At 43.4% G+C, this 507,874-nt stretch overlaps 2 protein-coding genes across 3 annotated transcripts; one reads left to right on the top strand and one right to left on the bottom strand.

The window, feature by feature from the left end:
• Positions 1-144,098: 144,098 nt before the first annotated feature.
• On the bottom strand, positions 144,099-416,667 carry REPS2 (RALBP1 associated Eps domain containing 2). Of its 2 annotated transcripts, none has more exons than XM_063456831.1 (19): positions 416,366-416,667; positions 384,267-384,390; positions 383,047-383,192; positions 350,001-350,106; positions 320,913-321,013; positions 300,365-300,503; positions 284,951-285,014; positions 273,856-273,998; positions 269,770-269,846; positions 265,659-265,736; positions 259,235-259,304; positions 244,113-244,181; positions 222,941-222,986; positions 222,273-222,409; positions 221,677-221,741; positions 195,962-196,045; positions 170,926-171,074; positions 148,389-148,494; positions 144,099-144,350 (listed from the first exon to the last, which is right to left on the bottom strand). In XM_063456831.1, the coding sequence occupies exons 1-19, from the start codon at positions 416,564-416,566 to the stop codon at positions 144,282-144,284; spliced, it is 1,974 nt and encodes a 657-aa protein (XP_063312901.1). In that variant the 5' UTR covers positions 416,567-416,667; the 3' UTR covers positions 144,099-144,281. The 2 variants fall into 2 exon arrangements, with proteins under 2 accessions (XP_063312901.1, XP_063312909.1); XM_063456839.1 differs by having other exon boundaries at positions 259,235-259,301.
• Positions 416,668-449,441: 32,774 nt separating this feature from the next.
• LOC134593398 (uroplakin-3b-like) lies at positions 449,442-507,569 on the top strand. Its single transcript, XM_063444581.1, has 7 exons — positions 449,442-449,630; positions 457,632-457,775; positions 467,180-467,396; positions 486,818-486,894; positions 497,526-497,655; positions 506,381-506,859; positions 506,910-507,569. The coding sequence occupies exons 1-6, from the start codon at positions 449,573-449,575 to the stop codon at positions 506,535-506,537; spliced, it is 783 nt and encodes a 260-aa protein (XP_063300651.1). The 5' UTR covers positions 449,442-449,572; the 3' UTR covers positions 506,538-506,859; positions 506,910-507,569.
• Positions 507,570-507,874: the final 305 nt, after the last annotated feature.

Raw genomic sequence — 507,874 nt, 5'->3', positions numbered from 1 at the left:
ACAGCCATCTAAGGAGTGGCCAGTGAAGTTATCACTAGGCTGTAATGTAAACACTCAATTTTCTCTGAAAAGACAGTGTTTGCAGCAAAAAGCCTGAAGGTAATGATTCTACTCACCAGAACAAATTCAATAAGCTGTAGTTGTTCTGGTGACTATAGCGTCCCTTTAAACTAATTTCAATTGCTTCAATTCCAGATTATATAATTCGGCAAAATTCAGAAGAGACTTTGGCATTTATAGGGATATTTATTGCCCTATTGTGGGTGCCAGATTGAGGGGCTCACTACTAATTTGAGTAAGCTGCTTTTATTTTTTTATTTATTTTTTTTAAATAAAGTGTATTGATACTGCGCTATTGGATCCTGGTGTCTCTTATCTCCACCAGTAAAACATCTAAAGCCAAGACACTGTGCTGCTGGAAATTTTACAAGCTATGGGTATACCCCTCTCAAGTAAAGCCAAAACACCCAGAGCCAGGGTTGAGAAGGCTCTGCTAAATGCAAGTGGCACCCCCAGATATACACCCTTTCACTATATGTAATTATTTTAAGATTGTATGGTCTGCACTATTATGGGTTTATATAATTGTTCACAGATTTTATTTTGAGAAGCTGATTTCTTAAGTATAATTCCAAGCGAACCACTTTTTTTTTCTGATTCATATATCCATTTGAAAATTAAGAATGTACACACAACCTTAAACTGATAACAGATTAATTGTTTTTCTTTACTCTATCTTAATGATATATGCTTTTGTCTAAAAATAAAATATTTGATAAGGTGAATAATCAGGGGTTAGTTTTCATATACTGAAGGCATGAAAATAACCTGAAGTGATTGTCTTGTCTCAGTCTCACTATGACATCTTCTCTAATTAAGTATGTCAAACGAGAACTGTGGATCTCTCTGTTAGGAGTTCAGATTACATTTGTATAAAAACAAAAGCACAATCCAGGATCCAAGGAAGCACGTCAAAAGGATCCCTCCTGCTCTATGGTTCTGGATATTGCTAAACATGGCATCCATTGAACATTCAGTCTACACATTGTACCTCAAGGGGATTTTACCAGTACCCTGGAAATCAGCAAGACTAAGACCTGTATACATTATAAAGAAAGTGGATGCTCTATCTTTGTGTGGTCAGGCTGGAGTAAATTGAGTAATTTGTTGTTCTAATCAGGAGATTTGGTCTAGTTGACAAGGTGCATGGAAGACTCTCAAATTACCATGTTACAAGATTTCCTGCCATTCACCGCGAGCGACCTTGGGCAACATGTTTTAATTCTTCAGATATCAGATTACTCTGCAATAATTGGGAAATGTTAACCTCACATGACCTGAATTTAATAGCCTTTGTGCACAATTAAAATACATCAGATGGCTTTGTTTGGGATTGAACATGGTTCTACAGTGAAGGAAAAAAAGTATTTGATCCCCTGCTGATTTTGAACGTTTGCCCACTGACAAAGAAATGATCAGTCTATAATTTTAATGGTATGGGTATTTTGACAGTGAGAGACAGAATAACAAAAAAAATAAAAAAAATCCAGAAAAACGCATGTCAAAAAAGTTATAAATTGATTTGCATGTCAATGAGTGAAATAAGTATTTGATCCCCTATCCATAAGCAAGATTTCTGGCTCCCAGGTGTCTTTTATATAGGTAACAAGCTGAGATTAGGATCACTCTGTTAGGAACCTGTATAAAAAACACCTGTCCACAGAAGCAATCAATCAATCTGATTCCAAACTCTCCACCATGGCCAAGACCAAAGGGCTGTCCAAGGATGTCAGGAACAAGATTGTAGACCTAAACATGGCTGGAATGGGCTACAAGACCATCAGCAAGCAGCTTGGTGAGAAGGTCACAACAGTTGGCGCCATTATTCGCAAATGGAAGAAACACAAAATAACTGTCAGTCTCCCTCGGTCTGGTGCTCCATGAAAGATCTCACCCAGAGGAGTTTCAATGATCATGAGAACGGTGAGAAATCGGCCCAGAACTACACAGGAGGATCTTTTTAATGATCTCAAGGCAGCTGGGACCACATTCACCAAGAAAACAATTGGTAACACACTGCGCCGTGAAGGACTAAAATCCTGCAGCACCCGTAAGGTCCCCCTGCTCAAGAAAGCACATGTACAGGCCCGTCTGAAGTTTGCCAATGAACATCTCAATGATTCAGAAGAGAACCGGGTGAAAGTGTTGTGGTCAGATGAGACCAAAATCGAGCTCTTTGGCATCAACTCAACTCGCCGTGTAAGGAGGTGAATGAATGCTGCCTATGACCCCAAGACACCATCCCCACCGTCAAACATGGAGGTGGAAACCTTGTGCTTTGAGGGTGTTTTTCTGCTAAGGGAACAGGACAACTGCACCGCATCAAAGGGACGATGGAAGGGGCCATGTACCGTCAAATCTCGGATGAGAAACTCCTTCCCTCAGCCAGGGCATTGAAAATGGGTTGTGGATTGGTATTCCAGCATGACAATGACCAAAAGCACACAGCCAAGGCAACAAAGGAGTGGCTCAAGAAGAAGCACATTAAGGTCATGGAGTGGACTAGCCAGTCTCCAGACCTTAATCCCATAGAAAATCTGTGGAGGTAGCTGAAGATTCGAGTTGCCAAACATCAGCCTCGAAACCTTAATGACTTGGAGAGGAACTGCAAAGAGGAGTGGGACAAAATCCCTAATGAGATGTGTGCAAACCTGGCGGCAAACTGCAAGAAAAGTCTGACATGTGTGAATGCCAACATGGGTTTTGCCACCAAGTACTAAGTCGAAGGGGTCAAATACTTATTTCACTCATTGACGTGCAAATCAATTTATAACTTTTTTTAAAATGAGTTTTTCTGGATTTTTTTTTCTGTTATTCTGTCTCTCACTGTTAAAATACACTTAACATTAAAATTATAGACTGAGTTTTGGCAAGGCATTGGAAAAGTAAAAAAAGATATTAGAGTGGGATGAAATAAAAAAAAAAATCAAACAATATATCAGTGTAAAATGAAAATCGGAATAATTAAAAATAATTCATATGGATTAAGGAAAATTGATAAATGGACAAAAATTGTGGAAAAGCTCCTAGCTGGCTAAGCAACTATGTATAATAAAAGAAGAAGTTCAGAGTAAGGTAGTTATTGATTACAGTTAAATTTAATGTTTAATGTCTCACAAGTATGAATGTGGCCCAAAGGAAAATATGATTTATTGTGTTTTTGTATAAATATAAGATAAAAGGAATATAGATACATAATGGGACAATAAGTAATAAGGTAAAAATTGATCCCTGGGGCGTGTGAATATGTGTTTGAATGGTTTTATTGTATGTATTTTTATTCTGCAATCCATGTAAATGTATATGTATTTCTATGTATGGAATTATGTAAAATCTATGATATATTGAATACATGAATTGTAATTTAAAAAGGAATGTATATAAAGAAATAAGAAAATTATATGAAAAATAAAATATACATAAAAATAAATAAATTATAGACTGATCATTTCTTTGTCAGTGGACAAACGTTCGAAATCATCAGGGGATCAAATATTTGTTCCCCTCACTGTACATACATACACACATACTGCTTAATGCATACATCCATACACACATACTGCCTCATACCTACAACAATACCCACATACTGCCTTATACATGCATCCATACACACATACTGCCTAATATCTACATCCATAAACACACACTGCCTAATGCATGCATCCATACACACACTGCCTAATACATCCATATATACACACATACTGCCTTATACATGCATCCATACACACATACTGCCTAATATCTACATCCATACACACATACTGCCCAATACATACATTATACATTGAATACATAATTTATCTCTGTGATAAATGATGTATTCAATGCATTTGGGGAATTTAATTTATAATAAGACTAGCACAGACGAGCACACACACTGACAGATGAGCACACACACTGACAGACACACACACTCACTGACAGACACACAGTCACTGACAGACATACACTCATTCACTGACACGCACACACATACACATACACACACAGACAGACATATACTCACTCACTGGCACACATACTCACTGACAGACACACAGACACTCACTGACAGACAGACAGATACACACACACACAGACACACGCACACTGACACTCACTGGATGACAAACAGACATAAACTCACTCACTGACCCACATACCCACTCACTGACACACACACACACACACAGACAGACACTCACTGACATACATACACTCACTGACATACATACACTCACTGACACACACACACTGTCAAACACTCACACACTCACTGACACACACACACAATAATTCTTTTTTAGGCCCATCCATCCTCCCTACCTCCCTGGGGTCCAGTGTGGGGCAGCTCCTCACTCCTCCCGCCCACTGTTTAGTATGCTGGGGCCGGAATTACGTCATATTCTGGCTTCCAGCATCACAGAGCAGCCTCCATCGCCGCCTGCCTTCTCCCCGGCATTTATTGGCAGAGCAGGCACCTGCCATCCGGGTAAGCAGGTGTCTGCTCTGCCATACCTAAAAAGGACAGCTTCGGGGGCGCCCTAAGGTGGCCAGATGGCCACCACCTGGGCCCCATGTGACAGGGGGGACAATTGATAAAATTGATACAGCAAATATAAGTGTCCAATGTACCAAGAATGTCAAGTTTCCTCATGCTTAAAGAAACACACAAATGTTACAAACTGGTTAACAGCACATTATTATCATCACTACTGCACTATTGGCACCAGTGCCAATTAAATATAACAAACTTTGTAATTTAAAGCCAGTACTTTACAAAGTCCAGTGTTGATTAAATTTAACGTAAATTAAAATAGAATCCCATAGAATAGTTACATTTATAATATGCGCCAAAAAAACGAGGTTTACTCCACCATGATTTTCTACATTCCATAATAATAATTTATTCATGTTAAATTGCATCTCTATCTAGACATGTTTTTGCAAGAATAATGGATTTAAATTAGTTAAAACTTACCTGTATTCCAGTACTGGGCCCAGTTCCCTCCAATTATTTCCCCATCTTCTTCATTGTCAATGCAGCATCATACTCTATTGGGTTGGGGTCCAATCAAATGTTTCTCATAGAGTACAATAGAGTATCTTTGACGCAACTGTCAATAAGCCAATCTGAGCCAATAGGGGAAGGAGGGAGTGTGGGACACCAAAGGGATGGGCCAGAGGATGGTCAAGGGATGGGTAAGTAGTATGGAAGAGATACATGTAATTTAATGTAGGGAGGCAGAATGAGGGTTGGCGGAATTGGAGTGAGACAGGGCTCGCATTACAGAGGGAGGAAGGTGAACTGATGGATATTGTTATAAGAAGCTTATTACATCTGTCGCCAGCACCCAGTGCAAACTGACAATAGGTGTTACTTTTGTGAAGATTTAGCATTATGCATCTCTGAAGTCAGGCTCATATGATTATAATGTATAATTATGTATATTATAATCATATAATTAGTCTGAGTAAATTCGCCAGCATGTCAGATGGTACTGAGTGTCTATTCCTATCTATGGTAAAACACTGGCTTGTCCTAATGCCTTTCATAACAGGACATTTTCAATGTCAAAGACGTGGACTACTACACGAGCTTTTCTCGAGATGAGATAGCATGCATTAGGTGGCCTTCACATCGTTTCTGTGATGCCTCACTACCGAGGCAACAGGAAATAGCCTGCTCTTGCTGATCCCTCTGAGACAGCACTTGAAGCATTCACAGTGCAAGGCATGACAGCCATCATAAAGTGCATGCGTTGTAACGTATCCAGCAAATCTTAGGTCCTGGTTAGGTAGTTGTTGGTCTGCAGGGTCTGATCACATTAAAGAGACATTATAGGCACCCAGACCATTGCAACTCATGGAAGTGGTTAAGGTGACCCTGTCCCCTTAACTCTGCAACTGAAAACAGAGAAACTGCAATATTGTCGTGGTTTGTCCTCACATCTGCAGACTGCCAGTCATGGCCACCCCATTGGGAGATCTGGATGGACTTGAACATCTGTCAGTCTCGTTTGCAGTTTAGCCTGCATCTCTAGGTTGCTAGACTCCTGCAGACTCCTGCTAGACCTGCAGCTATTGGCCTCATCTGTAGCTCGTGTTTTAAAGCTCTGCTGTTTCTGGAAACAATCTATCTACTCCTAATTCTCTGGTTTTGTACATCTGTATATGGACTAACGTTTATGCATACAAGTGTCATGATATGTGTAAGGGAACCCTCACACACAGAAAATAAATACAAGAAAGTTAAAGCCGAGATCAAGGGATAGGAGAAATCAGGCAAATGGTAGGCAAGTCAAGTCAAAAATCAGGAACATAGAGAGTAGAATAAACTACAAACATGCCATGGTCAGTAACGAGATAACACGGAGTAATATGTGCACTATTGGGCTGAACAAGAACCACAAAAGGCAATAAGGACTAGAATAAACAGGAAATAAATAGTGCATAACATTCATTGGTTGCCATCATTTTAGAGTGCCAATAAGAACCAAATTTGGTAAATTGCTGAATTCGATTTTCAGTTCCGCAGAATGGCAACTAGGTGTTGCGCCAATTAAACATTGGCGCAAACAAGAATAAAGAGGCATGCATGAGCAGCTTGCAGCATCTCTCTCCCTATCTGAGTGGTGAACAGGGTCCTCGGACCAAGTATCTATTACAACTAGCTGCCAGAATTTGTATTTTCCCTCATCTGCACTGCATTTCCAGATCAGCCCTCCTGCACAGCCCCCATGCACAGATTCACTCTCCAGGTGATTTATGTAACTAGTCACCGTGGGTTGTGATATTTTGGTGAGCATTATCTCTGCACTCTGAACTCCAACCCCAGGTAAGCCCTGACAAATCTTTACATTGCAGGACCAAGACAATTTAAGGACAATTTAAGGGTTAAGAATCTGTTGGCGGTTTATAAATAATAATAATCAATGCTTTTCTATGGGGATTTTGATAATGCTGGATGCACTGGGACACTGTACCCAGACCACTTTAAGTTTAAATTAGTATCCAATTAAGTTTTTTGTTGTTGTTTTTTTTAAATCATTGTTATTATTCATTACTTTCTTCTTCGTTACCTGTCTTGTTATTTTGAAAATCTCAAAAAGAATTTAAGAAAAAAAGATGATCATGTGAGAAACACTATAAAAAGAAAACAATTGTCAGTAATATCTGATAAATAACTGTATGAGACATTGTCGTTGACCTCTCTACTCACACAGAAAGTCCAGAGAACTCCAATGCATACAGCAGTCGAATTCTTTAAATAGAACTTGTATAGACAGCTTTTGGCTTTCAGTGCAGAATTGGCTGGTAAACAGGTGCATCCACTGCTGATTGAGTTATTGCAGATCTATTAAACAAGCAATATTACATGTAAACGTCTACTTTCGATTTACTACTCGTATCACAGAAGAAAGTCTGGGCTGTTTGGACTAGTCATACAAAGGGATTTTCTCTTATTATAGCAAAACGGCTTTCTGTATTTTAGAATAAACTGCCCTATTGTGGGAAAGAATCTCAAATATCACTGCTTCAATTCTCTCTTCACAGATAAAGGGATTAAGAATGGTGTACTTTTTACCTTTCCCATAAGTATCAGGTGTCAGATTTGTCCAGCAGGTATTAAATGCAGTTACATAATAAATTCATAACATTTTCATAACAGACAGAGTCTATCCTTGTCTGGTAGACTATACAGTATGTTCATATGGTATGCGTGTATGTACATTGGTCTTTTCCATGTTTTGTATAACACAGGAACCATTGGAGTGATACAGAAGTTTAATCGTGCAGCTTTAGTCATTTGTTTATTAATATCTTCTTAGGAGGATCTCCACGTCCTTGCTAAGGGCGAGTTAAATGGCTGGGTTCCCACATTGGCATTGCAAGTTCGTCCATGGGATTTGGAGATACTTTCCCAATTGGCCTCTGGTCATTTTTTTTACTCCTTTGAAGTGCTTTATCCAAGCTCTCCAAACATATAGGCCGGGCTGCCCAACAGGTAGATCTCCAGATGTGGCAGAACTACAACTCCCATGATGCTTTGCGTGCCTTTAGAATGACAAAGCATCGTGGAAGATGTAGTACTACCACATCTGGGGATCTACTTATTGGGCAGCCCTGATATAGGGCATTCATCTTTAACAATGTCCGAACTTCCAAGTGTATTATCGACAGCTCTGAAAGCTGCACACAGACCATATGCTCCTTGTCCTTGAGAAAAATTTAACTGGGCACCTTTTCTGTTTTATTAGAAAGTGGGTCTTCCTACTTAGCTTGTCTTTCTTGGGGCAGCAGAGGGTCAATGCCTTAGGTGTTAGGAAATATTTATATTTGACAAAAAACAGTGGGACTGCACCCAAAGTATCTTTTTACCATAACTACTATAATGATCGGGATTCAATATTTGGTCAAGATTCTTTTCCCAATAACCTACAGTTTGTAAACGTTTCAAACAAACCAGACTAGTAATCATTCAGCTTTAAGAATATCTTTCTATAGTATGACCAATCAATTTATTTTTCCTCTGTTCCTGTTCTTTGTTTGCAACCAAGCATGTAGACATCCATGAAATTACTAATGGGGACTTCACAGTGTAATCACACTGCACAAGTCTGTCATGGTTTTTAATTAGAGATTTGAAGCATAACAGGCCTGGGCTGGCATTGCGGTGTCAGGATGTGCTGACAGATGGCCCTTGATTGGTGTTGTGTTAACATTTGGTTTGTAACTCTGATACGTTATTATACAAAAAGTGGGACAGTCAAGGATTTAATTTAAATTTCAAAACTAACATGGTGAACGTGTTCATCTAACAACTTGTACTGTTTGTTTGGCGCAAAGCTTTTCTTTACATTGAACAACAGTTAATTCTATTAGTTTTTTTTATCTTCCTTGTAGCAAGGGATATGTAAAAGCAACATTGTTACATTTTATAAAATTAAAATGACAGATAAATTAAATGAACTGTATATAAATAAGAACTAAAAAGAGAGATTACCTGTCCAATTGAAGTTGTCCATCAACAGGTCAACATAGGGGATATTAGCTGTCAGCAGCCTGTCTTACTAGTACCCAAGTTCAAATATTAGAACAAATTCTAGGGAATGGTACAAATTAATCAAATAAGATGTGTGCCTGTTTGTCACAAATCCTGACTGTGCAATAAGTGGATTAGACATTAATTTTAACAGTAAATGAATGCAATTTACTATATCACTCTGGGCATAGGCTGTGATACTTCAGCCCATATACAATGCTGCTAAATGGACACTGTAGTCACTGTAACAGGTTCCTTTCTTTAAAGTGGTTATAGTGTCAGGAGCCCCCAGCTGCCTTCTTTCCACTCAGTGCAAAACTGTTTTTAATGTTTTAATGCTAAACGACAGTCCCTAGCAATTTATCCCCTCTATGCTCCAAAAGGTAAACGAGGAAGCATTAGCTTGAGCAGAAATGGGCAGCAGTGAATGTCTAAGTGTTAGCAGACCGATTTCAGTCTGTCACGGCACCCATTGCTGTTGAAAATTGGTATGGTTAGAAGAAAGTGTTTACTGATCAGCCACAACATTAAAGCCACCTGTCCAATATTATGTAGGTCCCCCTTGTGCTCCCACAAGACCTCTGAGCGTGTCCTGTGGTGTCTGGCATGAGGACTTTAAGAGCAGATCCTTTAAGTGCTGCAAGTTGCAAGTTGTGGTTTCCATGGATTGAATTTATTTCAGCACATCCCACAGATTCTCAATCTGATTTAAATCTGGGGAATTTGAGGCCAAGTCAACACCTTGAATTCTTTGTCATGTTCCTCAAACCATACCTGAACAATTTTTGCAGTTTGGCACGGTGCATTATCCTGCTGAAAAAGGCTGTGAAGGGATGTACTTGGTCTACAACAGTCTCCAGGTAGCTGGTACATGTCAAAGTAACATCCACATGAATGCCAGGAACCAAGGCTGCTGAGCAGAACACTACCCAGAGCATAACACTGCATCTGCTGGTCTGTCTTCTTCCCACAATACATCCTGCTGTCTTCTTTTCACCAGGTAAATGGCACACATGCAACTGGGCATCCACCTGATGGAAAAAAAGCTGTGTTCTGACACCTTTCTATCATGGTCAGCATTACCTTTTTCAGCAATTTGAACTGTGACCGGACCAGATGGGTTAGCCTTTGCTCCACACATGCTTCAATGAGCCTTTAGTGTCCATGACCCTGACGCCGGTTCACATGTTTGCCTTAAGTTGCACCACTTTTGCTAGGTACTAACCACTGCATACCGGAAACACCCTAGAAGACGTACCGTTTTGTTTGAAATATGTTTATTGGTTTCATAACATATTCCAATGCAAACAAGTTATTGTTAAAGCGGGTTAGTGCCTGCGCAGAGGCCTGGTTATCACTGCATGAATGGATATACTAGTTGTTGCCTGCGCAGAGGCTCGTCAATCATGCCAATTGTTTTACAACATTTAATATAATATCATATTCGAGTGTGCTTTTTATCATCTTTCTTGCCATGACATTGTTCCCCCGTTAGGTTGAAAGTATCTGATTGTGAGTGATCAGTGTAGCTGTTGCGTTTAACCAGTGTCGGCCTAATGCATTGCACAGACTCAACCCGTTGTGGTTTGATTAGTGGCTATTTACTAACACATAGTTGTTATGCTTGTACTAACAGAGTAGGCGAGCGTATGCTGCTTTTAACCAAACACGAGCTGAGTGTGAGCGTGTCTGTATATATCCTACTGTGCCGCAGTTGGTCATTATGTATGCAAAATCTGTGGTCCCTAGGGGCATTATAGCATAAACCATGTATTCCTGTAGCGTGCTAAGCTAGCATAGTAGAGCAAAAAACTATATGCACGTTATGTAAACTCAAATAACCTCTTAAACGCGTGCTACTGTAATCTTGTACGGCAGAAGTGTTACATTGGTTAGGCATCATCTGGCAATGACATATCCTATAATGTACTGTAACATGGCATGTACCTGTGTTTTTATGCCGGAGGAACAACATACAGTGCATTTATATTCTTAGGTTGCTGTTGCCTGTTGTATAGCATTTTAAACTAACATAATAATGAAGAACCAGCATCAGGTGATCAAAAATGGGTAGAAACTTAGTATACATAAACAGATTAAAATAGAAAAGAATTGTGAACTATCTGTCGTCCTGCATGACTCCTAGTTTTATGATATCTTACAGACGGGTTGCAGAACTATACAATGGTAACGTGAACAAATTACTCGTGCTTTTCGATCTCCCATATCTGTCGAGCGTATTTCCAATGCTCAGCGCGGCCCTTGCATGTATGCATCGTCTGCTGGTGGCTAAGCTGCCTAACAAAGATCTATATAGATTAGAAGAGAATATATGCAATATATGAACATTTATGAGTGTGGAGATTTGAGTATTATTCCCTACATTCAAGAAGGACCTGCATATTTATATTGATCTCTTGCATATTTATGTTAACCCCTTAGGAAGTAAATGCAAACTTAGAATTAAAAAAATATGAGCTATACATCAACAAGGTGGCCCTGTCAATCCTCTGAGCCGTCTGGGCGGAGTCTCTCATGACACTGCTACCACACTGTCCGTGGGGCGCCAGGCCTCCTTCCCTCACCCCCATGCTGATCTCCGCTCACTGGTCGGGCCCTCCACAGTTCCGTGGGCACTCAGGAGCACAAACTGTCCGTTGGACCCCACCACAAAAGTCCTCCGGTCGTCTGCTCCCTGCACCTCCCCAGCTCCATGTGGGCCTCCTGAGGTGTGTGTTCCTACATCTCACCCGGTGCCGGCCGCATACTTGTCCACTGGTCCGTCAGGGGGGCGGCACAGTCCTGCCCCACGGGGTTCGCAGCTCCAGGGACTGGGCTTTCCGGGGACCCCTCAGACCCAGAGGCCCGGGAACCCACCTCTCCAGCGGTCGAGGTCACAGCACGGTGAATCCGTCCGGCGCCCGGCCCTGCCAGGGCCCATGCGGGCTGCTCATGGCAGTCCCCTTTGGTGCTTTTTTTTCAGGATTGGGGCGTCCCCCCATAGGAGTTCTCCTTCCTCTCCCTGTCTGTGTCAGTGTATATTAGCTCACTGTTAATCAGTATCGCTCTTTACAGCTGGCTGGCCGTCTCCTTCTTCGCAATTGCCAGTTTAGGTGGTCGGCAAGGCGCCACCGCGGGAGTTTCCGCTGCGGCATCCGTCGCCACCATGTGGCCGGGATATCCCCCGCAGGCTGGGGGGGGGGGGGGGGGGAGTGGGACCAGGCCCCGGGCCGAAGCTGGTCCCCATGGGTGCCGGTTTCTCTCGTGGGGTGCCCATCTCTCTCCCCGGTGTCTCATCCGGATGTGTCTCCGAGTCTGTATGTTCTCAACGCCCGCATGTACGTAGGCTTATGGAAGCTAGTAGGCCGAGGGCATCTGTTTCGGCTCATCTGGGTTGCTGCATCCGTCTTCTAGGTATCTTATTAAAGCGGAGGATGTTCTCCATTGATTGGCGACGGAGTATTCGACCCTAAAACGGTCTGTAATAGCTTTTTATGTCGTTTTAATATTCTCGATGCTGGAGCCAAGGCAAGTGGCTTCCAGCTGGCCCGGCAACCTGGCCCCGCCCCCGACCGGCATACCTTTTTGGAAATGCAGGTATTAAAATGTTATAGTTATTTATTTCATGTAATATAAATCATGAGAATCTACGTACCACACAGAGTCTGATCTGCAACTGCAACACTTTCAGTATACAACATATACATCTGGGTATTTATATATAATCGTCTCAAATAATGACAACAAACTGGTTACTTTCTTATCACTTTTCAAAAATAGAAAATGCATAACAGAGTACTCAATGTAGACACTTTATCTTGCAAAAATATACATTTTGAATTGAAACAAAACCTTATAACCAAGAACATTTTTTTCATGATAAAATAATTGGTGACAAATAATAACAGGTGACATTTTTTTTTAGATTGATGCTTCAAGGAATATATAGTTAAATAGCGACGGGACACATGGAGTCTCCATAGTGGATCAGGATGTTTTCAGGAGCCAGGATACAGGATGTTTTCAGGCAGAACACTGACTTCAGAGGATACATGATTTCTATGTCAGAACACTGACTTCAATGTAAAGGCCATGAGAAGGGTTGGGTGTGGCCTTTTATAGCAGACTTGGAAATTCATATGAGGCAGGTGAGAGAAACTGAGGATTGACTAGTGGTTAGGGAGGCCACTAGAGGCGAGAAATAGGTATTGTAGCATAAAATAAAACAATACCTTGGTTGTCAGGATAGAATCCTGACACCGTGTCTGTCAGTGTGTGTATGCGTGTCTGTCACTGAGAGTGTGTGTCTGTCAGTGAGTGTGTATGTGTGTTTGTCAGTGTGTATCTGTCAGTGAGTATATGTGTGTCCCATTGTGTGTGTGTGTGAGACACTGAGTGAGTGTGCTTCTGTCAGTGAGTATGCATGCGTGTCTTGTCTGTAAGTGTGTATGTGTATGTCAGTTAGTGTATATGTGTGTCTGTCGGTGAATGTGAGTGTGTATGTCTGTGAATGTGTATGTTTCAGTGAAAGTGTGTGTTGGTTCAACAGTGTGTGTGACAATGACTGTGTATCTGTAAGTGAGTGTATGTCAGTGCATGCATCAGTGAGGGCGTGTGTCTGTCAGGAAGAGAAATTTGGAAGGGGGTGCTTGTCTTTTGTCATGCCTAGGGCAGCACAAAACCAGAAAACACTACTGCAATAGCCTCACAATGTTTTTCTATAGAAATTCATTAGATTGGAGAACAAGATTGATATCAAAATTATAGGAATAGGTTACAACACAAATAAAGAAAAACAAACTTCAGGCTTTAGCTTATGGCTAATTCAAGTCTCTGTTTCTGAAGGCGAGTTGCCGATGGGGATGAAGGGTACAGCTTGAGGGGGGCTGAGTTGTGTGTGCTCGGTCGTCGAGCTGGGTCTATTGTGGGGACAGGTAGGCCCAGTACTGCAAGGAGGGTGGGGATTCTGCAGATGTTGAGATCGTGTGAACAGTCCCACCTTGTGTGACCAAGAGGAATCTTGGTGACATCCACCTGTATGCAATGCCTGCTGTTCTCAGTTGGCTTGTGACAGGGTTTAGGGACTGTCGCCACTGTAAGGTGGACCATTTGAGGTCTTGGTACAAGGTTAAACTAGATCCTTCAAATGCGTATGGAGTCTGGGGTCAACCTACTCTCCTGAACCACCATTTTAGGTTGCGGTGGCTGCTGAAAATAGGCCTTTATGTCCCTTGTCACTGGAGGTAAGTCCGGCTGCAACTTGGAAAGGGATGGAGCGTTGGATGTGACCCTAGCCTCTGGCACTCTGGTAGGTTCAAACCCGCTGAGTAGTTCAGCCAAAGCAAGGTCCTGGTTCTGATGGTTGGCCCATCTCTGCTCTTCTGCCCTTTCCCCTTAGGAGTTTGGAAAACGGCCTATGTCACTCCAGCGGGGTTCTCAGAGGAAAGTTTTGTCTGGTTCTGTATAGATGAGGGTATTCGCCTCCACAAATCAAGCTTTTTAAGAGATTTCCAATGGAGCTGTGTGAAATGGCAACTGCTCCGTCTCAGGATCAGACTCCGCCTTCGGGGGGACATATTTGGGAGCCCTAAATAATTGATGGTGGAACTATTGTCTCCCTTCCCCCTCCCATTAGTGGCAAGTAATGGCCCTAAATAAGAATGCTGGTGTATGGATCTATTTTCGTCCTATCGCCAATTAGTGGAGGTTGGTAAGGACATTAGCTCCACATCATTATTATTTAGGGCCCCACTGTTCCCACTCATTATATGTTTTTAAGAAAGCGACAGGGAGCTGCTTCTGTTTTTACTGCAAGCTGGTAACTTCCTCTTTGTAATAAACCAGAACGAATTGTATGGTTAAAATTTCATCCAAAATTGGATCTTTGTTTTATGCGTTGTAATTTCTATTTGTTCATTTGTCTTTTGGATGAATGGACGGGTAGCCAAAATTCAGAGATAGGTGGACACAGTGTGATCTGTGGAAGCCGCCAGCAGTGGTAGAAGGTTGCAGGAGAGCAACAGTCTCCAATAGAGAGCACAAAGACAATCTGAGATGATAGTCAGGACACTAACAAGGATGCAGCTGGTACTTATGTTACATTGGGCCCATACGAGCTGAGGCTGCAGAGCAGCTATATAACACACTGCAAAGCAAGCCAGGGGCAACTCAATAATCAGACCAATGAGGGCACTAGAGTAACCTGAAACAATTGAATAACCTATCATGGCATCACTTGGGAAAACATATAGGTCTCTGAGTAAACCATTTCTTAACTTTCACATATCCAGATGACATTACTAGTAAAAATGTTAGATGAACACATATAGACACATTGTTTGTATTTACCCTTTCCTGGACCAATTTGAGGTCAGACTAGAAGGGTTTCTGAGCTATAAAGAATGCTTGTGCAGGATTTGGCTCCAGTGTCCTATGATATAATAACCAGATTTCATTCAGCTAACCAGCTGCTGAAAGGCAATCCCTGAATGTTTAATATTGTACATTTGCTTATATTTGATATTGTTGTGTAAGCAACAATATTAAATACAACAGTCTCGCTTTCGGAATCCTGTCTCGCTTCTTGTCGCCTCTTGTCCCGCATCTATTATCACAGTGCGAGCGAGCACACTAGATACACTCGCACAGGGCAGTAGGACCATGCAGGAAGCACTTCAGCATCACTTCCTGAATGGCTCTAAAGGCAAGGGGGCAACCAGTCTGTCAATGGTCGCACCTGTCCCTTTCCCAAGAGGCACTGCCCATTATGGGCGTCACCAGTGACACAGGTTACATCATTGTCAATGCGCCCACTCTATCCCAATTCCATATATCTTTTGTTGGGAGGTATGACAGTAGCAGAATGTAGAAGTCAAGGCAGGACTCACATAAAAAGATCCCAAAGGCAAAATGGCTGCAGAGCAAGAGAGAGAAAGTAAGGAAAGACATGAAGATACTTTCTCTCCAGCACCATAGAGACATTAGAGGATAGACAAATGTTACCAGCAGTAAGTCCTTCCCCACATTCAGATTAGGCACTAGCAATTATTACTAAAAATTATAACCATTGCAAGGAGCATCCTTTTGAGATTCTTTAAATATTAGTATTTGCATTCCACTGCATTTTCTTACTATTTTAAGGAGTCATGTCTTATAGTGAATATCTGTTTCCCTGCATTGTATGTTTTTTGTGTTGTTTTGAGTGTATAACAAAAATATGAATATTGCGTTGTTAATCCTACAGGGTTATTCACTACACAAATGTAAGGAAAAAAACAAAAAACTGGAAAATTGGAAAAAGAAATGGAAACATTTTCTAAGTCAGCTATGTTTTCATTTAACCTACTCTGTACTCAAACTGTAGTTTCACATTTAAATTTAAATTTAGTGAATAATCCTGACAGTACTGACTAAAGCATTGTGGGCATCACTGCCTCTTTGAAACAAACAATAATGCTGTTTTTGTTTAGGAAATGTTGGCAGAGAGCATTAATTACTTGGCCTGCGAACAAATAAGCATCCATGTAAAGTTGATGTTTGGAGGTGACTTGGCAGAGGGGACAAAACCCGCAAGAGGGCAAGACACCTTTGTGTCACAGTACACTGGTGTGCCTCGAGTACATTGACTCCAAGGCTATAATAGGTTTGAATGCAGTCCTTAAAATGAGTTTGTTTTAGGGGTTGTTTTGTGTTCAGCATTATCATTGGGATTTCCACCTGGCTAATAAGTCAATTTGGCACGGAATATCCATCTTGCACTAGAAAGGCTTCAAGTAAATGTGATAGTTCTAAGTTTGCTGATTAAAGTATAGATATTGATTAAGTCATCTGCAGTGTCATGTAAACTCTAAAAACCATATGCAATATACAATATATATAGTGAGTTCTAATGAGCATGCCTTTGGTGCCAACTGCAGTTATGTTTCTAAACATTTTCAAGCAATTAACTTGAAGTTTTTATCTCCATTACATTTTTTTCATGCTTTGGGTTTTTGATAGTTTTTGGTCCCAGAATAGCATCTTCTGTTAGGTGAAGAGCGAGGAGAGCCCACTTGACAGATTTCTTCTTATTTCTTTTCAATGGAGAGGCCCAATTGACTCTCAGTGTCATGTAACTTGCTCATGATGTGTAACTGATACTTCTTTAACTTTCAGTATCACAGTGGAAAGCAGCATGTTGAGCTGCTTTTGGTTCCCACACTGAAGAAGTAAATTTTACTGGTTTAGCTTGCCTAGTAAAACCTTCCACCTAGTTGTACTACTGTGGCAGACCGCCTCGTACCCTGCCAAAAACACTTAATAGCTATCGCTGGGACACCATAAGCACTTTAAGCCCCTTAGCCGCTGCAGCTTGGCTGGGGTCTTGCCGTCTCTTCCCACCCTAGATTAGTGTCCTGGATCCAGCTCCAATTGGCAAAGCTCTCCTCCACAGAGTATATCTGTATAACAATAATTATAGCCAGTATAGCATCCCCCTCCCCCCCCCCCCCACACACATTAGCCAAGACTTAATGCTGGTTAGTGATCTGTTTAATGCAGGCAAAGTCACAGAATTTATACATACAGTAAACTCCTCCCCTGTGCCTGAGAAATAATTGAGTCAGGAACTGTACAAACTCAATTATCTCCAGGTACAGGAAAACATGCAATTTCACAACGCCCCAAAAATACCCCCAAAATCAATGGAGACCCATCAAGAGTCACATCCCTGGATAGCCCTGATCTGAGTGACCATTATATCCAAAAATCACTCAGATCGGTTTAGTGGTTCAGATTTTGCATGGAAGTTAAATTTTGACCGACCACACACATGGCTTCTGCCCTAAATAGTTCCAAAAGAAAAGTGGTTGCAGGCGGTCAATTTCAGGAGTTTTAAAACCAAACAAAATACTGAACCGATCCTATGGCTGTTATGTAGAGATTGTTCACCTAATCCATGCAAACGATTTCACCGAACAGTGCTCTTCTAAGATGTAAAGAAATGAACACAGGCGATGATGGAAAATCAGCGGTGTTCGCGAGGTAGAGTGCTCGATTTTAGTTCCATGCACTCGACGACCAAACACCGCTGCCTGCGTTCATGCGAACAAGATGGCCACCAACTCAATTCCCACGTGTTCGAGCATATTAAAGGCAGCCACCCAGCCGAACACTTAGAGGTGTGAATCGGTTATTAAGGTGTCAACAGTGATCAACAAGGTTAACTACCACAGAGGTGGTCCGCAATTTGGGGGTTTGTTCGGGCAGGAGGCTAGCCAGTAGGCTCCATCAGGAGCTTGTGGCAGAGGCGTCTTTGCCACACATCTCCCCCCAAGGGAAGACTAACCAGGTACCAGACCTCCTGCCGGTCTGTACCTGAGTAAGTCGAGAAGCCCGCCCAAAACCAACTAGCAAACCTGGTAGCCTCCTGTGCCATGCTCTGCCCTGATATGTCCACTTTGTTGTGGGTGTCCCCTCTATGATCCCTGGTGTCTTCTGATAACAGGCACTGCTGCTGGGGAGTAAGACCGATTGTCCCCCCCTCCCAGAGATGCCTACTGATCCAGGAAATTGAGACTGGTTGTCTCCCCTTCCCATGATGCTGGCTGCCGCTGGGGAGGGAGATCGGTTGTCTGCACTCCCAGTGATGCACTCTGCCACTGGGGAGTGAGACCGGTTTTCTCCACTCCCTGTAACTCCAGCTGTGGTTTGGGAGAGGGACCGGTTGTCTCCTCTCCCTGCAGGGTACACTGCTGCAGAACCGAGCTGAACAGGCGTTGATAATCCTGCTCCAGCTCCCATTCCATAGTTACCTGATGGATCAGGTCTGGCCCCAGGTCGTCAGCTCCAGGAAGATCCATCAGGGCTTTCCTGGTACTGTGGATGTCCCAGAGTTGAAACTCTGCTGGACTTCCAAACTCAATGTCCTCCTCAAAGGCCTCCAACAACAGGCCAGGGCCATTATAGTCCTCACCCTTTTTGCACACTATCCTCAGCCATCCACTGGTCACGCTGGGCTGCGTTCCACTCTAATGCCCGGTAAGCCCGGTGCTATCCCTCTTGTCAGTATTCCATACAGTATTCCGGTGTCCCCTTGATGCTTCCCCATGGGCTAGGAAGCCATCCCACCGCTAACACCAGATGTGGCGGACAGCCTAGTACCCCAACTGGGTACCTCCACGCTTCCTTGCTATTCCTGGGAAACCATAAGCACTTTCAGCCCCTTAGCCACTGAAGCTTTGCTGGAGTCTCGCTGTCTCTTCCCACCCTGGATCAGAGTCCTGGATCCAGCTCCCAGTGGTCATAGCTCTCCTCCAGAGAGTATAGCTGTATAACAATAAGTATAGCCAGTATAGCATTCCCCCACACACATTAACAAAGTCACATCATTTTTACATACAGTAAACTCCTCCCTCAAGAGTCACATCCCCGGATCCCATGATCTGAGTGACCATCACATCAAAAATCACTCAGATCAGTTCAGTGGTTCGGATTTTCATTGGAAGTCTACTTTTGACTGACCGCACACATTCTGCCCAAAATAGTTCCATAAGAAAAGTGGTCGCGGTCGGTCAATTTCGGGAGTCTAAAACCGAATAAAATACTGAACCAATCCTCTGGATGTTATGCAGAGATTGTTCACCTAATCCATGTGAACAATTTCACTGAACAGTGCTCTTCTAAGATGTAAAGAAACAAACAGTTCAGCGGTATCTGTGAGGTAGAGTGCCCGATTTTAGTTCTATGCACTCGTCTTTTACATGGGCCATAGTCCTTGGGCAGGAGGCTAGCCAGCAGGCTCCTCCAGGAGCTCGTGGCAGACACATCTTTGTCACAACTATGTGTAGAATTTACACTATTAAAGGGCTTTAGGTCCATGAATCAGCAATGATTATTACATTTTAAATGGCATTGCAGTTTCTATGGATTCTAAAGCTTGTGCTCCAAATGGTAGCCTTAACTAACTACAGTGCCTCGCAAAAGTATTCACCCCCCTTGACTTTTTACCTATTTTGTTACATTACAGCCTTAAGTTCAATGCTTTATTGATCTGAATTTTATGTGATGGATCAGAACACAATAGCCTAAGTTGGTGATGAGAAAAATATATACATAAAACATAAAACTATTTTTTTAGAAATAGAAAACAGAAAATTGGCATGTGCGTATGTATTCACCCCATTTGTTATTAAGCCCATAAAAAGCTCTGGTGCAAGCAATTACCTTCAGAAGTCACATAATTAGTGAAATGATGTCCACCTGTGTGCAAGCTAAGTGTCACATGATCTGTCATTACATATGCACACCTTTTTTGAAAGACCCCAGACTTAACCCCTTAAGGACAGAGCTTCAGAAGCTTGTCTTTCACTTAATGACAACGGCATTTTTTGCATTTTTTGCTATTTGCGTTCAACTGCAATTTGCATTTTACTAATTTATTGCACCGACACATATTATATACCGTTTTTTAAAGGACAGAAAGGGCTTTAATTTGATGTAACACATGTATATATAAATGCTTATTTATTATAAAAAAAATACAGAAATATGCAAAAAAATGAATTTTTGTGTTTTTTTTTACAGTTTTTGCAATAATAATGTGTACATAATTAGTGCAGGTTAAGGAAAGTAATTAAAAATAAATTCATTTAGTTGTTCTGAATTACAGAATATATAATGTGTCTGGGATTTTCAGTTTTTTTTGGTAGTTACAGGCAGGGCCGGATTAAGAGCCCAGTGGGCCTGGTGCTGATAATTATGATGGGCCTAATTACAAAATCTTATTGACCAAAAACACTAAAACAGTCCTACCTCCTAAGCGTCATGTATCTGATGGAGAAGATGCTGTAGGGAAACTCATAGGATGCAACTATGAGAAAACACATACCCTTTGCTAATCTCATGCTTTCATCTTTCAAGTAAACCCATACCCCCAAACAGCAGTGTCCAGTAAAGCAGGAAGTCTATGGATGCGGTAAAATGGTGGGCTACTGACACAAATCACCTAACCAGAACGGCTGAAAGGGCGAACATACACAAAAAGGGGGAATGTCTGTGTCCCTATGTCTCCCAGTCCCTTAGTGTTTGTGTCCTCATGTCTCCCAGTGTCCCTATGTCACTAGGGGACATTGAGAGACATTGGGACACTGGGAGACATGGGGACACAGATACTAGGGAACACTGGGAGACCTGGGAAATCTGAGACTCTTGGGGACACTGGGTGACAGACACGAGGGGACACGGGGAGACATGGGGCACTGAGCCACTGTGATATATAGGGGACACTGGAGACTTGATAAAAACCTGGGTACAGGTCAAAATGTTGCGGTGTCCAATAAACCTGCTTAAAGCTATCACAGTGAGTGCCTGAGATTTTTTTCTTTTATACTAGGGGACACAGACACTACGGGCACAGAGACACTATGGGCACAGAGACACTACGGGCACAGAGACACTACGGGCACATAGAGACATGGGGCACTGAGACACTGACATAGGGGACACTGATACATAGGGGACATTGGAGACTTGATAAAGACCTGGGTACAGGTCGAAACGTTGCGGTGTCCAATAAACCTGCCTAAATCTATCACAGTGAGTGCCTGAGATTTTTTCTTTTATACTAGGGGACACTGAGACACTAGGAGACATGGGGACACAGAGACATTGGGAGACTAGGGGACTTTGGGAGTCTAGGGAACACTGAGACACTAGGGACACTGGCACACTACAGACACTGAGAGACACCAGGGACACATGGGGATACTGAGATACTAGGGACACTGGCTGGGAGACATGGGGACACTGCCATGTCTCCTATGTCTCAAAGTCGCCCAGTGTCCCCATGTCTCCCTGTGTCTCCATGCCTTTCAGTGTCCCCATGTCGCCCAGTGTCCCCTAGTGTTTGTATCCCCATGTCTCCCAGTGTCCCTTAGAGTCTGTGTCCTCATGTCTCCCAGTGTCCTGATGTCACTAGGACACTAGGGGACACTTAGAGACATGGGGACACTGGGAGACATGGGGCCACTGAGCCACTAGGGACAGTGGCTGGGAGACATGGGGACACAGACTAGGGGCCACTGGGAGACATGGGGCCACTGTGTCCCTAGTGTCTCAGGGTCATGGGCGTCTGAATGGGGGGGTAAAGAATACAGTGCAATACCAGTGCTGGCCAGTAGGTGGCGCTGTGAATTGAGAAAGGCAGAAAGCTACAGCTAATCCCTGCCTCTCTCTCATGACTGAAACCGCAGGGGAGCAGCACAAAGGCAGCCTACAGAGCAGGTAAGTGAGGGATGGGGGGGTGGGGGAGACCGCATAGAGGAAGGTAAAGTAGAAGGAGCAGAAAGGTTCTGCAAGGGGCAGGAGGGGTCAGCAAGGAATAGAAAGGGGCAGCAAGAAGCAATAAGGGGTCGAAAGGTTTTCATGGAGCAGGAGGGTAAAGTAGAAGGAGCAGCAAGGAGCAGGAGGGGTCAGCAAGGAGCAGGAGGGGTCAGCAAGGAGTAGAAAGGGTCTGCAAGAGGCAGGAGGGGTCAGCAAGGAATAGGAAGGGGATGCAGGAAGGGGTAGGGACAGTCTGCAAGGAGCAGGAGGGGTCACCAAGGAGTAGGAAGAGGCAGCAAGGAGTAGGAAGAGGCAGCAAGGAGTAGGAAGAGGCAGCATGGAGCAGGAAGGGGCAGCAAGGAGTAGGAAGGGGCAGCAAGGAGTAGGAAGAGGCAGCAAGGAGTAGGAAGAGGGAACAGGAAACAATATCAGTGTTAATGTGTTCACTTTTATTTACTGAGTGTCAGGAAACACAGAGGGCCGCTGGGCAGGGGTGCCGCTGATTGGCTAAAACATTGTTGGCTAAAACATTTTTATGAATCGGGAACTAGCGATTGGCTTAGAGTGTCAGCTGACCACTCTAGCCAATCAGCGGCACCCATGCCCAACGTCAATCTGCACTTCCTGACACTCTGTTTCAGAAGTCGAATACCACTGAGCGACCTGGAGATCTGGAGCTGAAGGAAGCCTTTGTGGGTAAACCATTTGAGAGCAGTTTCACCCCTTCAAAGAAAGAGCACGCAGGGGCCTCTTTGCATCACAGCATTTTCATTTAGATAAAGTTGTTATGGTGACCAGAATGTTCCTGTAATTTGATGAAAGGAACACTATAGTGTCAGGAATACAAACATATATTCCTGACACCATAGTTGTGAAAACGCTATTCATCCTTGCTTTATGTGAAAATGACTATGCTCCTTCCCTTTCATGACACTGTCAAAAAGGGGCCAAGCATGGATGTCATTACAATTATGCCCCCCCCCCCCCCACGGAAAAATTCCTGCGGACGTCCATGCTCAGGGTCCCCATGTTCCCCAGTGTCCCAATGTATCAGCGTCCCCATGTCTCGGAGCTGCTGTCTGGACACTCTGTGCAGAGCTGCTCCCCCGCGGATCAGTGAGTAGAGAGAGGCAGGGAGGGAGATGCCGTAACTTCTTATCACTGCCTCTCTCCACACAAACAACGACCCCTACTGGCCGGCGCTGGTATTGCAGAATAATCTATGTTTATACTGAGACAGACATTTGTGTTGCCGGTATTACTGCAATACCGGCACCAGCTAGGCAGCCTCAAATACCTGAGAAATACTTCTGAGAAATACCTGGAAACCCTAAGAAATACATGAGAAATATCTGGCAACCCTAAGAGTAGTGTGTAAAAAAAAAAAAAAATGTAAAAAAAAAATTTTTTTTTTTTTTTTTTTTTTAAACCAATGGGCCTATTCCATGGGCCTGGGCCTGGAGCTGCAGCTCCATCAGCCCCTATGTTAATCCGGCCCTGGTTACAGGTCACAAAGCACAAGGAGTAAAATAAACTTTTTATGTGGAGCGATTTTAGAATTTGGTATGTTTGTCTTGTAAGCCTAATAGCCATAAAAGAAAACAAAATTGCCACACAAAAGTATATATTTATATAAAGTAGACACCACAGGCTATTTACCTAAGGTTGTTTTGACACTTTCTACGTAGCCATTTTACCGCCAACCTCTGCTAAATATTGGAGTAAAATTGTGTTTTTTGGGGGTTTTCGCACACAAACTTATAACAAAGAACTTCTCATGTGTATTTTGTAAATTTGGTGTGTGCTATTCCTGTACAAAGTTTTATTATGTGTTCAGTTACTTCTGCTGAGTACAACGGTACCCCCATTGTATGTCTTTGGCACTATTTCGTGAAGCTACAGTGCCATATAGGAGACCTGTCCTTTTCAGTATTCACAGTAGAATTTTGAGAGACGGATTTAATGAGCCTATGCTTCCATTTGGGGTATTATAGTAGTTTGACTGTTCAAAAAAACCCCACAAAGGCCTACCATTTGTAAAAGTAGACACTCCAGGGTATCTCGTAAGGTGCATATTGTGCCTTAACATGCCCCCATTTTTTTACCATTACATGCCAAAGTATGTGGTAAAAAATAATTTTGTGCATATTTTACATACGGATTGCATTTTTGCTGGGCATTTTGTATATTTCATGTGTGCCACTAAGTTCAAACCCCCCAAATTATGCTCAGCTAAGTCTTCTGAGTAAAAGGACACCCCCATTGTATGTCTATGGCACTATTTCGTGAAGCTACAGTGCCATACAGGAGACCTGTCCTTTTCAGTATTCACAGTAGAATTTTGAGAGACGGATTTAATGAGCCTATGCTTCCATTTGGGGTATTATAACAGTTTTACTGTTCAAAACACCCCACAAAGGCCTACCATTTGTAAAAGAAGACACTCCAGGGTATCTCATAAGGTGCATATTGTGCCTTAACATGCCCCCATTTTTTTACCATTACATGCCAAAGTATGTGGTAAAAAATAATTTTGTGCATTTTTTACATCCGGATTGCATTTTTGCTGGGCATTTTGTATATTTCATGTGTGCCACTAAGTTCAAACCCCCCAAATTATGCTCAGCTAAGTCTTCTGAGTAAAAGGACACCCCCATTGTATGTCTATGGCACTATTTTGTGAAGCTACAGTGCCATATAGGAGACCAAGCCATATCAGTTTTGACCGAACTTTGAATTTTGACGCCGGGCCTATGTGCAATTTCCAAGCATCTTTGCAGGTTTTAAATTCAAACTACCCCACAAAGGCCTACCATTCCTTAAAGTAGACACCCCAGGGTATTTCAAAAGGCATATTTTGAACCTTAGCGTGGGATCATTTTTCCGCTAGCTTGTACCAGGTGTAGTGGTAATAAGCGTTTTTTCTGCCTTTTTGACACACAAAGTGAGTTTGCACAGTATATTTTGCAAACCTTATGTGTACTACCACTGTATAATACTTCATATGTTGCTCAGCTATGTCTGCTGAGTACAAAAATACCCCCGTATGTACCTTTGCCAGGTATATGTGGACATCGGAGGGGCACATTTGGGACAGAGCCATTCCATTTTTTTTTCAAATTTTGAATTTTTACGCTGTGCCCATGTCCCATTTTAGAGTATTTTACCAGGCTATATAATCCAAATACCCCATAAAGCCATACCATTTCTTAAAGAAGACATCCCAGGGTATTTCAAAAGGCATATTTTGAACCTTAGCGTGGGATCATTTTTCCGCTAGCTTGTACCAGGTGTAGTGGTAATAAGCGTTTTTTCTGCCTTTTTGACACACAAAGTGAGTTTGCACAGTATATTTTGCAAACCTTATGTGTACTACCACTGTATAATACTTCATATGTTGCTCAGCTATGTCTGCTGAGTACAAAAATACCCCCGTATGTACCTTTGCCAGGTATATGTGGACATCGGAGGGGCACATTTGGGACAGAGCCATTCCATTTTTTTTCAAATTTAGAATTTTTACGCTGTGCCCATGTCCCATTTTAGAGTATTTTACCAGGCTATATAATCCAAATACCCCATAAAGCCATACCATTTCTTAAAGAAGACATCCCAGGGTATTTCAAAAGGCATATTTTGAACCTTAGCGTGGGATCATTTTTCCGCTAGCTTGTACCAGGTGTAGTGGTAATGAGCGTTATTAAATGTATTTTTTTACTTTTTAAAACTTTTTTTACTTTTTAAAACTATTTTTTAAACTTTTGTTTTGATTATTCATTTTTTTAAAGTTTCCTAAACTTTCGTAAAACTTTTTTTTACAGATTTAACATTTTTCTAAGCTTTTTTTTTACGTTAACCCCTAACTAGCAGTAAGCAGCACTAACAGTAAATTCCCCATTTTCCCATAACTCCCACCCACCCCAGCTAGCAAAATATTTAATTATACAATATTTAAATTAGTTAATTAAATAAATTTAACCCCTGAGGGTTAAAAAATAAATAAAAGTTAATCGTCAGGGGTTAAAAAAAAAAATTAGAACAGTATAATACTGTGATCTGTATTTTGATCACTGTAGGCAGTGATCGACTGGCAGGGAAGGGGTTAATTTTTATTTGGACTGGGTAAAGGGTTTATTTTTTTAAATTTTTTACTTAAATGTTATTAAAACTTTTTTTTTAACTTAATTTTTTAACTTTTTAAAGCGTATTTTTAAACTTTTTTTAACGTTAACCCCTAGTTAGCGTAATACTAAATCCCCCAATTCCCCACTAACTTCCACCCTCCCCAGCTAGCTAAATTTATAATTTTAAAATATTTAAATTAATTAATTAAATAAATTGAACCCCTGAGGGTTAAAAAAAAAAAGAATTAACCCTCAGGGGTTAAAAAAAAAATCAGATCTTAGTAAAATGTAATCCCTGCCAATTGATCACTGTAGTCAGTGATCAATTGGCAGGGAAGGGGTTAATTTTTTATTAAAATGGGTAAAGGGGGGGGTAAAGGGGGGGGGGATTTTAATTTGACTATATTTTCTTTCCACCAGGGGGCAGGATCACTGAAGATCCGGCTCCCTGCACTTCACACAGAACCAGGAAGTGCAGGGAGGCGGAGGTGAGTATAGAGAGCACATGTGCCCGCTCTGGCATGCTGTCAGAGCGGGCACATGTACTCTGACAGCCCGATCCGGTGCTCCCGGTCTGCCTCTAATGCAGAGGCAGACCGGAGCACCATTAACCCCGCGATCGCCGCGATTGCGGCGATCTGGGGTTAATTTTAACGGGTGACGGACGAGGTCCGTCACTCGTCGTTAACGCATTCCCCTGAGTGACGGACCTCGTCCGTCACTCGTCGTTAAGGGGTTAAAGATTGCTGTTCACAAGCGCAAACCATCCAACTTGAAGGAGCTGGAGCAGTTTTGCAAGGAGGAATGGGCAAAAATCCCAGTGGTAAGATGTGGCAAACACATAGAGACTTATCTAAAGCGACTTGGAGCTGTGATTGCCGCACAAAGGGGTTCTACAAAGTATTAACTTTAGGGAGGTGAATAGTTATGCACATTGACCTTTTCTGTTATTTTGTCCTATTTGTTGTTTGCTTCACAATAAAAAAAAACAAAAACATCTTCAAAGTTGTGGGCATGTTCTGAAAATTAAATTATGTAAATCCTCAAACAATCCATGTTAATTCCAGGTTGTGAGGCAACAAAACACAAAAAATGCCAAAGGGGGTGAATACTTTTGCAAGGCACTGTAGCATTGCAGCAATGTCATACCAGTAATTGGATTGGATAGCAATTTAGGCTAAATTTTGCTGCAACACTAAAATCAAGCCTATCAGGATTCAGTAAATTGACCTCATTTATGCCAAATGTTTTTTACTACTAATTCACAGGTCAATGGGATTACATGACCCTGGTCTGTAGTGGTTATGGTGCTTGGAGTGATCCTTTAATAATTATGGTCCTGTTATTTTCAGATCTATATACTTCTGTTGGGGAGGGCTGGGGTAATGAGTTATCAAACCAACGGCTCCATACAATACAAATTGTGCACCCATTTAAATTTAGTCATCCGTGTGATCCTGTTACTATCTCAGATTATTATCTCAGACAGTTGCACAAATGTCTACTGTTAACGTCTCCTAAGGCTCTGCATGTCAGTTGAAAATGTTTGTCTCCTTTTTAATCTGTATTTTACCAAATTTTGATGCAAGGTGAAAACAGGGGCAGGAAATTATTGCAGGAAAGCAAAATGGGGACAATATTGTACTGGATGCTAACCACAGAAGCTTGCTCTCAGCTGTGTTAACAAGGGAGATTGTGGGGTATATTTATACATAGCCTGGCAGTTGTGTATACAAAGTGCTGGTGTGAAAGGGTTGTAAGCAAAAAGTTAAATGTTGGTTGGGAAAAAAAAACTTAAAAAAAATAATTTACTGGGAAAATGGAGCCAGCACAGTTTTTATTTCTGACAGCACCTGGAAATCTATCCCAATCTCGCCGAAATCGCCAGTACGAATAATCAGTCGTTTTAAACACCCCCCATTTGATTCAGGGGTTCCAGCTAGATAGATGCCCTTTTTTTTTTTTTTTTTTTTTAAATTTGAAATTGCCCAAGTGGAGATGTAAGTCCGGGGCCTACATCATGCAGACGGCCATGTGGACTGGGTGTCTGAAATCTAGTACCCCAGCCAAGAGTAGAGACATTAGGGCCATGCTCTAAGGATAGGTGTGGCCCAAGAGGGCCTAACCACCAATGCTCCCTATAACTCACCCGAATACTACGAGCAGCGTGATTGGCCTGACTCTTTCATCATACAACCTGCTTCCACGGAGCAACCAAGCATTACCTGAAGGTCCTATTGCACTAATTCCATAAACTGGTCACAGCATAACTAGTGGTACTCAAGTCTGATATGCAAAACACTACTGACAGAGTGCGTGCTACAGAGGAGGATATTGTGAATATAAATATCGGCCTCTCTAATGTACAAAGCTCTGTACAACAACTGTGTTCTTGAATACTGCCATTACTGCCATTCTGCCATTAAGTGATTTAAACTTTGTGGTAAATGTTTTTTGGCCCTTAGAGGCCTCTCTGTACCTAACAACTGGACAGAGCGTCATGTGATCCAGTATCCAAGATGGCGGAGGGGCTGCTTTACTCAATTATGGAGGAATTAAGAGAGGTGTTGGGAATTATGATCTGTCCTGTCTATTTGGGTCATGTATGTAATGGTGAGTGCACTCTGTTTTTGTAAGGACATGCATTGATAAAGGGGATAACCCGAAACGTTTGTATCTTATGTCCTTGAAAATAAATCTTTTCTAGCACTTGGTGTGCACATTTGCAATTGTTTGCGCTGCCCTCATTTTTTCTATTTTTGTGGATTACTTTACCCTGCTTGGAGCTGTAGATGGAGGTGTCAGCGGCACAATAGGAAAAGTTTGTATTTTGATTTTCTCTCGGTACTGCAGTAACCCTTACTTCAGCTATATAATGGTTATAACTGTGTTTTCATTTCTGCTCCTTTGAGGTATGTTTGTGGTCTATCTCCTGAAGTGTCCATGCGGCTTGGGCTATGTGGGAAAAACCATTCGTGCTTTTAAAGACCTCCATTCGTAATACAAATGCAGACACTACAGTCGCACGTCACTTTTGGGAGATGAGACACAATGTATCACAGCTCCGTTACCATATTCTTGAGAGGGTTGAACTACCCTCTAGGGGTGGTGATAGAGAAAGGAGATTATTGCAGACAGTGGCGGCTCTAGACTTTGTGAGGCCTTAGGCGAAACTCAAACATGAGGCCCCCACTAACACCTAAAGTTAAAAATAGGGGTTGCATTGTGTGTATAAGGTGCTGTCGTTGTATTTAAGGACGAGCTTGCAGCGCTGGATACAGAGAGCTAGTCTCTGTATTCATCCTTCAGAGGCTTGCAGTGTAGCGGCTCCCTGTGCCGCCGCATTATGATCTCTCTGACTGTAGTTATGGCATAATATGCAAACTAACTTAATTTGCAATAAACCATTATGCCAATCGTTTATACATGACTGAGGGGTATGGTTACATAGCCTTGCAGTCGTGTATACATAAGTGCCGGTGTATGTATATATGAGTGTATCTGGCATTGTCTACCTATGTGTGACAGGGTTTGGGGTGAGTGTTGCACAGTTGGAGTACAGGATTGTAAGGGTTTATGTAATAGGGTGAAGGGGGTGAGTGGGACAGACTAATAGAGGATGAGTGACCGGGTCGGGGGGGTGAGTGTGACAGTGCAAAAGAAGGTGAGTCTGACAGGGTTGATGGGGGGGTTAATGCAATAGGGTAGGTGTGGCAAAGCAAGGAGTATTGTATGGTTGCAGTGGGTGAGAGTGACAGGATTAGGAGGGGTTATGTAAGTTTGGCTGGGTGTAGGGGGCGGCAGTGTGTGGGGTCTGAAAGTGTTTGGGAATGGTGATAGTGTATGTGAAGGGGGTGTCAGTGTGTGTGGTAATAATAGGGTACGGGTGGGGAATGACAAGGTGTGCGGTGGAAGGCTGTGACAGTGCGTGTGTGTGGGAAGGCTGTGATTGGGTGGGTGTGGGGTGACAGGGTAGAGGAGCTGTGAGAGGGTAGGAGACTTTGACAGGACAAGAGGTAGTGGGGGGGCTGGAGCAGGGGGTGGTGGGGCAGGTGGTGGTAGGGGGGCTTGACAGGGTAGTGGGGTGGTAGGAGGACAGTAGGAGGGCAGAGGGTGGCTGGGGCAGAGGGTGGTAGGGTTCCCCTGGGGCAGGGGGGTTATGACAAAGCACGGGGTGGTAGGATGGCAGTGACAGGGTACGGGGTGGTAGGGTGGCTGTGACAGGGGGTTGCAGGAGGGCAGTGACAGGGTACGGGGTGGTAGGGAGCAGAAGGTGGTAGGGTGGCTGTGACAGGGCAGGGGATGGTAGGGGGCATAGGATGGTAGGAGGGCAGAGGGTGGTAGGAGTACAGTGACAGGGTGGCTGGGGCAGAGGGTGGTAGGAGGACAGTGACAGGGTAGTGGGGTGGTAGGAGGGCAGTGACAGGGTACAGGTAGTAGGGAGCAGAGGTTGGTAGGGTGGCTGTGACAGGGCAGGGGATGGTAGGGGGCATAGGATGGTAGGAGGGCAGAGGGTGGTAGGGTGGCTGGGGCAGGGGGTGGTAAGAGGGCAGAGGGTGGCTGGGCCAGGGGGTGGTAGGAGGAAAGAGGGTGGCTGGGGCGGTAGGGGGGCTATGACAGGGCAAGGGGTGGTAGGAGGACAGTGACAGGGTAGTAGGAGGGCAGAGGGTGGCTGGGGCAGTGGTGGTAGGGTGGCTGGGGCAGTGGTGGTGGGGTGGCTGGGGCAGAGGGTGGCTGGGGCAGAGGGTGGTGGAGTGGCTGGGGAAGTGGTGGTAAGAGGGCAGAGGGTGGCTGGGGCGGTAGGTGGGACTATGACAGGGCAGGGGGTGGTAGGAGGACAGTGACAGGGTAGTAGGAGGGCAAAGGGTGGTGGCTGGGGCAGTGGTGGTAGGGTGGCTGGGGCAGAGGGTGGATGGGGCAGTGGTGGTGGAGTGGCTGGGGCAGTAGTGGTGGGGTGGCTGGGGCAGAGGGTGGCTGGGGCAGTGGTGGTGGGGTGGCTGGGGTAGTGGGTGGTTGGGGCAGTGGTGGTGGGGTGGCTGGGGCAGAGGGTGGTAGGGTGGCTGGGGCAGTGGTGGTGGGGTGGCTGGGGCAGAGGGTGGCTGGGGCAGAGGGTGGTGGAGTGGCTGGGGAAGTGGTGGTAAGAGGGCAGAGGGTGGCTGGGGCGGTAGGTGGGACTATGACAGGGCAGGGGGTGGTAGGAGGACAGTGACAGGGTAGTAGGAGGGCAAAGGGTGGTGGCTGGGGCAGTGGTGGTAGGGTGGCTGGGGCAGAGGGTGGATGGGGCAGTGGTGGTGGAGTGGCTGGGGCAGTAGTGGTGGGGTGGCTGGGGCAGAGGGTGGCTGGGGCAGTGGTGGTGGGGTGGCTGGGGTAGTGGGTGGTTGGGGCAGTGGTGGTGGGGTGGCTGGGGCAGAGGGTGGTAGGAGGGCAGGATGGGGAGCGGAGGCATAAATACCTTAGGATCCATGGTGGTCCAGTGGGCGGCCAGGCTGTTTCCCTGGTGGTCCGGTGGGCTCCCTTTACGGTCTGCAGCTCCGCCAGGTGCAGAGCTGCAGACCACGTGGTAAGTTTAGTCTCGCGATTTCAGCCAGTCAGAGCGTTGCCGTGGTAACCCGCGGCATCGCTCTGATTGGCTGAGATCGCAAGACCCACTCAGTCTGCAGCTCTGCGCTCGGCGTAGCTGCAGACAGGCTGGCTCTCCCGGGCAGGCAAAGGAGGGGCCTCGCACCCGGCGGCATTAAGGGCAAGCCGCCGGGCACCCTCCTATGTCGGGTCCTCGGTCTCTGACTGAGGACCCGACCTGTCACACTGCCCTAAGGCGATTTAGGTGGCCGCGAGGCCTCCATCAGCGCGAGGCCTTAGGCGGCCGCCTAAATCGCCTTATTAGAGAGCCGCCTCTGATTGCAGAGGGAAGTTCGCTGCAACTGGAATTTGCAGTTGTTTGCTCTGTCCTCATTTTTTCTACTTTACCCTGCTTGGAGCTGCAGAGGGAGGTGTCAGTAGCACAATAGGAAAAGGTTTTATTTTGATTTTCTCTGGGTACTGCAGCAACCCTTACCTCAGCTATGTACTGGTCATAACTTCAAAAGAGGAAACAGGAAATCTCTCTACAAATAACTGTCCTAGACAACCAATACAGATGCAACAACATCAAAATCCACGGCATCCTAGCTGCTGTCTCAACTGAGGAGCTACCGCAATACTTAAGGAGGTTGCTGGCGACTATACTACGCCCGGCTGTGACTAGGAAAATAATGATAGCTGGAGTATCGAATCTCCAGCCCTTCAAGGTCCTCATCTGAAATACAGTTGCAAGAAAAAGTATGTGAACCCTTTGGAATGATATGGATTTCTGCACAAATTGGTCATAAAATGTGATCTGATCATCATCTAAGTCACAAAAATAGACAATCACAGTCTGCTTAAACTAATAACACACAAAGAACGAAATGTTGCTCGGGCATGAAAACCCATTCCATGTAGCTCCCGCCGCACAGTTTTTGTGCTGATATTAATTCCAGTGAAAGCTTAGAACTTTTCAGCTATGGAATCAGCAGAGTGTTGGCAGCTTTTATGCACCATGCTCCTCAGCACTCGGTGGCCCAGTTCTGTGACATTATGTGCTCTTCCACTTGGTGGCTGATTTGTTGCTGTTCCTTAAAGCTTCCACTTTCCAATATTACCACGGACATTTGACCATGGAATATCTAGCTGGGATGAAATTTACTGAACTGACTTATTGCAAGGGTGGCATCCTATCACAGTATCACGCTTCAATTCACTGAGCTCTTCTGATTTAATTTAGTTTAGCCTGATTTAATTTAGCCTTACATCTCTAAATACAATGCCCAACGTTGGATCAAGTAGTGTAAACACACCGCCACTGGACTTTGGACATGGAAATGTGTTCTGTAGAGTACCAAATCACGCTTCTCTGATTGGCCCTCCGATGAACTAGTCTGGGTTTGGCGAATTCCAGGAGAATGTTACCTGTCTGCCTGCATTGTGCCAACTGTAAAGTTTGGTGGAGTAGGGATAATGGTATGGGGTTGATTTTTTAGGGGTTGGGCTAGGCCCCTTACGTCCAGTTAAGGAAAATCTTAATGCTTCAGCATACCAAGACATTTTGGACAATGCTATGCTTCCAACTTCCAAGGTCCATAAAGTCATGGTGTTACGAACGCTGGTAGTTATGGTACCTTGTTCGCCTATACCTCCCGAACGGCTGAGCCTTAGTGATTATAGCTGCAGTTCAGGTGTACTTATGAAAACACCATGTACATAGGGGGTACTGTTTTACACGTGAGACATCGCTGAATACAAATATGTGTATTTTATTCTAGTAAAAGCAAACAGTATTATGACATTCACAGTTAGAATGTCACGTAGAACTAAACATTTTTAAAAAAAATTCTTATTTTCTCCTATTTTTAAATATTTTATTCATATTAAATTATGTTTTATACCTAAATATTTGATGTTAAATGAATGATATATAATAAGTGTGGGTGCATTTAATATGAAAGAGGCGAATTACGCCTGAATAGACATATAGCGCAATTTCAAGTTTTTGTTTACGTTTTGTTTTGATCACAACGTGTACATTTGGCTCAGTCCTTAAGGGGTTAAATTTGCTTGCACTGTGCAGAACAAATACAGGGCCTTTTTCTCATGCTAGAGCTCTTCAGCAGAGCTCTGTGCATGGTCTGCTCTGGAAGAGTATAGAACCAACATGATTTGAGATGGGGCATGCTTGTCATCGGTGATGACAAAACACACCCTATCTGGCCCTGCCCCCTTCTCAGTGGGCTGCTGTAATAAAAAAAGGCTTGGGCCGAATTTTTTTCCCAGTCCGACTCTGCCAAAGGGATACTAAAGGCACCAAAATAATTTTAGCTTAATGAAGGCTCCGCAGTCTCACTGCTCTATTCACTGCCATTGTATAGTTAAATCACTTTGTTTAGGCATCCCTAGTCACGCCCCTGCATGTAACTTGCACAGCCTACTGTAACACTTCCTGTAAAAAGAGATTTAATGTGTAAACATTACTCACTGCACAGTCTGTTTAATTTAGAATGTTTTATATTCTGCACAGTTAATAGCCTGCTAGACTCTGTGAGTAATTAATGTTCAATTCACAGAGCTAAAAACGTCTAAAGTACATCTGATTGAAATTGAAACTATTTTTATTCAGGCTATATGAATCACAACCAGGGGAGGTCTGGCTGGAGCTTCATAAACACAAACAAAAGTTATTTAACTCCTAAATGTGGAGAGAATGTGCGGTGAGACTGCAGGGGCATGAAATGTACACCAAAACTGCTTCATTATGCTAAAGTTGTTTTGATGCCTACAAGGTCAATTTAAGAGAAGGAAAATGTGTTTAATTACAGTGGAACATACATATAGCAAAAGTAAGGAATCTCAGAAAAGCCTCAGCCATAAAGATGTTAAGTATATTAAAACTCAATAAAAAATTAAAACACATTAAGATCCAAGAAGGGTTTTTGTGTATATTTTTTTCATTTGAATATTCTTACATCTTGCTGTAATATCTGGAGAGCTAACTCCGTTGTAACAATGTACTAGTTAGAAAAGATATTGGCGGATTTCCTTAATGTCATAGAAAGCTACTATGACATCATAATATTGCTAAACATTCTGACTCAGTTCAAAAGATGATGTTGTGTTTTTTTGTTGAACTCCACTGGATGAAGAAAGAAGGCAAGAGATTGGCTAAGACAAGAGTGATGAGGCATGCAATAAAAGCAGGGAAAGAGAAAGCATGAAGATTGAGTGTGTGGAGCCTTAGACAAGGTATGTCAAGGTGTAGTGATAGTAAGGATAATAGTAAATATAACATCAAACTGAAACCCAAAGGTATTTCTTCCCAGTTCTCACCACAGTATCTAAAGTAAAGCTAATGTATCTACGCTATCCTATATGTTACTGTGGTGGAATCTCGGTAAAAATAAATTTAGTAGGCCGAGATTACCACGTGGCATGTGTACGTACATATGCTGACGTATCGATCAGTTGGTTGCACGAGGCAAGATACGATCAGCAGTGTACGGAGCATGTGCAAGAATACAGGATGTAGTATTCCCCTCCTCCATTGTGCTGGACAGGCCATGCGGTCAAGCAGGAAGTTAATTCTTATTTGTATTGATTGGTCAAGAGAATGTGCGGGTGGAGCTTAATATGGGAGGAGTTATATGCCTATATAAGGAGCCTGCACTATTGTCCGGGGCTCAGAACTTGCTGTATTTTGGTGACATTAGTCCCTCTGAGTCCCGATCGGTGAACCGAATAAAGAATCTCTTCCTTCCTGAAGAAACCTGTGTCCATCTCTCTGTGCTTGGCTTCTGTCAGTTTCTCCGGTATCATTTGGTGCATTGGCCGGGAAGCTCATCGTTCAACGGTAGCTGAGAGGCAGAGGCGTGAGACGGTCTATCTTTGCCCACGTTCTCTACGGCTGCACCCCTGAACTTCTGCGTGGATCTCCCTTCGTCTCGGCGCCACTGGTCTGTTGTCCAGGAGATCATCGGCCTCTACGTGAGAAGTGCTGGGGTGTCCCCGTCGATGAGTGTGAACTCAGGTTCAGGAACGAGGAGGTAAGACGACCGCTGTTTTAGACGGCGGACCCACTAGGGGTATACCGATTGTGCGGTAGGCCCATAAGGGGTTTAAATCTGTGTATGGAATCTGCCCCCTCTGTCGGAGGGAAGGAGCGAAGGCGCACCGCTCAATCGAACGCTCTTTAGTAAGACCGTTTGATTTGGTTTGGAGTCAGGCGGGGTTCTGGTGTAAATAGCCCTAGCCGGACACCGGTGTCTTGTCTAGACTAGCGTTCTAGGGTGTACAATTCGTTCGCTAGGTCGGAGGGACCGGGAGACTAAGCAGACTCTGATGTACATTATCGTTTGCTAGATCTCAACCTATCTTGGCTAAGTGGGAAGGCGTGTACATTTGGAACCCACTAGACTATTGATAGAGTAGAAAGACTAAAAGGGTTCTGTTGTAAAATCCGCCCTCTAGTTCGCTATAATGTGGTGCTTGGGCAGTGTGGCTAACCAAAACGGATGTAGATAGTTTTAGGTAGTCCATCAAGGTACTGGCCAATAGTTTAGTTGGGATTGTATATGTGTTAAAGATTGTTAGTAAAGTGTATATCTTGTTAGATAGCGCGAGCTCAGCCGTCTAGCGAGAGTGTTAATAGTGTGTTGCTGTATTATAGTGCACGGTACCATAACCCTGTATATTTACTGACACTGTATATAAGTACTAATCATTGTCGTTTATTGCATGTTTAACACCATAATCACTAATAATTGTATTGTGACCTTAAATTGTGCTTTGACCTATGCTAACCGTACTGTTTACTATTATTTGTAAAAACTATTATTTGTAAAAGACGATGTTACTGGGGTGTGTTATAGACGGGTAATTCATATATAGAGAATTATAGCGTGGGTGACTGTATAGTTTCGCCAAAGGGCATAATATTGATTATTTAGTGACTGGTGTAACAGCTGTGTGTGTACGGGAATTCCCTGAGTGTTTATTGTGTTATTGTGTACGTTTCACTTGGTAACTGTACCACGTGGTGCTGTTGCCGGAAGAAACGGGTGTGACTGTTGAATAGAACGTGTGCATAGTATTCGTTGTCAACGACGCTCCATTGATAAGTATGGGCGCGTCGGAGTCGACGATTTTGGATCCCTTAGGTTGTATGGTAAAGAATTTTAAAAAGGGATTTACAACATGTGATTTTGGGGTTAAAATGTCCCCTGTACGTTTGGTCACTTTGTGCACTAGGGAGTGGCCTACTTTGGTTGCGGCATGGCCGCCACGTGGCAGTTTGGATCCAACTCTGGTACAGCGTGTACACGTGGCTGTATCAGGTAGGCCTGAACTTTACGGACAGTTTCCATATATTGATTGTTGGAGACAGGCCGTAAACGACTCGCCAAGATGGATTCGGATATGCCACGAGGAGCAATGTTGCCTCATGGTGGCCAGGACTTGTTTGTCCACTAGGACTATGGTTAGGCCCATTTTGGACACGCCCCCTGAGTCCGAGATCCCTTTGCCGCCCCCTTACTTCCCTTTAGAAGGAAGTGATACGAGTACAGGAAGTTCTACACCCCTTCCCCCATTGCCCCCATCCGCTTCCGCTTCCTTCTCCAGTGCAGAATCTACCCCCCGTTGTACTAAACCTCCCCTTCCGGAACCAACCCCCGTTAGATCCGATTATCCTGATTTGGCGCCACTTCAAGTTTCCGGTCAGGCTTCTTCTAGCCCGGCCCGGAATATTCTATTCACCGACCTTCCCCAAAATCAAGCTTCTACATCCTCATGTCTTACTACCCCCCGACCGGAACCCATAACCGACGCCCCCTCCACGTAGCCCTATACTAACCCGACAACTGACCGGTACCCAACGACCCAAACATCATGCCTCTTCGTCTGAATCCTGGGTCAGCCTATCTCGATGCCGCAGGTCAAATGGTATATGCTGACCCAGTCTTCGTATATGTCCCGTTCATGACTACCGATCTCTTGAATTGGAAGACCCACAATTCCTCGTACACTGAGAAACCACAAGCTATGACCGATCTGTTCACCTCGATAGTTCAGACACATAATCCGACATGGGCTGATTGCCAGCAGTTATTAATGACATTGTTCAATAATGAGGAAAGGACTAGGATTAACCAAGCGGCCATTAAAGCGCTAGAGGATGAAGCCCGTGCTTTAAATCAAGCCAATCCAGCAGCATGGGCCGCAACACATTATCCTAACACCGATCCCGACTGGAATGTTAATGGCGCAGATATGGTTCAACTAAAAGCCTATAGAGACGCTATAATTGCTGGCATGAAAGCCGGAGGGAAGAAAGCCATTAATATGTCGAAGACAGTTGAGGTGATTCAGAAAAGTGATGAAGCGCCCAGTGTCTTTAATGACCGATTATTGGAGGCATACCGCTTGTATACCCCCTTTAATCCGGAAGACGCTGATAATTCCCGAATGGTAAACTCCGCCTTTGTCAGCCAAGCTTACGGAGATATTAAGCGCAAGCTACAAAAGTTAGAAGGGTTTGCAGGAATGTCCATCACCCAACTAATGGAGGTAGCGAATAAGGTGTACATGTATAGGGAGTCAGAAAGTAAGAAAGAGGAAGAGCGCAAGATGCGTAAAAAGGCTGATATGCTAGCGGTAGCGATTGCAGGTGTAGATAGACGGGGCCCAGATAGAGGCGATAGTAGGTGGAATAGGGAGCCCCTGAGTAGGAATCGGTGCGCGTATTGCAAGGAAGAAGGGCATTGGAGAAGCGAGTGTCCGCAAAGAGAGCAGTACGAGAGAGACCCACCCAGGGCAGGTTATGGAAACTTTAGAGGCAGAGCGAGAGGTAGAGGAGGCCCTGGAGGGAGCAATGGTAATAGAGGGAGTAATGGTAACAGAGGAAGTGTAAGAGAAGACAGGTACTATCCAGCAGCGCAAAGGTCCCGCGATAGAGAAGGTAGGGACTTTGTAGGATTGGCTGACACGGTCATGGAGGACTATTGATACCGACCTGGCTCCATCCCCCTTGGTCGAGCGGAGCCTATGGTCGATGTATCAATAGGGGGAAAAAGGAGTGCATTCATGATCGACACTGGTGCTGAACATTCGGTGGTGACTAACCTAGTTGCTCCTCCATCTGGAAAAACTATTACCGTAATAGGAGCAACTGGAAGAAGTGCTGCAAAACCGGTTCTTAAAAGTCGACTCTGTACATTGGGAGGCCACGTAGTAAAACATCAATTCCTTTACATGCCTGAATGTCCAGTCCAATTGCTGGGAAGTGATATGCTATCCAAATTACAAGCGCAGATTACGTTCCTACCAAACGGAACAACATCCTTAAAGTTTAATGGACCTTCAGGTATTATGACATTATCCGTACCAAAGGAAGAAGAGTGGCGACTTTATACAGCGTTGACTAGCCAAAACCCTAGGAGTGATGAATCCTTATTCAACATACCAGGAGTTTGGGCAGAGAACAACCCACCAGGACTGGCCCGCAATATTCCACCTATTAAGATCGAACTAAAACTTGGGGTTTATCCAGTGAGCCTACGGCAATATCACATCTCGCAGAAGGCTAAGAAGAACATTCAATCTTATCTGGATAAGTTCATACGGTATGGTATCCTAAAATTCTGTACTTCCCCCTGGAACACCCCATTGCTGCCTGTTCAAAAGCCCGGTACAGATGAGTATCGACCTGTGCAGGACTTAAGAGCAGTCAATGATGCGGTTGTTAGTATACATCCAGTTGTGCCCAATCCGTATAACCTGCTTGCTTTAATTCCGGGCGGGGCTACTTATTTTACAGTCTTAGACCTCAAAGATGCCTTCTTTTGCCTCCGAATTGCCGCAGAAAGCCAATGTATCTTAGCTTTCCAATGGGAAAACGCTGTGACGGGCTCAAAATGCCAAATGACCTGGACAAGACTGCCCCAAGGGTTTAAAAATTCACCTACCCTATTTGGTTCAGCTCTAAGTCAAGATTTACTGGATTTCGAGTCCATCCCAGGAGAGTGTGTATTGTTACAATATGTAGATGACTTGTTGATAGCAGCAGTTACAAAGGAAATATGTCAGCAAGCAACGCACGATCTACTACACATTCTCTGGAAGGCAGAATACAAGGTGTCTAGAAAGAAGGCTCAGTTGTGTTTGCCAACTGTCAAATATCTGGGATTCCATATCTCTGAAGGTCAAAGAATTATGGGGCCAGAGAGAAAAGAAGCTGTGTGCCAAATACCGATACCCAGGAATAGAAGACAAGTGCGAGAATTCTTGGGGGCAGCAGGCTTCTGTAGGATATGGATTCCCAGCTACGCGATACTGGCAAAACCTCTGTATGCAGCTATCAAAGGTACAGAGCACGACCCCTTCTTATGGACTCAAGAACAGCAAACGGCATTTGAAGATGTGAAGAAGGCTTTGATGAGTGCCCCAGCATTAGGTCTACCTGATCATACACGACCATTCTACCTGTATGTACATGAGCAAAGAAGAATGGCTGTGGGAGTATTGACACAGTACTTGGGATCATGGCAAAGACCTGTTGCCTACATGTCTAAGCAACTGGATGCAGTGGCCAGCGGACTTCCACCTTGTCTAAGAGCCGTAGCTGCAGCCGCCCTGCTAGTAGCTGAAGCCGATAAACTCACTCTGGGTCAAGAACTTTATGTACGAGTTCCACATGCAGTACAGACGTTGTTGGATTACAAAGGAAATCATTGGTTTAGTAACAGCCGTATGACCAAGTATCAAGCAATGTTGTGTGAAAACCCAAGAGTGCATTTAGAGACTGTTAATACCTTAAATCCAGCTACCCTTTTGCCACAACCTACTGAAAGTCAACATGATTGTTTGGAAGTGATGGATGAAGTATTTTCAAGTAGACCAGATCTTCGTGATTTTCCCATCCAGAACCCTGATGTTCAATATTACACAGACGGCAGTAGTTATGTGAAGGGATCCGCTATGCAGGATATGCAGTAACAACGATAGACAAGGTGATAGAAGCTCGGCCACTGGCAAAAGGAACATCAGCACAAAAAGCAGAATTGATAGCACTGACACGAGCGTTACAATTGGCTGAAGGTTTAAGAGTGAACATCTACACGGACTCCAAGTATGCGTTTTTAACCACTCATGCCCACGGAGCTTTGTATAAAGAAAGAGGACTATTGAATTCAGAAGGCAAAGAAATCAAGTACGCAGCTGAAATCCTACAACTATTGGAAGCAGTGTGGGAGCCGAAAGAAGTCGGTATCATACATTGTTGAGCGCATCTGAGAGGAGATGGTGATGTAACCAAAGGAAATCGGATGGCAGATAATGCAGCTAAGCGTGCCGCTGAATCAGAAAGACAGGAATATGTGGAGCATATAGCTGCTCTTATACCAACTCCACTGTCTCAATGGACTCCAGTTTATACAGCTCAAGAAGAGGAGTGGTTAAAGACTGAACCTGGAAAGTATTTGGAGAACAAATGGTATCAGTTAGAAGATGGGAGAATAGTCATTCCAGCATCACTAGCGGTAGACATTGTCCAAAACTATCACAACGGGACACATTCTGGGAGAGAGAGTACAGAAGAATCTCTCAGAAAACATTTCTACATACCAAGATTGTCCAACTTAACTCAAGCCATTGTACGAAGATGTGTAATGTGTGCTAAAAATAATGCAAGGCAAGGACCAGTAAAGCCACCAGGAGTCCAGTTTATGGGGGGACTCCCCATGTCCGATCTACAAATTGACTATACAGTAATGCCTAAATCTGGTGGACATCGCTACCTACTGGTAGTTGTGTGCACCTATTCAGGCTGGGTAGAAGCATGTCCTACTCGTACAGAGAAAGTAGGAGAAGTTGTGAGATTCCTGCTACGAGAAATAATACCCCGATATAGACTACCCTGCTCTATAGGATCGGACAATGGTCCAGCTTTTGTTTATCAGTGCCTACAACAACTGACTCATATGCTTGGTATAAAGTGGAGGCTTCATACGGCATATAGACCCCAGAGTTCTGGTAAGGTAGAGAGAATGAATAGAACTATTAAGAACCAGTTGGCTAAAATGTGTCAGGAAACCCAACTTAAGTGGAACGTTCTCTTGCCCATAGCTCTATTGCGAATCCGTAGTACACCTACCAGAAGGTTGGGCCTCTCTCCTTTTGAAATCATGTATGGGCGACCACCTCCCGTACTTGGTAACTTAAGGGGGGATTTGAGTCAGTTGGGAGAAGGAATTACCCGGCAGCAGGTTGTAGAGTTGGGTAAGACTATGGAGGAGGTACAGAAATGGGTACAAGATAGATTACCTGTGAATATTTATCCCCCAGTTCATAATTACCACCCAGGAGACCAAGTGTGGATTAAAGAGTGGAATAATGTACCGTTAGGGCCCAAGTGGAGAGGTCCTTATATTGTTCTTTTGTCTACCCCTACAGCCCCTCTGAGTAGGAATCGGTGCGCGTATTGCAAGGAAGAAGAGCATTGGAGAAGCGAGTGTCCGCAAAGAGAGCAGTACGAGAGAGACCCACCCAGGGCAGGTTATGGAAACTTTAGAGGCAGAGCGAGAGGTAGAGGAGGCCCTGGAGGGAGCAATGGTAATAGAGGGAGTAATGGTAACAGAGGAAGTGTAAGAGAAGACAGGTACTATCCAGCAGTGCAAAGGTCCCACGATAGAGAAGGTAGGGACTTTGTAGGATTGGCTGACACGGTCATGGAGGACTATTGATACCGACCTGGCTCCATCCCCCTTGGTCGAGCGGAGCCTATGGTCGATGTATCAATAGGGGGAAAAAGGAGTGCATTCATGATCGACACTGGTGCTGAACATTCGGTGGTGACTAACCTAGTTGCTCCTCCATCTGGAAAAACTATTACCGTAATAGAAGCAACTGGAAGAAGTGCTGCAAAACCGGTTCTTAAAAGTCGACTCTGTACATTGGGAGGCCACGTAGTAAAACATCAATTCCTTTACATGCCTGAATGTCCAGTCCAATTGCTGGGACGTGATATGCTATCCAAATTACAAGCGCAGATTACGTTCCTACCAAACGGAACAACATCCTTAAAGTTTAATGGACCTTCAGGTATTATGACATTATCCGTACCAAAGGAAGAAGAGTGGCGACTTTATACAGCGTTGACTAGCCAAAACCCTAGGAGTGATGAATCCTTATTCAACATACCAGGAGTTTGGGCAGAGAACAACCCACCAGGACTGGCCCGCAATATTCCACCTATTAAGATCGAACTAAAACTTGGGGTTTATCCAGTGAGCCTACGGCAATATCACATCTCGCAGAAGGCTAAGAAGAACATTCAATCTTATCTGGATAAGTTCATACGGTATGGTATCCTAAAATTCTGTACTTCCCCCTGGAACACCCCATTGCTGCCTGTTCAAAAGCCCGGTACAGATGAGTATCGACCTGTGCAGGACTTAAGAGCAGTCAATGATGCGGTTGTTAGTATACATCCAGTTGTGCCCAATCCGTATAACCTGCTTGCTTTAATTCCGGGCGGGGCTACTTATTTTACAGTCTTAGACCTCAAAGATGCCTTCTTTTGCCTCCGAATTGCCGCAGAAAGCCAATGTATCTTAGCTTTCCAATGGGAAAACGCTGTGACGGGCTCAAAATGCCAAATGACCTGGACAAGACTGCCCCAAGGGTTTAAAAATTCACCTACCCTATTTGGTTCAGCTCTAAGTCAAGATTTACTGGATTTCGAGTCCATCCCAGGAGAGTGTGTATTGTTACAATATGTAGATGACTTGTTGATAGCAGCAGTTACAAAGGAAATATGTCAGCAAGCAACGCACGATCTACTACACATTCTCTGGAAGGCAGAATACAAGGTGTCTAGAAAGAAGGCTCAGTTGTGTTTGCCAACTGTCAAATATCTGGGATTCCATATCTCTGAAGGTCAAAGAATTATGGGGCCAGAGAGAAAAGAAGCTGTGTGCCAAATACCGATACCCAGGAATAGAAGACAAGTGCGAGAATTCTTGGGGGCAGCAGGCTTCTGTAGGATATGGATTCCCAGCTACGCGATACTGGCAAAACCTCTGTATGCAGCTATCAAAGGTACAGAGCACGACCCCTTCTTATGGACTCAAGAACAGCAAACGGCATTTGAAGATGTGAAGAAGGCTTTGATGAGTGCCCCAGCATTAGGTCTACCTGATCATACACGACCATTCTACCTGTATGTACATGAGCAAAGAAGAATGGCTGTGGGAGTATTGACACAGTACTTGGGATCATGGCAAAGACCTGTTGCCTACATGTCTAAGCAACTGGATGCAGTGGCCAGCGGATTTCCACCTTGTCTAAGAGCCGTAGCTGCAGCCGCCCTGCTAGTAGCTGAAGCCGATAAACTCACTCTGGGTCAAGAACTTTATGTACGAGTTCCACATGCAGTACAGACGTTGTTGGATTACAAAGGAAATCATTGGTTTAGTAACAGCCGTATGACCAAGTATCAAGCAATGTTGTGTGAAAACCCAAGAGTGCATTTAGAGACTGTTAATACCTTAAATCCAGCTACCCTTTTGCCACAACCTACTGAAAGTCAACATGATTGTTTGGAAGTGATGGATGAAGTATTTTCAAGTAGACCAGATCTTCGTGATTTTCCCATCCAGAACCCTGATGTTCAATATTACACAGACGGCAGTAGTTATGTGAAGGGATCCGCTATGCAGGATATGCAGTAACAACGATAGACAAGGTGATAGAAGCTCGGCCACTGGCAAAAGGAACATCAGCACAAAAAGCAGAATTGATAGCACTGACACGAGCGTTACAATTGGCTGAAGGTTTAAGAGTGAACATCTACACGGACTCCAAGTATGCGTTTTTAACCACTCATGCCCACGGAGCTTTGTATAAAGAAAGAGGACTATTGAATTCAGAAGGCAAAGAAATCAAGTACGCAGCTGAAATCCTACAACTATTGGAAGCAGTGTGGGAGCCGAAAGAAGTCGGTATCATACATTGTTGAGCGCATCTGAGAGGAGATGGTGATGTAACCAAAGGAAATCGGATGGCAGATAATGCAGCTAAGCGTGCCGCTGAATCAGAAAGACAGGAATATGTGGAGCATATAGCTGCTCTTATACCAACTCCACTGTCTCAATGGACTCCAGTTTATACAGCTCAAGAAGAGGAGTGGTTAAAGACTGAACCTGGAAAGTATTTGGAGAACAAATGGTATCAGTTAGAAGATGGGAGAATAGTCATTCCAGCATCACTAGCGGTAGACATTGTCCAAAACTATCACAACGGGACACATTCTGGGAGAGAGAGTACAGAAGAATCTCTCAGAAAACATTTCTACATACCAAGATTGTCCAACTTAACTCAAGCCATTGTACGAAGATGTGTAATGTGTGCTAAAAATAATGCAAGGCAAGGACCAGTAAAGCCACCAGGAGTCCAGTTTATGGGGGGACTCCCCATGTCCGATCTACAAATTGACTATACAGTAATGCCTAAATCTGGTGGACATCGCTACCTACTGGTAGTTGTGTGCACCTATTCAGGCTGGGTAGAAGCATGTCCTACTCGTACAGAGAAAGTAGGAGAAGTTGTGAGATTCCTGCTACGAGAAATAATACCCCGATATAGACTACCCTGCTCTATAGGATCGGACAATGGTCCAGCTTTTGTTTATCAGTGCCTACAACAACTGACTCATATGCTTGGTATAAAGTGGAGGCTTCATACGGCATATAGACCCCAGAGTTCTGGTAAGGTAGAGAGAATGAATAGAACTATTAAGAACCAGTTGGCTAAAATGTGTCAGGAAACCCAACTTAAGTGGAACGTTCTCTTGCCCATAGCTCTATTGCGAATCCGTAGTACACCTACCAGAAGGTTGGGCCTCTCTCCTTTTGAAATCATGTATGGGCGACCACCTCCCGTACTTGGTAACTTAAGGGGGGATTTGAGTCAGTTGGGAGAAGGAATTACCCGGCAGCAGGTTGTAGAGTTGGGTAAGACTATGGAGGAGGTACAGAAATGGGTACAAGATAGATTACCTGTGAATATTTATCCCCCAGTTCATAATTACCACCCAGGAGACCAAGTGTGGATTAAAGAGTGGAATAATGTACCGTTAGGGCCCAAGTGGAGAGGTCCTTATATTGTTCTTTTGTCTACCCCTACAGCGATAAAAGTGTCCGAAGTGACTCCGTGGATACATCACTCCAGGGTTAAACCAGCAGCAGTCGATTCTTGGCAAGCTACAGCAGATCCAGAGAATCCCTGCAAGATCCGGTTAAAGCGCACGACTCAGTCGGAGTGACGAGGAACCTTGTGGATTACAAATTTTATTGTTTCAGAGATTGGTAAGTGAGTGAGAAGGCCATAATAAAGCCTGTCCGCTCACCGACGTGTAGTGTATAAGTCAGGAAAAGTCTCGAAGGGACCCCTGTGAAGACGAGCAGAACTCCATTCCCTGCAGCCCTTACATCCTGGAAGCTGAGGTGCCATCGCACGGACGAAGACTGAGGATGACGACGAAAGATGTGTTTCTGATAACGTTTTTATATTCAGGAAGGTAGAGGTACCGACACTCCTAGCTGTGAGGTATGCATTAAGACTACAAGAACAGGTAACCATATTTCCCAGACCCTAATTTGGCATTCGCAATACGAGTGTAAAGGAGATGTATCAAGATGTAGATACTTAAATATAGAATATAGTGTGTGCCATTTAGGTGTAGGAGAACCCAAGTGCTTCAGTCCAGAGTATCAACCCCGTACAATTTGGTTGACTCTCAGGAATGGAGATCCTCAGGGGACCCTAATTAACAAAACTGTATTAGAATCCGTATATTCTTCAGGTGTTCTGCTATTTGATGCGTGTAAGGCGATATCAAGTGGTTGAAAGCCGTGGAATGTATGTGGGGATCTTAGATGGGAGAGAATGTATGGGTCTAACGATAAATATATTTGTCCCAGTAGTAAAAATAAGTATGTGAGTCCTAGATGCCCAAATAGAGATTATAACTTTTGCCCATATTGGTCTTGTGTGGGGTGGGCAACTTGGGGACAGACAGCAGACAAGGACATGATTGTGACTAAGTTGCCTACCAATCCATACTGTAAGTCTATGGAATGCAATCCAGTCCATATACTTATAAATAACCCCGACAAGTTCTTAGATAAATATGGTAATTTATTTGGGTTTTAAATATACGGGACGGGTTTAGACCCTGGGACAATATTATTTATAGGGATAGAGACTGATACGGTAACCTCCCAGACTCATCAGGTATACAATTCCTTCTATGAAGAAATGAGTATAGATAATAAGATCCCCCATAATGCTAAAAACCTGTTCATTGATTTAGCTGAGAGTATTGCCGGTAGTCTTAATGTTACCAACTGCTATGTGTGTGGAGGTACTAACATGGGAGACCAATGGCCTTGGGAAGCAAAGGAGGTAATGTCCGGTTCTGAGGCAGTTGAACAATTAATATCTTCACAAGACAATTATCAGATGAGTGTTAGAGGTAAATCTGAGTGGAGATTAAAGACCTCCATCATAGGTTATGTTTGCATAGCAAGGAAAGGAATGATGTATAATACTTCTGTAGGAGAATTAACTTGTCTAGGGCAAAAAGCTTATGATGATGATACAAAGAATACAACTTGGTGGTCGGCTTCAAATGTCTCAGAACCATCTAACCCGTTTGCTAGATATGCCAATTTAAAGGATGTGTGGTTTGACCTATCCATCACATCTACCTGGAGAGCCCCAGCAAATTTGTACTGGATCTGTGGTAAGAAAGCCTATTCGGAGTTGCCACAGGACTGGGAAGGGGCATGTGTGTTGGGTATGCTCAAACCATCCTTCTTCTTGTTACCTATCGAAACAGGTGAGACTTTAAGTGTTAAAGTGTATGATGTGAATCATAGGAAGAAAAGGGGACCCATAGAGATAGGCGCCTGGGAAGATGATGAATGGTCTCCCCAGCGTATTATAGATTACTATGGGCCAGCCACGTGGGCAGAGGATGGTACTTTTGGTTATAGAACCCCAATTTATATGCTCAACCGTATTATAAGATTACAGGCGGTGGTTGAGATTATTACTAATGAGACCTCACAAGCGCTCAATCTTCTAGCGAAGCATAATACCAGGATGAGGACAGCAGTATACCAAAATAGGTTAGCCTTGCATTACCTATTGGCAGTAGAGGGAGGTGTATGTGGGAAGTTTAACCTGAGCAATTGCTGTCTTCAAATAGATGACGAAGGGCAAGCAATAGCTGAGCTTACTAGCCATATGGTTAAACTAGCACATGTGCCTACTCAGGTATGGAAAGGGTACAATCCAAGTAGTTGGTTTGGTAGCTGGTATGAGCAGTTTGGAGGGCTTAAGGCATTGGTAGGTGGAGTCCTACTGATTTTAATGTTGTGTCTACTCCTGCCATGTCTTATACCCTTAGTAGTTAGGTCTGTGCAAAGCCTGATAGAAAATATAGCAGAAAGGAAGGCTGCAGCACAGATAATGGCAATTTATAAATATAAGGCTCTAGATCAGGGAGAACCAATGCAGGAAGATGAGTGTTGAAGATTCACATCATAGACAAGTCTGGTCTGGTTCATGGTAACTTGCGGTGTATGCAAACCAAGGTTAAGTGATGCCTCAAGTAATTGTGAAATATCAAGAGGCATCAAAGGGGGGAATGTGGTGGAATCTCGGTAAAAATACATTTAGTAGGCCGAGATTACCACGTGGCATCTGTACGTACCTATGCTGACGTATCGATCAGTTGGTTGCACGAGGCAAGATACGATCAGTAGTGTACGGAGCATGTGCAAGAATACAGGATGTAGTATTCCCCTCCTCCATTGTGCTGGACAGGCCATGCGGTCAAGCAGGAAGTTAATTCTTATTTGTATTGATTGGTCAAGAGAATGTGCGGGTGGAGCTTAATATGGGAGGAGTTATATGCCTATATAAGGAGCCTGCACTATTGTCCGGGGCTCAGAACTTGCTGTATTTTGGTGACATTAGTCCCTCTGAGTCCCGATCGGTGAACCGAATAAAGAATCTCTTCCTTCCTGAAGAAACCTGTGTCCATCTCTCTGTGCTTGGCTTCTGTCAGTTTCTCCGGTATCATTACCACGTATACATACGCTTGCTATTAATACACGTGCAGTATATGTGCTTTTGAAAATTACCTTTAATATACACAGTATTTGTGTTGACAAATCTATACTCTTCCTAAAGACTGAAATTTGCTGAACTGATAATTTGAGTTATCCACACATTATTGGAACACCCTCAACATTCTTTAGGACATAAAGGGATATGACTGGCCAAAAACATTTCCTCCAGTTACACCTAATGAATTTCTATCAGCATTACATCTTCCACATGTTGCCATGGAAACACTTGTGATCCAATCTGGAGCTGGACTCTCTTGTTACACACACTCTTGAGTAAGTTCACAGACAAGCAAGAGATATATTTGCTCTCTTAGCCACATGATCAGATATCATAGCTACAGATGTCTGTACTCTAGCTGTCTGCAGTGCACTCTCTCCACATAATGATATATCACTAGACAGAAAGTCTTTGTATTACGTATATAAAACCTTATCGGTGGAAATATTTTAATATTGACAGTGGTAGTGTACGCATTGGTTTTGCTGATTTCAATTATTTTTTTTATTTTTTTTAATTCTTTATTTTTATTGTGCATGAAATAACAGTCGTATGTGAACAATGCCACAACAGCAATTGCAAACAGTTTAAAAACACGTAGTCATTCACTGTTGTACAGCATTTAGAGTAAGCGCACAATTTTTAAATTAGTAATACAGGGTAGGTACAAGCTAGGTAACTACTACTGTCATAATAAGTTGCTTTGTCAATTAGTAGCTGTAGCTTAAGAGTTATATTTAAATTGAGTGACATCGCTTTAATATCTAAGCATTTTCTGACATTCCTGTGTAAAACTAAAACGTGTGTACAATCGCTTATATAAAATCAGTTGCTTAGCTAGGGCGCTTATACAAGTAAGGAGAAACAACCGGATAATGGCAGTGCTTCACAGGCATTAAGTGCGGCCTCATCACAAGATGGCTTCTATGTAGGCTATGACACTACTCGTTCTAGGTTACTGAGATGGCTAGCACACATTCCCCTCACACTCCCCATGTAAATATATACGCTATACAATGTCTATTATTCATTTTAGTTGCGGGTGAGATGAGAAAGTGGGATAAAATGCAGTGGGTAGGGTGCACTTAACCGTCCATGCATAATTTCGGGCATATTCTACTGAGTTTGCAGGTCCAACGCTTGTCGTGGAGTCCAAGAAAAGGCTTAACGTAAACGAGTGAGTTCATTTAAGCGTGTCATTAAGCATGTTTGACATGCATGTGTCGCAGGGTTATCCCAAAATAAGGCTGGTGCCACAGGTATTATGAAGTGCAGTCTCTTGAGTTCCTTGTCTGGGGTGTCAGCCCACTCTGGTACTTGGTGCCCCAGTGATGTAGTGGCATCTTCCTGTGCTGCTTCGTTGGCTTGTGACGGTGATTATGGTGGCTTAGGTCTGGGCTGGTAGGGAAGATTATTTCTGGCATGGTAACTAGGTGTTTCAGTCCCTCTGGCCTTTCTCCTCGGGGTAGGCAATTCTAGGGTCTGTGGGCCCCTGTGGGGTTGCTTTACAGGGTTTGTTCCCGCTCTGTGTTCGCCCCATTTCTCCCTGCTTGATGCCCTTGAACTGTACCTTTGCCTAGTGTAGTCCGCCTGCATGGCCCTGGGGTAGGCTGCCTTGGTGGTCTGATGGTGCCGAGTGAGCACACATGGCTGGTGTGCGGCGGCCATCTTAGGAACGTTGCCTGGTAAATATTTCACTCCAGGGCGGTTGTTTTAGGCCCATTTTGGTGTGACTTGGCGCCCTTGCAGACCGGGAGTGGCCGTCTCATCCCGGCTCAAGCTCCAGCTGGCTCCGGGTCCTTGTCGGTGTGCCGTCGGTGCCGGGTGAGGTCTTGAGCGATATCACTACGTTCCCCAGTGGCTGAGGGTCAGCAGAGCCACCGATGTAGTTTGGTTCCTGCGGTGCACCGCCGATTAGCCCCATTGTTCGGGCCCTGGAGCGGAAGCTCAGACTGAACACGCCTGATCCCGGCGGCGGTAAGGCCTCGCCCCCTGCTAATTTCAATTTTAACCCCATCAATAACCCCATGTACCTCCCCCAAAAATTATTCTAATAAATAAGTTATTTACATGTCAAATTCCATTTTGAATTTTGACCCACCCTGTATAATACACATACAGACCCTATAATGGGTACAGGGTGCCTTAGACATAAGAACCATTTGTGGACCTACATGAAGTGTCAGATATATGCTCCCAGTGATGCTGACACAGTCACAATATATGTGCTGTACAACAGGAATATAAGAAACAAACTATATACTTGTGCGTGCCTAATTTATACTTGTGTGTGTCTGATATTATGTGTGTTTCTGGAATATCTGTGTTTTTTTAACTATCTAGGAGTGTATAACAACATGTGCATCTGTATTTGTGTCTCAAAACTTTGGCAGTACATGAATAGGAATGTCAGTCGAAGGGGGTAAATTGTGTGGGCCAGTGACGTGTTCGCCTCACTGGTTCCACCCAAAGGGGGCGACCTGCCCAGAAACTCTATAATTAATTTTACCCTTGACAGGCCCTCACAGTGAGATGACACTGGTGTAGTTCAAATCTTTACGAGTTCCCACACTTATTTCGCATTAACATAGGAGGAAATGGAGCTTAAGTTCCATCTTTTTTTTTTTTGTACTACTTTCCACATGTTTTTGCTATATGCAGAGCAAATTTGGGTTAGGAGGGAACTTAGGAGGGATGTAGGGGAACAAAACCTATGTGGACTAGTTGACTATAAATTAGTTAAAGTAAAGCTGACTTTGCACACTGTGCAAATACTCTTTCTCCTTCAGTCTCTCTAACAGTGGGGCATGTCCCCTTAAATTCTACCGTCATTACATCCACATTTTTTATCTGTTCCAGACTGCATACCAGTAGCTTCAGCCTGCTAGTAAGAATGGACAAGTGAAGGCTGGGGGACATAAGGGAGCTGTCCTCAGAATTCATAACGCAAGCACATCATTAGATGCATTTGTGCCGTGCTCAGGGTGCTGGAGTTTGCAAGCCTGCGTGATTGGCAGGCAGCCTAGCATGTATTCATGTCAGACTGACCTTCCAATTCTTTGGGGAGACCTGCCCCCTCTCTGGGTAGGTCCATCCCTTTGGGTGGTGCCAGTAACGTTATACGTGTCACTGGCTCACCTCATTTTACCCCGCCCACCAACATCCTGCTTCACATTTAAAATATACTGGATGCATATGTTGGAGGGTATGTGTTTGGTTGACAGATGAAAGCAGGAGATTAGCATTATAAATGCTTCATCTGAGTTTCCCTCCAGCACCACCTTCACCAGATGATAATTGGGAGATATGGCTGTTCTAGTGTTTTATTTTCATTAAGATTTTAAACATAATTTTTAGCACCAGGCCCAATTGGCTATTAATTTGGCCATGGTGGCTAGTATATATCATTCAAAGAAAATCAGGTGGACACACACAAACCCACATACCTTTTATACAGTTGTCTACATTATGCAATACAGCACTACACATGGAGTATGGGATTAAATGGGACCATTGCATGTGTTTCTCCTGTTAATGGTTAGATAAAGAATGGGCACAAATAGAAAGGCACTTATAGAACCTTTTTGACTTACTTACTGCTGTATTCACCCCAATAAATTATAATGCAAAAACATTTACTGAGGTGAGAGAATGAGAAATTGAGAGAGAGTTTCTCTTTATATGCATCAACATTAACAATCACATACACACATTTTTAATTTGCCCTCCTCCCCCTGTAGAATCTTGACAGGGGCACATGGGCCAAAGTACCTGAGCCAATTTGAAAAAGGCAATTACTAACAGAATTAGTAAAATGTATAAAGGTTACATTTATAAACGGTTGATACATAATTGCAGAACTATAAATATATATAGTTCCTTAGGCACATGCTCAGTTCAGAACATTTTCACAGATGCAAATTTTAAATGTAACCATGGCAGCAATGGATTAAAACAAACAAATTTACCCATACAAATTCCTAGAACACATACAATGACATCATTCAGTGTAATTTAAAGGGACACTCAATTGCTCAAATATAAAAACTAAACTAAACTCATTGTTTAATATATATACCTGTGGAGAACCAGGTATCAGTCCCTGAGGTTGCCCAAACCTATGTTTAATTCTACCGAACAGACCTGCAGCCCCCTGTTCAGGAACCAAACAGAACTTTTGTGGTCCCCCTCTTTAGTGACTTAGAACACCTACCACCCCGACTGTTAACAACAATTAAAGGATTAATTTGAGTGCTTTCCATGGGTTGCCGCCATTTTGTCTCCTGAACGCAGGCAGTACTTGGTCTTCGAGTGCGTGGAACTCATTTCAGCTACATGTTCTTGCGAAGATGGTACTGCTGCCTGTATAATTTCCTGACCAACTAAACTAACCACGTTCGGGAGATAGAATCTACCGTCACTACCTAAGAGCCAGGGGGAGCGTTTGGCGGTGTTTGTACTACCCTGCATTCTCTGGAACTATTTGAGGCATCACCTCGTGGCTGGTCGGTCAAAACTTCTCTTGAATAGTGATCCTGTTCCACCAAACAGATCTGAGTGCTTTTCGGATATGTTGTGTGCTCAGACCCAGGCTATTCAGGGATATATAAAATTGTGGGGTTCCTGTAATGTTTTATTATGTTTTTCCCGTATTTTGTGATATTTTATGCTAGTCCTGTAAGCTGAGAGATAATTGAGTTATCATGTTTTTCCAGCTCAATTATCTCTTAGACCCAGAGACTCTTGGGAAAAAACCCTGTAAACTTGCTGTAGAGACCCCATACTATGGGGCTGTGCATAAAAAGCCGTGTGGGCTAATAAAAATCTGTCGATTCCCAGAACTGTCTGTCGTCCAGTTACTGGGGGAACAGGCTATGATCACTGACCAGTGTTTTCTTCCAGCTCCAGAGGATTGCAGCTTCAGTACAATACCTTTAACAAAGGTTGTGGAGAGAGGCACTGAGGCTAGTGGTGTTGTGCAGAGAGGCACTGAGGCTAGTGGTGTTGTGGAGAGAGGCATTGAGGCTAGTGGTGTTGTGCAGAGAGGCACTGAGGCTAGTGGTGTTGTGCAGAGAGGCTTGAAGACTATGGTGAGGCCTAATAGAAAGCAGTTGTTGTTGGGGGATTCCATCATAAGAGGTGTGGAGATGGACAATGGTGGTCTTGTGAGGTGTCTTCCCGGAGCTACTGCTCACAGAGACAGGAGACGTATCTGTAATATTGTTAAGCAAGCAAAGCAGGAAGGGGAATTGGATGTACTTGTCCATTTAGGGACAAATGACTTGGCTTGCAATGAGGTTTCAGAGGTTAAGGAAGTTTTTAGTGTTTTTGCCAATGATATACGGCAGGTTACTTCCACACTGTCATTCTCTGAAGTTCTGCCTGTGCATAACACTCAGAACGACAGGCGGATGCGTATTAGGGACTTTAACTTGTGGCTTGGTGAATGGTGTCGGGAGCAAGGATTTGGCTTTATTTCTCATGGTAGCTCTGTTTGGAATGGAAATAAACTGTACAAAAAAGATGGTTTGCATCTTTCTCAAAAGGGAACAAATGTTCTCAGTGAGCAGTTCAGAGGTTTTGCTAGGATGTATTTAAACTAGGAGGGGGGGGGGGGGCAAAAGGGTGATAAAACATCAATCCAATTGTCCCCCCAAACAAGGACAGAAGGTGCCTGTAGCAAGTGTGTTAAAAAATGATAAGCTTAGAGTCATGTCTACAAATGCTCGCAGTTTAGGGAATAAGATCCATGAACTTGTGGCAATAATGGCAACTGATAGTGTAGATTTAGTCGCTGTTACTGAGACATGGTATAATGAGAAAAATGACTGGGACATAGCAATACCAGGGTACTCTTTATATAGAAAAGACAGGGAAGGCAAGAAAGGGGGAGGGGTGGCCCTGTATGTGAAGGATAGCATAAAATCTAGCCTAATAAAGGTTAGTGAGACGAACATAGAGTCCATTTGGGTTACGTTAGAATTTGGTAATCACACAGTAATTCGTGTAGGTGTGAATTATAGGCCCCCAGGACAAATTGAAGAGTTAGATAATCTACTAGTTGAAGAAATAGCTAAAATGACAATGAAGGGGGAAGTTATCATCATGGGTGACTTTAATCTTCCTGATGTGAATTGGAAAACAAAAATAGCTACTTGTGCCAGGAACACACATATTCTAAACTCCCTACTGGGATTGTCTCTAAAACAAGTCGTTGAGGAGCCAACTCGTAAAGAGGCCATACTAGATTTAGTGTTAACAAATGGAGATTTGGTATCAGATATTACTGTAGGTGAAAGTTTAGGATCCAGTGATCATCAGTCAGTGTGGTTTAATATAAGAACAGTGACTGAGTCACACCACACAAACAAAAGTTTTAGACTTTTCAAAGTTTTAGACTTTTCAAAGTTTTAGACTTTTCAAAGTTTTAGACTTTTCAAAGTTTTAGACTTTTCTAAAATTAGAATATGTGTAAAGGAGTCATTATCAGACTGGAGCAACTTAAATGGAGTCCAAAAGAAATGGGATTATTTAAAAGCTGCACTACTGAAGGCAACAGAAAATTGCATTAGGCTTGTCAGTAAAAGCAAAAAATTCAATAAACCACTGTGGTACTCCGCAGATGTGGCCAAAATAGTAAAAAACAAAAAGTTAGCATTTAGTAATTATAAAAAAAAACCAGAGTGAGGAAGACAGAATGACCTATAAGATTAGGCAGAAAGAGGCTAAGCAAGTTATAAGAGCTTCCAAATCACACACAGACGAGAAAATAGCACATTTAGATACATAAATGAGAAAAGAAAAGTAAAACAAGGATTAGTTAGATTAAAAACAAAAGAAGGAAGGTATGTAGATGAGGATAAAGGTCTAGCTGACTGCCTCAATGAATATTTTTGTTCGGTATTTACAGCTGAAAATGAAGGAAAGGGACCTCCGTTAAGAAAAAGGATAAATGAGTCATTTATTACACGTGAGTTTACAGAGGAAGAGGTTCTATTTCAACTGTCAAAAGTAAAGACAAATAAGTCAATGGGACCTGATGGAATACACCCAAAGCTATTAAAATAGCTTAGTGGCGTACTAGCAAAACCATTAACAGATTTATTTACCCATCATTAACAGGAGTAGTCCCAGAAGATTGGAAGTTAGCGAATGTTGTGCCCATTCACAAGAAAGGTAATAGGGAGGAGTCGGGCAACTATAGGCCAGTAAGCTTTACTTCAGTAGTGGGGAAAGTGATGGAAACCATGTTAAAGGATAGGATTGTTGAACATCTAAAAACACATGGATTTCAAGATCAGAGACAACATGGGTTTACTTCAGGGAGATCATGCCAAACTAATCTTATTGATTTTTTTGATTGGGTAACTAAAATTATAGATCAGGGTGGTGCAGTAGACATTGCTTACCTAGATTTCAGTAAGGCTTTTGACACTGTTGCACATAGAAGGCTTATCAATAAACTCCAATATTGTTGAATGGGTAAGGCAGTGGCTGAGTGACGGGCAACAGAGGGTTGTAGTCAATGGAGTATATTCAAAGCTTGGGCTTGTCACCAGTGGGGTACCTCAGGGATCTGTACTTGGACCCATTCTCTTTAATATTTTTATTAGTGATATTGCAGAAGGTCTTGATGGTAAGGTGTGTCTTTTTGCGGATGCTACTAAGATATGTAACAGTGTTGATGTTCCAGGAGGGATAAGCCAAATGGCAAGTGATTTAAGTAAACTAGAAAAATGGTCAGAGTTGTGGCAACTGACATTTAATGTGGATAAGTGCAAGATAGTGCATCTTGGACGTAAAAACCCAAGGGCAGAGTACAGAATATTTGATAGAGTCCTAACCTCAACATCTGAGGAAAGGGATTTAGGGGTGATAATTTCTGATGACTTAAAGGTAGGCAGACAATGTAATAGAGCAGCAGGAAATGCTAGCAGAAGAAGGGAGTGTTATTGGATATACAAATTCGATACACTAGCACCATTTATCGAATCATGATGAGCCTCACTGTGTATATATGTATATAGATTTGTGTTGTCCAGTCTTTAACTAATGTCTCCATGCGCACAGATATTACTCTATGTATACATGAAGCGTAATTTACCGGGTGCCTACTTACTGACCACATAGCAAGTAACCAGATAGTGCCTATCCACTTATATTGCTGTCCTCTATGTTCTCCCTTTCACTGTAGCGTGTGGACCAAATGGTGGGTTTCTAATATATGTGCTGTAGCCCCCATCCCTAAATAGGATCTCTTCCTATTAATATATAAAGTAAGGGCTCTCCATCTATACTAAGTGCCCCCCCCCCCCAATAATCACAACCAGTGTCACTGTAATAATAAGAATAATTATTATGCTCCCTTCTTTACATATCTATGATGTGCAATGGTAGCAAAAAATATCTTTTCTCCTTTTGAGGTCCACAGGCTCTGTGTAATATTGATAATATGTGTTTTCAGCCATATGAATTTTCATCTGCTTAATTGTAATAACAACAATAATGACATGAGGGGTTTTTTTGATAAGCCCATTTACCGCTGTTTGGGGTACATATACAGGACAGCTTTCAATGTAATAGAGGTAGGCAACAACGTGAAGTATTAGCCGTCGGTATGCTTACATATGGGGGAGGAGTTTTTCTACTGTCAGTCAGTCACTGACACCCTCGCGAGGCTCCGCCCCTTTTACACCCACGTGGGCGGACGTAAACATAATTGACAGGCGCCACAGCGTTTGGAAATCGGGCGCGAAAGGGCAAGACACGCCCAGCGCCGTGATTGGCTACAAGCGATATTGGTCTGGGTATTTAAACCCTGTAAGGCACAAAGCCGGTTCACCTTTGAAAAAGGCGCTCTAACAGCGCCGAAACGGACGTTAGGTCGTTTTTTCGTTTTCATTCTTTTAAAATGTTTCACCAGCACGGTTGATGTGACCACTGAGGGAGGGCTGAGGGTGTTAGCGATGCCTAACCCACGTCAGAGTTATCTTGTTGTAGTGTAAAGTGTAGAAATCCTTTTTTCTTTCTCAGCAGCAGTATCTTGGCTAACTTTCTGGACAACCAAACGCACTAAGCTGAGGTTATTTGCACAAGAGCTTAGGCAGATATGAGGATAGAAATCTTTTTCCTTCCCTAACAGGTCCACTACAGTCCTCTATGGGAAAACAGGCAACGTTTGCAGCTATTTGATCCTGCTAGCCCTAAACCTATATTGGGCTGACACGTTATGTACTTTATACAGAAAGTTGCAACTTTGTGTCTCCCGGTTCACAGAAAGATACTGTGTTCCCTATAGGCTGCAACCTGACTTGAACTAACTAGAGAGTACAGAATCCACATAGCTCATAATTGGGCTAATATGAATCAGGTCGACTACAACCTTTATGATTATTAAGACAACTTTTGCAGTAATTTTACCCGGCTAGTCCTTAATCTACATTGGGCTGACGCTCTGGGTCTCACGTGTAATAAGTTGTAAGAAGGTGTCTCCCTGTTCACATAGAGATACCCTATTTTCTTAGAGGTGGTAGCCTGATTTGTATCTGTCTCTCTGGCGGGGAGTTTTCTACACGCTGATGTAAAGGGACCTTAGACAGCTACTGGTTGGTTGTGCTTTTCAGGATTGGCAGTCCTTTATGCACCACACTGTGTAAGCAGTCGCTGCGTCCCCTGCCAGCGCCAACTACACTACGGGTTGCCTACGGGCCACTCTCTATTTTCAGACCCACCCTAATATGTATAGTACGGTGATGGTATTCTAAGTTTTATTTGTGTATTTATTTATTTTCATTTGGGATCATATTTTGAATGATACCCGCGATTAAATAATTTTAGACGTTTATTTAAAGCAGCACAACAGCTGCAGAGCTCCTTCCTCCGGTGCTCCTGAGGCCTTTCCTGCCAGGGAATACGCCGATTCTCTCTGTTTTTTGTATTCATACAAGGGTTACCCCCTACGGAGTTCTACAGCCACACTCTAATTCCCCTTGTTGGGAACCAAGCACTTCGGTGCCTTCCGTTTTTTGTTTATCTTCTTTTAGAGGTTTTAGTACCTTTAGAGTGTGCGATCACATTTACTCTATTATCACAGCAAAGACTCATCATGACTGATTTTCTTTCCCAGTTGAAAGAGTCCAATCAGTGGTGCACGGATATTGACTCTGTGTTCTCAGACCAAGACGTAACCTATTTACCTGAACAAGACAACATCAATGCTAAGTTTAGAACCCTTTCAAACCTTTGCAAACAGCAAATTAGATTGGGATGGGAGGTGACCTCATTACAAAAATATCTAAGCAAGTCAATGATCCCAAGAGGTTTGAGGGTCCAGACCACCCCCAACATAGAGTTAGATGACCCAACCCTCCTGAAGGAATGGGAAGAGGCAGCAAACAACTGCTCTAATAAATTTATGGATATACTGTTAAGATTTGAAACTGACAGATTAAAGACAGTGAATGAGAAAGTAAACCTGGCAGTGGAGGGGACACAAGGGTGTAAAGATGACCCTTCCTTCACTGTGCAGGAACAGAGATTACAACAAAATCTGAAAAAATATCAAAATAATGTGAAAAGCCGAAAACATGGCAAGTTTATTAGGGACAATGATGATTATAAAAAAGGAAGGGTGTATAGACGCTTTAGGAAGACAACAAGGGCAGACTCTGATCAATATATGACATCAGACTATGAGACGTCCGACACCGATAATGAACAGGTGACCAATCCGACAGGTAATACAAATCCGCAGTCCCAAAAAGGCATCCTTAAGAAAGGGGTGGCTTTTTTAGGGCAAACCCCCCGAGAGGGGGAAATACAAACCCAGAGACAGACCCGGTACAGAGGAAGGGCACGCAAACGGTACTAGAAAATGACATGAGGGTAGTCAACCTAACCGAGATTATCTTGACTCCCACACAGGTTAAGGTATTGATGAGGGGACTGTCCTTTGTTCCAACCCCCCCATTCAATCACTTTGAATGGATCAAAGATATTAACTTGTTTGGGAGGAGGTTAGCCCTACATAAGTTTTTCAAACTCAAGGACGATAAGAAAGCAAAAGAACTGGGGTTTAATCCCAGGGAGTACCAATGCCTACAGGAATTGGTGTCTCTGTTAGAAGACAACGACAATACCCCAACAGCACCATATACTGATTTATGTCAGCGGAGTAAGTTCACTCCCAACCTTGGAGAGTTTAAGAACATCGATGCCTTCATTGAATCCACTACGACTATGATCAAAAAGATCAATACAGATATGTTGAGAGTACAACCAAGAAGCAATCTCTCTGGTAATGAATGGAAAGCTCTGTGTGAACCAAAGGATAATGACCAAATAATAATCAAACCTGCCGATAAGGGAGGCAACATTGTCCTCCTGACTAGGAAGCACTATATACAACTGGTCGAAACTATCCTGTTTGACGAGAAGACATATAAGCTACTACCCTCGGATCCATCTGTAAGATATCAGATGGACTATAAAACACTTTTGGATCAAGCCTTTGACAATGGTATACTGTCAAAGAATGAATACGGAGGCATCTACATTAAAAATCCGACGATTTCCACATTTTACTGCCTTCCAAAAATTCACAAGCAACAACCAACCCTGACAGCAAGACCTATTGTCTCAGGGACAAATAGTTTCACTAGCAGAGGCAGTATTTATGTGGATAAAATTCTTCGGCCTTTCGTAGAAACTTTGCCTTCGTATCTAAAAGACACTAAGGACACATTAAAATGCCTTACACTTGTCACAGTACCCAAGGGTGCAGCTTTATGTAGCCTAGATGTGGAAAGTCTATACTCCTCCATCCCACATGCGAGTGGTCTAGACCACATTGGTTATTTTCTCAAAAAGAGAGGCGTTGAACATAATACACATACCACTTTTGTACTAGACCTACTGAGATTCATTCTCACGCATAATTTTTTCATCTTTCAGAATAAATATTACCACCAGGTGCAGGTGACGGCGATGGGGACATCTTGTGCCCCATCATACGCCAACCTGCACCTGGGTTGGTGGGAATGTGAAAAGGTCTTTACGGAGCACAATGCGGCTTTCACTGACTGTATCTTTTTGTGGAAAAGATACATAGACGACATTCTCATTATTTGGACAGGCACTCAATCACATTTTGAGACCTTTGTAGAAACACTCAATAGAAATAATCTGAACCTCAAATTCACTATGGAGTTTGGAGACCAGTCATTAAATTTTCTAGACTGCACACTCAGGATAACTAAAGACTTGGAGATCGCAATTACCCTATACCGTAAGCCAACTTCCACCAACAATATGCTACGGTGGGAGAGTCACCACCCCACCCCACTCAAAAGAGGGATCCCGGTGGGTCAATATCTCCGGCTTAGGAGGAACTGCTCCACTATGGAGGACTTCAAGTTAAAAGCAATGGAACTGAAGCTCAGATTTAAACAAAGGGGCTATCCAAATCGCTGTTTAAAACTTGCCTATCAGAGAGCGCTTAAATGTACCCGTGAAGAGCTGCTCAAGGATGAGCCCAAACAGGACGCAAAGAAACTGATTAGATGTATAGCAAACTATGATGCCGGGTGGGACGAGGTAAAGAAGGTGTTGGGGCGTTTTTGGCCGTTATTAACACAAGATCCACATTTAAAGGACACAATCTCCAATAAAGTGTCCATCACAGCGAGGAGGGGAAAAAATATGAAAGAAATGCTCGTACCCAGCTACCTTTCCACATCCAACAAAACAAACAAGACCTGGATGACTGTACACGGCACGTACCAATGTGGGAAATGTGTTGCGTGTACTTTTATAGCTAAAGGGTCGAAAACTCTCACTAACCATAATAATTCTGTGGAAATTCCTATAAAACAGTTTTTTAACTGTAATACTCAAGGAATGATTTACCTACTCACCTGCAAATGTGGGATGAAATATGTGGGCAAAACCATACGCCCATTTAAGAGACGGATTATGGAACACGTCCACTCCATAACTTCTAACAGAGACACGCCAGTTGCCAGACACGTCAGATCCAACCATATGGACACCCCCAGATGTATCAGATTTGCGGGGATAGAGAAAATCCAACTGGGTAAAAGAGGTGGAGATTTAGACCAAACCCTTAAAAGAATGGAGTGTTATTGGATATACAAATTCGATACACTAGCCCCTAAGGGTCTAAACAAAGGTTTATCTTCACACCATTTATCGAATCATGATGAGCCTCACTGTGTATATATGTATATAGATTTGTGTTGTCCAGTCTTTAACTAATGTCTCCATGCGCACAGATATTACTCTATGTATACATGAAGCGTGATTTACCGGGTGCCTACTTACTGACCACATAGCAAGTAACCAGATAGTGCCTATCCACTTATATTGCTGTCCTCTATGTTCTCCCTTTCACTGTAGCGTGTGGACCAAATGGTGGGTTTCTAATATATGTGCTGTAGCCCCCATCCCTAAATAGGATCTCTTCCTATTAATATATAAAGTAAGGGCTCTCCATCTATACTAAGTGCCCCCCCCCCCAATAATCACAACCAGTGTCACTGTAATAATAAGAATAATTATTATGCTCCCTTCTTTACATATCTATGATGTGCAATGGTAGCAAAAAATAATATCTTTTCTCCTTTTGAGGTCCACAGGCTCTGTGTAATATTGATAATATGTGTTTTCAGCCATATGAATTTTCATCTGCTTAATTGTAATAACAACAATAATGACATGAGGGGTTTTTTTGATAAGCCCATTTACCGCTGTTTGGGGTACATATACAGGACAGCTTTCAATGTAATAGAGGTAGGCAACAACGTGAAGTATTAGCCGTCGGTATGCTTACATATGGGGGAGGAGTTTTTCTACTGTCAGTCAGTCACTGACACCCTCGCGAGGCTCCGCCCCTTTTACACCCACGTGGGCGGACGTAAACATAATTGACAGGCGCCACAGCGTTTGGAAATCGGGCGCGAAAGGGCAAGACACGCCCAGCGCCGTGATTGGCTACAAGCGATATTGGTCTGGGTATTTAAACCCTGTAAGGCACAAAGCCGGTTCACCTTTGAAAAAGGCGCTCTAACAGCGCCGAAACGGACGTTAGGTCGTTTTTTCGTTTTCATTCTTTTAAAATGTTTCACCAGCACGGTTGATGTGACCACTGAGGGAGGGCTGAGGGTGTTAGCGATGCCTAACCCACGTCAGAGTTATCTTGTTGTAGTGTAAAGTGTAGAAATCCTTTTTTCTTTCTCAGCAGCAGTATCTTGGCTAACTTTCTGGACAACCAAACGCACTAAGCTGAGGTTATTTGCACAAGAGCTTAGGCAGATATGAGGATAGAAATCTTTTTCCTTCCCTAACAGGTCCACTACAGTCCTCTATGGGAAAACAGGCAACGTTTGCAGCTATTTGATCCTGCTAGCCCTAAACCTATATTGGGCTGACACGTTATGTACTTTATACAGAAAGTTGCAACTTTGTGTCTCCCGGTTCACAGAAAGATACTGTGTTCCCTATAGGCTGCAACCTGACTTGAACTAACTAGAGAGCACAGAATCCACATAGCTCATAATTGGGCTAATATGAATCAGGTCGACTACAACCTTTATGATTATTAAGACAACTTTTGCAGTAATTTTACCCGGCTAGTCCTTAATCTACATTGGGCTGACGCTCTGGGTCTCACGTGTAATAAGTTGTAAGAAGGTGTCTCCCTGTTCACATAGAGATACCCTATTTTCTTAGAGGTGGTAGCCTGATTTGTATCTGTCTCTCTGGCGGGGAGTTTTCTACACGCTGATGTAAAGGGACCTTAGACAGCTACTGGTTGGTTGTGCTTTTCAGGATTGGCAGTCCTTTATGCACCACACTGTGTAAGCAGTCGCTGCGTCCCCTGCCAGCGCCAACTACACTACGGGTTGCCTACGGGCCACTCTCTATTTTCAGACCCACCCTAATATGTATAGTACGGTGATGGTATTCTTTCAGTTTTATTTGTGTATTTATTTATTTTCATTTGGGATCATATTTTGAATGATACCCGCGATTAAATAATTTTAGACGTTTATTTAAAGCAGCACAACAGCTGCAGAGCTCCTTCCTCCGGCGCTCCTGAGGCCTTTCCTGCCAGGGAATACGCCGATTCTCTCAGAATGCTTGGTTGTATAGGGAGAGGTATTAGCAGTAGAAAGAGGGAAGTGCTCATGCCATTGTACAGAACACTAGTGAGACCTCACTTGGAGTACTGTACACAGTACTGGAGACCATATCTTCAGAAGGATATTGATACCTTAGAGAGAGTTCAAAGAAGGGCTACTAAACTGGTTCATGGATTGCAGGATAAAACTTACCAGGAAAGGTTAAAGGATCTTAACATGTATAGCTTGGAGGAAAGACGAGACAGGGGGGATATGATAGAAACATTTAAATACATAAAGGGAATCAACACAGTAAAGGAGGAGACTATATTTAAAAGAAGAAAAACTACCACAACAAGAGGACATAGTCTTAAATTAGAGGGACAAAGGTTTAAAAATAATATCAGGAAGTATTACTTTACTGAGAGGGTAGTAGATGCATGGAATAGCCTTCCAGCTGAAGTGGTAAAGGTTAACACAGTAAAGGAGTTTAAGCATGCGTGGGATAGGCATAAGGCTATCCTAATTATAAGATAAGGCCAGGGACTAATTAAAGTATTTAGAAAACTGGACAGACTAGATGGGCCGAATGGTTCTTATCTGCCGTCACATTCTATGTTTCTATGTTTCTATGACATGCATGCAGTATTTAATTATGCATTTTTTATTGGGAGTATATTTAAAATAAACTTGAAAAAGGTGCAGATCTCTTGTCTCCTGCCTTTTTAAACACTCTGCTTTTAACCCCACCCAGACTTTCTGTGGCTGTCCAATGACAGGCTTCCCAATGCAGTCTTTGCAAGGCAGGTGCTCTGGGCAACTGCCTTCCTCTTGAGTTTAGCTAAGCAAATCAGGCATTAACAGGTGCCTTGAAATCTGCACTTTTTGTAAAATGGAAAAAAAAGCAGCGCTTTTCACATATAAAGTATTTCCGCAAACTAAAGCGCTTTTAATGAGACACATATCTGCCTATTTAGTCACCAAGGTGCTATGAGCCACGTGCTCATCGTTACCCATGGCCATTCCTGTAGTTACCTAAACTGTCAATGGACAGTGCCTGTTCTAAATAGAGTGCTTAGTAATATTTGATACACTTGAACAAGAGGTATGATTTTGTGCTCCCCAAAGGTACTATATTGCAAACTTGCACTGGATACTTACCTTAATTCACAAATTATTCTGTGACCCCAGTCAATCTGAGATCTGCTACCTGTGTCTCCCTTAAAGCAGGTCGGCCACCTTCTGGAGTCTTTGCATATTTTGCAAGGACCCTAGATGGTGACATCACCGCTTGGCCTGTGATGATCTGGAGGTGCAATGCTTACCTGATGTTATCCCCTGCAGACACTGCCTTACTCCAGCTCTTTGCACTTCATCTGCCTGGAACCCATGTCTCTACTGTGCTTGTGCATGTGCGAGAGTACAACACATGTCTATGGAGAATACCGCTAGACCATGAGAGCCTCCATAGATATTGTCTCGCGATGAATGAAATAATGCATTATTCCCACAGTCATTGCTAACGACCAAATCTTTTCTGTTTCTTTGATTGCTCTGTCCTAAATTTACACCCTGGGTTATGCTGCATTCTAATAAAATCACAGTTCATAAATCATGAATGCAGCTAATTCATTCTCAGAATAGATATTTCATTAAATCTGACCACTGTGCTCTCCATAAATGTATATATCATAACATTCAGAGGAATATTTAAATAAAGAAACTAAATTAACAACATGTATAATTTCCATAAGTACTTGGATAACCAACTAGAAGCTGGAAGATATAACACACTTTGCATTGTCGTAAGTAAGGGATGCTTTTCATAATCCCATATGCGTCAACTATTTTCTTTGATTTCAGTAATCTGATGCAAATGTCTTAGAATTTTTCTGCAGGTGTCTGGAGTCTAGACATATTTTTGCTGTGGAAAAGCGAAATACTTTAAATAGTTTAAATAACCCAATGATCATTGTAATAGTCCCAGTTTGACATGCAAATTAGTTTAGAATGGAATTGTGTTTCAAACTTCATACTATACTTTTGTAATTTTGTGGATACCCATAGAAATGGGCACGGTTTTAAACATAGCTTTTTTATTTTTTTATTCTTTATTTTTGCTTTGCATGAGTGTACAATGAAACTTGCAATGCCACAACAGCAAATACAAGAGCAACAATTGGCAGAGAAAAACAAGTTGCATAATGTCATATTCATTGAGTTTTGGTTTGTGAAGTGGCATTTCAATGATGGAGCACAATTTTATAATTTGAAATAAGAAACATGATATGCAATCATGTCTAAATATGAATTAATAACAAAACATCCAATTATTAAAGAAATACTAGACATGGTGAGTGCTTATTTGTCTATATAATGTGCTAGACTAACTTACATAGTTACATAGTTACATAGGTGAAAAGAGACAGGAGAACAATAGGAGGAGGGTGAATTGTCCTAATAGAGTGGGTTTCCCTCTCTTGCTAGGGAAACGTACAGGGAAGAATATAATGCCAAGTGGCAAAACGTTCCTGATAGTTATGGTGGGATGAGTGGCACAAACGGATGAAATGAGTAACTGTGTCTTAATTATAGACAGATATCAATCGAAAAGACTCACACTGAAAGGGGAAAGTATACTAAACAGTACGTTCTGGAAATCTAATTGTTATAGTAAATATGGCCGTAGCCATAAGTATATGAGGAGATGTTTTAACCAGACTGATGTCAGTAAGGGGATATCAGCACTGTAATGATAGAGATTGATATATAGTGTCGGTGCTAAGTCTGACTTATAGTATATTGACCCAGCTGTGCAGCTGTTTGACTAACAAGCTATATCCTAAGGTAACACTAAAAATAAAGAACTAAGTATCGTATGAGCGGTATATTGATTTTAGAAGAAACATGTCCTTCTTTATAGGCTAATGTCGGTAAGGAGTTACTATCACAGTGGGGTAGGTTAACGGTGTGTTTGTACCCGGTAGTTTAGTCTAACTCCAGGAAGTGACAATGGAGACGGTACAAGTGTGTGGTTATGAATAAATGTAAGAATACATCCTTACCAGTACTGCAGTTCACTAGCATACAATCACATAGGAATAGTGGGTAATCAGAGGGTGAATGTATAGCCAGATCTCGTAGAGCAGAGAGACTATATACTGGGAGTACTAGGATAGTGAGTAATATAACCTCAAGCCCTATCCACTTGTGCCTTCGAGGGCACCCCTTAAATAAAGCCTGATAATCTCCTGCTGACTAAAGGGAAATTATACACCTTCTCCCACAATTAATTCAAAAGGACTACCGTATAGATATATAGCGGAGAGTGCTTGTGCTGTCAGTACTGATAACTATAGTTGGCAGATAGGTGCTTTGCTGAAAGTGCTGCTAACAGAGAAGCAGCAACTAGTCTCAGAACTCGACAACTCAATGTGCCATTGTGTCACGTTTAAACATTTGTTATGAAGGAACACAACTGCAGATTTCGTATAGTTGAATATTTATTAACGAAAGTAAAAGGAAAATACTTTAATTCCAATTTACAGGTACTGTAGCTTTAAGTAGTAAACGATAACTGAAGTCCACAGTTACAGGCACTGTAGCTTTAAGGAGTAAACGGTAGTAAATTGCAGACACTGAATCAATAAAGAGTCTCTTAGTAGAGTTAACGGTTTAGGTGATAAGTAATTACAATAGCTGTTCCATACTTTAACTGAAGCAAGACAGATGCAGATAACTGATATGAAGTATGAGTTGAAGTTAGCTGTAACGGGGTTGGTTTTACCGAAGGACTTTGGAGACAGGTAATAACAGCTTTTAGATGCAACGCTTATCACATTGGTTTTACTTAGCTTCCGGCACATAGGACACTGGTTCCCGAGATCTCCTCAGAGGCGGATGAAGAGTGTTTAATCTTTAGTCGTGGATGAGGAGAGGTGAAGGGAACTTTGCAGAGTCTTTCAGTCCGGTCTGGTAGCAGAGGCTTTCACAACGAAGTTGTAGCCGGGTTGTGAGTAAGGAACGTAGTTCAATAATCCAGCCCTGATCAGCTGGTGCAGTCAGATTAAATAGGCAGACCGTGTCATAAAGGGGTGTGGCTAGGCTCCGTGGAACCAGGAAGTAAGAGGATACCATAGTTAAGGCATGACAGTACCCCCTCTTTAATGAGCAACCTCTGGGTGCTATTGACTTGGTTTAGAAGGGTAACGCTTGTGAAATTTGGAAATCAATTTGTCAGCATGAACGACAGAGGAGTTTTCCCATGTATCTTCATCAATTCCATATCCTTTCCATCTGATGAGGTATTGTAAGGAGCCACGATGGATCCTTGAATCCAGTATACTTTGAATTTCGTATTCTTCTTCACCCTGGACCAATATGGGATCAGGAGAAGTAGTGACATTTCTTTGGAAAGGGTCAGGATGATGAGGCTTCAACAAGGACAATTGATTGGATCTTTGGCATACAGAACAAGATTTGACATAAGATTCGATAGTTTGGTCTTGACGAGGCCACCAACAGTATCTTTTAGACAATTCAAGGGTCCTTTTCATACCTGGATGACCTGCCAGAGGAGAATCATGAATAAATTCAAGTACTTTAATTCTGAAAGAGGGAGGTACATAAATCCGGTCTTTAAAATAGTAGAGACCGTTTTTCTTGGATAATTTCATTGATTTAGGAAGTTCAAGAGCATCTTCACTGAGACCTTTAATGTCGTCAATAAGAGAAGATAAGATTCCAATGACTTTAGGCAAAGGAGGTTCTTGAGGAGTTTTGTGTTGAGAAAGGACAGCTCCAATTGCAAATTCCGAAGCATCCATTTCAAGGACATAAGGATATGAAGGATTTGGAAGTTGAAGGATAGGAGCTGTTGTAAACTTTCTCTTTAATTCACCAATGACTGTAGGAGGAGGAGACTCCAGTTCGGTGTCAGAACAACATGAGGTTTTAGCTGGTTCTTTCGTAGACTGAAGAATTGGAATTTGCTGTAAACATGTTTCTTTACAATAATGTGAGTTAAAGGTGAGAGAGAAAGGAAACCATGAGATTTGAGGGTTGTGGTTCCTTAACCAGTTGATCCCTAATATAATAGGAAAAAATGGTGATGAGATAACATCAAATATAAGACTTTCCGTATGAGTATGATTGATGGTTACTTTTAGAGGGACGGATTCATGAAGTATTGGTCCCGATGAGATGAGGGACCCGTCAATCACTTTAACAGGTACAGAAGTTCTTTTACGAACACAAGGAATTTTATTCTTTGTTACAAAGGCTGAGTCGATGAATACTCCATTTGCACCGGAATCGATAACAGCCTTGGTTATGATTCTTTTATTGTCCCACTGTAATACAAGAACGATAGGGGACATTTGAGTATTTGCTGTAGAGGGAAGTACACTTAGGATGGAAGAGGCATGAGACTGCCTTCTGCCTTTTATCCGTTTTAATGAAGGACAATCAGAGACTAAATGAACTTGAGAGGCACAATACATGCAGAGGTTTAACATACGTCTTCGATTTTTCTCTTCAGGAGTGAGGGGACTTCTTATTATCCCTATTTCCATAGGTTCGATTGGTTCAGATGGGTTGTCAGGAGGCTTTGGAGCCCCTATTTCCATAGGTTCACTTGGTATGGAATTCTTATCTGGAGCTTTTGAGGGAGTGAAAGGTTTGCGGTCTTTTGAATGTGAAAGGGCTTTTTCGGCCTTTCTTTCTCTTAATCTTCTGTCAATGCTGATTGATAGGCGAATTAGAGCGTTCAAATTAGTAGGGAGTTCTGTTCTAGATAATTCATCTTTTACAGCTTCCGATAAACCAATTCGAAACTGGTTGCGCAATGTGATGTTATTCCATTGCGTTTCTATAGCCCATCTTTTGAATTCAGCAATGTAATCTTCAACGGGTCTATTTCTCTGCTGTAGTGTTCTGATTGTTAAATCAGCTGTAGCTTGTTTGTTAGGATCTTCATAGAGAAGAGACATGGCTTCAAAAAATTCATCTAGTGAATTTAAAATGGGGTCATCGTTTTCCAGAAAGGAATGAGCCCATGACATAGGTTCACCTCTTAGAAAGGAAATAACCGAACAAACTTTAGTTCTTTCTGTAGGATAGGATCTAGGTTTCAAAGCAATTAAAAGTTTGCAAGAGTTGAGGAACTCCCTGTATTTTGAACGATCTCCATAGAACTTTTCAGGGTTACACACAGCAGGATCACTAGCCGAGTGCAGAGTAGTATGAGGAGTATGAGTTTGTAAATCTCTGATATAAGTGAGAAGTCTTTCGTTAGTAACTTGCAGGTCTTGAACACTTTGGGCTAGTGCATTAACTCTTTGATTCAGCGTAGTTATAGTAGAATCGAAATCTGCTGGATCCATTACAATGGCTGGATTATTCTGTCACGTTTAAACATTTGTTATGAAGGAACACAACTGCAGATTTCGTATAGTTGAATATTTATTAACGAAAGTAAAAGGAAAAGACTTTAATTCCAATTTACAGGTACTGTAGCTTTAAGTAGTAAACGATAACTGAAGTCCACAATTACAGGCACTGTAGCTTTAAGGAGTAAATGATAACTGAAATCCACAGTTACAGGCACTGTAGCTTTAAGGAGTAAACGGTAGTAAATTGCTGACACTGAATCAATAAAGAGTCTCTTAGTAGAGTTAACGGTTTAGGTGATAAGTAATTACAATAGCTGTTCCATACTTTAACTGAAGCAAGACAGATGCAGATAACTGATATGAAGTATGAGTTGAAGTTAGCTGTAACGGGATTGTTTTTACCGAAGGACTTTTGGAGACAGGTAATAACAGCTTTTAGATGCAACTCTTATCACATTGGTTTTACTTAGCTTCCGGCACATAGAACACTGGTTCCCGAGATCTCCTCAGAGGCGTATGAAGAGTGTTTAATCTTTAGTCGTGGATGAGGAGAGGTGAAGGGAACTTTGCAGAGTCTTTCAGTCCGGTCTGGTAGCAGAGGCTTTCACCATGAAGTTGTAGCCGGGTTGTGAGTAAGGAACGTAGTTCAATAATCCAGCCCTGATCAGCTGGTGCAGTCAGATTAAATAGGCAGACCGTGTCATAAAGGGGTGTGGCTAGGCTCCGTGGAACCAGGAAGTAAGAGGATACCATAGTTAAGGCATGACACATTGTGTCAGATAACACAAAACCGCTCATCTCTAATCGTGAGCTAGTAGTGCCGGAATTTACCTGCTCATGCTGCAGCAGGGATTAGTTAATTCACTGATGGTGCAGTGATGATGGATAATGCCAGGTAAGTGCCCCTGATATGCGTTTCGCCGCTCTGGCTCATCAGAGGGGAGCTGTGCTTCAGATCCAGCCCGGTTAAAGAAGGGGTAAAATGAATCTCATCGGTCCGTTTGAAATGTGGTGGACCAATAAGAATTATCAATTTTTGAAAGTGGGAAGTTCAGTAAGCTTAACCCTTCCAGTACTAGTCAATTATGTCCTAGTGCAAGCATGTCAAACTCAAAATCTGGATCGGGCCACATAAACAAAGTTTAAGTTTATGTGGGCCACAAAAAAAAAAAATACCGTAAATTTTCATAGAAACGTAGGTTTGTTTTAAACCCCCCCAAGCATCCTCTACTAAACTACAGCACCCCCTCTACTACTTCCCAGCCTCCCACCTTTACTAAACCACAGTACCCCCCTCTACCACCCTGTGCCAAATCTGATCCTCCAACTGACACACACACATATTCACTGACAGACACACACATACTCACTGACAGACACACACTCACTGACAGACCCACACTCACTCACTGACAGACACACACATATTTGCTGACAGACACACACTCACTGACAGACAGACACACACTCACTGACAGACAGACACACTCACTGACAGACAGACACACACACAGACACTGACAGACACACACATACTCACTGACAGACACACACCCACTGACAGAGACACACACAAACTGACAGTCACACACGCACACACACACACTCACAGACAGAAATACACACACATACTCACAGACAGACACATACAGACAGACACACAGAGACACACTGACAGACACACACACATACTCACTGACAGACACACACACATACTCACTGACAGACACACACACACACACACACTGACAGACACACACACACACATACTCACTGACAGACACACACACAGACACACTGACAGACACACACACAGACACACTGACAGACACACACACATACTCACAGACAGACACTCACACATACTCACTGGCAGACACACACAGACTGACAGAGACGCACACAAACTGACAGTCACACACGCACACACACACACTCACAGACAGAAATACACACACATACTCACAGACAGACACATACAGACAGACACACAGAGACACACTTACAGACACACACATACTCACTGACAGACACACACACATACTCACTGACAGACACACACACAGACACACTGACAGACACACACACATACTCACTGACAGACACACACACATACTCACTGACAGACACACACACAGACACACACACAGACACACTGACAGACACACACACATACTCACTGACAGACACACACACAGACACACTGACAGACACACACACACACATACTCACTGACAGACACACACACATACTCACAGACAGACACACACATACTCACTGGCAGACACACACAGACTGACAGACAGACACACACTAACAGACAGACACACACACACACACACACACTCAATGACAGACACACATATATTTGCTGACAGACACACACTCACTGACACACACATACTCACTGACAGAGACACACACATACTGACAGACACATACTGACAGACAGACACACATGCTCACACACACACACTCACAGACAGACATACACACACTCACAGACAGACACACACACATACTCACAGACAGACATATACATACAGACACACACACATACTCACAGACAGACAGACACATATACTCACTGACATACACATGTATACAGACACACTGACAGACAGACACACACATACTCACTGACAGACACATACATACAGACCCACACATACACACTGACAGACACACACACACATACTCACTGACAGACACACACACTCACTGACACGCACATACTCACTGAAAAAGACACACACACACAGAGACACACACATACTGACAGACACACACACACACACACTGACAGACAGACACACACTCACAGACAGACAAACACACATACTCACAGACACACACACACATACTCACTGACAGACACACACACACAAACTCACTGACAGACGCATACATACAGACACACTGACAGACACACACACATGCTCACTGACAGACACACACACTGACACAGACACACACATTCTTGCACACACATACTTTTCTTTATTGCTCCTTACCTTATGGAGCCGATGTGGGTCTCCCTGGGGTCCTTCCAGATCCTCACTGCTCCCTTGCGCGGTTTAGTGATGCCGGGTGCCGGAATATGACAGGGAGCAGTGAGGAGCAGGAACACTGAGCTCCCTCGCTGGCCGCCAGCGTACTGCTTCCTCCCCGGCCTGGCAAGTGTTAGCAGAGTAGGCACCTGCAATGTGGGGAAAGCAGGTGCCTACTCTGCTATAAAACCAGCATGTACTCGTGGCTCGGTGGGCCGCAAAGACGGTCCTTGTGGGCTGCACGGTCCGCTGCCCATATTTTTGCACTGGGCAGATGAAGTTAAAAGTATAAATGCAATATTATGTATAGAATGCAATCTAGCATTATCCATGGTTATTCTAGGAGGGCAATCATCAAACTTTATAAATGCTAAATAAATGAGCTGAAGAGACAGTATTGATAGTTTAAATGGTTCTCATGGTTAGTGATCAAATTGAAAGATAAGCTTAGATAAAAAGAAGAATGTAATTCTGTGATATACAAAGGTGCAAAGTGTCTTTATATATAATTTCTCAGTATACATGGGAAGGGTGACTAACTCAAATGATTTTTGTTAAGTACACAGTTAGTGTATGAAGGGAGTAAAATGTAACCTCGTTGAGATCTAAGGGTGTGTGTGTTTTAAATTCATGGATCCATTTGGACTCCCTTTTGAGTAGTCTCATATTAAAGTCACCCTTTCTTGCATTGGTGGATATTTTTTCAATTGCTTGAAACTTTAGGTTGGAAGGATCGCCTTGGTGACATGATTGGAAATTGGTGTGGTAATATTGCTATTGTAGTATGCGTCTGTGGAATTGTTGGTGTGTTTTGCCTATGTATTGTATATTGCAACTGCATGTGATGACATAGACAATTCTGGTGGTACTGCAATTGATAAAGTCGCAGACTGGATATTGATTATTGGTTCTGGTGCACAGTATGGATTTGGATGGGGTGATGAATTTACAGGCCTTGCGAGATACAGTTATAAAAAAACACAACCAAGAAAGAGTAAGAGAGGAAAAAACCTGAGGCAATGCAGAAACTTACTGCTAAACCAGGTAACCCTATAATGGCAGGTTCCACAAGAATTTCTGACAGCTGCCATTGAATGATGAGTGAAAACATTCCTCCCTGATCTGCACCAGAGCCTTTATATCATGAAGTGCAGCAGGTTCGCCATTGGCCATTTTAGACGGGCCGCGTGGGAGCCACTCACACGAGATTCAGCCAGGAACAGCTGGAAGATGAGTAAAGCCTTGCTTGGTGTGTTACCGTTAAAACCCCTGAAAGCCACACAGCTGCACCACAACAGCATTATTTGGACCTGGAACCAATGCAGCTGGTGCCCAACATCCGTGCCAGTTGCAAAGCCTTGATTAGTAGAGAATTAAAGCCCCTTAAAGCTCTTGATTATCAGAACTTTTCAGGAGCACATACCTGTCGCGTCTACTCAGCATGGCGGCTGGGCACTGTACCCCCAAACATAGCTTTTAAAAAAATGGTCAAAACTTTTTGGTCAAAACTGCAGTTCATGGTTGGTTTCTGCTCATGATGCCTGTCTGCGTTCATTCACATGTCAATCTGGGAACCCTAGGATAGTTATGGAAATGATTTCTCGAGTTTCTGTGCACTAGAACGATCCCTCAAAGTACAACTTGAGATATGTAGGAGATACATAATAGTAATGGTTCTGTTTGCACTGTGGGGAGTTTTTTTTAGTTTCGTCTCACCGCAATCTTTTTTTAATTTCTGGGCTGTCTAAATCACGTGTGAACTCTAGAAATATATAGTTGCTTAGGTAAATTGCGACGTCAGAGAGGACATTTTTACAGCCACACATTTACAATGTAACTATGACAGCAGTGGATTGGAATAAACAAATTATACCTTTGCAAATTCCATGGTAAACAAAAAAATACATTAGCCAGAGTTACATCTAATAATGTTCAATGCTGGGTTGTTACTGATCAGTACAGCTGCTGCCTCGATTGAGAGAGCAGCACCTATGGTATATATAAACAAGCAGACACATATTTTAACAATAGGCTGCTCCAGCGTCTGGGAGTGGATCAGGAATCTTATGTTAATTAGCATTCATTGATAAAAAACATAGACCTCGGGTTTAATATGCTTTCCAAATGATTTATCTACCAAAGTCACCTTCGAAGTATATTTCAATATTTGCAATTAACTCATTTAGACTGTGTTTCTAACGGAATCACTTGAGAAGCTTAGTAAATCAAAACTAGATTGTGACTGCAAAATAAACTCCATCTAGTCTGCCTATTTCTTGGTATCAACCCTTTGTAACATGCTGCTTGTTAAATGGTGTAACATTTTTTTGTTATGTACTTTCCACAAACATGCAGGTTGCCATTCTCATTTCCAATGCCTTAACCCCTTAAGGACCAAACTTCTGGAATAAAAGGGAATCATGACGTGTCAGACATGCCATGTGTCCTTAAGGGGTTAAAGAACCACTTCACACCCATAAATCACTTCATCTTGTTGGAGAACTTTATGGGTGAGGAGTTAAAAGGCACTTTATACAAGTGCAGATTACTTCGAAGGCAAAGAAAAGGTTTTTTTTTTTTTACAGTAAGAGCATTAAGGATATGGAATTCTCTGCCTGAAGAGGTGGTTTTATCTGAGTCCATACAGATGTTTAAACTGCAATGGGATAAATACTTGCAAAAACATAACATACAGGGATATAATTTCTAATTAGTGGGGTAATAGCTGCTTGATCCAAAGAGAGATCTGACTGCTATTTTGGGGTCAAGAAGGATTTTTTTACTAGTTCGTGGCAAAATTGGAAGCGCTTCAGACTGGGTTTTTTGCCTTCTTTTGGATCAACAGCAAAAGCATATGTGAGGAAGGCTGAACTTGATGGACGCAAGTCTCTTTTCAGCTATGTAACTATGTAACTATGTAACTTTGAGAATTTAGCACTTCTATCTACGTCAATCAAACAGCAAGGGAGGTTTCCACCCTGCTTCCTTTAGTATGCCTCCCCTTGACTACCTCTTCTGAGACCTCACATCAGACCAGCGTTCTTTCTGAATGCTGTTCAGTATGTGCACTGTGTTTGGGTTTAGGCACCAATTTGTTAAGAAACTCAGGAGTGTCAATTATAGAAGCGAATCACTAATCAAACATGCTTGTCCATTGTGTTAGTAATTTGTTTCGTGATTAGTCTATATAGCCTTTCACCAGATCAGCCCCAATTTGGACGGAATCACATGCCCTACAGTGTGCTAGCAGTGTGTATTAAAATTGAACTGAATGGGAGCTAAGGGGTTGAATATTTTTGCAAACTGCATATTTTGTTTTTTTTCTTCAAATATTTTTCAACATAAAACTTAAAATGTTTTAATAATTTTTGAGTTTCAGCGTTTTCAGGTAAGTTATTACACAAAACAAAAGTTTCATATATAGAATGTAAAATGTGAGAATTGGTCACAAACTATTGTATAGTTAAAGTAGTTCTGTCACCAACCCCTCCAAAATAAGTATTTCATAAAGATAAAATCTTTCTGAAATACTCACATTGAATGCATTGAAATTTCACCGATATTCCAACCTAGTTAAAAGATATACTGAGACAAAGTAAGGACTTTTCCAAAACTTGACAAGCTTGACAAAAAGCCTTGACAATCCCTTAGCCATACTAAATTTTATCAGGGGGTGAATACCATGACAGTTGTCATGGGCTCAGTGGTCCTGGGGGGCCCAAGCATCCGAGCTACACATTCCAAATGTGTACACATATATAGCAATATACAAATGTGTGGTGGAGCTGCTCCTGGTGCAGTCGATCTGGCTGCACTGGGGCCCACACGCTACGGGGGGCCCATGCGGATGGGCATATGTCTTTAGCACCCAGTCGTCCGCTGTGGCTTTCTAATAGCGTGACTGTGCCCATTTCATGATCATGGCAGTGCTGGGAGGAAGTGAGCATCGGTCACTACCTGCCAGTTAACACCAATACAGGAGGGAGGAAGCACAGGTAAGGCAGAAAGCCAGAGAGGAGAGGGAGAGACAAACCCTGATGCACACAAGCCCTGGCCAGCAGAGGCCACCCTCCTGCACCGAAAAGGTAAGAAACAGGAGGGTGGCTAAACAATTGCCATCATGTGTGTGTCAGTGTGTCTGTGTATGTATATGTGTGTATCTGAGTGTATGTGTGTGTATATATATATATGTGTGTGTGTTTGTCTGTGTGTATCTGTCTGTGTGTGTATCTGTGTGTCAGTGTGCACCTGAGTGTATGTGTGTATATCTATGTTTATGCGTATCTGTGTGTCTATTTGTTTCTGTGATTCAGTGTGTACCTGAATGTGTAGGTATATCTATATGTGTCTGTGTGTATCTATCAGTATGTGTATGTATGTGTCTGTTTGTATCTGTGTGTCAATGTGCACCTGAGTGAATGTGTGTGTCTCTATATCTGTGTATATCTGTCAGTGTGTATCTGTGTGTGTAACTGTGTTGATGTGTCTGTGTGTGTATTTGTGTTCCTTGTATTTGTATGTATGTAAGTGTGTGTGTATCTGTGTATGTGTATCAGAGTGTGTGTCTGTGTATACACTACACACAAAGGCATGCCTTCATGTAAACACCAACATTCACATACACATACTACATACAAAACATGCTTACATTGAAATATACTAACACTGCTCAGCGCTAAATACATCCCTGCAAGGATGGGCCAATTGTAGACAGATGGGGATCTACATTTTGGCCACCCTTGTGCTAGAGGGGCACCCCAAAAAAATGTCTTGCACCAGGGCCCTCTCTACATTTGTTCCACTACTGGCCCTGCGAGCCCTCGGCAGCCTGTGTAGTGAAAAGAGGGCACAGCTAACGTGATCATCAGCTTTCAGAAGCTTTCTTCAGCTCTTGCAAGCCTCCGGCCACTACACACATCATCCACTACACACACATACACTGCATCCACAACACACACACACACTTTGCATCCACTTCACACACACTGCGTCCAGTAGCAAACACACAGTGTGGGCTGACTCAGGGGTAAGCACTGTGGGAAAATTCAGGACCAGGCTCTGTGGTGGGCTCGGGGGTGAGCCTCTGGGGACCAGGTTCCCCAAAATTTCTGATGGCAGCTCTGGACCTCACTGTCGTGCTTTCGTTCATGCGTGAGAGGACAGCACTGATGTCAGCTCCTGGCAGCTAAAGCTATTTATATATATATATATATATATATATATATATATATATATATATATTTATCTCCATACTTGTCTCCATCTTCTCCCACACACAATATAGGCCTATACCTCCTACACATTCGCAGACTGCACCCCTCACACACGCTACACCCCTCATACACAATGCACCCCTCACACACACACTGCACCACTTCTGACATATTCAGAGACCACACCCTACACACACACTGCACCACACGCACACACCCTGCACCCCTCTTACATACACGCTGCACCCCTCACACACACACTGCACCCTCAAATACTGAAACACACACAGAGTGAACCACTCACATACATATTGCGCCACTTGCAGTGCACCCCTCATACACACTGCACTCCTTTACACACTACATTCCAGACACACACTCTGGATCCTCTACACATGCACTAGATCCCCTATCAGGGTCGCCATCAGGGGGTGACAACCATAACGGTTGTCACGGGCCCGGCGGCCCTGGGGGGCCCGACCGCCCGGGCCTCACGTGTAGCGGCGGAGTTGCCGCCGGTGCACTTGCACCAGTGCCCACACACTGATTGGACCCATCGAGTAGCCCATGCACTTAGGGCCACTCCGCGCGGGAGTGGCGCGCCCGGCAGTGAGGGAGAGCCAGCCGACTCCCAGTCCCATCAGCCCCAGCCACCCTCCTGCAAAGAAAAGGTAAGAAGCAGGAGGGTGGCTGGAAAAAGCTGTGTGTGTGTGTGTATGTATGTCTGTCTGTATGTATGCATGTATGTCTGTCTGTATATATGTATGTCTATGTCTGACTGTCTGTATGTATGTATGTATGTATGTCTGTATGTATGTCTATGTATGTAAGCATGAATGTATGCATGTATGTATGTCTGTATGTATGTATATGTATGTCAGTATGAATGTATGTCTGCATATCATTATGAACGTATGTCTGTATGTGTGTATGGATGTCTGTATGCATGTATGTCAGTATGTATGTGTGTATGTATGTCTGTCAGTATGTCTGTATATATGCATGTATGTCAGTCTGTCTGTCTGTCTGTCTGTCTGCCATTATGAATGTATGTGTATATGGATGTCAGTGTCTGTATGCCTGTATGTATGAATGTATGAATGTATGTATGTGTGTATGTATGTCGGTGTATGTATGTATGTCAGTGTGTATGTATGTATGTATGTGTCTTTATGTCCTCATGCATGTGTGTCTGTATGTATGTTAGTATGTGTCTGTCTGTCACTGTGTATACCTGTGTCTGTATATGTGTGTATGTCTCAGTATGTGTGTGTCAGTATGTATGCCTGTATGCGTGTATGTCTGTTTCAGTATGTGTGTCTGTTAGTATGTATCTGTGTCCTTTTGTATCAGTGTGTGTGTGTATTCCTGTGGGCGGTATTTGGAGGCGGACCCTGTGGGCGGTATTTGGAGGCGGGCCTCAGGGGGCCCAGACCCTGAGCTGAGTTAGGGGCCCCAAAATTTCTTGTGGCAGCCCTGTCCCCTATACACAGTCCGGATCCCCTACACATACTAGATTCCTGACAATCACACTCTGAAACCCCTATGCGCACACTTGCTACAACCCCTATACACACTATGCCCCTATAAGCACACACTTTCTAACTTTCTTCAGCCCCTAGCCATACGTATTACACAACTAACACAACCCAACTGAAACTGACTTATTTACACAAAATACCACACCACAATCAGCTTACTCTAAACACATGCGCAATCTCACAAGCAGCCTCCAAACACATGCACAATAAGCTTTTCCTGGCCTTTTTGTCCTCTGGTATCACACTTATGGAGATGCCAGAGACAAGGCACATGCAAACACAGTGCAAGTGTGTCATTACATTTGTTTGCACTGTGCAGAACAAATACACAAGCAAGAGCTTTTTCATATGTAAGAGCTCTTCAGCAGGGCTGTGCACATGTACTGCTTGTCATTGGCCAGCCCCTTTTTAATTGGCCGCAGTGATTAAAATATGCCTAGGCGGAGAAATATATGGCAACAATATAGGGATGATTCCCCTTCGCAACCGCACTATAGGATAGCCTCATAAAACCTACAAGGCACATGGCCCACTCCGACAGCTGTGACCATCCTAATGACAAACACAATGTATTGTAGGCATCTACAATTGAAAGTAGAAAACATCTAGTAATACGACAACTACGATATAGAATAGGGGACAATCTCAGGGACAATAGGGGACAATCTCAGGGACTTGGTGACATACTGTTACTGTTATTCTTACTGCACTTTACTTCACCAAGTCCCTGAGGAAGTCCAACCTAGAGGACGAAACGCGTAGGACGCTTTATGGCGACATGCTGTTTATTTGATACTTGAATGTAAGTTATTAAATTATATTTTTTATTACACTCTGGAAGTGCACTACATTTTTGTATATATTTTTCTCTTGGAGACATATACACCTATTGGTTGATGAATATGTGAGAAGTGACAACAGACTGGACACTGAAAGAAAAGATACCACTCAAGGCTCTTTTTATTCTACAAATCTGTGAGTGACCAATTGTGATTTCACATTAGTGCCAGTCCCTACACAGTTATACGCTATGTTTCTTTATTTTATTTGCATTTAGCAGATTGTCCCCTATTCTATATCGTATATATCTATTGAAGACAGGAGGAAGTCTTTGGGGATTCACCTAGATTCTTCACCCAAATACAGGGGAAGTCTTGGTTTGCTTTGTATAATAATACGACAAAGCAGGAAACTTGTGATATACATGTATCAGAGATAACCATGTAATGTACCTATAAACGGCACTGCAGCTAAGCAATACACTGTAGACTTCTAGAGGAAAATATTGACTCTCCTAAATTTCACTCCACTCCTCTCTTCTTTCCCCTTTCCCACTTTTCCCAATGTTATACTGTTAAACATGTCAGCAGATTGGCAAGCCGAAAGACTACTACATTCTAACAAGAAACAAACTGTGAAACTTGTCATTATTTGTAAAAATCCTGGTTATACCCTGATTGCAATTATCTGTTGATATAATAAAATACAAATCATAAAAAAAATAAAAAAAATATGCCTAGGCCAAATTTTATTCTGAGTCCGGCCCTGATTGCAATAAAAAAACTGATATTAGCATGCCCTTCCACTGGTCCAATTTAATCAGTTGTAACTATAGATGGCAGAATATAATTGCAAGACTGTTCTGTTCTAGGAATGGACTTCAGATGTGTTTTCTTCAAATAACCCTTTCATCCTTTAATGATGTTATTATTTGCCGGCATTGAGGAATGTGACCTGGTGCCACTCCGGTTAGTGTTATCACCCAAAGTAAACATCTGCATTATTTTCTAAATCATGGCAAAATTACAGTTCAGATTTAACCTCTCACGACACAAATCAGAAATCAAATTAATTGTGCATAATATTGTTATGATATGCAAAACCAACTTGAATAGATGCATTGAGAAAAAAGTTGTCATTGCAATACATTTTCTGAGTAAAAACTAATAAACAAATTAAAAGACCCACAAGTTCCATGCAGAGACTGAGTCCTTGTTTCATCTCCACCAAGTCTAAAGACATCAAGGATGCATTGACAGAGTAAGTAGAAAAGCCACACCCTTCCTGACAGTGATAAGAGGTACAGTGCACAGAATATCAAAGGCAGGTTTTTCTTAAGATGAAACCCCCCTCAATTCTAAGTCTGAACTCTAAACACTCCCTGAATTCTAAACACAAAAGTAAAGGAACACTCCCCGACACCATAACCACTACATACATTGTAGTGGTTGTGATACCAGCAGTGCCCTGGTGAGCGCAATGTAAATAGTCAAACTGTTTGTTATTGGCTTGATTTTTTTTGCATTTAGTATACAGGACACTACTTCCTGTCCTTCTAGGGCTGAGAACTAGAAGCTCCTACTAGTTCTTTTGAGTGCAGGGCCATGCGCACTGCCATCAGCTGATCACTCTCAGCAAGGAAGATAATCTCTGCACTGTGAGGGAGCATTCCAGGGATCACGCCTGGTGGATCTCAGGTAAAAAGTATTATAACCACTAGAGTGCGCAACTTCTGGCATCATAACAATTTGCTCCCTGGATCCAAGAACAAAATGCTTCCCCCAGCCCTAAGCATACACCAAACATCACCGCACATGCCTTAACTTTTCACATCTAACTAATTCACATCACCGCACATGCCTTAACTTTTCACATCTAACTAATTCACATCACTGCACATGCCTTAACTTTTCACATCTAACGAATTCACATATATAACACACATATATAACTAGGTACAAGTAAGTGGACCAATTAGCCTATCTCCATTACACAAGTAATTTGCCAGGATATCATCAATCCCCCGGCACTTAAAGTGTCAACCCATCCCCAAATTGTGTATCAGTGGATGTCCAGTACTTTACATATGTCCAAATAATGTGAAATTATGTCCTTGCAAAAAAATTATTTTTTCTGGACATGCGTTTTTTTGTAGTTATGTTGGACATGTGAAGTTCCTGCCTGTCAGTGTATAAATATGTATGGGGTATGGCAGGGCCGGATTAACATAGGGGCTGATGGAGCTGCAGCTCCAGGCCCAGGCCCATGGAATAGGCCCATTGGTTTAAAAAAAAAAAAAAAAAAAAAAATTTTTTTTTTACATTTTTTTTTTTTTTTACACACTACTCTTAGGGTTGCCAGATATTTCTCATGTATTTCTTAGGGTTTCCAGGTATTTCTCAGAAGTATTTCTCAGGTATTTGAGGCTGCCTAGCTGGTGCCGGTATTGCAGTAATACCGGCAACACAAATGTCTGTCTCAGTATAAACATAGATTATTCTGCAATACCAGCGCCGGCCAGTAGGGGTCGTTGTTTGTGTGGAGAGAGGCAGTGATAAGAAGTTACGGCATCTCCCTCCCTGCCTCTCTCTACTCACTGATCCGCGGGGGAGCAGCTCTGCACAGAGTGTCCAGACAGCAGCTCCGAGACATGGGGACGCTGATACATTGGGACACTGGGGAACATGGGGACCCTGAGCATGGACGTCCGCAGGAATTTTTCCGTGGGGGGGGGGGGGCATAATTGTAATGACATCCATGCTTGGCCCCTTTTTGACAGTGTCATGAAAGGGAAGGAGCATAGTCATTTTCACATAAAGCAAGGATGAATAGCGTTTTCACAACTATGGTGTCAGGAATATATGTTTGTATTCCTGACACTATAGTGTTCCTTTCATCAAATTACAGGAACATTCTGGTCACCATAACAACTTTATCTAAATGAAAATGCTGTGATGCAAAGAGGCCCCTGCGTGCTCTTTCTTTGAAGGGGTGAAACTGCTCTCAAATGGTTTACCCACAAAGGCTTCCTTCAGCTCCAGATCTCCAGGTCGCTCAGTGGTATTCGACTTCTGAAACAGAGTGTCAGGAAGTGCAGATTGACGTTGGGCATGGGTGCCGCTGATTGGCTAGAGTGGTCAGCTGACACTCTAAGCCAATCGCTAGTTCCCGATTCATAAAAATGTTTTAGCCAACAATGTTTTAGCCAATCAGCGGCACCCCTGCCCAGCGGCCCTCTGTGTTTCCTGACACTCAGTAAATAAAAGTGAACACATTAACACTGATATTGTTTCCTGTTCCCTCTTCCTACTCCTTGCTGCCTCTTCCTACTCCTTGCTGCCCCTTCCTACTCCTTGCTGCCCCTTCCTGCTCCATGCTGCCTCTTCCTACTCCTTGCTGCCTCTTCCTACTCCTTGCTGCCTCTTCCTACTCCTTGGTGACCCCTCCTGCTCCTTGCAGACTGTCCCTACCCCTTCCTGCATCCCCTTCCTATTCCTTGCTGACCCCTCCTGCCTCTTGCAGACCCTTTCTACTCCTTGCTGACCCCTCCTGCTCCTTGCTGACCCCTCCTGCTCCTTGCTGCTCCTTCTACTTTACCCTCCTGCTCCATGAAAACCTTTCGACCCCTTATTGCTTCTTGCTGCCCCTTTCTATTCCTTGCTGACCCCTCCTGCCCCTTGCAGAACCTTTCTGCTCCTTCTACTTTACCTTCCTCTATGCGGTCTCCCCCACCCCCCCATCCCTCACTTACCTGCTCTGTAGGCTGCCTTTGTGCTGCTCCCCTGCGGTTTCAGTCATGAGAGAGAGGCAGGGATTAGCTGTAGCTTTCTGCCTTTCTCAATTCACAGCGCCACCTACTGGCCAGCACTGGTATTGCACTGTATTCTTTACCCCCCCATTCAGACGCCCATGACCCTGAGACACTAGGGACACAGTGGCCCCATGTCTCCCAGTGGCCCCTAGTCTGTGTCCCCATGTCTCCCAGCCACTGTCCCTAGTGGCTCAGTGGCCCCATGTCTCCCAGTGTCCCCATGTCTCTAAGTGTCCCCTAGTGTCCTAGTGACATCAGGACACTGGGAGACATGAGGACACAGACTCTAAGGGACACTGGGAGACATGGGGATACAAACACTAGGGGACACTGGGCGACATGGGGACACTGAAAGGCATGGAGACACAGGGAGACATGGGGACACTGGGCGACTTTGAGACATAGGAGACATGGCAGTGTCCCCATGTCTCCCAGCCAGTGTCCCTAGTATCTCAGTATCCCCATGTGTCCCTGGTGTCTCTCAGTGTCTGTAGTGTGCCAGTGTCCCTAGTGTCTCAGTGTTCCCTAGACTCCCAAAGTCCCCTAGTCTCCCAATGTCTCTGTGTCCCCATGTCTCCTAGTGTCTCAGTGTCCCCTAGTATAAAAGAAAAAATCTCAGGCACTCACTGTGATAGATTTAGGCAGGTTTATTGGACACCGCAACGTTTCGACCTGTACCCAGGTCTTTATCAAGTCTCCAATGTCCCCTATGTATCAGTGTCCCCTATGTCAGTGTCTCAGTGCCCCATGTCTCTATGTGCCCGTAGTGTCTCTGTGCCCGTAGTGTCTCTGTGCCCATAGTGTCTCTGTGCCCGTAGTGTCTGTGTCCCCTAGTATAAAAGAAAAAAATCTCAGGCACTCACTGTGATAGCTTTAAGCAGGTTTATTGGACACCGCAACATTTTGACCTGTACCCAGGTTTTTATCAAGTCTCCAGTGTCCCCTATATATCACAGTGGCTCAGTGCCCCATGTCTCCCCGTGTCCCCTCGTGTCTGTCACCCAGTGTCCCCAAGAGTCTCAGATTTCCCAGGTCTCCCAGTGTTCCCTAGTATCTGTGTCCCCATGTCTCCCAGTGTCCCAATGTCTCTCAATGTCCCCTAGTGACATAGGGACACTGGGAGACATGAGGACACAAACACTAAGGGACTGGGAGACATAGGGACACAGACATTCCCCCTTTTTGTGTATGTTCGCCCTTTCAGCCGTTCTGGTTAGGTGATTTGTGTCAGTAGCCCACCATTTTACCACATCCATAGACTTCCTGCTTTACTGGACACTGCTGTTTGGGGGTATGGGTTTACTTGAAAGATGAAAGCATGAGATTAGCAAAGGGTATGTGTTTTCTCATAGTTGCATCCTATGAGTTTCCCTACAGCATCTTCTCCATCAGATACATGACGCTTAGGAGGTAGGACTGTTTTAGTGTTTTTGGTCAATAAGATTTTGTAATTAGGCCCATCATAATTATCAGCACCAGGCCCACTGGGCTCTTAATCCGGCCCTGGGGTATGGTGATGACTTTTCTAAGATTTCCTTAAGAAAAAATAACATGCAAATTAAAATATTTTAAAATTACACAAACTTAGCTTTATCAACTGTTGTCCATGCATCACCACACGGTGCCCATAAAAATGTTTATTGATAAAAATTAAAATACTTTCAAAAACACAAATAACTTAAAATTTAAAGGGACACTTGAGGCACCCAGACCACTTTAGCTCATTGAAGTGGTCTGGGGGCAGTGTCCCTATTGCACTTAGTGCTGCAATGTAAGACATTGCAGTTCTTGAGAAACCCCCTTCCTTCCTTTCCTGTCATTTTACCCTGTAGTTTTAAAACATTTAGTAAAAACTGCAGTTTTTACATTGCAAGTTTAAATACCACTCTAGTGACTGTCTTCCGAACAGCCCCTAAACGTGCTTACTCCTCCAGAGCCGAGTGACTCTTGTACCTGGACTCAAATACTTCTGATAACAGAATTTGATGGGTCGAGTTCAGCATTTGGCCACGCATGCCTAATTCCAATCCAATGCTTTCCTATGAGAAGCAACAAATTACAGGAGACCGCAGGTGATATCTGCTTGAATAGTGACATCACCAAAGGAGGATGCAGTGGAGGAGTCAATATGGGGTGCACAGTGACCACAAAGTTATAAGGGAACCTACAGTCCAGAAATAATGATTATTTTCTGGACCATAGGGTTCCTGTAAATGAAGTCCAAAGTCTGAAGGGGAATTTACAGCTCCTTCCTTATCTAATAATTCCTAGGGATTTTGAAAATTCTTATATTGCTACATATGATTTTTTGTAACCAGGACACTGATTATGCCTTAGTCATATCGCTAGATTTAGGGGTACTTTCCATTCTTTGGGGTAAGGTCCTGTCCTCTACCACAGGCAGATATCCCCTCTTGTGGAAAGAATCAGTTCCTCTGAGTGCACCTAGATCTGTCTTTACAATGATGAAACAGTGCTAGGAGAGGGAGAAGGAGAGCCATAAAAGAGTAGAAGCAAATAGACCAAGTATATGAAACATGATAGCTCAGATAGCTAAAATACAGTATTTTACTTTGTTTTTTCTTTGATATAAGGAGGTCTCATAATTGTTTAGTAGCAACATGCTATATATATTATATATTTATTCTTAAATGAGCCCTGTGTGTAGAAGATTTGTACGGGAAATTATCACCAGTTTTCTTCTGCAATTTTAATTTAGCTAGCTTAATACTGCTCTTTAAATTCATGTGACGTAGCACATAGCTTGGAATGTTTGTGAAACCAGAACGTTATATATGCTAAAAACATGTGACAGGCTAACAAATTGGGGAAACTCTTCTTTATCCTACTTGGACCCTGGGGAGTAAGATATACAATGCTTTATTGAAAAACATGTTCAGGTCAAACCACAGTCTAATGTAATTGGGACTTGGGAGATATTATCTCATACAGTATTTTATGGAATTAAACCAAGTCTGCAAACTTGTCCTTTGCTGGTATTTCTCTTACTTTTATCTCAAGTTGTAAATTTCTCAAGATGTCTACACATGCATGCACACATAAGTAATTAATTGATGGAGTAAAACAATGGGTGTAAATCCATGACAAACTGATTTTAATTATCTGAATACTATACAGTAATCAGTAATCACATTTCTAATGATGGGGTCTCAGTAGGTTGGGGGCAAATAGTTTTAAAGTGTAGAAGCAGCGTGACTAAACACACAAGACAACATGTTCATGAGCTATTGTTACTTCACTGGACTCAGGTTTAGATTTTATAGGACAGTCTAGGATTCAAGATCCTTGAATTAAAAAACTCTGTTAATTTTCAAGTAGATGAAACACTGTTTCTTGGAACATACAGTTTTATTCTTTGAATATTGTAAACAAGGACTCAGCTAAGTGGCATCAAGTTCAACACCTTAGTAGTGTTGTCTCTTGCCTTGTGTCCCCCCACAATCCCATCTGGTCTGGGTGGACCAAGCTCGGGATGTAGGAATGGAGCCACATAGCTAATATCTTCCCCAACAATTTCAAATCTATGTTCAACAACAAGATGGGCCTGTAGCTAGTGTAGAGGACTGGGCCTTGGAATGCCAGCAATATGGGGGTACAAATCATTTGGGGTGGCAGATAAGAGCCCTTTAGAATGGAACTCAAATACTTGAGAAGATTTGGGCCTAAGATATCATAGAAACTTTTGTAATCCTTTAGCATAAGACCATCATGTCCTGGGCTCTTTCCAGTTTTAGATGTTTCAGAGCAGTCAAGAGTTCTTCCATGGTAATAGGGACTTCAAATAATAAGGCCTCCTCTGTGGATATGGACCAGTTACATGTTGTGCCAGGTAGTTCACCATCACCACTTTAGGGGTGAGTTTAGCCTTGAGGCATCCATTAACGGTGATATTTTAGACGAAAGTGTAGTAGTCTCTTTAGCAATAAATGTGGGAGAAGATTGTGTGTAGCCACCTGATTGAATTGTTTTCTGCCTACAGTTCCTGCATTCTCTAGGTAACATTTTGGCACTCTTGCTACTAAACTCATAAAAGGATTTACTTGAGAAGATTTGGGCCTAAGATATCATAGAAACTTTTGTAATCCTTTAGCATAAGACCATCATGTCCTGGGCTCTTTCCAGTTTTAGATGTTTCAGAGCAGTCAAGAGTTCTTCCATGGTAATAGGGACTTCAAATAATAAGGCCTCCTCTGTGGATATGGACCAGTTACATGTTGTGCCAGGTAGTTCACCATCACCACTTTAGGGGTGAGTTTAGCCTTGAGGCATCCATTAACGGTGATATTTTAGACGAAAGTGTAGTAGTCTCTTTAGCAATAAATGTGGGAGAAGATTGTGTGTAGCCACCTGATTGAATTGTTTTCTGCCTACAGTTCCTGCATTCTCTAGGTAACATTTTGGCACTCTTGCTACTAAACTCATAAAAGGATTTACAAACCAAATTAGGAGTCAGTGTAACCCAGAGATATAAGTGAGAAATTATTTCCAAATGTAGGGAAGTCAATTGCAGAAAATTTGCATCAGCTAAGGTACTTTTTGTACACTGCTTAAAGAGCTGCTATTTGATTCGATAGAGAGAGGACCCTCAAAATATGTTGTTATGTGTGGGTAGAGTTAAGTTACATAAAGTGTCCACAATCACATATTTGTGAGCCTCACAAATTACTGGGCAAGGTAAGTTAGGTGGTACATTTTCCTGGAAAAATAAGTAAGGTGGCCTTTATGTCAGTAACTAGTAAGTTACAGACATTAATTCAGTCACCAATTAAAAGCCTTTGTCTGGAAAGAGGGGAAGCAACGATCATTATCACTGGTGTGTGGCCTGATCATGTCATCTATCCAATACTATCAGAACATAGAAGATAAATGGTGGTGGGATAAAAATAAATATTCTATGCGGGCGTAAGTGTTGTGTGGGAAAGAGAAAAGTTACATTCTTGGTCGTAGGGTTCATCATCCTCCAGCAGTCCATGAGTTGTTGTTTTTGTAGTAGGCAACGGACACTTCAAAGAAGGTGAAAAGGAGATGAGATATGTCCATCCTCAGATCTAGGGGAAGATTAAATTTGACACCAATAACCAAAGTCTCCTCCTGAAAGGACTCTAAGAAGCGCAGCATCAGAGGAGCATCAGAGGATCAGAGGACAAAAATACTTCTGGTTTCTATTAGGTAAATGCATATAGTGAAGGTGAAAAGGGAGTCATTAACATTTCTCATAACAAATAGATATCGGCCCTCTGAGACAGGAATGACGGGGGTCGAGACAGAGAACGGTATCACAACTCCACAGGAATGGTTGTGTAGGTTGTTGGAAAATATACCTGGAATAATCATCGGTCTGAGTAACTCTAGGAGAATAAAAGCAAGTTTCCTAGAAGAAGGCCACAGAGACATTCAAGGCCCACAGCTATCGGAGGACTCTACCTCTGTTTAATATAATAGAAAACGTCTCTCAGTGCAGCATAAGCCATAAGCCATAGGTGTGTATGGTCCATAGGGACCTGGGTGTCAGCAGGGCAGTTAGAGTGTGTCTGAGGTCCTCGCGACTTTCCATCTCCTCAGGGACTCTTATTTTGATATAATTTCTCCTCTGCTCATGTACTCAAGTTGTTATCTGTAAGGCGTTTGGAGTGCTGTGTTTGGGTGATTTTCACCCGAGTGATAGCATTAGTGGCTTCCACTTGTGAGGCCTGCAGGGACTACAGACGACCCTCGAGGGAGGAGAGAGATGCCGAAATTTGGCTAATTCAAACTGGAAGGTCTGCTTCATGTCCTCCATTAGGCTGTGGATGTACTCCCATTTAGGGATTGATTCAAAAAGGGTATATCAGTCCAGAGGGGCATTTTCCTCTATCCTAGGAGGCGAGGTAGTTGGACTGCAGCCTGACTCTGAGGAGCCTGGTGAGGTGTGCACTATTTTGTCAGGTTTGGCCTCCGACAGTAAAGCCACAGAGGTCCGCAGTTAGCTGCAGCTGGAAGAGGAATAGGGCTTGCTTTGTGTTCTGGGGGTGGTAGAGGATTCCATCTGACATCTAGACCGTCCCATGTTATGGTTCTGTGCTGCCAATTGTGCTTTTTCTGGGTGCCGGGCTTGGAGCAAGTAAATCAAGCGGCAATTACTGACCAATGCAAAGCCCTGCCCAACATTTAGATATATGTTTAAATCCATTGACTAGCAAGTTTTTTGTTAAAAAATAAATAAGTAACATAACATAAAGTTAGGGTAAGACAGAAATCTCATGTATAGATGGATAGATAGATAATTTTGTATTCATTAATACATTAAATACTAAGAGCACATCCCTTTGGTATAGTAGTGTATTGTAGAGAGGGGTTTCTAGCTACTAAGTTGCTCTTGTCTTTTTTTACAATGTGTATTATGCGGCAGTTCTACTTTTTAATGATATGCTTTTAGTTGCTTTATAGAGACGTAATACGATAGTGGTTGCATAAATGAAAGCAGATCAAATCTTAGAACTGAATTAACTTGACAGACATCAAAAAACAGTTTCATTACCGCAAAATGCAATAATCTAAACTTTGTGCTCTTTATTGAGAATGCACTACCTATGAGGTAAGCATTTTATATACATAAAAAAAGTCAAAAAGAAAACATATAGTGTATGCTGGTCCTTTTCCATCTGGCCATATGCCATCGTCTTTGTCGTTTATAATTCTATCATGGATTTAACCTGAGATGCAGTTACAGGCCTAAAGCATTTTTCAACCACAGCTTTGGACCCTCTTTACAATAAAATACTATAATGTAAACTGACATTTTATTTTGTTTGTGAACCATAAACCCGACTGAACACAGAATTGGATGATAAAGGAACAGGGGACTGGGAATCCCATGAAACTTTCATATGTTTGCAGTGGCACTAGGGATTTCAAAGCACAAGGTTATGATATGGAAAGGGGCTATGTGACAGACCCTGCTTGGTACTGTTACCCTAACCCTCCTTACACACTCTTCGTTGATTAGAAAACAGATGTTGGGCTACTAAGGCCTTGATTTAATAAGCTTTTCATATGATTCAATACTGTTAGATAAACGTTCCAAATTATTTATCTACAGAAGTAACTTTTAAAGTATATCTTAGCAATTCAATGAAGAGGATGGCACTTAGCCTGAAGCATAAATTGGAGTGGACACAGCAGAGACAACAAAAATCCCCAGGCAATTAGTAAAAAATTCGGATGGCATGGGCAAACAACCCATCTTTACCGTGGAAGTATATTGGGGATTTTTGTAGAGGAATCATTTTGAAAGTTTTTAATCATTTGGAAGGTTTATGGTTTTTTTTTTGACAATGTTTATTTTAAAATTTTATAGTAGCACACGACAAGGCAGGTATTTCAGATATACTGTCATAATAGGATATACAGTGTACTATAACCAGTGCCGGCCTTAGGGCTTTAGGCGCCCTGTGCGAAAAATCTTCACCGCGCCCCTTCCTGGTCATAAAAAGTTTTTAGAATAGTGCAAATTTGCAACTTTCCCAGGGAAAGCACTGGATTGGCTAAAGTTGGCAAAGAGGTGGGGCCAAACGCCGTTTTGGCCAATCTGTACCTCCTCATAGAGATGCATTGACTCAATGCATCTCTATTAGAAAATGTCAGCGTCTCCATGCAGAGCATGGAGACACTAAACGGCAATGCTGCCTACTGTGCAGCACTGCCCCAGGAAGCACCTCCAGTGGCCACTTGGAGGTGTCCCTAGGGGGCAATGTAAATGGCAGTGTTTGCATGAAAATGCCTGAAGTAAATGATTATACTAACCAGAACAACTACATTAAAGCTGTAGTTGTTCTGCTGACTATAGTGTCCCATTAAAGGAACTGGCCGTTTATTGTTTCTAACAATTTAGTAGATGTACCCCCAAAGGAAAATATGTACATGCAATTCTTTGTGCATGTTTTCTTTGTGGATGTGTGAAATCTGTTTGCAAAAGCTGCAGATCTAGATTGATTTACCCTGCTTTGGGACACTTACCAAAGCAGGGCAATGTAGGTGCTGGTGCTAGTTTGTAAGTTCTTGTTCAAAACACCTTAGACTTGCAATATGTAGTTCTTTTGTAAAAGCAGATATGTGCATTGAGCATCTGCCCATTAAAAAAAAAATAAAAAAAATTCACACACACTACATTAACCTGGACATTTACTGACAGTATACACATTGACTTGAGTCCTTCACATACAAGAATATTTCACAAACTACCCCATATTAGGCTTCTCCCTCTTCCATAAACTTCACCTCTCTCCCTCTACCAAACCTCTTTTTTTTCTCTCCCACACTCCTAGAAAGGTTTATCCTTCTAACCCCACTTGTCCATTTTTCTATCTTACTCCACCTCCTGTCCCTTTGGTCTTACCATGCTGTGCCTGCTGTCTGTCCCTGCCTTCACAGCAGACTTCTCCCTGCTTCCCACACTGCTTGTTCTGTGTGAGGAGGGGGCGGGGCTAAGGTGTCACACTGAGTACAGGGAGTGGAAGTGCTGCTCGGTCAGCATTGAATGAGTGAGTGTGGGTCCCTGCTGCCTGCCTGCTTACCATGCAGTAAGTACTGCTTAGTTAAATTCTGTGGGCTGGCTGGGGAGATCTGATCTCCCCAGCCAGCCCATGAAAGCTGCAGACATTGAATTGTGTCGGCTGCCAGGGCGCCCCTGTTGCCATGGCGCCCTGTGCGACCGCACAGCTCGCACACCCCTAAGGCCGGCCCTGACTATAACTATCTGGATACCTCGTGCAGTCAGGGTTGCAGTATCTTTTGGAGACGGTTTAGTGGGATGGATTACATTGTTCGGGTAAGTCTCTGTATCAAGGAGGTGTCAGGTCGAGAGGCTATAACTATATCACATGGCAATTCAATATGCTACGTTCCATTGCTAAGTTTCCAATTGAGCAAGTTGTTCGGGAAGGAGAAATTACAGCTTCCTTGCTTTTAAGCTATTAAATGAGGATATTTTCTCATTGTAGTGTCTGTCAGGTTTGGTCAGATATGCATTACTGTCCGGTGTTGTGGCTACTATTTAATTAAAAAGATAGGTGAAAGGGGTGTGCATGTAATAGTGGAGGGATGAGGGGGATGGGGAGGGGTGGGGTGGAAGAGTGAAAGAGAGAGAGAGAAGAGGGAAATCAAAATGGGGGTTGGAAGGAGGGTCTCCGCCACCTTGGCTCAGGCCCCGTGGGTTCTAAGTGCTGCTACAGTCTGCATGCTGTCCTACTCTTGTGGCGGTCTTGTTGGATCTTCCTGTGTCCCAAGTTGTGTCCCAAGTCGTCAGGTCGTAAGGCTGTGGCGGTGTGACCCTACATAGGTCTAATCTGTCCTATCCCATTGTTCGATCGGGTGGGTCCACCGTCATTGGCAAGGGGGAATCTTATATGCAGTAAATTTTGAAAACCGGGACATAGGTAACTCAAACAAGGGGGCCATGCCAAATATTATATATTATGTGAAACATAGTATTTAGAAGGAAAAATTTAACAAAACCAGAAAAGGCATTAAAACACTGAATCGCATGAATAGAACTGGAGGCAAATGTAATAGGTGCTATAAGCAAAGTAACTAATACAACGTGGTGAAATGGTTACTTTACCTAGAGTCTCTGGGCACTATCCTCGAGTTTTATGTCAAACCAGACACCGACTCCCTTGATAAACCCGAATGCACACTTCATTATAACTGCCAGTTTCATCCAACCTTGGTGTAGGGGAGATAGCACAGCTAAGGGGACAAGGGCACATGTATGAGTATGGGGATGGATGCATGTGATTGGTTGTGTATGAATGTGTGGGTGGGATTATGTGGTGTGTGAGTTTGTTGGGGGGTGGTCTTACCTCAGTGCCACTTGGGATTCAGGCCAGCAAACAGGCCTACACCCCCTGCTTCACGGCCTGCCTGGGCTTCTGGCATGGGAATGCTGGCCGGCGCCGAATTGGAGGGCATCCCGTGCCTGTGGAAATGTGGTCGCTTGGACTGGCAGACTGATGGAGCTGGTCCATGGGTCTGTCTCTGCAGCCACGTGGTCCCGCTGCAGTAAGTTGTGGAGTGAATGGGACGGGTGGGAGGGTTCCCATGGGGGTTTCCAGGATTTGTCCGTTCCCCTACAGGGTTTGTTACGTCTCTTAGGGGCATGGGGGTCTGCGGGGTTGTCTCCCTCTTCGCACTTTGCAGGGCTCAGCTTCCTGTTCAAGTTACAAGGATGGGAGGATGCTACCAAGGCATTTATGGTTTGCCAGGCCCTTAAGGGTTTAAGGCGGGGAGGGTCCTCCCTCAAGGCGTCCTGTCTCAGGCGCTCTCTTGGCTAGTTTGTGTGAATCATTACCTAAGGTTTGCCATTCCGTGTTTGAGGCCCGTCTATTTCATACCGTATAACGGCTGCTACAGACCTCTAGGCTTGGTATGGCGGCGCAGGTAGTTCAGAGAATTTTGAGACGATATGTTTCTTATGTTCGCCCTGCCGGTCTCCAGAGTTGATTTCTCTCCGCAGGTCCGGCTACCCCCAGAATATGGATCATGGGACACTCCTATGTCTATTGGGCCAGGAGCCGTGCGGCGGTCCGGCCTGGAGGCGAGCGGTTGGGTCTTACGCCTTCTGAAGCAGAGGTTCAGTGGTTTGGCACCAGAGGCATGAAGTGGGTGCGGCTCCTCCCCGATCTGGTTCTGCAATCCTGCCTCCTGGGGGTTCATCTATCTGGGTGGGGAATGACCTGGGTTCGGTGCCCATATGGGATTTAGTGTCGGCCGTTAAACTGTACATGGCACGCATTCTAGTTTTATTCCCAGATGTACGCCTGGTTTGGTCCGAGGTTATCACCCATAATTTCTAACAGCGCACTTGGAATCAGAGTGCCATAGAGTGCTTCCATCAGAAACTGAACAGGAGGGTTCCTACATTCGTTTTGGGTGTTCGCGGGATTCCGATTCGCCATAGGGTTTTTGAGCGGGATGCTGCCAACCTATTTCAGGGGGACAATGCATGTGCTGGGTGTGCCCCCAATTCCCATTTTTTTGCTGTGTAGATTTGGAATCCAGACCAGATTTCTATTGGTTGGACTGAGCACCCCACCCATCTACTATGGGTGCCCTTTGGAGGTGACCAATGGAAAGCTTAAAATGAGTCTCTAGAAGCAGTTTATACTTTAAGAAAATATTGCAAACTAGCATGTAAATCTCCTGTGTTAAAATGCGTGTAGGACCCACTGATATCGGGGCACTGTGGCGCAGTGATGGGCCTAACACAATATATCCATATGGTGGAAATGAATCCCCATACTTATTTGCTAAGATAGGTAATTTTATGTAGCCTTGTTAAATGTAAAGCTGTATTTTTGTTTGTATGTGTGCTGTTCCTTTAACTGTATTAAATAACAATTCAAAGAAGGAAACCTTTGTACATTAACACAATGAGTGTGTAATTTAGTAACTGCCCACTTGGAAGACACCTAACTCCAACACAAAACACTAAGGCTAAGTTTAAGACCTTCTGCAGATATTTGTCAAGCTGACTAGAATATAAGTCCTGAGTAAATGGCAGATCTTGTAGTGGTAGTAATATTTAGCACAATATATAACAAGGTAAAATATCTGCCCGCTAAAAAGTTATAGGCTAATAATGGAGAGGTAGATAGATTTCTCCGTTATGTAGGAGAAATAGTATCTCAGCCTATGCCCATTACATACATTATGTACAGTAAGATTTTCTCCAGAGTGATGAATAATTTGAGTCTTACAGATCAGCCCCCCCCCCCCCCCCAGACTCTTTCACAGTTCAGCACAATAGTCTCACAGGTCAGTTCGTTGAATGCGATCAGGACCTGAGCTCGTAATACTCTCTGCTGACTTTCATAGTGAGTGTCATTTTTTGGAGAGTATCAAACATTTGTGGAACTGGGCTTTCAGCAAGCATATGACTTTCTCAACACCTTTCTCCACTTCCGCCTTGTCTCATAGCAGGCCGTGGTTCTTTACAGCTTCTTGAAAGGCCAGTCTGAGCCTCACCTGTTGTGGTAGGTGTCTTTGCCCAATAGCAAATTATTTTCCAGAATTGCGACCATATTCTCTCAAAGATTTGGGCAAAATGTTTGTCATATGAGGCCCTTGTTGTGAGTGGTTCCTTAGCTGCAGGCTTTGCTTCAGTGGCCATCTTGGAGCACAAGCAACAGGGAGTCAGCTTTGTGGGCCTTGTTAGGTCTTATGGCTGTGAGTAGGTTGGTGTTGCAGTGGGGACCGGGATATCCCCCACCTGTCCAGAGTGGGGCAGAAAAAAGGCTTCAGCAAGTTGTGCTCTCGAGGTCAGTCCGCTTCCCCCGGTCGCTGGGCTCACTAGGCCGCAATGCCGCAGAGCAAAGCCAAAGAGCTCATCACAGTAAAACAATCAGGCATATAACGGTGCAGGCAAGAATTATGTTGGACTGCAGCTGAGACAGCATGATTTCTGCGTCACTTAAAGGTGATTTAGCCATAGTTTAAGCTAGGAGAGATAGAGCTATAAGAAACACGTCTGGCCATCTTGAGTCTCATGCCCCACCCCCCTTTACTTTTCTTTTACAATTTAAGATTGCAGTTGAATCCAGAAAGCAGCCAATGCAGCAACATAAATGTATATGCATTATTAATGTTGCCTTCATTTCCTTTTCTTTTGTGTCTGTTGAAATCTATATACTTGGGATGTTAGTGTAACAATTCAATTACTCCGTGTCTGATACTAATTGAATATCTGGTTATTTTCTCACATGTAAGTGTTTTTCTAACCTGATGCCTTATACTTACCCATGCTACTGCCATGTCACATTTCCCAATAACTGATGCTTTTATAACAGCATTATTATTTTTTCTTGCTCGTATTATAACAAAAATCAGGTTTTATCATTTTTACGATTTTACTGTGTTGCACTGCAAAAATGCTCAGTTGTCTATATACACTGAACAAAATTATAAACGCAACACTTGTTTTTGCCCCCATTTTTTATGAGCTCAACTCAAATATCTAAGACTTTTTCGATGTACACAAAAGGCCTATTTCCCAGTTCTGATCCAGTACCCACTCCTGCTCACGTGGTTCACATGACGCCACCTCAGCGCTATAGCGGGGATCCAGCATTGTGCCGTGGTTTCCTCAACCAAATTGATATTCATTTGGTGATGATTCCGCGTTCCTACCCCACTGACAGAACCAAAATTGCTTTTCTGATCAACCATTTGTACGGGAAAGCTCTAGCATGGGCCAACCCCATGTGGGAGAATACGTCCCCAATGTCCTTTGCAGACTTTCTAACAGCTTTTAAACGTACATTTGATCAGCCCGGCCGGGTTGCTTCTGCTGGCAAAGCTCTGCTTAGGATCCAACAGGGCAATAGATCAGTAGCAGATTATACCATTGAATTCCGCACTCTGGCAGCTGAAGTGGTTTGGAATAACGACTCTCTCGTAACAGCTTTTCAGGAGGGTTTGGCCGCTTACATATTAGACGAAATAGCATCCAGGGAATTGCCTGTTCTTCTGGATGATGTAATAGATTATATCATTCTAATTGATAACTGTATAAGAGAGAGGCGTAGTCAAAGAAGGATGAATACACAGGGGTTACCTGCTTTACCCAGTACTGCACTACTAGCATTACCTCCCGAACCACCTCCCGAACCCATGCAATTAGGTGCTGTAGGCTTATCTGAAGCTGAAAGAACGTACCGCAGAAGGGAGGGCTTGTGCCTTTATTGTGGAAAGAGGGGGCATCTACTAAGAAACTGTCCTAGTTTGCAGGGAAACTACAGCACCTAAGGCCTAGAGAGGGGTCGGCCTCGGGTGTTATGGTTTTTTCCCGTCATGTGTCCATCTCCAGACCATTCATTACGGTTACTCTTTTGGTCAATCAAAACACTGTAACAACTAAGGCCTTGATCGATTCAGGTGCTGCAGATAACTTTATCGATGAGAACTTTGCTAAAACCGCAGCCTTGAATCTGATCCAAAAGGCCACACCCTTGGCCGTTGAGGCCATAGATGGTAGACCACTTCTGGTGGTCCCATGAGACCCAAGAAATGGTTATGGCCGTGGGTGCCTTACACAAAGAAAGGATAACCTTCCAAATAATTGACTCCCCTACAGCTTCCATCATACTGGGCTTCCCCTGGTTAGTTAAGCATAACCCGGTACTTGATTGGAGTTGTTTAGATATACCCTCCTGGGGGGAATCCTGTCAACAAGACTGTATGGCCCGTTTACGTCCCGTTTGTTTACTTAATGTGCCTACAGCTAAACCTCTTTCTGTTTCTGTCCCTCCTGTGTATGCAGACCTCGCATTGGTCTTTGAAAAAAGGGAAGCTGATAAACTACCCCCACACCGGGATTATGATTGTGCCATAAAATTGTTACCTGGAACGATGCCTCCTAGGGGCAAGGTCTACCCGCTTTCTGAGAAAGAAAACCAGGTCATGGAGGAGTACATACAGGAATCCTTACGCAAAGGTTTTATCAGAAGGTCCTCCTCTCCGGCTGGTGCTGGTTTCTTTTTTGTTGCCAAGAAAGAGGGCGATTTAAGGCCTTGTATAGACTATAGGGGCTTGAATAATATAACAGTCAAAAATGCTTATCCTATCCCTCTCATTACTGAGTTGTTTGACCGTGTCAAAGGTTCTAGATATTTTACCAAACTAGACCTCCGGGGGGCTTATAACTTGGTTCGTATAAAAGAAAACGATGAATGGAAGACAGCGTTCAATACACGCAGCGGGCATTACGAGTATCTAGTTATGCCTTTTGGACTGTGTAATGCTCCTGCTGTCTTTCAGGACCTCATAAATGACGTCCTTAGAGATTTACTGCTTGTCTGTGCCGATGATATACTTGTATTTTCTCCTGATTTGGAGTCTCATCATGCCCATGTGAGGAAGGTACTTAAGAAATTGCTACAAAACGGTCTTTATTGTAAATTGGAGAAATGTTTATTTGACCAAAAATCAGTACAATTCCTAGGGTACATCATTTCTGAACAAGGGTTCAGCATGGATCCTTCAAAATTAGAAGCCATGTTGTCTTGGCCTCTTCCTCAAGGCCTTAAGGCAATACAGCGATTTATAGGCTTTGCCAATTATTATTGCAGGTTTATTAAAAACTTTTCATCAGTCATTTCTCCTATCACTAAACTGACTAAAAAGGGTTTGCACCCCAGGGTTTGGACTCCTGAAGCCATTAAAGCCTTTGAGACTCTCAAAAAGGCATTTGCCACTGCCCCTGTGCTACACCATCCTGATCCTTCCCTTCCCTTTGTAATGGAAGTAGACGCTTCAGAATCAGGTGTGGGAGCTGTATTATCACAAAGACTATCCTATAACGAACCCCTCCATCCCTGTTGTTACTTTTCTAAAAAACTATCTGATTCGGAAAAGAATTACGACGTCGGGAACAGGGAACTATTAGCTATTGTGATGGCTTTTAAAGAGTGGAGGTACTTATTAGAAGGAGCCAGACATGAAATCCTGATTATAAATGATCATAAGAATCTCTCCTATATAGCTGATGCTAAAAGGTTGTCCTCTCGTCAAGCCAGATGGTCCTTAAGTCCTTAAGTCCCCTACTGTTAAACCCCCGGGACTCCTAATGCCTCTATCCGTACCCAAGAAACCATGGACCCACTTATCCATGGACTTTATTGTGGATCTTCCTTCATCCGATGGAATGACAGTAATTTTGACTGTGACTGATAGGTTCTCTAAGATGGCACACTTTATTCCACTTACTAAACTACCTTCTGCGGTTCAGTTGGCTCGGGTATTTACGCTTGCATGGTATACCTCAGGATATCGTATCCGACAGGGGTCCTCAATTTGTCTCTCGGTTTTGGAGGGGCTTTTGTGCTGAGATGGGGATTTCCTTGTCATTTACTTCCTCCTATCATCCACAATCTAATGGAGCTGCCGAACGGGCGAACCAATCTGTGGAGTTATATTTACGCTGCTTCACGAATGCACACCAGGACAACTGGTCTCACCTCCTTCCCTGGGCTGAATTCGCCAGGAACACTGTGACTCACTCGTCCACTGGCTTCAGTCCTTTTTTGGTTGCTTATGGGTTCCAACCCTCTGTCCTTCCCGGCGTATTTTCCGACAAGGGAATACCCGCTTTCGACGAGCACCTCACCTCCTTACGGAAGATGTGGGATCAGGTCCATGCTACTCTTTCTCGTGTGGCTGTTACTCAGAAGAGATTTGCTGATCGTCATAGAGGTGCTGCTCCTTCTTATGTGCCGGGTGATAGGGTTTGGTTGTCCTCTAAGAATCTCCGCCTCAGGGTCCCCTCGATGAAATTTGCGCCCAGGTTCCTTGGCCCCTACAAGGTATTGCGTAGGGTCAATCCTGTGTCCTACTCCCTGGCCTTGCCTCCTTCCATGCGTATACCTAACACTTTTCACACCTCCCTTTTGAAGCCCCTGCTCTGTAATCGATTCTCTGGTCCTCTCAGGCGTCCGGATTCCCTCCGCGCTGTCTCTAGTGACGTGTACGAAGTGGCTGCCCTGCTTGATTCTCGTTTTTCTCGGGGTCGCTTGCAGTATCTGGTTGATTGGAAGGGTTACAGCCCTGAGGAGCGGTCCTGGGTTTCTGCCTTTGACTTGAACGCGCCCTCTTTGATCCGCTCCTTTCATGCGCGGTTTCCTTTGAAGCCTTCGGCTTCCCGCCCTCCGGGCGGTCCTCGGAGGGGGGGTTATGTCAGCGGGCGGCTAGGAGGGGAGGCTGCACGCAACTTGCAGCACTCACCCTCAGTCCATCGCCGCCTGCGGTCTCTCCTCCTCCTACCTGTCGGCGAGCGGCGTCTCCTCTCCGCCGCATGCCGCTCGCATCCTCCATGCCTCCCAGCGGCAGCATGTATAACGCTGCACGCTGGAAGGTCGGTAATTTATGCAAAAGCCGGGGTCACGTGAGTGACCCGGCGTTAAAGTAACAGTACCACAATCACAGTGGGAGGCTTAGATATCTCCCACGTGTGATTGTTAATTCTGATTGGAAGTTATCCAATCAGAATTAAACCTAGGGTATTTATACTTACCTTTCCTGTTCCTTCATGCCCTGTTGTGGTCTTTGCTTTATAGTATTGATACTGAACTTGCGCTTTCTGCTTGGGAGCAAGGATTTGGCTTTATTTCTCATGGTAGCTCTGTTTGGAATGGAAATAAACTGTACAAAAAAGATGGTTTCTCAAAAGGGATGAAATGTTCTCAGTGAGCAGTTCAGAGGTTTTGCTATGATGTATTTAAACTAGGAGGGGGGGGGGCAAAAGGGTGATAAAACATCAATCCAATTGTCCCCAAAACAAGGAAAGAAGGTGCCTGTAGCAAGTGTGTTAAAAAATGATTAGCTTAGAGTCATGTCTACAAATGCTCGCAGTTTAGGGAATAAGATCCATGAACTTGTGGCAATAATGGCAACGGATAGTGTAGATTTAGTCGCTGTTACTGAGACATGGTATAATGAGAAAAATTACTGGGACATAGCAATACCAGGGTACTCTTTATATAGAAAAGACAGGGAAGGCAGGAAAGGGGGAGGGGTGGCCCTGTATGTGAAGGATAGCATAAAATCTAGCCTAGTAAAAGTTAGTGAGGTGAACATAGAGTCCGTTTGGGTTACGTTAGAATTTGGTAATCACACAGTAATTCGTGTAGGTGTGATTTATAGGCCCCCAGGACAAATTGAAGAGTTAGATAATCTACTAGTTGAGGAAATAGCTAAAATGACAATGAAGGGGGAAGTTATCATCATGGGTGACTTTAATCTTCCTGATGTGAATTGGAAAACAAAAATAGCTGCTTGTGCCAGGAGCACACATATTCTAAACTCCCTACTGGGATTGTCTCTAAAACAAGTCGTTGAGGAGCCAACTCGTAAAGAGGCCATACTAGATTTAGTGTTAACAAATTTAGAGATTTGGTATCCGATATTACTGTAGGTGAAAGTTTAGGATCCAGTGATCATCAATCAGTGTGGTTTAATATAAGAACAGTGACTGAGTCACACCACACAAAACCAAAAGTTTTAGACTTTAGAAAAACAGACTTTTCTAAAATTAGAATATGTGTAAAGGAGTCATTATCAGACTGGAGCAATTTAAATAGCGTCCAAGAGAAATGGGATTATTTAAAAGTTGCACTACTGAAGGCAACAGAAAATTGCATTAGGCTTGTCAGTAAAAGCAGAAAATTCAAGAAACCACTGTGGTACTCCGCAGATGTGGCCAAAATAGTAAAAAAGAAAAAAGTTAGCATTTACTAATTATAAAAAAAACCAGAGTGAGGAAGACAGAATGATCTATAAGATTAGGCAGAAAGAGGCTAAGCAAGTTATAAGAGCTTCGAAATCACACACAGAAGAGAAAATAGCATAGTCAGTAAAAAAGGGGGGCAAAACCTTTTTTTCGATACATAAATGAGAACAGAAAAGTAAAACAAGGATTAGTTAGATGAAAAACAAAAGAAGGAAGGTATGTAGAAGAGGATAAAGGTCTAGCTGACTGCCTCAATGAATATTTTTGTTCGGTATTTACAGATGAAAATGAAGGAGAGGGACCTCAGTTAAGAAAAAGGATAAATTAGTTATTTATTACACGTGAGTTTACAGAGGAAGAGGTTCTATTTCAACTGTCAAAAGTAAAGACAAATAAGTCAATGGGACCTGATGGAATACACCCAAAGCTATTAAAAGAGCTTAGTGGTGTACTAGCAAAACCATTAAGATTTATTTAACCAATCATTGATAACAGGAGTAGTCCCAGAAGATTGGAAGTTGGCGAATGTTGTGCCCATTCACAAGAAAGGCAATAGGGAGGAGTCGGGCAACTATAGGCCAGTAAGCCTTACTTCAGTAGTGGGGAAAGTGATGGAAACCATGTTAAAGGAATAGATTGAACATCTAAAAACACATGGATTTCAAGATCAGAGACAACATGGGTTTACTTCAGGGAGATCATGCCAAACTAATCTTATTGATTTTTTTGATTGGATAACTAAAATTATAGATCAGGGTGGTGCAGTAGACATTGCTTACCTAGATTTCAGTAAGGCTTTTGACACTGTTGCACATAGAAGGCCTATCAATAAACTGCAATCTTTAAGTTTGGATTCCAATATTGTTGAATGGGTGAGGCAGTGGCAGGCAACAAAGGGTTGTAGTCAATGGAGTATATTCGAAGCTTGGGCTTGTCACCAGTGGGGTACCTCAGGGACCTGTACTTGGACCCATTCTCTTTAATATTTTTATTAGTGATATTGAAGAAGGTCTTGGTGGTAAGGTATGTATTTTTGCTGATGATACTAAGATATGTAACAGGGTTGATGTTCCAGGAGGGATAAGCCAAATGGCTAATGATTTAGGCAAACTAGAAAAATGGTCAGAGTTGTGGCAACTGACATTTAATGTGGATAAGTGCAAGATAATGCATCTTGGACGTAAAAACACAAGGGCAGAGTACAGAATATTTGATAGAGTCCTAACCTCAACATCTGAGGAAAGGGATTTAGGGGTGATTATTTCTGATGACTTAAAGGTAGGCAGACAATGTAATAGAGCAGCAGGAAATGCTAGCAGAATGCTTGGTTGTATGGGGAGAGGTATTAGCAGTAGAAAGAGGGAAGTGCTCATGCCATTGTACAGAGCACTGGTGAGACCTCACTTGGAGTATTGTACGCAGTACTGGAGACCGTATCTTCAGAAGGATATTGATACCTTAGAGAGAGTTCAGAGAAGGGCTACTAAACTGGTTCATGGATTGCAGGATAAAACTTACCAGGAAAGGTTAAAGGATCTTAACATGTGTAGCTTGGAGGAAAGATGAGACAGGGGGGATATGATAGAAACATTTAAATACATAAAGGGAATCAACACAGTAAAGGAGGAGACTATATTTAAAAGAAGAAAAACTACCACAACAAGAGGACATAGTCTTAAATTAGAGGGACAAAGGTTTAAAAATAATATCAGGAAGTATTACTTTACTGAGAGGGTAGTGGATGCATGGAATAGCCTTCCAGTTGAAGTGGTAGCAGTTAACACAGTAAAGGAGTTTAAGCATGCATGGGATAGGCATAAGGCTATCCTAACTATAAGATAAGGCCAGGGACTAATGAAAGTATTTAGAAAATTGGGCAGACTAGATGGGCCAAATGGTTCTTATCTGCCATCACATTCTATGTTTCTATGTTTCTATATTCCCTGCATACACTACCCTCTCTGTAAATGTCAGGGTACCTGAAGTCTCTACCTCTGGGAGAGGTAGAGACTTAGACGTCTATCCATCCGGACGGTCTGTTTCCCCTGTTCCTCGCGGTCCACCCGGTCACATAAACGCCGGCCAACGCCAACCCGGAACGACCTGTCACTCAATTGTGTGGAGACTAATCAGGACTCGTCGGAGGCGTGTCTACCCTTCTGAGCCAGGGTATTTAACAGTGCTTCTCTCATTTGATCATTGCCCTGTCGTGGTTCTAGCCTGCCTAGTCACACAGTGCTCTGGTATTTTCAGTTATCCCTTTGGTTCCGACCCGGCTTGTTTGACTTACTCTGTTTACCTCTGTTATCCTTGACCCGGCTTGTTCCTCGCTTACCTGTCCTCTCGTTCCCTCGACCTCGGCTTGTCTCTGACCATTCTCTATATTCTCCGTACGTTAGTCCGGCCATTCTAAGGTCCGGTATACGTATCCTGTACCTGTTTGTACTCTGCGTGTTGGATCCCTGTCCCGATCCTGACATTACGACAGGGCCAATGGATCCTGCAAGTACAAACAGTCAGCTTGGCCCCTCTGATCCTAGGTTCGAAGCCATGGAACACAGAATGGATCAAATGGCCCTAGCGCTACAGGCGTTATTATCTCGTGCCAATAATCCACCAGAGGAGACACGTACTACTTCTATCTCTCCTGTAAGTTCTGGCCTAGAGGTAGCCACTGTAGGTGCCTCCTCCCGCATTACCCCACCAGTACGTTATGGTGGTTCACCTGAGAAGTGTCGTGGTTTTTTAAACCAGATTAGTATCCACTTTGAGTTGCAACCTCGTTCCTATCCTACAGATAGGGCAAAGGTTGGATTTATTATCACCTTACTCATTGAGAAAGCTTTGAGATGGGCCAACCCACTATGGGAGAACGATAACCCGTTAGTATATAATTATAATGCCTTTGTAGCTGCCTTTAGAAGAAATTTTGACCCCCCTGGTAGAAAGGTCAATGCAGCCAGATTACTGTTGCGTCTGAGACAGGAGAACCGAACACTTGTGGATTATGCACTAGAGTTCAGGTCTCTGGCGTCAGAAGTTAAGTGGAATGAGCAGGCTTATATAGATGTATTTTTGAACGGGCTATCAGACGTAATCCTTGATGAGGTTGCTACTAGAGAACTCCCTGAAAATTTGGAGGATTTAATTTCGTTCATTTCTCGTATTGATGAGCGTTTAAGAGAGAGACAAAACACTCGAGAGAGGAACCTTAGACCTTCCTTTAAATTAGCTCCCGCATTTCAAAGCCCTGATTCCACTACCTCACTGTTTCCTGAACCTATGCAGATAGGCAATACTCGCCTCTCAGAAGAAGAGAGACAGTACAGGAGAAGAGAGGGATTATGCATGTATTGTGGAGTCAGAGGTCACTTACGCCTGAATTGTCCTAATCGCTCGGGAAACGCTCGCACCTAAGTTTCTCTAGAGGACAGGCCTTGGGTGTTTCTATTTTGTCCTCTACTCATAATTATAAAGATCACAGGCTTCTGCTACCAGTTTCTTTAACTTGGGAGAAGGGAGTACTAAAGACTATGGCTTTGATAGATTCCGGAGCTGCTGAGAATTTTATCGACCAAGCCTTTGCTACTAAACACACTATCCCATCCCAGTTAAGGGATACACCCTTGGCCGTTGAGGCCATAGATGGTAGACCTTTACTTGAGCCTGTTATCTTCCGTGAGACCATACCCGTTAACTTAACTGTTGGTATCTTACACGAGGAAAAGTTATCACTTATGCTCATTTCGTCCCCTTCTGTCCCCATAGTCCTGGGGTACCCTTGGTTAAAAAGACATAACCCTATTATCGATTGGGAGTTAGGGGAGATACTCTCATGGGGTCAGGGCTGCCAGGAGTGGTGTTTACGCAGGGTTTCTCCATTGGCTGTAATAAACACACCAGGTACTTCCACTCAGTCTACAGAGAGACAGATACCGTTTCTCTACCAGGACTTAAAAGCAGTATTCGACAAGAAGAATGCTGATACCTTTCCTCCACACAGGTCATTTGATTGTAAAATTAAGCTTCTACCTGGTACTATGCCTCCGAGGGGCAATGTATATCCTCTATCCACTCAAGAGAACTCAGTTCTAGAGGAATATATTCGTGAGAATCTAGAAAAAGGATTCATTAGGAGATCCTCTTCTCCCGCCGGGGCTGGTTTTTTTTTTGTTAAAAAGAAAGATGGTACTCTGAGACCTTGTATTGATTACCGAGGTTTGAATAAGATAACCATCAGAAATGCCTATCCGATTCCTTTGATTACCGAGCTGTTTGATCGTTTAAAGGGCTCTAAAATTTTCACCAAGTTAGATCTCAGAGGGGCGTATAACTTGGTGAGAATCCAGCATGGACACGAGTGGATGACAGCGTTAAATACCCGTTATGGTCACTATGAATACACGGTTATGCCATTTGGTCTTTGTAATGCCCCGGCAGTATTTCAGGATTTGATTAATGAAGTTCTTAGGGAGTTTCAACATGATTGTGTTATTGTATACCTGGATGACATAACTTATACACTCTAGGGACATTGAGACCCACCACAGACAAGTCAGAAAGGTATTGCACAAACTTCTGCAACATGGCTTATACTGTAAATTGGAGAAATGCAGTTTTGACCAGTCTCAGATAGACTTTCTTGGTTACGTGATTTCTGGGGAAGGCTTTAAGATGGATCCTGACAAACTCCAATCTATTTTAGATTGGCCATTGCCTAAGGGACTCAAGGCGATTCAGAGGTTTATTGGTTTCTCTAATTATTATAGGCGCTTTATTAAGGGTTACTCTTCTATTATTGCGCCTATTACCAATATGACCAAACAAGGGGCTGATACTAAGACCTGGTCTACTAAGGCCCTTGTTGCTTTCAAGACTCTCAAGGAACTTTTTGCTTCTGCCTCAATTTTAGTCCATCCTGATACGACTCTGCCGTTCCTACTCGAGGTCGATGCCTCTGAGACGGGAGTAGGTGCTGTTCTGTCACAAAGGTTAGGGGTGGACAAACCGTTACACCCTTGTGTTTTTTTCTCTAAGAAACTATCTGGCCCTGAAAGCAGATATGACATCGGTGACAGGGAACTGTTAGCGGTCATTATGGCTCTAAAGGAGTGGAGACATTTATTAGAAGGGACCTTACATCCTGTTACGATTCTAACGGACCACAAGAACTTGTCCTATATTGGGGAGGCTAAGCGCCTATCCGCCAGGCAAGCTCGTTGGTCCTTATTCCTGACTCACTTCAATTATGTGCTTACTTATAGACCTGGTTCTAAGAACTCTAAAGCCGATGCTTTATCTCGCCAATATGAACCGTCCACTATAGCTGAGCCAGTTCTTTCCTCGATAGTTCCTAAAGGTAATATCATCGCTAACACGAATCTCAGGATTCATTCTCCGTTGCTTGCTGAGATCATGAAGTTACAACATCTAGCTCCTAAACAGACTCCTGGGGATAGACACTTCGTTCCTCCTGCTCTCCAACTGGAAGTGTTACGGTGTTTCCACAACAGCAAGGTAGCTGGGCATCCTGGCATTCGCAAGACGTATGCTTTAATCTCCAAAGATTTCTGGTGGCCTGCTTTACGTAAGGATGTTAAGGATTTCATCGGTACGTGTGAGGTTTGTACTAAGACTAAGCAACCTCATACGCTCCCATGTGGATTTCTGCATCCCTTAGAGGTTCCAGAGAAGCCATGGTCCTGTTTAGCTATGGACTTCATTGTCGATTTACCTATCTCTAAAAAACAGACTGTTATCCTCACCGTGGTTGACAGATTCACCAAGATGGCTCACTTCGTTCCTCTGCCTAAACTCCCGTCTTCCCCCGAATTGGCAGAGATATTCGCAAGGGAGATTTTTCGTTTACATGGGATACCCTCCCAAATTGTGTCTGACAGAGGTTCCCAATTTGTTTCCCGTTTTTGGAGGTCCTTCTGCTCTCAACTGGGTATCAAATTGAATTTCTCTTCTGCCTATCATCCTCAGTCTAACGGAGCTGCTGAACGCACCAACCAAAAGATTGAACAATATTTACGTTGTTTTGTTTCTGAACACCAGGACGATTGGGTTGGTTTGATTCCTTGGGCAGAGTTTGCACACAACAATCTCGTTTGTGATTCTACTCATTCAAGCCCCTTCTTCATGAATTATGGCTTTCATCCATCTATTCTTCCCTCGGCTTCTCCTTCCCAAGGGTTACCATCGGTTGATGTTCATGTTGCCAATTTGAGGAAGTTGTGGGATCAGACTCGACAAATTCTTCTGCACAATTCTATGCTGGTTAAGAAACACGCTGATAAACGTAGAAGGGCGGCTCCGGTGTTTGTTCCAGGTGATAGAGTATGGTTGAGTACAAGAAACATTCGTTTAAAAGTGCCTTCCATGAAGTTCGCTCCTCGTTATATTGGACCTTACAGGGTGCTGACTCGAATTAACCCAGTTGCGTATCGTCTAGCTCTTCCATCTGCCTTACGCATCCCTAACTCATTTCATGTTTCATTGCTGAAACCACTAGTCTGTAACAGATTTTCCTCCACGGTCTCCTCCCCTCGTCCTGTTCAGGTGGAGGGTCAGGAGGAGTATGAGGTTAACGCTATCATCGATTCTCGAATCTCCCGGGGGAGAGTACAATATCTGGTCGATTGGAAGGGATATGGTCCTGAGGAGAGGAGTTGGGTGCCTCAAGAGGATGTTCATGCTCCTCGTCTCCGCAGGGCGTTTCACTTCCGCTTCCTATCTCGTCCCGGTTCATTCCGCCCGGTGGGCGTTTCTGAGAGGGGGGGTACTGTCAGGGTACCTGAAGTCTCTACCTCTGGGAGAGGTAGAGACTTAGACGTCTATCCATCCGGACGGTCTGTTTCCCCTGTTCCTCGCGGTCCACCCGGTCACATAAACGCCGGCCGCGAGGGAGTCACTTCCTTTTGTAGCATGACGTCTGGAAGTCGACGTCATGACGCCAACCCGGAATGACCTGTCACTCAATTGTGTGGAGACTAATCAGGACTCGTCGGAGGCGTGTCTACCCTTCTGAGCCAGGGTATTTAACAGTGCTTCTCTCATTTGCTCATTGCCCTGTCGTGGTTCTAGCCTGCCTAGTCACACAGTGCTCTGGTATTTTCAGTTATCCCTTTGGTTCCGACCCGGCTTGTTTGACTTACTCTGTTTACCTCTGTTATCCTTGACCCGGCTTGTTCCTCGCTTACCTGTCCTCTCGTTCCCTCGACCTCGGCTTGTCTCTGACCATTCTCTATATTCTCCGTACGTTAGTCCGGCCATTCTAAGGTCCGGTATACGTATCCTGTACCTGTTTGTACTCTGCGTGTTGGATCCCTGTCCCGATCCTGACAGTAAAGTAATACTTCCTGATATTAAATTAGAGGGACAAAGGTTTAAAAATAATATCAGGAAGTATTACTTTACTGAGAGGGTAGTGGATGCATGGAATAGCCTTCCAGCTGAAGTGGTAGAGGTTAACACAGTAAAGGAGTTTAAGCATGCATGGGATAGGCATAAGGCTATCCTAACTATAAGATAACGCCAGGGACTAATGAAAGTATTTAGAAAATTGTGCAGACTAGATGGGCCGAATGGTTCTTATCTGCCATCACATTCTATGTTTCTATATTCCCTGCATACACTACCCTCTCAGTAAAGTAATACTTCCTGATATTATTTTTAAACCTTTGTCCCTCTAATTTAAGACTATGTCCTCTTGTTGTGGTAGTTTTTCTTCTTCTAAATATAGTCTCCTCCTTTACTGTGTTGATTCCCTTTATGTATTTAAATGTTTCTATCATATCCCCCCTGTCTCGTCTTTCCTCCAAGCTATACATAAGTTCCTTTAACCTTTCCTGGTAAGTTTTATCTTACAATACATGAACCAGTTTAGTAGCCCTTCTCTGAAATCTTTCCAAAGTATCAAAGTGCCTATATGTAAGGTCTGTAGGAGGCATCATCCAACTTTGCTTTGGCCAGACCAGATATATTTGGGAAACAGCAAAGCCTGTGAATGAAACAGCTATTGTCAAGGTCCGTATCTCTTGCCATCTGCAGGTGATTCAGTATACATACCGTACTGTGCCATCTATTAAATCTTGATTAGACTGTGCCATAGATTTGCAGAGTCTTTGTGCCATAGATTTGGTTTGTCAACCAAATTTCCAGTTAGGATGTTCAATTTTACCAACAACCCTAAATTAAAGGCTTATCAAGAAGCATATTTTAGATAAAAATTCAGTTGATCTCTTTATATCTAATATTCACCTCACCTGATACACACACATTCTGCAATGAAAATTTATCAAGTGTGCATTAACTTCAATGCAAAACAATAAGAGGCACCTAGGGTGTTTGACATAGGTAACTGAATGTTTTGTCTGATGTGGACAAATTCAACTGACTGTCAAGATGAAAGTCCATTCCATTGTTATCATCTGCATTAGAACACATTCCAGATTCTATGTTGACTTCTTGGAGCAAAATTAATGACAATGATACTTTTTTTATTTATTTGTATTTTATTGGGTTTTGTACACAAAAGCATACATCCACGTCAGTGTATTTTGATTGTAGTGGCGTTGGACAAGACTCTGTGGGTTCTAAGACAACTTTTGCATTCATGTGAAGGGATATGTGTCTAGGGATAAGTGTCTAGGTCCCCCCATCGCTCCAAACCTAGGGATACTGATATTGTTGAGTGTCAGTGCTAATACAGGGTGTCAGGCGCCTTGACAGATAAACAAAAAAGGGGGGTTATAGCCGTGGTGTGGTGGCCCAGAATGTATGGAATGGGCCTATGTGAGTGGCTCATGTGTGAACTGCCTGTTATAATGGATAACATTTCAAAGTCTAAGGACTCAAAATCTGGTAGGTTTGAGCTGGGTCAGCAGTATGCCTTCTCGGGGTATCCATGTGCCCCTCTTGGGTATTTCCCCTCGCTTCTCCCTCTTCAGGTTTCTCTGTCCTCTTTTAACTTCGGAGAAGCTTCTCTGGGTCCTCTTCTGAGGTTAAGTGACACCATCAGGGCACCGTCGGCTTCCCAGTGGTATCGAACCGAGTGGTCCCTCAAACCGAGTGGTCCCTTCCTGGCTACTGGAGCCAGTTTTCGCTTCTCTACCAGTGCAGCAAATGGAATGTTACTGAAGAACCAGATGGAGGTACCTTCAAACTTCGCGCTTCCTAGCGCTCTGGAACGAGCCATAATGGCAGATCTTACTGCTAATGTCTCTGGCCACTATAATTGTGTCTCTGGGGGATGCAGCTGATGCAGCCTTTCTGACTCTGAATGCTGTGAGTAGTATGGAGGGGTCCGAGCCTCCCTTTAGGCCTATGGATGCCATCAGCCTTTGAGCACAAGGTAGCAGTGATTCACCCTTTACGTCCTCAGGTATTCCCCTTTAGGCGGATGTTACGGCGCCTGTGTCAGGATTCCAGTGCGGCCACTGTGCGGTGCAGTCTCTGGACCTGCAAAGCAAGTCCATCCATGTGGGACATAGTGGTTTGCAGTTGTGTGTCTCAAGCTGTTTCCCTCACCTCCATGTCTGTAAGCCTCTACTGGATAGCCCCCATCTCTTGCTGTGTCTCCAGGAGGTCAGCCATCCACACTTTGTGCATTTCCAGGAGCAGCTGCTTTATTTCCCCTTTCATTGAGGGAAATTAGTTGTCGTCCGAGTCTGCTTCCTGGTATATTTTGCCGTTAGAGGCTTCCTCCATGTGTCTTGCCATGGGTGTCATTTTGGAAGGCGCCGGCGGTGTAGGCCACTCGAATGAGAGCCTTATATCTTGCGATTTAGGAAGGTCAGGCACATGGATTATTGCAGTGCTTGCACCCCATTATGTCTCTGTGGGGGTGAGATTGCGGAGGCACTTCTGTGATGCTGACAACCTAGGTGAATTAGGTAAAATCACGGGGCCGAAGTGGAGCTCCGCGAGAACAGGTCTAGTCAGTCTCTTAGTCAGCCATGTCCCCCACATTAATACTTTTTTTTTTTTAATCTCAAAAGCTTTCATGTATAAAACAGATCAGTTCACAGTTATTGCGAGAGAAGGCTGACTTTTCAAGTATTTTAAATATGTGGAGAATACAATAATTCTCCAACCCCAAATCAGGTGTCAAGCACGCTTTTACCTAATTCATCAGTTAGTATGGATACTTACTGTAGTTTCACACTCTGTTAATTACATTTTTAACATCTATTTTACAGGTTGAGCTCTTTATCAAACACAACATACTTTTAGAGAGAGACTATGTAGGTAGATGAGGATAAAGGTCTAGCTGACTGCCTCAATGAATATTTTTGTTCGGTATTTACAGATGAAAATGAAGGAAAGGGACCTCAGTTAAGAAAAAGGATAAATGAGTCATTTATTACACGTGAGTTTACAGAGGAAGAGGTTCTATTTCAACTGTCAAAAGTAAAGACAAATAAGTCAATGGGACCTGATGGAATACACCCAAAGCTATTAAAAGAGCTTAGTGGTGTACTAGCAAAACCATTAACAGATTTATTTAACCAATCATTGATAACAGGAGTAGTCCCAGAAGATTGGAAGTTAGCGAATGTTGTGCCCATTCACAAGAAAGGTAATAGGGAGGAGTCGGGCAACTATAGGCCAGTAAGCCTAACTTCAGTAGTGGGGAAAGTGATGGAAACCATGTTAAAGGATAGGATTGTTGAACATCTAAAAACACATGGATTTCAAGATCAGAGACAACATGGGTTTACTTCAGGGAGATCATGCCAAACTAATCTTATTGATTTTTTTGATTGGGTAACTAAAATTATAGATCAGGGTGGTGCAGTAGACATTGCTTACCTCGATTTCAGTAAGGCTTTTGACACTGTTGCACATAGAAGGCTTATCAACAAACTACAATCTTTGAGTTTGGATTCCAATATTGTTGAATGGGTAAGGCAGTGGCTGAGTGACAGGCAACAGAGGGTTGTAGTCAATGGAGTATATTCGAAGCTTGGGCTTGTCACCAGTGGGGTACCTCAGGGATCTGTACTTGGACCCATTCTCTTTAATATTTTTATTAGTGATATTGCAGAAGGTCTTGATGGTAAGGTGTGTCTTTTTGCGGATGATACTAAGATATGTAACAGGGTTGATGTTCCAGGAGGGATAAGCCAAATGGAAAATGATTTAGGTAAACTAGGAAAATGGTCAGAGTTGTGGCAACTGACATTTAATGTGGATAAGTGGAAGATAATGCATCTTGCACGTAAAAACCCAAGGGCAGAGTACAGAATATTTGATAGAGTCCTAACCTCAACATCTGAGGAAAGGGATTTAGGGGTGATTATTTCTGATGACTTAAAGGTAGGCAGACAATGTAATAGAGCAGCAGGAAATGCTAGCAGAATGCTTGGTTGTATAGGGAGAGGTATTAGCAGTAGAAAGAGGGAAGTGCTCATGCCATTGTACAGAACACTGGTGAGACCTCACTTGGAGTACTGTACACAGTACTGGAGACCCTATCTTCAGAAGGATATTGATACCTTAGAGAGAGTTCAAAGAAGGGCTACTAAACTGGTTCATGGATTGCAGGATAAAACTTACCAGGAAAGGTTAAAGGATCTTAACATGTATAGCATGGAGGAAAGACGAGACAGGGGGGATATGATAGAAACATTTAAATACATAAAGGGAATCAACACAGTAAAGGAGGAGACTATATTTAAAAGAAGAAAAACTACCACAACAAGAGGACATAGTCTTAAATTAGAGGGGCAAAGGTTTAAAAATAATATCAGGAAGTATTACTTTACTGAGAGGGTAGTGGATGCATGGAATAGCCTTCCAGCTGAAGTGGTAGAGGTTAACACAGTAAAGGAGTTTAAGCATGCGTGGGATAGGCATAAGGCTATCCTAACTATAAGATAAGGCCAGCGACTAATGAAAGTATTTTGAAAACTGGGCAGACTAGATGGGCCGATTGGTTCTTATCTGCCGTCACATTCTATGTTTCTATGTTTCTAAAGTCTATCGGCAAAGTTGGTTCACTATCTGTTTTAGTAAGGCTCACTCATGCCTCTCGGAAACTTTAGACAACTACCACAAGGATCAAGAACTAAACAAAAAACCTGATGTAGCCATTTGGAAGAACAAAGATCCTATTTTTCTGGTAATGTGATGTAGTAAGAGATATCATATATTTTCAGTTTCACTGCCAATGAAAGATAAACAGATCTACCTTGCAGCAGGTGTTGTGTAAATGTAAGTACAATATAAACTGCTTAAGCTATTATGGTGAATAAAAGCATGTGAGCTTGTATACATTTGTGGTCATTAAATGAAGAGAGAACAGTGTGCAATGCGATCTTTAGGTCCTTTGTCCCTGACAGCAATGGTAAAAAAAAATAGAAACCAGAAGTAGAGGTTCTTTAGGAGCAGTCCTGCATTCCTGAAGTGTGATGGGTTCCCTGGTGTCCTCTTCCTGCTGCATGTATAAAGCTTACATTGTTCTTGAGTTAAATTATGTTCGTCTTCAACTTGCCGCCTGATTTCACCTGTAATTGTGTCACTTGAAAAGGTCCAATCCTTTGTTTAGCCTGGCAATTCAACTGCCCTATCTGGTTTTTAGGGTAACTGTAAGTATTTCACTGCCAGCTGCATCTACAACTGGCTCCAAACATTTTTCTGTATGGCACTTTTATTTTTTTGCAACTTAAATGTTACTGTTTTTTAAGTCACCCAGCATGAGGTAATAAAAAGAGATGTTCACGCATAGTCGTACGGCAATGTTAGAAAGTACATATTCAGAGTTATTGACAATAATGTATCTGTTACATTTAACTTTGTTTTGGTTGTATTACACAGGTACAAATCAACTAGATGCTCGTTTTTATATAATACATTTTGTCACTAACATTTTCAATTCAGTGTCTCTCTATATCCATATTTCGGATCGGTCGACTTTTCAGTGTAATAAGGTATTTTAAAGTAAATCATAAATGGAAACAAAAATATTTGGTATTGTGAAACTAAAAAATGTAAGTATAAACCGTAAACCTAGAATTTTTCACCTGTTTTCTGGTGTTGGTATGTTATGTCTTGCATCCCTGATCTGCTTCCTCATATCTCCTGCAAGCGCAAGAGTGGGTCCTTTATTTTTATTTACTCCTGGTTGTATCAGCTTGTGTATGTGTTCTATGTAGGTAGAGTTTGTAGTGAGAGCTAGAGTGGTGTATATATATTTTTTATTGTTTTATGGCTTGGATAAGTATTTGGATAAGTATTTCTTTCCATTATCTGCCTGCTTCAAGGGTTGCTTTCCCTTTTTGTATTTGATACGCCATTTGTTCATAGGCCAAGTTGGTTGTGATTTGTTGTGCGAATTCAAAGTTTATTGGGATGGAAGGTGATTTACATTTCCTAGCTAGCAATAAGGCAGCTGCTGTGAGAGTATGAAATATAAGTTTTAGTTTGGGATTTGTTATTCCCTCAGGAGGTATATATAGCAGGATATTTGTATCGACACCGCTATAAAGATGTGTGTATTATCTTTTATTTTCTTAGCTACAGTAAACCAGTATTGTTGTACCAATAAACATTATTCCCAGTTCTGCATTACATCTTCGACATGTATCTCTTGTGTTTGGGTATATGCCTGCTAGTCTATAGGTACTAAATACCAAACAATATAGGAGCTTGCATGTATTCTCCAAGTGGGATGCACATGAGCAGAGCCCTATACATGCCAAATATGTTTATCTCCATTGTTCCTGTGGAATTACTTGCCCTAAATCCTTTTCCCAAGCCTTCTGGAAGGTCCAGCCCTCCTTCTGACTCACCGTGATGTGAACACCACAAGGTAATGTTTTTTTATTTGGAAGTTGACATAGACACATTTTTTTAAAACAGTTAAGTCTTTCCCCTTGTCTTTACCCCTCTGTGTTTCCCCCCAAAAACAGAGTTTTAAGTTGGTTATATGAGAATGAAACTCTAGGGCTCAGTTGATAAGCTGTCTGTAGTGCTGGGAACTACATCATTTCGTGCCCTAAGTATAAGTGATGTAAATTGTGGATTCCACAGTTCTTCCAAGATTTATGATTGAAGATGTTTTTGTGGGTATGTATAGTGAGGAGTGGTGTCACTAGTGACCATGGTGTGTAACTACACAGTTTATGTCTTATAGAGTCCCATACTGAAAAGAGTAATTTAGTGCTGGGCAAAGTGGTCGGCGGTACACGTCTGTGCTCTTTGGGTAGCCAAAGCTGAGAAATTAGGTTAGGGTTATTTAGTTGGTTCAATTCGATTTTGCACCACTGGGGTAAGTATCCTGTGGAGTGTAGTATGGCACTTTTAAATCAACTACCTTTAGAAAAACATGCAACGGCAGCTATAGCCTCTTAACAGGGCCGCCACCAGAAATTTTGGGGCCCCTAACTCAGCTCAGGGTCTGGGCCCCCTGGGGCCCGCCTTCAATCCCGCCCACAGGGTCCGCCTCCAAATCCCGCCCACAGGAATACACACACAGACACAAAAACACACACTGATACAAAAGGACACACACACACACACACAAAGATGCATACTAACAGACACACATACTGAAACAGAAATACACGCATGTAGGCATACGTACTGACACACATATACAGACACACAGGCATACATAGTGACAGATAGACACATACTAACATACATACATATGCATGAGAACTTACACATACATACACACACCGACATTACATACATACACACAGACATACATTCATTCATACTGGCATACATACATATATACAATACAGACATACTGACATACACACAGACATACTGACATACACACAGACATGCTGACATACACACAGACATGCTGACATACACACAGACATGCTGACATACACACATACATGCTGACATACAGACAGACATACTGACATACACACAGACATAAACACAGACATACTGACATACACACAGACATACTGACATACACACAGACATACTGACATAAACACAGACATACTGACATACACACAGACATACTGACATACACACAGACATACTGACATACACACAGACATACTGACATACAGACATTCTGACATAGATACATACTAACATACACAAATACAGCAAATTTTTCTTACCTTTTTTTGCATGTGGAAAGCTGTGGCTGCTGGGAGTCGGCGTGGATCCAGCGGCGGTTGTCTTTCTACCCTCCCGCGCGGCGCTGAGGGGAGGGAAGGGGAGGGGAGGGAGCTAGGAGGAAGTGACGGGCACTTCCTCCCAGCAGTACTTTGCGGCTGAGATTTTTTTAAAGGGGCCCGGTCGCGCTATTGCACGCCCGCAGCGCTGACCGGGCCCCTGAAGATACAGGGCCCATCGGGTGGCCCTAAGTGAGTGGGCCACCCGATGGGCCCCATTAGCGTGCGCTACACGTGGGGCTCGGGTGGCCGGGCCCCCAAGGGCCGCCGGGCCCGTGACAACCGTTATGGTTGTCACCCCCTGATGGCGGCCCTGCCTCTTAATGTACAATAACTACTACAGCTCAGAGCAATTGTAGGGGCAGTATAAATGGCACTATTTATGTATTTACAGGACTGTTCTTGTGTGCTGCATACACACCTTGAGTAAGCTCTCTCTTCTCTCAGTCGAGTCATGGGCCATAATATGTGGGATAAGAATAGACCCCACAGACCATAGTGATTATAGAATTTTGGTTGGGGAGGGATCTTCCTGTGCTGCAAGCAGACCCATTAAGCAGTGCATTTATAGGCAAAGAATTGTAACCATCTTGATTTTACATTTTTATTTCCACAGTTTAATGTGTTTATCTATAAAAATAAAATGCATTATCTATAAAAAAAAAAGAGGTAATTTCCATCCATAATTATCTATAAACCATAACATACACTCAAGAAACACAGAATGAGACAATGCTTTTCTATCTCTTAAAGTGTACCTGTCATGGTCCAGGACACGTTATTTTAAATAAAAGGAATGAAAATGAATTCCTCCTTAAGACTTTCTCAAAATGTAAAGGTCTAAAAGGATTGTCCTGGAGGTCAGCTTCAATGTTTGTATACCTGATATCTAGGTTTGAATGAGAGCAAACTATTGGTAGCTCTATTCCAAGTGACAAATGGGAGTATATATTGGAGGCTTCAGGCAAGGTAGACTTTCAAGAACAATGTTACAAGTAGCTTTTAGGATGGTACTCAACCGCAATCCTAACCTTCTGCAAGACGTATGTTGTCATTTATGTGGTCACCAGAGTTTATTTTATCACAGTGGTGGTCCTGCACCAAAATAGCTTTATTCTAGGTTCTCAATTTGATACACTAGACTCCCAAGTATTTCATTAACTGGTTATCGTGGACAATTTCCTTTAAACAGCTGCTATTATATGGTGACAATAATATTTTATAAATCTTGCACCCACTGGGCATTTATTTTAGATTACAAATAGGCACAGTTCTTTGGCATTTCCTGCAAACTTAATAATAAGTTATTTTATTTGCATGTCTAAGGAAGAATAAGATAGAGACTCATATTTCATTTTTCTCTGTTTATCTCAGAACATACCCCTCAACATTTGAAATGGAAAAATACAAACACTTTAGTCTTACGGGTGTAACTTGTGTAAGGTCAGGGGCAGGGCAGGTCTGACAAATTTAAGGTGACTTTTTAATAACACTTCATGTAAATAACACTATTTACAAAGACAGATTTCTAAGCACATTCAGAGTAGCAGGTCTCCCAAGAGTCCCTATTTCGGCAGGAGAGTCAAAATGTCTGGGTCCTGTCTTGCTGTCACTTGGTGTCAATTGCGTCACTTGCTTGCCCCCTTGACCAACCAGTGTCCCAATTCCTGGACTGCTAAAGCTGGGAGGTATGTTGAGATTCAAAGGAAACATTACTGGGAGTATTGTTGCTGTGTAGCTCTACTATATACTCAGACACCCCAACAATATGGAGCTCCTACAAAAGAGGGACATTAGATACAAAAGAGGATCAGAGGGATTTGGTTCCAAAAATGGAGCTGCCCCTCCTAAATAGAGACACTTGAGAGGTTTGCTTATAATACCATAGCCTTGTCTTGTCATCCACAAAAAAAAAGGGGGGGGGGGGGGGAGATGTGTTCACCTATTTCAATATTTACATCAATCAAGACTCTCCAAACTATTGGGATGACTTGCCAAACCAGAAAAGACTGAGAATGGGCAAAATATCAGTAGCGTGATCTCTGCTTAGTGCCTGCTCTAGTCTCAAACATATTTAAGCTCACTGATGCCATAACAGAGGTAGTTTATACTTATTCAGACTAGGCTAAACACAAGTGCAGTCCAGATCCATAATTCAGGTAGTTCACCTTTACAAAAGAGATACAACAGACAGTTATTCCTGAATTCTTTGGGCCTTGTCAGTGAGTTATTCTCAAGACTGCCTAAAAAAAACCTATAGAGTTTTACATTATAAAAAAATGATAATAAATTATTATTATTTATGAGTAGCCACACAGTTAAAGGGACTCTATAGTCACCATATAAAAGCAAGAAAGACAGGTCCCCCAGCCTTCCTTCTTGCTTTTATATGAACTTTCATTAATTAAAAAAAAAAAATCGGTGTTTTTATATTAAAAACTTACCTCCGTTCCAGCGCCGAGCTCCCCGCTAGGCCGCGCCCCCTTTTTCGTCAAAATGACGAAATCGCGGGGCCCAATGGGACGGCTTCGCGCTGGACCAATCGCGTTCTTCATAGAGCGGCATTGAATGCCGCCCTATGAAGAACCTGAGCGCTTTACCGCGCATGTGCGCGGAATGCGCGTTCGCGAGCTGAGCTGTCTGACTGACAGCTCAGCTCGCTTTCTAAAATTATCAATAAGGGGGGGGACCTACTGCCCCCCCCCGGCCCCCACCCCTGAGCGGCGGGTGGGGGCCCTAAAATTATCAATAAGGGGGGGACCTACTGTCCCCCCCCGGCCCCCACCCCTGTGCGGCGGGTGGGGGCCCTAAAATTATCAATGAGGGGGGGGACCTACTGTCCCCCCCCCGGCCCCCACCCCTGTGCGGCGGGTGGGGGCCCTAAAATTATCAATGAGGGGGGGGACCTACTGTCCCCCCCCCGGCCCCCACCCCTGAGCGGCGGGTGGGGGCCCTACAATTATCAATAAGGGGGGGACCTACTGTCCCCCCCCGGCCCCCACCCCTGTGCGGCGGGTGGGGGCCCTAAAATTATCAATAAGGGGGGGACCTACTGTCCCCCCCCGGCCCCCACCCCTGTGCGGCGGGTGGGGGCCCTAAAATTATCAATAAGGGGGGGACCTATTGTCCCCCCCCGGCCCCCACCCCTGAGCGGTGGGTGGGGGCCCTAAAATGATCAATAAGGGGGGGACCTACTGTCCCCCCCGGCCCCCACCCCTGAGCGGTGGGTGGGGGCCCTAAATACAAAGGGGGGGGGACCCTAGTTAACCCTCCCCCCCCCCCAAAAAAAAAATATCTCCCTACCTACCCCCCTCACCCTAAAAATAATGAGGGGGGACCATTAACTAAAAACCTGTAAAAAAGAAAAAATGAGATAAACAACTTACCATTCGATGTTTTCTTTCTTCTAAAATCTTCTTTCTTCAGCCCCAAAAAAGGCCAAATAAAAATCCATAATAACCGACGCAATTAAAAAAAAAAAAAAAAAAAACGAGCGCAAAAAAAAATAATCCATCTTCACCCATGGAGGGCTCCGCGCAGACTGAGCTCCGCAGGGTGGGCAAGGCTTATAAAGCCTTGCCCCGCCCTGCAATTAGGCTAAGAACACTCTGATTGGTGGGTTTAAACCAATCAGAGTGCTCTTTGTCATTTTACAAGCGTGGGAAAGTTCTTTGGAATTTTCCCACGCTTGTAAAATGACACAGAGCACTGTGATTGGATGGATTTCAAGCCATCCAATCACAGTGCTCTGTGTCATTTTACAAGCGTGGGAAAGTTCTTTGGAATTTTCCCACGCTTGTAAAATGACACAGAGCACTGTGATTGGATGGATTTCAAGCCATCCAATCACAGTGCTCTTTGTCATTTTACAAGCGTGGGAAAGTTCTTTGGAATTTCCCCACGCTTGTAAAATGACACAGAGCACTGTGATTGGATGGATTTCAAGCCATCCAATCAGAGTGCTCTTTGTCATTTTACAAGCGTGGGAAAGTTCTTTGGAATTTCCCCACGCTTGTAAAATGACACAGAGCACTGTGATTGGATGGGTTTCAAGCCATCCAATCACAGTGCTCTGTGTCATTTTACAAGCGTGGGAAAATTCCAAAGAACTTTCCCACGCTTGTAAAATGACAAAGAGCACTCTGATTGGTTTAAACCCACCAATCAGAGTGTTCTTAGCCTAATTGCAGGGCGGGGCAAGGCTTTATAAGCCTTGCCCACCCTGCGGAGCTCAGTCTGCGCGGAGCCCTCCATGGGTGAAGATGGATTATTTTTTTTGCGCTCGGTTTTTTTTTTGTTTTTTTTTTAATTGCGTCGGTTATTATGGATTTTTATTTGGCCTTTTTTGGGCTGAAGAAAGAAGATTTTAGAAGAAAGAAAACATCGAATGGTAAGTTTTTTTTATCTCTTTTTATTTTTTTATTTTTTTACAGGTTTTTAGTTAATGTTCCCCCCTCATTATTTTTAGGGTGAGGGGGGTAGGTAGGGAGATAATTTTTTTTTTGGGGGGGGGGGAGGGTTAACTAGGGTCCCCCCCCCCCTTTGTATTTAGGGCCCCCACCCACCGCTCAGGGGTGGGGGCCGGGGGGGACAGTAGGTCCCCCCCTTATTGATAATTTTAGGGCCCCCACCCGCCGCACAGGGGTGGGGGCCGGGGGGGGACAGTAGGTCCCCCCCTTATTGATAATTTTAGGGCCCCCACCCGCCGCACAGGGGTGGGGGCCGGGGGGGACAGTAGGCCCCCCCCCTTATCGATAATTTTAGGGCCCCCACCCACCGCTCAGGGGTGGGGGCCGGGGGGGACAATAGGTCCCCCCCTTATTGATAATTTTAATTTTAGGGCCCCCACCCGCCGCACAGGGGTGGGGGCCGGGGGGGGGGACAGTAGGTCCCCCTTATTGATAATTTTAGGGCCCCCACCCGCCGCACAGGGGTGGGGGCCGGGGGGGGACAGTAGGTCCCCCCCTTATTGATAATTTTAGGGCCCCCACCCACCGCACAGGGGTGGGGGCCGGGGGGGGGACAGTAGGTCCCCCCCCTTATTGATAATTTTAATTTTAGGGCCCCCACCCGCCGCACAGGGGTGGGGGCCGGGGGGGGGGGGACAGTAGGTCCCCCTTATTGATAATTTTAGGGCCCCCACCCGCCGCACAGGGGTGGGGGCCGGGGGGGACAGTAGGTCCCCCCCTTATTGATAATTTTAGGGCCCCCACCCGCCGCACAGGGGTGGGGGCCGGGGGGGGGACAGTAGGTCCCCCCCCTTATTGATAATTTTAGGGCCCCCACCCGCCGCACAGCGGTGGGGGCCGGGGGGGGGGGAAGGAGAGTAGGTCTCCCCCCCCCCCCTTCAACCACTATTGTGGACAGTCAGCTCCCTGTGGGTTCGGGCTTCAGCTGTCAGCTGAAGCTGTCAGCTGAAGCCACGCCCGCAGCAGTGCTGACAGGCTATCAGCACACAAAGCGCGTTCACAGTGCTTTGTGTGCTGATAGCCCGTCTGATGCATTCACCCAGAATGCATCGGACGAGAGGCCTTTTTAGGGCCTCTGAACTCGGAAGTCCCTCTGGTGGCCGTCTGATTGACTGCAACAAGAGGTGTTCCAAGCTTCCAATGTAAACACTGCATTTTCTCAGAAAATACAGTGCTTACAAGAAAAAGGCTCCGGGTAGCTGTAGCACTCACCTGAACAACCTCATTAAGCTGAAGTTGTTCAGGTGACTATAGTGTCCCTTTAATGCTTCACAACGTTCTGGGTGTATTTGTGTTGAGACAACACAATGCAATTCTCAAGATACAACTCTGTTGTTTATTTATATCTAATTCTTTATTATACAGATAAATAACAACTGAATAAGACATGGTACCGCAATGCACATAGAGTACACAGATAAAACTAGTAGTGTCTATTATTGTCTCTGAACCCGGTCACCAATCATAAAGCAATTTCATGTTGATTACAAATATTACAGGAATAGTGTCACAATAAACATAGCATTAAGGCAATATTCATAATGACTGAAATAATCCTGCTGTTATCTTGAACTCACATGTTACTTCTAATTTTATGCACAGTCAGGGGCGGACTGACCGGTCGGGCACTTCGGACATGGTCCGAGGGCACGGCCGGGAGGGGGGCCCGCCATCAGGGGGCCCGGCCGCCCCTTTAAATGCTGCAGCCGCCTGAGCGCTCTCTCATAAGAGCGCTCAGGCGGCTGCAGCTTCTCACCTCCCCTCCCCGTAGCGTGGCCAAGCTGCTCTGCGTCCGCGGTGCCGGCCGGAGTGATAGGAAGGTGCACACACACTGAGTGTGCACCTTCCTGTCAGTCCGGCCGGGTACAGGAAACGGTTTCCTGTACCCGGCCGGACTGACAGGAAGGTGCACACTCAGTGTGTGTGCACCTTCCTATCAATCCGGCCGGCACCGCGGACGCAGAGCAGCTCGGCCACGCTACGGGGAGGGGGTAAAAAGAGAGAGGGAGGGGGAGGGGGGTTAAAAGAGATCGGGAGGGGGAGGGGGGTTAAAAGAGAGAGGGAGGGGGAGGGGGGTTAAAAGAGAGAGGGAGGGGGAGGGGGGTTAAAAGAGAGAGGGAGGGGGGGTTAAAAGAGAGAGGGAGGGGGGGTTAAAAGAGAGAGTGATACCGGAGAAACTGACGGAAGCCAAGCACAGAGAGATGGACACAGGTTTCTTCAGGAAGGAAGAGATTCTTTATTGGATCACCGATCGGGACTCAGAGGGACTAGCGTCACCAAAATACAGCAAGTTCTGAGCCCCGGACAATAGTGCAGGCTCCTTATATAGGCACATAACTCCTCCCATATTAAGCTCCACCCGCACATTCTCTTAACCAATCAACCCAAATAAGAATTAACTTCCTGTTTGACCGCATGGCTTGTCCAGCACAATGGAGGAGGGGGAATACTACATCCTGTATTCTTGCACATGCTCCGTACACTACTGATCGTATCTTGCCTCGTGCAACCAACTGATCGATACGTCAGCATATGCACGTACACATGCCACGTGGTAATCTCGGCCTACTAAATTTATTTTTACCGAGATTCCACCACATTCCCCCCTTTGATGCCTCTTGATATTTTACAATTACTTGAGGCATCACTTAACCTTGGTTTGCATACACCGCAAGTTACCATGAACCAGACCAGACTTATCTTATGATGTGAATCTTCAACACTCATCTTCCTGCATTGGTTCTCCCTGATCTAGAGCCTTATACTTATAAATCGCCATTATCTGTGCAGCAGCCTTCCTCTCTGCTATATTTTCTATCAGGCTTTGCACAGACCTAACTACTAAGGGTATAAGACACGGCAGGAGTAGACACAACATTAAAATCAGTAGGACTCCACCTACCACTGCCTTAAGCCCTCCAAACCACTCATACCAGCTACCAAACCAACTACTTGGATTATACCCTTTCCATACCTGAGTAGGCACATGCGCTAGTTTAACCATATGGCTAGTAAGCTCAGCTATTGCCTGCCCTTCGTCATCTATTTGAAGACAGCAATTGCTCAGGTTAAACTTCCCACATACACCTCCCTCTACTGCCAAAAGGTAATCCAAGGCTAATCTATTTTGGTAGACTGCTGTCCTCATCCTGGTGTTATGCTTTGCTAGAAGATTGAGCGCTTGTGATGTTTCGTTAGTGATAATCTCAACCACCGCCTGTAATCTTATAATTCGGTTGAGCATATAAATAGGGGTTCTGTAACCAAAGGTACCATCCTCAGCCCACGTGGCTGGCCCATAATAATCTATGATACGCTGGGGAGGCCATTCATTATCTTCCCAGGTGCCTATCTCTATGGGTCCCCTTTTCTTCCTATGATTCACATCATACACTTTAACACCTAAAGTCTCACCTGTTTCAATCGGTAACAAGAAGAAGGATGGTTTGAGCATACCCAACACACATGCCCCTTCCCAGTCCTGTGGCAACTCCGAATAGGCTTTCTTACCACAGATCCAGTACAAATTTGCTGGGGCTCTCCAGGTAGATGTGATGGATAAATCAAACCACACATCCTTTAAATTGGCGTATCTAGCAAACGGGTTAGATGGTTCTGAGACATTTGAAGCCGACCACCAAGTTGTATTCTTTGTATCATCATCATAAGCTTTTTGCCCTAGACAAGTTAATTCTCCTACAGAAGTATTATACATTATTCCTTTCCTTGCTATGCAAACATAACCTATGATGGAGGTCTTTAATCTCCACTCAGATTTACCTCTAACACTCATATGATAATCGGCTTGTGTAGATATTAGTTGGTCAACTGCCTCAGAACCGGACATTACCTCCTTTGCTTCCCAAGGCCATTGGTCTCCCATGTTAGTACCTCCACACACATAGCAGTTGGTAACATTAAGACTACCGGCAATACTTTCGGCTAAATCGATGAACAGGTTTTTAGCATTATGGGGGATCTTATTATCTATACTCATCTCTTCATAAAAGGAATGGTATACTTGATGAGTTTGGGAGGATACCGTATCAGTCTCTATCCCTATAAACAATAATGTCCCAGGATCTAAACCCGTCCCGTATATCTGAAACCCAAATAAATTGCCATATTTGTCTAAGAACTTATCGGGGTTATTTATAAGTATATGGATGGGATTACATTCCAAAGACTTACAATATGGGCTAGTCGGCAACTTAGTCACTATCATGTCTTTGTCTACTGTCTGTCCCCAAGTCGCCCACCCCACACAAGACCAATATGGGCAAAAGTTATAGTCTTTATTTGGGCATCTAGGACTCACATATTTATTTTTACTACTGGGACAAATATATTTATCATTAGACCCATACGTCCTCTCCCATCTAAGATCCCCACATACATTCCACGGCTTTCTACCACTCGATATCGCTTTACACGCATCAAATAGCAGAACACCCGAAGAATGTACGGATTCTAACACCGTCTTATTAATTAGGGTCCCCTGAGGATCTCCATTCCTGAGAGTCAACCAAATTGTACGAGGTTGATACTCTGGACTGAAGCACCTAGGTTCTCCTACTCCTAAATGGCACACACTATAGTCTATATTTAAGTATCTACATCTCGATACATCTCCTTTACACTCGTATTGTGAATGCCAGATTAGGGTTTGGGAAATATGGTTACCTGTTCTCGTAGTCTTAATGCATACCTCACAGCTAGGAGTGTCGGTACCTCTACCTTCCTGAATATAAAAACACATATAAATAAACACTATCAAAAGCACATCTTTCGCCGTCATCCTCAGTCTTCGTCCGTGCGAAGGCGCCTCAGCTTCCAGGATGTGAGGGCTGCAGGGAATGGAGTTCTGCTCGTCTTCACAGGTGTCCCTTCGAGACTTTCCTGGCTTATATACTATGTGTTGGTAAGCGGACAGGCTTTATTATGGCCTTCTCACTCACGCACCAAATCCCTGTAACAATAAAATTTGTAATCCACACGATTCCTCGTTACTCCGACTGAGTAGTGCGTTTTAACCGGATCTTGCAGGGATTCTCTGGATCTGCTGTAACTTGCCAAGAATCGACTGCTGCTGGTTTAACCCTGGAGTGATGTATCCACAGAGTCACTTCGGCTACTTTTATCGCTGTAGGGGTAGACAAAAGAACAACATAAGGACCTCTCCACTTGGGCCCTAACGGTACATTATTCCACTCTTTAATCCACACTTGATCTCCTGGATGATAATTATGAACAGGGGGATAAATATTCACAGGTAATCTATCTTGTACCCATTTCTGTACCTCCTCCATAGTCTTACCCAACTCTACAACCTGCTGCCGGGTAATTCCTTCTCCCAACTGATTCAAATCCCCCCTTAAGTTACCAAGTACGGGAGGTGGTCGCCCATACATGATTTCAAAAGGAGAGAGGCCCATCCTTCTGGTAGGGGTACTGCGGATTCGCAGTAGAGCTATGGGTAAGAGAACGTTCCACTTAAGTTGGGTTTCCTGACACATTTTAGCCAACTGGTTCTTAATAGTTCTATTCATTCTCTCTACCTTACCAGAACTCTGGGGTCTATATGCAGTATGAAGCCTCCACTTTATACCAAGCATATGAGTCAGTTGTTGTAGGCACTGATGAACAAAAGCTGGACCATTGTCCGATCCTATAGAACAGGGTAGTCCATATCGGGGTATTATTTCTCGTAGCAGGAATCTCACAACTTCTCCTGCTTTCTCTGTACGAGTAGGACATGCTTCTACCCAGCCTGAATAGGTGCACACAATTACCAGCAGGTAACGATGTCCACCCGATTTAGGCATCACTGTAAAGTCAATTTGTAAATCGGACATGGGGAGTCCCCCCATAAACTGGACTCCTGGTGGCTTTACTGGTCCTTGTCTTGCATTTATTTTTAGCACACGTTACACATCTTCGTACAATGGCCTGAGTCAAGTTGGACAATCTTGGTATGTAGAAATGTTTTCTGAGAGATTCTTCAGTACTGTCTCTCCCAGAATGTGTCCCGTTATGATAATTTTGGACAATTTCTACCGCTAGTGATGCTGGTATGACTATTCTTCCATCTTCTAGCTGATACCACTTGTTCTCCAAATACTTTCCCGGTTCAGTCTTTAACCACTCCTCTTCTTGAGCTGTATAAACTGGAGTCCATTGGGACAGTGGAGTTGGTATAAGAGCAGCTATATGCCCCACATACTCCTGTCTTCCTGATTCAGCAGCACGCTTAGCTGCACTATCTGCCATCCGATTTCCCTTGGTTACATCACCATCTCCTCTCAGATGCGCTCGACAATGTATGATACCGACTTCTTTCGGCTCCCACACTGCTTCCAATAGTTGTAGGATTTCAGCTGCGTATTTGATTTCTTTTCCTTCTGAATTCAGTAGTCCTCTTTCTTTATACAAAGCTCCGTGGGCATGAGTGGTTAAAAACGCATATTTGGAGTCCGTGTAGATGTTCACTCTTAAACCTTCAGCCAATTGTAACGCTCGTGTCAGTGCTATCAATTCTGCCTTTTGTGCTGATGTTCCTTTCGCCAGTGGCCGAGCTTCTATCACCTTGTCTATTGTTGTCACTGCATATCCTGCATAGCGGATCCCTTCTTTCACATAACTACTGCCGTCGGTATAATATTGAACATCGGGGTTCTGGATGGGAAAATCACGAAGATCTGGTCTACTTGAGAATACTTCATCCATTACTTCCAAACAATCATGTTGACTTTCAGTAGGTTGTGGCAAAAGGGTAGCTGGATTTAAGGTGTTTACAGTCTCTAAATGCACTCTGGGGTTTTCACACAACATTGCTTGATACTTGGTCATACGGCTGTTACTAAACCAATGATTTCCTTTGTAATCCAACAACGTCTGTACTGCATGTGGGACTCGTACATAAAGTTCTTGACCCAGAGTGAGTTTATCGGCTTCAGCTACTAGCAGGGCGGCTGCAGCTACGGCTCTTAGACAAGGTGGAAGTCCGCTGGCCACTGCATCCAATTGCTTAGACATGTAGGCAACAGGTCTTTGCCATGATCCCAAGTACTGTGTCAATACTCCCACAGCCATTCTTCTTTGCTCGTGTACATATAAGTAGAATGGTCGTGTGTGATCAGGTAGACCTAATGCTGGGGCACTCATCAAAGCCTTCTTCACATCTTCAAATGCCGTTTGCTGTTCTTGGGTCCATAAGAAGGGGTCGTGCTCTGTACCTTTGATAGCTGCGTACAGAGGTTTTGCCAGTATCGCATAGCTGGGAATCCATATCCTACAGAAGCCTGCTGCCCCCAAGAATTCTCGCACTTGTCTTCTATTCTTGGGTATTGGTATTTGGCAGACAGCTTCTTTTCTCTCTGGCCCCATAATTCTTTGACCTTCAGAGATATGGAATCCCAGATATTTGACAGTTGGCAAACACAACTGAGCCTTCTTTCTAGACACCTTGTATCCTGCCTTCCATAGAATGTGTAGTAGATCGTGCGTTGCTTGCTGACAGATTTCTTTTGTAACTGCTGCTATCAACAAGTCATCTACATATTGTAACAATACACACTCTCCTGGGATGGACTCGAAATCCAGTAGATCTTGACTTAGGGCTGAACCAAATAGGGTAGGTGAATTTTTAAACCCTTGGGGCAGTCTTGTCCAAGTCATTTGGCGTTTTGAGCCCGTTACAGCGTTCTCCCATTGGAAAGCGAAAATACATTGACTTTCTGCGGCAATTCGGAGGCAAAAGAAGGCATCTTTGAGGTCTAAGACTGTAAAGTAAGTAGCCCCGCCCGGAATTAAAGCAAGCAGGTTATATGGATTGGGTACAACTGGATGTATACTAACAACCGCATCATTGACTGCTCTCAAGTCCTGCACAGGTCGATACTCATCTGTACCGGGCTTTTGAACAGGCAGCAATGGGGTGTTCCAGGGGGAAGTACAGAATTTTAGGATACCATACCGTATGAACTTATCCAGATAGGATTGGATGTTCTTCTTAGCCTTCTGCGGGATGTGGTATTGTCTTAGGCTCACTGGATAAACCCCAAGTTTTAGTTCAATTTTTATAGGTGGAATATTGCGGGCCAGTCCTGGTGGGTTGTTCTCTGCCCAAACTCCTGGTATATTAAATAATGTCTCATCACTCCTAGGGTTTTGGCTAGTCAACGCTGTATAAAGTCGCCACTCTTCTTCCTTTGGTACGGATAATGTCATGATACCTGAAGGTCCATTAAACTTTAAGGATGTTGTTCCATTTGGTAGGAACGTAATCTGCGCTTGTAATTTTGATAGCATATCACGTCCCAGCAATTGGACTGGACATTCAGGCATATAAAGGAATTGATGTTTTACTACGTGGCCTCCCAATGTACAGAGTCGACTTTTAAGAACCGGTTTTTCAGCACTTCTTCCAGTTGCTCCTATCACAGTAATAGTCCTTCCAGATGGAGGAGCAACTAGATTAGTCACCACTGAATGTTCAGCACCAGTGTCGATCATGAACGCACTCCTTTTTCCCCCTATTGATACATCGACCATAGGCTCCGCTCGACCAAGGGGGATGGAGCCCGGTCGGTATCAATAGTCCTCCATGACCGTGTCAGCCAATCCTACAAAGTCCCTGCCTTCTCTATCGCGGGACCTTTGCGCTGCTGGAATATACCTGTCTTCCCTAACACTTCCTCTGTTCCCATTACTCCCTCTATTACCATTACTCCCTCCGGGGCCTCCTCTACCTCTCGCTCTGCCTCTAAAGTTTCCGTAACCTGTCCTAGGTCTGTCTCTCTCACACTGTTCTCTTCGAGGACACTCATTTCTCCAATGCCCTTCTTCCCTACAGTATGCGCACTGATTTCTACTTAGAGGTTCCTCATTCCATCTACTATCGCCTCTATCTGGGCCCCGTCTATCTACGCCTGCGATCGCTACCGCTAGCATATCAGCCTTTTTACGCATCTTGCGCTCTTCCTCTTTCTTACTTTCTGTTTCCCTATTCATATAAACCTTATTCGCTACCTCCATTAGTTGGGTGATTGACATACCTGCGAACCCTTCTAACTTTTGTAGCTTGCGCTTAATATCTCCGTAAGCTTGGCTGACAAAGGCAGAGTTCACCATTCGGGAATTATCTGCGTCTTCCGGATTAAAGGGGGTATACAAGCGGTATGCCTCCAATAATCGGTCATAAAAGACACTGGGCGCTTCATCACTTTTCTGAATCACCTCAACTGTCTTCGACATATTAATGGCTTTCTTTCCTCCGGCTTTCATGCCAGCAATTATAGCGTCTCTATAGGCTCTGAGTTGAACCATATCAGCACCATTTACGTTCCAATCGGGATCGGTGTTGGGATAATGTGTTGCGGCCCATGCTGATGGATTGGCTTGGTTTAAAGTACGGGCTTTATCCTCTAGTGCTTTAATAGCCGCTTGATTAATTCTCGTCCTTTCCTCATTGTTGAATAAAGTCATTAATAACTGCTGGCAATCAGCCCATGTCGGGTTATGTGTCTGTACTATTGAGGTGAACAGATCAGTCATAGCTTGTGGTTTCTCAGTATACGAGGAATTGTGGGTCTTCCAATTTAAAAGATCGGTTGTCGTGAATGGGACATATACAAAGACTGGGTCAGCATGTGCCATTTGGCCTGCGGCATCGATATAGGCTGACCCAGGATTCAGACGAAGAGGCATCTGATAGTGTTTTAATTGTTGGGCACCGGTCAACTGTCGGGTCTGTATGGGGCTACGTGGAGGGGCGTCAGTCATAGGTTCCAGTCGGGGAGAAATAGGGTATGGGGATGTGGGAGCTTGGTTTTGGGAAAAGGTTGTAAATAAAACACTTCGAGCCGAGCTAGATGAAGCTTGACCGGAAGTCTGAAGTGGCGCCAAATCAGGATATTCGTTTTTAATGGGGGTTGGTTCTGGTTCCGGAAGGGGAGATTTAGTACGAGGAGGGGTGGATCCTGTACTGGAGGAGGAAGCGGAAGTGGATGGGGGTAATGAGGGGAGGGCTGCAGGACTTCCTGCGTTTGCGTCACTTCCTCTTAACGGAAAGTAAGGGGGCGGCAAAGGGGTCTCGGACTCAGGGGGCGTGTCCAAAATGGGCCTAACACCAGTCCTAGTGGACGAACAAGTCCTAGCTACCATGAGGCGACATTGCTCCTCGTGGCATGTCCGGAGCCATTTTGGCGAGTCATTTACGGCCTGTCTCCAACAATCAACATAAGGAAACTGGCCGTAAAGTTCAGGCCTACCTGATACAGCCACGTGTAAGCGCTGTACCAGAGTTGGATCCAAACTGCCACGTGGCGGCCATGCCGCAACCAAAGTAGGCCACTCCCTAGTACACAAAGTGACCAAACGTACAGGAGACATTTTAACCCCAAAATCACAAGTTTTGAATCCCTTTTTAAAATTCTTCACCATACAACCTAAGGGATCCGGGATCGTTGACTGCGACGCACCCATACTTAACAATGGAACGTCGTCGACAACGAATACTATACACGCGTACTATTCAACAGTCACACCCGTTTCCTCTGGCAACAGCACCACGTGGTACGGTTACCAAGTGAAACGTACACAATAACACAATGAACACTCAGGGAATTCCCGTACACACACAGCTGTTACACCAGTCACTATATAATCAATATTATGCCCTTTGGCGTAACTATACAGTCACCCACGCTATAATTCTCTATATACGAATTACCCGTCTATAACACACCCCAGTAACATCGTCTTTTACAAATAGCGGTTACAGTACGGTTAGCATAGGTCAAAGCACAAGTTAAGGTCACAATACAATTATTAGTGGTTATGGTGTTAAACATGCAATGGACGACAATGATTAGTACTTATATACAGTATCAGTAAATATACAGGGTTATGGTACCGTGCACTATAATACAGCAACACACTATTAACACTCTCGCTAGACGGCTGAGCTCGCGCTATCTAACAAGATATACACTTTACTAAACAATCGTTAACACATTTACAATTCCCAACTAAACTATTGGCCAGTACCTTGAATGGACTACCTAAAAACAATCTACATACGTTTTGGTTAGCCACACTGCCCAATCACCACATATATAGCGAGCTAGAGGACCGAATTTACACAGACGCCTCTTAGTCGCACTATCAAAAGTCTAGTGGGTTCCAAATTTACACGCCTTCCCACTTAGCCCAGATAGGATGAGATCTAGCGAACCGAATTTACACAGACGCCGCTTAGTCTCCCGGTCTCTCCGACCTAGCGAACAAAATATACACCCTAGAACGCTAGTCTAGACAAGACACCGGTGTCCGGCTAGGGCTATTTACACCAGAGCCCCGCCTGACTAACAAAATCAAACGGTCTGACTAAAGAGCGTTCGATCGAGCGGTGCGCCTTCGCTCCTTCCCTCCGACAGAGGGGGCAGATACACAGATTCAAAACCCCTTTGGGCCTACCGCACAATCGGTATACCCCTAGTGGGTCCTGCCGTCTAAAACAGCAGTTGTCTTACCTCCTCGTTCCTGAACCTGAGTTCACACTCATCGACGGGGACACCCCAGCACTTCTCACGTAGAGGCCGATGATCTCCTGGACAACAGACCAGTGGCGCCGAGACGAAGGGAGGTCCACGCAGAAGTTCAGGGGTGCAGCCGTAGAGAACGTGGGCAAAGATAGACCGTCTCACGCCTCTGCCTCTCAGCTACCGTTGAACGATGAGCTTCCCGGCCAATGCACCAAATGATACCGGAGAAACTGACGGAAGCCAAGCACAGAGAGATGGACACAGGTTTCTTCAGGAAGGAAGAGATTCTTTATTGGATCACCGATCGGGACTCAGAGGGACTAGCATCACCAAAATACAGCAAGTTCTGAGCCCCGGACAATAGTGCAGGCTCCTTATATAGGCACATAACTCCTCCCATATTAAGCTCCACCCGCACATTCTCTTAACCAATCAACCCAAATAAGAATTAACTTCCTGTTTGACCGCATGGCTTGTCCAGCACAATGGAGGAGGGGGAATACTACATCCTGTATTCTTGCACATGCTCCGTACACTACTGATCGTATCTTGCCTCGTGCAACCAACTGATCGATACGTCAGCATATGCACGTACACATGCCACGTGGTAATCTCGGCCTACTAAATTTATTTTTACCGAGATTCCACCACAAGAGGGGGGGTTAAAAGAGAGAGGGGGGGGGGTTAAAAGAGAGAGGGAGGGGGGGTTAAAAGCGAGAGGGAGGGGGGTTAAAAGCGAGAGGGAGGGGGGTTAAAAGCGAGAGGGAGGGGGGGTTAAAAGAGAGAGGGGTTGTTAAAAGAGAGAGGGAGGGGAGGTTAAAAGAGAGAGGGGGGGTTAAAAGAGAGAGGGGGGGTTAAAAGAGAGAGGGAGAGGGGGTAAAAAGAGAGGGAGGGGGGGTAAAAAGAGAGAGGGGAGTGGGAAGGGTAAGAAGAGAGGGGTAAGAAGAGAGAGAGATAGAGGGGTAAGAAGAGAGAGAGATAGAGGGGTAAGAAGAGAGAGAGATAGAGGGGTAAGAAGAGAGAGAGATAGAGGGGTAAGAAGAGAGAGAGATAGAGGGATAAGAAGAGAGAGAGATAGAGGGGTAAGAAGAGAGAGAGATAGAGGGGTAAGAAGAGAGAGAGATAGAGGGGTAAGAAGAGAGAGAGAGAGGGGTAAGAAGAGAGAGGGAGGGGGGTAAGAAGAGAGGGGGGTAAGAAGAGGGGGGGTAAGAAGAGGGAGGAAGAAGAGGGAGGGGGGGTAAGAAGAGAGAGAGGGGGAGTAAGAAGGGAGGGGGGAGTAAGAAGAGGGGGAGGGGGGAGTAAAAGAGGAAGGGGGGAGTAAGAAGAGGGGGGAGGGGGGTAAGAAGAGGGGAGAGTAAGAAGAGGGGGGAGGGGGGTAAGAAGAGGGGAGAGTAAGAAGAGAGGGGGGAGTAAAGGGGGTAAGAAGAGGGGAGGGGGGAGTAAAAAGAGGAAGGGGGAGTAAGAAGAGGTGGGGGGTTAAGAAGAGCGGGGAGGGGGTAAGAAGAGCGGGGAGGGGGTAAGAAGAGGGGGAGGGGGAGTAAGAAGAGGGGGAGATTAAGAAGGGGGAGTAAGGAGAGGGGGAGGGGGAGAGTAAGAAGGGGGGTAAGAAGAGAGTGGGAGTAAGAAGGGGGTAAGAAGAGGGGGAGGGGGGAGTAAGAGGAGGGCAATTGCCCTTCCCCTGTCCGCAGGCACCGTGCGGGCAGCCGGCAGGGGAGGGAGGAAGAGAGGACCCGGGAGCTCAGCCTGCAGCTCCTCTGGGTCCTTCTTGCGCGAGCACAGATCGTTGCCGCGGTTACCACGGCAACGTTACGGCTCTTGCGAGAGTAAACTCTAGCCCTGGAGCTACGGGCTAGAGTTCACTCTCAACACTGTGACCACCAGGTATTCCTGGTGGTCGCAGTGATGAGAGTGAACTTTAGCCCCATAAACACACTGCCCCCACACACCATACACATTCACACACTGCCCCCCATACACACACACTGCCCCCACACACACCATACACATTTACACACATTGCCTCACACACACACATACACTGCCCACCCATACACACACAGCCCCCCATACTAACATTGCCACACACATACACAGCCCCCTTGTACACACATTGCCCCACACACCCTACACATTCACACTGAACCTTTCACACACACACTGCACCGCTTACATATTGCACCACTGCTCCTATACCCTACTACAGCCTCATATCCCAGCAGACCCCAGGTAAGTTGTCAAACTGTTCTTAAACGGTTTGACTACTTACTCTGGGAGGGGGACCCGGCCCTCCTGGCACCATAACGACTACACAGAGTAGTAGTGGTTATTGTGCATGGATTATTTCTTTAAATAATCTACGAGTGCCCCAGTAGCCAGCAAGCCAGCCAGCCCACAGGCTGGCCAGTAGACAGCCAGCCAGCCTACAGGCCACCAGTTAGGCTTAAAGCCAGCAAACCCACAGCCTGCCAACCGCAGCCAGCAAGCCACAGCCTGCCAGCCAGCAAGCCACAGCCTGCCAGCCAGCAAGCCACAGCCTGCCAGCCGCAGCCAGCAAGCCCACAGCCTGCCAGCCGCAGCCAGCAAGCCCACAGCCTGCCAGCCGCAGCCAGCAAGCCCACAGCCTGCCGGCAGTAGCCAACAAGCCCACAGCCTGCCAGCAAGCCCACAGCCTGCCAGCCGCAGCCAGTAAGCCCACAGCCTTCCAGCAAGCCCACAGCCTGCCAGCCGCAGCCAGCAAGCCCACAGCCTGCCGGCAGTAGCCAGCAAGCCCACAGCCTGCCAGCCGCAGCCAGTAAGCCCACAGCCTTCCAGCAAGCCCACAGACTGCCAGCCAGCAACAGTAATTAAGGTAAGAGGAGCCAACTTGGCCTAGGTATCAGCTATGTTGTGTTGCTATATTGTGAATAGGAACCAGAGTGTTGGAGAGACCCCCCTCCAGGCCCCATTAGACTCCATTGTAGTCTCTAATGGGACCTGGAGGAAATTCTTTCTAACACACTCTCTAAAGGACACTGAGATAGCCTCTGCTAGAATGCTCCCCCCCCTCCATGGCCCATTAGCCCTCAATTGTAGTCTCTACTGGGGCCTGGAGGCGACTGTTTCCAGCAAGGACACTGAGATGGCCTGTTAGAAAGACCCCCTTCCAAGCCTATTAGACTCCATTGTAGTCTCTAATAGGGCCTGGAGGGGATTCTTTCTAACACACTCTCTAAAGGACACTGAGATAGCCTCTGCTAGAAAGACCCCCCCCCCTCCATGGCCCATTAGCCCTCAATTGTAGTCTGTACTGGGGCCTTAAAGGGATTTTTGCACTTTTGTTCCTTGTGTCTAAAGATTGTGTAGGGTGTGGCTGGAGGCGGGACATGGGTGGCGATTGCTGCGGAGTATGGGTGGGGCCTGAAAGGGGGCCCTTGATTTATTTTGCCCGGGGGCCCTGAGGGTTCTCAGTCCGCCCCTGTGCACAGTTACAGTAATAAATGATTTGATAAGAATACTTATTTAGAGGGAGTGGTGCATTGGGTAAGTATCTCAGAAGTCAAGGTAATAACCATTATATCTTTCAAACTGACCATTCGATGGGACAATCATATATCACTATGTGTTTACTTGTGCTAAACCAAGCTTGCACAACCTGTGGTCCCCCAGATATATTTGAACTACAACCCCCATGAATTTTTTTAATAAAACACTAGCCAACGCCCATGATTAATATAAGCCCGTGGTTTTTTTTTTTTTTTTTTAAATGAAACAGATAGCCAGGAAATCATGGCTGATAGCCAGGGGATCCTGGGAATTGTAGTTCAAAACTTCTGGGGGGCAGCAGGTTGTGCAGACCTGTGCTAGACAATGCATGTTGAAGCTCATAATGAGTACACAAACACAATGTGTGAAAAAGGAAACATAGGTAGAGTGGTACTCTCACCCCCTGCCCCCTCCAATCTTCATGAAATACTTATATTGACTGTGTTGGAATTCTGCTGAAATCCAACCCATTTTAAAGATATACTGAGACTAAGTATGGAGTATTCAAGCCCTTTCTATGAAAAATCCTATTCATACGCGACAGTATAGTGTTGATGTGAGCGGGTGGAGTGGGATGGCGGCACATGTGAGGGACAGGTTCAGGTATGTAAATCTCACCTTTGCCTGCCCCCCACTGGACCCGGAGGGGCGATGTTACCATCATGGATCTTTGCAAAATATGCAAAATCCAAGCCTAGATGATGACTTAAAGAAAGTTTGTAGATTATGAAGACGTTAAGAATACACCTATTTATGATGAAACATAGTTAACATTGTAGTAATAAAAGAAGCAAAGTAATCAAATGTAAGGGTCTCATGTACCTCTTTTTTAAAACAAGTACATTAGTTTAATTTTAACCAGATATTGAAGTTTATTTATATATGAATAAATTGCGGTGAGATAAACATAGATATCCAAAGTTTGTGCCAGTGAGTCACCATGGGAATTCAAATGGGCTATTTTGGCAAAAAAAATTAACTTATAGGCCAAGCCATCTTGTAGTAGCGCTAATCAAAATAATGGTGAAATATGTTGTAAAATGGTCCCTCTACCTATATGTTGATGCTGTGACAACATGCAACATGAAGAAGTCAGGAGGGGAGGGGGAGCTATGAGAATGCTGTACTAATCTCCACAGCAGAAAGATTTGTATAGCTATATGAATATCATGGGGTCTTTGAAGCAACATATCACATATTCTTTATCCATTTTAAAAGCTTAAAACAATTATCACAATTAAATTTTTAGTAAGATTAGTTATATTTCTAATTGGTGATTTCATGACAAAGGCCTGTTCATCATTTGCCTCTAATATCTAAAGACAAAAACAAATGTGTTGGGTACTGAAAAGTGGTCTAAAGTACTCTAAATAGTGGTCACCACGGAAATCAATGGAAACAGGAAGCATATTGCATTAGTGACCCCACCCCTTTTCGATGTTTACACCAGTTTTCAGAAAAGACCATTTTTATACATAACCAATGTAAATTATTTGTCATTTTTCATGTTCTGTAGGTAGTCCATCAACAAAGGTTGTTCTGTTATTTAACATTTGAGTTAAAAGCACATTTCACTTTTTTGTACTCCTATTGACTGGCACCAGGTGTAGCTCTAGCGGCCCCTGCATAATGAAGTAACACTCCTTCCTCATATGCTAATACCTACATCCACTTTTGGTGCCAATGATGTAGATTAGTGGTTCCCAACCTTTTTTGACTTGAGTACCAGTTGGCAGACCATTTCCATAAATTGTACCCCCATATTAGCAAAAATGTTTGTAATTAATATAGTTGCTAATATTTCAAATGTATATGTTTTTCTCTTCCCAACTTCCTCTGACAGTGGATGTGGGAGGGTGACATTGTTGGGGGCAGTGTGTGGAAGGGTGACATTGTGAGGAGGCAGTGTGTGGGAGGAGGAGGATAGTGTGGGAGGGCATGTGGCAGTGTGGGGGAGGTGGGTGACAGTGTGGGGGAAGGACAGGTGACAGAGAGTGGGGGGAGGGTGTCAGTGTGTGGGGATGTTGGTGACAGTTTGGGGAGGTTTATGACCGTGTGAGGGAGGTGGGTGACAATGTGGGTGTGGGTGACTGTGTGGGAGGTGGACAGGTGAAAGTGGGGGGGAGGCATTGTGTGGGGAGGCTAACATTGTGAGGAGAGCAGAGGGCACTGTGGGAGAGGGCAAGTGACAGTGTGGGGGGAGGTTGGTGACAGTGTGTGGGGAAGGTGGGGACAGTGTGTGGGGAGAGGGGGCAGTGTGTGGGGAAAGTGGGGGGGCAGTGTGTGGGGAAAGTGGGGGGACAGTGTGTGGTGAGGGGGGACAATGTGAGGGGAGGACAGGTGGAGGTGGGGGGGCATTGTGTGGGGATGGTAACAGTGTGAGTAGAGCAGAGGGCAGTGTGGGAGAGGGCAAGTGACAGTGTGGAGAAGGGGGGACAGTGTGTGGGGAGGGGGGGCAGTGTGTGGGGAAGGGTGGACCGTGGCTGTGTGGGAAGGGACAGTGGCTGTGTGGGAGGGGCAGTGGCAGTGTGATAAGTGGACAGTGGGGAGGGGGCAGTGGCTGTGTGGGGAGATGGGTAGTGGCAGTGTGGGAGGGGGACAGTGGGGAGGGAGGCAGTGGCTGTGTGGGAAGGGGTAGTGTGGTAAGTGGACAGTGGGGAGGGGGCAGTGGCTGTGTGGGAGGGGGACAGTGTGAAGCAGGGAAGTGGCTGTGTGGGAGGAGGACATCGCAGAAGGGGCAGTGGCTGTGTGGGAGGGGGCAGTGCCAGTGTGGTAAGTGGACAGTGGGGAGGGGGCAGTGGCTGTTTGGGGAGATGGATAGTGGCAGTGTAGGAGGGGGACAGTGGTTGTGTGGGAAGGAGACAGTGGGAAGGGGGGCAGTGGCTGTGTGGGAGGGGGCAGTGGCAGTCTCAAGGCAATGTACCCTGGATCGGCCCTGCAGAACTCAGTTCCGCCATTGCTGAAATATTTTTGCGTACCTCAGGGGAGCTGAAATGTACCTTTGGGGGTACGCGTACCACAGGTCGGGAGCCCCTGATGTAGATGATTTATTTCTATTGATTTTTTAAATGTTATTGCAGGCTAATGTGCTCTTAAAATTAACATATGGATGTTAACACCGCCAATTATACACAATATCATATATTACTGCCTCATATGGGAGCGGAAAGGAGGAGAACATACTAAGAAGAAGAAATTGCCAATTATATTTGTGAGGATTCCAATGATTTACAACAACAATGTTCAAAATCAGTTCAAAAATATGGCACACAAACACGAGTATCAAGATAAGGAGCATTGCTGTTCTATGGAGATTGGATGGGGAGGGTGGTCTCATGTTGCACTGATCCCCGTGATTTATTTTGTTGGTAGATTTGAAATATCTGTTTGAATTACATTTCCTTCTCCAAAAAAAAGGAATATTTTCTGTTAAATCTGGTTTCATTCCTGCCAAAAATCCCTCCCTAAAGGCAACTTTTTGGTTTGGCAAGTTTCTTCGATTGTGTGTCATTCAGGAAAAATGGTCTTGAAAATGATCACAGCATGATGATAATTTTAGCTTGTGCGCAGATGCTGAAAGCTTCTTCGAGGATGTAAAATATACTACGACGATAGAAGCTGTGAATTTTTAGAGTTGCACTGATGATAATTTAGCACCTTAATGAAGACTTTATAATGTGAATAAAGTGATTATTATGACTTTAATATATATTAACCTATGTTCCAAAAGAGGTTTGTTACTGAATATTACACTTGAAATTAATATAGTTTCATTCCTGGGTGTGTGTACTATTATCAGCTGAATAGTACAACAAATCACATATCTGTATTTCTTCTAATTTAGTTTTAGATATTTTTTTTAAAAGTCACCAAAACAACTTTATGTTAATGAAGCGGTTTTTGTGTATAGATCATGGCCCTAAAGTTTCACTGCTCAATTCTCTTCCATGTATGAGTTAAATCACTTTGTTTCTGTATATGCAGCGCTAGCCACACCTCCCCTGGCTGTGACTGACACAGCCTGCATGAAAAAAATGGTTTCATTTTCAGTAAGATGTAACTTACTTTAAACGTTTTTCTCTCCTGCTCTGTAAATTGAACTTTAATTACATGCAGGACGCACCTGCAGGGTCTAGCAAACTACTAACAGAGAAGGACATGAATTCTAAATTAAACATAATTAGCAATAAAGGAAGTGTAAACATTAAATTACTATTTACAGGAAGTATTTAAGAAGGCTGCATAAGTCACATGCAGGGAGGTGTGATTAGGGCTGCATAAGCAAAGTGATTTAACTCCTAAATGGCAGAGATTTGAGCTAAAGTTTCTTTGGTGCCTATAATGTCCCTTTCATTTTGCAATTCTGATATCAGAAATATGATGTTTAGTGAATAAACCCACTGTCAAATATCTATTTTTTTTTGTATTTTCAACATTTCATGTTGGTGAGCACTAACATTGTGTAATGACGCTCTGCATGATTGAGGTTTATCTAGCTAATTAATTAGCTAGGCAATTACGTAATTAGGCAAGTATCGATGGGTAGAGCTGCATAGCCTGTATTTGGATACATTCTAAATCACAGATATATCAATTATGAGAAAGAAAATGTGTATTCATTATATGTGATAAATGTCCAGCAAGAATACAAATACGTTGGCTGGGTGACTAAACATAGTCAAAGGATACTACAGGATTTTAAACACATTCAGCAATTACCGGTAAATAATAAACACATCAGTGAAATTTCTGGGCAAAATGTTCTAAATGTTATACAAGTAAAGAAGCATTGTTTTCATGAAATGAATGTCTGAAACTCTGTGTCAAATGATTTAATGATTTAAATTACTATATACTTAAACTATCCTTCTTTAAAACCCCATTATTTCTTTATAACAGTTTTTCCCTAAACACACCCTAATCCTATTCCCGGTCTGCGTCCTGAATTGCTTACATTTATACAAGTGACATATTGCATGAATGATAGACAATGTAAAATGATGACACCTCTAAAGCTGATATCAAGCTCAAACAATGTCATCAAAGTCAATAAAAACAATTTACGACATATATCCATAAAATCTAAAACTGAGCAATCACTGTGCTGTCTGATGAAAAAAATCTTATTTACAGGTATGTACTCTTTTATGTTATCTTTAGAAACACACTGATATATCATTCCTTAAATAGGACATTTAGAGTAACATCAGGATCTTGATAAAGATTATTTAAGATGATCCAAAGTTGCCATGGTGGCAACACAACTATAAAATAACTCAGAATGGCTGCTATATAATCATGGAATCTTCCTGAATGTAACTAATGATAGACAAATACAGAGATCTAATGAGCCCCAGAGGACTTGAAGTAGTCAATTTGCACTGGAGGTCGTCCTACATTCGGTGTGCTTGTGATGAGATCATGAGTAAGTACATTGTGTGCACGAGTTAGCTATATTGCATGCACAAGCTATTAACTAAGTTGTGCACGCAATTTAGTTATTTTGTGTGCACAAAATAGTTAAAGCATGTGCACAAGTTAAGTTATATAGTACACCATACGCACAATATAACAAAAATAAAAATGTACCTGGCACCTTTAAGGCTCTGTAGAGATCCCAATGGGAGAAAATTATGCATTTGTCTGTGTTCGTTCTTTATGTTATACCTTACGTCCCGATCTATCACATGCACACATCACAAAACATCTCAAGACAGATCACAATAGTTTAAAAAAAAAAAAATTAAAAATATACATATATCTCCATATATCAATATACAGACATGGTTATTAACACATTTGAAAGCAGAAAACAGGCAGAATAAATGCATTTTGCAGGATTACTAGCCCTTCATAGTGAGTAATCTGAAGAATGCTGGAGCCCACGGAGGCAGCATGAACTTCAAAATAGTCACTGGAGATACCGCGTTACACAGACTTTAATTGATAAGATTTTTTATTTTTTTTGCATCTTTGTAAAACTAGTAATAGAATACAATCCATGGTCTCGATCCAATATATACAGCTTTCAGCACCATAATAATAGTAATATTAATTGTGATAACGTTTCTCTGGGCGAGTTACTTCCTCTGGAGGGCTGGAGGTCATAACACAGTAACAGGCCGGAGCTGCTCTAGCTGATTTTCCAAGGCAATCCTTTCCTGGTGAACTTCCTGAAAAACCAATAAATGAAGAAGCATTCAACTAACCATAACAATGCAGTGTAAAATGTAATTAATTTACACATCGATATGAAGTGTTGGGCTTATGGACCGATATAGAGGTGGAAACATTTTCATCAAATATTAATGACAGAAATTTTGTTTTTGGACAGATATAGTTAAGATATACTGAACCAGTAAAGTAGCATTCATAATTAATTTAATGAGACAAGGTCGGAATTTTTTAATGACACAGGTCCACATTTTCCGATTGACTCCGCTTTCTCTATCTCTCCTTTAAATTCAAAACCTCACACCAGTTCTGCTTCCCCCAATCATAAATATTAGAATCTGTGACATGCTGCGAAAACTATATTGTCCTCATTACCTCCGACACGGACTACTGCAGCTTTCTGTCTGTCAGACAGATTTTTATTTTATTATTCTAACCTTTACATAGTGACTGCACCACTACTTGCATGCCACTACTGTATGAGCATCACAGTCATAATTGTCTTCTATTCAGAACAGCCCTGATTGGTGCTCTCCTATTGAAATCAATGTGAGCTATGTGGAGTGTGGAGTGCAGCTCCTCTAGGTTACAAAGGAAGAATAGATACTTCAGAGGATCTCTCAGTCAGTTCCAGTCTGAAATAGACATCAGAGGAGGTGGATTTGAGTTTCGGATTTGCTAAAGGTCAGGAGTGTAGAAATTACATATCTTTGGTTTACAGATGAAGGGTAAGTGCAAGTGATAGACAGTATAAAAAGCAGGTGTACGTATGAGATTACTCAGACACTTCTTATGTGTAAATTAGGCACTACCTACAGTTGTGCTTAAAAGTTTGCATACCCTTGGAGAATTGGTAATATATGTACCATTTTCAAAGAAAACAGGGGTGAGCAGGCAAAACACATTTCTTTTATTTTTTATGGGATTTATATTAAACTGTAGATAATAACAGAATGGCACAATCATAAAACAAAACATGGCACCAAAGAAAAAAAATGAAATGAATCATGTTCAAAAGTCTGTATACTCTTAAATCTTAATACTGTGTATTGCCCCCTTCACCATCAATGACAGTGTGCAGCCTTTTGTAATAGTTGTCTATGAGGCCCCTAATTATTGAAGGTGGTATAGCTGCCCATTCATCTTGGCAAAATGCCTCCAGGTCTTTGGTCGTCTTGCATGAACCGCTCATTTAAGATCTCCCGGGAGTGGCACAATGATATTAAGGTCAGGAGACCGTGATGGCAACTACGGAACCTTTACCTTTTTCTGCTGTAACCATTGTAGGGTCAACTTGACTTTGTGGTTTGGGTCATTGTGCTAAAAAATGTCTAAGAGCGTCCCATGTGCGCCCTTCGTGCAGAAGAATGCAAATTGTCTGCCAGTATTTTCTGATAACATGCTGCATTCAATTTTCACAAGATCCACAAAACATCAGCAAGCCACCAGCATGATTCACAGTGGGGATGGTATTCTTTACACTACAGGCCTTGTTGACCCCTCTCCAAACATAGCGCTTATGGTTGTGAGCATAAAGTTCTATTTTGGTCTTGTCACTCCAGCCAGTGTGTCAGAAGCTGTGAGGTGCTTCAAGGTGTTGCCGGACATACTGTAACCGGGCTTTGTTGTGGCATTGGTGCTGTAAAGGCTTTTTTCTGGCAACTCGACCATACAGCTAATTTTTGTTTAAGTATCGTTGTATTGTGCTCCTTGAAACAACCACACCGTCTTTTTCCAGAGCAGCCTGTATCTCTCCTGAGGTTACCTGTGGGCTTTTCTTTGTATCCCAAACAATTATTTTTGCAGTTGTGGGTTAAATCATTCTTGGTTTACCTGACCTTAGCTTGATATCAAGAGATCCCCAAATTTTCCACATACTTAATAAGTGATTCAACTGTACTGACTCGCATTTTCAAGGCTTTGGATATCTTTTAATATCTTTTTCCATGTTTATAAAGTTCCATTACCTTGTTACGCAAGTCTTTTGACAGTTGTTTTCTGCTCCCTATGGCTCAGTATCTAGCCTTCTTAGTGCATCCAAGTGAGACCTAACAAACTCATTGACTATTTATACACAGGTACTAATTGCAATTTAAAAAGCCAGAGGCGTGGAAATTAACCTGTAATTGCCATTTTAACCTGAGTTTGTCACCTTGTGTTTCTGTAACAAGGTCAAACATTCAAGGGCATGTAAACTTTTGATCAGGGCCATTTGGATGATTTCTGTTATCAATCATTATGATTTAAAAAGGAGCCAAACAACTATGTGATAATAAATGGCTTCATATGATCACTACCCTTCAAGAAAATACATGGTTTTGCCTGATCAGTCATATTTTTTAAATCAGTACTAAAATGTCATGATTTCTGCCAGGGTATGCAAACCTTTGAGCACAACTGTATGTTCTACAGCAATTTGAAGATTTCCAAATATCAATGGAACACTATAGTGTCAGGAATACAAATCTGTATTTAGTGCTGGAATGCAGCATTAGGCCCCCGGCCACCTCTCTCTTCGACCCTGCCTGGCTTGCCTCTGTGGCTGAGATCAATTTTGATGATCTCAGCCAATTCACTGACTCATTGGGAAGTACTGGGAGGCTATTGCACATGCATGGCAAAACACTGTACTGCTCCAATCAGCATCTCCTCATAGAGGTGCACTGAATCAATGCTCCATGCAGAGCGTGAAGATGCTAAACGACAGTGCTACACACTGTACGGTCACACTGTGAGTAACTGCTACTAGAGGTGTCACTAGCCAGCAATGTTAACAGTGCCTTTTCTCTTTTCTCTTGCCATGTTATCAGTGCAATGGCTACAGGAACATGCTGTAAACACCAGAACCACTACATTAATAAGTAGTGGCTCTGACTATAGTGCCCCTTTAAGGGCTTGATCTCGTTTCCTATAGCACTATTTTGGATTCGGTCAATAATACAAGTCTGACCTACAGAGCGAGTTGGTAAAAGGACCTTTGTAAAACTTTTACACTATGACTAAAACTAAATTAAAATTTGCAGTCAAACTTAACACTGTTATATTGTAAGCTCTTTTATTGCTTTATTTCTTGTACATCTTTTGATTCTGTCATTTATTTGTGAAAAAAAAAATCTTTTAAAAGTCCAATAAACTTTGGACAGTTCCCACTGGCCCCCAAAATACCACTTAGGGTTAGAATGGCAGGGAAGAGGCATTTCTGATGCTCAGAAGGAGCATAACAAGTGTTTGCTTTTGCTAACCAGTTTATTGTAAAATGCAATAGACTTTCATTTACTAAAGTAAACTTCTATATCAAAATGTTGCACATAGGATCATTTCTGAATATTTATGTTTCATCCTATTTCAGTTTAGCTTTAATTTAGCCGAATTGGATTAATGACTGAATACAAAATTGCTATCTCAAACCAGTTTAAAATATGGAAGCATTTACATACATACTTTGGAATGTTATACAGTACTATTTCATAAAGGAGAAATATTTTAGCTACAGTTTCACTTGTTTTTACAGAAAATTAAGATATGTTCTAAAAGATCTGCCGTGCGGTTTGGGCTGTGGGTTTTTTCTGTTATGGACCACAGATTGCACAAGCATTTTTATTCTGCTTTCAAGCCGCTGCCTAATGAAAACAAGTAGCACCGCAACATTAAGATAATTTTTTTTAACCATACAAACACAACTATTATATTTTCTTTCCAGTTAATGGTCTGGGGTGTGTTTTCGATGCTGTGAGTTGTGATGGACTGTTAATGGAACTTACTAAATTTCTGTCAAGATTGTGGAAACGGAAATAGAGGTAAACTATGTCATAATAATAGCTTAGTTATTCTGGCTTAAATTATATAAATTGGAGTTTTACTTCCTCACAATCCCTCGTTTACAAATTAAACCCCTGTGGGTCCATCAGGTGTATTCACCGTTAAGTAATACAAGGAATTCCACTCTCTTCTTAAACCCAAAGGGTTAAAACTCAAAAGTGCCTCCCCTCCCCTTGACTGTCACAGTGTGTAACTGATATTGTCAATGCATTCCTCACCTTCAATTGCTGCTGGAGTTCACTATTCAACCTGGCGAGCACAGCATTAGCCTCTTTATTTTTCCGGATGGCTGTCTGGATAGCTTTTTTCTGCTTGGAAGGGTGCCTGCAAGGAGTATAAACCCGTAAAGACCACACCAAAGATAGATTCAATTTTACATAATTCCAAAAGACCACACACCCACCTAAACATATGTCAGTAATTAGTTGACAATGCAAGGTCCACAAACCATGCTGACTTGCCAAATGTTATGCCAATGCAGTTACACGATGATTAAAAGCAGTGTTTTTCTCGAGCCTTGCACATGTATATACTAGATTTTATAAATGATAGTGAATGCTGCTCTCTGTAAAATTAGATCATTATTTTATTAAGGATTGTATTAAAGGAGACACTGTAAACTTAGTGGCAGATAGTCAAGATGATCTCATTTCCTATAAAGTCTGAATAGCAATATTTCTTCTAGAAGGAATGCAATTTCATTTTATTTTTGTTTTTTGCCAGAGAAGTATGCTGGATCAGTGAGCCAAGTCATCAAGGTACTAACATTGCTTTCTGAATGACTGCTTAATGGTATTTGTCCTCTCTACCTCCCCTTTTCATATCCCTATTCATTACATGGTGAGAGATTGACTAGTTAAGGCATTAATTGTTGTACCTGTTCTAACCTCTGGGTAGCAGGTCCAATAACCTACAAACAAATTCAGAGGACAATAAAATGAGTACTGTTGTGTTGTGTAATGGTAACCGTTATTAGCTGCCACTCTGGTTTATGTGTGAGAGTAAGTACCAAGCCCTTTACCTTCCCTTTCTGGAAAAATGGATTACGTAAATAGATATTGCTGTTTACCATCTCTTATTGGTATATAACCCTCACCAGGAGAATAAGATTCATATATTAGGTTAGTACCATGGACATAGGTTGATGGATGGAGGGCCTTTGGAGTGGATTTCTAATGATGGTCCTCTTAATTAAAAGTAACATTATAAAGCAGGGGTGTTAAACTGCAGGCCACATCTGTTTGCACTGCAACTCCCTTACTTTCAAGTTAGCAATGAATTGTGGGGGTTGTAGTTCTAGATAAACGGTGTCACTGTTCAAAAACCCTTACCAAAACATATATCCACGACCATGCACTAAAACTCCCAAAGAAAGAACAAACAAATACATGTAAAAATGTTACGATAACAAAAGGTCACCTGCCAAACCCACTGCATTATGCTAGTACATAACAGTACAAGAAGAAGAACCAATCAGGATTAAGATGCCAATTAAGGTACAAACATTGCTGTGTGGTTTGACTGGCAGTGTTTAGCTGGTTACGGTTTTCAGTAGCAGTAAGCAGCTTGCTTCCCCATGTGTAATCTGTGCAAGGGCTGCTTTGCATGTTGCTGAGGAAGCTGGATTTATTCGCAGTGCCTTTTGACTTTTTTTAATCACCGTGATTTGCCTCTGTCAGCACCCTGGGTTAATACAGCCTGACCATGATGCAATATCTTTTCATTACGAATAGGCTTTGCGCACGTTTAACGGGACATCTCCCACTACAGCTAATGGCTGCAATAGCCTCAGGGATACACACTGTGTCTATTTCCTAGAATAGGGATAATCATCAGTAATCAGGCTATTTGTTCATGGGATTAGACTAAGTTGTTAGCAGCTCAGGGTGTGCTCTTGTAGCTCTGTATTGCAGAATTTCGAGGTCAGCATAACCAACATTGCTTGCTTTTTGGTGAATTAAATCCGTTTTACTAATAGGTTAAAATACTTAATGTTTTTATTCAAACCATTGGTAATTAAGGTTTCTGTATTCACATGCACAGTTTGAACTTTGCCAGATTTGTGAGGTTTATTCAGCTCAGGCAAGTAAATACAGTGCAGCCAAACATGAGGTATCGGGGCCAGATAGGGGTGCGTCATGTCCACCAATGGCAAGCATTCCATCTAAAAGTAAGCATGTTAGTTTGATGCCCCTCCTGGCCGCCCATGTGCAAAGCCCTGCTAAAGAGCTCTTTGTATGGGGAAAAGGTCATGTATTTGTTTTGCACAGATCAAATTTAATGACATGCTTGTGCTGTGTTTGTTGGTGACAATTCTGGTGTCCCAATAAGTTGGATACCAGAGAACAAAAGAAGGACACCGCCGGTAAGGGGTGTTTAGCACGTATGGGGAGGCTGCAGTGTTATATGGCTGTGGTTTTATATGTGTTTGGACGAATCTTGGGGCATTAAGTTTGTGGCTTGGGGCTTTAGTGTGTGTGTTTCTATAGGGGCTGTATGATGTTTTTCCCCAACTCTCTCTGCTCAACTTGATATGGTGGGCCAGTGGGCAGAGTAATTGCTCTGCACCTCTACCGGGGACAGACAGTGTATGTCTCTTGTAAGCTCTGGCACTACACATAGTGTAAGAGAGTTGCCATTGTAACCCAGGAGAAAGGATTCTTTATCTCCACTACTAAGGTTTTAAAAAGCTGGCATAGTATAATTAAGATACAGCTTTCTTCTGCAAGAAAGTTAAAACTAATTTACGATGTAAAGTGTGTCGTCACTGGCACAAATGTAAAAATGGCGTTGTAAACTCACAAAGAAATGGCAAAGAAATACAGGACTCCTATGTGCAATTAGAGTTTATTACCTAACACGAGGAAAGTTTTGAACATTTTGTTTTGTTTAGACTAAATCTAGCATTTGATAAAGTAAAATTAAATGCACATCTACCAGAATGGTGAACAATTTGTCTCTTTAGAGGGGCATACACACAGTGCAAGTTATAAACCAGGATGTCATTCACGAACAATAAAAATTACAAAAAACTTAAAAGCAGCACTGTCAGCCCCGTAAAAAATATTACATTTCATAAAGATAGAATCTTTATGAAATACTATTTTTTTTTATTTTTTATTTATAATTTATTCATTTTAGAATAACATATGCAATTTTCCAATATATTCAAATTATTCAAATTAAGTGCAAGACGTGAGCATATTGACATCGTAGTGGGTATAAAATTAATGGGTGCAACATTAGGAATTGATAACAAAGTATAGGGCAGTCTCTGCTGTTTTCATGTTGTTGCTTGTGGTCGTTAGAGGACCCTAAGGATCTGTGTCCTGTGGCAGATTCCTGTGGACCATTGTTGCATGGTGTGTCGCAAAGGGGTTTCTATAACTCCTATCTCTGTGTGGTCTCCGTTACTTGTCGGATCTGGGTCTCGCAGCCTTAGGTATTGGAGTCAGCTTCTTAATTGTGATGTTGGATGTCATGCTGTGTCGGCGTTTGTTAACACTCTTAGTCCCCCGGGTGTTTGGTGGGAGGTGAGGTGCTTTGCTGTGAAGTGGCTGTCAGGCCGGCCCTTTGTAGAAAGAGCTCCAGGTCGTCCCCCGAGGTGAGTCCCCCTTAATTTCCATAAGGAGGGACCCCTCCATGCCCCACCGATACCTGATATTGGCTTCTCTTAGCTTCCTGGCTATAGGTGCCAGTTGTCTCTTTTCTGTGAGGACGGAGAATGGAGTATCTGGGTAGACAGCTATCTTGTGGCCTTCAATTGATATTGTCCCCATTTCTCTGGATTTTGTGAGTATGATAGATCTCACGGAGATGTCTCGGGTCAGCACGATTACATCTCTAGGTGCTGAGTCGGGTGCCGCCGCTGACTTCCGCACTCTGAATGCCGAAGTGATCTGTGGTAGGTCGGGGTTGCCGGCAATGCCCATGGCTGTCAGGAGGCTGTGGGCGTAGGGCAAGAGCTGCGTGTTGTCGACTTTTTCGGGGATGCCTCTGAGGCGTAAGTTTTTCCGCCTGTGTCTGACCTCCATTGTAGTGAGTGTGCGTCTCATTTGCTGTACCTGTGAGGTAAGCTCTTGTATGTCTCGGCCTGCGGTGCTTATTTTGTCATCTCTGGCGGTTTCTCTCGTTTCTAGGGTGGTGACTTTCTGTCGTACCCCCTCCACCTCTGTCTGCATTTTCTGAAGGTCGCCCCTCCATATCTGTCTCATCTCTACCAGAAGCCGTTTTATATCGCCTCTTGTGGCAGGTACCTCATCTTCCTCCGAGTCCGTTGCCAAGGATCTACGAGAGGGCGTTGAGTCTTCCTCTTCCAGGGAGGCTTCCGATTCCTCGGGTGTGCAGCAGGCCTCAGGCGCCATCTTAGGTCCCTGTGAGTTTGCAGGCCTCTCAAAAGCTAGTCTGATGTCAGGCTGTTGGGGCTTGGCTGGACCTTGGTGCCTCTTATTTTTCTTCCCCATTGTCTCTGCTTTGGAGGGTGTCTGTTTCTCGGGTCGGGATTCCACAGTATTGTGTTTTTTTCCCGTGTTTTGCTCTGGGTCTGAGCGGAGCTCCGTGAGAAGACGTCCGCTCTGTTTCGCTGTCGGCCACGCCCCCCAAAATACTAATTTTTAATGTCTTGGAATTTCACTGAAATTCCAACCCAGTCAAGAGATATACTGAGACGAAGCAAGGACTACATTGTCTCGGTATAATTCCTCCATCTGACACTTCTAGACACTGGGCAGAGCTACCACTGTCTAGAAATGTCAATTCCCCAAGCCGTCACCAGTGACGGCTGCAGGGAATTGACTCTGTCTATGGAGAATCGTGCGGCCTTACGGTCTTGTGGTGCAGGCTCCTGGCACCAGGAGCTGAAGAGGACCCAGCAGAAGAATATAGCCATGCCTGCGAGGGATAGCTTAAGGTAATTAGAACTCACCTTTCTGCCCGCCTCCTGCCCCGGCCACACGGTGACAGTGCCGTTTTAAGTAGGCATATGCACAATCCAAAAGAAATACTAAATAAAATATCCAAACATTCCAAACATTAACTTACCTTGGTTAGCAAACTTTTCTTAAATTAGCAACACTATGAAAAGTAAGCTAATCATGTCCACAATGAATGTGACTCTTACATCCTGCTTCTTCTAATTTCTGATTTTATGGTTTCATGAGACTAGTTAGTATCTTTATCCTAGGTAAGGACCGTGCCTGGAGTTATACAAGCTATACTTCATTGTGAAAGCCTACACGATCACCTAGGGTTGTAGTATATATCATAAATATGGGTGGGACCAAGCTGATATGTTAAATGAACACAGATTGTACTATAGCTCCTTAGGAGAGCACTGGATAGCCATGATCATGTGCGATACTCCAATATTCCCTGGCACAGACTGAATGTCTGCATTGGGGAAAGAGGGGAGGGCTGCTTTTGCAAGCTGTTTTCTCAGATACCCTGAAACAAAACATTCCGGAAAAAAAATACATGTGTGTTTTCTTTGAGGGTATTTCAACTAAATTGTTTAAAAAAAAATAAAAAAATACAATACAATACATAGAAAATTAAATTAAACTTTTGTCTGATCTCCACAAGTGCTTCCTGCATTTAGTTTCTTGCTCAATACCTACAATAGCAAATCATACTTGGGATAACCAGGGACTCCTGCTTAGGTCCTGGATTCAGGATGGTCTGCCAAAACCAGACAGATAATATTTTCGTGAAATGTAATGCCTCTGCTAGCAGGATATTTATTTTTATCCATGCGAGACTTGGCAACATAGAGGCACTGCTCCAAATAATAAACTGCAACTACTGTAGAAAGACTCACAGATAAAATGACCATTGTATCAGCACTTTAAAGACGTGTAGATAAAAAACATGTTCTAATATTTGTCTCATCTGTCTCTACATAGAGAGTACTTGGGCAATCAATCAAAGAAAAATTACAGCTTCAGTTAAAAAGTTGAAACTAATATTCCAATTTAGGAGAATAAAACATTATTATTCCTATAATGCAATATTTTTCACACAGACCTTCAAAAGAAAAATATTGTCGTCACCCGTGTCAATCACAGTAACCACAGAAATTACTCCCAAAGATCAATGTGTTTCATATGTCATAATGTTACTTTCGATCTTTGCAGATCATTTCCTAAAAGTGGTTAATAAATTTGATTATTCTTAATAAGAATAGTCATTCTTTCAACTATTAAAGTGAGCTGCAGTTTTGGATTGTATATTTGTACTAGTCAGCACAATAGGCATTTTATTTCAAATAAATTGAAGGGAGTTTAGGATCACCTGGCTAGAGCAAAGAAATGAGCAGAAGGTCTTGATGGTAAGGTATGTCTTTTTGCTGATGATACTAAGATATGTAACAGGGCTGATGTTCCAGGAGGGGTAAGCCAAATGGCTAATGATTTAGGTAAACTAGAAAAATGGGCAGTTGTGGCAACTGACATTTAACCCCTTAAGGACACATGACATGTGTGACATGTCATGATTCCCTTTTATTCCAGAAGTTTGGTCCTTAAGGGGTTAATGTGGATAAGTGCAAGATAATGCACCTTGGACGTAAAACCCCAAGGGCAGAGTACAGAATATTTGATAGAGTCCTAACCTCAACATCTGAGGAAAGGGATTTAGGGGTAATTATTTCTGATGACTTAAAGGTAGGCAGACAATGTAATAGAGCAGCAGGAAATGCTAGCAGAATGCTTGGTTGTATTGGGAGAGGTATTAGCAGTAGAAAGAGGGAAGTGCTCATGCCATTGTACAGAACACTGATTAGACCTCACTTGGAGTACTGTACGCAGTACTGGAGACCGTATCTTCAGAAGGATATTGATACCTTAGAGAGAGTTCAGAGAAGGGCTACTAAACTGGTTCATGGATTGCAGGATAAAACTTACCAGGAAAGGTTAAAGGATCTTAACATGTATAGCTTGGAGGAAAGACGAGACAGGGGGGATATGATAGAAACATTTAAATACATAAAGGGAATCAACACAGTAAAGGATGAGACTATATTTAAAAGAAGAAAAACTACCACAACAAGAGGACATAGTCTTAAATTAGAGGGGCAAAGGTTTAAAAATAATATCAGGAAGTATTACTTTACTGAGAGGGTAGTGGGTGCATGGAATAGCCTTCCAGCTGAAGTGGTAGAGGTTAACACAGTAAAGGAGTTTAAGCATGCGTGGGATAGGCATATGGCTATCCTAACTATAAGATAAGGCCAGGGACTAATGAAAGTATTTAGAAAATTGGGCAGACTAGATGGGCCGAATGGTTCTTATCTGCCGTCACATTCTATGTTTCTATGTTTCAATGGTTGGGCATCCCCTTGTTCTGTAGTGGATGGGCTCAGTGATTCCCTATTCCACTGTATCTTTAAATGTTAGACACCACAAAATGTGGGATAGGAGAAAGTAGAAGGATAATTCCCAACATTGAAATCAGGTAGTGTGGGCATACATTCAGGGGGCTTTGCCAGTGTCGCAACTTGTGGTAACTGACATTGCACATAATAGGTATGCCAGCTTACTTAAGGGGAATGCCAGCCTGAGGTCAAACATGCCAGGCCTAACCAACAGCCTCCTAGCCATCTCCCCACATACTGGACCATGCTGAGAGCACAGCTGAAGCTCTATCTGCAATGTCCTAGTGCTCTTGTACAGCACGATCGCATCTAATGATGCCCTCGCTCTGTACTGCCAGTTATAGCTCACTGGTGTCCCTAAATGCGGACACCAGGGGACTAAATTGGGAAAGGACTGAAAAATAAATAACAAAATCGTGACTGTTGAGAACCCGGGTGTACGGACATCTTCCAGCTTCTGCTTGGTCTAATTACCTGCAGTGCCCTGCGTAAAGGTGCAAGGAAAGAAGGTGCAATATGTTATAATGGCAGCCCAGGTTGTGCATGTATAATGAGCCGAGGGCTTAAGTTAATTTGGAATAAGTGAGCGTGTTCTTAATAGAAAAATACTGTTGTGCTATGGATTTTTTTTTTATTGATTTAGAAGTCATAAGGTCAAATGTAGTGTTAGGCATTGTAATTCCTATTTATGTATAGATTTTTCCGAAAGCCATTTGCAATGGTGAACCAATTTTTACCTGCATAAACGTGTCTTTGAGAGGAGCATAGCATTCTTCTTATAGAAGATTTAAAGGGAACCAGTTTTCTAACCATATGGCTTGACTCATGTTACACAATCAAAGGGTTACCCCAACCACCGTGACCACTTCTGCTTTTTAAACGTTTCTCATAGATATTGGCACTTTTATAAACTGGAATTGAAGTAGGATACGCCTAACACATAAAGCATGTGAACAAGCTGAAATGCATTATGGGTGTGGAGTGTTCCTTTAAGTGTTTATTCCCTTAGTACTACTAAAAGCTCATATTTTAATTTATTTCTATCAGCCCTGTCTCATGCTGAAAGCATCAATCAAGTTTCAGGTGGTGTTGTGCTATAATACTCACCTCTCCCGTACAGACTTGTTTCCAAAATGTTAAAAGTTCCAAAACATTATGTAGGCTTTATTGTAATTAAGTAAAACGTATCTGTGCACTCTCTCTCTCTCCATTCTCAAATTCTCCGTCCAAAGTTCCTGCAATACCCATGTAGCTGGCAATACCCTCGACCTCCTTTTCTCTAATGCATGTACAGTATCTAATATCCGCAACACTCCATTTCCTCTCTCTGATCGACAACCTCTTATCGTTTGCTCTCGAGTACACCCTCACCCAACAACCTCAGCTTAACCCCCCTCTGTAAGCTTGTTTGAGCAGGGTCCTCTTCAACCTATCGTTCCTGTAAGTTTTTTTGTAATTGTCCTATTTATAATTAAATCCCCCCTCTCATAATATTGTAAAGTGCTACATAATCTGTCGGCGCTATATAAATGGAAATGTATATCTTTCTCTGCTGCTGCTCTCACACATAGCCTACCCATCCTCCCTCCTTCCCCTTGTAGTCATTGCTTTCCCCATAGGCCGAAGGTAAGAAGGTAAGAGTAGGGTTTTCCTGATAAGAAGGCAGTGCTCTGCATGTCTGTTATCTCTGTGCCGATTGGCACAGTCTGAATTGACTGACAGGATGGGGAAAGGGCTGTTTTTTAATCTTTGATTTTAGAGACAGTTAGACATTTGCTACCACAATGTATACTTGTAATTTGATTCTCTATCATTAAAGATCAAGCTGTATTTGTCATGACAGATACCCTTGAATGAATATAATTCAAAGCTATTCATTTTGAGACAAGGAATGAAACATGCAATATATAGATATTAATATATAAAAAGGAGCAATGAATATAATTAAAGTGGCACTGTCACCCCCGCTGCAAAATCTTTATGAAATACTCATATTGACTCCGCTGGAATGTCACTGAAATTATAACCCAGTCATAAGATATACTGAGACAAAGTAAGGACTACTTTGACTCAGATTTTTTTTACTACGCCCGACACTTCTAGACACTGGCCCGAGCTACTGCTGTCTAGAACTGTCAATCTCCTAGCTGTCAACAGTGATGGCTGCAGTGATATTAGATGTCTCTGTGGAGTATCCTTTGGTCTCGTGGGATGCTCCATAGACCTCAATGCTGTACTCTTGCGCTGACATTGGCTTGTGGCTCTGAAGCAAAGGGTCAGAAGAGGGCCAGCCATAATGAAATCTCATCTTTCCCTGCCCATTCCACCCACATGGTCACCGAACCACCAGTGGCGATGTCACTGTCAGGGTTTTTGCAAATTATGCAAAATCTCCAGACGGTACAGTGCCACTTTAAAGATAACAGACAGCAACGTTTAATGCCAATCAGTAGCTGCAAAGGCTAGTAATGTATGATCATGTATAAAAATTTGTTAATTTGTGTAAAAAAAATGATTGCCTTTATATAACTCAATGTAAGCCCCCAACGTTGTTGCAAGTATAAGTATCATTTTTTAGAAGTTATTATGGATTTAGAAAGGATAGGATAACATATCTTCTATGGAGGAAGATTCAGAAACAAATCATTATCTATGGGTTTAAAGGAGCACTATAGTGCACGGCAAACAAACTCGTTTTCCTGGCACTATAGGGTTATTAGGTCCCCTTCCTCCCCTCACCCCCCCCCCCAGCCACTTACCTTTCTCCAAAGCCAGGCTCCCTCTGTGCTGGGAAACTCTCCACCCCCTGCCGACGTCAGATCCGATTTTCACAGTGAGAATCGCGGAAGCGCCTCTAGCGGCCCTCAGTGGAACATAGCAGTTTCTCTGAAGGGACCTGGCACCCAGACCACTTCATTGAGCTGAAGTGGTCTGGGTGCCTATAGTGGTCCTTTAAGTTGCTAAGTTGTAAGTATAAAATGAATCAATCATATTTTAAATCATAATTTGTCAGAGAATATATTTTACATAAACAATCATGTTTTTCTATTTCTTGCACTACTTCTTTTTAGAACTTTCTGTAACTTTTTTTTTTTTTTTTCTGGTTTTCTTAGTGTTTATAATTTTGGGTTGGTGAATCCTGACACCCAAGAGAAGTGGGAGTTTGAATGCAGGGTTTTTATTACCTTTGGTTTTTTTTATGTGTTTTTATTTGCTTTTTTATTACATGTGTTACATTACAGCCCACTACATTTGGGCCCTATTACGAGGGTTATTTACTAAAGTGAGAATTCAAAGTGAATTTCAATTTAAGGTCAGAGTAACCAAACTGGAAGTGTAGTTGGCATGGTGGATTTTTCCAATTCGGCTATTTTGATTATAAGTTTTATATTCACTTTGAAATCTCACTTTATTAAATAATCCTCTAAGTTTTATTCTTTAGCTTATAGACGTTCATAAGCATATCCTCTTCTATCAGATTGGAGATTTTGTCTTTTAGTTGAAAGCAGGTAGGTGGATTTTAAGCATAGGACTCTAATTGGTTTTCTTGATGTTGCCAGGTGAGCTTACACTTTAAATGACCAGTCGAGGGGTACGAAAATATCTAAAGCTAATCCTGTGTTTTCATTATGCATGGATACGCCTGCAGCCTCCGCTATGAACATTCCATGCCCAAGTCTAACACTTTGTGTTAATAACACAGTTTACATTGCTATTCATAAAGTCTTCTGGAATTGTGGCTATACTTAATACGTGTCAGGGAGTGAGACAGTGAAAAATAGGGTGAGTCCTAGACCTCCCTGCCAGATCGGGTCCTGCAGTGTATATATACATACGTATTACTGTAATCCAAATCTGCAGATGTTGTAGCAATAGGTTTATGTGCACTGAGTTGAACGTCAAGAGTGTGATTGAGCCAAAACACATGGCTATATTTATGAAATAGTTATGCTTCATAAAACACTATTTTATGCTGGAAGAAATTCAAATCAGCTCTGGAAAGTGGAAGGTGCCTAATGACAGAAGACTCTGTAGAGTATACAATGGATAGAGTTACTCCTCTAGTTAGACAGTATAGCAGTGTAAAATAGCCCCTATTATAATTTACAGTATGCTTAAAAAGACAAATGTATAAGGTGCAACCATAAACCTTATAAGATATACAGTGCACCCGTTGGTGTAAAAATGGTTCATGGGTGTTGTAGGTATCAATAGACTGCAGTGGTTGGCCCTTCCTGCTTGCATGTGGTCTAGCTGAAGGGAACTAGAACATGGGATACATGTGTAAGCAATGCCAACAATCTGTCCTACTGCTTTTCTTTGGCTTAATTTCCTGGCACTGAAGTAACAGAGGTGTGTAAGGGAGCAGACAAGGACTAAAGTGGCTCCACTACCCCCAAGTCACATGTCTTACTACTCCCATAAGACCAGGAATAGCAGGGCTTCCTAGTGTCCTGCTTTCTGCGGGAAAGTTCTGATTTCAGGTGCCTGTCCTGATTTAGTTCCCTGGTATCCCACATCTGGAGACACCACACTGTGTGGCAGGCAGACATTGCTTCAGCAGTGCCCTTTGCATGCTTCTGTATGTTGTGGGCCATCCAGGAAGCTGTCTATGTTGCTTGATGAAGGATGGCATGCCCCGTCAGTTGATGGGCACACACACTTTGGTGGACCCATCCATTACAGATGTCACCAGTGACATCTTCTTGAAGTTCCGCACACATGTCCTTATTCCATTCGTCCCAATACTGGGAGAAACTACATCTCTCTCAATGCTAGACCAAGTCTGGTACACTAACATAGGAGATCCCTGAATGGCTGGAAATCAACCTGTTGGTTAAACAAACAGCTGACTAGCATTCCACACTTACTGGGCAAATTAGCATTGTAGGAGTTCTTCCTATGCCCACCATGGGAAAATAAAGACAGGAAAAAAAGAGTTAATCTATTTTTCCCAGATTGGCTACTGTGGCCTAAAGTTTGCACCTTGTCAATCATCAAATATTTCTAGATTAGAAAGTATATCCTATCAAACTGATAGCGCAGACATCGTGCAAAAATGAAAATAAGACTTACAGGAACACCCCAGACACTAACGCAACTCCCATTTTAGAACATTTTTACTTTGGAATAGAGTTACTTATTACCAATATATATATATATATATATATATATATATATATATATATATATATATATATATAAACTCCATCCATCAGCCTTCCCCACTCTTATATTCTGCTCATACAATAATATAATTGTACATGTCATTAAAGAGCAAAACAAAGCTTTCTATAAATTTTAATTCAAATTAAATATTTTTAAATATAGAATTATGTCACAGAAATCCCTACCCTGAGCAGAACTGAGCCTATGCACAGACAGCTTTGAAACCTGCTAATCATGCCCTCCTCTTTCACAGTGCAAAGAAAATCAGGCAGTTTGAGAACTTTAAAATATGTGAATCGATGTTGGACCCTGTCTTTGCCAATAGTGACAGCTGATGCCTGACTGCAATAGTGCATGTTAGCATCAGCTGTCAATGACCTCAGCATTGTGGCATTTCAGTAATAGTGGCCTATATGCCTACACGTTTCCTAATTGCCCTTGGATCCAATCACTGTGGTGACAAGCCTCAGTTATAAGTTAAAGGGACACCCCAGCCACCTATACAAGTGACGTGATCTACAAAGGAACTTGCATTTAAAGGAAAGGACACACAGGAAGACATATTCTATGGATATTACTACCTGTTTATAGTTTTCCTGACTGTCTGCAGACAGCCTGTTCAGTAAAAGCAGTTCTAGCCGGCAATCAAGAGTGCAGGATATACAAAATTCTAAATTAAACACACTGTGCAACAAGGGGATGTAAAACATTTAGGCTATTTCTCAGAAGTGTGTAAGGAGACTTTGTAAGTCACAGCCATGGGAGTCACAGCTAGGTGAGGTGTGTCTAGAGCTGCATAAACAACGTCACTTAAATCTGAGCTGGAACTTGCCATGGAGAAAATAACAAACAAACATTAGATGTAATTTTAAGCTCTTTTAAACAATTGCCAGAATTTGTGGATAGGTGACTTTATTTGGAGTAATATATGCATACAGGACTTAAATCCACAGGCAGCTCATACCTGGTTTTCTGTGGTGACCAGGGCCGGACTGGGAAAAAAATTCGACCTGGGCATTTTTTTATCACAGCGGCCCACTAAGAAGGGGGGCGGGGCAGAGAGGGTGTGTTTTGTCATCACCAATGACAAACACGCCCCCTCTCAAAGTGAGCATGTTGGTTCAATGCTCTTCCAGGGCAGACCATGCGCAGAGCTCTGCTAAAGAGCTGTAGCATGAGAAAAAAGCCCTATATTTGTTCTGCACAGTGCAAGCAAATTTATTAACATGCTTGCACTGTTTCCTTGAAACTTGTCTCTTGTGTCTCTATAAATGGGATACCAGGAGACAAAAGGGCCAGAAAAGAGTATTGTGCATGTGTTTGGAGCCTGCATGTGGGATTGTGTGTGTGTAGAGTGAGCTGATTGTTGTGTGGTATTGTGTAATAAGGTCGGTTTTAGTCATGTAGTGTTTGTGGAGTAATGTAATGCATATGTGGCTAGGGACTGTAGAGAATGTGTGTATAGGGGATGTAGCAAGTGTGTGCATATGGGCTATAGTGTGTGTGTGTGTGTGTCTGTATATAGGTGATATAGTGCTTGTAGAGAGTGTGTGTTTAGGGGTGTAGTATGTGTTTGCTTACAAGGAATCTAGTGTGTGTATAGGGGATCCAAAGTGTGTATGTCAGGAATGTAGTGTGTGTGTAGGTGGTGCAGTGTGTGTGTGTGTGTGTGTGTATAGGAGTCTAGTGTGTGTTTGAAGGGCCCAGAATGTGTATAGGAGATCTAGTGAGTGTGTGTATATAGCGGATTCAGAGTGTACATAGTGATCTAGTTTGTATATGTGTGTAGATGATCCAGAGTTTGGTAAGGGATCTAGTGTGTGTCTGGAATGTAATGTGTTTAGGTGTGCAGTATGTGTGTGAGGGGTGAAGTAGTATATATACATATATATATATATATATATATATATATACACACACTGGTATATATATATATATATATATATATATATATATATATATATATATATATATATATATATATATAAAAATCAAAAAAATGAGAGCACTCACTGGTTTTGCAAAAGCTGTGTATTCAAGTTCTAGGCAAACAAATCTGATTTGTTTGCCTAGAACTTGAATACACAGCTTTTGCAAAACCAGTGAGTGCTCTCATTTTTTTGATTTTTATATATTTAGCACTGTGAAGCACCTTGGTCTGAATTTTTCTAAGTGCATTTTTGTGGGAAGAGTGCCAGAATTTGTAAATATTTGTATATATATATGTATATATATAATATGAATGTGTTTGGAAGTATTGTGTGTGTATGGTGCAGTGTGTTTACATTGCAGGGTTAAGATAGTCTCTAGTCTTTGCTTGAGGAGAGAACGGGGGGAGAGGCACACTTAAAGGGACACTATAGTCACCTGAACAACTTCAGCTTAATGAGGTTGTTCAGGTGAGTGCTACAGCTACCCGGAGCCTTTTTCTTGTAAGCACTGTATTTTCTGAGAAAATGCAGTGTTTACATTGGAAGCTTGGAACACCTCTTGTTGCAGTCAATCAGACGGCCACCAGAGGGACTTCCGAGTTCAGAGGCCCTAAAAAGGCCTCTCGTCCGATGCATTCTGGGTGAATGCATCAGACGGGCTATCAGCACACAAAGCACTGTGAACGCGCTTTGTGTGCTGATAGCCTGTCAGCACTGCTGCGGGCGTGGCTTCAGCTGACAGCTTCAGCTTCAGCTGACAGCTGAAGCCCGAACCCACAGGGAGCTGACTGTCCACAATAGTGGTTGAAGGGGGGGGGGGGGGGGGAGACCTACTCTCCTTCCCCCCCCCGGCCCCCACCGCTGTGCGGCGGGTGGGGGCCCTAAAATTATCAATAAGGGGGACCTACTGTCCCCCCCCCCGGCCCCCACCCCTGTGCGGCGGGTGGGGGCCCTAAAATTATCAATAAGGGGGACCTACTGTCCCCCCCCCCCCCGGCCCCCACCCCTGTGCGGCGGGTGGGGGCCCTAAAATTAAAATTATCAATAAGGGGGGGACCTATTGTCCCCCCCCGGCCCCCACCCCTGAGCGGTGGGTGGGGGCCCTAAAATTATCGATAAGGGGGGGGGCCTACTGTCCCCCCCGGCCCCCACCCCTGTGCGGTGGGTGGGGGCCCTAAAATTATCAATAAGGGGGGGACCTACTGTCCCCCCCGGCCCCCACCCCTGTGCGGCGGGTGGGGGCCCTAAAATTATCAATAAGGGGGGGACCTACTGTCCCCCCCCGGCCCCCACCCCTGTGCGGCGGGTGGGGGCCCTAAAATTATCAATAAGGGGGGGACCTATTGTCCCCCCCCGGCCCCCACCCCTGAGCGGTGGGTGGGGGCCCTAAAATGATCAATAAGGGGGGGACCTACTGTCCCCCCCGGCCCCCACCCCTGAGCGGTGGGTGGGGGCCCTAAATACAAAGGGGGGGGGACCCTAGTTAACCCTCCCCCCCCCAAAAAAAAAATTATCTCCCTACCTACCCCCCTCACCCTAAAAATAATGAGGGGGGAACATTAACTAAAAACCTGTAAAAAAAATAAAAAAATAAAAAGAGATAAAAAAAAAACTTACCATTCGATGGTTTCTTTCTTCTAAAATCTTCTTTCTTCAGCCCAAAAAAGGCCAAATAAAAATCCATAATAACCGACGCAATTAAAAAAAAAAAAAAAAAAAAACCGAGCGCAAAAAAAATAATCCATCTTCACCCATGGAGGGCTCCGCGCAGACTGAGCTCCGCAGGGTGGGCAAGGCTTATAAAGCCTTGCCCCGCCCTGCAATTAGGCTAAGAACACTCTGATTGGTGGGTTTAAACCAATCAGAGTGCTCTTTGTCATTTTACAAGCGTGGGAAAGTTCTTTGGAATTTTCCCACGCTTGTAAAATGACACAGAGCACTGTGATTGGATGGATTTCAAGCCATCCAATCACAGTGCTCTGTGTCATTTTACAAGCGTGGGGAAATTCCAAAGAACTTTCCCACGCTTGTAAAATGACAAAGAGCACTGTGATTGGATGGCTTGAAATCCATCCAATCACAGTGCTCTGTGTCATTTTACAAGCGTGGGAAAATTCCAAAGAACTTTCCCACGCTTGTAAAATGACAAAGAGCACTCTGATTGGCTCAAACCCACCAATCAGAGTGTTCTTAGCCTAATTGCAGGGCGGGGCAAGGCTTTATAAGCCTTCCCCACCCTGCGGAGCTCAGTCTGCGCGGAGCCCTCCATGGGTGAAGATGGATTATTTTTTTTTGCGCTCGTTTTTTTTTTTTTTTTTTTTAATTGCGTCGGTTATTATGGATTTTTATTTGGCCTTTTTTGGGGCTGAAGAAAGAAGATTTTAGAAGAAAGAAAACATCGAATGGTAAGTTGATTTTATCTCATTTTTTCTTTTTTACAGGTTTTTAGTTAATGGTCCCCCCTCATTATTTTTAGGGTGAGGGGGGTAGGTAGGGAGATATTTTTTTTTGGGGGGGGGGGGGAGGGTTAACTAGGGTCCCCCCCCCTTTGTATTTAGGGCCCCCACCCACCGCTCAGGGGTGGGGGCCGGGGGGGACAGTAGGTCCCCCCCTTATTGATCATTTTAGGGCCCCCACCCACCGCTCAGGGGTGGGGGCCGGGGGGGGACAATAGGTCCCCCCCTTATTGATAATTTTAGGGCCCCCACCCGCCGCACAGGGGTGGGGGCCGGGGGGGGACAGTAGGTCCCCCCCTTATTGATAATTGTAGGGCCCCCACCCGCCGCTCAGGGGTGGGGGCCGGGGGGGGGACAGTAGGTCCCCCCCCTCATTGATAATTTTAGGGCCCCCACCCGCCGCACAGGGGTGGGGGCCGGGGGGGGGACAGTAGGTCCCCCCCTTGTTGATAATTGTAGGGCCCCCACCCGCCGCTCAGGGGTGGGGGCCGGGGGGGGGACAGTAGGTCCCCCCCCTCATTGATAATTTTAGGGCCCCCACCCGCCGCACAGGGGTGGGGGCCGGGGGGGGACAGTAGGTCCCCCCCTTATTGATAATTTTAGGGCCCCCACACGCCGCTCAGGGGTGGGGGCCGGGGGGGGCAGTAGGTCCCCCCCCTCATTGATAATTTTAGGGCCCCCACCCGCCGCACAGGGGTGGGGGCCGGGGGGGGACAGTAGGTCCCCCCCCTTATTGATAATTTTAGGGCCCCCACCCGCCGCTCAGGGGTGGGGGCCGGGGGGGGCAGTAGGTCCCCCCCCTCATTGATCATTTTAGGGCCCCCACCCGCCGCACAGGGGTGGGGGCCGGGGGGGGACAGTAGGTCCCCCCCCTTATTGATAATTTTAGAAAGCGAGCTGAGCTGTCAGTCAGACAGCTCAGCTCGCGAACGCGCATTCCGCGCACATGCGCGGTAAAGCGCTCAGGTTCTTCATAGGGCGGCATTCAATGCCGCTCTATGAAGAACGCGATTGGTCCAGCGCGAAGCCGTCCCATTGGGCCCCGCGATTTCGTCATTTTGACGAAAAAGGGGGCGCGGCCTAGCGGGGAGCTCGGCGCTGGAACGGAGGTAAGTTTTTAATATAAAAACACCGATTTTTTTTTTTTTAATGAATGAAAGTTCATATAAAAGCAAGAAGGAAGGCTGGGGGACCTGTCTTTCTTGCTTTTATATGGTGACTATAGAGTCCCTTTAAAGTGTTCCTGAATGTAAAACATTGGATAGTTTTTTATTTGCTTTTTATCCATTCTAAATATAGCATGAATGGGGTATTTTTTTTTTTTTTAATACATACACCCATAGTGTATTAGGGGAATAAGTGTATACACAGATGCCCTCTCCTGTTATTGCGATGCTCATCAATCACCAGGCATCACACAAATTCATGCTTGGGAATGCAGAACTGGCAATATGGAGAATTGCATAATGTGTTTAAACAACAGAATTAAGTGTATACAACAATCCTCCACTCTAGCGCCAGTGACAGAAGGATTTCCTTCTGGCAGTTGTTTATGATAGCCTACATAAAATCACACTCTTTCAATATTTATTATAGCTTGGAAAAAATATGCAGCACTTTGCCCTCTTCAAAACAGCAGCTTCCAACAGCCGAGGAAAACTACCTTCTATTAATCATGTCTCCTCTTGATTAATTTGACACAATTATTTATTATTTAATTGAGCAGCACTATTCAGTTTAGTCTGGAAATAAAATCCTTAAGGGTCACTGAGTAAACATTGCCATTTCTCACAAACGGAACTACTTACATTTGTTAGCCTGTAGAGACAGGGTCTATGCATACAAAACTCCATCACTATATTCTTAATGAAATTGGGAGCATCGGGAGCAGGGGCTGCAGAGTGGAGTGTATCCTGGTGTAAACAACACATCCAACTTCAAAATAATATTTATTTTTAAAGTTAGAATGTTCATTTAACATTCTAAAGAACCATTCTGAAGAATTACACACCAGAGCTTAACATACCTTAACTCTCATATTACAGCTTTAAAAAAAAAAAAAAATGTAAAAAGCAGCCATCTTGCTTTTGCACCAGGCATTCCATGTATAATGTTTTGTTACTTTGTAGCTAAAGTGTTATATGAAGTAGGAATATGCTGCTGTGACTCACATGCTAATATATAAATATACATATAAATATAGAAAGGATGAAAAATAAAGAAAGGAAAAAATATAATATGGTTTCTTAAAAAATACAGCAATAGCATTCAAATTTGTAGTGTTGAAGCCTAATGAAAAGCAAAATGACAACAGGATTATTTACATATATCAGGTATCACACATCCCATTCCCATAACACATACTGATGCAACACAAGCTTAATTATTTCAGAAAGGGACACTTTAACCCCTTAAGGACACATGACAAGTGTGACATGTCATGATTCCCTTTTATTCCAGAAGTTTGGTCCTTAAGGGGTTAAGCACTATAACCCCTACATCTCATTGTAATGATTAAAGAACACTCCATTGGTATAACTAATGAAATGTCTTTATAATGCTGGAGTGTTGTAAACATTATTTAGATTAAAGGGCTCCCCATTTATCCCCATTATCTCTAATCGAGCATGAGAGGGTCTCTTTAAGACACCTCAACTCTTCCCCTGGGCAATCATCACTAATGATTATCTCCTAGCCTATCCAGTACTTCTCATAGAGAAGCACTGGAAGGCAGGGAAAATGCTTGGGATTTGCTGTGCCTGCAATGCTTGTTATAGAGAAGCATCAAATCCAATGCTTCTCAACAACCAAGAGGGTTCGATCAATTTTTTTGTAAAAGTGCTAATTTCTTTTTGAATTTGCACTTTTATAAAGTATGAAAAGGGGAACAGTTTGTTAACCACTGAAGCTTTTCAGCAAGCTGAAGGGTTATGAGGGCATTTAGGTGTTAGAAGTCAATGGTGCCATCCCTATGTTTTTGTGTAACTACTTTTATAAAAACTGAAGCTCTCCTGGGCACCAGGAGACAACACTTTTACATTATCAAACATGAATCCTTACAGCCATCTTTATGATGGTTCTCAGCTGCACAAGTCAGACAAAGCTGTCATTAATAATGTTAAGGTGTAATTTCCATATTATCAGTGTGCTTAAGGAGGGTTCTGTGGAAAGCCTAGTTTTTTTCAAAACGCTCATAAGTGGCATGAGATATATCGGTGGGAGTAGTGGTGTATTTTGGGTTTGTGCTGGTCTAGGTATGATGAAACTTGGGCACCCCCCAATATAAATTATTTGTCCCACGGCTTCCTGTCATTCTGCACCTCTTCCTGTTTGAGACCAACACGCACTTTAACTGACAGACACAAACTCTCAGATACACATACACTGACATACATTCACTGACAGACATACACTGACATACACACACATTCACTGATTTGACACACTGACAGACACATTCACTGACAGACACACACTCACTGACAAACACTCACCGATATACACTGACAGACACACACATTTACTGACAGACACACACACTGACAGACACATTCACTGACAGACACACTGACAAAAAGAGAAAAGGAATACCGCACTCTTACCGTGATCCTGGTGAAAAAAGACCTGGGGCTGGCAACCCCCACTATGATAGTTGAACAAAATTGTGGTCCAGGCAGTCAAGGGTCATTTATGCAGCAGATTTATTGAAAAAAGGGCAATGTTTTTTGATCATACAGACATACATACAGTGGTGTATGCTGGTTTTGTGCTGCCCTAGGCATCACAAAACTCAGGCCTCTCCCTATATCTCCCCCACCCCCCGCCTAAATACACATACACACTCACTGACAGACACATATACACTCAGTGGCAGACACACACATTCACTGACAGACACCCATACACTAGCTAACAGACATACATACTCACTGACACACATACACACACACACTCACTAATAGACAACATACACACTAAGAGACACACACACTCACTAACAGACACGCAAACACTCACTAACAGACATGCATAAACTCTCACTAACAGACACACACACTAACACACTCTCTAACAGACAGACACACTAACTAACAGACACACACACTAAAAGACACACACATAGAAAGACACTCCCTAACAGACACACACACTAACAGACACACAGACACACACTCACTAACAGACAAACACACTCACATTTAAAAAAAAAATTTGGGGGGGGATGCTGGGGTGGATTCTTGTTTTCCCTGGGGTCCAGTGGAGCTGCTGGGCGGCGGCCGGCTGGTCGGTGAGTGCAGTCGGCGAGGGAGCACTAATTCTCCTGTTCAGCTCCCTTGCGTACCGCGTAGTGATGCCGGCGCCGGAATGACATCATATTCCGGCTCCAGCATCACTGCGGTGCGCACAAGGGAGCTGAACAGGAGGATTAGTGCTCCCTCGCTGCCGGCCCGGAAAGCTCTGCTGCTGCCAGCCTGGGGGGCCCTGAGGTGGCCACCCGGGCAGCTCCTGGGTCCCCCAGGACAAGAGGCTGGCAAGGCATTTGCCAGGGCGATTGGGGGGTGTCTTTTTTTGCCACCCAAGGCAAATGCCTTGTTTGCCTCGCAGGAAATACGCCCCTGCATACATACATTCAATGACAGACACACACTTACAGACACACACATTCCTTTACAGACTTACACTGGTAGACACACACACATTCACTGACACACACACCCTGATACTGACACATTCACACTCACAAGCTCTCTCTCATACACTTTCTGTTCAAATTTTTTATTTAAATCCAACCAGCTCAAACCAATCTCCCTACCTTTGGGAGAACTGGAGTAGATTCTTTCCCTGGGGTCCAGTGTGGCTGCTGGGCTCCTGGCTGTGCTTCTGGGCTTGCTGCACTCGCTGGGCAATGAAGGCAGTGAGTGAGCTGTGCTCTGCTTTCCCAGCTCCCTTGAGCGCCGCTTAGTGATGCCGGGAGTCGGAGTGACATCATATCCTGGCTCATGGCATCACTGCAGGGCGCGTGAGGGAGCTGAGCATGAAGAGCTCAGAGATCAGCACTCCCTCGCCACCCGCCTGTAATATAAGCAGCTGCCCGCCTCGGGAAGGCCCTAAGGTGGCAACCGGACAGCTCTTGGGTCCCCCATGAATCGATGCTAACAAGGCATCTGCCAGGGCATTGGGGCAGTGTTTTTTTCTGCCAACCTGAAAGTGCTGCTTTGTTAGCCTTGCTGTAAATACAGCACTGGGTGGGACAGTGCTCATGGATTTATACAACTTAACCACTACACTAAGTTATAAAGTCTATGGTGTGCCCCTTTTACCTAATGGAACACTATAGTGTTAGGAATACAAAGCTGTATCCCTTAGAGAATAGAGTCCCTCTACCCCTTGCTCCCCCCTCCCCCTGTTGCACTGAAAGGGTTACAAACCCTTTAAACACTAGCTTGACTCTATCGTCTCGGCACTGTCTCTGTCTCTGCGTCCTCCCACGTCATCGCAAGGGGGAACTTAATGTGCATGCGCGGCCTTACCCATATAAAAATATGGAATCAATGCTTTCCTGCTACGTTTTGCAAGTCGCTGGACGACAAGCATCTTTACACGGAATGGTTGCAGCTGCAAGGTAAATGGCATGTTTCCAGGTACAGTTTATTGTAATAATTCAGGTGATCTTAAATATGAAAATCATCTTTTGAGTACATTAGTGGATAGATAGACAGACAGACAGACTGACAGACAGATAGATTAGACTGACAGACAATTGTATTCATTTAATTTGGAGAGCTATCTGTACAAACAACATACTTGAATTTTGTTTAATTTACAGTACCTTTGAGTTGCAGGATGGGACTTTAGAGATGCCGCAGATGATGAGGTCACACTGGATGCAGATGATAATTCGTGGTTTTCTAATACTTGACTTTCTGCATGGAATTTCCGTCTTAGTGGTTTGGTGGGTGGCTGGTGAAGCAAGATTTCCTAAAGGCACAGTAAAACAGCCTTAATGCATTACTAATATATCTTGTGATGATAATGTAGATTGTTATATCGCAAATTAAATATGTGTTTAAGAAAAATATTGATATGAGATCTCAAGTTTTTACATTGCTCAGAAGAGTAGGATGGATGAGTCTACTTTGAAATATTTGCAACTCAATGGCCTTTTTAACAACTAGACTGAATATTTGGTATAAGATAAAGCTATATTTTCATACACAAAAGTAGTACAACATACATTCAGACAAATTTCAACTCATTGTGACCATCATGAACCATCAATTGAGCAAATGTCGAGGGTTCTGAACTAAATTTCATTTTCTGAAAAATGGTTCGCCCTAAATTCCTCTACTGCGCACAAGTCTAATGACAATTGCAGTTGGTGATTTAACTCTACTGTATCTTACAAAGTTATAGAAATCTACTTCACTGCCAGGTCCTCAAATATGGAAACACACCAATAGTAGTCCTATACATAAAGTTATATATAATAAAACTAACCATCAATAAAAGAATGTAAGATTGCTAAAAATATAGTAGCAGTTCATATACAGTTGCAAGAAAAAGTATGTGAACCCTTTGGAATGATATGGATTACTGCACAAATTGGTCATAAAATGTGATCTGATCATCATCTAAGTCACAACAATAGACAATTCCCAGATTTTACTAGTAACATGACGTAAAGTCATGATTTTATTAAAGACACGGAGGCTCATATTATGCATAACTCTTTCTTTATTTCCTCAGCAGCAAAGATAGAGGAATATAAATATTATCAAATTGAAAGAAAAAACTGTATAGGTACACAGGCAACCAATAACATAACAGAGGAAGTGGCTATATAATGCCTGTGTCTCCCACAATCCCCCTCTTTCTTGCAAAAACCGAAGACCAGGTAAGACGAATGATATCCCACTTGGCCAGAACAGGAAACAGAAGCACTCCAATAACTTCAAGCTAAAAGAGAGAGAGAAATATGGTAATAACCAAACTCAAAACTGTGTGCTTACCAGTCAAAACTGTTGGTCATTCATAGAAACAGAACCGAAATCTGAAAATACAAAAAATATAGTTAGTATAAAAATAACATACACAGCATACGTAAGTAATCACCAAAAATGGACCAATATGCAACATACCTGAAGAGTGCAAAGCGCATCTCACTCGCAGACCCCACACCGGGAGGGTGGGAGGGAATAATACTCGCCTCCGTGTCTTTAATAAAATCATGACTTTACGTCATGTTACTAGAAAAATCTGGGAATTTTATTAAAGACACAGAGGCTCATATTATGCAAGTTCAAAGCTTTGCCACCACTTGAGATGCGATGTGTTCAATTGGTTTGAAATAGAAGTCCCGGAAGGTCGACTCTCGCGACCAATCAGCTGTGCGCATGATGTCCTCTAGACGGCAACCTACTGTAGATGCCTTCGAGGCCATGGCACCTCATACAGAATGAGGTGTAAAGATAGATGTGTCTATACCAGCCAGGGATAAAAGCCAACGAATCCAACGTGCCAGGGTCGGTGTCGAAACCGGCCGATGAGGTGCCTTAAAGGAGATGAAGAGAGGATGTCGATTTGACGAACGAAACGTTTGTGTAGCATCCAGGTAAGCCTTCAGACAATCCACTGGACAGAGTGCTGGGCACTCCGAGAATCTGGGATACATGAAGGATTTGGATGCTGACTTAGTCCTCCTAGATACGTTGAAAGCAACACCGTCAGGAGTAAACACAATGGCACCCTAGGCCAGGGCCCTGACATCGGAGACCCTCTTACAAGAGATCAAACAAAGTAGCATAACCAGCTTGGAGGACAACTGCTTGAGAGTCAATTCCTGGTTAGGGTACCAAGCCGACAGGAACTGCAACATAACGTTGACGTCCCAAAAGGCCGAAAAACGCGACCGAGGCGGACGGGCGAGGCGAATACCCTTAAGAAGGCGACATACAAAAGGATGCCTGCCGACGGGTAAACCGTCCAAACCACCGTGTCCGGCAGAGATAGCCGAGCGGAAAAGATTGATCGTTCTGTACGCCTTGCCCGTATCAAACAGGAACGTGAGGAACTCCAGGATCAAATGGAGAGGGGCAGATACGGGATCCATTGCCCGTTCCATGCACCAACCAGACCAAGACTTCCATGCAGCACGGTAAGCTGATCGCGTGCCCGGAGCCCAGGCATTATCGAGGAGCAAGAGAGTTGTCTGTGGAACGTCTGGGACAACCCAGCATCCCCTGAAAGGAACCATGCTACCAGGGGCAACTGATGACGTAACACCAGTTCATGTGGATCCAGAAGGAGGTCCTGGAAGTTCGGTAACAGATGTGGGAAGTCTATCGACAACTCCATCAGTCGAGGGAACCATGGTCGGGATCTCCACAGAGGGGTGATCAGAGCCAGACAACAATCATGACAAACCAATTTCGAGATTGTGCGAGCAATCATGTTGAATGGAGGAAAGGCATACAGGCGGCCCGGCGGCCATTCCTGAAGAAAAGTGTCCATCGCCACCGCCGCCGGGTTTGGCCTCCAACTGTAGAACTTCGGTAATTGAGTGTTCAGGCAAGATGCGAACAGGTCCATCTCGAATCGTCCCCACAAACTAGCCAGGCTTCGGAAGACTGAGGCGTGCAAGTGCCAGTCTCCCGAGTCTCTTAAATGTCTGGAATTCCAATCCGCTCCCGAATTGTCCAGACCCGGAATATGTTCCGCCGTCACCGAAACGTTGTTGAAAAGGCAGAACTGCCAAAAATCTTTTGCCAAGAGAGCCAACATCCTGGATTTGGTTCCTCCCAGGTGATTTATGTAGCGGACCGCAGATACGTTGTTCAACTTGAGGAGAACGCAACAGTTCGCCCGCCCAGGGGTAACGCTGCGAATCGCAAAAGCCCCCGCCAGGAGTTCTAGTTGATGTGCAACGACTTCTCCGTGTCAGACCATCTGCTTCCTGTGGAAACGTCGCCACAACGAGCACCCCAGCTGTGCAAGCTGGCATCGGATTCTATGACCACGTCCGGAATGGAACCGAAAATTGCCCTTCCATTCCAGGCTTCCATGTGCGCCAGCCACCACACCAGCTCGTCCCTGGATTCCTCGTCCAAACATATCCGTGACTCGTATGAGTGACCCGAACGGAGGTGCGACCCCTTGAGCCGCTGGAGGGCCCGGTAAGGCAATGGGCCCAGGAATATCGGCTGAATGGAGGACGCCAGCAGTCCGATGATCCTCGCCAACTGCCGTACCGACAAGTCTGAAGCTCGCAGAGCTCGTCGAAGCTCCTTCTGGTTGGCCTTCATCTTGGACTCTGGCAAGTACAGGAATTGCCGTATGGAATCCACCTGGAATCCCAGTTGATCAGAAAACCTAGGTTTTGCAAAAGGTTGACTGTCCAGTCCAAATGCAGTCTCAGGCATTCCACCGATTGGGACATGATCAAGATGTCGTCCAGGTAAATAATCAGGCGAACCCTCCGGGTACGGAGGTACGCCACCACCGGCTTCATTATCTTGGTGAAACACCAAGGGGCCGAGGAGAGACCGTCCGTGCCAGGTGAAGTGAAGGTAGTCCCTGAACTCCACCGCGATGGGAACCGTGAAGTACGCATCCTTCAGGTCTCAGATCTCTGAGACAATGAATGACTTCCATCTGAAAATGCTGGTAGCGCAGGAATGCGTTGAGAGGGCGGAGATTTATCACCGGACGGACCCCGCCCCCTTTCTTGGGCACTAGGAAGAGATTGCTCGTAAAGCCTGGGGCGGCGAACGGCAATTCTTCGATGGCGCCCTTCGAGAACATCTCCTCGACTTCTGTGGAGATCATCACATCCTGCTCCGGTGGAAGAGATAATTCCCTGGGGGTAGAAAATTGGACAGGCAGGGAAACAAACTCTAGCTGATAACCCTTTACGCATTGCATAACCCAAGCATCGGAGGTTATATCTGCCCACCTTAGGTAGGATAAAGCCAGCCTCCCCGCTACCCAAACTTGAGCGAGAGGGGAAGAAAGGGTACTCACCGTAAGGGCGTCTGCCCGAAGCGCCTCCACGGGGGTATCTGGAGCCCCACGATCTCCCTCTTGCCGGAAAGAAGGGAGGCGTTTTTGGATCTTGGAATCCTCGGGAGGGAAAAAAGGAACCTCTGGTGGCACGGAATGAGCTTCGGAAACCACGGCCGGGTGGACGGTTCCTGCTACGCCCGGCCACTCCGAAAACCTTGGGCGCGAACACGCGCTTACTGTTTGCATGCGCCTTGTGAATTGCTGTAAAGGTCTTGACATAAGATCCCATGTCCTTCACGAAGGATGTGCCGAACAACATCCCCTCATCAGCCGAATCAGGCTCCGCCACGGTCATAGCAGCCAATTTAGGGTCTATCTTTAGGAGAATCGCTTTGCGTCTCTCGGAAGACATAGCCGTATTAGCGTTTCCTAGAAGGCAGCCCGCTGGACCCACCCAATGGCCACATCGACGTCCAAAACAGAGTCCCCAGTTCTAGCGGCGTCAAGAAGCACGTACAGCTTTGACAGGGGGCCCAGCGTATCTAGGATTTTGTCCTGGCATCCCTTCAGGGAGTGGTCAAGACCCTTCTTAGGCTTCCAGCCCGACATATTTAGAAATTGGGCAATCTGGGGATCAATGTCCGGGGTCTTACAGGCAGCGCCAGGGAGGGAAGGCCTCGGGCACTCGGCGCGCAACTTATTGCGGCCTTCTTTGGAGAGAGGTGTGCGTATCCGTTTAGCTACATATTGGGCGATATAGTCCGGAGGGACCCATTCAGCAGACCGTGGGTGACGGAGGTCGAACAGGGGGTTACCCTGTGGGTCAAAAAGCGCCTTACTATCCCCAGCGGGGCCAGGCACCTTCCCTCGGGGGTTGGCAGAGGACCCAGAAGGGGTGATACCCATAGTGGGTAAGTCATCGCCCGACTCACCCTCAATAAAGGAGTCATACTCCATAACATCAGAATCATCTTCCACACTCCGGTCGGTATCCGACCCATCATCCAGGGCTCTAGCCTGTTTCCATAATCTAGCCTTTTTAGCCCGGCCAGGGGCTCTTGTGCGCGTGGGGGGCGCGCTATCTGCGACTGCCAGAGGCGTGTCAGTCATGGCAGGTAAAACCTGCATCGAGGAGTGGGAGCCGATATGTCGAGACTTCGCCTTCGCCTTACGGGCACCCGGCACAATCTGGGCAGGGGAAGGGGACCCCACACCCAGGGGGGCAGGGGTAGCCATGGAAGGCAAAATCATAGAGTGTAGTGACTGGGAAAAGGAAGATGAAACAGCCCCCATGGCTGAGGCAATAGCCTTTTGTATGGAGGAAGCCATAGTGGCCTCTAATAAGGCTTGGAATTCCTGAGAGGCCATAGCACTCTCAGGGTTATCCACTTGAAAATCCCCAGAGGGGTCAGTAGGCCCATCTTCCCTATCCTGCATAATGGCAGCAATCACAATAGGAAAGCAGCACTAAGTGGCACTGAGAAAAAGGAGCACTAAACAAAAGGGTTGAGTAACCCACAGCAAAACAGAAAAGGGACCTGATCGTTGGTGTAGCAGGGCGAACCCAGAGGAACAGAGACTGACCGCACGGCAGGCTGGTGGGCGATGTGAAGTACCGCCCAAAATGGCCGCCGCACGTGGCAGAGTGTGCTTGCGGACAGGCTCCCGGCGGGGGAAGTGGCGCGTGCACCCACCCGCACGGGCAGCCCGCGAGAGGGACACGAGTGAACCCAGCCGCAGCCGCGAGGCAGAAAAAGGACCGTGCGGCAGAGGGTAGCACTGGGAATACAGACAGGGTCGGGTGGGGGGGGAAAGAGAGAGCCCGCGGTCGCGGGCAAAAACCCCAGAGAGCACCCCAGTACACCAACGATGTAGGGACAAAGTACAGTAAAGTACCAAGACAATTAAGTACAGTAATAGGTAAAAAATAAGCAAAATAACAAGAATTACAATAAAATATCACAAGTAAAATGCAATGAGTGAGAGAGCATAAACAGGATACTTAGCTGTCTGAGGAAGCAGCAAAGAAAGAGGGGGATTGTGGGAGACACAGGCATTATATAGCCACTTCCTCTGTTATGTTATTGGTTGCCTGTGTACCTATACAGTTTTTTCTTTCAATTTGATAATATTTATATTCCTCTATCTTTGCTGCTGAGGAAATAAAGAAAGAGTTATGCATAATATGAGCCTCCGTGTCTTTAATAAAATCACAGTCTGCTTAAACTAATAACACACAAATAATGAAATGTTGCCATGTTTTTATTGAACACACCATGTAAACATTCACAGTGCAGGTGGAAAAAGTATTTGAACCCTTGGATTTAATAACTGGTTGAACCTCCTTTGGCAGCAATAACTTCAACCAAACGTTTCCTGTAGTGTGCAGATCAGACGTGCACAACGGTCAGGAGTAATTCTTGACCATTCCTCTTTACAGAACTGTTTCAGTTCAGCAATATTATTGGGATGACTGGTGTGAATTGCTTTCTTGAGGTCATGCCACAGCATCTCAATCGGGTTGAGGTCAGGACTCTGACTGGGCCACTTCAGAAGGCGTATTTTCTTCTGTTTAAGCCATTCTGTTGTTGATTTACTTCTATGCTTTGGGTCATTGTCCTGTTGCAACACCCATCTTCTGCTGAACTTCAGCTGGTAGACAGATGGCCTTAAGTTCCCCTGCAAAATGTATTGATAAACTTGGGAAACTTCGATGATAGCAATCCGTCCAGGCCCTGACGCAGCAAAGCAGCCCCAAACCATGATGCCCCCACCACCATACTTCACAGTTGGGATGAGGTTTTGATGTTGGTGTGCTGTTCCTCTTTTTCGCCACACATAGTGTTGTGTGTTTCTTCCAAACAACTCAACTTTGGTTTCATCTGTCCAGAGAATATTTTGCCAGTACTGCTGTGGAACATCCAGGTGCTCTTGTGCAAACTGTAAACGTGCAGCAATGTTTTGTTTGGACAGCAGTGGCTTTCTCTGTGGTATCCTCCCATGAAATCCATTCTTGTTTTACGTATTGTAGATTCGCTAACAAGGATGTTAGCATTTGTCAGCTACTTTTGTAAATCTTTAGCTGACACTCTAGGATTCTTCTTCACCTCATTGAGCAGTCTGCGCTGTGCTCTTGCAGTCATCTTTACAGGACGGCCACTCCTAGGGAGAGTAGCAGCAGTGCTGAACTTTCTCCATTTATAGACAATTTGTCTTACCGTGGACTGATGAACAGAAAGGCTTTTGGAGATACTTTTATAACCCTTTCCAGCTTTATGCAAGTCAATAATTCTTAATCGTTGGTCTTCTGAGAGCTCTTTTGTGCGAGGCATCATTCACATCAGGCAATGCTTCATGTGAAAAGCAAACCCAGAACTGGTCTGTGTTTTTTATAGGGCAGCTGTAACCAACACCTCCAATCTCATCTCATTGATTGGACTCCAGTTGGCTGACATCTCACTCCAATTAGCTCTTGGAGATGTCATTAGTCTAGGGGTTCACATACTTTTTTTCCACCTGCACTGTGAATTGACATGGTGTGTTCAATAAAAACATGGCAACATGTCATTCTTTGTGTGTTATTAGTTTAAGCAGACTGTGATTGTCTATTGTTGTGACTTAGATGATCAGATCACATTTTATGACCAATTTGTGCAGAAACCCATATCGTTCCAAAGGGTTCACATACTTTTTCTTGCAACTGTATGTCATTGCTTGCTTTCACTTTGATTTCTTGCAATAGTTTGTGTTCTCGAACAAAAAAAAAAATAAATAAAGAAACATAACACATAAAAAAAAAAAGTAGTAAAACATAAGTAGTACAACTGAGGAATATAGAAAATAAAAGATAGGCAAAATATGAAACACAAAATGTCAACACCAAACTATTTCATGCTACAAATATCACAATTTTAACAATGGTAATTCTGGTTTTATAAATGCTCAATTTCTTGCTAACATTTTTTTTTCTTAAAGCAACAGGTCAGCTGTTCAGCACTGTTTAGATAACTGGATATAACTGGACCTTACATGCAACCCAATCTTTTTTCCCGTTCTGGTACATCTCTTTCTCTGAATAGTACACATGAATGTCTAATAAAGCTCCACAGCAATTTCAACTGCAGCACATTGAATTATCTTTAATAATAACAATAAAATAGCACATTAATTCACTGGGGAGTGGTTTAGTTACCCAGTTGTTGTTAAGGCCTAAGCAATTAATTGTAGACTGTATTTCTAGCTTTTATGGCACAAGTCCTACTTTGTGTTTGGCAGGTAAGTCAACCACTTAGGGCATCAGCAATTAACACATTTTTACCTTAATAATAGCATATTGTAAATTATTTTTTCTGAAGTTTTCACAACATGCAGTGAAACATCTTTTGGGCCAGACTTGGATTTCCCAGTAAGCACACTAGGTATCTGTCTATCAGCACATCTTTAATAGATGCTCAGCAAGTGTCTGCTCTATTACTTTCAATGTGGTGCTATCTGCAGCTACAATGCTTGTCACTTCTACAAGAGATATTATTATTATTATTTATAAAGTGCCAACAAATTCCTTAGTGCTGTACAATAGGTGGACTAAAAGACATGTATTTCAAATAAGACGAGCTGGGCGCACAGGAACAGAGAGGGTGTTGAGGGCCCTGCTCAAACGAACTTACATTGTAGAGGGAGTGGGGTAAAGTGGCACAATGACGTGCGTGCATCATCACCTTTACGTCGTGCACATTACGACGTCATGTGACCTGAATCTACCATTCACAGCCAAGTATTTAAAGATCTTTTACCAGTTCTTCTGTTCCCTGTCATGTTTTCCACTTGTGTTTATCAATCTGGGTTATCAAATATTCATCTTGTTTTTCCTACTGGTATATTGACTTTGGCTTGTTCTTGACTATTCCGTATTCTGGTATCCTTGACCTTTTGGCTTGTATTCTCATTCTTGTCAATTTCTGTGTCCCTGACCTCAACTTGTTCCTGACTATTTTTTTTTTTTTCATGTTAAATTTAGCCATTCTAACACTCAGTAATACGTTTCTTTGGCTTTTAACAAATGAAAATAAAGATTTATATATATATACGTTTCTTTGGCTTTTGCTGTTTATTTCTTTTATTTTCCTTCATTCTGTGTGTTAGGTCATACGATATCCTGACACACAATTGGTAAGGGCCGAATGTATTTCATGCACAAGAAAAGTAGGCTGCTAGAATGGTGGAGGGTGACACAGTTGCAGGAGAATATATTCTTAGAATGGAGCATCTGTGCCACTGCTGCCTCCAAAACTCTTTATCTACTCAATCTGCACTCAATCATAGAGTCAGTGCCCCGAGTAAAGAGCCGCCAGTGAATCTTTTGTTTTATTAATTATCCTGAGTGGAAGTTATCTGATGCCCACTCCCCAGAAATAGTCATTTTTCTACATGGACAGAAATGTTCTCTTTCCGGACTCTCCTCACTTGCGACAAGTTAACAGCATTCAGACAGAGTATTTTTGGTGCTTTCAGTCCACTTTCCATGATATTAATGAATAATTAATGACTACACATTGCATTATGTTAGCTATACCTTCCTCAAGATCCATTGTACTATGCTGCAAGACAATGTTGATTAGCTATAAATAATATTTGTTATAGTTAGTTTTTTTAAATTGTTGCTTTATATTTCCAATCCAATTCTAACAATTTGTGAAAACCACTTAATGTAAAACTAATATCCCTATCTTGGTCTCCTAACCCTCAATTTTATAGAAATCCTCTCTCTCATTGGAAAAGTTATTTCCATACAAATATTTAGAAGTATCTACACCAAGAGCATGATTCTTCAAGATGTTCAAGCACATCCTCAAATCTTTTCCTCATAAATCTATCTGGGAATGTTGTCTACTCCTCAGAGGTACCACTGAAAAATTAGATTCTGTACCTTATGTCCATCTTGTCCCAAGTAATTTAGGTGACTATAGTGTTCCTTTAACAAATCTGAATACTGGGTAACATTATATATCCATTCTTAATACCGTATATACTCGAGTATAAGCAGAGTTTTTCAGCACATTTTTTGTGCTGAAAAACCCCAACTCGGCTTATACTCGAGTCACTGTCTGTATTATGGCAATTTACATTGCCATAATACAGACTGGGGGCTGGCAGCGAGCGCTTACTTCTCCTGCAGCTCCTGTCAGCTCCCTTCTCCTCCGCGCCGGTCCGTTCAGCACCTCGGTCAGCTCCCAGTGTAAGTCTCGCGAGAGCCGCGGGGTCATAGTGCGGCTCTCGCGAGACTTACAATGTGAGCTGACAGAAGAGCTGCACGGACCGGCGCGGAGGAGAAGGGAGCTGACAGGAGCTGCAAGAGAGGTAAGTAAACTCTCAGCCAGCCCCCCTCCCTCCCCACTGAACTACCAATGCCACTGGACCACCAGGGAAGGAGAGCCCCCCTCCCTGCCATGTATCAAGCAAGGAGGGGGGACGAAAAAAATAAATATAAATAAAATAATAAAATAAAATAATATTTATAAAATAAAAATAATAATAAAAAAAAATATTAAAATAATAATTTAAAAATAAATAAAAGACCAAAACAATGATTTAAATAATAATTAATAAAAACAATAATCAAAATGCCGACCCCCCACCAACACATACACAAACACACACTGCATCACACACACTCACACTACATTCATATACACACTGCGCACACACACTGCGCACACACACTGCACACACACACTGCACACACACACTGCACTCATACACACACACACTGCACTCACACACACACACTGCACTCACACACACACACTGCACTCACACACACACACTGCACTCATACACACACTGCATTCATACACACACTGCACTCATACACACACTGCACTCATACACACACTCTGCACTCATACACACACACTGCACTCATACACACACACTGCACTCATGCACACACTGCACTCACACACACACTGCATTCACACACACTGCACTCACACACACACACTGCACTCATACACACACTGCACTCATACACACACTGCACTCATACACACACACACTGCATTCATACACTGCACTCATACACACACACTGCATTCATACGCACACACTGCATTCATACACACACACTGCATTCATTATATACACACACTGTAAATAAATATTCAATTAACATTTTTTTTAGGATCTAATTTTATTTAGAAATTTACCAGTAGCTGCTGCATTTCCCACCCTAGTCTTATACTCGAGTCAATAAGTTTTCCCAGTTTTTTGGGGTAAAATTAGGGGCCTCGGCTTATATTCGGGTAGGTTTATACTCGAGTATATACGGTACTTTAATCAGCCTCTTTTAAATGGGAGTTTTCAAACTAACTGTTAAACTAGTTTGTTTACACACCTGGCTGATTAAATATCTGCACTTTTCTCTCAAAAGCTCTTATTACTGATTACTTTAGCAGTAAAACTGAATTATAATTTTCTCTAATAAAAACACAAAGAGTTGAAATAGAGGGCAGATGCCACTTTCTAATTCAATTGCAAAAAAAAGCAATAACAAACAAATCTTACTTCTAAACTCATTAGAGCGCTATAATACAGACTGCACATTACTGATAAAGGAATAGCCTGTTTCTCTAAATGTGCTTTAGACAATGCTGTAGAAAATGTTGATGCTCTATAAATAATAATAATCAATCAGGTTGTGGAATCCCCAATCGCTGCACACCACACCTTGGTTTTTAGTACCAATACTGGTGACAACTTACACGCTCTTGTCTCTCTCAATCACACTTGGGCTATGCCTTTCCTAACCTTCAGGCCTTCTCCCCAGCTACTGAACAGGAGGTGGCTGCACTGCTCCTTTCCTCTCTCCTCTTGTCTTGTGCTGTCCTTAATGCATGTCTTAAACTGTTCTATTTACTTTGAAATTGTCCCCAATTCCCTTAAACTTGCTGCTGTCATACCTGTCCTACATCTCTTGATCCAGCTTCCCCTTTTTACTACCTTCCAATATCTCTGCTCCCTTTCTCCTCAGAGCTTCTCGAATTACTTGTCTTTACCCATCTGGCATCATTCTCAATTCCAATTCTCTCCTCGATCCTTTTCAATTTGGCTTCTGCCCTCTCCATTCCATGGAGACTGCGCTCGACTAACTCCAAAGCCTCCTACTCCATGGTAATGCTTCTATACCTCTCTCCTGCCTTTGACACAGACAATCAGGTCCTCCTCCTTTAAAAACTTCAATCCATTGGTCTCTGTGACACTGTCATCTAATGGTTTATGTTATATCTCTCCCAATGCTCATTCAGTGTCTCTTTTTCTAATGACATCTCTGTAACGGATCACCTAGCACCCTGACTGGGTACCTCCGTTGAAGGATGCTCCTAGCGCTTCCTGAGGGCTCCAAGCACTCCAGCCGACACCATAACCACCGTGGACTCCTTCAGAGAGCAGGACAGGAACAAGCTCTTACAAGAGCTTAGTAGTGATTTAGCAAGGGAGTATGACAAGCATAGCAATCCCTTGTAGCAGATTCCCCCAATAAGAGACACTCCAAATTGCGGGTGAAGTAGAACTGAAACTTTAAATCAAACTCTGCTTTTATGCACATTTTACACACATAGTACTGCCCACAGGGTTTTGCAGAACAACCAATCAATACGTACAATACACTCAGACACTCCCACACAAAATCCTCCCCTCTGCCTGTGATATAATTACTGAACACAATGGTCTAACTTAATTATCACAGGCAGGAAAATACACAGGTTTACACAATATTCATAACTCTAAAAGTATACATAACATTCACATAAAACTTACATTTTCAGAATCAGCATACTCCAAATACACACATACGTCAAAATCATACAAATTGGTCCAGTGGGTCAAAAGTTAGATCAACGTCCTTTGTGACCAAATGAAGCATGGCTTTTCTACCCAAAACCAGTTCCACAGAGTCTTCTATCCTGGAGATAATTGAGAAGTAATCAAATTATCTCCAAGGACAGAGGCAAAACTCCATTAGCCACATGGTAGCAAAATACAATAAAATACATAAAAATATATAACTGTGCAGCCAGGGCCGGCCTTAGGGGTGTGCGAGCTGTGCGGCCGCACAGGGCGCCATGGAACAGGGGGCGCCCTGTGGCCGACACAGCTCACACATGGCCGGTGTCAGGGGACCTAAAGCAGGTACCCGGGTGGAAGATTAATTATTCTCCACCCGGGTCTATTAAAAAAATAAATAAAAAAATTGCGACAGAGGGGGCGGGCTTACCGAGCAGCAGGGGCGGGGCTTATCGTGAGGTGGGGCTAATACCTCCCGAAGCCCCTGCAGCACAGGAAGAGGAAAGGAGACCCTGGTTACCCATCAGCCAACTGCATCCACTGGAAAGAGGTAAGTGTGTGTGTGTGACTGTGTGTGTATAACTGTCTGTGTGTGTGTGTGTGTGTGGTGTGTGTGACTGTCTGTCTGACTGTCTGTGGATGTGACTGCCTGTGTGTGTGTGTGTGTGAGACTGCCTGTGTGTGTGACTGCCTGCCTGCCTGTGTGTGTCTGTCTGTGTGTAACTGTGTCTGTGTGTGTGTGACTGTCTGTCTGTGTGACTGCCTGTGTGTGTGTATAACTGTCTGTGTGTGACTCTAATTGTGTGTGTAGCTGTGCCATTGTGTGTGCCTGTGCCTGTATGTGTGACTGCCTTTAACTGTGTGTGTGTGTGTGTGTACATGCCTGTAACCAAGTGAGTGAGCATCTGTCAAGGCCGCACTTTGACTGACAGATGCTCACTCACTGACAGACACACACTCTCATATACACTGACAAACAATGACATACACACACACTATTACTTGGACAAACACTGACAGATGCACACTCACTGACAGACCCACACACTCACTGAAAGATGCACTCCCCCACTGACCGACACATACACACTCACTTACTACGGGGCGCCGGATCCCTGTCCCCGGTGCGCCTCCTCATGCTGCGCCGCCTGAGCGCTTTAGCAAGCCCCAGGCGGCGCAGCACTGCGGTGTGAGGGCGGCCAGGTTTGAGTGACCGGCAGGAGGGAAGCGCAGAGCGCTCCCTCCTGCCGGTCTCCATGTAGCGTGGCCGGGCAGCGCGGAACGGGGACAGGAACCTTTGTTTCCTGTACCCGGCCGCCGGCGGAATGACAGGAAGTGCTCACTCAGTGAGCATTTCCTGTCATTCCGCCGGCGGCCGGGTACAGGAAACAATGGTTCCTGCCCCGCGTTCCGCGCCGCCCGGCCACGCTACATGGGCAGGAGGGGAGGGTAAGGACCACTAAGGGGGGGGGGGGGTGCTGTGCTAAGGACTACTAAGGGGGGGGGTGTTAAGGACCACTAAGGGAGGGAGGGAGGGAGGGTATAAGGACCACTAAGGGAGGGGGGGTATAAGGACCACTAAGGGAGGGGGGGGTGTATAAGGACCACTAAGGGAGGGGGGGAGGGTATAAGGACCACTAAGGGGGGGGGTATAAGGACCACTAAGGGAGGGGGGGGTATAAGGACCACTAAGGGAGGGGGGGAGGGTATAAGGACCACTAAGGGAGGGGGGGAGGGTATAAGGACCACTAAGGGAGGGGGGGGTATAAGGACCACTAAGGGAGGGGGGGTATAAGGACCACTAAGGGAGGGGGGGGTATAAGGACCACTAAGGGAGGGGGGTATAAGGACCACTAAGGGAGGGGGGGTATAAGGACCACTAAGGGAGGGGGGAGGGTATAAGGACCACTAAGGGAGGGGGGGTATAAGGACCACTAAGGGAGGGGGGTATAAGGACCACTAAGGGAGGGGGGGTATAAGGACCACTAAGGGAGGGGGGGAGGGTATAAGGACCACTAAGGGGGGGGGGTATAAGGACCACTAAGGGAGGGGGGGGTATAAGGACCACTAAGGGAGGGGGGGGTATAAGGACCACTAAGGGAGGGGGGGTATAAGGACCACTAAGGGAGGGGGGGAGGGTATAAGGACCACTAAGGGAGGGGGGGGTATAAGGACCACTAAGGGAGGGGGGGTATAAGGACCACTAAGGGGGGGGGGTATAAGGACCACTAGGGGGGGGGGTATAAGGACCACTAGGGGTGGGTATAAGGACCACTAAGGGAGGGAGGGGGTATAAGGACCACTAAGGGAGGGGGGGAGGGTATAAGGACCACTAAGGGAGGGGGGGAGGGTATAAGGACCACTAAGGGAGGGGGGGTATAAGGACCACTAAGGGAGGGGGGGTATAAGGACCACTAGGGGATGGGGGGGTATAAGGACCACTAGGGGAGGGGGGGTATAAGGACCACTAGGGGAGGGGGGGTATAAGGACCACTAGGGGAGGGATGGGGGGGTATAAGGACCACTAGGGGAGGGATGGTTGGGATAAGGAGCACTATGGGAGGAGGGGGATAAGGAGCACTATGGGAGGGGGGGGGATAAGGAGCACTATGGGAGGGGGGGATAAGGAGCACTATAGGAGGGAGGGGGGGATAAGGACCCTATCCTACCCCACAAACCCTCTCTTTTACACTACACACATACACAATGCATCCCCCCCCCCACACACACAGAAACAAACAATGCATTCCTACTCACACACAGACACACCCGAAACACACAATTCATCCCTTACGTTCTCTTACATAATTAATGCACCCCTTACAGACACACACTGCATTCAATTACATACACAGAAACAAACCTTGCACCCCTTACACACACACACACACACACAGAAACATACAATGCATTCCTTACAAGCAAAAACACACTACATCCCCTATAAACACACTACATCCCTTAAACAAATTGCACACATAAAACATCCCCAACTCACGGATGGGCCATGTAGGTGGATTTATGGGTGGGCATTGTAGGCGTATGCCCCCTGGGGGCCCAGACCTTGAGCTGTGTAAGGGGCCCTAAAAAATGGAGCTGCTTCCTGTTCGTTAATTGTTGTGAGCACTGTTAAAAACAGTCTCTAGAGAGCCTCTTCTACACCAGACCTGTGGAGCCAGACTGAGCCCATCATCAGCCTCTTGTCCTCATCTGGTGGTAAGTAGGCAATCCAATATATTATTAGTGGCACTAATCTCTAATTTACCTCACATTAAATGGATACCATAATGTAGTGGTTCTGGTGTCTATAGCCTGTGCCTGTAGGCTTTCTAATGTAAACACACTGTCTTTTCAGATAAGACACTTTGTGAAGACTGGCGTTGGCCCATATGGCAGAGCATATGGGCGGGGCATTGTGATGTCACATGGTGGGCTGGACATATGGGGGGGCGGCAAAATTTTTTTGCCTAGGGCGGCAAAAATCCTTGCACCGGCCCTGCCTGCATCTGCCGCTTTCTTACAGAAGATGCTGCTAAAGAGTATGTTAATGCTCTAGTAATCTCTGATTGATTACTGTAATTCTCTCCTAATTGGTGTCCCAGAAACCGTACTGCTCCGCTACAGACTGTAATGAATGGTGCCCCCAGACTGATTTTGCTTTCTTGCCACTTCTCTCACATCTCACCCCTTTGTCAATCTTTACATTGACTTCTGGTACCCTGTAGGAGTCAATAAAACTTTATTACAACTGTAACCAACAAAATATTACCTCTCTAATTCATGGGTGTGCCCTTTTTTTCAATCTCTCTGCTCTGCTGGTGATCTTCTCCTGTCCACTGCTTACACCCTCACTGCTAACTAGCACTTGCAGAACTTTTTGTGGGTGGCTACCTTCAACTGGAACAATCTTCCTACCATCAGATTCTCCCCTAGGCTTCAATCTCTTAAAAAATCCCTCAAAACTCATATCTTCAGAGAATCTTACAGCTTCTCAGAGTAACTTCTATTTCACAAACCTGTCTCTAGCTCACTCTTAAACGGCCACTCTCAACTCTCACCTTCAAGTTCTGCTACTTTTCCACCTTGATGCTTGGTTGCTATCCCCCACTCACACAGGTTGTAAGATTGCTTAAAGGGACACTATAGTCACCTGAACAACTTCAGCTTAATGAGGTTGTTCAGGTGAGTGCTACAGCTACCCGGAGCCTTTTTCTTGTAAGCACTGTATTTTCTGAGAAAATGCAGTGTTTACATTGGAAGCTTGGAACACCTCTTGTTGCAGTCAATCAGACGGCCACCAGAGGGACTTCCGAGTTCAGAGGCCCTAAAAAGGCCTCTCGTCCGATGCATTCTGGGTGAATGCATCAGACGGGCTATCAGCACACAAAGCACTGTGAACGCGCTTTGTGTGCTGATAGCCTGTCAGCACTGCTGCGGGCGTGGCTTCAGCTGACAGCTTCAGCTTCAGCTGACAGCTGAAGCCCGAACCCACAGGGAGCTGACTGTCCACAATAGTGGTTGAAGGGGGGGGGGGGGGGGGGAGACCTACTCTCCTTCCCCCCCCCCGGCCCCCACCGCTGTGCGGCGGGTGGGGGCCCTAAAATTATCAATAAGGGGGGGGACCTACTGTCCCCCCCCCCGGCCCCCACCCCTGTGCGGCGGGTGGGGGCCCTGAAATTATCAATAAGGGGGACCTACTGTCCCCCCCCCCCGGCCCCCACCCCTGTGCGGCGGGTGGGGGCCCTAAAATTAAAATTATCAATAAGGGCCCCCACCCCTGAGCGGTGGGTGGGGGCCCTAAAATTATCGATAAGGGGGGGGCCTACTGTCCCCCCCGGCCCCCACCCCTGTGCGGCGGGTGGGGGCCCTAAAATTATCAATAAGGGGGGGACCTACTGTCCCCCCCCGGCCCCCACCCCTGTGCGGCGGGTGGGGGCCCTAAAATTATCAATAAGGGGGGGGACCTACTGTCCCCCCCCGGCCCCCACCCCTGTGCGGCGGGTGGGGGCCCTAAAATTATCAATAAGGGGGGGACCTATTGTCCCCCCCCGGCCCCCACCCCTGAGCGGTGGGTGGGGGCCCTAAAATGATCAATAAGGGGGGGACCTACTGTCCCCCCCGGCCCCCACCCCTGAGCGGTGGGTGGGGGCCCTAAATACAAAGGGGGGGGGACCCTAGTTAACCCTCCCCCCCCCAAAAAAAAATTATCTCCCTACCTACCCCCCTCACCCTAAAAATAATGAGGGGGGGAACATTAACTAAAAACCTGTAAAAAAAATAAAAAAATAAAAAGAGATAAAAAAAACTTACCATTCGATGTTTTCTTTCTTCTAAAATCTTCTTTCTTCAGCCCAAAAAAGGCCAAATAAAAATCCATAATAACCGACGCAATTAAAAAAAAAAAAAAAAAAAACCGAGCGCAAAAAAAATAATCCATCTTCACCCATGGAGGGCTCCGCGCAGACTGAGCTCCGCAGGGTGGGCAAGGCTTATAAAGCCTTGCCCCGCCCTGCAATTAGGCTAAGAACACTCTGATTGGTGGGTTTAAACCAATCAGAGTGCTCTTTGTCATTTTACAAGCGTGGGAAAGTTCTTTGGAATTTTCCCACGCTTGTAAAATGACACAGAGCACTGTGATTGGATGGATTTCAAGCCATCCAATCACAGTGCTCTGTGTCATTTTACAAGCGTGGGAAAGTTCTTTGGAATTTTCCCACGCTTGTAAAATGACACAGAGCACTGTGATTGGATGGATTTCAAGCCATCCAATCACAGTGCTCTGTGTCATTTTACAAGCGTGGGAAAGTTCTTTGGAATTTTCCCACGCTTGTAAAATGACACAGAGCACTGTGATTGGATGGCTTGAAATCCATCCAATCACAGTGCTCTGTGTCATTTTACAAGCGTGGGAAAATTCCAAAGAACTTTCCCACGCTTGTAAAATGACACAGAGCACTGTGATTGGATGGCTTGAAATCCATCCAATCACAGTGCTCTGTGTCATTTTACAAGCGTGGGAAAATTCCAAAAAACTTTCCCACGCTTGTAAAATGACAAAGAGCACTCTGATTGGCTCAAACCCACCAATCAGAGTGTTCTTAGCCTAATTGCAGGGCGGGGCAAGGCTTTATAAGCCTTCCCCACCCTGCGGAGCTCAGTCTGCGCGGAGCCCTCCATGGGTGAAGATGGATTATTTTTTTTTGCGCTCGGTTTTTTTTTTTTTTTTTTTAATTGCGTCGGTTATTATGGATTTTTATTTGGCCTTTTTTGGGGCTGAAGAAAGAAGATTTTAGAAGAAAGAAAACATCGAATGGTAAGTTGATTTTATCTCATTTTTTCTTTTTTACAGGTAGTTAGTTAATGGTCCCCCCTCATTATTTTTAGGGTGAGGGGGGTAGGTAGGGAGATATTTTTTTTTTGGGGGGGGGGGGGTTAACTAGGGTCCCCCCCCTTTGTATTTAGGGCCCCCACCCACCGCTCAGGGGTGGGGGCCGGGGGGGACAGTAGGTCCCCCCTTATTGATCATTTTAGGGCCCCCACCCACCGCTCAGGGGTGGGGGCCGGGGGGGACAATAGGTCCCCCCCTTATTGATAATTGTAGGGCCCCCACCCGCCGCTCAGGGGTGGGGGCCGGGGGGGGGGACAGTAGGTCCCCCCCCTCATTGATAATTTTAGGGCCCCCACCCGCCGCACAGGGGTGGGGGCCGGGGGGGGACAGTAGGTCCCCCCCTTATTGATAATTTTAGGGCCCCCACCCGCCGCTCAGGGGTGGGGGCCGGGGGGGGCAGTAGGTCCCCCCCCCTCATTGATAATTTTAGGGCCCCCACCCGCCGCACAGGGGTGGGGGCCGGGGGGGGACAGTAGGTCCCCCCCCTTATTGATAATTTTAGGGCCCCCACCCGCCGCTCAGGGGTGGGGGCCGGGGGGGGCAGTAGGTCCCCCCCCTCATTGATCATTTTAGGGCCCCCACCCGCCGCACAGGGGTGGGGGCCGGGGGGGGACAGTAGGTCCCCCCCCTTATTGATAATTTTAGAAAGCGAACTGAGCTGTCAGTCAGACAGCTCAGCTCGCGAACGCGCATTCCGCGCACATGCGCGGTAAAGCGCTCAGGTTCTTCATAGGGCGGCATTCAATGCCGCTCTATGAAGAACGCGATTGGTCCAGCGCGAAGCAGTCCCATTGGGCCCCGCGATTTCGTCATTTTGACGAAAAAGGGGGCGCGGCCTAGCGGGGAGCTCGGCGCTGGAACGGAGGTAAGTTTTTAATATAAAAACACCGATTTTTTTTTTTTAATTAATGAAAGTTCATATAAAAGCAAGAAGGAAGGCTGGGGGACCTGTCTTTCTTGCTTTTATATGGTGACTATAGAGTCCCTTTAAGCAGGTTCCTTTAACATTTTGTAACTGTCTCATTTATTGTTGTTTCTCCCTTTATAATATTGTAAAGCGCTGAGGAATAATTGGAGCTATGTAAATGCCAATAATGATAATAATAATAATAAAAAAGGCAGACAATTCATCAGAAGTAATAATTATGCAAGCCCTATGTACATTAATGCATAGGAGAGTGAATGCATGGTTGATACAACCTGTTATTAGATGAACTATTAAAAAAAAAATAAAAAAAAAAATACTCTCTCTAGCCTTGCCAAATTATTTAATAGGCGATCCCTGAATTCAGGGAGGGCAGTTTCCCTAATGGCAATGCACAATGACAACACAGGGAGATTTTACAAATAACAGATGGTAATGGTGGAGGTCTGTGTACAGTGGTCCAACAATTGCTAATATTTGTGCAAACGAAAAAGGGTAGTACTAGCGCTAATTTTAAAGATGAAGAAAACGGATGAGCAGCTGTAACACCAAATTCTTATCTTTAGAATAGATCTAGTGGTAGAGACTTTTCCGACTTTTTATATATCCAGTTGAAGAAGCTGCTACAGCGAAACGCGTCCTGGAGCTTGGAGAAGATCGGTCTTTATTGATTTGGACTTTTTATATGCCTATTCAGTGTTTTTATATTGTTATATATAGTTTTATGTAAATAAAATACATTTATATATTTTTATAACACTGCTGGCATCGTTCCTGCTCTTTTAAAGAAGGCGTGTGGTCCTTAACCACATATACCCTTGATCAGAGCTAATATTTGTTTTGACTACATCACCGCTAGAAGTGACAAGTTAACAGAGGGAAAAGTAAAATCAATTGACCTTGCCACTCATCAATATGAATATGACCAGGTACTGCCCTATAAAATACCATAACCACATGGGTAAACAGTAAAACACATTTTTACTGCCTACTCTACTCTTCTTCTACTGAATAATGTAAATAACCGCCCTTTCATTTTTCAGCCCCTCAATATAGCTATATGTGCAGCTAGTCTACAATTCAAGTATCTTCCTATCAAGCTACCACCAAACATTTACTCAAGAAGAATGCCACTTTGCTTACAACAGGTTCCCATTCCTCTACTAATGACAGAGGGAAAATTCCCAAGTTATCATAGGTCTCCAGGGTAACAATCACGTATACATAATGTCCATTATACTGCTTCACTTTATGAATACCTCAAAAAATTTACACAGGCATTATCTGACTTGGATCCTGCAGATAATAACGGTCAAAAACAAAACCATAAAAAAAATTCAAAAAAGATTTAGAAATGGTGCAGTAACTCTAGACTTGTAATGAGGTATTTGAAGAATCTAAATTATCCTTGAAATGTGAAATGATGTCCAAAGATCACACATTTCTCATGCACACTGGGCAAATAACAACCTACTTCACGTGTGAGGAACCTGATCAGTGTCATAAATATCATCTCCTGGGGACAATGCATCAAATGGTCATAGCCCTTTGAAATCAAATATAGTGTTATGGTGTTAAATTACTTTTACTTGTCAATACCAATACACAGAAGGCACACTTTGCTCCACTGTGAAAAATGTACTATATAACATCTTACAAAAATAGGTCACAATGGCTGAAATCAATACTCCGACCAAATAATGTAGACGTCACTGCAGTATGTCTTATACTTTAACAGTGCATTTACTCTTCAAAGTGGTTCTTGCATTTCCTTAATACTCATTAAGTACAATTTTCCATCTAGTTCACTATTCTTCTACTACTTTATGCTACAGATTGCCCCCCTCTGCAATTTTATATCAGATGTCCCATTACTGTAGGGAAAAATAAGCATGGCTGATCTGATCATCATTTAATGTAGGATTGGAGCCCTGCCTGATCACTTAATATATATTTTAAACATCTAATTATTACCAAAAGATTGGTGCAAATTAGAAATATTGTATTCCATTTATTGTATGCTGTTCACAGCCTGTATTATCTCAAGCAATAGGCTAGTATTAAGCAGCACCTTAGGAGTGTCCTCCAATCCAAATCCAGGTGAATGTGTAAAAGAAAGAAAGAAAGACAAAGTTCAAAATATAGTGTAGTATGTTGAAGTTCAGGATAATTGAATAAAAAGTAATGCACTTACAGTTTTTAGGGTGCTGATATTTAGCTCCAAATGTATGGTACAATCTCTGCCTGTGGATATACTTGATGTCTTGATCCAATGGGGGAACTCTGTTTATGTTTTATACCACCCAGAGTTCCCCAATTGGATCACTTAAGTGTTTGCTCCAACGCTTTTTGTGGCGAAACCAACCTCGCCACTGTCCACTGGAGAAGCCTGGTTGCCCGCCTCCTACCTGCTGACTATGGCCCCTGGTAAACTTGTACTTTTGGAATGCAATAGTTGGGCATGTTGTATTGTATTATGCTGCTACTGGCCCTTTAAGAACCATCTGGGGACATACTGTGGAGTTACTGGGTGGCCACCATTTCATGTATCAGAGGCACATGGTGAGAACAATGGATGAAGCACATGGTGAGAACAATGGATGGCGGCCATTTTAACTCACAGACACTGTTGTGACTTTTCTACACGGTGCCATCTCGCCGGTATTTGGTGCACAAAGACATCATGCAGTAGTTTTAAACTATACAACAGGGGACACATTATACAGTAATTATTCTTTATATAATCTGTATATGTTCTGTGGAATCTGCATTAAACTGTATCTTCCAAACTACTGAACGGATCTGGGTGAATTGTTGCATGTTTTGGGGTCCCTGTGATGTGTTTTATAAAACTGTATTCCTCTGTCTGTGATAATGAGATTACCCATTGTGTTCAGTAATAATATTACAGGCAGAGGGGAGGATTTTGTGTGGGAGTGTCTGTGTGTATTTTACGGATTGATTGGTTGTTTTGTAAAACCCTGTGGGCTGTACTAGGTTTGTGGATTGGGAATAAAAGAGACTGTATGTGCCAGTACAGTTAGATTCTGCTTGACCCTCAAAACGAAGTGTCGTCTCGTTATTGGGGGAATTGGATTGTATGCTGACTGCCAGGAGTGTAAACCTTTCGTATGGTTTTTCCTGTTCGGCTGTTTCCAGGTTCGTGTAGTTTGCAATTCGGGAGATTGGTGCTTACACTAGCTGCCTGTGTATCTGGAAAGGGGGATATCGCCTAAACTGTTTTTTATCCTCTTGTGGGCGAAACAGTGCGTTACACTTTTATTTACTGAGCTGGACTGCTCATCGGCTCTGATTTACTGGCAGCATCCCCAAGGAGAAGGTGCAGGAGAAATGGCCACTCTTCTGCTGCCCGGAACGTCCAGACATATTCGCAAGTGCCCCTGCATCCCCCTTCTTGAACCCTTGGAGTTCACTTCAAATGGTGGATAGTTACCTAAGCTCTACATCTCAGCGGTGATGGCAAGTGAGGCCTGCCCTTCTCCTTCTTCATGGGTGGCAGTCAGCACAAGCAGACTGGATGACATATTTGAAGACTTCCTGCCATGGCAACTTCATACGTAATGAAGTTAAACCTATGCATTTCAAACGGCTGATGACAATACTTTAAAATCTGGTCCTGTGGTTTACTAGTCTCCATAACCCCGTATTCCAATTGGGGGTTTTAATGACTTCTTCTATAATATGGGGTTGTGTTGCCTATTCTACAGAGTGGACTATGTTATTTATTAAAACTGTTGCTACATTGTGTTTTACTATTATATACACTGCATTCCCTTTATGCTGATTGTATATGTATGCACTATTGCATCATTTTATGATATTTTTGCTATTACCTTTGTCATTAGAGCTTTTCTAATTGAACATTTTTATTGTGTTTTTGTGTAGCTGCTAACTTGAATAAAATATTCCACTAATATTATAATTATTAACTAATTTTGAACTGTCAGGTGCAAAGGGCAGAGCGTGTAACAATTACTGACACGGAGCTAAGACGGAGATGTCCAGTTGTAGAATAAAGAGTTGTGCATTTTTTAATTTAATTTAATTTTTCACACATCACAAATACATATTTGTTAAAAAGAGGGATAAATAAAGCGCTAGAGCCTCAAACATTAACTAATGTTCTGAACAATGTAATCGAAAGAGCCTGACTTGTCAAAATGTCAAACGTAGCTCATTTATAAGATGTCATCTTCTGTACCTAGTGTCAAACAAGCCTCCACATGTTAAGCATTCATTGTAAGTAATATCATTGAAAATGGTTAAATAATAAAAATGTTCTTGACTCCACAAACCTTACTCTGAATTTTGTCCCACCCTGTATAATTAAAGAGAGTCAATATGTACAGAGTTGTCACATTATAAAGTATCAGAGACAACTACTTGATAAATGGGGAGTTTGATATTTTGCCCTTGTTGGCAGCACACTAAAGGAACATTTTGTCCCAATATGAGGTACACTAAAGTTTGCTACAGTTTTGCATTTTTAGATTATTTCTTAACAGGATGTGGATGTGCAGGACTGTGTCTAATATGTCCTGAATTTACAGACATTTTAAAGAATGGATGGCCTTTATAAGGCTTGCAGTCCACAGGAGCTGAAATATTACCTCCTCCCCAAAACATACTCATGAACTTTAAAATGTAGGTAATACATGCTCACAAAAAGCAAGCCACTCATCTTACTTTTTTGGCAGGGCTGCTCTCTTCTGTCTGCGGCAGGATTTTATTTGTCTGTGGATGTAATTCAAGCTCTGCTACGCGCTCAGTCTGTAAAAATAAATCAGATTTTTTGCTACAAACAGAAAATGACTAGCAGGCACTTTCAATTAAAGGTGTGACAGAAAATTTCACATAGACAAAACATGATATGGCAAGGATGATCATCTGCTCCACAGCTTTCTTACACTACTACTATAACTACAGCACATTCTAAAAAACAAACAAACAGAAAAAAATGTAAATACAACAGATCACCGTAAGCAGATGTCTCTCTCTGCACAATAGCTTTTATAAGATTAATAGATGAACATATCTCAGGAACATAGAACATAAAGTGGTTAGAAAAACACTCTAGTACAGTGGTTACCAAACCAGTCCTCAAGGCACGCCTACCAGACCAGAATTTAACGATTATCCTGTTGTGTCAAGGTGTTTTTAGAAAGAAAAAAAAAACACACCTTGACACAACTGGGTAATTCTTAAATCCTAGACTGGTAGGTATGCCTTGAGCAACATGTTTGGAAACCACCATTCTAGGATATGGACAGGGATAATGCATTAAAAATAGACAAAATGAAGAAAAAAAAATGATATTCAAAGTTTCATCTGCTTCTGCTAATTTTCTGGAAGCATGATCAGAAAGTAGATCCCTCTTAGACAAGGAACAAATTCCATATTCCACTAATTAGAAGCCTATCATTCTAGACCATGTTGGCATTATTCTCTCATAAATCAGCGTTCAGCAGCGGAGAGAGGGTCAGCTTAAAGCTGCAACTCCACTCATTATTATTAATATTTTATTATTTATATAGCGCTATCAGATTCCGTAGCGCTGTACAATGGGTGGCCTAACAGACATGTAATTGTAACCAGACAACTGGACGTACAGGAACAGAGAAGTTGAGGGCCCTGCTCAATAAGCTTACATTCTAGAGGGTATTGGATTAGTAGAACTGCTCAATAAACTTTCAGCAGTGTGCAGAGATCTTTCAAGTCACCAAATCTGCATACAAGCAGACTTGTACAGAATGCACCTGGTTTGCCTGTGAAAGTCACATTCTAAAGTTGGATGGATCTTGAAAGATTTTTCATCTGCAAGGAGAGAGGAACCAGGGTACTCGGTGTACCATAACATATGTATTGAATGTATTACTACGGGCTTAATGTGACCTGATAATGCATCAGCAAAAAAAAAAACCAAAAAACTAATGTCATAAAATCCCTGAAACATAATCACATTGCGGGCAAGTGATAATGAAATTAACCTGGGACACATATACTGAATATTATGGGAATTTTAGCACAGCTGTAGTTGTTTGCTACTTTTGTCCGGAAGAAATTGCTTTTGTCAGCTTGAGCCCAATATGTTGTGAAAGGAGAGAATATGACAAGATAAAAAAAAAAAAAAGTGTGTCAATGTGAAACTATGTGGATATATAAATTAAATACCGTACATATACTAATTGGGGTCTCAATATTGATCTTGACATCATAGCTTTTATGCAGATGTACTATTATTCTCCTTCACTTTCCTTTACCTCTCTCTTTTGTTCTCTGTGCTGTATTATGTTTATATATAATTCATTATTGTAATATTTAAATATGGTCTTCTGGAGTTTACCTTTTGTACCTAGATCACCCTGGTAAAATACCCCCCCCCCCTTTTTTTTTTAACATATTTTCTCTATACCTTGTTTTTTGAGGTATAGCATATATTTTTCACGTCTTTTGTTTTTCATTTTTTTTAATATGTAATTTTTATTTTACATATATATATATATATATATATACACATATATTTTCACTGATATATATTTTCACTGTATCATTATGTAGCATGGTTTCTATATTCTCTAAGTCTATCTTATTTGTAACTGGTTTGCCTTTCTAATGTATAGTATACTTTACCTTTTGTATTATTTTGCGGAATTCTGTATCTAAGAGTAAGCATCCGAGGTAATGATCTGTGGCTCGGACTTAGCTGGTAAAGCTTTCAGTCACCACAATAAACCTCGGCAGCTATGTGTTTGATTTCCGCTTTCCTCACATTACATGAAGGTGCACCTCCTAAGTGGGGGGCATGTTTGTTTATTTGAGCTATACTACTGCTAAATCGGAATATGGGCCCTGTAGTCAGGACATTGTGGTCAAGTAATGGTCGCCATATATGATCCCGATGGACATTTTGTTGGTGAGACATGTAGCTGAATACAGGAAACACATTTGAGAGGAGTATGGAAGTTCATCACCCCTGATTGGAGCGGTTTATAAGGCGGCACATTTAACACCAAGTATTTTATCTTTCTCTAGTCTGACACTTCATCTATATCAGGACAAGACTTTTCCCCTGCCACAAGGGATCCAGACCCAGAATACACAGGTGGACTGGGGACTGAGTGGACTGCTGGAAATTTTTTTTACTCATATTGGAGATCTTTTTAGACTTAACTATGAGCCCTTCTGGCCACTTGTAGTGGTTTACTCCTTTGATTCAAGTTTGGAAAGATTTGGAACTCCTTAGCTGTGATATATTATGTGGATTGTGAGTTACCATTAAAGGAAAATATCCCAAGGTATAAGCACTACATTTTATTCAGCTCCACTCCACTGATCTCTAGCTATTACGGTATATAACCACATCAATTTTCTGTTTTTTGGTATTTAGTTGTGTATCACAATTTTCAGAGTTGACTGGGGTGTTGGTGTCATTGGGGTTATTAGAGTTTTTGTTTGCTTTGTTTGGTATTTTGTTATAGGCAGGAATAGGAAAGTATTATTAAACATTTGTTTAATTGAAATGTGTGAAATAAGATCTAAAGAATACATTTGCATAGGAAAATTATATGATTTTTATATTAGGATGTGTAGCACTGCCCCAGGAAGCACTTCTAGTAATCATCTGAGTTGTGGACAGTGAAGGTATCCCTAGGCTGTAATGTAAAAACTGCCTTTCCTCTGAAAACACAGCCTTTACTGCAAAAAGCCTGAAGGAAATGATTATACTCACCAGAACAAATACAGTAGTTGATCTGGTGACTATAGTTTCCCTTTAAGTACTCATAATGTTTTTGGCGCAAACACACCACATTTTCCGTTTTATGATATTTCTATCTAAGTTGCCCTGATTTAGTGTGTAGCAACCCATATTTATTATTAGTCTTTTTGATACCTACAAGCCTTTTTGTTATTATTAGACATGTGCATTCATTTTCGTATGAATATGATTTAGTCCGAAAATTCTGTTTTTTTCGTATTCGTTTACTAAAATGTACACGAAAGCCCAACAAACTAAATATAAACAAAATGAAAGGGCAAATGTCGAATACATTACCTTTTCGTTTCGTTCATTTCATAGACTCTGTGCTGCAGGGGAATTTACCTCACAGCACGAAGAAATAACAGTGCGCATGCGCAACAAAACAAAAAAACAAACAAGGAAAGAGACGGCAGCGCTACCAGCTCCCTCCTTGTAATAACGATGACCCCCATATTAATAAAAGTGAGGTTAAATCCTCCTGCATGCCCCTACTCGTGGCCTAGACAGCGAGCAGCCAGGTCCCGTCCATTATTTATTTCATTAAATAGGTCTACACGGGGGGACCTGGCACATGTAGGGGCATGCGGCAGGATTTAACCTGTGCCAGGTTCCCCCTTATTGCACTAGTCACTAGTAGTTTTAAATTTGTTTAGGCGACATGCCCCTAATCGCGGCATGCCGTGATGCAGGAGGATTTAACCTCCCTTTTATCAATATGGGGGTCATAGTGACCTCCATACTGATTTATATTTAGTGTTAAACGATGGCAGGTGGGGACCCACTGGCTGCTCGCTGTTTAGACGACATGCCCCTAATCGCGGCATAGGTATACATTTATGGCAGTCTCCAGAAATGTTCTACATTAAAACATACAGCAGTCAAGTTATTTTTTATTTTTTCTAGACTGGAGTAGTATACAAATGGTTTGATCACAACCAGAGTTTAAGCACAGTTAGACACTTTAGTTGATAATAGACACAGTGGTGTATTTCATTAGACTATAACTCTCATCATTGGTTGATTGTGTTGGACTGTCTAGAGTTAAATAACTTGTCTCCTAAGCACATATTACCTATATTCCTGCAGTTGTATCCTCAAACTATACCTCTGAATATTTACAAATACTGCATCAACAAATACAATTAGGTGAAAGTAGTTAAGTAGTTGCATACTTTTACCAAGCTTGAATAAGGATAATTTTATTCAGAGGCGGCTCTAGACTTTATGAGGCCTTAGGCGAAACGTAAACATGAGGCCCCACTAACAAAAAAGTGTCACATATACACATTGATGCACTGTCTACCTGTGTATGTGCCTGAGAGTGTGTCTGACAGAGAGTATCATTGTGTGTGTGAATGTATGTCTCTGTGAGCATGTTTGCATTTTTGTCTGGGACCCTGTGTATGGGGTAGCTGCTTGAAGTGTGTTGTGTGTATGGGGGGGGTGATGGTGAAAGGGCGGTAATGTGAGAGGCGGGTGATGGTGAAAGGGGGGTGATGGTGAGAGGGAGCGGGGGGATGATGGTGAGAGGGAGCAGGGGGTGTGATGGTGAGAGGGAGCGGGGGGTGTGATGGTGAGAGGGAGCGGGGGGTGTGATGGTGAGAGGGAGCGGGGGGTGTGATGGTGAGAGGGAGCGGGGGGTGTGATGGTGAGAGGGAGCGGGGGGTGTGATGGTGAGAGGGAGCGGGGGGTGTGATGGTGAGAGGGAGCGGGGGGTGTGATGGTGAGAGGGAGCGGGGGGTGTGATGGTGAGAGGGAGCGGGGGGTGTGATGGTGAGAGGGAGCGGGGGGTGTGATGGTGAGAGGGAGCGGGGGGTGTGATGGTGAGAGGGAGCGGGGGGTTGATGGTGAGAGGGAGCGGGGGGTTGATGGTGAGAGGGAGCGGGGGGTTGATGGTGAGAGGGAGCGGGGGGTTGATGGTGAGAGGGAGCGGGGGGTTGATGGTGAGAGGGAGCGGGGGGTTGATGGTAATGTGACAGGGAGCGGGGGGTGATGGTAATGTGACAGGGAGCGGGGGGTGATGGTAATGTGAGAGTGAGGGGGGGTAATGTAAAAGTGAGGGGGTAATGTGAGAGTGAGGGGGGTAATGTGAGAGTGAGAGGGGGGTAATGTGAGAGTGAGGGTAATGTGAGAGTGAGGGGGCATAATGTGAGAGTGAGGGGGCATAATGTGAGAGTGAGGGGGCATAATGTGAGAGTGAGGGGGCATAATGTGAGAGTGAGGGGGCATAATGTGAGAGTGAGGGGGCATAATGTGAGAGTGGGTGGGTAATGTGAGAGTGGGGGGGGCTAATGTGAGAGTGGGGGGGGGGCTAATGTGAGAGTGGGGGGGGGGGCTAATGTGAGAGTGGGGGGGGGCTAATGTGAGAGTGGGGGGGGGCTAATGTGAGAGTGGGGGGGGCTAATGTGAGAGTGGGGGGGGGGCTAATGTGAGAGTGGGGGGGCTAATGTGAGAGTGGGGGGGTAATGTGAGAGTGGGGGGGCTAATGTGAGAGTGAGAGGGGGTAATGTGAGAGTGAGAGGGGGTAATGTGAGAGTGAGAGGGGGTAATGTGAGAGTGAGAGGGGGTAATGTGAGAGTGAGAGGGGGTAATGTGAGAGTGAGAGGGGGTAATGTGAGAAGGAGGGGGTGATGGTGAGTGGGGTGAGGCTGAGGGTGGTGACGGAGGGTTATGCTGAGGGTGGTGGGGGTGAGGCTGAGGGTGGTGAGGGGGGTGATGCTGAGGGTGGTGGGGGGAGTGATGCTGAGGGTGGTGGTGATGAGGAGGGTGGTGGGGGATGGTGGTGATGATGAGGGTGGTGGGGGATGGTGGTGATGATGAGGGTGGTGGGGGATGGTGGTGAGGCTGAGGGTGGTGGGGGATGAAGCCGAGGGTGGTGGGGGGTGAGGCTGAGGGTGGTGGGGGGCAAAGCTGAGGGTGGTGGGGGGTAAAGCTGAGGGTGGTGGGGGGTAAAGCTGAGGGTGGTGGGGGGTAAAGCTGAGGGTGGTGGGGGGTGATGGTGGTAGGGGGTGAGGCTGAGGGTGGTGATGGTTGTGGGGGGTGAGGCTGAGGGTGGTGGGGGGTGATGGTGAGGGTGGGGAGGGGTGATGCTGAGGGTGCTGGGGGGTGATGGTGAGAGTGGTGGGGGGTGATGGTGAGGAGGGGTGATGGTGGGGGGTGAGGCTGAGGGTGGTGGGGGGTGAGGCTGAGGGTGGTGGGGGGTGATGGTGAGAGTGGTGGGGGGTGATGGTGAGAGTGGTGAGGCTGAGGGTGGGGGGTGAGGCTGAGGGTGGTGGGGGTGAGGCTGAGGGTGGTGGGGGTGAGGCTGAGGGTGGTGGGGGTGAGGCTGAGGGTGGTGGGGATGATGGTGAGAGTGGTGGGGGGTGAGGGTGGGGGTGAGGCTGAGGGTGGTGGGGGTGAGGCTGAGGGTGGTGGGGATGATGGTGAGAGTGGTGGGGGGTGATGGTGGGGGGGTGAGGCTGAGGGTGGGGGTGAGGCTGAGGGTGGTGGGGGTGAGGCTGAGGGTGGTGGGGGTGAGGCTGAGGGTGGTGGGGGTGAGGCTGAGGGTGGTGGGGGTGATGGTGGTGGGGGGTGAGGCTGAGGGTGGTGGGGGGTGATGGTGAGGGTGGGGAGGGGTGATGGTGGTGGGGGGTGAGGCTGAGGGTGCTGGGGGGTGATGGTGAGAGTGGTGGGGGGTGATGGTGAGGGTGGGGAGGGGTGATGGTGGGGGTGGGGAGGGGTGATGGTGGGGGTGGGGAGGGGTGATGGTGGGGGGTGAGGCTGAGGATGGTGGGGGTGAGGCTGAGGGTGGTGGGGGGTGATGGTGAGAGTGGTGGGGGGTGATGGTGAGAGTGGTGGGGGGTGATGGTGGGGGGGTGAGGCTGAGGGGGGTGAGGCTGAGGGTGGTGGGGGTGATGGTGGTGGGGGGTGAGGCTGAGGGTGGTGGGGGGTGATGGTGAGGGTGGGGAGGGGTGAGGGTGGTGGGGGGTGAGGCTGAGGGTGCTGTGGGGGTGATGGTGAGAGTGGTGGGGGGTGATGGTGAGGGTGGGGAGGGGTGATGGTGGGGGGTGAGGCTGAGGATGGTGGGGGTGAGGCTGAGGGTGAGGGTGGTGGGGGTGAGGCTGAGGGTGGTGGGGGGTGATGGTGAGAGTGGTGGGGGGTGATGGTAAGAGTGGTGGGGGGTGATGGTGGGGGGGTGAGGCTGAGGGTGGGTGAAGCTGAGGGTGGTGGGGGGTGAGGCTGATGGTGGTGGGGGGTGAGGCTGAGGGTGGTGGGGGGTGATGCTGTGGGTGAGGCTGAGTGTGATGGGGAGGGAGAGCCTACCTTTCCCTGGTGGTCCAGTGGGTTCCCTGGTGGTCCGGTGGTCACTGCTTCCGGTCTGCAGCTCCGCATAGCTGCAGACCATGTAATCTCGCGAGATTTCAGAGCGTTGCCGTGGTAACCCGCGGCAACGCTCTGATTGGCCAATTCTCGCGAGTCACATGGTCTGCAGCTCTGCACACTGCGGAGCTGCAGACCAGTGTCTGCGATGGTGGCCGGGCAGCCAGGAGGGGACTCGCACCCGGCGGCATACCGGGCAAGCCGCCGGGCCCCCTCCTGGTGTCAGGTCCTCGGTCAGTGACCGAGGACCTGACACACTCTGCCAACAGGCGGTTTAGGCGGCCGCGAGGCCCCCGCCAGCGCGAGGCCTTAGGCGGCCGCCTAAACCGCCTAATTAGAGAGCCGCCTCTGATTTTATTAATAGTGTTCTCCTTTCTAGTTACATATTAAACAAGTACAAACACTCGTCATATTATTTTGAAACTATTGCAAGATACATTTGGCCAATGTTCCATTCTGGGCATATGGATTCTTTATTGCATAAGGATAGATCTCAATAGCAATCATTTTAGTAACATACATATCAATACTTCATTATAGTTTACTACTGATGTATGTGTGCCGACAATTTACTCTATTAGAGTGAGAACCAATTTAGGTAATCTTAATGTTTGCACTTTATTTTATTTACTATTGATGAGTGTTTATGCTAACAATAAATATTAGGGGGTGGAGCTTGACCGCTAAGCTGATCAGATACATGCCGAGCTCCTGTAGTTTAAGTCTAAAATGTGATGATATTCCCGACTAATCAGCTTGTAAATGTTCTAATGTGTACTTACCTTGATAGGAGTGGAATGCTGAATTGAGAGATACCTCTCCCGGAACGATCTGCAAACTGGAGCCTGCACTGACCGACTGGGGCCTACTGGTGATAGAGCTGAGGTGAGACGGCCACTCTCCTCACTCTAGACACTTCAGGCTCCTTACCTCCCCCCCATAGAGCCAGTGGGGGATATCCCAGTCCCCGCTGGCATGGCCCGCATAGTCCTTCAGTACACAGAGGCCTGCTACAACAACCTTGTGAGGCGGCTCTGCGACAACAAAGTTGGTGGGCGCACACACTGAATCTCAAGGCCTAGCAGAGCAACATACTGACCTCCACAGCTCCTGGGGCTTTTCCATAGCCTCACTGGAGGCTATCTTTACAAATTTCTGGGCAAAGCTTTGTGAGCGTTCAGAAACCCCCATATCCAAGTCTGCAGAGGTCATTAGGAGGAAGCAGAGTAATGGCTCGGGAGGTCCCCCTCCAGGCATCATTGTTCGGCTTACCCTCACATCGCACACTGCCTGCCTGCCTGGGCTGAGGGCCAACAAGGGCTTTCCCCCCATACACCACTTACGCAAGTGGAGGACCACCGGACAGATCAGGACAAGTCTGGGGCCTGGAGGGATGCCTCTCCTAGGCGCAGTTGCGATGGCCTTCTTGGCAGACTTTGCAAGTATTATCGGAGCCGGCAAGCTACAGGAATCAGCTGACTCTTTGTGCTTACCTCTGAGAATGGATGAAGTTCCAGTCACCAATTTTCTATTAAAGGGACACTATAGTCACCTGAACAACTTTAGCTTAATGAAGCAGTTTTGGTGTATAGAACATGCCCCTGCAGCCTCACTGCTCAATCCTCTGCCATTTAGAATTTAAATCCCTTTGTTTATGAACCCTAGTCACACCTCCCTGCATGTGACTTGCACAGCCTTCCATAAACACTTCCTGTAAAGAGAGCCCTATTTAGGCTTTCTTTATTGCAAGTTCTGTTTAATTCAATTTTCTTATCCCCTGCTATGTTAATAGCTTGCTAGACCCTGCAAGAGCCTCCTGTATGTGATTAAAGTTCAATTTAGAGATTGAGATACAATTATTTAAGGTAAATTACATCTGTTTGAAAGTGAAACCAGTTTTATTTTCATGCAGGCTCTGTCAATCATAGCCTGGGGAGGCGTGGCTAGGCTGCATAAACAGAAACAAAGTGATTTAACTCCTAAATGACTTTTTAAGTCAAAGTCCTTCCACGGAGAGGGGCAATGGATGTCCTGGGTGACCTGAGGTCTTGGTTGGCCTTTGGTCCTCCGTTGGCATGGTAGGTGTCACGGGGCAAGCCCCCTGTGTCTCTCAGTCTGGGTGGGCAGTTGAAGTGAGTGGTTTGCATTGGAGCAATTTAGTTGGCTGGAAGAGGCCATCTTATTTGCTCACCCCAGCATCTCTACTCTCCCCCTGTAGGCTGACGGTATGATGCCACCAAGCGATCTTCCAGGCGAGCCCAGAAACTTTCAAATACAGCCCCTAGCGATGCCAGGATGCAGTTACGTGAGGTTAGCACTATTCCTTTGCAGGCGTAAAATTTGATGACTTTTACATTTATTTGATGTAAAAGTGTTTTTCCCCAGTAGATGAGGCAGAGTACGCCTTTCACAATGCCTTCCTTTGGCAGCAATATTTGGATACACGCAGCAAGGATTCAGTGTTGTGGGTCCATTTGGTCTTATGGTCGTAAGTAAATCAGCACTCCAGTGAGGTCCGGAATATCCCCCACACGTCCAAAGGGGTAACAAGTCTGTAAATTGACCTCAGTCAGTTGTGCTCACTGGGATGGGAGATGGACCGTTTTCCCTGGTCCGAGGGCATGTAAGGCCATAGATCCAAAATGAGGCAAGCGTCTGCCAGATTGAAAAAATCCAGACAGAGTAAAGGGCAGGTGTCACAAGAGTCGTACCCAAACACGCAGGAAGAGTGGAAACCCACAAAAGGCGGACCTGAAAGATGTGTTACCGAGTGGCCAGACTTAACATATATATATATATATATATATATATAGAGAGAGAGAGAGAGAGAGAGAGAAACAAAGTCAGGAATACAGAAATACACAGAGTATTTGCAAAGCTAGGATACCAGAAAATCACTAGTCAAAATACGAAGCCGAGGTCAGGATATGAGAAATTACAAGTCAAAATACAAAGCCGAGGTCAGGATACCAGGAATCACGAGTCAAATACGAGTTGTGGTCAATAATGGGAATACAACAAAAGAGACTTAAATATAGCACTAACGTGTATCAGGACAGAAACCACAATAGGGTCGCCTAGATGACGTGGTCCCTTTAAGGCGCATGACATCATTGCAATTAAATTTTTTTAGATGCTGCAGTTTTGCCCGCAAACTAGCAACCGGAGTCATTTGTGGGACCAAAGGGGATTATACTATTCAGGCAGCGCGACCATGTGGATCGTTGGGCCGCGTGGCCTGAGGATTGCAGTAGTGCTGTCACACGGTGCATTTTGCCTGCGTGGCTCGAGGAGAAGAGCGGTGCGGGCGCCAGACACAGGTAAGTTTGTGACGGCAGGCAACTATAATGTCTGTCTGCAGCTTAAAGCTGAGTGGTTTCTGTGCCTCTCAAAGGTGATTTAGGTGCTTGAGGTTTGTAGAGCGGAGCTATAAGAATACAAGTCTGGCCATCTTGAGTGCCAGGTCCAGCTCCTCTTTTATTTAATATTTTATTCACTTGATAATTATCTGATAATTATATTAAATATTTAATGTGTTTGTAGTCCCTTCAAGATAGATGTTTGACACCTCTATTCTTTGTAATAACGTAAAACCACTAACACGAAATCTCAAACAAATGATTCAATAGAATAAACCCATGGAGTTGGAATACAGCCTGCATGCCATCGAGAATTGTAATGCACCACACCCTGCATATAGAAGGCCAGCTGTGCTATATGGAATTATCATTATGACTTGAAGGCGAAGTCAGAACTACGTGTACCCTTTTTTAATTCACATACTAACTCATTTAGACTAAGAGGGAAGCTCAAAAATAATCTATGGAGATGCTCACATTTCCAGAGAACACTTTATTGATTTTACTTGCTATTAACAGACAAAAACAGAGTAAGATTTACGTAAGTAACAACATGTTTCATATCAACTATTATCGATTTTCCTTTCTTTAGGGAGATCAGTTGAACAGAACATCTAGTGCTCACATAAGTCATTTCACATGTTTTATTACTAATGAACTGAGGCTATATCTATGGCTAGGTGTGGGGTGGAAGGTATTTTGTAAAGCTCCAAATTTACATTTTTTTTATTTTAAATGGTAACCTTGTGTAATTAGAATGCTTTTCCATAGGTATTTGCCAACAACTGAATTTAAAGAAAAAGAAACAGAATTGCAGACCATGTGTCTCGCAAGAACGGGCCAATCTGGGACTGGCGGAGCTGCAGACCGGATATAATGGCCACCGGACCACCAGGGAGCCCACACTAGACCACCAGGGAATAAAAAAAAAGATATTTAATCCTCTCACCATCACCCCCCCATCTCACCAGCACACACCTCTCCTTCCCACCATCACACCCCCCTCCTTTCCACCATCACCCCCTCTCCCTCTCACCATCACCTCCCTCTCCCTCTCACCATCACCTCCCTCTCCCTCTCACCATCACCTCCCTCTCACCATCACCTCCCTCTCACCATCACCTCCCTCTCACCATCACCCCCTCTCCCTCTCACTCTCACCCCCTCTCCCTCTCACCCCCTCTCCCTCTCCCTATCACCCCCCTCTCCCTCTCACCATCACCCCCCTCTCCCTCTCACCATCACCCCCCTCTCCCTCTCCCTCTCACCATCACCTCCCTCTCCCTCTCACCATCACCTCCCTCTCCCTCTCACCATCACCTCCCTCTCACCATCACCTCCCTCTCACCATCACCTCCCTCTCACCATCACCTCCCTCTCACCATCACCTCCCTCTCACCATCACCTCCCTCTCACCATCACCCCCTCTCCCTCTCACTCTCACCCCCTCTCCCTCTCACCCCCTCTCCCTCTCCCTCTCCCTCTCACCATCACCCCCCTCTCCCTCTCACCATCACCCCCCTCTCCCTCTCACCATCACCCCCCTCTCCCTCTCACCATCACCCCCCTCTTCCTCTCACCATCACCCCCCTCTCCCTCTCACCATCACCCCTCTCTCACCATCACCCCCTCTCCCTCTCACCATCACCCCCTTCTCCCTCTCACCATCACCCCCTTCTCCCTCTCACCATCACCCCTTCTCCCTCTCACCATCACCCCCTTCTCCCTCTCACCATCACCCACTTCTCCCTCTCACCATCACCCACTTCTCCCTCTCACCAACACCCCCTTCTCCCTCTCACCAACACCCCCTTCTCCCTCTCACCATCACCCCTTCTCCCTCTCACCATCACCCCCTTCTCCCTCTCACCATCACCCCCTTCTCCCTCTCACCATCACCCCCTTCTCCCTCTCACCATCACCCCCTCTCCCTCTCACCATCGACCCCCTCTCCCTTTCACCATCAGCCCCCAATCCCTCTCACTATCACCCCCTCTCCGTCTCACCATCACCCCCTCTCCATCACCCCCATCACCTCCCTCCCCTCTAACCATCACCCCCTCTACCTTTCACCATCACCCCCTCTACCTCTCATCATCACCCTCCTCTCACCATCAATCCCCTATCCATCTCACCATCACCCCCTCTCCCTCACACCATCATTCCCTCTCCCTCTCACCATCATTCCCTCTCACCATCATCCCCTCTCCCTCTCACCATCATCCCCTCTCCCACCTCCCTCTCACCATCACCCCCTCTCCCTCCTCCCTCTCACCATCACCCTCCCTCCCTCACACCATCACCCTCTCACACACAGGATCACCCCCCCCCCCCCCCGCCATACACACACACACACACACACACACAGTATCACCCTCTCATACACACAGTATCACCTCTCTTACACACACAGCCTCACCAGACACACTGTTAGCATCCCCTCACACTGTCACCTCCCCACACATTGTCACCCCTCCCTACAGTGCCATCACTCCCCCCACACTGTCAGCCTCATCATGCATCCACACTCACATTAACCACTCCTAATCCTGTTAATCTCACCCCCTACAAACTCACCTGCCCTCACTCTGCCACACTCACCATGTCACATTAACCCCCCTTAATTCGGTCACACTCGTCCCTCCTACCATGCCACAATTGCCCTGACACACTTACCTCCATTCGCCCTGTCACACTCCCTCATCAAACCATGTCATACTCCATGTCCCTCATCCTCTCTCACAAACACCCCACCCGTCACCCTGTCTATTTACCCCCTTCACCCTGTCATGCTCTCCCTGCCACTGGTACTCATCTTGTCACAGTCACCAGCTAAAGATATTCATCATCAGGGGCGGACTGAGAGCCTTCGGGGCCCCCGGGCAAAATTAGATCCCAGGCCCTTTGAAGGCCAAATATATGTGCATTAAATAGATGTTAGATATAACTCTCCTATAATACGGCATTCATTTGGATGTGTATGTTGTGAAGACCTGTGTATCAATGCATGTTTGTATTTGAGTCTGTGTGAATGCACTTGTGCATGTCTGGATGACTACATGTGCTTTTTTTACATATAGTGTCAGTGTGAACGCATATGTGTATTGAGCATTAATGTGTGTCTGCATGTGCAGGGGTGTGGAATATAAAAAATATATATATTTGTCCAAGGGGTGTGACAGGTAACACCATCAGGGAGGGGGTGACAGGTGGAAGAGTGTGAGGGTGCCTCCTGGCAGAGTGGGGGGGAGGGGTTACTGGTGACAGAGTAATGGGGGGGGGGGGGGCCTAGTGACAGAGTGACTCTCCAGCTTCCCCTTTTTATTCCTACTTCTCTCTCTGCTCCCTCTGGTCTCTCCCTGGCTGCTGCTCCTTCCCCTCGCTGGCTGTGAGAGTACTTCCTAGCTGGCTGCTGCTCCTTCCCCTCGCTGGCTGTGAGAGTACTTCCTAGCTGGCTGCTGCTCCTTCCACTCGCTGGCTGTGAGAGAACTTCCTAGCTGGCTGCTGCTCCTTCCCCTCGCTGGCTGGGAGAGTACTTCCTAGCCCCGCCTCTCTCAACACACAAAGCGCTGCATGGGACAGGAAGAAGGAGACCTGGCAGAGAGAGAGGAGGTAATGCTGCCAGGTCTCATTAAGTGGGAGGGAGGAGGGGGTCAATATGCAGGGGCCCCAGCCAGAGGCGGCTCTAGACTTTATGAGGCCTTAGGCGAAACGTAAACATGAGGCCCCACTAACAAAAAAGTGTCACATATACACATTGATGCACTGTCTACATGTGTATGTGCCTGAGAGTGTGTCTGACAGAGAGTATCATTGTGTGTGTGAATGTATGTCTCTGTGAGCATGTTTGCATTTTTGTCTGGGACCCTGTGTATGGGGTAGCTGCTTGAAGTGTGTTGTGTGTATGGGGGGGGTGATGGTGAAAGGGCGGTAATGTGAGAGGCGGGTGATGGTGAAAGGGGGGTGATGGTGAGAGGGAGCGGGGGGATGATGGTGAGAGGGAGCGGGGGGTGTGATGGTGAGAGGGAGCGGGGGGTGTGATGGTGAGAGGGAGCGGGGGGTGTGATGGTGAGAGGGAGCGGGGGGTGTGATGGTGAGAGGGAGCGGGGGGTGTGATGGTGAGAGGGAGCGGGGGGTGTGATGGTGAGAGGGAGCGGGGGTGTGATGGTGAGAGGGAGCGGGGGGTGTGATGGTGAGAGGGAGCGGGGGGTGTGATGGTGAGAGGGAGCGGGGGGTGTGATGGTGAGAGGGAGCGGGGGGTGTGATGGTGAGAGGGAGCGGGGGGTTGATGGTGAGAGGGAGCGGGGGGTTGATGGTGAGAGGGAGCGGGGGGTTGATGGTGAGAGGGAGCGGGGGGTTGATGGTAATGTGACAGGGAGCGGGGGGTGATGGTAATGTGACAGGGAGCGGGGGGTGATGGTAATGTGAGAGTGAGGGGGGGTAATGTAAAAGTGAGGGGGTAATGTGAGAGTGAGGGGGGTAATGTGAGAGTGAGAGGGGGGTAATGTGAGAGTGAGGGTAATGTGAGAGTGAGGGGGCATAATGTGAGAGTGAGGGGGCATAATGTGAGAGTGAGGGGGCATAATGTGAGAGTGAGGGGGCATAATGTGAGAGTGAGGGGGCATAATGTGAGAGTGGGTGGGTAATGTGAGAGTGGGGGGGGCTAATGTGAGAGTGGGGGGGGGCTAATGTGAGAGTGGGGGGGGGCTAATGTGAGAGTGGGGGGGGCTAATGTGAGAGTGGGGGGGGCTAATGTGAGAGTGGGGGGGGCTAATGTGAGAGTGGGGGGGGCTAATGTGAGAGTGGGGGGGGCTAATGTGAGAGTGGGGGGGGTAATGTGAGAGTGGGGGGGTAATGTGAGAGTGAGAGGGGGTAATGTGAGAGTGAGAGGGGGTAATGTGAGAGTGAGAGGGGGTAATGTGAGAGTGAGAGGGGGTAATGTGAGAGTGAGAGGGGGTAATGTGAGAAGGAGGGGGTGATGGTGAGTGGGGTGAGGCTGAGGGTGGTGACGGAGGGTTATGCTGAGGGTGGTGGGGGTGAGGCTGAGGGTGGTGAGGGGGGTGATGCTGAGGGTGGTGGGGGGAGTGATGCTGAGGGTGGTGGTGATGAGGAGGGTGGTGGGGGATGGTGGTGATGATGAGGGTGGTGGGGGATGGTGGTGAGGCTGAGGGTGGTGGGGGATGAAGCCGAGGGTGGTGGGGGGTGAGGCTGAGGGTGGTGGGGGGTAAAGCTGAGGGTGGTGGGGGGTAAAGCTGAGGGTGGTGGGGGGTAAAGCTGAGGGTGGTGGGGGGTAAAGCTGAGGGTGGTGGGGGGTGATGGTGGTAGGGGGTGAGGCTGCGGGTGGTGATGGTTGTGGGGGGTGAGGCTGAGGGTGGTGGGGGGTGATGGTGAGGGTGGGGAGGGGTGATGCTGAGGGTGCTGGGAGGTGATGGTGAGAGTGGTGGGGGGTGATGGTGAGGGTGGGGAGGGGTGATGGTGGGGGGTGAGGCTGAGGGTGGTGGGGGGTGAGGCTGAGGGTGGTGGGGGGTGATGGTGAGAGTGGTGGGGGGTGATGGTGAGAGTGGTGAGGCTGAGGGTGGGGGTGAGGCTGAGGGTGGTGGGGGTGAGGCTGAGGGTGGTGGGGGTGAGGCTGAGGGTGGTGGGGATGATGGTGAGAGTGGTGGGGGGTGAGGGTGGGGGTGAGGCTGAGGGTGGTGGGGGTGAGGCTGAGGGTGGTGGGGATGATGGTGAGAGTGGTGGGGGGTGATGGTGGGGGGGTGAGGCTGAGGGTGGGGGTGAGGCTGAGGGTGGTGGGGGTGAGGCTGAGGGTGGTGGGGGTGAGGCTGAGGGTGGTGGGGGTGAGGCTGAGGGTGGTGGGGGTGATGGTGGTGGGGGGTGAGGCTGAGGGTGGTGGGGGGTGATGGTGAGGGTGGGGAGGGGTGATGGTGGTGGGGGGTGAGGCTGAGGGTGCTGGGGGGTGATGGTGAGAGTGGTGGGGGGTGATGGTGAGGGTGGGGAGGGGTGATGGTGGGGGTGGGGAGGGGTGATGGTGGGGGGTGAGGCTGAGGATGGTGGGGGGTGAGGCTGAGGGTGGTGGGGGTGAGGCTGAGGGTGGTGGGGGGTGATGGTGAGAGTGGTGGGGGGTGATGGTGAGAGTGGTGGGAGGTGATGGTGGGGGGGTGAGGCTGAGGGTGGGGGTGAGGCTGAGGGGGGTGAGGCTGAGGGTGGTGGGGGTGATGGTGGTGGGGGGTGAGGCTGAGGGTGGTGGGGGTGATGGTGAGGGTGGGGAGGGGTGATGGTGGGTGATGGTGAGAGTGGTGGGGGGTGATGGTGAGGGTGGGGAGGGGTGATGGTGGGGGGTGAGGCTGAGGATGGTGGGGGTGAGGCTGAGGGTGAGGGTGGTGGGGGTGAGGCTGAGGGTGGTGGGGGGTGATGGTGAGAGTGGTGGGGGGTGATGGTGGGGGGGTGAGGCTGAGGGTGGGTGAAGCTGAGGGTGGTGGGGGGTGAGGCTGATGGTGGTGGGGGGTGAGGCTGAGGGTGGTGGGGGGTGATGCTGTGGGTGAGGCTGAGTGTGATGGGGAGGGAGAGCCTACCTTTCCCTGGTGGTCCAGTGGGTTCCCTGGTGGTCCGGTGGTCACTGCTTCCGGTCTGCAGCTCCGCATAGCTGCAGACCATGTAATCTCGCGAGATTTCAGAGCGTTGCCGTGGTAACCCGCGGCAACGCTCTGATTGGCCAATTCTCGCGAGTCACATGGTCTGCAGCTCTGCACACTGCGGAGCTGCAGACCAGTGTCTGCGATGGTGGCCGGGCAGCCAGGAGGGGACTCGCACCCGGCGGCATACCGGGCAAGCCGCCGGGCCCCCTCCTGGTGTCAGGTCCTCGGTCAGTGACCGAGGACCTGACACACTCTGCCAACAGGCGGTTTAGGCGGCCGCGAGGCCCCCGCCAGCGCGAGGCCTTAGGCGGCCGCCTAAACCGCCTAATTAGAGAGCCGCCTCTGGCCCCAGCAACCTATTAAAGGAAGAGATTGTTTTTTTTTTTTGCCGTTCCAGTTGGAGAGATCCTTGATCTCTCCAGCTGGAGCATGGCTGTGTGGCTGGACCCCTGGCTGTCCAAGGCCCTCGGTCCATGACCGACGTGCCCGAGTGGTCAGCTCGCCCCTGTTCATTATACACACACAGTTAGGAAACATAGCTTTGCCATAAACACAATGCACAAAGGCCACAGGCAGACCCCCATACACACAACACACTTCAAGCAGCTACCCCATACACATAGGGTCCCAGACAAAAATGCAAACATGCTCACAGAGACATACATACACACAAGGATACTCTCTGTCAGACACACTCTTAGGCACATACAAAGGTAAACAGTGTATCAATGTGTATATGTGGCAGTGTGCATGTATTGCAACTCTATTTTTTTCACTTTTTTGTTAGTGGGGCCTCATGTTTGTGTTTCGTCTAAGGCCTCATAAAGTCTAGAGTCGCCTTTGCACTTAAGATGAGCTTTCTCTCCTGATATCTATAGGATAAGAGTTTCTTCCTGGTAAGAATGGTTTTCCTGCATCTGCAGACAGACTCAATAAACAGTGCAAACAAGGGAACATAAAAAGCAAGCATCTTTTATTATGTGGGCTATTCTAACAGTCTCCCTTGTTAATTCATTCTTTTTTTAACTTGTCGGTATTTCACAGGTTAAACATATGAAACAGAAAAAACATACCTCTGCAATGTGGCTTTAAATGCCAGAAGGATATTTAAAAAAAAAAAAAACATGTCACAATGATGGAATAAATGTTTTATTTCAGCTCCTTTAAGCTATATAGTATATTAATTGCACATAGGGTGCTGAGAACATGCACCGTCCTTCAAGTGCCATCTAGTGGAATTAACAAAAGTGATGTGTAGTAAACTACTTTAAAATGTTCGTTAAAACTGAATAATGTACAGTACATCCAATGAGATCACAGATATTTTACTTTTTCCATCATTTAGTGCCGGCTCAAGTCCAAAAAAGGCTTTTATGAAGTTTGATTTGAATACAGTTAGTATAACTAAACTTTAAAATACTGTAAGCTGGGGTACATTTTCTTTTCGCGAAAAAAGCTATGACGTCATAAGGTATGATCTAATTTTAAATAGACAATGACATTGATAGAAACTTTCTTGAATGTATCTGATTGTGCAAGCTGTACTATAATAGCACACACCATGGAATCAACATGTAACTCTGTGTTTCACGGTCTTTTCACCAATTACTAAGCACTGGACAGATAACCAATGTCTTTCAAAGTTCTGGCTAGCAAGGATACATTTGAACAATTTCCACTTGTTGTTGTAGATTTTTTTTTCACAAGCCTTCTATTTTAGTCTAGATATTCCAAGTCTTTGCATAACCACAATCCGCTCATCCACAAAGAAACTGCCAGGTTATCTCCGACACAACTACTTGAAATATCATGGAACAAAGCAAATATGCTATCTCATTTACTATCTATCTGATACATTAAAGAGACAGCGTGGCTTTAAAAACAAACCAATCCTTTTTAGTGCACTTTGGAGCCCCATCATGTTCTAACACATTTTCTTTATCAGTTATCCAGAGCACAGATATCTGCTCATAGTTTAGTCTAATATTTGTGCAGACTTTGAAAGTTTGCATTAAGAAGTATGTCCACAATACAAGTGAGGTCCAATTTATTTTTCTGTTTCAAGTTCAATTCTGTTTCAAATATATGCACTTGCAAGTTAACCAAACAAGTACATATCAGATAAATATTTTGAACATTGAGTTTAACCCCTTAAGGACCAAACTTCTGGAATAAAAGGGAATCATGACATGTCACGCATGTCATGTGTCCTTAAGGGGTTAAATTGCCAAGAGTTGTATGCAAGACACAGTTATGGCATTGTATGCATAACCAAGTCTACATTAATCCTGTTTTCTATCAAGTTGACAAAACAGTTAGCCAAAAAATAAACAACGGAGGGTCTATACCCAATGACTCCTTGCACTATGACCACTGCAAAATACGTTTGTATTTTTAATGCATGTTGACAATATGCATGACAATCCTCTGTACTTTTGATGGTGGGATGCTCCATTCATCCATGACCCTACATTAACAGTAGTGATTCCAATTTTCTGCACAGGTAAATACACCTGGCTTACTTGGGGCCCTGCCCCAAGCAAAAATGCCATTGCCAAAAAGTAAAAACTCATTAAGGATGAGGATTACGTTTTTCTTTAGATTTTAAATAATTTGTAATAACTTAATTAATGGCAACTGGTGCTATGTCAATTAACATTTTGGACTGAGGCAGAGTGTGATAGTGACACTGAGCTCAGGATGTAGTGTCAGAGCTGGCTTTTATTCCCAGACATTCCTATAAATAAAGAGAACTACGTACTTAAAAATAAGCAAATGAAAAGTGAAAATAAAACAGACTAAAGTCTGGTCATTAGACTGGTGTTAGGCCACAAATAGCAAATGTGCCGGATGCAGGTTGACGTTGCCAGACTTTCCTATACTTACCTACCCATGTCCTGCAGGGCTGCAATGAAGTGTGTGACTTATGTAAATCTGGTTGTTCCTGATTTTACTTTGCATAGAACTATTGAGTCTGTGGACTGTACAAGGCAGAAGGTTTTGTGGAGCAGGAAAAGCTTGAAGCCAGTGTAGGTGTTCATTCATTGGCTGACAAAGTCAACTAAGTTTTCTCAGCCAACAAATTTGTTCCTTTTTTTGAACAAACGGACATCCAGCTTCTCCAACTCAAGTAGACTGGATGCAGCTTAGAGTCACATACTCTGGTAACATACAGTTCACTTGGATCGAAACTGGTGCACAATGAAGAATTAAAAATAAAACCTGGTCCGCTACACAAGTCTGCTTTTAGTGTATAGCCATCTATTTTCATTTTCCATGATAAATAATACATTAGAGCAGAGCTGCACAAAAGGTAGATTCCCAGGTATTGTATAACTACAACTCCCATAAATCTTTGCATGCCTTTCACATGCCTTTTGAATAACAAAGCATCATGGAAGCTGTAGTTTTAAAACATCTGGGGATATACCTTTTAGGCACCCCTGCCATTTATATGAAATCCATACATGGTAGGGATCACATTCCTCTACATCCCATGTGCATGGCTTTTGTTAAATGGCTAAATTACAAAGTTTGGTGTTCTGTCCGTGTTATTGTATGTGTAGAAGCCCTATAAAGGGTTAAATGTGAAAGGGTTTATAAAATACCCCTTCCTGTCTCACTGGAGATTCTTGGCTGATATCAGCATATCTAATGGCTAGTGTAGGAACTCACCTATTGAGGCTTGCCTTGATGTGGCAGGTGAGCTATATATACAAATGGCCATTGGAATTAAACTAAAGAGCCTCCATTTTGTTTAAATGCACATGGGGATTTAGGCCAGAGCGCAGGTAAGGTTCTCTTTGGTTTTACTATGTATTTTAAGCTGTTGGATACTAAGCTACTGCTGCTGTAAGTGCGGTGCTTTATCTTTGTGGTCATAGTTTATAGGTCTAAGCCTATGAGGCATTGCCGTAGCAATTTCATGAATCACTATTCCTCTGTTTTTAAAAGAAAGTTATTTGAATTGGAAGAGGAAAATACAGTTTCCATTAACAAGGCCAGACAAGGCTTAAAATATTATCATTTCTAAAAAGAAAAGCCCAGCTGTACATAATTATAGCCATAAGTTAATAAGAAATTAGGTGGAGAGCTAATACAGGAATCCACACTGGCAGCAGCTGGACAGGTGCTAATTCCCTACTTAAAAGAGGTAATACGCAGACATTGTGAACAGAAACGACAAGTGAATGAAAAGGAACAGAAGCAATTGTGTCCCATGAGTGTTGAAATCCTTAAATCTTTAGGTTTCAGGTATCAAAGCAGCTAACTTCCACATGGGAGGCCAGTGAGTGCAGTTCACAGAAAGTAGCAATACTTAACGTTTAGTCATGATTCCTGTACAAAATAAACGATACATGGAATATACATACTGTTTGTATTTCTTTTTTCAAACAAGATCGGCTTTTCAGAGACATATGATCTATTGAAGATCTTTATGATAAAATATAGCATACACTACTTTGAGTTGCAAATAATATACAGTACATCAACAGTTATGTAAAAAAAAAAAAAAAAAGTTTGTATTGTTGGAATAAAAACCCACAATGTAACACTTGCCAGATTATTTACTAGATTATGAATTTTATAACATGACAGGAGTAGGGATGCATCGAAATGAAAATTCTGTTCCAAAACCGAAAATTCAGTATGCCCAGTATACCGAAAATTACTTTTTTCCACAAAAAAAGGAGGGTGCGACGGTGACTGAGGGAGGGGGTGACTGGTGACAGTGACTGAGGGAGGGGGTGACAGAGTGACTGAAGGAGGGGGTGACAGAGTGACTGAAGGAGGGGGTGACAGAGTGACTGAAGGAGGGGGTGACTGCGGACAGTGTCTGAGGGAGGGGGTGATTGGTGACTGAGGGAGGGGGCGACAGAGTGACTGAAGGAGGGGGTGACAGAGTGACTGAGGGAGGGGGTGACAGAGTGACTGAGGTAGGGGGTGACTGGTGACAGCGACAGAGAGGGGGTGACTGGTGACTGAGGGAGGGGGTGACTGAGGAAGGGGGTGACTGTGGGAGGGGATGACTGTGGGAGGGGGTGACTGGTGACTGTGGGATGGGGTGACAGTGACTGAAGGAGGGGGTGACAGAGTGACTGAGTTAGGAGGTGACAGAGTGACTGATGAAGGGGGTGACTGGTGACAGTGACTGAGAGAGGGGGTGACAGAGTGACTGAGGGAGGGGGTGACAGGGTGACTGAGGAAGGGGGTGACTGGTGACAGTGACTGAGGGAGGTTGATAGTAACACATTTGTTTCCCTGGTGGTCAGGTGGGCTGTCTCTCCAGTCTGCAGCTCCGTCGGGTGTGAGCTGCAGACTGTGCTGGATCCCGCGATATCCAGAAGTCAGAGCGTTGCCGTGGATCGTGAGATACAGCTCAGTCTGCAGCTCAAACCCAGCGGAGCTGCAGACTGTGCTGGCTCTCTCACCAGGCAGACGGGAAATTTCGGTGCATCCCTTGACAGGAGGTTTTGTATTTTGCATTACATGCATACATTCAGCAAAGAAATATATAGAAAAACTGAGAACCTCCATCTGGAGGTTTTTTCCTTCTCCCTTTTGGTGCATTTGTTTGCCCACCTAAACAGCGGCCTAGTCTGCAAGCACCTGCTCCCCTCTATCAAATCGCATGGGGCTTGCCACAGTAAGCATCTCTCTCCTTCTGTGAGAGCCAAAGTAAGACACCGGCCGCGACCTCTGCCCTCCTGCTTCCTTTCATTCAACACGTGAAGGAATGTTCACGTGCAGCTGCGAACAGCCCCATATTGCTTTGCATTCGTGACACCGAAAGTCGAGTCCATTTGGCGCTGCCCTCTACCAGTTGATCGACAAGCAAAAAGATGTTCATGCCTATTCGCCAGATCCATACACACTGGGACTGAGTCGTGTCCAAACACCCCGCTTTTGTCCGCAAATCTTGCTAAGCTTATGGTGGCCATTTTGGAATCATGGCTACTGTGAGACCAGACAGTCATTTTCACTTCAGTTTCTCCTGTAATTGAAGCTTGTGCCTACTACCTAGTGCCACTGCCGAGACTGCCACTGCCGAGAAATTGCTCCCTGCCTTCCCTTTCAAGCTACATCTGGGTCAGGTTGGTGCATGTTCCTGGTAGGTGGATGACAGTGGGTTTAACCTGGGTTACTTGCTGGGGTAAGCCCTCTTTATGTCTGTGCTGCTGACCAGGGCTCTTGTACATTTGCGGGACTAGTCTTTCAATACAATCTAATCTTGGATACTCATTCCTTGTTGGAACCAGTAAGGAATATCCTATATTCCCTTTTACACACTTTGGATCTTGGACAGACAGAATGCACCCTTTTTGTGTTCAATCAGCGTTTCTCCATAATATACAAATAGTACCATTTGGGAATCACTGCAATAATCTGCTTAGTTTGGCCAATAGCGGACTTTGCAAACAAATCAGGAAAACAAACTCCATGATCTGCACACAGTACCACAACTTCATTGACTCTGCAAAGCACCCCAACTAAGTTACTCATCCTAATATTGGTATAAATCTAAAAAATACATGGTTTATCTTTGGATGCTCTCAAAAGTTCTTAAAGTAATTACTCTTCAAACTTCTGGTCATTGTCAAAATGATGTCATCAAGTGTCCAATAACCACAGAGTAGTTTTTTATGCCATACATGTAAGGTTCTGAACTTTTTGACAGACTTCAGGCATATGATTGTAAGATCTCTGCACTGGAAAGATTGTTTAATGTACAAAAGTGTCAAAAACTGGGCTCTTAATGCCTACACTATGTCAGTTCCCACTAAAACATCTGAACTTAGTAGTCTGCTTCCACCTTTGTGTCTTGGTGCACTGCACACTGTCTTGGAGCCTAGCACTCTGACACCATCACAGCAGCGTAGCCAAGTAGGGTTTGCTCTCACTGTCATATCGACTACATGGGTCACAATAATTACTTCACTACAGCTTTGTTACTTATTGTGTTGCCTACAAACTGTGTTCATCTCTTGAGATACTCTGACAGGAAAGGGAAAGATCCTCCTTGGTTCAAATGCTGCTTGAGGGTTGCAGAGTCTAGATTGTAAGATCATGGGCAGGATTCTCTTTTTTTTCTCCTTTTGTTTCAGTGTGTCTAATAATGTATCACCTGTTTGAATGATTACCAATGTTATCTTTACATAAATTGTCTTTTTTTTACTATTATACATTTGTGTCACACATTCCCTAATATCCTTGTAAGAAAGTCATAATGTCTTACACATGTGTGCTCAGTAACTCTTTCCTCTGTAACAAATTCAGGTGTTAAAAGAACAAGCTTCCTTTACTAACTCCCCTCCGCCACTTCCTTTGTGCCAGTTAGCAGCTATATGCCACGTGTAACAAAATGGAGAATCACTGAAAGAAACTACTCACTCCCCCTCCCATCGTGTATCCATCCAAGATGGAGCTGGAATATGGGTGGGAGAACTCTGTAATGATGACATCACATCCTGTAGGGTGGGTTTAGACAAGACCCCTTAGACTGTTAACCAATAGTTGAATGTATACTGTTTCTTTAAACTGTGACGTATTTTTGCTTTAAGAAGGAGCTCCCACTCTGGGGAATAAAGGATTCCTTAGTTTTTCACTGATCAGAAACTTTGTCTCCAGTGTGAATTACTTCTATGGAAAGCATGCACGCATTAATCAATCAATTTGGAAGGTGTAGATAGACAACTAATCAAAGTTTTCTTTGATCTAAAACACAGCTACTAGGATGCTTTGCTATAGGCTTAAAGTTGATGGTGCTTGATTGCATTTTCTGTTTATTCTTTTTAAATCTGCAGTTTTTATTTTATTTTTCTGTTTTGTATAAGTGCGTGTTCACTCCTCCCCACTCTCCTCCCCCCACCCTTCACTTCATATCCTTTATTTATAGGGTATATATGATGTTTTATTTATTGAGGTCTATTTTAATTAACATGTCTTGCCCCAATTTTAGCTGCCGGCTTTTATATAGTTTGCATTCTGCAGTTCTGGGGCACACTTTGGTGTTTATGATTATCTCCCGTAATATAGTAAAACCCTCAATTCACTTCATATTATATGTTTTTCATATGTATACCAATGATATTTTCTTCTGCTGATGTCTCATTATTCTGTTATATTATCTGATAGTATATAATGTGTGTGAGCACAAATAGAACATAAATTGAGATTAATACAAAGAGATGAAAAAACAAAGAAGAATGCCATTTGATTGAACCATCTGAAACTAATTTGTTGTCAGTCTATTTGTCAATTTAATAATGGACACACATATTATTTTACCTGTGACACACATGGTCTTGGTGGAAGAGCAGGTGGGGGTGCTTGAATCCATCCAGCCCGAGCAGCTGTGCAAAACAGAAAGCACATATAAAGACACCCATTACAGCACTGGGACATCTACAACCATATACATATTCATATTATACAATGGAAGACTGCTTGGACACATGTCTGTGATGTAGCTTAAATTACTAGCAGAACAGGAATTCTGCCAAACTGGACTTGTTGTACAGCTCAGCTCATTCAGAATAGATTTAACAATATTGGGCTATATCAGTTTTTCACATTTGTCTTCCTGGAAAACATATTCACTTACAAAAACTAAATATTAATAATAATAAAAAAACAACATTAATCTATTTATAGAATTTAAGAATATACCATTTACTGCAACATGCAAGTAATTCTCAATTGATATACCTTTTAATTTATTCCACAGCTTTTCACATAAATTGGAGGGGTCTACACAAGCACTGTTACAATGTTACACTAATATTTTTAGAGAGAAAAGAATAGCTTTATTTGGGTCTGTTCACAATTTGCAAATCCAAACAATTCTAAAAAGAAATAATTTATTATCGTGAGGATATACCCACCTGGAGAGCTGTGCTGAAGGATTCTATTCAGATCGAGAGAGGAAGCTCTAGAATGAGTTTTCTGTGGCCTCGGGGGTGGAGTTGGTGGATCTTCTACCTTCTGCATTGTTTCCTCTGCTGACGTGCTGGAATATGATCTAAAATAACAGCAACATGCTAGAACATGGTTCTTGACAGTATTTCTTTGCAATACACTTATATGGTTCAATGATAGCAAAACAGCCAAATTGTACAAACAAAACTGAAAAATAGAATCCTCACCAATCATTGTACATATCTTTTGTATAATGCGTAAAATTCTCTGAAACCATGCTAACAATCCATGCAGTCATTACCACCCATTTACACTAAATGCCAATCTAATGCATAGCACACTCTTGTTCATGTTGCTAGGCAACAAGATATAGAATCACAGCTAATGCAGACGAATGGATGATCAACAGAGAATCTTGGCAGTTAATAACTACAAATGCTTTGCACTTTTAAGTAACTACTTGCATTTGTCTGATAATTCCTAAAGGTTATGCAGGAGAAGAAATAGTCAGGAGGCTGTCTGTAGTCAGCAACAAGATATATAAACTCAGGCAGTGTGACTAGGATTCACAGACATGCTGTATGTTCTGTTCTGGTAAACCTAGAATTTATTAAGGAATGTGAAATATTTATACCTCGATCTTGGTCTTGTTCTAGGTGTGTGTAAGTCCTGCCGTACAGCTGAAAAAGAAAAATGTTTTATAAGGCATACTATTAACTAGTTATAAAATAACTATCATCTAGCTATAAAAAAACTAATTTTCCAAATGTTTTATTATTTTTACATTAGTACATGTTGATATTTAACAAACTGAACCAGTACATTGTTTTATTTACTAATTACTTTTACACCAAAGGATCAAATGAGAGAAAACTACAGCTTATCAAATAATGTAAAAATATATGTTTTTCTTCCTGTTTATTTAAAATAGAAACTTTTCCGATAATATATGATGTGGAAAAATACATATGAATATTAAGTGCGTGAAACACTCTAGAAATATGATGTCACATTGTACATTTTAGCTGTTATACATCATACAGTCATAGGCTTGCAGGCCTGCTAACAACTGTGTGCAAGCAGAGAAGCAGAGATGCAGACTGAGTATATATATATATATATATATATATATATATATATATATATATATATATATACACACATATACACACACACACATATATATATATATATATATAATTTATCTATTTATTTATTATTAAAATATTTTAGCAGGATAGATACATTGACATTTCTCTCTTTTTGATTAAAAGCTACTGGATGCAGATATTTTCAGGTACTTCAGACTGGTGGAAGATTTGAACTATTTCGGCTGTTCTTTGTATGTGGAGCTCTCAGAGTCGATCCTGGACAGGTGCAAAGGATACATTGCATCCATCTTTTTTAAGTGTGACCAGGCCAGTGTGTTACGCCTGTCACACGGGGCCCAGGAGGTGGCCATCTGGCCACCATAGGGCGCACCTCAAGGAGGCCATTTATTCACTAAGGCAGAGCACCTGTTTATTGGATGGCCGGTGCCTACACTTCCAAAATAAATAAAATTAATTTGTGAGTGTGTGTGCAAGAATGTGTAAATGTGTGAGTGTGTTTCAAATCAGTGAGAGTGTGTCTTTCCTTTCGAGGGTGTGTCTTTGTTTCTGTTAGTGAATGTGTGTGTGTCTGTTAGTGAGTGTGTTTCAAATCAGTAAGTGTGTCTGTCATTGAGAGTGTGCGTCAGTGTGTCTGTCACTGAGTGTGCATCTGTCAGTGGGTGTCAAATCAGTGAGTGTCTGTCATTGAGAGTGTGTGTGTCTGACCGAGAATGTGTTTGAAATCAGTGAGATTGTGTGTCTGTCATTGAGAGTTTGTGTTAATAATTTCGTCAGTGACTGTGTGTGTGTCTGTCAGGGAGGGTGTTTCAAATCAGTGGCGGTGTCTGCCATTCAGAGTGTGTTTCAGTGTGTCCATCAGTGAGTGTCAAATCAGTGAGTTTCTGTCAGTGAGAGTGTTTACCTGATTATAAAACGGGGTGGGGCCTTTAGATGGAGAGATGGAGTTGTTGTCGTAGAAATATACATGTCTGCACTGAACATTTGCAAAGGGGAGGAGTTAGTAATATCACCATGCTCACCTGGGGGCGCCAAAAACAAATGTCTGCAACCAAGCATCTGTGGCCTTAGTATTGGCCCTGGGAGCTCTATAGGAGAAAGCTTCTCAGCTGACCTACTTTTTGAGGTGAGGAGTGAGCAGTAAAGAATATAGATATCAAAATGCTAAAATATGGAAAATCTGAGCAAGGATGACCAAGTTGCTGCCTTGCATAGTTGGTCTAAAGAAACCTCACAGTGAAAGGTCCACAAGGTACCTAAGAACATTGGAGTGAACAGTGACTCTATTCTGGAAGGCTTATTAGCCATGGCATAACACTTCCAGATCATGGACAGCCATAGTCTTTTAAGATAAAAGACACTGAGAATAATGAGTAAAAAAGAAAGAACACTTCTGGAAGGTCTAGAAGCCTCAACATAAACCCTAGGGCAGGGATAGGCAACCTTTTAGCAGCACTGTGCCGAAATAGGATTGTGATGTCCCGTAGCGTGCCGGTCCTATTTTTTTTTTTTTAAATTGAGGTGTGTATGCTGCTGTATTCTGCTTGTGTTATTTATACTGTAATTGCTTTGTATCGTTGTATTTGTGCGTATATGAGCTATTATAGTGTATATGTTCATGAGTAGATTGTGGTATCGTGTATGATACATATGAATGTGGGCTGTGTATGGGGGCAGCTTGCGGAATTTGTGTGTGTGTGTGGATGGATATGTCACATTGTGTGTTTGGTAGTGTGTGTTTGTGTGTGGGGGGGGCTGTTTGGGGTATAGCATGTGAGAGGCTGCATGTGGGGTTGTGTGCATGCATGTGGATTGTTAGTGGTGTTGCGTTTGTGCGGATTGTGTGTGTGTGGGCTGTCCGTATTATTTGTATGAGGGGAGGGTCTTTCTGCATTTCTGTGTATATCTAGCAGTGTGGGTGGCTTCCCTGGGTTCAGGTGGGGACCAGGCTGATCAGGTACAGGTCAAAGACAGCAGCTGCTCTGAGATCACTTCCTCTACGTGCTGCAGTGCATACATTGAGGATTGTCCTTCACCACCTCTTCGTATTAGCAGATATCTGAAGTTTTACTGGGACTCCTGATAGCCCAGAGCTTGTTTGGCTCTAGCAGGCTTGAGTGCCGTGCAAAGGCACCTCGAGTGCCGTGCATGGCACTTGTGCCGTAGGTTGCCTACCCCTGCCTAGGGCATGGACAACATCCAAAGTATGCAACAATCACTCATTGTTATTCCTAAGGTCAAATTAAAGCAGAACAAACTCCTGTTTAACATTAATGAAGGAGAGTAGAAAAAGGGGAAAAAGGGAAACAAGCAATTATTATGAAATACAAATTGGGGGGGGGGGGGGCTTACAAGAGAGAAATGAAAGGTCAGAAAACCACAAGGGAGAAAAAAGTACCAGGAAAAAAAAAACATACCAGAACAATGTCCATGCTATGAGAGACAGCCCATAAGAGAGTCTGAAGGTCTGGAGGGCAACAGGGTCTTGGAAAAAAATTTAGATAGCATTCGTGGCTCAGTAGTGGATATGTTAACCAGAATCGCATACCAGGTCCACCAAAAGAGCAGAGGCTTATTACTGATGACTTCTGGCCACTACTCCAGGTAACAAGCAGGTGAAGGAGAAGCTTGAAGGAACCATCAATGCATCTATCAGGGCTGCGCATGGCACTATATATCAATAGTTGTGCATTAAAAAGATAGGTCATTATGTCTATCTCTGGAGTTAGACCTCAGTACTCAACAAGCTGGGAGAAGATCTCCAGATGGAGACTCTGCATCCCTGGATGAAAAGCCTGATGATGTAGGTAGTCCACTTCCCAATTATCTGCATCAGAAATGTCTAATAATCTGGGGAACTGAACTCACATGCGAAGCTCCTGTAGCGGAGTGCAATATTAAAATCCACGATCTCCGCTGGTATAACAGGTAAATCCACAATCAGCGCTGAAAAGTAAGGCAATATCCCAATCCTCCCAATAACCGGACGAAACACAGTTTGGGAGTCAACTAACTTGCTTTATTCACAGACTTCCATATTTATGCAGTTCCCCTTGCAAGGGGTTTCCGTACAGATGTTACAGGGGATTTCTCCCATCAGGCAGTGTAATTATCCCAACAGGCATTGCTGCACGAGAGGGATACTCCCACTAAAATGGACGATTAAGTGGATTATCCCCTCGTGCAGCGAAACTGACAATTCATATTAAAATCCATATTTTACACATTATACATCGCTTTTACACGAACAGCCGTTCGGTAGATAGCTGGGGTCTGCGGGCACATTTAGTGAGAATACCGCTCAGATCCCAGCTAAACTAACCGAACGCCGCACGAAATACACTTAACCATCGAGTTCGGTTAGAAATGACCGAACACCGATGGGGAACATAATGCAAGAAGAGCGGAACTCCCGAACGCTCTGGAAGTCCAGAGGTGTTCGTATCATCGAGTAGCCGTTTTTGGTTCCAGGCATTCGACGACCGAACACCGCTGCAGAGACAAAGGACCCAAGATGGCCGACTGCCGCATGGTCGGTAGTCGAACGACGGCCACCTAGGAGAGCCTTTAATTACCGATTGCAACATTGTTGCAATCGGTTAACGAGCGCCACACGACTCTAAGTGTGTGGTCTACCTGGGGAGCCCGTATTCGTTTGACGAACAGCCCGGATAGCCGAGGTTCGTCGAACGAAGTGTTTGCATGCTGGTAGCTTACGGCTGCCAGCATGCGAACTACCATAATACAATACCCACACCGCACAATATACACAGCCATACATATAGCCTATGGACAACCCTTCTATAGTATAGTCCAGAAGTGGCTAGGTTTGCCACAGCTCCAGTGGTTGATACAGGTTGATACAGAACTCACGCTTGGTCAAGAGGCATACTAGTAGGTGTGTATACTAAAACTCCTTGTGATAAGAGGCCATCAGTGCCAGGATACCATCCAGGAATGGGGCAAGCATGAACTGAACCATCAGAGGGCTATTTAAACCTTAGTGGATGTCCTTGGAATCCTAGCCAGTCCATAGGGCTAAGAGACAATCTGGTACTACTAATCCTGAAAGGTGAACTACAGTAACTAGAGATTATTCAGATGGAAGAGAATATGATCCACAGTTGTTATGAATTGTCCACCCTCCATTAAAGGCAGGTCAAATCGTAGGGTCTCCATCTGTAAAGTGGAAATCCTAAGAACCAGTTCGAGGGAGGTGAGGTCAAGGATGGGCCTAAACATAAAAAAAGGGGGAATATACCACATTGCACTGAATGAATGGCTAAAAACAAAATGTTGCTAGATTCAAATTAACCCTAATGTAAAAGGAAAACAATTAGCCAATATTTTTTTTTTTTTCATGATCCTTAGTGTGGGGACGGAAACAAAAAATAGGTTCTATTTGAACACACACCAGAGACACACAAATTGAAAGGATCAAGTCTAAGCACAAATAGACATACTAATAGAAGTTTAAGCAATAGCATTGATAATAACAGTGTACTGGTACATGAGCAATACTAACTGTTATAAGTGAAAAAGCCTTTGACCAGGCGAAAGGCATCACCTTTACCTTATTTTAGACTATTTTATTGTTCTTATGTTTTTGTAAAATAAATAGTTACTTTTTATATAACTATTTTTTTTTGTTTGCTACCTGGTACCAACATATCCTTAGGTGGGGATTATACCACCCATGCTAGAGCTCTACAAAATATAAGTACATTACTTTTTAATTTAGTAGTACTTGCTACACCATTGGAGTTGTCTTGCTTTTTTGCTTTCATATATATCATGCATAACTGCATTTCCGCCTGGAGGACCAGCACCACCTATACCACCATATATCCTTAGACAGGGATTATACCGTCCACGCGTAATACAGCAGCGCTCTAAAATAGTTCTATCAAATGTGAGTGGTTTTCTTACAGCTGATATCTGTATAATCTGCAGTTTACCATATTGTACTGTACCATTATTGTCTTTTTTATTATTCTGAGGCCAGAGGCATTGAAGATCTATGTACGTATAAGTCTTGGACGCAGTTTACACCACATATTTTTCTATAGACCAATAGGAAGGCCTGTAGTAGCGAGAGTGATTTTGATTATTCATATACGAGAAGTTCCTTTAATTGTAGTTATCTTCTTAGCAATGTAGTAGTCAAAACATTCGCCTCAAAATTGAGGCACCATAGAGACCACCAGTGAGAGGGAATATTTTAGCAGATTTAGGTCAAAAAAGTCAATGCCTAGCTTGTCCCTTTCTGTTTGCAATGAGGCCATAACAGCTTTAGGGTCAGGAAAATTTAGGGGTGTTGCCACAAATGGTTAAAGAATTGGCACCTGAGATCCCTTCTTTATTTGTTTAAGAGTGTGCAGCATCTGCAAAAAGAGAATACGCTCCACCTTAAAAGCACAAGACACTTCATCCTCTACTGTACGCTGAAGGCAAGTCAAACAGTCAGAACACCCTGCACAAAATGTAGAACGGGAATTAACCCTCAAAAAATGACAAAAGCGGCAAACGTGGCTTGAGCTAACCAGTTTAATCTGGAACTCCACAGGTATGGATCCATCCAACCTTTGATTAGTCTTTGGCTAAGATACAAATGAATCCTGGTCAGTACTCATATACTCAGAGTCTGTAGAACAGGTGGGAATCAGAAGAAATCTCTTCCCAGCTAGCTGTCTTTGAAACCTATGAGTAGATGCCAGGCAATATGAAAGCAGAAGCGGCAGCAGTAAGTCTCACCAGCTCTGTGTCTCCCCTACGCAGATGTCCGATCAATCAAACTGACCAGTAAGCCTAAGTAATCATGATATTTGAGTTGCCATGTTAGTCCACAAAATATATAAATATTGCTGTATTTTTTATATCTTTGTTTGTATTGAAGTAGAAGAAAGGTGTAGAGAGAAGCTTTTGGGAATCCCTCCCTTTATTAAGTCACAAGCATTTTTTTTTTTTTGTAAATATCTTTTTATTTGTATATTGGGATTGCATGTAGTTTCATGAAACGTAAATAACAGTGTGGACACGCAGGTCCCGGTATCAGGGTATCAAGATTCAACATTGTTGGACTCGCAGGTCCAGTCCGTAAAAAAAATATGCAACGTATATATACTGGGGGTACACATTACCCCTGTCAACTATACTTATCTCTACGTTAGTGGACTCGCAGGTCCCTTTAGCTTGCATGGGTACAGGGCTGAGCATGTCTCCGGCTTCCCCTTGCGTGTGCCGTGATTATGGTATCGGCCGACTCGGGGATTTCAGGGGTGTGTAGCCGGGGTCTCTCGGTTCATGGGTGGGAGCCCTTCTCTTCGTGGTATGAGGGAGAGGGGGTCGAGGGGGTTCTGTTTGTGGGGATCGGCTGATGACTAAAGGTATCTCGGGATGTCGTCCCTGACTCCCATCTTCAGTCAGTCCCCCTTCCCCATTATCTCTCTGCTATGTGGGCTTAGTGTATCTCTTCGGTGTATCCGCCTCCCCCTAAACCGATTTGGTACGTAACACTTTTCCCCACTTGGTAGTCAACCACTGCCTGGAGAGCCTGGTTTCTTATGCTTGTCCCTGTCTGACCCTGCAATCTAGCATATTTCTTTTACTTAGTTAGTGCACGCGTCTTCGCTCCCCGGTTCCCGGGAGGGGGAGGGGGGGGGGGGAGGAGGGGAGCAGGGGGTCAGGTATGTTGGAGGAGGGAGGGGGGGGTCGTGTCTCCGGGTGTGTGTCAGAAGTGTCATCCGTGTCTATGACTGTTAGCGTATCAAGTCTTGGAAGTCTGGTTTACCGGTCGTTAGGATCCAATGGGTCCAGATAGTCTGGTATGTCTGTGATTTCCCCTCTGCCTGTAGGGTGAGCTCCTCAAGCGTTCTGAGTTCCTCCATACGTTGGAACCAGGTTGCCATCGGGGGAGCGTGTTGTTTTTTCCAGAATACTGGAATCAGGCTTTTAGCCACATTGAGGATTCTAACCGTAAGGGATTTCTTGTATACGGATGCTTTGGTTTTGGTGTGGTGTAGGAGGAGTGCTGCTGGGTCCTTCGGTGGCGGGGTGTCTGTAAATCTCTGAATGATTTTGTGTATGTGTTCCCAATAGGGTTGGATAATTGGACATTCCCACCAGATGTGGATGTAGGTTCCTGTGTGGCTTGTGCACCTCCAGCATGTATCGTCTGTTGTGGGGTCGTAAGTGTGTGTTTGGAGCGGGGTGCGGTACCATAGGCTCAATGTTTTGTAGGCTGTCTCCTGTGTCCCACTCGACGGAGAGCAGTGGAGTGTGAGTGTGCACATCTTGTCCCATTGGGCTGTTGTGAATGTGGTGTTAAGTGCTGCTTCCCATTTTCCCATGAAACTTGGGGGTGGCCTTCTCCTCAGTTGCATAAGCATACCATAGAGAACGGAGATGCCCTTCGCTAGGGGATCGGGGTCCATGCAGATACCTTCGAATTCCGTCAATGATCTGGCGGCGTTATGTGTATGGAATAGTGTGTGCGTGAACATGTGTAGTTGGCGGTACCTAAACTGTAACATAAATGAGTTGTGTGCGTTCCCTGTCATTGCTTCGAGGGTTTTAAGTTGTCCACTGGTGGTCGCGTGGTGGAGTCTCGGAGTCTCCTGTGTCAAGAGTCTAGTTAGCGTCTTCGGTTCCATCCCCGGAGGGAAGTTCTCATTGTGGGTCAGTGGAAGTAGTGGGGATGGTGTGGTGGTGAGTGTTAGTGGTATGGCTATTCTGTGCCAAACTTGCATTGTGGCTTTGATTAGGGGGTGTGGAGCCGCCAGTCGTCTGCCCTGTGGGTGGTCTAGCCAGGGGAGGATCGAGATGGGTTTGCCTATCTGTGCCGATTCTATGTCTTTCCAGGGTTTGGGCACACCTGTTTTGGTCCATTCCACTACTCGTTGAACATGCGAGGCATAAAAGTATCTTTTAAAGTCAGGGAAGGCTAGCCCCCCCTTCTCTTTCGGTAGCGTAAGTGTGTCATGTTTTATCCTTGCCTTTAGTTTGTGCCAGGCGAATCTAAGGGCCATGGACCTGAGGGAATTAAAAAAGGCCTCCGGGATGGCGCATGGGACCGCCTGGAACAGGTACAGCACCCGTGGCAGGATGTTCATCTTGAGTACCCCTATTCTCCCGAACCATGAGAGCCGCACCTGCTCCCAGTCCCGAAAGTCCTTTCGGAAGATGTCGAGTAGCGGTTGGAAATTAGCTGTGTAGAGCTGGGCGAGGTCTCTTGTGATGTTCGTCCCTAAGTATCGCAGGGATGTGCCTGACCACTGGAACGGGAGTTCCCGCTTCAGGGTTGTGGCTGTGCGTGATGGTATTGAAATATTGAGTATGGTAGATTTAGAGTAATTTATCTTGAAATTCGACAGTACCCCGTACGTGTCGAATTCCTGTAGTATTGCTGGCATTGTGGTTTCTGGTTCGGTGACAAAGAATAGTAAGTCATCAGCGTATGCTGCTACTGAGTGTCGTTTCCTCCCTACTACTAGACCTGGTATTAGAGGGTTGTTGCGGATTGAGGTCAAGAATGGTTCCAGGGCTAGTATAAACAGGAGGGGTGAGAGGGGGCAGCCCTGTCTAGTCCCATTCATTATCGAGAAGGGGTCGGTGAAGGCTCCGTTGACGCATACTCGCGCCGTTGGTGTGGAGTAGATGGCTCTAATCCAGGACATCATGGATGGGCCCATCCCCAGCCGCTCTAGCACTTGGAACATAAAGTCCCATGATATTCTGTCAAAGGCCTTCTCTGCATCTGTTGAGAGCAGAAGAAGGCCCGTGTCACTGATTGTAGCGGCGTGGATCAGGGCCAGTGTCCTGGTCGTATTGTCCCTCGCTTCCCAATGTGGGGTGAAACCCACTTGATCATCGTGGATCAGGTCCGGGAGGTAGGCCTGCAGTCTCTGCGATAGTACCTTGGTGAAGAGTTTAATATCGCAGTTGAGCAGAGATATAGGCCGGTAGCTGGCACATAATTCAGGGTCTTTCCCCTCCTTAGGGATTAAACTAATGTTCGCCGCCAGGGACTGCGGCGGAATGTGGGTCCCGTCGCGAATCGCGTTGAGGGCTACCAGAAGGCGTGGGAGAAGGAGTTCAGGGAAAGATTTATAGTACCTAATCGGGAGTCCATCCGGGCCTGGGCTCTTGCCCTGTTTGGTTTGTTTAAGGGCCCCTGTTAGTTCTTGAAGTGTGATAGGTTCGTCTAGTTCCGTGCTCGCCTCTTGTGTCAGACTGGTGCCTATACGTGATTGTAGGTAGTGTGTTATGCGGGCTTTCTTCTCTGTTAGTTCCCTCTCTGTCAGGTGTGATTCTAGTGAGTATAAGTCTGCGTAATAGGTCCGTATGGTGTCGGCCATGTCTCGTGGCATGTTCTGGAGGTGACCCTGTTTGTCCCTGATTTTGGGGATGTATGCTGTCGATCTCTTCTTGGCAATCATGCGGGCAAGGAGGGCTCCACATTTGTTGGCGTTAGTATGGAAGAACGCCTTGGAGTGAGTGTATGCTCTATGGTAATTGGTGTTGAGGAGGGAGGAAAGTTCCCTGCGTAGGGCTGTCAGTTGTGCCCCGTCTGATGGAAGGTGGGATTGCTTGTGGGTGTCCTCTAACTTGCGAATGTCATTCAGTAGGGTGGTGAGTCTGGCGGTTTTTGCTCGTTTGAGGGCAGCACCTTTAGCTATAAAATGTCCCCTCATCACGCATTTGTGGGCTTCCCACAGGCAGAAGGGAGTGGTGTCTGGGGTGTCGTTCTCTGTGAAGTATTGTGTCAGTCGTGTTTTAGCTTCTGTCTGGGCTACTGGGTCGTTTAGGAGGTAGTCGTTTAGTCTCCAGTTATTGCATGTGGGTCTGAATAGCGGGGATGTCAGTGTCAGTTGGATTGGGGCATGGTCCGACCAGGTAGCCGTGCCTATTGCGGATCGTCGGATTTCTGTCAGATAGTAGTGTGGTATTAAAAAGTAATCTATTCTTGAGTACGTACCATTAGGGGTCGAGTAGAAACTGTAGTCACGGTCGCCTGGATGAGTCGCTCTCCAGCAGTCTACTAGTCGGTGGACGTGTAGGGTTTTGTCAATGTCCTTCAGTATGTGTCGGGGTATTGAGGAGGTGCCTGTTGATGTGTCGAGGTGTGGATTCAGGGCTACGTTTAAGTCACCCCCTATAACCAGACAACCCGTGGCGAAGTTTGTTATAGTTCTGGTCACGGAGCCTAGGAAACGGTGTTGGCGTCTGTTGGGGGCGTAGAGGCATGCGAACGTGTAGGGTCGGTCTGCTACCATTCCCTTGACACAGACGTAGCGCCCCTGTGTGTCACTGAGGACGTCGGTGGGGTCGAAATGTAGGGATTTGTGTATCAGAATCGCCGTGCCTTTAGTTTTCCCTTCCGGGTTGTTGCTGAGGAAACATTGTGTGTATCTATGGTCTGTGAGTTTAGGGGCTTGACCCTCCTTAAAATGTGTCTCCTGGATTAGGACAACCTGTGCCCTTTGGCTGTGAAAGTGTCGGAGCGCTGTGGAGCGCTTTTCCGGCACATTCAGGCCTTTTGCGTTTATGGAAAGGAGGTTAATCTCCGCTCTCTTGTGGGTGGTATATGAGTGCGAGGTCATGTCGTCTCCGGATTGTCTGTACGTGGGAAGGGGTGGGTAGGTGTGGTTGGGGATGAGGGGGGGGTGGATGACGGGAAGGGTACGCTACCAGCGTTAGCCTGTAGCTGCCCCTCTCCCTCTCGGGTCCCCGGGACGAGAGCTGCGCGCTCACAAAGGCAACAAAATAAAACCGTGAACAATTAACTGTTTAACTAACTATACAACCTACTAAGGTAAAGGTGTGGGCTAGGTGGGAGCCGACTCGGCCGAACCAGTCGGTCCAGTCGGGTCCCCCTGCCGTGAACTGTACACCCCTGTCCGATGGGAGCGTGGCCTATCTCTTCCCTTTCCCCACTGGTCGGTCTCTGTCTGGGGGTCGGAAGTCTAGGTGGTATTTGAGTGTGTCCTTCCAGAGGACTATGTGTGGGAAACCTCTGTCCGTCCTGTGTCCTCCTTCCTCGCCCCTCTAGGAGATTGTCTTGCCAGCCTCAGCGGTCATTATCATGTGGGAGACCCCTCCCTCGGGAATCCCGTTACTACTAGGGTGACCGGCCTAGTCTGCGTGGCCATGGCGGTCTCGGATAGTCTGTGTATTTCGAATGTCCCTCATCGCATGTCCCCATTCTGGCCCAGGGGTCTGGAAACTGTGCAGTTTTGGTCTAGGGGTTCGGGTGGGGAACCCCTAGGTATACCGTGGCATGGGTCCGGGTAGTGGGGGCCCTGGGGGGGGGGGGGGGGGAAGAGGGCAAAAGCAGGAATAGGGGAATGGGGCCCAGTAGCTCAGGTAATGGAGGTGGCCTCTCTGGTTTACGAATTCAGGGGGGGGGGGGGGGGGAAACCATCACTCCCTTCCATGTCCACCCTCCAAATCCCCCTCCCCAAACAGCCAAGGTGTCCCATTGGTCAGTCCAGGCCCCGGTAGTCCCACTTCAAGAAGAGTCCCTGGTGCATATCAAGTCCCCTGCCCGTTCCCCCACCCCCCCCCCCCCCACCCCAGTAATGCAGCAAAAAACACAAAGAACAGTGTCCCTATGTATTGTCTGTGTGTTTGTGTGGCCAAGGGCCTAGTTGGATGCGGTTATAGTTACGTGTTCCGCCGCCCCCTCTTCGTCTTCGTGGTCTCTGGGCGCGGCTAGTGGATTGCTCCGGCCGGTCTCGCAGTTTCCGTCCGGGTCCTCTGTCGGCGCTGTGATTGTGGCTGCCCCCGTGGTGGTGGCGGAGGGCCGTTATAGTAGTCGAGTGGGTCCGGACAGTTCATCTGAAGCGGGGGCAGGTGGAGTTCGTCTGTGAGATCTTCCAGATCTTGTGCAGTACGGATCTGTCGAGGGCCGCCGGTAGTACTGGCAATAAGGCCTGTCGGGAATGTCCATCTGTACCTGACGTTCTGGTTGGCCAGAGCTCTGGTCAGCGGTTTCAGAGCTCTGCGATATCCCAAGGTGGCAGGGCAGAGGTCTGGAAACAATTGAAGCTGTTGTCCGTTGTGTGTGACTTCCTTTCGGTTGCGGGCCTCGTGTAGGATCTCTTCTTTCAGGGCATAGACTTCCAGGCAGCAGATCACATCTCTTGGCGGGGCCTCTGGTGGGCCTCTGGGTCTAAGCGCCCTATGTGCCCTAACAAATGTTATGGGGGTCCCTTCAGGGCGGTTCAGGAGGCCATTAAATATAGTCGTGAGCAGGCCCGTTAGCTGCGCGGGGGTCTCTTCCCCTTCCTGTAGACCCCTTATCCGTATATTATTTCTGCGGCCCCTATTGTCTAGGTCCTCTATATGTCGTGCCATGGCCTGCATTTGGGTCAATTGTATAGCTTGGGTCTTTGTCTGGGAGGTTTGTGCTTCTGCCAGTTTATCGTGGTCTGCCTCTATTTGGGCCATGCGGTCCGCCATACCTTGTATGTCTTCCCTCATTAGTTGAAGGTCTGCCCTGATGGATGCCTGAAGGGCCGTGTTGGCGGTCGCCAGGTCTGCCCGGGTGGGTAATTCTTTCAGGAGGCTTAGCCAGTCCGGTGGTGGGGCTGCCATGCGGTCTCCTCTCTCTGGGGATTGCGAGATGGGGGTAGAGGCTTCAGATTGAGAGTAGGCCTCCGAGTCCGCCTGGGAGGTCGGGTCCGGTGTCGCGGTCAGGAACTGCCGCATGGAGGCATGCATCTGAGCTTGGCGGGTCCCCGAGGGTCTGGGGGTACTCCCTGGTTTAGAGTGTTTTCCCATAACGGGGTGAGGCGGCAGATAGTAGGCTGTTTTCGGGCTTGGTCGGAGGAGCTCGAGATTTATGCGGCCATTCCGTTCCGCTGCCAGGCCACGCCCCCCACAAGCATTTTTGACCACAGTGAAACAAGCAAGCTATGTTAGCTGTAATGCAGAGGTTAAAGCAGCACAAACTATTCCAGGAGATCATAAATCTACGCTGGGATGGGAGAACTGGGAAAACACCTGTTTTTATTCCTCCAACTCTCCTATCCCAGGACAAATTTATGACACACTGAAACTTTTTTTTTTGCTACTTCAGTGGTTTGAAGTGGTCATAATGCTTGTAGGCTGTGTGTGCAGTATCTCATTACAGAGAAAATGCTTTGTAGGAGGTGGAGTTACAGCATCATTAGAGAGTTATAAGTCAGTCGGATCAATAGCTGGCGTCTGGTGTCAGCACACACAGAATGCTGGTGACAGACAGCCAATGGCAGCACGTACCCATTCTATGCTGTCCTCAGCCAGTTCTGCAAGACATTTCTCCACCTTTCCAGCTTGGGGGAGTGATGTCACCGGAGGAGAGTTGGGAAGGCTGGAAGATCGTCAATGGATCAAAGTGAGCAATTCCTACTTTTCTTAAAGTAGAATATGATAATGGCAGAGCTTGATTGGGAGTAGCAGAACAGCCTAACAGTGGCAGGAAAACAGGGGTCGCTAAGCTCGCAAGTGAGACCAGGCCCTCTATGTTCCCAATAAGGGGTCGGCCCATTAGCTGATAGGATGGCCACCTCAGGGCACCCCACAAGGTGTGCAGCTATGCGGTAAGGCAGAGAAGGCACTTGCTTACCCTGACGGCAGGTGCCTACTCTCCCGAAATATACGGTGTCTTTGTGGAGGATGTACATGTCCTGTGAGGGAGCTATAATTTTCCTGTACTCTGCGGTGATGATGGGTTCCAGTATATGACATCACTTCCTAACTAAACGCTGCACGAGGGAGCAAAACTGCAAGATCAGAGCAACCCTTACTGGACCCCAGGAAGAGGACCCACACCAGAAGCAGACAGGCTGGGATTGACTTGAACAAAATTAGAAACAAGTGGCAGTGCATGTCTGTCAGTTTGTGTTTCTGTCAGTGTGTACATGTGTCAGTGAGTGTATGTATCAGTGGGTGTATGCCAGTATATGTGCCTCTGAGAGAGTGTGTCTGGTGGTGACTGTGTGTGACGGTCAGTGTATGTCAGTGTCTGTCTGTCAGTGAAAATGAGTGTTGGTTAAGCAGTGAGTGCCAATGACCATGTGTCTGTCGGTAAGTGTATGTGTCCATGAGTGTATGTCAGTGTATGTGTATCAATGAGATTGTGTGTCTGTCAGTGAGAATGTGTGTGTTGGTTCAACAGTGTGTGTGCCAATAAGGGTGTGTATAGGTCAGTGAACGTGTATATGCTTAAAAGGATACAAATGTTTAATGAATTTGTGTGGTTTCTAGTAATATATATGTGTGTATGCATGTATATATGTATGTGCATACAAACACGTGCATGTATTATTAATAAATGTGTATGGCATTAAAGTGTATATAAAAAAAGTGTATTAAATTTCATTTATATATTGCACAAGCAGTACTGCTAACAAATGTATAGATTTTAAGTTAAAGCTCTTTAAAAACATGGCTCCTACCCTAACTGTCAAAATAAATCCTCAAAATTAGACCTGTGTGCCAGTTGCACACAGGATCTAATGCCATACACTGGTCCTCTTGCTCCCTGTCACTGTATTATTCCCCCAGATGTCCCTTGCTGAGGGAGTATGGGATGCATTAAGGCAGCATGTTATGAAATTGCCATGTTTAGAAAAGTGACCTATCAGGGCCAATTACTCCACACTCACACGCATCCATACCCTATATAACATCACACTCAAGCAGCCACACACATCAAAATTAGGTGTATTGCTAAGGGGGTGCAAGGAGGGTTGATAACGGGGTCTTTATTTAGTCACACTCTGCCAACTCCACACATACATGCATTTCACACTTAGCCAACCAACACAATCATACTCAGCCACCAAACACACCCTGTGATGGAACGCTGGCACTCCGACCGAGTACCTCTGCCAATCGATGCTCCTAGCGCTTGCCGAGTACTCCGAGCACTCCAACCGACACCATCAGCACTGCGGACCCAACTTCCAGCGATGCAGCTGCGCGGGGGTCTCGCCGTCTCTCACCCACCCTGGATCCACAACCAGGATCCAGCTCCCAGTGCGTGAACCTCTCCTAAATCCAGAGAGCGTAGCAGGAACAAATCAAGCTCTTACAGTGATTATAGCAATCCCCAGAGTGTAGGTATCCCTTCCCCCAAGCATGAGCCAAGGCTTCAAGAAAGGTGCAAGTAAGTCTGGTTTATTGAGGGCTTCCTGCCCGGTATTTATGCAAGTGTCCACCAGGTGGACACTCCCCTAGGGGACCTGATGGAACAATGGGACACATATTGGATATTAGCCAATCACAGACAATACAAACAAAACACTCCCACAGTGACATCACAATCCCTCCTCTCAATCCTGGAGATAATTGGGAAGTAATCAAATTATCTCCCAGGACAGAGGCAAGACCCCATTAACCACATGGTTACAAAAAGACATAAAATTACACAATTTAAAAACACCCCAAAAGTACCCCCAAGATCCATGGAAACCCACAAGAGTCACATCCTCAGATAGCCCTGATCTGGGTGATCAACATATCCAAAAATCACCCAGATCAGTTCAGTGGTTTGTTTTTTTCCATGGAAGTCACATGTATTTTTGCAGGGCCCATAATCCTGGGGCAAGAGGCTTGCAAGCAGGCCTCTCCAAGCACAAGTGGCGATGTTAATTTCGCCACACACCCTACTTACTGTATCTCACAAAAGAGAGTACATCCCAACACATTTTTGTAAATATTTTATTATATCTTTTATATCTTTTCATGTGACAACACTGAAGAAATGACACTCTGCTACAATGTAAAGTAGTAAGTGTAAAGCCTGTATAACAGTGTACATTTGCTGTCTCCTCAAAATAATAAAATAAAACATACATCCATTAATATCTAAACCGTTGGCAACAAAAGTGAGTACACCCCTAAGTGGAAATGTCCAAATTGGGCCCAAAGTGTCAATATTTTGTGTGGCTGCCATTATTTTCCAGTACTGCCTTAACCCCCATGGGGATAGAGTTCACCAGAGCTTCACAGGTTGCCTCTGGAGTCCTCTTCCACTCCTCCATGACGATATCACAGAGCTGGTGGATGTTAGAGAGCTTGAGTTCCCCCACCTTTCGTTTGAGGATGCCCCACAGATGCTCAATAGGGTTTAGGTCTGTAGACATGCTTGGCCGGTCCATCACCTTTACCTTCAGCTTCTTTAGCAAGGCAGTGGTCGTCTTGGAGGTGTGTTTGGCAGCACTCATGTAGGCCCAGACCATGACATTCCCACCACCGTGCTTGACTGTAGGCAAGTCACACTTGTCTTTGTACTCCTCACCTGGTTGCTGCCACACACGCTTGACACCATCTGAACCAAATCTTGGTCTCCTCGGACCACAGGACATGGTTCCAGTAATCCATGTCCTTAGTCTGCTTGTCTTCAGCAAACTGTTTGCGGGCTTTCTTGTGCGGGCTCATCTTTAGAAGAGGCTAAGCACTGACAGGCTGGCCCTCCACCCTTTGATCTCTGCAGCAATGCTGGCAGCACTCATACGTCTATTTCCCAAAGACAACCTCAGGATATGACGCTGAGCACATGCACTCAACTTCTTTGGTCGACCATGGCGATGCCGGTTTTGAGTGGAACCTGTCCTGTGAAACCGCTGTATGGTCTTGCCCACCGTGCTGCAGCTCAGTTTCAGGGTGTTTACAATCTTCTTATAGCCCAGGCCATTTTTATGTAGAGCAACAATTCTTTTTTTCAGATCCTCAGAGTTCTTTGCCATGAGGTGCCATCTTTAACTTCCAGTGACCAGTAAGAGAGCATGTGAGAGCGATAACACCAAATTTAACACACCTGCTCCCCATTCACACCTGAGACCTTGTAACACTAACGAGTCACATGACACTGGGGAGGGAAAATGGCTAATTGGGCATAAATTGGTACATTTCCGCTTAGGAGTGTACTCACTTTTGTTGCCAACGGTTTAGACATTAATGGCTGTGTGGAGTTATTTTGAGGGGACAGCAAATCGACACTGTTATACAGGATGTACACTTACTACTTTATATTGTAGCAGATTGTCATTTCTTCAGTGTTATCACATGAAAAGATATAAAATATTTACAAAAATGTGAGGGATGTACTCACTTTTTTGAGATACTGTGTATTTCTTAGGGGAAGCAAATCGGGGTGATAAGGGGGCCTTTATTCGATTCTTGCTCCGGAGCCCTGCAAATCCGAGTTATGCCCCTGCAGTCCAAGAAAGATGTTCAGATTCAACAATACTGCCACATTTAATCCTGACCGTCCGCACACTAAAATGGCAAGAGCAAGTGTTACATTTGTTACTAAGTCATTGACCAGCAGAGATAGGCCAACAAAGGATCACATAAAAGTGTCCAAGAGGAAATATTACCATTCATAATCTCTAATTTAAGAGAAGCAGACACAAAGCCTACTCTGAATTAAAAAAAAAAATCTCAGCGTACACATTACATCAGTTAGAGGAATAGAAGTAGTAAATGTTTGTGTAGAAACTGCTGTATATAACAGTCTTAAATTCAATGAGATAATTTAGGGCAATTCTTTTAAATTAAAAGGAAAGAAAAATGCAGAAAGGCTCCAAAGAATATTACAATCCTTTCTGAAGTCCACCAAGATACTGATAAGACCATAAGACTTAGATTTAGAGGAGCAATAGAGCAAGCGTTGCAGAGTTCTTATTGTATAGTTAGGTAAAAACCCAGGGTGGAGACTTGATAAAATAAGGTCCATAAGTATTTGACAGGTATTTTAGCTGCCTTAGAACTGGCTGTGGAACCTAGGTTCGAATCCCAGTCAGACCACATTACCAGTAAGTGTCTTTGGGCAAGACACCTAATGATATACATCTGCTTCCTCAAATCCTTGTACACTGTAAGCTCATTTGAGCCGGGCCTTCTTCTAAAACACTGCAGAATATGCTGGCACTATATAAATTATAATAATAACAAATATGAAATCTACTTACCTGATCAGATGGATGGGCCAAATTTCTTTAATCTGAGGATGTAGGACCTTCTTCCACAAACCGGGGACTATTATGTGACAGGGTGTATTAAACAGTAATACTGTAGCCCTCTAAAACTCTATACATCCAACTCACCAATAAGGTGTGAGTATAGTGAAACCTGCCTTACCACGCGGAAGGTGAAATGGACTCTTAAGTGGACATACATGCATAGAGAAAGATTACAAAATAAAAGCCTTCAGAGCTTCAACTCACTCTCACCATCTCCACAGGAAGCCAAACAAGTACTTGGAAATTAAGAGAAGGATGAGATGCAAAGCTCTTGGGTGGGTTTAGCCTCTCCATCTGGGAAGAACTACGGTAAGTAAGGATCTTTTGTGTTCTCTCACCATATTAAGATTAAAAACACACACAAAAAACTACACCAGCAAATACAAACCAACATAGTACAGATTCTAAAGTAGAACAGTAAATGTGCTAAATGCTGATAACTAGAGGATGATCTATACTCTTGATGTATGCCTTAGTGTTTCTCTGAAGCATAATTTTTGCAAAATATGTAGGCACTAGTACAAATCACATCACTTATAATACTCCACCTAGCTTTAATGTATATAGTTTATTTTGATGAAATCAAAACATTTTAAATATATACATGACAGTACAAAAGAAGAATTTTGGAAGGGAGATTTACGTTCCCAATAAACGGAGGAATGAATAAGTCCCCTTAGCATATTTACTTGGGAAGCAGATTATTAAAATCCCATTAATACTGTAAAATTACTTTGCAAGATAAAGATGGGTTTAAGAGATTATCAGTTAAATCCTGCTGTAAATTTCTAGAGTAAAGAGGTTTATTAAGACTGGCCTGGTGTATATATTAGATGCATAATTTATCCCGCCTTGACCCATTTTGTGATGACATTCATGTCAGTTGAGGGTTAAGAAATCAGTGCACTACAGACCTTTTTAACTTGCGTTTATACGTTTACCAGAGATAATTAGAGTCTGGTCTGACTGGTCTGAGCACCACTAATTAAGGGAGGGTTAAAAAATTATTGATAAAGACTGAATAAATGCTTTATTAATCCTCCCGCATTATTAAATAAAAATACAAGATAACCAAGGTATACACTTATACAACCAATACATATATGCAAATATGTAGTAATAGCATTCCTTGGGGAGGCCAAACCTGACTCGTTGAGGTGTGTTACTCTGGGGGCTGCTGGAGAACAATGAAATCTTTGTTATTTTTCCTTTGTGTTGAATGATGAGGCAGGAAGAGTTATGCTACTCTAGTGACACAGATCTCTATAGCTAAATTCTTGCTTGGTCATGTTCAATGTACAGTTGCTAATGATGGAAATGGAATGTTGCATTATAATGGGTTATCCCTGTGCGTGTACCACAACAGGATGGTACTCAACTCCCTCCTCATTACACCAATGGCAGGAAAATTATATGGATATGTATTTTTAAAGAAAGTATAAACAGATGCTGCAGTAACATATAAAAGGCATGGAATGCAGTAAAAGGACGATATGGAATTAGTAAAGTTAAAATGCTGACAAGAAGACGGACAGGAATACTGCTGGGTTGGTAGACAAGAGGAGCCTATCTAGGCCAAATAGTGACATTCCAGCATAAGCTATATTAATCACCTATCTGTGACCTTTAAGTGCCTGTGACCATTAAGTTAAATTTCCTGCCAATGAAATGCAACTTTGATGTTGCTAAAATACAAAGAATATAATACAAATAATTTGATGATCATTATTTGATTAATTCTCCAAAATCCAAAACACTGCTGGAGTTCAAGCCTAACACTCGGTGCAACTCAATATGATCATTGTTGTCCAACTGAAAATCCACAAGCAAAATATGCTTTGGCTTAGAAAGTGTCAGACTAGGGCAAATGTTCTATTCTGTTACATCAAAAGTATAATGCCTTAAGGCCAACATAATTTTATATAACACCTTGGATACTTTGGGGATCTACAGACTTCACTTTCCACAGTTTTATAGGGGAGTATAACCCAGACAGGGGAGGGTAGTGCTAAAGGTCATTACTCGAGTGATCATTTGTCAAGCTCCAGGTAAACTTTTGATTCATGTTTACATTAAAGGGGCACTCTGATGTTAGAAATAAATACATATGAGCCTAATGTCGGAGGTATTCTTCACAGTTTAGACTACCCCCCTCCACCCCCCACCGATGACCACAAAAATCTGTTACATCAAATTCAGTGGCAGGTGGGTTTCCTCACCGCAGCTCCGTTCTGCCTCTGGGAGATCACCATCCCAGTCAATCCAATGCTTCTCAATGGAAAGTATTGGAGGCATGGCTCATGTGCAGCAAAGTAAGTTAGGGAACCCTCTCAGATATCTAGTTGGCAGCTGGGAGGAATTACCAAGATGATGGGAGTATGAAAGTTCTGATTTATCGTGAAATTAGAACGATCATAAAATAAGAAAAACTTAACCCTAACACATTTCAGAATCCTGAAGTGCTTTAGGGGACTATAGTGTTCTTTAAAAAAAAAAAAACATCAGTGTGCATTGTAATATTCTAATAAGACTATTACTATTGCATAGATCTTTATAACAGAGTACAAGACAGTAGATTTTAAAATAATACATGGAGAAGCATAGTATGACAAACTGAAAAAGGAACATAGTAAGTCAGACTATTCATATGCATACTGTTAGACACAATTCATCTTAAACCTACTGGATTTGAATGTCTGGAATCCCTTTGGCTCCACTGGAACAGTATGGACTATTGGGTTTACATTTACAACTGGAAAAAAGAAGCACAAGAGTCAAACTTTTATATTTTAAAGGACTTGTTAACCCCAATTATAATGCACTTATTATGTAGATATCTTAATATTATAATATAGCAGCCATAGCCGAATTTTACAGCAGTTTTAAATTCACCTATTATCTTGTTCTGGAAATATTAAAGGAATACTCCAGGCACCATAACCACTGCAGAATGATGCGTCCCACACTGTAACGAGTCAAACCATGTCAGAATATTTTGACTTCTTACCTGTGGTTTCATGAGTGCAGCTCCCCACCTCCACTACTATTCACTGGAAGACAGAAGCTCTCTCTCATTGAGTTTAGTTGACACTGCAGGGCATAGCTCATGGGCTGAAAGCGATCAACTGACCCTATCAGCCAATGAGCTAGCCTTGCACTTCATAGCTTATCTCAGGAGAACTAAATGAATCTCCTGAGTTGAGCTTCTGGCACTTAGTGAGCTGTAGAGAAGGCACAAGGTGGACTCCAGCTAAGAAGTCCTAATGTTCTAAAATGGTTTAACTCTTACAATGGGGGGGTCTCCAGACCACCAAGGCACTCCTTTAAATAGATAAAAGAATATCTGTTTTAATAACTTAATGAAGATATACGACTATATTTCTAAAACACTAACATACACTATAGCAATACACAATGGATAAACAGCAAATAACTGTTTTCAAAAACCTTTAGACATACAACCATTACTGTATCTACGCTCCACCATACATGGTATGAACACAGGGTTCAGTGCACATATTCCCCATGGTTCATAGGGGGATTCTGGGCCCTATGCAACATTTAGTGGTCCGGTTCTTTCTTAGTGACCAGAAGATGAGACATGAGCAGGGAAAACTCCATTTACTTAGATATCTCACCCCACTACGTATGGGGTGGGATAGTTGGAGGGAGCCAGATTTGTATTTGAAATTTTATTAAATTAACTATGTTTTAATGAATAGCCAATTTGGGCATTTTTCGCTAAGACAGTTATTAAGTCAGTCTCTAGTAGTTTCTAACTTGGATCTTGTGAAAGAATAACCCTTTTATATTTAAATGTACAGAATAAGCACTTATAAGGTTGACCCTGAGGTCTATACTTGCATTAGAAAGATTTGATATTTAGACAGAAATCCAGAGTAGCAAGTAAAAAAAAAAAAATATCAAATGATCAATAGGACTTATTTTAAACTTTGAATTACCTTATACAGTGGAACCTCGGAACTCGAACTTAATCCTTTCCAGAAGGCTGTTCGAGTTCCGATTTGTTCGAGAACCGAATTAACATTTTCCATAGAAATTCATGTATATTTGATTAATCCATTCCAGCCCCCCAAAAGAAGACTGAATGGAGCGGTTTGCTGACAGAATGGAGCTATATTTGAAGACTGAGTGGAACTCTATATTTTTAAAAAAAAATCTTTATTTTGGGGGGCGGAGCTTAGCGGTCGAAGCAGACAGTCGCATGGCTGCGGGGCTCCCGTCAATTGAGCCAGCAAACCCCTTATACAAACGAGCAAACACAACCCAACTCCGCTCCAGACACCCACAGAGACCCACACAACCTCAATGGGTCGAAAATCGAAAAAAGCAAAAGCCGAAAATCCCCGACAAAGCATGGATATCGGGGCGCTATGGCGGCAAGCACAGGCCGCAACCGGAGCGCACATGGCGGCCATGCATGGCGGATGCTCCGATTTTTCGGACGGGACCTCTGAAGGAGAGGATGGGGACCCCCCACAGCCCGAGACCACACAGGTACAAACACTGGTACAGGCACAACCACCCATGAAAGCACCCACCCCAGTGACTATGGAGGCTATAGGGGAACTCATGGCAGACCACCATAGAAAGATAGCAGCAGATGTGGCCCTGCTTAGAGAGGATTTTAAACTCATCACAACCAGGCTGGGAGCTGTGGAAGGCACCGTTAATAATCACACGACACAGATGACAGAACTGCAAGCGGCAATACATAGCCTACAGCAGCAAACACTGCTCCACGAGCAGCAACTGGCCTCCCAGGAGGATAAACTTCGCCGCAACAACCTAAAACTTAGGGGAGTCCTGGACTCCGTCCCAGAGGCGGAACTACCACATCTGGCAAGGAGACTTCTCACCACGCTAGTGACCCCGAAATCAGCCAAAGCAATCACCCTCGATGGCATATTCCGCTTACCAAAGTCAGCGAGAGCACCACCTACCGCCACAGGGGACCTCATAGTCCGGTTCCAGTCCCTCAGTGACAAGCAAGCAATCCTGGCAGCCGTCAGAGGCCAACCAACACTTACCTTTGAGGGGATGACACTTTCCTTCTTCTCTGATCTCTCAGGGGGGACATTGGCGTGGAGGAGATCACTGGGCCCATTCACATCCCTCCTGCGACTACACCAAGTCCGGTACCGCTGGGGACCAGGGCGCACCCTTCAGATTGAACGGGGAGGCAACTCTCACATAGTCCATAATATGCAAGAGGCCACGGAGGCACTAGGACTACTGAACCTCCCCACGACTGCACTCGCCACAGTGACAGACATGTCCGGTCCCAGGCGCCCACTGGGGAGGAACGCAGCCGCCGCACCGGAGTTCGTCCCCCGACGACCCACTGCAAACTCATACGCGGCAGCCACTACATGAACTGGGGCTCAGTGATACTGGACACACTTTCGGGCATACCATACCCCCCCCTGTCGACCGTCTGCATATGTCTCTACACATGTAGCAGAGGAAAACACTTCAAACGTTAATTCGGCATCACGGACATAGTTTATTCATATTTTTCTTATCCTTTATTACTGTTACGTGACTCGCTACCCACACGAGCTGACTCAATCTTTTAAGCTACCCGCACCTACTGGATTTTCAGACTTATCTGCAAACTCGCGGGATGCCCAGTATCCAATGACTCTATCTAATGCCTTAGTTAACACATCTTTCTATATTTTCAATGTATATAAGTTTGTTTTGATTTTTCTTTTGGAGTCCATACAATCGCAGCAGCCAAGTACATGGTGATGTGTGTGCCATAGGGTGGATATCAGCCTGTTGAATCACTCTAATACTGTTCATATCTAAGTGATCATTATACTTTTACGTATATATAGCCTGAAATACCCTAATTTCTGCATACGCATATCATAGTAGCACACTCATGAATAGCAAGCCTGATCTCGCTAATGTAAACTCATTATGACATATAACGTGCACTGAGTTAACCCTGCCTTCATTTTACTAATTTTACTAATTTTTAGGCTAGCCGGATAACCCTGCCAGGGATATGCTACATTGCCTAAGCTAGATGAGTATATTTAGGCTGTGAAACGCAACACACTTAAAAACTCATTATTGTGTTTACAGGTATTGCTCACCGACATTTAATCTTTCTCTCTCAATTGATAACTAGCATGTTTTCCATTTACTATTATTAGTATAAAATGAGGTTGGAGCCTAAAAATATGCCAATATCTAACCCTGGCGTCACTCTTGCACCACGCTGTTGTGGCATAAGTTGAAGTGAATTTATTATCTTATCTTAGACTAGCCTGGGATTGCAGGGGGGACCTCACTAGATGTTTGTCAACTAAATAATGCCTGCACCCACATGTTATATGGCTCAAACCCAAGCACATTGTACTTCTACCATTAAGCGTGTACTAACCTATTCTCAGTCTAGATAGCAAAGCCCCACGTCACAATGTCTGCAAAGCTTAGACTAGACCTTGATCTCTAGCCTACGGACTACTTAGCTATCATAAAAAAGAAAATGTGCATTGTATATGAAACCACACTGTTGTTGTTTAATGTATACTGCTTTGATTGCACTAGCTATCGTGGCAGTGCAAATCTGCTTGTTAACTCATGCACAACCTAAATAAAGAATTAAAAAAAAAAAAAAAAAAAAATCTTTATTTTATTTCTGCAAAGATAAGACACACAGGCTCACAATGCCACAACAGCTAGATTAAGCATTATTTCAATCGTAGGTTTACATATGTTAGGCATTAGAAAATACTGCACATTTTTAAAAGTTAATGTCGCTTGTGAAAGAGTTACTTCCGTTCTTCTTATTAGTGAAAGTAAGGAACAAGATTAGATAAAACAAGATAACATAAAATTAGCTCTAAGACTAAAATGTTGAAACTGCAGAATATGCTTGAGAGAAAGGCATAATGAATATTGCTTAAAGATATCTGCATTTATAGGACAAAGCTAAGGCTAATATTTATATAGCATATGGTACTTACAAGCAAAGTGAATAGCTCAGTTGCGAGCGTAAGTTGGATGCACACAATGTATATAGCATAGAGTGCAGCGTCAATGGCAAGTGACACGGAACTCAAGCTTTGTGTCCAGCTTCAGGTTCAACCGATCCAAACCAGCAGTAGTGTTGGAGCCCGGAAAAGCAAGTAGTGGGGGTCCCCCCAATCGGTGCCCTTCCAGCCGGTATACATTCTGATGTTTTGGTAACACAAGTCCCCTGTCTGGTTACAAGCAGATCTTGGGCTTGTTGTCCCGTGTAAGGTTTGTGAAGTTTGCGGTGACTGGAAACCTCAGATGAATAAAGGTGGTGTGCGGGGGGGGATCCCGTATCGATCCACAGCCCAGGAAGCTAGTGGTTCAGGGCTGGATTGTGCCAGGTAGCCCAGGGTCCTCTGGCGTGATGACGTTAAACAGGTGGGGCAGTGATCTCACGGAGGAAAGAGGGATTTTCAGGGGGTAGTCCCGGGGTATGTCGCTGTTTAGGCATTAAGCAACTCACCGCTGGTCTGAGGCTGACTAGCTGATGCTTTAGTCGGATCGCCCGCCTCCTCCACCAAGCTTTCAAAGCTGCACCTTGGTCCTGTCCTGGAGCTGCGGGCTGTGGCGTGGTGTCCTGTGGGGTTATTGCCGGTGGGACCTCTCCTGGAGTGCCCTTGTGATCAGAGAGCCTGGCCCAAAAGTCGGCTAGCAGGCGGTCTAGCCGTTCCGAAAGTGAGGGCAGTGGGGATCTGGGTGCTGGCTTGCCTGTGGCATCCGCCATGTTATGCATCGCTAGTCCAGCAGTGCAGGTAAGCCAAGTGTGATGCCGTATTCTTGGGCTGCGAGCGGTGTTTGCCGGGATATCCCTCACCGGCGGGGGGAGTGGAGGGGGAGTGAGAGAGAGTGTGCAAGGGAGACCTCCAATTTAGTAAGCTGCAGTCGTTGGAGGGATCGTCCGCCTCCCTCATGCCGTCTGCAGGCCTCAAGTCTATCCCTTGGACGTAGTCGCCGATTTCGGTCGAGGACTCGATTGTGTACTGCCGCTGTGGTAGACCCCTGTCTCTAGGGCTTAAAAGCAGGCAATATTAAGGCTATTTGAGGTGATTTGGGCTGAATTTAAGCTGTTTTTGCACGGAGCTCGTCCAATGTGTGACCGCTCAGCTTGGCTGCTGAGCTCCGCCCCCCGTGGAACTCTATTTGAAGACTGAATGGAGCTGTTTGCTAACAGAATGGAGCTTTTCCTGACAGAATGAAGCTCTGCTGACAGAATGGAGCTGTTTGCTGACAAAATGGAGCGGTTTGCTTAGAGAAGAGAGCAGTTTCCTAACAGAATGGAATGGTGATGCATCATACTAATGAGGTACCAATGAGTTTACCAATGAGGTTACCATAGAGGTGAATGCCGGGTGATGTGTTCGGGTACCGAGGATTGTTCGCGTACCAAGACATTTTTATGTGATATTTTAGTTCGACTTCTGAATTGTTCAAACGGGAACGTTCGAGTTCCAAAGTTCCACTGTATTATAGTATTAAGAGCCAGAGGGTTTATTAAAGGGACACTATAGTCACCAGAACAACTACAGCTTATTGAATTTGTTCTGGTGAGTAGAATCATTACCTTCAGGCTTTTTGCTGTAAACACTGTCTTTTCAGAGAAAATGCAGTGTTTACATTACAGCCTAGTGATAGCTGTTAGAGATCCTTCCTGGGTCATGGCTGCCTAAAATGCATGCAAACATTCAGTGTCTCCTCCCTCTGCATGCAGACACTGAACTTTTCTCATAGAGATTCATTGATTCAATTCATCTCTACGAGGAGATGTTGATTGGCCAGGGCTGTGTTTGAATCATGCTGGTTCTACCCCTGATCTGCCTCTTTGTCAGTCTCAGAAACAGGGACAGAGCCAGCAACTCCAGACTTGAATACAAGTAAGATTTCTATATTTAGGGAGGCATGAGGGGCTCAGGGTGGCTAGATGGTGGTGTTACAAATCGCTATTTGTAACTGGCCCTTTAAATGAAAAATTGCCCTGCTTCCCTGGATTGTGGAGAAGCCTATTTGCCAGCCTCCTTCCTTATGACTATGGCCCTGTGTGAGCGGTGATACCCCAGATGGCTATGCCATGGAGCCTATTCATATAATGAAAGACTATGGGAAAGACTTTGGCTCCATGGCAATTAAACTGTATTTGTGTGGTCTGCGTGCCATTCACCTAATAATGTGCACGCAGACCTGAGCTATCTGGGGATATGTTAAATGTCTGTGTTTAATGTATAAAATGTGACTTTATGTATTTTAAAGTGTTTTATGTTGTTTTGCAACCATGTGGTTAATGGAGTCTGCCTCTAGTCCTGGATAATTGAATTACTTCCCCCCATTGTCTCCAGGATAGAGGGCCCTGTAAAACCATGCTTCCAGAAGGTCAAATGCACATTTGTACTAACTTCTGAACCCCTGGTCCAATTCGTATGATTTTTGAGTATGTTGTTCCCCTGAATGGATTGATTGTGAATATGTATTTTTATGCGAATGTGATGTATATTTTGGGAGTTATGAATGTTGTGTAAAAACTGTATTTTTACTGTCTGTGATAATTATGTTAATCCCTTGTGTAGCATAATTATATCACAGACATAGGGGAGGATTTTGTGTGTAATTACTGGGAGTGGTTTTAATGATGTACGTGTATGATTGGTTGTTTTGTCCCGCCCTGTGGGTGGTCCTGTATTTTCAAAATGGTAATAAAAACCAGGCTGGGTGTTCCAGCACCTCAGACCTCTTCTAACCCTCTAACTTGTAGCCTCGACTCATGTTTGTAGGGGACAGCTATAATCACTACAGGGATTGCTATGCTCTTCATACTCCCTTAGCTGTTGAGCTCTTGTAAGAGCTCTTGTTCCTGATCCTGCTTCGCTCTACAGAAGGAAGAGGTTCACCTATTGGAACCTGGAGCCTGGTCGTAGGTCCAGGGCGCAGAGCAGACGGCGAGATACCAGCCCAGCAGCGGTGGTTCGTGGAGTTCGCAGTGCTTATGGTGGCTACGGTGCTGATGGTCCTTTGGAAAGCGCTAGGAGCATCCTTTCTACGGTCCAACTTCCAGCCAGCCTGGAGGCAACCGTAACATTTGGTGGCAGCAGTGGGATGGCGTCCTAGCGCAAGGTAAATAAATACAATAAAAAAGGAGCAGCACCCCAACAGCAGTGGTATCGTATGAGAGTTGTTGAGGGCAACGCTAGCCTCTGCGCAGCGTCCCTACCTAGAGCAGCATGGAGCCAGCCAGTCCGTGCACAGCAGTCAAAACGGAGGAGCGGTTCCTCGAAAGATTGCATGATTTCCTATCCTGGAGAGATGGGGCAGTCTCAGACGAAGAGATGTATGGGTACAGACATGAAGCCAGACTTCAGCTGTGGGAAGAAGCCCTACAGGAAGTTCAACGTTGGCGAGGAGATTATAGTATCAGCCGAGAGCAGCAAATCCAGGCTCGAATGGCAGAGCGGATGCCCTTCCTGGGCAAACAACCCCTTCCAGTGTGGGTAGCTAAACTAGAGAATCTAGTATATAACGAACTGTGGCTCGACACCGCATACCAGGTGCTACAGTGGTACGCAACTCAGCTCGCTCCAGAGATGGCTGAGTATGAATTCCCAGAATGTGGGGATTACGATGGCCCTGATCTATTCTGGGAGAATATGGACGATGATGACTTTGGTAGGGCTACAGATTCACGCTTCTGGGACCTGTTTGATGACCGGGAAGACAAGCTGGGCCTCCCTAGAACTATTAACCTAGAGGCAGATCTGCGGTACCTAGTCACCAACGAATGTGACCTTGAGTGGAAGTACCAGCACCTCATCGATGGGTCCCGGGAAGAGACACCCGGTCCCCTTCCTCCACAGCATCCAGAGGTACCCCAGGAGAGCACAGCAGCAGAACCAGGTCGAGAGCCCTTCAGCTGGCAGGACATCGTAGGGGTATACTGGGAGGAACCTCCGATGGCAGGTGGAGATGGGACCGCAGTCTCTCTACCGGCCCTACAGGGATGCTGGGCAGGCGGCCCAGATCCCCAACCCCAGGGTGAGTTACAGGGAGAGGAGAGCAACGACCTCCCTCCCCAGCGGCAGCGTGAGTTAAAGGGAGAGGAGAGCAGCGACCTCCCTCCCCAGCAGCAGTGCACTGTACAGAGGGAAGAGACAACCGGTCTCCTTCCCCAACCACAACCAGAGGTACCCGAGGCAGCAGGCCTCAAAGACTGGTCCTGGGAGGACCCCCAGCAGGCAGGTGGAGATGGGACTGCAGTCTCTCTACCGGCCCTACAGGGATGCTGGGCAGGCGGCCCAGATCCCCAGCGGCAGCCTGAGTTACAGGGAGAGGAGAGCAGCGACCTCCCTCCCCAGCGGCAGTGCACCGTGCAGAGGGAAGAGACAACCGGTCTCCTTCCCCAACCCCAACCAGAGATACCCGAGGCAGCAGGCCTCATAGAATGGTCCTGGGAGGACCCCCAGCAGGCAGGTGGAGATGGGACCGCAGTCTCTCTACCGGCCCTACAGGGATGCTGGGCAGGCGGCCCAGATCCCCAGCGGCAGACCCAGCTACAGGGAGGGGAGAGCATCGACCACCCTCCCCAGCCGGAGTATGCCTTCCAGGGAGAGGAGACAACCGGTCTCTCTCCCCAGCCGCAGCATGTTCCACAAGAAGCGGAGAGCATCGACCTCCCTTCTCAACGGCCGCAGGAGTATCAGGAGGAGGAGGTAAGCCAATTCCCCCCTCCTCAGCTAACTTCTAACCTGGGCCCAGGGTTAACAGTTCCCTTTGCCCCCGGGCAGGACTATGCCCCAATTCCCCCAGCAGAAGCGCTGGCACCAGGGCAGAGTGCCGCTGGCCTCTGCCCCCCAAGTACTACCAGCTATTTGCCCAGCTGCACCAGGAAGGCAGCGAGTGCTGCATGTTTACCCTACAACCTGGGACCTACAGGCCAGTACTATTTATTGTGGGGGGGCTTCTCTGCCAATGTTTATTTGTGGGTGGGCTGCGAGACTAACTTAGGCACTGACCGACAGAAGGTCAGGTGCCTGGTTAGTCTCCCTCCAAAAGGGGAGATGTGTTACAAATCGCTATTTGTAACTGGCCCTTTAAATGAAAAATTGCCCTGCTTCCCTGGATTGTGGAGAAGCCTATTTGCCAGCCTCCTTCCTTATGACTATGGCCCTGTGTGAGCGGTGATACCCCAGATGGCTATGCCATGGAGCCTATTCATATAATGAAAGACTATGGGAAAGACTTTGGCTCCATGGCAATTAAACTGTATTTGTGTGGTCTGCGTGCCATTCACCTAATAATGTGCACGCAGACCTGAGCTATCTGGGGATATGTTAAATGTCTGTGTTTAATGTATAAAATGTGACTTTATGTATTTTAAAGTGTTTTATGTTGTTTTGCAACCATGTGGTTAATGGAGTCTGCCTCTAGTCCTGGATAATTGAATTACTTCCCCCCATTGTCTCCAGGATAGAGGGCCCTGTAAAACCATGCTTCCAGAAGGTCAAATGCACATTTGTACTAACTTCTGAACCCCTGGTCCAATTCGTATGATTTTTGAGTATGTTGTTCCCCTGAATGGATTGATTGTGAATATGTATTTTTATGCGAATGTGATGTATATTTTGGGAGTTATGAATGTTGTGTAAAAACTGTATTTTTACTGTCTGTGATAATTATGTTAATCCCTTGTGTAGCATAATTATATCACAGACATAGGGGAGGATTTTGTGTGTAATTACTGGGAGTGGTTTTAATGATGTACGTGTATGATTGGTTGTTTTGTCCCGCCCTGTGGGTGGTCCTGTATTTTCAAAATGGTAATAAAAACCAGGCTGGGTGTTCCAGCACCTCAGACCTCTTCTAACCCTCTAACTTGTAGCCTCGACTCATGTTTGTAGGGGACAGCTATAATCACTACAGGGATTGCTATGCTCTTCATACTCCCTTAGCTGTTGAGCTCTTGTAAGAGCTCTTGTTCCTGATCCTGCTTCGCTCTACAGAAGGAAGAGGTTCACCTATTGGAACCTGGAGCCTGGTCGTAGGTCCAGGGCGCAGAGCAGACGGCGAGATACCAGCCCAGCAGCGGTGGTTCGTGGAGTTCGCAGTGCTTATGGTGGCTACGGTGCTGATGGTCCTTTGGAAAGCGCTAGGAGCATCCTTTCTACGGTCCAACTTCCAGCCAGCCTGGAGGCAACCGTAACATTTGGTGGCAGCAGTGGGATGGCGTCCTAGCGCAAGGTAAATAAATACAATAAAAAAGGAGCAGCACCCCAACAGCAGTGGTATCGTATGAGAGTTGTTGAGGGCAACGCTAGCCTCTGCGCAGCGTCCCTACCTAGAGCAGCATGGAGCCAGCCAGTCCGTGCACAGCAGTCAAAACGGAGGAGCGGTTCCTCGAAAGATTGCATGATTTCCTATCCTGGAGAGATGGGGCAGTCTCAGACGAAGAGATGTATGGGTACAGACATGAAGCCAGACTTCAGCTGTGGGAAGAAGCCCTACAGGAAGTTCAACGTTGGCGAGGAGATTATAGTATCAGCCGAGAGCAGCAAATCCAGGCTCGAATGGCAGAGCGGATGCCCTTCCTGGGCAAACAACCCCTTCCAGTGTGGGTAGCTAAACTAGAGAATCTAGTATATAACGAACTGTGGCTCGACACCGCATACCAGGTGCTACAGTGGTACGCAACTCAGCTCGCTCCAGAGATGGCTGAGTATGAATTCCCAGAATGTGGGGATTACGATGGCCCTGATCTATTCTGGGAGAATATGGACGATGATGACTTTGGTAGGGCTACAGATTCACGCTTCTGGGACCTGTTTGATGACCGGGAAGACAAGCTGGGCCTCCCTAGAACTATTAACCTAGAGGCAGATCTGCGGTACCTAGTCACCAACGAATGTGACCTTGAGTGGAAGTACCAGCACCTCATCGATGGGTCCCGGGAAGAGACACCCGGTCCCCTTCCTCCACAGCATCCAGAGGTACCCCAGGAGAGCACAGCAGCAGAACCAGGTCGAGAGCCCTTCAGCTGGCAGGACATCGTAGGGGTATACTGGGAGGAACCTCCGATGGCAGGTGGAGATGGGACCGCAGTCTCTCTACCGGCCCTACAGGGATGCTGGGCAGGCGGCCCAGATCCCCAACCCCAGGGTGAGTTACAGGGAGAGGAGAGCAACGACCTCCCTCCCCAGCGGCAGCGTGAGTTAAAGGGAGAGGAGAGCAGCGACCTCCCTCCCCAGCAGCAGTGCACTGTACAGAGGGAAGAGACAACCGGTCTCCTTCCCCAACCACAACCAGAGGTACCCGAGGCAGCAGGCCTCAAAGACTGGTCCTGGGAGGACCCCCAGCAGGCAGGTGGAGATGGGACTGCAGTCTCTCTACCGGCCCTACAGGGATGCTGGGCAGGCGGCCCAGATCCCCAGCGGCAGCCTGAGTTACAGGGAGAGGAGAGCAGCGACCTCCCTCCCCAGCGGCAGTGCACCGTGCAGAGGGAAGAGACAACCGGTCTCCTTCCCCAACCCCAACCAGAGATACCCGAGGCAGCAGGCCTCATAGAATGGTCCTGGGAGGACCCCCAGCAGGCAGGTGGAGATGGGACCGCAGTCTCTCTACCGGCCCTACAGGGATGCTGGGCAGGCGGCCCAGATCCCCAGCGGCAGACCCAGCTACAGGGAGGGGAGAGCATCGACCACCCTCCCCAGCCGGAGTATGCCTTCCAGGGAGAGGAGACAACCGGTCTCTCTCCCCAGCCGCAGCATGTTCCACAAGAAGCGGAGAGCATCGACCTCCCTTCTCAACGGCCGCAGGAGTATCAGGAGGAGGAGGTAAGCCAATTCCCCCCTCCTCAGCTAACTTCTAACCTGGGCCCAGGGTTAACAGTTCCCTTTGCCCCCGGGCAGGACTATGCCCCAATTCCCCCAGCAGAAGCGCTGGCACCAGGGCAGAGTGCCGCTGGCCTCTGCCCCCCAAGTACTACCAGCTATTTGCCCAGCTGCACCAGGAAGGCAGCGAGTGCTGCATGTTTACCCTACAACCTGGGACCTACAGGCCAGTACTATTTATTGTGGGGGGGCTTCTCTGCCAATGTTTATTTGTGGGTGGGCTGCGAGACTAACTTAGGCACTGACCGACAGAAGGTCAGGTGCCTGGTTAGTCTCCCTCCAAAAGGGGAGATGTGTTACAAATCGCTATTTGTAACTGGCCCTTTAAATGAAAAATTGCCCTGCTTCCCTGGATTGTGGAGAAGCCTATTTGCCAGCCTCCTTCCTTATGACTATGGCCCTGTGTGAGCGGTGATACCCCAGATGGCTATGCCATGGAGCCTATTCATATAATGAAAGACTATGGGAAAGACTTTGGCTCCATGGCAATTAAACTGTATTTGTGTGGTCTGCGTGCCATTCACCTAATAATGTGCACGCAGACCTGAGCTATCTGGGGATATGTTAAATGTCTGTGTTTAATGTATAAAATGTGACTTTATGTATTTTAAAGTGTTTTATGTTGTTTTGCAACCATGTGGTTAATGGAGTCTGCCTCTAGTCCTGGATAATTGAATTACTTCCCCCCATTGTCTCCAGGATAGAGGGCCCTGTAAAACCATGCTTCCAGAAGGTCAAATGCACATTTGTACTAACTTCTGAACCCCTGGTCCAATTCGTATGATTTTTGAGTATGTTGTTCCCCTGAATGGATTGATTGTGAATATGTATTTTTATGCGAATGTGATGTATATTTTGGGAGTTATGAATGTTGTGTAAAAACTGTATTTTTACTGTCTGTGATAATTATGTTAATCCCTTGTGTAGCATAATTATATCACAGACATAGGGGAGGATTTTGTGTGTAATTACTGGGAGTGGTTTTAATGATGTACGTGTATGATTGGTTGTTTTGTCCCGCCCTGTGGGTGGTCCTGTATTTTCAAAATGGTAATAAAAACCAGGCTGGGTGTTCCAGCACCTCAGACCTCTTCTAACCCTCTAACTTGTAGCCTCGACTCATGTTTGTAGGGGACAGCTATAATCACTACAGGGATTGCTATGCTCTTCATACTCCCTTAGCTGTTGAGCTCTTGTAAGAGCTCTTGTTCCTGATCCTGCTTCGCTCTACAGAAGGAAGAGGTTCACCTATTGGAACCTGGAGCCTGGTCGTAGGTCCAGGGCGCAGAGCAGACGGCGAGATACCAGCCCAGCAGCGGTGGTTCGTGGAGTTCGCAGTGCTTATGGTGGCTACGGTGCTGATGGTCCTTTGGAAAGCGCTAGGAGCATCCTTTCTACGGTCCAACTTCCAGCCAGCCTGGAGGCAACCGTAACAGGTGGTTTTAACCATATAGGGTCAGGAATACATGTTAGTGCTCCTTTAATTAGTAAACCTTCAGTGAGTTGACTATTTGCATAATATAAACCAGAATAGCAATGCTATTTTTATGTTCTTGTTCTGCTATTTTGGCTAAAATGTTAATAAAACTCCCAGGTGACACATAAAAAACATCACCATATTTTTCCATGTATAAGACTTATTTTTTCTAATTTTTTTAGTCTAAAAAAGGGGTTAAAGTTAAGATGGTGCCTGCCGCATTTCAGTGTGCCACGGCCCACACACATACCTGGCCTCCTTCCCGCCGATCCACATCTGAAGACTGTGGCAAGGAGGAAAAACGTATCTATATGCGTGGGAGCTGCAGCAGACACCAGCACTTACCACCAACGGTGCTCCAGAGACATGCTACACCATAAAAAGTGCAGCCATATTAAGGTTTGCTGCCCCTCAGGTAGGTGTTGCTCTCTGATTTATATTTATTGGGGAAGAAATGGGATTCAGGAGCAGAGAGAATACTACTGTGATGTCCCAGCATGCCCTCACACCACCTGCTGTATTGTGGGAGCTGTAGCCTCCCAGCATGCACCATAGAGCCATTAACTTCACAGAGTACCGTAGCACAAGAATCAGAATCAGAAGTGTGTTGATCTCCTCAGAAGTCACCTCTAAAATATCAAAGTTGTTCTGTTTGATGTATAAAAGATTGATTTCTTAATTTTTGGCTTAAAAAATAGGGGTCGTCTTATACATGGGGGCGCCTTATACACTGAAAAATACAGTAATTTAGCATATATATGTATAGTCACTGGGTATATATATATATATATATATATATATATATATATATATATATGGGCAATAACCAGTGACTAGGACATCTGGAAGAAGGAACATGAGAAGGTGGACAAATACCAAGGACTGAAAGAAGAATTGGAATGGATGTGGAAAGTGAAGGCAGTAGTAGTCCCAGTTGTAATAGGAACACTCAGGGCTGCAAACCCAAGTTGGGGGAGTGGCTTCAGCAGATTCCAGGTGGGACACCCAATATTGTTGTCCACACCCCTAGACTCCAAGGCCTCTAGGTGAGGACCCAAGCAAGCATGATGAATAAATATACCACCTAGGAGGGGTGAGAAAATCAATTGTATATATAGCAATTGAATATGGTGCAGGATATCTGAGATATCTATATTCCCATGGGAGATTATATTATTATCATTGAATTGTACCAGGATCACTTAGGACAGGAGACCCAGAGAGACATTCTAAATCTCTTTTTCTTAGATACAAGATACAAGAAAGAAAGTATAGGTTGCCAAGTAACAGCAGTCTAAGTCAGTGTTGGCACAAAAGAGACGCAGTCACCCACAACAATAAGGTTGCTATTTGCTATAATGTATAAAATCAGAGCAGAGATCACTTAAACCTGATAATTTGTCATACCTTGGTTGTCATCTTGTTTCGAATCTGATTTCAGTGCATTGTGGTCTGGTGTTGCTTCTGTGGAGGTCTTCTGTGCATAGAAAATAAATTAATAAATAAAGTGTTCCAACAGCCACATGCACATACAATATTTATCAATCTGTCCATCTATCTATTTATTTATTTTTAGATGAATAGAATTTAAGATTGTATGGGTTCTAAATGCTAATGCATTATTGTGAATAAACCCCTTACTGATCGAGAAAATAAAAATAACAAAATTAACGTGAACACCACTGAATATAAAGGAAGTAGTAAACATAATCTACATATCTTATTGCATTTTTATACTTTACATTTTTACTCCCTGTTTTATAGTTTATGTCTACAAATAGCTACAAATTAAAATAAAAACAATAAGGGGGGCGGGGCCTGACCGCTGAGCTGTGCAGACGTGTCTCCCTGGGGCTCCCGCATCAAGCGACTAACTGAGACGGTAATCTGCTCGATACGGCGGTTCCGAGAAAATCTCAGTCCCTAACGAGACAGACAAAGCTGGGACCTACCGGGGGACACCAAACATGTCGCCCAAATGCATGAACTCTCCGCATCGGCATCTGCGGCCTACACACGCGGCAGGCGCGGGGAGACGGCCGCTCCCCGGTGCCTATCAACCGCGGAAAGACCAAGCTTGTACCTCCGTTCCCCCCCTATGGACCGGTGGGGGTCATCCCGGTCCCTGCCAGCCTGAAGCACCGAGCACTGCCACTCTCCCGACCAAGCGGTGACGGAGACAATCGACGCAAAACGACGGACAAGATGGTGGACAGGCACTTGGGGGCAGAGCTCAAGACACCACAAGACCCAGACAAGCAGCTCACTCTACCGGAGCACTACTCCACGCAATTAGACGCCATATTTCAGCGTTTCTGGGACAAATTGGTGCAACGTAGCAAACAAACACCCCGTACCCCGGAACGGGGGCAGTACAACAGAGGGAGCAGAACGGGAAGGGGCCGCGCTCAGGCGATTCACGCAGAACCGCGCTCACCACTCACATTGGCAGCCTACCTGGGCCGAAGGCCACACGGAGACCAATTCCGCAGCACCGACCACACCGCCGGAAGCTTGATCGCCGCAGGCGGCGACAGAACAACCAGGCTTTCCAGGATGCCCATGAAGGGGTAGACCCGGCCTCATCGAGTCACCGAGTCTGTGGATCAAGGGTGCTGGCCTTACCAACGACCCGGGGCAGGAGGGCGGCTCCACACCACTTGCCCCTCGCCCCAACAATGGGGATAGTTCAAGTGCGAACGTCAACGTCTCCCCGCAGAGGTATTGGCTGAAGGTGATCGATAGCCCAACGGGATCTGCACACAGAAAACCCGGTAACGGACTGCACAATGCATAACCGACACCTGAACTGTCCATGTTGTCTCCAACGACTACAGCAACTTCGTTACTCCGCTCTTGCCCTGCATTGCCATGATGGACTGGCGGCTCTTACAGCATGTTCCTATAGCCTGTTTTGTAATCAGCCTGTTGTTAATTTAGTATGTTTTGACAGAATTATGCCTAACTTTTGATACGCCTAATACCGCTGACGTGTTGTGCTGTCTTATATGAGTGATCTGTCTTAGCCTGGCCTAACTGAACCATACTACAGCAATCACAGTATGTCTTAACTCAGCCTGTTATTACTCTAGCTTGTTTTGTCAAAATTAAGTCTAACTTTCGATACGCCTACTTACGCCTAATTACACTGGCATGTTGTGGTATATTATATAAGCGATCTGTATTAGCCTGGCCTAGCCAAACCACACCACGGCAAACACGACATGTCTTAACTCAGCCTGTGGTTAGAATAGCATGTTAAATCATACTTACGTTTCACTTTTAATATGCCTACTTACACTAGCATGTTATGATCTAAAAACAATGTTTAACAGCCTGTTATTTTCATGATTATACAAACCATATTATAAAATGAGGCTATGTGATATTCAGGGATGATGTAAATTGCACTGTATTATACCCGTAATGTACAACACTTTATCGTCTCCCTTTTTCTATTCTGTACCCTATATAATTTTATGCCTCAATAAAAAAAAAAGAGATTGACAAAAAAAAAAAAAAATAAATAAAAAAAAACAATAAATGGACAGTTTGGTAAAAGCAGTGTCTTTTAAGTGCAGATATATCATTAACTAAAACCCTTTTATTTATTTTATACAGTGCAAAGTTCTAAAACTGAAACAAACAAAAATCATTCATGTTTAAAGGTATACTCATAAAATGCACGTTTATAAAAGACAGTAAAAAGCATATACTTTTTGTTATAAATTAAATCTACCTAGATGACTGTCAACAACCATTAGTGGGAGACTTGGTCCTTTATGTCAGCAAATTTGCAAATTGTATGCAACAATTCTGCCCCCTAGTGCAGAAGCCAACCCATTGCACAACGCAATTAAAAAGCTATTTGGAAAGACTTGGACAGGGTTACTCACTAAAGTGAGAATTCAAAGTGAATTTCAAATGTAAGATCAAAATAGTCGAACTACAAAATTCCCTAAGTCAGCTATGCTTTCAGCTCAGCTACTCTGAACTTACATTTGCAATTCACTTTGAATTCTCACTTTTGTAAACAACCCTGTAGGTGTCCCATACTTTACTGTATGGTACTAACTTCACACTAACCTATCACAGATAAAAATAGAAATGTGACTTAGAGTTACTGCTTCTTTATGGTTTTTTTTCTGTTTCGTTTTTTTCTTTTTCTTTTTCTTCAAGAAACCTCTAGGCTACTAACTGCAAATGACTAAGGCATTAAAATAGTTTACAATAAATAAATAAATAAATAACATTTTTTTCAAAATCAACTAAGAACTCATGGTTACAACTAAAACAGATTATATTGCTTTTCTGCCCAACATGAAGTTCTGTGATTGTGCTGAGCAGTGTTTCATGAAATGCTTTTCTTAGAACCATTTGATTGGACAGCAAACAACCAATCATTCACCCATACCTACACATACACACTACAGCCCTTATTCACTCACTGCACCACAAACAGCCTTCTCTACACACATACTACACTGTTAGCAACCCCCATCCACACATGCAACCCCACGAGCTGGCTCACTCTATGCACATAACCACACAAGCAGCATCCCCCACACACAACCCTAAAATAAGCTCTCAAACACATGCTGCCCCCACAGGCGACACGTGCACACACGCACACACACACACAGGCACACACACATTTGTCCTCTGGTGTCTAACTGGTGCCATGATTAGCAATATAAATCACCAAAAACAAGTCACCAGCAAATGTATAGTGACACATTAAACTTCTTATAGGGGCACTGTAAGCACCAGAACCAAAACAGCTTTATGTAGTGATTCAGCAGGCTGAGCTGTGTAAACACTGCCTTTTCTGAGAAAAGGCATGCGTATTCTACTACCTAATGTTAACTCTAGTGGCTGTCATTTGGAAAGCCACTACAGGAACTTTCTGGGTTTGATCCAGCAAAGTTTGCAGGACTGATGCTTAGCATCTTTGAGTTCTGCATGGAGATGCTGAATACACATTAAAAAGCTATTTGGAAAGACTTGGGCAGGGTTACTCACTAAAGTGAGAATTCAAAATGAATTGCAAATGTGAGATCAACATAATCAAACTACAAAATTCCCTAAGTCAGCTATGCTTTCAGTTCAGCTACTCTGAACTTAAATGTGCAATTCACTTTGAATTCTCACTTTTGTAAACAACCCTGTAGGTGTCAAGGAACACAAAGGTTTAGTTTACTGAAAAGCAGAGAAAACATTATCTACACATTTCTCTAGCAGAATTTCCATAAAAAAAAAAATAATCTATATTAAATTATGGTGCCTCACCACCTGTTACTCAATCTTCAGCTTATAATCAGCATACACCTCTGTGATGAAGAGCTGGCTGCCAGGGAGAGCAGAAGAAATAACCCTAGATGGTTCTTTTTCTCTCCAGCTCACAGCTATTTACCTAGCAGACATTTCTCACTCTTACTGGGAGAAAATAGGAACGGACTGACTCCATTAAGACACCTCAGGTGCTGGCAGTGAAACAACCATGGTGGGCTCATTAGAGAAGATAGCCTGGGCTGTGTCCTCAAGCAAGGCTAATCGGATTGTAGAAAGAAAGGAAGAACCTTGTGGTGGTTGTTGTTGCATTGGTCCAATACTCACAACAGAAGGCTGCACTGTCACTGCTGAATAGGAGGTGAGTAGGCATCTAATATATCTTAAAACAATGGAATGCATAATTTATCAGTATGATAAATTATATATTTAAAGAATAAGGAGATGCCGGTATCAGTTCAAGTAAACCAGCCATGGAAGGGGCACTGCTAATGCTATATGAATGAATGCCACATATATTTGCTAAGAGGAACCAATTTTTTTTATTATTTTTTTATGCTAGTTAAAATTAAAATAGAAAAACATATTATAATATGTTTTAGGTAGGAGTTATGTGTAAAACCAAATATCCTGGTTTACAAAGCCTCCTGACTTATAGATCAGGAGTATATTTATCAAGAAAAATACAAAGTGAGTAGGGGAAGATCTAAATATAATATTTAGTCATTGGGAAAATGTCTCCAAAAAAATATGCCAAATGTGGAATTAACGCAAAATACAGCACATATTCTACTACTTGTCATCTGGGTCAGAAGGATTTAATAAAACAAGTGTGAAGAATGAGGATCAGTCATCTGCCCCTACGTCTTACCTATATCTTCTATACTTTGCCATGCTCTATAATAGTATGCATTTTAGCCAGCAGGTACGGTAATTATTTCCTTACACCAACTTATCCCTTACCATGAGCTTAAATAACTATATGAGTCTAGGGGTTCTCTTCTCTACATACTATTCCTCTGTACAAATATATGGCCCTGAGATGAAGGCAAAAAAAAAAAAAGGTACTTGCAATACAAAGCAATGTAACATAAAACTGAAATACCCTAGTTTACTTATGTAAGTATTACTTTTAAGCCCTCATTCTGCGGTATTATTCCCCCTTTAACATCCATTGACTCAACATCCAAGCACTTGCCCTATTTGTTACCACAATTAAATGTGGATCGGAACAATCATTTTATTTAAAGTTTGGTAATTTGTGAACCATTGACTAAACTCCTTTTTGATTCATGTGATATTGATAGAATATAAGTGGATGTGGTTTTTGACATCTGTAGTCAGACATGGTGGTAACACAGCCTGATTACCTCCTTGGAGGACACTACAATTAGTAGATTCTATGAAGAAAGGTGATAAAAAGTACCCAGATCTGATCTAAAGGATTTTAATTCCTGCTAAAGCATGCAAAAGGTAGGGTCAGAATATGTCATAATTAATATGACTACAGAGATCCATCCTGCCTTGTGTCAACAGTACATGCTGCAGGGTATAATTGTGAAGCAAATGTATTTTGGCACAAGTTAAGCTCCTTAATATCAATTTAGCATAATTGGAAGACCGTATACCTAAACATTGTTGGGGATCTTCTTTCATCCATTTATGTATAGCTTTTTCTAGTCAATTTCTTGAACGTGAATTCTAAAGTTTTTACTGTAAATTGGCAAGTGTAAGTGTGCTGATTCACTAAGACCCAGTGGGATCATATAATTTTCAGGATAACTATATATTTTTGGGTATTGGGCATCGTCCTGGGTAATGGCATATTCCCAGGTGAATGTGCAGATTGCAGAAAACATATATCCTCATGGTGAAAGGAATTGTTTTAAGCTGGTAGGATAAATTTAGTAAACGAATGGACAACTATCGGGGTGAATGGGCTAACCAAAGTGGTGGGCTGCTTAGGATGGCCTGCAAATTAAATAGCTGTTCTCCTACTTTACAAGAATTTTAATGGATAGGGTTAGAGTGGAAGTGGAGCCATAGTTCAAAGGACACATAGAATCCTTACGGAGCCCTAGAAACCATTTATACTACACTTCGTAATTAAACATTTAAATCAGGTATATAGTTTGAGGGAAGCCCCTAAATATTTTTTTCTGGAAAAGAAAAAAGTATTGTTTTATTGATCTGTGTAACCAAGGGGGTGCTGATTCCATCAATCACTGTTTAACCCAATTGCATTTGATTTATTGGACTCTTTAAAATCTTATAAAACTATTTTTGGCACTGGAAATGTGATAACACACATACAAATATAATAACTACAGTACAATTCATAGAAGGGAATAGTTCAGACTTAGTTACATTTATTGTGCAAATGGTGTTGACACTGAAATCCTGTCTGTTGCTAAAATATTTTCATGTACCACTCTAAAAAGGTACACACATAATCATTATTGGAAGTGTTAAGATCTCACGCAGCATGCATTGATGTATACTTTGGCAAAGGGAGAACAGAGAAACATCAATTATTACTGACTGGCTCAGTATTACTGGTTTCCACATCAAAGAGAATGAGAGGCTCGGAGTTGGCAGGATCCTCACAGACGGTTTCAAGCTGATTGCAAAGAAGAAAGAAATAAAAACAGAGAGAGAAAAAAAACAGATTTTAACACCCAATGTTTCATCATTGCAAGCAAGGCCACAAGGTTTTCATTCCCTTTTCAAAAGATAAGTTACTGCATGAAAGGTCACAAGGTCACAGAAAATGCGTATATACAGAATGGAAACAGGGAAAATGATAACTGCTAAATGATGATGTGAAACATAGAACCAGGCATTCTCACTAATGCCTCGTTTCCACTGAGCGGATCGGTTTGGTTCGGTTCAGTATGGTTCGCTATTTTGGGTGTTTCCATTATGAAAGTGGTCCATACAAGCGAACCGTACCAATCCATTCAGGGTCCTGCTTCCGATGTAGGGCCATAGAAAATGGAACAGTTCGGTTAGGGTGGAGCTACTATACAATCCATTGATTGGTGGACAGGAAGAGCATTTTTTCTAAACCCCGCATGGCCCCTGAAAGGTCTGACTTGCAGTGGAAACGCTCACCAGAATGGGCTGGTCCATTCTAAACCTTCCAAACTGTACCGACCCGAACCGATCCGCTCAGTGGAAACAAGGCATAAGTTAGGTACGGCTGGTTCTGAAACGTTTATGTGCACCCAAAATAACATAAAAAATGGTTTAAGAAATACTGATGCTTAAAAAGAAAAAGTAAAAAAATAAATTAGTTGTTAAAAAAAATAATCATAAACCATATCCATTTAAAGATCATACAGAAGCTGAAATGGTGTGGACTCTTGGGAAGAAGGTATAAGAGCCAACGCACATCCCGGTACTCCGTAGTAGAGGCCTGCAACCTCTCAGTAGGTGAATATAAAGCAAAACCCATGGGTTCAACAGGTAGCATGGAAAGTGCAATTTATTTAGGCAGTTAACACAAAATAAATATGAGTTTTGGCCCAATGGTCTTAATCATGTATGAGCCATGCATAAACAAATGCCAGCAAACGTCTATGAACTAAAGCAACGTTGTAAAGAAGAGTGGGCCAAAATTTCTCCTCAATGATGTTAGAGACTAGGCATGTGCATGGGGAAAATTTTTGGTTCGGTTCGGTTCGGCATTCCGAAATTCGGGATTTTCGCTATTCGGGACTTCGGCACTTCAAGACTTCGGAACTTCGGCAACTTCGGCACTTCAGCACTTCAGCACTTCGGAAATTTGGCACTTCAGCACTTCGGAACTTCGACAATTCGGAATTTTGGCAACTTCGGCACTTCGACACTTCGGAATTTCGGCACCTCGGGCGGCGGGTGGGGGCCCTAAATACTAATAAGGGGGGGGACCTAATGTCCTCCCCCCTGAGCGGTGGGTGGGGGCCCTAAACTAGAATAAGGGGGGGGACCTTATGTCCTCCCCCCTGGCCCCCACCCCTGAGCGGTGGGTGGGGGCCCTAAACAAGAATAAGGGGGGACCTAGTGTCCTGCCCCCTGGCCCCCACCCCTCAGCGGTGGGTGGGGGCCCTAAATTATAATAAAGGGGGGAACCTAAGGTCCTCCCCCTGGCCCCCACCCCTCAGCGGCGGGTGGGGGCCCTAAATTATAATAAAGGGGGGGGACCTAAGGTCCTCCCCCCTGGCCCCACCCCTGAGCGGCGGGTGGGGGCCCTTAATTGGAATAAGGGAGGGCCTAGTGTCCTTCCCCCTGGCCCCCACCCCTCAGCGGCGGGTGGGGCCCTAAAAAAAATTTCCCCCCCAGGTAACTAAGGGTCCCCAAACCCCTAGTCACCCCCTACCCCCAATAAAAAATATCCCCCTACCTACCCCCCTCACCCTAAAAACTAATGGTGGGGGACCTTTAACTAAGTACCTGTAAAAAAATTTAAAAAAATAAAAAAAAATAACTTACCATTCAATGTTTTCTTTCTTCTAAAATCTTCTTATTTCAGCCCCAAAAAAGGCCAAATAAAAAGCCATAAAAACCGACGCAATTATAAAAAAAAAAAAAAAACGAACGCAAAAAATAATAATCCTTCTTCACCCATGGAGGGCTCCGCGCAGACTGAGCCTTCCCCCGCCCTGCAATTAGGCTCAGAGCACTCTGATTGGTGGGTTTAAGCCATCCAATCAGAGTGCTCTGACAGGTAAATGAAGAGACTGACGGGTAAGTCTCTACATTTGTCTGTCACAGCACTCTAATTGGTTGGTTTGAAATCCACCAATCAGAGTGCTCTGTGTCATTTTACACAGCGTGGGAAAGTTCTTTGGAATTGTGTGTAATTTGACTCATAGCACTCTGATTGATTACTTAATCCACCAATCAGAGAGTTATGAGTCAAATTACACAGCGTGGGAAAATTCCAAAGAACTTTCCCACGCTGTGTAAAATGACACAGAGCACTCTGATTGGTGGATTTCAAACCAACCAATCAGAGTGCTGTGACAGGTAAATGTAGAGACTTACCTGTCAGAGCACTCTGATTGGATGGCTTAAACCCACCAATCAAAGTGCTCTGAGCCTAATTGCAGGGTGGGGCAAGGCTTTATAAGCCTCCCCCCGCCCTGCAGAGCTCAGTCTGCGAGGAGCCCTCGCCGGGTGAAGAAGGATTTTTTTTTTTTTTTTTTATAATTGCGTCGGTTATTATGGTTTTTTATTTGGCCTTTTTTGGGGCTGAAAAGAGAAGATTTTAGAAGAAAGAAAACATTGAATGGCAAGTTTTTTTTTTACAGGTACTTAGTTAAAGGTCCCCCCCTCATTATTTTTAGGGTGAGGGGGGTAGGTAGGGGGATAATTTTTATTGGGGGAGGGGGTGACTAGGGGTTTGGGGACCCCTAGTCATTTTTTTAGGGCCCCCCCGCCGCTCAGGGTGGGGGCCAGGGGGGAGGACATTAGGTCCCCCCCTTATTCCAATTTAGGGCCCCCACCCGCCGCTCAGGAGTGGGGGCCAGGGGGAGGACATTAGGTCCCCCCTTATTCTGATTTAGCGCCCCCACCCACCGCTCAGGGGTGGGGGCCCCGGGGGAGGACAATAGGCCCCCCCCATTATTTTACATCAGGGCCCCCACCCACCGCTCAGGGGTGGGGGCCAGGGGGAGGACATTAGGTCCACCCCCTTTATTCTGATTTAGGGCCCCCACCCGCCGCTCAGGAGTGGGGGCCCGGGGGAGGACAATAAGTCCCCCCATTATTTTACATTAGGGCCCCCACCCGCCGCTCAGGGGTGACCTTTTTTTTTTCTTTTCTTTTTTTTTTTTTACAGTGAGCAGCCACAGGCTTAGTATTAGTAAATTTGTCTGAAAGACCAATTCAGGTCTTTCAGCCATTTAGTAGATAGCTCCCTAATACCGTGGGAATTAGGGAGTTATCTTCTTATTCATTCCTGTCATTACATTGACTGGCCAAGTAACTTACATTTTATATGAATGTATGTTACTTGATTGTTATAAGTGTTGCAAATGCTTACAGCTGAATCCTGGCTATGTTTGTATACTTTTTATTTAAAATTGTTTACAATGTAACATTCTTCTTCTTTCACTGGGTAAGTATATTACTTACTTAGCCAATACTGTGCTTTGGAACTTCAGCACTTTGACACTTTGGGACCTCGGCAATTCGGCACTTCTGCAATTCGGACATTCGGAAGTACCCGAATGTCCGAATTGTCCGAAATTCGTCCGAATTCATATTCGGACCGAAACGAATTGCACATGTCTGTTAGAGACTGATAAAAGTCATACAGAAAATGTTTACTTAAATGTATTGCTGCTAAAGGTGGTTCTACAAGCTATTGAATCATAAGGTGTACTTTGTTTTTCACACAAGGCTTCTCCATTTTGACTTAAATCATGACATGGTATAATATATCATGTTGTTGTTCATCTGAGGTTGTGTTTACCTATTTTTAAGACCTGTTAAGGAAGAGTTGGTTGTTATTTTGTCCTGATATGTAAAACCATAGAATTCACAGAGGGTGTTCTTTCTTTTTCCCATTATTTTCTCTAGACCCCAGATTGGGAACGGAGTAAAACACGTATATGTACAAACATTTCATTAACATTGCTAAAAGTTAATCAAAGACTTTGTCTCACCTCTTTCCTGCTCTGGAAAACTGTGGTTGTTCCACGATAAGCTTCATGTACACCATCGAAAGTGAGCTTCAAAGATGCTATAAATAAATAATCTACACTGTGATCTTTGTTAATGACACATTTTGACACACACACACACACACACACTAAAAAAATTAAAACTAAAAGTTTACAAACAATAAGAGAATTGTCAAACCAGCCACCTAAAAATAGGGGGTAACCCCAGAATTGGACTACTAAATATGAAATAGGTACAAAGGGAGAATAAGTAAAATATAAGCTTTAATAATTCTCTATTTTAAAACAAAACGTTATCAGAATTCATGAAAACCCGGGAACTGCAGTGTGGATGGTTTATCCAAATAATTTGAGTGCAATCCAATATATTCAAAATGATCATTGTATATCAAAGATATAGAATCAAATAGAGTTGTTACAGTTAGATACTAAAATTCTTTAGCATTAGAATACACACTAGCCACCAACAACTATAAAAAAATAACAAACTGAAAAAAATTACAGTTAAAGGGACACTATAGTCACCCAGACCACTTCAGCTCAATGAAGTGGTCTGGGTGCCATGTCCCTCAGGTTTTAACCCTTCAGATGCAAACATAGCAGTTTCCGAGAAACTGCTATGTTTACATTTGGGGTTAAGCCAGCCTCTAGTGGCTGTCTTCCGGACAGCCACTAGAGGCACATCTGCGACGCTGGATGCGAATTTCGCATCCATTGCGCAGAGTGTCCATAGGAAAGTATTGAGAAATCCTATGGACGCTCCTATGCACTTGCCGCACATGTGCATTCCGCTCCACTAGAGAGCTGACGTCGGACGGGGAGGAGAGGTCACCAGCGCTGAGGGAACCCGCGCTGGATAAAGATAAGCTGCTAAAGGGGTTTTAACCCCTTCAGCGCCACGGGAGGGGGACCCTGAGGGTGGGGACACCCTCAGGGCACTATAGTGTCAGGAAAACCGCTTTGTTTTCCCGACACTATAGTGATCCTTTAATCTACGTTATATTGTATTCATGTGGATTTGTTAAATTAGTACTAAGACAGTCATGCAATCCTTCGCAGAAAGAGTAAAACTAATACATATATTATATGAACTCTCACCACAGTCCCGTTATTGTGGGTAAATTCACACATAACAAGTGCACATGAAATCTGATACAAAAATGTTATGTACATATGGGTTATTTCATATATAGATATATATGGAAAATAAGGCCCTAAACAGCACATAAGAATCCCATAATCAGTAGCAAAATACATGAAAGTGAGTTGAAATAATAAATGCACCCTTAAAACACATTTTGTACCTGTATAAAAGGGATAGCATTATAGTGCAAATATAGAAAGTGGGGGGAAATTCCCAGATACAGAGAAGGAAATGGATCAAGCTTAGAAAGGAGCATAAAGGGAGAAACAAAGCTCTTCACTAAATCTCTCTCTCATAAAATCACGCTAAGCTAGACCTAAACCAGCGCTGGCCAACCTGCGTCCACCCAGATGTTACGGAAATACAACTCCCGTGATTCCCTCGCTATCTGTTTCATTGACAGAATCATGGGAGTTGTATTTCAGCAACATCTGGGAGGACCGCAGATGTTGCTGAACTACAGATGTGTCTGGATGTAAGCATTTATAGAGGAGGACTCTGATATCAACCATCACATAAATAACCCATGTACTCAAGAATATTTTATACGTTTAATAGCCTGATGACAAGTAAAATGGAGTAGGAGTAAGTATGTATACTGGTGTTGAAAACCAATTAGATCGATAAAGTATAGAACTCATATATTTGTTCCACTCCAAGAACAAAAACCCCAATGTACTATGGACTACAATGGCTATCATAAAGATTCCCCTACAATGGGGAAATGAAAATAATGTAACAAAAATGAACCTGTATAAATCAATGCATGGTGACAGTCCAGAGAAGGAAGTACAGATGAATAAACAGTAATCTAACCTAAAGTCTACCTGTAAAGTAATAACTCAACGTTTAATGCTTTGATCACACACAATAATTGATTAAACTGCATCTCCTAATGTTATGTGGCCATAATTTTTCCTCAAGCTAGTCTGGGTTCAATTCCTGGTAGGAGGATAAAACCTTGTATTTATTAAAAAAAATTGGAATTAAGAAGATAACATGTCCCATGCAATAAATAAACTAATTTACATAGACCAACATTTAAATAAGTCTATTCAGTCAAAGCGTGACAATGATACCATGTTAACTCCACAGAAACTCAAATAATCAGTCTAGTTTGTCTAAACTGCATTCAATAATATACACAAAATATATATGGCAAACATCTCCCTATGCTAACAAGATGTAGGCAACTGTGGCCTATATGCAAGAATAATTAACTATAAAAGAAAATAACGCAATCTCCATGCCGTTTTTTTAGGATGTCCAGGCTCAGATGTAGCAGTGCAGACTAAATGGGTTATGTCAGACATCGGTTCTAGAAGCAGACTGAGCATGTCTATACTCAAATTGTGCATTTTTCACAAATAAACCAGGTTCTTGACATGCTCAGATACTCTCAACAGCTGTACCAGCCAGCCATCAATCAATCATATATAATAATTATCAATGTGTCAGTCTGTACCGTGGGGAAAGAAAGAGAAGGGACACTCTATAACTGTAACTATAAATCAGACAAATAAAACACAGTTATCTCTTCTCTTCAAGGTATATGTTTTACAATTTCCATTAAACATATATTAACCCTGCCCTGTAAGGAGGAGTATAGCTTGTTGACATTTCCCTGGGTGAACGTCAATATATATATTGGTGTATGAATGAATATAAAGGGAAATATTTTATTTGAAATATATTTGCTATATACCCATCCTTGTCTATGTTCTACATTTGCTTCTTCATGTAGATTTAACTAGAATTTATCATGTATACTTTTACATAAATAATAACAAAATACCTCTACATGTGAAAAACTAGGTACGGTATGTTAATAAGTAAACTAAATTCTAAATACATAACTCCCAGGGGCAACATTGTCCAAGGAAGACAACAAAAAGATTGAAAACAAAATCAGCACTGATACTGAATCCAAGTGTTGGGTGTTTATTAAAAAGTGAAACGGGTTGTCCACAATCCTTTATAAACAATTCTTTTACAAATGAATACATCGATGCAGATGACTGGAAGAGCCCAGCCAACCAGTCTGGCTCCAACTGAGCCGGTGATAAAACCGGGAATTCATTAGAGACTGTGTGGAACTTTCTAGCTAGTAATGCTTTTGTTGTGTATGTATGCTGGACAAGAACAATTTGGATAACTAAATATTATTTTGAAACATCTAACCCCCTCCACCCGTAACACACACCAAAGGGAAAAACAGTGGCAGCTACATTGACAATCCCGTCAGGATTTAGGAGACTGTGAAGTACCGAGGCAGTAATGGTACCTCTGCTGAATGGCCTAGTGTTGGCAAAGAGAGGTTATTGTTCAAGTCTAATCCCGCTTAACCTTCTATGCTGCTCTTGAATCAGTTGAACTTGGGAATTTAACAGACCATCTGAAAGGATTCAGACATTAGCGGTATAAAAGCATTCTAATCTGATAGACCATACAGAGTGCCTTTAGCTATTTAGATACAATACTCCACATGTGTATTACTGGCATGTGGAGTGCCAAAGGAATATAATACAGTATATTTACCCTTGTTATTTTTAGAGTATACATTTTCTCAGTCTAGGTGGATTACTATTGCCATGGTGAATTTTAAATATTCAGTAAATATTAAAAACCTATTCCATCAAATGTTCACAGTACAATGCAATCCAACACAGCATATGCAAATTGGAACAAACAGCACTGCACCTATTTTAATTTTCTTTCCACTTTTCTTTTGGCTCTCAAACGGAAAGCCTGCAATTTTACACATTACTATTTTTAGCTAATAAATGAAATCTGATCTAAATGAAGCAATGATTACACAGGAGCAGCTGTTTAGACCTTCTGGGGCTCATCAGCCCTGTCTTGGATCGAAATCTAAGTACTGATAAAGATACCATGCTGAGAATTTTTTTAAATATTTCTTTTACCTGAAGGAACGATTTCAGACAACAGCATCTGAGGCAGTGTGTCTGGCAGCTCATAGCCATTCTTCCTTGCAACGATAAGATGGAAGGCAGCACAAAACTCAGACAGGGTCAGGGCTCCATCACAATCTACATCACTGAGATCCCTGCAAAGAAAAATGCAAGAGAATCATCCACATGGCCTCTCAAACCACAATGAAAAGAGGAAATGAAAAAACAGATGCAAATTTTCAAGTATAGCATTAGTCATTGACAATATTGCACCCTTGAATAAGTAAAACAAACAAATAAAAAAAACAGGAACAAGAACTGAATATATCAATTGATCAACCACTAAATTAGAGCAGATGGCATATTAGAGAATTCTATTCATACATGTCATTTCCCTATTACTGCTATCTGTCTGTTTTCAAGCGGAACTGGCTTTTCCTAGGATTTTTAATATTATATTTATTTATCCTCTGTATTTAACAAACATTTATTGATGACGTGTTTAAAATAACATATATAAATATTAATGTAGAAATCCACATCTCTATATCCTGCAACTATTCGCAAGTCCCTTTCATCTGGCAGTTCAACAAAGCATATTGAGACAAGAATAAATTAAACAATGTTTCTATTTCTTCTCCTCATTTACGGTGTCTGCCTTGGCTGTGCCAGCACTAAACTGGATTTTGGCTGCCATTTGCTAAATACTTACTATACAGTTAAACAAAAACCAGAGCAACAGGTATGAATGATTTTCAATAGTTTATTCAGTGGTGTAAATTCCGCAGACATGATTGTTCACTAGTGATGTACCGAACTGTTCGCCGGCGAATAGTTCCCGGCGAACATATCGTGTTCGCGTTCGCCGCGGCGGGCGGACACATGCGCGGTTCGATCCGCCCCTATTCGTCATCATTGAGCAAACTTTGACCCTGTGCCTCTCGGTCAGCAGACACATTTCAGCCAATCAGCAGCACACCCTCCCTAGCAGACCCTCCCACCTCCCTCCCAGCATCCATTTTCGATTCATTCTGAAGCTGCATGCTTAGTGAGAGGAGGGAAAGGGTAGCTGCTGCTGATTAGATAGGGAAATTGATAGCTAGGCTAGGGTATTCAGTATCCACTACAGTCCTGAAGGACTCATCGGATCTCTGCTGTAAGGACAGCACCCCAAAAAGCCCTTTTTAGGGCTAGAACATCAGTCTGCTTTTTTTTTTTTCTGTGTAATGTAATTGCAGTTGCCTGCCTGCCAGCTTCTGTGTCAGGGTGGATGCTGTGCCCATTTGCACAGTCAGTGCCACCACTCATATCTGTTGTCACAATAGCTTAAGCTTTACATTTAAAAAAAAATAAAAAAATCACTGTAATAGAAGAGCAGTTGCCTGCCTGCCAGCTTCTGTGTCAGGCTGGATGCTGTGCCCATTTGCACAGTCAGTGCCACCACTCATATCTGTTGTCACAATAGCTTAAGCTTTACATTTAAAAAAATAAAATAAATTTCACTGTAATAGAAGAGCAGTTAGTTGTCTGCAAGCGTCTGGGTGTCAGGCCTCCTTCAGCGTGTGCTCTGCATACCTGTGCCAGCGTACTTTGACAGTTGCCACTCATATCTGGTGTCTCTGTAGCGTGCTTTTACAAAGAAAAAAATGTTTCCAGTGTAAGCTAATAGCAGCCAGTCAGTGTCCTTCAAGCGGCTGTGTCAGGCCTACAGCCTGTGCTCTGCAGACCTGTGCCAGTGCACATTGACACTCATATCTGGTGTCTCTGTAGCGTGCTTTTACAAAGAAAAAAAGGTTTCCAGTGTAAGCTAATAGCAGCCAGTCAGTGTCCTTCAAGCGGCTGTGTCAGGCCTTCCTTCAGCGTGTGTCCTGCACAACTGTGCCAGCGTACTTTGACAGTTGCCACTCATATCTGGTGTCTCTGTAGCGTGCTTTTACAAAGAAAAAAAGGTTTCCAGTGTAAGCTAATAGCAGCCAGTCAGTGTCCTTCAAGCGGCTGTGTCAGGCCTACAGCCTGTGCTCTGCAGACCTGTGCCAGTGCACATTGCCACTCATATCTGGTGTCTCTGTTGCGTGCTTTTACAAAGAAAAAAGGTTTCCAGTGTTAGCTAATAGCAGCCAGTCAGTGTTCTTCAAGCAGCTGTGTCAGGCCTACAGCCTGTGCTCTGCAGACCTGTGCCAGTGCACATTGCCACTCATATCTGGTGTCTCTGTAGCGTGCTTTTACAAAGAAAAAAGGTTTCCAGTGTAAGCTAATAGCAGCCAGTCAGTGTCCTTCAAGCGGCTGTGTCAGGCCTTCCTTCAGCATGTGTCCTGCACAACCCTGCCAGCGTACTCTGACAGTTGCCACTCATTTCTGGTGTCTCTGTAGTGTGCTTTTACAAAGAAAAAAAGGTTTCCAGTGTAAGCTAATAGCAGTCAGTGTCCTTAAAGCGGGTGTGTCAGGCCTTCAGCGTGTGCTCTGCAGAACTGTGCCAGTGCACATTGCCACTCATATCTGGTGTCTCTATAGCGTGCTTTTACAAAGAAAAAAAGGTTTCCAGTGTAAGCTAATAGCAGCCAGTCAGTGTCCTTCAAGCGGCTGTGTCAGGCCTTCCTTCAGCGTGTGCCCTGCACAACCCTGCCAGCGTACTTTGACAGTTGCCACTGATAGGAGACGCGAAAGGTATTAAACTGATCAGAACAATACTAAACACACCACTCCTATCTGGTGGCACATTAGCTTGCCCGCGCAGTGCCCCAAATTTGAAGTAAGAGGACCGACCAAGCATCTTCTTCCATCTCCCTGTTACAGAAATCGCTGCCATATCTATACAAATTGTACATAATGTCCAGGATAGTTTTCCAGGGACAAATGTTGTCGCCTGTTGAACGAGGTGACCTTGCTCGGGTCCCAGGTGTGCGGTTCCTAAAATGGCTGCCATATACACGTCCACTGATAGGAGACGCAACAGGTATTAAACTGATAAGAATAGTACACCACTCCTATCAGTAGGTCCCCCCCATTGTGATTTATGCCCCCACCCACCGCGCAGGGGTGGGGGCCGGGGGGGAGGACAGTAGGTCCCCCCATTGTGATTTATGGCCCCCACCCACCGCGCAGGGGTGGGGGCCAGGGGGGGAGGACAGTAGGTCCCCCCCCAGTGTGTATCAGGGTCCCTGAGGACAGGTGTCAATCCATATCTGCCAAGTGACCCTATGTAGGGGGAACAGTCCCTATTCTGCTCTGTGTCAGTGTGTTTCAGGGATCCTTAGGATAGGTGTCAATCCATACCTGCCAAGTGACACTATGTAGGGGGAACAGTCTCTATTCCGCTCTTTGTCAGTGTGTATCCGGGGCTTTGAGGACGGGGAACAGTCTCTATTCTGCTCTTTGTCAGTGTGTATCATGGTCTCTGAGGACAGGTGTCAATCCATATGTCAAGGTGTCAATATGTCAGGTGTCAATCCATATCCATTGTGGGGGAATAGTCTCTATTCTACTCTGTGTGAGGAGGAGGAACGGGAAATGAGTAGCTCGGCATCCAACCTTGTGCAAATGGGGTCTTTCATGCTGTCGTGCCTGTTGAGGGACCCTCGTATAAAAAGGCTGAAGGAGAACGACCTGTGCTGGGTGTCCACGCTACTAGACCCCCGGTCTCTATTCTGCTCTTTGTCAGTGTGTATCTTGGTCTCTGAGGACGGGGAACAGTCTCTATTCTGCTCTGTGTCAGTGTGTATCAGGGGCTTTGAGGACCGGTGTCAATCCATACCTGCCAAGTGACCCTATGTAAGGGGAACAGTCCCTATTCTGCTCAGTGTCAGTGTGTATCAGGGTCTCTGAGGACAGGTGTCAATCCATATGTCAAGGTGTCAATATGTCAGGTGTCAATCCATATCCATTGTGATTTAGGAATGTTAGGTGATTTCTGCCCTTTATGGATTAAAACCAGACTCTGCATCAACTGTGTAATTTTCCATGGGAGTTTTGCCATGGATCCCCCTCCGGCATGCCACAGTCCAGGTGTTAGTCCCCTTGAAACAACTTTTCCATCACTTTTGTGGCCAGAAAGAGTCCCTGTGGGTTTTAAAATTCGCCTGCCCATTGAAGTCAATGGCGGTTCGCCCGGTTCGCCGGTTCGCGAACGTTTGCGGAAGTTCCCGTTCGTCGTTCGCGAACCAAAAATTTCGGGTTCGCGACATCACTATTGTTCACCTTTAATGGCATGACTACCAAATATATACATGAGTATGATATGAGAGAGGTGGTTCTAGTAAAACAATGTCAAAGGTCACGATGTATGGTAAGTGGATAGCACAAAGTTACATTAGTTTGAGAATCTCCAGCTCTGCCGGAGTTGCATGGATTTGAGAGCATATAGAACTGTAGGTTTCATAAACTAATATGAACCAAAAAGGAGCAAGCATCCACAAATTAGGTAATCCCTCCAAACCATAAATTAATATCCAAATAAAAGACAGTGCACCCCATCACCTTCAATTGGTACAAGGCTAAATCAATAGCCATGCCCTTCAATATGTCAGCAGTGGACACAGCACTGGTAGAATCTGTTTACAGGTTTAAAAAGGAGATGCATTCTTGTGTCTGGGTGTAAAAATCACTTCTGATCATACCCAACTCTCTCAGAACTACACTCCCATCCTGCGTACTCTGGTAAAGGACCTAGAGTATAAGGTGGACAATGTTTGATAGAGGTGGCTAGGTCTAACAAACCACCATATATGATAAAATGGGAAAAGGAATTAAATTGTATTACTGACCCAGCTCAAATGGCAACTAGCAATGAGAGTAACAAAAAAAATCTACGCACTGTAGATTAAAATAAAATTTGGATGAGTTATTATGTTATTTATATAGCGCCAACAAATTCTGCAGCGCTTTACAGTGGGTGGACGAACACACATGAAGTTGTAACCAGACAAGTTGGACACACAGGAACAGAGAGGTTGAGGGCCCTGCTCAATGCTAGAGGGAGTGGGGTAAAGTGACACAAAAGGTAAGGATAGTATTAGACTAATGACAGTTGCAAGAGTCGGTAGCTATTAACAGTTTAATTGATATGCTTTTATGAAAAAGTGGGTTTTTAATGATTTTTTGAAGGCGTGGAGACTGGGTGAGCATCTAACAGACGAGGGAAGTGAGTTCCACAGGAACGGTGCAGCCCTGGAGAAATCTTGAAGGCGAGCATCAGAGGTAGGAGTACAGACAGAAGATAGACGTAAGTCTTCAGCAGAGCGTAATGGCCTAGGCGGGACATACTTGTGTATTAGTGAGGATAGATAGGTGGGAGCAGCATTATGTAGAGATTTGAAAGCAAGAACCAGAATTTTAAATTGAGCCCTATATCTTACAGGAAGCCAAAGTAGGGACTGACAGAAGGGTGAGGCGTGGGAGGTGCGGGCGGACAGGAAGATGAGCCTCGCCACCGCATTCATTATGAACTGTAACGGCGCAAGTTGGGAGCACGTAAGACTACTGAGAAGTGGATTACAGTAGTCAAGGCGAGAAAGGACAATGGAATGGACCAGCACCTTAGTCGCATCTGGCGTTAAGTAGGGTCAGATGTGCGCAATGTTTTTGAGATGAAAACAACAGGATTTGGTGATAGACTGAACATGAGGCGTGAAGGAGAGGTCGGAGTCAAATAGAACACCTAGGCAGCGAGCCTACGTGATGGAGCAGATGGTAGCACTGTTGACTGGGAGGGAGACAGAAACAGGAGTAACAACACTTGAGGGAGGAAAGACTAGAATTTCAGTTTTGGTCAAGTTAAGTTTAAGGAATTGGGGAGAGATCAGGAGAGGACAGGTAGATTTGCCTGTCATCTAAATATATAATATGATATTGGAAGCCAAAGGAGTTAATGAGTTTACCAAGTGAGGCAGTATAGATAGAGAACAGTAGGGGACCAAGGACTGAACCTTGGTGGACACCAACAGACAGGAGTTGGGGAGAAGAAGCAGAGCCAGAGCAAGAAACACTGAAAGAGCGCTGGGAGAGGTAGGAGGAGCACCAGGAGAAAGCAATATCTTGTAGACCGTTATTGCGGAGGATGAGAAGAAGCTGTTGTGATCAACAGTGTCAAAAGTCGCAAACAGGTCAAGGAGAATTAGGAAAGAGTAGTGACCACAAGATTTTGCAGCGAGTAGATCATTGGATACTTTGGTCAGTGCCGTTTCCACAGAGTGTTTAGCGTGGAAACCAGACTGAAGCCGGTCTAGCAGAGAGTTAGACTCGAGGAAGTCTGTCAATTTCGCATACACAACTCTTTCAAGGATATTGGATGCAAAGGGCAGTAGTGAGATAGGATAGTAGTTGGATGGGGAGTTAGGGTCAATGTTGGGCTTCTTTAGAATTGAGGTTAAAGTTGCATGTTTGAAGGGTGATGGAAATATGCCAGAGGAGAGAGAGAGATTGAGAATTTTAGTGAGAGGTAGAGAAAGAGAAGAAGACAGAATACGGATGAGATGCGAAGGAATTGTATCTAAGGAGCAGGTGCTGGGGCAGGAGGACTGGAGTAGAGCAGAAACCTCTTCCGCTGTAGTGGGTGCGAATGAACATAGAACAGCAGAGGGAGTGAGGTTAGGAGAAGTATTGTAAGGGGAAGAAGAAAGATGAGAGATCTCTTCCCTGATTGTAGAGATCTTGTCAGTGAAGTGAGTTGCAAAGTCTGAGGCGGTCAAGTTAGTAGGTAGAGGAGAAACAATAGGGCAAAGAAGAGAGTTAAATGTGTGACATAGTCGTTTGGGCTCGAGGGAGAGTGTGGTTATGAGGGTATTGAAGTAATTTACTTTTGCAGAGGAAAGAGCCAAGCTGTATGAGCGCAGCATAAATTTATAGTGGAGAAAGTCAGATGCACAGTGAGACTTTCTCCAACAGCGTTCAGGAACATTTTTGGAGATATCGAGTCAACTTGGGTTGATGTTGGGGTTGTTTCTTGCTTTCTTTGCTCAGTATGGTATTCCTGATGATACTTTATTTTATTTTGTTGATATAACATTTTTCTTTGAAATGAGTTGCAGCACCTTTTTAAAACTGCATTATGCTCGATTGAGTTCATATTGAGTTATATATGTAGGCATATGGATTATGCAGATAATTTATCTTGCAGAGAATTGCAACTCAATGAATATATAATGCTTTGCAATTGTATATGTATATCTTTTTAATTTTTTTGTATTGTATTATTATTTATGTACCGTATATACTCGAGTATAAGCCGAGTTTTTCAGCCCATTTTTTGGGCTGAAAAACTCCAACTCGGCTTATACTCGAGTCAAGGTCTGTATTATGGCAATTTGCATTGCCATAATACAGACTGGGGAAGAGGGGGGCTGGCAGAGCTGTAACTTACCTTTCCTGCAGCTCCTGTCAGCTCTCTCCTCCTCTGCGCCGTCCGGTCAGCACCTCGGTCAGCTCCCAGTGTAAATCTCGCGAGAGCCGCGGCTCTCGCGAGACTTACAGTGTGAGCTGATAGAAGGAGCAGAACGGACGGCGCAGAGGAGGAGAGAGCTGACAGGAGCTGCAGGAAAGGTAAGTTACAGCTCTGCCAGCCCCCCTCTTCCCCCCCACTGAACTACCACTGGACCACCAGGGAAGGAGAGCCCCCCTCCCTGCCATATATCAAGCAGGGAGGGGGGACGAAAAAAAAAAATATATAAATAAAATAAGAAATAATAATATAAAAATAATAAGAATAAAAGAAAAATTAATAATAAAAAAAGGGGTATAAGGACCACTATGGGGGGGGGGGGGGTATAAGGACCACTATGGGAGGGAGGGGGGGATAAGGACCACTATGGGAGGGAGGGGGGTATAAGGACCACTATGGGAGGGAGGGGGGGATAAGGACCACTATGGGAGGGAGGGGGGTATAAGGACCACTATGGGAGGGGGGGGGGTATAAGGACCACTATGGGAGGGGGGGGGGTATAAGGACCACTATGGGAGGGATGGGGTGGGTTAAGGACCACTATGGGAGGGAGGGGGGTATAAGGACCACTATGGGAGGGATGGGGGGGGTATAAGGACCACTATGGGAGGGATGGGGTGGGTTAAGGACCACTATGGGAGGGAGGGGGGTATAAGGACCACTATGGGAGGGAGGGGGGTATAAGGACCACTATGGGAGGGAGGGGGGGGATAAGGACCACTATGGGAGGGGAGGGGGAAGTAAGGACCACTGGGGGGGGGGGGTGAAGGAACACGGGGGTGGGGAGGTAAGGACCACTGAGGGAGGAGGGGGGGAAGTCAGGACATATGGGGGGGGAGGGGGCGGCAAATTTTTTTTTGCCTACGGCGGCAAATATCCTTGCACCGGCCCTGCACACACTGCATTCACACACTGCATTCATACACACACACACTGCATTCATGCACACACACACTGCATTCATGCACACACACACTGCATTCATTCACACACACACTGCACTCATACACACACGCTGCACTCATACACACACGCTGCACTCATACACACACGCTGCACTCATACACACACACATAAGCACACACTGCATTCATTATACACACACTGTAAATAAATATTCAATTAATATATTTTTTTTAGGATCTAATTTTATTTAGAAATTTACCAGTAGCTGCTGCATTTCCCACCCTAGTCTTATACTCGAGTCAATAAGTTTTCCCAGTTTTTTGGGATAAAATTAGGGGCCTCGGCTTATATTCGGGTCGGCTTATACTCGAGTATATACGGTACTTTGGAAGAAAAAGAAAAAAAAGAAAAAAAAGAAAAGCTATTTTCTTCAATAAAAAATAAGCTATAACAAAGAGAATAAGGTGGACAAGCCAATTTAATGGGTAGGACGTATTCACTCCAGTAAAATTGGGATTTTTGCCCAGAATCCTGTTTTGCTTCTAGTTCCTGCCAATTATAGTTATCCAGGGAGACATTTCTGGGTTACAAAACAGCAAAATACAAATCTGCAGTGCAAATGCTGTAGGCCCGAATTCTCTTATACAGACCAAAGTTGAGATAAGGACTTGGGTTGTTAGACTTAAACTTCTATATCCTTGCCGCTCAACAAGGACGAGGTGAAAAAAAGCTGCCAGACCCCCCTCATTTTCTTTGAAAAATTATCTCTTTAAGAGACCACTCAAACAGGCTTAATTACAGTTCTTTCCTAACACATAAGCTCTACCTCAGGATAATGGGGAAACATGAAATATAGAGATCAATAGGAGGCTGATCTTGGGGAGGTCTTAGAATGTTGAGAATTGGAACATATCTGGGAGGCATGTACAAAATCCTCAACTTGCCTAACAGTCTAAGAACAGTCTGTAAAAACTCTTCTGCTGATACACAACCCCTAAAAAGTTGTGCCACATGGAAAAGACAGATACAGAATGCTGCTGCCACATTTGTGATGAGAATGGAACATTTATTCCTCACAATAATTAACACCAGTATAATATCTATTCATTTAGCTACTACAGACAATTTGCAGAGTCTGACTCATGCTTTCAGTAGGAGAACATAAGATTTAAATCTCTCCGTGGCACTTGAATCTCTTTTGTGTTTCTCCAATGACATGCTTCACTCTATTAGATGGAGGAGGAGAATATGACAGCATATCCAGCAAGGCCATTGCTAATGTCAAAAAACACCCAAAAGTAATTTGGTGACCCCATCCTAAAGCTCCACCCCAGGCCCCTTCTCAAATCCCACCCATGCCCCATTCCACTGCTTATCACGCCTCTTGGCACACTCACAAAGATAAACACAGATGGGCAGACACAGACATATAGACACAAACAGGCAGACACTGTCAGACATGCACAAGCAAACAAAGACACACAGATGTGCACCAACACACATACATACACAGACTGGCACAGGACAGGCATAAGCAGACATATAAAGTTACACACAGGCACTGACAGACACAGACAGGCACAGATTTTACAGTATTGTGCAAAGTAGTGTATCATAGAGCTCCACAGCTATAAAACACAGAGTAATGTGAACTTTGTATGTCAGTATCACAGAGATTCATTGTGACCTGTATCTGATGTCTCCTTAAGTGGGATACCAGAGAATAAAGTGGGATGGGTTAGTATTGTGAATTTGTTTGGAGGCTGTTTGTGGGGTTGTGTGTATAAATATATCTGTTTGTTTTATACTTATGGTGTAGTGATTTTGTATATTATTATTTATTATTATTTTATTATTTATATAGCGCCATCAAATTCCGTAGTGCTGTACAATGGGTGGACTAACAGACATGTAATTGTAACCAGACAACTGGACGTACAGGAACAGAGGGGTGGAGGGCCCTGCTCCATGAGCTTACATTGCAGAGGCTGTAGTGAGAGTGTATGTCTGTGTGTGTAGAGGATGTAGTGTGTGTAGGGAATGTGGTGTTTTGCTGGTGATGTAGTGTGTGTGAATTGCTGGGGATGCAGTGTGTGTGCCCTGAGGATGCAGTGTGTGTGTGCGTGCATTGGGGATGTAGTGTGTGTGTGCGTGTTGGGGATGCAGTGTGTATGCTAGGGATGCAGTGAGTATGTGTGTGCCTGTGTGTGTATACTGGGGAGGCATTGTGCCCTGGGGATCTAGTGTGTGTTTACTGGGGATGAAATAATATATATAATAACTATAAAGAAACTTTTGTTATTTAAAAAACATTTGTATTCCCTCCTCCATCTGACTACCTTGGGACAGGAAGGAGGGATATCACTCCTATCCCTAATGGTCCAGTGTGTATAGAGTCTCAGCTCTCACTTCTTCACAATTGCAGACCTCAGGTAAAGGCTCTTGCAAGCTCCAGTCTCATAGTGTCAGAGCATTGCTGTGGTAACCTGCAGTTGAACTGCCCAGTGCTCACCTGAGCCAATACACACAAGTCTTCAACAGTGAGAGAGTGAAAGCGGAGGTTCTCGGGGCTCCCTCTCTTTCCTGCTATGTTGGTGACGGAGATCTTTAATCTCCCCACTGTCCCACAATGGCAAAGGCACCAAAATAATCCAGGACTACAGGGATCAACATTCAGGGCTCAAGCACTCCCAGAGCCCCCTTCTATCAATGCCAAGAATATTCATATTATACCAATATTAGACAGGTGAAAAAATATATACAGCTTACCAAATATGTGAAAGTTCTGAAATGGGAAGCTTGGATTTTGTAAAGAAATTCTTTGCAACAGAACCTGTCAAGATATAAAGACATATATGTTAACTAAACAAACTGTAAAAATAAAAATTATTATTTTTCAATTCTCTTAAGACCTACTTTGACCAAAGTTGTGTAATCTAAGTTAAAAAAGTGACACAAGAAGCTGCATAGTTTAAACATTTTACTGTGATTCCAATTCTCAGGATGAATAACGAGATTCTAAGTGTAAAAAATAAAAAATGAGCCCCCCAAGATTATGCTAATTCAAGGTGCTTTAAAGGTTTACTCCAATCAAAAAAAAAGTAATCCTCCTCCATTGATGTCACTCCCAGGATGTTGGAGAGGGCAAGCCGAGAAGAGGAACTGATAAAATCATAAGTCCAATTTGCAGAGAATTTACGTTGGTCACTCATTCCTATTCCAACCTTACAAATGACTCTGCTGGAGGTGGAGCTACATCTCTGTATGCAAAGTGTTTTAGAGTGAAATGCTGCATATACATACTCTAAGCACCATGACAACTTTAAATTACTGAAGTGACCATGGTGTTTGGAATAGCCCTTTAACAGTTATGTCACCATTATAAGTATTTTTAAGTAATTCTTCAGTAATGTGAGAATTGTTTAAACCCTATTTTTTTCTTCTTGATCAGAAACAGACTAATTTATTCTAGTTGAAGGACCACACCAGGCATAATGAAGTTGTTACTGTGTGAGGAGGTTTCAGGGGGTTGTCTTACCTTATGGAGTTAAACCGTTAACTAACTGTTCAATCCCAAAATCTCGAACACAGAGCCTAATGGCTCTGCCCTCCCATTTCCTAAGGCTTCAATCCCACTCGAAAAAGTAGGTGAAAAAAGTTACATAGCTTTTTCACTCACTCATTCCAATTAAGTTTTTATCTTGAGAAAAAAAACAAAATATAAACACCACAAAATACGTGAAATGTAGTGTAAATTACTTAACTTCAATTAATATACAACCTCCCGAGATCGTTCTCCACAACAAACGACCTTTGCAAAATACAAAAAAACCACAAACAGAATCGGGATACGGCTGTATGATCTATGGAGAAAACATAAAAAAACAAAAATAGTGTGATACAGTATATACAATAAATCTTGCGCTGTTAATAAATGCACTCACAAGATGGTGAAGAGAAAAGCGCTCATAAGGTGCCTCCCATGATGGTATGGGGGGCCAGTAATCCCCTTGCCGGTACGAAATAGACAATGGTACACGGGACTCCGAGTAGGTAGTAATCACAATCCAATTGTTTTTTTTTTTTTAAAAGGTGAAAAACACACCATAAAATAAAAAATTAAGAATGCGGCAATAGGTCCAACGCGTTTCGTTCAAACAAGAACTTCTTCAGGGACCGCAACAATAATAAAACCACATACAATATCACAGATTGTAAAATATATATAAATATGAAATAGGAAATGTCTATTATATTTTTTTGAGGGAAGATTTATAAATATGATAATATAATAAAAAAAAAAAAAGTGGTTCTCTTTCAATACACTATCGAGGTGTGGGTCATGTTATATAGCTTGTTTTAATAATACAAACATGTGGGTTATTGAAATGCATATCGATATTATGTATATGGAATATTGTGTGGGTCCCAGTGGACTGTTTTCAGACTATTGGACATGTTAATGTGATATGCCTCATGTCTGGCAGTTTTGTCTTTTTTTGGGATTTACACAGTATTGGTGAGATTTCACATTTGAGGGAATGTTTTCCTTGTGTATGTCATCCAGACTCAGAATGATAGATATATATATATACTAGTATTTAAATAATTGACAGTTTTTTATAACTGTTCTTTTTTTCTCACATTATAAATGACATTGGAATTTTTTTGGGGGGGATATTAATATATTTTCTTCTTTTATATAGACAAGCACGTTGTTATTTTGTTATTTTGCATTTAAGTGTATTTGCACTTGTGTTTCTTGCTGCTATGAACGTAATATACAGATGGAACGCATATGGAACGCGGAGGAAGTAAGAGATCGCATACACTTCTGGTTTCGTCTTTCTTTCTGAACGCGCTCAATTTGATTCAACCAAGTGCCGAAAATGCTATCAGCTGAGAGAAGCTATCCTGGGACCAATGGAGATTTGGAAGACAGAAAACACCCACAGTACTGACCAATTGGACACTGGGACTAGCCCTATTTAAAGGGATTGTACTAAGGGGGGGAGTAGGATGTATTTTACAATCTGTGATATTGTATGTGGTTTTATTATTGTTGCGGTCCCTGAAGAAGTTCTTGTTTGAATGAAACGCGTTGGACCTATAGCCGCATTCCTAATTTTTAATTTTATGGTGTGTTTTTCACCTTTTAAAAAAAATAAAACAATTGGATTTTGATTACTACCTACTCGGAGTCCCGTGTACCATTGGCTATTTCGTACCGGCAAGGGGATTACTGGCCCCCCATACCATCAGGGGAGGCACCTTATGAGCGCTTTTCTCTTCACCATCTTGTGAGTGCATTTATTAACAGCGCAAGATTTATTGTATATACTGTATCACACTATTTTTGTTTTTGTATGTTTTCTCCATAGATCATACAGCCGTATCCCGATTCTGTTTGAAGTTTTTATCGTATCTGAAGTGTCCCTTTAAGTACTAAAATTATATGGACATTAAACAACTTCAATCTTAAAACACAGAGAAACACAAAGAACATAAAAAAAAACCATAATATCGTCTATATCTATAATACCTAGGGCTATTCACTAAAGTGATAATTCAAAGTGAATTTCACATTTAAGGTCAATGTAGCTGAACTGGAAACATTCCAGTTAGGCTACTCTGGCCTTAAATTTGAAATTCCCTTTGAGTTCTCACTTTAGTAAAAAACCTTCTTGTCTTTCAGTAAGTCTCCTCTTGTGATTCAAACAAATTCCTCACTTGTGTAAATTGTATTTTTGTATCCGACTGATCCCACCTACATGGGCTGTGAGGAGCCCAATACCAGACAGGTCCCCCTACACACACAGATAACCATTTTGGCCTTTGTGGGCCTCATCAGTGAGGTGTACATGCCAAAGCATTAGAGATAGAGAGCAAAGGATCCATGTCTAGATTACCCACATATTTATCATTGTATGAATATGGAAACATGACAAAACATAAACACATTTTTTCCCCTCTAAGACAATATTCAAAACATGAGGTAAGAATATAAGCTACGGCAACTGGAGATCAAAAAACAAAATCATCATTTGATAAAGTAATTCAGTAAAAAATTGCCATAATCTTATATTCGCAGGCCTCCCAAAAGTCCTACTTTTGGCAGGATGGTCCCAATTTCAAGGTCCTATTCTGTTGTCCCTCTTTAGCTCATTGGTGTCCACATCTGGAATGCATCATTGGAGGCTCAAGGCAGTGCTCCCCGCACCTTTTTTGGGCGGATCTATCCGTAATGGGTGTTGCTAGTGACAAGGTAACGTCACTCATGACTTCCCCTCATGGCCCTGAACACCCATCCTGATTATTAAATTGTTGGGAGGTATGCATTCAGAGAAACACCTTTACAGCCTCACACCGTCACCAGCAAGTAGGAGTCTATAACCAAGTGACTTCCAGCTGTCTGATGTGGTTAGTAAAACTTTTTTCAGCTCCTGTTTAACTTAGGTAACTAAAGTACAGTCGGACTACACCTACATAGTTATTTACTAAAATGAGAATTCAAATTGAATTTGAAATTTAAGGTCAAAATAGCCAAAGTCACTTTGGATTTTCACTGTAGTACAGAGCCCTGGTAGAAGTAAATGGTCAGTTCACTGAGCAACCAAATAAGCCCAACTCAAATGTAACAGTTTTATAAAATATACCACACAAATACTTAAAGGATCACTATAGGGTTAGGAACACAAACATGTATTCCTGACCCTATAGTGTTAAAACCACCATCTAGCCCCCCTGGGCCCCTCATGCCTCCATAAATATAGCAAAAACTTACTGTACTCAAGCCAGAATATGTAACTCAGCATGCTGTTAGACTCAGAAAAACAAGCAGTCTGCTGACTTTATTAGAAGTGGTGGCTTGATCCAATCACAGTGCTTCCCCATAGGATTGGCTGAGACTGACAAAGAGGCAGATCAGGGGCAGATCCAGCATGATTCAAACACAGCCCTGGCCAATCAGCATCTCCTCATGGAGATGAATTGAATCAATGAATCTCTGAGGAAAGTTCAGTGTCTGCATGCAGAGGGAGGAGATACTGAATGTTTGGATGCATTTTAGTCAGCCATGACCCAGGAAGGATCTCTAACAGCCATCTGATGAGTGGCCAGTGAAGTTATCACTAGGCTGTAATGTAAACACTGCATTTCCTCTGAAAAGACAGTGTTTAAAAGCCTATAGGTAATGATTCTACTCACCAGAACAAATGCAATAAGCTGTAGTTGTTCTGGTGACTATAGTGTCCCTTTAATATTAGCACTTTTAGTTTAACCTAGCATTACTTTATTTTTTGTGTGTTTTGTCTGGAATAATGTTTAGAGGGGCTGAGTCAATATTTTCTGTACATTTAATAATTCCTCTCCCTAAACAGCAATATATTGTCAACCAGAAAATGTTTTCAGGAAAACTTTGGGTGAAAAATGTGAATCTTTAATAAGTGCAATATCTGTAGTTGAACAAGCAGGATTTTACTTTAAAAAAAAAAAAAAATCCACAGAAGACATCTGGAACCTTAGCTTCATCAAAAAAAATGCATATTGAATCAATAACTGCAAGAAGTGTTTTATATATAAAACAAACCATCTTAAGAGATGAATAGATGAGGTGTATATATAGATGTGATGGGACATTAAGAAGTCATCTGAGGAAGACTGAGCGGTGAAATATGTTTTGGTTTTATTTGTAACCCATTGTTTTTATGTTTTGTTTTGTTTAAAGGGATACTATAGTCACCAAAACAACTTTATCTTAATGAAGCAGTTTTGGTACATAGATCATGCCCCTGCAGTCTCACTGCTCAATTCTCTGCCATTTAGAATTTAAATCACTTTGTTTTTACAGTCCTAGTCACTCCTCCCTGCGTGGGACTTACAGAGCCTTCCTAAACACTACCTGTAAAGAGTCATCTAATGTTTACAATTTATTGTAAATACTGTTTAAACTGAAATGTCTTATCTCCTGCTCTATTAACCCCTTAACGCCGTTACGGCGTTCCATGCCGTCGCGCTTTAAATGGGCTTTAAAGCCGTTGCGGCGGCATGGAACGCCGTAACGGTTTAAGCCCCCAGGAGCCAGCAACTACTCACCTCCGCCGCGATCCTCTTCTGGGGGGCTGCCTGAGAGCCCAGGCAGCCCCCCTCCGGCAAATGAGGCCCCCGGGGGCCATGTGATCGCTCTCAAAGAGCGATCACATGGCCCCCTATAGCTGGCTATGGATCTGCCAGCAGGGGGACTGTTTGAAATATCAGACAGTCCCCCTGCTGGTAGGAGGTGTAAAAAAAATAAAATAAACATGTTTAAAAATAAATTAAATATATTTTAATATATATATATATTATATATATGTAACGCCATGCAACGTGTATTTTAATATTAATATAAGTATATAAATTAATATTAAAATACACTTAGAATGACGTTACATATATATAATATGTATATATATTATATATATAATAGATGTACATATATATATTATATATAAATACGTATAATTAAAATAATAAATAAATAAAATAATAAAATAAATAAATAAAATATTGAAACAAAATTTAATAAAATTATATATGCATATGTAATTTCATTCTAACTGTATTTTGTTATTAATATATATATATCGGTAACAAAATACACTTAGAATGACATTCTATATATATCTATCGTTGTATAAAATACAAATAACCGCAAATATATATATATAGATAAATACATATAATTACAGAAAAGATTACATTAGTATACACGTAGAATTTAAATACCTATAAATGCATATATATTAAAATTCTACGTGTATATTTAAATAATCTTTTAACGTAATTATGTGATTTGATTAATTAAAATTTGATTGACATGCCTGACAACACAGGGAGAAAGTGCAGAGAATTTAATTCGCAAGCACTATATTTGACCCTGTAACTCTCCAAGACACCATAAAACCTGTACATAGGGGGTACTGTTTTACTCGGGAGACTTCACTGAACTCAAATATTATTGTTTCAAACTGGTAAATTGTATTACAACAATGATATTTTAAGTAAAAGTGACGTTTTTCGCATTTTTTACAAGCGAACGGCACTTTTATGGTCTATATTATTGTTGTAATATGTTTTACGGTTTTAAAACACTAATATTTGTGTTTAGTGAAGTCTCCCGAGAATAACAGTACCCCCCATGTAAAGGTTTTATGGTGTTTAGGAAAGTTAGAGAGTCACATATAAGGCTTGCATTTCATTTTTTTCACATTGAAATTTGCCAGATTGGTTATGTTGCCTTTGAGAGCGTATGGTAGCCCAGGAATGAGAATTACCCCCATGATGGCATACCATTTGCAAAAGTAGACAACCCGAGGTATTGCAAGTGGGGTATGTCCAGTCTTTCTTAGTAGCCACTTAGTCACAAACACTGACCAAATATTAGTTTTTTGCTTTTTTCACACAAAAACAAATATGAACGCTAATTTTGGCCAGTGTTTGTGACTAAGTGGCTACTAAAAAAGACTAAACATACCCCACTTTCAATACCTTGGCTTGTCTAATTTTTCAAATGGTATGCCATTATGGGGGTAATTCTCTTTCCTGGGCTACCACACCGTCTCAAAGATAACATTACTAATCTGGAAAATTTCAATTTGAAAATGGAACGTTCTATATTTGACCCTGTAACTTTCCAAAACACCATAAAACCTGTTAATGGGGGGTACTGTTGTACTCGTGAGACATCGCTGATTACAAATATGCGCATTTTTTGCAGTAAAACCTAACAGTATTATGACATTCACAGCTAAAATGTGAGGCGGAAATACAAATTTAAAAAAAAATCTTATTTTCTCACCTTTTTTTTTTATTTTATTCATTATAAATTATGTTCCATATATGAATAGTTAATGATAGATTAAAGCCCTGTTTCTCCTGAACAAAATTATATATTATAAGTGTGGGTGCATATAATTTGAAAGAGGGGAACTACGGTTGAACAGACATATAGCGCAAATTCCAGTTTTTGTTTACATTTTGTTTTGATCAGAACGTGCACTATTGACTCCGTCCTGAAGGGGTTAATAGCTTGCTAGACCCTGCAGGGGCCTCTTGCATGCATTAAAAAGTTCGATTTACAGAGCAGGAGATTAAAAAAAGGGAAGAGTAGCTGAACTGGAAAGATGACTTAGAGAGTCTTTCCAGTTTGGCTATTTTGACTTTAAAATTAATTTTTCTTTTCCGGTTAGTTCTCTATTTTAGATAGGAGGTTTGTTTATGTGTGGACACAAACAACTGGCTTGTTATTTCAATGGACGGCACCAAAACATAAGTCCCTGCCTGCCACAGGGTAGGCGTAATGGGCGAAAGACACACTTCTGGGCAGCAACTGCAATGTATGGATGACACTATTCTGCACCAACCAGTTACTTTTATGCTAAGGGGGGTCAGACACATTTCTCCCTTCCCAGTACCCAGGGCCGGTGCTTTTATTAGGCCACCTACGTGGTGGCCTAGGGCGATAGTTCCCTGGGTGCGCCTCTGGAAAACCTACAGCTATAATAGTGTCTGGGTCTGTCCGGGCGACTGGACTGCCCAGTCAGGCCCAGTATTGCACGGTAAAATTCAGGATGGCAGCCAGGCACCAGCAGCGCAGCCATTACTCACACAGTGCTGCACTACATTCTGGCCTGCGCCTGGCTGCAGTAGATCCCATTTCATTATGTAGTGCTCCCGCCTCATATTGTGTGTGTGGGAATATGTGGGAGGAAGCAAATTGGGCAGGGCGGCAAAAGAGTATCCATCCCAGGAGGCCCTTTACTGTGTGCACATTTTACTCGCTCCCGCCCTTTGCCCCGCACTTGGGGACAAGTGGGCGGGAGCACAACAGGAAGTGGGGCTCGTATGGGAAGTCATAGGATGCCAGGCAGCAAACTGATATATGAAATTAAGGTAAGTGTGTGTTTCAGAGACTGTGTCAGTCTGCATGGGTCTGTGTGTGTCAGCCTGCATGGGTCAGTGTGTGTGTGTCTGTCTGCATGGGTCAGTGACTGAGTGTGTATGTGTGTGTGTGACAGAGTCAGTCTACATGGGTTAGTGCAGGGGACAGTGTGTGTGAGTCAGTCTGCACGAGTCAGTAAATTTGTGTGTGCATGGGTCACTGATTGTTCGTGTGTGGACCATTGAATGTGAGCGAATTTGTGTATATGTAAGTATCAGTGATTGCATTTGTGCACAAAAAACAATATTAATTAAAACAAAAATCATTACTTTTAAAGAAACACTATAGTGTAAGAGTATAACATAGATTCATAGATTCAAGCCCTCTCCCACCATAAAAATGGTTTAAAAAGATAAATACAATTTTAAAAAGGTTCATTTTATTTGCGTTTTTCAAGCACTAAGACTCCCTCTGCTGCTTGCCTCCCTACCTCCAGCAATGTCACCACTGCAATGGGAAACACTGGTTAAATCCAATGTTCCTCATACAGGAGCATTGGTCTCCTGATGCGCATGTGTGGCAAAGACTGTGCACGCCCAATGTTTCTCATAGTTAAACATGGCATTGCAGTGAAGGTGCCTCTAATAGCTGTCAATGTGACAGCCACTAGGGGCGTACTTAACCCTTCAAGGTAAATATTGCCGTTTCTGTAAAACGGCAATGTTTTACCTTGTAGGGTTCGACCTGCAAAACCACTACACCGAGAACCCTTCATTGAGATGAAGTGGACTGGATGACTATAGTGGTACTTTAGAAAGAGATGGAGAGTGTGTGCATGTGTATATATAAATATATATTTATATATATATATATATATATATATATATATATACAGGTGCAAGCTTGGCACTCTCCTTAAGCAAAGCAACAATGACTATCTTGCCTGGGTGCAAATTTAACCCCTTGAGGACGCAGGACGGTTCAGGACCGTCATCGGCATTTTTGCGTTGCCGACCGACGACGGTCCTGAACCGTCCTAAATTTAAAATGTACTTACCCGATCGCCGTCGTTCCCTCGGCGGTGCTCCCGTTGTGGGGAGACTGCCTGCAGCCCAGACAGTCTCCCCATGGCAGTTTAGGACCCCTGGGGCCATGTGATCGCCCAACAGGGCGACCACATGGTCACAATAGGTGTCCTAGACTCTGCCTGCAGGGGGACTGTCTGTGCTGACAGGCAGTCTCCCTGCAACTGTAAAATCATAAAAAAATTTAAAGTTATAGTTAATAAAAAAAAAAAATATTATTATATATGTGTATATATATGATATATAGACATATATTATACCTATATAATATATGTCTATATATCATATATATAATGTCATGCTAAGTGTATTTTTATATTAATATGTACATATATTAATATAAAAATACACTTATAATTAATTTGCACACGTATATATATAATATATATAATAACTATATATATTGTACATATATATTATTATAAAATACGAATAATAAATAATTTAAATTAAATTAAAAAAATTAAAAATAATAATAAAAAATTGAAAAAAAATTATATATCTATACGAAATTTTATTCTAACTGTATTTTGATATTAATATATATATATATTTATATCAAAATACACTTAGAATGAAATTGTATATATATCTATGTATATTTAAATAAATAAAAAGAATGCGAACTATTCAGATGTCGATATACAAAATTACATAAATAATTATATAAATATACACGTAGACTTCAAATATATAAATATGCATATATATTTAAATTCTACGTGCGTATTTAGGTAATATTTTTACATAATTAAGTTATTTTATTGATTGCAATTTAAGGGACCTGCCTGCCAACCCAGGCCGAAAGACCAGAGAATTTAATTTGCTATCACTGTATTTTACCCTGTAACGTTCTACGACACCCTAAAACATGTACATGGGGGGTACTGTTTTACTCGGGAGACTTCGCTGAACACAAATATTAGTGATTCAAAACAGTAAAACATATCACAGCGATGATATTGTCAGTGAAAGTGACTTTTTTTGCATTTTTCACACACAAACAGCACTTTTACTGATGATATAATTGTTGTGATACATTTTCCAGTTTTGAAACACTAATATTTGTGTTCAGCAAAGTCTCCTGAGTAGAACAGGACCCCCCATGTACAGGTTTTATAGCGTTTTTGAAAGTTACAGGGTCAAATATATAGGTCAAATATTTTTACATTGAAAATGGCCAGGTTGGTTACGTTGCCTTTGAGAGCATATGGTAGCCCAGGAATGAGAATTACCCCCATGATGGCATACCATTTGCAAAAGAAGACAACCCAAGGTATTGCAAATGGGGTAAGTCCAGTCGTTTTTAGTAACCACTTAGTCACAAACACTGGCCAAAATTAGCGTTCAATTTAGTTTTTTACTTTTTTCACACACAAACAAATATGAACGCTAACTTTGGCCAGTGTTTGCGACTAAGTGGCTACTAAAAAAGTCTGGACATACCCCATATTGAATACCCTGGGTTGTCTACTTTTAAAAAAATATGTACATGTGGGGTGTTATTTAGCAATTTATGACAGATAACAGTGTTACAATGTCACTATTGATACATTTTAAAAATGTATGTTTTGAAACCGCAATATCCTACTTGTACTTATAGCCCTATAACATGCAAAAAAAAAGCAAAAAGCATGTAAACACTGGGTATTTTTGAACTCAGGACAACATTTTTGAATCTATTTAGCAGTTTTTTTCATTCGCTTTTGTAGATGAGTAAAAGATTTTTCACATAAAATTCAAAAAACGTGTATTTTTTTCAATTTTTCATCATATTTTTTCATTTTTTTTAAATTAAATTAGATGAGATTATATAAATAATGGTATGTAAAGAAAGCCCCTTTTGTCCTGAAAAAAACAATATATAATTTGTATGGGAACAGTAAATGAGAGAGCGGAAAATTACAGCTAAACACAAACACCACAAAAGTGTCAAAAAGATGCCTGGTCGCAAATGTACAACATCGCAAAAAAAGTCCAGTCCTTAAGGGGTTAAGGCGTCAAATATATAAACAAAACAATCAAGATGCACTCACAGGTCTTCCAGTATAAGAAAAAATGGTGCTTTATTATTCCATGTGTGGTACAAAAAAATCAATCGACGTTTCGACCCTGCCGGGTCTTTTTCAAGATCCAGATCAAGATCCAAGATCTTGAAAAAGACCCGGCAGGGTCGAAACGTTGATTGATTTTTTTGTACCACACATGGAATAATAAAGCACCATTTTTTCTTATACTGGAAGACCTGTGAGTGCATCTTGATTGTTTTGTTTATATATATATATATATATAAACAAATATATATAAACAAAACAATTGTATATATATATATATATATATATATATATATATATATATATATATATATACATATAAAGAGCAGAATATAATAACTACACAAAAATTACTATATACAAGGATAAAACATACCTACTATTTCCCTCAATCTGGCGACCAGTGATAGGCTGCGATTGCCAGAATATGATCACAAACGATCACTGACATCCTGGCTAAACCATCTTCATACTGTTGTTGCTATGGTGCTTGAAGTGTTTTATATTGAAATGTACAATTTGAACTATGCTAAACCAAAGTGAGAATTGCTGGGAACTCTAAATGGATTTCGAGTGAATTTCTAATTATGGGCAAAATAGCCAGATTGGGGGAAAAAAAAAAAAATCTAATCAAGCTATGTTTGCAGTTTGGCTATTTTTACCTAAACACAAAATTAATTTAGCATTCCTGACAATTCTATGTGATATCATGACCTGGGCAGATCATATGGGTTGGGCATTGTGATGTCACACCATGGGTGAAACGAATGGGGCAGCAAAAAACTTTTTGCCTAGGGCAGCAAAAATCCTTACACCGGCCCTGCCAGTACCTTTCCAGACACCCTGGCACATCCACACATTGCTGCTACTTCTGGCAGACCAGGACATGTATGTCCTAATACTGCACAAAGGACAACGTGTGTAAGTGCTTGATTTCATAAAGTCAGCAAATGTCATTTATACAGTTTCATAGCACATAGACATAAGTGTTTTATATATTTTATATGTAATACGAGTTTCAAACCTCTGTGCTCCTTGCTGTTTTCACCAGTTTTTTTAAGATGTGTCTGCGGTTTCATTTACAAGGTTCTTCATTAAAGTGAGAATTGAAAGTGAATTTCAAATTTAAGGTAAATATAGATAAACCGGAAAAAGTCAGCTATGCTTTTAGTTCAGGTCCTTTGGGCTTAAACTTGAAATTCACTTTGAATTCAATCTGAATTACGGTAAATAATAATGTTAGAAAATAACCCTGTACATCTTACCAACTACCCAGTCACCTATTACTTTACACCCACTAGATGGCAGCAATATACCCCCCAATTTTTTTTTAAAGTACTCTGCAACATCCAAGCTTAGGTGTGGTGGGTAAACTGCGACCTCCTAAATGTTATTTATTAAGCCTTCTATTCTCTGTTTATGGTGTGAGAACAGTAAATGGAACAATAAGTGACTGTTTATAGTAGTAGTGGACAAAAAATAAACAAACATTCCCCCCCCCCGCCTCCCTGGTGTTATCAATTGCGATTTTCTTACTCTCTCGATTTCAAGCTTCTGCCTGTTTGATAAAGGCTCTATGTGGAGTCTGCTTGTAGTGTTTAGTGTGGGAAGTTTGTGTTTGTTTTGTGGTGTTTAGTGGGGGGAATTCTAAGTGCTGTGAGGTGGGGTGGTGGGAGGCTACCGTATGTATATATTGTGTATTTAGCCTCTCCAAATATATTAATATCTTAAGAAAAAAGTACGGTTTTCTTCCCACCTCCCTGCTTACTTTTCAGGGATGGTATAACCCATGTTTGTCCAGTGTAGAGGTGCACATGGATTGAATCACTGAATGTATCTTCAGTAGGTGGCGCTTGTAGTTTGGTATTTTGCTAGGGGGAGTTTGAAAACTGCATCTTTAGCAGGTCCTTAAAGGGGCACTATAGTCACCAAAACAACTAAAGCTTAAAGAAGCAGTTTTGGTGTATATATCATGCCCCTGCAGTCTCATTGCTCAATTATCTGCCATTTGAATTAGAGCCCACACTGGGTAACTTGGTGGCAGCTCTCTGACTCACACAGTAGCAGCAGAGTACCAACAGTGACATGTAGCAATCTAACGTGTATACCACAAACTCCTTTGCTTAGAACTTCAAGGCTGGTGAGGGAGATAATATAATCCCCCAGCCGGCCTGTGGAGTTGCAGAGTGTTTCATTTGTGCTGGTGCTTATTCATGGACTAAGGACCCGACACATAAGTCTGCCATTTTAATCACCGGTCCGGCGAACTTGTTACGTTTTAGTAATAGGTTATTGTGAACTGGTACAAACTGACTGAATTCCACTACTGCTTACACTCTTTTACATTCTCACACCCCATGAAAATAAATTAAACCCTTCAACCAAGTATTTGCATCCCAATATTAACCCAATTAATTATACTTCCTCAATTTACATACCAACAGATCCCTGATAATTGACCTTCTCCCTATACTTCACTGCAAATATCCTCTTCCCTCGTCAAACTAAACCCCCACATTGCTCTTTACCCCTCTCTCCACAATGAATCCCTATATTACGCTGACAATTAGCCTGCTCCAAGTTCCCAACTTACATTCTTGTAAATGTTTTTGACCCCTCCTTTTGAACTACACAGGCTCACAGTCACAGCCTCACAGATACACACACTCATACAGACACTTCATTCAGTCACACATAGGTACACACTGACAGATACACACAAGGATACACTCACAGTGATATCTCCTAAAATTCATGCAGACACTCATTGATCTATTAGCACAAATGCACAGTTGCAGATACACATACAGCCACGTGTTCTCATGCACTCACACATGCATACGTGGAATGTAGTGAAAACCATTTGTGCTCAGTTGGGAAGCATCTACCCACTGCTCTGCTATATATCCATTAGTGTTTGCTATACAAATGTGATGAAACTCTTACAACATTTTGTATATTCCGTGAGGTGCCTGGTGCGGTTTTAGACAACGTAAGGTAAAGCCCTTACAAAAGTGGACCAACAGCTAGTTTTGCCAGGTGTGAGTAATACTTAATGCATCTTGTTAAAAATAATATTAGAGATCCTATAGTCCAGATACTAACAATTGTTTTTTTGGGACTACATGTTCAGTTCTGTCTCCATTCATCTCTTAGAGAAGCAATGGACTGGAACTAGTCCCCAAACACAGCTCTCCTCCAGTCAAATGCAGCTATCAGCTGCATTTGACTCCAGAACTGAATTTCACTCACTTCTAAAGGAGGAAGCGCCTCTAGTGGCTGTCAGGAAGACAGCCACTAGAGGTGGATTTAACCTTGCAATGGAAGTATATATAAAACAGAAATTTTTTACATTGCAGGATTAAAATAACTGGACAAGTGCACCCTAATCGCTTCATTAAGATGAAGTGGTCTGGATCCCTTTAATGATCCTTTAAAATAAAGTTAAATCCCTTCTCATAATATTGTAAAGCGCTACGGAATCTGTTGGCGCTATATAAATTGCAATAATAATAATAATAATAATAAGCATAGAAAGAAGAGTACTGTACACAAAGCTTTTACAAGGTTAGACAGCCATGGAGCTCTGTTCTGGGGGATCCACTATTCCCTTTCATGTACATTCAATAGTTCAAAAGAAACGGACATCACACTAAAGCTGCATGAAGACCAAACACTAACCATTAACTTCTACACTACCTTAATACTTAGCTTAACACTATCATGTAAAATAAAAGATACATAATTGGTGAAATGTACAGTAGGGGGAAATAATGTCATCTTAAAGTTCTAGTACAATTTCCACCCACTCAACATTCAGTCTTGTGGTTTATTATTATCTTCCCCATAATACCCCCCCATAATACATAGTTCAATATTATAACTCTACCGGCAAACACATTTTTATTAGAAGAGTGGTTAGTGCATTAGTGCTCCAGCTGCAGTGTCTGAAGTACCTGTTTATAACCCAGGTTTTCATGATTCTGAAGTCAATAACAGAAGTACAATTGAGATGGATAATAATAATAATGTAGTCGTATATCTATATTGACATGTTGCAAACTAAGTCATACTTGCACATATATTTTCTTTTTTTTTTTAAATTGAACACTAGACAACTTACCAGAAATTAAGGATTTCAGATCTGACTGCAGAGTTTTAAATTGGTTAGTATAATACTCCCGCTGCTCCTCTGTTATCCTCCAGGGGTCATCAGAGTAATTACTGGAACTGTCCTGCACCTCTCTTTCAACTGAGAAAGACTAGTAATAGAAAGCAAAAACATGAAAAAATACAAAAATTAATAGTTCCTTCTAGGCAACATCAAGATAAAAAAGAATAATACATCCAAATTTGATGTATTGAAAATATGCATCAAAAATAGATTTTGAATATTTTTTTACACACACACACGAAACCCCAAGAAATGGAAATTATTTTCTAATTTTCCTGTTAATCTGGGGCTGTGGGGAAAAGACACACAAAGGGCCTGGAGGTAAAAGACACACAGAGGGGCTGGAGGAGAAAGAGCCACACAGAGGGGCTGGAGGAGAAAGAGCCACACAGAGGGGCTGGAGGAGAAAGAGCCACACAGAGGGGCTGGAGGAGAAAGAGCCACACAGAGGGGCTGAGGAAGGGGAAACAGAGACATACGAGGGGTTGGGTAAAAATAGAAACACAAAGGGCTGAAGGGAGAAAGAAATACAAAAAGTGATTGGGGAGCAAAAGACACACCAAGTTGGAAATTTTTGTTTGGGGGACAAGTAGCTAGTCTTGGCTAGGGCACAAAATAGTCTAGCACCGGTCCTGCATAAATTACATTTATTCATTTTAGGTACATGGCAGGTGGTACTATTTTTCCACCTAATGGACTCAAAGCTCTTAACTCTCAGATTTAAACTAATGAGTGATCAATAGACGAATAGATGTAGCTATCAGTCTGCAGTCTTGTATCTAAGTCAATAAACATTTTGCTAAAAAATGTCACCAAACCAACAAAATGACACGCAGGAACCTTTAGAATTAAACGTAATGTCTGCAATTCACCTTTCGGTAACTGTAGCAGAAAACAACATTTTACCACAAAACCTTTTTTCTTCTTCTTATGTGGTTAATTAGTTAAAGGTACACAAAGGCCACTCTTGATAAGTAAGCATTTAAAGCAGCAACACCCAGCTTTATAACGGAATGTTAAAATGTGTTTTAACACACTTTTCACAAAGTTTCTGTAGAAATAATGCAACATAAATTCTAATAATCCTAATAATCCTTTATCGGTAACAATGTGAGATGCGGGGGCGGAGCTTGGCCAGCAAGCGGACAGGTCGTGCTCTGCCTGAGCTCCTGCCGACGAGCGCACGTTTTGCGGTTTAGCCTGGGTTGGAACGCCACGAACCTCAAATAAACCGCATCACTACACCGGGGAGCACCAACCGAACCTGGCGATACCAAAATCGTAACCCAGGCGTACCGGGAACCGCCACGACGGAATGAGGCCTACCGCAGGCGGTAGCGGGGAATGGCGGCCGCTTCCCCGCCAACCGCACACGATTGCACGAGAGCGTGTTCAGCAACCTCCCCCCCCCTATGGACCGTGGGGGTTATCCCGGTCCCCACCAGACGGAGTGCCTCCCACCCCACAACCCATGATCCAGCCAGCGACATTAAAGAGCAATGTGGGGCGCGAGGCCTCTAAAATGGCGGACACGTCTGCACCAGATACAAGAGACGAACTCCAACCTGACAGGTTGAGACCCAGCGAGAGCAAGAGAGACCCGATCGATGTCATTTTCGACAATTTCTGGGCCCAATTACTGACCCGCATGCAAACAGCAGAGCCAAGTCACGGAAAGACCGTGACACAATCAGCCCCGGCAGGGAAAAGACCGGGAATGATGTCTCCAGGCGGTCGGGGACCACAATCCACGGACTCCCGTACAAGGGGCCCTACTAGAGCTAAGGGGAAAGTACCCCACAGGTGCCAGTTCCACCGACGGAGGGTTGCAATCTGCAAAATACGGCAACCAGAAAACAAGGCCCACTGTAAAACCCCGACAGGGGAGACCCCGGACCACACCGGAAACCGGGCTTATGGCGAAAGGACACCAGCTCTCAAGCGGTACCAGGGTAAAAGGCTACTAGTGGCGCACCAGGGTCCCAACAAGCCCTCGAGATTGCTGGATTTGATTTCCCCCTGGGGGCCCCGGGCTTGGGGCGCTCCGATCACGCAACAAGAACTCACCAAACCGACCGGGACGGACTCTGCCCTAACCCCAGCATCACAGATCTGGTGTATCCAGCTCCAGTGGCTCGGCAATACAAGCCCCTCTGCAGGCATCGGCTAGTGGACCCGGTCGACAGTTAGCAGGAATTCCACAGACCTGATGGACTTAAGGGACACAAGCCTGCCAGTGGTACAACCCTGCTCTTTCACACCCCTTAGGGGCCATATCCCTGACAGTTGGTCGTAACTAGATGTTCCCCTAGCCGATCAGAGTGATCTAATGCATAACTGTTTAGCTTTTATTCGCATGTTTCGCTTAAGCTTTAAACGCAACTACTTAACTTAAAGAGTGCACTTAATAGGCTCAATAGGATGCCTAACATGTTATGACCTTTACCTTTAGTAACACCAAGTTATTCCTACTGCAATTTAGCATGAACTAAACTACTGTACCTTACACATGCATAATTCTATAGCACTCGTTGTCTGTTCAAACGTCATGTCATGATAAATAATACTCTATACAATAGGGCTATTTACTCTTGTAACCTTAACTATTACAAATGAGAAAAAAGTGCAGCATATCTTGTCATATACAATACCTGCTATGTCATTCATCAATGTTGCCTTGTGTTATCTACTATACGTTCACTGTACTGTTATCATAATCATTTAAAAATGTATGCATACTCAATCAGCCACAACTGTTATAATATGTAAATGAATAACAAGCCCGCGAATGCCGTTGTGGCGACACAGGCACTGTTGTACCTACCTACCTGCATACCAAAAATAAAGAATTTAAAAAAAAAAAAAAAAAAAAACAATGTGAGATGCTTTATTGATGGAGAGATAAAGGATCCTTCATCCAAAGTATTAGTATTATTATGGCCATTTATATAGCGCCAACAGATTCCGTAGCGCTTTACAATATTAATTACAATATTAAGTATTAATTAATTACTAATACAATATTTCATGTAGCAGTCTTCCAAAGTATTATGACTTAATTTAATATTTTTTTGGTTAGTTTTTGAAATGATTTGATATTTTTGGATACATTTTTAAAATTATTTAACATTTTGAAAACATTTAGAATTTGTATATTTTTTATATATTGATGTATAATTTTATATATGATATAGTTTTTGATATTTAAATAAAAAATTATATTAAAAGTTTATGCAAAAATATGAAATTATTTTCCATCTACCATAAATTATAAGGAAGATAGGTACACAACATAAAAAAGTAACTCTATGGTGGCTATGTAAGATAAAAAAGTTACTCTATGGTGGCTATGTAAGATAGAAGCATTGAACCTCAGCTCCTCCGATAATTTTCCTACTTAGTTGACTATTGATTATAGTTAGCGGCATCTTTTACGTTGGGGAGAGACCCAGTTATAGCAGTCTTGGCTGTGAACTGTCCAAATAGCATGGAGACTGCTGCTCCAGCGAGTAAGGCTGAACATGATGATAGTGTGGGGGAGGCAGCCGCTCCATCACATTGCAGCAATACGTAACTCTGGTTATTTGCCTCGTATTGGCCTCCGGGCTTCTTCCCTTTGGAGTGGTTGAAATTATCCCGGTGCCCACGGTGGTGGCTACTAGCAGGAGTGGTTGCCAGAATGTTCCCTGCAATAAGGAAACACAAGAGCTTGCTACAAGATAGCCGTATGGCTAAGAGAAGAAGAGCATTGCCTACTGCCAGGGGACATCCTAACTAAGTTTGATCTTCTGTGCAAGAAGTTTCGGAATATGTTAGCTGAAAGACAAACCCATACATCCTCTGCCATCTGCCCTGTGGAGTGAGATAAATGCGGGGATCTGTTTCTGACACTTAGAGCGACCAAGATACTACTTGGAACCTATCTGGGCTGAGGGACACTTGGAGCTTACCCCCATTCCACCACCCACTTCTGTGGAGGGTAGTTCAGAGGAGACAATGTTCTTGGTCCTCATGCAGCCCACCTGGGTGGAAGGACTTGGCTAATTTATGATGCCGGGTTTACGGTGATACAGTGAAGGCTCTTTACCCAGCCCATACCCAGGCTGGTATGGTGATTTTCTCAGATCCTTAGAGAGCACCTCCACAACCATATATTGCAAGTCTGATATATCCTGAGTCAGCCTGGGTATAAGCCGACTTTTTCCATATCCACAGCGTGTTGGCCTACTCTTTTTAGACTATCAGTTCGTGCCACCTTTTTATGCATCGGGCAGTATATCCTGGAGTGCAGGCACCTACAGTTTCTACAGGTCCTCAACGTGGTTCATATAAGTCTGCTAGCTTTATTCCTATTGCCTAGGCAAACTTAGGGTACTTATATGCCTGGAATAAAGTTAGTTCATATCAGTGACAAGATTTTTTTTTTTTTTCTTGTTTCACATCTGAATATGCAGCCAGTACATGTGTTTATGTTCCTTATCATTGATGTGTTATATGAGCACTGAGATCTCTGTATACTCTTTTCACACAACAAAGAACCCCTCAGTCCACATACTAGAATTCACAATGTTCTAGCGTGTAACCTTGCCCATGTCATCATGAATGAAAAAATAATAATAATAATGGAAGAAACTGGTATTGATACTCTTTAAGCCACTCCCCACAACATATTAAGTCAGTAAATACTAAATCCAACCAAACAGAGCTGTTATCTGTACTGTTATAGCCTCTTGTAGATTAGCCCACCATTTCAAATTATATCACCATTTCAATATTTTGCAGTTTGTTCAAGACAAATAAATGTTTTTAGTCACTGGCATACATACCGCGGTCGCAGGGGTCGCCGAAGCGACCGGGCCTGTACCACCAGGGGGCCCGGCCGCTCTGCGACCCGGTATGTACGCCAGTTTGGCCAGCCTCTTCTCCTGGGGGGCCCAGGAGCTGCCCACCTCAGGGCCCCCCGAGGCTGACCCTGGTGTCACCGGCCAGGCCTGCAGGCGCGCCAGGGAGCACTCTCCCCTGAGCGCTCCCTGTTCAGCTCCCTCGCGCACTGCAGTGATGCCGGAGCCGGAATATGAAGTCAGTAAGCGGCGAGCGAGGGAGCTGAACAGGGAGCGCTCAGGGGAGAGTGCGCCCCCGCAAGACCGGCCGCCGGGCAGCACCACTGGACCCCAGGGAATCCCCTCAGCACTCCCAGAGGTAGGGAGGCTGGGGGATCACATTTTAACAAAAACGTGTGTGTATGTGTGTTAGTATTAGAGTGTGTGTGTGTTAGTTTTTGTGTCAGTGTGTGTGTTACTGTGTGTGTGTCTGCTAGTGAGTGTCAGTGAGTGTGTGTGTGTCAGTGGGTGTGTTAGTTTTTGTGGTTACTGTGTGTTAGTTTGTGTGTGTCTGTTATTGAGTGTGTGTCTGCTAGTGAGTGTTTGTGTGTCAGTGAGTGTGTGTCAGTGAGTGTGTTACTGTGTGTGTATATTACTGAGTGTGTTAGTTTGTGTGTATCTGTTAGTGAGTATGTTTTGTAAGTGAGTGTGTATGTGTGTCTGTCTGTCAGCGAGTGTGTCTCTGTTAGCCAGTGTCTATGCGTCTGTTCGTGAGAGTGTGTGTTTAATACCCCTTCAGCACTTACCTTTCTCCAGCGCGCCCCGATCCGCAACTCAGCTCCGAATGCGCATGCGCGGCAAGAGCCGTGCGCGCATTCAAACCGCCCATAGAAAAGCATTACTCAATGCTTTCCTATGGACGTCCAGCGTCTTCTCACTGTGATTTTCACAGTGAGAATCGCAGAAGCGCCTCTAGCGGCTGTCAGTGAGACCGCCAATAGAGGCTGGATTAACCCTCAGTGAAACATAGCAGTTTCTCTGAAACTGCTATGTTTTCAGCTGCAGGGTTAAAACTAGAGGGACCTGGCACCCAGACCACTTCATTGAACTTATTGGATCTGGGTGTCTATAGCGGTCCTTTAAGTGTATGTGTATCTGCATGCACTGGCGTACATACCGCGGTGGCAGGGGTTGCAGCCCTGCAACCCCTGCGACCAGGTGCACGGCGCCATGTGTTGCGGCTCCGGCCCACGCGGAGGGGCGGGGGGCGCCCACGGATCAATTATCGCACCGGTGCCCCATGGGTCGTGTGAACGCCACTGTTTTTAGTTACTCATTGTCAGTTAATAATTAGGCTTCAAACATTGGCAGTTTTTGGTCAAAAGCATTTAATGTAATGTTGACTATGTTTGTTATTTCATGGTTTTGTGTGATATCTTAATAATTCACTGAGATTGATTTTATAAAATATTGATATAGTTTTTTTTTTATTTTTGAGTCAGCATTTCCACACTAAGCTTTGCTTAGAATGTGAAATGTCTGGCAGTGAATTATTGTTTCACTGACTATGACCCCCTCTGCAATCTTGGGTCAATCTTGCAATCTCTGCAATCTTGGGTCAAAAAAGCAATTGTGGGACTTTTCAGTCATTCTATTTTTTTTAATCTGAGTTTAGTAATTTATTTTAGCAAGAAAGATTCCCAGGCACTCAAATGTGAAAGCCGCAGGCAGATTTATTGCAACAAAATAGGCAGCAACGTCAGGGCCAGATTAAGAGCCCAGTGGGCCTGGTGCTGACAATTATGATGGGCCTAATTACAAAATCTTATTGACCAAAAACACTAAAACAGTCCTACCTCCTAAGCGTCATGTATCTGATGGAGATGGTGCTGGAGGGAAACTCCATAGGATGCAGCTATGAGAAAACACATACCCTATGCTAATCTTCAAGTAAACCCATACCCCCTAACAGCAGTGTCCAGTAAAGCAGGAAGTCTCTAAATGGGGTTAAAGGGTGGGCCACTGACACAAATCGCATAACCAGAACTGCCGAAAGGGACGAACATACACAAAAAGGGGGCATTTCTGTGTCCCTATGTATCCCAGTGTCCCCATGTCACTAGGACACTAGGGGACATTGAGAGACATTGGGACACTGGGAGACCTGGGGACACTAAGATCCTAGGGAACACTGGGAGACCTGGGTACACAGACTCTTGGGGACACTGGGATACATGGGAACACTGGGTTACTTTGAGACACGAGGGGACACTGGGAGACATGGGGCACTGAGACAATGTGATACATAGGGGACACTGATATATAGTGGACACTGGAGAATTGATAAAGACCTGGGTACAGGTATAAACGTTGCGGTGTCCAGTAAACCTGCTTAAATCTATCACAGTGAGTGCATGAGATTTTGTTCTTTTATACTAGGGGACACTGAGACACTTGGGGGCACTGTGAGACATGGGGACACTGGGAGACTAGGGGATTCTGAGAGACTATGGGACACTGAGACACTACGGACACTGAGAGACGATGGGGCACTGAGACACTCTGATACATAGGGGACACGGTGATACATAGAGGACACTGGAGACTTGATAAAGACCTGGGTACAGGTCAAAACGTTGCAGTGTCCAATAAACCTGCTAAAATCTATCACAGTGAGTGCCTGAGATTTTTTCTTTTTTATACTAGGGGACACTGAGACACTAGGAGACATTGGGACACTGGGAGACCAGGGAACTTTGGGAGACTAGGAAACACTGAGACACTAGGGACACTGGCACACTACGGACACTGAGACACCAGGGACACTGGGAGACATGGGAATACTGAGATACTAAGGACACAGGCTGGGAGACATGGGGACACTGTGAGTGCCCCATGTCTCCCAGGTCTCAAAGTCGCCCAGTGTCCCCATGTCTCCCTGTGTCCCCCAGTCTCTCAGGGTCCCCTAGTGTCTTAGGGTCCCCATGTCGCCCAGTGTCCCCTAGTGTTTGTATCCCCATGTCTCCCAGTGTCCCTTAGAGTCTCTGTCCCCAAGTCTCCCAGTGTCCCAATGTCACTAGGACACTAGGACATTGGGACATTGTGAGACATGGGGACACAGACACTGGGAGAGACATGGGGACACTGGGAGAGACATGGGGACACTGGGAGAGACATGGGGACACTGAGATACATGGGGACACTGAGATACATGGGGACTCTGGGAGACTAGGGACACAGACACTAGGGACACAGACACTAGGGACACTGGGAGACATGGGGACACTGGGAGACATGGAGACACTGGGAGACATGGAGACACTGTTCCACAGTGTCCCTATGTCACCCAATGTCCCAATGTCTCAGCGGCCCCAAGTCTCTCACTGTCCCCATGTCTCGCAGGCTCGGAGCTACTGTCTGGCCTCTCTGTGCAGAGCTCCTCCCCCGCGGATCAATGAGTAGAGAGAGGGAGGAAGGGAGGAAGATGCTGTAACTTCTTATCCCTGCACAAACAGCGACCCTTAATGGCCAGCGCTGGTATTGCAGAAAAATCTCTGTTTATACTCTGTTTATTACTGCAATACCGGCACCGGCTAGGCAGCCTCAAATACCTGAGAAATACTTCTGAGAAATACCTGGCAACCATAAGAAATACCTGACAATCCTAAGGGTAGTGAGTAAAAAAAAAAAATATATATATATATATATATATATTTTTTTTTTTTTTAAATCAATGGACCTATTCCTTGGGCCAGGGCCTGGGGCTGCAGCTCCATCAGCCAGGGCCGGTGCAAGGATTTTTAGCTACATAGGCGAAGATGCATTTAGCCGCCCCCCCCCACCCCTCCCCATCCCCCCGCAAAAAAAAGTGCATCTTCACCTGTGTGTCTTGTAACCCCCCCGTTTTGGATTTCTCACTTTCTTACCCTCTTTAGTGTTTCATATCCCCTCTTTTGAATGTATTACCCCTTTTGTGCTTTAATGTATTTTATTCCCTCTTTAGTGTGTCTTACAACCTCCTTTGTATGTCTCTTACTTACACCCAGACCCTTTTTGTGTCTCTTACCCCCAGCCGCTTTCTTTGTTTTTTTTTTCTCCACCCTCTATGTGGCCATTTCTCCCCTTAGTCCGTTTTGTGTGTCCCTCACCTCCAGATCCCTTTGTGTGTATTTTATTTTCTTCCAAGCCATGTAGACATAGATATGGAGGCAGAGACATATAGACACACAGGCAGAGACATACACAAACAGTCACACACAGACATACAGACACAGTCACACGGGAGATATACAGGCAGAGACATACAGGGATACAGAGACATGCAGAGGCATACAGTCATACAGACAAATACATACAGGCATACAGAAACATACATACAAAGACATAAAGGCATGTAGACACATACATACATACACATACATACAGTCATACAGAGACATACATACAGGCATACAGAGACATACATACAGGCATACAGAGACATACATACAGAGACATACATGCATACAGGCGGCCAAACCCTCATCCTCGGTGACACTGTGCCCTCAAGTGGAAACTCCAAGGTCCCGTTACCCTTTCCTCCCCCTCTGGGCTGGCGGGGGTCATCCCGGTCTCCACCAAGCAAGCACTTACCTCATGATTGCTTTTTGGCGACTACTTTTAAGGGACCTGCAACGTGGTCTCTCCAAAATGGCGGACGCCACAGAAACCATCCGAAGCTGGGAAACTACTTTCCACGCAACGTATGAAGCAATATGTCAGCGTTTCTGGAGGAGCCTAGAGACCAGACAGACACACTCCCAAGACACAGCATATACACAAAGCACTGGTTTGGCGCCCTCCTCCAAGGCGGGGAGCCAAGAAGGGCCATATACCCGCCCGCAGTCCACACACCATCACCTGGGATCCCGATATACGGGTGAGGAGGGTCCATGGACTTGGAGAAATGGTTCCCACTACCACCGGCGGCTGCAATGATGCCACATGACATGGCACCATAGATGGCACAAATCCTCTCAAGTACAGAGTGGAACCCAGCCTGTCCGCTACAGGCATAGGGTGATAAGACAACACTCACGGAGTCAGTTGCTCAGTGAGCTTACACAAGCTGTTGCCTTGGCCAAAAGTCACTGACCCTGCTTACACTCCACCACAACCTGCCACATGTCTACCCCCTCCATGGAACATAACAAACAGGGTGCATACACTGTGCCCAGAATATATACTGCTTGGTGGCCCTATTTTCTATTATTTCTCCTTAGCAGGTATCCGCTGGGCCTGTCTGCCTGCCTTTCCTCCCTGTCTCCCTCCCCTTACCTCAGTGTTGTCACTGACTCACTCCCTCTCACTTGTGTTCCGGGCGGGCTCCACTGTATGGGCGCCGCCATATTGGAGCCAGCCAGCATGGGGAGCCTGTCCCTGCCAGCATCGGACCGCAGGGGACTCTGGGGGAGGTGAAAGTCGCGCCCCTCCTGACATCATCAGGAGGGGGCGGGCCCGGGCGGCACAGCACAGACTTCACCTCCTCCGGGACCGGACCGTTTGTGGAGGGAGCCAGCAGCCAGGAGAGCAGGGCAAGGTAGGCTGCGGGCGGCTGTATAAAAATCCGAATCCCTAGCCGGTGGCTGGGGATTCGGATTTTTGCGCCCCCCCTGCTTGGGCGCTCTAAGGCGGCCGCCTGGGCCGCCTTATGGACGCGCCGGCCCTGCCATCAGCCCCTATGTTAATCCGGCCCTGATTAGGGAGGATAGGTAAGTTGGATCAACATTATGTAGGGATGTAAATGACCTAACGAGGCACTTTCGTACACATATATTGTCCTCTTCCCCTATTCATTATTTCTGGTGCTGAGAACATCATCCTCAGGATTAACACCAATCCTTACCAATTGAGCCATTAACCTTTATTTTACAGCATATGTCCAATCTCACATTACAAGTAATGAGTCACCATACACCGATTGAGGAACCTCTCTCTCAACAGGAACTATATTGAAAGTCTGGTGACACATAATCAGTCTTATTGAGTGAGTTGCTTAAAGGGACACTGACATATTGAATCTTTTAGGAGTTTTGAGGCCTGGAGTTATTGGGTGCCAGGTCCCACATCCTGCTAAACAGTTCAGCAGGATCCTAAATAGTTTCTTTACCATTTCATAGAGATTCTCAGTCCTTGTCAGCCTGGCCTCCAAATATGAAATAATACAAAGATGATGGTTCCGCACACCACCATATGTGAAAGCATGCAAAGTTTTTGAAGTCTTGTTATAACAGTAACAGTAAATAACAGTATGTGCCATGGATGTGCCAGTATGTGTATGTCTGTGTGTGTATCAAAGTGCATGTATCTGTGTGTGTGTATATATTTATATATGCCAGTATGTGTCAAAGTGTTTTTGTGTGTATCTGCATGTTAATGTGTATGTTTATATGTGTTAATATGTACGCGCATATATCCCAGAAATTAAACACAACATGGAAACACACCCATGCAAACAAAAATATTACATACAAACAAACCCCTTTGCTGAAACACCAAAACTACACACACAAATGTACATATGCATTTAAAAGACAACACTACATCCAAACACATCCATGCGTGCAAATGCAAACATTACATACAAACACACCCCTGTAATAAAACGCAAAAATTTTATACATTATAACATATTATATAAATTATAACACCAACGCTACAGACAAAAGCACGCCTGCATTTAAAAGCCAACACTACAGACAAACACACACCTCTGCATTCAAGTGCAAACACTACACACAAGTACACCACTGCATTCCAATGGTAACAGTATATACAAATACACCCCTACATGCACACATACACTCTAAACAAAAACATGCTTACCTTCAAATGCACAAACACTGCTCACAAGTACAACCCTGCAAAGATCCCCAGCTGACATAGCATCGCAGGACTAATATGAAAGATGGGGATTTCTCTATTCTTCCCTCTTGTGCTACGGGGGCAAGGGCAGGGTCCAGTGGGCCCAAGCAAATGTTTGTCCAGGGTCCAATCGATATTAAAGACGGCCCTGACATCTATAGATATGGTTATGGTGCCTACAGAGTTCCTTTAACCTACACTCATGACACAATTTGCTCTACTGTCCAGAATAGACTCGCTCACCTATCTTTTCATTAATTGTTTACAATGATAGATTAAATGGATTTGTTTTATTATTTTACTTTTGACAAGTATTCCCCCCCCCCCACCCCCCTTGAAAACTTGGAAAAAACAAAAAACACACACCTGTATTTCCCATTAGAATATTTGATCCATCCATTAACTGATTAATTGAATCCATCCATTTATTATAAAAATTGACATTGGGAATAAAATCGGATCAATCACAGTCACGTTACATTTAGCCAGTGTGAGTGTGCCTCAAGCAATATCACGAGAGGGAAATGAGAGTGCAAACAAAATAAAAGGAAGGAAGTGAGGGAAACAAGAGATGGATGCCACTATGAGAGACATAAGAAAAGTCTGAGACACCCAGGCTTAGCCTAGTTGGTAAAATCACAGTTTTTGGTAGGTCAGCATCATATCACAGATTCCAGCAGTAAGCAGGACCATGAGACGATTGTCATCAATCATCACATGGACATTACTCAAAGAGGGTGCAAATGGTTTAAGCCATTGTGCAGACAAAACTGTGTCATGCAGCAAGAGAGATTGATTTTGTCCAAAAAGATCATTTCTTATTGTTCTAATTTGAATGGCTAGAATGTACGAAGGATAGGATAACCCCTTAAACATTGGCCATATTTAGAGTTGGAAGTCTATCTCCATTGGTTAGGGGTATATCATAGCTTAGTATACTCCCACTATGATGAAACACTATTTTAAAATCAGTTTCAATGGCAGTATTGTAAAAGTAAATTGGAAGTTAGGGACAATATCTGTAAATGATTTATTTCAGGAATTATTGCATATGCATAAGTATAACCTTACTGCAGAGGGGATAAAGACCGATACACTGGTCAGTTGTACGAAAACTTGGGATAGACACATTGCTTTCTTTACAATCACAAATAAAGTGTGGGAATAGGAAAAGGAAATACTGAAGACATACTAGATGTAATGTATCTCTATGAGGATATGCTGATTGGCCAGGGCTTTATTTGTCTCGTTGTGCTGGTTCTGCCCCTAATCTGTCTCCTTGACAAGCTCAGCCAATCAAATGCTTTCCTATGGGAAAGCATTGTGATTGGCTCAGATCATAACTTCTGATGATGTCAGCCAAGTAGGCAGATAAGGGGCAGAGCCAACAGCAGCAGATTGGAGTAAAAGTAAGATTCTACAATATTTAGGGGGACAAGGGTGGCCAGAGGGGCTAGATGATGGTTTTAACACTATAGGGTCAGGAATACATGTTTATGTTCCTGACCCTATAGTGTTCCTTAAAGATTCCTAGTGGGAGTCTATCATAGGGTCAATACAGTTTTGCACCATTAGTATTTCTTTCAGGGTTTTCTTTTGATATTTCCATGCAGTTTACTAAAAATCTTTTCCTCATCTGTTGCTGCATTTGTGCCGTGTCACTTAAATTGTACGACATTTTGTCGATGACGCAATAGATTTATAAATTTTTCCATCACTTTTTCATCCAGAAAGATGTTTTGTTTCACTTCTCTTTTTTTCTGAAATAAATATTTCAATGAAAAAGGGTGGGATTTAGGTAGAGGGAATTGGATACCTTTTAGACCATTTTAGATCAAGCTTGAACAAATTATAGATCAACAATAAAAGATTTCAGAACACTCACTTACTGTGAGTCTTTACAGGGGAACCTAAGAAGGTTTATTCAGAAAATGTGGTGAATTGACATTCTAGGTACAATGTCTTGGGCATCTATTGGAGAATTTCCTAATTTAAAACATTTTGGCTTAAATTGCATTAATCACGCAGGTAAATTAATCCAGGACAAATCACTGTTTAATGAACAACAACTTTAGCATTTTTCTTGTTCATGCTTTGGATTTTCCTATCATTTTTAAATTCAGTCTCTCGTTACTGAAATAGATATAAGATGTCACCAACCACTTTTTTTTAAAAAGAAATAGAAAGCCTATTCATGTTCAATTTCATGCCTCAATGTGATATTTATCTAAATGATTTCATATTTTTGATCATCTTTTCAGATGATTTAAAATTATTGGATAAACACATTAAACTGTGTCCAAATAATGAAATAGCAATAAATAGAAAACGTATTAAACTATTTACACACACATTGTTGAATTTATGGTTTTACCACCTTCACTCCCATGATCTCATGGCAGGTGAAGCCTACTTCTAACATCAAGATAAGATACAGCGGTTCATAAAAATTGTGTTTCCACAATTTCCTAGAATGCCACACAGAACACGCAAAAAAGTATCACCTTCCTCATCTTTAACCCCCTTCCTGACAAAGGGTGTGCTATGCCGTCCTACAAAAGTAGAGTTTTAATGCTGTAGGGCAGCATAGCATACCCTAATGATTGAGCACTCTCCTGGCCTGGATAGGGGGGGGGGAGGGAGGGGGGTGACTGCTGACAAGCAAAGCAGTCCCCCTGCAGCGAAACCCACCCATGCAGCAATCACATGACTCAGATTGGTGTAGTTGACAGATTGCATGTAGTTGTCAGGCAGATCCCTCAATATAGAAATAATAAAAACAAACAATTATGTTATAAAAAAAAAGAACTATACACTTAGAATGCAAATAAATAAATATATATATATATGTAAATTTAATAAAATTAAAGATTAATATACATGTCTAAATAATTTATATTTAGACATGTATATTACTCTTATATTTTGTTAATATAATGTGCATTTGTTATCAGACTTTTTTGTATTTGTTTACTATAACATAAACAAAAGTCCTACATACGAATTATATAGGAAATAAAAGGGCAAATGCCGAATGCATTACCTTTTCGTATCAGTTCTTTCGTTTAATAGACTCTGTGCTGCAGGATAGGCAGATAGTGTTCATCTAATCAAAGTGAACGATTCCACCGAACAGTGCTCTTCCTGGATTTAAAGAAACGAACACAGGCGGGGATGGAAATTCAGCTGTGTTTTTGAGGTTTTAGTACGATGCACTTGATGACCAAACACCGCTGCCTGCGTTCGTGCGAACAAGATGGCCGCAACCACGTGTTCTTAACCTCCCTTTTATTAATATGGGGGTCACAGTGACCCCCATAGATTTTAATGCAGGGCCGGGGGATAGGAATTGTTAATATTTATTACAAGGAGGGAGAGCTGGTAGCACTGCCGGCTACCTCCTTGCTTTTTTTTTGCGCATGCACAGTGTTATTTTCATCATAATGGGCGAAAACTACATTATTTTTTACCGAATTTCATCCAAATGATTTATGGACGAAATTCGGATTGGACGAATTAAATTTTTATTTAGTACGAATTTATTCGTATGAAACGAAAATTTCACTAGTGCACATGTCTGCTGCCTGACAACCCAGACAGGAAGTCCAGAAATGTGAATTTGCAAGTCTTTGTCAGGATCGGGGCAGGGATCCAACACGCAGAGTACAAACAGTAGCCAGATACGTATACCGGACCTTAGAATGGCCGGACTAACGTAAGTAGTACAGTATAGAATGGTCAAAGACAAGCCGAGGTCGAGGGTAACAGAAGACAGGTAAGCGAGAGACAAGCCGAATCAAGGGTAACAGAGATAAGCAGAGTAAGGTAAACAAGCCGGGTCAAAACCAAAAGGGATAATAGAATACACAAGCACTGAGTGACTAGAACAAGCTAGAACCACGACAGGGCAATGAGCTAATGAAAGAAGCTCTGTTAAATACCCTGTTCAGAGCAGTAACCACGCCTCCAAGGCGTCCTGATTGGTCCTGCAGCCATGACTGACAGGTTGTTCCGGGGGAGTGTCCTGATGACTACTTCCTGCCTAGATGCTGTAAAAGGCAGTCACTCCCTCGCGGCCGGCCTAGCATGACCGGATAGACCGCGGGGAAGGGAGCCATCAGACCGTCTGGATGGAGGAACAGCCAAGTCTCTACCTCTTTCGGAGGTAGAGACCACAGGTACCCTGACAGTCTTATATTTGATCCCTTCCAAAACCCCATAAAACCTGTACATAGGGAGGGGGGTTACTGTTGTACATCGCCTAGTAGTTTAGAGTAGTAAAAAAAATAATGATGATGATGATGATGATGATATCAGTGAAAAAAAAATAGAAAATAAATAACAACACTATCTTTGACCAGTGCTTGTGACTAAGTGGCTACTAAAAAAGACATTATATTCCCCATTTTAAACACCCTAGGTTGTCTACTATTACAAATGGTATGCTATGATGGGGGTAATTGTCATTCCTGGGCTGCGCCAAAAGCAAACCAATCTAACAAATTACAATATGTATACCGTATATACTCGAGTATAAGCCGAGTTTTTCAGCACATTTTTTGTGCTGAAAAACCCCAACTCGGCTTATACTCGAGTCAATGTCTGCATTATGGCAATTTACATTGCCATAATAAAGACTGGGGGCTGGCAGCGAGCGCTTACCTCTCCTGCAGCTCCTGTCAGCTCCCTTCTCCTCCGCGCCAGTCCTTTCAGCACCTCTGTCAGCTCCCAGTGTAAGTCTCGCGAGAGCCGTGGGGTCATAGTGCGGCTCTCGCGAGACTTACATTGTGAGCTGACAGAGGAGCTGCACGGACCGGCGCGGATGAGAAGGGAGCTGACAGGAGCTGCAGGAGAGGTAAGTGCTTCCTGCCAGCTCCCCTCCCCCACTGAACTGCCTATGCCACTGGACCACCAGGGAGTGAGAGCCCCCCTCCCTGCCATGTATCAAGCAGGGAGGGGGGACGAAAAAAATAATAAAAATATTAATAATAATAATAATAAAAAAAATAATAATAAAATAATAATTACAAAAAAATAATATAACAAAAAAAAACTATTAAAATAAAATAAAAAAATAATAAAAATGCCCACCCCCCACCAAGGCTCTGCATCACACACTTAATCACTGCACTCATACACACTCACTGCATTCATACACACACACTGCACTCATACACACACACTGCACTCATACACACACACTGCATTCATATACACACACACTGCACTCATACACACACACTGTAAATAAATATTCAATTAATATAATTTTTTTAGGATCTAATTTTATTTAGAGATTTACCAGTAGCTGCTGCATTTCTCACCCTAGTCTTATACTCGAGTCAATAAGTTTTCCTAGTTTTTTGGGGTAAAATTAGGTGCCTCGGCTTATATTCGGGTCGGCTTATACTCGAGTATATACGGGTAATTTGAAAAAAGGAAAAGTCCTATATTTGATTGTGAAACTTTCCAAAACACGTGTACATGAAGGTATTTTTGTACTTGTGAGACATTGCTGAATAAAAAATGTACATTGTATTGCAGTAAAAGCTATTAGCATTATGACATTCACAGTTAAGATACCATGCAGAACTTGGAAAATAACATTTCTGAATTTCTCATACATTTTATATTTTATTCATATTAAATTGTGTTCCATATATAAATATTTGATGTGAAATGAATGTCCTATTCCCTATGAACAAAATGATATACAATATGTGTGGGTACACTTAATATTAAAGAGGTTTATTATTGTTGAACAGACAGAGTCAAATTCCAGGTTTTGTTTACATTTTTTTTTTTTTTTTATTAGAACTTGTAAAATTGCCTCCGTCCTTAAAGGGTTAATCTTTAAACACAGCAATGGAGATCATATAAACAAACCAACTTTGTGGCAGATATCTGTCTAGCTACATATGGTCAATTATTATGAAAGTAACTTTTTTTTAAAAAGTGATCACTCCCCATTTATTTACCGGGACATACTTGAAAACAAGAGAAATCTCAATGTATCCTTCCTAGTAAAATATTTTATAAATAAAACAAATACATTTTGAAATGTACTGTTGTGTGACACCTGCACATCTAAATAAATGTGTTCTTCAGACACAAGTACCATGTAACATCATGTTTCAACCATTTTCCAAGAATGCCATGCTTTAAATAAACACAAACAATTATCACTATTTCAGATTCCCAATTTGAATCTATGAAGGCTCCTATGGGTTTACATATGATAAAACACAACCTTAGACAACGTAGAGGGCCACGTACTGTGCTATTCAATGAAAACAACTCTCTCCTCTTTAGTTTATTTTTTTCAACTTTTTGTATGGAAACCATGTGAACTTTATGTGTGAACTTCATTGAAATAACAGGATATCATGTAATCCTCCAAACTAAATGGAAGATTTTCATTGACTTTAAAACACACCCTAGCTTTTATCTTTTATCAACTGACAAAAAAAAAAAAAAACATAAATGTGTGCCATTGCGGGGAAAAAGAGAGAGATAGCTAAAGCATAGTGAGAGAGATAGAGAGAAGAAAACAGAGAGAGAGAATAATGAAAGTAAGAAAATAAAGATAGCTTTTTTTTCTTTAAAAATACAAAAAAAAACTGCAATCAAATAATTGATTCTGAAATATGAATAAAATCAATGTTTTCTTAGTGAGATAACTGGGTAACGCAACCCAAACTGCATATAAGATGTGATCACCTATCACAGGCACACATCACCACATTATTATTCATTTTATTATTATTGCCATTTATACAGCGCCAACAGATTCCATAGCACTTACATTTCAAATGAATCAGACATCCAATAAAGAAATGTCAGTGGATACTAAACCTATTTTTTCCCATGCTTAGATTTTTTTGTTTTATTGGACAAATACTAAATAAGATTGGTGTTGAAATATTTTGTATTTAACTTGTTATATGGTAAAACTTGACCCGTGGTATTGATTTGCAATTCAGGGTAGTGAAGATACAGAAGAGCTTTTAGCTGCTAGACATATTCATTTTCCAGTTAGGTGACTTTTTTTACATTCTGCAGTAGAAATATTTTTAGCAATTAACAAGCAAATAAAGTGTTCATGAGATTGCATATTAAGGTTAGTATTTAGGATAAAGTTATGGTTTTTGGGGTTTGTTTTTTACTGTCTAAAACCCATATTCACATAGCAAACACGTCAACTTTTCATGATTTGTTAGGATCCATGTTCTCTGTTAACAATTACTTAGTTATATTTCAAATATGTCCTAAGAGGAATAAAAATCTGCATAGTTTGTGATAACAATAAATTTACACTAGCTAAAATAAATAAATAAAGGGGACGTGCATACTAATCAGTTACAACTGAATAAAATAATCTTCTAAAGTAAATGTGTTAAAAAAAAAAACCGCAGTAGTTAGGTTTATTTTTCATTTGCACTCTTGCAGTTGAAAATCAAGATATTGATAACTATGCTACTGCCATAAACAGTGAATATGAACGCACATTGTAAATATCATATGAAATTTACTAAACAACTCTTACTTTAATTAGTAAATTATTCAATAAATAAATAAATTAAATTAAATTAAAAAGAGTACGGTAATTATTATTAGTTAATGTCTTTTTTTTATTGCAATATATTAGTGCATCTATCCCAAAATGTATTACTTTGGTCAGTACAGCCTTTCATTTTATCTAGTTTTTCAATGTGCAAGATTTGTCTTTAAATCTAATTTACAATTTAAAGCTATTACTGGGTTCCTAAAATGATCCATTTCGAAATTATCAATCAAAATGGGGTTTCGCAACATATGTCTATATGTTTGTTTTAATTGCGAATAAGGATATGTTATAGAATCCAGAGATAAGCAATATTAGCTATCAGGATGTATATAAATACATGCTCCCATTCATACGATATATATACACACACACACACACACACACACACAAACAAACACACATATATACATATACATATTACATACACACGTTACTTTCTTATCATTATGCAAGGATGTTTGTATAGTATGATGGCAATTGCACATTATTTCATGTTTGATTACTCTTAAGCCTACCATTGTAGGGTGCTTAAAATAAATGCGGCAAACAAGAAATGCTAATTTATTTTTGTTGTGTCAGTGGCGTAAGTGTTACATAAACGCAGATGCTCCACTGGTATCATTTCAAGGCAAAATCTAATCCTGTGAAATATAATGTTTGGTTTACCTTTACTAGAAAATGTGAAAACAGCTGAATGCTTGTTCACCATGCTGACACACAAAAGGTTAAATTGCTTCGTGTTTGGTAAAAAATAAAATAAAAAAAAATGCAACTTTGCTCTAATGCTTTCCTTTTGATGTGAACCGCTGTACTATGGGCAGTCGGTGGTGTGCGGTTAGCTCATAGTTAAAGATGATAATTGTAGCAGGCAGAAGTGATGGATGTATTACGAGATATATGAAGCAAACATATAGAAATATGTCAACATTCTGCATGCAAATTAAACATACTCCCTTCTTAGACAATAATCCCACTAGGTCTGCGTGTTGGTCACTGATCTTACATAATTGGGTACAACAGCGGTTTTCTTGGCAATATAGGAAGGAGAAAAAAAGCAAATATTCAGGTGCTGCAGTTTCACCAGTGAGAGAGCAGCGAGGACAAGCACCCTATGAAATATATATGCAGTACATGTCTTTGCAATGCACACTGGATCTCTGCAGTGTATTTTTTTATGGCATTTGACAATTTGCTTATATTGTCTTACCCGGCTAAGCGAAGACTGCAGAGGTGCAGGTTGGTTTCCATAGTTCAGAGCCAACTGTCCATCCTGCTGAAGTAGCGCAGGTTGTCTAGTCTCGTATGCTGCTGCAGAGAGGGAATAATAAAGAAGAATTGGTCATGTGACCGTGAGGCTGCTGTTGCATGGATACAAGGCTCCGAGTGGTAATTAACTGAATTTAAAGCAATAGCAAGCTGCTAAAAAGTCACTTAACCAGTTCACTGCTAGGGAACTGGAAATTCTATAAATATATATATTTTTTTAGAACAGTAACACAGGAATAAATGAATGCAGTAAACACAATAGATCTTTAATGCGCTTATAGAACCAAGATTTGCTGCATTCCCATAAGTCACGTTAGTGTATTATGCTCATCTATACCTGGATATCTGTGGGATATATATTACTTTATGTATATAATTCATAACTATATATTCTAAATCTCTATGTGAGAGATATTTACAGAAACTCCGAAAGGATACTAATCACACATTTCATGTTTATATGAATGAACATAATTCTGTAATGCATCCATGTATATTTTTTTTCAAAGCTTTGAATCTTCAAAGGATAGCTATATATGACTTAAAGTGTTTCTTCTTACACAAAAAAATGCTCAACTCCCACTGGTTAAATAACCTTACCTACATATAATTTGTTGTATTTATTGATTTATCTAGAACATGTATGATTCGGTGGTACGTCAGGTTACTAAGTATTGATACACATTATTTCTCTTATAAGTATTTGAGTTCAAATGAGTAGTTTTACAATAACATATTTAAAGTAGCTTTACATTTTTAATTCTAAACGAATAAGTTTTAGGCGGATATCTACATGAAAAAGAAAGGAGAGAAATTATAAAAAAAAAAAAAAAGTCCTCTAGAATAGATTAAACAAAGTCAACTTATGTGGGCAGATATTTTGTCATGAAAATTCACTATCCTGAAGTTCCAAACTTAAAGAACTCTCCACCCACCATCCATAAAACGGAAAGGTCACCGCTCATAGAGCTAATATAGTTTATTCAACTGGGCAGCACGTGAAACAGTGTGTTACATCTTGGTTCTGGGACACTGGCCAGATATCCCAGCAGAGGACAATGAAAATGCTATTGTAAAAGTCACTCCCAGAGGACACAATGCAAGTGTATCCAGTAACCCTGAACAGTCAGATCTCCGTTTATATGTACTAATAGTATACATTAAAAAGGGAGGACATACTAATATATGGAGATACTAATCTGGCAATTTAGCAAACAGAATGAGATATATGAGCAAACACAATGAACCAGTCTTAAATTAAGAGATAAAATAAATCACAAGTGGTTTACAGCTGGAATAATAGTGGTCTTTCATCCCTGTCTTACATAGACTGTGACTGTTTGGCTTATGTTGTAAATATCTAAAATAGATGACAGCACCAGAGGTGTTGTGTAAAGAATAACATAAATAATTGTAATCTGGGCAAAAAACTGGAGCAAACAGGAGTTCTAGCAAATAACTTTCATGGCTGGACAGACCACTAGATACAGGGCCGATGTTCTATCATTGTGACGAGGGTATAGAAATCTGACGGGGTATAGCACAATGATAGAACACCGGCGCTACATGTTAGGCGGACTAGGCAGCCGCCTAGGGCGCCCCTTGGGAAGGGGCGCCGCCAGGAGCGCCGGCCCCCCTCATGCTGCAGCCGCCCGAGTGCTCTGTAGAGAGCCTCAGGCGGCTGCAGCTTTGCTCGGGCTGGTGCGTCCATGAGGGCGCACCGCCCGGGCGCAGCATGAGGAGAGGGGCTGACAGGAGGGAAGCGCTCAGCGCTCACTCCTGTCACTCCCTCACTGTAGCGTGGCCGAGCCCTGTATGGTCCGCGGGTACAGAGAGCATCTGTCTCCTGTACCCGGCCGGACTAACAGGAAGTGCACATTGAGTGTGCACTTCCTTTTAGTCCGGCCGGGTACAGGAAACAAAAGCTCCCTGTACCCGCAGACCATACAGAGCTCGGCCACGCTACAACAGAGGTAGGGGAGGGGGGAGGAAGAAATTGAAAGGGGGGGAGAAAAGGAAATTGAAAGGGGGGGAGAAAAAGAAATTGACAAGGAGGGGGGGTGAGAAAAAGAAATTGACAAGGGGGGAGAAAAGGAAATTGACAAGGAGGGGGGGAGAAAAATAAATTGACAAGGAGGGGGGGAGAAAAATAAATTGACAGGGGGGGAGACAATGAAATTGACAGGGGGGGGGGAGAAAAATAAATTGACAGGGATGGTTGAAGAAAAAGAAATTGACAGGGGGGAGAGAAAAATAAATTGACAGAGATGGGTGAAGAAAAAGAAATTGACAGGGAGGGGGGATGAGAGTGGGGAGGGGAGAAGAGAGTGATGAGGGAGAGGGTGGAGAAATAAATTGACAGGGATGGGGGAGAGAAAGAAATTGACAGGGAGGGGAATTGACGGGGAGGGAGGGGGGATGAGAGTGGGGAGTGGGAGGGGAGAAGAGAGTGACAAGGGAGGGGGAGGGGGGAGAAGAGAGTGACATCCATCACACACAATGCACCCCTTACACACAGAAACACACACAATGCATTACACACACACACAAGCAATGCAACCCTTACACACAATGCATCCCTTACACACACAGAAACACACAATGCATTCCTTACACACACTCAATGCACCCCTTACAGATGCACACACTGCATCCCATACATACACAGAAACACACCTTGCAGCCCTTACACATACAAACACAGATTCACACAATGCATTCCTTAAACACATATCAGGACATCCCCTACACACTCCACCCCCTGTGAACAAACTCATTGGTGGAACATGAAGATGGACCCTGGGACCCAGACCTTGAGCTGTGTAAAGGGCCCCAAAAAATGGAGCTGCTTCTCGTTCTCCCAGGACATTGATTTTTGTGACCACAGTTACAAACAGCCTCCCGGGAGCCTGTTCTACACCAGACCAGTGGAGCCAGACTGCAGCTAGAGCCCATCATCATCCTCATCTGGTTTTAAATAGGCAATCTAGTATATTATTCTTTGCACTAATCTCTAATTTACCTCACATTAAAGAAACACTATAGTCCCCAGAACCACTGCAGCTTAATGAAGTGGTTCTGGTGTCTATAGCCTGTCCCTGCAGGCCAAATAATGTAAACACGGCGGCACTGCAGCACTGGCATTAGTTAACATGGCAGATCATAGGGGTGGGGTATTGTGATGTCACATGGGGGGGGAGGGGGCGGCAAACTTTACTTTTGCCTAGGGCGCTGACTAGATAGGTATCCTGTGGCAGAACTATGGTAGAGAGGGTCCTGGTGCAAGAATGTTTTTTCCCCCCCACCGCAAGTGTGGCAAAAGGTAGATCCTTATAATGGTACAACTTCCACAATGCATTGCCAGCTGGGAATATACCATTTCCCCATCCTTGCAGGGTTTCATTTAGCACTGAGCAGTATTTGTGTGTTTGAATGTAAGCTTGTTTTTGAGTATGTGTGTGTGAATGTAGGAATGTATTTGTGTATACTGCTGGCATTTGAATTCAGTTGTGTGTTTTTATGTACTGTTGCAATTTGAAAGCAGTAGTGTACTTGTTTGTATTTTTATCTAGTGTTGGCATTTGTATGCAGATGTGAATGTGTGCGTATTGTTGGTTTTGAATGCAGGGGTGTGTTTATATATAATTTTGGTGTTTTAATACAGAGGTGTGTTTGTATGGAGTGTTGACATTTGAATGCTGAGATGCACATATACACATACACTGTCACACACAAAAGTACACAAATACAAACACTGATACACATACAAATACCCAGACACACACACCAAGATATCTGCTGATACACTGTCACACAGATACACACACTGATACACATGTAGGTACACAGATACTGACATGCATAAAAATACACAGTTGTGGAGATACAAACATTGACACACATGCAGATACACAGACACACATACACACAATGACATACATGCAGAAACACACCCCCAGATACAAGGACACACAGATTAACACAATGACATACATGCAGATACACAGACACACGCAATGAGAAACAGAGATATAAAGACACAAACAATAATAAACATACAGAGGCACATGCTGGTCATCTTTTAGGCACCCTCCTTTTTCCTACCTTTTGGGGCAGGAGGGTGGCTTCTGCTGGCTTAGGCTGTTGGAAGTCAGTTTGCCAACCTCCTACTTCCTCTCCCTCTCCATGTAAGTTAGCTGGGAGGCAATAATATACTCTTATTTACTCCCAGCGCTGGCTGCCATTATTTGAGGGGTTGATTGCGCTGTTTATGGGCCACAGTGCATGACCGGACACCTGAGGACACATGCCTATCGGGTGGCTCTAAGTGCATGGGCCACCCGATGGTCCCCCTCAGATGTCATAATAAGGCACCAGGAAGTTAGGGATGAATGTGTGTGCATCAGAACTCAGACAATACATAATTTCTGTGATCGCACGGTGCAGCGAAGGACAGGTATCGTGACACAAAGTTAACACTGGCTTTGCCACTTGATGTAGCCTTTTATTGGTGAAACGCGTTTGGCTGTTTTTTAATGTATTTTATTACTTACTATTAAAGGAATATTGGCCCCTTATAAAGTGTTTGTGCCATATACCTTTTTTATACGATTTTTATCTATATTGTTTTATTCTTTTCACCCGGTCATTGCACACTCCGAATTATCAAACTCACCCAAGAATCCCAGGTGGGGATTATACCACCTATGCTACTATAGTACGCAGTACATCCTGCTCACTTATATGTGAGTATTATACCTTTTATAACTTTATTTTTATTGTTGCATACAGAGAGCACTATCTGTTTTTTATCTTTCCTCTTCCTCCATACCGAGGACCTGTACTACCTACCGGCACCTATATCCTGCCAGTGGGGGATCAACGCCACTGAATGCTATTTACTCCTGAGCTGGCCATAGCTCTACAATAGGTGAGTAGGAGGACCCCTATTGCTATTATCTTCATCTTTCCACTGCAGTTTTACACTATTGGTGCTTTCTTTTCCTCCACCTGCATGCCTCTACGTCATCTGGATACCTGAACGTTCTGGATCCCACAAGTCCCACAGGCCACAGCATTTACTTATCTCGTCAATCAAAACTTGGACTACTTTTTATACATTTTATCAGGACTCTATTTCTCTTTTTTCACTCATTTATTTCATGTAAGTACGCATTGTTTTATCATATTTTACTATTCTCTGGCGCGACCTATATTCTGTTTTTACATTTGAATTTTCGGTGGATGCTTTGAGGGAACATCACATTTTTAGGTCGCAGCCTATTTTCTCATTTATTTTAGCTGTGTATTGGTTACTTAGCGCTGATCCTATTACCATTAACAGTGGCTTTGCACATGACCAAAACAAACTCTACATACCACTTCACCGTATTTCACCGTAAACAAACATTTCCTGTTTTATTAATCAAGGCAAATGAAGTACATATAGTATATCTTTACAAATTCAATAAAACAAATACACATATCCACTACATACCCCAAATGTTCACACTAAGAAACACACAGACACAGATACCAATGTAAATTTGGGACACAATAGGTTAGTGCCATACATATCACCTAATTATATGTAATCACAAAGCCAGCACAGTTGACATTTTGTTCATCATTAACTTTCCAATTTTGGCATATCTATTTTGAAATTAACTTGATTATTTTATTTATTTATAAAATATTTTACCAGGAAAGATACATTGAGATTTCTCTCGTTTTCAAGTACCGTATATACTCGAGTATAAGCCGACCCGAATATAAGCCGAGGCCCCTAATTTTACCCCCAAAAACTGGGAAAACTTATTGACTCGAGTATAAGACTAGGGTGGGAAATGCAGCAGCTACTGGTAAATTTCTAAATAAAATTAGATCCTAAAAAAATATATTAATTGAATATTTATTTTACAGTGTGTGTATGAATGCAGTGTGTGTGTATGAATGCAGTGTGTGTGTATGAGTGCAGTGTGTGTGTATGAGTGCAGTGTGTGTGTATGAGTGCAGTGTGTGTATGAGTGCAGTGTGTGTATGAGTGCAGCGTGTGTGTATGAGTGCAGCGTGTGTGTATGAGTGCAGTGTGTGTATGAATGCAGTGTGTGTATGAATGCAGTGTGTGTGTGTGTGTGTGTGTGTGTGTGTTGCAGAGCCGTGGGGGATGGGCAATTCTATTTTTCTTTATTTAAAATATTTTTTATTATTATTTCTTATTATTAAATTGAATTATTATTATTTTTATTTTATTATTATTAAATTGAAGTATTATTATTTTTATTTTATTATTATTAAATTGAAGTATTATTATTTTTATTTTATTATTATATATATTTTTTTTCGTCCCCCCTCCCTGCTTGATACATGGCAGGGAGGGGGGCTCTCCTTCCCTGGTGGTCCAGTGGGATTGGTAGTTCAGTGGGGGGAGAGGGGGGCTGTGAGAGATGTTACTTACCTCTCCTGCAGCTCCTGTCAGCTCCCTTCTCCTCCGCGCCGTCCGGTCAGCTCCCCTGTCAGCTCACACTGTAAGTCTCGCGAGAGCCGCGGCTCTCGCGAGATTTACACTGGGAGCTGACCGAGGTGCTGACCGGACGGCGCGGAGGAGGAGAGAGCTGACAGGAGCTGCAGGAGAGGTAAGTAACGCTCTCTGCAGCCCCCACAGCCCCCAGTCTGTATTATGGCAATGTAAATTACCATAGAACAGGTAGGAAATATATAATCAGCCATGACATGTGCATTCTGTTTTGAGGTATGTAGAGAGGGATCTCGTAAAGGACTCTAGGCTTGGGGAAGATTTTAAAGTGTGCGGGAGGTCGTTCCACAATTGTGGCGCTCTGTAGGAGATGGAGGATCGGGCCGCTTTCTTTTTGTTTTGAGGTAGACTAAATAAAGTGCTGGTACTGGATCGAAGGAAATAGGAGGTGGGAAAAGCTGAGGAGAGCATTTTGCTCAGGTAGGGTGGGAGTTTCCCAGAAAAGCTCTTAAACACAAGGCTGGAAAAATAAAGGGTGCGTCTGGATTCCAGCAACAGCCAGTTTAGTTCTTTTAGCATGTCACAATGGTGGGTCCTGTAATTATATTGTAGCACAAATCGGCAGAACGAGTTATGCAATGTGTTGAGTTTATTAATGTGGGATTGGGATGCAGATGCATATACTACATCCCCATAATCAATGATTGGCATCAGCATTTGCTGTACAATCTTTTCCTTTAATGTAGGGCTTAGGCAGGATTTGTTTCGGTACAGGGCACCTAGTTTTGGATAAAGTTTAGATGCAAGTTTTTCTATGTGGAGGCCAAAAGATAGATTGGGGTGTAACATCATACCCAAGTATTTCAAAGAGTGGACTGTGGTCAGTGTGCCATTTTAATTTGTTTTGATGGATTGGTGGGAATTGTGTAATTTAGGTACTGTTCCAAAGATCCTTGTGACAGTTTTGTCAGTGTTTAGGAAGAGTTTGTTTTTTGCGATCCACTTTTCTACCTCTGTAAACTGGTCTTGGAGCACAGCCTCAACCTGCGGTAGATCGGATTTGCTCGCATAGATCACTGTGTCGTCTGCGTACATATGTACATTTGAGGATTTGCAGATATTAGGCAGATCATTTATAAATAATGTAAATAGTAGGGGGCCGAGAATGGAACCTTGGGGAACACCACACGTGACTGGGAGAGGGAGGGAGTCGCTGTCAGAAAGGGACACATATTGCGAGCGATCCGATATATACGATTGAAACCAGGTTAGTGAACAATCACTAATACCTGAGTTTTTTAGTTCGTGCAGTAGAATGTCGTGGTCTACCGTGTCAAAGGCCTTGGCAAAATCAAGGAAAATAGCTCCAGTTAGGTTTCCTTGTCCCATGCCAGTTTAAATGTCATTGCAAACTTTTAAGAGGGCAGTTGTAGTGGAGTGATTCTGGTGAAAGCCCGATTGATTAGGGGTCAGATAGTTTGATTGTTGGTAATACTCACATAGTTGCGTATGGACACATTTTTCTAAGATTTTTTAAATACCGGGAGCAATGATATAGGGCGATAGTTAGAAACCAAAGTAGTGTCACCACTTTTATGGATAGGCACTACTCTCGCAGTCTTCCAAAGTTTGGGTATGTATCCAGACACCAAGGATTTGTTAATTAGGGTTTCGACGTGTTTAGCAATTGCCGGCGCAATGAGCTTCAACAGCATTGCTGGAATTTGATCAGGTCCAGACTGGTTTTTCATTTTTAGATTATTTAGGTGTTTTCGAACTACACTAATAGGTACAGGTCTAAAATTAAACTTGTCTATATTGGGCCTTTGCAAATTTAGTGGGACCTGATACACATTTGTAGTTTCAGGATGTGTGTCATTTATTAGCTTGGCTATCAGGGTAGTGGAGCATCCGACAAAATAATTGTTAAAGGCATTTGCTACATCTAAGGGAAGTTGCAGGGTTTGGTTATCCACTTTGACAGTGGAGGGTTGGGAGTGGATTGGAGAGTTTGTGATTTATTTATAACTTTCCAAAAGTTTCTAGGGTTTGATAGTTTATTGTTCAGATTTTCATAGAAATATTGGGCCTCGGACAATTTTGTCCGTTTTGTGCATATATTTCGCCATTGTCTATATGCACAGTGATCATTCATAGAGCCAGTACGCTTGAACTTGGACCACAAAGAATCCCGAAACTGGTACATTTGGATGAGGTCAGCTGTGATCCAGTTCATGTGTGCTCCTTTTACTCTCACCTTCTGCAGCGGGGCATGCAAATTCCAAATTTCAGACTGAAAGAATTCATCAGCACAGTCTAGATCTGGGATAATGTTTAATCTGTGCTATGGGATGTTCTTGATGTCATTAAGAAAGGATTCAAGATTTAATTTTTTGAAGGACCTGGTAATTTTAATCTTGGGAGATGATTTAATAGCCTTTTTTTTGCACACGCTGCACACTAAACAGTGATCACTGAAACTGTTAGGGAGAACACCGGCCTCCTGGATTCTATCAGGAGAAGTGGAGAGAATCCAATCTAGCAGGGTATGGTTATGGCTTTTAATGTTTATGCGAGTTGGGGAGGAGATTAATTGCGTAAGCTGCAAAGTCTTAAACAGCGTGCAAGAACGATTATTTTTAGGATTCAGCCAATCAATATTAAAATCTCCAAAGACCAACAGTTCACTTTTTGGGTTTTGAGTTATGGTTTCACTAAGGAGATGGGCTATGTCAGATAGGGAATGCACTGGGGAACTAGGTGGGCGGTAGATTCCTGCAACAATGATTGATTTACTGCACAGGATCTCCATTGTGCCAAAAAGGAAATCAAAGGTGGCAGAAGGGCTAAAGTTTTGTAAGGGGGTAAACTTTATTGAATTGTCAACATAAATAACAATGTCTCCTCCTCTCTTTGCTCTGTCATTTCTAAAACATGAATAACCCTGTATTGCAATGGCGGTGTCTTATTTTAGTCATAAACAACTACAACAAAAGTTAAACCCACTTTTAAGATGATTATTTCTAACCTCACGCTTAATTACAATTTGGTCTATAAATATGATTTCACACAGTACAAGTTTGCTGATCCTTACTCAAAGGGAATCCGCAAAAATACATCAGGATAAAATCATAGAAAAATAATGCACATTTATTGTACATAAATTTGTCTGTAAATATACCTCTATGTCATAAATTGTTATTACACATTACACGACAGGGCAAAGAAACAAGGACAACTAGGAACTATATATACCCTATACTGGGTTGTGATTTGTCACAGAGGACCATGATGTCACAAGTGTGATGACATTATAAAAGGAGACTAGTGAGAGGCGTCCACGTCATATATGATGTCATAATGAAGCACCAGGAAGCTAGGGATCAGAACTCAGAATATACATAATTTCTGTGATCGCACAGCGCAGCAAGGGAAAGGTTTTGTGACACTCAAATTATTCTCAACATAAAGGATTATGAGAACAGACTGAGTAGGACACTTGAGGTTCCATTTTAACTGGTTGGCCAGACCACGTGGGAGAGCTATGAAGGGGAGGAGGGGGCAGTAACCTCAAACAATTCTGTAAATATTCTGTTGTCAGTGGCCAGAGGGTGAGATGAGACAACGATCATGAAATTCATAACACACGCCAGTTGTTATTAATATCCATGGAGTCGGTAGGAAAAAAAAATCTTCATCTCCTAGGCATGCACATATATCTCTGTAAATATTCCGCCATACTGTGAAGGTCATATTGATGGAAGCTTCTAGTATGTACATGGCACACATCCATCTATCCATCCAGAATAAAGTCCATGAAGCTCAACCTTGAAACTTATTATTTCATGCTAAAACACTGCATAAAACACCATGGTAGCCATTTCCAAATATGCCACAAAAAGGGAAAAAAACCTTCTTGACTCATAATGGTCATCACATTTCTCCTTAGCAACCTGTTCACATACATATCAATTATATCCTTGAATATTCAGGTTTTTTTTTGTTTTGAGGTTGAGTTTTTTTGAGGTGAATGCTTACAAGTACAAGATATGCAGTTTGGGAGGTTTTTTTCCACAAAAAAACTCTATTATTAGTTGTGAGTTGTGTTAGCAAAAAGAAGGCTATTCAAAGTTTGCCAGCCCTTCCCTGCCGGGCTATGATTTGAAAGTATGGAATGGGTGAATCGAAGTGTGTATTAAAGTGAATTGCAAATTGTAAAGCAGCAGGACTGGAACATATCTCCAAATCAGCTCTGCTTTCAGTTTGACTACCGTATTTTTCGCTCCATAAGACGCACCTCACCATAAGACGCACCTAGTTTTTAGAGGAAGAAACCCAGAAAAAAAATATTCTGAACAAACTGTCCCATAGTGTTTCTTACTATGGGACAGTTTGTACAGAATATTTTTTTTCTCCCCTGTCCCATAGTGTCCCCCCCCTTCCATAGTCTTCTCCTCTTTCCCATAGACTTCATCTCCCCACAGACTTCATCTCCCCCCCTCCCCACAGACTTCCATCTCCCCCCCTCCCCACAGACTTCCATCTCCCCCCTCCCCACAGACTTCCATCTCCCCCCCTCCCCACAGACTTCCACCCCCCCCTCCCCTCCCCACAGACTTCCACCCCCCCTCCCCACAGACTTCCACCCCCCCTCCCCACAGACTTCCACCCCCCCCTCCCCACAGACTTCCACCCCCCCTCCCCACAGACTTCCACCCCCCCCTCCCCACAGACTTCCACCCCCCCCTCCCCACAGACTTCCACCACCCCCCCTCCCCACAGACTTCCACCACCCCCCCTCCCCACAGACTTCCACCACCCCCCCTCCCCACAGACTTCCACCACCCCCCCTCCCCACAGACTTCCACCACCCCCCCTCCCCACAGACTTCCACCACCCCCGCTCCCCACAGACTTCCACCCCCCCTCCCCACAGACTTCCACCCCCCCTCCCCACAGACTTCCACCCCCCCTCCCATACTGTCCCCCTCCCCTTGTCCTATAATTACTTACCTGTCTTGCAGCGTTGGCCGGCAGCACAGGGCGCACCGCGGTAGTGGAACTTGAATTTCATGTTCCGGTTTCCGGCGGGACTGAAAGGAAGTGCGCACTCAGCTTGTGCGCACTTCCTTTCAGTCCCGCCGGAAACCGGAACATGAAATTCAAGTTCCACTACCGCGGTGCGCCCTGTGCTGCCGGCCAACGCTGCAAGACAGGTAAGTAAAGCTTCATATTCGCTCCATAAGACGCACAGACATTTCCCCTCACTTTTGAGGGGAAAAAAAGTGCGTCTTATGGAGCGAAAAATACGGTATTTTGTCTTTGACCATCATATAATCAGAAATAAGTAAACTACTTTTATTATTAAAGTTTAATTTCCCTCCAATTTTAAACATACTAATGTATAATTGTTCGATTTTGGTGTTCTGTCCTGCTTTTGGAGACACCTGGGAACTGTCCCGAAAAAGCATAGCGTGAGCACACCTTTAAAAGGCTCGTGCTGTGCTAAGGGCACTAGTACCCTGCAGAGAACACTGAACAAGTGCTCATTGCATGGTCTGCCCTCATTAAGCTGCCCTGAGCGATTGGCTTCACTGCCCTGAGTGTGCATTTACACTAGGCTGTCCTGACAGAATTGTTAGCGGTCCCACTCCCACGGGCAGCACCAGTGGTGCAATTGGCATTACTTTTTACCTTATGCAATGGCATACATTGGTAACCAATATTGGAGGCTACGTGCCAATGCTTTTTATGTATCATTGCATTTGTAAAATTTAACAAAATGTAGGGAAATTAAAAGAACATTATCAGTATCATGCGGTATAAAAGTGTTTTCATATTAAATATATAGTAGAATGTAATTCTCATTTTCACGTAAATAGGAGAGGGAGCTAAGTCTCCCTATTTAGAAAAATACTAAAAAATCCTAATTATGCTAATGCTAGAAACAAAGAATAATTACTGGAATTGGTGCCACCTCAAATAACCAGAAGCTAGATTTATTAGCATGAAAAAAAAAAAAAAAAAACCTGCAACAGTTCTGCAAGGCTCGGTTTATACTGGAGTAATAATTACCAAAATGGGGTATGTTCCAATCAGATTGTAAAATTACATTGAGTTACTTCCTGTAAATGTAAACGTGCGCAATTAGGTTTGCATGTAATTCAGAAGGTCACCCTAAACAGAAACAGTGCAATGTGGAAATGTATTTCCTTAGTGCCAACGTTTAACTGTTTGATTTTATTTCGTTTTGCTGCTCATGTAGATGAATCGGTAAGGTGATAATATTTGAGTCACAGTTTTTTACTACATGAAAAAGTATATTCAACAGCAGGAAACCTCAGAGATTCATAATAAAAGGAGAGCCTGGGACCCTTCCGATACCACGGTTTTTGTTCAGGGTTGTTAGTCAATGTGGTTTTATTGAAATAAATTGTGCATGCTGGTCCGCTGATCTAAGTGCATGTCTTTGCCATTTAAACTTATATTGCACTATGTATGAGAATTTTGAAAACAGAAGGTTGTTGTGAAGAGATCAACATATACATGAAAGATTGGACCCTGAGGAGTGATTTACCGGTATATTTTCACATCATTTTGTGAGTGCAAGAATATACACGGTTTCCCTTGTACTCTTGTCTCAGGATTTTCTTATGTTTTTGGCTTTAATGGTGTTGTACTTTCAAAAGGTTTGGCTTTAGAAATGAGTCCTGATGTTGTAAAAAGATTTTGCAGGAAAAAGAAGAAAAAAAGTCAGTATCCTGTCTCCCGGTTCTTTTTTTGTTCCTTTTCATAAACCATGGTGAAAATATTTCAATTGTTTGCAAGGACAGCAGGAAGGAAGCAAGCTGTGTGACATTTCTGAAATGACAACATGTGTTCCAAGCACTGCGCGTTTGCCTGTATCTATGCCTTTATATAATTTTGTTCAAATGAAAACTATAAAATTGCTCACTTAAAAGAATGTGATATTCTATCTATATAATTTTTAAATGGACAAGCGTTATTAACAGCAGTTTGGAAGGTAACTGATGTTTTACACGTTTGGCCAATCAGCAGCCTGAGTAGGGGTACCAAAGCTGCATATTTTCCAAGTGTCCCTTTTTAGGAGGGACGGTCCCTATTTTGGACCCAAATATATATGTCCCTCTTTTCTATGTTCTTCTTTTCTAGGAGCTCCATCTTGTTGGGGTGTTGAAGCTTATAACAGAGCTCCACAGCAACAATACTCACAGTAATGTGTCTTTAATGTACAATAAATGTGTTTAGAAATCAGTTTGTATTATATGATACATTGTTATTGTTCCTTATTACATTACAGTTTCATAATTTATTATTGTGAAGTCACCTAAAATTTCTCAGAAAAGCCCAACACCTGCTCACACCCTCACTCACACCCTTAAAATGAATGGACCCCTTTTAGTCCATATTACATTTTGGAAAATATGCAGCTGTCACTCCAGACACAAGCACCTCTTGAAATTCAGCAATGGCAGTGTGGCAGTATCGAATTGCCAACTATGCCCTGTGTAATTGCAAATGCTCACTTAAAAGGCTGCCGTACAGGTTACCATAAAGCCAACTTGCACACAATAATTGTAACTTATGCTAACGTAGTATACTTATAATAATTTTAGTAATGACAGGAAGCAAATAGTTAGCCTAATTTCCTGGTTGTAGAACAAGGATTGAAAAACAATCATTCCTCAACCAGTCAAAAACGAAGATCACACTGAAACAAAAGAGAAATATGTGAAAAGTTTCTGAATTCACAAAACGAAAACAAACTTATTTATGCAATATAATAATCCAACCGAATCAATATAATTGATTCTAAACATATGTATATACCAATTGAAATACTAACATAAAACTCATCCTATTCAAAATGTTATACCAAGAAATACTAGTACTGACATAATGCAAAGTAAAAATAATTAGAGAACGATGGGAGAAGAAAACAAGCCAACTATGGGTGGGAAGGGAGGGAAAATATTTGCCTTCTGTCATTAGTAAAATTATTACATGTACAATACCTTACCATAACATACAATTTTATCACATGACAGGAGGCTTTATATTTTGCAGTAACAATAAGAAAAAAGTGAAAAAGGAGCACAAGGAGATGGGCAAAAATAAAAGATACAAAACATATCCTTGCAAGATCAGTTTGCAAGATGTCAGAGAGAGAAGCCTCCAAGGAAAAGGCATGCATTGCTGCTGCACCCCAAAGTGAAGGAGCCCCAAAGACACAATCTACACCCCCTAATGTTAGATTCCAACTAACTCATCTCACTAATGTCATAGCCACTGGTTTGTGAGTTCGAACATATGAGATGAGAACGATCTTGACACCCGCAAAGAACCAGAAATTCCACATATTGCAACAAGGCCTCAACGACACAACGTTGAGTACGTTCTCAAAAGAACCTTGTAAAAAATGGTACGACATGAAATCGATAACGACATAATGTCTGGGGAAAAGGAAAATCATCCACATCAAATGCTGTATGTCTGAAATCTGACTGAAAGAAACTAAACAAGATAACAGTGTGAGTTTTGCCTATAACTGACGGAGAGAAAAAGACTGGTTATCTGGCCATTCCTGTAGAAAATGGAGAACTAAATCAACATCCCAAAGTTTATTATATTTGGTAGCCGAAGAGCAAGCCAGTTTGACCACCCGCATCTAAGCGACAAATCAAGGGGTTTTATCTCACCAGGATGCCCCGAATTGGAATATGGGCTATGGAGATGGCTGACCACATACCATTAATGGATTGATAAGAGCAAAGGAATACGATTGAGACGGAGTATATGACAAATTTTCTTCCGTATGACTGTGATCTTGTTCATATGAAGCCAAAGTAGGCAACTGACCAAGCCAATTTTGAAACATGACCTGAGAATTCTCCCTGTTGATGATGAAACCAAAGGACCCGAAAAAGCAAACAATGAATCATCTCTGGCTCTCAGATGTGCCATCACTGGTTTCAACAACTTTGTGAAGCACCATGGAGCTCAGCTGAGACCGAAGGGAAGGCATGTGAACTGGCAAGTACGTCCTCACCAGAGGAAGCATAAAAGACGTAGACTGTCTGGAGCCACCGGAACAGAAAGAGAAGCATCCTTGACTTCAGAACCAGTATTGAACCAGTTGTTCCTTAGGAGGAGATCTCGCAACAGATGATACCTTCCATCTCGTAGTGTCTGCACACTGCAAACGTGTTGAGGTAGTGTAGATTGATAATGGGATGAAATTTACCTGTTTTCTTTCTGATTTCTGATGTTGCTGAAGAAGCCACCTTCGTCTTATGTATACTGAGCAGCGCCTTTGGAAAAAGGAGTTTGGATTTCTGCATCTATAAGAGACATATGAGACATCCTTTGAAACTTGTATTGGGTGAGGATAAGTTGCATGGGAGGACAGTGGACCTCTATTACATATCCTTGTACTGTCTGGAGAATCCAGGCATCTGTGGAGATAGTTATCGGAGAACTCACCTGCATTAAATCAGGCTTGACCTCTGCCTCAAGTGCCTCTGTTCCTGTCCGAGGAACATTGGAAGGATGTTGTCCTTGAGAGGGCTGTCGGAAAGAAGGATGCCGTAAGGGAATTAGCTCTGTGGCCTGAAGACCAGAGCCGGCTGGTGGCAAAGCTGAACAGCCTTTTCAAAAACATCTTTCGTGGAGGAGGGACGGAATACATGTTTCAATGAAACCTATTAAATGTAGTGAAAAGGTTGACATGTTCAACTAACGGATGGCCTAATGGATGGCTCTGAGCCATCTAAACTTTTCTAGGCATACCAGAGGCTGACACTTGTGAAGAAGGGTCGGCTGGATATTGGGTGAGCACTTTAGAGAGAGCTTTTTTAACAGAGGATGCTACAGCAGCATTTATAATGGACTGAAAATCTTGAGTTTGTTGGGGAGAGTCACTTATGTTGTCCGTGGATAGCGTGCAGCCATCAGCCAGGTGTAATGAGAAATTGTATTATATGGATATTACGGGGGCTTACCATCAATAACTGGCCTAAACTTGTCAGTGGTAGAGAATGCAGGGGGCTCAACCCTGAAACAAGCACCAACAATGGTAGTAGTAAAGTATAACGAAGGGGCTCACCCATAACGTGTTTCAGGATCAATATTGCAAAAGAGGACTTTGTGGGAGCTCACCCCAAGATCACCAAGTGGAAATATGCTTATTAATATGCCAGAAATAGTATGATCAGTGAGAACTGTATGAGGGTTTGCCCCAGTTACATAGCAGGGGGGCTCACCTCTATAGTGCATATATTAACACGAGTATAAAGTCAGTGATACAGGCAGGGTATAAGCTTGGAACTCAAGTGAGGAATCTTGTGAAAGAAATACATTTGATTAACAATGTGGCAGTGTGTCTGGCTAAAGAAGGCCCCAAAACCATGATTCTAATCAGGGCCGGTGCAAGGATTTTTGCCGCCCTAGGCAAAAGTAAAGTTTGCCGCCTCCCCCCCCCCGTGACATCACAGTGCCCCACCCATATGACCTGCCATGTTAACTAACGCTAGTGCTGCAGTGCCGCCGTGTTTACATTAAAAGGCCTGCAGGGACAGGCTATAGACACCAGAACCACTACATTAAGCTGAAGTGGTTCTGGGGACTATAGTGTTTCTTTAATGTGAGGTAAATTAGAGATTAGTGCCACAAATAATATGCTAGATTGCCTACTTACAACCAGATGAGGATGATGATGGGCTCTAGCTGCAGTCTGACTCCACTGGTCTGGTGTAGAACAGGATCTATGGAGGCTGTTAGTAACTGTGGTCACAAAAATCAATGTTCTGGGAGAACGGGAAGCAGCTCTATTTTTGGGGCCCTTTACACAGCTCAAGGTCTGGGTCCCAGGGTCCACCAATGAGTTTGTTCACAGGGGGTGGAGTGTGTAGGGGATGTCCTGATTTGTGTGTAAGGAATGCATTGTGTGAATTTGTGTTTGTATGTGTAAGGGCTGCAAGGTGTGTTTCTTGTATGTAAGGGATGAAGTGTGTGAGTCTGTAAGGGGTGCTTTGAGTGTGTGTGTGTAAGGGGTGCATTGAGTGTGTGTAAGGAATGCATTGTGTGTTTCTGTGTGTGTAAGGGATGCATTGTGTGTAAGGGTTGCATTGCGTGTGTGTGTGTGTGTGTGTGTAAGGGGTGCATTGTGTGTGTGTGATGAATGTCAATCTCTCCCCCCTCCCTTGTTACTCTCATTCCCCCTCCCTCCCTGTTTCTTTCTCCCCCCTCCCTCCCTGTTTCTTCTCCCCCCTCCCTCCCTGTTTCTTCTCCCCCCCGTTTCTTCTCCCTCCCTGTTTCTTCCTTTCTCCACCCCCCCTCCCTCCCTCCCTGTTTCTTTCTCCCCCCCCCCCCTCCCCTACCTATGATGTAGCGTGGCCGAGCTCTGTATGGTCCGCGGGTACAGGGAGCTTTTGTTTCGTGTACCCGGCCGGACTAAAAGGAAGTGAACACTCAGTTTTCACTTCCTGTTAGTCCTGCCGGGTACAGGAGACGGATGCTCCCTGTACCCGCGGACCATACAGCACTCGGCCACACTACAGTGAAGGAGTGACAGGAGGGAGCGCTGAGCGCTTCCCTCCTGTCAGCCCCTCTCCTCATGCTGCGCCCGGGCGGTGCGCCCTGTATGTAAGGGATGAAGTGTGTGAGTCTGTAAGGGGTGCTTTGAGTGTGTGTGTGTAAGGGGTGCATTGAGTGTGTGTAAGGAATGCATTGTGTGTTTCTGTGTGTGTAAGGGATGCATTGTGTGTAAGGGTTGCATTGCGTGTGTGTGTGTGTGTAAGGGGTGCATTGTGTGTGTGTGATGAATGTCAATCTCTCCCCCCTCCCTTGTAACTCTCATTCCCCCTCCCTCCCTGTTTCTTTCTCCCCCCTCCCTCCCTCCCTGTTTCTTCCCCCCCCCGTTTCTTCTCCCCCCTGTTTCTTCCTTTCTCCACCCCCCTCCCTCCCTGTTTCTTTCTCCCCCCCCCCTCCCCTACCTATGATGTAGCGTGGCCGAGCTCTGTATGGTCCGCGGGTACAGGGAGCTTTTGTTTCCTGTACCCGGCCGGACTAAAAGGAAGTGAACACTCAGTTTTCACTTCCTGTTAGTCCGGCCGGGTACAGGAGACGGATGCTCCCTGTACCCGCGGACCATACAGCACTCGGCCACACTACAGTGAAGGAGTGACAGGAGGGAGCGCTGAGCGCTTCCCTCCTGTCAGCCCCTCTCCTCATGCTGCGCCCGGGCGGTGCGCCCTCATGGACGCACCAGCCCGGGCAAAGCTGCAGCCGCCTGAGGCTCTTTACAGAGCGCTCGGGCGGCTGCAGCATTAGGGGGGCCGGCGCTCCTGGCGGCTGCCTAGTCCGCCTAACAGGTAGCGCCGGCCCTGATTCTAATCTGTAATATGGTAAACATAGTTGGCCGCTGTGAATCTCATGAGATTGGCCACCAGACACTCAAAAGGTTTTGCGAGACAAACTCCTGCAGGCCTGGAAATACAGAGAATGTAGGGACAAAAGGAAATATACTCTGACCTGTGCAGTTTGTAGGACCAGCAAAGAAAGAGGAGGTGCTTATACTGACAGAGCCTTATCTCTGGGTTTTTTGGTTACTGTTTTGATTGATCTTTGCTACTACACGAGTACAGTAAAGGAAGTTATGAAAAATATGAAGCTTCTTGTCATGTGGTAAAATTGTAAAGTTGCTATGTGTGTCCTTCCCAGGCCTACGAGGACACGTGAGCAACTGCAGATCCATTTGTCAGAATATCACCTGTCGTAATTATCATTTATAAGATTGATACAAAGAAACAGAATAATGGCACATCTCTGCCTCATATCTTCAATTCTTTTGAAAATTAAAACAATGTTACATTCTACTAAAACATACTACAATCAATATAAGAGAGTTTAAGTTATTGTGACTCTTCAGAAAGCTTCATTAAATATGGAAGAATGCCAAGCTTCGGAAACAAGACATGGCATAATAATTAAAGAGGAGGCATAAAATGACATCCCGTGAGATGTAAACATTGATTTGGAGACAGAAGAACAAAGTGAAAAACAGGTTAACTGTATGTCTGGAATAACAATAATAACAATTGTGCTAGTTCGTCTATTTTTGCATGCCTGGAAGGTCCCTGCTTGAATAGTTAAATGATTTAGTAAATCGTTTTGTGTAGACTGCCATGGAGAATATTGAATATATAATTTAGAGTTACTAAAGTGTGAATTCTAGGGAATTCATAGAAATTTTTTAAAAGAAAGGCCAAAATAGTCACACTGAAAAAAGTGGATTTGGAAAATGTTCCCCAATATTGATATTTAATATTTTAAAATTCCTTTTGAATTCACAACAACTCACACTTCTGTTAATTATTGTGTCAGGTGAAGGAACACATGATTTATCAGACAAATTATAATTTATCAAGCAAATTACACCATAAAAGAAGTGGAAGTGACAATCATTAATTTCTTTACACCATGAAAAAAAAAACAATTGAAGTGCTTAATGTCTTGAGTAATGTAGTGAGGGCAAGTAAAAACCACAATTACGATTGGTTTCCACACTATTAATATAATTACAGCAGCTCGAATGCATGAATTGTACCTGTTTCCCTCCATCAATGAGCAATGAAGACCAATAATTTTTACACATTATTCATTAAACATTTACTCTTTACTACCCAAGTTCACGAGATGCGAAGAAAAACCTCTCTGAATTTCCTTGGGGTCATTTATTCATGGCCGTAGTAACCATGACAAAGGAACACCCGGTTAGAGAATACTCATACTGACAATATAATATTGCAACAATTGCAAACAAAACTCTAGGTCGAACATAGGATTGCATCACTTAGCTGAATGGAGATGACACAAGAACAGTTTAGAGGTTTACAGCAACCGACATGGACACGATGATATGCTAACACAAGACATTAGGACTATATCCTATCTAACAAAAATTATTTGTTCACAGACAACCCGTATTCTCCAAATAAGTCTCAAGGCACTTACAGCTGACACGATCCTTTCGGACACAACAAAATATCCGGAAGGTAATTAGAGCACTGAAAGAAGGAGAAATATAACAGGAAAGCATGGCATCTAGAACCAATGCTGGAGCCAAGGCAGATGAAAAAAGAGAATCTATGAATACCAATCAAAGGTTGCCTCTTTTTACAGAGGAGTGTGTATAACAAAAGTGCTCAAAAAAGTCAGAAAGTGATTTACAGGCAGCTCAATACACTGGTGTGGAAATATCCTCTATTCCACTGAATAAATTTAGTAGATATTGGTGCGGTGTAAGTGACAAGGACCTACACCTATAAGTGGAGCGCTCAAACACAGATAAATCTTACCAAAACGTAGTCTCATTCAATGGTAAAATATGGGGTACATGTCAAAGTAAAATACAGAAAATACAATATAGTGTAGATGGTACTGAAAAATGGCTTCACAGTGATTATAATGATATCGTGCTGAATATTACACTCACATTTCAAGGAGCCTGTATATAGAAAACACTGGCTCCGTATCAAGGCTTGTGTGCTGTTATGGTGGCACCACCCTCCTACTTCGGCTTGAAGAATTTCTCAGGAACACAAAAAAAAGGGAAGAAAGCAGACCAATGTGTAGACTTATGGTGATAAATGACACAGGTATATGTTCAATAAATGGGGTGCTCACCTGGTCCTGAGCCTACGAATCCCGGCTCTAGGTGTGTAGGTTTTGTGCCAATTTGAATGGGGATGGCACTTCCCCTGTGAGGATTCCTTGGAGGCTCCAAAAAGGACTTGGATGAGGTTTTGAATGAAAATGGTGAATTTATTGGTTTAAAATAAACATAAAAACAAAGATGATAAAAGTCCTCAAATAAAAGTCCTTTAAAAATGGCCAATATGCGTTTCACTCTCAAATAGAGCTTCTTCAGTCAGCTGTAATGTTAGTCCTCTGAATCCTCCATTTTAAATGTCATCTGGGTCTTCCCCTTTAATGAGTTAAATTCATTCTGTCCAATCAGATTCAATTTCACATAATGTGTGTGTGTGTACCTTTAATAGGTTAATGATGTTAACGCCTTTATTTGTCTATTTTTTCATTGGTGGGCAGCGTTGGTTGGCGGAAGTGCTTGTTTTCAACCAGGTGGTTGGCGGAAGTGACATCACGTAATCATGTGATCGCCATCCAGCCATAAAAAAAAAAAAAAAAAAAAACAGCTGAAAACAGCAAATATAGCTGCAGAATTGAAATGACAGTAAAATTGCATAATGTCAAATATTGATATAATGTAAATAGTGGTGCATATAGACTAATACATTCACATTGTTAAAGGTGCATACTGTGCTGGTGGTACTTATATTTTTAAACATTAAAAAGGTGATATTACATACATATGTGCTAGAATAGATATCCTTATTGGGTATTTAAATCAATATTCTTTAAGTGGTATTCACAGTGTTTATAGTGTTCGGGCATACATAATATGCCACTGATTGAATATGAATAAGAAAAATGTATGAAAGAAAAACAAGGGGTATAAAAAGGGTAGAATGGATTACAATGGATAAATTCCATTGAACCCAAAAAAGGGGGGATACCCATTTAAATGAAGTGGCAGAGTTCAAAGTCTATATTCAAACCCCGGGGCTTTAAAGTCCCGAGGTTGAATATCCATCTCATCTCACTCTGTCCCAATAATTTATTGAGGTCGCCTCCCCGCCAATTCCCCTTAACCTTTTGTATACCCATAAAGAGTAATTGGGTGGGATCACTGTTGTGGGCTAGGGTGAAGTGGTGTGATACACTGTGTCCTTCAAATTTTTTCTTGATATTTCTAGTGTGTTCCTCAATCCTAGTGTGTAAATTCCGTTTAGTGCGTCCCACATATTTTAAACCGCAAGGACATTCCAATAAATATATTACGTTGTTTGAGTGGCAAGTTATAAGTTCTTTAATAGGGAATTCCTCATCATTATTGCAGTTCTTAAAAGTCTTAATATGTCTCTTTTTATTATTGGTGTTCCTACATGCAAGACAAGTACCACACCCATAAAAACCCTTTCCTTTATTTAGGAAGGTAGTGGTTTTAGTTTTTTTAATGTGGTTCTTTACCAAAAGTCTGTTTAAATTAGCTGCACCCCTAAATATTATCCTGGGTTTTGGTGGTAGAATCTGAGATAGGGCATGGTCCTGAAGTAACATAGGCCAATGTTTATTTAGGATTTTCCTTAATGCCTTATTGTTATGGCTGTAATTACATACAATAGGTAAATTGACCTCACATTCATTTTGCGTTTTGTTTTTTTCTTGTAATAAAGTGCTCTGTGGAATTTTTAAAACTTGTGTATAAGTGTCGTTGAGTGTCTCCTTTTTATAGCCCTTATCTAACAGGTCGGTCATTAATTTGTCTGCTTGTTCCTTGAAGGTGTCATTGTCCGTGCAATTTCTTTTTATACGTATAAGTTGTGATTTAGGTACACTATTTAGCCAAGGGGAAAAGTGACAGCTTGAGGTGTGGATAAAGCTGTTCACATCCACATCTTTAAAATGTGTCTTGGTCTTGATCTTTTCATTATCAATAAAAATATCCAAATCTAAAAATGTGACCGTGTGTTTACTAAAATTCGTTGATAAAATAATGCCCCATTCATTATTGTTTAATTGATTTTAAAAACTTTGTAGCGTGTTTTCTGTGCCCTTCCAAATAAAAAACAGGTCATCTATGTAACGGCGATAGGTCACCAGGCCCTCCACCCAGCCCTCATTAAGTTGTAAATGTTGGCGCTCCCAGTCTGCCATGAACAGGTTAGCGTAGCTGGGTGCGAACCTGGTGCCCATCGCCGTCCCACATGCCTGTAAATAAAAAGTGTCATCGTACCAAAAATAATTACTGGTTAAAATTAATTGTATCCCTTCAATGATAAAATCAATTTGATCTGACTCAAATTTCTGAGATTGTTCTAAAAAGAATTGTACTGCTGCACAGCCCTTTTGATGTGTGATAATGGTGTATAAAGAGCTGACGTCAGCAGTTACTAGATAGTAGTCATGTTCCCATTTGATGGTCTGTAAATGTCTCAGAATGCTCCCTGTATCTTTAAGGTAACTAGGGATGCCTTGCACTATAGGCTGGAGGCATCTGTCCACATACTCCGAAAATCTACATGATATGGAGTTGATGCCTGAGACGATAGGTCTTCCAGGTGGAACTAAGGGGTTTTTATGCACCTTGGGGAGGTAATAGAACACAGGTATCTTAGGGTGTGTTACATTTAGATACTCAAATTCTTTTTTGTTTAAAATCTCCTTTTGTAAACCCTTGGTTATGAGATCGTAAAATTTATTTTTAATTTCAATAGTTGGATCTCCTTTTAATTGTGTATAGGTTGTGTGGTCGTTAAGTAACCTCATACATTCTGTGTGATAGTCTTTGACATTTAAAATGACTATCCCCCCCCCCTTATCCGCGGGTTTAATGATGATGTCATTATCTTTCTGTAGTTTTTTTAGAACTTTGTACTCATCTTTTTGAAGGTTTTGTTGGTAGCGATTCGCTTTTTTTAATTTATTGATGTCTGACATCACCATTTTCTCATAGGTGGTCATTTCTCCTGAGATTAAGTGTTTTGGAAAAAAGGTGGACTTTTCTTTTAATGTCGTGTGTGTATACTTTTCTGTATTAATTAGGCTATTGGTTATAGGATTTTTTTGAAAAAAATTTTTCAAGCATAAGGTGCGTTTAAATTTATTTAGATCTACATACGTCTCAAATTTGTTAAGATTTCTAGTGGGTGCAAATTTTAAGCCCTTCTGTAGTAATTTGATTTGTGTATGGTTCAATGATAATATTAAGGGGTGCAGCTAATTTAAACAGACTTTTGGTAAAGAACCACATTAAAAAAACTAAAACCGGGGGGCGGGGCCGGGCCGCCGAGCCAAGCGGTCGCAGGCAAGCACAGCTCCTGCACAAAATGCAAAATTTGCCCGAAAATCGGTACCTAACCTGCAAACAATTACCACCAACCTCGACCTGCAAAGCACACGGGCCACCGGAGCCGGGGAGAGGCTTGCTCGAGGAGTTCTAGTCCCCCGGAGGAGGGGTGCCCCGCAGCAATCAAAGGGTACCTGCCTGGCGGTGAGTGGAGTGGACGGCCGCCGCTCCACTATCCTGCCCTACGGAGCCCGGAGCACGCAGGGCGCATCGGCGGACCCGGCCCTGTCTCCCCCCCCATCGGACCGGGGGGGTGATCCCGGTCCAAGCTTTAGACTACTAGCGGAGGAGCTGGTGGAACATCATGCAGGCCTCAGACACGTGGCCAAGATGGCGGAGGTCACAAGAGCGGTGATCATTTATAGCCGACTACAGAAACGACCTGGCGTGGTACGCAGGATCGCCTGAACCTCACGACCCACACTCTGAAACAGCGTTAATGCCCAAAGAATAGCAGATGCAGAGCTTACGCTTACCAGTCCCACACACGTGCACCAACATGCAGCCTAGACCCGCGCACAAGATGGCGGAGACCCGCGGGACGACCTGCAGTCACCATCCGCGCCGGCACCCGAGACATTCTCAGGTACAGACACAGACACCCGGGGCAGAGAGCCTAACAGATACCGCTCACGGATACTTCGCTGCTGAGAGGTCCGCACGCGTCTCATCTGAGCTGGGTGCTCATCGGGAGGAACCCCCCCCCACAGCCTGCCATATACCCAGGGAGAAGCTAGGGGCCCGGCGGAACCCTGGGCCCACGGTCCTGACGACGGGTCCAATGGCACACAGGCGCGAGTGCCCATCAAGGCCTCAGGCAGAGGACGAGCGGCCCTCAAAAGCAACATAGCCAACACAGAGACTCAGATCAGCGGTTTAACGTCGGCGAAAGCAAGCGGGACTCTGGGTCTAGACCTGGCCCTCTGCCACTGGACATGATGAGGACTAGCCCGAGTGGCAGACCACTGGTGGTATTTGCCCCTTCTCATAACATCAACAGACTACCTTGTGCCTGGTTTAGTATTTTGCAGATTATGTCCCTCCAGCTCTTTATATTTTATTTTTATTATTATTTTATTCGATTGCTGGTAATCATTTCTCATGTTTGTGTCTCTCTTAGCATCTAGTCATAGTTTACGCCTAGTTACATAGCAATACTGAGATAAAAGTACCTTGATTGAATAGTGATGGGTTAGGCATTATAGACTCTCTACTTCTCTGCCTATTCTGATTTAAACTGTGAGCCTCCTGTCTACTCAGGTGAAACCAACTGTATGACCTCTAATATTTTAGCATGTTCCCAACTGGATCTTCTGATCCATAGCCTGTATTATCGCTCACTGATCGATACTTCTAACTTTTAACCTAATGCTCCACCGCTGTTACTTTAAACTATGAGCCTCTCGTATAAGCATTTACAGCTAACTGTAGGACCTCTAATAGGTTAGCATGTTACCTACCGGATCTTGTGATCCTTAGCCTGTATTTTCTAACTAAGGTTTTAACGACAAAAAACTAAAAAATTGAGGCACTGTAATTCAGGAAATGTCATTTACTCTTGCTGTATTGACCCTATACTGTAATTCATTTGACCGTTTCCTCCAATTTCTCTTCTGTATCCCATCTTATTTGCCTCTAATAAAAGAAAGATTGACAAAAAAAAAAAAAAAAAAACTAAAACCACTACCTTCCTAAATAAAGGAAAGGGTTTTTATGGGTGTGGTACTTGTCTTGCATGTAGGAACACCAATAATAAAAAGAGACATATTAAGACTTTTAAGAACTGCAATAATGATGAGGAATTCCCTATTAAAGAACTTATAACTTGCCACTCAAACAACGTAATATATTTATTGGAATGTCCTTGCGGTTTAAAATATGTGGGACGCACTAAACGGAATTTACACACTAGGATTGAGGAACACACTAGAAATATCAAGAAAAAATTTGAAGGACACAGTGTATCACACCACTTCACCCTAGCCCACAACAGTGATCCCACCCAATTACTCTTTATGGGTATACAAAAGGTTAAGGGGAATTGGCGGGGAGGCGACCTCAATAAATTATTGGGACAGAGTGAGATGAGATGGATATTCAACCTCGGGACTTTAAAGCCCCGGGGTTTGAATATAGACTTTGAACTCTGCCATTTCATTTAAATGGGTATCCCCCCTTTTTTGGGTTCAATGGAATTTATCCATTGTAATCCATTCTACCCTTTTTATACCCCTTGTTTTTCTTTCATACATTTTTCTTATTCATATTCAATCAGTGGCATATTATGTATGCCCGAACACTATAAACACTGTGAATACCACTTAAAGAATATTGATTTAAATACCCAATAAGGATATCTATTCTAGCACATATGTATGTAATATCACCTTTTTAATGTTTAAAAATATAAGTACCACCAGCACAGTATGCACCTTTAACAATGTGAATGTATTAGTCTATATGCACCACTATTTACATTATATCAATATTTGACATTATGCAATTTTACTGTCATTTCAATTCTGCAGCTCTATTTGCTGTTTTCAGCTGTTTTTTTTTTTTTTTTTTTTTTTATGGCTGGATGGCGATCACATGATTACGTGATGTCACTTCCGCCAACCACCTGGTTGAAAACAAGCACTTCCGCCAACCAACGCTGCCCACCAATGAAAAAATAGACAAATAAAGGCGTTAACATCATTAACCTATTAAAGGTACACACACACACACACACATTATGTGAAATTGAATCTGATTGGACAGAATGAATTTAACTCATTAAAGGGGAAGACCCAGATGACATTTAAAATGGAGGATTCAGAGGACTAACATTACAGCTGACTGAAGAAGCTCTATTTGAGAGTGAAACGCGTATTGGCCATTTTTAAAGGACTTTTATTTGAGGACTTTTATCATCTTTGTTTTTATGTTTATTTTAAACCAATAAATTCACCATTTTCATTCAAAACCTCATCCAAGTCCTTTTTGGAGCCTCCAAGGAATCCTCACAGGGGAAGTGCCATCCCCATTCAAATTGGCACAAAACCTACACACCTAGAGCCGGGAATCGTAGGCTTAGGACCAGGTGAGCACCCCATTTATTGAACATATACCTGTGTCATTTATCACCAAAAGTCTACACATTGGTCTGCTTTCTTCCCTTTTTTTTGTGTTCCTGAGAAATTCTTCAAGCCGAAGTAGGAGGGTGGTGCTACCATAACAGCACACAAGCCTTGATACGGAGCCAGTGTTTTCTATATACAGGCTCCTTGAAATGTGAGTGTAATATTCAGCACGATATCATTATAATCACTGTGAAGCCATTTTTCAGTACCATCTACACTATATTGTATTTTCTGTATTTTACTTTGACATGTACCCCATATTTTACCATTGAATGAGACTACGTTTTGGTAAGATTTATCTGTGTTTGAGCGCTCCACTTATAGGTGTAGGTCCTTGTCACTTACACCGCACCAATATCTACTAGATGAAAAAAGAGACACTGCAAAATTAGAATGCAATTTCGGGAACTCTGGGATAAAGAGTTTAGTGCTTGGGTATAGAAGATGTAAGTGCGTAGATTGGCATGAAATTACTTTTTATTTCTGCATGAAATGTTGCATTATCGAATATATATAGGATCATTCTCTATATTTCCCTAGATCATTTTAATAGTCATGAATACATGATAGAATGGGTGCACTGTAGAAATCTAATTTTAACAAGAACCCAAGCTTTTTGTATAGATTTTGTTTTTTTATATATGAATCATGAATCAAGATGGCATGTACATAATTACAGACAGACAAAAAAAAAAAAAAAGGTGGTCAGTGGGGACATGGGTATTTCTCTACAGATTACATTAATGTGCTACTCTAGTCAACAAGATAGATAAACATGACTTAACTAATAGACATGAATCCAGTTATGGAACAAAATTCAATTACACAATCTTGCACAGATATAATTATGCCAGGAAATTATAGCAATGCTTCCATGTACAAATCAAATTAAAGGTCAAGTAGTACTGAAAAAAATAAATATTAGACAGAGGTCATTATTATTCAATCTCCTTACAAAGGGTGGGAGGGGGGGAGGCAAGAGTCATGCAAGGCAACCCATATTGTATTCCAATGTATATAAACAGACAGGCTTTTGCAGTTTCAGAAGCCCTTACCCGGAACTGAGCTATCATATCATACTATCATAAAATACCAAACAAATCAAAAATGCATGATACAAACTGCTAAGGAAGAACACCAAAGATGGGTTATAGAGAGAAAAAGAGGTGTTGCTTTTTATTTCGCTCAGTAGCTATTTAACATTTATTAATAAACAGCGATATTTTTCTTGATCTAGAAAATGTTGAAGATAGTTACATATTAAAATATGGCAATAAATGTATAATGCCTCTGTAGACAATATCAAAGAATTTCAATGAATTGTACGATAGATTTAAAATATATGCGTTGTGCATGAATAGTAAACCGAGTACAATAAAGAAATAAATTGTACTGGAAAACATGCAATTGTATATCTCACCAGCATTGGGTTGGTCAGCACTGCCTACACCTGTCCCATGTCCATAGTTTTGGGGTGATGCAGAAGGTGATTTTTGAGGTAACACCACACAGGTCTTGCCATCTGACTTTTAGAAAAAGAAACTTATTAGTAAATATCAACTGATCGTATTAAGAACACAAAGAGAGTAAATACATTAACATCAATTTAAAAAAAAAAGTTTCATATTTTGTTTCTAATAAAGGCATCAGTTTAATATTTTTGGATGAGAATTTCAAATGATATATAAAATTTTTTTTTTTCAAATTAAAATATCTAAAGAAAATTCAGAAATACAAAAATATATCACTATATCAAAATATAAATCATTTTAAAATGTTTATCAAAAAAAAATTATTTCAAAAACGGATAGAAAAATATTAAATTAAGGCCAAAATTAGATATGTCTAATGGCGAACTCTAAAGATGGCAGGACACTGGACTCTACTAACTCGATCGAGGTATATAAAATAACTGTCAACATGTATTTTAAAAATATTGCAAATTATGCATTACGGTCAAATGTTCCTTGGTTTAGATTGCCAATAAAGTAATTTAGATTGCCAATAAAGTAAATTAAAGTAATTTTTACTCGCAAATCAAGTAGTGCTAAGTTGTACTGGACAGTTATATAGTTTGTACATTATTATTTCAGCAGACACACAGTGCTGGTACTTGGGAGCACACTTCCAGCAAACAAATTCACAGATATAAATGATTTAGCTTTGGTTAATCTAACTTGGGTAAGGTTTGGGCACATAACTTGTGTAACTTCCTTTTAGTCTACTCTACAAGGTAAGTATTTTTGTTTTTCACCCTGGTAGCTTAGGTTTAATTCATTGTATAGAAAGAAAATTGTAATTTTATTTTTTTTATTACAATTTGTATAAAATAAGATAAATGCAAACATGTTTGAAAGGTCACATGCAGTGTAGTGTTTTTTTTTTTCCATACACCACAATCTATACCCTCTTTCAAAATTAAAAGAAAAAAAATTAGATAATACACGTCATGGAATTGCAATATAAATTTGCTAACTACAATACACTTTTGGATGGAGAAATAAAGAATTGGAATTAAAACAATCGAAGAACAGAAAAATAGTCTATAGAGGAACTGAACTCACAAGCCTGATACGTTACCTCCAGCTTACTTTTCAAACAGCAATTTTTTGTTAGATTCTAAGAGTTCTTAATGATTATCCATATGATGTACAGTCTCAGCTGTCCTACTGCAAACTAAATGGGGCGCTTCAGAAATGAACCCTAAGAGCAGAATATCAGCTGCATTTATGGTTCTTCAGTTGATCGTGTGACTTGTGATGTCGCCGTTATCAAGAAGAAGTGACTCAGTGGAAGCCATATCTTATACTCTCTGCCTGTCTCTGATTGGTTCCTTTTTTTCTCTATATGTCTTTGCTGTTATGGAGTAGTAAAGGAAGATTATGCAAAATAATCGCCTTCTGTCATTATTAAAATTAGGATTATTAGTACACTAAAGCTAGCATAATTGCAATTAAAGCTAGCAATTGTTTTGTAAGTAAAGATTCAGTTTTGTAGAAAATATAATGCATAGTTTATCAATAGTTTTGAAATTAGTATAGAGACCTAGCGTATATCATGTGCTAGAGAAATACAGAAACATAGAACATAGAAACATAGAATGTGACGGCAGATAAGAACTGTGGCGAAACCAGCTTCGCCACTGTGAACTGGAGAGGCCTGGCTGCTAGCCTCCTGCCCTGCGACTACGGCCCATGGACATATTGCTCTATAAACACTATATTTGGGCATGTAATAATTTATATTGCTGCTACTGGCCCTTTAAAATCAGCGATGGACATATTGGGACTTTTGGGACTAATGTCCCTTTAAGACTTTGTAACATATCACAGTAATACTGTCTTAAATATTATGTAGGTATTTATGTGTTCAGTTAAACTGGGTATATGTAGAAATGTGTGTTTTATGTGTTAAATGTATCAGTATGTAATTTTATGTCTTTTACTGTCTTTTTGCAACCATGTGGTTAATGGAGTCTGACTCTAGTCCTAGATAATTGGATTACTTCTCCAATTATCTCCAGGGCAGAAGGGAGGAAGCCGGGATGCATTGTGGGGGATGTTTTACTTCTGTTTGGGCCAGATTGTGCCATGCTGCAAGCCAAGGCCCAAAAGATACTTTTAGTAACTTTTAAACCCCTGGTCGGATCCATGCCATTTTTTAATATGTTGTTCCCCTGAATGGATTGATTGTGGATATGTATTTTTATGTGAATGTGATGTATGGTTTTAAAGTTATGAAAGTTGTGTAAAAGTATATTTTACTCTGTATGCATAATGGGATTATGTGTCACACTAAGGGGAGGGGATGTGTGGGAGGTAACATCTATGTCATTGGTTCTTTTATGCCTCCCCCTGGGTGTGGCCTGTATGTGTGAGTTGGAAATAAAAGCCAGACTGGGTGTCCCAGTCTAGAGTTCTTGCTTAACCCTCAAAGCGATGTGTCGTCTCGGTCTTTGGGGGAATGGGATTGTATGCTGACTGCCAAGAGTGTAAGCCGATGTCTGCTTTTCTTGTTCAGCTGTTCCAGTGTTCGTGTGGTTCCAGTCGGGAGAATGGTGTTTGCAGTAGCTGCCTGTGCATCTGGAAAGGGGATTATCGCCTAAACTGGGTTTTACCCTCTTGTAAGTGAAACGGTCCGTTACAATTGGTGGCAAGCGGCGGGATCGTTCCCACAGCCAGAAGGACAGCTACAGAACACCAATTCCTTGGAGTTACAAATTGAGGGCAACGTTAGCACTCGTGCAGCGCCCCTGGCAGCAGAGGTATCCAGCGACTTGGAGCAGACAAGTATGGAAGGCTCTGACGCTGAAGATGATTTTATGGCCAAGGTGAGGCAGCAAGTGGCCCAGTATGGGGGTTATATATCCATGGACACATTCCAGGGGATCTGGAACCAGGTCATGGCTGAGCAAAACTCAAAGATGGACGAAGAGTATGATGAGCAGGAAGAGTGGTACAGCAGCAGAGTAGAGGCTGCATCCGAGGAGGTTAGCCGCCCCCCCCTGAGGCGGCTGGAAGAACCCGAAGTAGGGGTCCTCATAGATTGGTCCTGTGAGGAACCACAACAGGCAGGTGGAGATGGGACCGAGGTCTCTCTACCAGCCCTACAGGGATGCTGGGCAGTCGGCCCAGATCCCCAGCGGCAGTGTATAACCCAGGGAGCTGATGGTGTCGTCCATCCTCCCCAGCGGCAGAGTAAGTCCCAGGGAGCTAAAGGTGTCGTCCTTCCTCCCCAGCGGCAGATTGTATCACAGGGAGCTGAAGGTGTCGTCCTTCCTCCCCAGCGGCAGTGTGTGTCCCAGGGAGATGAAGGTGTCGTCCTTCCTCCCCAGCGGCAGGCTGAGTTACAGGGGGCAGAGGTTGTTGTTCCTGCCCCCCAGCAGAAAAGTGATATGCCAGGAAGGCAGTGTGAAGTAAAGGGAGAGGAGAGCAGCGTCCTCCCTCCCCAGCGGCAGTGTGTGTCTCCGGGAGCTGATGGTGTCGTCCACCCTCCCCAGCGGCAGGCTGAGTTACAGGGGGCAGAGGTTGTTGTTCCTGCCCCCCAGCAGCAAAGTGATGTGCCAGGAAGGCAGTGTGAAGTGAAGGGAGAGGAGAGCAGCGTCCTCCCTCCCCAGCGGCAGTGTGTACCCCAGGGAGATGAAGGTGTCGTCCTTCCTCCCCAGCAGCAAAGTGATGTGCCAGGAAGGCAGTGTGAAGCGAAGGGAGAGGAGAGCAGCGTCCTCCCTCCCCAGCGGCAGTGTGTACCCCAGGGAGATGAAGGTGTCATCCTTCCTCCCCAGCGGCAGTGGGTACCCCAGGGAGCAGAAGGTGCCATCCTTTCTCCCCAGCGGCAGTTTGCCATCCAGAGAGAGGAGCTTGTTACACCCTCTCTCCCACGGCAACCTAACCCACCAAGGGGAGCTGTTAAGCCCCACAGCTGTGCAGATGGGACCGTAGTCTCTGCACTTACAGCACAAGGGATAGGGACGGTCGGTCCTGTTCCCCAGCCTCAGTGTGATGTATCCAAAGGGGAGACAGTCGGTCTCCCCCTCCGGCAGTCGAGCTGTGCACCTAAAGGGGAGACAGCCAGTCTCCAGCAACCAGGCGCCCACCAGACTACTCCCGTGGTAGTGCTGGCAACAGGACAGAGTACCGCTGGTCTCTGCCCCCTCAGCAACCCACCAAGGCAGCCTACCCGTCTCCCACCCAGCAGTGGTGAAACACCAGAACTTGGACAAAATCCTTCCTCACCCAGATGTAGTAACCGGTTAGTGTGGGTGGGCTGCTCTGTTATTTCTGTTTCGTGGGTGGGTTGCTGGACTAACCAGGGCACTGACCGGCAGAAAGTCAGGTACCCTGTTAGTCTAATTGGCAAAGGGGAGAAATGTGGCGAAACCAGCTTCGCCACTGTGAACTGGAGAGGCCTGGCTGCTAGCCTCCTGCCCTGCGACTACGGCCCATGGACATATTGCTCTATAAACACTATATTTGGGCATGTAATAATTTATATTGCTGCTACTGGCCCTTTAAAATCAGCGATGGACATATTGGGACTTTTGGGACTAATGTCCCTTTAAGACTTTGTAACATATCACAGTAATACTGTCTTAAATATTATGTAGGTATTTATGTGTTCAGTTAAACTGGGTATATGTAGAAATGTGTGTTTTATGTGTTAAATGTATCAGTATGTAATTTTATGTCTTTTACTGTCTTTTTGCAACCATGTGGTTAATGGAGTCTGACTCTAGTCCTAGATAATTGGATTACTTCTCCAATTATCTCCAGGGCAGAAGGGAGGAAGCCGGGATGCATTGTGGGGGATGTTTTACTTCTGTTTGGGCCAGATTGTGCCATGCTGCAAGCCAAGGCCCAAAAGATACTTTTAGTAACTTTTAAACCCCTGGTCGGATCCATGCCATTTTTTAATATGTTGTTCCCCTGAATGGATTGATTGTGGATATGTATTTTTATGTGAATGTGATGTATGGTTTTAAAGTTATGAAAGTTGTGTAAAAGTATATTTTACTCTGTATGCATAATGGGATTATGTGTCACACTAAGGGGAGGGGATGTGTGGGAGGTAACATCTATGTCATTGGTTCTTTTATGCCTCCCCCTGGGTGTGGCCTGTATGTGTGAGTTGGAAATAAAAGCCAGACTGGGTGTCCCAGTCTAGAGTTCTTGCTTAACCCTCAAAGCGATGTGTCGTCTCGGTCTTTGGGGGAATGGGATTGTATGCTGACTGCCAAGAGTGTAAGCCGATGTCTGCTTTTCTTGTTCAGCTGTTCCAGTGTTCGTGTGGTTCCAGTCGGGAGAATGGTGTTTGCAGTAGCTGCCTGTGCATCTGGAAAGGGGATTATCGCCTAAACTGGGTTTTACCCTCTTGTAAGTGAAACGGTCCGTTACAAGAACCATTCGGCCCATCTAGTCTGCCCAATTTTATAAATACTTTCATTAGTCCCTGGTCTTATCTTATAGTTAGGATAGCCTTATGCCTATCCCACGCATGCTTAAACTCCTTTACTGTGTTAATCTCTACCACTTCAGCTGGGAGGCTATTCCATGCATCCACTACCCTCTCAGTAAAGTAATACTTCCTGATATTATTTTTAAACCTTTGTCCCTCTAATTTAAGACTATGTCCTCTTGTTGTGGTAGTTTTTCTTCTTTTAAATATAGTCTCCTCCTTTACTGTGTTAATTCCCTTTATGTCTCGTCTTTCCTCCAAGCTATACATGTTAAGATCCTTTAACCTTTCCTGGTAAGGTTTATCCTGCAATCCATGAACCAGTTTAGTAGCCCTTCTCTGAACTCTCTCTAAGGCAGCGGTTCCCAAAGTGTGGGTCGCGACCCACTGGTGGGTCGCAGGGCGATTCCCAGTGGGTCGCGCTGACCCACACATCCAGGGCCACCGGCTAAATCAGGCAGACTGACACCAGGAGGGAGCCCGGCGGCTTGCCCAGTATGCCGCCGGGCTCCCTCCAATTAGTCTGCCCAGCAGCTCCGGTCTGCAGCTCCGCCGGGTGCAGAGCTGCAGACCGTGTGATAGAAGTCTCGCGAGCTCCCAGAGCGTTACTATGGCAACACTCAGGGAGCTTGCGAGACTTTTATTACACTGTCTGCAGCTCAGCACCCGGCGGAGCTCAGACCGGAGAGGTAACCCACCGGACCACCAGGGAGACACTGGACCACCAGGGATGTCTAATGAAGGTAGGGCAAAGAGCCCAAACAATGCCCCCCCACCCTAATGTAACCCTTTCTCTGCCCCCCCCCACCCTAATGTAACCCCTTCTCTGCCCCCCCCTAATGTAACCCCTTCTCTGCCCCCCCCACCCTAATGTAACCCCTTCTCTGCCCCCCCCCACCCTAATGTAACCCCTTCTCTGCCCCCCCACCCTAATGTAACCCCTTCTCTGCCCCCCCACCCTAATGTAACCCCTTCTCTGCCCCCCCACCCTAATGTAACCCCTTCTCTGCCCCCCCACCCTAATGTAACCCCTTCTCTGCCCCCCACTCCAATGTAACCCCTTCTCTGCCCCCCACTCCAATGTAACCCCTTCTCTGCCCCCCACCCTAATGTAACCCCTTCTCTGCCCCCCCACTCCAATGTAATCCCTTCTCTGCCTGCCCCCCCACCCCAATGTAACCCCTTCTCTGCCCCCCCCACTCCAATGTAACCCCTTCTCTGCCCCCCCCACTCCAATGTAACCCCTTCTCTGCCTGCCCCCTCACCCCAATGTAACCCCTTCTCTGCCTACCCTCCCCCCCACTGTAACCCCTTCTCTGCCTGCCCTCCTCCCCCCCACTGTAACCCCTTCTCTGCCTTCCCTCCCCCCTAACCCCTTCTCTGCCTGCCCCCCTCCCCCCACTGTAACCCCTTCTCTGCCTGCCCCCCCAATGTAACCCCTTTTCTGTCTGCCCCCCTCCCCCTGTAACCCCTTCTCTGCCTGCCCTCCACCACGCACTGTAACCCCTTCTCTGCCTGCCCCTCTCCCCCCCTGTAACCCCTTCTCTGCCTGCCCCTCTCCCCCAACTGCAACCCCTTCTCTGCCTTCCCCCCTTCCCCCACTGTAACCCCTTCTCTGCCTGCCCCCTCCCCCCTGTAACCCCTTCTCTGCCTGCCCTCCACCCCCCACTGTAACCCCTTCTCTGCCTGCCCCCCACCCCCCACTGTAACCCCTTCTCTGCCTGCCCCCCTCCCCCCACTGTAACCCCTTCTCTGCCTACCCTCCCCCCAACTGCAACCCCTTCTCTGCCTGCCCCCCTCCCCCTACTGTAACGCCTTCTCTGCCTGCCCCCCTCCCCCCTGTAACCCCTTCTCTCCCTCTCCCCACACTGTAACCTTTTCTCCCCCTGCCCCCCCCACACTGTAACCCTTTCTCCCCCTGCCTGCCTACTGTAACCCTTTCTCCCCCTGCCTGCCCACTTTAACCCTTTCTCCCCCTGCCCACCCACTGTAACCCTTTCTCACACTGCCCCCCACACTGTTACCAGTACACACACTCCCTCTCACACTGTCACCCTCACCTCCTGTCTCTGCGTGTCCTTTTGTGTCAGTGTGTGTGTGTATTTGTGTGTCTGTGTGTATCTGTGTACATGAGTGTCTGTGTATCTGTGTGTGGGAAACTAAGTGTCATTGTGTGTATCGCTGTGTATTTGTGTGTGTGTGTGTGTATATACACTGCACACATACTCCATACAAAAAAACATCCTTACATTGAAACACACATTGTGTATATGTATATTTTATAAACACAATATACACACACTGCATCCACTACACACACGCACACACTGCAATCAAACGCAAACATTACAAACACACCCCTGCATTAAAACACTAAAATGATCTACAAACACCCCTTCATTCAAACACCAACACTACACACAAAAAGCACACCTGCATTTAAAGTCCTACACTACATATACAAACACCCCTGCATTCAGATGCAAACATTACAAACAAGTACACCACTACATTCCAATAGCAACAGTACATACAAATACACTCATACATGCACACATATACTTAATACAAAAACATGCTTACATTTAAACACTGCTCACAAATATAACCCTGCAATGATGTGCAAATGGTAGATCTCCATCTGGCATATTATTGTTGAAGTTCTCTGACAGATGGAGATCTACCTTTTGGCCACACTTTCACTAGATGGGGGCCCAGAAAACATACTTGCACCACGGTCCTCTCTACATTAGTTCCACCACTAGGATAATCAATGTGAGGTGCCTGGATGAAAGAGCAGGACAACAACATTTCTGATTCTGAGTCTGTGAGTAAGCAGTTGTATGTCTCTAAAACTGATTGCCATGATGTGTAAAGTTTCTGCGTCTAAAACTGCCATGATATATCAAAATTATGCCTCTAAAGCTGCCATGTTATGCCAATTGTATGCATCTAAAGCTGATTGCCATGGTGTGCCAATTTTATGCATCTGACTGTTTGCCATGGTGTGCCAATTGAATGCTTCTGAAGCCGATTGGCATGATGTGCCAAGTTTATGCATCTAAAAGTGATTGCAATGATATACCAAGTTTATGCATCTAAAGCTGATTGCCATGGTGTGCCAATTTTATGCATCTAAAACTGATTGCAATGGTGTGCCAATTGAATGCTTCTGAAGCTGATTGCCATGATGTGCCAAGTTTATGCATCTAAAAGTGATTGCCATGATATGCCAAGTTTATGCATCGAAAGCTGATTGCCATGGTGTGCCAAGTTTATGTATTTAAAGCTGTCATGATGTTCCAATTGTATGCCTCTAGAACTGATTGCAATGGTATACCAATTGTATGTATCTAAAGCGGATTGCCATGGTGTGCCAATTGTATGCATCTAAAGCGGATTTCCACGGTGTGCCAATTGAATGCTTCTGAAGCTGATTGCCATGATGTGCCAAGTTTATGCATCTAAAAGTGATTGCCATGATATGCCAAGTTTATGCATCTAAAGCTGATTGCCATGGTGTGCCAAGTTTATGTATTTAAAGCTGTCATGATGTTCCAATTGTATGCCTCTAAAACTGATTGCCATGATGTACCAATTTTATGCATCTAAAACTGATTGCAATGGTATGCCAATTGTTTGCATCTAAAGCGAATTGCCATGGTATGCCAATTGTATGCATCTAAAGCGGATTGCTATAGTTTGCCAATTATATGCTTCTAAAGCGGTTTGCCATGGTGTGCCAATTGTATGCCTCTGAAGCTGATTGCCATGGTGTACCAATTTTATGCATCTAATGCTGATTGCAATGGTATGCCAATTGTATGCATCTAAAGCGAATTGCCATGGTGTGCCAATTGTATGCATCTAAAGCGGATTTCCACGGTGTGCCAATTGTATGCATCTAAAGCGGATTGCTATAGTTTGCCAATTGTATGCATCTAAAGCGAATTGCCATGGTGTGCCAATTGTATGCATCTAAAGCGGATTTCCACGGTGTGCCAATTGTATGCATCTAAAGCGGATTGCTATAGTTTGCCAATTGTATGCCTCTAAAGCGGTTTGCCATGATGTGCCAATTGTATGCCTCTGAAGCGGATTGCCATGGTGTTCACTTTTTAAAATACACATTAAAAGCAAGTGGGTCCCGAAAAATTACCATTTTGAAAAGTGGGTCTCGGCCCATAAAAGTTTGGGAAGCCCTGCTCTAAGGTATCAATATCCTTCTGAAGATACGGTCTCCAGTACTGCATACAATACTCCAAGTGAGGTCTCACCAGTGTTCTGTACAATGGCATGAGCACTTCCCTCTTTCTACTGCTAATACCTCCCCATATACAACCAAGCATTCTGCTAGCATTTCCTGCGGCTCTATTACATTGTCTGCCTACCTTTAAGTCATCAGAAATAATCACCCCTAAATCCCTTTCCTCAGATGTTGAGGTTAGGACTCTATCAAATATTCTGTACTCTGCCCTTGGGTTTTTACGTCCAAGATGCATTATCTTGCACTTATCCACATTAAATGTCAGTTGCCACAACTCTGACCATTTTTCTAGTTTACCTAAATAATTTGCCATTTGGCTTATCCCTCCTGGAACATCAACCCTGTTACATATCTTAGTATCATCGGCAAAAAGACACACCTTACCATCAAGACCTTCTGCAATATCACTAATAACAATATTAAAGAGAATGGGTCCAAGTACAGATCCCTGAGGTACCCCACTGGTGACAAGCCCGAGTTTCGAATATACTCCATTTACCACAACCCTCTGTTGCCTGTCACTCAACCACTGCCTTACCCATTCAACAATATTGGAATCCAAACTTAAATATTGCAGTTTATTGATAAGCCTTCTATGTGCAACAGTGTCAAAAGCCTTACTGAAATCTAGGTAAGCAGTGTCTACTGCACCACCCTGATCTATAATTTTAGTTACCCAATCAAAAAAATTAATAAGATTAGTTTGGCATGATCTCCCTGAAGTAAACCCATGTTGTCTCTGATCTTGAAATCCATGTGTTTTTAGATGTTCAACAATCCTATCCTTTAACATGGTTGCCATCACTTTCCCCACTACTGAAGTAAGGCTTACAGGCCTATAGTTGCCCGACTCCTCCCTATTACCTTTCTTGTGAATGGGCACAACATCCGCCAACTTCCAATCTTATGGGACTACTCCTGTTATCAATGATTGGTTGAATAAATCTGTTAATGGTTTTGCTAGTACACCACTAATGTCTTTTAATAGCTTTGGGTGTATTCCATCAGGTCCCATTGACTTATTTGTCTCTACTTTTGACAGTTGAAATAGAACCTCTTCCTCTGTAAACTCATGTGTAATAAATGACTCATTTATCCTTTTTCTTAACTGAGGTCCCTTTCCTTTATTTTTATCTGTAAATACCGAACAAAAATATTCATTGAGGCAGTCAGCTAGACCTTTATCATCTTCTACATACCTTCCTTCTTTTGCTTTTAATCTAACTAATCCTTATTTTACTTTTCTTTTCTCATTTATGTATCTAAAAAAAGTTGTGTCCCCTTTGTTACTGTTATTTTCTCTTCTGTGTGTGATTTGGAAGCTCTTATAACTTGCTTAGCCTCTCTCTGCCTAATCTGATAGATCATTCTGTCTTCCTCACTCTGTTTTTTTTATAATTACTAAATGCTAACTTTTTGTTTTTTACTATTTTGGCCACATCTGCGGAGTACCACAGTGGTTTCTTGAATTTTTTGCTTTTACTGACAAGCCTAATGCAATTTTCTGTTGCCTTCAGTAGTGCAACTTTTAAATAATCCCATTTCTCTTGGACTCCATTTAAATTGCTCCAGTCTGATAATGACTCCTTTACACATATTCTAATTTTAGAAAAGTCTGTTTTTCTAAAGTCTAAAACTTTTGTTTTTGTGTGGTGTGACTCAGTCACTGTTCTTATATTAAACCACACTGACTGATGATCACTGGATCCTAAACTTTCACCTACAGTAATATCGGATACCAAATCTCCATTTGTTAACACTAAATCTAGTATGGCCTCTTTACGAGTTGGCTCCTCAATGACTTGTTTTAGAGACAATCCCAGTAGGGAGTTTAGAATATGTGTGCTCCTGGCACAAGCAGCTATTTTTGTTGTCCAATTCACATCATGAAGATTAAAGTCACCCATGATGATAACTTCCCCCTTCATTGTTGTAACGGCACCCCCAGGCATAAATGGGGTTAACAGCCGTTTAGTAGATCTTCCCCTTCCAGAGACACAGGCACAGCTAATGTAGACACCAATACAGTGAACCGGAGAAGCATATGAATGCAGTAAACAGCTGAACGGGAACCATACGAATGCTGTAAACAGCCGAATAGGAAAAAACCATACGATTAGGTTTACACTCCTAGCACTCAAACTGGAACAGCATACAGTAAATCCCCCCCAAGAACGAGACAAAGCTCCATGTTGAGGGTCAAGCAGTGAACAGCCAGAGCTGTGGGTTTATTGTTCTTATATACACATTAGTACCACCCACAGGGTTTTAGAAAACAACCAATAAACACGTACAATACACTCAGACACTCCCACACAAAATCCTCCCCTCTGCCTGTGATACAATTACCTTACACAATGGGTAATGTAATTATTACAGGCAGAGAAATACAGTTTTTCCACATTATTCATAACTTTAAAAGTATGCATCACATTCACATACAACTTACATTTTCAGAATCAGCATACTCCAAATACAAACATACGTCAAAATCATACAAATTGCTCCAGTGGTTCAAAAGACAGATCGTAGTCCTTTGTGACCAAAGGAAGCATGGCTTTTCTGCCCAAAACCAGTTCCACCGAGTTTTCTATCCTGGAGATAATTGGGAAGTAATCCAATTATCTCCAAGGACAGAGGCAAAACTCCATTAAGCACATGGCAGTAAAAAAAGACAGTAAAATACAATAAAATTCACAAGGTTACATTTATTACATAAAATCTCTCTCAGACCAAAGCTCTCAGACCACACACATACAGTTCAATTGCCATGGAGCCAAAGTCTTATTACACGAATAGGCTCCATGGCATAGCTATCTAGGTTAAATGAGTTCATTCAGTAAATCCTAGAATCTACCGAACGCCAGAGCAGAAGTACATGAATAGACCTTTCTGCATAGGAAAATAAAGTATTTAAATGCCGGTCCATAGTCAAAAGGCAGCAGGCAGGCAACCAGGTTTCTCCAATGCAATGTGGCGAGATTGGTCTCGTCACAATTGTAATTTTATCTATTTCCTCAACTAGTAGATTATCTAACTCTTCAATTTGTCCTGGGGGCCTATAAATCACACCTACACGAATTACTGTGTGATTACCAAATTCTAACGTAACCCAAACGGACTCTATGTTCACCTCACTAACTTTTATTAGGCTAGATTTTATGCTATCCTTCAAATACAGGGCCACCCCTCCCCTTTCCTGCCTTCCCTGTCTTTTCTATATAAAGAGTACCCTGGTATTGCTATGTCCCAGTCATTTTTCTCATTATACCATGTCTCAGCGACTAAATCTACACTATCAGTTGCCATTATTGCCACAAGTTCATGGATCTTATTCCCTAAACTGCGAGCATTTGTAGACATGACTCTAAGCTTATCATTTTTTAACACACTTGCTACAGGCATCTTCTGTCCTTGTTTTGGGGGACAATTGGATTGATGTTTTATCACCCTTTTGCCCCCCCTCCTAGTTTAAATACATCCTAGCAAAACCTCTGAACTGCTCACTGAGAACATTTGTTCCCTTTTGAGAAAGATGCAAACCATCTTTTTTGTACAGTTTATTTCCATTCCAAACAGAACTACCATGAGCAATAAAGCCAAATCCTTGCTCCCGACACCATTCACCAAGCCACAAGTTAAAGTCCCTAATACGCATCCGCCTGTCGTTCTGAGTGTTATGCACAGGCAGAACTTCAGAGAATGACAGTGTGGAAGCAATCTGCCGTATATCATTGGCAAAAACACTAAAAACTTCCTTAACCTCAGAAACCTCATTGCAAGCCAATTACATCCAATTCCCCTTCCTGCTTTGCTCGCTTAACAATATTACAGTGAGCAGTAGCTCCGGGAAGACACCTCACAAGACCACCATTGTCCATCTCCATACCTCTTATGATGGAATCCCCCAACAACAACTGCTTTCTATTAGGCCTCACCATAGTCTCCAAGCCTCTCTCTGCAACATCACTAGCCTCAGTGCCTCTCTCCACAACACCACTAGCATCCGTGCCTCTCTCCACAACACCACTAACCTCAGTGCCTCTCTCCACAACACCACTAGCCTCAGTGCCTCTCTCCACAACACCACTAGCCTCAGTGCCTCTCTCCACAACACCACTACCCTCAGTGCCTGTCTCCATAACACCATTATACTCTGAAAGTGCAGAAAATGAATTATGTAGAGCAACAGACTGTATCAGATGATCCTTTGCTACTAGGCCACAAAGAGGAAGGCCAATCACAAAAGCAATCATATAGAAATAAGGGGGGCAGGAGAGCAAGAAAGTAAACGTGGGGAGTATAGAAATAAACTATTATTATTATTATTATGGTATTTATATAGCGCCATCAAATTCCGCAGCGCTTTAAAATGGGTGGACGAACTATTGTCAAATATTAATCACGGGTTATGTGTTGTTAACACATTAGTGTTGGATTTCAACCTTACAGAATGGCATGAATGCAGGATTTCTGGACTATAGAAAATGTGGTAACAGATACAGCAATTAATTATTTCCCAGGGTGCTTTGCTTTAAGGCAGGGGAACCCAAAAGGTAGGTTCTCAGATGTTTCAAAACTACAACTTCCATGATGCTTTGTCATTCTAAAGACATGCTAAAGGCATGATAAGAATCATGGGAGTTGCAGTTCTACAACATCTGGGGATCTACCTTTTGGGCACCCTTATGGGCTACTAAAATCAGGTTGGGTTGAAATAATACTTTAGTGAGAACTGATGACCCAATTGTCATTTTTTGTGTAATTTAGCAAACCAAGTTTGTAACCATCTACGCAACAGAAATCCAGAAAGAAAGATGAGACTTGGATATGAAATATTATTAACAATAATAAATGGCGAATTGCCCATTAGCTTTTGTGGTGGAATCTCGGTAAAAATAAATTTAGTAGGCCGAGATTACCACGTGGCATGTGTACGTGCATATGCTGACGTATCGATCAGTTGGTTGCACGAGGCAAGATACGATCAGTAGTGTACGGAGCATGTGCAAGAATACAGGATGTAGTATTCCCCCTCCTCCATTGTGCTGGACAAGCCATGCGGTCAAACAGGAAGTTAATTCTTATTTGTATTGATTGGTCAAGAGAATGTGCGGGTGGAGCTTAATATGGGAGGAGTTATGTGCCTATATAAGGAGCCTGCACTATTGTCCGGGACTCAGAACTTGTGGTATTTTGGTGACGCTAGTCCCTCTGAGTCCCGATCGGTGATCCAATAAAGAATCTCTTCCTTCCTGAAGAAACCTGTGTCCATCTCTCTGTGCTTCGCTTCCGTCAGTTTCTCCGGTATCATTTGGTGCATTGGCCGGGAAGCTCATCGTTCAACGGTAGCTGAGAGGCAGAGGCGTGAGACGGTCTATCTTTGCCCACGTTCTCTACGGCTGCACCCCTGAACTTCTGCGTGGACCTCCCTTCGTCTCGACGCCACTGGTCTGTTGTCCAGGAGATCATCGGCCTCTACGTGAGAAGTGCTGGGGTGTCCCCGTCGATGAGTGTGAACTCAGGTTCAGGAACGAGGAGGTAAGACAACTGCTGTTTTAGACGGCAGAACCCACTAGGGGTATACCGATTGTGCGGTAGGCCCAAAGGGGTTTGAATCTGTGTATCTGCCCCCTCTGTCGGAGGGAAGGAGCGAAGGCGCACCGCTCGATCGAACGCTCTTTAGTCAGACCGTTTGATTCTGTTAGTCAGGCGGGGCTCTGGTGTAAATAGCCCTAGCCGGACACCGGTGTCTTGTCTAGACTAGCGTTCTAGGGTGTATATTTTGTTCGCTAGGTCGGAGGGACCGGGAGACTAAGCGGCGTCTGTGTAAATTCGGTTCGCTAGCTCTCAACCTATCTGGGCTAAGTGGGAAGGCGTGTAAATTTGGAACCCACTAGACTTTTGATAGTGCGACTAAGAGGCGTCTGTGTAAATTCGGTCCTCTAGCTCGCTATATATGGTGATTGGGCAGTGTGGCTAACCAAAACGTATGTAGATTGTTTTTAGGTAGTCCATTCAAGGTACTGGCCAATAGTTTAGTTGGGAATTGTAAATGTGATAAAGATTGTTTAGTAAAGTGTATATCTTGTTAGATAGCGCGAGCTCAGCCGTCTAGCGAGAGTGTTAATAGTGTGTTGCTGTATCATAGTGCACGGTACCATAACCCTGTATATTTACTGACACTGTATATAAGTACTAATCATTGTCGTCCATTGCATGTTTAACACCATAACCACTAATAATTGTATTGTGACCTTAACTTGTGCTTTGACCTATGCTAACCGTACTGTAACCGCTATTTGTAAAAGACGATGTTACTGGGGTGTGTTATAGACGGGTAATTCGTATATAGAGAATTATAGCGTGGGTGACTGTATAGTTACGCCAAAGGGCATAATATTGATTATTTAGTGACTGGTGTAACAGCTGTGTGTGTACGGGAATTCCCTGAGTGTTTATTGTGTTATTGTATACGTTTCACTTGGTAACCGTACCACGTGGTGCTGTTGCCAGAGGAAACGGGTGTGACTGTTGAATAGTACGTGTGTATAGTATTCGTTGTCGACGACGTTCCATTGTTAAGTATGGGTGCGTCGCAGTCAACGATTCCGGATCCCTTAGGCTGTATGGTGAAGAATTTTAAAAAGGGATTCAAAACTTGTGATTTTGGGGTTAAAATGTCTCCTGTACGTTTGGTCACTTTGTGTACTAGGGAGTGGCCTACTTTGGTTGCGGCATGGCCGCCACGTGGCAGTTTGGATCCAACTCTGGTACAGCGCTTACACGTGGCTGTATCGGGTAGGCCTGAACTTTACGGCCAGTTTCTTTATATTGATTGTTGGAGACAGGCCGTAAATGACTCGCCAAAATGGCTCCAGACATGCCACGAGGAGCAATGTCGCCTCATGGTAGCTAGGACTTGTTCGTCCACTAGGACTGGTGTTAGGCCCATTTTGGACACGCCCCCTGAGTCCGAGATCCCTTTGCCGCCCCCTTACTTTCCGTTAAGAGGAAGTGACGCAAATGCAGGAAGTCCTGCAACCCTCCCCTCATTACCCTCATCCACTTCCGCTTCCTCCTCCAGTACAGGATCCACCCCCCCTCGTACTAAATCTCCCCTTCCGGAATAAAAACCAACCCCCATTAAAAACGAATATCCTGATTTGGCGCCACTTCAGACTTCCGGTCAAGCTTCATCTAGCTCGGCTCGAAGTGTTTTATTTACAACCTTTTCCCAAAACCAAGCTCCCACATCCCCATACCCTATTTCTCCCCGACTGGAACCTATGACTGACGCCCCTCCACGTAGCCCCATACAGACCCGACAGCTGACCGGTGCCCAACAATTAAAACACTATCAGATGCCTCTTCGTCTGAATCCTGGGCCAGCCTATATCGATGCCGCAGGCCAAATGGCACATGCTGACCCAGTCTTTGTATATGTCCCATTCACGACAACCGATCTCTTAAATTGGAAGACCCACAATTCCTCGTATACTGAGAAACCACAAGCTATGACTGATCTGTTCACCTCAATAGTACAGACACATAACCCGACATGGGCTGATTGCCAGCAGTTATTAATGACTTTGTTCAACAATGAGGAAAGGACAAGAATTAATCAAGCAGCCATTAAAGCACTAGAGGATAAAGCCCGTACTTTAAACCAAGCCAATCCATCAGCATGGGCCGCAACACATTATCCCAACACCGATCCCGATTGGAATGTAAATGGTGCTGATATGGTTCAACTCAGAGCCTATAGAGACGCTATAATTGCTGGCATGAAAGCCGGAGGAAAGAAAGCCATTAACATGTCAAAGACAGTTGAGGTGATTCAGAAAAGTGATGAAGCGCCCAGTGTCTTTTATGACCGATTATTGGAGGCATACCGCTTGTATACCCCCTTTAATCCGGAAGACGCAGACAATTCCCGAATGGTGAACTCCGCCTTTGTCAGCCAAGCTTACGGAGATATTAAGCGCAAGCTACAAAAGTTAGAAGGGTTTGCAGGTATGTCCATCACCCAACTAATGGAGGTAGCGAATAAGGTATACATGAATAGGGAAACAGAAAGTAAGAAAGAGGAAGAGCGCAAGATGCGTAGAAAGGCAGACATGCTAGCGGTAGCGATCGCAGGCGTAGATAGACGGGGCCCAGATAGAGGCGATAGTAGATGGAATGAGGAACCTCTAAGTAGAAATCAGTGCGCATACAGTAGGGAAGAAGGGCATTGGAGAAATGAGTGTCCTCGAAGAGAACAGTGTGAGAAAGACAGACCTAGGATAGGTTATGGAAACTTTAGAGGCAGAGCGAGAGGTAGAGGAGGCCCCGGAGGGAGTAATGGTAATAGAGGGAGTAATGGGAACAGAGGAAGTGTTAGGGAAGACAGGTATTTTCCAGCAGCGCAAAGGTCCCGCGATAGAGAAGGTAGGGACTTTGTAGGATTGGCTGACACGGTCATGGAGGACTATTGATACCGACCGGGCTCCATCCCCCTTGGTCGAGCGGAGCCTATGGTCGATGTACCAATAGGGGGAAAAAGGAGTGCGTTCATGATCGACACTGGTGCTGAACATTCAGTGGTGACTAATCTAGTTGCTCCTCCATCTGGAAGGACTATTACTGTGATAGGAGCAACTGGAAGAAGTGCTGAAAAACCGGTTCTTAAAAGTCGACTCTGTACATTGGGAGGCCACGTAGTAAAACATCAATTCCTTTATATGCCTGAATGTCCAGTCCAATTGCTGGGACGTGATATGCTATCAAAATTACAAGCGCAGATTACGTTCCTACCAAATGGAACAACATCCTTAAAGTTTAATGGACCTTCAGGTATCATGACATTATCCGTACCAAAGGAAGAAGAGTGGCGACTTTATACAGCGTTGACTAGCCAAAACCCTAGGAGTGATGAGACATTATTTAACATACCAGGAGTTTGGGCAGAGAACAACCCACCAGGACTGGCCCGCAATATTCCACCTATAAAAATTGAACTAAAACTTGGGGTTTATCCAGTGAGCCTAAGACAATACCACATCCCGCAGAAGGCTAAGAAGAACATCCAATCCTATCTGGATAAGTTCATACGGTATGGTATCCTAAAATTCTGTACTTCCCCCTGGAACACCCCATTGCTGCCTGTTCAAAAGCCCGGTACAGATGAGTATCGACCTGTGCAGGACTTGAGAGCAGTCAATGATGCGGTTGTTAGTATACATCCAGTTGTACCCAATCCATATAACCTGCTTGCTTTAATTCCGGGCGGGGCTACTTACTTTACAGTCTTAGACCTCAAAGATGCCTTCTTTTGCCTCCGAATTGCCGCAGAAAGTCAATGTATTTTCGCTTTCCAATGGGAGAACGCTGTAACGGGCTCAAAACGCCAAATGACTTGGACAAGACTGCCCCAAGGGTTTAAAAATTCACCTACCCTATTTGGTTCAGCCCTAAGTCAAGATCTACTGGATTTCGAGTCCATCCCAGGAGAGTGTGTATTGTTACAATATGTAGATGACTTGTTGATAGCAGCAGTTACAAAAGAAATCTGTCAGCAAGCAACGCACGATCTACTACACATTCTCTGGAAGGCAGGATACAAGGTGTCTAGAAAGAAGGCTCAGTTGTGTTTGCCAACTGTCAAATATCTGGGATTCCATATCTCTGAAGGTCAAAGAATTATGGGGCCAGAGAGAAAAGAAGCTGTGTGCCAAACAGAGGCGGCTCTCTAATTAGGCGGTTTAGGCGGCCGCCTAAGGCCTCGCGCTGGCGGGGGCCTCGCGGCCGCCTAAACCGCCTGTTGGCAGAGTGTGTCAGGTCCTCGGTCAGTGACCGAGGACCTGACACCAGGAGGGGGCCCAGCGGCTTGCCCGGTATGCCGCCGGGTGCGAGGCCCCTCCTGGCTGCCCGGCCAGCCATCGCAGACACTGGTCTGCAGCTCCGCAGTGTGCAGAGCTGCAGACCATGTGATTCGCGAGAATTGGCCAATCAGAGCGTTGCCGCGGGTTACCACGGCAACGCTCTGAAATCTCGCGAGATTACACAGTCTGCAGCTCTGAGGAGCTGCAGACCGGGAGCAGGGGCCACCGGACCACCAGGGAGCCCACTGGACCACCAGGGAAAGGTAGGCTCTCCCTCCCCATCACCCCCAACCCCCCTCAGGCTCACCCCCACCACCCTCAGCCTCACCCCCACTACCACCATCACCCCTCACCACCATCACCCCCACCACCCTCAGCCTCACCCCCACCCCCACCACCCCTCCCCACCCTCACTATCACCACCCTCAGGCTCACCCCCCACCACCACCATCACCCCCACCACCCTCAGCCTCACCCCCACCACCCCTCCCCTCCTCACCATCACCCCCACCACCCTCAGCCTCACCCCCCACCCCCACCACCCTCAGCTTCACCCCCCACCACCATCACCCCCACCACCCTCAGCCTCACCCCCCACGACCACCATCACCCCACCATCCTCAGCCTCACCCCCACCACCATCACCCCCAACCACCCTCAGCCTCACCACCCACCACCACCATCACCACCCTCAGCCTCACTCCCCACCACCATCACCCCCACCACCCTCAGCCTCACCCCCCACCACCCTCACCCCCACCACCACCATCACCCCCCACCACCCTCAGCTTCACCCCCCACCACCATCACCCCCCACCATCCTCAGCCTCACCACCCACCACCATCACCCCCCACCACCCTCAGCCTCACTCCCCACCCCCATCACCCCCACCACCCTCAGCCTCACCTCCACCAATATCACCCCTCCTCAGCCTCACCCCCACCACCATCACCCCTCCCCACCCTCACCATCACCCCTCCCCACCCTCACCATCACCCCCCACCACCCTCACCATCACCCCCCACCACCATCACCCACCATCACCACCCTCAGCCTCACCACCATCACCCCCCACCACCCTCAGCTTCACCCCCACCACCATCACCCCTCCCCACCCTCAGCCTCACCCCCACCACCCTCACCATTACCCCTTCACCCTCACCCCCACCACCCTCAGCCTCACCATCCCCCATAAACCCCCGCCACCCTCAGCCTCACCTCCCACCACCCTCAGCATCACCCCTCACCACCCTCAGCTTCACCACCCACCACCACCCTCAACATCACCCCCCCACCCCCCTCAGCCTCACCCCCCACCACCCTCAGCATCACCACCCTCAGCATCGCCCCTCACCACCCTCAGCATCGCCCCTCACCACCCTCAGCATCGCCCCTCACCACCCTCAGCATCGCCCCTCACCACCCTCAGCATCGCCCCTCACCACCCTCAGCATCGCCCCTCACCACCCTCACCACCCTCAGCATTACCCCCCACCACCCTCATCATCACCACCCTCAGCATAACCCTCCGTCACCACCCTCAGCCTCCCCCACTCACATTACCCCCCACTCTCACATTACCCCCCACTCTCACATTACCCCCCACTCTCACATTACCCCCCACTCTCACATTACCCCCCACTCTCACATTACACCCCACTCTCACATTACCCCCCCACTCTCACATTACCCCCCACTCTCACATTACCCCCCCACTCTCACATTAGCCCCCCCACTCTCACATTAGCCCCCCCACTCTCACATTAGCCCCCCACTCTCACATTAGCCCCCCCACTCTCACATTAGCCCCCCACTCTCACATTAGCCCCCCACTCTCACATTACCCCCCCACTCTCACATTACCCCCTATCACTCTCGCATTACCCCCTATCACTCTCGCATTACCCCCTCTCACTCTCGCATTACCCCCTCTCACTCTCGCATTACCCCCTCTCACTCTCACATTGCTCCCTCTCACATTACCATCACCCCCCTGCTCCCTTTCACCATCACCCCCCGCTCCCTCTCACCATCACACCCCCCGCTCCCTCTCACCATCACACCCCCCCGCTCCCTCTCACCATCACACCCCCCGCTCCCTCTCACCATCACACCCCCCGCTCCCTCTCACCATCACACCCCCCGCTCCCTCTTACCATCAGCTACCCCATACACATAGGGTCTCAGACAAAAACGCAAACATGCTCACAGAGACATACATTCGCACACACAAGGATACTCTCTGTCAGACACACTCTCAGGCACATACACAGGTAGACAGTGCATCAATGTGTATATGTGACACTTTTTTGTTAGTGGGGCCTCATGTTTGTGTTTCGCCTAAGGCCTCATAAAGTCTAGAGCCGCCTCTGGTGCCAAATACCGATACCCAAGAATAGAAGACAAGAGCGAGAATTCTTGGGGGCAGCAGGCTTCTGTAGGATATGGATTCCCAGCTACGCGATACTGGCAAAACCTCTGTATGCAGCTATCAAAGGTACAGAGCACGACCCCTTCTTATGGACTCAAGAACAACAAACGGCATTTGAAGATGTGAAGAAGGCTTTGATGAGTGCCCCAGCATTAGGTCTACCTGATCACACACGACCATTCTACCTGTATGTACATGAGCAAAGAAGAATGGCTGTGGGAGTATTGACACAGTACTTGGGATCATGGCAAAGACCTGTTGCCTACATGTCTAAGCAATTGGATGCAGTGGCCAGCGGACTTCCACCTTGTCTAAGAGCCGTAGCTGCAGCCGCCCTGCTAGTAGCTGAAGCCGATAAACTCACTCTGGGTCAAGAACTTTATGTACGAGTCCCACATGCAGTACAGACGTTGTTGGATTACAAAGGAAATCATTGGTTTAGTAACAGCCGTATGACCAAGTATCAAGCAATGTTGTGTGAAAACCCAAGAGTGCATTTAGAGACTGTAAATACCTTAAATCCAGCTACCCTTTTGCCACAACCTACTGAAAGTCAACATGATTGTTTGGAAGTAATGGATGAAGTATTCTCAAGTAGACCAGATCTTCGTGATTTTCCCATCCAGAACCCCGATGTTCAATATTATACCGACGGCAGTAGTTATGTGAAAGAAGGGATCCGCTATGCAGGATATGCAGTAACAACAATAGACAAGGTGATAGAAGCTCGGCCACTGGCGAAAGGAACATCAGCACAAAAGGCAGAATTGATAGCACTGACACGAGCGTTACAATTGGCTGAAGGTTTAAGAGTGAACATCTACACGGACTCCAAATATGCGTTTTTAACCACTCATGCCCACGGAGCTTTGTATAAAGAAAGAGGACTACTGAATTCAGAAGGCAAAGAAATCAAGTACGCAGCTGAAATCCTACAACTATTGGAAGCAGTGTGGGAGCCGAAAGAAGTCGGTATCATACATTGTCGAGCGCATCTGAGAGGAGATGGTGATGTAACCAAGGGAAATCGGATGGCAGATAGTGCAGCTAAGCGTGCTGCTGAATCAGGAAGACAGGAGTATGTGGGGCATATAGCTGCTCTTATACCAACTCCACTGTCCCAATGGACTCCAGTTTATACAGCTCAAGAAGAGGAGTGGTTAAAGACTGAACCAGGAAAGTATTTGGAGAACAAGTGGTATCAGCTAGAAGATGGAAGAATAGTCATACCAGCATCACTAGCGGTAGAAATTGTCCAAAATTATCACAACGGGACACATTCTGGGAGAGACAGTACTGAAGAATCTCTCAGAAAACATTTCTACATACCAAGATTGTCCAACTTGACTCAGGCCATTGTACGAAGATGTGTAACGTGTGCTAAAAATAATGCAAAACAAGGACCAGTAAAGCCACCAGGAGTCCAGTTTATGGGGGGACTCCCCATGTCCGATTTACAAATTGACTTTACAGTGATGCCTAAATCGGGTGGACATCGTTACCTGCTGGTAATTGTGTGCACCTATTCAGGCTGGGTAGAAGCATGTCCTACTCGTACAGAGAAAGCAGGAGAAGTTGTGAGATTCCTGCTACGAGAAATAATACCCCGATATGGACTACCCTGTTCTATAGGATCGGACAATGGTCCAGCTTTTGTTCATCAGTGCCTACAACAACTGACTCATATGCTTGGTATAAAGTGGAGGCTTCATACTGCATATAGACCCCAGAGCTCTGGTAAGGTAGAGAGAATGAATAGAACTATTAAGAACCAGTTGGCTAAAATGTGTCAGGAAACCCAACTTAAGTGGAACGTTCTCTTACCCACAGCTCTATTGCGAATCCGCAGTACCCCTACCAGAAGGATGGGCCTCTCTCCTTTTGAAATCATGTATGGGCGACCACCTCCCGTACTTGGTAACTTAAGGGGGGATTTGAGTCAGTTGGGAGAAGGAATTACCCGGCAGCAGGTTGTAGAGTTGGGTAAGACTATGGAGGAGGTACAGAAATGGGTACAAGATAGACTACCTGTGAATATTTATCCCCCTGTTCATAGTTATCATCCAGGAGATCAAGTGTGGATTAAAGAGTGGAATAATGTACCGTTAGGGCCCAAGTGGAGAGGTCCTTATGTTGTTCTTTTGTCTACCCCTACAGCGATAAAAGTAGCCGAAGTGACTCCGTGGATACATCACTCCAGGGTTAAACCAGCAGCAGTCGATTCTTGGCAAGTTATAGCAGATCCAGAGAATCCCTGCAAGATCCGGTTAAAACGCACTACTCAGTCGGAGTAACGAGGAATTATTGTGGATTACAAATTTTATTATTTTTGGGATTTGGTGCGTGAGTGAGAAGGCCATAATAAAGCCTGTCCGCTTACCGACATATAGTTTATAAGCCAGGGAAAGTCTCGAAGGGACTCCTGTGAAGACGAGCAGAACTCCATTCCCTGCAGCCCTTACATCCTGGAAGCTGAGGTGCCTTCGCACGGACGAAGACTGAGGATGACGGCGAAAGATGTGTTGATGATAGTGTTTATTTATGTGTATTTTTATATTCAGGAAGGTAGAGGTACCGACACTCCTAGCTGTGAGGTATGCATTAAGACTACAAGAACAGGTAACCATATTTCCCAAACCCTAATTTGGCATTCACAATACGAGTGTAAAGGAGATGTATCGAGATGTAGATACCTAAATATAGACTATAGTGTGTGCCATTTAGGAGTAGGAGAACCTAAGTGCTTCAGTCCAGAGTATCAACCCCGTACAGTTTGGTTGACTCTCAGGAATGGAGATCCTCAGGGGACCCTAATTAATAAGACGGTGTTAGAATCCGTACATTCTTCGGGTGTTCTGCTATTTGATGCGTGTAAAGCGATATCAAGTGGTAGAAAGCCGTGGAATGTATGTGGGGATCTTAGATGGGAGAGGACGTATGGGTCTAATGATAAATATATTTGTCCCAGTAGTAAAAATAAATATGTGAGTCCTAGATGCCCAAATAAAGACTATAACTTTTGCCCATATTGGTCTTGTGTGGGGTGGGCAACTTGGGGACAGACAGTAGACAAAGACATGATAGTGACTAAGTTGCCTACCAGCCCATATTGTAAGTCTATGGAATGCAATCCCATCCATATACTTATAAATAACCCCGATAAATTCTTAGACAAATATGGCAATTTATTTGGGTTTCAGATATACGGGACGGGTTTAGATCCTGGGACAGTATTGTTTATAGGGATAGAGACTGATACGGTATCCTCCCAAACTCATCAAGTATACCATTCCTTTTATGAAGAGATGAGTATAGATAATAAGATCCCCCATAATGCTAAAAACCTGTTCATCGATTTAGCCGAAAGTATTGCCGGTAGTCTTAATGTTACCAACTGCTATGTGTGTGGAGGTACTAACATGGGAGACCAATGGCCTTGGGAAGCAAAGGAGGTAATGTCCGGTTCTGAGGCAGTTGACCAACTAATATCTACACAAGCCGATTATCATATGAGTGTTAGAGGTAAATCTGAGTGGAGATTAAAGACCTCCATCATAGGTTATGTTTGCATAGCAAGGAAAGGAATAATGTATAATACTTCTGTAGGAGAATTAACTTGTCTAGGGCAAAAAGCTTATGATGATGATACAAAGAATACAACTTGGTGGTCGGCTTCAAATGTCTCAGAACCATCTAACCCGTTTGCTAGATACGCCAATTTAAAGGATGTGTGGTTTGATTTATCCATCACATCTACCTGGAGAGCCCCAGCAAATTTGTACTGGATCTGTGGTAAGAAAGCCTATTCGGAGTTGCCACAGGACTGGGAAGGGGCATGTGTGTTGGGTATGCTCAAACCATCCTTCTTCTTGTTACCGATTGAAACAGGTGAGACTTTAGGTGTTAAAGTGTATGATGTGAATCATAGGAAGAAAAGGGGACCCATAGAGATAGGCGCCTGGGAAGATGATGAATGGCCTCCCCAGCGTATCATAGATTATTATGGGCCAGCCACGTGGGCAGAGGATGGTACCTTTGGTTACAGAACCCCTATTTATATGCTCAACCGTATTATAAGATTACAGGCGGTGGTTGAGATTATTACTAACGAAACATCACAAGCGCTCAATCTTCTAGCGAAGCATAACACCAGGATGAGGACAGCAGTCTACCAAAATAGATTAGCCTTGGATTACCTTTTGGCAGTAGAGGGAGGTGTATGTGGGAAGTTTAACCTGAGCAATTGCTGTCTTCAAATAGATGACGAAGGGCAAGCAATAGCTGAGCTTACTAGCCATATGGTTAAACTAGCGCATGTGCCTACTCAGGTATGGAAAGGGTATAATCCAAGTAGTTGGTTTGGTAGCTGGTATGAGTGGTTTGGAGGGCTTAAGGCAGTGGTAGGTGGAGTCCTACTGATTTTAATGTTGTGTCTACTCCTGCCGTGTCTTATACCCTTAGTAGTTAGGTCTGTGCAAAGCCTGATAGAAAATATAGCAGAGAGTAAGGCTGCTGCACAGATAATGGCAATTTATAAGTATAAGGCTCTAGATCAGGGAGAACCAATGCAGGAAGAGGAGTGTTGAAGCTTCACATCATAAGTTAAGTCTGGTCTGGTTCAAGATAACTTGCGGTGTAGGCAAACTAAGGTTAAGTGATGCCTCAAGTAATTGTAAAATATCAAGAGGCATCAAAGGGGGGAATGTGGTGGAATCTCGGTAAAAATAAATTTAGTAGGCCGAGATTACCACGTGGCATGTGTACGTGCATATGCTGACGTATCGATCAGTTGGTTGCACGAGGCAAGATACGATCAGTAGTGTACGGAGCATGTGCAAGAATACAGGATGTAGTATTCCCCCTCCTCCATTGTGCTGGACAAGCCATGCGGTCAAACAGGAAGTTAATTCTTATTTGTATTGATTGGTCAAGAGAATGTGCGGGTGGAGCTTAATATGGGAGGAGTTATGTGCCTATATAAGGAGCCTGCACTATTGTCCGGGACTCAGAACTTGTGGTATTTTGGTGACGCTAGTCCCTCTGAGTCCCGATCGGTGATCCAATAAAGAATTTCTTCCTTCCTGAAGAAACCTGTGTCCATCTCTCTGTGCTTCGCTTCCGTCAGTTTCTCCGGTATCACTTTCACATAAACATGACATATTCACTAAGCACTGTGTTTCTTTAAACAGTAGTTTAGGATAGTGTGTGTGTTTGTGTGTATGATTGTGAAAAAATCAGAAATAATGTTGGGGGTGGAGTGTAGCAGGCAGCCATGCTTTACAGACGTGACTAATTAGAGCTCCGCAGCCATTAGCCATATTATAGCTAAATTTTTGGTCCTTCCTGCAGATTCTGCCATGTTCTGGTGCCAGTCCTCTGGACTCCATCCAATCCCGTTGTCGGACGCCTGCCTGTTCCAGCAAACTTCAGCCGCCAAGTACTGAGGCCTGGGCGGCCGGTCTGGTTGCCGATCTCCTGTCTGATATGTGAGCTGTCTTGTTTCAAAGTGGGGGCTATTCGTGTGTCCCCTTTGGACCGGTGGTGGTTATGCCGATCCCCTCTGCCGAGGATGTCCAGCTAATCCTGGTGATACAGCAGCCTGCAAAGCCTGTACAGCCAGTAAGCACAGGCCATCTAAAATGGCTGCCACCTGACAAGCATTAGAGTCAGAGAGAAGTGGAAGACCTCGGGGTACCCTTGCAGACAGTCTGGAGGTATTTGATTTGTGAACAATCTCATCTGATCTTGGCTAAATGAACGCAGTTGTCTACTTCATGCTCCCCATGTGGGCGACTCCTGAGTGGGTGTGGGATGAGGTGGCCTGCAGTTTCAAGTCAGGTGTTTCATTGGGTTTCAAATCTCAATAAGTACCTTTGTGGAGGTTTCTCATGTGTTTTCAATCTATATGCTATAATCGCTTTCCTTAATCTTAACATGTACAAATGTGCAGTTTATATGGCTATCATGATGGGTAATTTTTATTGCTTTTGTTTGAAAACCTACTTTAATGAAAATCTAAATTGTGTTTATATTGGAAAATGCATTTAACAATTCCATATTAATATTCAGTAAAATCACCTTTCCCAATATTAAAAGTTTTTAGTCTCTTGGGTAAATGTTGTACACACAGTTATTTCTTCCTTGCAATGTTTAGCCCATTTTGGTCGGGACGTTGTGGTTTTTTGGGTGATGTTTTGCATAGAGTACCAAAGATTCCACAAGATATAGTTTATTTTAAACCTCTCTAATAACACTTTTACCATAGTTATCTTTCATCTACTTTTGTTAAGGCAAGAAGTCAGACCAGGCCCAATTTTTTAATCACAAATTCACTTTCAAATGTATTTTTTTATTTTATTTTTGTAGACTGAAGTAAGTTTCTGTGCTTTATTTCTCCTTATTTTGCTTCAAACAGTCATTTTACTAAGGTTTTAATATTTAGAAAGACTCTAAAGGGTGTGACATTTGGAATTATCAAGAGTTCAGTATAACCAGTTTTTCAAAAATTTGACAAAGGTTTGCAATAGCTAGTAAAAGCTTGGCCTTCACATCTACACATAAATGTATTTTATGTCATGACCATTGTCCAAGTGATATACTTGACAACATTTTATAAAATTGTTAATATAGAAATAAGTAAAGTCTAGTAATATATATATATACACACATACACACACACACGTACCCAATCTGTGCACTCCAATACATCAAACTAAATGGTCTCTTCAAACCAACAATTTGGTAAATAGGAAATACATTACTTAGACAAGTATTTTCTTTATTCTGTCATTAAGCATGTTAGTAGCACAGAAGATACATTTAGAATAGCCATGTATGTTCAAGTTATCAAGATAGTACGCCATAAAAGAAAGGTAAGATAACAAATGAGTTTGTATAATAATAAGAAAGAAAAGCAGTCAAAAGGAAACCTTAAATGCTACATCCTAGTTGTGTACCCAGATGGTGCTTCCATAGAAACTGGGAGTAGAGCTCTAAAGTCAGAGATACTGCACAATCTGGGGCATACCACCCTCCCGGATACTTAAAGTGAAAAGGCAGAAGTTTCCATAAGGAAATCAGGAGACGGGGAGGAGGGCTGTAGATAAAGACTATAAATATCATTCTGTAATGTGTCGTATGGCAGGTAGTCGTATGTATCAATAACAAACATTGAATGAGTAGTACGTTCTCCTATAGATACATCTATTACCTCCAGACATGCAGAAATATAGTGAAAATTGTACTAATAAAAACATGGAAAACCTTCACAGTAAACATCTTGAGAAATAAGCAAGTTGTGGTGGTGGAAGTATAAGTCTCATGGACTCCTTATCCCCGGCCAGGTTCCCCTAGTTGGCCCTTCATGTAGGCTCGCTCACAAGCACAGGTCGTTGAGTTTTTGGCGTAAACTCGGCGATCCTAGAGGGATCCATATGAGCCAAGCTGGTTCCTGTGGCCCCTGCAGAGTTGACAAGGCCAAGCTTGTGTACCTGGGCTTCCAATTCTGCATAACTTTGTGCTCTGTGGGTCGATCCCTTGTTTGTGAGGAGAAGCACCCTTGGCGTACCCCAATGATAGGGTATATCCCAGCTCTGGAGTTGTTGTAGCAGAGGCTGTAAGGACTTTCTCCAGGTGAGTGTACTATGAGTGAGATCCGGCTACACGGTTAGTGAGGAGCCCTCAAAGATTAGATGAGTTTTTGCACGGACTGCAATGGACTGGAAGCGAATGATAATATCCGCTGATCCGGACGGTAGCGCAGATAACGGCTTTGGAAGGCAAAACATTCCATCCAATTTAATACGTTTTGCCTGTTTGGGTAGCAGGAGAAGTGCAAATAGATGTCTTACATAGTGGGATAGGTCTGGGAGATCTACGGCTTCTGGCACACCACAGAGTTTTAGGTTGTACCTTCTCCGCTGGTCTTCCATTGCGTCTATCCTGACAGTAGTTTAAAGGTGTTGCCGCAGTAGTTCTTCAACCTTTAGTTCCACTTGCTTAAGCCTGGTATCGTGGGTGCTGGTGGTTGCCTCCAAGAGTGTGATCTTAGAAGTGGTTCTTTCCACAGCTTCTTTGAAGTAGGCCATATCTGTGGCTATGTTTTTACGCAGGTCCGCAAGCATGGATTTGAGGAGATTTGCCGTCACCGGTTCTCCTCCAGTATGGGCCTTAGGTGCAGGCCAGGGTATCGTGTCTAAACACGGCCCCTCTCCAAAATCAAAGGAGGAGATGTCCTCCGAGGAGTAAGAGCAGCTCCCGTCCTCTGGTGCCATCTTGTCCCAAGAGGCCCTATGTGAGATCTGCAGCAGTTTGCCAATATCTCGGCTATGTGCGCTTTTTTACCAGGTTTAGGTTGTTTTTCCTGCCCATGGTACACCCCAGCAGGAATGTAAGATGAGTGACCTGTTAATTCATCGATTTCCACCACAAAAATCATAACTCTTAACAGAGTAGATAGGAACTCTGAGTTTTGCTACCGCTCCGTTCCCCTGCTGGCTCCGCTCCCCACCTCTGCTATTTTTTATTTTCATAATATTTATTCATTATATTTCTAATGCATTGTTACAAATAGGAGGTCATTTTTACTCAATGGTTGTAACTTGGCAAAATGAGATAAGTATTTAGGGATCTGAACAACAAAAATGGCAGAAACATATCACTTTTTTTTTTTTTTTTTTTACAGGATTCACCATGGCAGAAGTGTAAAGGTAAATTTTTAGTAATGAAGGTGTCTCCTGCCGCTTTGCACATTTGATATGGATTCTTGCCTGGACGTTATGTGGTTTGAGATTGGTTTGAAACAAAGTCTAGGTGGAAAATATATGCAGCAAGCTGTGGTAATACAAGAAGGTAATTCATTGAATTTAACCACGGAAAAAAGGGCAATTTTGAATTGAAGAACCAGTTCACAATAACATACTTCCAAAGAAGAGGATCTACTTACAAGGCTGGTAGCCACTATTCATTTACACACCACACGGAAAACTTGAACAGGAGAAATGGAATGTGGGATTTTAAGTATAGACTACAAGGAAATGTGAAACCTAACATACCCCAAGGAGTAATTTAATCATAAACACATGGGGATTAAGGCCAACTAGGATTCTAGTAAACCTATTGTAGTTGGCTAGCTTACCACATCACTTTCAGCTAATCACTCACTAACCTTCATCAGTACTTTCAGACAATTGATCAATTTTAACAAAATTACTATTGATAATGCTGAAGTGTAAATTCTGCATTATCTATGTGGCCTACGGGGGGCAGTCGCTGGGTGCCATGGAGGGCCCCTGCTTCAAAACAGTTTTATATAAAGGCAGGACCAGAGACTAAGCGATATAACCACACTTGCAGTGTTTATGTTGCCTAGAATGCCTCTTTACTACAAATAGTAATCTCTCAAAGTAGACACAATTCTAGATTCTAAGGAGAATAAATCACCCTACTGCATTCCACTCTGTACCACTTTAGTTTAGTTGCACAGGAAAGGTGGGCATGTAACATATGGTCTCTGTCTATTTACGTTTATACTGTGTTGGTTGATTGGGACAGACATGAAGGCTATATTAAAGGACCATTATAGGCACCCAAACCACTTCAGCTTAATGAAGTGGTCTGGGTGCCTGGTCCAGCTAGGGTTAACCCTTTTTTTTTTTATAAACATAGCAGTTTCAGAGAAACTGCTATGTCTACAATGAGGGTTAAACCAGCCTCTAGAGCCTCTAGTGGCTGTCTCACTGACAGCCGCTAGAGGCGCTTGCGTGCTTCTCACTGTGAAAATCACAGTGAGAAGACGCCAGCGTCCATAGGAAAGCATTGATAATGCTTTCCTATGAGACCGGCTGAGTGTGCGTGCGGCTCCTGCCACGCATGCGCATTCGGCCGATGACGTCGCTAGGAAGAAGGAGAGGAGGAGGAAAGCTGGAGAAAGGTAAGATTTTAACCCCTTCCTCTCTCCAGAGCCCGGTGGGAGGGGGATCCTGAGGGTGGGGGCACCCTCAGGGCACTATAGTGGTCCTTGAGTCGTGTATACGTGGAGTCAGTAGAACATATTTATAACTTTTGATGTGGAAATTTCATTGGACCCAAGATTGTAAAATGTTTTACTGATGTTCCTTTAATATACAAATGGCGATACATTAAAACGTCAAATAATTGTACTGTCTGACCACAATCAAGATCTAATAACAAAAGTCAACAAACTAAAGGAGCACTATAGGGTCAGGAACACAAATATATATTTCTGACCCTATAAAGTTAAAACACCACCATCTAGCCCCCCTGGCACCTGCTTGCCACCCTAAAGATAGTAAAATCTTACTTGTATTCAAGTCTGCAGCTGCTAGCTATGCCCCTGTTTGCCTGTGAAGTGCCTCTGTCTGCTGACATCATCAAAAGTGGTGGTCTAAACCAATCACAATGCTTCCCCATAGGATTGGCTGAGACTGTCAAGGAGTTAGATCACGGGCAGAGCCAGCAAAGTTAAACACAGCCTTGTCCAATCAGCATCTCCTCATAGAGGTGAATTGAATCAATGCATCTCTATGAGGAAAGTTCAGTGTCTGCATGCAGAGGGAGGAGACACTGAATAGCAGTTCTGCACATTATGTAGGACTGCCCCAGGAAGCACCTCCAGCAGCAATCTGAGGAGTGGCCAGTGGAGTTATCACTAGGCTGTAATGTAAACACTGCATTTTCTCTGTAAAGACAGTGTTTACAGCAAAAAGTCTAAAGTGAATGATTATACTCACCAGAACAAATACAATAAGCTGTTGTTGTTCTGGTGACTATAGTGTCCCTTTAAGTGTCTACACTGTGGGTGCTCTTTTGCATCTCTTTTTGCACAACTGAAATATACATATTTAGGTTAGCGGATTCCTTTATGTCGGATAAACAGCATCAATCAAAGTTTACAGATAAAAGAAACATATGTTGTTGCCATTTTCTTACCTGCTTGTCTCCTTCATCAATGCCCTTAAGAGGAACTGTTTCCGTTATTGTAAGTTGTGACCCTTGAGCTTCAATATTTTGTGGTGAATTTCCATATTTCATTTCACTCTCACTTTTCATAGAAAAGAACCGAGGGAGAGGCAAATCTGTTTAAACCAAGCAAAAGAAACACAAGTATGAGTATACTTTCATATATAAATAGAATGAATCGTTTAGGATTATTGCTTATTTAACTAAATAATACCAACATTTGAATCTGACAAGTATACTGAATATCATTGGCTACAATAAACAAGATGTCCCCAATACAGCAAGGAGACATCTGAAATGTCACATAGGGTGAAAGAATCTTACAGACTGCCAGGTAATACAGTTGTAATGGTTTGTAGGGGATATGGGGATCTTTATTTATATGTATTGAATATATAGTAATTAAAACTTTGTAAAGTTTTAGGATTTTCTTGCCCCTCTCCCTTCTGCCTACTACCATTGGGTCATGACTATTCATCAATCCCTAGTGGTCCAGTGTGTGGATCCTGCAGTCTGCACCTTCCATGGGTGCAGACCATTGTGCCTCGGGTGGAACAGTGCATTGCCATGGTAACCCGTGCAATACTCAGAATCATGGAGAAGTGCTGAAGTGCAGGGTAGAGTTATAAAGATACAGACAAAAGAAATTAGCTTACTATATAATACACTAGAAAGACACACCCCCAAAAAGTGTACCTCACACACACTATATAAAATACATGACCCATCAAACACATGCACAGCAAACCACCACCCATAAGGTGGATTGATGAGCCAACATTAAGCAGCAACGGGAGCAAGAATAAGGTACACCAATTACACACATTGAGACAGAAAAAAAAAAGCAGAGCATTAAAATATGGAGCAAAATGTTTATAGGTATGTAAGCTATGTATGTATGTATGGATGTATGTATGTAAAGAAAACAGGCAAAGTTTAAATCAAAATTAAGGGAACACAGCTGACTTATCTTCCTCTAGAGATACACATGAAAACAAGAAAGGCAACCCTACAATAAAACATGTGTTGGCAGGAGCTTGTGCCTCGTACGTCAGAGCAGTATGGCAGTCAAGCCCTGCCCCCTCATTCTAATTTTTAATAACAGATTTAACAGTGCTCCGGACATGTGTTATGTTTTGTCGGGTTTGTTTTGTTTTTTGCCTTTGGATGGAGTTTTTTTCTTTCCTTACCGCATTTAATGCTCTCCAGTCGCAAAGGGAGGCCAGCCTGCACTGCAGCAATTAATTTCAAAGCAATAAAAAACTGGGCTGGACCAAAGTAACCCACATGTTTTGCACCACAAAGCTCTATGATCTACAAGAAGAAAAAGAAGACAACAACAAAAAAATCAAATTACATTTTTTTTATTATTTGTAGGCTAGAAATAATAATCATGGGGTTATTACAAAATATTAACATATACCCTTTTAAGGCCAATTTATCATTTTTTATACTTGAAATAATGTATGCTGTATTGTGTGTCCACTGTTCATCAAATCACAAGTGCCTGATCATTGTCTAGTGGTTACACATACCTTAAAATAGAGTTACCCTCAGATATATTTCTGTGTTTAGGATACCTTGACAGATTGCCTATAGAGGTGCATAGGTAGCTACCTAGGGTCCAGGGCTCAAGCACGGTCCCAGCGGGTCCCTGTCTTGGCCTTGAACTGGTTGTGAGGGGGCCCTCATCGACCCAGTGATCCTCATGTTATTGAGGGATCGTTGTTGTCTCCATCTCTATCCAGTGCATATAACTTTAGGAGCACCCTCAGGATTCTGTTCATGACTGTCAGCTCCTTAGTCAGCACTCTGAGTTATTATCTGAGTCCCTGGGACTGTGAGAGAGCTCTTATAGTGAACTGCACCCAATATTGGTGCAGTTCACAATGCACTCCCACCGAAACACCAGGAACCCTGTGTCTCTACTGAACCACCAAGAATAACAACTCACCCATACCAATAGGTAAGCAGGAGGGACAGAATATTACAAACAGAATACCCAGCCACACTCAAGACTCCCTCAACACACACAAAATTCAGCCATCATACACAACACTCAACAAGCACACACATTCACACTCAGCGTCTTCCCCAAATACAGTTCTCCGCCTCCTCCCCACATACAGCTCTCAGCCTCTTCAACAGATACAACACACTCAGCCTCCCACACACACAACCCTCAGCCACACCACACACAATTAAAAAAAGAGCGTAAAACTAAATATAATAAATCAGTTATTTAAATTAAATAAATATCTGTTTGAAACAGCGCATGCCATTACCTATACTGTAGTTGTGGCAATAAGCACACTGTTTAATTGTGTATTCCTTTCAACCTACAATGCTACAATGGCATGTTCTGCATTATTAATCCAATGTTTCCATGGCTAAACAATGTCTATTGTCAAGTGTTATTGTCAAGTATTGTTACATGATCAATGTCTTTTATCAATGAAAGCAGAAAATCAATACAAATTTTCAAAATAATTGTCAAATTAAAAATAAATAAATATATAAATAAATAAATACACGTAAAGGTCAAGAAAGACAATTTGGAAAGAAATACTCTACATTCACTTTTTGGCTATACAAAATAGGAGGCTTCCTATGCTTAAAACTATTCCCTTCCAGCCAATATCACTAGTTAAAGAGTTACGTCAAGCATCATAATCACTAAAAGAGTACAATGGCTCCATTCCCTGGTAATGGGGCGGTGTTTGCCCTTTACCTGCCTCTCGTCGGATGTATGTTTAAATCTGTATGTTATATGAATGAAAGGAATGAATCATATATACTAAAATGCTGCCACTCCACACTCCCTGCAACATTAGTCTTTATTATCATCTATCTTTGATGCGTGGTTATGTTTTTTATTAATTTGTCTATATGTTTTATGCCCATTTTCTACCCAATACATATCCATTTTAAAAGATATAGAGCAACTACTTTATCTTACTGCTTTACTATCCAAAGGCTCTGCAAGACTCAGTATAAATATGGTCTAATATATTTTTTAATTAATTTTTTTTAAATAGTATAACAGATAATATAATAATGACATAAATATAATGTATGAACTGTTGTCAAATAAAACAGATAAATAAGTGAAATACACATAAAAAATATTGTTTCCTTTATAAATGAGATAAATAAAGTATGTACAGAAGTGAAAATAAATTAAAAGAATAAGTTATAACATGGTACCAAACAAAAAGTCAGTAAGTATAAAAAGCATTCAGTCAGATGGGAACATGGTTAAAGTTCGTATTCTTTTTTTAACACCATCTTCCCACATGGACCATTCATGCTGCAGTATAGATGTGAAGGTAGATGGTTCACGGAAAGCAAATACACATCTTTTATTTTCAAATACTACAGATAAGACTTCACCGACAGTTGGTATGGTGGGTGATTTCCAGAGTCGGGATATGATGAAATTTGCTGAGATTAAAAGATGGTCTGTTATAATTTGTTTATATCTAGGCAAGTTAGAAGGAATTTGCTTAAAGAGACAAAGACACAGGGATGAAACTACATCAAATTCTAAAATCTGATTCATTAATCTGAGAATTTTCAGCTAATAAGATTTGATTTTAGGACATGAATAGAAGATGTGGAACAATGTACCAATAAGACATGAATCTTTAGCCACTGAAACTTTAGCCCTAGGTCTGCAATAAAGTGCGAACACAGCCCTGAAGAAAGGAACAGGCAAATTGAAACGCGACAGTACCTCCCTAAGGTAATCCCAATGAATCCTATCGAACGCGTTCTCTGCATCTAAAGAGAGAAGCAAAGTGGGCGGACTCAGTATAAATATAAACTGGATTTCAGTATTATATGGTTACATAGCTGAAAAGAGACTGGCGTCCATCAAGTTCAGCCTTTCTCACATATGTTGTTGCTGTTGATCCAAAAGAAGGCAAAAAAACCTAGTCTGAAGCGCTTCCAGTTTTGCAAAAATCTAGGAAAAAATTCCTTCTTGACCCCAAAATGGCAGTCAGATATTTCCTTGCATCAAACAGCTGTTACCCCACTAATTATATTCCTGTATGTATTCAAACCTTTCTTTATTATCCAACTAATTCTGTAACTTTATATATGTTAATCTCTGAGGAGATGCTGACAGGCGGAAATTTGAACATATCAGTCAAAGAGGTGGAGCAGGGGTAGAGCCATTCGTGGTGTACTGTGTACTGCGGGCCAGAATATGAACATGTGATATCCTGCTCCTCATTTAGCACAGAGTCCGGTTATGGCTTATGTTGCCATAACAGCATTTAAAAGCATAAAACGCTGTAATGCAATAATACTCCCAATAATGTTTATTTAAACTTCACTAAAATAAATGGGTTAAGAAATCAGTTTGTGTAACATAGAAACATAGAATGTGACGGCAGATAAGAACCATTCGGCCCATCTAGTCAGGCCAACCCCCGGAGCGAATAGGGAGGGGGGGAGCAGGACTGCTGCCCTGAGGAGTTGGCATAGCAACCAAAAGGATACAGTTGGTTTTACAGTTGAAAGCATGGAATTCTGGGAAAAATTACCAGACTACTGGTGAACAATGCTGAGGGAGCCTGGCAGTGTCTTTCCCCACCCACCCTCCCCAACTGTTCTGTTCTGGAATTGTTGTTTTGTGTTGTGTTTTCTTTGTTCTCACTTTGTCACAGCTGCGGGTTTCCTGGTAAATGAATAATGCCCGGATGGGCTTGGGGAGTCGCAGCCTGAATTTGGTTGATGACAAAGGACAGGCTGAAGAGGCTCTGGTAGAAGTTTTAAGTGTACCTGTCTGCTGGGTAAAACCAGCAGCTGACAGTATTTGGTTATGCTGGTTTAAATAAAGCTGTGGCCGTTGCCCTTACCCACTTAACATGGTGTTGCGTTACTTATTGGGAATGGAAGGGTAACGGGATTTGGTGATCGAAGGAGTCAGCAGTCATGCCCAATTTTCTAAATACTTTCATTAGTCCCTGGCCTTATCTTATAGTTAGGATAGCCTTATGCCTATCCCATGCAGGCTTAAACTCCTTTACTGTGTTAACCTCTACCACTTCAGCTGGAAGGCTATTCCATGCATTTATTACTATTATAGTAAAGTAATACTACCTGATATTATTTTTAAACCTTTGTCCCTCTAATTTAAGACAATGTCCTCTTGTTGTGGTAGTTTTTCGTCTTTTAAATATAGTCCTCCTTACTACTACTGTGTTGATTCCCTTTATTTATTTAAATGTTTCTATCATATCCCCCCTGTCTCGTCCTTCCTCCAAACTATACATGTTAAGATCCTTTAACCTTTCCTTGTAAGTTTTATTCTGTAATCAATGAACAGTGTTCTTGTTCTAAATTGCATTTGAGTTGTATAAATTGAGTTGTCACTGAACATTTTTCAGCACAGCCCTGCCTCTGGAAACACCTCCACTCACACATATAAAAATAAAGCGACCCTCTTTGTCCATTTAAAATTTTGGGAGGTATGAGTATTGTGCTGTACGTTTGTACGTTTGTTACATTAGCTTTCTGTTGTTGCCCAACTGGTTTTGAGTGGTGTGATTGCAACCCCCCTTGCTCCTACTTGATTGCATGTGGCTACCAGCACAGACTGACATACTTGCACAATTGATATCCCTTCTCTAAAGTCAGAAAGCAATACATGGAAGATTGCACCACTTCCTTTTAACCTTGTTGATCACCATCTCTTTGGAGGAGATTTATCAAAGTGTTTGACAGTTTTGCACCACATTTGGTCAGAATACATTTTAAAATTTCTGTAATTTTTTCCATCAGGAATGTGTTGTTTAATGTCCCTTTTTTCTCGCACTCTCAATTTCTCAGTCTTTTCACAAATGGATATTACTGAGAAAAAAATGTCAGCAGGAGGCTCCTAAAACTCGGGCTTATTGTAAGCCTAACAGCAACTTGTAGGCTAGGGCTTGAATAAGAATTAGGGGGGCGTGGATTGCTGCACGAGGAGAACAGCCACTTCATTTCAGAGCTTTGCTGCCTGCCACTGCTTTCATGCGCTTAATCAGAACTTACCTGTATCCACTGGAAGATACAAGTGCTCAGATATGACAACTTCTACCGCCAGATCACAGAGGGAATTCACCTCGGTGTCCATCCACAATTATTTACAGACCCCAGTGTCACAGTTCTCACCGTGCCATCTAGACAGCCAGGCGTGGTCGCCCCAGTGCCCAACAGGGGTTTTTAAACTGGGGTCTTCTGCATCCTAAGCCTAAGTTCCTGCCTCTGAGCCATTTCTGAACTTTGGTTCTAATCTTGTTTTCCTGGCATTGCCTGCAGCACTAGGGGGCTGGACATCACCATTGGCTCCTACCTGTCTATCTAAGTTTACCAGAGGCAGTTCACTCATTAGCAGGGCATAAAACACTGCCCCTCCCTGAGAACATTGTCAATTTGTTGTTTCTTGTATCCTGTTTCCTTACACTGACTTGGCTTGTGACACTTTCTGTTTGGATTATTCGTTATTGCCTGTTCCCTGCCTGCCCTGACTTTTGGAACCGTGTCTGACTATTCTTTTGGATTTGCCCTTGTCTGTTTCCATGTACCCGGTTACTGTTCCTGCCTAAGCCCCCGTGCACAGATTCACAGCCCAGGTAGCTCCTTATCTGGTTACGATCGGCTGTGTTTATCTGCAAGGGTGTGCAAACATCTCTGCACTTCGGACTCCAAATAAGGTAAGTCGTGACACCCAGCAACCTTCTGCGCACAACAGAGTGAATACAATATGGCGCCTGCCCTCATCTCTGGCCTCAATGGTCTCTGAGCGAAGCACACAGACGGTGTCACCCTCCCGCTCAGAGGTGCAAGTTACATCACAACCAGACTGGTTCTCCTTCTTTACCTCCCTTCCGAAGATGAAAGACTTCTACAAACTTATTACAGTGGTAAAGCAGTTTGCACTTATCCACATTAAATGTCAGTTGCCACAACTCTGACCATTTTTCTAGTTTACCTAAATCATTAGCCATTTGGCTTATCCCTCCTGGAACATCATATTTTAGTATCATCAGCAAAAAGACATACCTTACCATCAAGACCTTCTGCAATATCACTAATAAAAATATTTAAGAGAATGGGTCCAAGTACAGATCCCTGAGGTACCCCACTGGTGACAAGCCCAAGCTTCGAATATACTCCATTGACTACAACCCTCTGTTGCCTGTCACTCAGCCACTGCCTTACCCATTTAACAATATTGGAATCCAAACTCAAAGATTGCAGTTTATTGATAAGCCTTCTATGTGCAACAGTGTCAAAAGCCTTACTGAAATCTAGGTAAGCAATGTCTACTGCACCACCCTGATCTATAATTTTAGTTACCCAATCAAAAAAAATCAATAAGATTAGTTTGGCATGATCTCCCTGAAGTAAACCCATGTTGTCTCTGATCTTGATATCCATGTGTTTTTAGATGTTCAACAATCCTATCCTTTAACATGGTTTCCATCACTTTCCCCACTACTGAAGTAAGGCTTACTGGCCTATAGTTGCCCGACTCCTCCCTATTACCTCTCTTGTGAATGGGCACAACATTCGCCAACTTCCAATCTTCTGGGACTACTCCTGTTATCAATGATTGGTTAAATAAATCTGTTAATGGTTTTGCTGGTACACCACTAAGCTATTTTAATAGCTTTGGGTGTATTCCATCAGGTCCCATTGACTTATTTGTCTTTAATTTTGACAGTTGAAATAGAACCTCTTCCTCTGTAAACTCACGTGTAATAAATGATTAATTTATCCTTTTTCTTAACTGAGGTCCCTTTCCTTCATTTTCATCTGTAAATACTGAACAAAAATATTCATTGAGGCAGTCAGCTAGACCTTTATCCTCTTCTACATACCTTCCTTCTTTTGTTTTTAATCTAACTAATCCTTGTTTTACTTTTCTTTTCTCATTTATGTATCTAAATAAAGTTGTCACCCTTTTTTTACTGACTGTGCTACTTTCTCTTCTGTGTGTGATTTGGAATCTCCTATAACTTGCCTAGCCTCTTTCTGCCTTATCTTATAGTTCATTCTGTCTTTCTCACTCTGGGTTTTTTATAATTACTAAATGCTAACTTTTAGTTTTTTACTATTTTGGCCACATCTGCGGAGTACCACAGTGGTTTCTTGAATTTTTTGCTTTTACTGACAAGCCTAATGCAATTTTCTGTTGCCTTCAGTAGTGCAACTTTTAAATAATCCCATTTCTCTTGGACTCCATTTAAATTGCTCCAGTCTGATAATGACTCCTTTACACATATTCTAATTTTAGAAAAGTCTGTTTTTCTAAAGTCTAAAACTTTTGTTTTTGTGTGGTGTGACTCAGTCACTGTTCTTATATTAAACCACACTGACTGATGATCACTGGATCCTAAACTTTTCCCCTACACCGAAAACCAACCCTAACCCTAGATGTGGTTGTGGTGGTTAGGGTTAGGGGTTTGGTTGGGGGTAAGGTTAGGGGTGGGGTTAGGATTGGGGGTAGGGTTTGGGGTGGGGGTAGGCTTAAGGTTGGGGTTAGGGTTGGGGCAGGGCTGTGGTTGGTGGTATGGATGGGGTTGGGAGTAGGGTTAGGATTGGGGATAGGGGTAGGGTTAGAGTCAGGGATAGGGTTGGGGTTAGGAAATGTCCGAAGTCCCGAATTGCCAAAGTCTCAAATTTCAGAAATGCCGAAACGAACCGAAGTCCTGAATTACCGAAGTCCAGAATTTCGTAAGTGCCGAACCAAACCGAATTTTTTGCCCATGCACATCCCTATTTTTGATCAGTCATCTAAATACAGTGTCATAGCATGTTAGAAAGTTGCACATTTTTGAGGTTATAATACACAGGCAAAACTAGAGGTCTAATCGTAAGACCTGAGAGAGTATACGGTTGAAGAAAAATAATCCTAGCAGGCTCAGGCAAAGCACATATGTCTATGGTGATTGAGTTAAATCAGGGTAATTTCAATAGAATATAAGAGGATGCTTAACTACAGGGTATTTATGTCATGGTGGTTATAGTGAGAGATCACAGCAGCTAATTGAAATACAGTGGCTGCATCAAAGGGTTGGTAGTAATTAAGTGTCAGCGGTAATATTGTCCCACCGGGGAAAGGGGTATGAAGGCAAAGCCCTGCACCTACTTGCTGGAAAGAATGACCCCATTCAGCCTATGCGCTGTGGTCTTTCAGCACAGTCCAGCCTGTTGTTGTTCCTCCAGAGGGGCCAGGACTCCGGCTGTGTGGGACCTTGTGAGTTGGGATGATGGTAACGGTGTGATGTAGGCAGCTCTGGTACTGGTCCGAGTGGGTATCGTGCTTCAGCTCGGCTTGCGTTGTCACGCGGTGCCCTTTGACAAGGGTTGTTCACTCGCTGGCGCTTGGTCCGCCTCCGCTGACCGGGTCAAGAGGTCTTGTGTTTCTTTCATTTAAGTGGGCTCTGGCAGGGTTTTCTCTGTGTCGTTGAAGCAGGTTGTTGTGCAGTCAGATACTTGGCAGGTGCATGCTGGGCCTCCTCAGCAATGTGTAGGTGAGGAGTAGATTTGGCTTGCCAGGTGGCAAACAGTTTAACTAGCCTTTCTGTGATAGCGGGTGTAAGGCTGCACATGGCGTCTGCCATTTTGGATGCAGTTCGCGGGCTGCTGCTGTAACTCGCTCCCGCTGCCAGACTTGATGTTGCCAGGATATCCCTCATTAGCAGGGGGGGAGAGAGCGAGAGAGACTTCAGGCTTCGTGTTAAACCGCATGTCGAGTTATCGGCCGCCTCCCCCGCATGAGTTGTGAGTAGGCCTCATGTAGGCCGTGCATCTGCTCTGGTTGTTGCCGCAGATCTCGGTCAGGAACATGAATAAGGTAAGTACTGCTGGGTCACTCCACCTTCAGGATACATCAGCAGTGCAATTTCAGCAGAGATTTGTCACAATTTAGGCTGTTTCAGAGCTCTTTTTCACGGTGTGCAGCTGGTCAGTGCAGCAGTTAGGCTCCGCCCCCCAACTTAACATTGCTTTATATGCTAGTGTGTAGGCAAGCTGTTCTGTTTCTCAAGCTGATCCCATTCCACGTGATCATGTATGGTCGATCCATGAGAATTACACATCTGCCCTTTCCAATTACCGAACTGGTTGTGTGGCATCTCAAAATATTTCCATTTTCAGCAACACATTTAAATTCCTGTCTAAATTATTATTAAAACATGTTTCACCAAGCAAACGTTGATATTGTTTTATGTGAATAAATTGTTCTTCTGCTTTACTTTAATTATACAATTTTTGCATGGCCACAGGCTATACTAATCTCAAAAGTTCTAACCACACCCCAGCATGAGAAAACCATCACAGAATTTGTTAAGAAACAAAGTTTTACACTTGAAAAAATTTTTAAAACACATTTGTGTGATTTCTCCATTTATATTCTGCAAGATTAAACTTTATTGCTTTGTATTATTTTAGCCTACAGTTCTGAAGAGAATACACGGAGGTCCTAGCTTTGCTGAGACACTGCAGTTATTGATCCTGTTTATTTCTATAAAGGGTAGGCACCAGAACTAGGCTACTTGGAGTACTTCCAGCTTTCATATTAGAACTTGCACCAACAAAAAATTTCAGGACAGTAAAATTATGAAATTGATTTCTGACAAGCATTATGAAAAGGATTAAACTTGGGAATTAGGCCACAAAGAGATTTACATTCCAGCTGTACTTTTACATGCGGACATACAGATCAACAGGGGGTAAACTTATCAATGCTCATATTAACTTGTAAGGCCTTTCAGTATTTCACAGACAGCTTGATAAACTGTTCACATTAGACCGCATCCTGATCCCAAGATTATATCAAGTGTTCTGAGAAGTTATCGTATTGAAAAGAAATAACTCACTGACTCTTTTATAGCGTGATACTGCAATATAGGGCGATAGGGTAGTTTTAAATGGTAATGTCTTCCGTTGCAGAGAGATGTATACATTGCATATCAAACTTTTTTGTTTTTATTGTTTATTTATGGAACATTTCACAATTTACGTTTCAGAAAAACACATTAGTAGTCATTGTTGAGCAAATTTATTTATGAGTAGATTTCTAGACAATGTATTGGCCCCGATTATATTTGTATATTGTATATATGTTACGTATTTGGATGTAATTTTATAACATGACAGGAGGCTTCGTATTTGCTTAAGTCTCTCTTTACTAGAACTCCACAGCAGCACAGAAAAACAACCAATCAGAAAAAAGTTAGGTACTATAAAACTCCCCTCCCCATGCATCATTTCCTCTTTCTTTGCTGCTCCGCATCAGTACAGGTCAGAGTACCACTGCCTCCTGCTTATAGTTGGTGGCTTTGGGATTTATTATGGTTTATTTATGATTTATATTAATTATATTCAGTTACCATGTTATATATTTATTATTTATATATGTATATCTGTATTTAGTTATATTTTTATTTAGTTATATTTTTATTTATATATTATATGTATTTACTGTAGTTATATTTGTATTTATATATTATATGTATATACTGTATTTAGTTATATTTTTATTTATATATTATATATATATTTTTATATTGTATTATAGTGGCTTTGGGATCACTGCACGTTTTTACTCATTACCTCCCCTGTTCTTGGGGATGTTTCCTTTCATGTGGCCATTTTAGGGGGGTTTCCTGGTGATTCCTTTAAGTTTGCTCCCCTTCCCCCCCACTCCCTAGCGCCCTTCTATTAGCCCCCCCAAGGGCTACGGGCGCTCCGCTCGGGGAGGCAGGAGACTAACCGTTTGGCTGCCTCCTCTGTCTCCCCGAGCTCCATTGTGAGCATGCCGGCGCCCGGGGTTACTCGCGGTCGGATGCCGGGTCAGCCCACACACGTGGCCGCCTCGCCACGGCCGGCTTCTTCAGGGAGCCACGTGCAGCCGACCGGCGAGAGGAGGGTGCACATGCTCACAGCCCCTCCTCCAGACGCGGTGGTCGGACCGCAGTGTTCTCCTCGCTGGCATCCTGGCTCTGTAACATGATAAATACAGAGCCAGTCTGCCAGTGAGCTCAGGGATATGCAGATTTTAGGTTCTGCTAACCAGTTAGTTTTTGTTTGGAAAACAAAAAGGTGATACCTGCATATTGCACTATTATCCAGTGTTCTTTGGTGCATATGCTTATACACTGTAGTTATGTGTCTGACCCTTCTCTGGAGTCAGAGAGGAGACTCCTCTAGCATGCTATGCTCTGTCCATGGCATCTCTACAAAGCTAAGCAGACCTGGCTATGGCTCAAACTGGTATGGGAGACCAGTCTATGCTGACACTGATTCAATCCCATCAGATTCTGTGACTTGTAGAATTGGAAGGTGGTATTTCCCACCCATACTTATCCCTCCCTTGTTTAATGTTAATAGTTTAGATTAATCAGGTACGTATGCAACTCTGCTTGTTGTCTCGGCTACCTGTTACTTGTTTTCTTATGTCTGTTTTTCATATGTAGGGTTGGGATATCTACATAGTAAGGTAAATTTGGTTGTTACACTGGGTGCCTACATGTTTTGTTCAGAGTACATTTCATTGGCTAACCAACCCTTTCGATTCTGTTTTTTCTCTCGTTTCAGTTTACAGTCCATCAATGCTATCTGGTTTGACAGCTCTTCTAGGATGGTGGACATCGTTGTATTCAGTGTATCTAGGACTTCGTTTCTTCCCCATTATTTTTTTCTGCTTTTTGTTCTGTTTTGTCGCAGCTTGAAAGAGGAAATGATGCATGGGGAGGGGAGTTTTATAGTACCTAACTTTTTTCTGATTGGTTGTTTTTCTGTGCTGCTGTGGAGTTCTAGTAAAGAGAGACTAAAGCAAATACTCGCCTCCTGTCATTAATAAAATTAAGATTATAGGTACACTAAAGCTAGCATAATGTACAATTTTTCAAATCTAAAGAGATTTAAATTTGTTAGCCTTTCTTCATAACTAAAACCTTCAATTCCCCTTATTAATTTTGTAACCCTAACTTTGCACTTTTTATAGTGCTATAATAGCCTTCTTTAGAATAGGTGCCAAAAATTACACAGCATACTTAAAGTGTGGTCTTACTAGCGATATATAAAATGGCAACATTTTACTTTTGTCCTGATAATTAATGTCTCTTTTAAAATGATTTAATATTATGAAAAATATTTACATTTTGTAATATTCTGATATTCTTTACTATATTGATTTTTGTTTTAATAAATTATATATTTTTTGATATTTCAATATTTTTATAAAATATTTCAAAATATGAAATCATTTGGAAAGCTTATCCAACAACATTAAATTGAGATTATGGTGTGAATAATATCTGGTCTTATAATTTTGTTTACAATAACTATTTTTAGTTGTTGCAACACCTTGTCTTGAATTATCCAATCATATGGTTTTGCAGCAATAATCTGCATATTTCTTGCCATAAGTCCGACCCTCTATGATATACTCTGAATTAGATGGTACCAATGAAATTAGTTAGAAGTAGTCTACGACCAACAAAGGTTCTAATTCTATTTATTTTTTTGGATAAGCTTTTCCAATGATCGCAATTAGTTAGAAAACCTTGTCAAATTAGTTATCTACGGAAGTCACCTTTAAAGTGTATTGGAATTTTGTTGATAAATTTTCTTGCCAAAACATATTGTCCCAGACTATCAAAGATGAAGGTGCAAGATCTTCATTTAAATGTTTAAGTATTGCCCTTTTACTATGTATCTTTTGGTTTTGGACTGGACGTGGTTATAATATGAATTGTGCATATCCTTTTTTTGAGATTGGAGAAGAATATTAAATATAAAAAGACTAAGTACTGCAAGTACAGCAAAGGTGAAATTAAGAAATGTAAAAAGAGATCAGAGAAAACAAGAGAAGAGGAGTTTGGAGAGGGAAGATAGCATAGCATATTAAAACAAATGGAGGTCATTTAGTTACTCCAATGGCCACTGAAGGGAATGCCCGCCTGCCAACGTCAAGGCAGACCCCCCTAAGCGGGTCCTACACGGACCCTTCAGCCTGCTTCCTTGAGCTTCTGGCAAAGATATCTCCAATGTGACAGAGAAGGGAATTTTTTTTATATACACCCGTATACATTTATTAACCCTTAATAGGGAACACATGGGATGGGCGGCAGCATTGTAACAAGGCTGTGTGATACAAAAAGTGAAGATGAGGATGTAGAAAGTCATCTGATGTTTATCATTGGGAATTATCGGATTACATTTTTCTCTATGAGAAGCATTTGCTTGAAGGAGAGTGGAGCTTGCTTCGCATCCCCAATGTTTCCCTATAAAAATTGTTGCATTGGATAAGAAGATGAAGAGGAAACACCTGCAGGAAGACAATATGGGACGCAGAGCTGGCGGCACTCTCAGCACTTGGGTAAAAAAAAAGTAAAACACTTTAAAAAATAAATAAATGTTATTTTGGGAGTCCATAATCTAAGTAGTAAGTAGAGAACACTATAGTGTTAGGAATACATGAATGTATTCATAATGCTACTGTGTTTCTTTAATATTGATGCGATACAGGTTTACCTGTTGTGTTTGTTTTCAAGCTACAAAATGTTCTTGGTGTCACATCAAATGAGTCTTGGTTTAACCTATACTAGCAGCATATAAAAAATTTTAGTGCACTCTGGCTCATATAAGACTGTCTGTTGCCATAGCAACAGTGCTGCAGATAAATCGCCTTTCCCTTCATGCTGACAGACCTGTTCCTCAGCTTAACTTGGGATGTATTTTTATGGTTGAAACAGAGATTTAAAAGGATAAGCTTGCCAGGCTATGGCACATATTACTCTTTGGAGCAATAAAACCATCCCCTTTTGTTCTTGTTGGTTAAATAATACTAAATAATGACAAACTACTTGAATATGGCAAAACACATTTACATGGACAAGCCAAATACACATTATGAATTTCTATGTCAGCTGCAATAGGGAAAAGTAGGTGCAATAGAAAGACTTTAAGAGTTAGCATCCAATCAATAACACATATTAGATTATGAGGTTTCATTCTCATTGAATTTTTTTTTTTTTTTTTTTGTATGGAAAAAAGTATTGTGACACCTGACCATTACACCTACAGGAACTTTTATGACAATGCATTCTAAATACATAGACATGTAGTTGGTCCCCACTTTGCAGCTCTAACAGTCAGAGGTGGACTGGCCCACCGGGATACCAGGAATTTCCCGGTGGGCCGGTGGACTTGGGGCCGGCAGTGCGGCACCTGACATATTTAGTTTTTCCTCTTCCTCTTAGTTTTTGTTTGGGGGCTGGGACAGACAATTACCTAGGTAGCTGCTAGAGGCTGGTACACAGACAGAGGTGGCTGCCAGCTGAAGCAGGGAGGAGTGAGAATATCTCTCACATTGCCAGCTTCTCTGCATGGCCAATCTGGTAGGAGCTCCGCCCCCAGCCTCAGCCTGGTGACCTTTCGCACAGGAAGAGCAAATACAGGAAGCACCTCATGAAGCATCCACACTGCCAGTGACAGGTAATTGTACGATTGATACTGAAAGAGTTAGAGAGAGAGAAAGAGTTTGTGTGTGTGTGTGTGTGTGTGTGTGTGAGAGAGAGCTTGTCTGTAGTGTGCTGCTGTTTGTCAGTGAGTTTGTGTTGTGTTTGTGTGTGTGTGTCAGTGAGCTTGTAGTAAGCGTGCATCAGTGAGCTTGTGTGTGTCAGTGAGCTAGTAGTGTGCTTGTGTATATCAGTGAGCTTGACTGTTGTTAGCTTGTGTATGGGGCAGGGAGCTTGTGTGCTTTGTAGTGCTTGTCTGTAGTAAACTTGTGTGTGTCAGTGAGCTTGCCTGTAGTAAGCTTGTGTGGGTCAGAGAACTGGTTAATGGATTGTAGGATAAAACTTACAAGGAAAGGTTAAAGGAACTTAACATGTATAGCTTGGAGGAAAAACAAAACAGGTGGGATATGATAGAAACACATTTAAATACATAAAGGGAATCAACACAGTAAAGGAGGAGACTATATTAAAAAGAAGAAAAACTACCACAACAACAGGACAGAGTCTTAAATTAGAGGAGCAAATGTTTAAAAATAATATCAGGAAGTATTACTTTACTGAGTGGGTAGTGGATGCATGGAATAGCCTTCCAGCTGAAGTGGTAGAGGTTAACACAGTAAAAGAGTTTAGACATGCGTGGGATAGGCATAAGGCTATCCTAACTATAAGATAAGGCCAGGGACTAATAAAAGTAATTAAAAAATTGGACAGACTAGATGGGCTGAATGGTTCTTATCTGCCGTCACATTCTATGTTTCTATTTTTCTATGTATGTGTCAGTGAGCTTGTGTGTGTCAGTGAGCTTGCCTGTAGTAAGCTTGTGTGTGTCAGTAAGCTTGTCTGTTGTGAGCTTGTGTATGGGGCAGGGAGCTTGTGTGTGTTGGTGTGTGTAACGGACCGTTTCAGCATAAAAGGGGAAAAATGCGTTTAGGCGATAATCCCCTTTTCCATAGACAGGCACAGCTACTGCAGAACATCAGAACTCACGAGCTGGATACGAAATAACACTCCGAACTGGAACAGCTGAACAAGAAAAGCATACAATCGGCTTACACTCTTGGCAGTCAGCTTACAATCCAATCCCCCCCAAGAACGAGACGACACTTCATTTTGAGGGTTAAGCAGGAACTCAAGACTGGGACACCCAGTCTGGCTTTTATTACAAACAAGTACATACAGGACACTCCCAGGGGGAGGATGAATTTAACCAATCACATGGATGTACCTCCCACACATTTCCTCCCCTTAGATTAGCACTTAACATAATTATACCGTACACCCTTTTCCCCAATTCCTGGATGTACCCCAAAAACATATCCAAAATTCAAGTAATTCGGATGAATGGTTCGGGAGATATGGGGTTCCAAAGATTTGACCGACCGCATGGGTAAAGTATCCGAAAACAGTTCCATGCATTTTGGCCCTGCGGTCGGTCACAAACAAGGGAATGAAAACAGGCGAATTGCCTGTGTTATAGAGCCTGGAGAGGGTTTGAATGAATTCCCTTGTTTGTGGGGTTCTTTCTACCGAACGGGGGGTCATTCGGTAGTTTCCATACGAACTTCTGGAAGTATGGAGGTCTCAGCGGTGTTTGCCTAGTCAAGTGTCCGATTTCAGTTCCAGACACTCGACGGCAAAACACCGCTGTTCGGTAGTTAAAGATGGCCGCCGCCACGTGTTGGTTTCCTGAATGGCGGCCACCCAGAGGACACAGAACACATTACATGATTGCCAATTACCCGTTTGCAACATTGTTGCAAACGGTAATTGGAGGCACACTTAATCCTGGGTGGTCTGGTTGTTCGGTAGTTTCCTCAATACAATGAATGGAGTGATTCTACCGAACAATCAGATGAAGGCTGCATATATATATATAACCCAGGTTAACTGCATACAACAATACATACATGACATTTAAAGTATTAAAGGCCGGATTACTGTACTACGTTCCACAGTCTTAAAGGTACAGTAGTCCCAAAAGTTCCAATATGTCCATCGCTGCTTTTAAAGGGCCAGCAGCAGCAATACAAATTATTACCTGCCCAAATATAGTCTTTAAAGTGCAATATGTCCAGGGGCCATAGTCAGCGGGCAGGAGGCTAGCAGCCAGGCCTCTCCAGTTCACAGTGGCGAAGCTGGTTTCGCCACAGTGTGCTTGTCTGTAGTGAGCATCTGTGTGTCAGTGAGCTTGGGTGGGTTAGGGCACTTCTGTGTTTGTCACTAGTGAACTTGTGTGGGTCAGAGAGGTTGTGTGTGTCGTGAGCTTGTCTGTAATTAGCTTGTGTTTGTCACTGCGTTTGCCTGTAGTGTGCTTGAGTGAATGTTTGTCAGTGAACTTGTGTTCGGCAGTAAGCTTGTCTGTAGTGAGCTTGTAAATGGGTCAGAGAGTGTTTGTGTGTATCGGTGAGCTTGTCTGTAGTGAGCATGTTTGTGTCAGTGAGCCTGTCCGTAGTGAGCGTTTGTGAGTCAGTAAGCTTTTCTGTAGTCAGTGTGTGTGTGTGCGTGTGCCAGTGACTTTTATGCACCATGCGCCTCAGCACTCAGTGATCTCATTCTGTGACTTTAAGTGGTCTTCCATTTCATTGCTAAGTTGCTGATGTTCCTTCATGCTTGACAGTGGAATATCTAGTAGGGATGAAATTTCACAATCTAACTTATTGCAAAGGCATCCCATCACAGTACCACACTTGAATTCACGGAACTCTTCAAAACAACTCTTCAGAAAACGTTTTTTTTGGACAGAAATTATTTAATGGCTGGCTGGCTGGCAGTATTTAATAGAAGACTTCAAGTACCATAATAACCACTTCAGTGCACTGTAGTGGATTAACATTGGTGGGTTTCTAGTTTGCTTATGTTTTACCACAGTAGAGAAGAGTGAACCAGACCTGCGTCCCTAATGGGAAACAGGGAATATATTGAACTCAGGAGTTTTTTTTACACTATGCCATCTGACTACCTTTAAAACCTGCATTTTATTTGTTTATTTATTTCAGTTAGTTTGACAATTATTTACATAATTTCTGAGCTATTTGGTAATAATTTGAAATGAAAAGTAGATAATACATGATGACAATAAGACCAGCATGCGACAATAAGAATGCATGAGTATGAAACCACATATGGTAAAGGCTAACTGTTATATATGTCACATGTATATATGTATTTAATGTATTTAAATTATAATTAAAACCAAAACATGATCCTTACAGCATGGACTTTTCTCTTGTAATGTACCGTATACTTGAGTATAAGACGACCCGAATATAAGCAGAGGCCCCTAATTTTACCCCAAAAAACTGGGAAAACTTATTGACTCACGTATAAGACTAGGGTGGGAAATGCAGTAGCTACTGGTAAATGCAGCGTGTGTATGAGTGCAGCATGTGTGTATGAGTGCAGAGTGTGTGTGTATGAGTGCAGAGTGTGTGTGTATGAGTGCAGAGTGTGTGTGTATGAGTGCAGAGTGTGTGTGTATGAGTGCAGTGTGTGTGTGTGTGTATGAGTGCAGTGTGTGTGTGTGTATGAGTGCAGTGTGTGTGTGTATGAGTGCAGTGTGTGTGTGTATGAGTGCAGTGTGTGTGTGTGTGTAGCTGAGCCTTGGTGGGGGGTGGTCAATTTTAGTATTTTTTTTAATTATTTTAATAATTTTTTATTATTATTTTTTATTATTATTACTTTTTTATTAATTATTATTTTGTATTATTATTTTTTTTCGTCCCCCCTCCCTGCTTGATACATGGCAGGGAGGGGGGCTCTCCTTCCCTGGTGGTCCAGTTGCATTGGCAGTTCAGTGGGGGGGGGAAGAGGGCTGGCAGAGCTGTTACTTACCTTTCCTGCAGCTCCTGTCAGCTCCCTTCTCCTCCGCGGCGGTCCGGTCAGCATCTCTGTCAGCTCACACTGTAAGTCTTGCGAGAGCCGCACTATGACCCCGCGGCTCTCGCGAGACTTACACTGGGAGCTGACCGAGGTGCTGAACGGACCGCCGCAGAGGAGAAGGGAGCTGACAGGAGCTGCAGGAGAGGTAAGCGCTCGCTGCCAGCCCCCAGTCTGTATTATGGCAATGTAAATTGCCATAATACAGACAGTGACTCGAGTATAAGCCGAGTTGGGGTTTTTCAGCACAAAAAATGTGCTGAAAAACTCGGCTTATACTCGAGTATATACGGTAATCTTTAATGAGAAAGGCCTTACTTTTATTACCGTATATACTCGAGTATAAGTCGAGTTTTTCAGCAAATTTTTTGTGCTGAAAAACTCCAACTCGTCTTATACTCGAGTCAATGTCTGTATTAAGGCAATTTACATTGCCATAATACAGACTGGGGGCTGTGGGGGCTGGCAGAGCTTTTACTTACCCTCTCCTGCAGCTCCTGTCAGCTCCCTTCTCCTCCGCGATGGTTCGGTCAGCTCCCCTGTCAGCTCCCAGTGTAAGTCTCGCGAGAGCCGCGGGGTCATAGTGCGGCTCTCGCGAGACTTACACTGTGAGCTGACAGAGGTGCTGACCGGACCGGCGCGGAGGAGAAGGGAGCTGACAGGACCTGCAGGAGAGGTAAGTGCTTCCTGCCAGGCCCCTCCACTGAACTACCAATGCCACTGGACCACCAGGGAGTGAGAGCCCACCTCCCTGCCATGTATCAAGCAGGGAGGGGGGGACGAAAAAAAACCACATATATAAATAATAATAATAAAATAATATTTAAAAAAATAATAATACCAAAAATTAATAAAAAAAATAACAATTTAACAAGAAAAAAAATGATTAAAATAATAATTTAAAAAATAATAATAAAATGCCAACCCCCCACCAAGGCTCTGCAACACACACTGCACTCATACACACACACTGCATTCATTATATACACACACTGTAAATAAATATTCAATTAATATAATTTTTTTAGGATCTAATTTTATTTAGAAATTTACCAGTAGCTGCTGCATTTCCCACCCTAGTCTTATACTCAAGTCAATAAGTCCCAGTTTTTGGGGGTAAAATTAGGGGCCTCGGCTTATATTCGGGTCGGCTTATACTCGAGTATATACGGCCTTTAAAACAATGTTTGCAATGTAAAAATAAATATTAGATCAACTCACCAGAAACTTAACCCTCACTAAAAAGGAATAAAAAACAAAAACTAGATTGAATTGTGACTTTGAGCTGTACAATTTGTGTGTGGCAATATATACTTAGCAGGGAGATAAAGATACATTAATCAGATACTATAATCACTACAGGCTGGCCTTTGGGCAAACCAGGCAAATGTTCACTGAGCCACATTGGTTTATAAAAGAAGGGAAGATCAGGGGATCTTTTGAACTAGCCCAATATATCATAGACATATTGTATATAGCTTGTTGGCTGTATCTTCTCTCCCCTGCTGCATTGTGTTGGAGCTACAGAGATACGTGCTGATTCATGCAAAGTCCTCTAATTAGGTTCATTCCTAGGGAGGTTTGTGGAGGACACACGCCCTGAATTTAAGGATCTGTAGCCCCAAATGTAGAGATAAGGGAGAAAGGAGAAACAATAGTTTAAGAGTGTTTTTAGGTTGCTGATACACACAAGGAATAAAGAGGTTGGCAGAGAAACACCACAGGGTGCGTGAAGGGTTGCATAAACACTCGTTTATAAAGCGGAGTGGTTTATTTAACTACATAAAACCATAATAAAACCTTGACTCACTCCTGGCAGTATGGCAGAAATAGTTGAGAGATTCGGAGGCACAAGAGGCACTAGAAGTACACTGCCAGTGGTGCATTATAGTGCCTTATTGTAGTGACAATGGTGCAGAGACCCTGTCCATGTCCTTCAACCTTCCAAATACAGTGAGAGAATGTACACATGTGTCTACACTGCGGGGGGGCATGACCGTCCATAAAACTATTCTCCATCTACCTCTGCACACTTTTCAGTCATGAGCTCTAACCAACTAGTCCATTAGATAGTGTCACATCGTAGATAAACTACACACTGCATCTAATAAAAAACAAAGAAAAGATTTACTTGCGCACTATACTAAATCTTTATGCATATTTTAAATACTAAAAATAAGGTTTTTATCATCACTCCAATGGCCATTAGATGTAAGCCCATCTGCCATGTCAACACAAACCTTTTAGGTGGGTTCTACACTAACAATTCCCCTTGCTTCCTTAAGCTTCAGGCAAAGAAACCTCTAATGAGACAGAGAGGGGTTTTTCTAAACCCCTACATACTTATAAACCCTTAGTATTGAACACATCGAGTAACATGGCTGTGTAATACAAAAGCAAATACAAATACACAAAAATAAGTCCTGTGCTCAGACTCCCACTACTCCTGGGCGGCAGTAATGACCATAGTACACATCAGCCCCAATACAATAAAAAACAGAGAAAAAAAAATTCCCAAATCCCCATGCATATTTAAACAAATGGATTTTTTTAGTAACTGCAATGGCCATTAGAGATTTGTTCACCTGAATGTGAAGGAAGCAAGGTGAATTGTTAGTGCAGGACCCAGAGGTTTGCCTTGACGTGGCAGGGGAACTTAGATCTAATGGCCATTGGATTGGTACTAAAAAAACAAAACGTACACATGAGCCAGCGTATCACAGTGACACAGTTTCTGGCAGCCACATCTATCAGGAGTTGAAGAACAAAGATGCCAGCACCAAGGAAGATGAGCCTGAGTTCAGCTATTCAAACAAGTCAAATTCGGTTATTTCAACTTCTATTTAGCTGCAGTTCAGTTTTTTTTTTTTTTTTAAATCAGTTGTAATACAGACCAGGGGAATTGCACTTAAACCTCTACGCCTTTAAATCCCAAGACACCCTAATGCTACCCAAGCTCCCCTCAACCCGCTAAAGAAATCCCAACCCTAAATCCTCTCCTCAAACCTGACAGTGGTATCTTATTTTCTTGTAGCCGGATAATTCAGTCACAATTTGGCTTCAATTCGGTTTAACTATGTTTGAGCTATTTTTTAAACTAATCTTACTACAGCCATTTGTAAAATAACATTGGACTCACTTTGTGTTACCATTCGGTTCACAGTGAATACAAGGAACAAGAGAGGAATGTTAACAAACCAATACAGGAGAATTAAACCAAATGTAAACAGCTAAAATTACAAAAGCAATTTAGGTGTTTAGTGAACAGTTCCTTATATCCCCCCCCCCCTGTCATCCATGTATGATATAATGTTTGTGTTGTCTGTGTATGTGATAGTAGGTGTGATGACTGTGTGTGATATGTATGCTATGTGTTGGCTGTGTGTGATATTTGTAATGGGTGTATTAATAGTGTGTGATATGCAAGTATTGGTTGTATGTGATATTTGTGCTGGGTTTATTGGCTGTGTGTGATGGTTATTTAATTCATATAAAAACATGCATTTAAGCCTGTGTGTGAATGCACGTGTATATTTTTGCAGAGTTATGTGCACACAGTTATACATATACACTGTCAAATACACCACATGCACATAGTCGCAGGTAGTCACATACACAGGATCAGGCAGAAACACACAGGTACAGGCAGTAACACACATACACAGTTACAGATAGATAAACACACACATACTTACATGCAGACAGCTACACACACCCAGGCAGACAGCCACACACGCACAGGCAGACAGACACACACACACACAGAGTCAGACGGCCATACGCACACAGAGGCAGGCAGTCACACACAGACAGCCAAACAAACACACACAGGCAGACAGTCATACATACACACAGACAAACAGTCACGGGCACACACACACACACACACACACAGGCCATGTGTGAGCTGTGGCCACCATAGACATAGAATACCTAGACGCCGCACGTCTATGGCATTCTGTGCTAAGCGGGGAGAAATGCGGTGGACCGGTCGCTGCTCTACTGAAGCAATTGAAGAACACTTGGAAAGCCCATCTCACTAAAGGTAAGTGAAGGACTTGGGGCACTTATAGCCCTTAATGCCCCTACCTCTTAGTACCCCTACCCCATGTCATTAATGCCCCTACCCCTAATCCTTAATACCCCTACACACAGTGTTAATACCCCTAGCCCTAGTCCTTAATACCCCTACCCCTATGGTGTTAATACCCCTATGCTGGGGTAGGGGTATTAAGGACTATGTGTGCTGGGATAGGGGTATTAACACTGTGTGTGTAGGGGTATTAAGGATTAGGGGTAGGGGCATTAATGACATGGGGTAGGGGCATTAAGGGCTATAAGTGCCCCAAGTCCTTCACTTACCTTTAGTGAGATGGGCTTTCCAAGTGTTCTTCAATAGCTTCAGTAGAGCGGCGACCGGTCCAAGATGGCTGCCGCATTTCTCGCCGCTCAGCACAGAATGCGGCGTCTAGGTATTCTATGTCTATGGTGGCCACAGGGCGCCCCCTGCTCCCGCACACCCCTAAGGCCGGCCCTGCCCCTACTTCCTTTCTCCATTCAGGTGCCACCATTCAAAATACAGTTCATTTTGGGGAGGCGGGTCTGTGCTTAATAAAAGAGACATTGACAACATTAAGAGTTGTTCACAATGAAGATAAGGCCAAGTACAGGTTGAATATTTTCCAATGCTATAAAATAATAAAAAATACTTTGTTCACTTTTTGTTGCTTTAGATGTCACTTTCATTTCTTTTCTTTGCTGGTCATCATTTCGAACACAGGTGCTGATTCTGTCATAGAGACACTTTCACATATATGTAATATATATATATATATATATATATATATATATATATATATATATATATCTGCTGACTTTACTGAATTCATATTTATAGATAGAAGGAGTAAGCAAATTGCTAAGTAGACAATGCATTTTCCTATTAAAGATCATTTTTCATACGCAGTATTCTGGGCTCAGCAAAAACGTTGCCGTAAAATCCCATTCATCACAGTCTCTCGTTTTCTTCTTACACGGGTTAAAAAAAAAAAAAGAAAAATCAACTTTGGTTTTTTAAACTGAGAAAAAATAACTGTGTAGGAAAGCTACCATGATAAACTAGTTTTAGTGATGTAACATTCCATCTGAATATTTTGAATACGCTGCATAGAACGCAAATGTCAAGACTGGGGGAGGGGATGTTTACAAAGCTTCTCACATGACATCATTAATGAGTAACTGTTTTATGAGTGAGTCTGTAGTGCTCTCCTGGACTAAGATGTAGAAGGTATTGGGAATCCTAATGCAAACCTATCATTTATTTAAAAAGCATTTAGGTCTACTCTTTCCATGTTAATGCAAATTTCATCGCATGCTTGTCATGTTAAAATGTGAGTCACTATTTTATTAGCACTTTTTTTCCCTAATAAGAATAAGAGTTAATTGCATAAATAGTTAGATGTGGTCAGTAGAAAATGATTTTGTAAGATTTAGGTCAAACAGAGGTGAAAATGTATGGCTTGGTTCAATTAAAAAATATAAATTTAGGCTACATTGGCCTAGAATGTGAGTGGCACAGATTGTTAGCTTTTGGACTTTACTTTTGGCAACCAAGTTTAATCGGTTTGTAAAACATTATAGCTCCTGTTTGCTGCTCAGTAAAAGCTCGCAAACACCCGATGTGGCAGTAAAAGCTCACAAACACCCGATGTGGCAGTAATAGCTCACAAACACCCGATGTGGCAGTAATAGCTCACAAACACCCGATGTGGCAGTAATAGCTCACAAACACCCGATGTGGCAGTAATAGCTCACAAACACCCGATGTGGCAGTGTTAGCCATCTCCCTGAAGGACTACAGCGCACATTATTTGCCTTTTGATGTTACTGTTGCTAACCCAGGCACCAACAGCACTACAACTTATCATATCTCCCAACATTTCAAATGGACAAAGAGGGAGTGGGAGATGTAAAGGGGTCGGGATGTTCTAACAATGTTTAGGTGAGGAACGTTAGGATAAAATATAGGGATTTATGGAATATGGCCCAACACAGGGAAAGTCACTGGTAAGTAGGGATAGTTGGGAGATGTGACGTATTGCAGTGGATTTAGTGGAAGGAACTTATTCCTAAAAAGTTTCTAAATAAATACAATTAACAGATTTTACTATTAACATGACGTAAAGTCATGATTTTATTAATGACACGGAGGCGAGTATTATGCATTCTCTTTCTTTATTATACTCCCAGCAGCAAGAAAAGGGAAGTATGAGAGAATCATAGAAAAAAAGAAACCATAACAATAGCCTGGTAACAGTAGCACCAATCAGCATACAGTATAATCCATATAGGTGTAGTGTTCCTTGACTCCTCCTCTTTCTGCGTAGATCCTGAAGACCATTAGTGCAAATTCAAGTATTCCAACCATAAATACGAATCCACGAACAAAAAACCATAACTGGAACTTCAATCTAGAACCGTTTCAACCGTGAACTCTCCAGTTGTATTCAAGCTAAAAGAGAGGAGAAATATGGTAATATCGAAATCTCGTGACTGTCATTCCGCAATCAACAACTCGTAAACCATGTTAATCAAACGATGTAACTATATAAAAAGAAAAATTTCAGCCATACTGCTAGATCAAAATTGTATCACATAAGTCATGTTAATAGACTCCTCACTCACCTGTGTCATGAATGATCTTGTACCTACCGTATTAAGGCATCCTAAATGCTTCATGTTCTGGGTTGTAATCCACTCACCACCCTGGGTAGGGCGGGTGGGAATAATACTCGCCTCCGTGTCATTAATAAAATCATGACTTTACGTCATGTTAATAGTAAAATCTGTTAATTTTATTAAAGACACGGAGGCTCCTATTATGCTATTTCAAAGCTGAGCAACCACTGTATTCGAAATGTGTTGCACTGGGCGTAAATAGAAATTACGAAATGTAGACTAATTCGACCAGTCGGCAGCCCGTAGTATATCTTCCAATTTACAACCCAACATGGACGCTTTAGAGGCCATAGCTCCGCGAACGGAATGTGCGGAAAAAATCGAGGTGTCTATGCCTGCCATTGACAGCAGCCACTTGATCCAACGAGCTAAAGTAGCAGTAGATACTGGTAGGTGAGGTCTTTTGAATGAGATGAACAGTGGATGGATTTGTCCTGGACGGAGTGAAGCCGTGCGATGCTCATATTCCTTCAGACATAACACCGGGCACAAATTTGGGTTGTCCGGCAATGCTGGGTAGGAAACTTCCCTAGTCGAGGATTTCGTTCTACGTGAAATATTGAAGGATACTCCGTTTGGGGTAAAAACACGTGCATGCCAGTCTAGCGCCCTGACATCAGCGACTCGTTTACATGAAAGTAAACAAAACAGCATCAACAGTTTGGCCGACAATTGTTTCAGTGAAAGTTCCTGGTTCATTGGCCACGATTCGATCAATCGCAACATCACATTGACATCCCAAAAGGAAGAATATCGAGTTTGAGGAGGACGAGTAAGACGGATGCCTTTGAGTAAACGACAGATAAGGGCATGCTTACCTATTGGGGTGCCATCCAACCCCATATGTCCCGCCGATATAGCTGATCTGTACAGATTTATAGTACGAAAGGCTTTCCCTGCCTCAAAGAGTAGAGTCAGAAATTGTAGGACTGCTTCTGTAGAAGCTGATATGGGATCCATTGACTGTCCCATGCACCAATCAGACCATTTTCTCCAAGCCGATCCGTAGGCACGTCTGGTACCTGGTGCCCATGACTCTGCCAAGAGACTGAGTGTCGTCTGCGAAACCTCCTCGAGATTCAATGATCTCCTGAAATGAGCCATGCCATCAGTTGCAGTAGGCCTTGGTTGGCCAGTTCGTGACTCATTCCCTCTGGGTTGGTTAAGAGGTAGGGAATGTCCGGCAACAGTTGTGGGAAATCTATCGACATTTCCAATAATTGAGGAAACCAAGGTTGTGACCTCCATAACGGGGTTATCAGTGCTAGCGTCCCCTTGGAATATCGAAGGACCGCCAGGGTCCGAGAAATGAGGTTGAACGGGGGGAACGCGTAGTTCCTGTCTTTGGTCCAGTCCTGCAGGAATGCATCTGTTGCCAGAGCATCTGGATCTGGTCTCCAACTGAAGAACCGAGGAAGCTGGGTGTTCAGTCGAGACGCGAAGAGGTCTATACTGAAAGGTCCCCAGAGCCGCGAGAGGCGCTGGAAAATCATTGGATGGAGATGCCAGTCCCCTGCGTCTCGAAGGTATCGGGAGTTCCAGTCCGCCATTGTATTGTCTTGCCCCGGAATGTATTCTGCTATTACCGAAATGCTGTGTTTCAGGCAATAGTGCCAAAAATCTCGAGCCATCAAAGAGAGAACCTTCGATTTTGTACCCCCTAGATGGTTGATATAACGTACCGCTGAGACGTTGTCCATCTTGATTAAGATTGAGCATGAAATGCCTGTGGGGGTCATACTGCGAATGGCAAAGGACGCTGCTAGTAGTTCTAGGCAGTTGATGTGTAACCGAGACTCTTCGTTCGACCATCTGCCACCGGTGGAAACTGATCCGCAATGCGCGCCCCAGCCGTGTAAGCTGGCGTCCGACTCTATGACCAGGTCCGGCGTCGATCCAAATATCGCCCGTCCGTTCCATGCCTCCATGTGTGCTAGCCACCAGTCTAGTTCCTCCCTGGAGTCTTCGTCTAGTGTGACGCAGGTTTCGTATGAGTGACCAGAGCGTAGATATGAGGCTTTGAGTCGTTGTAGGGCACGATAGTGTAGCGGTCCTGGAAAGATCGCCTGTATGGACGATGCCAAGAGTCCTATGATCCTCGCAAGTTGTCGGAGGGAAATAGTTGTACGGTGCATAAGCCGTCTGATCTCCTTCTTGATCGAAATCATTTTGTCTTTGGGTAGACACAACCTCTGTTGAACAGAGTCGACTTGGAAACCCAGAAATTCCATCTGCCTGGAGGGTTGTAGAATTGATTTTTCCCAATTCACCAAGAATCCTAAGTTTTGGATAAGGTGGATCGTCCAGGATAGGTGAATGCGAAGTTGGGATTGAGATTGGGACAGAAGAAGGATGTCGTCCAGATAAATTATTAATCTGACCCCCCGTGTGCGCAGGAAAGCAATCACTGGTTTTAGCACTTTTGTGAAGCACCATGGAGCGGAGGATAGGCCGAACGGCAGACATACAAACCTCCACTTCGTTCCCTGCCATTGAAACTGTAGTAAGTTTCGGTGCGCTTCTGCGATCGGGATTGTCAGATAAGCGTCCCGTAAGTCTATTTTGACCATCCAATCCGATGGTATGAGGAGGTCCCGAAGGCAATGAATACCCTCCATTTTGAAATGGTGGTATTGGACATACGCATTTAGGGGCCGGAGATTTATTACTGGACGTACCCCGCCTCCTTTCTTGGGGACCAGAAACAAGTTGCTCACGAAACCTTCTGTGTCCCATGGGATTTGTTGAATAGCGTTCTTGGACGCTAATTCTGCGATCTCTGTAGAGATCATCATCTGGTGTTGGCTGGCCATATTTAGTTCTCGAGGGAACTGTGTCTGAACCGGGTGGGAGGTTAACTCCAGCATGTATCCTTGTATCGTATTTAAAACCCAAACATCTGCTGTTAAAATCTTCCAAGCATGCTGAAACAATGCCAGTCTGCCCCCCACTTTTACATGGGGAAAACGGAGATATTCGGTACTCACCATAAGGTCGTCTGCTTGAAACAGACCCCCGTGGTCCACGGGAACTCCAGGGCCGACCCCGAGAAGGGAAGAAAGGGGTATAGTGCCTCTCTGGTACTGGTCTCTGATTATTAAAGGAGCCTCTGCCGGCTCTGGTTGAGCCTCGAAATCCACGGCCGGGTAGACGGCTCCTTCCTCTGCCGGCCCCTCCAAAAACCCGTGGTGCAAAAACTCTCTTAAGAGATGTCTGAGCCTTATCAATTGCCGTGAACGTCTTAACGTACAGCCCCAGATCCTTAATAAAGGATTCGCCAAATAATAAGCCTTTAGCCGCTGGGCCCGGCTCGTTGGTTGCCATGCTGGTCAGTTTGGGCTCAATTTTTAGGAGAATCGCCTTTCGGCGTTCAGTAGCCATAGCCGCATTGGCGTTACCAACCATGCAGACTAATCTCTGCAACCAGCCTATCGCTACTTCAAAATCAAATTCGCTTTCGCCCGATTGGGCGGACTCCACTAGCTCGTATAGTTTAGTTATGGGTCCCAAAGTATCAAGGAATTTGTCTTGACAATTTCTGAGGGAAAAATCTAATCCCTTCCTTGGTTTCCAACCAGACTTGTTCAAGAATTGGACCAGCTGAGGGTCCACGTCTGGTGTCTTTTCCACCGAGTCTGGGAGGATGGGACGTGGGCATTCTGCCCGTAGCTTATTACGCCCCTCTTTGGATAAATGTTTTCGCACCCGAAGTGCGAGATACTTCGCAATGTGAGTAGGCGGCTCCCATGCTGCCGAGCGAGGGTGACGGAGATCATCTGGGTCAAATAACAGGTTACCCAGTGGGTCCCGCAAATGGTCGCCCTCGCCAGAGTCAGGAGGCGCAGTGCCCTGAGCCGTACTCTTTTGGGTAGCAACGCCTGTTTGGATGTCAGACCCGGAATCTGAAAGTTCCGCGCTGTAGTGATCCATATAGGAGTCTTCATACTCCTCCTCCACACTCCGGTCCGAATCGGACGAATCCCCATGGGCACGTGCCCGTTTCCAAGTTCTGGCCGATTTTGCCCGGCCAGGGGCTCTAGTGCGCGGTGGTATCGCGCCATCTTTGACAGCCTGAGGCGTGTCATTCAATGCAGGCTGAGCCTGCAGTTCTGGAGGGGAGGTCACATGTCTGCTCTTTGTCAACGCCTTACGTCCCGGTTGTGCCACGTTAGTGGGTATCGGGATGCGTGTGTTCTGCATTCCACTAGTCTGTGTCTGTATCAGTGCCTCTGTTATAGACTGAGTGATAGAGGACGACATTACCCCCATCGCAGAGGTTAAAGCTCTGTTAATGGATTGTGCCATGGTAGCGTCCAGGAGGGATTGAAACTCCTCGGATGCCATGAGGCTGGCGTCACTTAAACCTCCCTTGTTAGAGGGGGAAACGCCTGATGTGGGGCACATAGACCCTGAGGGTCTGTCACTCTGATCCTGCATAGCAGATAAATCCTTACAGGGAATATATATACCCTAGTTCAAATAGTGGAAAATATTGGGCCCAGTAAAATCCTTTATACACTTGGTACCTAGCCAATATATATAGCTTGTAAAGGAACTAGATTGAGGAAAAAACAGCACAAAAGAAGGGTGTCAGGATAGATTAATCCTCCACACCACACTTACAGTTTGGTAGAGATATGACAGCCAAAAACCTGTAATAATATCCCAGTCTGGGTCTTAGGAGAGTGCTTGGCGGGTAGGAGAAACCGGTAGGAGCTAAAACCCAGCAGATTCCCGCCGAAATCGCGGTAAAATGGCCGCCGCGAGTGTAAGTTACATTCCCGGCGACATAAAACCAAAAAGATGGCCGCCGCGCTACCAACTGCGCATGCGCGACCGGGCTGAAAGCGGAAAATTAATTTCAGGGACCGCGCATGCGCGGCCGCCCGCAAAACCGCGGAAAGACCGCGGACATAAACCGGAGGTGCAAGCCAAGCACCAGAAGGTAGAATAAAAAGCCCCAGACACCTAACAGGGAAACAATAGGTGAGGGTAGGGGGGAATCACTCTCTGAAGCAAGCAAGAAGCACTCTCCTGACACCAGAAGGGGATACACCACAGGAGCAAACAATAATGATATCACAATATAAGTATTACACACAATTTAGCGAATAAACAATTAATGTGTAAAAATTAAATACAAGTAAATGTATAAAATTTCAGGAGTAGCAAGATGAGGTACTTAACTTGTCTGAGGGAGCAGCAAGAAAGAGGAGGAGTCAAGGAACACTACACCTATATGGATTATACTGTATGCTGATTGGTGCTACTGTTACCAGGCTATTGTTATGGTTTCTTTTTTTCTATGATTCTCTCATACTTCCCTTTTCTTGCTGCTGGGAGTATAATAAAGAAAGAGAATGCATAATAGGAGCCTCCGTGTCTTTAATACAATTTGGATTTCACACTAATGTTAGATGGAAGTCTTGTGTCCTCATCTCATGGCGCATCATAGTATTTGTACTGAATGAGCACGTACTGCCTACTCAAGTCTGCCTTCTCAATTGAATACGCTTTCACATTCACATCCAAGTGCTTGGATTGGGTTGTGAGGAAGCTAGATTTCTTATATGATAGCAGTGAGTGAGGTAAAGATATAAAAATATAGATACGGATTTGAAGAAAAGTGAATTATACGTTTTCAAGGACTGTGTTCTGTCTCAGTTCTCCATTATCCCAGTTTAGTAATGTACTCTTATGGTTCCATTCACTAAATTTTAAATTGCAGTGGAATTAAAAAACAATTCCTAAATTCAGGCTAAATAGCCAAGCTGTGACTATAGACAAGTTGGTAAATGCTTCCATAATCTGCATTTTCTTCCATTAATGTTGCAATTTGGTTTTCAATGTATTAGTTATTCAATTAAAATTCCTTTAAAGGGACAATGCATAGGAAAAAGTCAACCATTTAGTAGATATTACCCCCAATACAGCATTTAATATTGTTGGTCTTTTATGAAAAAGTTAGCTTCTAGAATCTAAATCTAGTTTTGCAGCTAATGTAAACCTTCCTTTTTTTTGTCCTGCACTGATGTTCCCATCTTTGCCAGAAATTGTCCATTCAGAGGATTTGAATTGAGAAGCCTTGTATACAAACCACACATGTGCAGCTGGCCAATAATGCACTTGTCAATTAGCTATATCACAGCTTATTAGGAAGTGTATAAGAGGCAAGTCCACTGCATGCCATGTACAATCAGCAAGTTTTGCTTTAACCAGTTGATACCCCCTGATCCTGCTTGACCACCAACACACACATATTCAGCTAACAGATCTAATTTAAGGCATACTCACAGCAGGCACCCTGGAATTAATATAGGCTTCAACTTCACTTCCACTCTGAACTATAGTTCAAAGCAAGTGTGGCAGGAAACCCTCCTGGCTGTCTGATTGAGATCAACACATGTAAAATAGGCCTGGAAAAAGAGGCACTTTAACTCTGAAACAAGATAAAGTGCTTTAGGTGACTGGAGTGTCCCTTTAAGTAACTGTTGTAGAGAGCCTCTTTTCATAGCATATCCTTCCTGGATCTAAATGCTACTAATCACAATTAAACTTGGTTAGCGAAATAAGTTAGTAAATAACTTCTATATGAAATGTCATGTGAGACACAAAGTCACAAAAAGAAGCCAACCAATGAAAACTCCAAGGAGTGACATGAATAAAATAACTTCTATTCTGATTGGCTGAATGGTATTCCAATACGAATGTAATGCTATTATTGTCCCTTTTAGAGTAACAACGCAATCTGTGTTAATCTGCAATTTGTAAATTAGCAAAAGAGGGTGCAATTTTAAGGATTATAATGACTACCACCTGTAGGCTACAAATGCATAAAAATGTAAACAAGAATGTTTCAAAACGTTTACATATTCGCATGAACGTCTGTAAATGTATTCTAACCCAAAATGAACTGTTACATTCTCTTTACCGGATAGAAAAAGTAGTATAAAAGTCTGACCTCACTAAATAGTGAAATAAAAAGACATATAAAGGAATCCAATAGTATAGCATTTGAGTACTCGCAGGACTTTGTGTACATGCGTTTAGAATACATTTTGAATTTCCCCACACCAGATACAAGTGTTGCCCCAGATCTGACAGCAGCCAATCAGAAGTAAGTGTGAATGGAGCTCTCAGCTACCCACCTGGTGCAATGTATCTGGAGGCAGCTGGGATGCCCTGAACAGCTCGCCCACTTTGCTGCTGCCAGCTGCCAGTCTTGCAGATCCTTCCACCTGGCACAAGGAGAAAACCTCTGAGTAGTATTTCTGCTCACTGTCATTGAGAGGGAGATGCAGACCCCCAGCTGGCTGGGCAGTGGGTAAGGCAGGGAGCCCTGGATCCATGGCAGGGACACAGTATAACCAGAAAACACTCAATCCAAACAACACATCGAATTGGCTTTACTGTGCACGCCCGCTGTCACACTCTTCCTGTGCCTCTTACCAAGAGGTAAAGCCCTGGAAAGAGGAGGTGTTACTACTGCAGCTGCAGAAACATCCTCTCTCTGCAGTGCTGGGCTCATAGAACGCGGTGTAGCCGGGGGATTCCAGCTCGTGGCTGACCTCTAGTGGTGACTTGAATCAAACATGCTTACTGGATACATGACTTGTATGTGTTAGTTCCACAGAGAGATTGTTGGCATTCACTGAGTTGTCATTCACAATATGACTTGAGATTGAGATGGGATGTGTAATGTAAAATAGGGATAAGATAGATATCCACTATTCAAATAAATAATGTACAAGTAACTTAATATCCAGACATTGTTCATTTATATGGGGCCAGGCATATAAAAGAGCACAGGCCTGATATTAAAATATTTCAGTTTAGTTTATTTTTCCAATGTGCTAACATGATCATTACTCCGTGGTATGCAAATCTGTTATGCACATGTTAAAAAAACGAAAACAATTAGAATAAACCAAAGACACACAAAATAAAAGTCCCCCTTACAAACAAAAACTCTCCAAGAAGTAGTGACTTCATCCATGTATTGATTGGTATCTTTTCCACTACAATAAACTGTCCCAGCTGTCGAATGGATTTTCTGCTAAACCTAAAAGACTTGCAATAATAATGAAAATAATTTGTAACAATGTCCTTACCCAAACATGATCTACTATGTATGGTTACTTTATACGTTCAGTGCAATAATGAATACAAGTGTAATAGTGCTGCATACAGATTGCCAATCCATCACAGTGTATGGTCTCTATGAGATCATCCATATAACTCAAGGCATTTTGCATAGGTGCTAAAGTAGTGTTTGGGTCATAGGCAGCACAAGAAAGGCTGGGAGGGCATTAATAATTGTATAGCAACAGGATAGGGTGCACAGATGTTACATTGGTTAGTCTGGCTGGACAATAAAGGGATATTATAGGCACCAGAGAGCCAATAACACTTAATGTAGTGGTTCTGGGAAAAAAACAATCTGTCCTTAAAGCCTCAGCAGTGTCAACAGTGACTTTTCTGAGAAAAGACAGTGTTTTCACTGCCACCTAATGCCTCCTCTAGTAACTGTGACTTACCCAGTCTCCAAACAAATTGTCTTGGAAAAGAGCCTACATTTGTATAGTTGCCCTTGTTGGACAGTGTGTTTAATTTAGAATTTCTTATTTTCTGCTCTGTTAATAGCATAACTTCTAAAGTAAACCTATTGTGCTGTAAAATAAATCTCTTTTTTACAAACATATTTTTCATAGTTCTGTTTATTATAGTGTGAAGTGTCACTCTTTGAACGAATGCAGGAGTATTTGTGTACGTTTGTGTGCATAGGCCAATGTAGAGCTGTATGTGTGGAGAGTTGGTGTAAGATTGTGTTAATGCATGGATTCCAACTCACACAACACTGAAACTCACAGACAATTACACTCTCAAACATGCACAAATACACCCTAAAAACACACAGATGTGCACAATTACACCACACAAATACAAATATACATATATACCTATAGAGCATCTAAATCAGATGGGCATGGCGGGGTGCTCAACCCAAAAGCAATCTGCTCTGGACTCCAAAATGTCAGCTAATGTCAATTTAATAATATATTTTTTTTTATATCAAGCAGATATATGATATGCATTGTGGGTACATACATAAAAGCACTCTCACTTTGATTATTTAGTTATGATACAATGTAATTTTGTTTTTAATTGTTTATCACTTAATTGATAATTGATCTTTGTTTTTCATCCCCACGTGATCAACAAAGATTAAGTACAGGAACCGGATCCATTATAGGAATATTCCCAATACAAATACAGCACAAAGAACAGGTTTATTAACCACACTAATTTATTACTCACATGACTAGCAATTTAATTTGAGACAAGAGATTGCAAACAGGTAAATCCAGTTTTGCAAGCATGTAGTGATATACTTGCTGTTTCTCTGTTTGCAGCTTTGCAGCTTTGCAGCTTTGCAGCTTCATTGTGTATTTTCAGGAACAGAAAGAAAATCAATTTTTCAGTAGCGTTCAGTAAAAATATTTAAAAGTTCCTCTTGCCTAGTTAGTGCCAGCCTTACAATAACTTTGAGAGAGAGCACCATCAACATTTCCATTATTAACATTAATCACTGTACACAGTGGCGTACATACCAGGGTCGCAGGGGTCGCGGCTGCGACCGGGCCCGGCCCACCAGGGGGCCCTGCGACCCAGGTATGTACCCACAGGGCCAGCCTCTTCTGCTGGGGGGCCCAGGAGCTGGCCACCTCAGGGCCCCCCGAGGCTGGCCCTGCTGTCACCCGGCTAGCGGGCGTGCGAGGGAGCACTGTCGCCTGAGTGCTCCCTCTTCAGCTACCTCGCGCACCGCACTGAAACCGGAGCCGGAAGATGACGTCATCTTCCGGCTCCAGCATCAGTACGCGACGCGCAAGGGAGCTGAAGAGGGAGCACTCAGGGGACAGTGCTCCCTCGCACGCCCGCTAGCCGGGTGACAGCAGGCCAGCAACACCACTGGACCCCAGGGAATCCCCTCAGCTTTCCCACAGGTAAGGAGGCTGGGGGGATTAAATAAAAAAAAAAAAAAGTGAGAGTGTGTTAGTGTGTTAGTGTGTGTTAGTGCGTTTGTTAGTGAGTGTGTGTGTTAGTGTGTGTGTTAGTGTGTGTGTGTTAGTGTTAGTGTGTGTTAGTGTGTGTGTGTGTTAGTGTGTTAGTGTGAGTGTGTGTGTGTGTGGTAGTGTGTGTGTGGTAGTGTTAGAGTGTGTGTGTTAGTGTGTGTTAGTGCGTTTGTTAGTGAGTGTGTGTGTTAGTGTGTGTGTTAGTGTTAGTGTGTGTGTGTGTTAGTGTTAGTGTGTGTGTTAGTGTGTGTGTGTGTGTGTGTTAGTGTGTCAGTGTGAGTGTGTGTTAGTGTATGTGTGGTAATGTTAGAGTGTGTGTGTTAGTGTGTGTGTTAGTGTTAGAGTATGTGTTAGTGTGTGTGTTAGTGTGTGTGTTAGTGAGTGTGTTCGTGAGTGTGTTAGTGTTAGAGTGTGTTAGTGTTAGAGTGTGTGTGTGTTTGTGTGTGTTAGTGTTAGAGTGTGTGTGTGTGTTTGTGTGTGTTAGTGTTAGAGTGTGTGTGTGTTTGTGTGTGTTAGTGTTAGAGTGCGTGTGTGTTAGTGTGTGTGTCTGTCACTGAGTGTGTGTCTGTCAGTAAATGTGTGCGTCTGTTCATGAGAGTGTGTGTGTGTGTCTCTTAAGCACTTACCTTTCTCCAGCGCCGGACTCCATTGACGCTGGGGATCTCTCCGTCCCAATCCGCCTCTCAGCTCCGAATGCACATGCGTGGCAAGAGCCACGTGCGCATTCAAACCGCCCATAGGAAAGCATTGCTCAATGCTTTCCTATGGACGTTCAGCGTCTTCTCACTGTGATTTTCACAGTGAGAATCGCAGAAAATCCTCTAGCGGCTGTCAGTGAGACAGCCACTAGAGGCTGGATTAACCCTCAGTGAAACATAGCAGCTTCTCTGAAACTGCTATGTTTTCAGCTGCAGGGTTACAACTAGAGAGACCTGGCACCCAGACCACTTCATTGAGCTGATTTGATCTGGGTGTCTGTAGTGGTCCTTTAAGTGTATGTGTTTATGCATGCACTGGCGTACACACCGCGGTCGCACGTGTCGCAGCCCTGCGACCAGGTGCCCGCCGCCATGTGTTGCGGCCCCAGCCCGCGCAGAGTAAGCGCGCGGGGGGGGGGGCACGGATCAGTTTTCGCACCGGGGCCCCATGGGTTGTGTGTACGCCACTGACTGTACAGTATCTAGTATTCTACAGAATCCGTGCTCTATAAATGGCAATAATAATTCTAGTGTACAGTGTCCACCTGTGTCTTCAGCAGCCAAAAGGTAAAGTGTTGAGGCAAATGTGCTATGGCTATGCAAAACGTGGGATCACTTTGAATCCTCCAAGAAGGGCAATTTGCAAAGTGCCAACTGTGTCATATCACACGTGCCGGTATCAACCAACGTATGTAAATACATCACAGGTCTTTATTACTAAGGGAAGAAGCAGAAAAAAAGCACTAGGGCAGGCAGCAAGTCCACTGGTAATGTATCTGATTCTCTGAAACCAGCTGCCAGCAGAACCTCCTTCACTACTTCTACCAACACTGTTAGGCAACGCAGGAGGAAAGATGAGGATAGTGCCAGTAGTCAACAGAGGCAGGTTGGACAGGAACAGTCAGACCCCTCACCATCCAATTAGTTACAAATAAATAAAAAGTACAACAAAAAAATTCATGAAAGGAATACTAAAATGTGGTGTCTCCATTTTTCATACAAGAATGCAAAATAAAAACTAACAAATTATCATAAAAGTTGTGAGCAGTTGTTTGATTGTACTGTACATGGCAAAAAATACATCAGTGATATAGTTGGGCCAAAACTAAAGCTTTCAGCACATCATTTTTTTCCAGGATAATGTAGCCTATATGATTCAACATAATTTAAATAATTGTCATGTTGCTGCTGTGTGCAGAAAGTGGTTGCAGGAAAATCATGTTATAGTGCTAGAAACACGAATGAATCCATTAGAAAAACTGAGGAAAGAAGGAAACATATTAGTAAGAAGCAATCAAGGAATACAATACAATTGACTAAATGAATCATGCAATCTTAGTGTCACATTATAACACCTGATGAACTAAACCACTTGGTTCACTCCTTGAGAACCGATTGTAAGGCTGTATTTGCTACTAACAGAAATGGTAAAAAGTTATAAAATATGCTTTACCATGTTTTCTTTGCTAGGGATGTGCATAGGAAAAATATTTGGTTCGGCATTCCGAAATTCGGCACTTCAGCACTTCGGCACTTCAGAACTATGGGACTTGGAGTAAGTGTAGGGTTGGGGTAGGGTTAGGGTAGAGGCAGGGTAGGGTTTAGGAGTAGAGTTAGGGGTAGGGTTAGAGGTAGGGTTAGGGTAGGGTTAAGGTTAGGGTAGGGTTAAGGGTAGTGTTAGGGTAGAGGAAGGGTTAGGGGTAGGGTTAGGGGTATAGTAAGATTAGGGATAGGGTTAGGGTTAGTTTAGGAGTAGGGTTAGGAGTAGGGTTAGGGTTGAGTTAGGAGCAGGGTTGAGTTAGGAGCAGGGTTACGGTTAGGAGAAGGGTTATTGTAGGGTTAGGGGTAGGGTAGGGTTAGGAATATGGTTAGGGTTAGGGGTAAGATTAGGAATAGGGTTAGGGTTACCCTACCCTAACCCTACCCCTAACCCTACTCCAACCACTAACCCAAACCCTCTCCTGTTTTGCTACTTTTCAGAAATCTGAAGTACTTTGGCACTTCCGAAATTTGGCACTTCGGTAATTCGAATCGGCAATTTGATCACAATCATGATCTGCAGGGCTGGTGAAAGTAGAAACAGGGTATCGAGGGGCAGCAGTGAGAAGATAAAGAAGGGTAGAGTGAAAAGGAGGAAACAGTGAATTGGGAGTGAAAAAGCTGAAGTTGGAATAGCTTACGGGGTGACCTGGGGCAAAGTTTGAGAGTGGCTAGGGGTGGGGTCATCAAATGTTGTTATTTTTGGACCCAGCAAATACCCTGCCTACATTGCAACCCATCTATTGAGTGCTGGTCAGCAACACTTCAAGGGACCATCAGACCAGACCCCTCAACAATTATAATAAATATAATCACTACAATCATTACAGAAAATATGATGCCACTTGCGATAATTAAAAAATAATAATCTTTAATTATGTATTTTCTCTAAATAATAAAGAACAACCAATTACAAGGAGTCATAATAAGGCATATAAAGTATCACAAAGACAAAAATAAAATGACAAAGATTAAACAAAACAGTGGGAAACCAGAATAAAACGGGACACTTGTCGCAAATGAAGTTGTGAAGGAAATGCAAAATGGTTGTGACTTGCAAACCAACCAAAGAAGATAAACAAAAAACTCAGGTATGGTGGAGTGTCATGTAGACCCATGGGTTCATGCAAGTCAAGAGAGTCAGATAATGAAGAGTAGATGTAGTGCCTTCAAGCAAAGTGCTGCAATATTTAGGGTACTAAAAGAGGGGTGTACCAGGCTCTTTTATGTTTTTAGTCATATTCTATAAAGTAAATAAGGGGAATTTTCAGTATCTATAAATTTAAGTAGAGTCCATTGAGCCTCATCTTGGGAGTGAGAGGAGGAAAGGACAATAAAAAATGGGAGAAGCAAAGGGGAAGATGAAAGAAGAAGACTACGTGTGCCTGCAGCCAAATGGCTAAAATAACGTAAGTGGTCTCTTAGTGTAAAAATTTAGTTAGGCAGGGTAGGATCCATCAACCATGGGTCCCATATTTTATGCAAGGATTTAAGTGTATCATACAATTGGTATGTCATCTTATCCTTTTCAATATATTTCCTGGCTTTGTGAATTGTCATGTCCAAAAGGATAATATAACTAATTGGCAAACCGCCTTGCATGGTACTTGTACAATTATTGCCCTGGTCGATAGATCAGAGCAAAAAAAGCCAAAGATTCATCAGGGAAGTGTTTATGCAACAATCTAGAGAGGATTATAGTCATGTTTGACAAATTTGGTGGGCATCCACATATAGAAAGATATGTGGTTTCTTAAAAAAACATCAAGTGTCCTAGATCTACCTAATGTTTGCAGTTTGGTAAAATATTATTCTGTTGTTGGATTTGGGTGATTTGAGCTGCCTGAAAGTAGTAGGATAAATTAGAAAGTCCCAGTCTACCTGATTTTGTAGGAATATATAAAAAGGATCGCCTAACCCTAGTCCGTTTGCCTTTCCAGATGAAATGAATGTTTCAGTTTGGATAGAAGTTAAGTCAGATATGCAGAGAGGGTAGGAGGGGGGGGGGGGGGATGGGGGGATGGAGTGCTTGAAAGAGACATGTAGATGTGCATGTATGTTCATTTGCATTAAGATCACCTGCTCCAGCCAGGAGCATGCCATTGATCCAAGTCTTAGGAAACCTTCTTAAGTATGGGTATGTAACTGATAGGAGATGCATATGGCATAGTTTGATTACAAGGAATACTTGTGATAATAATATATTCACACTCAAACAATTAAAAGTCCCTACCTTGTACTGGTAGGAATTATTTATTAAACCAGCAAGCAAATACGTTTAAACAAACATACAAACAAATAATAGAAGAAAAACATTGAAAAGTGTGCAGTAAATGTTTATAATGTCAATATGTTATTGTGTCTAATTGCATGTTAATTAGTGTTTAATTGTGAATGTTTGTGAGGGGCTAGGTGTGCATGCATGTTAATAATAAGGATATTGTATGTGGTAAGTTATATATGTCTGCAAGTTGATAGTTGGGTATTTATGCATATGTGTGTGGTTAATTTCATATATGTGTTTCTGTGAACAATGGTGAAGGTAGGTGCAAGGCCTCACATATTTTTCATGGCAATGCATCATCTAATTTCTACATATTCAACTGTACATGAGACCACTGAATTGATTCTACCTGGTTCTGCTGTAGGGGAATATGTACAGAAATGGCCATGACTTGTATAGCAGGCCATCTAACTCTCAGTAATAGTTTACTAAGCAACTGTTTACAGAGAGTTGCCATGGAGATATAACTGATGTCACAGTACATGATGTAGGCCTGCTTGATCATAAGCTATTATTACTGGGAGATTTTAGTATGATGTCACACTGCAGGCAAAAGGAAAGTTGAATGACAAGTAGCCTGAAGTAGCCAAGTTATGACAATAACAGAGTTAGAAAACTTTTATGAATAATGCTAAAGCATTTTCTCATTTAAGCCTGCTTGGGTTACTCACGTCATCCAACTTTTAGTGAATCAAAATCTGTATTGCTAATATAGTGCAAATTATACCACAGAATGCATTTGAAATGTTTTCAGGGCACTAGTCAATTCTAACAATATTACCTCTCACTGACACATGATGGCAGGCTTTAGCCTCAAAAAAAAATAAAAATATAGAAACGTAGGGGAATCTATTTCTGGCCACCTTAAGGGGTGGCCTAAAATCATTTCTTGCACCTGGGACCTCTCTGCATCAGTTCGGCCACTGCCCGCTCTGCGTGGTATACTAAAGCCCCCTAACCCTCCACTACGCCCTCCTATAACTCTACTACAGCCCTTTTCCCCCCACTACAGCCACTAATTACAGCCCCAAACCCAACTACAGCCCCTAACCTCCAACACTACAATCCTCTGTCCTATACACTACAGACCCCTATACCCATGCTACAGCCCACTACAAGTGTCGCTCTCGAGATCTGGTTCTGGTGTAAGGAAGGGCACACGGTAGAACCTCAGCTGGAAAAAGCATTGCGGGAATTGTATGACAGAAAGGGATTTATCTTTTGGCCATGCTTGTGATAGTGTCCTAAAAAATTCTTGCACTAGGGCTCTCTCTACATAAATTCCCTACATTTTGAATTGCAGTGAATTGAAATGCAAGTGGTAAAATTAAGGCCAGAATTGCTGATTTTGAAATAGTCTCCAACTCAGCAATACTCATAACTTTTCTATTTTAGCAAATTTCAGTAATGCCATTTGGATTTTAATTGGGTAAAACAATAACAACAATAAAACTTCTTTAATCTTTAAAATGTTAGAAGCATACCAAATCAATACTCACAACCTGGGCTGTATTTCTCATAAAACCACAAAGGTCATTGTGTCAGTGCAGCATGGCTGGTGGGAAGATCAAAGAACTTCCTCAGTGACCATACCATTTTCACGCCAAGGAGTCAGTAGCGGATTGCAGAGAATCCCCTGTGATCAGAGCAGGCATCTGACTACTGGGGTTGGACCCATGTGGCAAGTGCCTGGACTTCAGTGGCAGGGGAGCTTCTGGAATCAGTTTGTGTTCTGACTGTACAGTTCCTTCACCACTCCGTGCTAATTCTGGAAGCTGTAATATAACATCACGCAGCTCCAGCATCATTACCGAACTGCAGGGAGCTGTGCATTCAGTACACAGAGCGATCCCTGAACCAAACCAAGAGACACCAGGGATGTAAATAAAGTAAAGTGTATAAGTTAAATAGCAAGAAGTTGTTTCACTGCGTAAACCAGAAATAGGAGATAAATGGTATTAAAGGAATGAACACTCTGCATTCACTACACTGACACACACTCTGCATTCACTACACTGACACACACTCTGCATTCATTACACTGACACACACTCTGCATTCACTATAATGGCACACACTCTGCATTAATTACAGTAACACACACTCTGCATTCACTACACTGACACACACTCTGCATTCATTACACTGACACACACTCTGCATTCACTATAATGGCACACACTCTGCATTAATTACAGTAACACACACTCTGCATTCACTACACTGACACACACTCTGCATTCACTACACTGACACACACTCTGCATTAATTACAGTAACACACACTCTGCATTCACTACACTGACACACACTCTGCATTCACTACACTGACACACACTCTGCATTCACTACACTGACACACACTCAGCATTCATTACACTGACCCACACTCTGCATCCACTCCACTAACACACATTCTGCATCCACTCCACTGACACCAACACTGCATTCAGGGACGTTTTAGCCACGAGGCAAACAAGGCATTTGCCTTGGGCGGCATTTTCCAGGGGGCGGCAAAAAAAGCCGCCCCCAAATGCCCAGGGTAAATGCCTTGTTAGCCTTGCTAACAGTCCAGGAAGGCGGGCGGCGCTGGCGAGGGAGCACTTCCCCTGAGCTGTCTGCTCAGCTCCCTCGCACGCCAACCGCAGAGTGAGGCTGGGAGCCGGAAGATTACGTCATATTCCGGCTCCCAGCCTCACTCTGCAGGCGCAGCGCGAGGGAGCTGAGCAGACAGCTCAGGGGAAAGTGCTCCCTCGCCGGCCGCCCGTCCAGCAGCCACTGGACCCCCAGGGAGAAAGAGAACCCCTCCCCAGCATTCCCAAAGGTAAGGAGGCTGGGGGGGGGGGTTAAAAAAATAAATTAAAAAGTGAGTGTGTGTCTGTTGGTGTGTGTGTGTCTGACTGTGTGTCTCTGTTAGTGTGTGTGTGTCTGACTGTGTGTCTCTGTTAGTGTGTGTGTGTGTGTGTCTGACTGTTAGTGTGTGTCTGTTAGTGTGTGTGTGTGTGTTTGTGTATGTTAGTGTGTGTCTGTTAGTGTGTGTGTCTGACTGTGTGTCTGTTAGTGTGTGTGTGTGACTGTGTGTCTCTGTTAGTGTGTGTGTGTGTGTCTGTTAGTGTGTGTGTGTGTGACTGTTAGTGTGTGTCTGACTGTGTGTCTGTTAGTGTGTGTGTGTCTGTTAGTGTGTGTCTGACTGTGTGTGTCTGTTAGTGTGTATGTGTGTGTGACTGTGTGTCTCTGTTAGTGTGTGTGTGTGTGTCTGTTACTGTGTGTGTCTGATTGTGTGTCTGTTAGTGTGTGTATCTGTTAGTGTGTGTCTGTTAGTGTGTGTCTGTTAGTGTGTGTCTGTTAGTGTGTGTGTGTCTGACTGTGTGTATCTGTTAGTGTATGTGTCTGTTAGTGTGTGTGTCTGACTGTGTGTGTCTGTTAGTGTGTGTGTGTGTGTCTGCCTGTGTGTGTCTGTTAGTGTGTGTGTGTCTGACTGTGTGTGTGTTAGTGTGTGTGTGTCTGACTGTGTGTCTGTTAGGGTGTGTTAGTGAATGTGTGTTTGTCTGTTAGTGTGTGTGTCTGTGAGTGTGAGTGTGTGTGTGTCTGTTAGTGTGTGTGTGTGTGTGTGACTGTTAGTGTGTGTCTGACTGTGTGTCTGTTAGTGTGTGTGTGTGTGTGTCTGACTGTTAGTGTGCGTCTGAGTGTGTGTCTGTCAGTGTGTGTGTGTGTCTGTTAGTGTGTGTCTGACTGCGTGTGTCTGTTAGTGTGTGTGTGTCTGACTGTGTGTCTCTATTAGTGTGTGTGTTTGTGTCTGTTAGTGTGTGTGTGTCTGACTGTGTGTCTATTAGTGTGTGTGTCTGTTAGTGTGTGTGTCTGTTAGTGTGTGTCTGACTGTGTGTGTGTGTGTGTGTGTCTGTTAGTGAGTGTGTGTCTGACTGTGTGTGTTAGTGTGTGTGTGTCTGACTGTGTGTGTCTGACTGTGTGTCTGTTAGGGTGTGTTAGTGAATGTGTGTGTGTCTGTTAGTGTGTGTGTGTGTCTGTGAGTGTGTGTGTGTGAGTGTGTGTGTGTGAGTGTGTGTGTCTGACAGTGTGTGTGTGAGTGTGTGTGTGTGTATTTAGAAGGCTGGGCAGGGGGGAAGGGTTGGCAGAGGGTGGTGCGCGGGGGGCTGGTGTCTGGGTTTTGTCCTGCCTAGGGCAGCACAAAACCAAGATACACCACTGTCTGCATTCACTACACTGACACACACTCTGCATTCATTACACTAACACACACTCTGCATTCACTACACTGACACACACTCTGCATTCATTACACTGACACCCACTCTGCATTCATTACACTAACACACACTCTGCATTAACTACACTGACACACACTCTGCATTCTGTACACTGACACACACTCTGCATTCACTCCACTAACACACACTCTGCATTCACTCCACTAACACACACTCTGCATCCACTCCACTGACATACACTCTGCATTCATTACACTGAAACACACTCTGCACTTAGTGTGTGTGTGTGTTTGTGTATGTTAGTGTGTGTCTGTTAGTGTGTGTGTGTGACTGTGTGTCTGTTAGTGTGTGTGTGTGACTGTGTGTCTCTGTTAGTGTGTGTGTGTGTGTGTGTGTGTCTGTTAGTGTGTGTGTGTGTGTGACTGTTAGTGTGTGTCTGACTGTGTGTCTGTTAGTGTGTGTGTGTCTGTTAGTGTGTGTCTGACTGTGTGTGTCTGTTAGTGTGTATGTGTGTGTGACTGTGTGTCTCTGTTAGTGTGTGTGTGTGTGTGTCTGTTACTGTGTGTGTCTGATTGTGTGTCTGTTAGTGTGTGTGTCTGTTAGTGTGTGTCTGTTAGTGTGTGTGTGTCTGTTAGTGTGTGTCTGACTGTGTGTATCTGTTAGTGTATGTGTCTGTTACTGTGTGTGTCTGACTGTGTGTGTCTGTTAGTGTGTGTGTGTGTGTGTGTGTGTGTGTGTCTGCCTGTGTGTGTCTGTTAGTGTGTGTGTGTCTGACTGTGTGTCTGTTAGGGTGTGTTAGTGAATGTGTGTTTGTCTGTTAGTGTGTGTGTCTGTGAGTGTGAGTGTGTGTGTGTCTGTTAGTGTGTGTGTGTGTGTGACTGTTAGTGTGTGTCTGACTGTGTGTCTGTTAGTGTGTGTGTGTGTGTCTGACTGTTAGTGTGCGTCTGAGTGTGTGTCTGTCAGTGTGTGTGTGTGTCTGTTAGTGTGTGTCTGACTGCGTGTGTCTGTTAGTGTGTGTGTGTCTGACTGTGTGTCTCTATTAGTGTGTGTGTTTGTGTCTGTTAGTGTGTGTGTGTCTGACTGTGTGTCTATTAGTGTGTGTGTCTGTTAGTGTGTGTGTCTGTTAGTGTGTGTCTGACTGTGTGTGTGTGTGTGTCTGACTGTGTGTGTGTGTCTGACTGTGTGTGTCTGTTAGTGTGTGTGTGTGTGTGTGTCTGTTAGTGAGTGTGTGTCTGACTGTGTGTGTAAGTGTGTGTGTGTGTCTGACTGTGTGTGTCTGACTGTGTGTCTGTTAGGGTGTGTTAGTGAATGTGTGTGTGTCTGTTAGTGTGTGTGTGTCTGTGAGTGTGTGTGTGTGAGTGTGTGTGTGTGAGTGTGTGTGTCTGACAGTGTGTGTGTGAGTGTGTGTGTGTGTGTATTTAGAAGGCTGGGCAGGGGGGAAGGGTTGGCAGAGGGTGGTGCGCGGGGGGCTGGTGTCTGGGTTTTGTCCTGCCTAGGGCAGCACAAAACCAAGATACACCACTGTCTGCATTCACTACACTGACACACACTCTGCATTCATTACACTAACACACACTCTGCATTCACTACACTGACACACACTCTGCATTCATTACACTGACACCCACTCTGCATTCATTACACTAACACACACTCTGCATTAACTACACTGACACACACTCTGCATTCTGTACACTGACACACACTCTGCATTCACTCCACTAACACACACTCTGCATTCACTCCACTAACACACACTCTGCATCCACTCCACTGACATACACTCTGCATTCATTACACTGAAACACACTCTGCATTCACTACACTGACACACACTCTGCATCTACTCCACTGACACACACTCTGCATTCATTACACCGACACACACTGTGCATTCATTACGCTGACACACACTCTGCATTCACTACACTGACACACACTCTGCATTCACTACACTGACACACACTATGCGTTCATTACACTGACACACACTCTGCATTCATTACACTAACACACACTCTGCATTCACTACACTGACACACACTCTGCATTAACTACACTGACACACACTCTGCATCCACTTCACTCTGCATTCACTCCACTGACACACACTCTGCATCCACTCCACTCTGCATTCACTCCACTGACACACACTCTGCATCCACCCCCTCCCCTGTCACCTGTCAAACTCTCACAGCCCCCCAGCTTGTCACAGCTCCACCTATGGCACAGCTTCCCCACCCTATCAAAGCCCCCTACCCTGTCACAGCTCCCCCTACCCTGTCACAGTCCCCTCACCCTGTCACAGCCCCACCACACCCTGTCAGCCCACACACACACCCTGACATAGCCCCCAGCACGCCCACACACACACACAAACGCTGTCACAGCCTTCCTCCGCACACCCATACCCTATCATTACCACACACACTGACACCGCTTTCACACACACTGTCACCCCCTACACATCACCATTACCAAACACTTTCAGTCCCCACACACTGTTGCCCCCTACACCCAGCCAAACTCACATAACCCCTCCTAATCCTGTCACTCTCACCCACTTCAACCATACCAAACTCACCTGCCCTTGCTTTGCCACACCTACCTCTGCATCCACTCCACTGACACACACTCTGCATCCACTCCACTGACACACACTCTGCATTCACTACACTGACACACACTCTGCATTAACTATACACACAGCATCCACTACACAAACATCCTGTATTTACAGTACACACTACATCCACCACACATTCAAACACTCTGCATTCACTATACAGAGACACTGCATCTAATACACACACTACAGACACTGCATCCACTAAACACATTGCATCTAGTACACACAAACACTACATCCACTACACAAACACACACTACATCCACTACTCAAACACACTGCGTTCACTATACACACTGCATCCGCTACACAAACACACACCCTGCATTCACTGCACAAACAGTATCTAATACACACAAACACAACATTCATTACACACATTCTAATTCACTTCCACTATACACACCACATTTAGTCCTGCATCATTGTCAGTGGACTAGGTAGGAGTCCTGTGGGCGGACTCGTGGGCGGGCCAGGTGGGGGGGGAGCGGTGACCTTGTGCTTTGTCTGGTGGCGGCCCTGCATAGGTACACTGAGAAATACACACACCGGCACTTATGTATACACGACTGCAAGTAACCATACCCCTCAGTCATGTATAAACAATTGGCATAATTGCTAATTACATTTGTTTATTGCAAATTAAGTTAGTTTGCATATTATGCCATAACTACAGTCAGAGAGATCACAATGCCGCAGCACAGGGAGCTGCGACACTGCAAGCCTCTGAACAATGAATACAGTGACTAGCTCTCTGTATCCAGCGCCGCAAGCTTGTCCTTAAATACAACTACAGCACCTTATACACACAATGCAACCCCTATTTAAAAAATATATATTTTTTTTTACTTTAGGTGTTAGTGGGGGCCTCATGTTTGAGTTTCGCTTAAGGCCTCACAAAGTCTAGAGCCGCCACTGCTTGTTTGTTGTATGAATTGACCCTTGCAGCACCCTATATTGTATGCATGTCGAGGTGAGTGCAGCCCTCTTTGTTTCATACACACAAACTCGTCATCTTCCGGCTCCCAGCCTCACTCTGCGGCGCGCGAGGGAGCTGAGCAGACAGCTCAGAGGAAGTGCTCCCTTGCCAGCCGCCCGCCAGTGCCGCCTGACCGCCCAGCAGCCACTGGACCACCAGGGAGAAAGAGAACCCTCCCCCCCCCAGCATTCCCAAAGGTAAGGAGGCTGGGGGGGGTTAAATAAAATAAAATAAAATGTGTTAATGTGAGTGAGTGTGTGTGTGTGTCTGTTAGTGAGTGTATGTGTGTCTGTTAGTGAGTGAGTGTGTGTCTGTTAGTGTATGTCTGTTAGTGAGTGTGAGTGTGTCTGTTAGTGAGTGTGTGTGTGTCTGCTAGTGTGTGTCTGCTAGTGAGTGTGTGTGTGTCTGCTAGTGAGTGAGTGTGTGTGTCTGTTACTGTGAGTGTGTTTGCCTGTTAATGTGAGTGTGTCTGTTAGTGTGTGTGTGTCTGCTAGTGTGTGTCTGCCTGCTAGTGTGTGTCTGCTAGTGAGTGTGTGTCTGTTAGTGTGTGTCTGTTAGTGTGTGTCTGTGTGTGTTTGCCGGTGAGTGTGTTTGCCTGTGAGTGTGTGTGTCTGTTAGTGTGTGTGTGTTTCTGTTAGCGAGTGTGTGTTTCTGTTAGCTAGTGTATGCGTATCTGTCAGTGAATGTGTGTGTGTGTATTTAGAAGGCGGGGCGGGGGGAAGGGTTGGGTGGGGGTCGCACGGGGGGAGGGGGGGGGGTTCGGGGGCGCCTGAGTTTTGTCCTGCCTAGGGCAGCACAAAACCAGGATACACCACTGACCATAACCACTATAGCTTACTGTAGTGGTAATTTTGCCAAGAGTGGACGGCTGCCCTCCCCCTCCCCCTCACTGTAAGTAGTCAAGCTGCCTGTGTAATGTTAGACTCCGCTCCCTGTCTGCTCTCAGCTGCAAGGTGAGCAACAATCTGATTGCACCCAGTCAATTAGCTAAGGACGGAACTTCAGTGGGTGACTTCTTACAATCAGGGGCACCATAGCTCTGGCACCATAATCACTATAGAAAGCTGGTACTTGTAATATTCCTTTAATACCACTAGAGAATTTGAATTTGAGAATTTGCATACCATTTGATAGTGGCCAACTCCTTACCCTGAATACAATACATGAATAAGTCCACAGAAAATGTTATGTTATGAGGAAGAATAGAATCTTTTATAGCATGTTAAAAATGTCATAAGCAAACATAATTCACCACACCTATTTTAAACTCACAGTACGAGTATGACAGCTTTAACACACATGGCCAACAGGATAGTTCAATTACTCAGGAGATTATGCTAAAAGTAGTGAATTGTGGCTAAAACATTACCTGCTGAAACCTCACTTATAATTCCTAATGTGCAGTACATTTTCAGCTTCGTTGTTGAGTAAATAAACCCTTCATAACTTTCACTATCAGGCATTTAAAAAGAGGACACTAAAACCAGGGTGTTGTAAGTTAAACAGAACATAATATAAACTTTCAAATTGTATTAATTTTATTAGTTCACCAAGGTATAGGCAGTAAATAATAAATAGCAACAAGTCAAAATGACAGTCAGCAAAAGGTACAATAATATTTAAGGCATCTCCGCCCGACCAATCACATAATAATAATTTTTCATAATAGACGTTAAAAACGAAAAGGAAGAAGATACAGAAAAAGAAATGTAAATACACTTGTAAATTCCACAAAGTATTACACAATATCAGGTATCAAAGTACGAGTAGTGCTGAACCAGTAACAGACAAAGCAGACACATTTGTATGGTAAGGGTAGCAGGGAATTGGGTCGGGAAGGCGCTCTATCTCCTGGAGTTTTGCTCTATGCTCTGTGGTGTATGTGTGCCTGTCTATTGTGTGTAGGCCGGCCAGCTGGTCACCTTCTTCGGGCCGTGGTGGCTCTATTATAACAGTCGCTAACATTGTCTAGATACACCGACAGTTAATCAGTAGACAATAGTATTATAAAGGATGATGGCAAATCTGCTCCAAGCCCTGTCAGTAGGCGTCAAATGAGAAGAACAAAAACTTTACGGTAAATAGTTGTAGTTTTGAGGGAATATTACATGTTAGGCATGTGCAGCTGATTCCCAAAACTCATTGCACATGTTTATTGCGTTAAGTGAAGTGCATTTATGACCAAATTGAATTGAGATCGTGGACTTGTAGGTCCAGTTTAGGTTGACCTGGTTGAGTAAGTGATAAAAAAAAATATACAAACACACATAGGATTCAGCCGATATATCTAAAGAAAAAAATTAATAAACAGAACATAGTGTAAACCCATTAAACAATATAGAACACACGCTGTTTTAGATTGCACTCACAAGATGTTTAAATAAGAAACACTCCAAAAGTGCCTCCTCCGAAGTACATGGGGGGCTAATAATCCTTCTCAGGATCAGGTATCACCATAATTCAACCAAACAGGACTCAGAAAGGTAAATGGGCGTCGAAAATATGGTTTATTTAGTACTACATGTCCACCAAATATGCAACATAGACCCTGTTTCCATGCCTCATCTCAAGCATTTGTTGAAGGACCTTGGTCAAATGCGATGTGTTTTGTCTGGTACCATATACCATCTATACAATATCTTTGCTGCAGCTCCAAATGGGCTGCTCAGGAAGTTAACTTCTTATGAGCCTTGTAAGCCGTCCCCCAGTCCTCATCCATAATACTGTGTCCCAATTCACTATGCCAGAACTCTCTGTAGGTTCCTCTTGTTTGTTCCAATGTGCCAGTGAGCATGTTATAACAGAGGGAAAGCATCTTTTTAGGGGGCTTGAACTGTAGGCCGATTTCTTACTGAGAGAGGTGTTTTGAGACAGGTATTATTTCAATTGAAAATAGGATAAAATTAGGCTAGCAAACAGGCTAAATTTGGCTTATATATCTGTGAAAGGTTTATTGAGATATCAGATGTCAGAGTCCCCTTGATATAGCTCATAGATAACTACAGCTTATAGTTAAAGGTGAATTGAGAGCGGACATGACCAGGCATTTTTGCCATTGCAGGGAAACAGGTGATGGGTGAAGATGTGCCACTGTGTTTAAAAGAGCTGCCTGATAGTAGGCTACTAGCTTTGGGAAAACCAGGCCTCCATTTATTACAGCTGCTTGCAGAATTTTAGTGGCTACTCAGACCCTTTAGTGCTGCCATGAATTGTACAAATCGATGAAGCATATTTCTCAACAATTCTTTGAGTGGACTCCCACCATATCAGTAAGACCAACTATGTTATATTGCCCTACCTATTCAGACGAACTATTGTACCTTTTAACTATTGGTGCAGACCTTTTCCTATATTTCTTGTGTTACATGTTCTCTCCTCAGAGGGTTTGAGGGTTTCCTTCTGTTGGGCCGCTGCCTACCTTTATCAGTCATTATCAGACTGGAGCAATTTAAATGGAGTCCAAAGGAAATGGGATTGTTTAAAAGTTGCACTGCTGAAGGCAACAGAAGGTTGCATTAGGCTTGTCAGTAAAAGCAGAAAATTCAAGAAGCCACTGTGGTACTCCGCAGATGTGGCCAAAATAGTAAAAAACAAAAAGTTAGCATTTAGTAATTATAAAAAAACCCAGAGTGAGGAAGACAGAATGACCTATAAGATTAGGCAGAAAGAGGCTAAGCAAGTTATAAGAGCTTCCAAATCACACACAGAAGAGAAAATAGCACAGTCAGTAAAAAAGGGGGACAAAACTTTTTTTAGATACATAAATGAGAAAAGAAAAGTAAAACAAGGATTAGTTAGATTAAAAACAAAAGAAGGAAGGTATGTAGATGAGGATAAAGGTCTAGCTGACTGCCTCAATTAATATTTTTGTTCGGTATTTACAGATGAAAATGAAGGAAAGGGACCTCAGTTAAGAAAAAGGATAAATGAGTCATTTATTACACGTGAGTTTACAGAGGAAGAGGTTCTATTTCAACTGTCAAAAGTAAAGACAAATAAGTCAATGGGACCTGATGGAATACACCCAAAGCTATTAAAAGAGCTTAGTGGGGGGGGGCATGGCCTGGACACAGACCGAGATGGCCGCATAACTCCAGAGCTCGGCTAAATCCACTCTCAATCCGGCACCAGCCATCAGCATCGAGGCCAAAGAATTGGCTCAACACCCTCTACTATGCCAGGTATGCACTCCGGCATGAAGCAGAGCACAAAAAAAAAGGCGACAGGAGAGAAATCGGCAAATCTGTGGCGGACATGCTGACAACTCCACAAGGCAGACAGGCCTCACAAGATGGCCGCCAGCACAGCCCGCATGGATCCCTCTCCCCGGCCTCCACAACGGGCAGCGATCTACCAGAAACACAACCAGGAGACCCCACACAAATCCTGGCTAAGCTACAGGAGGTGAAAAGCTTTCTAGCCAAAGAAATCTCCAACAGCGCGAGAGAGGTCAAGGCAGAGATCCAGGCATTGGGCGCCCGGACGGTGGCCCTGGAGGAGAAAATGGACCAGGTCACACAGGCCCATAACAGCACAGTATCACATTCCAGGGCAATGGAACAACGGATTTGTGACCTGGAACTCACGGTGGAAGACCTCGCCAACCGCTCCAGACGCAATAATGTGAGGCTTAGGGGTCTCCCCGAAACAACTACAGAAGGAAATTTGGTGAGCAAAATGGAGCACTATTTCAAGCACTTAATCCCAGACATCCCGGATGCATACTGGGCGATCGATCGAGCACACAGAGCGCTCCAGGCCCGCAGAGCGGAGGGTCAGGCCCCGAGAGACATCATCATCCGCTTTCATTACTATTCCACAAAAGAAGCGGTGATGAAATATGCCAGGACCAACGAGCTAAATTACCAAAACGCCATCATTACCTTGTTTCAGGACTTTTCCCCATCCACGCTGCAACGCAGGCGAAACTGGAGACCCCTCACACTACTGCTTCAAGAGCAAGAAATCAAGTATACATGGGGGCACCCCTTCAAGTTAGTGGCGTTTAAAGCCGGGGCTACCTACACCCTGCAACCGGGAGGAGATCCACTAAGATTCTTAAGGAACATCCAGATAGAACCACCAAGAGGTTTTGCCCTATCCGGAGAATCACTACCTGAACTTAAAGATCTGCCCGAGGACTGGACAGTTACCAAAGCAGCTAAAGCCTCCACGGACCGCCACACCTGAGACCCCCAGCGGACACCTTCACGACCACTTTCGGTTCACTCTCCCAACAAGCCGGGACCCGGTTCCACAGGGGAGAAGGACTCACTTGAACTGCCTAATACGTTGTCGCTGACAGTTAATCGGTATCATATGTAGCCCATACCTAGATACATTAGTTTACAGGGGGCTCAATGTCTCGCACCCAGCACTGAGGGGGCGATTGCCGGTGGTGGGTTGTGATTGTGTACTGTATGTTGTAGGTATGATGACCCCCACACGGAGGCAAAATGAATACTGGGGAAAATAAGGCCTAATACACTCGCCTCCGTTAGAGTACCCCAGCATGCGATACACTACCAGTTAATTGGGGCACAAGGGACATTGGGGTCGTCCCCCCCCCCCCCCCCCCAGGGCTGGTTAGGCAGTGGTACACAATCCATACCAGCAATATGCAAAAATAGAAATCACATAATGGGTACATGAAAACACTTAAAAAAAAAAAAAATAGAAAGAATCGTTTTGTAACCCGTTACCTGCAAACCTGCTCCTAAAATTAGCGTAAGGGAGACAATAGGGTTCATTAGATTTTCATGTACAGTAGCACCCCAGCAGTTTGACTGCTATCAGTAAAATGGAACGAATAGGACACAGGATCAACCAGGGACTCAAAGTCTCGCACATAGCAATGGGCAAGGAGTTCACCTTTATTGGGTAGGGCTGATAATCTGAGTACCCCCCACCCCATTACGCCCGGAGGGCTTCAAGATAAGGAGCCTGGCTCCACAACCTTAAGGCAGCATGAGAGGCCTCATGCCGAGGCACAGTGGATTGGAGACACCCCCCGCCCCCTGCGCAGGACAAAATTTGGACATGCGGAGGTGGGGGGCACCCCCAACCAACACTGGCGAACTATAAGACCAGTGCACACAGATTACTATGTTACTATGTACAAAATGTTAACAGTTATTTTATGTTTATGTTCATGTTTTCATATATGATTTTGGGTATGACCAGCACAAATGGAGGACGGAACCAGCTCTTATTAGAGGGCCAAGATATACAGTTTGTCGAAGAGTGGGGGACCAACAGACGACGGACAGGTAGGGGAGCAACACATCCAGCAATCACACGCCACACGAGAGTAATAGAAACATGACGCTGAAAATTCTATCTATTAACGCCAAAGGACTAAACATACCGACCAAACGCAGACTTCTAAGAGATCTAAAGGCAAAAAAGGCAGACATAGCAATAGTACAGGAGACTCACATACCGAAACCCTCGCCAACCAAATTAGGAGATAGCATTTACAATATTATTCACGAGGCCAGGGCATTGCGAAAACACGCAGGAGTGGCTGTACTCATACACAAGCGCTGCCCTTTTGTGGTCACACACACACAGAAGGACCCTGAAGGCAGATTTTTGGCCATCACAGGCAATTACTACAACACCAAAATGCATGTTGTAAATTTGTACGCACCTAACAAACCAGATAGCGATTACTGGAACACCATAGCATCCCTACTCTCCACCCTACAAGGAGGCATATTGGTGGTGGGAGGGGACCTGAATGCCGTACCCAGCCCAGCGACCGACCGTAGCTCTAAAGCAGGGACTCAGCGCTCGCAGGGAAGAGGGGGACAGGACAAACTCCTTCACACTTTTCTCCAACGCACCGGACTTATGGATGCGTGGAGACTCCAACATCCAGACACCTTAGACTATACGTACTACTCGGCACCCCACACTACATACTCCAGAATAGACAACCTGCTCCTCAATGGAGCTGGCATGGCTAAACTAATCCACTCAGAAATAAACAATATCACATGGTCGGACCATGCAGATGTAACTATAACCTTAGGAATAGGCCAACACCACAACGCCTGGACATGGAGACTTAACACGGACCTACTCACTGACAATGACATCTCCGCCACGACCCGTCTGAAAATCTTAGACTATTTCACCACTAATGACACGGAAGATATCAACCCAACCACGTTATGGGCAGCACACAAATCAGTGCTAAGGGGACACCTCATACAGGCAGCCACACATAAAAAACGAACCAAAACGAAACACCTCCTAGAATTACAAACTACAATGCGGAAACTTGAACAACAACATAAGCAAAACCCCACAGCCACCATATATACAAGACTGCAAACCGTACGCCACGCTATGAAAGAACTCACCATAGCAGACATAGCACACTCCTTAGTCTGGTCAAAGCGCTTTTTCTACGAAAAAGCCAACAAGATGGACACACTACTAGCACGGACCCTCCAACCCAGACCAGGACGTAAGCCCATAACCACACTACGAAACGCAGCCAATGACCTAGTCCACACACCTAAAGACATCAACAACACATTCACAGAATACTTTCAGAAACTATACAACCACACCCCAAGAGAAGGGGACGCACAGGCCCAATATATCACGCGCATAACGGAATTCCTATCCCAATTAAACCTGCCCCAGGTGTCCTCAGCAGAGGCCAACACACTGGAGAGCCCCATCACACAGGAGGAGGTAGAATCGGTGATATCTGCCCTTAAAGGTCGCAAAGCACCGGGCCCAGACGGTTATGACATGGGCTACTATAAAAGATACAAGGTGGAATTAGCCCCCTACCTCACCAAATTATACAACCACTTCCTACAAGGCGGTACTCCAGACCGCGACATGGCCACTGCCAACATAATCCTAATCCCCAAACCAGACAAAGACGGTACACTAGCCACTAATTACAGACCAATCTCCCTTATAAACACGGACTTAAAAATATTCGCGAAGATATTGGCGAGGAGGCTAACCCCATTACTTCCCACATTAATACACCCGGACCAGGTAGGTTTCATGCCGGGACGCCAATTATACGAGAATACGCGCAGAGGCGCTGATCTGATGTGGCTCATGTCTAATTCCAAGTCACCAGCCCTGGCTCTTTCCCTTGACGCCGAAAAGGCCTTCGACAGGGTTCAATGGTCCTTTCTGTTCCACCTACTACAAAAACAAGGCTTCCCTGACACATACATCACAGCTATAAAAGCCCTATACACGGACCTTCAGGCACAGACCATAATAACAGGCGCCCCGAGGACACCGTTCCGGGTGAGCAATGGAACGAGACAGGGATGCCCCTTGTCGCCGCTGTTGTTCGCGATAGTTCTAGAGCCACTCTTACATCTAATCAGAACTGATCCAAATATTAAAGGGGTGCAAATTGGGGGGAGCAATTTAAAACCGCAGCATATGCGGATGATATTCTCCTCACACTCACGGATCTGATTCCCTCAATGGCGAATCTGGAAAAACTACTTCAAATATACGGGGAGTTAACCAGGTACAAAGTCAATCTCACCAAATCAACAGCATTGCCATTCCACATACCGGATCACGAGATACAACACATCAGACAAACGTACCACATTAAAACAAATACAACCATGCTCACATATTTAGGCGTTAGACTAACAGCAGACCACAAGCTGCTATTCCAACACAACTACACCCCACTGCTCAATAGACTTAAGACAGACCTAGACAACTGGACAGACAAGCCAATTACATGGCTTGGCCGACTACACTCAGTAAAAATGAATGTACTGCCAAGACTGCTATTCCTCTTCCAAGCGCTCCCAGTCCGGGTCACCAAGAATGACCTAGCAGATACACAAAAAGCAATAGATGCCTTTATATGGCAAAGAAGGAGACCCAGAATAGCCAAGGCAATATTATATAACCCCAAATGGAGAGGAGGATTGGGTATGCCCCATCTGCACCATTATTAGACCGCTGCCCAAATGGCTCAAATAGCCCACTGGCACTGCCCGAATAACCAACGCAGATGGGTGGACATAGAATCCCTCATGACTGGGGCAGACCTACCACAGTTCCTCATCTGGGTGCCCAGAGAACACAGGGTACTCTTGCGGACCGAATGCCCGGCAATCCTTAACTCCCTTAGCTTATGGGACCGAGTCGCAAAGAAACTTAAATTAACAGATTTACCATCCGCAATGACTCCGGTCCTGCGCAACGGAGTATTTCCACCTGGATTAAGGGCGCAAGATTTTCATGGCATAGAAGCCACAGGCCTACAACGTTACACACATCTGTACACAAACAACCAACTAGTATCCTACCAACACCTGCAAAATTTGGCCCCACTAAAAACAAGTGACTTCTTTAGATATGTCCAGTTACGGGACTTCGCACAGACTAGAGAAGTCAGAACGGCAATCGCCAAACCGACCACGTTCTTTGAGAAAATATGCTTGCAAGAGCGTATGCCAACCAAACTAATCTCACTACTATACAACCACATATGCCTAGAATCGGGGACCTGGGGCACACAGACGTACACAGACAAATGGGAGACGGACCTGGGGGAGACATTAGAGGGGACAGATTGGCAAGATATCTGGGAGGCTAACGCAAAAGTTTCCATATGCACGGCCCTCCAGGAACAAGCATACAGACACCTGCTGGAGGCTCTGTGGAGAAAAGGGCACATACATTCATATGTGGTGGCACTGTGCCAAGGTTAAAGCGTACTGGGGGAATATTGCAGACCTAACCTCAAAAATCCTACAACGAAGGATAACGCCAGACCCTTGGGCGTGCTTACTATCACGGCCAACAGAGGGACTAAACAAGCACGACCAAAAACTACTAAACATGCTTAACTTGGCAGCTCGTAGAGCATTAGCACAATATTGGATTAAACACGAAGTACCCCCGATCTCCCTAGTTATCTCCAAAATCAGGGATAATTACCTGATGGACAAGTTAACCGCACAGGTTCGCGACACTAGCGCCACCTTCCAAAAAACTTGGGCACTCTGGGAACAATACGACATATAACATACTGAGTCATAGACCCAACTCCGCTTGTTCATAAGTAAGAAAAACAGCAGGACATACCCACAGTTACAGGTTTTATGTTTTACGTTTTATAATGTATATATTATATCTTGTTTGTTATTTTTCCTTATCTATGTCTCGATGCTCAATTATCTCTGATGTATGCATGGAACCAGCGTATTGAGACAAAATCTAAATACACGTGGACTTGGCACAACACAACAATATGCTTCAAAGGCTTCTGCGCAAGCCTTATGACAAGTATCATTATATGCACTAACATACCCTTCCTTTCTGTAATACACCTACTAAGATACTTCTGGTGATTAGGCCTCTGCGTAGGCCAAAAATACTATTATGCAATGTGCCGGTCGGCGTTTAAATAAAGAATTGAAAAAAAATAAAAAATAAAAGAGCTTAGTGGTGTACTAGCAAAACCATTAACAGATGTATTTAACCAATCATTGATAACAGGAGTAGTCCCAGAAGATTGGAAGTTAGCGAATGTTGTGCCCATTCACAAGAAAGGTAATAGGGAGGAGTCGGGCAACTATAGGCCAGTAAGCCTTACTTCAGTAGTGGGGAAAGTGATGGAAACCATGTTAAAGGATAGGATTGTTGAACATCTAAAAACACATGGATTTCAAGATCAGAGACAACATGGGTTTACTTCAGGGAGATCATGCCAAACTAATCTTATTGATTTTTTTGATTGGGTAACTAAAATTATATATCAGGGTGGTGCAGTAGACATTGCTTACCTAGATTTCAGTAAGGCTTTTGACACTGTTGCACATAGAAGGCTTATCAATAAACTACAATCTTTGAGTTTGGATTCCAATATTGTTGAATGGGTAAGGCAGTGGCTGAGTGACAGGCAACAGAGGGTTGTAGTCAATGGAGTATATTCGAAGCTTGGGCTTGTCACCAGTGGGGTACCTCAGGGATCTGTACTTGGACCCATTCTCTTTAATATTTTTATTAGTGATATTGCAGAAGGTCTTGATGGTAAGGTGTGTCTTTTTGCGGATGATACTAAGATATGTAACAGGGTTGATGTTCCAGGAGGGACAAGACAAATGGAAAATGATTTAGGTAAACTAGAAAAATGGTCAGAGTTGTGGCAACTGACATTTAATGTGGATAAGTGCAAGATAATGCATCTTGGACGTAAAAACCCAAGGGCAGAGTACAGAATATTTGATAGAGTCCTAACCTCAACATCAGAGGAAAGGGATTTAGGGGTGATTATTTCTGATGACTTAAAGGTAGGCAGGCAATGTAATAGAGCAGCAGGAAATGCTAGCAGAATGCTTGGTTGTATAGGGAGAGGTATTAGCAGTAGAAAGAGGGAAGTGCTCATGCCATTGTACAGAACACTGGTGAGACCTCACTTGGAGTACTGTACACAGTACTGGAGACCCTATCTTCAGAAGGATATTGATACCTTAGAGAGAGTTCAAAGAAGGGCTACTAAACTGGTTCATGGATTGCAGGATAAAACTTACCAGGAAAGGTTAAAGAATCTTAACATGTATAGCTTGGAGGAAAGACGAGACAGGGGGGATATGATAGAAACATTTAAATATATAAAGGGAATCAACACAGTAAAGGAGGAGACTATATTTAAAAGAAGAAAAACTACCACAACAAGAGGACATAGTCTTAAATTAGAGGGACAAAGGTTTAAATATAATATTCGGAAGTATTACTTTACTGAGAGGGTAGTGGATGCATGGAATAGCCTTCCAGCTGAAGTGGTAGAGGTTAACACCGTAAAGGAGTTTAAGCATGCGTGGGATAGGCATAAGGCTATCCTAACTATAAGATAAGGCCAGGGACTAATGAAAGTATTTAGAAAATTGGGCAGACTAGATGGGCCGAATGGTTCTTATCTGCCGTCACATTCTATGTTTCTATGTTTCTACCTTACTTCAATTTTATTAGCGCTGACTCTTTTCTTATTTTTATTTTGATTAGAATTTGTAAAATTGCCTTGGTTCTTAAGGGGTTAAATAGGAAATATTAACAGGACAATATAGTGAGGAGAAAACTGTTCTCTAACACTAAAACAACTACTTTTGACTAATTTGACTAATAAATAACTAAATTGAGGGATAGAAACAATTTGGTAGCAAACAGGTAACAATGTAGCAACAGAATCCACAATTAGCTGAAAACCACAGCGTTAACCGAAACTAATAGTAAAGCACGTAAAGCAAATTGCCAGAGAGACAAATAGAGTATAGAGCATATGCAAAATGCCTGGAGTGGTGACATTGAAGAGAGAGTGAGGCGGCACCGGAATAACGAAGGATAAAAAAAAATCAAAGGAAGCCAAGGAGTCCAGTTTTCTTTCACCAGACCAGTGAATCTTGTTGCTCACAGTCTGATAGTTCTTTAGATGCTTTTTCGCATTTTGTTTTTTTATTTTTTGACGTTTTTTCAAATAAACAAAAAGGGGATAGCGGTACAGAAAGGAAAAAAGGGGTGGGGTGGATATTACAGTTTTCATCGTAGATATGTTAAGACGCACAAAAATATTGAACACAATATACAGATATATATAATAAAGTATCAACCAAATGTATTTTCCAACAAGGTGGGGTGGAATGGTAGCTTAAGCCATTGAGCATGCAGATATTTTTTTTTCCTTTTTTGCTAATTTTAAGTAGCCTTATATGTAAGGAGAAGTTTCCATGTGGCTAGTCTACATGGAAGGTCAGAACGATGGAGTGTTGCAGTGAGGTATGTCCTTCTGTAAGTTTTGCCCATCTCAACACATGATCTCTGGAGCTCATTCAGGGTAACCATCAGACTCTTGATCACCTCTCTTATGAAGGACAATATCCCATACTGCTTAGTTTGGCCAGGCGGACAGCTCTAGGAATAGTCCACGTTGTTCCAAACTTCTTCCATTGAAGAATTATGGAGGTCACTATTCTCTTGTGAACACTTAATGCAGCCAAATTTTTGTAGCCTTTCCCAGATCTGTGCTTTTAAAAAAAAATCCTGTCTCTGAGCTCTGCAAGCAATTCCTTTGACCTCATGGCTTTGTTTTTGCTTTTATGTGCATCTACAGCTGTGAGATCTTATATAGACAGATAAGAGACACAACACCCAGTGTTAGAAAAGAAAATACTTCACTGGAGTTGGTAAGGTTGCAGAGTATTAGGGCATAACCCACGGGATATATTATAAAAAAAAGGAAGAGACTGAAAAGGGATTGCAGAAAGGTCCTCCCAACTATCAGTCCCTATACCCAAAAAGAGAGCTGTTCATTAATCTAAGGCAACCAATTGCCAGTATAGAACATAGATGAAATATATGAAAAATAATAAATTTTATTAGCCCCTCTTGAGGAGAAAAATAAACAAACGAAAAATAGTGATAAAAGTGTATATACAGTGAGAAAATAATAATAGAAAAGAAGTATGTATTATATAGGAGCCATCTACTATTCTGCTAGATATATAATGTGTACAGCACAGCAGTAAACTCTTTCATTGGCAACTGAGATATAAATATAAATTGTTGCTAGTATTGCATGTTGCAACAATGTCTCATTAGTCAATGTAACTGTGGTGTGAATAAACGGAGGACAAAGTTAAAGGACCACTCTAGGCACCCAGACCACTTCAGCTTAATGAGGTGGTCTGGGTGCCAGGTCCTTCTAGGGTTAACCCATGTTTTCATAAACATAGCAGTTTCAGAGAAACTGCTATGTTTATGAATGGGTTAAGCCTTCCCCCTATGTCCTCTAGTGGCTGTCTCATTGACAGCCGCTAGAGGCGCTTGCGTGCTTCTCACTGTGATTTTCACAGTGAGAGCACGCCAGCGTCCATAGGAAAGCATTATGAATGCTTTCCTATGTGACCGGCTGAATGCGCGCGCAGCTCTTGCCGCGCGTGCGCATTCAGCCGACGGGGAGGAGAAGAGGAGGATCGGAGGAGGAGAGCAGGAGGAGATCTCTCCGCCCAGCGCTGGAAAAAGGTAAGATTTAACCCCTTTCCCCTTTCCAGAGCCGGGCGGGAGGGGGTCCCTGAGGGTACCCTCAGGGCACTCTAGTGCCAGGAAAACGAGTATGTTTTCCTGGCACTAGAGTGGTCCTTTAATCTTTGGAATAAAGTTACCTCAATGAATTAAAAAGAATATTAATGTCCTTATGGGGTATAACACTTTTTATCCAGATTAATCTGTATGGGATAAAACTTGCCAAAGTCTTACTGGGGGTTAGGAGTATTAGGGAAGTATGGAAGTTTGGCGGCAATGCTATCTGATCTAACAATGTAGTCAGAATATTAGCCGATAGAATACTTCTGTAATCCCAATTTAAATACTTAACCAAGGGGGCGGGGTTTGGGAGCGAAACTGAACGGACGCCATCTCCATCGGCTCCCAACCTTGCGGCACATAACTCCTAAATATCCCGAATCTCAATACCCGCACAATCGATACTAGCACACCACGAGACCGGGGGCACCGTGCAGAACCGACCAATGCCTTTTTTCCAGCAAACTAGGACTGGAAAGGCGAAACGGTACAACCGGGCCTACCTCAAGCCCGCGACCCAAGGCCTGGAGACTCTCCTCGACGGCATAGGGGCGTACTACCACCCAGCCAGGGAAGAGACAGCCGTCCCACCAGACACAGGCATCTCTGCAACCATGGGACGCCGCACGCAGAAACCGCAACAGGCAGCGGCGGCAGACCAGCCGAACATCGGGGAGATGTTACAGAGACAGGCTCCGTCCAAAATGGCCGCCACGGAGGCCTCCCCCGCTCAGCAGCAGAAAGCTCACTCACCAGAGACAAGAGCAGAGGACGCGCAAACAAACACATCCCCGGCCCATGGAGGCTCTGGGGACGGCACCTTTGCCACAAAACAAGACCTGCAACACTGGATGCAGGAGATACAATCCCTGCTGGCCGCGGACCTCGGAACCCTGAAAACGGAGGTACGTCAAACTACAGAGCGCATGAGTGCTGTGGAGGGAGAAATTCAAACATTGCACGGTGGCGTGTCGAACCTTACTGATACCCTGCAGTCTTTACAGTCAGCCCATCAGGCGCTGGCGATACAGGTGGCCACCCAAGAAGACCGCCTGCGCCGCAATCACATTAAACTCAGAGGAGTGCCGGTAATCATCTCCCCAGAGGAGCTCCCTCACTACACAAGAAGACTTCTGGCCACAATCTTGCCTCCAAACATGGCCCGGAAAATCACCCTGGAGGGCGCATTTCGCCTACCGGCCGGGAACAACACAGCCCCAGCGGAGGCCAGAGATATCATACTGCGATGCAACACCTCCCAAGACAAGGCAGCAATAATGGCAGCAGTGAGAGGCAAAACCCCTTTACCATTTGAAGGATCCAACCTGCAATTCTTTCAGGACTTGAGCAGATCAACTCTGCACTGGCGGAGATCGCTCCAACACCTAACAAGCCGTCTACGGACGGCGGGCATACAATATAGATGGGGACTGCCGAGGGTACTCTTGATCACCCACAACGGGACTACCCACAGAGCCACATCAGAGGTTGACGTCCTTGCACTCTCCACTCGCCTAGGACTTCCAGACACCACCCAGACACCTGCACAGACGGGGCTATCCAAAATGGGGGACCCAGCTACCGCAATACCGTTTGCCCCCCGCACCCCACGCAAGGACTTAGCGACATGACTAGTGAAACCAACCACTCCGGACAAACCGGACCCACTGTTATTGCATGCTGTTTTGTTATAATCTATTGTTTTTGTTTTTGTTAACGTTCATCGCTCAATGCCGTAGTCCGTACGCAGACACACCTCACGAGGCTAGGACTAACACCACGACCTGTTCCAGGGATAACCGCACAGATTCACATTAGATTCACACACTCTCTCTCCCCCCCCCCCCCCGCTGCCCCCTAGGTTAGGGGCAATCACAACCCTAGCAGTAGCCGGGACCTAACACATGACCCCAACTCCCCCTCCAGAGGGCACAAAACGGAAGGCTAGTGCAAAACTGGAAATACACTACCTTGTACAAAAACACTGACACCACAATCTGCAATTGATTGCTCTTAATAACCCAGAGTACCACAAGCACACCACGTATAGGATGACACTATAATGTGGAGGGCCGTGAATCAAGGAGCGATCAAAAGCACTATTGTTGACAATTGTTATGTAACATGGGAAAAAAGAAAAACGTGTGCTGTTTCACCTGACATTACTGCGATGTACACACCATTGTAAAACGTTATGCTTTACCTCCTGTAAAAGTCAATATAATGCGCAGCTTTCCACTGCACCAATAAAATAAAGAATTTAAAAAAAAAAAAAAAAATACTTAACCAAGTACCCCAATGTAACAGTAGAGTAAACATATATTAAGCATATCTATATCCCTAACGATCACTGAGTCTTAATGTGTGAAACTCTGTCTACTAGTAGCCTATGATCGAATGTTGCCATATAAGGATAAGATTCGTCGTAATAAAGCCTAATATATCAATGCCGGTACCCCCTCCTAATTCTATGCACAAAAGAGCAGATAGACGTCCTAAGTTAAAACCTAATGGTCACGGTAACACTCAACGCGCGTTTCGGCGCCAGCATTGTGCCTTTGTCAAGAGCTTACCGGAGAATGAGAGCGCGTCACATTTTGAACCCTATAATCTCCGCCCATGACACCCATGACATCATCGTCACTCTCAGACGGCGTCAGTCAGTGGGGGGGGGGGTGTAGGGAGTGGCATGCGGGTCCAGTCGGCATAATAGAGTAACTGGGGTTAACCCTTCCTTTGCCAATTATAAAACTGGATACTAAGTAATCCTAAGACAGGGAACAATTTGTAGTATAGATAATATATTTCAATAGTTTCCTTAGATTAATGAACAGCTCTCTTTTTGGGTATAAGGACTGATAGTTGGGAGGACCTTTCTGCAATCCCTTTTCAGTCTCTTCTTTTTATTATATAGACAGATGTCTGCCTTTCCAAATCACATCCAATCAATTGAATTTGCTACAGATAGACTCCAATCAAAGTTTAGAAATATCTCAAAGATGATCCAGAGCCATAGGATGCATCTGAGCAAAATTTCAAGTGTCATAGCAAATGGTCTGAATACTTATGTCAATGTAATATGTTTTTTTTAATAAATTTGCAACGTTTTCAAAAATCTTTTTTTCTTTTGTTATTAGGGAGTATCGAGTACAGATTAATATGAAAGTAAAATAATTTAAACAATTGCATCATAAAAAATGTGAAAAAATATATAGGGATCTGAATACTTTCAGGAAACACTGTTAAAATTATAGAACTATTTGCTAAAGAAGACTAGCCACACTGTATACATTTCAGGATATAAACTTTATAATCTGTTTGATCCAAGTGAGTCTGTAGCTTTTATTTTAGTATTACCATAGATGATACCTTAAAGTGATAGCAACACATGGACTAATTTTAATTGATTGTTCATTTTTTCAGTGTTTTTAATTTCTTTATATTTGTGTTTTATCATGAAGCCTAGTTCCTAAATGCTAAAAATGTTTTATAAAGCTTTACAGTTTGTGGTTTTCTTCACACCTGTTTTTAATTTAAAGGAAAATATTGGTTTTCTTCTTGTGAAATACGAATCTATTCCTAGTCACACACTAACTATTTTTTTCATGCAAACAAGTCTGACGTGTTTATGATCTCAATAGTTCTTTCCAAAATGCAAAGAACGCATGAATATAACACAGCGAATTGGTGCATTCTCTGCCTCGGGCAGTGAAAATACTCTATACTTAAGTTTTTGAAGACAGAGAACATTGGGCTGGGAGACATGTTCGTGAAAAATTAGTTGTAAAATCAGCTCTTGATGAACATTTGAGTGGGCTACTGGCACGATGGGTCTCTATGTTAATCTCTGGCTGGTACTCGCACTATCTGCTCTTATTTTTGCAGGTAAATATTTTACCTATTCAGTTTTATTTCCTGCTGGTTTAAATTACGTATATTACAAAAATAAAATAGTTTTCTGATTCAGTATAGAAGGGCTAGATTCGTAAAAGCTGGAGAGTTCATTTGTTAATAAAAAAAGAACTATTTTGTGATACCATTAGCTTATTTCCATGTTTATAGACATGTTTTATATAGTAAAATTTAAATTGTAATAAACTGCATAATTACAAAATCAGATCCTGCAAAGTCATAAAAATCAAATAATAAAATTAAAAGCATTCCTGTTATTAACAGTGATAGAAATAAGTTATGGTTAACATTGTTAAATATAAATAAATGGCTAATATTGAAGATAGAAGTGCACTAGATATAGGATATGTTCAACATTCACTAATATAAATTTGGTTTTAGTAGTGATGGCTTCCATTCTTTTAAAATCTATAAAATGTCTTGTTTAGTAATACTCAGGGATATACGTGAAATATAGTATATATACACACATTTTGTTTAATAGTCTACCTTGTAAATTGTTTTGATATGTTTTTACATTCTCGCTTGTTAAATAGATGTCAGAATCTCATAGGATTTACCTAGCTCCTTATTCTGAAGAGACTAAATGTTGAGATACTGTATGTGCCTGTTAGTGATAGACTGCCACACTTATTTGCTTAAATTAAATTATGCTTAGGTAGATAAAACATTTTTTTTTAATTATTTATTTTGATGTGCTATGAGCAGAAAACATGTTTATCATACACATTAGTGTAAATTACAGTGTCTTACAGTAGTCAATAATCATATTGTATAGAATGTGGCGTATACTGCGCCCAAATATTATACGTACATACACCTCTGCGAGGAAAAGTTGGTAAAATACCTCGGAATAATAAAACAGAAAAAAATAATAGTGCAATACAGTATATAACAGTGCAAATATTTGTGCTAGGTAACTGTAGGAAAAACACTCACATACGGTAGAGCTATATAAGAGCTCTACTTTTTTCAGCGTGGACGGTATAATCCCCGTCTAAGGATGTAAGGTGGTGAAGATGGTACTGGTCCTCCAAATGCACAATGGGGATAAAAAAGAAAGAGACGCTCTGATAGTGTAGTAAGTACTATAAAATCAGGGTAGTAAGATAAAGTAATGTACTTACAATTTGTAGAGCAAGACTTTCTCTAGTTATCACAGCATGGGTGGTACTATCCCCACCTAAGGATATGATGGCACCAGGTAGTTGAACAGGACATAAAGGAATAATAAATATAAAATAATAAAAAATAGATGTCTAAAAGTATAAAATAGACTATTTATTATAAAATATCACATATAAAAGTATAGGTACAAATGTCCAAAATATAAGGGGGTCCCACTTGACGCGTTTCGCCTCTCCAGAGGCTTTATTTATGACTTTTGATAAAGCCTCTGGAGAGGCGAAACGCGTCAAGTGGGACCCCCTTATATTTTGGACATTTGTACCTATACTTTTATATGTGATATTTTATAATAAATAGTCTATTTTATACTTTTAGACATCTATTTTTTATTATTTTATATTTATTATTCCTTTATGTCCTGTTCAACTACCTGGTGCCATCATATCCTTAGGTGGGGATAGTACCACCCATGCTGTGATAACTAGAGCAAGTCTTGCTCTACAAATTGTAAGTACATTACTTTATCTTACTACCCTGATTTTATAGTACTTACTACACTATCAGAGCGTCTCTTTCTTTTTTATCCCCATTGTGCATTTGGAGGACCAGTACCATCTTCACCACCTTACATCCTTAGACGGGGATTATACCGTCCACGCTGAAAAAAGTAGAGCTCTTATATAGCTCTACCGTATGTGAGTGTTTTTCCTACAGTTACCTAGCACAAATATTTGCACTGTTATATACTGTATTGCACTATTATTTTTTTCTGTTTTATTATTCCGAGGTATTTTACCAACTTTTCCTCGCAGAGGTGTATGTACGTATAATATTTGGGCGCAGTATACGCCACATTCTATATCTTCTGTTTCACCAATATACAAGGTTTGGGAATCCTTGTATTGTATACAGCAGCCCCCATTGTTATCTTACGGTATAGTGAGCGCCTATAAACCCTGATTTTTCCTAATAATCATATTGTGTTGCAAAGCTTAGCACTTTTTATATTAAAAATGTTATATTTGTGTGTCCCTAGACGGTTTCGAGAGGGAGTTGTGAGTTTAGGTGCCTATGGTGGGGCATGAAATCCGTCACCTAGGGTTAGAAAGGGTAGTAGTGATGTGATCCAGAGTGGGTACTATTGTTTTATGTCGATGCATAAGTGTATACTGGCTGTCTTCTGGAGAGTAAATTAGTGAGGTAACACTCCTGGATCAGTAGGGTGTAAGTGTAGAATATGGTTGTTGCTGAAGTGTTAGAGTAGCTTATATCAAGGCTTTTCCTTCAGGAGGAGGTGTGCTATATTCGTGGGCTCTATAGACTACTCTGGAAGAGTTGTAACTGCTATTGCAGACTTCCTAGGAGGCTGTCCCCATCTCCAGGCCTTCCTTTGGAGTGATGATAACAAGTGTATGCCATTTGCTTGCAATAGAGTTTCAGTGGTCATTCCAAACTCTTAAAAGCCTCTCCACATCCAATGAAAGGCAACCACTTTAACCCCTTAAGGACGAAACATCTGGAATAAAAGGGAAGCATGACATGTCACACATGTCATGTGTCCATTATGGGGTTAAAGATGCATATTAGCTAAAATCTATATTTTGCCTGGTATTTGCAGGTGGCATAATCCAATTTGAGATGGATAGTTTAAATAAGGTATAGCAGTTTAACCCCTTAAGGACACATGACATGTCTGACATGTCATGATTCCCTTTTATTCCAGAAGTTTGGTCCTTAAGGGGTTAAGAGAGTTAGGCATAATTTTGGTGTTCAAATGGGGCAATAATTTTTTTTTTTATTCTTTATTTTTGTCGTGCATAGATACATGACAAGAACATTTGCAAAATATCAGAAAAATAATCAAGATACATAGATATATCCCTCAAAGGTCAATCACAGAATAGACTGCATATTTTTTTATGAAAATGACTGATAAAACCCAGTGCTAGCGGAGTAAAAGCAGAAGGAGTGCACTGATATAAAACAAAGCCTATGCACTGATTGCTAATATAACAGGAGTAAAATATATACAGTAAAGCAGATACACTGGTTTTGTACACTGGCACTATAGCATGTGGGTCATAAGGAAAAAGATAGATGTATGGCATATAACACATACGGGAAACCTTGGTTGAGATGGAAAGGTCACATACTATTCCTCAAGTGGGGAACTCTAAATTTGGCTAGTCCCTTAGCCAATGCCTCTCCTTAAGGCCAGCTTTGTGAGTGTAGCAAGAGGTGCAAGGAAGAGCAGCATCAAAACAGGACAGGATAGGCGAGGTGTGCCCTAGTCAGATCTTGCAGAAAGACAGGTTTGCCCTGGAGCAGTCCCCTGTAAGGTCGGAGTAAGGTCGAAGACCGGTGAGGGGAACGGTGTCACGCATAGTTGCGGCAGCATTCGCACATATCAACGCTACACACCACTCCTCCCAGCATAGCCCTTTCTTCATTACATGTGGTAGACATCCCCTTGTTATTCCTTCTCAGTTTCATGAGACAGGATTACCCGCTCTTGACTGCCACCTTCATGATCTACCTTTATGATCTTCAGGATAGGAGGAAGCTTGTTCAGCATGCTTTGTCTTTGGCTTCCTCTCGTCATAAGACCTATGCTGACAAACGTCGCTTTATGGCACCTGGTTATGTTGTTGTTGTTGACAGGGTCTGGCGGCATTCCCAAATAGTAGGGGGAATGCCGCCGGTCTCTTACCTCTCCGGCCGATGTCCGCCGGGTCTGCTCATGCCCGGGACCAGTCTTGAACGGCGGGCACCTCTCGGTCCGGCGGCATTCCCACGTGGTTATGGGAATGTCACCCATCACTCACCCCAGGTGATGGCTCCTCCTTCTCTCCTTTATATCTACTTAAGTTCTGCGTGTTGGGCATCAGCTATTCCTGACAAATGGCACCACTGCACCATGCTTGGCAGGCGCCTCTTCTGCCTCCTCTTTCGGGCATATAAGCGTGGGTTATAGAGGAGCTCCATCTCTCGGCAATTTATGAGGCTTGAGAAATGTATTTAAGGGGACACTTAAATGTATTTAAGGGGACACTTAAGGGTGTCATTTTCAATCTGATGTTAATTTACTTTAGAAGTTTTTACCTCCTGTTCTGTAAAATTATTCTTTTTTTTAATTCTTTCTTTTTGCCATGACGGTCATCAATATTCATGTTAATTACACTCAGGCGACCCAAAACACAATTAACATATACAATTCATATATGTTGTAATACAGAAAAGCATGCTGACATCTCTTCAAATACAAATATTACAGACATTTATAGTTATACATAGTGCATGAGCCCTGGACCTGAAGACGATCCGTCAGGGTTTTTTAATATAATATACAAAAATATTAACGACAGGAAAGAAAGAGTATAACTTGGTGCCTAGCTTAAGAACACCAATGAGTAGTAAAAAAAAGGTTAAGGCGTATATGATCCCATTTCCACCAACCTTGATGCATTTCGTCGAGCTGGTAAACAAACAAGGAAACAAGAAGAAAGCACAGGGAAAGAGAAAGAAGAAAGAATTAAGAGGAAGGGTAGGGATACCACTGGGGTATGTGAAGGGGAGGGAGGAGGGGGGCCAGAGAGGCACCCAAAGGTGATCATTCCGAAGGGATCCTTAAAGTCCCCCCACTAGGGAATAAAGGGCAAAACCAGCTACCTTTCGAGGCCGGAAGTGTGGAGGAATGGATAAAGTGGGGGACTGAATCCACTCCACTCATATCCTAGCCACCCACATCGCTGGCCATCCAAGGGCCCCAAACTTTTTCAAACGTCTTCATAGTGCCCCGCAACTGGGCTGTTAGCTTATCCATGAGGCATGTATATTTGAATTTTTAAATACTGCATCTAATGGAGGGGTCTCCCTCTGAAGCCAAGCCTGGGTCAGAGCCCTCCTAGCTGCCAAATTTAATTTTTTAATTTAACTTTTTTTTTATCCAATTTCGTCCAATTGTCTAGCCAACAAAAACACCTAAGGATCTAACCTGATGTCTCTACCGAGAACATCCCTCAGCAGATCTTTTTCCAATACAGTTGCACGTCTGGGCATTCCCACCACATATGAATATAAGTCCACTTCTGTCCGCACCCTCTCCAACATAAGTCAGTGGGAATTTTATTCATTCTATGCAATTTGACAAGGGTGGTGTACCATCGAAACATAGTCTTATAGGACTGTTCCTGCATGGTGACACATATGGATTCCCAGATTTCCTGCCACTCCACCCCCTCTATCGTTTCACCTAGGTCAGCTCCCACTGATCGCTATATGTTGAATCTCCCCATTCTAAAGTATTGGTGCTCAGGTGAGCTTACAGAACAGTAAGTATGCCCCTTGGGAATTGCTCCCTGTAGCACATTTTTTCAATAAATGTTAGCAGTGTTAATGCAGCCTTCTGTGTTTGTTGAGCATAGTCCGTAAGTTGAATATAACTAAATAAATCAGAAGGTTTTTTGGGGATTCTAGTTTTCAGCTCATCAAAAGTTATTAAAGAGCCACCCTCGTATAAATGGCAAAATCGCTGGATTCCGGCATGTTCTATACCCTTAAAATCGTGTGCTCTCAGACCCGGGGGAATGCCCCATTCCTCAGAAATGGTGTTAACGGGGAAGTGGAAGAGGACAAGCCATATTTTGAAGCTGTAGCGTCCCATATTCTAAGTTTAAGATTGCAGGACATTCGGTGCGAAGAGAAGGTAGATATTTTTAGGTAGATCTTGAAAAAGACACTGAAGGGTCAAAACGTTGATCGGGACTTTATACTTGAATGAATACTATTGAATAAATATGACTTGGATTAAGACCTACGAGTGCACCTCTCTGCTTATTGAATATATATATATATATATATATATATACACACACACACATACATACACACACAATTTTATTTCCAATAAATGTATGATATATTATAATTAAAGACTGCCTGCTGCCTGACAGCTCAGACAGTCCCCCTGCTGGGAGCTCCATAGACTCCTATTGTGGCGGTGATCATGGTGATCACATGGCCCTGGAGGGCCAGGGTGGCCTGAGCTGCTGCAGGGGGACTGCTGGGGTCTCCAGCAGTCCCCTCTCCCCCCCCCCCCTTCAACTGTGATCAACGTGGATCGCCGGTCCAGGTAAGTCCAGGGCTCCTATTTGCATTAATGACAATTTTTTGTCGGACGTACCTAGTACATCAGCAGGCGTTAAGGGGATATGTATTTATAATGTCATTCTAAATGTATTTTCATTTAAATACATTTGTATATTAATATCAAAATACAGTAAAAAACTAAGTTAAACCGATATATAATAAAAAAAAATTTTTTTTATTATTTTTATTTTATTGTTTACATTTATTTATATAATTATTTTTAGTTTATATAATTATATTTATTAAAGTTATTCTAAGTGTATTTTAACCCCTTAAGGACCAAACCTCTGGAATAAAAGGGAATCATGACATATCACACACGTCATGTGTCCTTAAGGGGTTAATATTAATATATATTTATATATAATTATTTAGATTAATATTAAAATACACTTTTATAATGATTTATGTATGTGTATGTGCATATAAAAGTACTTAGATCATATATATATATAGATATATAAATGATCTAAGTACTTTTATTAACTTTATTAAACTTTATAATAACTTTTATTTACTTCTTAAACTTTTGTGCAGGCATAAAGGGGACAGCCTGATAGCTCAGGCACTGACCCTGCAGGCACTGCACAAGCTGGCTATTCCGGCCATGTGATCGCAAGGACCCCACGATCACATGGCACGGGAGGGCCAGATCGGGCAGAGGGGGTCGCGATCGCCAGCGGGGGATTCACAGTGATCAGGTAAGTGGGGATTTACCATTGGACGTACCAGGTACGTCCGCGGTCGTTAACAGACGTTTTTTGTCGGACGTACCTGGTACGTCCGAGGTCAGGAAGGGGTTAAACAAATACAAACAAACCAAAATAAAGCAAGAAAAAGTTTGAAAAGTATGTAATAAACATTTATAAACTTACAATAAACTTGGCAAGATTACATTGTTGGGCACTCCTCTCAGCTAGGGAAGTTTTTTTTTATCCCCTCTCCCCACCCATTTACCCACCCATCTCCACTTAAGACTTGTCCACTAATGACAGAAATAGGGCATCATTGTGCTTTAGCAGGAGAGAGAAACACTGCACTGGCGTGAGCTCTGCATGAATTACACAGGTCAATCTCGCTATCTTCTCACCCTGTCAGGATGTTGCAAGGTGAATAGATCTTCCAACTACACATATGTAAATATGTCAGTCATGCCCAATGCACCTTTCCAGCATTCCTAGGGATAGGACACTGATTGGTTAGAGCAATGTCCCCCTGGAGATAACTATAAAAAATATATATTTGTATATGTATATGTATATATATATTTATATTTCTAATATTTACTTTCTTTTACCAAACTGCAGACTGAGGCAACTGCTAAAGCTTTTGAATGAGACAGCTGTCTCGCAGCGATGCATGTCCCTTTAAATTGTATTCTAATATTTTTCTTGTTTATTTACACAATAAATTAATAAAATAAATAAAGATTAGGTTTACTAAAACTTCATTATAGTTGGGACATATTTACCTGGAAAAGACCAAAATGAATTGCACATACATAGTTTTACTGTATAACATATGAAAGTAAAGTATCCAAAACAATAATGAAACACAAAAATATAAATAAACATACATATTTTACAGCGGATGAAGTACAAATATTCAATTTGTAATCAATATTCAATTACATTAAGACATATACTTGTGCTCAATAACTTTTACTAACTAACACTTTTTTCCTCCCTTTATTTTCAGATGTACCTTATTACGTTCCAAAGATCACTACTAAGCCACTTTTGGGGAAAGTCACATACTCGGGTTTTGTAATAGAAAAACCACAATGCATCTTCAACCAGTATCCTTCAAGTGATGTCTGGGTGGTAATTGCACAAAATGCTAGTATGTAGATATTTTATTTGATTTCTTAGGAAAATACATTCAGAATTAAAATTAAAATCACTTGATTTTGTTGCAATATCTTTTTTATTCCACATTATTTTTGTAGTGCATAGCATGACAATTAAGAAGATGTAGACATTTTTCAAGAGAATAGTCACAAACATAAATGTGAAAAAATACCATGAAATGTCAAATACTGCACTTTCTGATAAATAAAATAAGAAACCGGGGAGAACAAAAATGTCTAGGTATGACTTCCCATCAGTGGTATCTGCTACAGAAGCTGAACGATATGCTATGAAAACACAATCAATACTAAGTTATCAGTGATGGTAGATAGGGACTTTATTTTAGGAGGTGGGAACCCCTAGCCACCTCGGGGGGAGCGGCATCTTATTACTATTTGGGGGGGTTGGACAATGGTATGTCCACCCTCATAATTTATATTTAATTGGGGACCCCACCCACCGACATGGATGGGGGACGGGGGAAGGGAACACTGGATTCCCCTGCCCATTTTATGATTATTAGGACCCCATGTTGCCGGTGTGGGTGGAGTCACATGCTCCCATGGGTGGGGGGCTATGTTTCCCCTTTTATTTCACAGGCTCCATCCCACTGGAAACGGGCCATTACTATTGCCTAGATAGCAATTCCTCGCTAGTCGCTAGTTTTACATGTTTAGCAATGCCAGCAGGCAAGTAGTTCTTCAAATTATTAATTCACTTGCAAAAAGCAAGTGAATGATGATTGCGGACGTGCATCCTGCTGGATGCATTCGGATTATCCGCCATACAGTACTGTCATTGATAAATCTCAGTACTGTAAATTGGTTTGGATTGGATGCGGAAATTCTGATTTTCCAAACTCATCCAAATGAATGTTACAGAATCAGTCAGAACGACAGAATCCTGACCACATTTGGCTTAGTAAATATGAGAATTGTCAATGCAGTCGGAATTAGTTTTTACCAGGGGTTGTCCAGTCGTACAAAATACAGTGTTTAGTGAATAATCCCATATGAAAATAATTATTTACCCCTTTACCAGGCCTTGGAAAAAAAAAGAACCTGGGGACATGGTACAGGCTTGCTATATTTTGGAAAGGGTGGATTCAATCTGAAAATTCGACCCTACTTCACATGCTCATTTGTCAGTTTATTACTACTTGCTGCCAGCATACAAATATTGTTGTTTGTTTTTTAAAAGAGCCTATGGGGGTCAATATGAGCCCCACATTAGTACAAGGGCAGTGCTAAAATAACACACGTAGCCACACTCAAGAGGCATTGTTAACAATTTAGGTGGGTGGGGGGACAATTGACAACCAGTGGCGGAACTACCACGGTTACAGGGGTCGCAGCTGTCACTGTGCTCGTCACTCCAGGGGGCCCGGCCACCCTGTGGACCCCTGTGACCAGGGTGCCCAGCTTGCCATGTGTTGCGGCCCCGGACTGCACTGTAGAGCCATCGGTCCCACGTGTTCAGGGAGAGAGCACTTCCTTTCAGGGTATGCTACACTGAGTAACAGGTAGGGGGGAGCACTGTCCGCTTCCCTCCTACTGGGTCACTCAAATCTGGTGTGTGTGTGTCCCCCCGTGCTGGTGGGCCCTAGGCGGCTGCCTAAGTCGCCTATAGGACGCGCCGGCCCCGCTCTCAGCTTATACAGAGTCCGCGCGGGAAGAAGAGGATGAAAGGAGGGAGTCAGAGTGGGAACTCTGACTCCCATTAGCCTGAGACAGCCACTGGAACCCAGGGAAGTCACCCTCTTGCACCTAAAAGGTAGGAAACATGACTAAACCATTGTGCATGTGTGATTGTGTTTGTGTGTCTTAATGTATGTGTGTGTCTCTGTGTGTCTCTGTATGTGTGTGTGTGTATCTCTGTATGTGTTTGTGTGTCAAGATGTCGATCTGGGGAGAGCGTGTGCCTGCGCCCAATTGGCACGGTAATGAGCCCGCGCACGGTCGGCATGACAGCATGTCCGTGCTCGATCAGCGCGGACACAATAATACCACAAATAGACTTATCTCCTGCCGGGTCTCCCTCCGCTCTCCATGCTACGCAGCCAAGAATCGCGCCAGCATATTCAGGAATGCCGGATGCTTCCAAGGGCCGCAATTTAAAGACACAGCCTCCGTTTCTGACGCACGTTTTGGTGTCACCAGGTTGCAGTAACCAATTAGAGCCGTATCTGGGCTATTTAAACTCCCTGGTCCATTTGTTTGATGCCCTGTCATGGTTTCCATTAGTTTGGTTTATCCAAGAGTGCTTTATATATTTCTTGTATTTCTGGCACTTTGACCTTGACTTGTTGTTGACTATTCTCATTCCTATTGTTCTTTACCTTTGGTTATTCTTATCTTTTATTCTGACTTGTGTGTGTGTGTGTGTGTGTATCCGCATGTGTCTCTGTGTGTCCGCATGTGTCTCTGTGTGTCTGTGTGTCTATGTGTCTGCATGTGTCATTGTTTGTATCTATAAGAGTGTTATTCTGTGTGTCTAGAAAACAAAATAAAGTTGAGCCAAATGATCAAATTGGTACACCAATAACGGGGGATAACCCCAAAAGGAAACTGTGTAAGTGAAAAAAGAGAATGGTGTACCAGGGGGGACTGGGATATAGTCTAAACACAGAAGGGTGCCAGCTAACTTCCAGACTAGAAGGTACAAATGAAGAAATATGAAAAAATATATGGAAAATAAAAAAGTTGTATTAAATAAAATAACACAACGTGAAAAAAACTATTATACAGTGGTGTTCATGTACAATGCAATAAAACAGGTATTCAATAAGCAGGTCAATTGTATAGTCTAATGTTCACCAAAGCGTATGGTAATACAATGTGTAGCTATATTCGTCATGACAAACTTACTGCGTATTAAACTACCTGAGTAGGGACTAAAGTGTAGAGAGACTCCAAGGAATAAAAGATCTGCATATATCAGTGCATACGTCTGTGCTGTAGTATATGAAGACTAGAATCTGAACCACAGTAAGTTTATTAGAAGGGGAGTCCTCGGTAATAATGTCTAATTGGTTAGGGGATAGTTAGTGCAGAGGAAGAGGGGAAAGCGGGCAAACAGTTGAACCTGACAGGACTGGAATTCAGAGTCAATGTGTAATCTATATTAGATGCATATTAATTATCTGATCCAGTGTGGGGTCTTTCTCGTGCTTATATCGCTATATGGTTACTGTCCTACTATTGTATAGCATGTATCCAGTATCTTTATTCAAATATCAGAAATAAACAGCATGTAAGGACTAAATACGCAAATACGCATGTAAGGACTAGATAAGATCCCTTAAAAAAAACAAAATAAAAAACAAAATAAAAACAAACTTTAATACACCTAAAACTATTTGAATTTAAACTGGATAAGTTTCAACTTTAAATGCATCACTTAGTGTCTAGAAGAAAAAAGGCATAAGTTTATTGTTTAATGCATATTGAAATATATGTTAGCAGGGCTGCCACCAGAAATGGGGCCCCTGACACAGCCTACGGTCTGGGCCCCCCGGGGCCGGCCCCAAGTCCGCCCACATGACCCGCCGCCAAATCCACACACAGGGCCCATCTTAAGTCCACTCACAAGGATGAAGTGTGTGTGTACTGAATTTGTTTGTGTGTGTATAGTGGCTATAGAATGTGTGTAGTGGATACAAAGTGCGTGAGTAAAGTGGATACGCTGTTTATAGTGGATTCAGATTGTATGTTTGTGTAGTGGACAGAGTGTGTGTGTATAGTGAATGCAGAGTGTGTGTTTGTGTAGTGGAAGTAGTGTGTGTATAGTGGATGTAGTGTGTGTGTATAGTTAATGCAGAGTGTGTGTTTGTGTAGTGGAAGTAGTGTGTGTATAGTGAATGCAGTGTGTGTTTGTGTAGTAGATGCTGTGTGTGTGTAGTGGATTATGTGTGTAGTGAATGCAGTGTGTGTTTGTGTAGTGGATGCTGTGTGTGTGTGTGTGTGTAGTGGATGATGTGTGTAGTGGATGCAGTTTGTGTGTTTATGTAGTGGATGATGTGTGTGGTTGTGTAGTGGATGATGTGTATGGATGTGTAGTGGATGCAGTTAGTGTGGTTGTGTAGTGGATGATGTGTGTGGTTGTGTAGTGGATGCAGTGTGTGTGTTTATGTGGTGGATGATGTGTATGGTTGTGTAGTGGATGCAGTTTGTGTGTTTATGTGGTGGGTGATGTGTATGGTTGTGTAGTGGATCATGTGTATGGTTGTGTAGTGGATGCAGTGTGTGTGTTTATGTGGTGGATGATGTGTATGGTTGTGTAGTGGATGCAGTGTGTGTATTTGTGCAGTGGATGATGTGTATGGTTGTGTAGTGGATGATGTGTATGGTTGTGTAGTGGATGCAGTGTGTGTGTTTATGTGGTGGATGATGTGTATGGTTGTGTAGTGGATGCAGTTTGTCTGTTTGGTGTGTGTGTGTGTGTGTGTGTGTGTGTGTGGTGGATGTGTGACAAATGCTGCTGGGATTTATTTAATTTTTTTATGTAGAATTTGTATAATTAAAAAAAGATGTATTCCCCCCTCCCTGCCTCTTACCTGTAGCCAGGGAGGGGGGCACTGGATTCCCTGGTGGTCCGGTGGCTCCGCTTGTTGGGGCAGCAAGGAGGAGACCAGCAGACTCCCTCCACGTTCTCCCTCCTGCCAGCCACTGCTCTATGCGAGCCCAGCATGCATTGCGTGCCGCAGAGCGTTGTCATGACAACCCGCGGCAACACTTTACTGCTGTGGCTCGCGAGAGTGCTGGAGGGGAGGTAAGTATATCCTGGGCTCTGCTTGGAAGCCAGCAGGGCCCGCAGAGGCATATATACATAGCGGTACTCGCTATGTATATATGCAGATTGAAGGGCTGGGGGCCCGGGCATGCAGAGGATTACCTGTGCAGTCCGGGCCCTCCAGGACCGCCGGGCCTGTGACAACCGTCATGGTTGTCACCCCCTGATGGCGGTCTTGTATGTTAGTACCAACTTATAGATCACTTTCAACTTCCTATTATCTGATGATACCAATACAAGTTTTCCATCAGTAATAATTATTAGGGACTCAAATTGCTTGAAAAACTGTTTAACATAAAATAAGACAACTCAGCATAACCGATTCTGAAGGGGTCAATTTCACATAATTAGCCTTTCCCTCCCCATAGGAGGAGCATTATGAAGAATTTTCAACTTACCAATTAGACACTCACACTCAGAACCAATCAGACGGTATCTTCTCCTTTTTAAACTTTGTGTTTTGTACTGGCCGGTTCCCCTCTGATGAGCCAGGTCGGGCGAAATGCACGCGTCAGGGGTCCAGTTAATGCTGTCTCTTTGTATTCACTGACAGCGAACGGACTTGCAACCCTGCTGATCTTTTTTATTCATGATTTGAGCAATGTCGCTCTCCGCTTTAGGGACTTAGTGGTATACGTTTGTCATGGGTATAGTGTTAGGTGCCCTCGAAGGCACGGAAGCAAGATTGCAGTCAGTACAGTAGAGTATTTAAGGTCGTTTTTCGGTGATTAGACTATGCCATGCTATATAAGGGAGCATCTGATTAGGTGCCCATGAAGGCACGGGTGATATTAACATCGGATTAGACAGCCATGCTGTTTATATATTGACAATTGAATGAACTCTTAACAGACTGCTTTACCCGGTTTAACTCCTGTGTGCCTTAACCTCCTTTTCTATATTATTCTATTCCCTAGAACACTTGATAACGGGTTACTAAGGGTACCCTTTCTGCCGTCTTTCGGTATTCACAGACAGCAGGCATACTTAATACTTCGGTACCCTCGTTTTCACTAATTTTGAGTGATAATGCTCCTAAGTATGTAGCGTTACTAGTTAACCACGCTATACGATAGTAGGACAGTAACCATATAGCGATATAAGCACAGGAAATACTCCACACTGGATCAGATAGTTAATATGCATCTAATATAGATTACACATTGACTCTGAATACCAGTCCTGTCAGGTTCAACTAGGATAACGTCTTACACTAGGATAGGATAACGTCTTGTTTTCTCAAGATAGGTTTTGGTGAATCCCATTCCTTATCCAGTACGAGCAGCACACCAATGGTCCTACTCCCTCAATCCTGTGTTTTGCACTAAGCAAACAAGTACCCTATTCCTGTCAGGTACAACTGTTTGGCAGCTTTCCCCTATTCCTCTGCACTAACTATCCCCTAACTAATTAGACATTATTACCGAGGACTCCCCTTCTAATAAACTTACTGTGGTAAGTTTTCAGATTCTAGTCTTCATATACTACAGCACAGACGTATGCACTGATATATGCAGATCTTTTATTCCTTGGAGTCTCTCTACACTTTAGTCCCTACTCAGGTAGTTTAATACGCAGTAAGTTTGTCATGACGAATATAGCTACACACAGGGGCGTATTAGCCGCGAGGCAAACAAGGCATTTGCCTTGGGCGGCATTTTCCAGGGGGCGGCAAAAAAAGCCGCCCCCAAATGCCCAAGGCAAATGTCTTGTTAGCCTTGCGGCTAACAGACATGCCGGCGGGCTGCTGGGCGATCGGGCGGCACTGCCTGGCGGGCGGGCGGTCGGCCGGCGAGGGAGCACTTCCCCTGAGCTGTCTGCTCAGCTCCCTCGCCAGCCGCAGAGTGAGGCTGGGAGGCGGAGCCGGAATATGACGTCATATTCCGGCTCCCAGCCTCACTTGCGGACAGCTCAGGGGAAGTGCTCCCTCGCCGGCCGGCCGGCCGCCAGGCAGTGCCGCCCGATCGCCCAGCATCCACTGGACCACCAGGGAGGAAGAGACACCCCCCCCTCCCAGCATTCCCAAAGGTAAGGAGGCTGGGTGGGGGGGTGTTAAATTAAAAAAAAATGTGCTAAAAAAAAATTAAAAAAAAATGTGTTAAAAATAAATTTAAAAAAAGTGTTAAAAATAAATTTAAAAAAAAAATGTGTTAAAAATAAATTTAAAAAAATGTGGTAAAAATAAATTAAAAAAAAGTGTTAAAAATAAATTTAAAAAAATGTGTTAAAAATAAATTTTAAAAAATGTGTTAGTGTGTGTGTCTGTTAGTGTGTGTCTGTGTCTGTTAGTGTGTGTGTCTGTTAGTGTGTGTGTGTGTGTCAGTGTGTGTGTCTGTTAGTGTTTCTGTCTGTGTCTGTTAGTGTGTGTGTGTCTGTTAGTGTGTGTCTGTGTCTGTTAGTGTGTGTCTGTGTCTGTTAGTGTGTGTGTCTGACTGTGTGTGTCTGTTAGTGTGTGTGTCTGACTGTGTGTGTCTGTTAGTGTGTGTTTGCCTGTGAGTGTTTGTTTGCCTGTGAGTGTGTGTGTCTGCTAGTTTGTGTCTGCTAGTGAGTGAGTGTGTGTCTGTTAGTGTGTGTCTGTTAGTGAGTGTGTTTGTCTGTTACTGAGTGTGAGTGAGTCTGTTAGTGTGTGTGTGTTTCTGTTAGCGATTGTGTGTTTCTGTTAGCTAGTGTATGCGTATCTGTCAGTGAATGTGTGTGTGTGTGTGTGTGTATTTAGAATGCGGGGCGGGGGGAAAGGTTGGGTGGGGGTGGCGCGGGGGGAGGGGGGGTGCCTGAGTTTTGTCCTGCCTAGGGCAGCACAAAACCAGGATACACCACTGGCTACACATTGTATTACCATACGCTTTGGTGAACATTAGACTATACAATCGACCTGCTTATTGAATACCTGTTTTATTGCATTGTACATGAACACCACTGTATAATAAGTTTTTTCACATTTTGTTATTTTAATTAATAAAACTTATTTATTTTCCATATATTTTTTCATATTTCTTCATTTGCACCTTTTAGTCTGGAAGTTAGCTGGCACCTTTCTGTGCTTAGACTATATCCCAGTCCCCCCTGGTACACCATTCTCTTTTTTTACTTACATTATTCTCTGTGTCTGTGTATCTGCATGTGTTTCTGTGTATATATATATGTCTCTGTGTTTGTGTGTTAGTTTGTGTCTGCATTTGAGTGTGTATGTGTGTCTGTGAATCAGCATGTGTCCGCGTATGTATCTGTATGTTTTATATGGTGTGTCTCTGCATGTATGTCAGTGTGTTTGTATGAATGAGACACATTAAGGGGGTTAGTGTGACACATCAAGGGGATAGGGGAGGGGGAATGAGACATTTGGGGGGAACATGGCAATTTTCGCACAGGGGCCCAGTGGTTTCTAGTAACTCCTCTGTGGGCAACCCACTTTTATATTTAATTTCAGCCTGAACTAGGCTGAGAGGCACTATAGGTCCCCCATCTATTATTATTTTTTAATATCCCTCACCCACTCCCTATAATAGGTCCCTAAAGTAGGTAATCCCCCTGAGTTATTCATATTATAGCTCTCACCTGCTGCCAATGGGTAAGGGCTAGGGGTAAACTAGACCCACCTCTGAATTATTAAAATTGTAGTCCACACCCACCGGTCATGGGTGAGGACTGTAGAGACATAGGTCCCCCTATTTCTTTTTTAATTAGTGTCCCTACCCTCTGGTCACAGCATTATCTAAGTAAAGCCCCTACTTGGCTGTCCCTCACTGCTTTATGTTTTTAGTAATATCCTCACCACGGGGGTTGGTCAGTGATCTGTCCAACCCATTCTTTATTTTACAGCCCACACCCAATGTCCATAGGTGGGGGCAATGGGGTGAACTGTGTCGAGTCCCCCCTTTATGTTAATAGCATCTGATCACCAATATCTGCCCAGGCACCAGCTGCTCACTGTTTAACGTACATGTTCCCACTCGTGGCATGGGGGAGGTTTAACAACTGCCCTGTACTAATATGTTATTTATATTGACACACGCAGGCTTTTATTTAATTTATTTTTTAATAACTGTTTGGGTAGTCATTAAAAAAGACCAGTAATTGTGCCACCGAAGCTCATTTATCAGACAATGTTTCTTGGGCATAAAAATAATTACCATAAAATACCATGTTATTTTGTTTTTCACAGATTTTAACCAAACCTGGATATATAAGTATTGAAATTTGCACTTGTATGTTTATGAGTTTTATATTTATTTTTTAAATGCAGCGGAACGCTGTTGTACGGTGATTATTTTATGCACTTTATTTGAGAATTGCAAGTGGTTGCAGCTACACAAAACATTATATGCACTTTCATTTATAACACTTTCATCTGAAAAAAGTGCCCTAGTACTTTTCTGGATTTTATCTGTTTTTTTCTGAAGCAGCCAAAACATATATTGGGCTCAGCTGCTAGAATTTTGGCTGGCTTTAAATTCATTCAAAATTTGTTTAAAAACATTGGGCAAAACCAATCGACAATAATGATTTATTAGATGAGGTAGATTTTGTAGTGCTTGTTTAAGCACCATAATAGATTGTGTAGACATTTATGCTTGAAATTATTATTATTATTTTTTATTGTTACAGTTGTCCCAACATTAAATAGAACAAGTCTCAGTACACCAGTCAATGCTTCATTTCTTGACAGCCAAAACTACTATCACATTTTAAAAACACTCGGGTCTGATTATCCATGTACAGACACATATGGAAATGCAGTTGATTTGTTTATGATTGGTTCCGAAACAAACTGCACTGGTATTTCCTTTTGCAATCCACCATTACCACTGCTTGGATCCTACAGGTAAGTGTAAATTAATTGTTTATTAAAAAATATACCAAACTTTACTCAGGAATGAATTTTGAAATTGTGGTCGTTTCCAATTTCAAGAAGTACTAGAAATACTAAAATGTATATTATACGAAAAAATATGCAAATAGCAGGAGCAATCCATTTGTTTAAATAATGGTTGTCCAAAATGTATCCCCATAAATAAAATGCTAGCTGCAGTCTATGAGGCTATAACATTTTCGGGGAAAGACCATGTTAGAATCTGCTTTCGGAGCTCTACATAGAACCTTGGTACTAATATAAATTCCAAGTGCTTTGCCGGGCTGGAAACCTGAGTGCATGGCCACCCGTGGGTTACGCTCCCGCCCTCCTCCCCCCCCCCATATTGAGAATTTTAACTAAAGATTATTCCATTTGTTAGATCTTTGTTAGATCAGGTTAGATCAATTTTTATTCCGTTAGATCTACTCTAAAATATGCAATATTAACAATCATTTTTAGAGGGGACGAACCCGTAGTAACTGGACAAAATGAAAACTGAAATTTGAATTATTTTTTTTTATTGATTTTGGTAGATATTCCTTAGATTAGGTAAGCTTTTTTTGTTAGAACTATCACACAGGAGACTGCCTGCCTGTAACTGTAGTGTGTGTGACTGTGTGTGAATGTCTGTAACTGTGTGTGTGTGTGTGTTTGACTGTTTGTCTGTGACTGTGTGTGAGTGACTATGTGCCTGGCACTGTGTGCCTGTAGCTCTATTTGACAGTATATCTGTATTACTGTGCATATGACTATGGGACTGTGTGCATGTGGCACAAAAAATACACATCTGCATTCATACATGTGCCTACATTTTTATTTTTTAACCTGAACCTAACGAATATCTACCAAAATTAATAATAAAAAAAATCTAATTTAACTTGAGGGAGGCTAAACCGTAGTCACGCCCACAAAGTTAAGTAGTGAATACCGCCTCTTGTGTGATCTAACGAAAAAAGCAGTTGATCAAACCTGATCTAATGAATATCTACCAAAATCAATAAAAAAAAATGTTTACATTTCGGTTGGAGGGGAGAGCTACCACTTGTCACGCCCACTTGTCACGCCCACTTGTTACGCCCACAAAGTCGGGCAGTGAATATCGCCTCTTGCGTGGTAGATCTAACGAAAAAAACTGTTGATCAAACCCGATCTAACGAATATCTACCAAAATTAGTAACATTTTGTCCAAATTTCAGTTGAGGGGATCCAGCCCCACCTAATTATATATGCGATATCTCAGTAATTGGACTAGATATAACAAAAATGTTGCCTGATCTAACGCAGAGCTATCATAATCAACAACATTTTGTACAAATTTGTGTTGAGGGGGGGCTGGCTACGGGTTAGTTCCCCCTGAAAATAACTGTTAATTTGCATATTTTCTTCAATCTCTGACTGGATGTTGTCCCGCTTTCTGAAACTCAGTCTCTCTAAAACTGAGCTCCTTGTCTTTCCTCCTCCTAATACTGATCCTCCTCTTTCGCTCTCCCTTCAAGTTTGTGGTACCAACATCAGTCCATCCTTGCAAGCGCGCTGTCTTGGCGTCATACTTGATTCTGGCCTCACCTTTAAGCATGTTGCCAAATCCTGTAGATTCCATCTTAAAAACATAGCCTGCATCCGCCCCTTTCTTGCACCAGATACTACCAAGGAGCTTGTCCATGCTCTAGTAATTTCCCGCATGGATTATTGTAACCCTCTCCTAATTGGTCTTCCCAAAAGCCGTACTGCACCGCTACAGTCCGTAATGAACGCTGCTGCCAGACTGATTTTCCTCTCTAGTCATTTCTCTCACACCTCACCCCACTGTCAGTCCTTACATTGGCTTCCTGTATGCTATAGGAGTCAATTCAAGGTACTAATTCACCCCTATAAAGCACTGAACAACTCTAGCCCCTCTTATATCTCCTCACAGATCCATAGGTATGTCCCTTCTCGGTCTCTCCGCTCTGCCCGTGACCACCTCCTGTCCGTTGTCCGCCCCCATACTGCCAACTCACGCTTGCAGGACTTCTCGCGGGCGGCTCCCTTCCTATGGAATAGCCTGCCTACCTCCATCAGACTCTCCCCTAGTCTTGCATCTTTTAAGAAGTGCCTTAAAACCCATCTCTTTAGGAAAGCTTATGGCCTCCCAGAGTAACCTCTACCTCACATACCTGTCTCTTGCTCTCTCCTAAAGGGCAATCCACCTTATTTGACTGCAAATTCCTGTCCTAATGTGTTTTACACCCCACCTCCTATAGAATGTAAGCTCGATTGAGCAGGGTCCTCTTCAACCTATTGTTCCCGTAAGTTCTTGGTAATTGTCCTATTTATAGTTAAATCCCCCTCTCATAATATTGTAAAGCGCTACGGAATCTGTTGGCGCTATATAAATGGCAATAATAAATAAATAAATATTTTAGAGTACATATAACAAAACAAATTGTTGATCTAACCTGATCTAACAAAGATCTAACAAATGGAATAATCTTTAGTTAAAATTCTCAATATGGGGGGGGCTAACCCAGGGGTGGTGAGTGCATGTTTAATTTTCGCACCATTTAATTGTTAGCCTTGAGTCCCCTGTAATACTAAAAGAGAAATAATACCTCCAGTAACAACATGTATTACAGTGCCACGTTTTGAGTTTAATATGCAGTGTAGAATAGGGATATTGCTGTAGGTGCAGAGTTTAATGCGGTGGGGTGAACAATTAATACAGCAGATGGGAAGTTTATAAATATAGCTTCATGCAATGCTCAAAATTGAAACAATTGGTGTTTTAATGTGATTTATAGAAAACATTTAGGGTTTGAAGGAACACTATAAGGCCAGGAATACAAATATAGCATTAAAAACACTATTTAGGTGGCCAACTCGCCTTGTTCTCCTTAAGTAGGGTACAAACTGAACATTATTCCAGTGTCGCGCTGGAATAAAGTTTTAAGTAAATATATGTGGGAGGAGCCATAAAATTTACTTTTGGGCTGAAGGTCCTAACTTTTTTGCTAAATATGTTGGCATGCTACAAAAATAATAATTATTATTATGATTTGGGAAACATATCAGTAGACGCCATCATTCTCACAGTTCTTTGTGCATGGATTTTAAATCAATAGCAGTCCTCGAACATGGCCCTCTGATGCTATATTAGCCAATATTAGCCAATAAGACCCCTAGAAAAGATGGTGATTGCACATGCCTCTCTTCTACAGTTCCAGATTTAGACATCTCAATGAAAATGTATTTTCCATTACCATCCCAAGGTCTTGACATGCCCAGTTGATCTCAACAGTTTTTTTAAACAGCTGGAACTGTAACCATTAAAGAGATAAACAATTATCTAGTAAAATACTGATCAAAGTGCAACTAATGATTTACCCCATTCTTCTAATGTTTTGCCAAATCAGCACAAATGTTCACTGCTGAGGTTTTTTACCTCTCCAGACTCTCACTGCCTTCCTCCAAGAATTTCAGTATCCTCACTGACACCCGCTCAGCCATGTCAACCCAGCTTCCAAGCTGTTCTAAACTGTCTCGAAGACATCACCAGTGTCTCAAAATGTTAATTGTGTCTCAACTTCATGGACTTGTGTTTAAAAAACTTTCTGCATCTTCTCTTTTGTTTATGTATCGCCATCCCCTCTAGTGTTTCAATCTCCCTGTACCACCTCTCCTCTCTCTCTAGACCTCATCACCATTATCTTAACTCATCCACTCCAGTATGTTGGTGAGTTTAAAAATTATTACACAGAGGGGGGCGGGGCCTGACCGCCGAGCCAGGCAGACGCATTGACTGTGAGCTCCACACTTGAATCGCCCAAATTGCCCACAAAACGGGTGTAAAGCCATAATAGTGACTCACACTACAACCTACCAACACCCTAAAGCTACCGGACAACTGCCGGTGCAATTTCGTACCTGAAAGCCACAAAGTATCTACACGGTGGAACTGCAGCCCTGTATGGTCCTGGCTGGGAGTTGCGGCCGAACTCCTTGCCGGCAATCCTGAAAGCTGAGCTGTGGGCAGGCCCTGTTTCCCCCCCCTTTGGACCGGTGGGGGTTATCCCGGTCCCCACCATCGCAGTACAGGTCACTCACCCAAGAATCAACACTTCTTAACTGGGCAACGGAGAAGCACATGTTCAGCCTCAAGATGGCGGCGGAGCTATCCTCTGCAACAGACCCGGTGTCGAGATGAAGGGAAAGCATTCGACAAAATCTGTGCACGATTCTGGCAACGCATCCAAGCTCGAACACAGCAGGATCTCCCACCTGATCAGCAACTATCTCCCAATAGAGAAATCAGGGGCATGAGTGCACCTCGGAGGAAGAAGGGAATGAGCACTACATCTGGGCTGAAGATCTCTAAGGGTCTGGCCCCAAAGCACGGCCCGCACCCGCGGAAGACCGCACACCACAAACGGCAGCTGACCATCAGGCCCCCCAGGAGGATCTTGGCCTCCAGAAGCCTACAAGATTGTGGCCCAGAGTTGCCGACCTATGCCCCAACCTGGAGTAGGGGGGATGCCATGCCTCACATCTACCCTGCACCTGCCTCAAGCTACTCACCGGCTGGTTCCAGCTGCCTCCCTATGCGAGGCATCGGATGAAGGTGACTATCGTGGACTCCTGCCTGCCACCTAAGAGGTCATACCTTTGGGACACAATGCCAGACACTCCACCTACCTGCGTTTTACTTGTACTATGCTGTTTTATATCCTTTTTGCTTTCCTACACAAAGCTTATGATACCACTGTCCGGCATAGGCTGATACAGGTGCTAGGATAGCATGACGACGAGCTGTTGTCCTTTTACGACACTACTATCCTACACCCTTGAACTTCTGTGACGCCACATCTTTTTTCCTAATCTCTGGTATCACCCCTGGCACACTTTGTTTTTTACCACATGCAACTAGCCAGGAGCCTCCCTGGGAAATCTCACTGTTTAATATTCATGTTGATGTATGCAGGTCTATATCTTTAGCCTTGAGAATATATGTGTCTTAGAAACACTACTTGCCGACTATCTATATGAAGTAATTTTCGTAGACACGTTAAACATACTTGTTTTAATAACCCAAAAATGTGTGCTAACTTACTCTAATCGCCATGCAACTGTCTTAAACAGTTTTATATTTTCGCAACGTATTGTTAAGCTACGATATAAGCCTCAAATAGATAACTCTTGTACTTACTTGTAACGTTAAGCTTGGTTATATATGTTAAAAATGTGCAAATAACACATGCCACTGACTACACTGACTGCATATGCAAATGAACGCTGTTGTGGCGTATTGACAATGCGTGTACCTACCTGCACAATAAAAATAAAGAATTTAAAAAAAAAAAAAAATATTACACATGTGAAGAAAATAGACTTTTAATTCGGGATTTTGTAAGGCCATTCATTATTTTGATGTGTTATTTGTTCAGTAGATTGAAACTACCGAACACCAACCACCTTCCTGGCTCATTATCTACAAAGTGAACCGTCAATTGAGCGCTCTCTCTCTGGGTGGCCGCCATTCGTATAGTCGAACGCCACGTGGAAAAGAAAATGGCGGTCATCTTGTTTGCATGAAAGGAGGCAGCGGGACTTGGTGGTCGAGTGTCTGGAACTAAAATCGGACACTCAACTTCTCGAACACCACGAAACCATACGAACAGCTGCTTCCTTTTGTCGAACCGCTAGGAGAGCGCCGTTCGGTAGTTTGGTTCCACGTACAAGAGGAACAATCGCTCCTATGAGCCAGGAGGTCCATTCATGCTTTTATTCGTTTTTGTAACTTTATTGAAATTGACCGACCGCACATACTGAATTCATGGAACTGTTTTGGGCAGTAGCCTCGTGTGCGATCGGTGAACTAAGACTTCCATAAATCTCGAAAACCCCTGAACCGATCTGGGTGAAATCTGAATATGTTGGTGACCCAGATCGGGGCTATCAGGGGATGTGTCATTTGTGGGGATACCATGTATTTTAAGGGGTGTTTCAAGTTTTGGGGAAAATGTGTTCCCTCTGGCTGGAGATAATTGGTTGGCAGAACTAATGTAGATAGGGCCCTGGTGCAAGAATTTATTTTTGGACCCCCTCTAGCACAACGGTGGCCATGTGCCATACAATCCCAATGAAGCTATGCCAGCTAGGGATCTATCATTTGCCCATCCTTGTAGGGTTGTATTTGTGAGAAGTGTTTGTGTATTTCAATGTAAGTATGTAGCGGAGCTGCAATCCTAAGATACAATATCTCCACTGGAATCATCTGAAGCTGGAAGAAAGCGCTGGTCAGTGATTATAGCCCATTCCCCCAGTAATTGGACGACACACAGTTCTGGGAGTCAACTGAACTTTATTCAGCCACACACAGCTTTTTTTGCATGGCCCCTAGCATGGGGTCTCCACAACAACATTACAGGGTTTTTTTCCCCAAGAGTCTCTGGGACTGAGAGATAATTGAGCTCTAATCTGGATAACTCAATTATCTCTCAGTTGCAGGAAATACATACAATATTTTAAATCAGCCCAAAAATATAAGAAAATATTACAAGAACCCCACAAGTCTGATATCCCTGAATAGCCCTGGTCTGAGCACCCAACATATATTCAGAACGGTTTGGTGAAACAAAATCGCCATTTGGGAGAAGTGTTGACCAGCCGGCCATGAGGTGATGCCCAAAAGAGAAATCAGGGTAGCGGTTGTTCCTGCACAAACACTGACAAACGCTCCCCCTTGTTCCTAAGTAGTGAATGCTCCCCCTAGTTGGTAGTTCCTACCTCCCGAATGTGGTTTGTGTAGATGGTCAGGAAAGTGTACGGGCAGCAGTATCATCCTTGCCGGGGTTCACAAGCATGTATAGCAAAAAGAGTTCCAAGCGCTCGATGACCAAGTACCGCTGCCTGTGTTCAGGAGACAAAATGGCCATGCACTGGAGCATGTGTGTTCAGTTATACAAACAGCAGCCACCCAGGGAAAGCATTGAGTTAATCCTTTAATTGCGTTAACAGCCAAGGGTGGTTGGTGTTCTGAGTCAATAAAAAGGAGGACAATGCACGCTGGTAACGTTTCGCGGGCTATGCAAGGCGGGAGCGGTTCGAGCAACAGTAGTGGTGGCGTTTGAGGGAGGAGACAGACTGATGTTGTAACAGTCTGAAAAGGCTTGCCCAGCGCAGTACAGAGCCCTACAGCGAGAGACAGCGAAGTCAAGTTGGCAGCAAAAGGAGAGCGGACCCAGTAACTGGTGGAGAAGTCCGAGTCACGAGCAAGGAGGGAAGGAAAGACAGAAAAAGGGGTGAGAGGGAGAAAGAAAAGAAAAAGAAACAGCAAGTATACTCTGCTTATATAAATATATAAAATGGACAGCAAGTACATCGTGTTTATTAGGGATGTGCATGGGCAAAACATTTGTTTCAGTTCGGCACTTCTGAAATTCGGGACTTTGGCAATTTGGGAATTTGGAACGCCAGCAATTCGACACTTCGGCGGTTCGGTTCGGCACTTCCAAAATTCAGGACTTCAGCAATTCCCTAACCCCTAACCCTACCCATAACCATACCCCTACCCCTGACCCTACCCCTAACCCTACCTCATCCCTAACCATACCCCTAACCCTAACCAGGTAGGGTTAGGGTTAGATTCCTGTTCATCATTCACGTAATTTCCCCTCCCTCTCTTGTTTTGCCACTTTTTAAAAATCTGAAGCATTTCAGCACTTCCGAAATTTGGCACTTTGGCAATTTGGTTTGGTTCGGCACTTCAGAAATTCAGCACTTCGGTAATTCGGCACTGCGGCAATTAAGTTTGGTTCGGCACTTCAGAAATTCAGCAGTTCGGAAGCATCCAAATTCGGAAATTCAGCACTGCAGCAATTCAGTTCGGCACTTAGGAAGCATCCAAATGTCCGAATTGCCGAAATTCATCCTTATTTACATTTGTAACGAAATTAATTGCACATATCTAGTGTTTTTATACATATCTGTATTAGAACTAAGGGAAAAATAAAAAATCGGATACACAAATTTAAGTACAGCTAAAGTAGTAGTAGTAGTAAATAATGTAAATAACACCCCAATTTCCTTACTATACCTCCTAAGGTGGAAAGCTACTAACAATATATATAGAGAGAATTTTTGACCCCAAACGTGCTTGTATACTTAAAGAGACATTAAATATCTCAACTAGTGGAGTGAGAGGCACGCACGGAGAAATAACAAGTATATTTTGTATACACCAGTATATGCAAGGAATAGCAAGTATAGTCTACATATATTTGTTCCCTATATATCTTGATACAAGGAAAGAAAAGCAAGTATATTTAACTTAAACCTGCACCAGGGGGAAAGAAAAGAGAAAACAAAAGTAGGGGGAAAGAAAAGAGAAAATAAGATAAATAAGAAAAAAAAAGATTTTTTGGAAGCTTGAAGTTCATAAATATATTCGCTAAACGGTGAATCAAAGGAGAGAAAGAAAAGAAAAAGAAAACAAGGGAAAGTCGTAGGTTTGTTTGTTTTTTTTCTTCTTTTTTTTTGCCTAAACTCCCTGGAAGCTCCCTGTTTCCCCTTCCCAGTTATGGCGACTAAAAAAAAGTGACTGTAAGCAAGGATATAAAAAAGGGAAAGAAAAGAAAATAGAACAGAAAACAGAAAAGCATTCTCCACTCACACTGTTTTGAACTGGTTTGGGACTCAACACAATGCATCACACTGATACGTCAGAATTACAACTTGTAGAGCACCCCCATATTAACGTGTGCAGCATACAAGGATTATATTATTCTCTTCCCAAATATTTAAAGATTATCGGTATCCATCAATGTAAATTTCCTACAATAGGATACATTTACGTGGTACCTATGTTTCCCGGTCCTTAGACCATTATCTTTCATGTATCTCTGAGACCATCTCTATTATAATGCTTATATGATAGATAGGATATTTTGGGATTCTGTAAGTGTACCTATAATAGAGGACAAAACATAGTGCAAATATTGCTTAAAAACTGAAATGAAGCTTCCAATGATTAGAATGCACTCACATATTCCAGGAAAATAAAGCGTGTTATAGGTGCCTCCCCTTGGTGGAAGAAAAAAGGGGGGTATGTTCCTTTAAAAACTCCCTCCTCGAGTGATAGCCAATGGGGTATCCGGGTCAGCCAGGAAATTCACAGACAGCAAACCAAACGAAATACTTCAATGGCAATTTATTCACTTGTAGAAAGGTGTATATAGTAAAAATCATAAAAGCAAATTAACCCTAATTAACCCTAATTGGAACACTAACATTAATCCTAAATGTCCCATGTCCTACCCCAAGGGTTAGGGTAAGAATAGAGAGTGAGAGAGGTTAGAAGCACTTACCTAACCCTAATTTGAACCCTCACTTAACCCTAAATGCCCCGTGTGCCTAAGCTTAGTGAATGCACTAACTATAATGAAAGTGTAAAACTAGCTTTACTTACCTTCCAGGACCTTGCTGTGGAGGAGTAGCAGGAGTGCTAGCACGCATGTGCAGCACAGGATCCAGCTGATTCCCCTCACCAGAAGGGACGAGGGTAAGGGATTTTCACGGGTAGGGAAATTTGATAGAACACCGGAGCCTGCACGGGTTGATAATTGTCCCGATTGCGTCATCACGCTGCATCCGGCGTCATGACGTCATCAGAGGTCATCTCCACGGAAACCGGACAACAAGTCCGTTATGTAATTCTAAACATACTACTCGAAACAGCAGGTAGCCAAAACCAATGTATATGGAGATAATAGGGTACACAGCTTTATACCCTTCATAACATGACTCTTGAAGTCACCTAATTAAAAACAAATCACAAAGCTAGGCGGACACATACAGGGCAGGGTAGAGAAACAGAATACAAAGTACATGCATAAAGTATGCATAATTGCCACACAGCTATAGTCAAAACATAGTGAAATAAAGTGCAAAAACACTATATCACCAACACAGACAGCATTATAATAGAAATAACAAACACACGGACACCCGTGGAAAAGTGTAAAAATGTGTAAAAACACAGAAAACTTAACTGCTAGGTACACGACTTCCCAAGGTTATCTCCCAGCTGATAACCATATAACAAGGTATATATGATAGATAGGATATTTTGGGATTCTGTAAGTGTACCTATAATAGAGGACAAAACATAGTGCAAATATTGCTTAAAAACTGAAATGAAGCTTCCAATGATTAGAATGCACTCACATATTCCAGGAAAATAAAGCGTGTTATAGGTGCCTCCCCTTGGTGGAAGAAAAAAGGGGGTATGTTCCTTTAAAAACTCCCTCCTCGAGTGATAGCCAATGGGGTATCCGGGTCAGCCAGGAAATTCACAGACAGCAAACCAAACGAAATACTTCAATGCAATTTATTCACTTGTAGAAAGGTGTATATAGTAAAAATCATAAAAGCAAATTAAGATAGCGGTGCTGGTCCTACGCGTTTCGTCCTTGTGCAAAAGGACTTCCTCAGGGACCTCTTTCAATGATTAATAATCAACAGGTACATAAAATCAAAGCAGCATCCTAAACACACTAACATTGAAACATCTTATATAGGGCTAGTCCCTTAAAGTCATTGGTGGAATAGTGGGTGTCTTCCAATCCTGCAGTTCCGATTCGTCACGGTATTCTCCTTCAGGTGTTATCGCTTTACCGAGATGAAAAAGCCGGGTCCGTTTCCCTTGTCGGCCACTTCCGCATTCGTCATCTGTGACGCGTGCGTCACGTGTGTCATCACGTGATCCTCATGCGTTCCATGCTCGGACCGAAAAAAATGGCTGTGCGTTTCACAGCATAGAAAACAGCCTAAGGGAGAGTTTTTCTTATACCAGATATTTATATATACGTAACTGCAAAATAGAAGACTGTTAGAAACCATCTTTTCATCTAAAATATAATAGAAAAAGTAATGATGTGTCCTCTATATAAATGAAAACGAATAATAAAAAAGTCAGTTTAAGACATGATAGAGAATAAATGAATGACACAACTTCCTATCTAAGTTGGTCATTCATGATGAATATTTATAACTTTGCAAAAATAATGATAAAAATAATTATGTTAATAATAAATAATGATTAAGAGATGTTTATACTCATAACCATATTTTAACATAACAAACCATTAAAGTGACGTAAAAAACATATATCCATTGCAAAATCGTTTTGTGTAAAGTGACATGAATATTTATTTATATATTCAATTACAAATCCATATTGTATTAAAGTGACATAGCTGATAAAATATTTAATGTTGGTCCAACCATATTTTATAAAGTGACATGACTAATTGAACATTTGATATTTGTTCAATCCTAAACAGTGAAATCAAAATAGTAATTATAACACTCCTTAACCTCTAAACCAGTGTTTCTATTATTGAATATTTATTTAATATTTAAAATGTGATATATTGTATGTTTTTCCCAAGACATAACATCTTCTCAATTCTTTAATTCAGAAAACAGACAATATCCATATCCACGTTTAAACCCCTTGGTGTAAGAGAACGTAATCTATGGATCCAATAAGATTCTCTCTGGGCCAACCTTTTCTCTTTATTGCCCCCTCTCCAATGTGGTTGTATCTGTTCAATCCCTATACAACGTAATCCCTTTAAACTAAATAATGGACAACCATTGCAATGGAGGGGAACTGAATGGGTGTCCAGTTTCTTCTTTATATTATTTATATGTTCCAGAAATCTTATTTTCAAACATCTTTTTGTGCGGCCAATATATTGGCTACCGCATGGGCACTGAAGGAGATACACCACACAGGTTGAGCGGCAGCCAATCTCTGATTTAATAGAAAACTGTTTCCCTGTCACAGAGCTACTAAATTTTGTAACTTTCTCCGTATTCACTTGTGAACAGGCTTTACAACTTTTGCAACCCCTAAAACCTTTAAACCCTTTTGTGTTATTTTTGAAACCATTTTTTTAGAGCATAGCTAGGGGCTAATAGATTCTTAAGGTTCTGTTTTTTTCTATAAATGATTTTTGGCCTTTTGGATGTTCCCCCAAAATGGGATCTTCCAACAAAATTGGCCAATATTTATGTAGACTCCTTTTGATTTTTGGATGGTCTACATTATATTGAGTAAAAAAAGCCTGTTTGAAATCTTCCTCTTTTTTCTTTCTGCTAGGGCCATCCACTAAGAGTTCATTTCTATTCCTTTTCGACATCATATGAATTTCTCTATTTATCTGTTTTTGGTTATAACCCTTTTTAACCAACTTGTCAGCAATATGTTGAGCCTGTATCTGAAAGTCTCCAGTATGTGAGCAATTCCTTCTTACTCGGGTAAGTTGTCCCTTTGTGATGCCCTTCAACCAAGGCTGATGGTGACAGCTGCGTCTATGGACGTAGCTGTTACCATCGGTGGGTTTGAAGAAGCATTTAGATTTTATCTCATTTCCCTCACAGAACAAAGTCAGATCCAGGAAGTTGATCTCTTTACAATTCCACACTGGGGAAAGTTTCAAATTATATTCATTCTGGTTGAGGTGGTTGACAAAAGTCATGAATTCAGCATCCGACCCCCTCCAAATGATAATAACGTCATCGATATATCGCCGCCATAGGACCAGGTTCGCCCCAAAAGAGAAAACTATTACCAACTATTTTCAGCCCAGAGAGAAACGGTGGGAGCATCCCAATCGCTTCTCCCATCTATACAGAGAATCTCCACCAAAAAGGAAAAGAGCAGAGGAGCAGGAGAGGAACTTAGGGAGAGATTAGAGTTATCAGAGGATGAATTAAAGAGAGGGGTTGTTAATCTGTCTGGAGTTAATCTGACAGAACAGGAAATGCAGCTCTTAGAGAAGGGAATGAAATTTGCCCCCAACCAAGAGGCGGATGACTTTCAATTGTATATTGATCTCAAAAAGTTTATCAGATCTATGACAGTGACAAGACATTTTTTAAAACACCCTTATCCAATTGTAAATAAGAATGATGGTGGATTTAAGGATGTACAGAATAAGTTTAAGCTTAAATCCAAATTTTTCCCTGTACAGAGTAAAGGGTCACACCTAGAAACTTTTGAAAATCTGGTAGAAAAAGATTTTGAAAAATGGGTAGGCAAGAGGAAAAGAAAAGGAGGAAACCAAGTACAAAATTTAACCAAGGGGGAGCAAACAGCATTAAAAGATCTTACCTCAAGGGAGAACATTGTAATAAAGGAGGCAGATAAAGGGGGAGCAATAGTCATCATGTCAGATCACTATTACCGCCAAGAAGCTTTTAACATTCTAGCTGACGGTAAAACTTACAAAAAACTCAAAAAGGACCCTTCCCATTTAACATTTAATATGGAACTAAAAACCCTTTTAGAGGAGGCCAAAAATGAAAATATTATCACAAAAATAAATTTTGATTTTCTTTGGAACCCTTATCCAGTTATTCCCATTTTTTATTTTATTCCAAAGATCCACAAAAACTTAACAAGTCCCCCAGGGCGCCCAATAATAAGTGGTATTGAATCAATCACAGCCAATTTGTCTGCCTTCCTTGATTCCTATTTACAAAAATATGCCCAAATGGCATGGTCATACACAAAGGATACGAAATCCTTTTTACAGGAAATTGAAAGTATAGAATGGCAGGAAAATTTTAGTTGGGCCACACTAGATGTGACCTCATTGTACACAGTCATCAGCCATAATCTTGGTTTAGAAGCAGTGGCCTTTTTCTTAGACCAGGATGACACTATCTCCCTGGGCCTTAGATCTTTCATTTTGTGGGGCGTCCAATTCATTTTGGAACATAATTATTTTCTTTTTGATCAGTCTTTTTATTTACAACTAGTGGGAACCGCCATGGGTACCAGGTTCGCCCCCAGTTATGCCAACATATACATGCGCAGATGGGAGGACCTCTGCGTACGTTGGGGGCATGACTGGGTGGCGAACCTGGTCCTATGGCGGCGATATATCGATGACGTTATTATCATTTGGAGGGGGTCGGATGCTGAATTCATGACTTTTGTCAACCACCTCAACCAGAATGAATATAATTTGAAACTTTCCCCAGTGTGGAATTGTAAAGAGATCAACTTCCTGGATCTGACTTTGTTCTGTGAGGGAAATGAGATAAAATCTAAATGCTTCTTCAAACCCACCGATGGTAACAGCTACGTCCATAGACGCAGCTGTCACCATCAGCCTTGGGGACAACTTACCCGAGTAAGAAGGAATTGCTCACATACTGGAGACTTTCAGATACAGGCTCAACATATTGCTGACAAGTTGGTTAAAAAGGGTTATAACCAAAAACAGATAAATAGAGAAATTCATATGATGTCGAAAAGGAATAGAAATGAACTCTTAGTGGATGGCCCTAGCAGAAAGAAAAAAGAGGAAGATTTCAAACAGGCTTTTTTTACTCAATATAATGTAGACCATCCAAAAATCAAAAGGAGTCTACATAAATATTGGCCAATTTTGTTGGAAGATCCCATTTTGGGGGAACATCCAAAAGGCCAAAAATCATTTATAGAAAAAAACAGAACCTTAAGAATCTATTAGCCCCTAGCTATGCTCTAAAAAATGGTTTCAAAAATAACACAAAAGGGTTTAAAGGTTTTAGGGGTTGCAAAAGTTGTAAAGCCTGTTCACAAGTGAATACGGAGAAAGTTACAAAATTTAGTAGCTCTGTGACAGGGAAACAGTTTTCTATTAAATCAGAGATTGGCTGCCGCTCGACCTGTGTGGTGTATCTCCTTCAGTGCCCATGCGGTAGCCAATATATTGGCCGCACAAAAAGATGTTTGAAAATAAGATTTCTGGAACATATAAATAATATAAAGAAGAAACTGGACACCCATTCAGTTCCCCTCCATTGCAATGGTTGTCCATTATTTAGTTTAAAGGGATTACGTTGTATAGGGATTGAACAGATACAACCACATTGGAGAGGGGGCAATAAAGAGAAAAGGTTGGCCCAGAGAGAATCTTATTGGATCCATAGATTACGTTCTCTTACACCAAGGGGTTTAAACGTGGATATGGATATTGTCTGTTTTCTGAATTAAAGAATTGAGAAGATGTTATGTCTTGGGAAAAACATACAATATATCACATTTTAAATATTAAATAAATATTCAATAATAGAAACACTGGTTTAGAGGTTAAGGAGTGTTATAATTACTATTTTGATTTCACTGTTTAGGATTGAACAAATATCAAATGTTCAATTAGTCATGTCACTTTATAAAATATGGTTGGACCAACATTAAATATTTTATCAGCTATGTCACTTTAATACAATATGGATTTGTAATTGAATATATAAATAAATATTCATGTCACTTTACACAAAACGATTTTGCAATGGATATATGTTTTTTACGTCACTTTAATGGTTTGTTATGTTAAAATATGGTTATGAGTATAAACATCTCTTAATCATTATTTATTATTAACATAATTATTTTTATCATTATTTTTGCAAAGTTATAAATATTCATCATGAATGACCAACTTAGATAGGAAGTTGTGTCATTCATTTATTCTCTATCATGTCTTAAACTGACTTTTTTATTATTCGTTTTCATTTATATAGAGGACACTTCATTACTTTTTCTATTATATTTTAGATGAAAAGATGGTTTCTAACATTCTTCTATTTTGCAGTTACGTATATATAAATATCTGGTATAAGAAAAACTCTCCCTTAGGCTGTTTTCTATGCTGTGGAACGCACAGCCATTTTTTTCGGTCCGAGCATGGAACGCATGAGGATCACGTGATGACACACGTGACGCACGCGTCACAGATGACGAATGCGGAAGTGGCCGACAAGGGAAACGGACCCGGCTTTTTCATCTCGGTAAAGCGATAACACCTGAAGGAGAATACCGTGACGAATCGGAACTGCAGGATTGGAAGACACCCACTATTCCACCAATGACTTTAAGGGACTAGCCCTATATAAGATGTTTCAATGTTAGTGTGTTTAGGATGCTGCTTTGATTTTATGTACCTGTTGATTATTAATCATTGAAAGAGGTCCCTGAGGAAGTCCTTTTGCACAAGGACGAAACGCGTAGGACCAGCACCGCTATCTTAATTTGCTTTTATGATTTTTACTATATACCTTTCTACAAGTGAATAAATTGCCATTGAAGTATTTCGTTTGGTTTGCTGTCTGTGAATTTCCTGGCTGACCCGGATACCCCATTGGCTATCACTCGAGGAGGGAGTTTTTAAAGGAACATACCCCCTTTTTTCTTCCACCAAGGGGAGGCACCTATAACACGCTTTATTTTCCTGGAATATGTGAGTGCATTCTAATCATTGGAAGCTTCATTTCAGTTTTTAAGCAATATTTGCACTATGTTTTGTCCTCTATTATAGGTACACTTACAGAATCCCAAAATATCCTATCTATCATATATACCTTGTTATATGGTTATCAGCTGGGAGATAACCTTGGGAAGTCGTGTACCTAGCAGTTAAGTTTTCTGTGTTTTTACACATTTTTACACTTTTCCACGGGTGTCCGTGTGTTTGTTATTTCTATTATAATGCTGTCTGTATTGGTGATATAGTGTTTTTGCACTTTATTTCACTATGTTTTGACTATAGCTGTGTGGCAATTATGCATACTTTATGCATGTACTTTGTATTCTGTTTCTCTACCCTGCCCTGTATGTGTCCGCCTAGCTTTGTGATTTGTTTTTAATTAGGTGACTTCAAGAGTCATGTTATGAAGGGTATAAAGCTGTGTACCCTATTATCTCCATATACATTGGTTTTGGCTACCTGCTGTTTCGAGTAGTATGTTTAGAATTACATAACGGACTTGTTGTCCGGTTTCCGTGGAGATGACCTCTGATGACGTCATGACGCCGGATGCAGCGTGATGACGCAATCGGGACAATTATCAACCCGTGCAGGCTCCGGTGTTCTATCAAATTTCCCTACCCGTGAAAATCCCTTACCCTCGTCCCTTCTGGTGAGGGGAATCAGCTGGATCCTGTGCTGCACATGCGTGCTAGCACTCCTGCTACTCCTCCACAGCAAGGTCCTGGAAGGTAAGTAAAGCTAGTTTTACACTTTCATTATAGTTAGTGCATTCACTAAGCTTAGGCACACGGGGCATTTAGGGTTAAGTGAGGGTTCAAATTAGGGTTAGGTAAGTGCTTCTAACCTCTCTCACTCTCTATTCTTACCCTAACCCTTGGGGTAGGACATGGGACATTTAGGGTTAATGTTAGTGTTCCAATTAGGGTTAAGATTAGGGACTTGTTCATATTTAGTGATATTTCACATTAGGCGATTATCATTAAATAGTGATCTTTCACACTTTATTTTAACCCTTACCCCAATGGTTAGGGTAAGAATAGAGAGTGAGAGAGGTTAGAAGCACTTACCTAACCCTAATTCGAACCCTCACTTAACCCTAAATGCCCTGTGTGCCTAAGCTTAGTGAATGCACTAACTATAATGACGATAATTGATTAAGATAGTTTTTTACTGTATTTTTACTGTATTAGCTCATCCTGATGAAAGTTTGGATTACAAACTTAAACGTCGATCTTTTTACTTTGAGCAATGAAAGCTGAGTTTGACTTTAATCATTTTGAAGTCCCTGGAGTGCTATCTGTGCTACTTTGAATCTGTGCATGCTAATAAACACCAGGCACAAACACCAGTAGGTTGGAGTGCAAGACCGAATCTACCCCAAAACTCCCTTTCCCAATATAGTGTTGCGGTCGCCGGCCCGCCGAGCCTCACGGTCGTGCCCGACCGGCACGACCGCTCCGACTACACGAGCTTACCTGCTCGTCGGCGAGCCGGGAACCGCGCACATAGTTCTTCCGGGCATCGCGCCCGGATCCAAGATGGCGCCGACCGCGTGGTCGCGTCTATTACCAGCCCCGCCCCCGAGAATTATACCAACGTGTGCGTGACGTCACGACGTCAACGCACACGCACGTTTTGGGGTCAGAGGTCGCCCTCTGACCAATCATAGCCTAGAGAGGGGTATTTAAACCCCTAGCTTTCCCCATTACTTTGCCATGTCGTGGTTTCAGTTTCCTGGTTTCCTGAAAGTGCTATTCTCGTGTTTCTGATTTCCTGGTATCCTGATCCTTGGCGTTTCCCTGGTTATTCTGATCTCTGGTTTCCCTGACTTGGCTTGTTTATCGGTATCGAGTATTTTCTGGCTTCCTTGACCTCGGCTTTCCCTTTGACCATTCTCTGTCTCTAGCGTATTAGTCCGGCCATTCTAAGGACCGGTTTACGCTCTTTCCTATTATTTTCCTTTTCTTACTTATGTATATGTTTACATAGTTTCTGCGTGCTGGACCACATTACTAGTCGTGACATATAGTATCCCCACAAAACAAATATCACTGGACTCATTTCCCACTGGACTGGACACTAAACTCACCCCCTGAGCTATCATCTGTCTAAAAAGCACCCGGATTGGAGGTACCCAGCCCAAGAGACAATTCTTTAGAATTCCACCGGGTTATGGCTATCCTTGAATTTCCAGTCTTGTTTTGAGGGGTTCCCAGAGTCCTAGCAAGGTAGTACTCAAAAATCATAGGTATCTCCGGATGCCTTCTCCCCAAAGACCGCTATGATTTGAGTTCGGGGTACTGAGTGACACCCAATCAAATATTTACCAGATCATAAGGTACTGATCCAGTGAATAGTTCCACAGTGATTAAAGGTATCTCCAGGTCAGGTGCTCAGTATGATAATGGGTTTAGGTGATCCCCAGAATTCCCCCTGCTCCAACTGGAGGGTAGAATAAGAACCTAGGTCCTCCTTTATTCTTCTTCCCCACCACAATTATGCTTGCCAGCCCTCTGGCTGGTTTAGAAAGTGTGGGAAGAAAAACGACAGGTGATGACAGCCGAACGAAAATTCATGTGATATTGGTCTGTATATAATAGCACTAATATTTACAAAGCTGGTATGTAATTTAAAAAGAGAATAAAATAAATGAGACCTAAATCTCATTGATGAAAGGTTAATTTATTTAGAAGGAAGTCATGGCTATCTACACTGTTATTGTTGTCTTCTCCTGCATATGATAGAGTACTAAATAGAGTTCAATGAAAGATCCAGCAAGAACACGGGATACTTAATAAAACTTGTTGTGCATCTTACACATCACATGTGAAGGTGTTTTTACCAAATGTGGTTGTTGGTTATGGATGCAAGAAAAAGTCAAGAAAAGACAAAAGTCTCCTTTGAAACCCTTTGTCAACTTGCATCAACTATCCACAAGACAAAGCAATCCCTACTTTGTCTCATTATATATTTTAATTGGGTTTAAATTTTAATGAAATTCCAGGTCAGTCAGTATGAGTGTACAACACAGATTATGTAACCTTTTAATATAAGATATAAACACAACTGATTCTTCTTTTCTAGGGTGAAATTTGTTGTCTTGAATACTACAGGCTTGGTTGTAGAATCACGCTGGTCCGATTTGATAAGTCTGCAAACTGGTAAAAATTGTCATATAATTTTATCAATATACTAATGATTGCAATGGTTATGGTTTAAAAATGAAATTAATATGAGTATCAGTTTTGTTGTAATAACGTATGTCTAATGATGTGCAATTTAACGGTATATAAAACCAGATAAGCATTTCCTGCACAGTGAGGTGCTATGATGAATCTACAGTCTCGCCAAACCAGCAGCAGCAGCGTCCCAAAATAAAGAAAGGTCTTCTCTGGGTGAATCCCAGCAAAGGAATTGACAAAGACGAGTCGTGTTCTACGATGAACCAACAAAGGACACTCTGCACCTTGCAGTAGTGATTATTTTAGTTTTTCTTTATTTTGGGAAAATTGCATGCAAGGCCGGACTGGGAACTAAAATCAGCCCTGGAAAAAATTCTATACCAGCTCAATAATGCATCGCGCCAGCATAGTGTGCTGATATAGAGGGTGAAAAAATAACTTGAAATTGAAAACTCTTACTCCAACGAAAGAACGCATATAGGGCTTCAAAATAAACAAAAGAGCGCCTTTATTTTAAGTAGACGTACATTTGCATGTAATCAATGTTTCAGTACAACTACTTTGGCCTATTAAGGACATTTTAGTAATGGGACTGAAATGCTGAATGTCTGCAGTTGCACAACTAAAAGAAAATGAAGTGATCTTGTTCATTTTGAAGTCCTATGGGTGCGCTCTTCACTTTGAATATGTTATTGTGCATGAGTATGCAACTAACAACAAGCCACGGCCAATACGTGCTCATTACATATATATATATATTAATGACATTTATGTGTGTATTATGCATATATAAATGTATATTACTATATGTGTAAATATTATAGTTATAAATATATGTTGCTAATACACACATCAATATACATGCATATATAGATATATATATATATATATATATATATATATGTGTGTGTGTATTACTGTCAAGATCACATCAATTTACGTCTATTACCTTTACCTCGTTTAGTGTATCTTGTCTCCAATTGTCTCCTTTTTTTTCTCTTACAGCGACCTTTGTGTATCTTTTACTTCATCCCAGTCCCTGTGTGTTTCTTTTTACCCTTCTCCAGCCTCTGTATTTCTCTTTCCCCCAGCCCCTTTTGTGTTGTTCTTAGCCCCAGCCACTTTGTCTCTTTCTCCTCTTCCAAATCTCATCTGTTTGTCTCTTTCTAACTCCAGACTCTGTGTGCCTCTTTCTCTTCTCCCAGCCACTCTCTGTCTCTTTTTCCCCAGCCCAGCGTTGCCTCCCACAAATCTTGTGTCACTTTGTTCCCCTTCCCTACTGTATGTCTCTTTGTCCCCCCAACAAACCTGTGTTTCTCTCTTCCCCATCTCCTCCCTGTATCTTTCTCTTACCCCTCTGTCTCTTTGTACACCCATCCCCTGTGTCTCTCTATTACCCCATCTGTCTCTGTGTCCCCCCTTCTCCTGTGTCTCTCTATTACCCCTCTCTTTGTGCCCCCCAACCCCTATGTCTCTTTATTACCCCTCTGTCTCTTTGTCCCCCCTTCCCTGGTGTCTCTCTATTACCCCTCTGTCTCTTTGTCCCCCCCCCCTCCCCAACCTGGTGTCTTTCTATTACTCCTCAGTCTTGTGTCCCCCCTTCCCCTCTATTTCCCCCTCTTCCCCTCTATTTGTCTCCTCCTTCCCCTCTATTTGCCCCCTCTTCCCCTCTATTTGTCTCCCCCTTCCCCTCTATTTGTCTCCCCCTTCCCCTCTATTTGCCCCCCCTTCCCCTCTATTTGTCTCCCCCTTTCCCCTCTATTTGTCTCCCCTTTCCCCTCTATTTGCCCCCCTTCCCCTCTATTTGTCCCCTCTCCCCTCTATTTGTCCCACCTTACGCTCTATTTGTCCCCCCTTCCCCTCTATTTGTCCCCTCTCCCCTCTATTTGTCCCACCTTACGCTCTATTTGTCCCCCCTTCCCCTCTATTTGTTCCCCCCTTCCACTCTATTTGCTGCCTTCCACTATATTTGTTCCCCCCTTCCTGTCAGGGTACCTGAGGCCTCTACCTCTAAGGGAGGTAGAGACTTGGTGGTTTATCCGTCCAGGCGAGCTGTTTCCTCCGTTCCTAGCGGTTCATCCAGTCACTTAAACACCGGCCGCGAGGAATCCACGTCCTTTTCTAGCAGGACGCTCAATACGTGACGTCATGACGCTATCACGAGCGACCTGTCACTCAAGTGTCCGATATCCAATCGGTACTTGTGAGAGGCGTGATTTCCATCCAGAGCCAGGGTATTTAAGCTTACTCCTCACTTCAGCTCATTGCCCTGTCGTGGTTCTAGCTTGTCTAGTCACTCAGTGCTCTGGTATTCTAGTTTGCTCTATTGGTTTTGACTCGGCTCGTTGTACTACCCTGCTTCTCTGTTATCCCTTGACCCGGCTTGTCTCTCGCTTATCTGTCTTCTCGTTTCCTCGACCTCGGCTTGTCTCTGACTATTCTTTATTACTCTCGGTACGTTAGTCCGGCCATTCTAAGGCCCGGTATACGTACCTTTCCACTCTTTGTACTCTGCGTGTTGGATCCCTGTCCCGATCCTGACATTACGACAGGGCCAATGGATCCTGCAGGTACAAACAGTCAGCTTGGTTCTTCGGATCCCAGGTTTGACGCCATGGAGCATAGGATGGATCAGATGGCTTTGGCACTACAGGCACTTTTGTCTCGTGCTAGTAATCCACCTGAGGAGACACGTACTCCTTCTATTTCTCCTGCAGTCTCAGGTCTAGAGGTAGCCACTGTAGGTGCTTCTTCCCGTATTACCCCACCAGTACGTTATGGCGGGTCACCGGAGAGGTGTCGTGGCTTTCTAAACCAGATTAGCATCCATTTCGAATTACAACCCCGCTCTTATCCCACAGATAGAGCAAAGGTTGGATTTATTATTACTCTACTCATTGAAAAAGCTTTGAGATGGGCCAATCCTTTATGGGAGAATGATAACCCCCTAGTCTATAATTATAATGCCTTTGTAGCTGCGTTTAGAAGAACTTTTGACCCCCCTGGTAGAAAGGTCAATGCAGCTAGATTAATGTTGCGCCTTAGACAGGACAACCGAACTCTCGTGGATTATGCACTAGAGTTCAGGTCTCTGGCGTCAGAAGTTAAGTGGAATGAGCAGGCTTATATAGATGTATTTTTGAACGGGCTATCAGACGTAATCCTTGACGAGGTCGCTACTAGAGAACTCCCTGAAAATTTGGAGGATTTAATTTCTTTTATATCTCGTATTGATGAACGCTTAAGAGAGAGGCAGAACACTCGAGATAGGACCCGTAGACCCTCCTTTAAACTAGCGCCTACCTTTCAAATCTCTGAGTTCGAAGACTTACGTATTCCTGAACCTATGCAGATAGGCAGTACTCATCTCACTGAGAGGGAGAGACAGTACAGGAGAAGGGAGGGTTTATGTATGTATTGTGGAGTCAGGGGTCATTTACGCCTAAATTGTCCCAATCGTTCGGGAAACGCTCGCACCTAAGTTCCTCTAGAGGACAGGCCTTGGGTGTTTCTACTTTGTCCTCTATTCACAACTACAAAGAGCTCAGGCTTCTGTTACCCGTTTCTTTAAAGTGGGAGAAGGGAGTAGTTAAGACTATGGCACTAATCGATTCTGGAGCTGCTGAGAGCTTTATAGATCAGGGTTTTGCTGCCAAGCATGCTATTCCATCCCAGTTAAAAGAGACACCACTGGCTGTTGAGGCCATCGATGGTAGACCGTTACTTGAGCCTGTTATTTTCCATGAGACCATACCGATTAACTTAACTGTTGGCATCCTACATAGAGAAGACATATCCTTACTGCTCATTTCTTCTCCGTCTATTCCCATAGTTCTGGGGTACTCCTGGTTGAGGAGACATAACCCTATTATTAATTGGGAGTCAGGGGAGATAGTTTCGTGGGGACAGAATTGTCAAGAGAAATGCTTGCGGAAGGTCTCACCCCTCGGCTTAACCAACACATCGGCTAACTCTGACAACCCTACAGAGACACAAATTCCGTCTCAGTATCTAGATTTAAAGGCTGTATTTGACAAAAAGAAAGCCGATACCTTACCTCCACACAGGTCCTTTGATTGCAAAATTAATCTACTCCCTGGTACCATGCCGCCCAGAGGTCATGTATACCCGTTATCTACGAAAGAGAACTCAGTTCTAGAGGAGTATATTAACGAAAATTTAGACAAGGGATTCATTAGAAGGTCCTCCTCCCCTGCCGGGGCTGGATTTTTTTTTGTTAAAAAGAAGGATGGTTCTTTGAGACCTTGTATTGATTATCGAGGCCTAAATAAGATAACCATTAAAAATGCCTACCCGATTCCCTTGATTACCGAACTCTTCGATCGTTTGAAGGGCTCTACGATTTTCACCAAGTTAGACCTCAGAGGGGCATATAACTTGGTGAGAATCCAGCAGGGACATGAGTGGATGACGGCATTCAATACTCGATATGGTCACTATGAATATACTGTTATGCCTTTTGGGTTATGCAATGCACCAGCTGTATTCCAAGATCTGATAAATGAGGTTCTTAGGGAATTTCAGCAAGATTGCGTCATTGTATACCTAGATGATATACTCATTCATTCTAGTGAGATTGAGATTCATCACAAACAAGTTAGGAGGGTTTTGCACAAGCTTCTCCAGCATGGCTTGTACTGCAAGTTGGAGAAATGTAGCTTTGATCAAACCCAGGTAACCTTTCTCGGCTATGTGATCTCTGGGGAGGGATTTAAGATGGATCCGGATAAGCTCCAATCCATTCTAGAGTGGCCTTTACCCAAAGGTCTTAAAGCCGTACAGAGATTTATTGGTTTTTCTAATTATTATAGGCGCTTTATTAAGGGCTATTCTTCCATTATTGCACCTATCACTAACATGACCAAACAGGGGGCTGATACTAAGAATTGGACTACTGAAGCTCTCCTTGCGTTCAAGACTCTCAAGGAGCTTTTCGCTTCCGCTCCAATTTTAGTTCACCCCGACACTTCTCTGCCTTTTTTACTTGAGGTAGACGCATCAGAGACTGGTTTAGGTGCTGTCCTATCTCAAAGGTTGGGTGTTGATAAACCATTACATCCATGTGGATTTTTCTCTAAAAAATTGACCGGTACTGAAAGCAGGTATGACATTGGTGACAGAGAATTACTAGCGGTTATCAAGGCTTTGAAAGAATGGAGACATTTATTGGAAGGTACATTACATCCTGTTACCATTCTGACAGACCACAAAAACTTGTCTTATATCGGAGAGGCCAAGCGTCTGTCCTCCAGGCAGGCTCGTTGGTCGTTGTTTCTTACCCATTTCAATTACGTTCTGACTTACAGACCTGGGTCAAAGAATTCTAAAGCCGATGCGCTATCTCGCCAATATGAGCCCTCTGCTTCAGTTGAACCACTTTTGTCCTCCATTGTACCCAAATGCAATATTATTGCTAATACCAGTCTCAAAATTCATTCCCCGCTACTTGACCAGATCTTGAAGTCACAACATCTAGCTCCCGGAAACACTCCTGAGGGAAGAAACTTTGTTCCTCCTGAACTTCAACTGGAGCTCTTACAATGTTTTCATGAAAGTAAAATAGCTGGTCATCCTGGTATTCGCAAGACATACTCTCTGATATCCAAGGATTTCTGGTGGCCTTCACTTCGAAAAGATATTGAGGAGTTCGTCGCAGCTTGTGAGACTTGTGCCAAGACTAAACTACCTCATGCATCTCCATGTGGCCTGTTACACCCCTTGGACATTCCTGAGAAACCTTGGTCCTGTTTGTCCATAGACTTTATCGTAGATTTGCCTGCTTCCAAGAGACAGACTGTTATTCTCACGGTGGTGGATAGATTTACTAAGATGGCCCATTTCGTGCCATTACCTAAGCTTCCGACTTCTCCTGAATTGGCGGAGATTTTTGCGAGAGAGGTTTTTCGTCTACATGGGATTCCTTCGGAGATTGTTTCTGATAGAGGTTCTCAATTTGTCTCACGTTTCTGGAGATCCTTTTGTTCTCAAATGGGCATCAAATTGAACTTCTCCTCTGCCTATCACCCTCAGTCTAACGGAGCTGCTGAACGTACTAATCAAAAGATCGAACAGTATCTGCGTTGCTTTGTTTCCGAACACCAGGACGATTGGGTCGGTCTGATTCCTTGGGCGGAGTTCGCACACAATAACCTTGTTTGCGATTCAACTCGCTCTAGCCCTTTCTTCATGAACTATGGCTTTCATCCTTCGATTTTTCCTTCGGTTTCCTCTTCTCAGGGGATACCGTCGGTTGATGATCATGTCGCCAACCTGAAGAAATTATGGGATCAGACTCGGCAAATTCTATTACATAGTTCCTCGATGTTCAAGAAACACGCTGACAAACATAGAAGAGCGGCTCCTGTTTTTGTTCCTGGGGATAAGGTATGGTTGAGTACTAAGAATATTCGCCTAAAAGTCCCATCTATGAAGTTTGCTCCTCGCTACATAGGCCCTTACAGGGTTCTCACTCGTATCAATCCGGTTGCGTATCGCCTTGCTCTGCCACCTGCCTTACGCATTCCTAACTCTTTTCATGTCTCCTTGTTGAAACCTCTTATTTGCAACAAATTCTCCTCTAAGGTCTCCTCGCCTCGTCCTGTTCAGGTGGAGGGTCGGGAGGAGTACGAGGTCAGCTCCATCATTGACTCCAGAATTTCAAGGGGAAAATTGCAATATCTGGTCAACTGGAGGGGATATGGTCCTGAGGAGAGGAGTTGGGTACCTCAGGAGGACGTTCATGCTTCTCGCCTTCGCAGAGCATTTCACCTCCGCTTCCCATCTCGCCCCGGGTCATTCCGCCCGGTGGGCGTATCTGAGAGGGGGGGTACTGTCAGGGTACCTGAGGCCTCTACCTCTAAGGGAGGTAGAGACTTGGTGGTTTATCCGTCCAGGCGAGCTGTTTCCTCCGTTCCTAGCGGTTCATCCAGTCACTTAAACACCGGCCGCGAGGAATCCACGTCCTTTTCTAGCAGGACGCTCAATACGTGACGTCATGACGCTATCACGAGCGACCTGTCACTCAAGTGTCCGATATCCAATCGGTACTTGTGAGAGGCGTGATTTCCATCCAGAGCCAGGGTATTTAAGCTTACTCCTCACTTCAGCTCATTGCCCTGTCGTGGTTCTAGCTTGTCTAGTCACTCAGTGCTCTGGTATTCTAGTTTGCTCTATTGGTTTTGACTCGGCTCGTTGTACTACCCTGCTTCTCTGTTATCCCTTGACCCGGCTTGTCTCTCGCTTATCTGTCTTCTCGTTTCCTCGACCTCGGCTTGTCTCTGACTATTCTTTATTACTCTCGGTACGTTAGTCCGGCCATTCTAAGGCCCGGTATACGTACCTTTCCACTCTTTGTACTCTGCGTGTTGGATCCCTGTCCCGATCCTGACACTTCCACTCTATTTGCCCCCCCTTCCCCTCTATTTGTTCCCCCCCTTCCACTCTATTTGCCCCCCTCTTCCCCTCTATTTGTCCCTTCTGACCTTGTAACAGGAGGACTGAGGGAGGGGGAGGAGCTAACTACCATGCTCCCTCGCGGTTCCCATAATTCCCAGCATGGACACATCATAGAGTAGTGATTAATTGGGAATTATGGGAACTGCGAGGGAGCATGGTAGTTAGCTCCGCCCCCTCCCTCAGTCCTCCTGTGCTGACAGCTATGCTGCTGTCAGGATCAGTGAGTGTGCTGCTGGACCGGTTAGGCGGCCACCCGGCACACTCACTGATACTGACAGCAGCATAGCTGTCAGCACAGGAGATGGGGCCGCCGGCCGCAAGGTGAGTAATCACCTCAGAGTGTGCCGCCGGGCCGCGATTTTATTAAAATATAGGGAGCAGGGCTCCCTCTCTACATGCAGCCCCCCCAGGTGCCGCGGCCCACCTGGAAATTTCCCGGTATCCCGGTGGGCCAGTCCGGCCCTGATTGCATGCATTTATAAATTTGAGTTGTGGGACTTGCTTGCAATATATTTTACCATGGATTGAAGCACAGCATATTAAAGAATAGAGACACAAAAAGTATTTCTCTGAAAAAGCAGTGTTTACATTGAAAAGCCTGCAGGGACAGACTATAGACAACTGAACTACTACATTAAAGGACCACTCTAGGCACCCAGACCACTTCAGCTTAATGAAGTGGTCTGGGTGCCAGGTCCTTCTAGGGTTAACCCATTTTTTCAGAAACATAGCAGTTTCAGAGAAACTGCTATGTTTATGAATGGGTTAAGCCTTCCCCCTATGTCCTCTAGTGGCTGTCTCATTGACAGCCGCTAGAGGCGCTTGCGTGCTTCTCACTGTGATTTTCACAGTGAGAGCACGCCAGCGTCCATAGGAAAGCATTGTGAATGCTTTCCTATGTGACCGGCTGAATGCGCGCGCAGCTCTTGCCGCGCGTGCGCATTCAGCCGACGGGGAGGAAAAGAGGAGGATCGGAGGAGGAGAGCAGGAGGAGATCTCTCCGCCCAGCGCTGGAAAAAGGTAAGTTTTTACCCCTTTCCCCTTTCCAGAGCCGGGCGGGAGGGGGTCCCTGAGGGTGGGGGCACCCTCAGGGCACTCTAGTGCCAGGAAAACGAGTATGCTTTCCTGGCACTAGAGTGGTCCTTTAAGCTGTAGATTTCTGGTGACTGCAGTGTCTCTTTAATAATGTGTATTCCTAACGCTATAGTGCTTCAGTCACTGTTTAGGTGGCCTGACCTGGCTGCCAAGATTACTGACATCCACTAGAATCAAGTTAACCCTGCATTATAACCATTGGCATTCCATTAAAACACAAAAATTTCATCTGCAGGGTTAAAAGGGGGGCCACATGAGATGAAGTAGTATGGGCATTGAGATGAAATGGTCTTTAGCCTCTTGTTTATTGCCCAAGGCAGCTAGAAAATGAGGAATGCAAATGATGATTAATGGGATTCAGATAGATCAAGCAATTCCTAGTCTAACATAATTTTCTATGTTTCTTATATACCCTTTTGTGACGGAACACCATGTTTCTGGATTATAATTACTTTGTTTCACTCTCCTATGTGTTTGGGACATTGCATTCCCCTTCGTTTTACTATTATTTCGTTCACCAACCGAACAAACTACCGAACAGCTCACGGTATGCGGAGTGTGCCACTCATTAACCTCTGTCACCTCATTAACACCCCTAAACCACAAACGTTCTAAGCGGTCGGCTGGGTTGTCGCTGTTTGGTATAGGAACATGTGGCGGTGGCCATCTTTAACCGCGAACACACAGAACGGTGTTTGGTCGTCAAGTGCATGGAACTCAAATCAGACACTCGGCGGCGCGAGCACCACTAGAACTTCCACTTCCTTTGAAGTTCGGTAAAACGGATGGGAATTGAAAGACGTTCGGTGGGAGCAAGCTCCCAAATGAGTGACATAGACTGAGCATACCCACGAACCGCTAGGTTTGGTATTTTTGACTATATTGTGTATTCCTGAAAGAGACCGACCACAGCCTGATTTCATGGAACTCTTTTGGGTAGGAGCCTCGTGTGCAGTCAGTCAAATTATGACCTCCATGGAAATCCCGAACCCCTGAACCAATCTGGGTGATTTTTGGATATGTTGGTCACCCAGATCAGGGCTATCAGGGGATATGACTCTCGTGGGGTTTCCATGGGTTTTGGGGTTACTTTTGGGATACTGCTAAAATGTGTGTTTTCTGTGCCTGAAAATAATTGAGTTTAGTACAGTTCCTGGCTCAATTATCTCTCAGGCACAGGGGAGGGGTAAACCTATTTTGTATGGGAGTGTCCTGGACCTGAGAGCCAATGTCCTCATATGTATGTGTTATTGTAGTCTACTCTCAGGTCCAGTGGGGAATGCCCCTGAAATATGTTATAGAAAACCCCTTGCATGGTGACCTGCATATAAGGCCAGCTGTGGCTACCATTAAACCAGTTGTCCCACAGCATAGAGCCTCATCTCATGTTCGTGGGGGACAGCTATAGCAGCTGTCTCCCTACTGCTTGGAGTGCTATAACACTAGCTCTTGTAAGAGCTGTTCCTGCTCTGCATCACAGCAACCCTCCCACTAGGGGGAAAAGAACTTCTCTGGCGGCAAAACCCCTCTTCCCACCTTTAAACACGATTACATAAGTATCATGCTGCGGTTCACTGTGTAACAGTTAAGTTTAATTATAGTGGTGCTGCTAGACCTAGTAGGAACTTTACATTGATTTCACTAGACCTAGCATTTATGCCAAAACAGTATTTTTGATGTCATTGAGCCTACCACACCAAGATAGAAAATAACTAATGGCACACTATTTTGTTTTCTTAATTTGTAATCCTTTTTTTGGTACCTTCTGGCTGAGTTACACCGGTAACTAAATAGTTAACTCCATTGGGCACTAGTAAACCATCTTGTTAAAGTCAGATTACTCTCATTATTATCTTGTCATAACATTCAACTTTTGAATGTATGTAGGGGCTTCCTTATTTATTACTCAACTACAAGAATGTTTAAATATTAGGCGTGCAAAACCAGCTAGTTTGTTTGCGTGATACTTTAGGCCTGGTAAAAACCACAACACTTGCTGCTTGAACTTGATGGTTTAAATATTTGTTTCTCTATTTCAGGACAAAATCGATCATCGATTAATACATCAATTAAAAATCATAGTGCCGGAATGAAGGTCATTACTATTATGCTTTCAATCCTTTTAGCAATTTTAACAGCCTGTCTTATCGCTGCACTCGTAATTGGAAGGTAAAAAATAAAAACAGAAACTTTTTTGTATTTTTGTGATTGTTTATATTGCATACTTGTAAATAAGCCATGCTTGATTTTAGATTATTAACCACTAAAGGACAGAGGATATGTTTGTTCTATCGTACTTTAAGTGTTTAAGTGCTCCCATACGTATTATATATTGTTTTATTTTTTTTTTTTAAACAGGAAGAATTTTATTTAAATTTCCTATATATAAAGAATATTAAGCATGGAGAAAATGTAAACAAAATGGGGAAAGAAATGTTTTTACATTTTTACTTGAAATCATTTTTACACGTACAATGCAACTAAATAAAAATAACTCAAAATAGATTCATATATCAGTCCAGATTGTTATAGGATCTATGTCTAGGATTGTAATAAATTTTTGGTATTTAGCGCTAACCCTATAGCAACCACATTGAGAGGGCCCAATACTGGTCACAAGGTGTAGGTGGCATGCAAGGAGATTCTGGGGTGTTTTGAGACCCTGGGAGTCTCTCTTTCCTAGGGCAGCCTCAGACTCAACTGCTGATCACGTTCACTCAGACATATGGATTTAAATGGCGTTAAAAGGGCTCTATGCATGCCATTGGTGAGTCTGAGGCTATTAAATATCTAAATATAGTAAAATCTAAATGTCAATAAAGCCCATAATGTGGAGGGGAGCAACAAGTGTTCTCATGTCCCTAAGCGATTAAAGGAAAATTTGGAGGTTAAAAAATAAATCAATTTATTTTGAACATTTCTTTGTTCCTTTACGCATTTAGATTATGACCTCCTTTTAAAATTTAGAAAATGTAAAAAAAAAAAAAAAAAAAAAAAAAAAACACAATTAAACAACTGTATTGCAAAGACATTCTCCTATTGACAGCCACTCCTCCTCTTTTGATATGAGTCCAATCAGTTGCTTCTTATAGCGAAGCATGGAGATCTACTACACATGGGCAGTAATTTTAATTCCTGCACCAGTCATTTGCTTCTCACAGACTGGTAAACAGACAAAGGAAAGGCAAAAGTAAAGGCTTAATACACCTAATATTGGCATTGGCACGAAAAAATACTGGTACTCCCCAATAGTTCAAATTTAATAACATGTAAACCACAAAAAGAGCGTGTGTACAGGTGTTCAGAGGTAAATGGAAATGGTGTGCATAACAGTGAATGATAGATAAGCACACTGTGATCTCATGACAAGCATTAAAGGGACACTCCATTGCCTAAATAAAATTATAAAAAAAACACAATTTTGTATATATCCCACAATGAAGACATGCATGCATTTAGCTATGCATTTTTGCTGGTATATCTAAAAGCAGCTTGCAAAAGCCACAGGTATTTTTTTCTGAAGCCTTTGCAATCCCTCCCCAACTAACCCAGCCCAGGATTTTTGTGATTTTTGTTGTCCAATCACCAGGGACGGACTGACAGTGGTTTGGGCCCCCGGGCAAAATTAGGATCCGGGCCCCCTGCAGATCAATGTATGTGCTGGTGTAGCTGTACCGTTTATTTGATTGTATGTGCATGTAACGTGAATGTATGCTTCTGTGTGTACATGCACTGTGAACCCTGGTGTAATTATATATGTATGTCTTTGTGTGTCGTGTCAGGATATGTGGAATTAGAGTTTATTTAAAGGGAAACTATAGTGCTAGGAAAACAAGTTGTTTTCCTGGCACTATAGTTACCCACAGATAAAAAAAACCCTTCTGTCACTTACCTGAATCCAGCGCTGATGTCTCTCGGTGCTGATTCAGGCGCTGCACTCGCATTAGGACTTCCCACATAGTAAAGCATTGTATAAAGCTTTCCTATGGGGTTTTGTATGAAGCTAGATGTCCTCATGCATAGCGTAAGGACGTCCAGTGTCACTTAGGTGACCAAAAGTTGCCTAGCGAAGCAAAAGTCTCTAGTGGCTGTCTGGTAGACAGCCACTAGAGATGGAGTTAACCCTGAAAGGTAATTATTGTAGTTTCTCAAAAACTGCAAAAATTGCCATTGCAGGTTTAAGGAACCTGGGAAACTGCACTCAGACCACTTCAATGAGCTGAAATGGTCTGGATGTCTATAGTGTTCATTTAAATATATTTAAATGGATAAAAAAGACGCTGCAGTGGATGCCAGGGGCATAGAAGCTGTAGTGTTTATATGGACTTTAGTGGGGACAGGGAGTGATAGAGCCTATAGTGGGGGTAGGGGTGATAGGGGCTATTGTGGGTGTAGGGGAGGGATAGGGGCTGTGGTAAGTGCAGAGATCAATAGATGCAGTAGTGGGTGTAGGGGAAATTGTCTGTAGTTTGTGCATGGGGTTCATTGAGCTTTAGTAGATGCAGGGAATATAGGGGCTGTAGGGAATATAGGGGCTGTAGGGAATATAACAGTTGTAGGGTGTGCGGGGATTTTAGGGGCTGCAGCGTGTAGGGATGCTGAAGGGGCAGAAGGGCTGTAGGGGATAGAGGGGCTGCGGGGGGTAGACGGTCTGTATGAGGTAAGGGTCTGTAGGGGATGCAGATATTTTAAGGGCTGTAAGAGGTGCAGGTATTTTAAGGGCTCTAGAGAGTAGAGAGGCTGTAGGAGGTTTATAGACTGTAGGGGGGCTGCAGTGGTTAGAAGGGCTGCATGGCTTAGTATGACTGCAGGGGATAGAAGGGCTGCAGGGGGTAAGAGGGTGCAGGGGGTTGAGGAGTTATAGGGGCTGCACGGGAGTTGTAGGGGCTGCAGGGTGTAGAGGAGCTGCAGGCGGTAGAAGGGCTGTAGTGGGTAGAGGGGTTATAGGGGCTGCAGTGCTTAGAATGGGTTCAGGGGCGCTACAGGGAATAGAGGGGTTATAGGGGCTGCAGGGGTTAGAATGGGTCCAAGGGGTAGGTGGGCTACAGGGGATAGAGGGGTTATAGGGGCTGCAGGGGTTAGAATGGGTCCAGGGGGTAGGTGGGCTACAGGGGATAGAGGGGTTATGGGGGCTAGAATGGGCTACAGGGGATAGAGGGGTTATAGGGTCTGCAGGGGCTAGAATGGGTCCAGGGGGTAGGTGGGCTACAGGGGATAGAGGGGTTATGGGGGCTAGAATGGGCTACAGGGGATAGAGGGGTTATAGGGTCTGCAGGGGCTAGAATGGGTCCAGGGGGTAGGTGGGCTACAGGGGATAGAGGAGTTATAGGGGCTGCAGGTGTTAGAATGGGTCCAGGGAGTAGGTGGGCTACAGAGGATAGAGGGGTTATAGGGGCTGCAGGGGTTAGAATGGGTCCAGGGGGTAGGTGGGCTACAGGGGATACAGGGGTTATAGGGGCTGCAGGGGTTAGAATGAGTCCATACAGGGGTTATAGGGGCTGCAGGGGTTAGAATGAGTCCATACAGGGGTTATAGGGGCTGCAGGGGTTAGAATGAGTCCATACAGGGGTTATAGGGTCTGCAGGGGTTAGAATGAGTCCAGGGGGTAGGTGGGCTACAGGGGATAGAGGGATAATAGGGGCTGCAGGGGTTAGAATGGGTCCAGGGGCTAGGTGGGCTACAGGGGATAGAGGGATTATAGGGGCTGCAGGGATTAGAATGGGTCCAGGGGGTAGGTGGGCTACAGGGGATAGAGGGATAATAGGGGCTGCAGTGGTGAGAAGAATGGGAAGGGGGGTAATTATATTAATCTGTTTATCTTTCCCTTACCTGTGGCATGCTGTATCCCATACTGCTTGCTGTCTGTAACAGTGATCAGGCAGCTCCGCACAGCTCAGTGAACTTATGACACATGATGTCATTTCCTGCTTAATGAGCAGCACGGAGCTGCCTGATCTGTTACAGACAGCTCTCGTGCTGTTTATCTTTCAGGCACACTGAAAGGCAGCCTATTGGGGTCTTTGGAAAGACCCCATTAACTTCTCTCGGTGTGCCCTGCTGGGACCGGCAAAGGGGAGATTGTATTTTGTAACAGGGGCCCGCGGAGTGCCGTGCGGGCCCCTTGCTGTGTACAGGCTGGCTGGGGAGATGTTTAACTCCCCAGCCCAGCTGTTACTTCACTGCAGAGCGGGCGGGCCTCCCCAGAGCCTCGGGCCCTCGGTCCATGACCGATTTGCCCGAGTGCTCAGTCCGCCCCTGCCAATCACAGACATTCCAATGCAGCTCAATGAAAAGTCTTTGCAAGGCAGGCGCTCTGAACAATTGTCTGCCTCTTGAGTTTAGCTCCACTGAAATAAACAACCAGGAAGTAACAGCAAGATTAAGTGCTTTTGGGCTCTGGAGTATCTCTTTAACAGCATTTGACATAATTATGCTGGGTATAATGATGCTGAACATAAAGCAGTGGTGGGTCTAGGGCAGAGATAGGCAACCTTCGGCTCTGCAGATGTTTTGGACTACACCTCCCATGATGCTTTGCCAGCATTATGTGTGTAAGAGCATTATGGGGGATGTAGTCCACAACATCTGGAGAGCCGAAGGTTGCCTATCCCTGGTCTAGGGGATAGCACCGGAGCAATTGCTCCACCCAAGAAGCCATGGGTATTTATATCTGGCTGGCAAGAAGGGTTGAATGAGTGATCACATCTACTTGGTCCCCAACTCTCTGAAATTATATTGTATCTCTGTATCTGTGCAGTGGCGTACATACCGGGGTCGCAGGGGTCGCGGCTGCGACCGGGCCCGGCCCACCAGGGGGCCCGGCCGCCCTGCGACCCGGTATGTATGTCACTGGGCCAGCCTCTTCTCCTGGGGGGCCCAGGAGCCGGCCACCTCCGGGCCCCCCGAGGCTGGCCCTGCTGTCATCCGGCTGGCCGGTACTGCGGGCGCGCGAGGGAGCACTGTCTCCTGGGTGCTTCCTCTTCAGCTCCCTCGCGCACCGCACTGATACCGGAGCCGGAAGATGACGTCATCTTCCGGCTCCGGCATCAGTACGCGGCGCGCGAGGGAGCTGAAGAGGAAGCACTCAGGAGACAGTGCTCCCTCGCGCGCCCGCCAGCCTGCCTGCCCACCGGGTGACCGGCCCCCCAGGAGCCCAGCAGCACCACTGGACCCCAGGGAATCCCCTCAGCTCTCCCACAGGTAAGGAGGCTGGGGGGATTTAAAAAAAAAAATGTGTTAGTGAGTGTGTGTGAGAGTGTGAGTGTATGTTAGTGTTAGTGAGTGTGTGTTAGAGTGTGAGTGTGTGTTTGTGAGTGTGAGTGTATGTTAGTGTTAGTGAGTATGTGTTAGAGTGTGAGTGTGTGTTAGAGTGTGTTAGTGAGTGTGTGTTAGGGTGTGAGTGTGAGTGTATGTTAGTGTTAGTGAGTGTGTGTTAGAGTGTGAGTGTGTGTGTGTTTGTGAGTGTGAGTGTATGTTAGTGAGTGTGTGTTTGTGAGTGTATGTTAGTGTTAGTGAGTGTATGTTAGTCTTAGCGAGTGTGTGTTTGTGAGTGTGAGTGTGAGTTAGTGTGTGTGAGTGTATGTTAGTGTGTGTTTGTGAGTGTGAGTGTATGTTAGTGTGTGTTTGTGAGTGTTAGTGTGTGAGTGTATGTTAGTGTGTGAGTTTGTGTTAGAGTGTGAGTGTGTGTTAGTGAGTGTGTTAGTGTGTGTGAGTGTATGTTAGTGTGTGAGTGTATGTTAGTGTGTGTGTGTTAGTCTTAGAGTGTGTGTGTGAGTGTATGTTAGTGTGTGTGTGTGTGTGTGTTAGAGTGTGTGTTAGTGTGTGTGTCTGTTACCGAGTATGTTTGTGTGCATCTGTTAGTGAGTGTGTATGTATGTCTGTCACTGAGTGTGTGTCTGTCAGTAAATGTGTGCGTCTGTTCATGAGAGTCTGTGTGTGTGTGTGTGTCTTAAGCACTTACCTTTCTCCAGCGCCGGACTCCCTTGGTGCTGGGAATCTCTCCGCCTCTCAGCTCCGAATACGCATGCGTGGCAAGAGCCACGCGCGCATTCAAACCGCCCATAGGAAAGCATTATTCAATGCTTTCCTATGGACGTTCAGCGTCTTCTCACTGTGATTTTCACAGTGAGAATCGCAGAAAATCCTCTAGCGGCTGTCAATGAGACAGCCACTAGAGGCTGGATTAACCCTCAGTGAAACATAGCCGTTTCTCTGAAACGGCTATGTTTTCAGCTGCAGGGTTAAAACTAGAGACCTGGCACCCAGACCACTTCATTGAGCTGATGTGATCTGGGTGTCTGTAGTGGTCCTTAAAGTGTATGTGTTTATGCATGCACTGGCGTACATACCGCGGTCACACAGGTCGCAGCCCTGCGACCCGGTGCCCGCCGCCATGTGTTGCGGCCCCTGCCCGCGCAGCGTAAGCGCGCGGGGGGGCCCACGGATCAGTTTTCGCACCGGGGCCCCATGGGTTGTGTGTACGCCACTGTATTTGTGTATCTATCTCCAGTGGCAAAACTGATATAGAGAGGGTCCTGGTAATAATAAGTTTCTTGGGCCGCGCTCTAGCGCAAGAATGGCGAAAAGATAGATTCCCAGCTTTTAAAAAACCTCCCACAATGTAATGCCAGCTGGGGATCTACCATTTGCCCATACTTTCAGGGTTGTAATAGTGTGCAGTATTTGTTTGTTTGAATATAAGCATGTTTTGTATAGCATATGTGTGTGCATTTAGGGGTGTATTTGTATGTACTATTGCCATTGGAATGCAGTGGTGTACTTGTGTGTAGTGTTGGCTTTTAAATGCGGATGTACAATTGCGTATAGTATTGGTGCTTGAATGAAGGGGTGTTTGTATATAATTTTGGAGTATGAATGCTAGGCTGTGTTTGTATGTAATGTTTGATTGCATGGGTGTGTATGTATGTTGTTTTGGTGTTTGATTGCTGGAATGTATGCACGTACACTGCCAGATCCATACATACTTATACAGCTATACAAACACATTAAAATACAGATACACACGTAAACACTTTGACACATGCACATACTTTGACACACAGATCCAACCCCTGGCACAGACACACACCTTGACACACAAGATAAACACACTGTTGCATACTGACACACATACATGTCATAATTTTATATTTGTAGCCACTGTCCTGTTTAGCATACTTTTGTCTGCAGAAGGGTGACTTGATTGGGGTGCTGTTTGGGGTCTGCAGCACCTCACTCCTTTTTTCTTCCCTCTTTCTGCCTGTGCCTCATTTCCTCCCGCGCAGCGCTCTCTATATATGATGGGAGGAAGTGACAAGCTGTCACTTCCTCCCAGCCGACTGTTCGCACTCTTAAAGGGTGCCTGACTGAAGCATTGTTCAGCAATACCTATTAGGTGGCCCATGGGTCGCCCGATAGACTACCCAGTGTGCAGGACCTGGTAAAGTTGCACCGGCAGTAATTTCGCCTCTGTCCATCTCTGCATTGGTGCACTTTTTCAACTCTGACTCAAAATTCAACAGTGCACCTCCCAAGTTCAGATTGTGGATCAGCGTCTGACACACAGACCTTCAATTTTTGAAAGGCATCTTGAGGAAGTGTCTCTAGTGCAGTCACATGCATGTTCTCTGGCAAATGTATACATTGTTCTTTCTCTGAAATGGCAATGTTTTCCATTTCAAAGCAAAAAGGGCAGGGCTTATATACCAATATTGCTTAATTTTGGCATTTTTTAGGCTCACTGGGTGATGGTTGCAGAGTTCTCTCCATAATAAATATACATTTATCAGATTTACGGTGTTGGTTTTAATAAGTAGTAAACCTGATAGATAACCTGTTTCACATATCACAGGGGCATAGCAGTAGTCTTTATTTGTTCTTACATTTGGCTTTTTATAATTAGTAATGGTACCAACTAGTTCTCATTGCCCAGTTCTCTCTAAACCTTCAGACATTTACAAAAGTGGTTTCTATAGGCAGGAAAGGGAACTTTGGGTACTGTCTGTGGAACAAGTGTAACCTTTTCTTTTTATATTTATATTGGTCATTCCCTCTGTGGGAACAGTGCACACATTTTTTAAAAACACAAAATCTTTAATTATGAAGAAAGTTGGACCTTGCACATATTGGTGGGGTTAAGGCAGATTTATTGGAAAAACATACAACTGAAGCCTTTATCAAGTTCCTGTGGGAGAAGAAACATAGTATGGTTTCTAAGAAATCTGCCTTAAAGTTAACACCAACTGTACGTGCTCGGTCCAAATCTCTTTATGATTATTGATATGTTAGGAATGGTCCACACTGATCTGCAGGCACGATGGATGAAAATGATTTAGCAAGTGTCACTCCACTCTATGCATGAAGATATAATCTTTATGTATAGCAGTCTATATATGATTTGCCTGTAAAGATAAATCCAAAGATGTTTTAGAACTGCAACGTGCTTGATACTTTGTCATTCTAAATGCTAGCAAAGCATCATGGGATTGAAGTTCTAAAACATCTGTGTACCAGCCTTTTGGGCAAAAAATGGACACAGAATATACACACAAAATACATGCATCATATTTAACACATGAAGTCATTCTTTTAGCTTTCTGTGTATACTGTTTATTAAAGATTATGTCTGTCTATCCAGCTATCTATTTTATTATTTGAGCAGGCCCTAATTACCTCTTGTTCTTGTAAGTCAGACTTGTGTTGATTTTAACTTATATCTGTATGTCTCGAGAACCCATTTACAAGGCTGTGAAAAGTGATGGTGCATTATAAATAATAAATTATTATATATAAATGATAATTAATTAATCCATTGTATATGTTTTAAGTATTTTTAGGTCATATCTCCATTCAACGTATTTACGTCTTTCTCGTCTGTCTTTTACTTTCTTTGCAGTAAGGACATATGCTGGTACAGAAAACTTGACAACCTACCACTCGTTTACTTGGAGATGGTCCGGAATTACTACAGCATGCATGCAGTGTATGTTATACACACTCAGTACAAGCTAATGGAAAATGCTCCGTACGCCTACCAGGAACATTATAAATAATAGTACAGAGTGCGTTTCTTTCTTTCGTTCTGCAAACAATGGGCAAATCTCTTTGAGACTTTAAGTGTTTAAAACAATTAGACAACTGCTTTCTGAAATGTATCTATTTAGCTACTTCCAAATATAAAATTGGCAAACTGAAATAAAGAAAACTGTGGGACCTAAAAGGGATGGAGTGAGTTAGGTTTACCAATTATTATACCTGCTTTAGCACAAATTAGACCGGTCACAGGGCAAATCAAATATATGGGGCAAAGGGTTTTAAGTTGGTATGTGTGTATACTGGACCTTGGAAATAGGTGGGTAAGGCTTGAATGCACAAGTCAATTCCAGAATGGAAAGGTATAACGAAGTACAAGGCATACCTCTCAGGTGGCCACAAGCAGTAAAGAGAAGGGAGGGACAGTAATGGGCTGGTGGTGTGGTTGGTGTGCTGAAGGGACTCCTCTAGATTAGCTCGAAGCAGACTTGGCTGTGGGTGGTCCCGTTTTAGCATGAACCGCTTGAAACCCCTCTCCCCCTTTTTAGCGGGGATCTTGACATCCCCAAAATTGTAACATGTGATTATGCTTTTGATTAACTGAAGTCTACCCATTTAATGAAGTCGGGGAAAGGGGAATTTATCTTTCCGATACCATTGCCTGTCTAAATTATAATTATCAAGGGGTGATGAAAAGAGATTGATTGGTTAATTGGGGAAGCTTAAACCTTTAAGTATCATGAAAGAGGTTTGAACACATTTTGTCCCTGGCATGTATCTTGAAAAATGTGTTATTTGGTCTTCTCTGGAAAAATATTTCTAGTTTTCTTTATTATCCTTTATACTAGAAATTGCAGGTTGTGTTTTGAGGTGTTTTCTTAAAATAGCTACTAACAGCATATAAATAAATATTTATAAAATGATCTGCTTTTGTCACTCTCTTATATAATATTTGAAAGACGCATGTTAATAAAAAGTCTACAAATTGTTTTGTGGTAGCCTTTGTTCAGGTTTTTTGCGCTTTATATAAATTCTCTGTTCTCCTTTCTTGTGACAAGGGAAAATAACACTCACTCAAGTTTAGACTATGACTATCCCTTAAAGCAGTGATCTCAAAGTATCAACAATACTGTATGACCTATGGCCGCTCATTCCAGAATAGACTTGTGCATGGGTGAAATGGTTGAACTGAATTTCTTAGTCCAGGTCTTGTCTTGTCTTGGTTTTAATGTGTCAGTGTTCCGAAGCAACAAATGACTGAAAGTCCGAATTACATGGAAGAATTGCATATGCCATGAGATTTGGGACATAAGCAATTCTTCCATGTAATTCAATTATCTGGCTATTCGGTCATTCC

This window comes from Pelobates fuscus, chromosome 1 (assembly GCF_036172605.1).
Source record: "Pelobates fuscus isolate aPelFus1 chromosome 1, aPelFus1.pri, whole genome shotgun sequence".
NCBI classification, from domain to species: domain Eukaryota; kingdom Metazoa; phylum Chordata; class Amphibia; order Anura; family Pelobatidae; genus Pelobates; species Pelobates fuscus.
This window is presented reverse-complemented; position numbering and strand designations above follow the sequence as displayed.

What these genes read in the sequence shown, in the direction of transcription:
- LOC134593398 (XM_063444581.1), top strand. Translation starts at nt 449,573, where the DNA reads ATGGGTCTCTATGTTAATCTCTGGCTGGTACTCGCACTATCTGCTCTT. An exon ending in GGTAATTGCACAAAATGCTA is followed by an intron (nt 457,776 to 467,179) that starts GTATGTAGATAT and finishes TTATTGTTACAG; the next exon opens with TTGTCCCAACATTAAATAGA. An exon ending in TTTGATAAGTCTGCAAACTG is followed by an intron (nt 486,895 to 497,525) that starts GTAAAAATTGTC and finishes TCTCTATTTCAG; the next exon opens with GACAAAATCGATCATCGATT.
- REPS2 (XM_063456831.1), bottom strand. Translation starts at nt 416,566, where the DNA reads ATGGATCCAGGGCTCCCTGCCTTACCCACTGCCCAGCCAGCTGGGGGT. An exon ending in TTTTCCAGAGCAGGAAAGAG is followed by an intron (nt 265,737 to 269,769) that starts GTGAGACAAAGT and finishes CTTTGCAATCAG; the next exon opens with CTTGAAACCGTCTGTGAGGA. An exon ending in AACTCCAGCAGCAATTGAAG is followed by an intron (nt 144,351 to 148,388) that starts GTGAGGAATGCA and finishes TTGGTTTTTCAG; the next exon opens with GAAGTTCACCAGGAAAGGAT.